This window comes from Lissotriton vulgaris, chromosome 6, assembly GCF_964263255.1.
Source record: "Lissotriton vulgaris chromosome 6, aLisVul1.2, whole genome shotgun sequence".
In the NCBI taxonomy this organism is placed as follows: domain Eukaryota; kingdom Metazoa; phylum Chordata; class Amphibia; order Caudata; family Salamandridae; genus Lissotriton; species Lissotriton vulgaris.
The window spans coordinates 112,256,136-112,832,851 of record NC_141694.1 but is presented as its reverse complement, the minus strand read 5'-3'; the positions used below and the strand labels follow the sequence as shown (position 1 = coordinate 112,832,851).

At 44.9% G+C, this 576,716-nt stretch overlaps 1 pseudogene; it reads right to left on the bottom strand.

The window, feature by feature from the left end:
- Nucleotides 1-247,085: 247,085 nt before the first annotated feature.
- Nucleotides 247,086-247,227, bottom strand: LOC147706873 (5.8S ribosomal RNA; annotated as a pseudogene).
- Nucleotides 247,228-576,716: the final 329,489 nt, after the last annotated feature.

Genomic DNA, 576,716 nt, shown 5'->3' with positions numbered 1-576,716 from the left:
GTCGCTGTTTGCTTTTTTCAGCAGTGGTACTACCATCGCGTGCTTCCAATCAGCTGGCATTACAGCTTCTCCTAATGAGGCATTTAACAGTAATCTAATGACATTTAATATGTCGGGGTCTAGTTGTTTAAGAATGCCTGCTGGTATGGGATCGTTAGGGGAGCCTGACTTAATGCTATTAAGAGTTTCTACAAATGTATGCTGGTCTAAGGGTTGCCAGACTGTCAGTAGATTCACCGAAATATCTACCCGCTCACTAGATTCACTAGATCTCGGGGTTATAGTAGGGGTAGGGTTAGGATCCTCATCTTTATTGAGGGTGGAATAGATGTTGGCTATTTTGTCATTAAAATAATTAGCGAGGCCATTGCATTGCGATGTGGACAGCGTTGGGGGTTCTTGTTGATGTGCAGCACCCGCTAAGTCCTTTAGCACCTTGAATAAGGTTCCGGAGTTGTTTTGTGCCTCTAAGATGGTACTTTTGGTAAAATCTCCTTTTGCTATTTTGCATAACAGATGGTAGGCCTTTAAAGCTTGTTTGTAAATTTCCTTGCTTGTCACATCATAGTTTTTCCTCCATAGTCTCTCAAGTTTTTTACATTTGCTTTTTTCTGTTTTTAGCCTTTCCGAGGACCACAGGACTGGGGGTCTACCGGTTTTCCGTTTATTCCTTGTGAGTGGAATAACAGTCTCTACAGCTTTGGCGAGCCAGTGTGTAATCATATCCTGATCCCTTACTTTAATATCATTTAGGTTTAAATTTGGCCTGGAGTTTGTTAGCTGGGAATTCAGGTCCTCAATATTCGGTTTTTCCCAGTTTCTGAAGCAAGAGTTCTCATGCCTAATCATAGCTTTATTGTCTGGTAGCCTGATCTTAAATATGATCAAATAATGATCGGACCAAGGTATAGGAAGTGCAGGTTCACATGTAAGCCCATCAAAATTGGTGAAGATCGAGTCTAATTGATGGCCTGCTTTATGCGTGGGGCCTGCATTACATAGATGTACGTTAAGGGCTTCTAGGTCAGCTAGGAAATTAAGGACCATGGGGCATGTACGGTCCTCGAAGTGCAGATTAAGATCTCCTATAATCGTGAAGATGGATGCTTCTAGTAGCAAAGGGGTGATATATTCAGGAGAAGCTGCCACTCATTCTCCGGCTGCCCTAGGGGGGCGATATATCAAGATTCCCGTGAATGTGGTTTGTGGAGAAAGAGCAAGTTTAAAAAGACCGGCTTCACAATTGGCCAGCGTTAGGACTTCACATTTACAAAAGTATTCTCTTTTAAAAATTATTCCTATGCCTCCCCAATTTTGGTTCACCCTATCTCTTCTAACTAGGGTATAATTTGACGGTAGGGCTATAGCAATATCATGGCCCGAGCTGGCATTAAGCCATGTTTCCGTCAAAAATAGAGCATCCAGTTGGAGATCCATTATTAAGTTAAAAATATCCTCCTTATGTTTTAGAAGAGATCTGCAATTTATGTTAATGAATGTGAAGTGTCTAATAGTATCTCCATTTGTCTTAGTAGTTCCTTTTTTTAACCAACCGTTCTCTCCTGTTATTCCTAGCGCTGAGTGGGAGAAGGAAAATTCACAATCGTTGCAATGGGACGTCAAGTCATCAGGGTTCAGAAAATTGCAATGTAGATTCCCCATAGGTCTTAAGGAAAACAGCTCTCTTCGTGAGTAAGTGACTGATTTTAGAGTTGGGGCAAGGAGGGTGACCCTGGTCCCGGGCGGTCGCGGACGGGCGCAAACGGGCTTGCCTTTGGCGCGCCATCGGCGCGGCGCTGGCGCGTCCGCTGCGCGTTGAACACAGTGCCTGGTTATATGTAAATCAGACAGTGTTCCCGCTCTCCGACCTCTACCCCGGAAGAATGGCACTGTCCCACCTTCACTCCCTCCGCATCAAGCTGGAAAACCCGTGGTGGACCGGGGAGCCGGCGGACAGGACTGCCGGTGTCTGGAGTATCGGGGCAAGGCAGCAAGTGCTTTTTAAGAACAGTGGTGTTAAAAATAATGCGGCTAAAATCATAGGTACATTAAAAGAAGTGCGGCTAAAATCTTCGGTACAAAAAGAGAAGGCAATTCAATCCAATGTGCAAACTAGCAATGTCACTCACACGTCTATTCTGGCACCTGGTAAATGAATAATCCAGCGAGTGCTTACTCCATGCTCACTTTTATCCTGATTCTGGCAGTGTTCCCGCCCCCGACCTCTACCCCGGAAGAATGTCACTGTCCCGCCTTCACTCCCTCCACATCAAGCGGGAAAACCCGTGGTGGACCGGGGTGCCGGCGGACAGGACTGCGGGTGTCTGCAGGATCTGGGCAAGGCAGTAAGTGCTTTTTAAGAACAATGGTTTTAAAAATAATGCGACTAAAATCTTCGGTACATTAAAAGAAGTGCGGCTAAAATCTTCGGTACAAAAAGAGAAGGCAATTCAATCCAATGTGCAAATTAGCAATGTCACTCACACGTCTATTCTGGCACCTGGTAAATGAATAATCCAGCGAGTGCATGCTCTGTGCTCACTTTTATCCTGATTCTGGCAGTGTTCCCGCCCCCGACCTCTACCCCGGAAGAATGTCACTGTCCCGCCTTCACTCCCTCCACATCAAGCGGGAAAACCAGTGGTGGACCGGGGAGCCGGCGGACATGACTGAGGGTGTCTGGAGGATCTGGGCAAGGCAGTAAGTGCTTTTTAAGAACAATGGTTTTAAAAATAATGCGGCTAAAATCATAGGTACATTAAAAGAAGTGCGGCTAAAGTCTTCGGTACAAAAAGAGAAGGTGATTCAATCCAATGTGCAAACTAGCAATGTCACTCATAAGTCTATTCTGGCACCTGGTAAATGAATAATCCAGCGAGTGCTTACTCCGTGCTCACTTTTATCCTGATTCTGGCAGTGTTCCCGCCCCCCCGACCTCTACCCCGGAAGAATGTCACTGTCCCGCCTTCACTCCCTCCACATCAAGCGGGAAAACACGTGGTGGACTGGGGAGCCGGCGGACAGGACTGCGTGTGTCTGGAGGATCTGGGCAAGGCCATAAGTGCTTTTTAAGAACAATGGTATTAAAAATAATACGGCTAAAATCATAGGTACATTAAAAGAAGTGCGGCTAAAATCTTTGGTACAAAAAGAGAAGGCAATTCAATCCAATGTGCAAACTAGCATTGTCACTCACACGTCTATACTGGAACCTGGTAAATAAATAATTTGATGAAAAAAAACTGATGAAGCGTGGAATGTGACCTGTGCTCATATGCAGTAGAAAAGTTCTGCTTTCACCACAGTTTCCATTAACAAAGGCAAAACTAATGCAAATGTAAAGTAAAAACAAAAACACCAGCACTGAAGGTGTTAAAAACTGAGGAGCTTATTTACAGGCCACGTGTGGCACCTATACACCACTTTTTCCCATATTAAAACTGACAAACCGGTGGTTCAAGGGGCTCCTAAATAGGCCTCTGAATCTCTAGTTAGCAGAGGTATGCACTCTGTCAAAGTAGGGACCACAATCGTAGTTAGGGTAAGTCACAACTCAACCTAAATTATCCTGTGCTCATCCTCTGGTAGCTTGGCACAGAGTAGGTAAGCTCAATTTAGAAGGCAATGTGTAAAGTATGTGTGCAATAACTTATAAAGTAATACATTGAAAACACCACACAATGACTCCACAACAGTTTAGAAAAATAAAGTATGACTTTATAAATAAAACAAGACCAAAATGAAAAGAAATCCAATGTGTAGAAGTTGAGATATTGAATTTTAAAGAAATAAATTCAGTAAAGTGCTTAGAAAAAAGTAGCACTAAAGAGGTTACTTTAGGTTGTGCTGAACTGTGGCAAAGTTAAAGTTCGGGCCAACTGCAATGATGATTCGCCAGCCGCATACAGGACCCACTCAGGCCCCTGTGAACAAAGTACCTATTGTGGTCGCAAGCAGAGAGATGCGTTAATGTTCTCCACACCGTGGGGGTGACGCATCAGTTCTAAAGACCGGTGCTGGAGTCACCAGTCATAGAACGATGCCCCAGTTTCTGCAATGCAGTCGAGGGGAGTCGTTGATCTCACCTAGCTGTAGCAGCGACGATGCTGTCCGATGCATCAATCTTTGGAGGCAAAGAGCTGCTTCCAAAGCGATGCACTGATTTTGCTCCCGCAACTAGGTTGATGTGATGGTTCTGCTATAGGCAGACAGGAGATGCATCGAAATCCATGTTGCAAATATCTGAGCCACTTCCAGTGAGCCAGGCACAGGAGCAGGGGTAGAGCCTTTCATATCCCTGAGCCTCAAGCAACAGGAGGCAAGCAAACAAGCCATTGGAGATCACTTGGAAGAAGGCAGTGTCCAGCTCTCCTTCAGCAAAGTCAGAGAGCAGCAAGCAGCAGGACAACAAACAGAAAAGTAGGTATTCCAGATCAGCATTTCAGTTGAATCCATTGAGCAGCAGCATTGCAGTTCTTCTGACAGAAGTTCATGTGTAAGTCAACAAATGTCTGATTTTCTGGGGTCAGAGAGTCAGTACTCATTCCCAAATATGCTTTTGAAGTGGGGGAGACTTCAAAGAATAGATTTGAAGTGCACCAGTATCCCTTACAACCCAGTCCTGTCTACTAGGCTATCTGATGGGGCATAATCAGTCCTTTGTATGGGGTCATGCCACTGCCCTTTGAAGTGTAAGTGTGAGCTCATTCCTCCCTCCCTATCCAGGAAAGGGCATCAGAATGCAGAAGTATGTAGATAGGTACTTGACCACACCTAGCCTTCCTGTGTTTGTGGCTGTCTTCAGGGAAAGCACAAAGACTAACTGTCACACAGCCCAGACGTGTATTGGAGACAGGCTGCAAGAGACACAGAGCAGTAAGAACAGAGAAATGTCCACTTTATTAAAGTGGCATTTCTAAAATAGTATTGTTCAATTTGAATTTACCAGTAAAGAGGATTCATCATTACCCTTTCAAAGATATGAAACATGACGCAGCTGCTCCGTTCTAATCAGGAATTACAATGTAAAGATATTTTAAGAAATTCCTAATATTAGCCTGTGAGAGGACTAGGCCTCACAGCAGCGAAAAATGAATTTAGTTGTTTGTCACTACCAGGACATGTAAAACATAAAAGTACACGTTCTGCCTTTAAGTTACACAGCACCTTGTCCTTAGGGCTTCCTACAGCCTATCTTAGGGGTGACATATGTGTAATAAAAGGGACGTTTTTAGCTTGGCAAGGGATTTTAAATGCCGAGTCAACGTAGCAGTGAACTGCAGTCACAGGCCCGACAGTGGCAGTCCTGAGACATGGTTACAAGGTCATTTAGGTGGGTGCCTTGAGACCCTCACGAGTGAGTAGTTGTGCTTTACCAATCCCGGTTGATAGATTGATTGAGTGCTGTGAGCCCACTAGTAGCATTTAATTTACAGGCCCTGAGTACAATAGTACACTTTACTAGGGACTTTTAAGTAAATTAAAAATGCCCATTGGGTATGAGCCAAAGTTACCATGTTTACAGGCAAGAGCACAATGCACTTTAGCACTGCATATCAGTGGTAAAGTGTGCAGAGATCTAAAACCAACAAAAACGAGTACAGAAAAATGGAGGGAGTCAGACATAACGTTGGGGAAGACCACCCTAATGTTTTCAGGTCTAGCAGAAGGGAACTCTGTTGTGTTCAGATATGTTCATTGAGAAAGAGCCAAAGGGAATGCCTCAAAGTTAACCATTGGCTACATAGGCTGACCCATTGTCCCATGCTGTATACTCAAGTGGGAAGAAGAAAAATGTGAATGATGCAACAACAGACCTATGAATGAAGGGAGGTGGCTGAAAGCCCCTTTAATTAAGTATATTATCAATATAAGTTTAGTAAAATCAAAATAAATAACTTATAAGGCTACACAGATGTGTTCTGAATACGTCATGATATGACGCTGATTCCAAGCCTGCTAAATTGAGCATATCCCACCATATGTTACAGTATTTTCGTCTTCTGCTCCAGCAAACGCTTGCAACCACAGTCTGCAGCAGGAATGCATAATTTCTACTACTGTGCCTGAAGGGATGAATACCAATAGTACATCCCATGAGAAAGGCATTTTGTTCCTAAACCTTTCTCATTCCTTTAATTACATTATCTAATGTTCCCACTGCTGTTTTCGTAGTGTAATTAAACACTGCCTATTCACTTGTCACAAGTTCAACACGATATGGCAAAAAGCTTAGTTTGTATAACAAATGCACGTTCACTGGTAAATGTACATTAATGATGTACTACTTGAGCTCTGCACAATACCAGAATTCAGAATGTTTATGAGTATGTCTTTATTATTTGGAAGAGAACATTCCTCGAATAATTAATTAATATTAATGTGTAGATGAGTGGTTAAGTGTGAAAATGCATTAATTTAATCATTTCGTTTATCACTCGTGTTCCCATAGATATTAATCTGTCTAGTATAATTGAATAGCAAAGCACTTAATAAAGATTAGGATCAAAATAGACTGAACCCAAGGAGACAGAAAGTTAATACTAAGCTACAAGGAAGAAGCCAGCAAAATGAGACATCATTGTGTGAAACAATTTTGTAGATGCCCTGAGGAAGGAACTAACTTAGGAAGCCGCAAAAGAGAAACGTTTGTTTATGAGCTTCCTGATGGGAATGAGGGTGGGCTTAGTTCTGCAGCTGAGAGGTAAGGAGTTCCATACAGTGTCACTCGTGAAGTACTGTTTGTTATGGAGGATGTTGCCTACGTCTGTAGGGAGTTATTTCTTCTGAGGCCACTGGAAATGGGCAGCAGCTCTAAAAATAAGACACATTTTTTTAATATCATTGTGTACAAGAATAATCTGAATTTGATCCTTGTGTACATAAGTAGCCAATGGAGCTCTTGGACTGTGTAGATGATGTTATCTGATGTTCATGAAGGAGTGATCAGTGTGGCTGCTGAGTGAGAGTGAAATATTATTCTGAGTGTCGAGAGGGATAAATATGTCCTATCTGCTGAAGATTGCATTCCTGAGGTGCAGTCTGGACACTACAAGATCATGGACTGCTACTTTAATTTGCTCAGGAGTTAGGAGATATTACACTTGCTTGAGAGAATGCAGGTAAGAATTTGCAGATTGTGTACCCCTGTTGGTGTGTGGTATGAGAGAGCGGGATGTAAGACAAGGTAAAAGATATCACTCTGGGAGAGAGAGAGAAGGTACAAGCCAAAAAAACATAATTCAGCCAGTCCAGTATTATAAAGTGTAGCTTATATCTGTGGGAAGCGTAAAAACCTCAAGCTTTGTTCAAGTTTAGAAGAGCAACATTCTGCATCACTCAGTTTTGGAGGCTTGTCATTCATTCATTTAAATAAACTTTATTTAGTTAGTTTTAACCATCAAAGCACAAAAAAATACATTTTCACTTTTCAGAAATTCATTGATAATTATGAATGCTAAAATACATTGTGTAAAATCAGAAGGGAGAAGACAATATGTTAAGACTATAAAAATTTACATAGTTTTAAAAGTTAAAAAAATTAAGATAGCGATTGTTGATTAAATTAATTCTCAAGTCTCTGCAAATAAATACATGAGTGTCCTCCTTAGGTAAGTAATTTCCTTTGGGTAAACCACATAGAGAACAAAAACTTAGTTATGGCGGACACTATCACTGGATTTGTGTCAGACTTCAAAATCCTAAAAAAAGCTAGATACTCCCTGATGCCCAGGTTATTGCTTAGCTGTATTATCCACTTTCTTCATATGAGTGAGTAGGCTGGACAGAAAAGAGTAACATGCAGAATAGTTTCATTTTCGGTTCTACAGTCAGGGCATAGATGTAGAGGACCCCCCCTCCACCTATCAGTCATGGAGTAAAGGGGCAGTGTTCCAAATCTAAACTGTAAGTACAGCTTCTTCGCTAAAGTGGGTTGGATTATGTCTATTTCTTGTTCAAAGCTGTAAATAGACTTATGATTCAGGAAGGCACCAGTCAGGCTCGTTGATGAAACTGAACGAAGTGTCTTCCCGAGGTTAAAGTCCTTCACCGTATTGTACAATGTTTTCTTAAAAATCGTTGAGGATGTTGCCGCAGGGTTTGTCCATAAGTTTTCATTTCCAATTTGAACAAGGGACTGTCTAACAAAACGTAGCCATGGAATTCTACCTGCTCCTGGGGAGGCTAGCACAACCTTTAATTCCTTTTTGTAACTTTCTAGTTCGGGGGTGCTCCACAGCCTCCTCCAATAGAAAAGGGGACGTGAGGCGATAGCATCAGCAATGGGCCTAATATTCAAATCTAGCCTAAGTTGGACTAATGGAGTATTTCTAGGCAGGGTTAGGATTTGCCTAATAAAGTTATTTTCTGTAGTGGTTAAATCAGTAGAAGGAACATGTCCCCAAAGTTCCGCCCCGTAAAGGGAAGATGATCTTGCTTGAACTTTAAAGATTTCCAGTGGGGCACTAACAATTTTGTAGGCGGTTTTTTTGGACTTTTAAAATTCCCCCAGTTGTCTGTATAAGTTTTAAGTTGACCTTAGCTATTTGTGCACCCCACCCCATTCTGTCAGTTAGGGTCAAACCTAAGTAGTCAAATGTTGGGACTCTTTCTAGTGGTCTACCTTCCATCTTGGAATGGGGACAATTAGTGGTGTTGGCATTAAATACCATATACTTGGTCTTATCAATGTTGACTACCAGATGTCTATAGATACAAAATTTGATGAACTGGTTTAAGACCCTCTGCATGCCCATGGGGGATTTTGAGATGAGCAGATTATCGTCTGCAAACATTAGTGCAGGAAATCTCTGTGAGGCTAGTTTTGGGGAGTCAATATCTTTGATGGATAGTAGATCTTCTATGAGCCCATTGAGAAAAAGGGAGAAGAGGGTTGGGGCAAGAACACAGCCCTGCCTGACCCCTTCTCAACCGGGAAGGGCCCAGTTAGTTGACCGTACTTTCCAAAGCATACTCTGGCAAAGGTGCCATCGTGGAGATGTTTAAATTGGTGGCATAGGTATGGTGGTACCCCCATTGATAGTAAAACAGCCCAAAGTTGATTTGGATCCACCATATCGAACGCTGACTTTAAGTTCACAAACGTTAGATATAAACTTCCCTGGTCCAGGACAACATGCTTACAGTAGAGGACCTGGAGCCGAAACAGTTGATCGATTGTGGACGTTTTGGCCCTAAGTCCTGCCTGGAGGGGGGTCAGAATGTTGTTATCATTTACCCAATCCAGTAAGCGTTGTAAGAGTAGTCTCGCATAGATTTTCTGGCTTACATCGATAAGGCTGATTGGCCTATAGTTTGATGGTTCAAGCGGAGAACCCTTCTTGTAAATGGGTATTATCTCCGCCCCCAACCATGTGCCTGGGAGAGGTAGACCCTAAAAAATTGCATTATAAAGTAGTAAAAGATAAGGGGCCCAAACTACCGGTTCCTCTTTAAAGAGGTCGTCTGGAATCCTATCTAGTCCAGGCGCTTTGTTTGATTGCAGGCTATGCACTGCAATAAGAACCTCATCCAAGGTAACGAGCGGTGTGGGCCAATTAGAGTCCAAGACCGTCAAAGCAGTGCGGGCTGAAATTTTTGAGGTTGGGGGAATAGAGTAAAGCTCATTAAAATGTAGAGACCAAGATTCTTCAGGAATATTTGGATCAATCGAGGTCCTGCCTTCGGGTTTCCCCGTATGGACTAGATTCCAGAAGGTCTGTGGATCTTTGGCCTCGAGTGCAGATCTGATGGCGTGCCATCGTTCTTCTTCCCACTCTTTTTTTGCATTAAAAGTCGTTAGTTTGTAAGCACGCCTAGCGTCAGTCACGGCGGCCGGGGTGCCTTGTTACAATGCCTTGAGTAACCCATGCTTCAGTTCTCTACAACCCTTATTGAACCAAGGGTGTTTGGCAACATGGGTCTTTGGTTTAGTAGGGGCTATTTTATAAAAGGAGTTCACTAATAGGGTGATAAGTTCCTCATGTAAACCTGACAGGATCCTTTGTGCACTATTACCAGATGGGAGAGCCAAGATGGAGTTTGCCCTTTCTAGGAGGAGAATTAAGCTCAAGTACAATTTGCCCATATCTTCAGTGGATTTCTTCATGTTTGCCCTTTGGATTCTCCTCTCACCTTGAACTATTCTGAGGTCACTGCTTTCATAAGTTTCATTACCCTCAGTTATCAAATCAAAATTAATCTCAGTTGACAGGGGGTTATGGTCGCTTTCCGTGCAACTAGAAATGTGGAAGTTGAGAATCTTAGACCATAGGGGCGTGCTAACCATAAAGAATCAATTAGGGAAGTGCGTCCCATTCCACTATAGGTTGGATACCCTGGGCTATCCCCCTTGAATCGCCCATTACATGCTCTGATGGAATAGGAATAGGTTATAGAAGTTAACTGGAGTACCACGGCTGACCATTGTTTGGCTGGGTACGTGTTTGGGTAAGGGATTGACCATATTTCGTCCTCTTCTGTTGAGATTTGGGGGACTCCCATAAGTGGTTCATAATGACAATTGAAGTCACCACCAATCATCAACGCGACATCTCCCGGGAGGGAGTGCAAAAGAGAGGACAGGGAGTCTTAGGTCTGGGAGGTCCCTCCCGGTCCTGCTGGCCTCGAATAAATATTAATAAGTGCCAGTTTAGGTGTTTTAATGTGTGACAGTATAATACAGGTCAGGTCTGGGCTATTGGTGTCTATTCTTTTCACGTAAAACCCAAGATGGGCACCCATCCAGATTCACAATCCACCCGATTGTCTGCCTCTGGGACCTTTCAGGGCTGGCTCCATGTAGGTGCAATAGCCCAGTCTATGTATGGGGTTAAGAGCCCATGTTTCCTGGAATATACATATCCCATGGAGGTCTACAAAGACACACCAGTCAGGAATATCCTGGTTGTCGGCAAGACCTGCTACATTCCAGGATAACATTTTTTAAGTTGTATTTTGATTATAATTTCTGGGTGGCGGGTTGCCACAGTTAACCAAGCTATTCGAGCTACCAGATACGTTCATAGGCCTATATTGTACTAGGGCAGGTGGTGCAGTAATAGGTACAGTGATATGAGCTGTTAGTGGGATTACCACTGATCCTCTCAACGGTGAGTCCCTGTCAAGGGAGGGTTCATCACTGGAAAATGACAGATCAATAAGGCCTCCTGCTCCCTTCTGCTCTGGTCTCCCGTTATCATCGGGTAATGGCTGGCCAGTGACTTGGCCAGACCCCTTTTCGACAACTCCCCCATTACCTAGACATATACTATTCTGTACTGGGCTTTGGGGCACAGACCGTGAGTCGCAGTCCCCCAGTCCTGAGAGGGCATCAAATCTATTAAAGAGCATGATGTTCCCCAGAGGGCATAGGTTCAGCGCTTCTCCCTGTTTGAATGATTCTCCTGGGATTGAGTGCCGGGGTTCATAAAAATGGGACAGTGGCAATGTGAGAATACCAGGCAGCAAAACATTTTGGGGCCAGGTACAAATGAATTCAACACCTCCAGTCTCTAAAGTTAATTATAACACAGTCCCCCACCAAGGTTTTAGTGCTCCTGCCAATCCAATTCACTCTCCTGGCGAACAGAATTTCTGCTGTTATATTTGTTGGGAGTGGTTGTTTCTCATTGAGCCAGAAGGTGCACTTATTTTTAAATTCTGTGTATGTCTCCCTTTACCTCTGGGCCAGAGCGGGAACCCCCGCCAAAACCACCTCGTAGGGTGCTGATTGAGGTGGGAGATTATTAGTGGGCAGGGAATCAACACTATGAACCAAAGGCACCACAGGCAGTTTTTGTAATGTGGGTGCAGGTCTGCTAGCAGCTACTTGTTGAGATTTATCCCTTGTGACTATGTTTGCATCTGCTGGCAGATTGGGAACCTGTTCAGTAACAGAAGATGAGGTGGGGTTTTTTGTGTGGGGGCAGTACAACAATTTGATGCTACATCATCATTAGGGTCAGTTGGTATTTGGCCTGTAGTTTTTGCCTGCCTGCGAGTTGGATCATTAGCCCTCGTTCCCGCCTGCTTCTGGAATGATGCGAGTGAGAGTTCAAGGCAGACCAGTCTGTTCTCGATTGAGTCCCGTCGTGCGGTAATTGGGTTACAAAGTTTTTTAAAGGTGCTTTCCAGTCTCTTTCAAAACAAAGGGCCTAGTTGTACTTCTCCCCCCATAGTAGAATTAGGCCTGCTAAGCCCCTCTGTAGGAATTACTATTGAATGGGCAGGACTAGGTGGAAGTCTGGCAGCTGAATCTTCATTGGGCACATCCATTTTGCCAGTTTTTGATTTTTTGCCTCCAACAATTGTTTGTGCCCCAGTGCACTTCCTTTTAGCGGGCACTCCTGGATCTCGCTGGAGAAGACCTGTTCTTGCATGAGAGGCTGAGCGGGTTTTAATATTGGGAGAGGGGATTATCTTTGGAACATTATGGGCGTTCGTCCCAATAGGGGAGTTTGAGCTTGTTTCAAGGATAACAACAGGATGTGACGAGAGGCTTCGCTCCATAACTCCCGAAGGGGCAATGTGTCCTGGGAGTCGAATGGGTGGTGTATTGGTGATCTAACCCTCGCCAGGCTTCCCAATGAAGATCTCTTATCAAATGGCGTTTCCAAGGATAGTCTCTGCTCGGTAAGTTCAATATCTTTGGCCAGTGCTGACGTTACCCTGACCAAAAAGTTGGCCATGGTACCCATTAGTGATCCTCCGGTGGACTTCCTGGTATTCGGTACTTCGGGTGGTACCGTTGACATGATTACTGTTAGGAGCCTGTCTCTTATACTCCTCTATGACAGGGATCAAGTACAGTCGCACAATTAAGAATTAAACTGACCTTATTTCCCTGGAGTGGATGAAAGGGGGGAGGCCCGTCCCGTCCTTGGCCGGTCTTGAACGGGCTTAAACGGGCCCGCCCTTGGCCCGGGCTTCGCCCGGCTCGTCCTGCGCGCGTCCCGCGACGTGGGGGGCTGCTCCTGTTAAATGCGCCTCCTGGCGCGATGTTGCGGCGTCAGTTACGCCGCGCTGCTGGGGCTGCTGGGAAGTGTAGTCCCAACGCGGCTAAAGCGGCTTCTGTGGCGCTTTGCTCCTGCTGCCGTAAATCAAGAGGTGTCCCCGCTCCTTCCTTGCTGCCCAAATTGACTCTTGGCAGTGGCGGCAAACTCCAAAAACTTCCCCGCATCTCCGAGGGCTGCTCCCGTTAAATGCGCCTCCTGGCACTATGTTACGGCGTCAGTTACACCGCACCGCTAGGGCTGCTGGGAAGTGTAGTTCCAACGCGGCTGCGGCGGCTTCTGTGGCACTTAGCTCCTGCGGCCGTAAAACTGGGTGTCCCCCGCTCCTTCCTTGCTGCCCAAATTGACTCTTGGCAGTGGCGGCAAACTCCAAGAACTCCCCATCTCCTCCGAGGGCTGCTCCCCTTAAATGCGCCTCCTGGGGCGATGTTGCGGCGTCAGTTACGGCGCGATGCTGGGGCTGCTGGGAAGTGTAGTCCCAACGCGGATGCGGCGGCTTCTGTGGCGCTTTGCTCCTGCAGCCGTAAAACAAGAGGTGTCCCCGCTCCTTCCTTGCTGCCCAAATTGACTCTTGGCAGTGGCGGCAAACTCCAAGAACTCCCCTTTTCAGGCCGGTGGGGATGATAGCGAAGTCATCAATTGTTGAATCTGAGAGTATATTTCAGTCTTATCACTACAGGGAAACAGACTTTACAATGAGCTTTTTACCATGTTGTGCCTTTACCACACAATTTTTTAGCAAGCATGTTTTTACCATGTGTAATTCTTTTTAAACTCATGCCTTTACCATGCTTTTAAGGTAAGCTGGTGGTATGGGGGGGTCCTCTTCCACCACAAATACTATATATAAATATATATATACAAATACTTATCTTTGATAAGCCTTCCTCTTGTCAAATTACACCCCTGTTTAGCTCTAGCTATTTTCTGAGGTTGTTTTCAAATATAATACCAAACAGTGGAATAATCTACCTCAGCCACTACTACCACTTCTACCTGCTTAAGCAGTGAAAAGTGCACCTTTCATATGCAGGTTGTGTCAGTCATCCTGGAGAATTGCTAACAGAAACAGGATTCTGAAATAGCCACTCCACATTTTGCCATTAAGACAAGGTAAGCAGAAGCATGGGCCTGGATCAAGGTCTGTGGTGTCCTAAAGATCATTGTCCAAAACCTTCCAAATCACCATGTAGTTTCTGTGTAATATGTCAATGTCCTAAATGTGATCCTATCAAAGACACTTTGTCAAGCAAACTGAAATGTGCTCATTGGTGCTTATTTTAAGTCTGTGGCATAAGCTGTGGCATAAAGCGACTCTCTTTTTAGGTGAAAAGGAAAACATTTTAATTGGGCTTTGGCCCAGAGAGAAAGGTGACAACCCAAGGAAGGTAGGAAATAGTGAAAAAGGGATAAAGCAGAAAGGAAATGGAAGCTGCAAGAGCGAGATAAGAACTATGAAGTGTATGTTGGTAGATGACAGATATGACTTACAGTCGGCAAAATCACTATAGGATGAAGAAAAGCTTTGGTTTTCTAATTGCTGAGCAAGTACACTTACATAAACATACATAAATGATAAGACATGGGCACTCAGTCAGCGTAATTAAGTATGACTACCAAACACAGTTGGCATTTACTTCAGCTGCATGATGATGATACACGGTGATGCACAGAAAAGCCTAAGGAGAGCACCAGTAGCAGCGCATAATTCGTAAAATACTGAGTGCTGATATCCGCAACTTTTATGAGAAGCCTGTGTGCTGTGCAATTAAAAGTTGGTGAGTGAAATACTAAAGCTGGTTGTCTCCAAACTCATGATGCACCTTAACTCCACTGACACACATATACCTGTCCATGTAATTTACTCTTGCCTAGCCTGCTTTCTCCCTATGTGATGTTGTTCTCATTTTTCTCTTGCTCTATCTTTACCACTTTTTCCCCTCTTTTACAATCTTGAAACAACAGATGCAGAAAAATAAGTGCTGGTCCCCAAAAATAAATTCTACAGCCCCACACTGGCAACCACTGGCTCAATGTAAACACTGACTGGTAGAAGGGTATTAACCCCTTCGATGCTTGTGACGGAACGGTTCCGTCACGAGCGCCGGTTGGGCTGTGCTTATGAGGGAACCGTTCCGTCACGGCCACGCCCCTTATTTAGATCCTTCAGCACAGTGCCAAAATTCGCGCCGCACTGAAGGTGTTAAACAACTATCATGGGGCAATGAACGATTGAGCAAAAGCAGCTCTCAAAAAGAAAGTGTTCTGTAGTATACTGCCCATACATAGAACTTTATGGTATCTTATAGTGTTATGACACACAACAGCAGATAGGCACGTTTAATATCTTATGAATGATGACACACTTTGTAGTTCATGGGCATGGATTTGTTAATCATTCATATTCATAATAAATTGAGCGAATAACACACAATATAGGAGTGATTGCACAAATTGGTATTTTGTACCACTTGGATTATACCTCCTATTTGACGTATTAAATCTAACTTGGCCAATTATTTATACCATGAGTTTGAATTCTTGTCAACATATTTATGATTGTTTACATGGTACATTCATGTTGGAGCTTGCAATAGTAAAGCAGCACATAAAGATTCACACAAATCCTGCCTTGCTTGGAACTACAATTTCTAATGGAATATAAATCAGTTTCACAGCTTGTTGTTTTCTTTGGTTAAAGTTAAAATACTAACAGTGCAAAAGAGGCCTCGAGCTTGAGCCGAAATCCAGAGGGGACTGGGGTGTTAATAAACACAGTTTTAGAGAGTGGTTTGCACCCTGTCCAAGTAGAGACCCCTAGTCTAGTCAAGGTAGGGTGATTATACACCTCAGATAACCCCTGCTCTTGCCCTTGGTAGTTTGGTTTGAGCAGTCAAAGCATTTGTAAAGCATTTGTACATACAAACACAGTAACAGTGAAAACACTACGAAAGGACACCACACCAGTTTAGAAAAATAACCAATATTTATCAGAATAAAACACCAAAAATCCGGCATATGCAAGTAAAGATATCACTTTTAAAAGGTACAAAATAGTTCAGTCCATAGGAAATTATAGCTGAGTCACTTTTAGCACATAGTACATGGGATGGGCTAAAATCAAAGCCGAAATCAGGCGCAGGGGAGGTGAAGTGCCGTAAAAGCAAAGTATTGCATTGCTTCATTACTACCAGGGGAGGTGATGTGTCAGTTCCTCACTGCCAGGGGAGGTGAAGCAGTTTCTAAATGCAGCACAGGGGAGGTGATGCATCAATTCCCTACTGTCAGAGGAGGTGATCCGTTTGTTCCTTACTGTCAGGGAAGGTGATGTGTCGAACTCCGGGTATTCAGACTTGGTTTTTTACTGCTGGGCCACATCGATGAAGAACTTGTCTCATAGGTACGATGCATTGAAAATCTAGACACATTGTGTTGATGTAGAGGAGCAGGCAGTGCATTGATATAACAGCCCGAAGCAGGTGATGCACTGATTTCTTCTGCCACACAGCAGGGCCCTACTCGGTGTCAAAGCGCGCACCATTGAAATTGATTACATGGTGCTCAGGACTCGGGTCGCAGCAATCCTTTAGCTGCAAGTAGACACTGCATCAATTCTTTGGCCGCACATCGATAATGCACTGGATTTCAAACCTCTCGGTGGTGCTGTGCTGGAAAAACAGCTGTTGAGAGTCAATACATGGATTTTCTGGGTTCTTAGCAGCCAAGCCAACACCCAAAAAAAGTCCAGTTTTTTCACTCCCAGGACAGAAGCAGCCAACAGAATGTCAGTTCTTCATATGGCGTCCAGCTCCTCTTCCTGGAAGAATGTCCTCTTAGAAGTGTTCTGGAGTTATGGTGTAACAGCTCCAGTACTTATACCAGTTTCTACCTTTGAAGTAGCAAACTTTAAAGGAAAGTCTTTGTATTTCACAGGACCTACCTTACTCTGACCTGGCTCCAGACACACTACAGGGGGCAGCGACTTCTTTGTGTGAGGACAGGCACAGCCCTATTCACTTGTCAGTGACAACTCCTTCCACCACTCCAGCTCAGGAAGACCTATCAGCCTGGTGATAGGCCATCAGCATATGCAGGGCACATCTCAACTCCCTTTGTGTGACTGTCTCTAGTGAATGCGCAAACAGCCCAACTTTCACCATTCCTCAGACCTGGAATCCACAGACAGGAAGAGCCACAGAATGGTGAGCAAGAAAATGCCCCCTTTTGAAAAGTTGCATTTTCAAACACACAATTTAAAAACCAATTTCACTAAAAGATGTATTTTAACTTGTTAGTTCAGTGACCCCAAACTACAAATCTTGATCTATTCCCAATGGGAAGTTACACTTGTAAGAGTTTAGAAGGCAGCTCCAATGATAACCTATGTGGGACATAGTCCTATGAATAGGGAAAAAATAAACTAGCGGTATTTCACTATCAGGACATGTAAAACACTCTAGTCCATGTCCTACCTTTCATCTACACTGCACCCTTCTCATTGGGCTACCTCAGGCCTACCTTAGGGGTGTCTTACATGCAGTAAAAGGGAAGGTTTGAGTTCTGTAAGTGGGTACACTTGCCAGGTCGACATTGTAGTTCTAAATGGCACACACAGACACTGCAGTGGCAGGTCTGAGACAAGGTTGCAAGCCTACTCATGTTGGTGGTACAATCAGTGCAGTACATTGACCACAGTGGACTGTAGTAGTGACTAACCAGTAATCAAACATGCCAATCACGAATAATCAATTACAGATACAATTTTACACAGGTCGCACTTGCACTTTATCACCGGTCAGCATTCTTAAACCCAGCAAAAATGAAGCTAGAAAAGCACTGGAGGAAGGCAAAAAGTTGGGAGATAACCCTGAAAATGGGGCAGGTCCCACACACAGTGACTACGGATATTGAATTAATTTACAAACATGCATTTATTTATGATAACGAAACATGAACAAATCCTCAAAAGGTATGAATCATTTCTTGATATATGTGGATTCAAGACTAGACAGTGTTAAAAATGTGGTAACTGGTTGACCACAACGGAGCTTGGGCCGGTTAAAGGGACCCCATTAGCCCCACTGAACATCATACTTTAAATCCTTTTGTGCATTCTGCATGGCTTTGTTTTGCGAGGCTTCACATTTTCGAAAGTCGCTTCCGATGAAGCCAGGCAGCGATGCTTTTCGGGGCTTTTTGACACTCTGCACTGATTCCAATGAAGTTGACAGGTGTATGATGAGGATTTGTGGTGCTTCATCATGCTTTGTTCTGATGGGGACCACAGCTGGGTGGTAATATTACCTTCAGGTCCTCTCCTAAGGAACCAGTACAGGGGTGCCACCACATGGTGGGCAGAACTCACAGCAAGCGGAGTCTAGGTCCAGTTTCAAGGTGATTTCTGTGCCTGAGACTATGAATAGGAGGTCAGACAACTACCTCTTGGAGTCACAATAGTGGTCCGGCATTCAAGATGCTGATCCAGACATTCTCTCAAGCAGCCAGGCAACAAGCACTAAGGCAGCCATTCAAGAGAGTAGCAGTCCTTCTTGCAGAGCAGCACCACAGTCTTTTTGAGCTTTCCACAGGTCTAGAGGTTTACTGAAGAGTTGGGTCTGAGGGTTTAATATTTATATCTGGTACCCACTTTGAAGTAAGTATGGGCTGAAAATTCGTTCCGCTCGCAGAATTTGTGAATTTATGGCAATATCGCAATCTGCAAATCGCGCGAAATTGCCAAACAATTCGCAATTCGCGATTTTTTTTTGCTTGTTCGCGTTTCAAAAATACAATCTTGTGCGCGCGCCATTGACTTACCGTGATTCTGAGTTTGCCGCGAGTAAGTCATGGAGTCCCGCCATCTTGCACTGCGAGACTTTGAGAACGCAAATACATCATAAGGGCCTGCGATCACATATCGCGAGAGTAAACAATAGCGAATGCATAGATGCGACGTGCAGCTGACATCCGGCGGGAGATTTGAACAGCTCGTTTACCCGAAGTCGCAAAAATTGCAATTCTGCAGAAGAAATCTATCGCTGGCAGCATAAACCTTCGAAAATGATGATTTGGATCAGAATAACTCCTCAGATTGACATTTGGCTGCACTTTTTTGTGCAAGGAGTCTATTTTTGGGGTGTTGGGAGGAAGGAAGTGCCCCAGAGTCCCCAACTTCCTGTTCATGTCCAGCAGGCTCCTCCCTGTGCTTTGTCCATGTCCTGGTCACTTTTCATTTGGATCTGGAGCTGGAAGGATTAATCTTTGTGGCTGCTGCTGGATATTTGTATTTGAGGACTTTTTGTTTGGATCACTTTTGGATTTGAAATTTTACAAGTAAGTAGGTGTTTTGTTTATTTGGGGCATTGCAGTTGCTGCAACTACAATAATAAACTTTTTCACAACTTTAAAAAATATATATTGTGGGTAGCCACAGTATCCAGTAGGCCCAGGGTTAGTCATGGGTGCACGAAACAACTGTTTCTGTGAGTTTTGTTGAACTTAAATATCATTTACGGGCCGGCATGGATGGCATGGAATTAAATAGCTCACGGTTATATGTGGAAGTTTTTTTTAATTTTGGGGAGCGTGTTAAAGCCACACTAGCCAGTAGGCCCAGGGGTAGTCAGTGGTGCATGGACAAAGTCTTTCTGTGGGGTCTCTTGAATGTAAAGATCATTTAGGGCATGACTGGCATTGGATTGAGGTGATTTTTGTGTGTATTTCGATTTTTTGGGTGTTGTTGGGGCCTGGTCCAGGAGCTGACCATGTGGGTGGGAGCCATTTTGAGGCCTGGTCCAGGGCCCGGCCATGTGGGTGGAGGTCTAGGGGCCATTTTGAAGCCAGGCAGTGTGCTTTGTGCCATAGGCCTGCACCCAGTCAGCCTTGCTTTCATCCATTATGCCATGGGGTACTCGGTGGTGCATGGACCAAGTCTTTCTGTGGGGTCTCTTGAATTTAAACATCATTTAGGGCATGGATGGCATTGGATTGAGGTTGTTGAGGCCTGGTCCAGGGCCTGACCTTGAAGGTGGGGGAGAGGCTTATTGCGGCCAGGCAGTTTTTGACATAGGCCGGCAAGCTTGCGGGCCAGTAGGCCTAGGGTCATGAATGGGTGCATGAAACAACTCTCTCTGTGTGGCCTCTCTTCTATTAATTTAAACATCCATTTTTGATTAGAATTGCAATTTTTATTTTGGGTCTTTCCATTTTTGTGTGTGTTGTGTTAATAATAATAAATGCCTAGTTGCAATAGTATTAATTGAAGTACGACATATGCAGCATTTATTTAACTGATGTTCCTCTGGCTTCTTTGCTTTTAGGTGCACAAAGACTGAGAACCAGGAATCATCCTCATCATCATCATCACTTGCTGTAGTGCTAGGAAGAAGTCCTGTTCGGTGTGTGCACAACTTCACGTGACTTTACGTGTGGCCACAGACAACTCTGCATCTCGTGCAACTGCGTCCTGCTGTTCTGACATCTGAAGAAGATTGGCCCAAAGAAAGGTAGCCGTAGCTCCTCTACCAAGAAAGTTGCCAGTGCCACTGCCAGTAAGAAGGAGCAGAAGAAGCAAGTGGCGCCACTTATCAAGGAGACTGGTGTGCCGACCCCCACTTTTTTTGGGAAAAAAAACTACGCCTGCAGCAGCGGTGTCCGCCGGAACTAAGCTGGGAGCAGCACCTCCGCTTCATTGGTCTCAGTGCCACCACACCAAGATAGGCCCAAGCCCATGAGTGCCGCAGAGGCAGCCACTTTAATTGCTCTTTCACCATCGACCAGTGATGTTGGCGTTGACTCATCGCAAACTAGCATCCAATCAACGCAGGGTGTAACTCATCTCATCGGACGAGTGTTCAACCACAGCCGCAACGACAACCACAGGTGCAACAAGGAGAGCCGCAAGTAGAGGTGCAAGGAGAGGCACAATGAGAGGCACAAGGAGAGGCGCAAGGAGAGGCGCAAGGTGAGGCGCAAGGTGAGGCGCAAGGTGAGGCGCAAGGAGACGCGCAAGGAGAGGCACAAGGAGAGGCACAACTGCCCACAATACTTGTTCCTCCAGAAGTAGCGGCACATCAGAAAATCTAGATTCATGCGGAGGTATCAGCCGTTCGAGCAACTCTTGATGATCCATTGTCTTCCAGATCCCCAGCAAGGAAAAGGAGGGCTAGTACAACTTCTTCTTCAAGCCCCCTTTTTTCTGATGAACTAGATCTTGATTGGCACCCACCAATTCAGTCTGAGAGGGAGTCACCAGAAATCTCAACTCCCCAGTTTGGGGCAATAGATGTGGCGACGGATAAGAAGCTCCCATTGACGCTAGTTGCCATTGACGCAGCGAAGGCTTTTGACCAGGTAAACTGGTCATACTTATGGGAATCCCTGTCCAGTTTTGGATTCCCTTGTAATTTTTTCTCAGCGGTCAGATCTCTTTATTCTGGCCCTCAGGCAAAAATCTTAGTCAATCGAGTTTTGACGGACTGGGTTACCATTTCCCGAGGCACTAGGCAGTGGTGCCCTCTGCCACCTCTATTGTTTAATCTTTATATTGAACCCTTTGTCTGTCGGCTCAGGACTGACTCTCAGATCAAACCTTTTAAAATTGCGGATCCGTAGCTAAAATTCGCTTTGTAAGCCGATGATCTGCTTTTGTACACAATCAATCCCGCAGCAGCTATTCCTAGACTAGTAGAGCAAGCCAAACGTTTCGGGGGAATTTCGGGTTATAGAATAAACAAAGACAAGACCGAGATTATGGAATGGAACCAAGATGCTGAAACACAGGGGATTAAGCCCTGAATTAGGTATCTTGGGATCCACTTAGCCCAGAAAATTGAAGATATATCTAAGATCAACTGGACTAGGGTTTCTAAAGATGTCTGTAGCTTGCTTCTGCGGTGGTCAAGCCTTCCTTTAAACATCTTCGGAAGAGTAAACCTGATAAAAATGATCATCCTGCCAAAAATAACCATTCTATTTAATTCAATTCCGCTATCCTTTATGGTATCGGATATTGCGAAATTGCAGGGAAAAATTGGTTCTTTTTTTTGGAACACTAACAGCCTGATTCATGATCGGGCCGTTTTGCGAGGCTCAAATAGCGAATCATAAGGAATCGCTATTTGAGACTCGCAAAACGGTAATCATGTAGGAATCGCAATATTAATTGCGATTCCCACTGATTCCTTATTTGCGAGTAGCAAATTGCTAATCGCAAATAAGGAATAACTCCCCATGCATTCCTATGGGCCAAGAGGCCCATAGGAATGCATGGGGAGTATTCCTTATTTGCGATTAGCAATTTGCTACTCGCAAATAAGATAGCGATTTAAAGGGTGCCAGGGGTGTCCAAAGGACACCCTGTAGCACCCCTTAAATGCAAATTGAAACAGGTGTTGCGCACACACATGTCCAAAGGACATGTGTGTGTGCAACATGCAACTTAGAAAAATGCTTTTAAAAGCATTTTTCTAAGTTGTTGCTATTTACCGAGAGGTCTGACCTCTCGGTAAATAGCGGCCCAAAATTGCATTATCGCAATTTTCAAATGCTTCATGAATTGCATTTAAGGAATCTCAAATAGAGATTCCTTAAATGTAATTCCTCGCAATTTAGCGATTTAGCAATTACCGATTTTTGCATTTGGGATGCTGAATCCCAAATGCAAAAATCGCACTCGCAAAGGGCCGGATTCTCAGAATCCGGCCCTTTGCGAGCCGATTTAGCCTTCATGAATAAGGCTGTAACAGCATTTTTCTAAGTTGTTGCTATTTACCGAGAGGTCTGACCTCTCGGTAAATAGCGGCCCAAAATTGCATTATCGCAATTTTCAAATGCTTCATGAATTGCATTTAAGGAATCTCAAATAGAGATTCCTTAAATGTAATTCCTCGCAATTTAGCGATTTAGCAATTACCGATTTTTGCATTTGGGATGCTGAATCCCAAATGCAAAAATCGCACTCGCAAAGGGCCGGATTCTCAGAATCCGGCCCTTTGCGAGCCGATTTAGCCTTCATGAATAAGGCTGTAACAGCTCGGAAAGGGCCGGATTCTGAGAATCCGGCCCTTTGCGAGTGCGATTTTTGCATTTGGGATTCAGCATCCCAAATGCAAAAATCGGTAATTGCTAAATCGCTAAATTGCGAGGAATTACATTTAAGGAATCTCTATTTGAGATTCCTTAAATGCAATTCATGAAGCATTTGAAAATTGCGATAATGCAATTTTGGGCCGCTATTTACCGAGACGTCAGACCTCTCGGTAAATAGCAACAACTTAGAAAAATGCTTTTAAAAGCATTTTTCTAAGTTGCATGTTGCACACACACATGTCCTTTGGACATGTGTGTGCGCAACACCTGTTTCAATTTGCATTTAAGGGGTGCTACAGGGTGTCCTTTGGACACCCCTGGCACCCTTTAAATCGCTATCTTATTTGCGAGTAGCAAATTGCTAATCGCAAATAAGGAATACTCCCCATGCATTCCTATGGGCCTTTTGGCCCATAGGAATGCATGGGGAGTTATTCCTTATTTGCGATTAGCAATTTGCTACTCGCAAATAAGGAATCAGTGGGAATCGCAATTAATATTGCGATTCCTACATGATTACCGTTTTGCGAGTCTCAAATAGCGATTCCTTATGATTCGCTATTTGAGCCTCGCAAAACGGCCCGATCATGAATCAGGCTGTAAGTCCCCTAGAATCGCTTGGAAAAAGCTTAGGAGAAGTCTAAATACGGGCGGTCTGGCTTTACCAGATCTACTCACATAATGTCACGCTTTTCATTTCAAAAACTTTGGAATTCTGGCTAACAAGACGGATTTATCCTCATTAGGTCTATTGTTTCCGGCTTTATTACACAACATCCCCCAGGAGCAAGAGTTTTTCCTTTCCAAATTTGGGAAACCTAAGTTTTATAAGAACGTCAGGCTCAAGATTCTGGATGCTGCTTTAAAAAATTGGCTTTACATCAGGAAAAGTCTTAAAATTCCCTATTATGTATGCCAGGCCCCAATCTGGGACTCCCCGGGCACCCCTGACTGTCTTAGAGATCAACTTTCTCGGCCACTGAAATTGGCAGGTATTCTACTCTGGGGCGATCTCCAGAAGGACTCGCAGCTGTTGAGCTGGGAGTGACTTTCTGGTATAACAGGTGGCACGCTCACTAGATTTAAGTATTACCAGTTGTCGGGATGTGGGCAACAAACTCGTGGGATCATGAAGAAGTAAACTCCAAATTTGATTTGGTTTCAAGGAGGGGAGGTTGGAAACGGGAGATTTTCTTTTGGTATTGGGCTCTTTTGGAAGTTGGTGGAGTTACGGGACCCGAACTTCAAAAACTATGGGGTAGTGTCTGCAGTGTCAATGCATATGATATCGGGGACATCTGGGGCGATTCCTTAACTATGTTGCAGACACTGGTTAAACCTGCTGCTCTTAAAATAAATCATCTCTATACCGCATATAGGGTATATTGGACACCTGAAACACTAGCTAAGGTGACGGGATCAGAATATCACTGCCCTAGGTGCAAGTACCCGGCCGCAGATGATCTCCATATGTTCTTGGATTGTCCGGGGATTTCCAACTATTGGACTGAGGTGCAAGAATTCTTGGAGGATGTGCTCCATCAACAAGTGGAGGTTAATCCTCAGACAATCCTTTTTGGCTTTACGACAGACTACCGTCTGAACGATCCTGCTTTTAAATTTATCTTCTATGTCATAATCCTGGCAAGGAGAGAGATATGCAGGGCCTGGAAAGCTGTAAATGCTCCAACATTTGCGGAGTGCCTGAAACATATAATTCTTACAAGTGAATCCGATTTGGCCTGTGACAGTACGAGCTTAGATAAGATCTGGGCGGCCCTAGTGTCCTGGCGAAACAAGTAACGGTGGTCCTATGATTTTGCCTGGGCTCTGTTGGCTCTTTTTCTCCTAAGTAACACATGGTCTTGTAGGGGGTGTGAACCGAAGTGGATTAAAGGAAACAGTACCGGTTTGAGGGAATTCCATCTCCCTGTTTTCACAGGCCTAAATGCCAGGGTCGGAACAGGTCGGCCAGATGGGAAGGGATGTAGGTTTCGCATCAAGAATGCCCATCACGGTGTATTAGGACCATAAAAAAAGAAAAAGCCCCCTTCCTTCTGATGATCTAGATCTTGATTGGCTCCCACCAATTCAGTCTGAGAGGGAGGCACGCCATGAGCCAACAAAGCTAGGAAAAAAGAAGGTTCCCGCAAGGCTTTCAGTTATGGGTGAAGATGAAGGAGAAGTAGAAGTGGTGTATTCTGCTGCTGATGAAGAGTCTGACGATGACGACCCAGTCATCACAGTCGTCACTCCAGCCCCAGTGGGCAAGCAGCAGACAGACATTTTTGCCCTATCCCGAAATGCTGCGCGGGATGTGGGCGGCATGGCACTGGTACCACCACCAACACAGGTAACTACTACACCAACTCGACCCACAGCTTCCATATTTTCTCTTCAGAAGGGCCGGCCGGAACCTCCATCCAGCTTGACCTCCATTACCTCAAGTAGTGGTGCTGTAAGTCAAATTGCACCACGCCCATCCTCCACTTCATCTGGCATTGAAAGTGGCACAATATCAGCTTATCTGTAAGGGGCAACGATGAAGGTAAGAAGTTATTAGATCTTAAAAAGAAACTCATTCGTGTGGAAGCTCATGGTGAGTTTATGTTGGCTTACCTCAAAACAGGAATCATCCCCAATGGGCTACGTGTACGGAATGTACCTGGCCTTTTTGTACACCATAGACCATTCTTAGAAAAATGGAGTTTTATAGCGAACAGATGTTCCCGTGATTTGATGATACTGATCGTTGCAACATCAAAAGAACTAGCCTTAGATATAAAAAAAGAGATAGATGAACTAGAAGAGAAGTTAAAACAACTCACTGGAGTAGATGAAGCAATAAAAAAGATAGAAGAATACAATAGAGAATTAGAATCATTCAGCAACTATTTGAACAAACGAAAAACTGACAAACTTAATAAAGATAAAAGATTTTACACAGAGGAAGTGGCATACCCGTACTTAAATAAAGATTTTTTACCAACATAATCAGTACACTGACGAGTCTAGAAACGTTCAACAGAGAGTAAATAACTTCACTGACTCATCAGATTCAGAAGATGAAGGCTCCAATGGCACCTACTATGAATCAGATGGAGGTTTCAACTCATATACCAATTCTAGACCCCAACGACGCCCTTTTTTATCGAACAGAGGGCTCGACGAGGTCGTCCCAGAGTGAGGTTTCAGAGCCAGGGACAGTCCAGAGGGAACTTCCAAATGAACCAACACTTACATCAAGCCCAACACCAACAACATCAGCAGCAACAACATCAACAACAGGAACCCCAATTTATAAGGGAAACCCGAAACAGGCAGTACTGGGGGCAAGGAATGTAATTCCCATCTTCAACGTGTCCTCAGTAGAACTTGATGGCTCTAGTGAAGCTCTGCTATCCAAAGGACTTTCTTTCGTACCTCATACACATGTCAACACCTTTGAACTCTACAAAGATGTGGTAGCTTTCTTCAGAAAAATTCGACTGAGAAAGTTCTTCCAGGACAAAGAAGATAATGTGTATGATCTAACTAAACAAAAGCAGAATGAAATAGCACTACCCTCTTCTTTTACTCCCAGTTTAGATCAATTATTATTAAAGGGGTTTGTAGAGCGCCTGGTGACGCCTCCCGGCGTGTCCCCGCGCTGTGGATAGAGAGAGTTAAGAGAGGAGGGAGGGGAAGGGAAGCTAGAGGGCGAACAGATGTGTTTTCAGCAGTTTTCTGAAAGAGGACTCATTCTTAGCTAGTCTGATGTTGATGGGAAGGGTGTTCCATTTGTTGGCCGCTAGAGAGCGGAAAGACCGACCTCCCATTCTAGCCTTTTTTGTGCGTGGAGTCTTGAGCAAACCCGTTCCCTTGGAACGAAGGGATCTGTTGGGCTCGTAGGGCATGGCTAGATCGGACAGATAGGATGGAGCTTTCTCAGAGATGATCCTATAGCACCAGAGGAGTGCCTTGAATAGGATTCTCTTCCTGATTGGCAACCAGTGGAGGGTAGCCAGGGAGGGTTTAGAGGGTGCTCTTCGGGGAAGTCTTAACACTAACCGTGCAGCTGAGTTTTGTAAGACATGTAGTCTTCTGATGCTCTTTTCAGAGGTACCCAGCAGAAGCACATTGCCGTAGTCTATTAGGGAGGTTATAAGTGCCTGGGTCATGGTACGCCTGGAGTCTAGAGGAAGAAGATCCAGGGTACGATTGAGAGTTCTCATGACTCCAAAGCACTTTCCTACAGTTCTCTTGACATGGCTATCGTAAGAGACTTTGTTGTCGATCCAGACGCCTAAGTTCTTCGCTTCCTGACTGGGGGAGGGTAAAGGCCCCAGACAAGGAGGCCACCAGTCTTTGGTCCAGTTAGTGTCCGTACCTCCTATTATGAGTACCTCAGTTTTTGTACCATTTAGTTTGAGGCAGTGCTTAGTCATCCAATCGGCGAGATTGCTCATGCAAGATTTGAAGTTGTCAGCATCAGCGGTGGGGGCTTGGGACAAGGAGATCAGCAATTGAGTGTCGTCGGCGTAAGAGACAAGCTCTACGCCGAACGATTGGACCACCATATAGAGGTTGAACAGGGTGGGACTCAGGGCAGAGCCCTGAGGAACCCCCTGTTCTAATGCCATGCTGTCCGAGAGGAATTAGGGCCAGAAGTAGCGGCCTTCGAACTGGTAGTCATTAAAAAATTAGAAAGGACTTTAAAATTCATTCCAAAACCAGTGTATAATTTGAAGAGAAACGAATCATTAGCCCTAAAAGAACCTTCTGAAAAAAAAATTGACTATTAAGGGAGCTGATAAGGCTGGAGTAATTGTTGTTCTCAATTCCACCGATTATGAGCACAACATGAATATGATGCTAAATGATAGTTCAACATATCTGAAAATTAATTGCAATCCTATCAACAATATCATCAAAAAAATCAGCACCCTGACTAATGAAGCTTTATTGAATGGCGACATCAATATAAAAGATCACGAATTCCTGAATAACAATAAAAACAAAACTGCCTGTATTTACGGTCTTGCGAAAATACATAAAAATCTGGAAAACCCCCCATATAGACCCATTGTGTCTACCATTGGTACTCCCACTGAACCCCTATCGAAATTTGTAGACCACTTTTTAAGACCACACATTCCAATGATTAAATCATATGTGAAAGATACTTGCCATATGATTAACATAGTGGAAAACCTTGATATCATACCGGAAAGAGATATACTAGTCACCCTGGACATTGAATCTCTTTACACTAACATCCCTTTAGATGAAGCAATTAGAGCAACTGATTGGTTTATAGATAAACACAAGATTATGTGCCCCAAAAAATTCCTCATTGACTGTCTGTTCATTGTTCTAACAGAGAACGTCTTCGAATTTGGAGAGGACCTATACCGTCAACTGAGGGGAGTGAGTATGGGGGCATCGGTAGCCCCATCGATAGCCAACATCTACATGTCCCGTTTTGAGGAACGATTCATAGACAATGAAGTGGCACCCTTTTTCGAATCAATTTCCCATTGGTCCAGATACATAGACGACATCTTTTTTATCTGGACCAACGGGAAAGACTCCCTCCTTGAGTTCCTGTAATGGATTAACTTGACTGATAGTAATTTGAAATTCACCGCCCAATACAACGAGAATCAAGTTGAGTTTCTAGATCTGTTGATTCGAGTAAACAACAAAAAATTGGAGGTGGATCTATTTGTGAAATCAACAGCCCGCAATACACTATTGCATTTTAGTAGTTTCCACCCTAAGTGCCAGCAGGAGAGTATCCCTTTCTCCCAATTCCTAAGAGTACGCAGAAATTGCTCCAATTTGTCCGATTATGGCAAACAAGCGGGAATTATGCGCAAGAAGTTCCTAGATCGTGGGTATCCACACAGGCTTATAAGAAACTCCTACAAACGGGCTCGCTTCTTTGATCGCGATGCCCTATTAGCCCCTAAAGATCAACCAGCCAATGACCAACTAGTATGTGTGACTACTCATTCAACAATGAACGAACGTATAAGACAGATTATTAATGCCAACTGGCACATCCTCAATTGTAATCCAACTTCAAATTCTGTACTACCAAAACCTCTATTTGCTCACAGGAGGAACAGAAATCTTAAAGATAAGATAGTTCACTCCAAGTTCAATGTTAAACTTCCGAACACCAACCATATGCAAAGATCCTTAGTGACGAATCTACCGGTTCGAGGAACAGTTCCTTGTTCTTCCTGCAAATCGTGTAAAAATATTCTAGGCAGTGAGGCATTCACCCATAATGGCTTTACAGCCAAAGCAATTGATTTATGGAACTGCAAAACCACAAATGTGGTTTATTTCATCAGCTGCCCCTGTGGCATAGGCTACGTTGGCGAAACTTGCAGGTCGATTCAAACGCACCTCACTGAACACAGATCAGCAATAAAAACGAAGAAACTAAATGCACCTCTAGTAATGCATTTCCTCGATACAAAACACAAACCCGATGATTTTCACTGGCGCATTTTAGAGAAAATCAAAACATCAGATAGCAAAGGAGGGTGCGCCATCCGGAAAAAAAGAGAGCTCTACTGGATTTTTGTCTTGGATACATACAAAAGGGGACTTAACAGTGAAATTCCCTGGGAGAACGCTATACAATAACCTTTTTCACAGTGTGTCGTTACCATCATACATTGTCCAGATAAGATTCACAAGTCAGATTTAGATTGTAGGTACCAATCTGAATCCTCTTTAGCATACATTGATCTCCCATTCACGATGAGACTTTCCATTTAGACTCATTATGAATATTTAAATATGGTCTATTTTTTCTGCCATTGCTCAATGGTATGCACCCTATATGTGCCTCAGGCCTATTCTCGAGATTACCTTATCTGCAAGAACAACCATGATCATTGGGATTATGGGATACATATACGACCTTTTGGTTTGAATTTGAAAGATCGTCTGCCTTTATGAATTTTTTACCTTTTGGTATTTGTCCTCCAACGAAAGAATGTAATTAAAAGATCCGAAAATAATATTTTCTGGTCGCCTTTATTAAGATTTTGACCATCTCGGCCCCTGTTATCACTTATCTGAAGTGCCTCCTTCTAAACACTAATTGGGCGGTACTTCTATATAAGATATTTTCAATATTATGATTGCCGGTTTATAAAAATTCACTTTGTGCGACACGTTGTTTACATCAAGTCAAGTCAAGTCAAGTCAAAGAATTTATATAGCGCGTTACATACCCAGAGGGTCTCAAGGCGCTTGAGGAGGGGTGGGGAATTACTTGTCAAATATCCACGTTTTAAGTTGCTTTCTGAATGCTAGGTGGTTCTGGGTAAGGCGAAGGTAAGTGGGAAGTGAATTCCAGGTTTTAGCTGCCAGGTAGGAGAAGGATCTACCTCCCATGGTGGTTTTGTTGATTCGGGGTACAGTGGCAAGGGCCTGGTTGGCTGATCGTAGCTGGCGGGAGGGGGTGTAGAAGGACAGTCGTGTGTTGAGGCATTCTGGTCCGATTTCGTAGAGTGCTTTGTGTGCGTGGGTTAGGAGCCGGAAAGTGATCCTTTTATTGACGGGAAGCCAGTGAAGGTTTTTCAGGTGATCAGAGATATGTTCTTTACGCGGGATGTCTAATATGAGCCTGGCTGAGGCGTTTTGGATTCGTTGGAGTTTTTTCTGAAGTTTAGCTGTAGTACCGGGGTAGAGGGTGTTTCCATAGTCCAGTCGGCTCGTGACCAGAGCGTGGGTGACCGTTTTCCTAGTTTCGGTGGGGATCCAACGAAATGTTTTTTTGAGCATGCGAAGAATGTTGAAGCAAGATGAAGAGACGGCGTTGACTTGTCTGTTCATTGAAAGTGAGGAATCCAGGATGACGCCCAGGTTCCGTGCGTGGTCTGTCGGGATGGGTGCTTTTCCAAGGGCTTGTGGCCACCAAGAGTCGTCCCATGCAGAGGGGGAGGTGCCTAAGATAAGGACTTCTGTTTTATCTGAGTTCAGTTTTAGACGGCTGTGTTTCATCCATTCGGCTACTTCTTTCATTCCTTCGTGTAGGTTAGTTTTGGCGGTGCTAGGGTCATTGGTGAGTGATAGGATCAGTTGAGTGTCATCCGCGTAGGAGATGATGTTGAGGTTGTGTTGGCGTGCGATGGCCGCGAGGGGGCTCATGTATACGTTGAAGAGGGTGGTGATGATCCTTGTGGTACGCCGCAGATGACTTCAGTGGCCTCTGACTTGAATGGTGGAAGGCGGACTCTCTGGGTTCTTCCGGTGAGGAACGAGGTGATCCATTCCAGTGCTTTTCCTTGTATTCCGATGTTTCTGAGGCGTTGTAGCAGGGTGCTATGGCAGACTGTGTCGAAGGCTGCGGAGAGGTCGAGGAGGATGAGGGCGACTGTGTCTCCATTGTCCAGTAGAGTTTGAATGTCGTCTGTTGCTGCGATGAGGGCGGTCTCAGTGCTGTGTTTTGCTCGGAAGCCGGACTGTGAGGAGTCCGCTCCTTTCAACGCAGCTTGAGCCTCCCCCCTTTGATAATAGGCCTGTTTTTAACACTCACACGTTACCTACTAGGCACTCTTGCCTGTGACTGGGCTTGCGAAGTTTCAAGTTAAAAGGATTCTCCTTTAATAGGTGGTACCCTTGCATTTACGCGTCATACAAGGTAATACTAGCTGTCCATACATAAGGACGCGTATGCCGGCACGTTGGGTTACACCCTTTTCCCAATGGCTGTGGGACGCCAGTAGCTATCTTCATTGCGGCTCCTGCGGGTTGAAACATTCGGACCTAGCATCTTCGTTCAGGTGAGATCCTTGTTTCCCCTTAGGCTCACGCCTCTTCGCCTGACAATATTAGACATCCACAAGCTAATTTGAACTGAGATGGTTTTGTTTTCTTACTTCTAATTTTAGAAGTTGTAACTCGGCGTGGCGATATATTCTCCGACGGTTCACACATGACGGCAGGCACGAGCCGTTTTTCCTAAAAACACCCCCACGAACACGGCAGCAGCACGCTATCTGTGCCTCCGGTAAGGCAATGCGATATAATTTAACATTTCTGATGGCTTTGAGCAGAGTCGAACTATCGCTCTGGGGTTTGAATTCCTTTGCCCTGAATTGTTCATACTGTATTTTTCATTTTCCAGTACTGCTTTGAACATTCCTCATTAATCTTCGGAAGTGGATACATATAAGATTCCGTTGTTCTGATGTCTTCCACTGTGGGTGTTAGAAGGTAGAGCATTAATCACTGATTTGTCTTACTGGTAAGGCCCCTTCCAGCACGATAAATTTCTAGATTTGGTTAGATTTATAACACTTGGCTTTTTTTGAATAATTACCTAAACACCATGTCACGGTACCATTAAAGATTAACCACTCGTGTACTGGCAATTATCCAGTTTGTTTGGCCAATAAAAGCTTTCTATCAAAAATAGGTTTACCCAGCGCATCCCTAGCTAAGTTTTCACTACATTCTCTTATTTTCTGAACGATACCATTATAATTTAACCTTGTGTGTACTGATAATTATCCAGTTTGTTGTGCTAATAAATACTTGATATTAAAAGTAGGTATACCTAGCACATCCCGGGTTAAGATTTCACTACATTCTCCTATTTTTTTAATCCCAGCGTTGACGCATGAAGGACAGTCGCTCAGATATAAAGACATAGTTACGTTCGAATCTGAAGGTGTCCCTTCAATGTGAACAATTAGCGAAGATTTGCCATGGTAAGCATGAGCTAATACATATGCTACACTTTGCAATTAGTTGATTCTCACTTTGCAATTAGTTGACTTCCCTATTTAGGACTGCTGTGGATGCATGCATGCCCATTTAGTCTTTCCCCTTATTAGCAGGATCACTTCTGTTCTATTTTAGCTAATATGGAAAATGTGTCTGACAAATAGTGAACCACCATCTACCTTTCGTCCTTTTTCAAATTAGGGTTTTACCTCTATAGTTACCTGTTTGAAACAGTGTACCGATATTTTGATAAACCACCACTGATAGCTCTTTCACTTTTCTTTGTCTACTGCAATATCCTACTTCAGATTATAATTTATGGACATTGATACAAAGAGAAAGACAAGCATTGTTTGTTCAACTTTCGCCCCCACTATTGATACCTTGGTAAGTGATTTCCTACATTTTTAGTTATGGTCCTTTTGACCATTTAACCCCTATATTCATTTTGATCGATTGACTAGAATAATCTCCCCCTCAGGTGGTCTCCTTTGATTTAAGATATTATCAGCTGTAATAGCAATTGGAAGTGCTTTGTATCACCACTACAGGTGTTAGCTAGATGGGCTTTTTTGACAGATGAATTTTTACATATAGATCCATCCTCTTATGTCAAATGTGTGAGTAGCATCAAGTCACTCATACATGAATTTTATCTCTTTACATTTAGAGCTTATCCACTTGATTGGCTCCCTAAGAAGAGATTATTCCCGATGTCTCACTATTGGTTGCTCTACTGGTACCATCTTTACCCACAATTACCACTGCTCAAATATAGGAACGCTTGTGTAGCTATATTTAATCAGCTATACAAGTAGGGAGTTATTGTCATTTAGGCACTGTATAGTTTATTTCTTTGTTGTTATTTGCAGTTGTTATATTGTAATGTAATTCAGAATGTAATTTCTGAACAAAATAGTCATATATGTTTTTTGATTTATTTATAAATTAACTATGTTTTTCAGATATTATTGTGGCTCCTGAGGAAGGCGTTCCCAACAACGCCGAAACGCGTGTCGTATAATATTGTTTGCCACTGTTACAGAATTTTTTATATGTACTTTTTATGTATTATATGATTACTGTTTATTTTGCTGTGTGTATACTTGATTTATATTCATGCTCTTTTATTAACTGTTTTTAATATGAACATTTATATACGTATTAAATGAAATATAATTTTTTATAATCACTTGGTTGTGTCTCCTTTATGCAATTCCTCCCTCCCTATATGTTAATATTATGCCATATTGTTTACACTATTGAAAGTGGCACCTCCACCACCACCAGAAATCTCAACTCCCCAGTTCGGGACTTCTTTAGTATTAGCAAATAGGCGGAAAACCAAGTTATTTGTTCGATTTGTAAACATGTAGTTAGCTGGGTAAGCTTGGTACCAACTATGGTACCGGCGGCCAGAGAGGTCATCTCCAAAAACACCACAGCATCCAGTGGGAGGCGCACCTAAGTAACATCCGGAAAGCCAAAAGTACAAATCCAAATGTAGCCATTGATATTGGAAAGGGGCGACCATTCGGTCCCCCCGAACGTATGTTGGAGTACCAGGATCCCCCCGGGAAGCCATCTTGGGCGGGAGGCAAGTCTCGGCTGGTATGCCCGAAGCGGCGTAGCCGGGGCGCGCCTTTTCCCGCCCTGGAGTGGGTTGTCCTAGACACTGACGTGGCCGGCCACGCCCTCGGAGGCAGGCGGGGGCGGGTTTACGCCCGCCCGAAGACGGATAAAAGGAGCAACAAGCCAAGAAAGCATCCTCTTGTTCCTGTGCTCTGAAGCTGCACCTCCCCGCTGCACGTGAGCCCGAGACGGAACGAAGAGCCAATTTTGAGCGTTGTAATCTTTCTTTTTGTTTTGCAGATATCTTCGTTGAGAATGCCAGGCAAGAAGGTCGGAAAGCGGGTCGGTACCGATCAGATGCTCCGCATGCTCATAAAGGAGGTAGCCGATTTGAAGAAGCAGATGGCGGCTAAGAACGTGGAGGGAGGACCGAAGCGAGTCATCGGACCAGCTTTGCCAGGAGTAGTCCCTGGTGGGAGAGGCAAAAGGTCCAAAAGGGGGGCACTTGGGGGGGAAACCCCGGTTCCCGATACTCCACTTGAGGAGCCAACCCCGGTTCCGAAGGAGGGGCATCCGATCCCCGTGGTGGTCACCCCCGTGACCGGGGAAGATATGCCCCCCGAGTTAGCGGCGCAATTAGCAGCGTGGTTGGGAAAAGATAGTGAGGGCACCACGGCTGACGACGCCCGGGCAGTAATGAGACAACTGCGGGAATCTAGAGAGGCTGCGAAGGCATCTTCTGTTACCCCGCCAGTGCCGGCGGCGAAAAATGCAACAGGCCCAAGTTCGGCGGCAAATGCAGCATCTGGTCCAGGTAAGCGGCCATTGCCGATCGCGGGGGAGGGGTCTGTACCTTCGAGAAGGGAGAAGGTGGCTCAGCATGTTCCACTGGAAATTAAGGAAAAGATTTGGGCGAATAAGTATGTGAACATTTTTTCTTTGCTTACCGACCATTACGAGAAGGAGCATGTTAAGAGCCAAAAGGAGCTCATGCATCCAAGTGTTTGGCGCGCAAAAATGGCCGCCTTTAAGGTTGATGAAAACATAGGTACTTGGGGCAGAGCGTGGGGCATTTTTACCTCCATCATGGGCGAGCGCAGGCCCGAGTTGCTGACCGAGTTGCCTATTTATCAGTCACGTATCATGGAGTATTCCGTATTGTACGGGGGCAATCAGTGGTTCTGTTATGACAATATATTTAGGAAAGCTAAGGAGCACGACCCAGATCTGACGTGGGATTGTTTCGACTCCGTTTCATGGCAAAAAATGGAGAGTTCAGGAATGTTAAAAGTGCCATTGTCAGGGAGTAACGGGGGTGAGTTTACCCGCCAATCCTCTGGGACGCCCTTTCGGACGGGTGCAGGTAACGAACACCACTCGAAGTCAAGTGGCAACGCAGGTAAAAGGGGGATTTGTTGGAATTTTAACAGGGGAAAATGTACGAGGCCCCAGGGGTCATGCAAGTTCAGGCATGAATGTGGGGGGTGTGGGCAGCCATCCCATCCTGAGTCCATGTGCAGAGCCAAAACGGGTGATAACGGTGGTAGGGGAAGCGCCAAACAGGTCTGAAATAGTCCGAGGGGCGCCTTTACCTACTCCGATTGATACCATGGCAATGATTCCTTGGCTCAACGAATACCCGGATCATGCTTCCGCTGGGGTGTTGCGAAACGGGTTTTCATATGGTTTCCGCATCCCAGTGGGGGATTTTCAGGGTGTAGCAAACTGTAAGAATCAACTGTCGGTCTTGCAGCATACGGCGGTGGTACAGGGAAAGATTGGGAAGGAGGTGACTCGAGGTCGTGTCGCCGGTCCATTTGATTTGCCACCGGTTGCTAACTTTGTTTGTTCCCCTCTAGGGGTGGTCCCCAAGAAGGACCCGGGTGAGTTTCGGCTGATACATAACTTGTCAGCCCCACGTGGTCTTTCCGTGAATGAAGCGATAGACCCGGAAGTGTGTTCGGTGCGGTACGCATCTTTCGATGAGGCCGTTGCCATGTTGAATCGCCTGGGGCCCGGGGCGCTGATGGCAAAATCAGACATCGAGTCAGCGTTCCGGTTGCTCCCGGTGCACCCAGACGATCAGCGTCTCCTTGGTTTCATGTTTCAGGGTCGCTATTACATGGATAGATGTATGCCAATGGGCTGCTCGATATCCTGTGCCTATTTTGAAAAGTTCAGTTGTTTTCTGCAATGGGTATTCACAAGGAAGACGGGTTTTCAGCATGTTATGCATTATCTCGATGACTTTCTGTTTTTGGGGGCAGCCGGGGATCCTGAGTGTGGACAGGCTTTACATGAATTTTGTGTCTTAATGAATCAATTCGGTGTGCCATTGGCGCCAGGTAAGACTGTGGGTCCCTCGACTTTGCTCGAGTTTCTGGGGATCGAGCTCGACTCGGAAGAAGGTTGTTTTAGATTACCCAGGGAAAAAGTGTTAAAATTCAGGATATCCCTTGAAACATGTATTTGTGCAACGAAAGTAAACCTGCATCAATTGCAACAGGTGGTGGGTCAGTTGAATTTTGCCCTGAGAGTGATGCCAATGGCACGCCCCTTTTCCCGCTCGATTGCACAAGCCATGGTCGGCCTGAAGGAAGGACATCACCGCACGAGGCTCTCGGCAGAGGTTCGCCAGGACATGCGCATTTGGTTGGCATTTTTGGCGGATTTCAATGGTCGAATTGTCTGGAACAAACCGGCGGTGTCCTCCGAGGAGCTGGGGCTTTGGACAGATTCGGCGGGGAGTATAGGTTTTGGTGCCATATTTGGTACACAATGGTCGGCTCAGAAATGGCCGTTATGGTGGCACGAGTGCGGCCTGACGAGTAACATTGCTTTCCTTGAACTCTTCCCTATTTTGGTGGCCTTGAAGACATGGCCGGAGGGGTTTAGGGATCAGTCTGTGGTGTTCTGGTCTGATAACATGACTGTGGTTGAGTGTATCAATAGTCAGGCAGCACGTTGCAAATGGATTCTGAGACTGCTCAAAGAAATTGTGTTATTGTGTATGCAGTTGAATGTGCTCTTTAGGGCAAGACATGTCCCGGGGGTACTGAACCAAGCGGCTGATGCGCTTTCTCGTTTCCGTATGCAGGCCTTCTGGGGTTTTCTGCCCACAGCGGACCTGGTGGCAGCACCCTTTCCCGAAGCTCTCTGGTCTCTCGGTGCCCCGAACTACAAAACCTCGTGGGAGAGAGTTTAGCACCCAGGACAAGGAAGGCATATGAAGGGGCGTTCCGTTCCTATTTGTCCTTTTTGGGTTCTGCTGGGGGGAAGCTTTGGGGACAGGAAGAGCTTGTCGTAAAATTTCTGCTGTCTTTACATCAGGCAGGCAAATCAGTAGCTACGGCCCAGAGGCATCGGGCCGCCATTTCCTTTATGGCAAGGGCTCATGGGATCCAGGACCCGACAGCGTCTTTTGTGGTGCAGAAAGCGCTACGTGGGTGGCAACGCCTTGAGGGTCGCAGAGTAGATGAGAGGCACCCGATAGGTCTGGATAGGTTGACCCTGTTATTGTCCGTACTCCCGGCAACGTGTTCATCCCAGTACGAAGCAGGGTTATTCCGAGCTGCATTTGCGCTAGCATTCCATGGGGCTATGCGGGTAAGCGAATTAGTGGCGAAGAACAAGCAGGATACGATGGGGGGACTGTGCCGGGAGCACATTCAGGTCAGGGAGGAGACGATGACGGTCTCGTTTGTTAGGTCCAAAACCGATCAGGGTGCAATTGGGGACTGCATAATCATTCAGAGGATCCCCGGGTCTTCCATGTGCCCTGTGGTTTGCGTGGAGGAATATTTAGCGCAGAGGGTGGCATCATGGGGGGGGACCTTGTTGAGACACGCTGACGCCACCCCACTGACGAGGTTTCAGTTCCAGCGGGTGCTTGCGATGTCGATTTCGGCCGCGGGCTTGAACCCCGGCGAGTTCGGGACCCATTCCTTTCGGATAGGGGCTGCTACTGAGGCTACAGCCAGGGGTCTGAGTGTAGAAGAAGTAAAACGTTTGGGGCGTTGGTCCTCGAACTGTTATAAAAGGTATGTGCGGTTGCACATGTTGTGAAGCTGTAATAATGTACTCACGCTTCTTGTTTTTGTTTGGTTTTCAGTTGCGCAAGCTTACGAGGCGGGGCAGACTGTGCAGTTGACCCGACACCTGGGGAACAGCGGTCAGACGTCACCGGCTGCGAGAAAGGAGGTGTGGGTCGTGGGCCACCCATACGTGAGGCGTGCCGCGGACGTATTCAAAGCAGGTGACATGATTCACGTGGCTGGGGAATACGGGTACAGGGTGTCCTTCTATGGAAGGGGCGGGCTCTGTATTGACCAATTTCAATCCTTTTTCGAGGGTTTGTTAGGGCGGACAAGGTCACCGCCGTCTATAATCATAGTCCATCTTGGGGGCAACGATTTGGTGGCCACTGGTAGACGACTTCTTCTTGAGGCAATGCTTTCCACAGTAAGTTGGTTGGCAGGAAGAGTTCCAGGGTGCACAATTGCATGGTCCCATATGATCCCACGGAAAGTGTGGCGGGGGGCTATTTCGGTTTCTGCTCTGAATCATTCAGTAAAGAAAATAAATAACAAGTTGAGTAGATTGTTTCGTTCAAATACACTGCATTCTGTTTCGCATGGTTGTATCAAAGGGGACAGTATGTATTTGGGGGATGGGGTTCATTTGTCCCGGGTGGGGAATGAGTTACTCATAGGAGACCTCATAGCTTGGCTAAAGAGTTTAAAACATGACCTTTAGGCAGGAGTTGTTGTGGGGGGTCCGGATAGCCGGTCAACTATCCGGCCTGTGGCGGTAAGGTCATGATCGGTGAGCAGTAATTGGAAGATCCCTATGGGGGGGCGTCACCCATTACGGATGGGAGCGCTCGGGGGAGGTGGCCATTGGCCCCTCAACGGGGAGGCGGTCCCTTCTAAGGATAGGCCACCGGAAGGAAAGGAAAGGTGGTCAAGGCCCCTTCCTGGATAGGAGGGGCTACGGGCCCTCCTGGGGAATTTCCCGGGGCCAGGACATCTGCGACGGCAGATGGGGTAAGTTGTGTGGGGTTCGGGAGGGGGTTTACGCTACCTTTTAGACACCTCACACGAGTCCTCGGACGACCGTTAAATGGCGTCGAGTTCATTGGGGCCCCCGTCAAGTCCAAGGGAAATTGGTAGATGCACTTGAGGTACGCCTCTGTGCGGTCGCTCCCCTCACAAGTGAGGGGTGGATTTATGGTTTAGGGATCTGACACCGGTTACGACCTTGCCGTTGGCCCTTAACGTTAGCATGTACAATTTCAAGTCAAATGTTTTGTAGGATGTTAGTTCGGCTAGGAGAACCTTTGTATTAGAGATCTGTTAAGGTTAGCCAAACATCGTAATGTGGAAATGAAATTGTACATGATATGAAACTGTTATTTTAATGTTTTGATTTTGTTTCATATTTTAATAAATACGGCCGGGAGGGTCACTCCCTCCCGCCTTCCAAAAGTTCAGAACCGTTTCCGGTTTCCCATCCTTGGGGATTGTGTTGAGAGGGGGTGGCGGGTATCTCAGCCATATGGAAAGGGGCGACCATTCGGTCCCCCCGAACGTATGGTGGAGTACCACGATCCCCCCGGGAAGCCATCTTGGGCGGGAGGCAAGTCTCGGCTGGTATGCCCGAAGCGGCGTAGCCGGGGCGCGCCTTTTCCCGCCCTGGAGTGGGTTGTCCTAGACACTGACGCGGCCGGCCACGCCCTCGGAGGCAGGCGGGGGCGGGTTTACGCCCGCCCGAAGACGGATAAAAGGTGCAACAAGCCAAGAAAGCATCCTCTTGTTCCTGTGCTCTGAAGCTGCACCTCCCCGCTGCACGTGAGCCCGAGACGGAACGAAGAGCCAATTTTGACCCACCCACCAGCCCCTGAGGACAGCTAGTTGTTTTGAATAAAGTTTTGATGTGGTAACTCTATTTCTTGCAGGTTGTGATGATTGTCGTGATATTTTGAGTATGCAATAAAGAATGGTTATTTTCAGTATGTTTTTTCAAATAAAGTAATTCTGCACTAGTGTTGATCAGTAATCATGCTTGTAATAGTTATGGTTGTTTTGTAAATTAGTAAGTTAGGTAAATTGTCGTATTTATTTTGGTCGGGCGGTAAGGTCATGATCGGTGAGCAGTAATTGGAAGATCCCTATGGGGGGGCGTCACCCATTACGGATGGGAGCGCTCGGGGGAGGTGGCCATTGGCCCCTCAACGGGGAGGCGGTCCCTTCTAAGGATAGGCCGCCGGAAGGAAAGGAAAGGTGGTCAAGGCCCCTTCCTGGATAGGAGGGGCTACGGGCCCTCCTGGGGAATTTCCCGGGGCCAGGACATCTGCGACAGCAGATGGGGTAAGATGTGTGGGGTTCGGGAGGGGGTTTACGCTACCTTTTAGACACCTCACACGAGTCCTCGGACAACCGTTAAATGGCGTCGAGTTCATTGGGGCCCCCGTCAAGTCCAAGGGAAATTGGTAGATGCACTTGAGGTACGCCTCTGTGCGGTCGCTCCCCTCACAAGTGAGGGGTGGATTTACGGTTTAGGGATCTGACACCGGTTACGACCTTGCCGTTGGCCCTTAACGTTAGCATGTACAATTTCAAGTCAAATGTTTTGTAGGATGTTAGTTCGGCTAGGAGAACCTTTGTATTAGAGATCTGTTAAGGTTAGCCAAACATCGTAATGTGGAAATGAAATTGTACATAATATGAAACTGTTATTTTAATGTTTTGATTTTGTTTCATATTTTAATAAATACGGCCGGGAGGGTCACTCCCTCCCGCCTTCCAAAAGTTCAGAACCGTTTCCGGTTTCCCATCCTTGGGGATTGTGTTGAGAGGGGGTGGCGGGTATCTCAGCCATATGCATCTGATGACGAGGGGCTGATCGTGCAGGGGGGAGGTGGAGAAGCGAGAGACATTTTTTCTGGTACACACAGTAGCCCTGGCAGCAGCACTGCAGTGGTAGCGCCCACACCCTCTACCCCAGCAACATCTAGGTGGCACAGTAAGAGTCTGGGAGAGACACCAATGCAAAAAAGTACATCAATGAGCCTAACTGGGTTGAAGAAGTCTGGATCATCATAACATATGAAAACGGTCATACCACAATTAAAAGCATGTTTTGGTCAGAGGCGTCATTGGAACTAATTAGGAGCGAATTTTGCAAATTTTCGGTATGAGAATTCGCGCGAAAGCGTACTCGCGGTCCGTAAAATGCGCAAACATTTGTTCAATTGCGAATTTTTTTATTTTTGCGAGTTCGCGGGATTTTTTTCACCGCAGCTACGCCGAACGTACCCATGCAGTCTTCTATGGGCGTGGCCATCTTGTTTGCATTGCATATTTCCGTTTCCGGTCGCTAGTTGCATGCTCGCGTTGTGCATTTCTATTTCGGGGGCGCAATTGCGTGTTCACGTCCGTTTTTGCGTGCTCGCGAAGGAAATATCGCACGAACTTACCCACGTGGTTGCAATGGGCGGGGCCATCTTGTTTTTCATTCATTGCAATGGTTCTGGGCATGCCTTTTCTATCCTGTTTCAATCTTTGTAATCCTTTGTTTCTTTGAACTTTTTTTTTCTTTTTTACTCATTATCTATCTCTCTATTTTTCTACATCTATATTTTTTGTGTTTTTTTCAACTTTTTGTTACTGTAATAACTACTTTTTTTTTAGCTCTCTCTTTTCCTTTATTTACTTTTTTTCCCTATTCTTTCCTATTTTTCCTTTCTTCTTTGACCCAGGACCATGGCAAAGGGAGCCGGCAAGTCGAAGGGGAAGAGTCCCACACCCCGTAGCCGGCTCCGTTGCGGGCGATTAAGGGGGAGTCAGTAAGTCCCAGGGAGATCTTCAGCGCGGTGGAGGTGGCCGCACTGGTCTTCATTGTGCAGCGCCACCTCCCCAAGACAGTCGCGGCAGGTGGCAGGCCCGGGACTGGGTATGGCCTCCGGGAGCGTCGCAAGCTATGGGGAAAGGTGTGCTGGGCCATGTATCGGGAGTCTGGGGTCCGGCGCACCTACAACCAGGTGACGTACCGATGGTCCGACATCCTGGACCGGGAACAAGACCTGCTCAATCTGCTTGGCGTTGAGATCCCTGGGCTTGGTGAGTACTAGTAGCTATTTAACAACTGCTCTGTTTTCTTCTGCTCTGTGTTATCTTGCAAATATATGTTTTTTCCGAAGAACAAGAATGCTGCTGATTACATTGCAGGTAAATTATGTTTCAAAAGCTTCTGTGATTGCAGGTGCTCGCCTGCTCATTCAGTGGCGGTGCTACTATGCTTACTGTGTGGCTCAATGGTTAGAGCGGCAGACCCTGATGCAGAGGTCTGGCCGGGACCAGGGTTCCATTCCCGACGCGGCAGGGTCTTGGGCTCAATGTCCATGGACTCGATAATTCTAGCCTCGGTGCCTACTCTAATCATGGGTTCCCACTCTGCAACTCTGGGCAATAGCTTGCTTAATCTCCACAACGGCCCTAAAAGCGCTGGGAAGCCTGGTTTCACCTTGGGGGTGCCCAGTAGGGAGCATCTCACAGGGAAAGCCAGGACGGGCTCCACAGCGTTATACAGCGCCAAGATGCCTGTCAGGTGATAGTGCGCTTTACAAGTATACATACATTTACATTGAAATTTTTTCAATTTTGTGCTTATTTGGTGATGATGTATGAGTGTACTTTACAGAATTGCGTAATGCTAGAGAGACTAGAGACTCAAGTCCAGTCATTCCTTTGTACACCTGCCACTAAGAAGAGATAGTGGTGGTGGATTGATAGGTTGAGTATATTATGACTTGTATATTATGCCTTGTTATGTAGTAGGAAATTATGTTGAATTATTTTGTGTTAATATTAAAGAGTACTGGTTACAGTATTTTTTTCTTTCTTCAAATAGATACTCCTTCTAAACTATCAAGGAAGGAGTTGGCTATCCAGGCCAGGCGACGGAAGCTGGAGGCAATAGTCGCCGAATATCGGCGGCTGGTGGCTCAGGAGGAGGAGGATGATTAGCAGTCAACATCCACAACAACAGCTGCATCCTCCTCTGCTGCCCCTGGGTCACACAGCCAGCACAATACTCCAGCGGTCCGGCGCTGTGGTCCGGCAGCCACCTGCCGCCGAGCAGCGAAAACAACAGCTGCCCCCCACAGTGCCTACAAGGCTTGCATGCACCGATTGACCCTGCGAGTGGCCTACCTTGAGCAGGAGGTGGAGAGGCAGAAAGCCCTGCTCAAGGCCCTCCGGAGAGAGCTGCGTGACCACCTGGCCACCGGACACCTACGGCCAAAGTAGAGACTGGAGAGAGACTGTCCCTTACCACTTTTTTAAAGACTTTTGGGGGGGGTGGGAATTGGGCGTTGGGGTTTTTGAACTTTTGGGGAAATTACATGGACATTGGTTGGGGTTAGGGAGGGTAGTGAGTCAGGGATAGTTTATTTTTGTTATGCTCAAAATAATTGTTTATTTTACCCTTGAACATAGCATACGCGTTTTTACTGTTTTGTGGGGGAGGCAGGGGCGGGGGGGTAACTACTTTAAGTTTGTTTTTCTGACACTTAACTGGCTGCTTGATTCAAATTGTCTAAATAATCGCTCAAATTTGTACAAAAGTGTCACTGACAGAGTTAGTGAATTCAATTGTCCTACTACTTTACTAGTACTACTGTCAGTCTCTCCTCTCCTCCTACTCCATTATTCTTCCTCCCTAAAAATACTTATCTTACCTGTGATTCATGCTTGAGGATAGGGCTCGGCACAGGGCTGGCTGCATAGCAAATGGCGATTAAGGTTGGCTATGGAATCCTGGACGGATGAAATGGCATTGTTGTGGTAGTAGTAGTAGTGGTACACACTGGCAGTAGCAGCATATGAAAAAAAAGGAAACAAGACATTGAGTGGCCTGAGAGGAGCATTAGAACAGTACGATAGTACACAAGAACAGTGCCATAAATTGTAGCCTAAGCAATGCTAAAGTATTCAATCAAAGGTTAACTACTAGTTGCGTGGATTATGGATAGTATAAGAACTAGTACTGAAGGACACAGCAGCGTAAGCTTTTGTCACGTGTAGGAGGATGTTGTTGTTGATGAATCCACTCGATGGTGGACATGAAATTCTGAATAGATTTGCAAATACTCATGGGTGTGTGTCAAGCAGAATAGGAATATATCCTTGGATTCCTTGTCCTGCCTTGAAATTGATTTTCTGTTGCATTGACCTTATCCTCCCCAGCAAGCCTGTGGAATTATTTGTGTCATTTACTCACACCTCAATAAAAACCACACAGCCTGGGGAAAGAGAGTTAGGGTTTGAAAAATGGATGGGAATGGGGTTTTTTGGGAAAGTTTTTTGGAGAGAGAAAAAAAAACACAGCATGGACAAACAAAAATGAAGAAAAACAAATGTTTGGATACGATCATATCCATAAATCTTTTAAGGGACATAAAGGAAGTGCATGCATGAAGTTGTTTGCTAAATGGAAAATGTACTGAAAAGTTGTACTTATACTACAACTTACTAACTAGTACTAAACAATTAGACAGTAGAGTACAGGGCTGCAGTAATTACACAATTTCACTTGCCTATCTATCCTCAGAGAGAATAAACATTTAGTTGTACATTACATTAGTTTTAAAAATAGCAAAGAAACATATCAAATAGCTGTAGGGATAAATTTGAAGCAGAGAGCAAACACACAGAGTCGCACTCATAGAAGTTCACAACAATAACATTATTTAAAAGAGAAGGACAAGTCAAGTGGATACTGTAACTGTATGTTGTAGTTGTCCTGGTCAAATTGGTAAGTTGCATGCATCCAGCTATTCCTCTTATTCGCGGTACTCCTCCATTCCATCGGGCGCTCCGTTGATCAATCTTGGTTACCACCACACTGTCCACTGCGTGCCTGGCGGATGCGAAATTGCGGATTGCTATGGTAAGCTTGAGTTAATATGTTTCTCATCGCACAGGGTAAGTGCCGGCCTGTAATTGTCGATGGAAAAACAGAAAGGGATATTAAAACACCCTGGAGGAAACATATAAGGTATGGTGTGTAGTGCAAAAATAGCACTATCTCTTTCAGAGGTGACAGAATTACATACATGCACCATTTCTAAAGTGCCTACTCCAAGTTTATGTTTCCAGGGTAATAATTAGCACACAGCAGGCCAGGGCCATGCAGACGGGTAAGGCAGGCACCACTGAGTGAACCAACCTCCATGTAGCATACCACTTTGACACAGACAGACAAAGTATATCTAATTTTATACAGCAAGCCACATAGCCGCAATTTTACATGAACCGCTGTCTGAACTCTGGCATAACACTACAATGGCTCGACCACTCCATACCACAACTAGACAGACATGTAGTTCTGCTGTGGTTGTTGTTGACTTGTTTACCTCTTTGCCACTCACGAAATAGCCATAGTTCTTCCGTACATCGACAATGATGATCCACCCATCCCAGTGAGTGACTGTAAAGATATTATGTAACTTTGGTCATCATGACTCATCATCATTATCATGGTGTTGGCAAACTCAATGTTGTTCATGTAGTCACAGTCTACACACAGTGAGTCCATGGACATTATCCATATTGAAAAATGAAACGTAGTGGCCCCTGCAGTAGAAGTACAATTTGTACTAAACAACGTAAACAGAGTAGACTTGAGTTACATTTAGTGTGTAAAAGATTAAAGAATAACAGAATACATAGGATTCCTTTCATGCACAACACGCACACACCAATTACTTTGATCAGAGCCAGACAGCCAGTGTTGTCCACTGAATGCCATTTCATCATTCATTACCTGTTCCACTTACTGTCAGCATCTTATTGTTAAGTGAAGGGCCACAGGGCAGCCTCTCATGTCAATTTCAGAAGTAACAGTCAGCATAGTCACTCAGTCATTCCAGTCCTACTTCTTTTGAGGGGACTCGTCTACGAAGCGACAGTTTCTTGATTCTGCGTAATAATTCGGCCATCTGCCTTGAGGGAAATGGATAGGGGGAGTCTGGAGGAAGAGGATAGAGGAGCATGACTGAGTTGTGAACTTGTGAACTTCAGAATTGCAGACAGCGGCACCTTCAATATGGAAATAAAACGAAGAAAGTGCTGCTGATGGATTTGTTGTGATTAAAGTTTTGTTGTTCTAAAAGTTACAAATCAAAGAAAGACACACAGAAATAAAAGTGAATAAGGATAAAAAAAATAAGTATTTCAAGCCTAGGTGTCAGGGAAGTAGAGCTCGTCCTCAAACTCTGTGAATTGAACCGGGAGTAGGTCAGCTAACAAAGAAGAACTTTGTCACCTAGGTCGGTGTCCTCTTCTTCCTCCTTGGATTCACATATTTTGTAATCTGGTCGTATGAAGTGTTAATTCATCTTGATCATTGTTAACCTCTCCACATTTTTGGGCGAAAGGCGGGTCCTCTTTGAGGTTACAATGGCACCAGCAGCACTGAAAACACGTTTAGAAGACACACTTGCGAGTGGGCAAGCCAAATCATTTATAGCCAGCTTGGTGATCAGTGGCCATTGAGGCCTTTTCCCATACCAATACACCAATGGGTTCTGATCAAAGAAGACCTGAATCCATGCAGGAAGAAGAGGACACCGACTTAGGTGACAGAAGTTCTTCTCTGTTAGCTGACCTACTCCCGGTTCAATTCACAGAGTTTGAGGACAAGCTTTACATCCCTGACACCTAGGCTTGAAATACTTACTTTTTTTTTTTTTGGGCCTTATTCACTTTTATTTCTGTGTGTCTTTCTTTGTTTTGCAACTTTTAGCACAACAAAACTTAAATCACAACAAATCCATCAGCAGCACTGTCTTCGTCTTATTTCCATATTAAAGGTGCCGCTGTCTGCATTCCTAAAGTTAACAAGTTCACAACTCAGTCATGCTCTTCTATCCTCCTCCTCCAGACTTCCCTATCCATATCCCTCAAGGCAGATGTCCGGATTACGAAGAAGAAACTGTTGTTGCTTTGTAGATGAGTCCCCTCAAAAGAAGTAGGACTGGAATGACTGACTGGTGGAGAAGTGTGGCTCAATGGTTAGAGCGGCAGACCCTGATGCTGAGGTCTAGCCCAGGACCAGAGTTCAATTCCCCGCCTCGGCGGGTCTTGGGCTCAAAATTACACGGACCTGATAATTCTCGCCTCGGTGCCTATTCCAATCATGGAGTCCCACTCTGCAACTCTGGGCAATAGCTTGCTTAATCTCCACAACGGCCCCCAAAAGCTAAGGATGCCTGGCCTCCACCTTGGGGGTGCCCAGGATTGGACGCCTCACAGGGAAAGCCAGGATGGGTTTCACAGCGGTATTCGTACAGGCGCCTTGAGACCCTTGCGGGTGAGTAGTGCGGTATACAAGTATCAAAAAAAAAGAAAAACTATGCTGACTGTTTCTTCGGAAATTGACACGAGAGGGGCCCTGTGGACCTTCACTTAAAAATAAGATGCTGACAAAAAGTAGAACAGGTAATGAATGATGAGATGGCATGCAGTGGACAAAACTGGCTGTCTGGCTCTGATGAAAGCAATTGCTGTTTGTTTTTTGTGCATAAAATGAATCCTATGTGATCTGTTATTCTTTAATCTTTACACACTAAATGTAACTCAAGTCTACTCTGTTTACCTTGTTTAATACAAATTGAACTTCTACTGCAGGGGCCACTACGTTGCATTTTTTAATATGGAAAATGTCCTCGGACTCACTTTCTGTAGACTGTGACTGCATGAACAACATTGAGTTTGCCAACACCATCATGATGATGAGTCATGATGACCAAAGTTTCTAATATCTTCACAGTCACTCACTGGGATGGATGGATCATCATCATCATCGATTTACAGAAGAACTATGGCCATTTCATGAGTGGCAAACAGGTAAACAAGTCAACAACAACCACAGCAGAACTACATGTCTGTCTAGTCGTGGTTTGGAGTGGTAGATCCAGTGTAGTGTTATGCCAGAGTCCAGACAGCGGTTCATGTAAAATTGCGGCTATGTGGCTTGCTGTAAAAAATTAGACCTTCTTTGTCTGTCTGTGTCAAAGAGGTATGCTACATGGAGGTTGGTTCACTCAGTGGTGCCTGCCTTGACCGTCTGCATGGCCCTGGTCTGCTGTGTGCTATTTATTATCCTGGAAACAGAGACTCAGAGTAGGCACTTTAGAAATGATGCATGTATGTAATACTGTTGCCTCTGAAAGTGAAAGTGTTATTTTTGCACTACACACCGTACCTTATATTTTTCCTCTGGGGTGTTTTAATATCCCTTTCTGTTTTTCCATCGACAATTACAGGCCGGCACTTACCCTGTGTGATGGGAAAAATATTAACTCAGGCTTACCATAGCAATCCGCAATTCCGCACCTTCCAGGCAGGCAGTGGACAGTGTGGCCACCAAGATTGATCGATGGAGCGCCCAATGGAATGGAGGAGTAGCGCGAATAAGAGGAATGGCTGGATGCATGCAACTTCCCAATTTGACCAGGACAACTACAACATACAGTTACAGTATCCACTTCACTTGTCCTTATCTTTTAAATAATGTTATTGTTGTGAACTTCTATGAGTGCGACTCTGTGCGTTTACTCTCTGCTTCAAATTCATCCCCACAGCTATTTTATAAGTTTCTTTGCTATTTGTAAAACTAATGTAATGTACTACTAAGTGTTTATTCTCTCTGAGGGCAGATAGGCAAGTGAAATTACGTAATCACTGAAGCCCTGTACTTTATAATTGTTTTGTACTAGTTAATACGTTATAGTAAGTACTATTTTTCAGTAAACTAACCATCCAATTAGCAACTAACTTCATGCATGCACTTCCTTTATGTCAATTAAAAGATTTATGCATATCTTTGTATCCTAAGATTTGTTTTTCTTCAGTTGTTGTTTGTCCATGCGTTCTGTGTTTTTTTTTTCTCTCTCCAAAAAACTTTCCCAAAAACCCCCATTCCCATCCATTTTTCAAACCCTAACCTTCATCCCCCGGGCTGTGCGGTTTTCATTGAGGTGTGACTAAATGACACCAATAATTCCACACGTTTGCTGGGGAGGATAACGTCAAAAGAAACAGAAAATCAATTTCAAGACAGGTCAAGGAATCCGAGGATATATTCTTATTCTGCTTTAATCAATCAATCAATTAATCAATCAATCAGTGCATTCATAGAGCGCGCTACTCACCCGTGAGGGTCTCAAGGCGCTGAAGGGAGGGTGGTGCTGCTACTGCTTGAATAGCCAGGTCTTGAGGTGTTTCCTGAAGGCAAGGTGGTCCTGAGTCATACGTAGGTTGGCGGGAAGGGAGTGCCATGTCTTGGCGGCAAGGTAGGAGAACGATCTTCCACCGGTGGTGATTCTATGGATCCGTGGGACGGTGGCGAGGGTGAAGTTGGCGGAGCCGAACTTGCGGGCCGGAGTGTAGTAGGTGTGGCAGTTGTTTAGGTATTCGGGGCCCATGTCCTGGGGCGCTTTGTGTGCGTGGGTGAGGAGCCTGAACGTGATCCTTTTGCTGACTGGGAGCCAGTGCAGGTTTCTCAGGTGGGTAGATATGTGGCTGTGGCGAGGGATGTCGAGGATGAGTCGTGCGGAGGCTTTCTGTATGCGCTGAAGTCATTTCTGAAATTTGGCTGTGGTTCCTGCGTAGAGGGCGTTCCCGTAGTCCAGTCGCCTGGTGACGATGGCCTGGGTTTGGTGGGGATCCACCAGAAGATTTTTCAGAGCATGCGCAGGGTGTTGAAGCATGAGGATGAGATGGCGTTAACTTGTTTGGTCATCGAGAGTGAGGAGACTAGGATGAATCCTAGGTTGCGTGCATGGTCCGTGGGTGTCGTGCGGTGCCCAACGCTGTGGGCCACCAGGAGTCGTCCCAAGCGGATGGGATTGTCGGAGGATGAGGACCTCGGTCTTGTCTGAGTTGAGTTTCAGACAACTGAGCTTCATCCATTCTGCGGCATCTTTCATTCCTTCCTGGAGGTTGGTTTAGGCGGTGGCTGGGTCCTTGGTGAGGCAGAGTGTCAGCTGGGTGTCGTCGGTGTAGGAGATGATGTTGAGGTTGTGTTTCCGTGCAATAGCAATGTAGGGGGTCATGTAGATATTGAAGAGGGTTGGGCTGAGCGAGGGACCTTGGGGCACGCCGCAGATGATCTCCGTGGCCGCGGAGCAAAGGGAGGGAGGCGGACTCTCTGGGTAATGTTGGAGAGAAACGAGGTGATCCAGTCCAGGGCTTTTCCTTGGGTCCCAGTGTCGTGGAGCCGGGTTATTAGGGTGCCGTGGCAGATGGTTTCAAAGGCAGCTGAGAGGTCTAGGAGGATGAGAGCGGTTGTTTCCCCGTTGTCAAGCAGTGTCCTGATGTCGTCGGTGGTTGCGATGAGTGCAGTCTCGGTGCTGTAGTCGGCTCGAAATCCGGAGTGGGATGGGTCGAGGGAGTTGTTCGTCTCGAGGAATGCAGTCAGCTGATTATTGACGGTCTTCTCGGTGACTTTTGCCGGGAAGGGAAGGTGAGATATTGGGCGGAAGTTCTTGAGGACTTTAGGGTCCGCTGTGGGTTTCTTCAAAAGGGCGTTGATCTCTGCGTGCTTCCAGCTCTCTGGGAAGGTGGCGGACGTGAAGGAGTTGTTTATGATGTTCAGGAGGTGGGGTGCGATGATGGTGTCGGCTTTGTCGAAGATGTGGTGAGGGCATGGGTCAGAGGGAGAGCTGGAGTGGATGGTGTTCATGACATGGGTGGTGTCTTCGGTGCTGACGTGGGTCCAGGCGCTCAGGGTGGTGGTGGGGGGTGTTGGTTTGGTGAGTGGAGGCGAAGTCTGACCACCGAAGCTGTCGTGTATATCGGTGATTTTGCGGTAGAAGAACGTGTCGAGGGAGTTGCAGAGGTCTTGCGACGGTGTGATATCATTGTTGCTGGCGCTGGGGTTGGAGAGCTCTTTTACGATGCTGAAGAGTGCCTTGCTGTTGTGTGTGTTGTTGTCCAGCTGCTCTTTGAATGATCTATTGGTGGTGCGGATCAGCTGGTGGTGTTTGCGAGTAGCATTCTTAAGAGCTGTCATGCTTTCTGTTGTTCGTTCGTGGCGCCAGGTTTTCTCGAGAGTTCGGCAGGATTTCTTTGATTGTTTGACAGCATCAGTAAACCATGTGGTTTTCCTGTTGCCGGTCTTGCCTGGGGGGTTCTTCAGTAGAGCAACGGCGTCGGCACAGTTGGTGATCCACTGTGTGAGGTTGCGGGCTGCGTCGTTGGTGTCAGAGGTGACAGTTGGTGGGTTCTGGCTCAGTGATGTGGTAGGTGGTCTGTGGTGACTTTGCTCCAGCTTCTGCGGGGGATCTGTTGCGGGCGGTGGTGGGATGTAGTCTTCTTAAAGGTGAAATGGACGCAGCTGTGGTCGGTCCAGTGTATTCCTGTGGAGTGGCTGAAGGAGACGTGGTTGCTTGCGGAGAAGATGGGTTCAAGCGTGTGGCCGGCGTAGTGGGTGGGGGTGTTCACCAGTTGCTTCGGTCCGAGGTTGTCGAGCAGGGTGGTGGTGTTGTTGTCATTATTGTTCTCCAGGTGGAAGTTCAGGTCCCCGAGGAGGATGTATTCTGATGTGGCGAGAAAATGCGGGCTGATAAAGTTGGCGATGGCTTCATTGAATTGTGTGCGTGGGCCCGGGGCACTGTAGATGAGGGTTCCTCTGAGGGTGGTCTTGGGGTCGGTGTGGATCTGGAAGTGTAGGTGTTCGGCGGTGGTGAGGGTGTCTTCGGTGTTGGTCGTGATGCTGATGGTGTTCCTGTAGATGATGGCGATTCCTCCTTCAGTTTGGTTGACGCAGTCCTTACGGGTGATCTTGTAGCCGTCCGGGGTGGCTATGGCGATGTTGGGGGCGGAGGAAGTGTTTATCCAGGGTTCTGTGAGGAAGGCGACGTCCGGTGCTGTTGCATCGAGGAGGTCCCAGAGTTCACCGGCGTGCTTGAGGACGGAGCGGGTGTTGAGTAGGATGCACTTGAGGTGGTTGTTGTTGTTGCTTGGTCCGGGGGGTGGGGTGCAGGTTCGGAGGCAGGTGAATTTGCAGGCTTGGCAAGTGAAGGGTCCTTGGGTGTGCTTCGGGGTGGCTTGGTAGCAGGCGGGTGGTCGTCCGGTGTTGAGTGCATTGAGGGCGGTGGTGTTGTATCTCAATCGGGATTCCTGGCTTCGGCGGGGGCCAGGGGTTCTGGTGCTGGGTGCGGTCCAGGCACGGACGGGCGTAGGCGGGCTTGCCTTTGGCACGCCTATGGCGCGCCGGTTGCGCGCCCGCTGCGCTGCCGCTATGTGGCCTCCATATGAGGGGTTGTGGGAGGGAGGAGCAGCTGGGAGGTGGGCGTGGGGAGGTGAATTGGAAACCAGGGGGTGGGCCGCAGGCGGGAAAACGCGAGGGATGTGGAGTGGGAGACAGAAGGAAAATGGGGGGAGGGGGGCACAAAGGGCAAAGTAATGGCAAATAGAAATAAAAATGTATATAGAACTCAGGACAAGAGAGGCAACAGTTGAGAAGAGCGACAGAGTGATACAAGTCGCAAGCTAACACCAAATAACTCAAAATAAATCAAAACAAACCCAAACAGCGCAGTTGCAGTGGGGCAGCGGCACAAGGAGGAACGTGTGGTGGCTGAGGGAGGTGACCCACCTGGTGGCAGGTTCAAGGGTCGCTCCCTTCACTGCTGTGCGGCCTCCCTATGAGGTGCTGTGGGAGGGAGGAGCAGCTGGGACTCTGGCGTGGGGCGGCGAATGGGAAACCAGGGGGCGGGGCCGCAGGGACGCAGCGGCTGGAAAGCGCGAGGGAGGGGAGCGGGAGACAGAAGGAAAACGGGGGAGGGGGGGCACAAAGGGCACAAGTAATGACAAATAGAAATAAAAATTATATATAAGATTCGGGACAAGAGAGGCTACAGTTGAGAAAAGCAACGGAGTAATACAGGATGCAGGTTAACACAAAATAACTCAAAACAAATCCAAACAGCGCAGTGGCAGCGGGGCAGCGGCACAAGGAGGACCATCGCCAACCTTAATTGCCATTTGCCATGCAGCCATCCCCGTGCCTAGCCCAATTCTCAAACACAAATCACAGGTAAGATAAGCAATTTGGGGGAGGAAGTATAATGTAGTAGGAGGAGAGGAGAGACTGACGGTAGTACTAGTAAAGTAGTAGGACAATTGAATTCACAAACTCTGTCAGTGGCACTTTTGTACAAATTTAGATGATTACTTAGACAATTTGAATCAACCAGCCAGTTAAGTATCAGGAAAACAAACGTACAGTTAACCCCCCCACCCCCGCATCCCCCACAAAACAGTAAAAACACATATGCTATGTTTAAGTGGAAAATAAATAATTATTTAGACCCTACCAAAAATAAACTATCTCACAAGACTCGACCCACCCCGCTCCCTAACCCCAACCAATGTCCATGAAAAAAATTTCCCCAAAAGTTCAAAAACCCTAACGCCCAATTCCCACTCCCCAAAAATTCTTTAAAAAAGGGGCAAGGGACAGTCTCTACTTTGGCCGGCGGTGTCCTGTGGCCAGGTGGTCCCACAGCTCTCTCCGGAAGGCCTTGAGCAGGACTTTCTGCCTCTCCACCTCCTGCTCAAGGTAGGCCACTCACAGGGTTAGGCGGTGCACACGCGCTTTGCAGGTACTGTGGGGGGCAGCTGTTGGTTGGGCTGCTCGGCGGTGGTGGGTGGCTGCCGGACCACAGCGCCATACCGCTGGAGGATTGCGCTGGCTGGATGACCCAGGGGTAGTGGAGGAGGATGCAGCTGTTGTACTTGACTCCTCCTCCTCCTGAGCCATCAGCCGCTGATATTCGGCGACAATTGCCTCAAGCTTCCGGCGCTTGGCCCGGATAGCCAACTCCTACCTCGATGGTTTAGAAGGAGTATTTATATGAAGAAATAAAATAATACTGTAACCAATACTCTTTAAGATTAACACAAAATATTTCAACAGAAAGCTGTCCCACAGTAGCACTAGCAACTTGCAATCACAGTACATAACATTTGTGGCATGTATCTATCTAACCTCCCACTTCGTCGGCCTCTGCTCTAACATTAGTGGGAGTTTCAGGAATTCTACTAGCACTATGGACTCACAACATCAGACTCAGACAGTACACCAGTCTTCTTCTTCTCTCTTGTTTAGCAAAAATAATACGTAAACATGTGGAAGCCGGCATAATACCAGCGCAGTCAGCTTGCCCCTAAGAAAAACAGACACAAGCCATGATGATGCAGATTTGCGTTACTGTTACCAGTACATGCAGGTGGGGAAGCTCTTACTTTTCTATTATGGGTGGCACTGGCCATACTCTGTTACAACAAGGGCTACTGCTCAATTAATTTAACTTTCACCCTGCCCTGCCACTGACTACTACAAAAGGAAAATGAAGAAGATAATATGATCATCTATCTATTCACATGATATTTGCTTTTATAAGGGATGAATTTAGGTGCTTTATTTTTATTGATTGAGTGAACACCGATAGGCCACACATGAATGAAAGAGTTGAATAAAAATTATTAACATAGGTAGTGAGTGGTCCCCGTAATCGCTGAAGTAAGGCACTTGTGACTTGACTTGATAATGTCAACTATACAATATAGATAGACAATATATGCTGTGCTTGCAAACTATTGTTAGTCAAGGGACTATTCTGAAAAATTGCAACTTCTAATTTCCTCGGCTTTGCTACTCTGGCACGGTGTTACATGCTCTTCAAACTAACACTCTTCATCCAGTGACTTTCTACTCTGTCTACTCTACATACACCTATGCTATCTATGAGGAAGATACCATCCAGGCATCCATCAATTCATTGTAGATGTCAATAATTCTTCTTAATGTCTCAACTGGACAAACCTTACTTTTCTCACCGACAAACACCCTTTTTATTTTATTTTGTAAACCACCACCCATGAATCCGTGCTTGACTTGCATTTGAATTTGAGCCAAAAGATATATTGCGCACACATACAGTTTCTGTTTCACCCACCCAGGCAGTCCTCTTTTCTTTCTCCTTCCATGCATCAGATACCTACCAGCCACCTCCGCCTGCATTCAAAAACATGTATCATTCTTTGCCAGTCATTAATTTAACGCGCTCGTCCTTCCTCTTTCCGTACACCCTTCTTTCCCTTTTTGTTCATCCCATCCATCAAGTTCATCTCTGATCTGACTTGGCTTCTCGATAAAACTTTAACAGCTGAGTTGAAGTCAAATTTAGAGGAGGCCATTGGTTACTCGTCAACTCCCGCCGCTAATGCTATTGCTAATGCGAAGTCAAGGTTGACTGTCTTCTGCCTGGTTGACAAAAACCTAGGGGCATATTATCAAGGGGGGTTTATCTTTAAAAGCCAAGAAAGCGGAAATAAAATTATCTCCCTATTACCTAGCTGTCGCTAACACCAGTTAGCGACAGCTAGTAGGAGATAGCGGCCATCTTGGGCCCCACTTTGCATGTCAGTGATATTTATCACTAATAACATGCAAAGTGGGCGTGCCAAGATGTTAGCGACTGAAAACAGTCGCTAACATCGCTATTTCCTATTACCAACTTTTGGAGATATTTGCGCTAAGCGCAAATATCTCCAAAAGCTAAGACCTGCCCTGAGCAGTTCTTAGCCATGTTATCCAATGGGAGGTGGATAACATGGCTAAGAGCATTAGCTCGCTAATGCATGAATATCGCTGATTTTTCAGCGGTATTCATGCATTGCGGCCGATTTTTATCGCATTTGCGATAAACCTTGGTAATACCAAGGTTTATCTGCGATAAAAATCGCCGCAGCTCAGCGTTAATTTTTTCACGCTAACCAAGCAATAGCGATAATTATCGCTATTGCTTGGTAATATGCCCCTTAGTACTAAATTTGTAAGGCTTCTTAACAGTAAAGTGTACTTGTACTGTACAACATACACCCCTGCAGCGAGCCTACTCTACAATCTTAATAAGTAAGGAATATAATAGCTTACCACTGCCCGCCACTACCGAGGCATCCCCCACAGCAGTTCCTGCTGGCACCGCATCCGCCCCTGGAGTGACCACCTCCGCGATGGCCTCGGCACTGGTGGTTGTCTTCTGTGCCGATGGTGTTCCGCCTAGAAAAAATATTTCAGATTTTTAGATGCCATATACACCACTCCCTATTTTGTCTAGGAATGAAAATAAATGTTACTACATGAACATATTTAATTATTTGTGACTCTCTAGTCTAAACTAAAAATTCCCCTTTCAGAAGGGGAGGGTGTTTTTATTTATGCTTAGCCATAACATGCTATACTTTTTGGCACAACTGATGAATGCTTGCTTTCTAACACACAGCATTTTCTCATAACAGACAGAAGATTCCCTTCTACGAAGAAGAGCAATATGTTACTCATCATCATCACCACCAGTACTTAAAGTTCCAACCAGGTGAGGGGTCTCCCACAATTAATGTGTAAATCAGCCACTGTTCAGTTTTCATGAGTTCACAGTTTCTCTTCTATGAAGTTGATTTTAATAAATGTTTTTATATAATGCACAATTGAAAATTAATATACAGAGTACACACAGAGCTAGTTTGTTTGAATATCTTTATTCGGCAATTTATCACCATAAAAGAATACATATACATGACATTTCAAATACCAATAAAAGATTATAAAATACAGTAGAAGCATGGACACCTCATTCATCAATTTCCTGGCAGTAAAATCGTCCTCAGCTAATGGAACCTCCAAATTGTAGTTTCAGTAAGCGGGAACGTGTCATCCACGCACTTCCCAAAAATTTAGCCACCCCACAGATCATGCTGGCAGATGAAGAATCTGTAGAGAGGACACGTAGTGCCTGGCTATGGCACCTCAGCCCTAATTCCCTACAGACGGGTTTCAACCAGAATTTCCGCGCCCCTTTATAAGCTGGGCAGGCGAAAAACAAGTGAGCCACCGATTCCTTAGGGGCCGCACATCCCGGGCATGCACGCGAGCGGGCATCTGTATTCAACCATCTCACCGTAAAGTCATGAACCGGGAGCGTCCCATATCGCAATTTTAGGTACAGCGCTCGATCCAATGGTTTGGTTATTAGGTCGAGAAAGGGTTCCAATTTACGCACACACTTAATTGACAAAAATTGGTCAGTAAGAGTGCCCAAATTCGTAGACCTCGTAGCGTTACTCTGTACCCAGTCCCAGTATAGTTTTTTTATAACATCTTTGGGTGGTGGTGATTGCAACTCCCATGCCTCTTTTAGACCCAAGCTGAAAGCCAATTCCTTCAGTTTATTTAGCCATCCTATTTTGTTACAAGTGTCCAGTAGTAGTAGTTCATCCAGCCCTTCTGCGTACTTTGCGAGCTCCTCGGTTCTTCTTAGTCGGGACCAGAATAACAACGGGCGTAGCCTCACCAAGTCCTTTACTGTTTTTCTGCCCAGATCTAATCTTAGAGGGATCATTGGGGTGGAAGTGGGAAGAGCTACCACTTTCCTAAAAAAGTTGTTTTCCGCTCTCATCAAGTCAGAAACCCCTTCAAACCCCCACAGTTCGGAGCCATAAAGTGCTGCAGGAAGAATCTGACCCTCATAGATGGTCATAGCTGGGGAGACCGGTTTACTAGTTGATTCACGGATCTCCTTCAGCGTCACCCCGGATACTCTTCGATGGTTTAATAACATTTTGGAAAGATGATCCTTCCAGGACATGCGGCTGTTAATCCGGACACCAAGATAGTCAAAAGACTCGACCAGCTCGAGGGGGGCGTTGTTAAGCACAAAATTATTTTTAAATCTTTTTGAGGGTGCAAAAGCCATCAATTTGGTTTTCGATGTATTGATAGTTAAGCCTCGGGTAGTGCAGAAGGAGCTAAACCGATTCAAGAGTTTTTGTAAGCCCACCGGGGATTTGGAAATTAATAGGGTGTCGTCAGCGAAGAGAAGTGTGGGGATTCTCTCCCCCGCCAGGGATGGGGCATCCGCCTCCTCCCCCTTTAGATGGTCAACCACTCCGTTTACGAATAGGGAGAAGAGGGTCGGAGCCATGACACAGCCCTGACGTACTCCTCTCCGCACTGGGATCCTGTCTGTAAGTTGCCCCTGGGAACCCCATCTAACCCTCGCATAGTTCCCCTCGTGCAGCTTTACGATTAGGCTCAGAAGACCACTGGGGATACCCATCTCTCCTAGAATTTCCCAAAGTTTTGTACGAGGGACCAGGTCGAATGCAGTTTTAAGATCGATGAAGGCCATATACAAACTGCCCTTCATGATAGTAACCGCCTTCCAATAGATGGCAAAGAGACGAAAGACCTGGTCCATTGTACCAACTTTCCTTCTGAACCCCGCCTGTAAGTGGGAGAGGATACTAGCCTCCTCTATCCAGTCGCCTACTCTTGAAATGATGACCCTGCCGACCACTTTCTGGATTATGTCTATCAAACTGATGGGTCTGTAGTTCGCAGGGTCATCTCTAGCCCCCTTCTTGTACACAGTAACTACCTCAGCCCCTTTCCAGGAGTCTGGAACCTGGTGTCCCCTCGTGATCAGATTCATTATAATCGCAATTAGTTTAGCCCAGGCCTCTGGCTCCGCCGTCAACAGATCCCCAGGGATCCCATCCTGCCCAGCGGCTTTCCTAGGGGTTAGGTGTCTAATTGCCAACACTACTTCTCCTGTTGAAAATAAAAGGACATTATCATCTACGGGATCCCCTTCACCCAGGCTATTCTCCCCAGGACTAGTTGTTTCTTCCGAGTCTCCATATAGGGATGAGAAATGTGTAGACCATTGCTGGCAAGTTATATGATCAGCCAATGGTTGCGATTTTCTCTGCCTAGATCTATTGACCAGTTCCCAAAAAAGGTTTGGGTTCCTACTACTCACAGCATTGGAAAGATCCTGCCAATGCTGTTCCTCCCACTCCCGTTTGCCCAATGATAATGCTTTCAGATAATCCTTCCTGGCCGCTCTAACCAGTGAAGGGTCCCCCGAAAGCAGAGCATTTGTCAATTTTTTCCTTTTGCTCTTACAATGATCATTATACCATGATTTGCTAAGAGTAGAGGGTATAGCAGGAGCCCTATTACTTTTTCCCTTCGAGATAAAAAATTGGCCAACTTGATCTATTGTGGTTTTATAGGCAGAGTCAAGGGAGGGGTGTTGGCGATTGGCGGTCCGATTTTCACCAACCCAGATTTCTAAGTTGGAAGACAAACCCTCAACCATCGCTTTGATGCTTCCCATATCGTCCTTATTAAGCTTAGCCTTATCCCATTTCAGTTTACGGTTATTATTAAATGGGATAACTTCTTTAGTTGTTTTTAAGGTGGCAATCGCTCGCCTGTCGTTCAGAACACCCCAATTGAACTTGCAACACAGGGGATTGTGGTCACTATCCTGACTTGGGACGACCTCCATATCAATCAGGTCCGGCCAAAATCCAACATCCATTAGGATGTAATCGATTCGGGACGGCCCTGAGAGTCTATTAAAGGTCAATGCCCCTGACTGATCAGATATAGTCCTACCATTAAGGGCTCTTAATTTATGGTCCCTTGTCAGTGCATTAATTTGTATGGCCCTAGGTGACCACTTCCTAACAGGGGGCAGGGAAAGAGTTGGAATGGACCATTTTGAATCCTCCTCTTCGATTCCTAAGGGGTCGTCTCCGAGAAGGGGTTCAAATGTACAATTGAAATCACCCCCCACAAGAATTTTAGCTGAGCAGGGGCAATTGGCTAAGGCCGAATCCAGGGCTGTTAAGGTCAAAGAGGGAGAGTCACCCTGTGTCCCTCTTGCATAAACATTAAAAAGGTCAAGCCTAACGACATCCTCCCCTCCTTTTGCCGAAAGGTGTAGTATATCGTTACACTCCACAATATGGCTTGTGACCACCCAGTTCAGATCTATTTTTATCCAAACTATGAGACCGCCCGATGGTCTGCCCTTTCCCTTACTTACTGCGGGCACAAAGTGGGTAGTATACCCCGATTTATGTAGCGGAACAAGACTCCATGACTCCTGAAACAGGCAGACATCAAACTGCTCAATGAGTGTGTGCCACTCCGGGATTTCTAACTTCCTCTTTAGCCCGGCAATATTCCAAGAAAGGAGGTTTATTATCCGCCTTCCTCTAGGCATAGAAGTGTAACCCACCTTGGGCAACCTCTCATTAACCACCCTAGTCAAAGGGCTCCCCCCCTCCTGGGCCAATGAAATGGGGGTTGCGAAGCAACCAACCATGCTCGTCACGGGCCCAGCTGACCTAGAATCCTCAGTTATGTCATTGATGGTCACCATATGGTCTCTAGATAGACTAACTTCTTCAGTACCAATGCTACCCCAAGGTGGACGAGGAACCTCATCCCCAGGAAGTTCATTATCATTTCCCCCCCCCCCCCCTTGCCCCCAACTTCAATCGCAGTCTTCCAGCCCTGACAGCTGGGAAAACCGATTGTAGGTATCCAACGGGGTAAAGGGTCTCAGGTGGTTCATACTGGAACCCTGGTTCAGCAAATGTCTATGGGGGACCATGGACCAGGCAGAGTGTAAATCAGGCACCCTAGTGAACTGATGCCCATACTGGGGATGATTATTAATGTAGGGTGGTATAAAGGGCGGCCTATAAAATTGTGGCCTGTTTGAATATTTGGAGTTGGTAACTTCTGACCTGGGGTAAAAGTATGTTAAAGCCCGTGGGATAACACAGGTTTCCCCATTCCCAGGTGGCCAATTTAGGATGTAATCAGCTGCCCGAGGGTCTCTAAAATTGACCACCACTAGGTCCCCCTCGATATCTTTAGTTCTACTTCCTAGCCAGTTGATCCGTCTAACATGAACTATGTCCCCATCTATGTTAGGTGCTATCGGCCTGTGCAACCGCAACCAATGGATAATTTTGTTTTTGAGGTCGGCAAATCCCTCCTTCTTATTTTCAGTTAACTGCGGGACCCCCGTTAGAATCACCACGTAGGGCACAGCTTCTGGGGGAATCTCTACTTGTGGGACCCTTTTATGAGGTATTCTACTTTTTCCACCATCCCCGTGTGCACTCTGATTGTTGCTCGTCGAGGCCTTTAAAGATGGTTTGGAGGGGCCCGCTCCCAACTCAGTGGCTGGTGCTTTAGGTTGTTTAGGTTGTTTAGGCGGCGGAGTGTTATGAGTTGGGGGCACGGCTCCACCCGGAGGCTGGCGAGTTTGCTTAGTCAGAGCAGGGGTAGGAGGAATTCTAGATTCCCTTTGTGGTGTGATAGGAGGGGGTGTGGAATGCACCGCCACACTTCCTTTATTTTTAATATGGATAGACATACTAGTTATGGCGGCTTCCAATATGGTTAATCTAATTTCCACCTTTTTAATAGACTCATTAATGGGTAGGAGGAGAGATCTTAACAAAAATTCCAGGTTCCCTGACACTGTGGGGGGAAGTAGTGGTGAAGTAATAGGTGGGGTGACTCTAGTGTTGTTATCAGGAGCCTCATCTAGTGTGGTTGCTAAAGATGGACAATGAACCGGTGGAACGGCTACCTGTGGTGTGTGATCCTGCTCTGCTATTGGAGGAGTCTCAGATGTAATCGGAGTTTTTATCCCTTTACCGAAATCAGCGTACGATGTTTTGGCTTTACCTGATACCGCCCTTTGTTTCCTCCTTTTTTTACTAGGGGGAGGGCGGTGGGTCTGGGCTACAGGAAAAAGATTAACTTTCTGCTTCCTAGATTTAGATGTGTCAGCCACCCGACTAACACTAGGGGTTGGAGAAACAATTATAATATTATCCGAGGGCAGACAAGGAGTGGCTACAAAGTCACGAAACAGTAGGGGGACTCCATCTTGACTTACGTTATCCTCACTTAGGCCATTCGAATCACCCTCCCGGGTCAATTCAAATAGACTATCAGTGAGGGGTCTGTGTTTCATATTCTCAACAGAGCGACGCCGCTCTGCCCTGCGCTCTGCTAGAATGGAATCCTTTTCTCCCTCGCTCTTCTTTGGAAAGTAATTCTCCAGGGATCCATTACGTAATCTGGATTTTTTACCCGGGGTTTCTTCTTCTGTTGCCATATCCATTCTGTAATGAACAATGTCCTCTGGACTACAAAGAAGGAGGTCAGGCCCAGCCCGGCCTCCTCCGGCCCCGGACGGCCACAGACGGTCCCGCCCTTGTCCCGGGCTTCTCCCGGCGCCCTCCCGCGCGCTCCCGCGCAGCTGGGCAGTTGGCTCAGTAAGTACTGACTGTAGGTAAGGGGGAGGAGCCGTTGCAGGTGGGGCTGGGCGGGGCGGTCAGGGAGAGCAGGCCAGCTGGAAACGGCCAAGGCAACCCGGGACTCCTGGGATACTGAGTCCGGGTTGCTGCTCGCAGCCCTGTCACACACTCACCGCCCAGCAGCAGAGGAGAAAGCACAGCCTCGGGATGCCCCTTCCAGCGACGTGGGACCCGCGAAGCGGGTTCCACTAGGTGTAATTGAAGGTCCGTGGGCAGGCAGCAAAGTGGCGTCAGCAGCGAGGAAAACGGCGTCCTTGTGAGTCCCAAGGCAGAGGGAAATCACTGCCGCTTTTGAAGCAGGTGGGGCTGGGCGGGGCGGTCAGGGAGAGCAGGCCAGCTGGAAACGGGCAAGGCAACCCGGGACTCCTGGGATACTGAGTCCGGGTTGCTGCTCGCAGCCCTGTCACACACTCACCGCCCAGCAGCAGAGGAGAAAGCACAGCCTCGGGATGCCCCTTCCAGCGACGTGGGACCCGCGAAGCGGGTTCCACTAGGTGAAATTGAAGGTCCGTGGGCAGGCAGCAAAGTGGCGTCAGCAGCGAGGAAAACGGCGTCCTTGTGAGTCCCAAGGCAGAGGGAAATCACTGCCGCTTTTGAAGCAGGTGGGGCTGGGCGGGGCGGTCAGGGAGAGCAGGCCAGCTGGAAACGGCCAAGGCAACCCGGGACTCCTGGGATACTGAGTCCGGGTTGCTGCTCGCAGCCCTGTCACACACTCACCGCCCAGCAGCAGAGGAGAAAGCACAGCCTCGGGATGCCCCTTCCAGCGACGTGGGACCCGCGAAGCGGGTTCCACTAGGTGTAATTGAAGGTCCGTGGGCAGGCAGCAAAGTGGCGTCAGCAGCGAGGAAAACGGCGTCCTTGTGAGTCCCAAGGCAGAGGGAAATCACTGCCGCTTTTGAAGCAGGTGGGGCTGGGCGGGGCGGTCAGGGAGAGCAGGCCAGCTGGAAACGGCCAAGGCAACCCGGGACTCCTGGGATACTGAGTCCGGGTTGCTGCTCGCAGCCCTGTCACACACTCACCGCCCAGCAGCAGAGGAGAAAGCACAGCCTCGGGATGCCCCTTCCAGCGACGTGGGACCCGCGAAGCGGGTTCCACTAGGTGTAATTGAAGGTCCGTGGGCAGGCAGCAAAGTGGCGTCAGCAGCGAGGAAAACGGCGTCCTTGTGAGTCCCAAGGCAGAGGGAAATCACTGCCGCTTTTGAAGCAGGTGGGGCTGGGCGGGGCGGTCAGGGAGAGCAGGCCAGCTGGAAACGGCCAAGGCAACCCGGGACTCCTGGGATACTGAGTCCGGGTTGCTGCTCGCAGCCCTGTCACACACTCACCGCCCAGCAGCAGAGGAGAAAGCACAGCCTCGGGATGCCCCTTCCAGCGACGTGGGACCCGCGAAGCGGGTTCCACTAGGTGTAATTGAAGGTCCGTGGGCAGGCAGCAAAGTGGCGTCAGCAGCGAGGAAAACGGCGTCCTTGTGAGTCCCTTTGTGTGGTTGGAAGACGCCTCTGGGAGCTACCCTTTCTTCTGTCTTTATTGCTGCGTTATCTCACTGGTTTAATGAGGAGTTACTTTATGTTTTTCTTCACTCTCTTATTTATCCAATTCTTTGGATTCTGCAGTATTTCAGTTGGAGCTTTTTTTTTAAATTTAGCTGACAACTTTGATGATGGTAGCTGAACTGCCTGGCGTCTTCCTCTCAAAACCAAGAGGAGAGGAAGACGCCAGGCAGTTCAGCTACCATCATGATAGTTGTCAGCTAAATTAAAAAAAAAAGCTCCAACTGAAATACTGCAGAATCCAAAGAATTGGATAAATAAGAGAGTGAAGAAAAACATAAAGTAACTCCTCATTAAACCAGTGAGATAACGCAGCAATAAAGACAGAAGAAAGGGTAGCTCCCAGAGGCGTCTTCCAACCACACAAAGGGATAAGGAAAGAGGACCGGATTGAAGTGGGTCCATTTCCATACAACCGGAGTGAAAACCCGTAGAAATCAATATATAAGCGTTAACAAAGGTACAGCGAAAGGAGCGGATAAACAGGCTCACAGAAACATATCCAGGATATTACTCTACCTGGATGTGACAATACAGGGAACGAGTCCTGAAGAAGGTGCAAGAACACAAAAAAGGGCACCGAAACGCCGCGTCGACAGTTTGATCCTTTATCATTGTATAACCAATAAATGTGATGTTTTAACATGTGTATGTAGATAATGCTATAATGGCATTTTTTAACCCTTGAATTCTTTTTAACATTTGAGTGTAAAAAATTCTTTTTTGCAAAAATTGAAAGTATATTTCTTGTTGTTTCATATAACAGGTCTGTGTTATTATGAATTTTTAACCTTTATAAAATAAATGAAAGACATTTTATAAAAAAATCTTGTTGTCCGTGTACATGAGGTTTCCATAGTACTTGCATTTGTGGGTCTGTCTGACTCTTTAGTTGTAAATTTGGTAACCCATACAATACTGCAAATCCCTTGTTTCCAGATGAGAATGTCCCTTAAGGGACATATATCACCCATGAATTATTAAAATCAGGAGAAGGAGTTCTGTATTTTTTAAGATGTTAAAATGCGTTGTGCCACCCTGTACTTCCTAAAACCCAGATTTTTACAAATGGGTTTAAGCCAAGTTCTTCTTGCCGCCCTATAGGCTGTGTATGAGAAAAGAAAGTAGGCAACTGACTAAATAGGGGCTAGACAGCCCGGGCAAGAAGCAGATGCAGAATTGCACTGCTTCCAGTCTGCTGTCAGTTCGTTCAGCGGGAGGGTTCCCAATCTCAGCTTCAGATAGAGAACCCTGTCTCTCGGAGATTGCATGAAGTTGAGGAAAGGTTCGGGCTTGTGTTCCAGAAACTGCTCAGTAAGGACCCCCCACTTAGCACTGAGTAACTCCTCCACCTGAACCCAATCCCAATATGCTTTCTTGATTATTTGTTTGGCTGGCGGACTCTGGCTGGCCCACGTTTCCCCCAGCCCTATATTCGAGACAAGCTGCCTGAGCTTACATATCCACTTCATCTTATTACATGTATCCAGCTTAATTAAATCATTTAGCGCAGCAGCATAGTTGGCCAATTTGGGGGTCATCCTTAAACGTACCCAGAATAGCAAGAGGTTGAGCCGTACCATATCTTTAATGGAGCGTTTGCCCAGATCCTGCCGAAGGGGCTTTAATGGAGTGGAAGATGGAAGAGAGACCAGACCTCTGAAAAACTTATTCTCAGATCTTTCCAGGTCAATGGTGTTCTCGAACCCCCATAATTCGGATCCATATACTGCCGAAGGTAGTGCTTTTCCCTCTTACACCACGAGGGCTGGGGCTACTGGTTTGCAAACAGACAGTTGTTGGTCTCTTAAAATAGCCCCTGACACCCGCTTGTGGTTGAGAAGCATTTTGGCCATGTGGGAGTTCAAATTTATCAAATTGTTGAACCTAACTCCCAGATAGTCAAATGACTCAACCACGTCTAGAGGAGTACCATTGAGGGTAATGCTATTCTTCAATCGTCTCAATGGAGACAGGGTCATTAATTTGGTCTTGGTGGTATTCATGGATAACCCTCTTATGTCACAAAACAGGCTAAACCTGTCTAGCAGTTTTTGCAGGGCTGCTGGGCTTTTAGATATCAGGACGGTATCGTCGGCGAAAAGCAGGGTAGGTGTTTTTTCTCACGCCAGAGTTGGGGCGTCGGTTGGGTCCTCTCTCAAATGGTCTACCACCCCATTAACAAAGAGAGAGAACACAGTCGGGGCCTTCTTGCAACCCTGGCGTACCCCCGATTCACCGGCACCCTCTCGGTCAACTGGCCCTGGCGCCCCCACCTGACCCTGGCATAGTTTCTCTCGTGAAGGCGTTTGATGAAATCCAGGATCATGGTGTGGATGCCCAGGTCATGCAGCACCTGCCAGAGCTTGGCACGTGGAACCAGGTCGAAGGCAGTCTTCAGATCTATAAAGGCCAAATAAAGACTGTCTTTCCCGATGATCACATTTTTCCAATAAGTCATAAAAAACCTAAAGACCTGGGCCATCGTGCCCACCTTCTGTCTAAAACCTGCCTGGAAATGTGAGAGGATGGTACCCTCCTCCATCCAGGACCCCATCTTCATTAGGAGGACTCTGCCAAACACCTTCTGTATCACATCGATTAAACTAATCGGTCGGTAGTTGGCAGGAACCTCTCTGAGACCCTTTTTATATATTGTCACTACCTCCGCTCCCTTCCAGGAGTCGGGCACGGCATGGCCTCTCGCTATAAGGTTCATCAGGAGACAGATAAATTGAGCCCACGGCTTCGGGTCATGCAAGAACAAGTCTCTGGGGAGGCCGTCTGGGCCCGCAGCCTTTCCTGGGGCTATGCTCGCTATGGCAAGGGATACCTCATAGATGACAAAGAGGTCAGCTGGTGTACCACTCTCAGATCTAGGTGGAAATGACTCCCTCTGTGGGGATGGGATACCAAGTTCACCACAGTACAGGGCAAGAAAGTGATCATGCCACTGTTGTCCTGTAATGTGGTTTGGGATCGGGTCAGCTCCCCTTTTGATTGTTTTATTGATTAGTTCCCAGAATAAAGTTGAATCCTTTAGTTGGGATGCAGATTTAAGCTCCTGCCAGTGTGATTCTTCCCAATCACGCTTTGCTTGCTCTATAGCCCTTACATACGCTTTCCTAGCCACTCTTACTAATAAGGGGTCCTTTTTTCGGAGAGCCAATGATGAAAGCTTCCTCTTTTCTTTGCATGTGATTGTATACCAGGGAATAGTGGATCTTGGGGTGCTTCCTTTCAACGCACTAGACTTTTTGATAGTGAAAAACGATCCCAACCTCTCTACTGTGCTAATATAGAACTTAATGAAGGGGAAGTCATGTATACTTTCATAGGCTTCATTGATTAATTCAAGCTCTACGATCCTTTGATCTATGTGCTCCCTTATGCTTAGCAATTTATCTTCCTGTTGTGCAACTTTGGGCCATTTCAAACGTTGGTTACAATTCGAAGGCACAACCTCTTTTGTTGACATTAACCGGGCCTGAGTTGCCTTTGCGGAAGAGAATGCCCACTTGATTTGCATGCATAGGGGATTATGATCACTATCCAGGGTGTGCTTTACTTCCATGTCCAAGAGGTCACCCCACAAACGGGTATCCAACAGGATATAATCTATCCGTGAAGGACAGCCAATCCTGTTGTAAGTGTTAGCCCTGCTTTGATCGGAACGTGTCCTGCCATTTAATGCTCTCAGGTTGTGTTCTAAAGTTAAAGCATTAATTTGGATTGCCCTTTGTGACCATTCCTTAATTGGTGCAATGGTCAGAGTGGGTATAGCCCATTTCATATCCTACTCACTGGTATACAAGAAATCCTCCCCGCTCAGAGGTTCGTATGTATAATTAAAGTCCCCTGCCATGATGATGTTACCGAGGGGGGGAGTAAGAGATAATGCTGTTAAAGTAGCTGAAGATTGAGCCCCCATTGACCCTCTTGCATACAAATTGAACAACTCCATGTTGGTACCATTGGGTGGCCCTCCAATTTTCAGGTGTAGGATATCCTTTGAGGGTGGAATATGCATGATGATGGACCAATTTAATAGGAAGTTAACCCAAATGTGGAGACCCCCAGATGGACGACCTTTTCCTGAGCTTACAGCAGGGATAAAATAAGTGGTGTACCCAGATTTATATAGGGGGACCATGCTCAAAGTCTCCTGAAACAGGTATACGTCATACTTCCCGATAAATTCATTCCACTCTGGGATGGACAATTTCCTTTGCAAGCCCGCTAAGTTCCAGGAGAGGAAATAGATCACCTTTGGATTTGTGCCTGCTGGCCCTACAGTGCTATCCTCATCCCACCCAGCCACTTCAACATTAGATCTTTCTATGGCTGGGTTGTTTCGGCCAGGGACAGACCCACCACTCTCCTTGCTTAGTGAAACAGTCGAGGAATTCAGGTGCTGGGCCTCATCTAGTCAATCTACTCTATTGAGACCGAATCCTTCCTCCACCCTGGCTGGTGACCAGAGCGGGAAGCATCTGATCTGGATAGCAGAATGCTTGGGGGGCTGTGCGATACTCAAGGGCCAATAAGTTCTCAGCGATTACTTCGTTGACTAACTACAACTCGATGCAGTCAGTCTGGGAGTTAGCCGCAGAGATCCTCTTTACCCTTACCATATCTTCCCTAATGATTGACCTGCAGCCCCTTACCTGTCGTAACCAGTGAATCGCTTTATTGTGAAGGGACTCAAGGCTTTCAAAGACTTGACTATTAGTATGTTTTGGGACCTTGGTCATATAAACTATTGGCATGCGACTCCTGGAGGGGGTACTAGCCCCTTGTATACTATGCCAGCCCTGCCCTCCTTGGCCTTCCTGTTGTGGGCAGGAGCTTCAATAACCTGACTTGCTAGAATGTAGGCCCGCAGTTTTGGCTTTGCCTCCCCAATTTTTGGCAGTCTCGGTATACAATCTACTAGTGCCCGATGGAATGGACTTGCCGGACGAACCCTGGGGTAAATTGCCTGGCGCTATAGGTGACCTAGCACCATCCCTCGGATGGTTGGTAGACGATAACCTAGTTACTAAACTAGTTAGGATAGATGGTGGGAGCGAAGCATGTGTAACAGTGGAATGGTCAACTCTGCGTGTAAGCTCCTCCACCACCAATCTCAGCGAGGCCAATTCACTTTCAAGAGATTCTACTTTCTGCAATAGGCCCTTATTTGTACGGCCACAGTTAGAGCAAGCTGTTACATCCATTGAGGGATCTAAGCCCATATGATCGCTCAGTGGGTCTGCTGAAGTACCCTCAGTAGTTTGTTCTAGTACTGCAAACCTATTTGAGCAAGGGAGATATGTCTCATATTGGCAGGCTTGTAGGGCCCATTGAATTTTGGAATCTACGACCATATTTGGGGTTCCAACTATCGTACTTCCCTCTGGGGCTCCTGCTAATGAGCTATGGACTTTGTAAACGGGGAGCTTTTGGATTGGCTTTTTGCTAGAAATTGACGGAATTACCCTTTTCTGGGTCATCGTAAGAGCCGCTTCAAGGGGATCTACGGTTTCCACTGCATTGCTGTTTTTATTCACTTCCAGAACTTCTTTACACTCATTGACAATTGCTTCTATTCTAGTGAGAACACAATTGCTCGCTGCGTGGGATACTTTTTTTGCCTTTTTCCCCTTCTTAGTTAGCAAAGTTGAACCCCCGCACTCCATTGTTTTCCTTTTCCACATGTCGGGATTCAACTTGCCGAAATGCAAAACAGTTCCCAATCAGTAGTTGTTTGGCAATAGTCTCGCAATGGGGGGTTAAGCAGGAAAACTCTTAAACAGTCCGCGGTGCCCCGCCTAGTAAAAATACAGTACCTTGGGTCCTTGAGCCTCGTGGACCAGATGTAAGGGGGGGGCCCTGCTCTGCTTCTTCCTGTCGATGACGGGTGAAGACAGGCCCACCCTGGGCCTGGGCTTTGCCCGGCGCACGCCCTCGTGGGGGGAGAGGCAGCGCTAAATAGCACGATGGTGGCGCCTCCCCCTCTCAACAGCAGCAGCTAGGGAACTGGTGCAGGAGCTTTTGGGGCTTGAAGTCCCCCTGGAAGCAGCGTCGACCCGGTGAGGCTCGGATGGTGAAATCGCTTGCTGGGATGGCAGCGGGTGGGTGATGGCCTCGGGACTCCTGTCCCACCGAGGTAAGTTATCAGCCAAAAGGAAATCTGGCAAAAGGAAATTCCCACGCTGCTGGCTGCAGGCTCGGTACTCACAGAATGCTTCAGGTCTCAGGTCGCTGGATCAGATCTGAAACAAAACGCCAAAGGGAGTGGCCCTGCCCCGCCTCTTCCGGCCGCTTACGGGTGCAGGACGGGCCCGCCCTTGGCCAGCACGCACTGCAACAGTAGTAGTATGTCCTCCTATCCAATCAAAAAGTAAACTAGTATCTTATTCTTGGTGGCCATTGACATTTTATTGTTGGGAATTGTCAAAGCATAAACATTAAGAAGACTTCAATAGACATTATGGACACCCAGAGGACTGCACTCAGTGCCTAGACCTATTGCTGAATAGGAGTTTTGTTTAACACCTTTTTCCAACTGTGCAAGCTTAACTAGCTACACAGACAGACTAATAATAATAAATAGTAGTAGCACAGAGAGTCATAGTATAGGCAGGATAAGAATTTAGAAACAGTCTACAAGAAGATCAAAGACGATTTAGGAAAAAATAGAATTATGATGAACGTTTGGAATAAATAGGTGCTGTAAAAGTTAGCGAAGTATAATTATTAATATTAACAGGAAAACTTACTGGGGCCAGCAGAAGAGCCCTCGGTGGACCGATCCTGGCCTTCCTGCTCCGCCGGTGCCGGTACCTCTGTCCTCTTGTCCCTGGGAGGTGCTGAATGTACATGAAAGAAAGAAACAAACATGGATGATTGTTGTAAATGAAATCAAACATTTAAAAAAAACAATAACAAATTATTTCGGGGAAATAAACAACAATTGCACCAAATTTATTGACCTATTAGATGTGGTCTACTAGGATATTAGTATTGCTGGATTCCCGGACCGTCTACTTGGAAAGTTATGTAACTCACTAAAACAACTACAATAAGGTTCTACTAGGACTGGCAGCACTCAGTAGCATGCAAAGTGACAGACACAGTCTGTCATGTTTGCAGACCACTAAAAATGTCCTACTAAATAACAATTCATAATATACTCAACCTATCAATCCACCACCACTATCTCTTCTTAGTGGCAGGAGTGCAAAGGAAGGACTGGACTTGAGTCTCTAGCATTACGCAGTTCTGTAAAGTACACTCATATATAATCACTCAGGCCAAATGAGCACAAAATTGAAAACAAGTAAGCATAGTAGCACCGCCACTGAGCAGGCGAGCGCCTGCAATCACAAAAGCTTTTGAAACATAATTTACCTGCAATATAATCTGCAGCAGTCTTACTCTTCGGAAAATACATATAAGCCCAGGGATCTCGATGCCAAGCAGGTCGAACAGGTCTTGTTCCCGGTCCAGTATGTCGGACCACCAGTGCGTCACCTGGTTGTAGGTATGCTGGACCCCTGGCTCCCGATACATGGCCCGGCACACCTTACCCCATAGCTGGCGACGCTCCCGGAGGCCGTACCCGGTACCGGGCCTGCCGCCTGCTGCGATGGTCTTGGGGAGGTGGCACTGCACAAAAAGACAAGTGCAGCCACCTCCACCGCGCTGAAGATCTCCCTGGGACTTAGAGACGCCCCCCTTAAACGCCAGCAAGGGAGCCAGCTGGGGGTGCTGGACTCTTCTCCTTCGAGATCTTGCCGGCTCCTTTGCCATGGTCCTGAGTTAAAGGAAAAATAAATAGGAAAGAATAGGGAAAATGTGAATAAAAGAAAAGAGAGAGTTAAAAAAAGGAGTTATTAAAGTAACGGAAAGTAGAAAAAAACACAAAATATAGATGTACAAAAATAGAGATATGGATAATGAGTAAAAAAGATTAAAAAAAAGTTCAAACAAACAAAGGATTACAAAGATTGAAGCAGGATAGAAAAGGCATGCCCAGAACCATAGCAATGAAGGAAAAACAAGATGGCCGTGCCCATTGCAACTGCGTGGGTAAGTTTGCGCAATATTTTCCTTGCGAGCACGCAAAAACGGACGCAAACACCCAACTGAGACCTGAAACAGGAAATGCGCAATGCGAGCATGCTACTCGGGGGTAGAAATGGAAATACACATGGAGAACAGTGAAAAGCAAGATGGCCTTGCCCATATACGACCGCATGGGTAACTTCGCGGTAGCCTCGGTGAAAAAAATCCTGCGAACACGCAAAAATAAAAAAAGTCCGCAATTTCACGAAAGTTTGCGTATTTTGCAAACCGCGAGTATGCTTTCGCGTGAATTCGAGAGAACTCCCTTTTAAAATCCCTGAATTCTCTGCCTCTCCTGACCTGGCTCCAATCTGGCTGCATGAACAATACAGTGATAACAAGTAATTTGTGTGAAGACCAGGCACAGTCTGTTCATTTGCAAGTGAGTCTGTGCCCTGGTCCGTCCCCATCCTGCCAATTTGTGGCCCATCCAGGCACACCTAATCCCTCTATTGGGTTGCTAGCTGGAAGGAATAAACAAAGTCCAGCTGCCAACTAAACCCAATCACGCAGCCTTGGAGCAGGCTGCAGGTATCAAATACTGCAAAAAACATGCCATGTTTTTAAAAGTGGCATTTTCAAAATTGTAACTTAAAATCTGAATTTACCATTAAAGAGGATTTTTAATTATATAACTCTTTTGGAAATGAGGTCTCTGATTGGCAGAGGTATGCACCCTTGTCCAATCAGGGACCACCACTCTATTCAGGTTAAGTTACCAATCCATCTAGGGAATCATGTACCCACCCTCTGGTAGCTTAGCGCAGAGCAGACAGGCTTAACTTCAAGAGGCTATTGGTAAAGTATTTGTATTCACCCACAGAGCAAGTCACAGAGTACACCACAACAAATATACTCCACAAAGTGGTAGAAAAAGATGGGCGATGTATATGCACGTAAAATAAGACAGTACAAAACATCTCTTCTTAATAAGAATCAGGATATGAGTTCATTTACGAGGTTATAGGCAGACAGTGCCGAACGGATTGGGCTCCCTTCAGGAGCATTACAGTGATTTTAGAATCCTCTGCATTTTCCGCAAGTGAGACTGGGTCTGCTGGGGCAATATTTAAGCTGTAATTTGGTGGGGGCACCCTTAGGCAGTGAGACGCAAAGCACCACAACACTGGAGACTGGTCATGTCCAAGATGGCAACGAATCACACCACTGCTGCTGAGGGTCCATGGAAGTCAGCCTGGCGGTTAGGGGATCTGGAGAACTTCTGAGATAGACAGTCATGGGACTGGTGTTACCATGGCCGTCCTCACACAAAGGCAGTGGGGGAGAGGCAATCAGCTGGCAAATTGGTGCTGGTTGGAGCACAAGTCCTCTGGGCCCTGCCGGTGCTGCGTGGAAAGTCCATGGCCCAAGTACTCCGTTGCAGTGTAATCCTGACAACGGCGTGAAGGGAGGCAGCCCGTTCCCGGTTGGCAATTGATGCAGTCACACGGCAAGGGCATGGTCTTGAGGCGATTCACAGCGCACTAGGCCCCTGGCACCTGGACAGCATGAAAGCTGATGTCACAATCAGGACCAGCAAGGCTGGTGGGGTTTTGAAGCCCAGTAGGGTCAACAGGGCAGTTGACAAGCCCCCAAGCATCACTCTGGAGGCAGTTCTTGGTGCCTTGGTTGCAGAGTAGAGGTCAGCAGTGGTGGCTTAACAAAGCAGGACAGCAGTTCCTGGGACCAGCCAGACACAGCATAGAGGCAGTCCTTCCCATGCAGCACTCTTTACTCCAGCTTCGTGCAGGTCCACTAGTGTCACACAGATGTGGGGACAGGGCTCTATTTTATACCCTGATGCTTGGTTACTAGAAGGGGGCTGAAACTTCTAGAGAGTGTTTTGAAATTTATGGGGTTTCCTGTCTCACCTGACCTGGTTCATTGCTGTCTGCACTGACAAAGCAGAGCCGCTAAGCCTATTGTGGGGTGGTAGGATCAGCCTGCTCATATGTACGTGTGAATCACTACTCGATCCTCTCAGCCCCAGAAGGCCATCAGTATGTAGATGTGGCAGCCCTTCCTGTGTTTGGGGGAGTCTAGGGAGTATGAAAGTGCAGGGCTGCTATCCTGAACCATATGTGGATTGGAAAACAAATAAGATGATGGAGGGAATGTTGCACAATTGCAAAACATTCACCCCCAGTCAAAGATCTGGGTTTAATCCATCATTATTTTGCTTACCAAGCCACCCCAGTTCAGACATGGCCATATGCAAATCAGTCTTGACCCTGTTCCTCCTGGGAACTGTCCAGCTCGAACTGCCAAGCCATGTCTTCTCTGGCCCGGAATGAAGCATCCTAGGACCGGTTTCTGGCTATCAGCCGTCTTCAGCAAGGATAGCTTGACTCCAGTGGCTTAGTGAGCATGGGACCCACGTCTGGGCATTCCCTTCCCACATAGGGTGAACTGCAAAACAAATATGATGAACGGAATGTTGCACAATGGCAAAACATTAACCCCCAGTCAAAGATCTGGGTTTAATCCATCGTTATTTTGCTCACCAAGCCATCCCAGTTCAGACATGGCCATAAGCAAATCAGTCTTGACCCTGTGCCTCCTGGGAACAGTCCAGCCCGAACTGCCAAGCCATGTCTTCTCTGGACCGAAATGCAGCATCCTAGGACCGGTTTCTGGCTATTAGCCGTCTTCAGCCAAGATAGCTTGACTCCCGTGGCGTAGTGAGCATGGGACCCACGTCTGGGCATAGCCTTCCCACATAGAGTGAACAGCAAAACAAATAAGATGATGGACGGAATGTTGCACAATGGAAAAACATTCACACCCAAGCAAGCCTGGCTGAAGACGGCTATAATGCCAAAAGCCGGTCCTAGGAAGCTTGAATCCGGTTCAGTGAAGGCATGGCAGTTCGGGCTGGACTGCTCCTATGAGGCACAGGGTCAGACTGATTTGCATATGGCCGTGTCTGAACTGGGGTGGTAGAGTGGGCTAAAGAACAGTGATGGCTTAAATCCAGATCTGTTGACTGGGTGTGAGTGTTTCATTGGTTCAGATGCTCCGTCCATCACCACCCCCTTTTGTACCGCATATGTGGATTGGGGCCGGCAGCAGGTGCACAGAGTTTTGGTGTTATGTAGTTCATAGGACCCCAGGATCTGCACATTTTAAATGACCTAAACTGAGGGCTTGGTGTGAAAACAGACTCTGGACACCCCCACAGAATGAGTCAGCCGTTAGACCTGCTAGCTCTACAGTGCCGCTACCACCCCCTGTACTATACAGTGTAGTAGTTAGTTTCTGCCAACCACTGAACATGACCACCCTGATTCCTTAGATATCTTGGAAACAATACAGTATATTTCGCTCAGTCACTCGTGCTTGCTTTTCTCAAAATACATAGAATGATGTTTGGTAAAGTTTCAATAATTATTTATTGGCCAAGCGTAAATCTAGTGTGAAACATGTTAGCTGCGACAATCAATAGACAGGAGCAGACAAATGTAATGGCCAGTGCCAATATTGTAAAAAGTAGATACATTTCTACAATAGAGCTAATAAGATGAATAAAAGCGTATTACATAAAACAATTGCATTGACGCAATCCTACGATGTGTAGCCTACCTAACTGCGCCTAGACTAGAGGTGTAGGTGAAGCATGTATTTGTAAGTGCTAGGATATGCTCTAATGGAACCTGATGTAACCTAATAGAGCCAAGAATTCCCCGGAGAAGAGCTAACCCCTGACCAGATGGTTCTGAATGAAGGACCCCGTCTCTGCGTCAAGGATGGCACAATGCTCAGGATGTGGAATTTCTGCTTTTTGAAGGCTCCGTCTGCAGAGTCTTGGTCCAGCCTGGAAGGAATTTCTCCTCTGTCTTGGTAAGGGGAGTGAGGGTCTTTTATACTAAAGTGGTCACTCTGGGGATTTTCTAGAATAGATATGTTTTCAAAACGTTTTCTAATCCCCTGCTCATCCTTTTCTAAACAAACATGAGCATATGCAGCTGGATTTTGGCCATGAATGAAAGAAAAGTGGTGACCCTTGTACAGAATATCCCACCATGTCTGGGACATGTTTTGTGTATGTCAGGTACAGGGATTAAGATATGGTACCAAGAGCCTGTTGTTGGAGAGACAGAAGGAAGCTACTGGGTAAAAGGTCAACAATGTAAGACTGTGATGTCGAGTGGATGGGACACAATGTATGGAATCGTTATATACATGATGGAACAAACCTATGTGACATGACATAGGGAACGACAGAGATATGTCCACTTTCCAAAGGTGGCATTTCTGCAACAGTAAGGGAAAACCCCAATACATCAACAAGAGGGATTTCTCATGACCATTCCACCCATATCCAACATGATATATCTACTCCTTTCTATGCAGGAGTTATCACTTAAAGGGATATAAGGGAATTCCAAATGCTGGCCTACGGAGGGGTAGGCCTCACTGCAATGACAGAGGCATGTCTGGGGTATTGTCGAACTACAGACCTATTTCTTTATTTCCGGCACCAGCCAAGATGCTGGAAAAGGTTGTCCAGTGTCAATTTGCTAAATTTTCTGAGAGCAATAACATTTTACATGATACTCAATCTGGCTTTTGTGCTGGTTTTAGTACAGAGACGACCCTCGAATCAGTGAGGTTGGCGGTAGACTCTGGGGCATCAGCCATGCTGGTGCTCCTGGATCTATCCGCGGCATTTGACATGGTAGACCATGAGTTTTTGGTTTGACGCCTCCATGACTTCAGCATTAGGGGACCCGCCTTTGAGCGGGTGAGGTCATTCCTCCACAAGCAAACTCAAAGGGTGGCTTTACAACCTTATCAGTCCGAGCAGAAGTGCTTGTGGTGTTGCTTCGTGTCAGAGGAGACCCGGAGGGTGCTGTGGTGAATGTGCACCCGGAGTAACGTAATCTCAGAGGAGTGGGGTACGTGTGTTCCCCTTTGGCCGCCTGAGACCTTCCTAACAGTTGCAGCCAGGACCGGCAGCCCCGGAGGAGCTGAGCTGCCAGGCCGAGCCGATGAGGCCCATTGAGAAAGTTCTGCAAAGAAAGCACAGTTCAATGAAGGAGGAGAGGAGAGTGGGTCATGCCCCCAGGTAAAGTGGATCACTGCCTGGTCGGGGTGCAGGCTAAGAGGGACACCCTCTCGGCCTCTCAGTCCTTCTGGCGACATGCGCCTTTGCTTTGGCTCAGATTGGGGCCCATACTGACCAAAGGAGTTGCAGTACTGGGGCCAGAGTGAGAAGCTGTACTTTATGTCATCGTTGATACGTGTGGGGGGCAACTGCTATCGAAGAGAATGACTGTCGTAATATATATTGCCAATGTTGCTGCTAACAAACTGCCGGACTGTCTTATGACGCCTGACATTATTTTTGCATAAAGAAGTACACAATTGTAGCGCTACACATTGCATTATTTCTCCATTGCAAAGTACAGGGTTGTAGCGGCCCTACATTGCATTATTTCTTCATTGCAAAGTACATGATTGTAGCTACGCATTGCATTATTCCTTAGGTTGAAAGTACATTATTGTAGCGGTGCGCATTGCATTATTTCTACATTGCAAAGTACGTGATTGGGGTTGGACGCATTGCATTATTCCTTCATTGCGCAGTACATGAATATAGCGGTACGCAGTGCATTATTTCTCACATTGCAAGGTATCGGGGTGTATCGTTACGCATTGTAATATTTCTCCTTTTACCAGCACAGGATTGTATTGATACACAGTGCACTATTGTTTGTCCATTGCAACGTGTGTGATTCTAGCATTGTGACCAGCACATCATTTTGAAAGCGGAGGTTGGGATTCGAACCTACCAGCCAGCAGGAACAAATATTACCCGTTATTATATGTTGGCCTTTGTATCGTGTGGTCAGATCGTATATCTTTTTATATAAATATTATACTTGTTTTATCAAACTCATGTGGAGTTCTTTTGTGGTATCACCAGTGGGTTGCTGTGAGTGTGATTGCACATACTGTACACGCGTGCCTTAGAGAGAGGCCCGGTTGCTCATGCCACTCTACTAAAGGGGTGAGCAGGGCTATCTCAAATGGTGTCCTTACTTGGCCTAACGTTGAGTGAGGAGTCCCGGGTCTTGCATTTGGGGACAGTGGTGCGGGACTGGGACTCTGGCTTCCAAAACCAGCCACACAGCAGCTTTATCCAAGTCAGGAATGGCTGGGGAAAGAACATTCTACCCAATATTATGAACATGTAATCCCATTCCAGGGAATCAAAGGCTTTAATGGCATCTAAGCAGATACCGGCTGCGCTGATCTTCGGGTCAATGTTGTGCAGTATTGCGAATGTTGTGCGGAGATTAAGGGATGTGGCCCTGCCAGGTATGAAACTTGCCTGGTCTAGGAGTACCAGACCTACCATCAGCAATGCAAACCTATTTGCAACAACTTTAGCTAGGCTCTTGATTTTACAGATGATGAGGGACAGGGGTCTCAAAGCTGCTGGCCCTTCTGCCTAGTTTGAGCAGGGATATGATCATGGCTTGCCGCAATGTCATAGTAAGAGTCCCAATCCCTCTGGCCTCCTTGAAGACCCGCTTAAGGAAGGGGGCGAGCTTGTTCATGTAACATTTATAAAAGTACACCGTGGGCCCATCGGGTCCAGGGCTGTGCGGAATGCAGGCCCATTATTGCGGCCTGGATTTTGTCCTCCGCTATATCGGCAGACAGAAACTCTCTGCGAGAGGTGTTGGTCTACCCAAGATCAGTGTCCTCTAAGTAGGACGCTATGTCAGGATGTAATTTTCTATGCATGCAAGTTTTCCATAGTAGGCAGTCAAAATATTAAGGATCTCCTGTGATTCGATATTCCTAGTGCCTTATTAGCTCAGCGCGAATATCTCCAAAAGTTGGTAATAGGAGATAGCGATGTTAGTGACTGTTTCCAGTCGCTAACATCTTGGCACGCCCACTTTGCATGTCATTAGTGATAAATATCACTGACATGCAAAGCGGGGCCCAAGATGGTCCCTATCTCCTACTAGCTGTCGCTAACTGGTGTTAGCGACAGCTAGGTAATAGGGAGATCATTTTATTTCTGCTTTCTTGGCTTTTAAAGCCAAAAAAGCGGAGATAAACCCCCTTGATAATATGCCCCTTGGTTTTTATAATATTTCCCTTAATTTTTCTATTTTACCGAAATCAAAGATGTCCCCCCAGCAGTGTCGAGGGAGATTTGTGGCCTTTTAGGTTTTGCTGTGGCATTTGGAAGGGGGGCAAGGTTTGCTATGAAAGAAATCCCTTAATTTGTGAAATGCGACTTTGGGGCTGGTTGTTTAAGAAAAGAAAATACATGGGGCAAGTGCCAGAGTGAAAGAAAGGAAGGGCTATTTGTTTATGAAAAGCAAGTTTGGATTTGTGGCATGTAAAAGCATAAACAGCATGAAAATAGACGGAGGACCAGCACAATGTTTTTACGATAAAAAGACATTGGGTAAAAAAAGTTCAGCAAAACAGATGGTACAGTGGTAACTCACAAGGGTCATGAGTGCTCTTTGTCAGTGGGTTCAAGCCCCTTCCAAAACAAATTGATTTTAATATTCTTTTCAATTTCTGTTCTATATTGCACAAATAAAAGCTGTAACTTTGTGAGGTGTGGCCAGGCTGCCGACCAGGATGGCCATGCAGCGCTAAGGCTTCGCCAGCAATCCCAACATCTGAGCCCAACCCTCCTTCCATCCTGGCCGCTTTCTGTGCAGGAAAACTGGCCTAATGCACGAAAGTGCACACATGAGTTGGAGCAGTTCAGGGCGACTGAGGGTCTGAAATATCGAATGCGGGGGCCTCTGGGAGCGCGAGGACAGCACTGGAGCAGGGAGCAGGGCACGGTCGGAGGTTAGGCCGTGCAAAATACAGTGATGGTTTGCCGGCACTCCGGCAGCCCTACTCGACGGAGAATCAATCAGATATGCCTCGCTGGTCATTAGGTGAGCATGCTCTGCTTGCGGCCCTCCCCCCTGCTTTCAGCCCCTCCTGCACCTACAACTGCTTTCCAGCCCGTCTGGCTCCCGAAGGCCCCGCAGTGAGAGGGACGGCGGGTGAGCCCGGGGCCAGCCATCCAGCTGTTCAGGCCAGCCAGGTGGGCCACAGGGGTCGTGCCTGCTGGGCTGTGCATGTGCATCTCAAGTGATGTTTACTTTAACGGCGATAAACAATTAAGTGCACAACTCTGGCCTAGCATCCTGGGGGTGAAAGTTCCTGCCCACCGATGCTCCTTGATCCACTGTTAAGCTGCTGCACATAATTATGGGCTCAAATTGCGGTGAGACTGTACTTGTAAGGTGCTGTGTGGGTTGTTTCAGAGCTTTGAGGCCTCGTGACCCATAAGTGGTCGCCTGACAACCTGCCATGCCGGGCTGCCTGTTGTGGGGCCGAGACGGAAATTGGGTCACAGTTGGCAAGGCTTACACACCATTTTGGTGGCTGAAGACTCCGGGTCCTGAGGGCTGGCTGGCAACCGACGAAGCCTTGCGGGGACTTAATGGGGCATAAAGACCCCAAACATTGGCTACTCCAATTTGGTAAGCCTGCTGAGCAGTCTATGGAGTCTAGTTGTAACATGGTCGAGGGGCGTTCCGACGAAGCCACCCTTAGCGATGCCCCGGCAGAGTCGGAAGCACGGCTCCTTGAGATGAGATCAGACTTCAACGCTCTCAATGGCCGCTTCGACACCCTCAAAAAACGCTTGGACACTTAGGGCCTCATTTATGAGAAATGACGCATCGCTGCGTGGAAGCAGCGATGTGTCACTTCTCAGTGCGCTCTCCTTGCGACATTCCTGATGCGTCATATGTAATGTATGACGCATCATGTAGCAAGGAGTTACAGATACGTCAGTATTTCTGACGTAACTGTAAGCGCAAAAGTGAGGCATTGCTGGAGTGTGTCACAAAAGTGACGCAACTCCAGCAATGCGTCCTTTCACATGGGGCAAGCCCCATGTGAAAGGGCCTGCGTCACATGGGGCTTTTACACACACTGGGGCATTTACACACTGTCTCACAAGGTGAGAGTCAATATTAAGGATGGGGTGTCCAAGATTCTGAATTTGGGGTGAATGAGCCCTAGTGTAGTTTCTACTCAGTCTAGCGGTACAGGTACCTAAGGTTGCGCCACCGGGCACAACTCCAGAACTGCGATTCTCTGTTGACGAGAGTGGCCTCAGTTCAGTCTTCAATACTGATGTTCATCCCAACACTTAGTGCTGATGTGTTCATTAGTTAGTTGGGAGCTGCCACGTCCTGAGTACCTTTCATCTGGCATCAAGTTATTGATTGTCTTAACCTAGAGTGCCAAAGAGAAATCATTATACCCCACCCCAGAGGATGACTTTTAATTGAAATGTCATTAGGCTTAAAGAAATCCCTGCCACGTTCCAGGTGTTGGTCATACGAGTCCTGGGTGGGTTAGAGGACTTCGGTGCTGGCTACCTAGATGACATTGCTGCCTTCAGCTCTAGCATATAAGACAAGCTGCGGAAGGACTGCTGAACAGGATTTGCTGTTGCGGAGAAGAATGTAGTGGGAGCCACTGTGAAATCAGGTCAACCAGCAATGCATCTTGGGGGGATAGACGAGCAGGTTGTTCTGGTCTCCCCTTGGTTTTCTAGACTGTTTCGTAATTCCAAGCTTCGATTTTTGCTGTCTGGGCCTCTTTACAACTAAGGACCAAGGACTGGAGGGGCACTACTTGGGGGTTCAGAATTCACTCGGTCCATGTGCATGTTCAAAGGGGTTGGACCCTTTTTGTACTCTGACACTCCGATAAAGAGGCAAGTGAACTTGGAGGCACTACAACTGTCCTGGTCTCAATTGATAACACTGGGCTCAAGCAGCAAGGCAGGCACCTTCAGCGTTCAAGGCAAGTTCAAAGCAGAAAAGCAGTCCTTTCAGATCCAGCAAAGCAGTCTTCTGGAGTACACTGCAGGCCACAGCATCAGCAGTCCTTTGAGAGTCCTTCTGCAGGTCAAGAAAGTGAACTAAAGTATGGGTCCGGGGGTCATCTTTTTATACCTGGTACCTTCTGTGAAGTAGATAAAGTTTCTTACAAATTCCCTTTGAGGTGATTGAAGTTTCCTGCTTCCTCTGCCCTGAATGTCTGCATGAACAATGCAGGGGTGACATGTTCTTTGTGTGAAAGAAGGGCACATGCTTTTTGGTTGCAAGTGGGTCTGGGACTTGCTCTTCCCCCCATCCAGCCAGTTGATGGCTCATCCAGGCACACATTACTCCCCCTATTTTGTGGATGACTGAAATGAATCAACAAAGCCCAACTGCATCAAAACCAGCCATGTGACCGAGCCACAGGCGCCACACAGCTATGGCAGTAAATGTCAACTTTCTAAATGTGTTTAGCTTAAAAGTTAACTTTTCTCAGACACCAACCACAAAATTCTTACCTGTTCCCAAACAAAGGTTAGCACTTATTAAATGTAAAAAGGCAACTCAATGTTATCCTTTGGGAGACCTACATACAACATAAGGGGAGTTTCAGGCTTGGCAACGGGGTTACATTGCCAAGTCTAGTTGGCAGTTTAAAACTACATTCAAACTGCAATGCCAGGCATGGGACATGTTTTAAAGGGATACTTAAGTGGGTTGCATAATAAGTCCTGCAGGTCCACTCGTAGAATGTAATTTGCAGGACCCGGCTAAATGGAATACCACTTTACTAGGGAGGTAAGTATAAGTAAATAAATATGCCAATCAGGTGTAAGCCAATTTGCCATGTTTAAGGGAGAGAGCCTAATCACTTTAGCATTGGTTTGTATTGGTAAAGTACACAGAGTCCTAAGGTCAACCAAAAATTAATTTCAGAAAAATAGGGAGGGGAAAGGCAAAAGGTTTGGAGGAAGATAACCATAAGGATGACAGCCTATGGCTCACATGTCTAACAGTGGGTTTTGTAAATGTTTACAACATGTTCCTAGGTAACATTCCTAGCACAGTATTTGGCACCCAGTTACATTGCAACGTGTAATGCTTTCTCATTTAAAATAGGAATACCAGAGGTGAGGTAAGGTACAAAATTACTTTACCAACAATAAGCAACACAAAGCATGCCCTAATGTATCTACATTCCAAATTAGATCAAATTGTGTATGAATGTTATACATTAACAAGATATATGTACTCTCCACAATCTCAGGAGTCTTAAACAGCTATCAGTTTACCAATGTCTGTTATAAAAACATATTGTCTACATGTATATAAGCAAGGTCATTTACATTATCCTTGCTGATGTTGTAACAGTATTTGGTTACAAAAAACTGTGTGTACACACAACCTGTAACACAGATAATGGGGGTTTTGGTGGGGTAGGCATAATGCCCTATCCCCACAATATCTAAGGGCAGGTGATAGGGTCCAGGGACGACATTTTGCCCTGATTGGTTTGGGGGCACGGGGGTAGGTCAAAGTTTTAAAGGGCATGTAGAGGAGGTGTGGCTGCCATTTTAGTTTAGGGTACACCCTGCCTGGAAGCGATAGTAGCAAGGATTTTCTCAGCGATCACATAGCAAGGTTGTTGGAGTAGCAAGATTGTTGTGTCAGTGTGGCAATTGCTTTGAAATATAGCATTTGCCAGGCCCTTTTGACACTGCTGGAGGTGGGCAGGACCAATTTACTGACAGAGGAGTCCCTGCAATGCACAGGTGTCACCCGTATGGAGCAGCCAAAGTAGAGGTCTGCAGAGGTGTGGGGGCAGGTGTTATGGCTTGCATGCCCCTAACCAGCAAACACAACGAAGAATGTGTAAGTGTCAGGAGTAGTAGAGCTGGTGGGGCGATGAGCCAGCTGTCTCGGGCTAAGGTGCCACATTGAATTAAGCAGGAGGGGATCGAAAACTGTGCCTGGAGACTCCTGTGTGTTCACTGCCCAGGAAGACATGGTGAGGTTAAGGGCTCCTGGTCTAGGAAAAAGAAGTGGGACACCAGTTAGAGTGGGTATGGGTCTTGGTGTGACCGGCCTCCGCAGAGGGCACGTGGCATGGGGGTGTATGAACTGGGCTGTAGGACTGCGCCTGTTGCCCCGAATGGGGATGGACTTGCGGTGGCTGAGACCGTGGAATGGCAGACGCTGCTCCATGTTGTGAGGCAGAAGGCCCGAATGTGGCCCAAGAGTACAACAATGTCTCATCTGCACAGGGGAGGAGAGACATTATGTTGCGGGGGAGGGCTTATAAACACCAGAGCCTGCCACTGGGCCTATCGAGTCTGTGCAGGCCTGCCCTACTGTATGATGGAGGGAAAGCACCATGATGGGATGAGCCATTTGCCCGAGAGTCTGCCTGACAGCAGTGAGAGCTGAGGGGGAGGAATAGGAATAGGAACAGGGAATGGTATAACAGGAGTGAGAGGGCAGAATTTCTGTTGGGGGAGGGTCACGTCGAAGCAGAATGGGGGGGTTAGGCAGTGCTTTGAGTGGTACAGAGGGTCCCAAAATTGTTGAGGAGAGAGGGGCAGAGGAGGGCTTTACTGGTCTTGGGGGAGTGCGGGCTTCACAGGTTAGTAGCAGGATGGTTTGGTCTCCCGCACCTATGGCGTATTCTGTGGTTTGGATGCGGGGAGGTGTTTCAGGATTGGGGGCTAGGAGGTGGGTGTGGTGCCATGACTGTCCTGTTAGCATTACTGGGCAGGCAGGTCAGGGTCAATTTATTTCCAGACATGGGTTGGAAGCAGTTGCAGAGACAGTATCCAGTCAGCCGTGAGAGTCTGGTGAGGCCTGGCAACTCCAGTTAAAAGACAGTGGTCATGTCTTTGCGGGTGGCTCTGGGACAGCATTTGCGGGCTCTGTGGAGAGGCAAGGATTGGGATCTGCCTCCACCTTGCAGGAATTCAACTCTTCTTAAGACCTTTATGAGGAGTAATTTAGTGATAGTGGAGTGGGTTATAGTGAGGTGCTGGGCACAACTCTGGACTGTGGTGAAGCTTTTGGTGATGCTGAGTGTGAGCTGGATTAGAGTGGGGGTGAGTTAGAGGAAGGAGAGATTGTGGAGGACAAAGTTCTTAAGTGTGCTTGGAGTGAAGTGCCCCAAGATGTGCATCAGAGACAAGGTGAGAATGCCCGAAGGGGGAGTATTGGTGTTTTTCAGCAGCCTGTCACAGTTTTGGCCTCCACACCAGCAATGTCCGTCCAAACAGAGGCAAGACCGGTGTCAGAATAGACAGCTTTTGTGTGGGCTACGACTTTGTGTCCAGGTGAGGAGCCTTGCGTGGTGGGCATTGGTGCAGGAGGAGTGGACGTGGGGGTGGCACCTATGGGGACTGACACCCAAGTGCAAAGGAAAGTTGGCCTTTTTTTGTTGAAGGGTAATTATGTGCAGGCTGAGGAACAGGCACAGAGGGAGTGGGAAGGAGTGGGACAGAGAAGGAGGGCTTGAATGAAAAATCACAGGAGGTGGCAGAATCTGAGACCACCAAGAAGAACAAGAGCACCAGGGAGAAGAAGGAAAGCAAGTAGGTGAAGCATAAAAGCTGCCATATATGTGGATAAGGAAACCATTGGGGGTACACTTAATGTTGGCCACTAAGGAGCGTATTTGGAAATGGGAGTATGTGTAAATGGTTAAACATTGTCATCAAAAGTTGCGGGTGAAGGAGGGCTCCAAGGAGGAAGTGTAAGAGCTTTACCGCGGACCCAAGGTGCCAGTTAATATTGAGAACTGGAGAGCGGCTTTTACTAATTACGTGAGCATATACTGTGAGAAATATCTAGAGAGGTGCATGACATTGTTCAAGTACCTCGATGTAGTGCGAAAAGCACGTGCTACATTCAGGGTTTGGCCTTGGATGTGGTACGATGAGGAATTCCATGCCTGCCTTGCGGACAACTCGGATGGTGTTTGCCGGCAGCTGGACAATGAGCTGTTCCTTAAGACAATGATGCAAGAACGGCCTGCCCCATCAACTTATACGGCGAGTGGCTGGCTGGTTATCTATAAGCGCTTTTGAGGGCATCCCGCCCAGGTGGGGTGGGTGGGGCAAGCAGGGGATAGGAGGGAAGCAGGCGAGCATTTTGGTCATCTAACATGGGACAATGTCTGCAGGAGTACTGTAAGTATAGACATGAATGCTCAAGTGCGGCGGTAAGCACATAGTCACTCCGTGTCAATCTCTGGGTGGCGGGTTTGGGCAGCCGGGGGGCATTGAGGGTCGGGGGACAGGATCCTGGGAACACCATAGGGGCAGAGGGGGACAGAACTCCATGAGAAAAAGTGTGTACATAAGATAAAAAAGAGAGAGGTTGTGGGATTGGTTTGTTGGGGACGGAAGAGGAAAAAGGAGTTGTTTTTGCCAGGTTTTCAGTTTGGTTTTCATTTGTACTATGAATGTTCCAGGGTGCAGAAATGGGCAGACAATTTACGATCAGTCAAAGAGCAGAAGAAATTAGTTTGGTGCAAATTGTTGAAGGAGGTGAGAGAAGGGAGGATGAAAGGCCCATTCCAAGATTGGCCTCTTGAGAACTCGAGGATGTTGCTGATTGGGGTGGTCCCTAAGAAGGAGCCAGGGGAGTTCTGTTTGATTCATCATCTGTTTTGGCCGGCGGGCCTGTCGGTCAATGATTTCCTTCTGGAGGTGTATAGCAGGGTATGCTATAAGTCCATGGCCACCGCTGTTCAGTTGGTAAATACATTTGGACAGGGTGCTTTGATGGCAAAATGTGATGTGAAGTTGGCGTTTTGGTTGCTGCCAGTTCACTCTGAGGACAATGAGCTGTTGCAAGAGTAACAAAGAGAGAGCGAGAAAGGACAATGGGTTACGTCCCTTTTCCCTGGTTAACAGTAATCTAGAACAACGTGGACAGACTCACTAGTAAATCCTCATACCAAGACAACTCAGTACCATACACTGGAATACAAGAAACCAAATAGGTTTGTAAGAAGAACCCTCACCCACCAACCTGGTTGATGGCATGCTTTATCATTGGGTTCCCAGCTGGGCTGCAGAATGCAACCCAGCTGTGCTTTGACGCCTGAGTTACAGCAGGCTTTAGTTTTGCAATGGGATGTGTGCTCAAAGTGGTGATGTTAAAAATGCCTCTTGGATCCCCTGTTGATAAAGTGTTATTCCTTGGGTCCTAGGACACAGTTAAAAACAAAATACTGAAGATGAAATATTGGTCTTTGTTATCCCCTAAACACTGGATTATGAGCTGTTGGACATGCAGTTTAAAGGAATGTTTTTTGTACATAAGGCGATACCTATGGGGTGTTCAATGTCATGTTCTTGTTTGAGTCACTCAGCTACTTTTTTGGGAAGATTTTCACACATGTGGCTAGAAAAGAAGTCATGACACATTATTTGGATGATTTTTTCTTTGTGGTGCCCGCAGTCCCAGGAATGTCAGGAACGTTTGCTGTTGTTTAAGGATTTGATGCTCCATGTGGGTGTTCCGTTGGCACCGGAAAAGACTGTGGGGCCAGTGCAAGTGTTTACCTTTTTGGGCATTGAATTGGAATCCAACATGATGGAGATCAGTTTTCCAGAGAAGAAGAAGCTTAGTCTAGAGCTCTTTGACAGGATGTTGGACAAGGCCAAGGTGCAGGTGAAGGACATACAGGTCCTGCTAGGCCATTTGATCTTTGCATGCAGGGCAGTAAGGACAGGCAAGATGTTCTGTGAGAGGCTTTGTTGGGCTCTGGCAGGGATGTCACCCCCACATCATAGGGTGTTCCTCAAGGTGGGAAGATTTGCTGATATGGTGATTTTCCCTGAGCGAATGCAATGGTATTGCCATGGCGAGAGTGAAGTAGCAGGTGGAGTGGTCTGTCAAGATATTTTCCAATGCACCAGGCAGCCACAGTTTCAGAATCTTTTCCCAGGGTTGGTGGTGTGCAAAAGAGTGGCTGGAGGAATGGAACCAGGGGAGGGGCCGGTCATTTCTTGCCTCAAGTTTTTTTCATTGGTGGTGGCAGTTTTACTGTGGGGGTGCCAATTTGCTACCAGAACCCTCATGTTCAATGTGGACAACATGTCAGTGGTGACCATTGTCAATTGGCAGCCGGTGGGAGACCTGACGTTTTGGCAATATTTGTGGGTTTTTGTGTCTGGGTGTTTGGGCGTGAATGTCACTTATAAAGCATTACATATTGCAGGAGCAAACAATGAAATTGACAATGCTCTGCTCATTTCCAGTGGACATGGTTCCGTGGGCTTGCACCAATGGCTGACAAGACAAAGACTTCAATTCCGGAACATTTGTGGTCCGTGGGCAAGAGCACGTGATGCAGCATCATCCTCGGCTCATTGCCGGAGTCTACCGTAAGGCATATGAGCTTGCGTGGGAGGAGTTTGTGAAGGCAGGGGCAGTGCGACGTAGCAGCACAGATGGATGTGGAATGATGTGGTACCTTTCATTATGTCTCTGATTGACAAGGGTTTGTTGTCCGTCACTATAGCTAGTGAGTTGGCAGGTATGGCATTCTACGGGACGCTGTTGCGGGGGTATGAGCTGTTGACGGGGGAAATGGGGAAGCGTATTCTGGAAGGCTGTCAACAGAGTTCGGTATTGTAGTGAGAGTGCAGCGGCCTATCATGCTAGACATTTTGAAACAGGTTATCTGCATGCTGCCAAATGTTTGTAGGGATAGCTGGGAGGTGCTGCGCTTTTCTGTGATCATGGTCTGGTTATTTTTTGGTGTGTTCCAGGCTTCGAAGGTGGCTGGCTCTAAGGTCCAGGCGGGGATTTGTTGGCTGGATATCTAGAAGTTTTCTGGGGCAGCTCAATTGTGGCTCCCAGAATTGAAAATGGACCAGTTGAGCATTGGCAACTGTGTGACAATGAGAGCTTATCAGGATGCATGAGCTTGCCCCCAAGACTATTGGGTGGCACGGTGCCAGCTAGGAGGGGATTTTGGGATATATTTTGGCACACGGATGAGATGCGCTTTTAGATGTTGGAAGTTTTGGGGTTTTGCAGAAAGTGCTGGGCACTTTGGGGTATGGAGCACAGGATTTTGGCACACGTTTCAGATCAGGATAGTGACAGAGGTGAAATGCAGGGGTTGGATGGCAGGGGAGTTTTGGCATGTGGGGTGTTGATGGCCGGATTGTTATCAGCATTATTTGCTATTGGGTTTTTCACAATTCATATTAACACAACCTTTTTTCCTCCTTGGTTGCATTGCCGGCCGGGAGAGATGGCACATTGAGGTTTGGATATGTGGGCACTCATTCATGAATAGGTGGTGAGGAATGGTGAAAGGAGAAGAGGACTACAATTGAGACTGTCTGATATGGTGGTGCAGCTAAAATGGTTTGGGAAACGGGGCATGCGGTGGCAGGAGTTATTGCCCAAGTTAAATTCATTAGCAATAGGCAGCCCCTGCCCATAACTCTTAATTCTGCACCCAGGACAAAAATATTTAGTGCAGTTAAAGGGACTAGTTCTGGTCAAGAGTGTAAAGAAAGATTTGAAGGAAATCAAAGCTTCATGGTCTGGTGCCACTACTGTGCTGACTGAATTCATGCCTAGAAGAGTCTGGCAGGGGCAACAACACCTCGGGCCAATGACAGGGCAAGGAGAAAGAGGGAAGAGAGAACTCTAGAAGCTCTGTAAGGTAGAGGGTTTGATTTTTCTTGAACACTGTGACATAAAGTATGAGATGGTGGATTTCTTTCGCGATGATGGGGTGCATCTGTTGATCTATGGGGTGGAAATGAATTTAATGCAGGTGAGGAACGTGTTGGTGGCATCAAACACCAAATTTATTAGCTGCAGCTAGTAACAGAGATCCTAGAAATACAGCATAGCGTATATTCTCAGGAGACTGCTCAATTTTGTAAGGCGAAACATCTCTTTTCATACCCAATATTCACATTATAAATGCACACCCACTGTACAAAGTTCCGACCAATAAGATACATTTTCCCACGTAGCATCACATAACAAAAACCTCAATTTACATTGTCCCAAACCACAAGTTAATTATTAGAAATGTCCCAAATTCAATCTCCACAAGCCGGACAAACCCATAATTGAAAGCACAACGCATGTAATGAAGAAACATAGAAAGGAAACAATGACAGATAACGAGCAAGATAAGGCGTGTGTAAAGAACCTAAAAGTTAACGATGTCCTGAACTTTGATTGGCAATCTCAGACAACGATCAACTAAGGAAATTGGCTTAGCGAGGTCAGTTTCAGGTGAAGGAGTCAGTTCCTTACAGTTCACCTTAGAGTCAAGAAGAACCTAGTTAATGTATACCGGTACTAAAAGGCCAGGTTGCTTTATTCGTTCGACCACATTCATCGGCCTACGTGATGGCAACACAAAATGGAGGCACGGACAAAATGGAACTCGCTAGTTAACGTGACGAATTCACTCGATATTAGCCGTACTTACTAGATGTGGTACAACATCACCAAAATCGTGACGGAACCATAACCTCACAGGACAAGACAGAATTTACAGAACCTCAGACCCTCCATTTGCCATTACATAGGCAATAACCCAAACTCATGTTAATCTGAATCTAGGTCTATGTCAATATTCATCCGATCATCAAGGTGTTGCTGGAGCATCATCCTACTACTCTCCACTTCTCTCGAGACAGGTCTCTGCACACACAAGGTAGCACAAAGACTACAAATGGCGGGGCCACACCACACTGGATGCAAAGACAGCAAGAGAAAAGGATAGCTTAAACTATACCAAAGAACATCAGAATCTTCCATCCCCATTTGGACAGTAGTCCCCAAAACCATCCAGTCAACGACCAGTCTCCTTCGTCCACATGAATAGACTCAGAGATCTTATGCAGTCTACAGATAGCTTGGTATACTGTAGGGGCATTATCTGGTATGAAAGCACAGCAACTAGATTGGATTAATTTGCATACCCCTCTTCGATCTGCAAGTATGATATCTAAAACCATACGATTCTGCAACGTCATAAAGCGATCCGCTTGAAGCTCAGTGGTAACATTACTAAGGGCACCTGCAGTTTCATTTATAGTGGCCTCAACCACTCTCGTAAGTTGTCGGATGTTCCTGCTATTAGCCATAGGACCCCAAAATGGAAGGAAACCCTTGAAAAAGTCTCCTACTTCTTGTGCTGCAGTATCTTCCTGATCGAAGACACCTCTACCATATCTTGTTCTATGATAGTCCGAAGTAGTAGTGTATGTAGGGGGAAGCAAAAATGCCACATAACAAGTTCCTGAAAAATCAGGCGGCAACCATGTATAGGCTCTGTCGTGACAAACAAAATATGTGCCTTTAGCTGGCACGAACAAGGGAGAAGTCTGAGATGAATAGACATAGGTTTTAGCACACACACTCTTACCTAGCTGAGCTCTCGAATTTCGACCACTACCTTGCAAACAAAAGTGGCCTCGATAGGGTACAATCCAAATTCGTCTCTCCTTCTCTGTCAAGCTAGTACTGTATCCAGTCACGTTCCAACCAACATAAGCCTGCACCTCATCCTTCGGGATAGTAAAATATGCATCAATATCTCGAATCATATCTACTATTCCCTTTATCAAGGCACTATTACTCTGATTGTCTTTCACGGAACGTAAGGATATATACCTCATTTGCATAAATGAACATAGTCTGAAAAGCCCATACAGACCCATTAAAAGAAAAAGGCAATACCAGATAGGGCATAGCTCTATCTGTTGTATGAGGCATAGGACAACAGACCCAGCAATTAGTAGTATTTACTACCAACTAATACTGATGCAACAGTTGTATAAACAAATTGTTGACAAATTCTGACCTCCTTATCTGTTCATGTTCAGGCAACATATAAAATTGGTGCAAAGAAACCGTAGTAAAGGAAGCGGTCGCTCCCCACGCTCCCTGTCCTGCCTGGGTATCGTTGGAACTTACTTTCATTGCCTGCTTACAGTTCGAATTGCTACCTGCCTAGACCGCTGCCTGCTCAATCATAACAGCGTGTGCAATTTAATTTAAACAGCGCTTTACTGTTATTTTATCTTTGCTGCATTATCGTTGCCTGCTCGATTTCTCATTGTGTGCATTGGACTTTGCTAGCGCTTTCACTCCCCATTGCTCCATAGCGCTTTGTGCCCCAACCTGATTCGGTGTTGTTATTGTTGCCTTCCATTTTGTTGGTTGTTGTCCTGCCTCAGAGCCCGTCCTCTCCACCCCGCACCCGCCTCCCATCTGCTCCTCCCACGCTCTGCCCCCTCCTCATTTCACTTATGTCAGAACAGTCCACGCGCAGAGTTCACGCACTGCGGACGCGCCCCATGCGCGCCGAAGGTGCGCCAAAGGTAAGCCCGTCTACGCCCGTCCGCGCCTGGACGGCACCCAGCGCCAGACCCCCTGGCCCCCGCCGTACCCAGCCCACTAGACTCACATATGATACCGCAACTCTCCTCGCCCTCAACCCCGGACGCACACCACAATGCTACAAAGCCACCCCAGGACGTACCCACGGCCCATTCGCCTGTCACACCTGCAAGTTCACCTGCTTTCGGACCCTCACCAAATCCACTTCCTCCAAACATTGCTCCGACTCTAACCACCTGAAGTGCATCCTGCTGAACACCCGCTCGGTCCACAGACAAGCAACTGAACTCTGGGACCTACTCGACACTGTGTCACCGGACATCGCCTTCCTTACAGAAACATGGATGAACACATCATCAGCACCCGACATCGCTATAGCCATACCGGACGCTTACAAGATCATCCGAAAAGACCGCACCAACCAACAGGAGGAGGCATCACCATCATCCACAGGAACACCATCAAAATCACGACCAGCATCAACGATAATCTTGCAACCGCCGAACATCTCCACTTCCAGATCCACACCGACCCTAGACCACACTTAGAGGCACCCTCATCTACAGGCCTCCAGGAACCCGCACTCAATTCAGCAATGACATCACTGACTTCGTCAGCCCACATGCCCTCGCTAAGCATGGGTGAATTTTGCGAATCTGGCGTTCGCGAATTTTGCAAATTTGCGAACTCGCAATCCGCAAAATCCACGAATTCTCGCAAATTTGTGGATTTTTTTTTGTGTTCGCAAGGGTTTCTGCCAGTTCGCGAGGATTTGGTACTAGTTCGCAATTGCGAACTTACTTGTCGGCTCGCAACAGTCGCAACTATGTTGTTTCTACGTCTGGTTCATCATCACAGCCTCCCAGCACCCTCTGTTTCACCACTGCCCGCCCTCTCTTTCACCCATGCCACCCTCTGTTACATCAATGCCACCCTCTGGTTCATCATCACTGTAGATGATGGGGGGGAAAAGCAAGCACACCTGCCCTGCTTCAACTGACATGAATTAATTTGGGGTTAGTTTATTAATGTGTCACTGTTTTAGAATTCCAGGTCTGGCACCTGCTTCCTTATCAGTAATTTGCTTTCTGTTGCAGTGCAATTTTTTTTTCCAGGACCTTTGTGGCCTACTTCTAGCTATTCTATGAGCCTGCTGTGAGGGTCGAAGCAGGGTCATACAATTGTTGCAACTAGCAACTGAACTCTGGAGGGGCCCCAGTCAGGAAACACTACAGTGAATTGTTACTAATGATGAGTTTGAACTCTTGCACCTGCCGATTGCTTTCAGTTTTGCAAAACTCGTTTTCTGCAATTTTGCCGGATTCGCGGGGCGCGAACACGCGCGAGATAGGATTCGGAATCCGCGAATTTGTGCGAATATCCGATTTCTTTTTTTGCGGTGTGTTAGTTTGCAAGGTTTTGTGCGTTTTCGGAGCCGCTTGTAGCGCAAGGGGCGAAGTTACCCTCGCAGTCGTTCAAGGGCGCGGCCATCTTGTTTGCATGACGTATTTCCGTTCCCGGGCGCGAAGTGTAATCTCGCAAAGTATGCGGCTCGCAAGTACAATTTCGCGAGTGTTCGCGAGGATCATCTCGCGCGAACTTACCCGCGCGGTCGTGAACGGGCGCGGCCATCTTGTTTCTCATTCATTGCTATGGTTCTGGGCATGCTTCTTGTATCCTCTCTAAATCTGTGCCATCCTTTGCTTGTTTGAAGTTTTTTTTGATCTATTTTACTTATTATCTACCCCTCTATTTTTCTAGCCCTATATTTTTGTGTTTACTGCTACTTTTTGTTAATTTTAAACTACTCTTTTAAACTCTTTTCTTTTCTTCTCTTCCCTATTCTATTTTCTTTATTCCTTTCCGCCCAGACCATGGTGAAGGGAGCCGGGAAGCATCCCGAGAAGGGTCCCGCACCCCGTGCCCGGCTCCCGTGCGGGCGTTTGAGGGGGGAGACAGTCGCACCCTGGGAGATTTTCAGCCCGGAGGAGGTGGGCGCACTACTGTTCTATGTACAGCGCCACCTCCCCAGGACCATAATGGCAGGCGGCAAGATCGGAGGTGGGTACGGGATGCGGGATCGCCGGAAGCGGTGGGATAAGGTGTGCCGGGCCATGTACCACCACTCTCGGGTCCGGCGCACCTACAACCAGGCCACCCACCGCTGGACGGATGTCCTGACCCGTGAACCAGATCTGCTCGACCTGCTTGGCCTCGAGATCCCCGGGCTTGGAGAGTAGTAGTAGTAGCTATTTCTTTACTACTCTGTTTTCTCCTGCTGTGTTATTATATTGTAATTTTTGTTTTTACCAAGAGCAATAATGCTGCTCATTACATTGTAGGTATATTATATTTCAAAATCTTCTGTGCATTTCAGGTGCACTGCTCTCCTTCTCAGTAGTGTTGCTACTATGCTTATTTGTTTCCGATTTTGTGTTCATTTCATTGGCCAGTGAAATTATGTATGAGTGTAGTTTAAAGAACTGCGTAATGCTACACACTAAGGTTCAGATGTTTAATTACCGGCGCATCCCTGCAAAGTAGCAGGGATGCGCCAGTAATTGTGCGCCACGCCACTATCACCCATGGTGCGCCGTATTTACAATGCGGCGCACCATGGGCCCAAAACGTCACCAAAGCGTTACGCATCTGTGCCGTAAGGGCGGCGCATTGCTGGAGTTGCGTCGCAACGATGGCGCAGCTCCATCAATGCTCTGGGGTGCCCTATCTCCCCAAAGCTGCGTCAAGCCGTACGTCTGCTTCAAGCAGGCGCAGGGTTTGAGTCACGCATCATTGTCGTTAAAGTGAGTGATTGGAATCTTGTAGATTTCCCTTAGCCACTTTTAGGATGCGTTCCTGCGCAGGAACGCACTCCCTTGCGCTGGAACGTCCCCTGATGGCGCAGGGCTTTACAACGTGATGCATCTCCCATATGCGTCACGTTGTTAATATACGCCGCACCATTGCGCCTCTTTTGTGCTGCCGCTGCGTCACAAAAGTCACGCAACAATGGAGCAAAAGAGCCGCAAGGGGCTTCTAAATCAGCCCCTACAGACTCAAGTCCAGTCCTTCCTTTGTACACATGGCGATAAGAAGAAATAGTGGTGGTGGATTGATAGTTTGAGTATTTTAATGACTGGTTATTGTAGTAGGAAACTTTAGTGTTGTCGCTGATCTGCAATCACGGTGGACTTTGGCTGTCACTTCGCGTGCTGCGGACTGCTGCCTGCCAATCCTAGGCAAACCTTTTTAGTACTTTGTGTAGTGAGTTACATAAGAAGTTTACAATTCGACGGTCCGCAAATCAAGCAATACTAATAACGTAGTAGACTACATGAGATTGGTCAATAATATATCCTGTTGAATAGTTGTCTATTTGCTATTTTGCCAAAATATTTTGTTAGTTCTTTTGAAATGTTTGATTTGGTTGACAAATATCATCCATGTTTTCTGTTTTTCTTTCTTTCATGTTGTACATCAGCTTCCCCCAGGGGCAAGAGGAGGACACAGGAGGAGGAGGAGGAGGGTGCTGTTGAGGATGCAGGCCAGGATCGGGCAGGCGAGGGCTCCTTTGCTGGCCCCAGTAAGTTTTAATTTTAATATAGAGTACTTATTTTTTCCCAGCGTTCCTCATTCGATTTTTTCTAAATCGTTTTTGATATTCTTGTAGACTGGATCTAAATTCTTATCCTGCCTCGACTATGAATCCGTGTGGTATTTCTAGATTATTCTTATTAGTCTGTCTATGTAGCTAACTAAGATTGCACATTTGGCAATTCCATTGGACTCCCATTCTAGTCAGCAATAGCTCTATGCACAGAGTGCAGTCCTCTGGGATTGTCCATAATGTCTTTTCAAAGTCTTCTAAATGTTTATGCTTGGACAATTGCCAACAATAAAAAGGTGAATGACCACCAAGAAAGAATAAGATACTACTTTACTTTTGGTTTGGATAGGAGGACAATCCATTCTACTAGTAATGCAGGGACAAATCTGCACAAACAGAACTATGGACACTAAATAATCCATTGCTTAGCTTATAAATTATAATAGGTGCTGTTAGACTTTCCACATACCTCAGTGATAACAGACTTTGTAGTTGAACCCCCAATCTCCTTACAGACTAGATAGTGTGGCAGAGTCATTTAGCTCCCAAAGTCACCGATGATTATGATTATTCCCCAATGATGTCAGAGGCACGGACTAATGCTTGAAAAAATTGCAAAACCTTTAGCTCATCCACTCTAGTCTGGAGGACCAAAAACCACAGAGTCTATTTAAGTTTAAAAGCTTTATTAAAAGTAAACACATTTATTAAAATCAAGTTTGTCATAAAAGTAAACGTTTAACTGAAAATGGAAAAGTGCTTAGTGCTGACGATTAATTGGACACATTTCTTGTGGTCAAGCCGAGCTCTCACCTGGTTTGAACTTGATCCTGCTCGTGTTCTTAGAAGTCAAGCTTCTGTCTGTTAGGAGAAAAAGTGGTGCGTGTTAAAAATAAAAAGCAAGCATTCATCAGTTGTGCCCAAAAGTGCAGCAAGACAACAGCCTTCCCTGGAAAAAGGGACATTTTTACTTTGGAGTAGACAGTAACAAATTATTAAATTATATACAGTTTTTTTCACATTTCTTTCTTCCTCCTAGACCAAATATTATATAGTAGTGAGTGGTGTATTCTAACATTATTAAATGTACTTTGTAGGTGGAACATCTGGAGGCGGGTCCAGCGCGGAGGTGGTGGTGGCATTGGACGAGGAGGACAACTCTGGGGAGGAGGCGGTGGAAGTGCCGGACTATTCTGTGGGGGATGACACGGTGGTGGCAGGCAGAGGTAAGCTATATATTCCTTACTCATTGAGATTGAAGACTGCAGAGTGTGCTTTCTGCACGGGTGTATTATAAATAAACCAGGTAGTAGCCTCCTCTAAATGTACTTCGACTTAGCTGTGAAGTTTTTGGCGAGAAGAATCCCAATCAGATCTGAGATGAACTTGATGGATGGGATGAACGAAAAGCGAAAGAAGGGTGTAAGTAAGTGTGGAAGGATGAGAAATGTAATGATGACTGGCAAAGAAGAATGATATGTGTTTGCTTGGTCCCCGAGGTTACTTTGAAGAGCATGTAACACCGCACCCGCATGTCCGTTCCAGTGTAGGAAAGGCAAGGAAAAGAAGTTGTAATTTTGTCCAAATACTACCATGAATAGTAGCAGTAGTTTGTATTGCAACTGCAAGCACAGCATATATCCGGTTATTACGGTGGACACTCCCTACCTCTCTTAATAACTTTAGTTTAGTAGTAGTACGTCATTCATGTGTGGGTGTATCACTGTTCACTCAATAATAAGCAAAGCACCTAAAGTCCTCCCATATGTCATCAAATACATCCCATGTGAAGTGATAGATAATCAGATTATTTAGCTTCTTCATTTTCCTTTTCTAATACTCATTTGCACTGTAGGGTGAAAGCTAAATTAATTAAGCAGTAGCCCTTTTAACAGAGTATTCTCAGTGCCACCCGTAATAGAAAAGTAAGAGCTTCACCACCTGCATGTACTGGACCGGTACAGTAACGCAAGTCTGTCTCACTCACCATGGTGTGCATCTGTTTTTCTCGGGTGCAAGTTCACTGCGCTGGCATTATGCCGGCTTGCATAAGATAACGTACCAATTTTCCTAAACAAGAGAGTAGAAGAAGAAGAATAAGACTGGTGTACTGTCATAGTCGACTGTAATGGAAGTCCATAGTAGTCGTAGAATTTGTTCCTTAAACTCCCACCAATGTTAGAGCAAGGATGAAGAAGTCGGAGGTTACATAGATACTGTCCTCAATAGTTATGTACTGTGCTTTCAATTTGCTACTTGTACTGTGACAACTTTCTGCTCAATCATTTTGTGTTAATCTTAAGGAGCATTGGTTACAGACTATGTCTTTCTTTCTTCATGTAGTTGCTCCTTCCAAATCCAAGAGACCATCAAGGAGGAAGGAGCTGGCTCGAATGGCCCGGCAACGGAGGCTGGATGCCACTGTCGCTGAATATCGGCGGCTGGTGGCCCTGGAGGAGGATGAGACGCAGTCTGGTAATACAACAACGTCCACTGGGACAGCTGCATCCTCCTCCATGCGGGCTGCCAGCCAGCGCAGTGCTCCCCGGTACGGAGCCGGGCTACCAAAGCCAAACGCCACCGCCGAGCAGCAAAGCAGCAGCTGCTCCCCACAGGATTTGCAAGGCACGCCGGCGCCGCTTATCCCTTAGACTGTCCTACCTGGAGCAGAAGGTCCTGAACTATAAGAACTTGGTGGAGGGCCTCTGCTTCGAACATGCCACCCTCCGCAAGGAGCATGATGCCCTGGCTGCTAAAGTCAACAGCACCCTGCCATAGTGTCCCTTGCCCCTTTTTTAGAGACTTTTGGGGGGTGGGAATTGGGAGTTGGGTTTTTGGGGACTTTTGAAGGACAATCGTTGGGGTTAGGGAGGGTCTTGCGGGAGAATTTTTTGTTAGGGCTATAAAGATATACTTTTTGAAACTTTATATGACCATACCTGTTTTTTACTGCTTTTGAGTCTGGTGGGTGGGGGTTTAACAGTAAGTTTGTTTTCCTGAATAGTCCTAGGACTTTAGTAGTACTACCGTCAATCTCTCGTCTCTCCTAATACTCCATTATACTACCTCCAACCAAACGCTTATCTTACCTGTAATTTCTGTTTGAAAGTAGGGCTAGGCCCAGGGCTGGCTCCACGGGAAATGGCGATTCAGGTTGCAATCCAGGGCGGCTGAAATTTCCTCCTCCTTGTGGTGGTACTAGTGGTATGACACAGTGGCAGTTGCATGGCTATGGAAAAAAAGAAAATGAAACCTGGTTTGTCCTTACTGTAGCATTACAACGGTACGATAGAGAATATAGCAGGTGACAGTACACTAGACTACAACAGTGCCACAATGTAGACTAACAAATGGTAAAGTATTTATAGTATAACTTGTACTTGCGTAGGATTTCTTTGACATTGGCCTATACTACAAGAAATAGTACTGAAGCTGAGTAAGTCTAGAATATATCCTCGGATTCCTTCACGAGCCTGTTGCTATGACCTTATCCTCCCCAGCAAGTGTGTGGAATTATTGATGTCAGCTAGTCACACATCAAGCAAAACCACACAACCCGGGGGAAGAGGATTAGGGTTTGTAAAATAGATAGGAATGGGGGTTCCTTTTTGGGTAGGTTTTGTTGAGAGAAACAAAAAAAACACAGCATGGACAAACAATAATTGAACATAAAGAAATTTTTAGTTACAAAGCTAACCATAAATCTTTTATGTGACATAAAGGAAGTGCATGCACTACTGAATGCATTGTTACAGAAAAGTAAGTAGTACTTTCGACAACTGTGAATGCCAGAATGCGACAGTACAGGGCTACATTAAATTAGGTTACAAAAATAGCCGAAGTAAAACATATAGAATGGCTGTAGGGATCAATTTAGAAGCAGAGAGAGATCCAAGAAATGCAGTAACACACACTCATTGAATAAAATAATGGATACTGTATCGCTATTATTGTAGTTGTACTGTTGAATTTGGTAAGTAAGTTGCATGCAGCAAACAATTCCTCCTATTAGCGGCACTCCTCCATTCCAGCTGACGCTTCATCCATCAATGTTGGTGACCAGAAGACACCCTGTACACTGCCTGCCTGGCGGATGCTGAATTGCGGCTCTCTAATGTGAAGCCTGACTCCATCCTTTTTTCCCCATTGCAGACTGAAACCCGGCCTGTAATTATTGAATGAAAAACAGCACTGATAAATAAATATAAGGGATGTGTAGTGCAAAAAGTAACCCTGGGCGAAGAACTACGCTCCGTTCGCGGAGTTTGCGGAGTTTCTGAAACTCCGCGCTCCGTGGAGAACGCGAAGTTGTCGAATACTCCGCAAACTGCTGCGTAGCGTAGTTCTCGCGCGCTCAATAGCATTTTCGCGTGCGCGAGGATGCTTGTCGGTAAGATCGAGTTGCCGAACACGCAGAAACTGCAATCTGGCACAGAATAACTTGCGAACACGTTAGTAGTGACCGGAAATAAGGGGACGCGAGCGGGCGGGACAAACCTCATGGATAACTTTGCGCGCTACACATCCCGAGCATGCAGGCAATCAATCAATCAATCAATCAGGATATTTGTATAGCGCGCTACTCACCCAGAGGGTCTCAAGGCGCTTGGGGGAGGGGGTCCGCTACTGCTCGAACAGCCATGTCTTGAGTTGCTTCCTGAAGCAGAGGTGGTCTTGGGTCAGGCGGAGGTGGATGGGGAGGGAGTTCCAAGTCTTGGCTGCCAGGTAGGAGAAGGATCTTCCTCCCATGGTGGATCTTCGGATGCATGGCATGGCGGCGAGGGCGTGGCTGGTCGATCGTAGCTGGCGGGTGGGAGTGTAGAAGGTCAGGTGGTTGTTGAGGTACCTGGGGCCCAGGTCGTGGAGGGCCTTGTGTGCGTGGGTGAGGAGTTGGAACGTGATTCTCTTGCTGACGGGGAGCCAGTGAAGGTCTCTCAGGTGTCTGGAGATGTGGCTGTGTCGGGGGATGTCCAAGATGAGTCGTGCGGAGGCGTTCTGGATGTGTTAGAGTCTTTTCTGGAGTTTGGCTGTGGTTCCGGTATAGAGGGTGTTTCCGTAGTCCAGTCGGCTGGTGACGAGTGCCTGTGTGACCGTCTTCCTGGTTTCGGTGGCGAGCCATCGGAAGATCTTTCGGAGCATGCGTAGGATGTTGAAGCATGATGATGAGACGGCGTTGACTTGTCTGGTCATCGAGAGGGAGGAGTCCAGGATGAAGCCCAGGTTGCGTGCGTGGTCCGTTGGTTTGGGTGCGCTGCCCAGGGCAGGGGGCCACCAGGAGTCGTCCCAGGCAGAAGGTGATGATCCAAGGATGAGGACTTCCGTCTTGTCTGAGTTCAGTTTCAGGCGGCTGTTCCTCATCCACTCGACTACGTCTTTCATCCCTTCGTGTAGGTTGGTTCTGGCGGTTCCTGGGTCGTTGGTGAGGGAGAGGATCAGCTGGGTGTCGTCGGCGTAGGAGATGATGTTGAGGTTGTGTTGGCGTACGATGGCTGCGAGGGGGCTCATGTAGACATTGAAGAGGGTGGGGCTGAGTGATGATCCTTGTGATACGCCGCATATGACTTTGGTGGCCTTGGATCTGTACGGGGGAGGCGGACTCTCTGGGTTCTTCCGGCGAGGAACGAGATGATCCACTCCAGTGCCTTCTCTTGGATTCCGATGTTGCTGAGACGCTGCACAAGGGTGCGTGGCAGACCGTATCGAATGCTGCGGAGAGGTCCAGGAGGATGAGGGCCGCTGTTTCCCAGTTGTCGAGCAGGGCTGCGATGAGGGCGGTCTCGGTGCTGTGGTTGGCGCGGAAGCCGGACTGCGAGGGGTCGAGGCTGGTTGGGCGAGCGCAATTGGTGATCCACTGTCTGAGGTTGTTGGCTGCTTGGTTGGGGTCCGTTGAGCTGGCGGGAGGGTTCTGGCTCAGTGAAGTGGTGAGCTGGTCGGTGGTGATCTTGTTCCAGTTCCTGCGGGGAACCTGTTGCGGGTGGTGGTGAGTCATGGTCTTTCTGAAGCTGAAGTGGACGCAGCTGTGGTCTGTCCAGTGGAGTCCGGTGGAGTGGCTGAAGGAGATGTACTTGCTGGAGGAGAAGACTGGGTCAAGCGTGTGTCCGGCGTATTGGGTAGGGGTGTTCACCAGTTGCATGAGTCCGAGGTTGGCGAGGTTGTCCAGCAGGGTGGTGGTGGTGTTGTCGTTGTTGTTCTCCAGGTGGAAGTTGAGGTCCCCTAGGAGGATGTAGTCAGCAGAGGCCAGGGCGTGTGGGCTGATGAAGTCTGCGATGTCTTCGCTGAATTGTGTGCGAGGTCCTGGGGGTCTGTAGATGAGGGTGCCTCTGAGTGTGGTCTTGGGGTCGGTGTGTATCTGGAAGTGAAGATGTTAAGCGGCTGAGAGGGTGTCGTCTGAGATGGTCGTGATGCGGATGGTGTTCTTGTGGACGATGGCGATGCCTCCTCCTGTCTCGTTGACGCGGTCTCTCCGGGTGATCTTGTATCCGTCCGGAATGGCGACGGCGATGTCCGGCGCTGAGGAGGCGTTCATCCATGTTTCCGTGAGGAAGGCGATGTCTGGAGATGTGGTGTCGAGCAGGTTCCAGAGTTCCACGGTGCTCCCGAAGACGAAAAATGGCTCGCGAACGGGTCAAGCAAGCTACTACGCATGCTCGCGGAGCTATGCGTAGTTCGCGGAGTGCAAGTGCATCTTCGCGTAGCTCCGCGGAGTGCGGCTACGCGAACTACGCCCAGGGTTAGCAAAAAGTCACACTTTGATTTTCCTAATAGACAGTACAACATTTTTAAAAGTGCGTACTCTGTCTGAGTCACCTTTTCAAGGATAAATAAGTATGGGCGAATTAATTTAGCGGATCTTTCCCCTCAAGCTAGGTGTACTGTAAACTGTGTTTTAGAGCAGAATTAGACCTTCCCAGCAGTGCTTCCACCCAGACCCTTACTAAAGCCAGTTGCAAAAATGTAGAAGACCCCCAATCAGATCTCAAAAAACGAGGCCTAGCAGAAAACTGGTGACAAAACGTACTTCGAAAGTAAAAGTAGGCCCAAATACCCCCTTACCCACCGTGGATTGTATTCAAACCACTTGCAAGCAAGCAAAAGTATCCATAGCCAGCATCGCTCCAAGACTCGAAAACCCCCCCACCCAAACACATGCAATAGAAATACTGCTAACCCTAACGAGCCCTAAGTTAAGAATAGTGGCAGAGGCTTTCTTTAACTATGCCAAATCCCCCCTTTCCTACCATGGATTTTCTTCAAATGACTTGCAACCAAAATTACACATTCTCACGAGTGATCTAAGACCCCAGAACTCAGTTGCAAAAATCTAGAACACCCCAAAACACATGCAATCCTGCTGCTAGGGCTAACCCTAACGAACCCTAAGTTACAAAAAGTGCCAAAAGGCTTTTCCTTATGGATTTTGTCCCAACCACTTCTATCCGGTATTAGACCTTCCCAGGAATGCCCCAAGACCCGCCAACCCACCCGCCAAAAAGCACAACACCCCCAAACAGCCCAAAAGCAAAACCTCATACTTAGAATATTTCTCGGCCTTCGGTCCAAACACGCTGTGTAGCTAGGCCATAACTCCAGTTTACCACCACGGATTTCCTGAAAAGCAAATGCAATCAAGATTAGAGTGTCCCAGCAGTGCTCCCAGACCCCGAAACTCACCCACAAACAGCCGTACCCCGCCAACGAGCACCTCAAAGGCAAGCAAGTCAGCAAAAACACCAACAAATTTCCGCCTCGGATTTGGTCCAAACCACTTTTATCCGGTATTAGAGCTTCCCAGCAATGGCCCCAGAGCCGTCAACCCAGGAGAAAACGAGTAGAAGACCCCCAAACAGCCAAAGAGCAAAAGTACAAAAATGGGGACTTAGTCATTTTTTTGCCAATTTCCCAAATCACTCCGCGCGCGCATTGCAGCTAGGCCCTAACTCCCCTCTGCCACCATGGATTTACTTCAAACCTCTTGCAAAGTAAAGTATCCATAGCCAGCAGTGCTCCCAGACCCCGAAACCCACCCACAAACAGCCAAAACCCCCCCCAAAGAGCACCTCAAAGGCAAGCAAGTCAGCAAAAACACCAAAAAATGTCCGCCTCGGATTTGGTCCAAACCACTTTTATCCGGTATTAGAGCTTCCCAGCAATGGCCCCAGAGCCATCAACCCAGGAGAAAATGAGTAGAAGACCCCCAAACAGCCAAAGAGCAAAAGTACAAAAATGGGGACTGTTAGACCTGACATCATTGGCTTGAGTCTCTCCTCCATTTTTTCTGTTTGCCTCTACTGTGTTACGATGTTTTGCTGGTATATGCTTTGGGCGCTGTGTCACTGCTGATCAGTGCCATAGCGCAAGTGCTCCCTATGTTAAAATGATGTATCTATTGTATCCATGTTTGGCTTATTTGGTTTACTGTCAGTCCCTAGTCTAGTGCACCAGGAGTGTCGGGGCTTGTAAATACGAATGCCGCTCGTGGGCTTGCAGCACGTGTTGTGCCACCCACAGGAGCGGCCTTGTAAAAGAATGTCTACGGGTCGGTCATTGCGAGACCCACGTGCAGTCCTGCACTGTCACGTCGGCTGCGCAGGTATACCTACCTGCCAGCCCCTCCAACCTTCCCTTAGCTTCATGTTAGTCACCCCTATGGTAGGCCCATGGGCAGGGTGCATTGTAAGTGTAAGGTAGGACAAGCCTGACCAAGTTGGCATGTCCTGATAGTGAAGTGCCGCCACCTTAGGGCTTCACTATTGCGAGGTAGCCTGCTCTCCGTTGGATAGAATGGGCCGCCGGGATTATTAACGCTATAATCCTAGCCGGCTCGGGGAGCATGGTGCAATGTTGAGTTTGGTATCCCTGAACTCGGGGTTTAATTACGCATCCGTTGGTGTGGATGGTTTTTGGACTCTGGGTTCGAAAATAGCACTTTTAGAAAGTGTCTATTTTCTTGTCTAACGATATCTGGACTCTGCTGGTCTGCGTGTATGTGACAGGAGTTGGGCGGCTCCGAGAGGTCTGGATGAGTCAGTGTGGGATGAGTGGGACATTACGTTGAGAGTAGGGGGAGAGTAGTTGTTGATAGCCTGCCTGGCCGGATACAATGCTGGCTCCACCTCCTGCCGAGCGACGGATGGCTCTGTACCTGCCATGGACGATCCTGGCCCCACCTCCTGCCAGGAGGGCGATAGCTCTGCTCCTGCCAGTGTCAATGCTGGCTCCACCTCCTGCGGGGCGTCTGAGGACCCGGCCCGGCTCAATGAATAGGCCAGGTGCGACTGCCTAGCTCCACCCACCACAGACCCAGGGTGTTGGGAAATCCCCGGCATAGACAAAGGGATCAAAGACGAAAAGGGGTATAAGAGAAAGACCCCTGAACTAGGAAATCAGATCACTTCTGACAAGGAACCCTGTAACCAAGGACAAGAAGCCTGCTGATCTAAAGGACTGCTTACCCCTTCTGCCAGTGTGCTGTTGTTGGGGGAATCCTGCAGTGCTTCTTTATTTTTGCCAAGGAACCAGGAGAGAGGAACTTTGTGTGTACTCTCACGCTTGCTAAGAAAATCTCCAAGGACTGGAAGAGTGCCAGTCTCCTGCCGAAGTCACAGGGCTAAAAGACTTCACCTGCTACAAAGTGCTATCTGCTGGAAGTGTGAATCCAGCATCTCTGAAAGAACCAGCAACCACGACGATCGGACGCTGGGCCCAACCGACGCCAGCAGCAACGCCAGTGAGTAGGAGTACGGCTCTAACTCCAGAGGACCTCGTGTCTGCCCCGCTGCTGATCGCATCAACCGTGTGCCCTTCGACGCCGTGAGCGCTGCTCACTCTGTGCAACTGCATCATCGACAACGCCTGCTGTGGCCTGATCGACACCGAAGACGTGACGCCGGAGTGCTCGACGTCGCTGATCCTCGTGTGCTTCATTTTCCTAAGGTACTGTGTTGTTGGGGGTCCGTGTGGCTCCAGGCCCGACGCAGCGCTCCTCGCGGTCGACGCCGAACCTGTGGATTACCTTTGCCCCAGCGTTGTGTAGCTCCTGTGTGAGTTACCCTGTTGCTAAGAACTGTGTTCCCAAGAAGAAGAATTGCTTGATACTAAAGACTTTTGTGCTAAAGAAGAAACTACCTTTGAACTATCCTTTTTCCTTCCCGAACGTATTTATTCCGATTGTGTACAGTTTTGCCGTTATTTTGGTCTTGTGCTAAGCCTTATATAAAAATACTTATTTTTATAATACTACGGTGTCGTGTCCATTTGTAGTGTCTTCACTGTATTACTGTATGTGGTCATAATTGCTTAACACACAGCCTCTGAGATAAGCCTGTTCTGCTCTGCCAAGCTACCAAGGGGGTGAGCAGGGGTTATCGAAGGGTGTGATCCCCTTGCCCTAACTAGAAAAGGAGTGTCCCTATTTGTCAGAAGTGTATACCTCTGCCAACTAGAGACAGCCGGTTCTAACATTGGATGCAGCGGTGAGGATTTGGACCTTGCATTTATGACCCATGTACAGTGATTAGTGTGCGCTACGTAGTGAAAGCAGACCATAACGCAGTCACAATCTGATTCGGAAGGATCCTATTTTTGTTCTCCGCTTTCCTGAAACTTGATTTTCCGAACACTGCCAGTTTAACCATGAGTGACAACGGAGTCACTGCCCCTGCTATCGTTGTTGTGGAGGAGTTCGAGAGGAGTAAGCTAAAGAAATACAAGAAAGATGAGCTGAAACACTTTTGCGACCAGTTTGGAGTTCCTACAACCGGCCTCTCGAGAAAAGATGATTTTTATAAAGCATTGCAGGCCTGGTGGGAGTCCAGAAATCCCTCTGATGTGGTGGTGGTACCCACAGAGGAAGGGGATGAGGAGGTGCCAGTGAATGGACCTGTGCCCTCTCCCGGAAGCAGTGTTTCCTCCAAAGGTCTTTCCCCTGAAGAAAGAGAAGAAAGGGCGAAAGAGCGAGCTTACAACATGGAGATGGCAAGGCTAAAGATAAATGGGCAGTTGGAGTTAGAAAATGCAAGAGGTAGAAGGGAAGCTGATTTAGAGATCAAAAAGTTGGAGTTTGAGCGAGAGAAGTTAGCTTTGGAGCGTGAAGCCAGGTTGAGGGAACTGGATATCCAAGCTAAAAAGTTAGAGTTGAATCCCTCTGGTGGCAGCATTCCATCCGAGCCTGCAGAAAGTAAGTTTTACTTCCCGAAAGATGTGATCAAAGATTACAATAAGAATGAAGATATTGGTCAATGGTTTAAAGCATATGAGTTAGCATTGTTGGCCCACCAGGTCCCTGAGAAGAATTGGGGAGCAGGGTTGTGGGGTCGCTTTGTGAATGAGGGAAGAGATACCCTGTTAGACATGCCTGTTGCGGATAGGATGTTGTATGCTCATATGAAGGATGCTTTAATGTTGCGATATGGTTTAACCCCCGAGCAGTACAGACAAGCTTTTAGAGAATGTAAGAAGTTGCCTGGTACGACGTGGGTTGAATATGTGTCTTATTTTTGCAGAGCCATGGATGGTTGGGTAAAGGGCAGCAAAGTGGAAAGTTATGAAGCTCTCTATGATTTGTTTGTGTGGGAGCACTTGTCTAATAACTGTTTTCCAGAGCTGCGCCAGCACCTGATTGATAGCAAGATATCTAACCCTAGAAAACTTGCTGAGGAGGCGGACCGCTGGGTCAGTACCAGGGTCCACAAGGGTCCAGTGGGAGACTCAGCCAAAGGTGGGCAGGGTCCCCAGCAGAAGAGTGGGGGGGACAAGGGAAAACAGAAGGAGTCTCAGAAAGGGCCCCAAAGTAATCCCCAAGGGAACCAAGGGAAGGGTTCCCAGCCTCCCCCTGAGAAAAAGTCAGGGGCCCCGACAGGTAAACCTGTTCATAGGGGCCCCCTAACCTGCTACGGTTGTGGGCAGGTGGGACACCGGTTTTATGACCCCCAGTGTCCCAAGAAGGATTCGAATGCACCGCCGCGTGCACCCCCTCGTCAGTTGGCAAGTGTAGCCTTGGGAGGGGAGGAGATGGTTGTCCATGGTGGGAGGGGTCCCGCAGAAATGTCCCTGGTCTCGCTAGGAGACATGCAAATGGTCCCTCCACCCCCTCTGCCTAGTAACACTAGTAAATATAGGCAGTGGGTGACCATTAATGGCCATAGAGTGGAAGCTCTCAGAGACACCGGAGCGAGTGTGACAGCTGTCAAGTGTCACTTGGTGTCCAGAGAGCAGGTGGTTCCCCACGCATTCTACCCCGTGATAGCTGCCGATAACTCCCAGAAAGAGTGTGAGGTGGCTCAGGTTTCCTTTGAATGGGGGGGAGTTTCAGGTACTCTTCAGGTTGCTGTGAGGCCCGCCATGCCTGTCGACTGTCTCCTGGGCAATGATTTGGAAGACTCCCCTTGGGCTAAGGTGGAGCAAGCGGCGCATTTGAAAATGTTGGGTGTGCCAGAGTGGGTGTGTGCAACCACTCGATCCATGACGGCGAGTAAGGGTGTCGATGGGGTCCCGGAGCCTGAAAGTACGGCCCAGGACCCAGCTGTGAAGAGAAGAGGCGGGAGGCGCGGGAAACCGGCCCCCGTTGTTCCCGTGGTCCAGAAGGAGGTAGACCCTGAGGGGGATGCCCTGGAGCCCACAGGGGAACAAATTGCCGAACTGGGAGATCTGCCCGAGCTGACCCACTGGCAGCAGGATGGTGGTCCCTCCAGGGAGGAATTCTGTGCGGAACAGAAAGAGTGCCCTTCTCTTGTGGGCATGAGGCAGCAGGCCTCAGCCCAATCCTCAGGTGATCAGTCAGGGTCACATTTTGTGTACTGGGAGAACGACCTCCTGTATAGCGAGCCTAAGGCTGCTGAGCCTGGGTCAGCCCGTGTGCTGGTGGTACCCCAGTGCTTCAGAGCCTTCCTACTGGGTTTGGCTCATGACGTACCGTTAGCTGGACATCTGGGGCAGGACAAGACCTATGACAGGCTTGTCACCCATTTTTATTGGCCTCAGATGCGTAGGGATGTAGACATCCATTGTAAGACTTGTCGCACTTGCCAGGCAAGTGGGAAAAGCGGAAGGAAGCAGAAGGCTCCCCTCCAACCTTTTCCGGTAGTCAGCACCCCCTTTGACCGGGTGGGTATTGACATTGTTGGGCCCCTGGACCCCAAGACAGCCCTGGGCAACAGGTTCATCCTGGTCTTGGTGGACCATGCCACAAGGTACCCGGAAGCCATCCCTCTCAGGACAGTGACGGCCCCCGTGGTGGGACGGGCACTGATGGGTGTTTTCTCCCGGATGGGGTTCCCCAGAGAGGTGGTGTCCGACCGAGGCACCAACTTCATTTCGAACTATATGAAGTCTCTGTGGAAGGAGTGTGGGGTAACCTACAAGTTCACCACTCCTTACCACCCTCAAGGAAATGGGCTGGTTGAGAGATTCAACCGGACCCTGAAAGGCATGATTATGGGTCTTGAAGAACCAATGAGGCGGAAATGGGACGTCCTCTTGCCATGCCTGTTGTTTGCTTACCGTGAGGTGCCGCAGAAGGCTCTAGGGTTCAGTCCCTTTGAGCTCTTATACGGTCACCCGGTAAGAGGACCTCTGAGTCTGGTCAAGGAAGGCTGGGAGCAATCTCCCAGGAAACCTCCCCAGGATGTATACAGCTACATGCTGGCCTTTCAGGACCAGACTCGGCGCTTCAGAGAACTTGCTCAGGCAAATCTGGAGGCCAGCCAGGAGGAGATGAAGCGATGGTACGACCGGAATGCCACTCTGGTAGAGCTTCAGCCTGGTCAGGAAGTGTGGGTCATGTCCCCTGTGGAACCTTGTGCGCTCAAGGACAGGTGGACTGGACCGTTTAAGGTTGTGGAGAAGAAGAGCGATGTCACCTACTTGGTGGACTTGAAATCTCCCAGGAACCCCTTGCGGGTCCTGCATGTCAACCGTTTGAAGCCCCACTTAGAAAGGTCCGAAGTGGGCATGCTCTTAGCTACAGATGATGGAACGGAGGAGGAGAGTGAGCCTCTTCCCGACCTCCTATATGCTAAGGAGCAAGACGGGTCAGTGGATGGTGTGGTCCTCTCTGACACACTGACCCTTGAGCAGAAACAGGATTGTTGCCACCTGTTGGGACAATTCCCGGATCTGTTTTCCTTGGTTTCGGGTGTCACGCATTGGTGTGTCCATGACGTTGACACCGGAGACAGTCCTCCTGTGAAGCACAAGGCTTACAGGGTGACTGACAAGGTCAGAGCGTACATTAAGGAGGAGGTCTCCAAAATGTTCGCGTTAGGGGTGATTGAGTCCTCTAGCAGTCCTTGGGCCAGCCCAGTGGTCTTGGTCCCGAAGGCTGCAGCGCCTGGTGCTTCACCAGAACTCTGATTCTGCGTGGACTACCGAGGGCTCAATTCAGTCACGAAGACTGACGCGCACCCCATCCCCAGAGCTGATGAGCTCATCGATCGGTTGGGGGCTGCCCGGTACCTTAGTACGTTTGACTTAACGTCTGGGTACTGGCAGATCGCCTTGACTGATGGGGCAAAAGAGAGGTCAGCATTCGCCACACCAGATGGGCTATACCAGTTCCGGGTGATGCCCTTTGGGATGAAGAATGCCCCCGCCACCTTCCAGAGGTTGGTCAACCAGGTCTTGGCTGGACTGGAGGAATTCAGCGCCGCCTACCTGGACGACATCGCAGTGTTCAGCGCCAGCTGGGAGGAACACGTGCGTCACCTCCAGGAAGTGTTGTTGGCTCTGCGCGGAGCAGGCCTCACAATCAAGGCCAGTAAGTGCCAGATTGGGCAGGGTTCTGTGGTGTACTTGGGGCACCATGTAGGGAGCGGTAAGGTGGCCCCCCTGCAACCCAAGATTGATACCATCCTGGCTTGGGCACCGCCCAAAACCCAAACACAGGTGAGAGCCTTCTTAGGACTCACGGGTTACTACAGGAGGTTTGTCAAGGATTACGGTAACATTGTGCACCCCTTGACTTCGCTGACTTCCAGGAAGCAGCCACGAAACGTGATCTGGACTGATGCCTGTCAAACGGCCTTTGACACCCTGAAAACTGCAATGTGCACAGCACCTATACTCCAAGCACCCGACTTTTCGAAAGAATTCATTGTTCAGACGGACGCTTCAGAGCATGGCGTGGGGGCTGTTCTAGCTCAGGTGAATGAAGAGGGCCGAGACTTGCCTGTAGCCTTCATCAGTAGGAGGTTACTTCCCAGGGAAACGAGGTGGAGTGCAATAGAAAGAGAAGCATTTGCTGTGGTCTGGGCGCTGAAGAAGTTAAGACCCTACCTGTTTGGGACTCACTTCCGGGTTCAGACAGACCACAGGCCCCTCAGATGGTTGATGCAAATGAGGGGTGAGAATCCAAAACTGTTGAGGTGGTCCATTGCTCTACAGGGGATGGACTTTACGGTGGAACACCGCCCTGGTACAGATCACGCCAATGCTGATGGTCTGTCCAGATTTTTCCGCCTTAGTGATGAGGACTCCCTAGGTTAAGGGTAGTTCTCCCCACATTTCAGCTGGAGGGGACACGTGTTAGACCTGACATCATTGGCTTGAGTCTCTCCTCCATTTTTTCTGTTTGCCTCTACTGTGTTACGATGTTTTGCTGGTATATGCTTTGGGCGCCGTGTCACTGCTGATCAGTGCCATAGCGCAAGTGCTCCCTATGTTAAAATGATGTATCTATTGTATCCATGTTTGGATTATTTGGTTTACTGTCAGTCCCTAGTCTAGTGCACCAGGAGTGTCGGGGCTTGTAAATACGAATGCCGCTCGTGGGCTTGCAGCACGTGTTGTGCCACCCACAGGAGCGGCCTTGTAAAAGAATGTCTACGGGTCGGTCATTGCGAGACCCACGTGCAGTCCTGCACTGTCACGTCGGCTGCGCAGGTATACCTACCTGCCAGCCCCTCCAACCTTCCCTTAGCTTCATGTTAGTCACCCCTATGGTAGGCCCATGGGCAGGGTGCATTGTAAGTGTAAGGTAGGACAAGCCTGACCAAGTTGGCATGTCCTGATAGTGAAGTGCCGCCACCTTAGGGCTTCACTATTGCGAGGTAGCCTGCTCTCCGTTGGATAGAATGGGCCGCCGGGATTATTAACGCTATAATCCTAGCCGGCTCGGGGAGCATGGTGCAATGTCGAGTTTGGTATCCCTGAACTCGGGGTTTAATTACGCATCCGTTGGTGTGGATGGTTTTTGGACTCTGGGTTCGAAAATAGCACTTTTAGAAAGTGTCTATTTTCTTGTCTAACCATATCTGGACTCTGCTGGTCTGCGTGTATGTGACAGGAGTTGGGCGGCTCCGAGAGGTCTGGATGAGTCAGTGTGGGATGAGTGGGACATTACGTTGAGAGTAGGGGGAGAGTAGTTGTTGATAGCCTGCCTGGCCGGATACAATGCTGGCTCCACCTCCTGCCGAGCGACGGATGGCTCTGTACCTGCCATGGACGATCCTGGCCCCACCTCCTGCCAGGAGGGCGATAGCTCTGCTCCTGCCAGTGTCAATGCTGGCTCCACCTCCTGCGGGGCGTCTGAGGACCCGGCCCGGCTCAATGAATAGGCCAGGTGCGACTGCCTAGCTCCACCCACCACAGACCCAGGGTGTTGGGAAATCCCCGGCATAGACAAAGGGATCAAAGACGAAAAGGGGTATAAGAGAAAGACCCCTGAACTAGGAAATCAGATCACTTCTGACAAGGAACCCTGTAACCAAGGACAAGAAGCCTGCTGATCTAAAGGACTGCTTACCCCTTCTGCCAGTGTGCTGTTGTTGGGGGAATCCTGCAGTGCTTCTTTATTTTTGCCAAGGAACCAGGAGAGAGGAACTTTGTGTGTACTCTCACGCTTGCTAAGAAAATCTCCAAGGACTGGAAGAGTGCCAGTCTCCTGCCGAAGTCACAGGGCTAAAAGACTTCACCTGCTACAAAGTGCTATCTGCTGGAAGTGTGAATCCAGCATCTCTGAAAGAACCAGCAACCACGACGATCGGACGCTGGGCCCAACCGACGCCAGCAGCAACGCCAGTGAGTAGGAGTACGGCTCTAACTCCAGAGGACCTCGTGTCTGCCCCGCTGCTGATCGCATCAACCGTGTGCCCTTCGACGCCGTGAGCGCTGCTCACTCTGTGCAACTGCATCATCGACAACGCCTGCTGTGGCCTGATCGACACCGAAGACGCGACGCCGGAGTGCTCGACGCCGCTGATCCTCGTGTGCTTCATTTTCCTAAGGTACTGTGTTGTCGGGGGTCCGTGTGGCTCCAGGCCCGACGCAGCGCTCCTCGCGGTCGACGCCGAACCTGTGGATTACCTTTGCCCCAGCGTTGTGTAGCTCCCGTGTGAGTTACCCTGTTGCTAAGAACTCTGTTCCCAAGAAGAAGAATTGCTTGATACTAAAGACTTTTGTGCTAAAGAAGAAACTACCTTTGAACTATCCTTTTTCCTTCCCGAACGTATTTATTCCGATTGTGTACAGTTTTGCCGTTATTTTGGTCTTGTGCTAAGCCTTATATAAAAATACTTATTTTTATAATACTACGGTGTCGTGTCCATTTGTAGTGTCTTCACTGTATTACTGTATGTGGTCATAATTGCTTAACACACAGCCTCTGAGATAAGCCTGTTCTGCTCTGCCAAGCTACCAAGGGGGTGAGCAGGGGTTATCGAAGGGTGTGATCCCCTTGCCCTAACTAGAAAAGGAGTGTCCCTATTTGTCAGAAGTGTATACCTCTGCCAACTAGAGACAGCCGGTTCTAACAGGGACTTAGTCATTTTTTTGCCAATTTCCCAAATCACTCAGCGCGCGCTCTGCAGCTAGGCCCTAACTCCCCTCTGCCACCATGGATTTGCTTCAAACCTCTTGCAAAGTAAAGTATCCATAGCCAGCAGTGCTCCCAGACCCCGAAACCCACCCACAAACACCAGGAAGCCCCCCAAACAGGCCCCCGAAAACGCTACATTGAGCAAAATGTCAGAAATAGCAACAAAAAAAATCAGCGTGGATTTTGTCCCAACCACTTCTATCCGGTATTAGACCTTCCCAGTAATGCCCCAAGACCTGCCAACCCACCCGCCAAAAAGCACAACACCCCCAAACAGCCCAAAAGCAAAATCTCATACTTACAATATTTCTCGGCCTTCGGTCCAAACTCGCTGTGTAGCTAGATCATAACTCCAGTTTACCATCACAGATTTCCTGAAAAGCAAATGCAATCAAAATTAGAGTGTCCCAGCAGTGCTCCCAGACCCCGAAACTCACCCACAAACAGCCGGAACCCCCCCAAAGAGCACCTCAAAGGCAAGCAAGTCAGCAAAAACACCAAAAAATTTCCACCTCGGATTTGGTCCAAACCACTTTTATCCAGTATTAGAGCTTCCCAGCAATGGCCCCAGAGCCGTCAACCCAGGAGAAAACGAGTAGAAGACCCCCAAACAGCCAAAGAACAAAAATGGGGACTTAGTAATTTTTTTGCCAATTTCCCAAATCACTCCGTGCGCGCTCTGCAGGTAGGCCCTAACTCCCCTCTGCCACCATGGATTTGCTTCAAACCTCTTGCAAAGTAAAGTATCCATAGCCAGCAGTGCTCCCAGACCCCGAAACCCACCCACAAACACCAGGAAGCCCCCCAGACAGGCCCCCAAAAACGCTACATTGAGCAAAATGTCAGAAATAGCAACCAAAAAAATCAGCGTGGATTTTGTCCCAACCCCTTCTATCCGGTATTAGACCTTCCCAGGAATGCCCCAAGACCCGCCAACCCACCCGCCAAAAAGCACAACACCCCCAAACAACCCAAAAGCAAAATCCTATACTTACAATTTTTCTCGGCCTTCGGTCCAAACGCGCTGTGTAGCTAGGCCATAACTCCAGTTTACCACCACGGATTTCCTGAAAAGCAAATGCAATCAAGATTAGAGTGTCCCAGCAGTGCTCCCAGACCCCGAAACTCACCCACAAACAGCCGGAACCCCCGCAAAGAGAACCTCAAAGGCAAGCAAGTCAGCAAAAACACCAAAAAATTTCCGCCTCGGATTTGGTCCATACCACTTTTATCCGGTATTAGAGCTTCCTAACAATGGCCCCAGAGCCGTAAACCCAGGAGAAAACGAGTAGAAGACCCCCAAACAGCCAAAGAGCAAAAGTACAAAAATGGGGACTTAGTAATTTTTTTGCCAATTTCCCAAATCACTCCCCGCGCGCTCTGCAGCTAGGCCCTAACTCCCCTCTGCCACCATGGATTTGCTTCAAACCTCTTGCAAAGTAAAGTATCCATAGCCAGCAGTGCTCCCAGACCCAGAAACCCACCCACAAACACCAGGAAGCCCCCCAAACAGGCCCCCGAAAATGCTACATTGAGCAAAATGTCAGAAGTAGCAACAAAAAAAATCAGCGTGGTTTTTGTCCCAACCACTTCTATCCGGTATTAGACCTTCCCAGGAATGCCCCAAGACCCGCCAACCCACCCGCCAAAAAGCACAACACCCCCAAACAGCCCAAAAGCAAAACCTCATACTTAGAATATTTCTCGGCCTTCGGTCCAAACGCGCTGTGTAGCTAGGCCATAACTCCAGTTTACCACCACAGATTTCCTGAAAAGCAAATGCAATCAAGATTAGAGTGTCCCAGCAGTGCTCCCAGACCCCGAAACTCACCCACAAACAGCCGTACCCCCCCAAAGAGCACCTCAAAGGCAAGCAAGTCAGCAAAAACACCAACAAATTTCCGCCTCGGATTCGGTCCAAACCACTTTTATCCGGTATTAGAGCTTCCCAGCAATGGCCCCAGAGCCGTCAACCCAGGAGAAAACGAGTAGAAGACCCCCAAACAGCCAAAGAGCAAAAGTACAAAAATGGGGACTTAGTCATTTTTTTGCCAATTTCCCAAATCACTCCGCGCGCGCATTGCAGCTAGGCCCTAACTCCCCTCTGCCACCATGGATTTACTTCAAACCTCTTGCAAAGTAAAGTATCCATAGCCAGCAGTGCTCCCAGACCCCGAAACCCACCCACAAACAGCCGGAACCCCCCCCAAAGAGCACCTCAAAGGCAAGCAAGTCAGAAAAAGCACCAAAAAATTTCCGCCTCGGATTTGGTCCAAACCACTTTTATCCGGTATTAGAGCTTCCCAGCAATTGCCCCAGAGCCGTCAACCCAGGAGAAAATGAGTAGAAGACCCCCAAACAGCCAAAGAGCAAAAGTACAAAAATGGGGAGTTAGTCATTTTTTTGCCAATTTCCCAAATCACTCCGCGCGCGCTCTGCAGCTAGGCCCTAACTCCCCTCTGCCACCATGGATTTGCTTCAAACCTCTTGCAAAGTAAAGTATTCGTAGCCAGCAGTGCTCCCAGACCCCGAAACCCACCCACAAACATCAGGAAGCCCCCCAAACAGGGCCCCGAAAAAGCTACATTGAGCAAAATGTCAGAAATAGCAACAACAAAAAATCAGCGTGGATTTTGTCCCAACCACTTCTATCCGGTATTAGAACTTCCCAGGAATGCCCCAAGACCCGCCAACCCACCCGCCAAAAAACACAACACCCCCAAACAGCCCAAAAGCAAAATCTCATACTTACAATATTTCTCGGCCTTCGGTCCAAACGCGCTGTGTAGCTAGGCCATAACTCTGGTTTACCACCACGGATTTCCTGAAAAGCAAATGCAATCAAGATTAGAGTCTCCCAGCAGTGCTCCAAGACCCCGAAACTCACCCACAAACAGCCGGAACCCCCCCAAAGAGCACCTCAAAGGCAAGCAAGTCAGCAAAAACACCAAAAAATTTCCGCCTCGGATTTGGTCCAAACCCCTTTTATCCGGTATTAGAGCTTCCCAGCAATGGCCCCAGAGCCGTCAACCCAGGAGAAAACGAGTAGAAGACCCCCAAGCAGCCAAAGAGCAAAAGTACAAAAATAGGGACTTAGTCATTTTTTTGCCAATTTCCCAAATCACTCCACGCGCGCTCTGCAGCTAGGCCCTAACTCCCCTCTGCCACCATGGATTTGCTTCAAACCTCTTGCAAAGTAAAGTATCCATAGCCAGCAGTGCTCCCAGACCCCGAAACCCACCCACAAACACCAGGAAGCCCCCCAAACAGGCCCCCAAAAACGCTACATTGAGCAAAATGTCAGAAATAGCAACAAAAAAAATCAGCGTGGATTTTGTCCCAACCACTTCTATCCGGTATTAGACCTTCCCAGTGATGCCCCAAGACCTGCCAACCCACCCGCCAAAAAGCACAACACCCCCAAACAGCCCAAAAGCAAAATCTCATACTTACAATATTTCTCGGCCTTCGGTCCAAACTCGCTGTGTAGCTAGATCATAACTCCAGTTTACCATCACAGATTTCCTGAAAAGCAAATGCAATCAAAATTAGAGTGTCCCAGCAGTGCTCCCAGACCCCGAAACTCACCCACAAACAGCCGGAACCCCCCCAAAGAGCACCTCAAAGGCAAGCAAGTCAGCAAAAACACCAAAAAATTTCCACCTCGGATTTGGTCCAAACCACTTTTATCCAGTATTAGAGCTTCCCAGCAATGGCCCCAGAGCCGTCAACCCAGGAGAAAATGAGTAGAAGACCCCCAAACAGCCAAAGAGCAAAAGTACAAAAATGGGGACTTAGTAATTTTTTTGCCAATTTCCCAAATCACTCCGTGCGCGCTCTGCAGGTAGGCCCTAACTCCCCTCTGCCACCATGGATTTGCTTCAAACCTCTTGCAAAGTAAAGAATCCATAGCCAGCAGTGCTCCCAGACCCCGAAACCCACCCACAAACACCAGGAAGCCCCCCAGACAGGCCCCCAAAAACGCTACATTGAGCAAAATGTCAGAAATAGCAACCAAAAAAATCAGCGTGGATTTTGTCCCAACCCCTTCTATCCGGTATTAGACCTTCCCAGGAATGCCCCAAGACCCGCCAACCCACCCGCCAAAAATCACAACACCCCCAAACAACCCAAAAGCAAAATCCTATACTTACAATATTTCTCGGCCTTCGGTCCAAACGCGCTGTGTAGCTAGGCCATAACTCCAGTTTACCACCACGGATTTCCTGAAAAGCAAATGCAATCAAGATTAGAGTGTCCCAGCAGTGCTCCCAGACCCCGAAACTCACCCACAAACAGCCGGAACCCCCGCAAAGAGAACCTCAAAGGCAAGCAAGTCAGCAAAAACACCAAAAAATTTCCGCCTCGGATTTGGTCCATACCACTTTTATCCGGTATTAGAGCTTCCTAGCAATGGCCCCAGAGCCGTCAACCCAGGAGAAAACGAGTAGAAGACCCCCAAACAGCCAAAGAGCAAAAGTACAAAAATGGGGACTTAGTAATTTTTTTGCCAATTTCCCAAATCACTTCCCGCGCGCTATGCAGCTAGGCCCTAACTCCCCTCTGCCACCATGGATTTGCTTCAAACCTCTTGCAAAGTAAAGTATCCATAGCCAGCAGTGCTCCCAGACCCAGAAACCCACCCACAAACACCAGGAAGCCCCCCAAACAGGCCCCCGAAAATGCTACATTGAGCAAAATGTCAGAAGTAGCAACAAAAAAAATCAGCGTGGTTTTTGTCCCAACCACTTCTATCCGGTATTAGACCTTCCCAGGAATGCCCCAAGACCCGCCAACCCACCCGCCAAAAAGCACAACACCCCCAAACAGCCCAAAAGCAAAATCTCATACTTACAATATTTCTCGGCCTTCGGTCCAAACGCGCTGTGTAGCTAGGCCATAACTCCAGTTTACCACCACGGATTTCCCGAAAAGCAAATGCAATCAAGATTAGAGTGTCCCAGCAGTGCTCCCAGACCCCGAAACTCACCCACAAACAGCCGGAACTCCCCCAAAGAGCACCTCAAAGGCAAGCAAGTCAGCAAAAACACCAAAAAAATTCCGCCTCGGATTTGGTCCAAACCACTTTTATTAGAGCTTCCCAGCAATGGCCCCAGAGCCGTCAACTCACCCGCAAAGAAGTAGAACACCCCCACAAGTGCTGAGTCTTTCTTAATTGGGCGTAAACCAGCCCTCTGCTTTGATGGAAATAGGAGTCTGGAGGAGGAGTATAGAGGAGCATGTTCTTCTGAACTTGTGAACCTGAGGAATGCAGACTGCGGCACCTTCAAATCAATAAGAAAACAAGTGAAGACAGTTCTGCTGATGGGCTTGTTTTTGTGATTAGGTGATTAAAGTTTGAATTATATTAACTGTGCACAACAAAGAAAGACAGACACACAGGAATAAAAGTGAATAAGGACGAAAAAGAAAGTTATTGATTCATTGTCTCATTTTCAGGGCTCGGTGTCACGGTCCACGAATAAGAATAAGGCTTCGTCATCATACTCTGCGAATTCAGGCAGGGTGAGCTCAGTGTCACCTGACAGAGAAGAAATTCCCTCATCTATGTTGCTGTCCACCTCGCCTTCATTCGGCGTGCTTTCTCGTACTCTGTAATCTGGTGGTATGAGGTGTCGATTCATCTTGATCATTGTTAACCTCTCCACATTTTTGGGCGAGAGGGGCTCCGTTTGGAAGTTACAATGCCACCAGCAGCACTAAAAACACGTTCAGAAGACACGCTTGCGAGTGGGCAAGACAAGTAGTTTAAAACCAGGTTGGAGAGCTGTGGCCACAGTTCTTTTTTCCCATGCCAATACGCCAATGGGTCAGCATTAACATATACCTCTGTTGAGTCATTCAGATAGTCCTTCACCATCGACTCAAGGTGCTCCTCCAAGGTTCCTCCACTTTGCTTAGCTGTTGCTGTGACCTTTTGAGAACCAAACCCAAGCCGAGCTAGCCAATCCTCTTCAGCCTCCAATGTTACTGTTGTGTCTGGTGGTGCAGATGATCCGGTTGTCGGTGTCTTTAATGGCTGAGAGGTCACTTGTGCCACAGCCACAGGTGCAGAAGTGGATTGTTGTGACTGGGGATGGCCTGCTGATGCTGATGTACTGCCTTTTCCTTCAATTTTCTGCCGTTCTCTTTCAAACCTCTTGGCTGAGGAGGCTAGCCACTGTTTGTACTATGTAACATCTTCATCAGCAAAAGGAAAGAATGCTTGGCCTGCCAGCGCCTTTTTATAGCGTGGATCCAGAATAGTAGCACAGTTTGAGTGGATCATTTTAAGACGTTCATCACCTTGTAGGCGCTCTAATAATTTCTCCGCCAGACCAAAAGGGTTTTGTTTTTTTTCATCTTTTTGAAACACAGAACACACCTCCTTCAGTTGGTGCTCCAGCATGTACAACAATGGGATAGCTTTTCCCAAATTACAGTCCTCCTTGCTGACTGCACGCGTGAAGAACTCAAAAGGACGAAGCATGCGTGTCAGGCTTTTAACTATGTCCCATTGCGCCGCACCCATCCTCAGGTCCTCCTTCTGAGCTGTACCCTGTGTTAAGAAATAGTGATCGAGTACCGTATACTGCTCATACAGACGCTCAAGCATGTAGAACGTTGAGTTCCAACGTGTTGTCACCTCCTGGATGAGTGCTTTCACTGGCATTCGACGTTCATATAGCAGGCTTCTCAGATGCTTCCGGGCCTTAAAAGAATGGCTGAAATGGTTGCACATTTTTCGGCAGGTGTCCACTACCCTGTACGCTGCACTGTCTTTATCACTCAAGAATTTTTTGACAACCAGGTTTATACAGTGCGCCAAACACGGCACTCATTCACCCAGCTCCATGGCCTTAACTACATTGGCGCCGTTATCCGTGGAAACATAACCAATCAGGCATTTTTTTGGGGACAGCCAGTCAAGGACATTTGTGTTAAACACATCCAAATTGTTTTCTGCTGTGTGACGTTTCTCCAAACCGAACATGGCTAGTGTTGTATGTTTCCGAGCAGCTTTAAAAAGTTGGTCCGGGTAACACCTGCGTTTAGCTTTGCTTTAACCCCTGAAAAAGAGACCCAGTGTGCAGTGATGCACATGTAATCAGCGCCTGCGCCACTGGTCCACATGTCTGTTGTCAGATGTATAGTGTGAACAGCACTCTTCTGCAAAGCTGCCCCAATCACCTCCAGAACATCTTCATGTAGTGCTGGAACCGCAACTCGGGCAAAATAGAACCGGCTAGGAACCTTCCATTTAGGGCAGAGCGCTGCCACTAATTCTAGAAAACCAACCCCTTCTACAAAAGAAAAAGGGAGAAGGTTCAGAGCTAGCATTTTAGCCAGCTTAGTGTTGCACAGATGCGTCAGTGGGTGGTTGCGTTCATATTGCGCTTCTGTAAACAACATCTTTTTAATGTTGCCCTGGACCAAGGATTTACGGGATGATGATGATGATATCTTCGACCCAGTTACGTTCGCTGATGAACTTTTTCGCATTGGTGTATCACTCTCTCCCACACACTTAGTGTGGCTCACATGGGGTGTGCTGCTGACAGGGGTACTGGGTGTAAGTGAAGTGTTTGACACGTCTTCTTCCTCCTCGTCATCATCAGATGAAACATCAACGTTTTCATTACGTGCAATTCGGGTTCCCTTGATCGCCTGTAGGTGCGCAAACCATTGGACAGCGTGCTGTCTCTTAAGATGACCTCTCTGGCCTCCGGTACCATAGTTGGTACCAAACTTACCACGACTAACTCGAAGCTTACAAATGCTACAAATGGCTACGATTTCCTTTTTTGGGCAAACACTAACGTAGTCCCAAACTGCAGACTTGAAATGTCTTTGGGGGCTGGAGGAGGCGGCGATACTGGTGGTGGTGGTCCTGCTGCTAATGCCAGATGAAGTGGAGGATGCGGATTGCCGAACTTCAGTACGTTTTGCACTTTCACCACCACTAATTGAGGTCGAGGTGGATGGAGGTCCCTTCTTGCGAGGAAGAAATATGGAAGCGGTAGGTGTTGGTGTACTAGTTAACTCCAATGATTGTTGTGTTTCCATTGCCTCCTCGTCGACATCATCACCACGCTCAGCAGCTTCTCGGGCTAGGGTCAAAATGTCTCTTTGCTGCATGCCCGCTGGGGCTCGTCGTTGTGAGAGGCTTCATCAGCAGCAGTATCCGTCACTTCTTGTTGAGCCTCATCACACTCCATAGCTATGAGTTTTTCGACGACCTTCCTTTTACGCTTAGGTACCTTTGTCAGATCATGGTGTGCCTCACTCTCAGACGGCCGTGTTTGGTTCCCAATCTTCATCCAGATCATCAGAAGGAGGTGGGCTTGAAGAAGATGTAGACACCCCCCTTGATCTTCTCCTTGCTAGGGATGTGGAAGACAATGAATGATCATCAGGAGGAGTGGCTTCCTCAAATGATACCTCGGTTTGATTGTCGATTTCCTGATGTGCCCCTACTTCGGGAGGAACAACTATTGTGGGCACTTGTGACCCTCCATGCACCTCTGCTTGCGCATCTTCTTGCGCTGCCTCTCCTTCCACATGTACTTGGGCTTGTACTTGCACATGTGGTTGTTGTTGCGGCGGTGATTGTTCAACACTTGTCAGATGAGTTACAACAACCTGTGTTGATTCAGGGACATTGCTGCTACTTTCTTGCGATGAGCCAACATCACTGGTCAATGGTGATTGAAGAAGTACACTGACTGCCTCTGCAGCACTCAAGGGCTTTGACTTAAGTTGGCGTGGTGGTGGTGGTGGAGGCACTGAGCCCAATGGAGCGGGGGTGCTGCTCCCAGCTTGGTCCCCAGCAGATCCCGCTGCTGCTGCAGGCGTACTTTTTTTTTACTCCCAAAAAACGAGGCGGCCGGCACACCAGCCTCCTTGGTAACTTGCTTCTTCTGCTCCTTACTGGCAACTTTCTTGCTAGAGGAGCTACAGAGACATTTTTTTGGGGCCATCTTCTTCAGAGCAGGTCAGAACAGCAGGCTGCAGTTGCACGAGTTGCAGAGTTGTCTGTGGCCAGACGTGACGTTGCGTGACGTTATGCTGCACACACACACTGCTGCAGGACTTCTTCCTGGCACTGGTGGTTCTCTTGAGTCTTGTGCACCTAAAAGCAATGGAAGACAGAGGAACATCAGTTCAGTTATACACCCCCAAAAAATCGAAAAAAAACAGAAAAATCAGCACAATCCCATACCCTCCATGATGTTTAAATTCAAGACACCCCACAGAAAGACTAGGCCCATGCAACACTCACTAGTCACTACCCCTGGTGAAAAGGCCACAACAACAGGCCAAAAAAACGAAAATCACAGAAAAATCAGCACACTCCCAAGCCATCCAGCCCCTCCATGATGTTTAAATTCAAGACAACCCACAGAAAGACTAGGCCCATGCACCACTCACTACCCCTAGTGAAAAGGCCACAACAGGCCAAAAAACGAAAATCACAGAAAAATCAGCATAATCCCAAGCCATCCAGCCCCTCCATGATGTTTAAATTCAAGACAACCCACAGAAAGACTAGGCCCATGCACCACTCACTACCCCTGGGCATAATGGATGAAAGCTAGGCAAAATGGGTGCAGGCCTAAGAACACTGCCTGCATTCAAAATGGCCCCCTCCCTCCCAGCATATGGCCAGGGCCTGTATCAGCACTCAAAATGGCCCCCAACCACATGGCCTGTCCACAACAGGCCAAAAAAACGAAAATAACAGAAAAATCAGCACAATCCCAAGCCATCCAGCCCCTCCATGATGTTTAAATTCAAGACAACCCACAGAAAGACTAGGCCCATGAACCACTCACTACCCCTGGTGAAAAGGCCACAACAGGCCAAAAAAAAACGAAAATCACAGAAAAATCAGCACAATCCCAAGCCATCCAGCCCCTCCATGATGTTTAAATTCAAGACAACCCACAGAAAGACTAGGCCCATGCACCACTCACTACCCCTGTGCATAATGGATGAAAGCTAGGCAAAATAGGTGCAGGCCTAAGAACACTGCCTGCATTCAAAATGGCCCCCTCCCTCCCAGCACATGGCCAGGGCCTGTAGCAGCACTCAAAATGGCCCCCAACCACATGGCCTATCCACAACAGGCCAAAAAATGAAAATCACAGAAAAATCAGCACAATCCCAAGCCATCCAGCCCCTCCATGATGTTTAAATTCAAGACAACCCACAGAAAGACTAGGCCCATGCACCACTCACTACCCCTGGTGAAAAGGCCACAACAGGCCAAAAAAACGAAAATCACAGAAAAATCAGCACAATCCCAAGCCATCCAGCCCCTCCATGATGTTTAAATTCAAGACAACCCACAGAAAGACTAGGCCCATGCACCACTCACTACCCCTGGGCATAATTAATGAAAGCTAGGCAAAATGGGTGCAGGCCTGAGAACACTGCCTGCATTTAAAATGCCCCCCTCCCTCACAGCACATGGCCAGGGCCTGTAGCAGCATTCAAAATGGCCCCCAACCACATGGCCTGTCCACAACAGGCCAAAAAAATGAAAATCACAGAAAAATCAGCACAATCCCAAGCCATCCAGCCCCTCCATGATGTTTAAATTCAAGACAACCCACAGAAAGACTAGGCCCATGCACCACTCACTACCCCTGGTGAAAAGGCCACAACAGGCCAAAAAAACAAAAATCTCAGAAAAATCAGCACAATCCCAAGCCATCCAGCCCCTCCATGATGTTTAAATTCAAGACAACCCACAGAAAGACTAGGCCCATGCACCACTCACTACCCCTGGGCATAATGGATGAAAGCTAGGCTAAATGGGTGCAGGCCTAAGAACACTGCCTGCATTCAAAATGGCCCCCTCCCTCCCAGCACATGGCCAGGGCCTGTAGCAGCACTCAAAATGGCCCCCAACCACATGGCCTATCCACAACAGGCCAAAAAATGAAAATCACAGAAAAATCAGCACAATCCCAAGCCATCCAGCCCCTCCATGATGTTTAAATTCAAGACAACCCACAGAAAGACTAGGCCCATGCACCACTCACTACCCCTGGTGAAAAGGCCACAACAGGCCAAAAAAACGAAAATCACAGAAAAATCAGCACAATCCCAAGCCATCCAGCCCCTCCATGATGTTTAAATTCAAGACAACCCACAGAAAGACTAGGCCCATGCACCACTCACTACCCCTGGGCATAATTAATGAAAGCTAGGCAAAATGGGTGCAGGCCTGAGAACACTGCCTGCATTTAAAATGCCCCCCTCCCTCACAGCACATGGCCAGGGCCTGTAGCAGCATTCAAAATGGCCCCCAACCACATGGCCTGTCCACAACAGGCCAAAAAAATGAAAATCACAGAAAAATCAGCACAATCCCAAGCCATCCAGCCCCTCCATGATGTTTAAATTCAAGACAACCCACAGAAAGACTAGGCCCATGCACCACTCACTACCCCTGGTGAAAAGGCCACAACAGGCCAAAAAAACGAAAATCTCAGAAAAATCAGCACAATCCCAAGCCATCCAGCCCCTCCATGATGTTTAAATTCAAGACAACCCACAGAAAGACTAGGCCCATGCACCACTCACTACCCCTGGGCATAATGGATGAAAGCTAGGCTAAATGGGTGCAGGCCTAAGAACACTGCCTGCATTCAAAATGGCCCCCTCCCTCCCAGCACATGGCCAGGGCCTGTAGCAGCACTCAAAATGGCCCCCAACCACATGGCCTGTCCACAACAGGCCAAACAAACGAAAATCACAGAAAAATCAGCACAATCCCAAGCCATCCAGCCCCTCCATGATGTTTAAATTCAAGACAACCCACAGAAAGACTAGGCCCATGCACCACTCACTACCCCTTGGCATAATGGATGAAAGCTAGGCAAAATGAGTGCAGGCCTGAGAACACTGCCTGCATTCAAAATGGCCCCCTCCCTCACAGCACATGGGCAGGGCCTGTAGCAGCACTCAAAATGGCCCCCAACCACATGGCCTGTCCACAACACGCCAAAAAAACGAAAATCACAGAAAAATCAGCACAATCCCAAGCCATCCAGCCCCTCCATGATGCTTAAATTCAAGACAACCCACAGAAAGACTAGGCCCATGCACCACTCACTACCCCTGGTGAAAAGGCCACAACAGGCCAAAAAAACGAAAATCACAGAAAAATCAGCACAATCCCAAGCCATCCAGCCCATCCATGATGTTTAAATTCAAGACAACCCACAGAAAGACTAGGCCCACGCACCACTCACTACCCCTGGTGAAAAGGCCACAACAGGCCAAAAAAACGAGAATCACAGAAAAATCAGCACAATCCCAAGCCATCCAGCCCCTCCAAGATGTTTAAATTCACGACAACCCACAGAAAGACTGGGTCCATGCACCACTCACTACCCCTGGGCATAATGGATGAAAGCTAGGCAAAATGGGTGCAGGCCTGAGAACACTGCCTGCATTCAAAATGGCTCCCTCCCTCGCAGCACATGGCCAGGGCCAGTAGCAGCACTCAAAATTGCCCCCAACCACATGGCCTGTCCACAACAGACCAAAAAAACGAAAATCACAGAAAAATCAGCACAATCCCAAGCCATCCAGCCCCTCCATGATGTTTAAATTCAAAACACCCCACAGAAAGACTCAGTGCACCCACCACGTAGTACCCCTGGGCAAAAGGCCCCAAAACAGCCCAAAAATCGAAAATTCAAAAATTGTAGTTGCAGCAACTGTAATGCCCCAAACAAACTTACTTGTGAAATTTCTAATCCAAAAGTGATCCAAAGAAAGTCAAAAAGGCCTCAAATCCAAATATCCAGCAGCATCCACAAAAAGTAATCCTTCCAGCTCCAGATCCAAAGGAAAAGTGACCAGGAGATTGACAAAGCACTGGGAGGAGCCTGCTGGACAGGAACAGGAAGTTGAACACTGTGGGGCACTTCTTTCCTCCCACCCCCCCTCCCCAAAATGGACTCCTCGCAAAAAAAGTGCAGGCAAATGTCAACCTGAGGAGTTATTCAGATAAAAATCATCATTTCCAGAAGGTTTATGCTGCTTGCTGGTGGATTTCTTGTGCAGAATTGCAAATTTTGTATTTTCGCGAATGCGAGATTGTTGCTGCTCGCCGCATCTCCAAGCTCGCAATTGCGAAGTACCGCGATACGTGATCACGGCGTACTCGCGTTGACAAACTCTCGCTGTGCAAGTTGGCAAGCCGCGATTACGTAATCGTGCTCGCCAAATTCCCGCGGGATCCCGCAGTAAGATCCAAAATGGCGCAGCACTCGCAAAATATCAAGAAAAACAACTCGGCAAACGCTGAATGATGGTAGGTAAACGCCGCGCGCCGCAAAATTGTATCACCAAGAAAAAAAAATCCGCTGCGTGCAAATTTGCGGATTTTCGGTAAATTTGCGAGCGTTCGCGGACTGCGAATTTACCGAAAATCCGCAAAATCCGCGAGCGTAACGGATTTCCCGCCCATGCTTAGCCCTCGCCTCCGAGAACTACATTCTATTAGGAGACCTCAACTTCCACCTTGAAAACAAACACGACAGCAACACCAACTCCCTTCTGGACAACCTGGCCAATCTCGGACTTAAACAACTTGTGGACACCCCCAACCATGTAGCCGGGCACACGCTCGCCCCTATCTTCACCTCCAGCAAGCACATTTCCTTCGACCGCACCACAGCTCTCTATTGGACGGACCACAGCTGTGTTCACTTCAGCTACAAAAGCACCTTGACCCACAACCGCCCACAACCTATTCCTTGGAGAAACTGGAACAAAATCACTTCCGACCAACTCCTCACATCACTCAACCAAAACCCTCCCACCCTCTCATTGGACCCAAACCAAGCGGCCACCAAACTCAAGCAATGGATCACCCACAGCGCTGACAAATTAGCACCCCTGATAAAGCACCAGATCAATTCAGACAGCAAAAAGGCTCCCTGGTTTAATGATGACCTTAAAAAATTCAAGAAGCTATGCCGCACCCTAGAGAAAAAATGGAGAAAAAACCCAACCACCGACAACATGGCCACCCTCAAGGCGGCCACCCACAAACACCACCAACTGATTCGATCCACCAAGAAATCAGCTTTCAAGGATCGTCTCGACAACAACGCCCCCAACAGCAAGGAACTTTTCAACATCGTCAAAGAATTCACCAACCCCGCTGCAGCATCTAACGACATCACTCCCTCCCAAGACCTCTGCGATGCGTTATCCTCCTTCTTCTACAAAAAAATTACCGACATTCACAACAGCTTCGAGAACACTCCCTGCGAACAACCCTCCCCACCCTCCTCAGATCCCACACCGCCAACTAACAACCTCAGCGCCTGGAACCCAGTCACCACCGAAGACACCATCCGCCTAATGAACTCAATCCACTCTGGCTCACCAACCGACCCCTGCCGCCACCACATCTTCAACAAAGCTGACTCCATCATCGCACCCCATCTCCGTGATGTCATCAGCTGCTCGTTCAACTCTGCCACCTTCCCAGAAAGCTGGAAACACGCCAAACTCAGCGCCCTCTTGAAGAAACCCACAGCAGACCCCTCTGAACTTAAAAACTACGACCCATATCCCTCCTCCCCTTCCCCGCCAAAGTCATTGAGAAAGCCGTCAACAGCCAACTCGCCGCCTTCCTTGAATCCAACAACTCCCTTGATCCCTCTCAGTCCGGATTTTGAGCCAAACACAGCACCGAAACCGCCCTCATTGCAGCAACAGACGACATCAGAACACTACTGGATAACGGAGAAACAGCGGCCCTCATTCTACTCGACCTCTCGGCCGCTTTCGACACAGTCTGCCACAGCACCCTTATACAACGCCTCATCAACATCGGCATACAAGGAAAAGCCTTGAACTGGATCATCTCATTCCTCGCCGGGAGAACTCAAAGAGTCCGACTTCCCCCATTCAACTCAGAGGCCGCTGAATTCATCTGTGGAGTACCACAAGGATCATCACTCAGTCCCACCCTCTTCAACGTTAACATGAGTCCACTCGCCTCCATCGCGCGTCAACACAACCTTAACATCATCTCTTACGCCGACGACACCCAGTTAATCCTTTCCCTCACCAAAGACCCTAACACCGCCAAAACCAATCTTCACGAAGGCATGAAAGAAGTAGCCGAATGGATGAAACATAGCCGCCTAAAACTCAACTCAGACAAAACGGAGATGCTCATCCTTGGATCCTCCCCCTCTGCCTGGGACGACTCTTGGTGGCCTTCCGCTCTGGGCACAGCACCCACACCCACAGACCATGCACGCAACCTGGGCTTCATCCTAGACTCCTCCCTCTCGATGTCCAGACAAGTCAACGCAGTCTCATCCTCCTGCTTCAACGTACTTCGTATTCTCAAAAAGATCTTCTGCTGGATCCCCCTCGAAACAAGAAAGACTGTCACCCACGCACTGGTCACGAGTCAACTGGATTATGGTAACACACTATACTCCGGAATCACAGCAAAATTACAGAAAAAATTCCAACGCATCCAAAACGCATCAGCGAGACTCATATTGGACATCCCTCACCAAGATCACATCACCGGACACCTAAAAGACCTCCACTGGCTTCCCGTCAACAAGAGAATTACATTCCGTCTTCTCACCCACGCACACAAGGCCCTCTACAAACTAGGACCCGAAATCCTCAACACTCGACTGTCCTTCTACACACCCACACGCCAACTTAGATCGTCCAATCAAGCCCTCGCCGCAGTCCCGCGCATCCGAAAATCAACTATGGGTGGCAGATCCTTCTCCTTCCTGGCGGCCAAGACCTGGAAATCACTCCCCACTCCCCTCCGCCTTACTCAAGACCACATCTCCTTCAGAAAAGAACTTAAAACCTGGCTATTCGACAAAAATTGAACCCCCCTTCCCCAAGCGCCTTGAGACCCTCTGAGTGAGTAGTGCGCTATATAAATCCCGGAACTTGAACTTGAACTAGGTTGGGAAGTGGGTGCAGATTTCTGTTGTGTAGCATAAACAATTCAACCCACACAAGCTAATGTGATACTTAAAAACATGAAAATAACACAATATGATAAAACATTTGCTACGTATTAATGTATAGAATCTTATCTTAAAATCCATTTTCTCAACAACTCTTTCAGTTACAAAAAACTCCATCCTCTAATGTGCTGCTCACGGCAATTTTCCTTCTTCACTTAAGTGTGAGTCCAGGCGTCCTAGACGTTCCTAGAACCGCAGACCTTTCGTCAATACACGGGTCACCCCTTAAGAACTTATACCGTGACCCTGCAGCTGAGCTCGGATGGTAGCTCAAAAAAGAAAAATAGAACAAAAAAGTTTCTTGTCTGAAAGAGTATAAATCTCAAAAAGATTCAAATTTATTTGTCCATTTTAGTCCACAGATTATAGCGTTCTTTACCAGGAACCGTCTGATCCTAAAAAAGTGTCTCTGGTTGCGTAGTGTTAAGTCTCAAATGCGACGGCACAGCTTCTTGCAGAACTTCGTCATCCTCACGATCCGACTGAGTCCATTTCAAATGTGCGTCACTCAAAGGTACAAATCTCGGAACCCTTTCAGTCTCAGAATCGGCAATACCATTCTTGACCCACTGGTCGTATTGCAAGGGTAAGGGTACCCTTTTGCAATGGGTGCTGTGCACCCAGTTTTTCTTGCCGAAAACCTTGACAGCAGTCCGAGTCGCCAATAATACTTTATACGGGCCTGTCCACCTCGGTTCCAGATTCTTTGTCCTTTGAAAGTTTCTCACCAAGGTCCACTCGCCAGGTTGAATCAAGTGACCTGCATCCACAGAGGCTGAAGAAAAAAGTATCATGCACCTGTTGGTGAAGAACACGCAATTTAGCAGTCAAGTCATGTAAGTAATCAACCAACATAGGGTACTCGATGTCACTATATTTATTTGGCCTCGGCACACCCCAAACATTTGCCGGGCGTCCAAAAACAATCTCATATGGGCTAAGTCCCACACGAGAATGTACTGTCGTTCTTGTGGATAAAAATGGCAACGGTAAAGCGTCTGGCCATGTAAGGCCAGTGCTTGCTTGCTTGTATCTTGGCCAATTTAAGTTTAAGAGTGCCATTGTAGCGCTCGACCAAGCCAGCTGACTGAGGGTGATTCGCAGCATGAAATTTCTGATTGATGCCCAGACCCGCACACACTTTCTTCATAATCTGACCTACAAATTCACTTCCGTTGTCACTCCATACCATCCTTGGCAATCCGTACCTAGGGAAAAACTCTTTGAGCAAAACCTTAACTGTAGATAAAGCAGTATTATCCTTGAGGGGGTAGGCCTCTATCCATCTGGAAAAGGCACAAACAACCACAAGGACATACTTCAGGTTATTGCATCTTTCCATGTGAATAAAGTCTAGCTGTAACACCTCAAACGGATACGTTGGAGGAGCAAAATGACCCGCTCGAGTTGTGGTTCCCTTGCCAGGATTATTCATCAAGCAAATCATGCTGTTTTTAACCAGATTCTCAGTACATTTAGGAATTCCAGCATTCTGCCATACCAGAGCCAATAACTTACATATCCCTTTTGAACTAATATGAGCCAATCCATGAGCCATCGTAACCACTGGGAGCACATACGCATCAGGCAACAACCATCGCTGGTGCTCCGACAACTCAACCCAACAGCCAGTCGAATCCAACATTCCCGTAGTCTCTCTCCACACACTCAATTCTTTCTCAGTAGCTTCTGCCTGAATCGATTTCACACTTTCTATTGTGTCTTCACACATACCTCCTGCCATAACCCATCTAGCAGGACCTGCAACATACATTCGACTCATCACATCTTTCTCCATTTCTCTCGCTACTTCATCCGTAAACGCATTGCCACAACCAACATCATCCTATGTGCGCTGCACTTCACTATCGCAACTTGTGTCGGCAAAGTAAGTGACTCAAGAAGTTCATTCAATAATTGTCCATGCTGAATTTTCGTACCATGGGAAGTAAGAAATCCTCTCTCTCTCCACAAACGTCCAGAGCTATGATCCACGCCAAATGCATATTGGCTATCAGTATACACATTCACTCTCTTTCCTTTCTACGACACACACGCTCTCGTCAATGCAATCAACTCTGCTGCTTGAGCTGAATTCTGTGCAATACGTGCAGTTTCAACAATCGTGTGCAAAGTCGTAACTGCATACGCTGCAGTCGTATCGCCATTCGGAAGCTTAAAGCATGAACCCATAAGGTACCATCTGGATTCGAAAGAGGAGTATCTCTCAGATCAACTCTACCCTTCGTTTCCTCCTCTGTCCGGAGAAAACAATCATGCCGTTCCTGAGCATCTGTCTCTACAGAAATCGGCAACAATGTAGCTGTATTCAATGTGTTGCACCGCTTTATGTGCACATGACTAGCCAAAAGCGTCAACTCATAACCTGACAAACGCGCACTAGTAAGATGTTGAGTCTTCATTCTATTCAATAAAGTATCCACTGCATGTGGGACCATCACAATCAATGTATTATCCAATACCAAACCAGCAGACTGTCGGATAGAAACAGCCGCTGCCGCTGTAGCTCTTAGACAACTAGACAAAGCCCTAGCTACTGGATCTAAAGTAGCTGAAAAATACGCACATGGGCGCTGCTTGTCTCCAAATTGTTGCGTCAACACTGACAATGCACAACCTTCTTTCTCGTGTACGTAGAGTGTAAAAGGCTTACTGTAGTCGGGAGTACCCACACCGGAGCAGAACACAATGCATCACGCAATTCAGAAAAACTCTTCTGACATTCGTCAGACCAAGGAAGAGGGTTTGGTGTGTCCTTAAGAGTAAGTGCCAACAAAGGTTTTGCTAACAAAGAAACATTTGGAATCCACTGTCTACAATACGAGGTGATACCCAAAAAGGCACGCACCTCTCTCTATTTGGATGGCACAGTCATTTGAGCAATCGCTTGAATACACTCTGGGGTCAATCATCTTCCCTCCTTCGACGAGATATGACCTAAGTAGGTCACTTCACGGTGGCAATACTGTAACTTCGAAGGTGATACTTTATGGTGAAGGTCAGACAAATGTCGCAACAAAGAAAGCGTAACTTCTTTACAAATCTCTTCATCATCAGCAGCGACCAACAGATCATCCACGTACTGGACAAGAGTCGCACCAGAAGGCAAGACAAAAGTATCAAGCTGAGTTTTCAAAGCCTGACTATAGATAGAGGGACTCTCACAATAACCTTGAGGAGTGCGCTTAAACCTCAAACTTCGGCCTCCTAAAGAGAAGTCAAAAATATCCCTACTGTCATCAGCAATCGGAATACTAAAGAAAGCGTTCTTCAGATCAATAACAGAAAACCAAGTAGCTGAAGCAGGGATCATAGTCAATAACGCAGTAATGTCCGGAACAACAGGAAGCTGTGGTACAACAATCTTATTGACCTCTCGAAGGTCGATCACAAACCGATACACAGGTGGCTGGGAAGAGTCAGTACGCTTAAGGACAGGTAGAACAGGACTATTACACATATTACCTCTCGTTTCTTCAATCACACCTTTCTCAACCAAATCATAGATAATCGCTAAAAGAGCTCTTCCACCATCACTAGAGATCTTGTATTGGGGAATGCGAGGTAGCTTAGCATTCCACTTGAGGGTAACAACATAGGGTGGAATCTGCAAGAGGCCAACATCATTGGGACCTGTAGCCCAAAGAGTATCAGGGAGCGAACGCAATTCCAGTGGAAGCTGATCTTTAGACAAGTACATCGGAGAGATCACTCTCTTACCCAACGTAAGATGTACTCCCGAAGGAGAACAATGTAATGTCGCATGCAATCTTTTCAACAAATCCAAACCCAACAGATTCTCACCACAACGTGTCGTTAGAATAAGGGGTGCTTCCAATTCACAAGGCCCAATAGAAAGAGGCAAAGGACAAGAGACCGGATTACGAACTGGGGCGCCAGAAAATCCTACTGAGACATTCGTCAAGCCAGACAAAGGTGCGCCAGGAAGTTTAGAGTGCATAATAGAACTCTTAGCTGCACCAGTATCCAAAAGAAAAGGCTCTGCCACACCTGATGTAATTACTTCAACATAAGGTCCACTCTGGTCTACTGGAACTGACACTACTCCCTCCCTTTGCCCATGGCTGTCCTAGCTATCATTAAAACCAGCACTCTCCCTGTCAACATAATAATCATCAGTGTAGTACTGAGCAGACTGAACAATCGCAACATTCTGTTGATCAAAATAATTCATAGAATTCTGAGGGGGAAAGGAAAGTTCATTCTGAGGAAACGTACCATGTACCCTGTCCCTAGGTGCTTGTTGAAAACCACCACGACCTCTCGGACCAGACATACCATTTGTACGTTGTAGCAAAACCGGACAACTATTCTTGAAGTGACCTTCTTCCCTACAATAAGCACACTGATTAGGGCCTAGTGGAAGTCGCGGAGGAAAAGACTCAGGCTTCTGCAACAATCTCTGAAACTGTGGGGGCTGCTGAAACTGGGAAGGTTGCTGAGGCTGATTAGGGCGAGGCGGATACGCCTGTTGTAAAAGAACCTTTGTCTTCAATTCTTTAGTCTTCTTCTCTAATTTGTCCTTCTCATCTTTATATCTATTCTCGTAGTATTGTACAGTAGCCAATATCTGGGCCGAGGAAGAAACAGCCCATGAACTCTCAGAGTCTTTTAACTTATTAGAAAGCTCAGGGAGCAAATTAAAAACAAACCTATCTACGAACAACCTTTGACCACCTTCTGAACTCATGTCCTGACCACTGTGATCAATGAATGTTTCCTCAAACCTGGTGAAGAAATCACACACACTCTCGTCTTTCTTTTGTTTTCATGCTTCTAACTTGTCCCAATTCACTCACATAGGAGGCATCAAGGTTTTCATTAAATTATTAATCCTACTGGGTAGATCTGCAACTAAGGCTCAGGTTTGGCACCTCCTACCTGTCGACCATCTGCAGCAACAAGATTAACCCACATATCTCCTAACTCTGCCGCATGATCCTCGTGACGGATCTTCGCCCACAAAGGTTGAGGAACTACATTACCCAACAACATATCCACGTCAGCTAAATTAATAACACACACATCACCTGTCTGAGACAACTCCTTGTAGTAACCAGCAGGATTTTTACGGGGGTCAGGCAAAGTCTGCTTAAGAGCCAGAACCTAAGCTCTCTTCCAACGAACATGTACCCATACTCACGGAAAATGAGCCGGTACTGCCGCAATACCCTGATTAACATTACCCACAACTTCCTCTCTCCATACAGGGGGACCCTCTCTTATAGGATACTGCATCACTTTGTGGTGAAGTGTGGCTCAGTGATTAGAACGGCAGGCCCTGATGCAGAGGTCTGGCCCAGGACCGTGGTTCAATTCCCGACGCGGCAGGGTCCTGAGCCCGAAATGTCCAGGGACTCGATAATTCTCGCCTCGGTGCCGATTCTAATCATGGGGTCCCACGCTGCAACTCTGGGCCATAGCTTGCTTAATCTCCACTACGGCGGCCCACCCGCTGAGGGATGCCTGGCTTTCACCTTGGGGATGCCCAGTAGGGGTTTTCTCACAGGAAAAAGCCAGGACGGGTTCCCAAGGCAAGCGCCTTAATGCCTTCGGGTGATACGTGCGCTATATAAATCGCAATACATTTACATTTACATTTACTTTCCTCCTAACAGGAGGATCAGGTTCAAACAACGACTGAGAAGGAAGTCTACACCTAAACACAAGAAGCGTCTCTACCGCTTCCTCATCATCGGGACCCACTATCGTCCCTTTAGCAAATTCAGACTGAACATCAAGCACTTCCTGCGGAATCGGACCCAACTCATTATTTTCCCATTCCTTACGAAGGAAAGTACACATTACATCAAAAACATACCTTTGCTTAGGCGGATCCCACTGTAAGAAAACATCCATAACCGCTTGTAAATTATACCTAGAAACATTTAAAACCCATCTACGAGCCAAAAGATCCAACACTGCCCGCTCTTCGGGACCAGGAAGCTGACTACAGCTCTGCTTACGTTCCGAAACCGGGGTCATATTCGGTAACCCAATGAGTGGAGACAAAAGGCTAGTGACAGTCTCAGTCATTCGTTGTCGAGCAGAAGGAGAAGAAGTTGACATAAGGACAGGAGACAAAGTGTTTTGAGGTGACAGAGACGTAGTGTCAGTAGCAAAGGAAGTTGAAGGTAAAGGAGAGGAAGGCAAAGGAGTTTGAGGCAGAACTGTTAGCAAAGCTGGCGGCCCTAGAGGAGGCTGCGCCAATGGAGGAAGAACCAACTGGGTAAGAGCTGGTGGCTGGACAGCAACAGGGGGTTGAACAACTGGGGGTTGAGGAGGTGCCGTAGCACTCTGCACATAAGGGGGTGGTAATCTCAACAAATGCGACATCAAAGGATCTTTTTCAGGGTCTTCAGTGAATTTTAAAAGGGAAGATGGCGTGGCCGGATAACATTTATCGATGGCCATGCAATGTTGTCTGTCTGACACTTCACTCGCACGATCTTCCTCATCTTCCTTAAACTGCCTAGCAGCTTGTAGTATCAATATATTCTTTTCTTTCCTATCTCTCTTAGCTTGCTTAATTTCTCGCTGTTTGGCTTCCTTACGCCAGAGGCGGAAAGAGTCAAACATCGCCGGCTGGGCTTCTTCTTAAATAGCGCAACTTCTAGGTTATCTAAAACCTCTGATTCGAAACTATCATGTTGGGGCCATCGTAAGGCACCATCTTTCTTTGTATAGCGGATTCATACTTCATTAAACGTAATTGGACCCATGCCATGCTTCGAATAGAGCTCATAAGTTGGAATTCCAACCGGAGGTATCGGACATGAGTCCTCCAATCGGGAATCCCTGTTACAACTACAACAAAGCCATTTCCTAAATTTGCTAAGACCAGGCATCTTATAGCTCACTAATCTAGCTTCAAACTTCTAGGGGTTATCAAAAAAAGATACACTCGCAAATATACAAGCCCCTCTGCTTTGGTAATTGCAATAACCAAATCAAAACCAAGAAACCAAACAAAGTCGTGGGAGTGACCCACTTGTACTTAACCAAAATGTCTGTCACGCCACCAGAAGACCGTCTAACGTCTCGCCTTACAAATCGTCACAAGAGGGTCCAAGACAGGCCGACAGTCAGGGCAGCAGTCCTTCGTAGCCATCGGAAAGGGGGAAGCCTTGCAGTAAAAACCTTCGGTCCACAGTCGAAATGCAGGGGTCGATGAAGTGGGGGCCCTCCTCCAGAATTTCCTCACAAAGCTCCTCACAATCTTCAGGCTTGGACCGGTACCGCTGAACTCGCCCAAGTTGGGCGCCAGTTGAAGAACCGGGTTTTAATACCAGCGGCGCCAGGGGCACGCCCAAAGTCTTCGGATTCACCTGTCTTGGTATACAGAGACACAGAATACTTCTGGGTGGCATCAAAGACCAAATTTATTAGCTGCAGCTAGTAACAGAGATCCTAGAAATACTGCATAGCGTATATTTTCAGGAGACTGCTCAATTTTGTAAGGCGAAACATCCCTTTTAATACCCAATATTCACATTATAAATGCACACCCACTGTACAAAGTTCCGACCAATAAGATACATTTTTCCACGCAGCATCACCTAGCAAAAACCTCAATTTACATTGTCCCAACCCACAAGTTAATTATTAGGAATGTCCCAAATTCAATCTCCACAAGCCGGACAAACCCATAATTGAAAGCACAATGCATTTAATGAAGAAACATAGAAAGAAAACAATGACAGATAACGAGCAAGATAAGTCATGTGTAAAGAACCTAATAGTTAACGATGCCCTGAACTTTGATTGGCAATCTCAGACAATGATCAACGAAGGAAATTGGCTTAGCAGGTCAGTTTCAGGTGAAGGAGTCAGTTCCTTACAGTTCACCTTAAAGTCAAGAAGAACCTAGTTAATGTATACCGGTACGAAAAGGCCAGGTCGCTTTATTCGTTCGACCACATTCATCGGCATACGTGATGGCAACACAAAATGGAGGCACAGACAAAATGGAAGCCATATTCAAGATGAAGTCTCTGAATACGTAATGAACTCGCTAGTTAACGTGACGAATACACTCGATATTAGCCGTACTTACTAGATGCGGTACACCATCACCAAAATCGTGACAGAACCATAACCTCACAGGACAAGACAGAATTTACAGAACCTCAGGGGAGGGAGATTTTAGATAGTTATTCAAAATGTCGCCTTTTGAACACTTTCATTTTGTCAGTCATTCTTGGATTCGCCATCCTGCCCGATGTAGGCTAAAGTCATGTTAAACATATAGGGAGTCGGATTTCAAAACGATTATATTGTGATATGAAAATTTGGCACACGTCATATATACCATTTTGACATTTCCAAATAAGATAGGAAGTATAGCTTAGGTGCTTAAATTATGTTGGAGCAGTCTAGGTTTTCCAGTGTCCAGTGTAACTATGGTATTTCATGCTATTTTACATGAACTTTAAGGTCAGCTCAGAAGGCTATGTGCAGGTTATGTCAATTGTAATTTGTTGAGCAGGTTCATTTCTGATTATTTTCTCAGATATTTACACAATTTTTTTGGAGAAGACTAATCAACCCATGGACTTGTTATTAATTTGAAGTTAGATTAAAAAATCCTGTTAGGTTAGTGAAATCCATTTGCCAATTTTGCGAGGTCCTGACGGAAAATGTTGAATGGCCATTTTTGGGCAGAGTCTAAGGCAACGCCTCTTAGCATATTTTCACCGGATACATACATGATTGTAGGATTCCGGAAGTTGAAGGGTGGTGTGTTCTTTGACACAAGAGGTACTTCTCGCTCGTGTTACTCTGATTCCACTGATATTTTTGATTGTTGCATTTTATATTCATGTGTAATGTGACTCTCATGCTTAATTGATATAATTTGTTACCATAGCCAGGTAGGTGCAAAATTATAGAGGAATAAAACATCTACATTTGCATTTGTATATTTTGTAATAAATCTTATATTTTAGATGGATGCTTGCTGAGGCAAGGCATTTAATACATTTAATTGTGTTTCTAATATTTACCTAATACCTTTTTGGCAATGATAGTATCCACTTAACCCTTCCTAATTGCCAAAATTCTTTATGCATTGCTAAATAAAACATGCTGATTTTCAGTGATTGCATTTGTTGATTGTAGTCAAGGAGATGATGTTGAGTGGTTAAGGAACTATTTTTAGTTTTGAAGCATTGATTTCAATTTCATATTATTACTGCTTTCCTTATTCTTAGTTTCTATGGGGAATTCAATACCTACTTCACAGAGCTTAAGTGCATAAAATGTTATTTTGATATTTAATTGCTGAATCAATCGTATTTTTTAAATAATATAAATGGAGAAACACAGCGATACACATGGAAAGGAAATTGCACTTTATATAATCTGAAACAGCAAGGGTATATTTAGGAATAGAGGGATATGTCCTAAATTGCCATGTGCATCATAGAAAAACATGCAATTGGAAAGCCAATAGACTAGGCTTTTGGTGTTGCCAGTGCTTTTTAATGTTTTTTGTAAACCTTTGTTGCAAAACTATTTGAAGAATACGAAGGAGATACATCGAAAAAAATACACATTGGATCACCAGCCCTTGCTGGTAAATGCATGTATATTACTTGTAAATTGAGACGATCTTGTCTAACCCGAGACCTAAAAAATGTTGACTTATTATGTCCATGCGGCTCACTGAAACAAACATGGCAAGTTGAAAATGACACCTATATATACAAACCCCAAATCTCTCTTAGAAAAGGAAGATGTTGACATGTAAATGGTGCATTGGGCATCATTCATTTGATGGAGAGACAAGTCTAGAAACAGCACCACAATCTTATTACAAAGAAAGTATTTTAGGCAATTTTTAGAAATTGTGACAAGTGAAATTGTACATGGAAAGTAAAAAATCTGGAAATTAGGAACTAGAGCACGGTATAGGTAAGTAAGGTATCTGGAGAAAATTTAGCTCACACCAACATAGTAAAAAATCTTGCAATCGTGCAATCACAGTGCATAAGCAACAAACAGCATGTACCCTCCTCAAACATGCTAACCCCACCTAATCTATTTAAGCAAAGATTGCAGGGCATATTTCATATATCTACAAGAAGGGTCACATTCAGAATGTAGTGAGTGCCCTTGGATCTTCCATATATCAGCTAACAATAGTCTTTATGCTGAAGTGGAGGTCCCATGAAGAGCGGGCCCTTCTACAGAGAGGTAACAAAACTTGAGGGGGCTCTCCTGCAAAGTATCTGGAGCAGCCTCCCACACTCTTGACCCACTCAGAAGCTCTAAGGTCAGAGGCCCACTGCCCATACAAAGTGCTGGAGGGGACCCCTTGTAGCTCCAAGACCCACACACAATCAATCAATCAATCAAAGACATTTGTAGAGCGCACTACTTACCCGTAGGGTCTCAAGGCGCTGGGAGGAGGGGGGTGCCGTTACTGCTCGAACAGCCAGGTCTTCAGATTCTTCCTGAAGGAGAGGTGGTCTTGGGTCAGGCGCAGGTCGGTCGGGAGGGAGTTCCAGGTCTTGGCGGCCAGGTAGGAGAAGGACCTTCCTCCTGTTGTCGCTCTTCGAATGCGGGGGACGGCGGCGAGGGCGTGGTTGGCTGATCGGAGGTGGCGTTTGGGAGCGTAGAAGTTGATTCGGTTGTTGAGGTAGCTCGGGCCTTGGTCGTGTAGGGCTTTGTGTGCGTGGGTGAGGAGGCGGAAGGTGATTCTTTTGTTGACGGGGAGCCAATGCAGGTCTCTCAGATGTCCGGAGATGTGGCTGGTTCGTGGGATGTCGAGGATGAGTCTGGCTGAGGCGTTCTGGATCCGCTGGAGTCTCTTCTGGAGCTTGGCGGTGGTACCGGCGTAGAGGGCGTTGCCGTAGTCCAGTCGGCTGGTGACGAGGGCCTGGGTGACGGTCTTCCTGGTCTCGGTGGGGATCCACCAGAAGATCTTTCGTAGCATGCGTAGGATGTTGAAGCATGCCGAGGAGACGTTGTTGACTTGCCTGGTCATGGAGAGGGAGGAGTCCAGGATGAATCCCAGGTTGCGTGCGTGGTCTGTCGGTTTGGGTGCGGTGCCCAGGGCTGGAGGCCACCAGGAGTCGTCCCAGGCGGAGGGGGAAGAGCCCAGGATGAGGACCTCCGTCTTGTCTGAGTTCAATTTCAGGCGGCTGGTCGTCATCCACTCGGCTACCTCTTTCATCCCTTCGTGCAGGTTGGCTCTGGCGGCGGCGGGGTCGTTGGTCAGGGAGAGGATCAGCTGGGTGTCGTTGGCGTAGGAGATTATGTTCAGGTTGTGTTGGCGTGCGATGGCCGCGAGGGGGCTCATGTAGACGTTGAAGAGGGTGGGGCTCAGCAAGGATCCTTGAGGGACGCCGCAGATGACTTTGGTGGCCTCTGACTTGTACGGTGGTAGGCGGACTCTCTGTGTTCTTCCGTCGAGGAAGGAGATGATCCATTCCAGAGCCTTCTCCTGGATTCCGACGTTGCTGAGGCGCTGAACTAGGGTGCGGTGGCAGACAGTGTCGAATGCCGCGGAGAGGTCCAGGAGGATGAGGGCCGCTGTTTCTCCGTTGTCCATCAGGGCTCGGATGTCATCGGTGGCGGCGATGAGGGCGGTCTCGGTGCTGTGGTTGGCTCGGAAGCCAGACTGTGAGGGGTCGAGGGATCCATTCGTCTCAAGGAAGGCGGCCAGCTGCTTGTTGACGGTCTTCTCGATGACTTTGGCTGGATACGGGAGGAGCGAGATGGGGCGGTAATTCTTGAGTTCGGTGGGGTCCGCTGTGGGTTTCTTGAGTAGAGCGCTGAGTTCGGCGTGCTTCCAGCTCTCAGGGAAGGTGGCGGTGTCGAAGGAGGTGTTGATGATGTCTCGCAGGTGGGGTGCGATGACGGCGTTGGCTTTGTTGAAGACGTGGTGATGGCAGGGGTCGGTCGGAGAACCGGAGTGGACGGAGTTCATCGTGCGGATGGTGTCTTCGGTGCTGATCGGAGTCCAGGCGCGGAGGGTGGTGGTGGGGGGTGGTGGTACGGTCGTGGTGTGCGTTGATTGGTTGTTGAAGCTGTTGTGTATGTCCGCGATCTTGTTGTGGAAGTATGAGGCGAGGGAGTTGCAGAGGTCTTGCGATGGGGTGATGTTGTTGTTTCCTGCGCTGGGGTTGGATAGCTCTTTCACGATGTTGAAGAGTTCCTTGCAGTTGTGTGCGTTGTTGGCCAGCCGGTTCTTGAATGCAGTTTTCTTGGCGGAGTGGATCAGCTGGTGGTGCTTCCGGGTGGCAAGCTTGAAGGTGGTCATGTTGTCCGATGTTGGTTCCCTTCTCCAGATTTTCTCGAGGGCTCGGCAGTTCTTCTTGGAGCTCTTGAGTTCGTCAGTGAACCATGGGGCCTTCTTGCTGCCGGGTCTGCTGGGCGGGGTCCTCAGCGGGGCGAGCTCATCCGCGCAGTTGCTGATCCACTTCGTGAGGTTGTCGGCGGCCTGGCTGGGGTTCGCTGAGCTGGCAGGAGGGTGCTGGCTCAGGGAGGTGGCGAGCTGGTCGGCTGTGATCTTGTTCCAGCTTCTGCGGGCAGCCTGTTGCTGGTGGTGGTGGGCCGTCGTTCTTTTGAAGGTGAAGTGGACGCAGCTGCGGTCCGTCCATTGAAGCTCTGTGGCGTGGCTGAAGGCGATGTCTGTGCTGGATGAGAAGACTGCGTCGAGTGTGTGTCCGGCGAGGTGGGTGGGGATGGACACCAGCTGCTTGAGTCCAAGATTGGCGAGGTTGTCGAGCAGGGTGCTGGTGTTGCGGTCGTTGTTGTTCTCCAGGTGGAAGTTGAGGTCCCCCAGGAGGATGTAGTCAGCGGAGGGGAGGGCATGCGGGCTGACAAAGTCGGCGATGTCCTCGCTGAATTGGGTGCGTGGTCCCGGAGGTCGGTAGATCAGAGTGCCTCTGAGGGTGGTCTTAGGGTCGGTGTGGATCTGGAAGTGCAGGTGTTCGGCGGTGTTAAGGGTGTTGTCGGTGCTGGTCGTGATACGGATGGTGTTCCTGTGGATGATGGCGATGCCTCCTTCCATCTGGTTGGCTGTGCGGTCCCTCCGGGTGATCTTGTAGCCCTCTGGGATGGCGATGGCGATGTCGGGAGCTGAAGAGGCGTTCATCCAGGTCTCCGTGAGGAAGGCAACGTCAGGGGCTGTGGTGTCGAGGAGGTTCCAGAGTTCGATGGCGTGTCTGTGGACGGAGCGGGTGTTGAGCAGGATGCACTTGAGGTGGGTGCTGCTGGAGTTCGACTTGGCGGGTGCGAGGCAGGTCCGGATGCAGGTGAACTTGCAGGCGTGGCAGCTGAAGGGTCCGTGGGTGCGTCGTGGTGTGGCGTGGTAGCACCCTGGGAGTCGACCGGTGTTGAGTGCGCTGAGGGTGGCGGCAGTGTACGTCAGGCGGGTGGGCCGGGTTCTTCTAGGGCCAGGGGTCCTGGCACTGGGCGCGGTCCAGGCGCGGACGGGCGTAGACGGGCTTACCTTTGGCGCGCCTTCGGCGCACAATCGGCGCGCCCGCTGCGCGTGACCGCTGCGCGTTCGCACGGTCGCCATATATGGCCAAGTGCGCGGGGGGGCGGAGCAGCTGGGAGGCGGGAGCGGGGAGGGTACAGAAGGCAAAAGGGGCGGGGTTAGCGGCGGTGGCGGGAAGCGGGGAGCAGGGAGGGATACAGAGGGACGAAAAACAATTATACCAATCTAAACAAAATGACAATTATACAAAATAATACAATACTTCAATGCTAAGCTAACACTACTGACAGCGGGGCACAGGGAGAGAAGCGGCGCCCAGGAGCGACCACGGACCACGCCGCTCGAAGGAGGGGGCGTGGTCACGCGGCGGCAGCCGGACAGCGAGGCAGTAAGGCGGAGGGGGCACACGCAGCAGCTGGTGGCCGTGCGGCGCGGGGGTGTCCTACAAGTAGGTCACACTCACCTGCGTCGCACGGTCGCCATATATGGCCAAGTGCGCGGGGGGGCGGAGCAGCTGGGAGGCGGGGAGGGTACAGAAGGCAAAAGGGGCGGGGTTAGCGGCAGTGGCGGGAAGCGCGGAGCGGGGAGGGATACAGAGGGACGAAAAACAATTATACCAATCTAAACAAAATGACAATTATACAAAATAATACAATAGTACAATGCTAAGCTAACACTACTGACAGCGGGGCACAGGGAGAGAAGCGGCGCCCAGGAGCGACCACGGACCACGCCGCTCGAAGGAGGGGGCGTGGTCACGCGGCAGCAGCCGGACAGCGAGGCAGTAAGGCGGAGGGGGCACACGCAGCAGCTGGTGGCCGTGCGGCGCGGGGGTGTCCTACAAGTAGGTCACACTCACCTGCGTCGCACGGTCGCCATATATGGCCAAGTGCGCGGGGGCGGAGCAGCTGGGAGGCGGGAGCGGGGAGGGTACAGAAGGCAAAAGGGGCGGGGTTAGCGGCGGTGGCGGGAAGCGGGGAGCGGGGAGGGATACAGAGGGACGAAAAACAATTATACCAATCTAAACAAAATGACAATTATACAAAATAATACAATAGTACAATGCTAAGCTAACACTACTGACAGCGGGGCACAGGGAGAGAAGCGGCGCTCAGGAGCGACCACGGACCACGCCGCTCGAAGGAGGGGGCGTGGTCACGCGGCGGCAGCCGGACAGCGAGGCAGTAAGGCGGAGGGGGCACACGCAGCAGCTGGTGGCCGTGCGGCGTGGGGTTGTCCTACAAGTACTGCCAGGGCCGCGGGGCTATTGTTATGGCACTGCCTTACTGGGCCACAGGGCTGCAGGGTCCTCATTACGCTGTCTACAGAAATCAATACTCCTGTAAAGGAAGCAGGACTGAAATCCCATGTGCATGATAAGAGCTGTTAGACATGCAAACTGAACTCTACCTGAAATACATCCACAATACCAGGAGGTGGCAATCTTGGGAGGAGGGAAATAGTGGAATTTTGAATATTAAAAAACACATTGCAAGATTTCTCTGAGTGGGAATTCATCCAGAGGTATCACCTAATTAAAAAACATAATCACAACCATATTGCACATTTAAAAAAACAAAAAAATCAAAAAGGGCACATGATTTCAAGTCTGCAGAAGTAAAACCGCAGTCATATCATATGCAATAAGGGGGACATCTTCCTGCATAAAATCAATCCTGAGAGGCTTTTGTCTGGAAAAACGAGAAGAAATAAAGATATTTATCCTTGTTGCACCTCTCCTGGGGAGAAAACCAAAGAAACCAAACAAAGTCGTGGGAGTGACCCACGTGTACTTAACCAAAATGTCTGTCACGCCACCAGAAGACCGTCTAACGTCTCGCCTTACAAATCGTCACAAGAGGGTCCAAGACAGGGCGACAGTCAGGGCAGCAGTTTTTTCGTAGCCGTCGGAAAGGGGGAAGCCTTGCAGTAAAAACCTTCGGTCCACAGTCGAAATGCAGGGGTCGATGAAGTGGGGGCCCTCCTCCAGAATTTCCTCACAAAGCTCCTCACAATCTTCAGGCTTGGACCGGTACCGCTGAACTCGCCCAAGTTGGGCGCCAGTTGAAGAACCGGGTTTTAAACCCAGCGGTGCCAGGGGCACGCCCAAAGTCTTCGGATTCACCTGTCTTGGTATACAGAGACACAGAATACTTCTGGGTGGCATCAAAGACCAAATTTATTAGCTGCAGCTAGTAACAGAGATCCTAGAAATACAGCATAGCGTATATTTTCGGGAGACTGCTCAATTTTGTAAGGCGAAACATCCCTTTTAATACCCAATATGCACATTATAAATGCACACCCACTGTACAAAGTTCCGACCAATAAGATACATTTTTCCACGCAGCATCACCTAGCAAAAACCTCAATTTACATTGTCCCAACCCACAAGTTAATTATTAGGAATGTCCCAAATTCAATCTCCACAAGCCGGACAAACCCATAATTGAAAGCACAATGCATTTAATGAAGAAACATAGAAAGGAAACAATGACAGATAACGAGCAAGATAAGTCATGTGTAAAGAACCTAATAGTTAACGATGTCCTGAACTTTGATTGGCAATCTCAGACAATGATCAACGAAGGAAATTGGCTTAGCGAGGTCAGTTTCAGGTGAAGGAGTCAGTTCCTTACAGTTCACCTTAGAGTGAAGAAGAACCTAGTTAATGTATACCGGTACAAAAAGGCCAGGTCGCTTTATTCGTTCGACCACATTCATCGGCATACGTGATGGCAACACAAAATGGAGGCACGGACAAAATGGAAGCCATATTCAAGATGAAGTCTCTGAATACGTAATGAACTCGCTAGTTAACGTGACGAATACACTCGATATTAGCCGTACTTACTAGATGCGGTACACCATCACCAAAATTGTGACAGAACCATAATCTCACAGGACAAGACAGAATTTACAGAACCTCAGGGGAGGGAGATTTTAGATAGTTATTCAAGATGTCGCCTTTTGAACACTTTCATTTTGTCAGTCATTCTTGGATTCGCCATCCTGCCCGATGTAGGCTAAAGTCATGTTAAACATATAGGGAGTCGGATTTCAAAACGATTATATTGTGATATGTAAATTTGGCCCACGTCATATATACCATTTTGACATTTCCAAATAAGATAGGAAGTATAGCTTAGGTGCTAAAATTATGTTGGAGCAGTCTAGGTTTTCCAGTGTCCAGTGTAACTATGGTATGTCATGCTATTTTACATGAACTTTAAGGTCAGCTCAGAAGGCTATGTGCAGGTTATGTCAATTGTAATTTGTTGAGCAGGTTCATTTCTGATTATTTTCTCAGATATTTACACAATTTTTGGGGAGAAGACTAATCAGCCAATGGACTTGTTATTAATTTGAAGTTAGATTAAAAAATCCTGTTAGGTTAGTGAAATCCATTTGCCAATTTTGCGAGGTCCTGACGGAAAATGTTGAATGGCCATTTTTGGGCAGAGTCTAAGGCAACGCCTCTTAGCATATTTTCACCGGATACATACATGATTGTAGGATTCCGGAAGTTGAAGGGTGGTGTGTTCTTTGACACAAGAGGTACTTCTCGCTCGTGTTACTCTGATTCCACTGATATTTTTGATTGTTGCATTTTATATTCATGTGTAATGTGACTCTCATGCTTAATTGATATAATTTGTTACCATAGCCAAGTAGGTGCAAAATTATAGAGGAATAAAACATCTACATTTGCATTTGTATATTTTGTAATAAATCTTATATTTTAGATGGATGCTTGCTGAGGCAAGGCATTTAATACATTTAATTGTGTTTCTAATATTTACCTAATACCTTTTTGGCAATGATAGTATCCACTTAACCCTTCCTAATTGCCAAAATTCTTTATGCATTGCTAAATAAAATATGCTGATTTTCAGTGATTGCATTTGTTGATTGTAGTCAAGGAGATGATGTTGAGTGGTTAAGGAACTATTTTTAGTTTTGAAGCATTGATTTCAATTTCATATTATTACTGCTTTCCTTATTCTTAGTTTCTATGGGGAATTCAATACCTACTTCACAGAGCTTAAGTGCATAAAATGTTATTTTGATATTTAATTGCTGAATCAATCGTATTTTTTAAATAATATAAATGGAGAAACACAGCGATACACATGGAAAGGAAATTGCACTTTATATAATCTGAAACAGCAAGGGTATATTTAGAAATAAAGGGATATGTCCTAAATTGCCATGTGCATCATAGAAAAACATGCAATTGGAAAGCCAATAGACTAGGCTTTTGGTGTTGCCAGTGCTTTTTAATGTTTTTTGTAAACCTTTGTTGCAAAACTATTTGAAGAATACGAAGGAGATACATCTAAAAAAATACACATTGTATCAAAAGCCCCTGCTGGTAAATGCATGTATATTACTTGTAAATTGAGACGATCTTGTCTAACCCGAGACCTAAAAATGTTGTCTTATCATGTCCATGCGGCTCACTGAAACAAACATGGCAAGTTGAAAATGACACCTATATATACAAACCCCAAATCTCTCTTAGAAAAGGAAGATGTTGACATGTAAATGGTGCATTGTGCATCATTCATTTGATGGAGAGACACGTCTAGAAACAGCACCACAATCTTATTACAAAGAAAGTATTTTAGGCAATTTTTAGAAATTGTGACAAGTGAAATTGTACATGGAAAGTAAAAAATCTGGAAATTAGGAACTAGAGCACGGTATAGGTAAGTAAGGTACCTGGAGAAAATTTAGCTCACACCAACATGGTAAAAAATCTTGCAATTGTGCAATCACAGTGCATAAGCAACAAACAGCATGTACCCTCCTCAAACATGCTAACCCCACCTAATCTATTTAAGCAAAGATTGCAGGGCATATTTCATATATCTACAAGAAGGGTCACATTCAGAATGTAGTGAGTGCCCTTGGATCTTCCATATATCAGCTAACAATAGTCTTTATGCTGAATTGGAGGTCCCATGAAGAGCGGGCCCTTCTACAGAGAGGTAACAAAACTTGAGGGGGCTCTCCTGCAAAGTATCTGGAGCAGCCTCCCACACTCTTGACCCACTCAGAAGCTCTAAGGTCAGAAGCCCACTGCCCATACAAAGTGCTGGAGGGGATCCCTTGTAGCTCCAAGACCCACACACTGCCAGGGCCGCGGGGCTATTGTTATGGCACTGCCTTACTGGGCCACAGGGCTGCAGGGTCCTCATTACGCTGTCTACAGAAATCAATACTCCTGTAAAGGAAGCAGGACTGAAATCCCATGTGCATGATAAGAGCTGTTAGACATGCAAACTGAACTCTACCTGAAATACATCCACAATACCAGGAGGTGGCAATCTTGGGAGGAGGGGAATAGTGGAATTTTGAATATTAAAAAACACATTGCAAGATTTCTCTGAGTGGGAATTCATCCAGAGGTATCACCTAATTAAAAAACATCATCACAACCATATTGCACATGTTAAAAAAAAAAATCAAAAAGGGCACATGATTTCAAGTCTGCAGAAGTAAAACCGCAGTCATATCATATGCAATAAGGGGGACATCTTCCTGCATAAAAACAATCCTGAGAGGCTTTTGTCTGGAAAAACGAGAAGAAACAAAGATATTTATCCTTGTTGCACCTCTCCTGGGGAGAAAACCAAAGAAACCAAACAAAGTCGTGGGAGTGACCCACTTGTACTTAACCAAAATGTCTGTCACGCCACCAGAAGACCGTCTAACGTCTCGCCTTACAAATCATCACAAGAGGGTCCAAGACAGGGCGACCGTCAGGGCAGCAGTCCTTTGTAGCCGTCGGAAAGGGGGAAGCCTTGCAGTAAAAACCTTCGGTCCACAGTCGAAATGCAGGGGTCGATGAAGTGGGGGCCCTCCTCCAGAATTTCCTCACAAAGCTCCTCACAATCTTCAGGCTTGGACCGGTACCGCTGAACTCGCCCAAGTTGGGCGCCAGTTGAAGAACCGGGTTTTAAACCCAGCGGCGCCAGGGGCACGCCCAAAGTCTTCGGATTCACCTGTCTTGGTATACAGAGACACAGAATACTTCTGGGTGGCATCAAAGACCAAATTTATTAGCTGCAGCTAGTAACAGAGATCCTAGAAATACAGCATAGCGTATATTTTTAGGAGACTGCTCAATTTTGTAAGGCAAAACATCCCTTTTAATACCCAATATTCACATTATAAATGCACACCCACTGTACAAAGTTCCGACCAATAAGATACATTTTTCCACGCAGCATCACCTAGCAAAAACCTCAATTTACATTGTCCCAACCCACAAGTTAATTATTAGGAATGTCCCAAATTCAATCTCCACAAGCCGGACAAACCCATAATTGAAAGCACAATGCATTTAATGAAGAAACATAGAAAGGAAACAATGACAGATAACGAGCAAGATAAGTCATGTGTAAAGTACCTAATAGTTAACGATGTCCTGAACTTTGATTGGCAATCTCAGACAATGATCAACGAAGGAAATTGGCTTAGCGAGGTCAGTTTCAGGTGAAGGAGTCAGTTCCTTACAGTTCACCTTAGAGTCAAGAAGAACCTAGTTAATGTATACCGGTACGAAAAGGCCAGGCCGCTTTATTCGTTCGACCACATTCATCGGCATACGTGATGGCAACACAAAATGGAGGCACGGACAAAATGGAAGCCATATTCAAGATGAAGTCTCTGAATACGTAATGAACTCGCTAGTTAACGTGACGAATACACTCGATATTAGCCGTACTTACTAGATGCGGTACACCATCACCAAAATCGTGACAGAACCATAACCTCACAGGACAAGACAGAATTTACAGAACCTCAGGGGAGGGAGATTTTAGATAGTTATTCAAGATGTCGCCTTTTGAACACTTTCATTTTGTCAGTCATTCTTGGATTCGCCATCCTGCCCGATGTAGGCTAAAGTCATGTTAAACATATAGGAAGTCGGATTTCAAAACGATTTTATTGTGATATGTAAATTTGGCACACGTCATATATACCATTTTGACATTTCCAAATAAGATAGGAAGTATAGCTTAGGTGCTTAAATTATGTTGGAGCAGTCTAGGTTTTCCAGTGTCCAGTGTAACTATGGTATGTCATGCTATTTTACATGAACTTTAAGGTCAGCTCAGAAGGCTATGTGCAGGTTATGTCAATTGTAATTTGTTGAGCAGGTTCATTTCTGATTATTTTCTCAGATATTTACACAATTTTTTTGGAGAAGACTAATCAACCCATGGACTTGTTATTAATGTGAAGTTAGATTAAAAAATCCTGTTAGGTTAGTGAAATCCATTTGCCAATTTTGCGAGGTCCTGACGGAAAATGTTGAATGGCCATTTTTGGGCAGAGTCTAAGGCAACGCCTCTTAGCATATTTTCACCGGATACATACATGATTGTAGGATTCCGGAAGTTGAAGGGTGGTGTGTTCTTTGACACAAGAGGTACTTCTCGCTCGTGTTACTCTGATTCCACTGATATTTTTGATTGTTGCATTTTATATTCATGTGTAATGTGACTCTCATGCTTAATTGATATAATTTGTTACCATAGCCAGGTAGGTGCAAAATTATAGAGGAATAAAACATCTACATTTGCATTTGTATATTTTGTAATAAATCTTATATTTTAGATGGATGCTTGCTGAGGCAAGGCATTTAATACATTTAATTGTGTTTCTAATATTTACCTAATACCTTTTTGGCAATGATAGTATCCACTTAACCCTTCCTAATTGCCAAAATTCTTTATGCATTGCTAAATAAAACATGCTGATTTTCAGTGATTGCATTTGTTGATTGTAATCAAGGAGATGATGTTGAGTGGTTAAGGAACTATTTTTAGTTTTGAAGCATTGATTTCAATTTCATATTATTACTGCTTTCCTTATTCTTAGTTTCTATGGGGAATTCAATACCTACTTCACAGAGCTTAAGTGCATAAAATGTTATTTTAATATTTAATTGCTGAATCAATCGTATTTTTTAAATAATATAAATGGAGAAACACAGCGATACACATGGAAAGGAAATTGCACTTTATATAATCTGAAACAGCAAGGGTATATTTAGGAATAAAGGGATATGTCCTAAATTGCCATGTGCATCATAGAAAAACATGCAATTGGAAAGCCAATAGACTAGGCTTTTGGTGTTGCCAGTGCTTTTTAATGTTTTTTGTAAACCTTTGTTGCAAAACTATTTGAAGAATACGAAGGAGATACATCGAAAAAAATACACATTGGATCACCAGCCCCTGCTGGTAAATGCATGTATATTACTTGTAAATTGAGACGATCTTGTCTAACCCGAGACCTAAAAAATGTTGACTTATCATGTCCATGCGGCTCACTGAAACAAACATGGCAAGTTGAAAATGACACCTATATATACAAACCCCAAATCTCTCTTAGAAAAGGAAGATGTTGACATGTAAATGGTGCATTGTGCATCATTCATTTGATAAAGAGACACGTCTAGAAACAGCACCACAATCTTATTACAAAGAAATATTTTAGGCAATTTTTAGAAATTGTGACAAGTGAAATTGTACATGGAAAGTAAAAAATCTGGAAATTAGGAACTAGAGCACGGTATAGGTAAGTAAGGTACCTGGAGAAAATTTAGCTCACACCAACATAGTAAAAAATCTTGCAATTGTGCAATCACAGTGCATAAGCAACAAACAGCATGTACCCTCCTCATACATGCTAACCCCACCTAATCTATTTAAGCAAAGATTGCAGGGCATATTTCATATATCTACAAGAAGGGTCACATTCAGAATGTAGTGAGTGCCCTTGGATCTTCCATATATCAGCTAACAATAGTCTTTATGCTGAATTGGAGGTCCCATGAAGAGCGGGCCCTTCTACAGAGAGGTAACAAAACTTGAGGGGGCTCTCCTGCAAAGTATCTGGAGCAGCCTCCCACACTCTTGACCCGCTCAGAAGCTCTAAGGTCAGAGGCCCACCGCCCATACAAAGTGCTGGAGGGGACCCCTTGTAGCTCCAAGACCCACACACTGCCAGGGCCGCGGGGCTATTGTTATGGCACTGCCTTACTGGGCCACAGGGCTGCAGGGTCCTCATTACGCTGCCTACAGAAATCAATACTCCTGTAAAGGAAGCAGGACTGAAATCCCATGTGCATGATAAGAGCTGTTAGACATGCAAACTGAACTCTACCTGAAATACATCCACAATACCAGGAGGTGGCAATCTTGGGAGGAGGGAAATAGTGGAATTTTGAATATTAAAAAACACATTGCAAGATTTCTTTGAGTGGGAATTCATCCAGAGGTATCACCTAATTAAAAAACATCATCACAATCATATTGCACATGTTAAAAAAAAAATCAAAAAGGGCACATGATTTCAAGTCTGCAGAAGTAAAACCGCAGTCATATCATATGCAATAAGGGGGACATCTTCCTGCATAAAAACAATCCTGAGAGGCTTTTGTCTGGAAAAACGAGAAGAAATAAAGATATTTATCCTTGTTGCACCTCTCCTGGGGGGAAAACCAAAGAAACCAAACAAAGTCGTGGGAGTGACCCACTTGTACTTAACCAAAATGTCTGTCACGCCACCAGAAGACCGTCTAACGTCTCGCCTTACAAATCGTCACAAGAGGGTCCAAGACAGGGCGACCGTCAGGGCAGCAGTCCTTCGTAGCCGTCGGAAAGGGGGAAAAGCCTTGCAGTAAAAACCTTCGGTCCACAGTCGAAATGCAGGGGTCGATGAAGTGGTGGCTCTCCTCCAGAATTTCCTCACAAAGCTCCTCACAATCTTCAGGCTTGGACCGGTACCGCTGAACTCGCCCAAGTTGGGCGCCAGTTGAAGAACCGGGTTTTAAACCCAGCGGCGCCAGGGGCACGCCCAAAGTCTTCGGATTCACCTGTCTTGGTATACAGAGACACAGAATACTTCTGGGTGGCATCAAAGACCAAATTTATTAGCTGCTGCTAGTAACAGAGATCCTAGAAATACAGCATAGCGTATATTTTTAGGAGACTGCTCAATTTTGTAAGGCAAAACATCCCTTTTAATACCCAATATTCACATTATAAATGCACACCCACTGTACAAAGTTCCGACCAATAAGATACATTTTTCCACGCAGCATCACCTAGCAAAAACCTCAATTTACATTGTCCCAACCCACAAGTTAATTATTAGGAATGTCCCAAATTCAATCTCCACAAGCCGGACAAACCCATAATTGAAAGCACAATGCATTTAATGAAGAAACATAGAAAGGAAACAATGACAGATAACGAGCAAGATAAGTCATGTGTAAAGTACCTAATAGTTAACGATGTCCTGAACTTTGATTGGCAATCTCAGACAATGATCAACGAAGGAAATTGGCTTAGCGAGGTCAGTTTCAGGTGAAGGAGTCAGTTCCTTACAGTTCACCTTAGAGTCAAGAAGAACCTAGTTAATGTATACCGGTACGAAAAGGCCAGGCCGCTTTATTCGTTCGACCACATTCATCGGCATACGTGATGGCAACACAAAATGGAGGCACGGACAAAATGGAAGCCATATTCAAGATGAAGTCTCTGAATACGTAATGAACTCGCTAGTTAACGTGACGAATACACTCGATATTAGCCGTACTTACTAGATGCGGTACACCATCACCAAAATCGTGACAGAACCATAACCTCACAGGACAAGACAGAATTTACAGAACCTCAGGGGAGGGAGATTTTAGATAGTTATTCAAGATGTCGCCTTTTGAACACTTTCATTTTGTCAGTCATTCTTGGATTCGCCATCCTGCCCGATGTAGGCTAAAGTCATGTTAAACATATAGGAAGTCGGATTTCAAAACGATTATATTGTGATATGTAAATTTGGCACACGTCATATATACCATTTTGACATTTCCAAATAAGATAGGAAGTATAGCTTAGGTGCTTAAATTATGTTGGAGCAGTCTAGGTTTTCCAGTGTCCAGTGTAACTATGGTATGTCATGCTATTTTACATGAACTTTAAGGTCAGCTCAGAAGGCTATGTGCAGGTTATGTCAATTGTAATTTGTTGAGCAGGTTCATTTCTGATTATTTTCTCAGATATTAACACAATTTTTTTGGAGAAGACTAATCAACCCATGGACTTGTTATTAATTTGAAGTTAGATTAAAAAATCCTGTTAGGTTAGTGAAATCCATTTGCCAATTTTGCGAGGTCCTGACGGAAAATGTTGAATGGCCATTTTTGGGCAGAGTCTAAGGCAACGCCTCTTAGCATATTTTCACCGGATACATACATGATTGTAGGATTCCGGAAGTTGAAGGGTGGTGTGTTCTTTGACACAAGAGGTACTTCTCGCTCGTGTTACTCTGATTCCACTGATATTTTTGATTGTTGCATTTTATATTCATGTGTAATGTGACTCTCATGCTTAATTGATATAATTTGTTACCATAGCCAGGTAGGTGCAAAATTATAGAGGAATAAAACATCTACATTTGCATTTGTATATTTTGTAATAAATCTTATATTTTAGATGGATGCTTGCTGAGGCAAGGCATTTAATACATTTAATTGTGTTTCTAATATTTACCTAATACCTTTTTGGCAATGATAGTATCCACTTAACCCTTCCTAATTGCCAAAATTCTTTATGCATTGCTAAATAAAACATGCTGATTTTCAGTGATTGCATTTGTATTGTAGTCAAGGAGATGATGTTGAGTGGTTAAGGAACTATATTTAGTTTTGAAGCATTGATTTCAATTTCATATTATTACTGCTTTCCTTATTCTTAGTTTCTATGGGGAATTCAATACCTACTTCACAGAGCTTAAGTGCATAAAATGTTATTTTGATATTTAATTGCTGAATCAATCGTATTTTTTAAATAATATAAATGGAGAAACACAGCGATACACATGGAAAGGAAATTGCACTTTATATAATCTGAAACAGCAAGGGTAGATTTAGGAATAAAGGGATATGTCCTAAATTGCCATGTGCATCATAGAAAAACATGCAATTGGAAAGCCAATAGACTAGGCTTTTGGTGTTGCCAGTGCTTTTTAATGTTTTTTGTAAACCTTTGTTGCAAAACTATTTGAAGAATACGAAGGAGATACATCGAAAAAAATACACATTGGATCACCAGCCCCTGCTGGTAAATGCATGTATATTACTTGTAAATTGAGACGATCTTGTCTAACCCGAGACCTAAAAAATGTTGACTTATCATGTCCATGCGGCTCACTGAAACAAACATGGCAAGTTGAAAATGACACTTATATATACAAACCCCAAATCTCTCTTAGAAAAGGAAGATGTTGACATGTAAATGGTGCATTGTGCATCATTCATTTGATGGAGAGACACGTCTAGAAACAGCACCACAATCTTATTACAAAGAAATATTTTAGGCAATTTTTAGAAATTGTGACAAGTGAAATTGTACATGGAAAGTAAAAAATCTGGAAATTAGGAACTAGAGCACGGTATAGGTAAGTAAGGTACCTGGAGAAAATTTAGCTCACACCAACATAGTAAAAAATCTTGCAATTGTGCAATCACAGTGCATAAGCAACAAACAGCATGTACCCTCCTCATACATGCTAACCCCACCTAATCTATTTAAGCAAAGATTGCAGGGCATATTTCATATATCTACAAGAAGGGTCACATTCAGAATGTAGTGAGTGCCCTTGGATCTTCCATATATCAGCTAACAATAGTCTTTATGCTGAATTGGAGGTCCCATGAAGAGCGGGCCCTTCTACAGAGAGGTAACAAAACTTGAGGGGGCTCTCCTGCAAAGTATCTGGAGCAGCCTCCCACACTCTTGACCCACTCAGAAGCTCTAAGGTCAGAAGCCCACTGCCCATACAAAGTGCTGGAGGGGATCCCTTGTAGCTCCAAGACCCACACACTGCCAGGGCCGCGGGGCTATTGTTATGGCACTGCCTTACTGGGCCACAGGGCTGCAGGGTCCTCATTACGCTGTCTACAGAAATCAATACTCCTGTAAAGGAAGCAGGACTGAAATCCCATGTGCATGATAAGAGCTGTTAGACATGCAAACTGAACTCTACCTGAAATACATCCACAATACCAGGAGGTGGCAATCTTGGGAGGAGGGAAATAGTGGAATTTTGAATATTAAAAAACACATTGCAAGATTTCTCTGAGTGGGAATTCATCCAGAGGTATCACCTAATTAAAAAACATCATCACAACCATATTGCACATGTTAAAAAAAAAAATCAAAAAGGGCACATGATTTCAAGTCTGCAGAAGTAAAACCGCAGTCATATCATATGCAATAAGGGGGACATCTTCCTGCATAAAAACAATCCTGAGAGGCTTTTGTCTGGAAAAACGAGAAGAAATAAAGATATTTATCCTTGTTGCACCTCTCCTGGGGAGGCATACCTTTTTGGCACACTCCCAGGTTTACCTATTCTGGTAAATCTGGGAATGCATCAAAATACATGGGGCCCCATTAGGATGTCGGGCGGATCGCCACCGCCATGTGGGCGGTGGCGATAATGGGTGGGGGTTGCACATGGGGGGTACCTGCACTTCACTGTACAATGTGGTAGGCACCGCACTGTGCCTGTCACGTTGTGCATTGAAGTGCGCAATGTGCATTTTTTGCACTGTGGCGGGCGGTGCTTTCAGCACTGCCCGCCGCAATGGTAAAATGCGGGATGCGTCCGCCAATGTGGCGGACGCATCCTAATGGCCCCCACAGGACCGCTGCCCATATGACGGGCAGTCCCGTTTTACGTCCGCCATCCTAATGGGGCCCATAGATTTGCATCTGAACACCCACGCTACACCCATGGAAACGAATCCTTGGTGCAAAGTAATGCAATCCAGTGATTTGCGCTGCGTTACATCACTGGACATTTATGAATCCATGCATGGCCACGCAAGGTGGCCCTGCATTGCTTTATAAATCAAATTTTACATTTGCATTGCTCTTGCACCACGTTGTGTGGTGCATGAGCGACGGTGCATGAGGGCTGCAAGGGGACTCGTAAATATGCGCCTGAGTGTGGCACACTTGGGGTTAATTATTAACATTTTGCATGGCTGGTAACATGGCACAAATCAATGTGAAGTGTCATAAAACAATATCCAACCTTTCATTGTTTTATGTCTCAGGCCCAAAAGTGGTGGGCAAAGTGGTGCTTCACAAATTAGCACAGTGTTGTCTGAGCTCCAGTGCAACCCGTATAAAAACGAGATCTGTGTCTCTTTCACTCAGAACCATCACTAAATCTCTCATCCCAAAAGAGGCAACACTGATTCCACATAACCTGCCATCAAAACGTTTATTAAAATCAAAAGAACACTCAAGCTTCAACATGTATATAGAGTAAGTGATGATGTTCCTACTCTCTATTAGCGAATCCAGAGCTCCTCTTGATTATCTCATGATACCACTAACCCAGGATGTAGTCACGTTGGTAGACACATTGCAATGCACAAATATAGTAATTGTGCCTTACTAGGCAAATAAACAAAATATATCTAAGCTAACTCTATAACTGTGCAAGCAAACATACATGAATACAGTCATGGACATGCCCATGCCCCCATGGATGAAAAGTTAAAGTTCACTGAAAAACATAATTGATGATGCCTTGCTCCTACCCTTCGACCACCTAAAAAGCCAATATCACTATGCAGTGCATGATTGAGAGAGACATTTGGGCATTCAAGCAATGCCTAATGTGTCTCTGTGAGAAATTGGGTTATTAAATGAGGGAAGTGAAACCCTTTTGAAACAACAACCACAATTCTTCTCAAAGTGATCCACAAAGTTACCAAATTAACATATGATTGACCCTCTAGTAGCTTGGCACAAAATAAGTCAGACATAACTTCGAGGCAATGTGCAAATTATCTATGCAGCACACAAACAGAAATAAAGTGAAAATACAACACAAGAAAAATCTCACCACAATGTAGAAAAATTGTTTATGTCTTTATAAATGATTTGAGATCAAAACGGCAAACATTAAATCAGTAGAACTGGAGATATTGAATTTTATAGGTTCAGATAAACGAATCATGAAAAGATGCATGGCGCCAACTAAGGGCATCTTGTGGCCAACTGCAATAGAATGCAGGCCAGGCACAGGGCTATGTTTGGGCCCCTGAGCGTTGTAATTTATGTCTGTCGTGCAAGGTCTGTGCAGCATTGCTTCACAATGCATTACAACGTCCAGTATTGATTCTGAAGAATCTGTTCTGCGAGGCTTTGGGAGGCTTGCTGTCACTTGCCATCACCCAGCATTGGTTCTGATGAAGCTTGCAGCTGTGAGTCACTTTGCACCGAATTTGGTGGAACCTTCAGTTAGGCCAGAATGAGTTCTCTCTGATGCTAGCCAAGAGTACAGGGCTTAGAGTGTGGCATCTTATGAGGATCAGGGATTCACTCCAGCAGTGCCAGCAGGGCCCAGGCAGGTCCAGTTGCAGGGCTAGGCAGGTCCAGTGCAGCAGGTCAGCTGAGCAGTTGCAGTGAGGCCTCTGGAGATTGTAATGTCTCTGCAGCTCTGAACAGGAGGTCAGTCATCTGATTCTTGGAGTCAGTCAGGTAGCCAGGAATGAAGGTAGCAGGTTCAGTCTTCCTTCTCTCAGAGAACAGGGTAGGCTTAAAGCAGCAGGACAGTCATCTAGCAGCAGGGTTGTAGTGTTCTTTGTTCTTGGAGTGTACTGAAAAGTTGGTATGAGGTTCCAATATTTATACTCGGTGCCAGCTTTGAAGTGGAAATGCCTAGATATTACCCCACATCTGGGTCTGAAACTTCCTTCCTTTCCCTGACCAGATTCCAAGAGATCTGGAGTGACAATAGGCTGGTTTCAAGTTCTTTGTCAGTGTGCTGGAGGCAGCACCTTTTAAATGTAATTAGGGCCGGAAACAGGTCTGCTCCTCCCATACTGACACCATGGCCATTCTGCCAACACCTAGTTCGCTTTTGTCTCACTGTCTGGGAGAAATACATACACAAAGTCAACTGTCAACTAAAGCTAGTCATGTGCCCGAGGATACAGGCTGCAGCCACCTAATGGTTAGGATAAGAACATGCCCACTTGCTTTTAAAAATGGAACTTTTAGAATTGTGTTAACATCTGACTTTAACATTATGGAGGGTTTTGAATTCCAATTAATTTGAGTGTAAACATAACTTCCTGCCTGCTCCCAATCAAATGTTATCACTTGTGAAATGAAATAAGGTAAACCAGTATTTTGAAATGGAAGAGATTGGTGGTATAGTAATGAAAACATATTTTGGAGTGTTTTACTACTAGGACATATAAAGCCTAAAAAACGCATGTCCTACTTTTTAAAAATATAATGCACCTTACACTTTTAGACTTTCTCTGGCCTACCTTAGGAGAAACTTATATGTAATGAAAAGAAAGGATTAGGCCTGACAAAAGATTTATTTCCCTGAGCACCTCAAGACTTCTTCTGCCGTTTAGGAAAGGACTCAAGACCTGGCTTTTCGATTGAACAGATCACCATAAAGCAATTAGCATATCCAGAGACTTGAGACCCTTACAGGTGACTTGCCATGTTTTATAATTCCTGGGTTGATTGATTGATTGATTTTGCCTGGTTGACAATGGCAGTTTAAAACTGAATAAAGGCTGCAGTGACAGACCTGAGTTATGTTTGTTTTTAAAAGCAACTTAAGTGGGTGGCACAATAAGTGCAGCAGGCCCACTAGTAGCATTTAATGTACAGGCCCTAGGTACTTGTAGTAACACTTTAGTAGGGACTTATTCGTAAATTAAATGTGCCAATGGGGTGTAAGCCAATTTGACCATATTCAAAGAGAGAACACAAGTATGTTAGCATTGGGTAGCAGTGGTAAAATTCACAGAGCCTTAAAAACCAACAAAAAAGCAAACTCTCCGGCAGGGTCCATTTGACCAATCACATATTGTCTCTCGCCTTACACTTTGGTACTCATCCAGTCATGATGCGTCAAAAATATATAAAACTATAGCTCCCTGTGTCTCAAAAACCTGGCTGTGTATACTACTAAAGGATACACACAGACCCCCTCAGTGAAATGTTGGAACACAAGCTGTGACAAAGCACTTCGAAATAAAATGATCCTCTAACTAACACAGTCTAAATTAGTTTTTTATGATGCATCTGCTGCACTGGACACCAGTCCAAACATAAATTAATTGACAATGTCAGCTGGAAATGAATCCCTGCTCCCTGAACAGCAGAGCCTATGTTCTTCAGTTGCACCCAACTCATACTGGAAGGAGATCATTTGCCAACTAACAGGAATATTCAAGATGACGATCACCCTAGATTTCCGGATTGTCATTTTAGCCACATGGTACACAGCTTTAATGCAGATCCTTAGTACAACTAAGCTGGCATTGATTGATCTTCTCTTTGTCATTGCTACAAAAATTATTCTCACTGAAATGAAATCCTTTGTACACAGCTCACATCACATCTGGTGGGCCGAGACCACCTATATAAAAATCGCACATAACTCCCAAGAGGGCGTACCTGGAAATCCCAGAATTTTACAAAGGATATGGCAAACTCCAGATGACGTTATGAATCATAACCCACTGATCAAAAGCCCTACTCTCTCCAAAAGAATAATAGCCAAGTAAATAAACATATCAACCAGGTATACAATACCCCCCCCCCTGCACAGATATCCCCAGGATCTCCCAATTTATGGGAGATTATTTTTTGGTTAGGTTTTGTTTTCTGTTAATGTCTCCTAAGACACAAGACTCCTATGCATATCATATGTATGACTTGTGCAGTTAAATACTTATATTGAAATGTTACTCACATTTCTTCTGACACCAATTCAAATTGTTTCATTACTACTGCCTCATTAACCATTGTACCATGCAGGTTATCTCCCATATAGATTGTATCAAATAGCTCACAAGAATGTTAACCTATGTTTAGAACTCACCTTTTTAAAACATGGATCTTGCATGTACCAACCTTTTGTTTGGCACATATTACTTGTTATCTTATGTTTGAAAAGCTCAATAAATAATTTATGGGATCAAAATGAACTTCAGAAAGAAGGAGGGGTGAAAGCAAAATGTTTGAGGGTGACCCTGCAGAGAAGGTCAAGTGCAACAGCCTCTGTAAAGGGACAGGAAACTGTGGTAGTTGTTGAAGGACAGTAACCTAATGCAGATCTAAATCTAAAATGTAATTAAAGTAAATAGAATGTATAAAACATAGCAGAAAGGAGATGAGGGAGGGGCATGGCATACCAGTCCAACATTGTGGACGCGCTTTTGGCAAGCACTGCAGCCATCGTCAAACATCCAGCTTAATCCTACCAGAATACCAGCTGCCTTCATTCACCTGGCCTCTCAACATCGGGTGCGCTGCAGGTGGCAGCATGGGAAGAAAGGAGAGCAGCCAGGTGGTGCCTGAACAGGAACCCAGAGTTTCAGTGCCTGATGAGCTTTGGTGGCCATGTAAGGCCGCAGTAGTGGCCTCAGATAGGCCAGGCCGAGGGCTGGGCTGCCTGGCTGTGATTCAATTATTGGGTTGTACCGATGAGGCATGCGCATAGGTTGGCTAACATTGAGATACTGCCCAGGGGGCTTTCTGATGACTGTCTGGTAGCATTATAGATATTGGTGGGCTCCCCACTGTCGCATGTTTCGCTGGCGATTTTACCCCGATACTTGAGGGACCCACTGTATAGAACGCACTTACACTGTGCAGTGAGAGTATTCATACCATAACAAAGCAACTGCCTCCTCCAGAAACATTCAATAGGAGGCAATAAAGCCCACTAGACAAAAGGTCGATATCAGTTTCTGTGCGGTTGCGTGCAAACAGAGCCAGCACAAATTATCACAGACTGAAGCCCAAATCCTAGATCTGTAGTGATGGGGCAAGGAAGATGAGGGGGGGCAGGTGCTACACAGTTGAGCCTTGCCCATCAACAATGTCAGCGGCTGCTGTTGGAGGAAGCTAAGTGCATGTGGGTGGTTTCCTAGAGCAGGATTTACCAACAGGGATATAAGTCTGGGAGAATATTGCATCTGCTGTGTCAGAACGGCTATTTGCGATGAGCAGGGAGTGGTGCTCACCAAATCAGAAGCCATGGCTAACAGTTTTGCCGATTTATACAGGGTCTTATACACTGATAGGGACGTCTTTACTAAGGGCGGGCAGAGAACTCCACTCCGCCATGGAGTGTGCAAAATTTTGCCTACTCCGTGCTCCGCTGAGAACGTGGAAGTTAGGCAAAACTCCGACTCCACAGTGGAGCAGAGTTAGCCAGCCCTCCTGCTAAAAATAGGCTCCTTGCCTCCACCCCCCCAATAAAAAGATTTAAAAAAGATTTAAAAAAGAAAAAATACACTTACCTCTACTGTGGTGTCTCCTGGCTGCTGCAGAATTTGCAAGACCTACATCCGACGTAGGAGCTTGCAGGAGAGAGATGGCGAGGAGGAGGAGGAGGGCAGCCTGGAGATGCTGTGGAACTCCACATAGAGCCACCTCCGCCCGAGGTTAGTTTTGACCACTGCACAGGTCAAAGCGTTCCTGGATAGTTTGCCCCGAAGACATTGTTGGTGGAGGCAGGGAAGTTGTTAGAGGTGCCCCTCACAGTTGAAGAACTGGCCACAGCCCTGTCGGTACTACACCCGGGGAAGGCCCAAGACCCAAATGGATTTCCCAGTGAATTCTTCAGGGTGCAATCGATATTTAGAAGCAATATGGGTCATGCTGAAGGAAACTTGTCTGCCTCTGGACTGCCGACACACCGAGATTGTGGTATTTACCAAGCCTGCTCGCCCTCTGGAGCTCTACTCCTCATATTACTCAATTTCATTGTTAAATATTAAGGCTATTTCATTGGCTAGGGCCCTAGCTAATAGATTGAAGCCCCACATGGCAGACCTGGTGCACCCAAACCAGGCTGGCTACATGCCCCACCACTCCACACGTCACAATATTGCCGGGCTCAAAACGCTATTGCAGCTGTGGATCGCCTGGGGTGCCCTGTGTTCTTACGCGTTGCAGACATAGACAAAGCATATGATTCCGTTAGTTGGACCTATTTGGTCGCACTCCTTCAATGTCTAAATATGGGCCCCGGTTTTCTAACTTACAACCATCTGATTTACATGGAGTTGACAACTTCCGTGGATGGAGAGGTGCTCGGTCTCATCCCTCTTCCTTATAAGACGTGGTACCAGGCAGGGATGCCCCGTACCCTATTTTATTCACCTTGGCCATGGAGCCATTGGCCTGCATGTGTCAGAATAGATGTCTTGATCCAGGGCTTCAAATGGCTGCAGGAGATCTCAGATCGTATCGCACTATATGCAGATGATGAGTTATTCTTCCTTACAGATCCCTATAGCTCAGTCCCCAGGATCCTGTCTATAATGCAAGTGTTTGGGAAAATGTCAGGTCTTTTTATGAATATCGGTAAGTCAGTTTGGTGAGCACTGCGGGGGTCAACAGAAGCTGCCACATGGGCCACAGACCTATCCGTTGCAGTGGATTGCCTGCAGCATCTTAGCGTCTTCCTGTCTTCTAGTCAGCCAATGTTGTGGAAGCACAATCTGAGCCCCCTGACAGAGTGAGTAAAGTTGAGGTTGAGTCGTGGTCTCCATTGCCCCAGTCCATATATGGTCACTCTGCCATCTTCAAAATGGTTTCCCTTCCCCACCTCCTCTCCCCACGACAAAACCACCATTACCTCATTCCTCCTGTGAGGTACCGACAGATGAAAGCGCTTTTCGATTAGTTTCTGTGAGAAGGTGGTGCCTCTCGAGTGGCCTAGCGTACATGCTTCCAGTCCATATATTGCGCAGGCATTGCTTCAGCTGACGTTCAGACCTAACACGCGATCTCGCACTTGCCGGTCCTCAATGAATTATAGTACAGTCCCAAGCTGACCCAGCATACACAGTCGAATGATGGGTAATGGGAGATCTTTCTCTTCACTGATATTAATATAGTAGATCAGATGTGGTGTCTCTTACCCTGGCGACACGGGTCATGATATTTGCATGGAGACAATCTTGTCGCAGGATGGGGTGGTGGGGCCGCCTTACGCAGGCGACCCTGCTGTGGCAGAATAGACTCCTCCCTCAAATGGCAGACCTGTTCAGCTTTCAAGAATGGGATCATATCTGCATCTACTTAGATTGAGGTTCTGTAATCCTTGAGACTGACTCCATTTTATATTGTGCCACCTTTTTGTGTTGCCCTCACGTAGGCCTGTGAAGATAGCCTGGTGAACAAAGTGACTTGGCCTTCTTAGTCCATGTATACATTAACTAAGGTTTCTTTTTGACTCTGAAATGAACTGTGGGAAACTGACCTCTTCACCGGAAACTGACCTCGCAAAGCCAATTTCCCTGATCGATCTTTGTCTGAGATTGCCAATCAATGTTCAGGACATTGTTAACTTTTAGTTTCCTTGCAAATGCCTTATCTTGTTCATCATCTGCTACTGTTTCTTTTTATGTTTCTTCATTACATGGGTTATGCTTTCAATTATAGGTTTGTCCGGCTTTTGGAGGTTGAATTTGGGATATTATTAATGATTGACTTTTGGGTTGGGATACTGTACATGTAATCATGCCATGACCTGCAGTGCCATCTAAATCAGATTAAACTTTGTGAACTATGTAATTATAATGTTTTGCCAATATCCTGCTAAAACCCCAAAGGCTACTCACCTGCTGTCCCTCAAGATTTTCGATTTGTTTGGGAATGTAATTGGTACAACTCCCTTACATGCCTGGGGCAGGATAAAGAGTATATAACACATGAAGTAAGACCATTCTAACAGACTGCCTCATTCAGTTGCTAAGGCTTCTGCGTGACGTAGTCTCACTCATTTGAGGTTAATAAAAATGTTATTTTATATTCCAGCTTCTGTGCCAAATTCTTTATTATTGGTTTGAATGGACTAAGTATCAGTGGAACCCCGGAGCAGTGGATTTTTGATTTCTACAAATGGCGCGGCCAACGCGGGCCTCATCAGAGAAGTGGCTATCTGAGGCAGTGATCTTATCAGAAGACAGAAATCTACTGAGGAGGACAGGACAGGACTCTACTAAGGAGGTACCCTGTGCACTGAGGTTCTGGGGATTCTTTGTCTCCGCAGCCCAGTATATTTCTGATCTTCCTGATTTTGATCCTCCACATGATGTCACTCCTGACTGAGAACCTTTTTGGCGTGAGTATTTTTAAAAAAAGACCGTTAAGTAATTTAGAACTTGGCAGTTAGAATTTGGACAACCATTTCTTTGGTATAACTTTGGAATTTTGGAATTTGTGTTGGCCAACTTTGGATTTGTATAGGTTTGTATATGCGAATTGCAATTTGTGTAGGCAGGAAATTAGATTTTTCTCTATCTGATTTTGTTGAACGGTGCACGTACGAAGAGTCCTTTAAGCACTACTTTGGGTATAATATTGTATATTCTGCAATATTTTTGGCATGCCTGTTTTCAAGCTCACATCAAAGAATGTGTTGCTTTTTGGAAGGTACCATAGTGAGATGTGAATTAAAATTAGCTAGCTCCCCTATAGGGAATACATGAATAGGTTTGGGTATAAGAACATATTTCTTCCTTGGTGTTTTTGTATCCCCGGGGAATGAAAATATGGACATAATACATATAAGGATCCTTTGTGCTGTGCAATTTTGTGAATGGAGATATGCAGAGCAATTTTTTTGGTGCTCTGCCAGCCAAAACTAGTGAATTGCGTGTATTTTGGCTTCTTGGACATACAGCAGTCTGATGGACTGGTTTTTTTTGCAGTCTTTTGGAACACTATTGAGAAGCGTTTCTTGTAAATATGACTTACAACTAGTATTTACAAATGGTTTGGTTTATGTACAGTCTGTGGGCTGTCCTTTGTTTCAGTCCTATATGTTGATCTGTGGGTGACATGTGTGTTTAAATGTCTATGTGGTTTTTCCCATTACTGTCACTTCTGTAAGTGAATAGTGATGGCGCAATTTATGAAACAAATGGCTAAAGCGCTGTATTGTGTGACCTGAGTGTTTGAACCCTTTCTGTTTATGTCTGAAATGAGCTCAATGTGTGTTTGTGGATTTTTGATGTTCTCAGTCTGTTAACCATTTCAGCAAGGCGCGAATTTTCGCGCTGTGCTGAAGGTTCTAATGAGCCTACCGGCTCATGACGGAACGGTTCCGTCATGAGCACAGCTCAACCGACGCTCATGACGGAACCGTTCCGTCATGATCATGGAAGGGGTTAAGTAAAATGTCAGATTAATTAATATTAAGTAGAAATTAAATAAAAATCCAGCAATTTACCATGTGATATGCTAAAATAGCTATATGTTGCTATTTAATTTATAGACTAAGTAAAAACGCATATGTACAAACTGTTAAATGCTTAAAAAAAGATAAAATCAAAATTCACATTCACTAGGAATATGAAAGGCCTCAAAAATAAATTGTGTGTTTTGTAGGAAAACGAATTTAGAGCATTTTTTTACTTACATACATTGTATTACATGTAAACAGGCAAACACTTCAGCTAAAGTGAATTTTTGCTAAAATTTAAATGCATCTTATTGCACACGCATTTTAAAACTTGAAATGTCTGTTTTAAGTAAGACTGCCACAGTACTCTGGTTTCAACACTGGGAAGGGCTCTTACTGCCGTTAAGGAATGTTTATTTAGCCAGGACTTAGCCGTTAGTTAATCACGGTTTGAACTTTGCATTTCAGAATAGTGTTTTACAGGGTTACAAAAATAAGGTTCATTATTTTGTATCACAGGAAGACATTTCAATTGCGGTTTTCCTCTCTTTAAGCATTTTTTGTAAGCATATTCTTGGTTCTGCTGCTAAATAATGTCATGTTTTAAGTTAGGCTTCTGTGCTTAGGCTCATAAATGAATGCGTCTAAAGATGATAGGCAAGGGATGCAGTTTGCTTTTATATGTGGAATTATCAAAAATGATTGGGTTTAGTAAAAATAATTATTAATTATGAAAAATAATTATTAAAAATAAGTGCTTCTAAATTCGTTTTTTAATATTTATAAAGCTTAATACTCGTACTATGAACTCCTAGCATTAAAATTTAATTTAAGTTGTGTTTTACTGCATATTCAGGACATTTGCATGTTGATTTTCACTTGGCTCAGGCGTAAAAACTCATTTTTCTAAGGAATTACATGAGATATGTCTAATGTCCAATCTTTGTAATCTGTAAAGAACATTCGGAGGATGATTAATAAGTAATGCAATTGTAGGATCTTTATTTTTAAGTGCCCCAGAGATCAAAGTCGAAATTGAGTTAAATAGACTTTTAAACAGCATTCCTGCCATTTACAATAGCTTTAAAGTGTCTCAGGCTTCAGTAAATGTATACATTTGTGTATAATACAAACTTGCAGGTTGTTACCATTTGAGGTTTCTTTTCATAGCTCAGTGAGCCAATGTGCCTGGTGCAGAGGTTTGTGTTTAATATCAGGGTTGAAAGTTCTAACTTTAGCTGGATCTACTGAGACGTTCATCCATTTAAGGTTGATGAAATGAGTGCCATTGCATAGGGTGGTAACAGGCATTTGTTCTAAAGCTGGTATGTTGTGTTGTTGTGTTCTGCAAATTATTCACAGTAAATGTTTTAATAATCTAAAAGAAGTCATTTATATAACATGTGTTTTTCAATAGGGTTGATTATTGCAGGTTAGAAAGAGTTAGGAAGGCTTTTTGTCTTTGTCAGCGTCGGAGTAAGCGAAAAGAGAGGGGGGCTGAGGAGCGTGGAGCGCGCCAGTCAGATTTTGACCTTAAGGTCAGTGAGATGGGGGTTTAGAAGTGAGTGAAAACAGATGGAGAAATCACTGCTTGGAAAAGCTTCTCTGACAAAGAGAAATTAAAGCTTGCACATTGCGAGGATTTCACGTCGACATCTTCAGCCTATTACATTAGGGCTTTGTCTCTGAGAAGTGCATTTCTGACCAGCCTTGCAAAAATAGCAGGGCCTTAAAGGGGGTTGGCGCATGGGACACGCAGAGTTTTTTTTTGGGACAGTCAAAATTAAGGTGGTTTAGCATTTTTACAAAAAGATGGTTGGTTACAGTTGATAGCTTGTGTGTCATGTGCAGTATCAGCAGTATGTTGAAAATAAGATGTGTTTTTTATTACGACTTCTTTGAAAAGAAATGTTCGTGTATTTTTTTCATGATTTTCCGTTTTATCCTTTTATGAATTGTTCCTGCTGGTCCTGTGTGTCAGAAGCGACACAGTAAGTTGTATTTGACAGCTGATCTCCACTGACTGGTGATCTGCTGTCAAACGGGGGGCGAGGAAAGTAAAAGAAAGTAATTTTGGTATAATTTTGATTTTAAGCCTGACAAATTAAGCAGGCCAGAATATTGGGTTTTGGGCTGCAGGTTCACAGTGCATAAAGTGCATGCAATGGTGTAGTGTGTCACCGCTTATTTACATATGCTATTGTACTTTGTCTATGCTTTTTGTGCTTGATATACAGCGCGTATATCTGATGGCTTGGCATGTGTGTGTTTTTTTATGTTATTGCATGTTTTTTTTTTATGTTGTTGATTAGATTTATGTTTCCTTGATTGGACCTAAGGATGAAATTATAGATTTGTGGCTCTTGCTAAAGGTGACCTAAACTTTTTATTTTTTTTCCCCTTGAAGAAGGAACTGGACCATTAGCTGAGATTACCGTATATGGTGTAGGGGCCAGCGGTAGAGTTAAAATTTGTGTACTACTGTGACTTTTGTGAATCACCCATACTCTTGGTATTGTGTCACAAACTTGACTATCACCCGAGTCATTTTTTTGTTCTTCCTATAGATTTTTCTTTCGCCGCTTCTTCCCTGACTGATGTTGCATTGTGCCTAGTTATTGGGGATTTTAGCTGTGTCCTACTCCTATTTTCCCTTTTCCGTATTCCTTTCACCAGTCAGCTCATTTATTATAATTGGGGTATTGTTCAGGTTCACACTTCCAGACTGCGGTGATGTACCAGGGACCCCCATATTTTGTATAATTCCCTTTTGGTATGACCAGACGGGTGTTCAAGAGTTTTCTTTAGGCCTACTTCGATGTTTTCCAGTCTGACTGTCAGAGTAGTGATAGACTGGTTAACTGACCTCATATTATAGTAAGACAAGTTTTCCATCTCAATAGGAGATACCTTATGTTTATATATTTTTTTGAATACGACAAATTCAATACCTATTCTAATTTGGTTTTCAGTTTCTCTTTTTTTCTGCTGCTTTAATTTTTGATAGACCAGATGTGTTTTAATAATGGAAGTACCAGGACTCTCTAGTTCTTGTCTTTTTGTTTCCACATTTTGATCATTAGCCTTTGTATTGCATAGTACACGTGATGCACAATTATTAAAAGGGAGGTATCTATATGTCCCTGATAATCTGTATTATGTGATTTCACTTTTGAGGTGTTCTAGACAGGGAATTAAGGAACACTTAGACTTAATCATGGAGAAAAATGGTTACCCCATTAGACGATGTCACTATGTGTGAGGACATCCATTCATATAGAATTCTCATGTAGTTATCTACCCTTTGATGGTAGAGGATATGCTCTCATATGGAAACCCAATTGAAGAGGCTAGAGTCACTGTTTTACCTACTGCCTTTGTCTTTGTATTCTATGAGAATGACAGAGTATTTTAGATCACAATAGTCCCATGGCGTATGGCCACTCCTTGAAGATTGCAGGCCACCTGTTTGCAGTCCCCTTGTTAAATATTGAACTGTTTTTTGTACTAAATTGAAGGAAACTAACCACTGTGTAACATTTCCTACATCACTAGGTTCTGCGGGATCTTCCAGAGTCAAAGGGAGAATGATACCCTGCAGAACGGTGATAAAGATGAGTCCTAATTCTCATCAGTGTCAGCTACAGATGAGGGCTACATACCTTGGCCCTACAGTCCCAAAACCAAGAAAGTGCTTCATCAACTGCATCTTCTTTTTGATTTATACAAGATGAGATGTGATGCGAAGCTTCATCCTCAAATCGTTTCAGGAACTCCAATCTAAATTCCGGAAGACCCGTAGCCAATTTTTCAAATATCTGCAATTCTGTCATGCACTGACACCATATGTCAACAATCTTTTGGCCCTTCTGGATTTTAACCCACTGGAGAAACTTCTAATGGGGGACCTTAATGTCCTGGGCTTGGATATTTCCATGTCCCCGAAACTAGTCTTACTACACAACACAGAGGGTATAGGCTGCTGTTTATTGGCCTCGCTATTGCCCACAAGAGACATCTTACTACTGTAGAGGACTGAGTCTCTGCCCTTGTTAGGAGTCTGGAAGAAGGAAAAGGATGTCTGCTTGAGTTTGGAGGCACCCATATTTCAGGCGAGGGGATGCCAACAAAAACACTCTAAAATCTGGCAGTGGTGGGCAGACTACCGGGGCCTGATTCTCGAGCCAATTACCCCAGGAGACACACACCTAGAGACAGGAATTCGACAATATGGCCTGGACACACACTGTTTCATAATTCACGCATATGGCAGGCTGCGGGCTGCAGGCTGGGCAGGTATGGGGTCACTGGAGAGTTATAGCGTATTTTGTTCAAATGTTGGTTTGTATTTTTTTCTGCATTAGCATTATTGCTTGGCGGAAGTATAACAAAACTGCCATATTACTGATCGAAAGACGATTTGTATATGAATACGGACCCTCTGGGCCATATGGTGGCCAAAATTCTAATATAATGAATAGTGGAAAATAAAAAGGAGATGGAGAAAGAAAAATGAGATAAAGAGATAGATTACTCTGTCACAAATGTGACGGGTATCCCATCCACTGTATTACCAGTGCATGGAATCCAATAGCACTTGTAATACGGGGACTGGATATAGGTAGCATTGGTGATGGAGTAACCCATCTGCTGGACTCTCTTTTTTGGATGGTGTTTGCATTAGCACATCCATCAATAAACTCCTCCTTAGCCCTCCCTAAACCCCTACTATTTTGTGGTAAGTGTTCCTCATTTTCCAGACAATCTTCCACATTTACTACTAAGGGGTCGATTTTGATCTCGGTCGGAAGGGCTCCGAATAGGATGCAGCATTGTCTGAACTAATCCTGAGCCCTTGTTTTGGACCGAATCGTTCCCAATTCCCAGGGGTCAAGTACGATGCCTGGAAACCCTAAGCGCTGATCGAATCGTTTCCAAAAGGCATCCGGAGAGACTGAGCCTTTCTGGAGCCGAATCGTACAGCTCTATGGTCTAGGTTTCCAAGCGAGGTAATTGTTAGTTAGCAATTTGCACAGCCTTTCCGATTCGGTTTGCCCGGAATGAAAAGGCTGTCAGAAACGGTCTTTGGGGGCCTGTAGCAAGTCCCCCTCAGAATTTGGCCTATGGGGGTATCCATGGGTCCTCTCTTCCAAACCATACACAGTGTGGCAGGTACCAAGGAGTGCCCGCCACAAGGTGCACGATACTCCCCAACCACCCCTTTTGTCAACGGGAGCCTGTGTTCTCTTTCGAAACACAGGCTCCCATTGAAGCCAATGGGATCCCGACCAAATCATATCCGGATACATACAAATACATCGTACTTGTTCAGTCAGACTTTCCCAAATCGAGGCGTAGGGAAAGCATCCCGGAACTGAGTCGTTCAGGATGCTTTCCGAACGAGATTGGAATCGACCCCTCAGTAGTAAACTCATATATGTGAAGATGTACTCATAGAAAAGAGATAACAGGCGGATGTGAAAATTTTATTTTCTAGTAAGTAAGTAGTACATGCTGCAAGATGCAGAGGGCTACTCGGGGTCCTCAGGTGATATTCTACACTTCAAAATGCTTAACAACAAAAAAAATGTAGATTTATACGTAGGTGCTTTAGTAATCACATGTGAGTGACTGTACATGCATGTTGGACTTGGCCTTATTGGCTCAAGGTCACTTAAACTTTTTGCTTTTCCCCTAGACCGTTATCCTGACAGAGAGTTGTGAAGTAGATGCTGTAGGTACTTGCCGCTGCTAATCAGTATGCAAGTACTGTTGTTCCCTGTATAAATTGTAGTGGTGATTGGTTGTCTCTGATTGGTATGTTTCCCTTACTAGCCAGATCCCTAAATGATGTGCACTGTGTGTGCCAGGGCTAGTACTAAAGAAAGTGCAGAGAGGGAACACAGGTCTTCAGTGCAGGGCCTGCGCGCATTATGATATATTAGCATGTTGTCCTCACAAGTGCTACCACTTGTCAGGCCTTACTTTCGCTTTTACATACACCTGGGGCACCCCTGTAGGTCGTCCTGTGTAATCCCTAGGCAGGGTGCAGTGTAGGTAAAAGGCAGGACCTGTGCCAGTGTGGGTGCTAGGCCCTGACAGTGGAAAATACTCAATTTCGTTTTCACTTGTGAAAAGCCATCCTGCTATAGGACAGAATGAGGGAGGCTGGGTATAGCATTGTTAGCCTAGTTTCCCAAGAATTAGAAATGGAACAGTGAAGTTTGGTATGTCTGAACTCACAACGTCATAACGCACCTTTTTATGTAGATGATTTCGTCGATATGTGTCCAGAAAGCTCTTTTCGAGAAAATGGCAGAGTTTGTGCTTTAGACCTTTTTGTGTGTCTCAGCAGAATGTGACTTGCCTGCATGGGTCTGGGAGAGATGAGAAAGGCTGAGGGAGGTCGTGCCCCAGTGGAGGGGTGAAGACGGTGCCAGGCTGTCCTGCACCTGGAGCAGGGAGAAAGAGAGGCTTTGTGAGGTGAAGAGGCCTGGTTCAGAGCCATAAAACAATAGATCCATCGCCCTCTGAGTGATTAAAGATCCAGGCCCCCAGTATCAAAGAGAGGACAGGAACACTGGTGGGGGGGATATGCAAGACTGATTTATGGAGGGGTCGGGAAACCCTGACGACAAGGAAACTTCAAGACAATGAGGGGTATAACTTGAAGAGCTCTAACCCCAAGACTTTGGTTATGATCATGTGAATGATGTTGTTGAGAACAGTCTCGGTATCGTTCGGAGAAGTGCTGGGAGCGTTTTGACGACGCCGTGGACTGGTTGAGTCTCTGGCGGCTTTGACCTGTCCACCATTGGGAAGAAAACCTCTGCCTCAGGAAGAGTTGCTGAATCGGCTGCAGTAGACACTTGACCCTTACTTCATGATCTGGGGCTTGTGGGCAGTTTGCAACTGTTGACCGAGGAGAGACTAAAGGGGTGCTGCAGTGGGTCGTGCCCCCCCCTTCTTCCTGAGCAGGACTTTGCTGTATGCTGCACCCTGTACGCCAAGGGCCTGAGGTGAGCTGGCTCCCTGTTCCGAAACAGAGGAACATAAAAGTTTCCAGGAAGTCACAAGTGGCGTGGTGGTGGGACCGTGGTGTGGCAGTCTGAGACTTCCAAAGTGGGGGTCCAAGGTGATCGTGGACACCCATTTCGAATCAAGACTCCGACGCACAGGGTGCGTGTCTTGGTGCAGCTACAGGTGTTGGAGCGCCTGTGGATTGTGGGAATAGTTGAAGAGAGCCGAGATTCAGGACGCGCAGAGGGTGCGTGTCGCAGTGTAGTCCAGGCACTAGTGAAGAGTGCCAGGACATCATGGGCACTAAGGAGGAGTGAGTCTCCAACACGTAGGTTGGTGTGTGGTGGTTCAGTCAGAGAGCACCTGGCACCTACTGTGCACCAGAGGAGAGGTGAGACTCAGACGCACAGTGTGTGTGTGGTGGTGCGACCCGGGCGTAAGTGGAGAGTGCCTGAAGACCGGGTGCACCAGGAGACGGAGTGAGTCTTAAATGTGCCGAGGGTGCGTGTCGAAGATGCCACCGGAGGTGCTGGTGAGGAGTACCGGGGAGCAGTGAGCACCGTGGAGTGAAGAAGTCCTAACAGCGCTGTAAAGGTGGGCCTAGTGATTGGGCCCTGGAAGGCAAGGTGAGGTAGCTCCAGCGTCGGGTGGAAGGCTTCGGGGCCAACTGGGTACAGGTGATACAAATCTCTGGAATATCTACTTCAAATAACCCAAAGTGGGAACTCCTACTAATGAACGTTTACATACACCCTGAGAGAAAGACCCAGCAAGAAAGATACTCCATTTTAATGGCCCTGATCAAAACTTTGCAACGATCTCATGCACACTGCCCTATGTTCATCTCTGGAGACTTTAACAACAATCTCATAAGTAAAGACCAAATAAAAGGAAAGAGGTTAGGGAACCAGGGAGGCTGAACATTAAGGAAAAAGATAAAAGATCTGGGACTGTCCATTCTGAATGGAAAAGCAACGAGGGATACACCAGCGGCAATAACGTATTTGAGTGGTAACGTTCGATCAAAAATAGACTTTACCATCGTCAGTAACGAGTTACTCACTTGCATTGACTCCTTTTGCATCACCCAGCGCACAGAAAGCGATCATTTTCCTCAAATAACAATAATGTCTAATTCCATCACATGGGCCAAAAAAATTAACTCCCTTATACAACCCTCCGAAAGGTTTAATTTGCGGAAATTGAAATGGCGAGGGGGAAACCTGAAAATTATACAAGAGACGGTAAGGGAGCTTGTGAGCGAATTGGGGTTACAATTAGATGAAGAACGTGTAAAAAACTGGGAACATTTGGTCCACGCAATTACCAGAAAATTTCCAGCACCATCTGGCAGTCAAGGAAGATCTAATTCCAGGAGGGATCCCTGGTTCAGTAACGACCTGAGAGATCAAAAGAGTAGGATCTCAAGAGAGGTACGAATTCAAACCCAAGTGACAAGACTAGGCAACAAACCAATTAAAAGTAAATTGAAAGAACTAAGGAGTCATTATAAGAAAACATTGAGGCACGCTAAAATGGCTTACAAGGAATCGATTTGGACAAACCTACTGTATGCAAGTAAATTGCCAAATAGCAGGGACTTTTGGGGTATCATAAATAACCTGAATAAGGGAGCAAGACTCCGACAAGAACCCGGAATCGGAGCCGAAGCGTGGATTGAGCATGTGGGGGTTATGTATACCAGTAAGGCAATAGGGCCCATCGAAGGGTAGCAAGGATCAACATTGGTAATGGAAGAAAGGAAAGTAAAATCTAAGCGGGAAAACCTGGTTCTGCAAAACCCATTACAGGCAGGAGATGGCAGTGATCAAAACACCCTGACGACCACAAAACAGTTACGCGATATTATACTAAGGCTCAAAACCGAAGGAGCGGCAGGTCCAAATGGTCTCCCCAATGCATTCTTTAAGGACGACCCAGATTATTGGTCGACGAACCTAACTCCACTCTTCAACCGCATCTTTATACACAGCGAAGTCCCCGACTCATGGAAAGGGACCATAATACATCCTATATTTAAACAAGGTGACCGTCGAAATCCAGGTAATTACAGGCTCATATCCCTAATCGATGTTGAAGCCAAGCTCTATGCCTCCTGCCTCCTCGCCCAGCTGCAGGAGTGGACGGACGACAACAATATAATTCCACACTTTCAAACAGGTTTTAGACAAGGGATGGGCACTATAACAAACCTGGCAATCCTTGCAATTCTAACTGAAAAGGCGCAAAAAAGGAGAACGCGATTGTACGCATGTTTTATCGACATAAAATCTGCCTTCGATAGAGTAAACAGAGGGAGACTCTGGAAAAAGCTAAAGACATGGGGTCTACTGAATCAGTTATTAAATACGATTACTGCCCTACACACCGACACCTGGGCGAGAGTAAAATTGGGCGAAGGACACAGTACGACAGCGAGCATTGACACGCAGTAAGGATTAAACAAGGCTGCGTGTTAGCCCCAATCCTATTTAATTTGTTCCTCTCAGACCTTGGTAAAAACATGGAAGTAGCTGACTGCCACCCACCGATAATGGCCAATAAGCAGATTTCCGTTTTGCAGTATGCGGATGATATTGTTTTACTAAGTAAAACTCCCATCGGCCTTCAAAGAGCTATCAACAACTTAGTATCCTACCTGGACCAAGAAAATCTGGAACTTAACAAAGAAAAAACAAAGGTTGTCCGTTTGGTGGATTCACACAAAATTAAGTTCAAATGGACAGTAAAAGGGACAAAGGTTGAAGAGCAAGGTTCATATAAATACCTTGGTATCACAATAGGGCAGGGTACAACCTATAAGGAGCATAAACTTGTTAGTAAAGCAAAAGCACATTCACTAATCTTTGCTTACCAGCAACTAAAAACTAAATTGGACTGCCCAAATATTAATCACCTTCTAAAAGTAATGTCAGCACAAAGTATGCCTACCTTGTCATATGGCTTAGTCACTTGGTGTGGTAAAGAGGTGGAGCTACTCAATGACCTCCAGACAAGGATCTATAAAGCCGTTTTTAATTTGCCAAAGTCAGCCTCTCCATCTCAAATCCGGCTAGAATTCGGCCTTCTAAATCAAAAATTTCGGAGCATGAGCGGGTTCCTAAAGCTCTGCCACAAATTCCGATCAGCAGAACCAGATTCAATGGACAGACTATGTTGGGAGGAAATTAAGCCCCAGACGGGTCAAGAACCATCAAACCTATGGGGAAGTTACCTGAGAACCTGCCTGGCAGTCCTTTAAATACAAGCAGACTGGGAAAAAAGGCAAGAAAAAACAACTTTTACTAAGATGATAAACAACGCAGCAAAAAAGAAATCCTTTCTGGAGGATAAAATTATAACATCTAAACGTAGGCACGGGTGGACAATTATTTCTTCCTACAAAGTATTGAAACCTCAAGCTTACCTAACATCTCACTTTAGCTGGCACCTAAAGAAGTCTTACATAAACTACAGGATGGGTCTGCACGTTTCGAAAGATCTACGGCCGTCTTGGAAACAACCCAAACAAATACCTCAGTGTCGCCTGTGCGGCTACCAAAATGAATCCCTAACTCACCTTTTTTGCGTTTGTCCAGCAGTTACGGCTTGGAGGAGATATTACCTAAGACCTATCTTTATTGAACTTCAAATCCGCACTTGCAGGCAAGCCGTTATACGCTGGATGGACGGCTCTTCCATTATCCTGGCCTGCCGAGGAGTGAAATACCTGGCAGAAATTATAAAACTATTACTCAAAGCAGATCAGGAGGGGGTCAGAGAGGTCTGAGCAACTGGACATAGTCTTATTTGGAATAAGTTGTGCAACAAAAGGACTAAAAATTAGACCTCCTTAGGACTAAACTTTAACTGTACATTGGACCTATTCAGAAATGCTGGACTAAATTTCATCTATTGTATTTTTATTTTTTTATTTTTATGTGTTGGTAGAATCCTCTCATTGTAATTGATAGGACATAGCATTAATGTAGCATGGTTTTAACTGTGGACGTAATGATATTCAACTGTTTTAGATATTTGTAACGATTTTAATTAATCATACAATAAACTTGAAAGTCCTAACGGCGCTGGAAAGGAGGGCCTAGTGATTGGGCCCTGGAAGGCAACGTGAGGTAGCTCCAGCATCGGGTGGAAGGCTTCGTGGAAGGAGTTTGTGCTGAACATTGAGGGCCTGGACCGGCAGCCCCAGAGAAGCTGAACTACCGGCCCGAGCATGCCTTGCCCATGGTGACAAGATTTTGGAGGAAAGCCAAGCCGCTGCTGCAGGAGAGGAGAGTGGGGACGCGCCCCACCCGGTAAAGTAGATCATCGCCTGGGTAGGGGTGCAGGCCCAGAGGGACACTCTCTCTCGGCCTCTCACTGCTGGTAGCTGTGTGCATCTGTTGCTTTGGTCCGTGCTGGTCTCGGACGGGGCAGTACAGGGGCCAGAGCCTGGAGTAGAACTTGGGTGTCATCGTTGATCCGTGTTGGGGCACCTGGTCGCACAATTTCTAAAAGCAGTCAGTTAACACTTTGCATAATTGCTGCTAACAAACTATCAAACTAAGTAGTGCAGTATTCCTGGTATTTTGGAACGTGTGTGAATCTAATGATACAACGTACCTAACCTTTTGAGAATGGTTAAAAGTCAGCGTAACTGTTGGTTAGAAGCGGTGGTTGGTGATTAGACCCACCTAACCCACCTGAAACAATATTACCCATTGTATATGTGTGGAAGTTGAATCGTTTGGTCATTTCGTACATCTTTTTATATAAAGTATACTCGTTTTACACAAACTTGTGTGGAGTCTATTTGTAGTGACATCATTGGGATTGCTGTGGGCATGGTTGCACATACTGAACACTCGTGCCTTGGTGAAGTGGAGAAGTGTGGCTCAATGATTAGAGCGAAAATTACAAAAAACAATTTGATGGACAGAATGTAGATCAATGTCTTACATTCACCCCAGTTCAAGGATCTGGGCCTAAATCCATCGTTTTTTGCACTCCACACCACCCTGGGTCAGATAATGGCTTTATGCAAATCAGCTCTGACCCTGTGCCCCATGGGAACAGTCCAGTCCGAACTACAACAGCCATATCTTTCCCAGACCGGAATCAAGCATCCGAGGACCGGACCGGTTTCGAGGTAACACCTCTCATCAGCCCGGCTAGCTTGACTCCAGTGGTGTGGAGGCTCTGGGACCCACGACTGTTCCCATGGGGCAACAGGGTCAGAGCTGATTTGCATATCGCCATTGTCTAACCCAGGGTGGTGTGGAGTGCAAAAAAACGATGGATTTGGGCCCAGATCTTTTGACTGGGGGAGTGTGTGACATTGATCCACATTCAGTCCATCACTTGTTGTTTTTGCAATTGCCGCCCTAAGTGCGCTGGGGATGCCCAGACGTGGGTCCCAGGCACTCCACACCACTTGGAGTCAAGCTAGCCGGGCTGATGAGAGGTGTTACCTCGAAACCGGTCCGGTCCTCGGATGCTTGATTCCGTTCTGGGAAGGACATGGCTTTTGTAGTTCGGACTGGACTGTTCCCATGGGGCAACAGGGTCAGAGCTGATTTGCATATCGCCATTGTCTAACCCAGGGTGGTGTGGAGTGCAAAAAAACGATGGATTTGGGCCCAGATCTTTTGACTGGGGGAGTGTGTGACATTGATCCACATTCAGTCCATCACTTGTTGTTTTTGCAATTGCTGCCCTAAGTGCGCTGGGGATGCCCAGACGTGGGTCCCAGGCACTCCACACCACTTGGAGTCAAGCTAGCCGGGCTGATGAGAGGTGTTACCTCGAAACCGGTCCGGTCCTCGGATGCTTGATTCCGTTCTGGGAAGGACATGGCTTTTGTAGTTCGGACTGGACTGTTCCCATGGGGCAACAGGGTCAGAGCTGATTTGCATATCGCCATTGTCTAACCCAGGGTGGTGTGGAGTGCAAAAAAACGATGGATTTGGGCCCAGATCTTTTGACTGGGGGAGTGTGTGACATTGATCCACATTCAGTCCATCACTTGTTGTTTTTGCAATTCAATGATTAGAGCGGCAGACCCTGATGCAGAGGTCTAGCCCGGGACCAGGGTTCAATTCCCCGCCTCGGTGGGTCTTGGGCACAAAATTCCACGGACCTGATAACTCTCGCCTCGGTGCCTATTCCAATCATGGAGTCCCACTCTGCAACTCTGGGCAATAGCTTGCTTAATCTCAACAACGGCCCCCACAACGCTAAGGATGCCTCATGTCAATCTACTAAGGGGGTGAGTAGGTCTATGTCAGACTGTATCATTTCTTGGCCTAACATGAGAGTGGGGCGGGTCCGGGTCCAGGAATGCCAGATTCAAACAATGCACATGTGTAAAAATACCTTCTTGAATCAGATCCGGCATATTTGTCAATGACTATGAATAGGATGTATAAAAGTAAAGAAAAGTGGACCATGAAAAGATATGATTGTCCTCTGGAAGCACTATCTATTCCTCTGGCTCCCGGGCTGAGACACTGGCCTGTTTTGTGCTAGTTTATTTTTCACCACTTCAATGTACACCACAGTTAGATTGAGACTTTGTAGGTTGCATCTGGTTCTGTGTTTTCGTCATCAATGGAGTAATGCAGGCAGTGCAAGTGAATGTACATTTTATGAAATGTACTCGGCAGCTCAGTCCTTTGGCGGGTTTTTAGCATGCTATTCCAAACATACCGCATTTTCATTCTGCCCACACTGTTTTTTATAGGGTGAAACAAAAGCCGTCGCTGGTGGAGGGGCTGGATAATCAAATTAGAAGCTAATAAAGCAGAAGTAAATGAAGCCTAACAAAAGTCAATAAATGTAATGTCAAGCTATGACAAATGTCAAGGGAGACAAGAGGAACAAAAGATTAATGTCGTATATAAAAGCTTGCTCTAAATATTGGCATGGGCTTGACATATGTTCAAGCCAACACTCCCAAGTGACAGATTAAGTTATAAACTGCAACTCTGCTGAATTCCTTCCTCATATATATATATGGCTGGACGAAATCAAAACTCCTTGCAACCCCTGTGAGAGAAGAGTAATTAATCTTTGCCCGAACTTACAGTTAATAAGTGTGTCATCAAGCTAATAACTTGCAAACTGCCCCAGAATTGCTGATAAAAACAGATTGTTGAAATATGTTGACATATAAAAGGCAAGGGAGAGTTAAAGGGCATTCTGGGGATAGGCAGTATGCCTGCGGTCTGATGATGAAGCTGCATAAGAGCAAATCCTCTCTGCAAATAAAATGTAGTTCACAGTCACAGTAATATAATGAATCTATCTTCTACAAAGAGATTTGAACGTGTGTTTTTTCGGGATCCTTTTTACAAAAATGTGTTTTTTTTTTGCCTTCCCATGGACTAAGCCTTATTTCGTATTGCAACATCATTGTCATCTCAATGTGAGATGATCTTCACTCTGTTCAGATCTCCAGCCTTGAAAATGTATGTTTTTTTGGAGCGTTTCTATGCCTAATAGCAAAGCCAATTGCACAATGTGCATAACCTATTTCGTAGTAGTGTGGATAAGTACAACATGCATTATTGCAAAATCATAGTTTTCACTAGGCCTTTGCCAAATTTTCCGTTCTGCATTTGTCATGCAAATTGCGAGAAATGTGAATTGAATCAAGGCGTAAATTTGCAAATTTGGTTGGAGAAGAAAAAGTGTTGGAAGACAGCAATTTTCCATGCGAACCAGTCACCTTTCTGGAAACTCTGGTACCTTTTGAATTAAATGTTTGCCATTGCATTGAATTTTCACATGAGATACCGCAAAGACATGTTCTCGACATTTCTTGTAATTTCAAGGTAAAAAAAATAGGCGATTTCGCCACCCCTGCGAAGTCTTGAATAGAACTCTGTGAAGGTTTAAAAACATAGCTTCACGCACCCTAACATACTGGGCAGAGAAACGAGGGGGCATATATTCAAGGACAGCGTTAAAATTATCGCCAGTTTAGTAGCAGAAAAATGCAGCTAAAGTGGCGATAATGGGCTTGATAATATGCCCTAGAGAATTCCAATAGAAGCCCAGGTTTATACCAGAACATGGACTTCTATTGGGATTCTCGAGGGCATAATATCAAGCCCATTATCGTCCCTTTAGCAGCAGTTTTCTGCCGCTAAACCGGCGATATTTTTATTAGCGCTGTTCTTGATAATATGCCCTAAACATATTAAACTTATAGTTAAATATCATGTAACGCTTATCGAGTGCTCACTAGAAGCTGGTTTTCTTCTTCATGCTCTCAAACATGAACACCAGAAAACCCTCAAAGAAAGCTGGCACATGAGAAAACAGGGGTCTATTCTCAAACTGCATTTGAAGTAAGTGAAGTAGTACTAGTAATGTAGTACTACTCACATACAGCAACAGGCTATTCACTAATCTTCCTGTGTGGAACTCCGCCATTCCTTTCTTTTCTGTGTAGAGGTCTTTACCATTGTTGCAGAGATCTGAACATATGTAGGTCTACATTTTAGCAGTAAATGCTGGAGGGATAGGCAAGAGAGTTATCGCATTGCTATTCACAAATTACGCTTCTGAAGATATTACAGCCAAAATTGCCCCAAAAGAGTAGTTTACGGCCTTGGAGGAAGTCCAACAATGCACATGGACACTCACAAGTTCTGCTTCATCTTTAGATTCATATAATCTTATTATCTTGGCTGGTGGCTCCCAACTTGCCACCCCCGAATGGCTGAAAGGCATACACAAGTTTGATTGGACTTTGTTTTTGAGTAGTGACTTTGAGACCCCCCTCATGGCATTTAAGTAGCATTGCTACAAGTAAGGGTGGGCGTAGTTCGTGAAGTTGCGCTACGCGAAGTGCACTTCGCACTACGCCAACTTCACGTAGCACTACGCGAGCTGCGTAGTAGCATGTTCACACTGTGCAAGATGTGTTTTCAATGATTGCACAGTGCGGACAAGCATCCGGCACTGTGCAATCATTGAAAACAGCATCTTGCACAGTGCGAGCTGTAGTTTTCTGCTGCTCGAGTAGATTATTGCTCGAGCTGCAGCTTTCTCAAAGCAAACTGGTAGTTTCTCATTGAGAGCCGTCGCGAGCATGCGCAACCACTCACAATGAGAAACCTTACCTCCCTGCGTTGAGAATCTCGCCGGGATGTCATTTTGCTTGCTCGCGGTCGAGAACATGACGTTCAGGACCGCGAACAAGCAAAAAATTAGCGCTGCACTACGCTACGCTGCACTACGCGTGTTCGCACTGTGATACGTGCAGCTCGCGTAATGCGAAGTTGCGCAAACTTCGCAAACTCCATGAGCGTAGCATAGTGCTTCGCCCAGGGTTAGCTACAAGCAGACCTCTGTGTGAGCATCAGCAGAGTGAGAGAACGGCTGCTACGCAATTGATTATGACCGAACTATTGGGTTCACCAAGTGCTATCTTGTCTTGTTACAGTGTGGAATAGCTGCCCAGGGCACCAACGATCGGTTCCTCTGAACTGATGAAGGTCGCTTCTGGGTTTATTGCAGTACAGTGGTAACAATGTGCCTCTAGCACATCCAGTGGTGGCCGCTTTTGAAAAGTAGTGGTAGCGGCAGGGGAGGCTTGTTTTAAAAAAAAGTTCACTTACCTGAAGGACCGTTGCCTCTCTTCCATCAGACGCAGGACACAGGAAGCACATAGGCTCCCAGACTCCCCTAAGCCAATCATGAAGCTGCTGTCACCAGCATGACAGAAGGGGCATGATTGGTCCGAGCACCGTGGTTCGGCACTCAGACAGGGACTGGGAGCCTGTGCATGTTCTCCACCCATGCTGTGCAATACAGCCGAGTGGAGAATATGCTAAGTGTACATGATGATTTGGCCGGCTCAAGATGGCCAGACAAACCATCGTGCACACTTAAGTGCATATTATACCTCTACCCCTCCTTCTTCCTGTGACAAAACCCAGTGCCACCCTGCCCTAACTTGGCTCGGCTCCATAGAGACAGATACAATTATAACAATTTTATGTTATTAATATTCCGTTGTTATCATTTTATTATTCCTTTTACAGCGGGGCGACGCTCCTCCGACTTAGCAGGGGAGCCGCCCCTGAGCGCATCAAGGATGTGGATTTGTGATGAACATCGTGTGTCAACATCAGAGGGCCGGTATCAAGGAGCACCAACCACTTTGATGGTGAGCCAAGATGGGACAGCCGACGCCTGATGGCTTTACAGTGGTTGGAGTAAGCCGCTGTGTTATTCACTACATGGGCAATATATGTGCTTCATCAGCATGAGAACCCATCAGCATATGTTTTTCTCTGTGACTTTTTAGACAACATGTTACGTTGCTCGAAATGAGCAGCAGATTTTTCAAAGAGGCAAGGAGAACCTTTCTCATTCATGATAGGGGGAGTAGTTCAATTTATATGATTAAGGAATTTTGTCACAACCAACAAGAATGAGGACTTAACTCTGGAAACATGACAGAGGAGAGCAATGCATGCAGAATGAGAGAGGCTAAAGCACTGTTCACTCCCAAGGCATTGAGAGAGCCCTTTGCAAACAAGAAAGTTTCCAGAGCTCAAAGACTGAGTGAATAACTGCAGAGACAAGAAAACTTTCAAGAATATAGGTCAGAAATGGTGGGAGGCTACGTCCCTCCAAAACTATATATAGACTGTCAAAGTGCCTTGAGGCTTACGGATTTACATCATCCCATCATTTGCAAGCCCTGGCCCAATAATGCTGGAGGAGTGGACAGTATGGTCAAGAATGCATTGTCTAATAGGAAGAAGGCCCTCAAGGAAATTGAGACATTCTTTAAATGGTTAAAAGATAGGATAGAGAAATAAATTATAGAAAGATTTCAGAAAGAGATGGAAATCAGACTAACCAGACCGGAGGAGGAAATAAAAATACATAAGCAGAGGAAATTCATGAAGTTTTGTGAAGATTATGAGACAAAAGAAAAACAATGGTTCTGTCGGAAAACACTATTACATTAAAATATACTGTAAATACAACTGAGATACATGATTCCAAGAAGAAATCGTGAAAAGCAAAAACAAACACCTGACCACACAGGAAGATGTAGGAAAGTTATATTTTAACCTTCTTCAGTGTTTGCATCAATTGAAGCTGTCCAGAACATACGATAAGTAAACAAACTGTACACTTAAGAAGTGAGTCATGACTGGTGACTGGGTGCTCAATGGAAGATTAGACGGAAAACAGAATCATGGACATTCATATATATATATATACAATATTTAAATCGCGTGTGTCCACTATTAATCACATTAATCAATTATTTCTTTCGTTCGTTGAAACTTTGTGTGGACCGATACATAGACAGAACGTCGACGTTTCGACCCTACGTGTTACGCTGATTTGTCTGCATATAAGAGCGGGTCTTCCTCAGGACTGCAAAAGGTTGGACAGTCTATAAATGTAAAATGAGTGTGGTCAGGGTCTGATGTGTGTCAACATATTAAAAATGCAATCATTTGCAATGCCACACCAGCTTACCTTAGAAAGGGTATAGTATTTAAGAGGTGACTTCAACTGTAGTGAGGAGGATGTCAGCCGACAAACTCCGACTTTTGGTGGATCAAGATCCTATGAAAAGGATTAAGCACGAGAAGCTGTTAGGGCTTCTCAGCTACGCAGTATGTCATAACGTGTGGCTAATGTGGTACCTTCTTTGGATTTAATTTGTCTTTAACACCAGCCGGTGCGAAGATACTTCTACTACTACTACGGTATTTCTGTGCCGCTGTGGCGATCATCTGAAAGGATAGAGTAATAATTCTCAAGACTTGGTACTACCAAATTACTGAGCATTTAAGTGTGACTGAAATGAACTTAACAAATGAACTTGAAAAAGGCCCATGCTGACTAAGAGTGTCTCAATCTGTCCTAACAGTCATCTACAAGGAGAGTGGGACCCATGCTTGTTGATGAAAACGGGTGCAAAATGGTGCTTATGGACGTGCGATTTTATTTCATGAAGTGCAACTAAAGCACGCTCCTTCAAGAGGATGAACGGGTTCAGGAATGCATCCAAGACTATAAGCACGGCAGTGTATCGGTCGATTAAAAGGGGTATCACGGAACATGTGGTGTAAATATTAAGACTGCTAATTAGTGTGTATGTGACTGACTGCAACTTAAAAGTACATGGTTATTAAGAGGCATGCATTTTCCAAGAAGGACATTCGGCCGTGTGTAATCATTCAGTATTATAGTACGTGTATGCGAATAGTGCTAAAGCTTCCATCTGTTTTTCAAAAAATTAGTTAAACCGCCCCGCCACTGGTCGGGCAATTAATACAGAATGCAAGGCTGCTAAATATGTGCCTCATCGAGAACTGCTAATGTTCCAAGGCGTCCGACTGCGGTAGTATGAGCCCCAGTTAATGTTTACATTACGTGCACAATAAATGGAACCCCGGCTAAAAGATGGGCCGCCCGTCTTTGATAGGGTGTGTCCAGGTGGTTATTTACACTTCGTGAGGAATTCTAATAATAGAGCCCCGGCTGAAAAAAGGGGGGGGGGCAACCCGACCAATTTAACTGTGCATGGCTTATAGTGAGCTGTCTTCTGGCTTCTACAATGGATTTAGCAAAAGGAACAGGCTGAATCGCTGGAAAACTTACTTGGCGTTCAAGCGCAGGACGTCTTACTAGTGCTCCAATGCTCATCTTAATGACAACTCAGGCCCGGGAGAGGGGAGGGGCTCCTATTTGTCATGCGCGCCTTGGTGCGGACGTGCACGCTGTCCTGACTTGCTGACTCACTCCTGCTGACGCGAAGGGTATACAACGTTTACAACAAAGTTTTTACCACGCACTACCACTACAACGCAGGCATTACCACGCATACCATTACAACGCATTGCACTGGGGGGCGCTCTAGGATAGGGAATAAGTATAATTTTATATGCAACACCTTCCCTAGTGTCCACGGGGACTGGAGTTGGAATATAAAATTATACTTACCACTATACAGCACCTCTAAGCGCTATGCGTTGTAACGGTATGCGTTGTAAATACCGCATTGTAATGGTATGCGTGGTAAAAGTATGCGTTGTAACGTCATACATCCGACGCGAAGACCTGGCGTCTGCGTGATCAAATGTTTTGGAGTGCTGCAGTGACTGTGATATCTTACACGTTGTAGCACGGCAGAATAGAACGGAAGGGATTCTTAATGTGTGTCATATTAATACATGTTGCCATATTCTATGGATTGCATTGTTTCTTAAGCGTGCCACTCTATTGTAATTACATACAGTGGCTTACATTCTATGCCGGTTCAAAAAATTAGAACGCAGCTGGCGACTCTCTTATGACTCAGAGGCAAAATGTATTTACAAATCTGCTTTAAAGAAGTTTATCAAACTAAAAAAGTCCACAATGAGAGAATTCTTTGCCCTACAAATTAAAAACGCTGAGAATTCTGCAAAAACTCTTTTTAATATTGTAAAAGACTTTGTCAAACCTCCCGCTATGACACCACAGAACCTCTCTAGCCGGACCTTATGTAATGGTTTATCAGATTTTTCCAAGACAAAATTGAGAAAATCACTTCCTCCTTTCCGTCTGCCCTAACACCTGCATTATTCCCTCCCACTGTCAAGAACAAGGATTATACCTTACCATCATTGGTAGCCTTTAAAGACCTTACCACTGAGTCTGCACTTAAACTGCTCACTCAGTGTAAATCTGGTTCCCTCTTAGACCCGGTCCCCCCCAAGGTCATGAGTAGCCTAGCGCCCCTTCTGATCGAGCCACTCATTTCTATCTGGAACTCCTCATTACATTCGGGCCAATTTCCAACTGCCTGGAAGGAGGCCATGCTGGTCCCCATCTTGAAGAAGATGGATGCGGACCCGGCACAATTTCGTAACTACCTCCCCATTTCCCTCCTCCCTAAACCAGCAAAGGTCTTGGAGAAGGCCGTACAACTACAACTCGCGGACTATTTGGAGACCAATTTTCTACTACACGATTCCCAGTCGGGTTTCCGAACTGGTTTCAGTACTGAGACGGCGCTCCAGGAGGTCTCTGAGACCATTCGAGAGTGTGTGGACAGGGGCGAGGAGGCCATGTTGGTCCTCCTCAACCTGTCCGCCGCTTTCGATACGGTGTCCCATAAAATACTTTTGGATCGCTTGGAGCAGATCGGATTGGGTGGTCCCACCTTGTCGTGGATCAGCTCCTTTCTTAAAGGACGAACACAGAGGGTTCTCCTTAGACCGTTCAATCCGAGAGTAAGCCCCTTGTTTGTGGAGTTCCGCAGGGCTCTGCGTTGAGCCCATTGTTTTTCAATGTTTATTTGGCCCCTTTGGCTAGGGTGGTTGAGTCGTGTGGGGTCAGAGTGATCTCTTATGCTGATGACACACAGCTAATGTTTTCTTTTAGAGATCACTCTGACTCCAGCTTCGCCAGCTTCCGCCACTGCCTCGGCGAAATATGCTCCTGGATGACTGCTAACCATCTTAGACTCAACACCGATAAAACGGAGGTCTTGTTTTTTAATCAAAAAAACACAATACCTCCTACCTTGTGGTGGCCGACTGTGCTCAATCCCCCCCCTATTCCTGTATTGTATTGTATTGTATTGTATATTGGATTTATATAGCCTATTCCTGCTCAAACTGTTCGCAATTTGGGCTTCCAGTTTGATGATGCTCTCTCGTGTAAAGCCCAAATAAACAAGGTTACTGCAGCCTGTTTTGGGAAATTACGCATGATGAGAAAGATTTTCCCGTACTTGCCCGTGGATGCCCGCAGAACGGTTACTCATGCCCTAATAACATCACACTTGGATTATGCCAACAGTCTCTACGCTGGGGCCCCCCTGTATCAAATCGAACGCCTACAGATCGTTCAGAACACGGCGGCGAGGCTGATTGGCAACATCCCTTACCGTCAGTCGTTTGCATCCTACCGCAAAGAGCTACACTGGCTCCCTATCTCCAGTCGCATCCAGTTCAAGATGCTGACTCTTGCCTTTCGGGCCCTTAATGGGTCAGGACCAGGTTATCTACGTAAGAGACTGGTACTCTCCCAATCGGTCAAATCCCTGCGGTCTAACAATTTATGTCTCATTATAGTCCCCCGGTTCCGTCGCTCCAGAATGGGCGGCAGAGCTTTCTCAGTTATGACGGTCAAACTCTGGAACAGCCTCCCTTTAGACCTTAGGTTCTTTCCATCTGAATCCCTTTTTCGTAGCCGACTGAAGACCTGGGTATTTTCCTCTGCATAAGTACGCCCCTTCTTTCCAGCCTACATTCTACAGCGCCGGGACACCCCCGTTGGGGCGTAGTCATGCGCTTTACAAGCTTCATAAATAATAATAATAATAATAATAATAATCATGTTATCTGCATAGTATCACATTTAATGACGGCCAATTTACTGTGTTTACATTCAGTGGTGTACATTTAGTGACTTATGCATGGCTCCCAAATGATGCTATTTACAAATTAAAATATTTATACATATGGCCCAGCTTAGTCTGCATTGTTCTGAAAGTCTATTTTCCAGCGGTTTGATCACCTGCCACTGGCACTTAAAGTTCTGGAGTAGACACATTTATATCAAACATTTTTACATCTTTGCAGTTTGTAAGAATTATGGGGCATATTACCAAACAATAGCGATAATTATCGCTATTGCTTGGTTAGAGACAAAAATTTACCGCTGAGCTGCAGCGATTTTTATTACCAAGGTTTATCGCAAATGCGATAAAAATCGGCTGCAATGCATGAATATCGCTGAAAAGTCAGCGATATTCATGCATTACCGAGCTAATACTCTTAGCCATGTTAAGTAACAAGAGAAAAAACAGGCATTGATCATGCACCCTCACAGGATATGTAATGATCCAAATACTATTAACAATTTTATAAAATACAATTCATTGATAGGAAAAGGATTTCCAAAATACGGATCCAGAGCCAAACGTTAGACTTCAAATCTTTTATTTTGTATTCATAAAAATTATTTCCAGCTTGTCCTGCCGACACGTGTTTCGTCTCTATGGAGACTTTTTCAAGGCCAAAAAGACAGAAATGGTGCACTGGTGTTTAAGCATCACGGTCTTGTTATACGGAGAAGTGGAAAAATCCAAGTTCCACAATCACATCAGAACGATCAATCTTAAGAACAACGTATAGTGAGTCCACACTTTTCACGATCCAAGTCGCCGGTGTATAATCATAAAGGGTAAGTACTGGCATCCAGAGCAGTGATCAATGCTTTATTTTAAGAAGAACAGACTTAGTTAATTACACGTCATCACGTCAGTTCCTGGCTTCGGTGAAAGTGCTGCGGTGACGCTTCGTCGTAAGAGTGACTTATCATGGTCAACCTATAAAGATTAAGAATTTCGAATCAGCTGTCAAGAGTGATGACGTGTAATTAACTAAGTCTGTTCTTCTTAAAATAAAGCATTGATCACTGCTCTGGATGCCAGTACTTACCCTTTATGATTATACACCGGCGACTTGGATCGTGAAAAGTGTGGACTCACTATACGTTGTTCTTAAGATTGATCGTTCTGATGTGATTGTGGAACTTGGATTTTTCCACTTCTCCGTATAACAAGACAGTGATGCTTAAACACCAGTGCACCATTTCTGTCTTTTTGGCCTTGAAAAAGTCTCCATAGAGACGAAACACGTGTCGGCAGGACAAGCTGGAAATAATTTTTATGAATACAAAATAAAAGATTTGAAGTCTAACGTTTGGCTCTGGATCCGTATTTTGGAAATCCTTTTCCTATCAATGAATTGTATTTTATAAAATTGTTAATAGTATTTGGATCATTACATATCCTGTGAGGGTGCATGATCAATGCCTGTTTTTTCTCTTGTTACTTAACATTAGCAAAAATTCATTTTTTTGCTAATTCAACACTCCTGGTGGTGTGTGTTTGACAGGATAGCAGTGCACCTCACACTAGAAACTGTTTGAAAGTAATATTACACGTATACGTGTTTGGAGTATTGTATCATTCACATGTGCGGACGTTTTCTCAATTTTTGAGAAACACTACCACCACACACCTGTTTTGCTCTTAGCCATGTTATCCACCTCCCATTGGATAACATGGCTAAGAACTGCTCAGGGCAGGTGTTAGCTTTTGGAGATATTCGCGCTTAGCGCGAATATCTCCAAAAGTTGGCAATAGGAGATATCGATGTTAGCGACTGTTTCCAGTCGCTAACATCTTGGCACGCCCACTTTGCATGTCATTAGTGATAAATATCACTGACATGCAAAGTGGGGCCCAAGATGGTCGCTATCTCCTTCTAGCTGTCACTAACTGGTGTTAGCGACAGTTAGGTAATAGGGAGATAATTTTATCTCCGCTTTCTTGGCTTTTAAAGCCAAAAAAACTGAGATAAACCCCCTTGATAATATGCCCCTTTGTTTTGAAAATTGGTAACCAGGCACAAGGTGCATTCTCTAACCCCATGGTGTGCCAGTAAATTGTGTTTTGGGGCAGTTAGATGTATTGACAGGTGATTACATATTGTTCATCTGTGGTAGAGCTAGTAATGTGTGTGTCTTCTCCCAGTAGGCGGACTAGGAGTCGATTACAGTTTGCTCATCTGTACACATGTTTCGTCCTGTTCATTTAGACCATGTGAGGCGACCACCATGGTATGTAGCCAGCGGCATTCTTTGAAATTGAGCTGGTTTATGATGTTTCCTCCCCTCTGGTTTATGGTCACCTTTTCAAGCACCGTCCACTCTATTTCTTCATGGGTGTGTCCCGACGTCGAGTAGTGGTCCACTAATGGAGCCCCCTATGTTCTGCATCGTATCCTGCTTTGATGTTGTAGAATTCTGTTTTTTACTCTTTGGGTGGTCTGGCCGACGTAGATCATGAGGCACAGACATCTTATGGCATATATAACATTTTGGCTGTTGCAGTTGGTGAAATGACTCAGTGTGTATGGTTTCCTACGGTGAGTAACAGTTTTCCCAGTTAATGCATATTTGCAGGCCTTGCAACTTCCACATTTGTGATTTCCAGTGACGGGCAGAAAGATTTAATAGGGATCTTGTGTCTGGTTTGGGTACTGGTTCCAGAAATGATGACACCACATAGTCTTTCACGCTTTTAGCCCATTTGAAAGAGAACATAGGGACTCAAGGTATTTCAATTCCGGGTCCCACCAGATTTCAATACTTTTTGATTATTTTGTTGATCTCGTGGCTACTTGTGTTAAAGGTGGTAACAAAGATTAACCGTCCACTTCCTGATTTCTCGGTGTTACTTCTAGTAAGATCTCTCTGGGTCTATACCAGGCTCTTTTTTCTGGATCGGTTAACCGCATCCCTGCTGCTTGAATTTTGCCCCTGTGCTGGACAATGCAGAACAGTGTGTGGTTGTGACTGAACCATTCCGTCATCAGCAAAGCTCAACCGTGACTGATGACGGAATGGTTCCGTCACCAGCATCGAAGGGGTTAAGTAGACCTTTGGGTATCCTCTTTCTTTTAGCTTGGAAATGAGGATTTCACTTCCCTTAAAGTAATCTTTTCTTCTGGTGCAATTCCTGCGGACTCTCAAGAATTGGCCGTACGGCAGGTTGTCTTTCAGGTTCCTAGGATGGTGTGAGTTATATTGCAGAAGCGTGTTTCTAGCCGTCGGTTTTTTAAATAGATTCATCACGATTTTTCCTTCCTCTGTTTCCAAGGTGAGGTTTAAGAATAGGAGCAACTCATTGTTGTATGCCATTGTAAACTGGAGATCTGAAGACTGTGCATTCAACCATGTCAAGAATAACTGGAGTCTTTTTTCTGTTCCAGTCCAGATCATGACGATATCATCAATATAACGATTCCAGGAGGTTATGTTGCCCGTGTATGGGTTTTGGTCTGGATATGTGTTTATTTTCAAACTCATCCATGGGCAGGTTCGCTAGACAGGGGGCAAATCCAGTCCCCATGGCGACTCCTTTACACTGGTAATAGAATTTGCTCTGAAAGGTTAAGTCATTTTTCGTCATGACCCAATGGGGCGATGTGATGTAATGTAATGTAATGTAAAGAAGTATTTCTATAGCGCATTCTATCACTCCAAGGAGCATCTTGGCGCTTAATACCAACCCAGAATGGAAAGGATGGTTAGCTGAAGCAATTCCCAAGAACTTACATCCTTTACACCAGGGGTCTCCAAACCTGTCCTGGAGGGCCGGATCCATGCCAGATTTTTAAAATAACTACATGTATCTCAAAGGGGATATCCCAAAAATCTGGCATGGATCCGGCCCTCCAGGACTGGTTTGGAGACCCCTGCTTTACACTAAGGCTCGACAGGCAGCATCGGTAAGCGTGAAAACCCAGGTCTTCAGGGCTTTCCTAAAAAGGGATTCTGATTAAATTTGCCGGAGCGGAGGTGGCAGTTTATTCCATGCTCTAGATCCCAGAACAGCAAGGGATTTTCCACCTTTGGTGGCAAGTCTGAATTTTGGGACAACTAAAAGATTCTGGTTGGAGGATCTCAGACTCCCAATGGGGAGGTGGCGTTTGAAATTTTTAGAGAGATACATGGGTCCTTGTGAGTAATAAGCTCTAAAAGTGATAACCAACATTTTAAATAAGATGTGTTTATGGATTGGAAGCCAGTGAGGGGCGTTAAGTGCAGCTGAAGTGGATGATTTCCTGGGCCAACCAAGAACCAGGCGAGCGGTGGCATGCTGGACCATCTGCAGCCTGTGGAGCATGGACTTATTTGCTCCCGCATACAGGCTGTTGCAGTAGTCCAGTCTTGATGTTATAAGTGCCACTGCTACCGTTTTCCTTGTTGACAGTCGGAGGAGGTCAAAGAATTTCCTGAGCATTCTGATGATATAAAAGCATGTGCTGGCCACACCAGTTGCTTGTTGCTTAAATGACAATGAATCATCAAACTTAACACCTAAGTTACGGGCAGAAGAGATGGTATTTGGGGGAGCTTCAGCATCTTCAGGCCACCACTGCTTAGGGGAAAACAGATTTTGGGGGCCAAACGGTAAGATTTCCGTTTTCCCAGAGTTGCATTTGAGATGGTTGGTCTTCATCCACTCAAATGTGGCAGTCAGGCATTTTTTAAGGTTTTCTTCAGCTCCGGGCAGCTCCCTGTCGAATACCAGGATAAGCTACATGTCGTCAGCGTAGGATATTGTACTGATCTGATAAGAAGAGATGAGCTCGATCAGGGGTACCATGTAAAGATTGAAAAGTACAGGGCTCAGGCTGGAGCCCTGAGGTACGCCTGTGCTGATGGATTTTTCTTCAGAGTTGAATTCCCCCAATACCGTGACTTGCCGTCTTTGGCTAAGGAAGTTTTTAAACCAGTCCAACACTACTCCTCCTATCCCTGAACTGAGTAGACGGTCGATCAAGATTGTGTGTGAGACCGTATCCAAGGCCGCCGATAGATCGAGTAAAATCAGGACGTCCTTCTTCCCCTTGCCCCTTGTCCATAGCGGTTCGCAGGGTCTCAGCAGAGAACAGGAAGGCAGATTCGGTCGAGTGCTTGGACCTAAAGCCTGATTGGTTGGTGTGCAAGATGTTATTATCTTCCAGGAATGTCGTAAGTTGTCTATTGACAAAAGATTCGGTCAATTTAAACAACACTGGCAGCAGTGAGATAGGATGCAGGTTAGAGAGAATCGTGGGGTCAGATAAAGGTTTTTTCCGGAGAGGTTTGACAGCGGCTAATTTCGAGTCGCGTGGAATCTCCGCAGTGGCAAGTGACGAGTTAATAATACTTTTAACAGTAGGATTTACCTCATTGGCCAAAGCTCTTAAAAACATGGGAGGACAAGGGTCAAAAGGTGATCCTGATTTGCTAGACAGAATGGACTGATGTGACTCCTCTAAAGAAATAGGTAAAAAGACTTTGAAATGGGGAGTATTGGGGTCATTCTCTCTATTTGATTCCGTCCTTTCCTTGTCAAAGGAGGTCAAGATTGGTGGAGGGAAGTCCTTGACAATATCTTGAATTTTGTTTTCAAAATAATCAGCAATAGATTTGCAGAGGGATAAAGAGGGGGGATTTCCTGTGCCAGTGCTCTAGGATTTGTAAAGCTGTTGACAAACCTGAATATTTCTTTTTGTCCATTTCCGGAGGAGGCAATTGCCTCTAGGAAGTGAGCTTTTTTTGGTGATTTAATTGAGGCGTGGTACTGCCTCTGTGCTACTTTATAGATCCTGCAGGCGTCTGCCTCATAATTCATACGCCATATAATGATCTTACTATACTTAACTCTGATTTCAGAGCGGAGGAGAACCAATGGGCGCTCCTTTTCTTTTTGATACACCTGGATTTTTCACATTCATTGGGTCTGACTGCTTACTTAACGCTGTGATCTATTCACAAAAATGCTGGTTGTCTATCGAGGTATGGCCAGATAATATGGGTTTACTCTCTGTTGCATTCTTCAGAAGATCTGGTTGGGCAAGTATTTTTTTCCAGTCGGGTTTGTTACTTCCCACTGTTCTTTTACTGTTTTTTTCTGGTACATTATAATTTAATGCCAGGTCAAAAGGAATTAATTTGTGGTCTGACCAGGTTTGGGCCGAGGGGGATTTAATAGTCAGAATATTGGAATTAGAACAAATACAATCCAATATGTGGCCTGCTCTATGTGTGGGTTCTTGAGTCAGCAGGGTTAAACCAAGGACATAGATTATATCCATGAAGCACATTACTCCTGGATCTTTAGGGGAGTCTAGGTGGAGATTGAGATCCCCTAGTAGTGTAAAATGGGCAAATCTGAATGTGAGATCGCTCAATACGTCCCTAATGCTCTCCAGGAAGTCTTGAGGTTGTCCCGGAGGGCGGTATACTAGGGCGCCAGAAAACGTCTAGGAGTCATGAATGTTTAAGCAAAAGGCCATAGCCTCTGCCCCCTTGATGTCTGGCAATTCATAGTTAGTGCATGTTATAGTGTCACGACGGATAATAGCCAAACCCCCTCCCCGTTGCTACTGTCTTTCTAAACGTTGGATTTGGAACCCTTGTGGGAGGGCCACTGCTATATCTGGATTGCAGCAGGCCTTTAGCCAAGTTTCTGTGACGAAAAGCCAGACTAAGTCCCCTTCAGAGATCAGATCGTGGATATATTGTGCATTCTTGCACATTGATCTAGCATTAATAAGCCCCCCTCGTAGAGTGATGGGTCGTGGCTTCCCATTGGATGCTAGCTCTGGCCAGAAGGTTATCTTACAGTGTTGGCAGTGGATTGGGCCGTACCATGTGTCAGGTTTAAGGATGTCATGACAGTGCATGGAAGAATTATTCAGAGACAGGAGATAGGCACTAGACGGACCGGGGCCTCTATTATGTAGAACATTACTCGTGGCCCTTGGCGCTTCTTTAGCGCTGACGGGCGCAGACGGGCAGGACTTTGGCATGACTCCGGCGTGAGTCTGGTGCGTCCGCAAAACGTGTCCGCTACGCGGAGAGAGGCCGTCTGTCTAGAACCCTCCTGATGACCTTGGTGGCTTCTTCCTGGGGAATGCTTGTGCATAACGAGCAGACGTCATAACGGGAATGCTTGTGCATAACGAGCAGAATTGTGTCTGTTTGTTGAATGTGAATGGTGCGCATAGTATCACGTAAATATGATCTTGTTTCCCATACAAAGGGCTGGAGAAAACTGTCCAGGTACTGATTGACAGGTTTTAATACTGAACCACACCCCGAGACAATTGGTCTTCCCAAGTCTTGTCTGGTGAGGTCTTTAATCAATTGTGAAATTTCTTTTGTTGGGTCTCGTGGTGTGGGAGTATAGCTATTATGACATTCCAGTTGTGGTGTGATCTCAATAATGTAATCCTCCGTGTTCTGGATAACTACTGCTCCGCCTTTGTCTGCACTTTTCATTACAATAGATTTGTTTTCTTTCAGTGTTTGTAGGGCCAGTCTCACCTCTTTTGTAATATTGTGTTTGATGTACTTAGTGTCCTGTAGGAGGTTCATGACCTATGTCATGACCACTTTCTCATAAGCCAGTATTTTTTCGTTGATTAGATGTGAAGCTGGGACAAAAGTGGATAGAGGCCGGAAGCTTGTGGCAGCTTGTTTTCTATTGTAGTCACTCCTTTTTATGAAGAATTATTTCAGGCGGATTTTCCAAAAAAATTGTTGGAGTTCCAGTTTCAAATTAAAGGAATTCGGCGGGGCTGTTGGTACGAATGATAAACCTTTTGCCAAGATGTCGTGCTCCGCTATGCTCAAGTTGTAATTGGAGATGTTTAGAATGGGATCTCTCATGTTCATTGAGTCTTGTTGTCTGTCATTGGTTGCTGCTGGAGTATCCTGTTCCATAGATCTCACTGTTCTGTTGGAATTTACCAGCGGTAGGTTTGTCGTCTTTTGCTGAATTCTCCATGGTTTTGTTGGGGTTGGTGCTGGAACCGAACTCTGGTGTTGCCTCTTCGGTTGCCCCTCCCCTGGTTCCATCTCGGTGGACGTCCCCAGTTGGGATCCCTGTTGTTCCATAGAGGGTCCCCTAAAAAAGGAGAAGGATTTTGATGGTTGAAATAATCCTGGTATTGTGGACCCACTCGTTGAAGTGGTTCTGGAAGGAAATCAGACGCTTGTGCATGGTATGTCGGTCCTTGTTGATATGTCCTTTGATCAGTGCTGGTGCTAGCTCTTTCTGATTCGTTCTCTGAGACACTTTCAAAGGACGAGTTGGGGAAGATGGCAAATCTCCTATTGCGATTTGTATAGTAGACTTGCACGTCTTGGTTGTAATACTCGTCACAGACGTAGGGATAAGTGATTTTCTTGTCGTATGCTTTAATATCTTTAGCCAGTTTATCGAATATTTTATTCAATGTGATACTATTGAATTCAGCTGTGGCTTTCTCTGCTCGTTCAAATGCCTCTCTTGCGTTCTTAAGGGATTTATCTTCCAAGATTTCTTTTTTGAGCTCTACAATTTCCTGAATTAATTTCTTGACGTATTCCAGTGCCGTCACCACCCCCAACAACATCCAGTGTCGGGAGCAATTATAAGCTACAAAACTAAATCCTTCACGGAATTTTGGAAGCTCAATGAAGATTCCTGGTTCATTGTGGACTTGTAGGCCTTTCGAAATAATATTTTCTTGCAGATATTTTGTCAACAAATGGTGATGCAAGCGTGTGCGGAGTAGTTTTTTTCCCCAATCTTTCAAGACGTGTCAGCTTGTTGTTGGGAGTGGTGTCAACGGACATCAATCCTGTGCCTAAATAATCAAACTCTGCCTGTTCTTCAATTAATTTTTTGATGTATTCCTTTGTGTAGAACAATGTATCTCTTTCTGACATGTTATATTTTGCATTTTGCATGTTATATTAGCCGGAAGGACCCAGAGAGTCCGCCTCCCTCCGTTCAGATCTGAGGCCACCGAAGTCATCTGCGGCGTACCACAAGGATCTTCACTCAGTCCAACCCTCTTCAAGGTCTACATGAGCCCCCTCGCAGCCATCGCACGCCAACACAACCTCAACACATCTCCTACGCCGACGACACCCAGCTGATCCTCTCCCTCACCAACGACCCCACCACCGCCAGAGCCAACCTACACGAAGGGATGAAAGATGTCGCCGACTGGATGAAGAACAGCCGCCCTAAACTGAACTCAGACAAGACAGAGGTCCTCATCCTGGGATCATCACCCTCCACCTGGGATGACTCCTGGTGGCCCCCGGCCCTGGGCACCGCTCCCAAACCAACGGACCACGCACGCAACCTAGGCTTCATCCTGGACTCCTCCCTATCGATGACCAGACAAGTCAACGCCGTCTCATCTTCATGCTTCAACACCCTGCGCATGCTCCGCAAGATCTTCAGATGGATCCCCACTGAAACCAGGAAGACCGTCACCCATGCACTCGTCACCAGCCGAGAACACCCTCTATGCCGGAACCACAGCCAAACTTCAAAAAAGACTCCAACGCATCCAGAACGCCTCTGCGCGACTCATCCTGGACATCCCCCGACACAGCCACATCACTGGACACCTGAGAGACCTGCACTGGCTCCCCGTCAGCAAGAGAATCACGTTCAGACTCTTCACCCACGCACACAAGGCTCTCCACGACCTGGGCCCCAAGTACCTCAACGACCTCCTGACCTTCTACACGCCCACCCGCCAACTACGATCGACCAGCCACGCCCTCGCCACCGTACCATGCATCCGCAGAACCACCGCCGGAGGAAGATCCTTCTACTACCTGGCAGCCAAAACTTGGAACCCCCTCCCCACCCATCTACGGCGAACCCACGACCATCTCTCCTTCAGGAGGCAGCTCAAGACCTGGCTGCTCGAGCAGTAACGTACCCCTCTCCCCCAGCTAATTGAGACCCTCGCGGGTGAGTAGCGCGCTTTACAAATGCCGTGATTGATTGATTGATTGATTGATTCGAGTCAGGCACTCTAAATGTGTAAATGAACCCTCGCAGGTGTGCACCTGCACTAGATTTCCATTAAACGTAATGGGGTAACCCAGTAACCCTAAGAACCTGGGTAGTTATGCTAAAGAAAAACAATGGTTCTGTCGGAAAATACAAATACATTGAAAATATACTGTATATACAACTGTTAAACCGCCCGCCAATGGTCGGGAATAATACAAAATGCAAGGCGGCTAAATGTGTGCCTCATCGGGAACTGCTAATGTTCCAAGGCATTCTGTATTAATTCCCGACCAGTGGCGTGCGGTTTAACTAATTTTTTAAACAGATGGAAGCTTTAGCACTATTTACATACAAATTCTATGATACTGTATGATTACACACCAGTCCTGGATGCATTCCTGAACCCGTTCATCCTCTTGAAGGCACGCGCTTTAGTTGCACTTTATGTAATAAAATTGCACGTCCATAAGCACCATATTGCACCCGTTTTCATCAACAAGCATGGGTCCCAGTATCCTTGTAGATGACTGTTAGGACAGATTGAGACGCTCTTAGTCAGCATGGGCCTTTTTCAAGTTCATTTGTTAAGTTCATTTCAGTCACACTTAAATGCTCAGTAATTCGGTAGTACCAAGGCTTGAGAATTATTACTCTATCCTTTCAGATGATCGCCACAGCGGCACAGATATACTAGTATCCTCGCACCGGCTGGTGTTAAAGACCAATTAAATCCAAAGAAGGTATGCATAGCCCTTACCACATTAGCCACACGTTACGACTTACTGCGTAGCTAAGAAGCCCTAACAGCTTCTTGTGCTTAATCCTTTTCATAGGATCTTGATCCACCAAAAGTCGGAGTTTGTCGGCTGACATCCTCCTCACTACAGTTCAAGCCACCTTTTAAATACTATCCCCTTTCTAAGGTAAGCTGGTGTGGCATTGCAAATTATCGTATTTTTAATATTTTGACACACATCAGACCCTGACCACACTCATTTTAAATTTAAAGGCTGTCCAACCTTTTGCAGTCCTGAGGAAGACACGCTCTTAGATGCAGACAAATCAGCGCATCACATTTGGGGTCGAAACGTCGACGTTCTGTCTATGTATCGGCCCACACAAAGTTTCAATGAACGAAAGAAATAATTGATCTGTTTTGAAACAACCGTTATTAATAATGGACACACGTGATTTAAATATTGTATATATGTATGTCCATGATTATGTTTTCCGTCTAATCTTCCGTTGAGCACCCAGTCACCCGTCATGACTCACTTCTTAAGTGTACAGTTTGTTTACTTATTGTATGTTCTGGACAGCTTCAATTGATTCAAACCGTGAAGAAGTTTAAAATATAATTTGCCTACATCTTCCTGTGTGGTCAGGTGTTAGTTTTAGTTTTTCACGATTTTTTCTCGAAATCATGTTTCTCAGTTGTACATACAGTATATTTTGAGTATAATTGTGTTTTCGGACAGAACCATTGTTTTTATTTAGCTTAACTACCCAGGTTCTGAGGGTTACGGGGTTACCCCATTACGTTTAATGGCAAGATTATGAGACAGGCAGAATCTGAACGTTCAATAAAATATTCAATGAAGAACAAGAGGTACTTTATCAGGTACATCTTGAAACAACAATATCAGAAGTAGGTTCTAATCTGGCAGATGGTAGCTTTGCTTCAGCACCTGAAGAACCTGGTGCCCTTAAAGGGAAAGATAAGATAAACAAGTTAACTTTTTTAGATGAATGTTGCCTCTTGAAAAGAGGGGCTAATATGTACAAAACAAGAGAAAGGGTAACAAGAGAATGTGGAGGGGAAGGGACGGAAAGAAGAAGGAAGTAGACAGAAGAAGAAAGAGAGGCAACAACAGCCCCCGGTGGAAAGAAGCAAGAGGGGTCAATCAAAGTATCAATAAAAAGTACAGAAACTTGTTATCAATTATCTGATGGAATTATACCAACGGATACGTTAAAATGTTTTTTCTGGGCTGTCCTCCTGTCCTACTGCCAGGGTTGATTACATGCAGAGACAGATAGATCGAGGGAGAAAAACCAAACTAAAGAAAATGTATGAACAGAAACAAATGGACACTGGGGGGATCCTTTCAACTCAACCGTAGAGGTTGGTGTATCTAATTTGACTATAAGGGATGTAGACTTATTAACCACCCAATTCTCAATTGGAAAATGATCTAAGAGATATGATAAGTGAGATGGCTAGAGATGGATATCAAATTCTTGCTGGATAATTTAGGCTTCATCCACGATAAATGTTTTCCTAGTAATTTGAAACCCAAATCTTGCTTCATGCCCTAAATGCCTTATGATGCCATCAACATCTCCCATGAGAACACTGTAAGGTAGCCTAAAATAGTGAAGAACAAGTAGTGGAGGGGTATGAGAACCTTTCCTGAGATTGTAAGAAGAATATGGGAACAGGACTATTTGCTAATGACTCTTGATGTATGCCCTTTTTACACCAATATTGATCATGATGTGGACACCTATGCATTATATTTGCCATATCAAAATATTTGAAAGGATGAGATTCTGCTTGAAGAATATTTTCTTCATGTTTAATAGGACCCTGTATAGCGAAATGTGAGGGACTGCCATGGACACCTGTTTTTCCCCAAGCTTATCAAACCTCTTCATGGGTTGGTGGGATGAACAGGTGCCCGTGGTACCAAACATGGTGAGCATGATGGAACACAATGTGATTTGGTTGTACTTAATTGATGACCTGTTTGTGATCTGGCAAGGGTCCGAAATATAAGTAGAAATGTTTGTCAAGTAACTGAATGACAACAGTTTGAATCTGTATCTTACCTCTATAATCAGTGACAACAACCCTAAGAGTTTGGAATTCTTGCCCTTCTTCTGCATTAAGCATCTGAGGGTCCAGGGGCTTGTCTGAATCCAGAAAAGAACACCAAACATGTATGGTCTCATCTTCTTCAGTGCCCAGACCACTGCAAAGTCTTCCCTTTCCATGACACTCCACCTCTCTTCCCTGGGTAGTTATCTCTTGCTAATGAAGGTTACCGGTTAATCTAGGCCCTCTTCATTCAGCTGTGAGAGCATGGCTCCTATGCCAGGTTCTGAGGTGTCTGTCTGCACAATGAATTTTCTAGAAACGTCAGGGGCCTTGAGCACAGGTCCTATGCACATGGTCTTCTCCAGGGTGTAAAAGCATCTGACACGCCTCCGAACAGAACACCTGTCCGGGCTGCTTCTTAGAAGTCTGTCAAGAGAGCAACAATGGTACCTAGCATCATGACAAATCTCCTTTAGTATCTGGTGAGGCCTAGAAAGCTCTCACTTCTGTCTGGGTCTTGGGTGTTCCCAAGCCAGAATGATTTGGATTTGGCCTAGAGGGGCTACACCTTGCCTCCTCCCACTTGGTGTCCCAAGTAAACTACTGAACCATGGCCTATCAGGCACTTAATGGCCTTGATAGTCAAGCCTGCTATCTGCAGAGTATGAAGCACTTCCATGAGGTGGTTCAAATGGTCCTCCCAGCTGGAGCTGAAGACAGCAATGTTTGCAATGTAGGCAGCACTGAAGCCCTCCAACCCAGTCAGGACTTGGTTGACCAACCTCTAGAAGGTGGCAAGGGCATTCTTCACCCCAAACAGAATTACCTGTAACTGAGAATGCCCTTCTGGGGTAGAGAGCACAGAACTCTTTTCAGCCCCCTCTGTCAAGGCAATCTGCTAGTAACCAGACGTTAGGTCAAGCATGCTGAGGAACGTAGCAGCTACCAACTAATCTATGCACTCATCAGTTTGGTGAATGAGGTTTGGTCAGTCTTGGTAATGGCACTAAGACCCCAGTAAACCATACAGAGCCTAAATTCTGGGGTAGTAACTGAAGGAGCAGCCTTGGGGACACACCACTGGCTGGACCAAGGATTGTTTGAGGGCTCCATGGCCCCTACATCTAGCATTTTAGAGACTTTGGCACTTTATGCTGGATCTTACCTTTTCAGATAGCCTGTAGATTTTACTCTTCACAGGCACACTGTCCCCAACATCAATATAATGGGTGCACCATATAGTGAGTCATGGGGTAAGAAAGTAAAGATTGGTTACTCTGTTGCTTTATGGTAAGGGTGTGGGAAAGACTGATACCCTCCAATGTCCTAACCTGCTCCTTGGAAGAAAGGAGGTTGGGAAGAGGTTCACTTTTCTCCACTCCATCATCATGACCAGGGGCATGGTTTTCTCAGACCTTTCAAAGTGGGGCTTGAGGCAAATGACATGCAGATCCCTTAAACGGTTCCTGGGAGTCTTGAGGTCCACTGGGTAGGTGACCTCACTATTGCGTTCTTTTACCTCATAAGGCTCAGTCTAGCAGCTTTGTAGGGCCCTGGGCTCCACAGGCTCAATTGCCCACCCTTATTGACTCTGCTGAAACTAGACCATAACGGCCTTCTGGCCATAACACTGTTTCATGACCTCCTGGGTGACTTCTAGAATCTCCTTGGCCTTCCTCCTGAACCTTTTCATCTGGGTACCGAAGGCCCGCTTGTAGCTGGCCACATACTGGGGGGCTTTCCTGGGAGATTGCTCCTAACCCTCCTTCACCAGACTGAAATGTCCTCACACAGGGTGCCTGCACAGGAGCTCAAAGGGGCTGAATCCAGTCCCCTTCTGTGGTACAAAAACAACAGGTATGGCTAGAGGACGTCCCAATTCCACCTCAGGGTCTCTGATAGGCCCCTGATCAATCTGTTCTGTTCTTGTTGAACCGCTCAGTAAGCCTACTAGTCTTGGGATGATAGGGTGTGGAGAATTTATAGGTTGCCCAAAACTAGTTCCACATGGGCTTCATGTATGCAGACATGAAGTTGGTACCAGGGTCAGATGCTACCTCCTTAAAAAAACCCACATGGGTAAATATCCCCATCAGTGCCCTGGCCACCTCACATGCAGTTATTGTTCTCAAAGGTATAGCCTCTAGATACCGGGTGGCATGGTCCACCAATACCAGAATAAATCTGTTGTCTAGGGCTGTCTGGGGATCCACATGCCCACCAATGGCAATGCCCACACTTCTGAGGGTGGTGCCAGTGCCAGGGAACTATTTGTATTGTATTGTTTTGTATATTGGATTTATATAGCGCTTATCACCCAGGGGTCTCTAAGCGCTTGCCTTGGGAACCCGTCCTGGCTTTTCCCTGTGATATAGCCCCTACAGGGCATCCCCAAGGTGAAAGCCAGGCATCCCGCCGCGGGGGGCCGTTGTGGAGATTAAGCAAGCTTAATGCCCAGAGTTGCAGAGTGTGAACCCATGATTAGGTCAGGCACCGAAGCGAGAATTATCGAGTCCGTGGACATTTGAGCTCAAGACCCTGCTGCGTCGGGAATTGAACCCTGGTCCCGGGTCTGACCTCTGCTTCAGGGTCTGCCTGCTCTAACCAGTGAGCCACACGTCTCCACTGTTTCAGGGGAGCCTTTGCCTCCCTCCTGCCTTGCTGCTTGCCTGACAGATAGGGCATGACCTGTGAAATGCATCTCAGGCCATCCTCATCCGGGGACAATAAAAGAGGGTGAAAAGCCTTTCAACTGACTTTTCCTGCTATGGATGGCCTGTCATGGCAACATCATGATCCAGCTCCAGTAGGAAGGTCCTGTAGCTCAGGGACCACCAGCACAAAGGTTGCACCAGGCTCAGGAACCTTAGGCTCGCTATACAGGAGACTATACTTCCAGCAGATCAAGTGATCACCAGAGGTGTCACCAGCTACCTGGGCTTCGGCCTGCTAATGTAAGCTCTCCAGAGTATGGCACCCCATCTGCACCTCCATGGTGGGACATCCTTTTTTCTGCCACTTGGTCAGCTAAGATAAGTTGCTCAGGGCAGTAATGTACTACCCTGTATGTTCTGGGGCAAAGCCCTCAGGCTCAGCCTCCTCCCTGAGTGTGGTTGTTCCAGGAGCAGGTGTTCTGCGCTCCGTGCCCTTCCTCATTTTGGCAGACACCTGGGACATTCTTCCAGGCTCCTGGTCCTCCTGACTACCCTTTTGGGTGGCCACGGACTGTGTGGTCAAGCACACCTACTCAGGCTACCCTAACATCTCCAGGTGTGAGCTGAGCTGCACCATCTTCCAGATGTTGTGCTTTAGGTCATTGCCAAGCAGACAATCCATTGGCATGGATGGAATCACAGCTACCCTCAAGGAACCTGAAACCGCCCCCACACAAAGGGAACCAAAGCCACTGCATAATGACTTTCATGGTTGTTAGTTACAATAGCCTGGTGGAATGCATTAGGGTCGACCTCTCGTGAGGTCACCGGATGACACTTGACAATAGTTATGCTGGCTTCAGTGATTCTTTGAGCATCCACTCTCTGCCTCTGTGAGGGTGGCCAACTGCCTGTATTTATTAGTGTTACAAAGCACCATCACACAATCACCACTGGACACCAGGGTAACCTCTAGACTAGCCCGATATTATCTGGGGCAATCTCCTCCCCAAGCACTACAGTAGCTAGCTTTAGTGTCGGCTCACCAGTGGGGGGCTGTGCCCAGTTGGGACACCTGGCATCCTCCTTGTAATGCCCAACCTGCTGGTACTCATAGCACATAGGGGGTACCATCCCATTTAATTTGCTGTTCAGGGAGGGATTGGGAGTCCTGACCCTTAGAACTGTTTGAGGACTTTTAGAGAAGTCCTAGTTTTAATGTTTGTCTCCCCCCTCCTTCCTCTGGAGAGGACACTACCCACCCTTATGGTGATCCACCCAGATGCCTTCTTGTGTACCCTGGTGCCGGCCCAGTGGCTCACCGCCTCAGCAAGCTCTCTGGGGTCAGTGTGCTTACTATTAATCGAGTGTTGGTGCAGCTCTGGAAAACAATTACTGAGCATGTGCTCTCTTGCAATCAGATCATGCAGACCTTTGTAATCATTCACCTCACTTCTCTTCACCCAGCCACCATTACCTTACAAAAAGCATCCATGCAGGACTAAAGGGCCAGCTTCTGGCTGTCCTTAAAGATCTACCTTCACTTTTATGGGTGAGAACATATTTTCTGACAAGGGTTTCCTTCATGGAGGGATACCTCATCCTATCTCTTTTCTCTTGGGCCAGTAGGGTGTCCCTCCCCTCACTAGGGATATGCTTCCAGAGGCTAGCCCCCCAGTTCTCTTCAGGGATACTATGCATCTGTGAAGCTACCTCATAAGCTTTGTACCACTTGTCAATCTCATTCCTATCAGGCACCAGAATCTTAGGGATGTGGAATCTCTTTTCTCCATGGGGCATTGCAGATGTGCTCTCACCATCACTATGGGATCCTGCCTGTCTGACCTTTATGTCCAGCTCCTATAGACTCAGTTCATCAGCTACCAACATTTTTTTCTCCTCCAAGTCTCTCTATGCCTCAGCCATCTTTTGTTCTGACACCCTTTCCCTTTGCTAAGGTCAGCCACAGCCTTTGTTTTGCCTCCATGGCCATTTCCTGTGCCTCCATTTTCAACTGGGCCATCTGCCTAAACTCCCTTTCTGCCTTCCTGTCCACAAGCTTCTCTCAGGACAGACCTTGAGAAGACACACTGCTCTGTTGGTGATCTCCAACTAAGGGGGGTGACCCACCTCCAACTCGGGAGATGGGTCATCCCCATCATCTTACTGCTGCTTCTCATGACCCTCCATATTATCCTTTCCATCCTGGTCATCTGTTGTGACTGGCAACTGGTGGGCCTCTGCCCTCAGCTCCTTCTAGAGTGCCACCTTCCTGGTACTCTTTTGGGCCGGTAACCTTCTCTTCTTGCAACATCCCTTGAGCTCAGCCACAGTATAGCTCTCCAGACTGAGGAGCTTAAATTCCAATCTTACAGGGGAAGCAACAGGCGCAAACAGTCAGGTATAATAAGGGTGAATTTGAAAAAAAGCAAAAAGGCCAATGAAGGAGAATTTAAAATTCGAATTGGTCTCACATTATTTATTTTGGATTGTAAGTATGACACAAAAGTACTGTATGTCACTGCACAAACATAGGTCCTACTCACACTGCTGCCACCAATGTGAGAAATTGGGTTACTGGTTGAGGGAGGTGAGGCCTTACTCAAGCAGCAAGCAGCAAGAACAAGCCTTGTCAGGGTGGTGTCACCAGCAAACCTTAAATAAACCTGTGCTGAACCATCTGGTAGCTTGGCATAAAGCAGTCGGGCATACCTTAGAGGCAATGTGTAAAGTATTTCTGCAACACTTCAAACAGTCATAAAGTGAAAGCACAACACATGAAAAATCCCAAAGCAATTTAGAAAAACACACAGATTTTAGGGTAGGCAAATATCCTGGCAGTCTACTGGGCTCAACAGCGTCATAAACTGAAAACCTTAAATGTAGTCTGTGTGGAGTTCAAAAGGAAATGACAGGTTAGTGCGGTCTAAAATACCTTTCATGGTGTTGGGGAAGATTTGGTTTGTCAGCCTGGATCCTTTGGTCTGTGTCGAGTTCAATAGAAAATGTATCATTTTCATTTCCACTACAGCTCGCATGTACAACTTTCTTCCACGCTGTAATATTGGGGTGTGTGGTATTCACACCTCAGGCCAGGGTGTGTGTGTTTAAATAGGAGATAAGCATGCGCTTCATGGTGGGGGTGACCCGGGCCCCCTCTTCCACTTCTGACTGATTGTGTACTTAAGTATGGGCTTGTAGGGGGTGAGACATGACCGCATTCCGGTCGGAACCAGACTACCGGACACTGCTCCCCTGCAACATAGCGCCCCCACCTAATGGATTAGATTCACACACTGACAGGTTGGTTGTTTGTTGTAGGATTACATCCTGTCACCCCTGTGTGAGCCATGCACGAGATGGCACCCAACCATTCCCTGTCTAGTGGGGTATTATTTATAATCAATCATCTCCGCTCTTTCTTGAGCTCAGAGTACAAAACCACTTATGATTGGCATGTGCCCGGTCTGGGGGTGGGGGAGCGAGGGGGGGGGGGGTAACGCGCGGGGAGGGGGAGGCATTTAATTTAATGATTACCAGATTACATAAAAACAAATAAATTTACCACAGGCATGTCCCGCTACGGTCCGGTGTCGGATCACGTCTCTTCTCACTTCTCCCCGCTCTTTTGCTTTAAGTTGACTGGCAAATCAGAGGACTGACTGGATGTGACTGGGGGCAGCTACCTGGCATGTGACTGGGAATAGGGTGACTGTACGTCACCGCCGGAGCAGGATCCTATATTGAGACTCCTGCACTACACTAGGCATGCGCAGCATACCCAATGTAGTGGGGAGCTGAAAGTCAAGTCAAGTCAAATAATTTGTCTAGCACGCTACATACCCAGAGGGTCTCAAGGCGATTGAGGAAGGGTGTGGACTTACTTGTCGAATATCCAGGTTTTAAGTTGCTTTCTGAAGGCTAAGTGGTTTTGAGTGAGGCGGAGGTGTGTGGGGATGGAGTTCCAGGTTTTAGCTGCCAGGTATGAGAAGGATCTTCCTCCCATGGTGGTTTTGTTGATGCGTGGAACCGCAGCAAGGGCTTGGTTGGAAGAGCATAGCTGGCGGGAGGGGGTGTAGAAGGAAAGTCGCGTGTTGAGACAATCGGGTCCAAGATCGTAAAGTGCTTTGTGTGCGTGAGTGAGGAGGTGGAATGTTATCCTCTTATTGACAGGGAGCCAGTGGAGGTCTTTAAGGTGACCAGAAATGTGGTCTTTGCGCGGGATGTCTAGTATGAGTCTGGCTGAGGCGTTCTGGATGCGTTGGAGATTTTTCTGAAGTTTTACGGTGGTACCGGCGTAGAGGGTGTTTCCGTAGTCCAGGCGACTCGTAACTAGTGCGTGGGTGACTGTTTTTCTAGTTTCGGTGGGATCCAGTGAAATGTTTTTTTGAGCATGCGAAGAATATTGAAGCACGATGATGAGACGGCGTTGACTTGCTTGGTCATCGAGAGTGAGGAGTCCAGGATGACGTCCAGGTTCCGTGCGTGGTCCGTTGGGATGGGTGCTTTTCCTAGGGCCGCTGGCCACCAAGAGTCGTCCCAGGCGGAAGGGGAAGTACCTAAGAGGAGGACCTCTGTTTTGTCTGAATTCAGTTTAAGACGGCTGTGCTTCATCCACTCAGCTACTTCTTTCATTCCTTCATGTAGGTTGGTTTTGGCGGTGTTGGTGTCTTTGGTGAGTGAGAGGATCAGTTGAGTGTCATCAGCGTAGGAGATGATGTTGAGGTTGTGTTGGCGTGCGATGGTCGCGAGGGGGCTCATGTATACGTTGAAGAGGGTGGGGCTAAGAGAGGATCCTTGTGGCACGCCGCAAATGACCTCGGTGGCTTCAGACTTGAACGGTGGGAGTTGGACTCTCTGAGTTCTTCCGGCAAGAAACGAGGTGATCCAGTCCAGTGCTTTTCCTTGGATTCCGATGTTGTTGAGGCGTTGTACAAGGGTGCGGTGGCAGACTGTGTCGAAGGCTGCGGAGAGGTCGAGAAGGATGATTTTAGCTCGTTGTCTGTAAGAAGCACTGTTCTTTGGATTTTCAAACTTAAATGTGACGTCGAGGGGCTAAATGACGACATACCGTGGTTGCAGCTGTAGGCACTGATCCTTCTTCACTGTGATTAGCCATTCAAGTAAATCATTTGGCGTTTCCAGTGCTTCTTACAGACAACGAGCTAAAATCATTCTCACCCTTCAGGTCTCCATACTGAGAAACTGCCCCTAAGGGTCTTGGTCGCAACGTATACATAAACTTGGTTATTTTCTCTAACGCGCCTGCAATAGGCTGCGTGTGTGCGATAAAATTTTCAAATAAATATACAAATATACATACAACCGAAAATGTAATATATTTGTTTAAAGGCACCACGATCGATCCAACTTATTACTAGTGTATCAGTGTGTTAGAGGTTGTGTTGATGTTTGCACAACATTACCGAGAAGGGGCGCAATAGTCCTGCTTTCCACGTGCCTCGAGGTCTGTGCACCTACATGTGACAATCAGCGGTCTTCAGAAATGGCCCATAACGGGCACCCGTTTACAGGTAGACACAGTACCGAGGAACGTCAGACTCCCCGATTGGCCCTCGACGCTGTGTCTAAACTTAGGATTCTTCCTGGCATTCAAAGTTAGTTTAGGCATAACGAGCCGGGCAACACTAAAAGCAGGGTCGTGCTCATGTGTTTACTTCTGGTGCACTCAGGTTCCGGTTGGGTTCCCATTCCGGTCCTGAGTTCGACCAATTAACATCCTTGAATAAGGAACGATGAGGTCTCCCACCGAGGTACGCAAGGAGTCCTCTGTGAAGTGCACATAAAAAAGAGAAGTCAAACTGTTTATTTTTCGGGTAAATCAACCAACCCGAGTACGCTTTACAGCATGGGCGGCGTTAAACTTCTACACCGGCTCTAATAGGGTTGTTCACTGCTTTGGCTTGTCCAATTACAACAGCCGTTCCGTCTGGCATGACGGTATTTTTTGTTTAGTAAATATAACGCGAGTACAGAGCCACTCTTCGTATTAACAACTACGGAGACAGCTCTCTCCCTGGTCCGCCTTCGAGTTTCATAAACCCCAGTTCCAAACAGCCTCGCCACCTTCCCCTCGGCTCAGATTCCAGACCGAGGTAACGACGGAAAGGTGAGTGCGGGCTGTGTTTCGTCGAACTGAGGGTTTATTGGTGGGCCAGAGTGTTTAGCCTTGTTTAGCTCTTCAGATGTGGTACTGTTGGACCATTTCTCAGATATTTTTCCATTTAAGAGGTGTGCCACGTCCAATCTATACATTCTTAGATCTCAATCTGGATGTTGGAAGCATCTCGTTTTTTTAATCATTGCTTATAGGCAATCTTTCTTCGAGAGATTTGCAATGCAGTAGACATTCATCTCTCTTCATGAAATGTAATTAAAATATTTGAGCATACCAAATATTTGTCACTCTAACTGAGCTCGACTGTCAATGAGGTCCTGGACCTGCATCTCTGCCTCAGTTTTCTTGTCACATAGCCATTGTATGTCACATCAGGAGATGAACAAATCCATGTTACATAAAACAATTTATATTCTTATTGTTCCAGTGCGTGGCCTCTTTGTCCAGAGCGATTGCCAGGCGAGGTGAGGCTGTTCCCCCCTACAATTTTGGGTGAGTGAAAATATGATGGAGACATTTAGCATAACACATCAGATGCGTTTTTTCATGTTTGACATCTGCACCGTTTTGTGTATGTTTTCTTTTGTTTCCTGTTTCATAGGAGAGGTTTGAAAATTAAGATATGAGACTACTTCACAACTTGTAGGTCTACATAATCTATATTGTTTATCACGCTATGTGGTAAGTGTTGCAGTAGTGTACATCATAGGTCCTGATGAAAGCCCGTGGGGGCTGAAACATGTTGACCGACTACCATCCATGGTGAATAATAATTTTTTACATACTATTTTCACTCTGTTTTTAAATATGTCGTTTTGATGGTCATACCCAATAAAGTTTTCAGAGACATCAAAACAGGTATTTTTATATCACCACTATATTCGTTTACACTTTTCACACTTTTGAGCACTGCAACTTGCCCCTACAGCCTAAAAACTCTCATCCTTTGGTTGATGGTCTAACTTGTGGATCCGATACTAGCTATCCTCAGGAATATCCCTAAGGAAGTGCTTAGCGGATACCATCTTTCCACAACAACCCAGATGATGAAGTTCCGCCATTGTGTGGGCTGATGGGTATATTTTTCCTTCAGCTTTGAATTTTCATTTATCTCTCCTCTGTAACCTCCTAGATAACCTCTTGGTATGTGTGATTTTTGATACCACTAATGGGTACCGACCACTGTTAAAATTACAAAAGACCCTTGATATCTTTCGTGTGTTAATATATTGTTTACTTGGGGGACAAGATACAAGCAGGTCTATAAATACAGATTCCCCTTGGGCCCTCCTTCATATTTAGTTTTTTGAAATGCTGAATTTAGCCTTGGGCATATAGCAAGAAGCTTTGAACTGTATGCGCTTGTCTATGTTCAGCCAATGAAGTGCACAGAGCTGATGAGACAACAGTCCATACTTTGGGAGGAGAAAGAGCAGCCTAGCCTCAGCATTTTGCACTACTTGTAAGCACCGGATGTCTGCCTTCTTAACCTCTAAGCACAGGATATTCCTATTGTCATTTCTGGACAGGATCAAGGCTTGGATCACTGTTTTCTGGCCAGAGAGTGGTAAAATACCTATGATCTTCTTTTTTACCAACCTCAGAACAGCAAAGAAGGTGTTGGAAACCGTGGCTACCTGCATCTTCAAAGTAAACTTCTTATCAAGCTAAAAGCTGAGGCTTTTTGCCCTAACTGATTGGTCTGGGAGAGTGCCAATAGCCTCTGGCAAGTGCTGAGGGCCCAATAGCTGGAGATTCTTCCCCAGGAACATAACCTCAGTCAACTCACTGTTGAGCTTGGGTGAATTTGCATCCAACCAAGTGGAGATCCTGCTCAGACCTGGAACTGGTGCTGTCACCCTGTGCAGACAACAAAGTAAAGATGATCTAAATGCCGTCTGCATACAAGAACAAAGTCAAACCACAGCTCTCCACTACCTCCGCAAGGGGGCGTACATTGAAGTTAAAGAACATCAGGCTCAGCGCCGAACCCAGGGAAGCGGAATGCACAAGCGCATGAGGCTCTGATCTAGTACTGTCAGAGAAAACCTAGAAAGGAAGACGGGTATGCTAGTCCAGTACCCTTTAGCATCAAAGACGCCAGCCTGTTCAGGAAAATGGAGTGGGACACAGTGTTGAATGCCGCACTGGGATCTAATACCATCAGTGGGGCTGTTACACCCTCATCCAGGAGCCATCCAAGATGTTCCATGACCCCTAGGAGAGTGGGTTTTGTACTGTGTCCAGCCTTGAATCATGGCTGTGAAGGATGCAGATCATTATGATCTTCCACAAAGGAAGTTAGCTGTGAGTTGACATGTTTCTCCAGAATCTTCACAGAGATGGCTAGCATAGAGATCGGTCTGAAACTCGACCAATCTTTGGGGTCAAGGCTGGGCTTTTTTTAAAGTGGTAAAACCATAGCATGTTTCTAGGCTTCTGGGATGCATCCCTCTCTCAGTGTCTAGGAGGCTCGGTGTAGATGGATGGAGCAGGTCGAGACGATTGTTGCTCGGATATGAATTTACCTTAAAAAAATTTAAAGACAAGAAGCATTTGTTAAAACAGGAACGAGTTGGTTAAAATAAATGCAGCTGTTGGGCGAGCTACGACAGAGTTGCGTCTGAAGACTGTCTCAATGTACAGAAGTTTGGGTCAATCATATATACAGTTTGTGAGGTACAATTAACTGATTTACCATTCTTAGAGAGCGTGTGGGTCTTGGCCTAGTCATAAATAATGAATACAACCATCTGATAAAGGAAACACAGGTGGCTCTCTACCTCGGGGAGAGCTAGTGTGGGCCATTGTGTATCCGTCCAGATGTCCGACATGGAGAACGTGTGATCACTATGTGTGGTGTGCATGCGGTGTCCTGATTGGCTGTGTTCCTGATTGCATTTGGTAAATACCTTTTGTAAAATTTTGGGAACGTGTGCCTTTGGCCAAACGTGATTTATTGGGCCCAATTTCCTCTGAACCGTTTGTGGTGTAACTACCTATCTGTGGTATCAATCAGGATTTTCAGTGGTTGTGTGTTTGTCTTTGGGCAGAGTGTAACCCTACCTGTGACCTGTCAATCGGTAGGCCTATTTTTAGGTCACAGGGCTTGTCTGACAACATATCTCTGACTCTAAGTTGATAGGGAGGTCATCATGGGTGAATTTGACAGTTCGTTATTGCATGTACATAAAACATGCCTGTCATTGATATCATATTTACCAACACTCTCATTATTATGTGTACAGTTGTCATAGCATATATCGACTTTACTTTTACTGGCATTGAAATTGTTATGTGTGCATAGTTTATGGCATACTTTGACACTGTATTTATTGGTATCGCTGCTGTTGTGCATGCATATATCATTGTGTAAATTGACATAGCATTCACCGATATTAACGAGATCCTGATTTATTTGACCTCAAATAAGTCAAAAATTGGAAAGTGTCCAACAATGACCACTGTTCCATTTTCTGAGGAAACCACAAGCATGTGTCAGGTTTTTAGTCCTTCCTTTATACCAATGCTGGAAATAGGGCCGAATGCCAACTCATCTGCCAATGGAACCTTTGCAAGAAGAGACTGTGTTAGAAATGGGATTTCTGGTTGGCTGAGGCTTGCGCCAAAGCCAGGCAAAAACCACCACTCTAGTCAGGGCAAGGGTGTTACACGCCAAGATAACCCCTGCTCACCCCCATGGTAGCGTGGCACAAGCAGTAAGGCTTATCCCGGAGGCTATGTGTAAAGCGCTTGCGCAACACACACACACCAGCAACACACTAGGCACACCACAAAAGCGAACTCCACACAAGGTTATATATACAAAATAGCCTTTGTATTACCATAAACACATTAGATCATAATCACACAATTACACTGTGCCAACTGGCACTGGGCAGTAGTTACAGGGGATTATTTACACCAGACAGGGCCACGTGGCCCACTGTCAGAATCAGCACTTAGTAGAAATAGCACTTTTAGAACATATAATAATTGTAGCACAAAATAACACCTGTATAACACAACCAGTAACCACGGGTAAAAGGTAGGAACACACTACGCAAGACTAATCACCATCGGCATAGGTCACGCAGTGAAACATAAACTGACTAGCATAAACTATACTAGGCCAAACAACCTCCCAAGCATAAAAACACAGTTAGAAGTATCACAGGCATAAAGGCATTGCACATTACGCATAAATCACATTACACAATTATCATCACAAACTTAAATCACCAATCACCTTGCACAGAATCACAGTAGGTACTGACCCCAGGCCAACTGGCCTTAAATGGGGCTCAAACGCCCTTTGTCCCAAAAGTCAGGGCTGGCTGCGCACGCAGCCAAAGAAGAGTGTGCAAGAGTTTAGGGCCTAAACGTGGCAGCTGCCCACTACTTGCTGGGCAGCTGTGAGGTAGGGAAAAATGTGGCTAGGGCTCTCAGTAGCCCTTTAAACAAATGACGCCAAACGTTGGAGTCACGGGGTTTATGGAAACAATCAGCCACACGTTGTAGCCCTCTAGGCTCTGAAAACCCATAGGCCTGGGAGCAGCTGGCTCCTGAAATAACTGTGCTCCCAAAATCCTGAAGGGTAATCTTGCCCCCAAAATTGTGGACCACACTGTGGAGGGAGCTGGTGCCTTAAATAAATATGGCCTGGGGGAGCCACTTAGGCTCTGAAAATAATGTGCCTCAACGTTGGAGCCACATGAGCTCTGTCACCAATTACGCCCGCATACACAATGAAGGGATGTGCCCCTCGGGGCCCGGGTCAGAGGGCGCTAACCAACATTGGAGCGGCCCTCCGTCAAGTGGGGACTCTGGAAGAACCAACAGGGACAACCCCAAGCCCCCTCCTTACCGGGCTTCAGGCGGGTGTTCTCTGTGACGCGGAAGGGGCTGGCACCCAAAACGCCTCGGGCCCCTGGCACCGCAACCTCCACACTGCGGGGCTCTCCATTGGACTGCTGGCGCCTGCGGGGCTCTCCCTCCTTACGGGAGCCCCGCCTTACTGCTGCGCTATATTTTACCCAGTCCCCCATCTCGGGACCAGGACGTACGTGTGGAGCCGGTGAGGTTCCAAGCTGCTGCCTCCTCTTCGGGACGGATTTCAGGGCCCGTCCACGTCATGGGCAGGAGTGCCTGACTTCCAGTCCGGGCTACAACGGCAATACGAGGGGTAGGCTCCCTCGAGTTTAACAATAAATTTAGCCAGCGGGGTGGGCACCAACGTATATTTAAGATAATAATCATGGCACCGGTAATAAGCGGGGTAGGCACCCTCCAGGCAGGCATCACAGGGTAATCCCTCACCAGGGGATTCACTCTCAAAGGGGCAACACGGAGAATGATCACACCGCTACTAGGGCGCTGAAAGATGCAGCCAGGTCCTAGAAAATCCACAGGCAAAGCACAAGGTTTCCAGGGCAACGAAACATCTTCAGAAAGTCCTATTGAAGGTAGGGGGGGCAGGGGCCAGCTCACAGGGCCCTCCGGCAGGGAGGCAGTCCCCAGTGGTGGTTCCTCCTGCTGCCCAGCAGCAGCAGGCCCCCCTCAAGTCAGGATCCAGAGAGAGAACCTTTTACCTGGGGTCACAGCCCCTTTTTATACATATTCTCCATTGTCTCCTAGCACAGGGTTAACAGGGTTAAGGGAAAACCAGATGCAACTGGTTTAGGAGCACTTTGTTGTGCTAAGCCCCTCTCCCAATTCACAGGGTAGGTAAGGGACATCAGATGCACCACAGGGGGCGGAGCCAGCATTGTGGAGGGGAGGCACAGCCCTATTCAGGTCCCAGGTGCAGCTCCTCCCTGCCATGAACATGCAGATCTCCCCATTCACCACCAGGCAGATCCATCCTGACTCCTGGAGCCAGACACACCAGCCAGCTCCATCGAATCACAAGCCAGACAGTCAATTCACATTCACTGCACAGACATGCCAACTTCTAGAAGTGGCACTTCTACACTAGACACATTAAATCTGCGCACACAGTTGCGCAGCATTTAATCTCACGAGTTCGCACATACCAAACTCGCCCCTGCACTCCCCACACATCAGGAACTACCATGGACACACATATTCCCCATGCATTCGTATGGGAGGGCAGGCCAATCTCACCACACACACTCACATTGCGCACACACTTTACACTGGGACACAGTGTTAAAGTGCCCAGTAGCCAAAAACAACTAACACCAGGTCACATTTAAAAGCAAAAAGTTTAGGGGTGAACCTGCCAAAAGGGCCAAGTCCAACAGACAGTATGTTGGCCACCCTTTTGACAAAAAAATTATCCAGTTCTTCACAAAGATCTTTAGACAGCAATGGTGCAGGAGATGTTTTGTTTTGGTCTGAGATCTTAACCACATTGGCAACGTTTTGGGACAATTTTGGACATTGGTAATTTTGTCAGAGTAGTAAGCTGCTCTATCAGCCATGCAAAGCCCATGGTACTTTTTTAAGCAGAATTTATATGCAGCCTTTTAATCCTCCCTGTAGGACTTCCTCCACTCTCTGTCTGAGCCCTTCCAGTGTTATTTTGTCTAGCCGCAAGGCCAACCAATCCACCAAAGGTTGATCTAGATCCACTATCTGCTTAAAATGGTTTGATTGGCCTATCCCCAATTGGCATATTTAATTTATGTATTAGTCCCTACTAAAGTGCATTACACATGCCTAATGCCTGTAAATTAAATGCTTCTAGTGGGCCTGCAGCATTGAATTTGCCACCCACTTAAGTAGACTAATAAACATGTCTCATGCCTTGCAGGGCAGGCCCTGGATGTGCAGTTTATATTGCCATGTTGTCTTGGCATTTAAAAACCCCTGGCCAAGCCTTAGGAAAACTCCCAAATTTGTTTTTCACTACAACTCGTCCTTGGCAACCCTCAACACAAACACATCACCCAACACCTGTGGGACCTCCACTGGCTCCCCATTGAAAAGAGAATAACTTTCAATATATTCATTCACGCCTACAAATGCCTCCACAACACCGGACCCCAATACCTCAACAAGAGAATCTCCTTCCACGTACCCAAGAGAAACCTCCGATCTGCTGATTTCACACTGGCAGAAACCTCATGCATCCGCAGAGCCAAAACAGGTGGAAGAGCCTTCTCCTAAATCACAGCCAAGACTTGAAACAAGCTCCCGATCAACATCAGATGCACCCCTCTCTGAACATCTTCAGCAAGACACTCAAGACCTGGCTCTTCCGCTGAATGGAGCTGCCCCCCGTGCCTTGAGACCAGTAGCATGCCTTACAACCCCCTGATTGATTGATTGAATGATAAATCCTCTTTAATGGTAAAGTTGAATTTATTATCACAATTTTGAAAATACCACTTTTAGAAATTTGCCCTTTTCCTTCTCCTAGCCCTATGTGCCTGCAGCCTGTCTCCAATACACATCTGGGGAGGGTGACAGCTGATATTTGTGCATTCCCTCTGGACAGCCACACGCACTAGAGTTTCGATGTGACTTAATGGGCCATCCTGGGAGGACAGGAGGGAGGAACTGGGAACAGCCTCACACTTACCCATGAATAGGCTGTATCTTGTACCCACACAAAGGACTGCTCACCCCCTGTTGAAAGTCTGGAGCCAGGGCAGGAAGGGAGGACCTCTTTGCACTTCAAAGTCCTCCTTTGAGCTCTCCCTAACTTCAAATACACCACTGGGTATAAGAGCATGACTTCTGACCCTACCACTTTAGTACACTTCTGGAACTGTGCAGCTGTGGCCAGTAGTGGGAGTACCGGCCGGGCGGTGACGTGGGGAGGGAAGGGGCAGGGTGGGGGGTAGTAATGTATGGATTATGGACTTTAACATGTAAGTAAACATAAAAATAAATACAACGAATTTCGTTGCGTGCACTGCATCACATTTGGTGATTCAGTGCAAGCAACGAAATTCGTTTTATTAATTTTATATTTACTTACCTGTTAAAGTCAGTAATCCATACATTACTACCCCCCACCCTACCCCTCGCCCTCCCCACGTCACCGCCCGGCCGGTACTCCCACTACCGGCCGTGGCTGGAACTGTGGCTACTCTGCAAGGAAGAAGAACCGCTGTCCTGCTGAAGGACTGTCACTCTGCTGGACTGCTGCTGTGGAAGAACTGATTTCTTGCTTTTCTGACCTGCTGCCCTCCTTGCCTGTGTGAGAAGGAGTAGACTTACATCACTTGATCCCAAAACCAGAGTGATTCTTAGGACAGGCAGGTCTCCTGATTGAAGCCTCAGAGACATAAAAAACTTCTAATTCATCTGCCTCAGCACCTAGACTCTGCCATCTGTGATCTGTGAGTCTGCTCTGCCAAGTAGTGCCTACCCAGTCCTGGACCCTTGGAAGTGGGTTTAAAGTGCTTCCCCAGCAGAACCCACGCATCGCCATTGACGCAAGGACTGGTAACCACCGCATCTCCCCACTGCTGACGCATCGCTGGCATTGCGAGGATTGACTTTGACACATCGCTGACTGTGCAGCACTTCGACTCCATTCCAGACGCATCATCGCCGTTGCGTGGCTCAGAACCGACACATCGCATTCCTCTGTCAACTGTCAACAACGCATTGCCTCTTCTTCTCCCCACATTTCATATTCAACGATAACAAAACCATGGTACTTTTCTAGCGGGCCAAGGCTCGTCCTTGTATCTGACCCACACTCCTTCAATGTCGGCCTCAACGTTTGGATTTGACTCAGTCTAGTGTGAATTAATCGGCCCAGTTGGTGCTTTATGATTTTAAGCAGAGTACTTCAGTTTTTTTTTTTAAATGTACAACTCCGGTACTAGTTTTGGTCATGTTTTGCTCATTAAATTAGGCTCTATTATTCTAACCAGATGTGGTATCTTTTATGAGGTGTTTTCACATTTTTACTGATCGAAGTGTTGCACACATACTTTACACATTGCCTCTTAAGTTAAGCCTGACTGATCTGTACAAAGCTACCAGGGGGTGAGCACAAGTTAATTTACAGAGAGTTTGTAACTTACCCTGACTAGGATTGTGATTTCTGCTTGGACAGGGTGCATATCTCTGCCAAACATAACCCAATTTCATACAACATCATCGCTAAGAGTTGCCAAGCTGGATACATTTATTGGGCCTATGATGATGTCGGTGGAACCTACACTGACATGCTGTCGGTGTCTGTCCCACTGACATCTCTAACTGCTGTCAGACCACCTCACTCGGATGCAGTCGGTCGAACCGCATTGTCCCAGGGACTGACTGACCGCTTCTGACAGGCTTATCAATCAGTCTGATCGCATTACCCAAAATAAGGCACCGCCTTGGGGATTACGATCCACCTCTCTGTCAGCCATCTCAAATTGGTTCTTCTGATGTGAAAAGACTGTCAGAAAAGCTTTTTTGTGTCCCTAGCATGGCACTTGCCGCCCGTGGCCCTCTGCTATGGGCCCTGGGGGGCATTTTTGGTGCCCCCCTAAACATCCCTGCATCCTGTGGCAGGCACCACATTGTACCTGCCACAGGGGTCAAGGATGTTGGAAAACATGCCTCTTTGCATTGGGGCTTGTGCTGGGGCCCTTTTCCGGGCCGTACCACAAGCCTCAATACAAAGAGGCATGTTTCTGACCACCTCCACGGCGAACGGGACCACCGACTGCTTGTTGGTCAGTCCCGTTCCCGCAACAATGGCAGTAAGACAAATCGTAATCTGCCCCTAAGTTCTCTTATCTGGCAAGATTCAGGAAGACAGTAAAATGAATCATTGGGCCCATAGCAAGACCCTAGAGGCGCTGGATGGTCTGCACCTCTGGGAAGCAAATCTACCTCAAAATGCCTTTAAGCCCGCCATGAATCAACAAATCAAATTCGAAGACAAGCAACCCTTTGAAAAATGCAAGCACTATTGGACATGCATAAACACATGCAAATCACCGAACCCGCAAGAATATTTTTTTAAATAATCAAAGGTTTCTATAAACTCAGCTTTCAAGTCCTGTAGTTTGGCCTATCCCCTAAAAGCAATGCTCTACCCATATGGTCTTCCACACCTACCTCAACGTCATGTAGACTGTGCCATGGGCAAGAAGAAACTCTCTTCACATACTGTGCATTTGCCTACATTTGCAATCTGAACATAGAAAGCTTTTAGGCGCCATCTTTAATACCTACGGAATCGGGACATGCCATCCCGCCCTCCTTTTTTGTTCATACACATGAAGTACCCCAGTAATAATCCGCTTGGTAGAGTTCATTGCCACCTCTGAGAAACTGCTCAAATTAGAACCTAATATACATTGCACATATAAGTGCTCAAAAAAACCTTATACATCTCGACTACATCTGAGTGCAGTAAGTCTTACAGCCAGGTTTTTTGAGGATCACTTCGTTGAAATGTTCAAGCACTTGGCACTTCACTGGCGAGGCACTGCTCCATTATCGGATAACCGCTGCAACATCTTAATGGTAGCGGTGCCCGCTGGTCATGAATAACCAGTCGGCAGAGCACTCATTATACATTCCGAGTTTACGTGAGTGCACGTTTAAATACTCTGACTATATATAAGTGCACTTTATGACCGAACTAAGCGGCATAAAACCGACAAGTAGCGATATTTATCGCTAAATGGGCTTAGCAACAATTTTTTTATTACTGAGCATCGCCGGAATTTATCGCTGAGATAACGTGCTATTAGCAACGTTTATCTCCAAAGCAATTCATTTTCCGGCGATAGCGGCGAAATGGGTGAATATCGCTGAGAATACAGCGATATTCACGCATTAGCGATGAAATGCTCTTAGCCATGTTATCCACCTCCCATTGGATAACATGGCTAAGAACTGGTCTGGGAAGGTGGTAGTATTTGGAGATATTTGCGCCTAGCGCAAATATTTCCAACGTTACGCCTGCCTTGCTAATAGGCGATAGCGATGTTAGCGACTGTTTTCAGTCGCTAACAGTTTGGGTAAGTCCAATTTGCATGTCATTAGCAATAAATATCGCTAACATGCAAAGCGGGCCCCAAATCTCTCGCTATCACCTAAAAGCTGTGCGCTAACTGCTGTAAGCTACAGCTTGCAAATAGGGCGATAGAATTATCGCCGCTTAACGGCCACTAAAGCAGTGAAAATTCCCCATCGCCACCCTTGATAATATGCCCCTAAGATCCACAGCCGGGGATGTTTGATGCACGCCCTGTTGCACTTTTCAAGCACCTGTCACTTTAACTGCCAGGTTTCATACTATCATTGAATCACTGCTGCACCTGTTCAGTGGCAGCGGTGTTCAATTCGCTAATGTTCAGTCGTGAGAGCATCTACAACACATCCTGTTTTCACTTGAGTGCCCTTCAGACTTGCATTAGAGACCCCACTGGGCATCTTGCACGTGTCTCGGTGATGTCTTTAAGCATTGATTCTAATTGTGTGGCGTTGCACCATCACAGGAGAGTCACCGCAAAGGTATATTAAAGGTAAATTTGCTGCAACATGTAATCAGCTTTCAGAATAGACTCTTTCTTTTTTTCTGTCATTTTGCACACTTTGAAGAAGCTTCATCCAACATGATTTTAAAAGTTCTTCTTTGACTAGGCACATGGCGTACTGCCCATTGTTTTTATTTTCTTATTTCTTCTTATTTTCTTGTTCTCATGCATAATGTTTTTAATAATGTAATATTTTAATTAACTATGCCATGACCATTACATGTATTCATTCATTCATTCCATACTGGGATTGCAGGCAGAAGGGACACATTTCTAATAGCATGGGCGATGATGACATTAGCATATAACCACAGTAAGTAGGGCTAAGGAGGGCTGAAGCACCCCCAAAATAACCAGGCTGATATCCAGAAGGTGGATGAGCAATAAAGAGAGCTTTACATTTATAAGGTCAACGTTTGCTGTGTGTTCAAAGACTGAGGTCAAATGTCAGATCAGGTATTCTGATGAATGCTGCCTATTCTTTTAACATAGAGATTAGTATTTTATTTTCTTTCTCTGACTGAAAGAGGAATTTGTAAAGTGAGCTATATGACATTCTAGCTGGCGTACAGGGAGTGTTAAAGGAAGGGATGTCCGTTTTTTCAACGTAATGTAAATACCTGTAAATGATGTAAACAAACATTTTCAAGTGTATCTGCAGTTACGAAAGCACAAATAAAGCACATTTTCTTTGTAATTCTGAAGTGTGATGGAAAGAAAGATTTATATAGGATCAACCAAATCATGACACTTTACTTGGTGATGTGCACATTATAAATATTTTCTGAAACCTGAATTCCACACAATATCCTTTGAGTACTAGATAGTTGTATAATAAAACTACATCAGTGAACATTTTGTGGCCATTTCAGTGGAAAATGTGCTGTCTGTAGATAACAGTGTGCTACCACACCATGCTTTAGTAATAGAAGTGTGACTGTGTGCTCCAAAATGCACCACTGGCTTCATACCACACCCACTCTCCTACTGAATGGAACTGGCTCATTTGCTGTAATTGTTTTTTGTAAAATGCTTTGATTTTCCAGGATCCTTTTAATCAAATAACCATCACTCTCAGAATTGTCCCAGCGTCACTGCATTACTAGTTCACTTACATACCTTGTTTGCTAGAATAAATATTGTACCAGGCACTTTTTATACAGTATATGGCTCAACCGGCAATGCTTCTGTTTGTAAGACTTGAAGTATCTGATTTTGATGGATTATATCTAGCAGCACAATTCACATTTATTGCCAAAAGAGAAATTTCACAAATCCTGAGAAATTAAATTTTCATAGCATGAATTTATATTTTTAATGGCAATCTCTTGAACATACCACTTTCAGGCCTTCAGAATCACATGCTCATTGTTTTAAACTGTGAAGGTTCTGACAAGTTATTTCATACTGGCTAACTCCCAGGTACCCCCCAACTATGATCACTGTTCACCATTCCCAACTCTCAACACAGCTAGACCACAGTCCAAGCCAATCTCTGTGCCTCACATTTAGTATCTACAATTTAAAACCATTTTCATGCAGGTTTATATAGGGAAAACTGGACTTGAAGGTATTTAAGTGATGTAAATGTGTTTCGATTTATGTAGCGCACTTTAACCCAGGGGCCTCAAGGCGCTTGCTTAGGGAACCCGTCCTGGTATTCCCCTGTGAGATACCCCAGCCGGGTATCCACAAGGTGAAAGCCAGGCATCCCGCCGCGAGGGGCCGTAGTGGAGATTAAGCAAGCTATTGCCCAGAGTCGCAGAGTGTGACCCCGTGAGTCGAGTAGGCACCAGAGCGAGAATTGTCGACTCCGTGGAATTTTTGAGCCCGAGACCCACCGAGGCGGGGAATCGAACCTTGGTCCACGGCCGATCTCAGCTTCTGGGTCTGCCGCCTCTAACCACTGAGCCACGCTTCTCCACTTGCACACTTTACATGCACACCAGTTACATCACACAGGGTCAGATTAATCTTTTAGGTGGGGTGATTACGTAATTTTCCCAGAATCACAAGATGTTGAGCTGACACCAGGACTTGAACCTGGTCCCTCAGTTTCGAAGACGGAAGCTCTGGTTGTAGCCCCACACCCTCCACCTTTTCATTTTATCGCTCCCCGATTCCCACTTTGATTTCCTTGCTAAGCATCCCATCTTGCTTATGAGCTCCTCAACTTCCTACTGGTCATTCTGTGTGCCATACACTGAAGCAATGCTGCTTCACCTCAAGTACAGCACTTATCTGGTCCCTCACACAAAGATCACACATATTTTCCCAAGTAGGTAACACCAAACTAACCACTTTCCTTCCATGCAATTGTGCCACAGCATGTCTTCCAAGGATTAGGCAAATTTGTTGTGATCAATGTGAGCTGCAGTGTGGTTAACCGCATCGCTGCTGCGGTTATTTTTGCGCTGTGTGGCTGTTTTCTAATAACCACGTTAGATGACGAGCTCAGCTCGTCATCCGCACACGTCACCCGTGGCTGATGACGAGCTGAGCTCACCTACCATTGTTTGATCAGTACCTTTACAAGCTAAACAGATTTATGTCCCATCAAACATTGTTTTTATTGTCAAAAACATGGGCACAATAATCCCTTTTTCCAGTTAAGTGGCACTTTTCAGAATTACATTGATGGATCCTACCACAGGGATGGGTCACGAAGGGCCAGTACTGGTTTTAGGTTGGGACAACCGGTGCTGCTGCACCTGAAACCAAGTTCATGGCCCACTAAGTTTAGAAATAACTTATAAATGTAAAAGTACCTGCTGCAGAGTTCCTTGTGTGTACAGCCCTTTTCAAGGACCAATAACATTGTCAATATAACCCTGGTGATTAATGTTTTTGTCTAGTGGCCGTTTTGACTCATCATAAAGTAGTGCGGAGGGTAAATAAGCCTGTTGTAAAAGAACATGTAGCATGCAAATCAATGAACACTTTTTTATGTGGATAGCTCAGTGGGTTACTGCTTTTGTTACAGAAATCCCTTTATTAGTTGTAGTTCATATGTTAAAATACTAAATGACACTGTGACCTATGAACTCTCTTCAAAGAGCTGCATGCAAACTGCAAGGCAACATGATGATTTTTCCCCAGTCTGTCATTACCCTAATTTAGCTAAAAAGGGTTTGTTTCACTATTAGAAAAGCCAACCACCAACACTGTTGTACAATGTAAATCCTGAGTTTGTGCTACTACAGACCCAGCACTCTTGTAACATACAGCCTACCATTATGGATGACATGTGATTCCCACACCTTGAAATCCTCATTGTCTTATGTAACAATTCCTATAGACTGATTTACACATGAATGATTCATTGTCTTTGTATAATGTATGTGTGATGTAAAGTGCTCTGACACCCTACACTGGTATGAGTAGCGCTATAAAACAAATGAATTGCACGTGGGAGGCAGGCTATAGAGGGATGAGGGGCACTGTTGGAGGGTGGTAGTGATGGAATCAATCTACGGAAAAGAAGGTCACTAGGGGTGTGCCAACAATGTTTCTCTACCGGGGTGAGAGAAACAGCAAAAAAAGCCGACCGTGATTAAGACCATTGTATTAAAGGCTTTTTTCCACAAAAACCTGACATTTGGAATTTGGGGGCAGCTGGCTGGGGGAGGTATGCCCAACAGAAAGGTTGGGTGGGTGGTACAGTCCAGAGGACTGCAGGAGGCTTTGTGCAGCTTTAGTAGGCAGGGGCACATCAGTGATAAAAATGGGGTTTCTGGTTAGCCTGGGTATGCACATAAGCCATGCAGAACCCACCACTATAGCCAAGGGAAGTAAGCTACACACCAAAGATAACCTGGGCACGTGCCAGCTAGCTTGGAACAGAGCAGTCAGACTTATCCCCGCAGGTAATGTGTAAAGCATTTGTGCCACACACTCATGCCAGTCATACACCACAAAAGAGAGTACACATAGGAATATATTAAAAATTACAATATATTGTTCATATTACATAGACAAAAAAATGACACGAATCACTGATACTGTACATATGATGTAAACCCTAAAACAGTACTCAGTATCCCGTCATGGATAGAAATTATATACAGTATACATCAGGGCCTGACATGTAGCAGATTATTTAGAAGGAACACATATACATTATTAGGTATTATCATAAGTACATTAATCACCACATATTGTCATAAAATCATAGGGCATGGTGTACTTGTGCCCCAGTTCAGCTTTATATGGTAATTTGGCATGAAAACGTGGGGTACAGAAATGTTGGTCCACCCACCACCAGCAATACGGTAATTGAAGCATAAGTGTAGGCCGGCAAGGCACCTGTGTGCCTATAGCACGTCATGGTAATTTGTAAGTTTTCTGTTGAATGCAGGATCACAATATTAACTACAACTACACAGGTACAGCCCCAACCAACGCAGGCATAGCAGTCATATCGCCTACATGATTAGAGGCATTGTAGGAGCATTACGAGATCAACTCTATCCATCTTTTTTCAAAGATTGATGCCAGAGCCACAGTCAGCGGTCTCTGTGTACTTTCTACAGTGTGGTAAAAGTCAGACTGACTGTGACTGCAGCATCATTGTTTGAAATAACAATATTGAACCAATTTGTTATTGTTGTTACGGAACGCCAGCTTCACTTGGCGTAAATATTCAGCAACTTATCTGCGAGATTACTTTTGAATAATTTGAATTTAAGACCTAGTGGGTCATGGATCTTCACATGAAACACCTTGCCCTGATGATGGCCTAATAGATTTATCTCAGAAGAGACCAATTCACTTATAGTCTCTGTTTGAGATTTTATCTGGGAGCTTTTCTTCCTATGCCTAAAACAGTCTCCACATTATATGTGATTATTAATGGGTTATTGTGCATTGATAACTAGAAAAATCTAACTGTCAAGAATTTCCTGTATGTTCTATTATCAATGTTGTTCAAGTATGTTTTTATTTTGAACCCCTAAAGAAAGCATCTTCTTCTTATTGAAATATAAGGATTTAAGATACACCCATTTGCATTAATTTATTTCTGCTTTTGAAATAATATAGACCATTTTGCTTCAAATTCGTCTTCTGATGTCATGATTAGAAGTTCAGTGAGTAATGAAATGTATATCTAAATACCTTTCAAATAAATCCCTTGCAGGCACTTTTACCTGATATACATTCTAAAAGTGGCATTTAAAAAATAATATTAAAAATACACCTACACCAGAAAGCATGATTTTTTACTACCAATCTAAACAAACCAACCATGGCAACGCTACTCCCTTCAGATCAGAAATTATCACTGAAAAACATATCCAGGAATTCCCAACGCAAACCTATAAGAGAAGCAGGCCTCACTGTGGTGAGAACCCAAATAGGCTGTTTGTGACTACCAGTGCATGCTCCAGAATTAAGGTACATGTCTTGTCTTTTACCTACACCTCATCCTACCCAAAGGGCTACCTAGGACCTACCTTAGGGGTGACCTATATGTAGCAAAAATGGGGGTGACAGGCTTGGCAAGTAACTTCAAATGCCAAGTCAATGTGGCAGTAAATTGTACAAGCAGGCCCTACAGTGGCAGAGGCTTGAGGCAGGTTTGAAAGGCTACTTCGTTGAATGGCAGAAGCAGTGCTGAAGGCCCACTAGTAGCATTTAATTAATAGACCCTGGGTATAAGGGATACCACTGTACAAAGGACCTACCAGTAAATTAAATATTCTAAACAGGTGTAAGTCAATCATATCAAGTTTAAAGGAAAGAGCAGATGCACTTCAGCACTGAATACCAGTGGTAAAATGCCAAGAATATTAAAGCAAATAAAAACAGGTCATAAAAAAATACAGGAGGAAGGCAAAGCGTTTAGAGATAACCCTGCAAAAAGGGCCATGTCCAACAGGCAGGTTAAAAGGTTGGGTGTGGTTGGGCTACCAGTAACCTTTTTGTAAGCTGTGGAACACAGTGGCTGGTAGCACAGGTGGTGTAGAGTAGATAGGGGGAAAAGCATTTATTGTGGCATCCAGTTCGACGGGCAATGAGCGAAAAAATAGAGCTAGAGCTCTACCTCTTGGAAAAGGCGGGATGGAAAGATGTTTTGGCCAACAAGGCATAGGCCAGTCAGGAGTACAGCCAAGCAGGGTCCACATTGTGTGCGGCCGAAGGCATGGCTGTTCTTATCTGCACACCACCACGAACCAAGTAGGTGAAAGCAGGTGAGGCCAGGGAGAGTTGGGGCCCCAGCAGGGCTCGTCAGCAGCAGGTGGTGGGCAGTTATGCAGCAGAACGGTCAGTCTTGATCTCTGTACATATTTGAGGGAAGGGAAAAGGGCTTGACAATGGCTAGTGGGGGCTCTGAAGTGGGACACGGCTTGGCAGCTAGTGGGAGCGCAAGGGGACTGAGCCTTCCGGCAAATGACAAAATGATAATGGAGGCACAGGGGATGAGCGGAGTACAGATGGGGCCGGTAAGGAGCCTGGGTTGAGTGTGGTTGCCATACAGCAGCTGAGTCGTTAAGGGGGGACTCTATCAGAGGACTGGTAGCAAATGGTAAAAATGGGATTAGACTGATGACCTGAGGGGCAGCCACATCCCACTTTCATGGGGTGGGCAGCTTGGAAGGACAGTGCGAGCATTGGCAGAGACTGGGCCCAGACTTGGTGGCTGCATCTTTGAAAGAGAGTGGTGGGGAAGATGAAGGGGCATCTGCGATTGGAGAGCCCCAAGGGCACACAAATTTTGTTAGGCTGATGATTTCGGGTCCAACCCAGCACCTAGCGTGAGTAGTCACAGGTTATTAAGAGGAGATGGTGAATAATTAATGCTAGACTATGAGGAAGATGAGCTGGAAGATGGGGAGTTGATGGAGAGTGCGCCAGAAGGTTACAGGCAGTGCAGTAGTGGCGGTCCGTGAAGCACTGGTCTGATGAGAGGCGTGACTAACCCACATTCTGCTAGTATGTTGCAGGGCAGTGCTTTAACAGTGGTGATGGCTCCTGTTGGTACGACAGAGGCAGCAAGATTGTCATAGTGCCAGGCTTTGGCGCAGATGTCGACCTTATGCATAAGGTGAGCAGTCCGGGCAGGCTGAGAAACCTGTGATTGTAATGACTCGGGAGGTTGACAGGAATATGCGATTGAGAAAGGGCATGCATGTGATGGACAAGGGAATGGGACCGGACATTGGGAAGAGGACTGTGTGACAGAGGAAAGAAAGGAAGGGGAGAAAAGTGCATCAGGTAGGGGGGACACCCTGGAGGACAATGACAGGGTGACAGGAAATGACAAAGGGGGGCGGGATTTGGTGGAGGGGGACAAAAAGGAGAGCAAAGAACTAAAGATTAAGATACTCCCCAATATGGGGATAGTGAAACCTCTGGGAGCGCCCTTCAAGTCATCAAAAAAAGAATACATTTGAATGGGGAATACATGAAGGGAAGGTCTTTAAATTCTCACACGGAAATGAGGGCAAAGGAAGGCTCGAAGGGGTAGGAATATGAGTTGGCTATGAGACCAATTGTGCTGATCACTATTGAGAACAGGACAGCTGCATTTTTAATTTATGCCAGAATAAACTGTGAAAAATTCCTAAAAAGGTGTATTGCATTATTTAAGTGCATGGATGTGATCAGGAAAGCACACATTGCATTTGGTGGGGTTGCCGAGGTATGGTATGATGAGGAGTTCCGAGCGTTTTTGGGGCGGATTAGGAAGGCGAATGAGGGGAGCTGGAAAATGACCTGTGGCTTCATACCAGGGGTCCGGTCAGGCCAACTTCGACAGTGCTTATGGCCAGTGGTTTGCCCATTGTGTATTCAGCCTTTCAGGGGCGGCCCACCCACGGAGGGGAGGGATACAGGGCGAGGGGTAAGGCTGGTCAGATAGGGTCCTGCTGGGCATAGAAAAGGGGGTTGTGCTCGAGGAAAAATTTCAGCATGAGTCCTCCAAGTTTGCAGCACGATTCTTGCTAATCCATTGAAGAGGAGCATGGGAGCCAGAAAGTGACTTTGGGGGTGCATGGCAGCAACAATACGTGAGGTGGGTGGGGGCACATGGACCTGCTGGAATTGGCTCTTAAGACCAGTTAAACTTCAGAGATTACAACATTGGCTGACTATATGACAATAGAGAATATGCAGAGTTGTTGATGGATGATTTTGAGATAGGTTTCCTATTGGTGTATACTGGACTGCAAATGAAATTAAAGAATGCAAAAAGCTTAAAATCTGTAAAAGACCACAGCAGAAGGTGAAGAACATGCTTCGGAAGGAGATCAAGGAGGGTAGATTGAAAGGCCCACATGAGAATTAGTCATTACAGAATTTGATTGTGTCAGTAATCGGACTGGTCCCAGAGAAAGAGCCAGGACAGTTCCATCTGATACTGCATTTATGATGGCCAGAGGGTCATTTGATGAATAAATATATAGCAGGCGAGTTGTTTATTCCTTAGTGCATGTGTGTGATTGATCTAGTGACATTAGTGTAACAGAAGAGTAATATTAGGTTGGAGTTTTGCCTGCTACCTGTACACCTTCATGACTTTGAGCTTCTTGTCATACAGTTTGAAAGACAATGGTACATGGACAAGGCCTTGCCCATGGGCTGCTCTATCTTGTGCAGTGTAAACAAATTGGCATATTATCAACATATATCAAGGGAGAAATCGTAAGGAAGACACCAAACTAAGTAATTAAAAAAGATAGGTTTCATTTAATATATTAACAAATCTTCATGGTTAAAAACAATTAATAAAAATACACAATGTAAACCTGTTATATAAACAACAAAATTACTCAAACAAAATATAATCCATAAAAAATGCATATAACATAGCATATACTAGTGGCAAACAATTTATATTATTCGACGCGCGTTTCGGCGTTTTTCGGAACGCCTTCTTCAGGAGCCACAGTAATATCTGAAAAACATATTAAGTGTATAAGTAAAAAAAGCAAATTATTATTTTTTTATACAAAAGAGTAATTACATTCCTAATTTATATATAACAAATTACAAAATTAATACGGTGTCAAAATCACAATAACTCCCTACTTATACCGCAAAAAGGAATGTTGCTGTATAAGGAACAAACTAACATAATTATATTTTGAGCAGTGGTAAATCTTAGAGAAGGAGACTATGAATGTCTCAGGACATTTAATAGCAATACATGTATGTGGGGCACAGATATCCACAAGTGTCTACTGGTTTCAACATAAGTATTATTCCCAGATAGTCTTATTGAAGACTACATTGGGGACTCTGATGTTTGTATTATGGAACAATAAATTAGGATAGACGATATTGTTGCTGGTAGTTCTTATCTAAGACTCAATGATGGGGAACAGTTTCGTGGGTATACAGGTACAGGGGCCCCAAGTCATGGTATTGAAGCTCACTTACCAATACCACAAGATGTTGAATTTGAAAAGCATATCTAAATCTTCATTTATAAGTCAAAGTCCGTGGAGTAAAAATATGGATTTCTAATGAAAAGAGATGGTAGGAAAAGCTGTCAGTGATGAATATAATGAAGTGATTGTGCAAACATTATTGAAAAACGGTATGAAAATATGGCAAAAATGATTGTTATAAGGTAACTCTTCAGACAGGGATACATAAAAGATGATGTCATGTTTTCAGTGGACAATATCCTAATTTCAGTGAAATCACTATCTGTATATCTGGCGCAACTGATCTCTTGGAATCTTAGATGACTATGATCCCTGATACCCTGAAGCATAATACCCATAAATGTGAGTTTTAATATGATTAATTGTTAAAAGCTTACCAAAATAAGTCGTTACTGGCTTTTCATATTGGGAAAACTTCTTTGCTTGTGGTCAAGATAGTGGATATATCTATCTGGCCTGTAGTTCATCAAGTATTTATATCTGTGAATTAAGAGACAATTCAGCTTAAAAAATAATAATAAAAACTATGATACTTGTATCGGAATGAGCTTGAAATGCCACACCTAACTGAATGTGGTGGGTTATTGTAAAGCCCTACCACTAAGTAAGTGTATATAGAAAAAATGGATGAACATCATGGAATAAGTCCTGGCTATTTCATGACTCTCGTTTCATAATTATCTTTATGCGGCTAGACAACACGGCTAGATTTCGACGGTTTCTACATGAGTATAGTCTTTAATAGAACCCAAACAAATAGATAGATCTAGATTTCATAATCTACAAGAGAGCAGAATTCGCAGTGGGGGAAGCAATTCTTACCGGAAAAGCCCAGTAAAGATGGATGATTTACATTCTTGCTATAACAAACGAGGGACGTAGAGGTAGTCCAATCCTGTTTGTGTCAGCTAACCGGTAATAGGGAATGAGTCAAATCCCTTACGTTGCTGAAAAGTTACAAATACAAAGACAAAAAATAACCTATTTGGAATCGATATATTTTATGACAAGAAAAACGTTCATTAACGTGTGTTAGCGATAGTTAGGGTAAGGGAGTTACAAAATGCATCTTCTTACCAGAAAATAAAATACGTAAGGATGCCGTCTGCAAAATAGTGAACTAGATAAAAGCAATTCTTTTAATCTGCCGTCTTTGGTCGGCCAATAGAGAATATGTAGCCGTGATAATATCCGGTATCTGGATAAAGAAAGAAAAACGAATGGAAAAAATGGGTCAGATTGAAGCCCCATCAATTGCCGAAAAAACGGGGGACGTGCAATTAAGTCTACCGCGATTGAGTGGGTCTCAAAGCATCACGAATCTTACCTGAACGGTACCGATGTGTCCGTTTATGACAACCTGGGAGAGCCGCGCTGGAGCAGACTGCTGGCGTCCCACAGCCGTTGCGGAGAAAGAATGACTCGAAGGACACATCCACGAGTCTTTTTGAATCGGCGGATCGAGTTAATTAGTATGACGTGTGTATACGGAGTTACCATCCCTTTAAAGGGGAACCCCTTCTAAATGGAGTCAGATTACCGCTACATGTACGGAGGTTTCTTAATAGGGGGTGAAAGGGCCCATGTATTAAGGTGTGTCTTTGAGGAATTTTTACCCTAGTAGAGGATGAATAGAAAGGTCCGGTAATAATATGCCCCTTTGTCAAAAATTAATAACAAAAAAGTGACTTTGGGGGTGCATGGCAGCAACAATGCGTGAGGTGGGTGGGGGCACATGGACCTGCTGGAATTGGCTCTTAAGACCAGTTAAACTTCAGAGATAACAACATTGGCTGACTATATGACAATAGAGAATATGCAGAGTTGTTGATGGATGATTTTGAGATAGGTTTCCTATTGGTGTGTACTGAACTGCAAATGAAATTAAAGAATGCAGAAAGCTTAAAATCTGTAAAAGACCACAGCAGAAGGTGAAGAATATGCTTCGGAAGGAGATCAAGGAGGGGAGATTGAAAGGCCCACATGAAAATTAGTCATTACAGAATTTGATTGTGTCAGTGATCGGACTGGTCCCAGAGAAAGAGCCAGGACAGTTCCATCTGATACTGCATTTATGATGGCCAGAGGGTCATTTGATGAATAAATATATAGCAGGCGAGTTGTTTATTCCTTAGTGCATGTGTGTGATTGATCTAGTGACATTAGTGTAACAGAAGAGTAATATTAGGTTGGAGTTTTGCCTGCTACCTGTACACCTTCATGACTTTGAGCTTCTTGTCATACAGTTTGAAAGACAATGGTACATGGACAAGGCCTTGCCCATGGGCTGCTCTATCTTGTGTGCATTATTTGAGCATTTCAGTACTTTTTTTACAGTGTCTCTTCAAGTTTGTAACAGGACACAAGACCATGATGCATTACCTGGATGACTTCTTTTTGGCGTGTTTGCTCTGCTCTACGGACGGCCAGCAGGGTCTGGGCGGTTTTAAGGACCTGGTGAATGATGTGGGTGTACCCTTAGTGGATGACAAAATGGTAGGCCCTGACAGGATACTGACGTTCCTGGACATTGAGCTTTACATGTTGAGGATGGAGGTGTAGCTAGCGAAGGACAAGAGAGTAACAAGTTTGGGCATGCTGGATGGCATGGTGGCCAAGAAAATAGTTCTGGTGAAGGAAAGGCAGGTCTTGTTGGGGCATTTGGATTTTGCATGCACAGTGGTTCGAGCAGAGAGAAAGTTGTGCAGGCGACTAGGCTAGGAAGGGGGAGTTATGTCATATCACACGGTGTGATTATCAACAGGCTAAATGTAGATTCAAGGATGTGGAGAGCATTTTTGGAGCTGTTTAATGGCATACCTTTGGAGAAGGAGGGGAACTAGACAGAATGGGACATGCTAGTATTTTCTTTTGTGGCCAGGAGAGTTGGTTTCAGTATCAATTGGAATGGACATTGGTGCACCAAACAGTGGCCACAGGCTTGGAAGAATGGAGGAAGAACATTCCTTTTCTGGAATTTTTACCACTAGTCATGACCCTCTTTGTGTGGGGGACCACTTTGCAGATAAGACAGTGCTTTTAACATGGGTACTATATAAGTGGTGCAAGTGGTAAATTGGCAGCCAGCTAGTCATTGAAAATAATATTGCAGATGCTCTGTCTCGTTCGCAGTGGCAGAGGTTTTGTGGGCTAGTTATGGGAGCAGATGGAGACAAAATACCAATGACCAAGGAGCTAAGGTGGATAGGCATCAAAGGATGCTGCAATTGGTGTTATTTTCTTTGGCACAGTCCATGAAAGGAATATATGTACAGGCTTGGAAAGGGTTTTTAGCACATGGGACATGGAAGAGAGCAATAGATGAAGAGTGGCAAAGAGGTGAAGATGTGGTACAGCTTCTCAAGGATTTGGTAGACAATGGTCGTTCCAAGGTTACCATTGTGGGTATGTTGTCGGACGTTTATGGGAAATTATTGTGGTGATGTGCTCCGTCTTTAGGTGAGTTGAGTAAGAGGGTTCAGTAAGGGTGAGGCAGAGAGTGAGGTAATCGTGAGAGGAAAACATGACCAACAGGGAAGTCGGTTTTGCTGAAGGTAATTGGAGAGTTGCCCTAGATATGTAAGGATCTTGGGAAGTGGAGCTTTTGCATTGTTGATGAGCTGTATGTTTTTGAGGCCATTTGGGTGGAAAGGGTGGTGAGTGTATACGTTGGGGTGACATAAGGCTGAGTAATTCCAAAACAGACCAACGGGCAAAAGGTAAGGTTGTAACAGTGGAAAAATACCAGTTCCAATGTATTTGGGCATGACGTTCAAGAGAGACACAGGACAGGTAGAGGGTGAGGCTTTCCAGCATCAGGTTGGATCGCCTGTTACTTAGTTTTTAGCAGTGCTCAGGAAGATAATGGAGGGGTTGGGATTGTCACTAGCAGTTTTTGGTACACATTCAGCCACGAAGGTAGTCAGGAGGGACTGGTTGGTGGACAGGATAAAAAAGCTAGGCAGATGGCTGGCTTGTTGCTATAAGCGTTATGTGAGAGAGGCGGGGGTGAAGGTAACAGGGGTGCCATGTCTTTCTGAAGGTGTTATGTTGTTGTATGCTCTGTACCAGGCCCGAGAGAGAAGAAATGGCAGTATGTATTGTGAAGCATTCATTCATTTATTGAGTTGAATGGCACACATACAATCAGCGCTATGGGATTCAATTGGGGTTTGCTTTTGAAACAACTGAGGTCCTGTGATACAGGAAAGGGGGTATGTTGTGGAGAGAGCTTTTCCTGGCACTGAATAAATTCCTGGATGTAAGTGGCTGTCCCAATGTTCTGGTAGTGCATTATGGGGTGAATGCAATGGGGTGGGTAAAGAAGTTTGTGTTACTAAAGGCAATAAAACATGATTTGAGGGATGTGAAGGTGAACTGTTCAGGGTCATTTATCTTATGGTCAGAATTAACACTCAGGAGGGAATGGCAGGAAGTGGCCAGGCCGGCAGCTATTGATAAGGCCCGGATGAAAATAAACAGAGAAATGCTTAAGTCTTGCAGGGAAGAGGGAATTCGTTGAGTAGTGCACCCAGATTTGCAATACGACAAAGTAAGTTTTTTCAGCCAAGCTCGGGTACATTTGTCTGAGATGGGCATGGAGTTTTATTTAATTCAGATGAGATTGGCATTGGTGGATGCCCTGGGGTGGAGTTATTGGCATCAAGTTACAGAGGAGGTAAGTATGGGGATGTGTCTGTCAGGGGAGTCAGAAGAGGCAGTTCGGGGAAGCAAACCCCGGATGAAAAGGGAGGGGGGGTTCTGGGTGGCGGTCTGCCCAGAGGTTAACATGGTTCATTCAGCTTATTGCTGTTGGGGTGGAGGAAGAGGTTTGAAGCGGGGAGGGGGATATGTGTACTGTTGGTGAAGGGAGGAAATTAAAAGGTTATGGTTCTGGTCCGTTCAGAAAAAAAAGGTAGATACAGGGCAGGTTCCTAGGTTGGGGTAGGTGGGGGGGACTTCTAGGGGTTTTGCGTTGGAGAAGTAGAAGATGAAACTCGTTGTATGAGTGAGCACAGTAGTTTTATAAAGCAAATTGCCTAGGGTCGATCATTGTTTCTGATGTGCACTTGTTTCAATATTGTGGCCTTTTCCTCACTAAGACGTGTATGTGCTGTGCCCTTTCGCCCAATGTGCAAAGTGGCAGACTTGTAGGAATTCAAAACACGTTTTTTTGGCCACCACAAAACATAGAAAGGTTACTAGCGGCCCTTGCCAGCCGGGAACCAACTGCAGAGTGTAGTTGATCATGAGAGACAGCCGTATACAGAATTAAGTATCGGATAGAGAACACAGCCTTCTTGTGACCTCTGCAAGAACCCTTCATGTCCGTTTCACCAAGTGCCACACGATTTTGGTAGGCCACTACTGTCCTTACAGGGCTGTAATGGTGCAAACACACCTTGAGATGTCAAAGGCAGAGATGGCTGCCTCTTTTGTTCCTTTGAGGCCACCATCTCTACCTGCGCGTCTCGAAGCCAGAACTCCCGGAAGCAATCATGCCTCATGAATATTGATAAGGCGGGATGTTTGGGATTCCGTCTGACCAGCTCAGTGCCAAATGTATGCATCCGGTAAGACGAAAAGAATTGGTTCCAGCAAAAATGGCCAGTCCGTCTGAATTGTTACTCTTCGCTGTTTATCATCACAATAAAAAAAAGTATCTTTTGGGAAACCCTAAATATGCAGGAGTTTTGCAAAGATCTTTCCTGCAGTGCAATCAGCCAGTTCTTTAAATAACCCAAATATTTTTAAACATGCTACTAAAGATGTCCTGGAGGCTGACAGTTCCGTAACATCGTTTTTCTTGCAAGGAAACGTGATGGTTAACTGGTGTCTGCTGTTGTATCTATCGACAGAAGCCCAATTAACTTTTGCTACTGCCATGCTAGACTCCTAGGTAACGTGCCAGCGTTTGAGAATGTAAATGTATTCATTAAAACAATTCCAAAGATGGATTTCACTTCAGACGACTTCAAAATCAAAGCCCGGATCTGATATTTTTTTTGTTTAAAAATGTAACAGCGTCGCTCTTCTCAGACGCGATGAGCAGATGGGATTTTTGAATTAAAAATATGAACTATTTTTGATAAATAGATAATGTATTTCTCTGGCAGCGCAGGTTCCAGCAGGCAGTACATTGGCACTTCACGTGCTTTGTGTGTAACAGGTCGGTCAGGAAAAAATAACACTCACCTATTGCAGCTTGCTCTGCCTAATACACTTGGGGCCTCATTTATTTGAAATGACGCATCGCTGCGTGAAAGCAGCGATGCGTCACATCTCAGTGCGCACTCCTTGCGACGTATCTGATGGTCATATTTAATGTATGACGCATCTTGTTGCAAGGAGTTACAGATACGTCAGCATTTCTGACGTATCTGTAAGCGCAAAAGTAGCGCATTGCTGGAGTGTGTCACAAAAGTGACGCAACTCCAGCAATGCGTCCTTTCACATGGGGACAGGCCCCATGTGAAAGGGCCTGCATCAGTCTTACGCGTGCTGTGAGGCAGGCGCAAGATTTTGACGCTATGGCGTCCTAGAAGTGATGCAGTGAAATCTCATAGATTTCATTGCATCACTTCTACGAGGCTTTTTGTGGGGGGACGCACCCCATGCATACATTATACCTGACGCAGGTATAATGTAGCGTAGGGGTTTAAAAAGTGACGCATCTGCTTAGATGCGTCACTTTGTAAATAGTGCGCAACAGGAGGCATGTTTTACACCGCTGATGCGTCACAAAAAGTGACGCATTGGAAGCGCAAAACTGACGCAGGGCCTCATAAATGTGGCCCTTGGTCTCTGGTGGTGCACAAATGTTTTGTAAACATCAATCAACACTTATTTAAACTACCCTATCGTCTTGATTAGCATCTCCAATCAAACAATCAAACAATAACAGAATGCATTTCTACATACGTAGTAACACTTTTTAAGGCTTAGATTAACAGGTTCAAATATGATTTATCTTATAAGTGGGGCACATGCATTCACTCTTGGTCAATAAAACTAAAACTGTGTTAATCAGTTACAAATATTGAGGTTACTATGAAAGTGGATTGGTAATAGATGGAAGACCATGATCAAGTATACAGAGGGTTGAGCACAGGAACATTTGGAAAGGGGCGACCGTTCGGTCCCCCCGAACGTATGGTGGAGTACCACGATCCCCCCGGGAAGCCATCTTGGGCGGGAGGCGAGTCTCGGCTGGTATGCCCGAAGCGGCGTAGCCGGGGCGCGCCTTTTCCCGCCCTGGAGTGGGTTGTCCTAGACACTGACGCGGCCGGCCACGCCCTCGGAGGCAGGCGGGGGCGGGTTTACGCCCGCCCGAAGACGGATAAAAGGAGCAACAAGCCAAGAAAGCATTCTCTTGTTCCTGTGCTCTGAAGCTGCACCTCCCCGCTGCACGTGAGCCCGAGACGGAACGAAGAGCCAATTTTGAGCGTTGTAATCTTTCTTTTTGTTTTGCAGATATCTTCGTTGAGTATGCCAGGCAAGAAGGTCGGAAAGCGGGTCGGTACCGATCAGATGCTCCGCATGCTCATAAAGGAGGTAGCCGATTTGAAGAAGCAGATGGCGGCTAAGAACGGGGAGGGAGGACCGAAGCGAGTCATCGGACCAGCTTTGCCAGGAGTAGTCCCTGGTGGGAGAGGCAAGAGGTCCAAAAGGGGGGCACTTGGGGGGGAAACCCCGGTTCCCGATACCCCACTTGAGGAGCCAACCCCGGTTCCGAAGGAGGGGCATCCGATCCCCGTGGTGGTCACCCCCGTGACCGGGGAAGATATGCCTCCCGAGTTAGCGGCACAATTAGCAGCGTGGTTGGGAAAAGATAGTGAGGGCACCACGGCTGACGACGCCCGGGCAGTAATGAGACAACTGCGGCAATCTAGAGAGGCTGCGAAGGCACCATCTTCTGTTACCCCGCCAGTTCCGGCGGCGGAAAATGCAACAGGGCCAAGTTCGGCGGCAAATGCAGCATCTGGTTCAGGTAAGCGGCCATTGCCGATCGCGGGGGAGGGGTCTGTACCTTCACGAAGGGAGAAGGTGGCTCAGCATGTTCCACTGGAAATTAAGGAAAAGATTTGGGCGAATAAGTATGTGAACATTTTTTCTTTGCTTACCGACCATTACGAGATGGAGCATGTTAAGAGCCAAAAGGAGCTCATGCATCCGAGTGTTTGGCGCGCAAAAATGGCAGCCTTTAAGGTTGATGAAAACATAGGTACTTGGGGCAGAGCGTGGGGCATCTTTACCTCCATCATGGGCGAGCGCAGGCCCGAGTTGCTGACCGAGTTGCCTATTTATCAGTCACGTATCATGGAGTATTCCGTATCGTACGGGGGCAATCAGTGGTTCTGTTATGACAATATTTTTAGAAAAGCTAAGGAGCACGACCCAGATCTGACTTGGGATTGTTTCGACTCTGTTTCATGGCAAAAAATGGAGAGTTCAGGAATGTTAAAAGTGCCATTGTCAGGGAGTAACGGGGGTGAATTTACCCGCCAATCCTCTGGGACACCCTTTCAGACGGGTGCAGGTAACGAGCACCACTCGAAGTCGAGTGGCAACGCAGGTAAAAGGGGGATTTGTTGGAATTTTAACAGGGGAAAATGTACGAGGCCCCAGGGGTCATGCAAGTTCAGACATGAATGTGGGGGGTGTGGGCAGCCATCCCATCCTGAGTCCATGTGCAGAGCCAAAACGGGTGATAACGGTGGTAAGGGAAGCGCCAAACAGGTCTGAAATAGTCCGAGGGGCGCCTTTACCTACTCCGATTGATACCATGGCAATGATTCCTTGGCTCAACGAATACCCGGATCATGCTTCCGCTGGGGTGTTGCGAAACGGGTTTTCATATGGTTTCCGCATCCCAGTGGGGGATTTTCAGGGTGTAGCAAACTGTAAGAATCAACTGTCGGTCTTGCAGCATACGGCGGTGGTACAGGTAAAGATTGGGAAGGAGGTGACTCGAGGTCGTGTCGCCGGTCCATTTGATTTGCCACCGGTTGCTAACTTTGTTTGTTCCCCTCTAGGGGTGGTCCCCAAGAAGGACCCGGGTGAGTTTCGGCTGATACATAACTTGTCAGCCCCACGTGGTCTTTCCGTGAATGAAGCGATAGACCCGGAAGTGTGTTCGGTGCGGTACTCATCTTTCGATGAGGCCGTTGCCATGTTGAATCGCCTGGGGCCCGGGGCGCTGATGGCAAAATCAGACATCGAGTCAGCGTTCCGGTTGCTCCCGGTGCACCCAGACGATCAGCGTCTCCTTGGTTTTATGTTTCAGGGTCGCTATTACATGGATAGATGTATGCCAATGGGGTGCTCGATATCCTGTGCCTATTTTGAAAAGTTCAGTTGTTTTCTGCAATGGGTATTCACAAGGAAGACGGGTTTTCAGCATGTTATGCATTATCTCGATGACTTTCTGTTTTTGGGGGCAGCCGGGGATCCTGAGTGTGGACAGGCTTTACATGAATTTTGTGTCTTAATGAATCAATTCGGTGTGCCATTGGCGCCAGGTAAGACTGTGGGTCCCTCAACTTTGCTCGAGTTTCTGGGGATCGAGCTCGACTCGGAAGAAGGTTGTTTTAGATTACCCAGGGAAAAAGTGTTAAAATTCAGGACATCCCTTGAAACATGTATTCGTGCAACGAAAGTAAACCTGCATCAATTGCAACAGGTGGTGGGTCAGTTGAATTTTGCCCTAAGAGTGATGCCAATGGCACGCCCCTTTTCCCGCTCGATTGCACAAGCCATGTTCGGCCTGAAGGAAGGACATCACCGCACGAGGCTCTCGGCAGAGGTTCGCCAGGACATGCGCATTTGGTTGGCATTTTTGGCGGATTTCAATGGTCGAATTGTCTGGAACAAACCGGCGGTGTCCTCCGAGGAGCTGGGGCTTTGGACAGATTCGGCGGGGAGTGTAGGTTTTGGTGCCATATTTGGTACACAATGGTCGGCTCAAAAATGGCCGTCATGGTGGCATGAGTGCGGGCTGACGAGTAACATTGCTTTCCTTGAACTCTTCCCTATTTTGGTGGCCTTGAAAACATGGCCGGAGGGGTTTCGGGATCATTCTGTGGTGTTCTGGTCTGATAACATGACTGTGGTTGAGTGTATCAATAGTCAGGCAGCACGTTGCAAATGGATTCTGAGACTGCTCAAAGAAATTGTGTTATTGTGTATGCAGTTGAATGTGCTCTTTAGGGCAAGACATGTCCCGGGGGTACTGAACCAAGCGGCTGATGCGCTTTCTCGTTTCCGTATGCAGGCCTTCTGGGGTTTTCTGCCCACAGCGGACCTGGTGGCAGCACCCTTTCCCGAAGCTCTCTGGTCTCTCGGTGCCCCGAACTACAAAACCTCGTGGGAGAGAGTTTAGCACCCAGGACAAGGAAGGCATATGAAGGGGCGTTCCGTTCCTATTTGTCCTTTTTGGGTTCTGCTGGGGGGAAGCTTTGGGGACAGGAAGAGCTTGTCGTAAAATTTCTGCTGTCTTTACATCAGGCAGGCAAATCAGTAGCTACGGCCCAGAGGCATCGGGCCGCCATTTCCTTTATGGCAAGGGCTCATGGGATCCAGGACCGACAGCGTCTTTTGTGGTGCAGAAAGCGCTACGTGGGTGGCAACGCCTTGAGGGTCGCGGAGTAGATGAGAGGCACCCGATAGGTCTGGATAGGTTGACCCTGTTATTGTCCGTACTCCCGGCAACGTGTTCATCCCAGTACGAAGCAGTGTTATTCCGAGCTGCATTTGCGCTAGCATTCCATGGGGCTATGCGGGTAAGCGAATTAGTGGCGAAGAACAAGCAGGATACGATGGGGGGACTGTGCCGGGAGCACATTCAGGTCAGGGGGGAGACGATGACGGTCTCGTTTGTTAGGTCCAAAACCGATCAGGGTGCAATTGGGGACTGCATAATCATTCAGAGGATCCCCGGGTCTTCCATGTGCCCTGTGGTGTGCGTAGAGGAATATTTAGCGCAGAGGGTGGCATCATGGGGGGGGGACCTTGTTGAGACACGCTGACGCCACCCCACTGACGAGGTTTCAGTTCCAGCGGGTGCTTGCGATGTCGATTTCGGCCGCGGGCTTGAACCCCGGCGAGTTCGGGACCCATTCCTTTCGGATAGGGGCTGCTACTGAGGCTACAGCCAGGGGTCTGAGTGTAGAAGAAGTAAAACGTTTGGGGCGTTGGTCCTCGAACTGTTATAAAAGGTATGTGCGGTTGCACATGTTGTGAAGCTGTAATAATGTACTCACGCTTCTTGTTTTTGTTTGGTTTTCAGTTGCGCAAGCTTACGAGGCGGAGCGGACTGTGCAGTCGACCCGACACCTGGGGACCAGCGGTCAGACATCGCCGGCTGCGAGAAAAGAGGTGTGGGTCGTGGGCCACTCATACGTGAGGCGTGCCGCGGACGTATTCAAAGCAGGTGACATGATTCACGTGGCTGGGGAATACGGGTACAGGGTGTCCTTCTACGGAAGGGGCGGGCTCTGTATTGACCAGTTTCAATCCTTTTTCGAGGGTTTGTTAGGGCGGACAAGGTCACCGCCGTCTATAATCATAGTCCATCTTGGGGGCAACGATTTGGTGGCCACAGGTAGACGACTTCTTCTTGAGGCAATGCTTTCCACAGTAAGTTGGTTGGCAAGAAGAGTTCCAGGGTGCACAATTGCATGGTCCCATATGATCCCACGGAAAGTGTGGCGGGGGGCTATTTCGGTTTCTGCTCTGAATCATTCAGTAAAGAAAATAAATAACAAGTTGAGTAGATTGTTTCGTTCAAGTACACTGCATTCTGTTTCGCATGGTTGTATCAAAGGGGACAGTATGTATTTGGGGGATGGGGTTCATTTGTCCCGGGTGGGGAATGAGTTACTCATAGGAGACCTCATAGCTTGGCTAAAGAGTTTAAAACATGACCTTTAGGCAGGAGTTGTTGTGGGGGGTCCGGATAGCCGGTCAACTATCCGGCCTGTGGCGGTAAGGTCATGATCGGTGAGCAGTAATTGGAAGATCCCTATGGGGGGGCGTCACCCATTACGGATGGGAGCGCTCGGGGGAGGTGGCCATTGGCCCCTCAACGGGGAGGCGGTCCCTTCTAAGGATAGGCCGCCGGAAGGAAAGGAAAGGTGGTCAAGGCCCCTTCCTGGATAGGAGGGGCTACGGGCCCTCCTGGGGAATTTCCCGGGGCCAGGACATCTGCGACGGCAGATGGGGTAAGTTGTGTGGGGTTCGGGAGGGGGTTTACGCTACCTTTTAGACACCTCACACGAGTCCTCGGACGACCGTTAAATGGCGTCGAGCGAGTTCATTGGGGCCCCCATCAAGTCCAAGGGAAATTGGTAGATGCACTTGAGGTACGCCTCTGTGCGGTCGCTCCCCTCACAAGTGAGGGGGGTATTTCTGGTTTAGGGATCTGACACCGGTTACGACCTTGCCGTTGGCCCTTAACGTTAGGATGTACAATTTCAAGTCAAATGTTTTGTAGGATGTTAGTTCGGCTAGGAGAACCTTTGTATTAGAGATCTGTTAAGGTTAGCCAAACATCATAATGTGGAAATGAAATTGTACATAATATGAAACTGTTATTTTAATGTTTTTGATTTTGTTTCATATTTTAATAAATACGGCCAGGAGGGTCACTCCCTCCCGCCTTCCAAAAGTTCAGAACCGTTTCCGGTTTCCCATCCTTGGGGATTGTGTTGAGAGGGGGTGGCGGGTATCTCAGCCATATGGAAAGGGGCGACCGTTCGGTCCCCCCGAACGTATGGTGGAGTACCACGATCCCCCCGGGAAGCCATCTTGGGCAGGAGGCGAGTCTCGGCTGGTATGCCCGAAGCGGCGTAGCCGGGGCGCGCCTTTTCCCGCCCTGGAGTGGGTTGTCCTAGACACTGACGCGGCCGGCCACGCCCTCGGAGGCAGGCGGGGGCGGGTTTACGCCCGCCCGAAGACGGATAAAAGGAGCAACAAGCCAAGAAAGCATCCTCTTGTTCCTGTGCTCTGAAGCTGCACCTCCCCGCTGCACGTGAGCCCGAGACGGAACGAAGAGCCAATTTTGACCCACCCACCAGCCCCTGAGGACAGCTAGTTGTTTTGAATAAAGTTTTGATGTGATAACTCTATTTCTTGCAGGTTGTGATGATTGTCGTGATATTTTGAGTATGCAATAAAGAATGGTCATTTTCAGTATGTTTTTTCAAATAAAGTAATTCTGCACTAGTGTTGATCAGTAATCATGCTTGTAATAGTTATGGTTGTTTTGTAAATTAGTAATTTAGGTAAATTGTCGTATTTATTTTGGTCGGGCGGTAAGGTCATGATCGGTGAGCAGTAATTGGAAGATCCCTATGGGGGGGCGTCACCCATTACGGATGGGAGTGCTCGGGGGAGGTGGCCATTGGCCCCTCAACGGGGAGGCGGTCCCTTCTAAGGATAGGCCGCCGGAAGGAAAGGAAAGGTGGTCAAGGCCCCTTCCTGGATAGGAGGGGCTACGGGCCCTCCTGTGGAATTTCCCGGGGCCAGGACATCTGCGACGGCAGATGGGGTAAGTTGTGTGGGGTTCGGGAGGGGGTTTACGCTACCTTTTAGACACCTCACACGAGTCCTCGGACGACCGTTAAATGGCGTCGAGCGAGTTCATTGGGGCCCCCGTCAAGTCCAAGGGAAATTGGTAGATGCACTTGAGGTACGCCTCTGTGCGGTCGCTCCCCTCACAAGTGAGGGGGGTATTTCTGGTTTAGGGATCTGACACCGGTTACGACCTTGCCGTTGGCCCTTAACGTTAGGATGTACAATTTCAAGTCAAATGTTTTGTAGGATGTTAGTTCGGCTAGGAGAACCTTTGTATTAGAGATCTGTTAAGGTTAGCCAAACATTGTAATGTGGAAATGAAATTGTACATAATATGAAACTGTTATTTTAATGTTTTTGATTTTGTTTCATATTTTAATAAATACGGCCAGGAGGGTCACTCCCTCCCGCCTTCCAAAAGTTCAGAACCGTTTCCGGTTTCCCATCCTTGGGGATTGTGTTGAGAGGGGGTGGCGGGTATCTCAGCCATATGGGGTTTGCTTGTGACTTTACCCTGACAAGGATTGTGGTTTCTTCTTGAGTAGCGTTTCACCTCCCATTTACTAACCTAATATCTTGCAATCCTCTACAGCCGTTTAAAACTTCTGGTGTGTCTACAACCCAAACAAGAAATTTCCTTTAATGCTAACAAAAATGACATACAACTTTTTCATTACTGACATGCAATACTTGAGATAATACCTCAAAATCATCGAAGCATGGATGTCTTTAATACATCTCAAGCTTTGACCTGCCAAAACTGAGTTCATTCTCATCAATAGTACAGTGGTGGAATGCTTTAGCATCAGCCTCAAGACTGGCTAAGCAATGTGCATCTACAAGTATTCTCCACATCTACCGTGCTCTGACATTCCAATGGTGGGGACTCTTTGTATCAAATGATGGAGTGCCAGCTGTATGTCAGTGCATCTGTCGTTTTGATTTCAATGTGTGTGTAATACAAAAGACCAGTGATTTGTACATATAGTGTGGAATATTTCTGTAGCGTGCATAGTGTATTGCACGAGTGTGGGGGTTGTGTCAATACTTTACGATTTGAGCCTCACTGCTCTATAGCTCTAATTTACCCACGAGTGATCACAGGTTAGTGTACAAGTGCATCATACTCTTCCTATCTAGGATGGTGGATTCTGCCTTGCTTTGCTGTGTCCCAGCCACCCAGAACCCGTTGGATCTAACAGCAACCATTACACAACCCACTGAGCAACATCTAAACTAGATGAGTTTTAAGTAACCATCTATCATGTGAGATGTTGCAGGAACGGTCTTCTGTATGCCACATTTCCCATGACGCTCACTGCTACTGAGGGAATCCTGGTTCGTTTATTATCCTCTGCTTAGTAATATGTTTAAATATAATGTGTCGTCATGTCTGATCGGAGGTTGTAGTCTATGGAAAAGCCAGGGAACATCGGCCTCAGGGCTGCAGGACCCGTGGTCACAACAGGGCACCTTTTTTCTGGATCAAAGACCAAGGCCAGCAGGGGGGAAGGTGAGCACCCATGGGCCTGGCAGGGGGGTGTTCCTCCGTGGAACCCAGCTGCTGATGGGGGCACCCGAGGCAATGGGAAGGCTGGGTGCACCAGCTGCATACCTTTGTGACTGGACCGGATGGGAGGGATACTATGACAGGCATTCAGGGGTTTGACCTTGTCGTGGGATGAAGGGAGGGGAGATATCCTCCAATGGCCACAGCCGCAATGGTGCGATTAACGATTGAGCGATCCTCATACAGGCGTATCCCCGGGAGGAATCCTGGGCTGCAAGGGGTGTTCAAAGTGTCTATGATCATGGAGCAATTCCCTCAAATCTTCGCAGCTAGCTGCATTCTTCATTGAGCCAAATGATCTACCACCATAAGTCACAGGAAACGTTTCTCAACGTTTGCCCATCTGTGGGCTCAGGAGAGTTGGGACAAAGGCTGCGCCTCCATGATTCAAAGAGCATTTCTAGGCACTGAGACCGGGATCCCGATTCCCCTACGGGCAAGCAGAGGCTCCCACAGAAGCAGAAGCAGGCAGCCAAGGGTTTTAGCCTGGCGCTGTCATTAGCTCGAGCTGCTCGGCCGTTTATGATCCTTCCACAGGTTCACCTACTGAAACCTTGTTGTGACTTTCACTTTCTCTAGATAGTCAAGTTTGATCATCGTCTCAGCGCTCCACCAGGGCTCTTGCCGACCTCGGTGGGGCTGTTCCGAGAACCTCAGTAAACCATCCAATCGGTGGTAGGAACAGGCAGTGTGTAGGAAGGGCAGGGACTAAATCAAAACAAGCGTATGACCCGCACTTACTGGGAATTCCTTGTTCAGGGGATATAATCACAAACCCCAACCCCTATCACGAACAGGATTCAGCTGATTACTCGCACCTGTTGGCGAAGGGTAGACAGACGCTGATTTGTTCAGTGTAGTGTGAGTGCAGTATAGTGCAAGGAGGCAGGTTTGTAGAGTGGTGGAGAAAGGGGGAGGGCCTCCCATGACCTTTCAGCAATCTCACTGTGTGGGACTAACTGGAGGTAACTGGAGGGGTAGTTGGCCCCCAAGGACACTCAGGTGTCAAGGGGACTTTATCACCCAAGTAGAAGTGCAACAGGAGACGCATTTGCAGAATGTTGGCAAAAGGGGTTGGGGCCTCAGGTGACCTGCTGGACTGGCTTTTTTAATTAAGTTTTTTGTTTTGGAAGGGACCCCATCCCCCCGTGCCAGGCCTTTCTGGAATGGGATGATTTTGGAGTCGGGGACCAAGCCTATATATATAATAAAGTAGGAGTGTAGAGCAGTTCCCCCTACCCCCCTTGGCCCGGCATCTATTCTGGGTGCCCTGGTCCCACGTGGACCCACTTAATTTTGTTGGGGACCGCGGGGTCGTTGCTGGCTGCCCGTTTCCTGTGGGAGCTGGCATTGCCTTTACACACACTGTGAAAGCAACTCTGCTCCGCTTACAGGCAAACAAGAGCTTTCTTACTGTTCTCGTTAGCGGAAAGCGTAACATTTGCTGTGGCTTGGCAGGAGGGGCAAATGCCAAGCCACAGCAAACAGGGTCTGAAAGGCCCCCATTTTTAAAAAGACATGTCACAGGGAGGGGCTGGTCCCCAGGGAATTAATAAGCCCCAGGGAGGGGGCCCGTGCGCCACCCTTCCCCTATTATAAGAATGTCCAGAGGACCTGGCACACCTGGGAGCTGATTAGTAACAAAGCGTGGGAAGACGCGCTTCCTTTTAAAAAAATAAGACTGCCAGTAGGTAGTTATAGTTATAGTTATGCCCGTGTTTCCTTATGAAAAGCGATTTCTTTTTTTAATTTTCTTTTTATTAAACAATGGTGATGGTACAGTAACAAGACACAGGCCCGCACAGTATCAACGAAGCATGAACAGGGCAGTTGTACATATTTACCCATTACATCACAGCACATTATTATATTAGGCAGGAAGAACATCAATGTCCTTCATATTTCTGCGTCATTCTACTGAGGGAGAGATACAGATTTCACCTCTGGAAACATTCCACTTTTCCTATTTATTATCACACTTCCTCAGGCACCCTCGATGCTTGAACACATCTTTTTCTGCGAGCATGGCCCTGTCCATATCCTTTTTTTTAAACATTTTATTATATGTTCAATCAAAGTCATACATTGTAAAGACTTACAAGGGAAGAAAAATACAACAAAATTAAACATACCTGCTAGTATGCACACTCACCCCAACTGGCTAGCTGTGGGTGTGACACATTAATACAGTACAATACTCCTTACATTACTGATGCAGGTACAATCCAGATTACAACACAATATGCATTGAGGGGGAATTAATCAATCGGATGGGACTGTAGGTAGAACGTTAATGGTTGCCAATAGTCTCTTTGTTTGGATCTTGATGGAAGCTCTCCTTCATATGTTTTCAGTGTGTCCTTACAATACACCATATCCTGTATCCATTGTTTACATGTGGGGTATTTCTTGCCATTCAAGTACATAGACAGCCTTCATTTTTCCAATAATAACGGAATCAGACAGAGTTTAAGATTATTGGACCTCAGATTGGACACCAGACCTAGTAGACATAGACGGATCGTGCAGTCCATTTTGATTCTCAACACAGCACTTACAGCCCGATTCATGAAACTAAATTGCGCTCACAAAGGGCCAGATTCTGAGAATCTGGCCCTTTGCAAGTGCGATTTTTGCATTTGGGATTCATCATCCCAAATGCAAAAATCGCTATTTGCGAAATCGCATATTTGCGAGGAATTATTTTAAGGAATCTCAATTAGAGATTCCTTAAATGCAATTCATGAACCAATTCTGAATTGCGAATTCACAATATTTGGTCGCTATTTACCACGAAGTCTGACTTCGTGGTAAATAGCAAAAAATGATTAAAAAGCACTTCAGTGCATTTTTTACTGTTGCATGTTACACACACACATGTCCTTTGGACATGTGTGTGCGCAACACCTGTTTAAATTTGCATTTCAGGGGTGCTACAGGGTGTCCTTTGGACACCCCTGGCACCCTTGAAATCGCTATCTTATTTGCGATTAGCAATTAGCTAATCGCAAATAAGGAATGGGTAGGAATCGCAATTTATTTTGCGATTCCTACATGAATCCCATTTTGCGAGTCTGTAATAGCGATTCCTTATGAATCGCTATTAAAGACTCACAAAACGGGTCTTTGATGAATCTGGCTGTTAATGTTGTTGTTACAGATTCGCAATATTCACTAACATGTGGACAATGCTATGCTAGGTGTATAAAATCTGCCTCGTTGGCACTGCAACGTTTGCATCAAGCATCCGCACATAGACCCCATTTTTTTAATTTAGCCGGTGTATGGTATGTTGGGTGTAAATATTTATAATGAATAATTCGTTAATTACCATTTGGTTTAAGTAGGTCAGTCAGGGCACAACACTTGGACCACTCCTCTTCAAAGAAAGGCATGTCTAAAACCATCTATTACGTGCTTTGCATGTGTTTTCTGCTATGTTAGTTTGTAATAGGATATATAGCTTGGTCACTAAGTGAATATTGTGTGGATTAGTGATGATCATTTGTAATACTTGAAGAACCGGTGGTTCTGCTGGAAATGTGGGATAGAAATCTTTGATACCACCACGCAACCTGTAATAGGTGAATTTAAAAAGGAGCGTTTGGTTGCTAATATATTGAAGGTCGTCAATTTCTATAAATATTCCGTTGTTATATAAATCTCCCATCTTGTCTATTCCAACCTGCTGCAGTAGTGTCATGTCCACCGTTTCCTGAGTAACTGAAATGGCTTCATTTTGCATTAAAGGTAACGCTGGCCCATATAACGGGAGTTTGTGTGCCAATTTCCCCATCCTCTTCCATGCCAGATTTGTCGTAGGGATGGTATTTATTTCTTGATTCAATACATATGCTCGAGGGTGCGGCAAAATATATTAAAGCGGTATTGGGTGGACATCCCTATCCTCCACCGCCATATGTAAGAAGTATCTGATTGGATGGTACCAAAAATGTGCATATTGTGCCTGAGCACAAAGATAATAGAGCAGAAAGTCAGGAACCTTAAAACTGCCTGCAGAGTATGGGAGTGTCAGAGCACGCCGTTCAATGGGGCCTGTTTACCAGCCCAGATAAGGCGAGTTACACTGGATGTCAGTCTTTGGAATACTGCTGGTGGGGTTATTGGAATATTATTAAATAAATATAGAAATTGTGGTAGTATGACCATTTTTACTACAGCTATTCTGTCTTCCAGGGACAGAGGGAGGTGTATCCACCTGTCTACTTTGTTTCCCAGCTTACTTATTGCTGTGCCATTGTTAGTTCCTGTGACCACTGCTGGATCTCTGTGATACCAGATGCCTAAGTATCGGACAGGGTCTGATTGCCACTCTAGTGGAAAGTCTGCTTGATGCGGCACTGTGATTTCCGTCAGGGGGATGATGGTGGATTTACTCCAGTTTATTTGGAGTGCCGACTGCCTACCAAATTTAACATATTCCCGTAGTAAGGGAGATAAGTTATCTTGTGGTTCCTTGACATGAAGCAACATGTCATCAGCATAAAGGGAGATATTTATAGGTCGTTGCGAAAAGCGCAATGCTGTATGTTGGTGATGCTGCCTAATTTTGCATGCCAGCGGTTCAAGAGCAATGGTAAAGATGCTGGGTGACAGGGGGCACCCCTGCCTAGTTCCCTGTGTAATTTGTATCACATCGGAAACACATTGATTTATTTTAATGCTTGTGATAGGTTTCGTGTACAGGATATTAATCCATTGCAACAGGATTGGGGGTAAACCCATTTTTTGAAGTACTGTAAATAAGTCGGTCCATTCTACAGAGTCAAATACATTGGCGGCATCTAACAGGACCGCCGCCGCCTTGAGCTCTGGGTTAAGTTGATGGGAAAGTGCGAAGAGGGTGCGTATATTGTGTGCCGTAGAGCGATTTGGTATAAATCCTGAATGATCTGGGAGTATAATGTTGGTCATGAGTGCCTGCAAACTTGTAGCTATAAGTTTGGCCAGTATTTCTGTATCTTTATTTATTAAAGAAAGTGGGCGGTAAGACTCACAGTTCTCGGGGTCCTTATAAGGCTTCAAGAGGGCTACAATCATAGACTTTCTAAGTGTGGGTAGGAGGGTTTGTTTTTCGTGTGCATCAAGGGGAGGTGCCAAAAGATCAACATATGCATTATAAAATTCACTCTTGAACCCATCTGGGCTGGGTGCTTTTCCATTGGGCAGAGTTTTATTATTTCTGTGACCTCTTCAACTGCAATTGGTTGTGCTAGATATTGTCGTTGATTATCTGATAACCAAGCCATGGCAATTTCCTCATGGTATGCTAATATTTCAGGCTGCTGAGCTGTGTTGCGTGTGGCATATAGTTCCCAATATGTGGACATGAAGGCTTGCAATATACCTTGAATATCATATTTTAGGTTACCTTGTAAATGTTTAACTTTTGTGATCAGGTTATAAATGTCCTTTAGAATTCCCGCTGTGGTGTTTATACATGCTCCTCGTATAGTGGCTTTGAACGCTTCCCACACTAAGCTAGTATCGTCTACAGGGTTTTGATTAAATTAGAAATATTCCTCTATGGCGCATTGAATGGCCACTCTATAGGATTCATCTAATAACGCTTTGGCATGAAACCGCCATAAATATGGTGGCGATATATAGTTGGGCAGGTTAATGGAAAGCAATACTGGGTTATGATCCGCTAGTGTCTTTGGCATATGGCGTATTTTGCCCATCTAAGTACTTGCTGCTGTGGTTGTGAGCCAATAAACTATTCGCGACCAGCTGTTATGTATTGTGGTACTGTGTGTGGCTTGCATAGCAAAAGGATTTCTTAGTCTCCACACATCTACTAAATTTAATTCCACCATTCCTTCATGTAGCATTCTTATGGCCCGAGTGAGCAGTTCTTAAGTGGTACCAGATCTATCAACATCATCATTTAATGCCAGGTTAAAGTCCCCTCCCCATAATGTTTCCATCTCAGGTAACTCTCTCAACCGTTTCCAGATATGAGTGAAAAAATCAGGATCATCTATGTTGGGACCATAGGCATTCACTAAGCGCAAATGGTGACCTCTAAGTTGACCAGATACAATGTATACCACCCCACATCATGTTGTGTGTGAGTTACAGTAAAGTTTAATCCTTTTTTCACTAGGATCATAACACCCCTAGAGTAGGAGGAATATGACTATGTGAAAATGGCTTCAGCTCATCTGCATCCTAAGTGATGTTTGGTGGCATTTGTTAGTTGAGTTTCTTGCAGAAGGGCAATATCTATGCTGTGTCTGTCAAGATATGCAAATATATGGCATTTTTTTGGGGGTTGCTCAACCCTCGGACATTTCAGGTAACCAACGTGAGTTGTGTCGGCAACACCTTACTGCTCATTATGATGGGTAGGAAATATTATATTGTATGGGTGTGCCCCCTGATTGTGTACATGCGCCAGAGCACCTAATAAAGTGCGGTGTATTAGTATCTTACATTTAGCAGCCCAGTTTGCTGCCTTATATTGCGTTGTGCGAATGGCTGATAAACTAACTAACAATACCCAAAACCCCCCACCCACTTCAGCATCCCAATTATGCCAAAGACATACCCAGAAGAACAAAATGAACATCATTTCAACTGTCACGGAGAGCACCCAATGGGGGGGGCGCTAGGTGCTCACAGTACCATCCGCATAGGTGGTTGAGGTTGGGAGGGACTAATATAACATGGCCTTTATAGTATCAGAAATTACATACAATCATTACAGCAGAATAAGTCACATTTAGAGATTTGCTACTACAAATGTGGAGGCAGTGCCCTACAGAATGTAAACTTATAACTTTACGCTCCAAAGAATGGTGCATCAGACAATCTGCAAATGAAAAGGGGAAAAGTAACTTGCTAGATGAAATTTGTCCTGAACATTACCAACCGATGACTGCAGAACCATATTCATGTATAACTAAAGCAACAAAAGACTCACTTAGTCAATCACTATGCTGCAGGTAACGCAATGCAAGACTGAAACCCAGTAGTTACATTACCAGAGATTCATGCCACATCAATCCAAGTCTGACGCTGCAGTTGACCTGTCTATCGTTTTATATTTTTTAGCAATCATTTTAATGAAGTCTTGTGCTGCTTTAGGCGTGGTCAGTATTTTAGTTTGTCCTCCGTGAGACACACGTAGTCTCGATGGATAGAGCATGGCATATTCCACTCCCATGTCACTCAGCTTCTTCTTCATGGGCGCAAATTCCTAGCGAGCTGATTTTACGGACATTGTAAAATCAGGGTAGAATGCCACTGCATTACCCTTATAGTTGATTTGTTGCTTTTCTTGAGGCAAATGCAAGATCATGTCCCTATGCCTGTAATTAAGAATCCGGGCAAGAATAGGTCTCGGTGGGGCACCTGGAACTGGTTTGGGAATGAGAGTTCTATGCGCCGTTCAACAGTAAAAACAGAGGAGAATATCTCTGCTCCAAAGACCTCGCGCACCATGTCTTCCACAAATGTCTCCATGAAGCATGTGTTTGTACTTTCTGGAATTCCTGCAATGCAAACTTTGCTGCGTTGCAATCTTGCCTCCAAATCTTGGTTTTTGTTCTTGATAACGTCTCGTATTTTGTCCATCTCTAAGCATTTTGTAGTACTGGAGGTGGATTCTTCTTCAACTGCTGAGATACGCAACTCTGCATCATCTAGGCGTTCGCCATGCTTATCAATTTTGGTTGCCATATTATCCACACGTACTGTCAGGGTGTCAATCTTGTTAGCTATAACCTGCAAACTCTGTTGGATAGCCTGTAAAGTGTCTTGCAGTTTGGATGTTTTGGCATAGTCTGCATGAAGTTCCGTGCCAGAGTGGGTTGACGTCTCCCTGGGCGTGCGGCGGGTGGCAAAAGACAACTTAGGCTGTTGTTTATCGGGTTTGCCCATAGTAAGCAGATAGGGGGGTCATATTGGTAACAAGAAGGATCAGCCAGGAAAGAGATCCAATTAGTGGTGTAGATAAGAGATTTCTGAATATGAACACTGTCTAGGCTGAAATGCAAGAGGTCTGGCAAGGGCGGATTCCTTAGTTTTGTCACCGGGAATCTAAAGGCAGCTCAGTTACAGTCTCAGCTCAGGAGCACCTGCAGTTTTAGTGCCAATCAGTACATTCTGCGCCCAAAGCAATAAGAGAAAATGGCGGCCAGCAGTACAGTTGCACAGCATACAGCAGATAGCTCATGTGGGGGAGTCTCAACAAGACAAAAGGGCTAATCATATTACACAGGCGTTGCATAAATGCCAGGCAAAGACATGCAAGATATATTCGGTGGGCAAATCTCACGATTTGTTTTGCCACGCTGTACTCACAGATATCCAAGCATGGGTAGGCAGTCACTCACAGCCCAGAGCACAGAGGCTATGTCACCCCGCTGTGTCTACTGCCTGCATGCCCCGAGGGAGTGTTATGGCTGGATTTTCTGGTTAGATGGGATCAGCCCCTAGGGGCCCCTCCAACCCAGCCAGAACGTAATCACATCCCTCCTCAGGACCAACTATCCAGGCACCTGGGTACCTACCTGAGGATGGGGAACTCGCAATATACAAGCTCATATTATTAAAAACACCACTAAATCTATAGGGATGCTAGCAATACTCACTGATTACTAAGGATATCCATACCCTACACCACACTTATATTCACATCAGTTGGTCTCGCGGCCACTCAGACCCAGACCGGTCTACCCTAGGGCAGATATGACACACAATCCGGTGCGTCTACACATGGGCCTGCAGAACCCAATGCTCCCTTTTCCAAACTGTTCGCAATCCTGCAAAACTACACGCCAGTCTCCTTCCTGGCGCTCTCACTTATTCAAGCCACAATCCTGTGGGTATCCGCGCTGGTAATCCCCCCCAGCGTTCTCACTAACGCCGTATATCAACGACGACCACATTCCTATGAACACCTATATATATATATATATTGGGAAGTCTCTTCACTAAGGGTCTGCTACTACAATATTAGGAGTTAGCCAATTAATATCATGCATCTCCTATTCTTGGCATCATAGGTCCACTCACTCCCTATTTATGTGATCACCACTTACCTGATTGGGATTACTCATCCATTCATGTACCTAGTAAATACCTAGGAGCTTTATTTACCTAGATTGAACAAAAGTAGGAGACACAGGCCAGTTTTCTACAAACTGGGGGTTATTTTATTAGTACAATATAAACCTTTACACAGAACTGACAAAGACTATAGGTAGAACACACCGCTGAAAGAGAAAAGATTAAACATAACAGGACAATAGCTTAGGGAATAAGGGCAAATTACGGTTAGAATTCACCTGATTAGTGTGTAGTCTTGTTCTAGCTGTCATCTGGGTTCCTCTCTCGTCTGTGCCTTGGCTCATCTCAGACTCTCTCTCTCTCCTGCACTCTTGGGTACACCTCTGCGCTGATCACTTTGCACCGGACTCCTCTCCCCCACGAACTGTCTCCACCTTCCAGCTTCAATCTTAATGGTTCCTGCCGCTCTGATCACCGTTCATTCCACTAGCTTATTCACTCTGTCTCTGCGCCAATGTCCAATTAACTCCATCTGCTCCCATAGGTTAGTCCACGATCTCTCCTCCGTCTCTTCTAAAAGGCATTACTTCAGACTCCAGCTATTCACACCTCCTCCTGATAAGTAACTGCTTCTGACTGCTTCCTTCAGTTCCAGCTCACTATTCAACTCAGCTCTCTCTCCAGCTTGAACCCTCTCTCTCTCTGCCAACTCCACTCCACTGCTTTCCACTCCTCCACCTTAACACGACTCTCTGGCACCGCCACCTTCACCCGACTGCAACTCTACTCGACTCCCTGACTCCGCCTCTGCACTTCACTGATATAGAATGCTGTTTCCTCATGGAAAGTTCCAGCCAGCAGCTTCCTCCCACCAATCCCATGCACCAGGCTCCTTGCGCTAGATGCTCCCACAGTGACCAGTCTGCTTGTTTCGTCTAGAGACCTGAGCCCGGGAACAATTCCTGATTAGATTCAGCTCTGGCCGGTTCTCTACGGTCCGCTTAGGGCGAACAACAGTTATAACTATAAACTTTGCCTTTGCCCTGAAAAGCCTCTCAGCTTCATCAAGATGGAGTCCCTCTAGCTCTAGGCCTGTAGGCCTGAAAGGGATGAAATGCCCCTTAGCTCTGTCAGAATACCTACATAAACCATACCAATGTGTCTAATATGTCAAAGCCAATAGGCAATAGACAGGTTAAAGTCAAGAATAAAGGATCTATTATCATATTAAGCAGCTATCCTCTTCTAGGTCTGGAAAAAAGGGCTTAAAAAGGGCCAACACAGGCTAAGAATACCTATACTAGATGTGAGCAAGATTAAGGTCTATATCACTGCTAAATAAAGCCAAAAACTCTGCCATTACACTCCACCCTTAGATCCTTATCTTGCGAACATCAATAAACAACAACATCCATCTAAACAAAAATCAACATAATCTATCCAACACAGGCTAAGAATACCTATCCTAGATGTGAGCAAGACTAAGATCTATATCACTGCTAAATAGAGCCCAAAAACTCTGCCATCCACCCTTAGATCCTTATCTTGCGAACATCTTATAAACAATAACATCCAGTTAAAACAAACATCAACACAATCTATCAACAAATCAAAAACTAAAAAACTCCCTAAAAAGAATGACAACTTAAGGAAATTCCACCTGAAACTCAATTGTAGGGAATACAAACCTAACAACCAACTGAAAACAAATCAAAGCACCCTTGACTTGAATGCTGAAACATATCTGAGATTGGATCTGATAACAACTAACCAAAGCATCCTCAAACTAAATGTGCCTCAACTTCTAATGATAACTGGTGAAATCTAGTGATGTAGGGACTTATGTGTTGAATGAAAACAGCAAGGGGCCTACCTACTTCGGACAACTTAAGCCTAAATGAGGCCTACCTACTATAGTCAACTTAAGCTAATGATGACTCATGAAATCTATTGGTGTAGGGGCTTGTTTGTGGGATGAAAATAACAATGGGCCTAAATGAGGCCTACCGACATTTGTCAATTTAAAGTGAAATCTGAGAAGTAGACATGACAAACTGTTTCAAGGTTTGGGCAAACATTGATACATAATCATACTAAAAGACACACCTCCCAGGACAATCTAAAGTCTAGGGTAACCACCCTTTGATCAATCAAGGTGAAATTGTAATAACAGTAAAAAACAACCCCATTTCTACAAGATAGCTGGTGTAACACCAAGCCTAAAACAGCCATTTTACATCACACTGTGGAACACATGTGTGCACCACCATTCAAAAAAAAGTCCTTCATTGGCAAAAACTGTTTTGAAGAAAACAGAAAAACTATAATAGGTGACATGTTTGTGTTTTTTTTTAAAAGTGGGGCCTGCTCGTAGTGATGTCAACAAAAAAAAAAAAAAACATGGGAACAATGCAGGCCAAGGAATTATGGAAGAAAATCCATGTTTGAGAAATTCATGATGATGGGGTCTGTCACAAATTAATTGTGTTCTTTAAAAAAAAGTTCAAAGTCAATTTTGTTGATCAGTGTAGGCCACCACCCTGCATCTTCGGTATCCGGACACTTCCTCCGATGCGGCCATCCATCACCCTTCCGGTCTGGTCTGGTCTGGTTCCATCATCCAAAAATAATAAACTAACATAAAAACATGAAAGTAAAAAACTAAAACAATAAAGGAAGTGGGAGGGGGAGGGGCCCACGCACAACCACAACCCAGCAATCCTAGGGACAAGAAAACAAGTATCATTATTCTTGCAAAATAAAATTTTAATTTAAAAAGCACCCCGGGTGCCTTTCATTATTGAAAAGAAAATATCCTAATTAATTAAAAACATTCAAAATTTAACTTTTAATGAAATATAGCAGGGCCTAACATACCCTAATCCTTTCTAAGCCAGCCTTCTCCCTTCAGAGTAGGAGCCAGGCTACAGTATGAAGTAATTTGAATCACTGCCAAATGATGATCTCACAGCAGGAGCAGGGCACTGCAAGCCTCCCATTTCCCTGATCAGAGAAGCCCGCACAGGCCCACTGCAACTAACTAACTCCAAGGGCAAGAGTCTGCAAGAGTCCCTTATCAGCAGGCAATGAAGCCGCCTGCGTCAACAGCCAGGAAGAGCCAGTTCCCCCGCCCTTACATAAACAAGCCGTCCGCGGAAGAAAATTGGATTATAGCCAATCATAACGAGACAGGGCCCTGTTTGGAGCCTGCAGAGGAAGAAAAATAAACTCGTCTGCACAAACCAGCTGGTCTGCCAAGGTCGACAAACAAATTCCTTGTAAGCTCGTTCCCAGGCCTGTTTGCGCCAACTAACGAAAGCTAGCATTTTAAAAAAAAACAATTCTATTACAATGTACTGCTACTTAAAAGCTCCAGTTTCTAAAAAGACTTTTGTCTAACTAATTCAGCTAAAGGCAAGACAGTTAAAATATGGGCACTTATTTAGAAAGGGGCAACTAAGTTTTGCACACAAGATTATACAGTCTGTATTTAAAAAACGAATTAACATGGACCATTGTCAGCTGTTGAAAGAGAAATAATTTTAAAACAACATAAAATGCAGATACATTTCAACATTGTGTTTAATTCAACCAGGGGCAACATGTCATTATGCGTTACAGTGTATTTATAGCGCAAACTTTTCATATAGACACATTTATAAAAAAGTATCATTTTGCATTTGGGAAAATAATAATGTTACATTTTATATTTTTTCAAAGGCACACGGTTGCCTTTCACTAATTAAAAGCACATGTTACCATGCACTGTCGGGCAAGATTGATTATTCTCAACCTGTGATCATTGCAACCAGCACATTCCTTTCTAGATGGAAAACCCTCAAAGAAATAATTAATGAAAACAGCCCGTAGCAGGCATTCTAACGGGCCACCTCCTTAACATTTCACTCATTTTAAATCATGCATTCAAAAATAATACTCCACACGTCTATGGATGCATATTAAGAAGCGTATTTAAAAGAAAACAACTCTCTCCGTGCAAACCCTTATCAATCCGACTGGGTGATTTATAACTTACAGTTCCAAGGCAAACCCAGACAAATTCGTAGACGCATTCCAAAAAGAATGTGAAATGAACAGAACCCTTCGCAAAGCACAAGATGGTACCTTTCCGTCAAGAAGCTGACAAAGCACGTAGGCAGACCAAGGAACCAAAAAAAAAAAAAAAAGTCAAAATCAAACCATCAATCCTTAAAATAATCCACTGACTTTTATAGTCAGGTCAAATAACCATGCATGTTGACAGCATGTTAAAATAAAGACTGCCATCTCAACTCAAGATATTAACCCTTTGGCAGCTCAAGCACAATCAATTCCCAATGACTGCAGATACATGGGAAAATCATGAACACATCTCTTCACGTTTACAGATAACACGTACACATATTCTCAAAACGTTATCCCCAAGCACCCGAGAGAGATCCAGCTCTCTCCTGCCTAACGTAATGATAACATGCCCTGTCCAAGCCATGACCACATGGCGCTATTCACAAGCCATATTTACAAGACAAGCTGTTCACAAACAATATATCCAAGGCGCAATTCACAAGGAACACAGCAGATCAACATGAGAACATGCACCTCACAAGCCACATTAACATGGCGCTATTCACAAGCCATATTTACAAGGAGCTATATTCAAAGAACTCCACAAATCATATTACAATGAACACATTTCACATTGCACAGCATAAGCAGATGCAGCAAGCAATTTAATGGGCAATTTAAAAGCATTTTTTACACACATTTATACAATTGGACCATCACAAAGATGTAACTGGCTCCCTCATGTAATGCCATCTTTCAACCCTGACAGTTTAAACACCAAGATGAAAACCATTCCTTCCACCCTGAATAAACCAAATGCCATGATGTAATGCAATCTCCTCACGCTGCAACTGTTCAAGCCCATAGGTCACACATGCTACATAAACTGCAACATTACGCCAGATGGAACCGGCGTTCAGGGCACTTCCTCAGAACACATGGGAAACTCTCTAAGCACATGGCCAGGACACACAGGTTTCGTAAGATGACGACTACGCCAAATGTTATGGCTGGATTTTCTGGTTAGATGGGATCAGCCCCTAGGGGCCCCTCCAACCCAGCCAGAACGTAATCACATCCCTCCTCAGGACCAACTATCCAGGCACCTGGGTACCTACCTGAGGATGGGGAACTCGCAATATACAAGCTCATATTATTAAAAACACCACTAAATCTATAGGGATACTAGGAATACTCACTGATTACTAAGGATATCCATACCCTACACCACACTTATATTCACATCAGTTGGTCTCGCGGCCACTCAGACCCAGACCGGTCTACCCTAGGGCAGATATGACACACAATCCGGTGCGTCTACACATGGGCCTGCAGAACCCAATGCTCCCTTTTCCAAACTGTTCGCAATCCTGCAAAACTACACGCCAGTCTCCTTCCTGGCGCTCTCACTTATTCAAGCCACAATCCTGTGGGTATCCGCGCTGGTAATCCCCCCCAGCGTTCTCACTAACGCCGTATATCAACGACGACCACATTCCTATGAACACCTATATATATATATATATATATTGGGAAGTCTCTTCACTAAGGGTCTGCTACTACAATATTAGGAGTTAGCCAATTAATATCATGCATCTCCTATTCTTGGCATCATAGGTCCACTCACTCCCTATTTATGTGATCACCACTTACCTGATTGGGATTACTCATCCATTCATGTACCTAGTAAATACCTAGGAGCTTTATTTACCTAGATTGAACAAAAGTAGGAGACACAGGCCAGTTTTCTACAAACTGGGGGTTATTTTATTAGTACAATATAAACCTTTACACAGAACTGACAAAGACTATAGGTAGAACACACCGCTGAAAGAGAAAAGATTAAACATAACAGGACAATAGCTTAGGGAATAAGGGCAAATTATGGTTAGAATTCACCTGATTAGTGTGTAGTCTTGTTCTAGCTGTCATCTGGGTTCCTCTCTCGTCTGTGCCTTGGCTCATCTCAGACTCTCTCTCTCTCCTGCACTCTTGGGTACACCTCTGCGCTGATCACTTTGCACCGGACTCCTCTCCCCCACGAACTGTCTCCACCTTCCAGCTTCAATCTTAATGGTTCCTGCCGCTCTGATCACCGTTCATTCCACTAGCTTATTCACTCTGTCTCTGCGCCAATGTCCAATTAACTCCATCTGCTCCCATAGGTTAGTCCACGATCTCTCCTCCGTCTCTTCTAAAAGGCATTACTTCAGACTCCAGCTATTCACACCTCCTCCTGATAAGTAACTGCTTCTGACTGCTTCCTTCAGTTCCAGCTCACTATTCAACTCAGCTCTCTCTCCAGCTTGAACCCTCTCTCTCTCTGCCAACTCCACTCCACTGCTTTCCACTCCTCCACCTTAACACGACTCTCTGGCACCGCCACCTTCACTCGACTGCAACTCTACTCGACTCCCTGACTCCGCCTCTGCACTTCACTGATATAGAATGCTGTTTCCTCATGGAAAGTTCCAGCCAGCAGCTTCCTCCCACCAATCCCATGCACCAGGCTCCTTGCGCTAGATGCTCCCACAGTGACCAGTCTGCTTGTTTCGTCTAGAGACCTGAGCCCGGGAACAATTCCTGATTAGATTCAGCTCTGGCCGGTTCTCTCCGGTCCGCTTAGGGCGAACAACAGTTATAACTATAAACTTTGCCTTTGCCCTGAAAAGCCTCTCAGCTTCATCAAGATGGAGTCCCTCTAGCTCTAGGCCTGTAGGCCTGAAAGGGATAAAATGCCCCTTAGCTCTGTCAGAATACCTACATAAACCATACCAATGTGTCTAATATGTCAAAGCCAATAGGCAATAGACAGGTTAAAGTCAAGAATAAAGGATCTATTATCATATTAAGCAGCTATCCTCTTCTAGGTCTGGAAAAAAGGGCTTAAAAAGGGCCAACACAGGCTAAGAATACCTATACTAGATGTGAGCAAGATTAAGGTCTATATCACTGCTAAATAAAGCCAAAAACTCTGCCATTACAGGGAGTCAATCCAGGCAGTGTGCAGCGTGCACGCAGACGGTGCATATTACTTAAAAGATATGCGGGTGAGCTCGCCATGCCACTTCCGCCAAGTCACAGACAGTCAGCACAGGTGCATGGGCAAGCTATAGGCAGCACCAGACAGCAGCTCTCACAGTATGTTGGCAAACAGGGTGTGATATTACAGCGCCGCTGGGTTACAGGTTAGGGGGTACTCAGTCGCCAGTGTCAGTCACAGCGTGCTCCAGCCAGGCCGGGCATTAATCCAGGGCGCCGCCCTTTTCTGCCGCCTGGATCTCTGCTGCGTTCTTGCTTTCACCTCAGAGTGCAGCAGGAATTGCAGAAGTGTATGCCTACAGGGTATCATGCCCTGATGGATCCCCTTTAGTCGACATGCATGGAATGCTCGGGTCGGGGCATATCACTTAAAGGTCTTGCGGGAGATTCCACTGCGCCGCATGAAGTTACTACCCCTCGCCAATTGACGGTCAGTCTGCTCAGAGGTATGGGTGAGCTGAAGGGGATGGCAGATAACAGCTCTCGCAGTATGCTAGCAATCCAGCTGTGTTGTTTCAGCGGTGCTGTATGGCAAAATGAGCAGATACTCACACACCAGTGATATTCACAACGTACTCCAGTCAGTCGGCAACATCACAGGAAGCCGCTATTAGATGCTGCTCCAGATCTCCGGCAGGCTTCTGCTTTCACCTCGAATTTCAGCAGGAGGTACGGGAGCTTGTGTCTTCAGGATAACAACATCGGGTAGCTGCCGTGTTCCACTGCATTATGTGATGAACTACGGTCATCAGGCGTCGGCCAAACCACTTGTTTTATGAAGGATAGTGGTCTTGACTAGCAGTGCGACACTACTGTGCAGTCATTACGTTGTGCGCCCCCGTCCTGTCAATATCTTTGGCCTTCTTCTACTGTTTCGGTAGGTTACCAGTCCTCACCCCTGAGCAAAATATATATTACCTACTGGTGGTCGCCAGTAGGTAGTTATAGTTAGGACCTAGTTTCCATAGGAAATCTGCAACATTTTATTTAGAATAACTTTGGCTTCAGTCAACAAATCTTTGCGAAATTCTCCAAGAAAATGGCCTGCTCCGCTCCGCTCCTTCCCTGAAATTTTGGTGGTGATTTGTAAAGCGGGGGCCGAGAAAAAATTGGGGTCCCAAAACGTGTTTTCCCCATGCAATTTTCTATAGGGACCTTTAGCCAGGGCTACAACTCGAACAGCTGAACGGTATTACACCAAATTTGGCAGATAAGTAGAGTTTGGTTCGCAGATTGGGCTTTTTGTTAAATGGTGTAAATCCGTTCAGTAGTTTCTGAGAAAATTACAAGTAAAATTATAGTGATATCTAGAGAGAGAGTTCTACACGCAGACTGAGATCCGTACAATTACGAGCGCAATCTGCATGCTGATTGGCTGTCAAGTGTCTGTCAACACTCAAAACCAGGAAGTGTTGGCGGCCATCTTGTGCCTCGGTAAAACTGAGTCACAAGAAAACAGTAAAACAAAGTTGAGAAATAAGGGAAGGGGGCAGGCTAGAAACATTCTGACCCTCTAGGCTTGCTCAGGGGGTCGTACATTGATGTTTAGGCTCTATTTTTTATTTTTTTTTAAAAAGAAAAATCACAGCGTACGGAAATCCGTTCAATTAACAGGTTAACACCATAACCTGGGCTTCTATGGGAATTCACAAGGGCATAATATCAAGCCCATTATCGCCCCTTCATCAGCAGTTTCCTGCCGATAAATGCGGCTATAATGTATCGCCATTGCTTGATAATATGGCTCATGGATCTTTTTGGGAACTAGGGGGCATATTATCAAGGACCGGTGATAAAATCATTGCTGTTTTATCGGCATGAAACTGCTGATAAAACGGCGATAATGCGCTTGATAATATGTCCTTGTTAATTACCATAGAAACTCATGTTTTCGTGTTAACATGGGCTTCTATGGAAATAACAAGGCCGTATTATCAAGCTCATTATCGCCATTTTAGCAGCAGTTTACTGCCAATAAAAACGGCAATATTTTAACATCGGTCCTTGATAATATGCACCTGAGTTTACTGGTCAAAAAAAGAGGTATATTTCTATGATAGTATGTAAAACTTTCCGTTTGTTTTTTTGTGCAGCAGTTGTACTCTCTATGCATGCGCAGCCTCGTTTCGAAGCCCACATTTTTTTCTTTTTCTTCAAGTTCAACAAGCAAACCTTTCTTTATTTCAGGTATTACATTTGCCGCTTACTTTTCCCGGGTCGTGTCTGTCATCCGCTGCTGTACTTTTGTAATATATTAATAATCATACAATATCTATATTTATTTGAAACGTAGTGCAGAGGTACCAAACGTTGATTACGTACTCCGTCCACCGCCATTTTAGTAGTTTTTCACCGTTATTTTTATTATATCTGTTACTTTCATTTTACCGTCCTTATATTTTCTCTCTGATCGATGAGATTTCCTGCCACAGACACCACGGTGTTTGTCCTTGGCCTCGGATGTTATCAGACTTGGTCACACGTCTACGTAAAAACTAATTTGAAGGACGTAAGCCACAGCCATGACAATGCATGTCCGCCAACAGAAAGAGATTATTAAGATTATGTGTTTATCATGCGTGGTAAATGGATAGTAGTTTTAAAAGCATGCATGGTAAAGGCATGCGTGGTAAAGCTATATGCGTGCTAATGGCTTCGTGGTGACGATCACACGTGCTTATGACCGCATTGTAATGGCTGTTTCCCCCCAGGACACTGCAGCAACTGTGTCTGGGCGTTGTGGACTCCAGGGCAGTAGGCGGAGGGCAACGCAGCTCCTCATACAATATAGAAATCTTTGTGGGGTGATTGTTTCCGTGGTTTGAGGGGCGTGATTGAGGTCCACACATTTATTTTGTAGTGGGGTAAGTTTTGCATGGAAAAATGTGGCATGAGGTTTGTAAATGTGGTACACATTGCTTTGTATTATTTTGATTTCTTTTGTAAGTTATAGTCTATACAGAGGAAATATAACTCAGTAGTTTTCAAACCTAGTCTTGAACATCTTACTATAGTATTTCAACATTATTTTTATTGTGGACGGTCATACCCTCCCACCCCTCCCACAAAATAAAAGAAGTATGTTGTTTTTTAATTAACTTTTATTAAAACAAGAACTGTAAATGAAACTTAATTACAACTATTGAAAGCAACTAGAAAAATAACTTTAATAAAAAATATTATAAACAAATTGTGATATGGACTCCAAAAGATGTCCGATTGGTAATCAGCAAAACAAAAAAGAAAATTAGAGTTTAGAATTATGTAGATGTAAGTAAATGAGCTGAAGCATTACAAGTCAAGGTAACTCCACGGTTTTACATGTGCAGTGTGCCTGGTAATATTCACTTCTGTTATAATGCCGCCTTTATGTGGTGTCTATATGGAAGTGCCTACTGCATTACTGACAGAAAAGTGGCACAACGGGATTGTAAAGATGAGGATTTATTTCTAATGCATTGCATTGAAAGCTTTGTAGATCTAGGTCTCTGTGCCTACCGTTGTATAAACACTGCGGCCAAACTCTTCAGACAGTGGAATTCACAACTTCTTATGAACAATTCTTCTACTCGTCCAAGCAGACAGCAGTGCCTATAAGTTTAAGTGAGAAAGAGAAATGATGTCACAGAGAGTGAGAGAGAGAAAGAGAGAAAACAACATTAAAACTGTCTCGCAGAGTCTGGAGTTGACATTTTTTCTTGAAAAGTCAGACGCAGATTTACAAGCTCCTTGCGTCACTTTCCCCATGTTAAAAGTGACAGAAAAGTGCTGTAATAAGCTTGTAGATCTGTTTGTCAGACTGTTGTAACCTATCTGTTGTCACTTGTCGTAGGTAATTATAAATTTCTACACTGTGAAGCTGCTGCAGACTACCTAGTCTTTCCTTTCACAAATAATTTGTTGTTGTTTCGGAAAGAAAGGGCCATATTATCAAGCAAGGGCGATACATTATCGCCTCTTTTATCGGGAGGAAACTGCCGATAAAGCGGCGATAATGGGCTTGGTGATATGTCCTTTTGAATTCCCATAGCAGCCCAGGTTATTACAAGAACCTGGGCTGCTATGTGAATTCACAAGGGCATAATATCAAGCCCATTATCGCCGCTTTATCAGCAGTTTCATGACGATAAAAGCGGCGATAATGTATCACCATTGCTTGATAATATGGTCCTCAATTCTTTGTCACCTAGTGCCATCGAGGTGATTGAAAGATGGTGCTGTACGTGTGGAAGAAGTTTTCACTGTAATCAAGATAGTTAACTTGAATTCATATAAGGTTGTATACAGCAGAGTGGAGATAGTATTGTCGAAAACTTTAAAAAAGGAAGAGAAACAATGTGAGAGAGTAAGAAAGAGAAAGAGAAAAAAGGACTTTAAAACGTGGGAGACACACACACACACACAACAGTGGGGGAGCTTAAGTTCAAACAAAAAGAAGAGTGGAGCTGCAGGGGCTGTAAGCGGGGGGATCATCAGAGCCTCATTAACAAGCAAAATGTCTTTAAAAGACCTGTGACGTACTCGGGTGCGACTGTGTGTGGGGGCAGGAAGGTATGTCATTCTAGCTGAAGCCTCGTTAGCCCAATGTGTGCTTTGCTAGCCTGCTGCATACTATAGATTGTCTCCTTTTACAGATAAGTTGTTGTTTCAGAAACAAGCTTCTTTGATCACCTTGTGCTATTGCAGTCGTCATTGTTACATGATCCATCGTGAAGTTGTGCATCTAAAAGGAATTAAAAGAAAGATGTTATGATTGATAATTGTTGCTATATTAATTTGGAGTTAGATAATATCACGGTTTTATAGACGTTCATTGTCATATTTGTACGTACCAGGGGGTATATTATCAAGGACCAGTGATAAAATTATCGCCGTTTTATCGGCAGGAAACTGCTGATAAAACGACGATAAAGGGCTTGATAATCTTGATGATTTGCCCTTGTTAATTCCCATAAACCCCATGTTCCGGTGTTAACATGGGCTTCTATGGGAATCAACAAGGGCGAATTATCAAGCCGATTATCGCCGTTTTATCGGCAGTTTCCTGCCGATAAAATGGCGATAATTTTAACACCGGTTCTTGATAATATGTCCCTGTTTGTATTGTGAATATATTCCGGACATTTCAGCGTTTTTAAAAACGTTAGTGCTATTGCGAAAAAAAATTATACATGTAAATTAATACATTATATAGGAGTGCATTCGTCTAAAGTATTAAGTCGCATTTTTGTATGTAGTCAGCTACAACCCTTTTACTTCTTCCGATGCGTACTCAAGGGTCACTGCTCACCTTTTGGGGAAACAACAGTTTCTTCATGATGTAGTCCTGATCTCCAAGAAAGAAGTCTCATATATGGTGCCGAGTCTTGATATCTCTATGGCTAACGACATACTTGTGCTCCCATCATCATCATCATCGCAGGATCTTGACCCGCTCAGTGCTTCGGGAACTACTAACTCAGTGACCAAAGAGGCCACGCATGCAGTAGTGGGCCCCTTGTTCGGTGCTTTGGGAACAACTCTAAAATGGTGTGAAACATATGCGCTCCTTTTTTTTTTATAGATAGGGTCACATGTGTAGTGACGAATGCGCTGGATGGGTGTGGTGTGGGTGTATACCAGCCATGAGGGAGTGTGTGTGTGGGTCTGACAACTAGATGTGCAACTAAGAAATCACTACAATGGAAGTTCGGGATTTGTACCTTTGTTGTGTTTTCCTAGTAGCGTAAGAGTGGCCTTCTTTTTTCTATGTGACGTTATAGAGTCAGCATGTATGTAGCCTATTTTGTGACGCATTTTATTGTACAATGCGTTTCAAAAACTAGTTGTGGTAGGGTGCTTTTACATTAAACTGTGTACTCTGCTTACGATTTCATTGGTTTTATTCCATCTGCTAGTGTTGAAGCATCTTTGGGCCTTTGGGCCCTGCCTTTGGTTAATATTGTGTTTAATCCGACCACTCTCTCTCTACGCCTTCCACCCCCAATGGGACCTGGGTAGTTTTCGGGTGCGTTTTTACCCCCTGTTTTGAACATTCCCCTTGAGTAATTTATTATTGATCTTTGCTTTTCAGATCATTATTTTCTGCACAGTACAGATAGATTGAGCCGCTATGACAGGAATGAATATGCAACCTCTCTACTTTTGATCACTCATACATTGTGATCTACATTAGGTAAGGGAATTTTTCGTTTGTACTATCTATAGGAATGACCATTCATCCCCCTCTTTTTTGATCTATATTGCCCATTTCTGACTTTCATGTTCTGTATTTAGGATCCATACATGGTTCCTGTGTACAATAGGTATGTTTCATTTATATGTACCTATTGTTGTTACCTATATTATTTTTCTTCCTACTATAGACTTAGTTTGTCGTCAACCTATGTGGACGGCTAGTGTTTGGGATTAGCATGTCCTGGGCGCACCCTTAAATACTCGCTGTTTTTTGGTGAGTGTTGTCGCGATTTAATTTACTTGTGTGATACTCCTCTTTGGAGTCATGTCATTTCGTGACCCCATATCCACAGATGGCTTCTCCTTGTTTGAATTTTGATGTTATTTTTTTTTCTGATTCAGACTCTCCTGCCTTCTCTTTCCTTACAAATCATTTTTGCCTAGCTATGTCTCATTCTTTCTTGCTCCTTTTTTTATTTTCTTTTTTACTTTCTTACTTTTTCTTTGCTATTTTTTCTGACATTTTTGCTGACACAATCGTGCGGTACAATTCTCTTCTAATGTTATTTAGATTACATACTCTTTTGCTACTGCTACATTGATCATGGTGTATTGCAAATTTTGTGATTATTTTTTGTCCAGTTTGTATTACTTTCTCTTTTTGCTGTCGTTGTGTTGTCGTCTCCCTTGTCAATACAACACCAATATGGTTTAGTGATTCATACTGTTAGTGGTTTTCTTGTTCTTCCCGAGATGTACGGTTGTGTTGTGTTTATGTACCCACTCATCAGTGTATTTTATTGTCGTTATTTTTTCTGTTAAATATTTGGTCATATTTGTTGTATATATTTTGTATATTCATGTATTTGTTTGCCTAAGTAGTTTTTATCTTTGTCCTTCCAGCCCTGACGAAGTCCCCTTGATTTCTAATAATAAAGGAACTTTTTTCAAATCACCTCATTGCTACGAACTTTCTTTGGTGCACCATCCTTCACCTATGCAACTTGGTATCTGCCCAGACAGTGGAGCTTCTGTGCGGTTAGCCCTGGATGTGATTTGCACAACCATTTGAACTTTTCCTACTACGAAATTTGAGTGTGAACCGTGGTCAGCCGCATTTTTCTTTTCTTTTCATTGTACTCTGCTTACGAGTTTGTTGAGTGTAGAAGTATATATATTTTTTTCTATTTTGTATTCTATCATAATTGTGCAGACTTTTCTGCTTTAGCGTGCAGTACTATATTATTTTATAAATAAGAAACTGTTGAAATCATGTTTGAAATTAGAATGTAAGCATGTAAGCTGCTCTCTGTGAGGAATAGCAATGCCGGCTCCCGCAGGAAGTTATGTTATGTTAAAATAAGTTTATATAGCGCACGGCTACTCTAAAAGAGTGTCCCGGCGCTTTCCACGGACGGCTCAGTGTGTAATAATATAACAAGAAAAACAGATACAAGAAAGAGAGAAAGACCCACCAAAAGAAACTAGAAATTAAAAAGCCAAGTCTTCAGGCTCTTCCTAAACTGAAACAGATTAGGGGTGCTGTGTAGCGCCAGTGGTAGAGAATTCCACAACTGGGGTGCCTTGAAGCTGAAAGAACGGCCCCCAGTGTGGGCCTTCCTCACACGCGGAACCACGGCAGTAAAAAGAGATTCGGACCGCAGTGAGCGGGCTGGGCGGTAGAAGGCCAACCTGCGCTGTAAGTACCCGGCCCCTGAGCCAAACAAGGCTTTGTGCATCAACGTAAGGGATTTAAACATGATCCGCTTACGGATAGGCAGCCAATGGAGCTTCTGCAGCAACCCAGAAGCTCGTGCTCGCCTATGCAGGCCAAAGATGGCATGGGCAGCAGAGTTTTGTGCCACCTGTAGGCACTGGACCAGGTAGTCAGGGAGGCCAAGAAAGGGCATTGGCGTAATCAAGCCTGAAACCAATAAGCGCCTGCGCGGTAATCCGCCTGTGCTCCGCAGAAAGCAGTGGAAGAAACTTGCGGAGCATCTTCAAAATGCCAAAGCAAGTTCCAGCCAGACCAAGGACATGAGCTCTCAGTGACAGCTTATTGTCCAGTTTGACACCGAGATTTTTGGCGACCAATGATGACTGTGCGGGAGGACACATTTCAGACGGCCAGCATTGCCGCCACTCAGGGTCGATGACACAGCCGAAGAATAGGACCTCCGACTTACTAGAGTTGGCCTTCAGGCTGTTGCGCTGGAACCAGTCGAAGACCATGCCCAGACAGCCCCGAATACTCTCTCCGTCAAATGCCTGATCTTTATCGCATGTGAAGAGGAGTTGCGTGTCATTGGCGTAGGACACGATCTGGGCCCCGTAAGCCTCCACCGCCGCCGCCAGAGGAGACATAAAGATGTTAAACAACAACGGGCTCAACACAGAACCCTGTGGAACCCCGACTCCCAATGGCGGCATCTCGGCGGAGCTCTGGGAGACCCAGATCGTCTGGCGGCGGCCTTCAAGAAAAGATGTGAACCATTTGAACACCGTCCCCCTAATGCTGATGTCATGGAGCCTAGCGAGGAGCGCCGCATGGGGGACGGTGTCAAAGGCCGCCGACAGGTCCAACATGACTAACATGGCCTTGCCACCAACATCCAAGGTCTCCCTGATGATCTCCGAGACCTCCAGCAATGCCGTTTCCGAGCTAAAGTTGGGACGGAATCCAGATTGGGAAGGATGGAGCAGATGGTTGGTTTCAAGAAAGCTCGACAAGACGCCATGGACATGTTTCTCGGTGATCTTGGCCAGAGCCGGGAGAAGTGAAATTGGCCTGTAGTTGGCCAGAACCTTGGCATCAAGACCCAGCTTTTTCAGGAGGGGATAACCATCGCCCTCTTCCAGGTACGAGGCACCCTCCCCTCCCTCAGGGAGGCATTGAGGATGGGATTAACCAGAGGATTCACCACCGCCGCCACCCCAGCCAAAAATTTGGCAGGGCAGGGGTCAAGTGGCGAACCTGATTTGAGGCTGGCAAGCAGCACCCGCGAAGCCTCGCTAGTGACAGCAGGAAAATCTGCCAACACTGCGACAGGCGTGGGCGATAGCCCATGTCCCGCCCCGGGGCCGCAGCCACCCTCCTCGACGCTCTCCGAGAAGGAGACCTGAATCGCCTTGATCTTGTTGGTGAAGAAACTGGCGCGATCACATGCCCACGCATCCGATGATACTGGCGGGGGTGAGTGGGAACTGGGGGTCGTGAACTCCTTCACCACAGTGAAGATCTCCTTACAGGAGTTTGCTGCCTCCTCAATCCTCCTAGCAAGTAAGTGGGGAGCAGGCTAGGATCGTGGACGCCTTAGGCTGTTTCCACGGTCCGCAACGTTAGATTTGAGCCCCGGGAGATGGGGTCCTCGGGATTTATAGAAAATTAGTGATAAAGGCAATTTTTTTATATGGTAGATTTTTCGTATGCGTACCAAGAACACATGGACGACGTGCAGCTAGAATATTGGAAGTCGTCCAGTAAGCGTACGTAAGCAATAAAAATAAAAATAATTTTAGATATTTATGAAGTGTATTTCTTTATGTGTTGTGTGGCTCTAAAAAGAGCCCTTGTGTTTTTTGGGAGATTTTAGTACCTACAAGTAAGTACTGATGCAGAGTCTTAAGTTCATGAGGAAGACTCTGTTCTCCTCATCTGTAAAATGTACACCATCTCTCCTATAGATGTCATGCATATTGAAACGCAGATTGTTGTGGTAGATGGACCCCATTCGATAGTCTCGGAGAAAGGCAGAAACAGTTTTATTCACATGTTTCCTAGCTTTTTCAATCTGTTGATAATAGTGGTGGGACCAGTTCCATTTCTGCCTTTGGCATATATTAGAATAGACAAAGACAGTTTGGGGGAAAAGTGCCATCAATTCTCTAAAGGTGTCCTTCATAAGCATTTCCAGACCTACCCCAGTCAAAGTGCCTAGGTCATTGCCACCACAGTGCAGAATTATGAGGTCAGGGTGTTGGCGATGTAAAAAGGATTTCACCAATGGCATCAATTGATGCCACTTTAATCCTCTCTGTCCAATCCATTTAATGTCTACATTTGTAGACGTTAATGTAGGTCTTTGTGAATTCTTTTCTGTTGTGCGTACCTTTGACTCCAGAAAATATAGCTGTGTCCCACAATCCACACTGTAAGCATTTTGAAGAGAGGTCTGGATGCACTTTGATGGTCTCTGTAAATGAAATGGCAGTTTGATAAGTAACATTTTTCTAAAATGGTGGACAACATGCAGTTTTGAAAAAAGAAAAGAAATGATTGTTTGTTTGACAAAATTTTACAGAAAACTAGGGTGCATTTTTCTGTTTTTTAAAAGCCTTATTTTAATTGGTTAAGAAAAACTGATAGAACAGAATGTTACATAAGATAAGCTGGTATATTCTCAAGTCAACCATACTTGCTGTTTTAATTTGCAACAACGTATGATGAACTTTTCACCTGTGTGCTGAGTTAGGTGTTCCCTGAAGTGTTTCTAGGGTAACTGGCAGATTGTAGAATGGGGGAAGGGTTGAAAGTTTTGTCAGTTGGAAAGGGTGCAAAAGTTCAAGCAATATAAAAGCGTGTTTCTTTTTTAATTTAATGTGGGAATAAATGTGATTTTTTATTTCTTTGTATATGTGTGTAGATTGAGTGTGTAGATTTATCGGAGAAGTTTGCTCTTTGCTATAGGACTTCCTGATCCCATAGGACTGGTTAGGGGGATTTACAGTGATCCCCAAGGTCAAAATCTTTGATGGCCTTTGTTGAGCCATTGATGCAGGGCACGGAACGAAATTTGTTTTATTATTTAATTGTTTACTTACCTGCAATCATCCAGATTCCATTGTTTATCACCCACCACCCTGCCCCTCCCCCGCCCCGCCTGCCTGCCCCACCGCAACTCCCTCCAAGGGCCACGGCTGAAAGACGTGGTAGTGATCTAGTCATTTACCACAGACTTGTGGGAAATTCTTGGTGAGGCGCGCGCTCTTTAACGAGTGCGCACTTCACCGAACACGTTACGGAGTTCAGACCCGTTTTCAATTGCTCCTTAGACATTCCTGAAGAGAAAGTGTAAATATTTCTAAGAGAGTTAAAGATCGTTGTATGACAAGTTAGTGAGTAAGTAAACTTACCTGACATTATAGACAATATTGAATGTATTCAGTCAATGTATTTTCTATAACTTAAAACAAGAAACGATAACATTCGTGTTAAGCATGGTCTTAAGGGAAAAGAACTCATTGAGTAAGGAATACTAGACAGACTTTTGAATTAAGAAGGAACATTAGTGAAAAACACAAGATATTCAAAGATTGATAGAATAGATAGCAAGCAACTGCATAAAGAAAGGTTAGTAGAAGAACACAAGGAAATTAATGGTATAACAATTAGACAATAAACTGAGAGGGCTAGGCTAATGAATGCTAGGTAATTATAAGTTATAAGCAGTGAGAAAAATAAAGAACCACAAGCTACAAGGTTGCAGATAAATACTAGAGGGGAGGCTGGTTCAAAAGTCGAAGAGGTAGGTAATTAGTAGGGTTAGACTAAGTTATAGATGAGGAATAGCGATAGAGTAAACACATGAAGTAGTCACAAAGTAGTGTGATAATGATGTCTAAATATACACAGATACACAGTGTCATTCTGGACAATGAATAGTATATTTTGCATTTTAGTAAAACATATTTAGTATTTTGGAATGGGTAAGGCGAATAGACATATTCTACATTTTTTAGTCGTGTATTTTACTATAACAACCTGAGTCTTTTCTTATAGTCGTAAGCAGTGACTTGTTTCAAAATTTAAGAAAAGCTAAGAACAGGATATCCTTATAAGTAAATATATTTATATAACTTTGCAAAGAACTACAACTGTACTAATGGAATGTTATTAGATAATAGTATTTATATAGTATTTTTTGAATGCCAAAACAGGTGAAAATGGTACTTTTGTAATATATATAATGAAAAGTGATAAAATTAACTGTTTATATTTTTATACAAGGAGCAAGAACATAAAGGAAAAAGTATGGAAAGAGAACAGCCTCATACTCAGGTGATTTTGGATATTATCTTCAGTATAATTGAAGAAGTAATCGTATCTGTCACAGGCAATGACAGTGAAAAAGGGGAAATTAGTGCTACAGATGTGAGGTGTGATTTTCAAGATGAAAGCTTTGATAGAGATTTTCTGGAAGTATTAAATTATGTTGAAAGTTTAGAACAATTAATTCAGAAACTGCAAACGAGGGAATTGATCTGAATGACATATCTGATGAACCTCTATTGGAATGTGTGTTGAATTATGAGATGTTAATAGAATAAATTTATTGTTTAAAAATAATAAAAGTTTGAGCATTATATACTAATGTATTTATTGTACTAAACGTGAAGCACTTATAGATTCAGTTATATATTCTTTAAATGTTTGTATTGATTTAAAATATGCAAAGTGGGTCTGAGAGAATGGATCGCTTAAAATCCGTATGGAGTATACATGCATTCTTGTATGCACCCTCAAACTTTTTTTATGCCTTCAATTCCCCAGTCTGTATCCTTAGACTTCCTCCAAACACTCTGACACTGCTGTTTTAGTATTGTAGTGAGCCAGTCAGCAGTATGTTCTTTGCCATTGTACCGTGGTAAAACTGAAGCTGTAATAAATTTAGTGAGGAACTTTCTTTGCAGAAGTGTAATGATCCAGTAAGTATCTAGATACTCATGGATTAAAAGAGGCTTTAGTCCATAGGTTGTTTCAAACCTCTATAGACTGTGCATGCACTGTTCTATGCACCAGGAAACGTATGCTTCATATGTTCAATTCCTCAATGAGTATCCTTATACATGCAGCAAACATTCTCACACTATTGTTTGAATATTGTAGTGAGCCATTCAGCAGTATGTGTATATCCGTATACTGTGGTAAAACTGAGGCTGTTGTCAATTCAATCAAGTTCTTTCCTTGCAGAACTGTAATCATCCACTCACTAAGTACTCATGCATTAAAATAGGCCTTAGGCCATAGACGGCTTCAAACCCTTACAGACGATGTATGCAGTCTTCTATGTACTTGCAAATTTGTCTTTTATGCGTTCAATTTACCAGTTTGTATCCCTACACTTCCACCAAACACTATGTCACTGTTGTTTTAGTTTTGTAGTGACTCATTCATTGGTATGTAGTAATCTATTCACTATATTAAAACACTAATGGGCACATATACAATAACTGGCATATCCCCAGGAATATGTCAGTTATTGTGCTCCCTAACACCACCACCATGGATGTGCTGTATTTACAATGCGGTGTACCATGGGACAAAAATGGCACATATATGTGATGTATCTGTGCTGTAAAGGTGCTGCATTGTTTGAGTTATGTTGCAAGTGAAACGCATCTGCAGCAATGCTCTGGGGGCCCTATGCTCAGACTGGTGTGTCAATCCTTATAGCTGCTTCAAGGTAGTGCAGGGTTTTGATACAGCATGAGCCCAAAAGTGACAAAGTGAAATCTTGTAGATTTCAGTCAGCCACTTTTAGGAGGTGTTCCGGTGCCGTAACGCCCGCCCCCCCCCCCCCATGTAGGAATGTCTTCTTCTGGTACAGGGATTTACAATGTGACGCACCTCCCAGATACGTCACATTCTAAATACCACATACCATGGCGCATCTTTTGCACCATCGCTTTATTAGAAAAGTGATGCAACGACGGTGTAAAAGAGGCACAAGGGTGTTGTAAATCTGCCACTAGGAAACAATTAGAAATTCACCCATGCAGTTTCACTAGCAGTGCATTCTTTTTGAATTTACTTGTGTTAATATTTTACATTAAAAATATGAAATGTAACTTTAAAAATAAAATAAATATAAGTATTAATAATAAAAATGTAGGATATTACTATAAAAAGAAAGAAAAATAATAATTAGTACATTATAAAATTATCATTTACAAAACCTTAGAAATTCACTAAAAAACCATAGGTTTCAGCCATGTTATATTTAGGAATTAGCATTTAAAAAACCTTAGAAATTCACTGTAAAAACCATAGGTTTCACACACGTTATAGTTAGGAATGAGCATTTAAAAAACCTTAGAAATTCACTAAAAAACCATAGGTTTCACACTTGTTAGAGTTAGCTGGACATTTCACTCATACCAAATCATTGAAATTCCCCCGTTATAGTTAGTTCAGCTAACTATAACTCGCGCGCCCATAATGCACTGCTGCTGACGTCATATATTACATCAGCCATGACATGGTCAGTGACATCACTCATGACATCACTCATGACATCTCAAATGACATCACTGATGACATCATCCAGTGAATGTGTGTCTTTCTGAAAAATAAATATCTTTTATATATGGATATCTAAAGGTTGATGGAAGAATAAATGGGTATATAAGTGTCTAAATGGATGTTTTTTTTGTAAAATTGATTGTATAAGTTACTTACATCTTTCGTGCTTTATTTTCATGTTTTACTTTTTTTCTATATTGCACATATTTTTCTAAATTGAAGGTAGTTTTGTGTTCCCTCCCAAGACACTGCTAGCTGTTTTCAATTATTGTGTAAGGGGTAGGTATGGGTATTGTTAATGCTAATCTAGGTATTTTATGCAGTGTTGTGTTGGGAGGGAGAAGTATGGCATAGAGCCTAGTACAATTAATCAATTTCTCCCGGATTGTTCTGAGGTCAGAGTAGATTGTTATGTGATAGAACTCTGGTGGGGAGGTAACAGTTGGTGTGCCATCGAGCTTTGGGTTAAACATCACAATGTGCATCGCCACTTGCTGCTTTGGAACTCGATATTTCACAGTTTAAACGCAAGGTTACTCCTCCTCAGAAAATCCTAATCATTCGGCCACCGCCAACAAATGCGTATTGCAAAATATGCGGCTTAACCTTCTGCAAGCCTAATTGAGGCAATCTCTAACTATTCAGGCTTGTACCCTTACTGTCCTTACGATGATCCTACTATTTTACAAATAGGATTGAAACGTTGTCGACTAATGGAAAAAGTTTACACATTAACCGCTTAACCGTGGCGGCAATTTCCGCCGCAGCTGTTTCATTAGGTGGGCAGGGCTAAGTTAGCCAACAGACGTGCGCAGCACTTCGAAGGTAGTGCTCACGACGGCCGTTGGCTGATGGGCGCATGGAAGGGGTTTATTGGAAGGGGTTTATTGAATCTGATAAAAAAGTGTAATTACTGTTTCCTCAAGCTTGTTGGAAATTGTGTTCAATATTCCACAAGATACCCCTTCTTGCCTGATATGTTCCTGTCCTAAAGTGTACTTGTCATGTGTTTATGTGGGATGCAGGATTGTGTCCCACTCTAATGATGTGTTTATACTTTTGGTTTTGAAATTTTTGAATGAATAAAATTGATTGTCTGGCTGGAAACTCTTAATATAGCACTGATTGGGGTCTATATTTCTCTTGCTGACCATACTGTTGTTTTTAAGGACCATTGTTCTAATACTAAATGGTTGGTGAAGGTGCATAAATTAACATTATCTCACTTACCACTTTATGTCTCCTGGTCATTGTTATTGAAGACACCACAGAGATCTCAGTATTATCAGATTTGTTTTGTATAATTTCTTACACACATATAATTAGCTAGTCTGTCATTGGTCTTAAAGTGGGTTTCGTAATGGTTGGATCAGTCACTGGATCCACGCGCCTACTACTGTACTACAGTGAAAGCTATTCACTAGCAGAGATTCTGCACTTCCACTGATCTAATCAAGATGACAGGGTAACTATTGTGGTAAGGGCAGGCATCTTCTTCTAAACAGGAACTTGAAGGGGAAGAGGCAGTTATCCATGATGTGATCTATGTGGATTTGGGAGTGATCGATTTCGGCCAAACTGGGAATAAGGCGCTGTGTGGCCTCGAAAAGCTACACTGACATGCTTTCTACCCTGTTAGACCTGGCATCTTTGGCGTGGTTTCCCCTAACTTTTTGCCTCTGCCTCCTGTATTTTTTTACTCTGTGCTGGATTTAGTTTTTGCTGGTTTAGATGCTTTGGGCACTTTGCCACTGTTGATCAGTGTCAAAGTTCAAGTGCTCTCTAGGTAAATTGTTATTATGATTGGTTATCCATGATTGGCAGATTTGTTTCATCAGTAGGTCCCTAGTAAAGTGCACTGAGTGTGCCGGGGCTGGTGTCTCAAATGCTACTAGTGGACCTGCAGCACTGATAGTGCTACCCACATGAGTAGCTCTAAAATGGTGTCTCAGGTCTGCCACTGCAGTGCCTGTGTGCAGTTGCTAACTGCCCTGATGACCTGACCAGTGTCCCCACTGGTCAAGCCTAACTCTTCCATTTCTGTACACATTGGACACCCCTCTGGAAGGCCCAAGATACCCCCCTGGGCAGGGTGCAGTGTATGTGCAAGGTAGAGCATGTACTAGCATGGGTGACAAGCTCTGATAGTGAAATACTGTCAATTTAGTTTTTCACTATTAAAATGCTATCTTGCCCATAGGCTAGAATGGGGACTACTGTGTACAATGTTTACCTGTATATCTCCCATAGGAGCAAGATAGAAAATTGAAGTCTGGTATCCCTGAATTCAGAATTTAATAACCCATCTTTTAGGAGGGATGGTTTTTAAATCCTGTGTTTGAAAACAGCACTTTTAGAAAGTGGCTGTTTTCTTGTCTGCCCTTTCTATGTGCCTCTGCCTGTTTGTGAATTGACTGTCTGGTTTGTGAGTGACAGGGGCTGTGGTGACTTCCGGAGGCTAGGTGACTCAGCACTAGGCTGAAAAGCTCATCTACATCTTGAGTGGTGGGCACTTGGGCCTGAATAGGGTAGTGCCTGCCTTCCACAATGCTGGCTCCACCTCCTGGTGGCAGGCGACGACCCTGCCCCTCTCTCTCAAAGGAAGATGGTGTCCACTGGCCGGAAGCACCCAGAACGGGTTTGGACCGGGCTCAGAGCCCTCCTGCACAAAGTGGTCAAAGACATTTTGGGGTATAACTACAAGACCCCAAACCCCTGAATTTTAGGTCATCCTTGAATCAAGAAGAAACCTCTGCCAAGGAGAAAAGCTGGAAGACTGAAGAGGAAGGACCGACCTTCTCTGTGTTTGTAGGCTGACTGGCAGTTGCTATTCTGCCAAGGAGAGGGGAAGGACTCTGCTGTTGCTGTGTCCCCTGCTTGAAGAGATCTCAAAGGGCCTAAGGAGAGCTGGCGTCCTGTTATGTAGTCTCAGGAACAAAAGGATCTCAATTCCAGCTTCCCCCCTGAACTCTACTGTGTGAGTTCTGACCTGCCTAGAGTGCTTGATCCAGTTGTGGGGCCTCTGGAGGCTGTTTCCTGTTGTCTTGGGAGCTGGAAAAGAAGAAAAGAAGATCTGCAATTTTGCACGCATCACTCGCTTGCGGAGCACATTGTCGACAGTGCGAGAAAATTCCCTTTGCCGCGAAGAACGTCGCAGCACCTGTTGCCGCTACAAGACCTGACACATCGCTTGCTTGCGGAGTGCATCGCCCCCGGTGCAGGAAGATTCCTGTTGCTGCAAATATCGTCGCAGAGCTTGTCATCGCTGCGAGACCCAACACACCGCTTGCCTGCGAAAACAAATCCCGTTGCTGCGAACATCGTCGCAGAGTCCAGCACCTACGCTTCGAGGGAGCACGACAGAAGAGGATCAATGCTTTGTCGCGCATCACCGCTGCCATGAAGATCATCGCCTCTCAGAGATCTTCGCATCGTACCTGTGCGAAACACTTCCACCGGAGAACCTGCAAACCAGAATCCACACAAGGTATCGCATCGCCCCCATACAGACTGGATTCGACACAACCCACCCGCTGCATGCAGCAGGGTTGTCACATCGCCTACTCAGGGTCTCAGGAGTGACGCATTGCTTGTTTTATGATGCTACAGCAGCCACTTGGAACTTTTGTCACATCTACAAGTACTTTGGGCTAAAAGTGACGCAACTGTGGATTATTTTGGTGCAGACCCTTGAACTCTTTTTAAAGTCTTATTTTGGAACAGTGTATGCTGGATTTTTGTTGTTTTTGGTCTTGTGTAGTCCCGATAAAAATACTTCATTTTTCTAAACTAGTGTGGAGTCCATTTGCGGTGTTTTCACTGTGTTACTGTGAGTGTTGGTTCAAATACTTTACACATTGCCTTTGAGAAGCCTATCTGCTCGTGTGCAGGGGTGAGCAGGGATTATCCAAAGAGTGTATCCCCCGTACCCTGACTAAAAGCAAGGGTCCCTATTAGGACATTGGTACCTACCTCTGTCAAATAGAGACCCCCAGATCTAACACACCCACTTTGTCCATCTTCACCTATTTCTGAGATATGGAAAATGTATATTTTTAAATGTTTGAGTCCTGAGAGATTAGTTAGCTGATTTCAGTTTGTGAATGTCAAGGTGAAGATTTTAAAAATAAAATGTGCTTGTTAGCTCAACTTACATTCTTTATGGTATTATTTCTGCGAAAATGGTTGCTGGTGGTTTCAGTACATTTTATGCTCTTGTTCAGTTTGTTAAGCTTATTGTCTTTGGTTTGGGAGTGCAAGAGATCCTTCAAACAAGTTATTTGCCAGGAAACGGTAGTGTGGGAAAGTGGATTAATATTTAGGATTGACAGACACCCACCTCAAGGAATAAAAACATTATTCTACTGGGAGAATCCCAAAGGTCACTGGATTGATGTGAGGTCAACCCCCTGGTATTTATGGCACCGAGCAGACAGGGTTAATTTAGGGCAATTTGTTAAAGTATTTATGCAGTACCAAAGCAGTAATAAAGTCAAAACATCAAGAAATTTAAATCTCAAATATAAAAATCTAGAGTAAACTTTAATAAACAAAATGACACCACCAACTACAATCCAATGATGGTAACCAGAGATATGAATTCTTGAAGTTGTTAGTACAAACAGTAACAAAAAGCTCTATTTGCCAATCATAGTCTATGGTCGCAGTAGAACAGAAGATAGGGTCAATTTTAGGCTGACCGCAATGGAGCATTGATTAGATACCCCAACCAGGTTTTTCCCAATCAAAGATTTTACATCCTGAATTAGTCTTTTAAGGCCCAGTACATCAGGTTTCTGGAGCAGTTTCTCTAGGTCACTTCCAAAGCTCCCAGAATTCCAGAGGCAGCACTTTGGGGCCAGGACTCACTCCGACAGGGGCCAGTCCAGCAAGGTCCATTGCAGCTTCAGTGGCTCCTGGTCAGATGGGCATTCCAGCGAAAAGGCTTCTTGAAACGTGTTATCTCCTTTTAGCCACACAGGAGGTCAGCCAACTAACCTTTGGAGGTCACTTCATTGCCCTGGAAACAATGGGGAGAAGGTCAAGTCTTTCCGGCTTCTCCTCCGCTCAGAGAGAGCAGATTCTGTCATTTTCTGTTCCACTGGTCCAGAACATGTGCTCACCAGTTGCCTATGCAACACATCCGACAGAATGGCACATTTATGCTCCATAGAAGCTAGTGGGGTGGTGACTCCTCCCCTCTCCCTAACATTGGATATAAGCTCCCAGGAGCAACCCTTCTTATCTTTTCAGTAGTTCTGGTTTGCCTTAATGCAAACATGCCCAAAGGGCCATGTATAATGGCATTTTCAAGATGGCAAAGTTGTTCGCCATGCTAAACATTTGCTCTGAGAGTTGTGGTGTGGTGTGTAGGGGAGTGCACTAGGGCAATCACATTTGTGCTCCCACATCCAACACTAAAATCCAGTTCAGAGCAGGCACTGCATCCACAACAAATCCAGAGACAGGTGGCTGTTTGAAAAAAGCATGGTCTTTCAGCTACCAGTCAGGTAATACAGAAGTTTGTCTTGGCATCCTGTTTTCCCCCTTTCAAGTGTGCCAAAGTGTTACATGCGGCTCAACAGACCTTTCAAGGTGGATTTCACACAGTGATGTAAACAGAATGTCCATAGTCCCCACCCTGCATATTCTTTTGAGCTCAGAGCAGTCATCTCTTCCCATTTATGTTAGCCTTCTGTGTGCTTCTGGGAGGAATTATACAACTCCTTCATACCTCTTGCGAGTATCAGCTGACTACAAGGCCTATGTAGGGGTTACTTAATACTATTAAAAAGGGAAGTTTTTACCTGTCAAATATGTTAGTTTGACACGTTGCACTGCATTGTTTGCATTGTAGCAATCCTGCTACACATGGTAGGCCTAGAGTCATACACTGCCAATGTAGTAGATGGCACAATTGATGCTGCATTCCACAAGTGGCATTTACCTTTCAGGCACTGGGTGCATTTTCTGCACCATATATTATGAACCTACAGGCAGGTAACTTTCCAATTAGGAGCAAGCCAATTTACCCATGTTTGAAAGGGTAGCACAGGCCCTCTATTCCTTCTTAGCAGGGATAAAGTGCTCAGAGACCTACAACCATCAGAAATATGGTCCAGCAAAAGGTGAGAAATCTGTGGTGACCTCACTGAAAAGTGGATTGCCTACGGGGAATTACACTATTACTTTTAAATCACGACAGCAGTATACTTTGATAGTTCTCCTCCTGTCTATTCAATGAACACTAGTTTGCCCACAGTCCCTAAGGGTTTCATGCTGTCCAACTTCAGCTTTAACTTCTATATTGAACACTTTCTTCTGCACACTAATAAAAACATCAAAGTTCACCAATATCTAAATGATATACAAGGCTTCTGAAAGTCGCCTCCACATAATGCATCCAATGACTCTAATACTACTTGTCCCTCATCTAGACCTGGAGGTTTAGCACCTACTTCAAGCTCAGCCTCACCAAGAGAAAAGGTCTATTATTTGCCAAGAATATAAAAAAAATATATAACACAGACTTGGTGTTATAACATGAACCTTGATGGCTCCAAACCCCAGATTTCACCTAAAGCAAAGTCACTTGATTATTGCTGGTCAACAACTCGTACTCGAAGCACGCGTTGCCAAGAACAGAAAGGCAGCCTGGTATAAGCTGTTTCTACTGAGAAAAATGACACAGTTCCTGCTAGGAAATAACTTTAGAACTGTGGCTAAAGCCATCATGCTCTGGATCTGGATGAACAAATGAAATGCCCAGCTCCATGGCTGCACACTGCCTGCCCTTAAAGGCATACTACATGCTGCAGCACACATCATTCAATGCCTGAAGAAATATAAACATAACATCATCCATCCTGATGGAACTCCACTGGCTACCCTTGCTGGCCTTCACCATCTTGACAATTAACTGCATCATTACAAAGTCATAACAGACTGCACCACTGCATATCTGCCTGACAAGCTCGCCATTTCTGGTGGCTCTTGGCACACCCACAGCCAGGACAGCATGAGAAAGAAGACAAAGAGGTAAGGAAATGAATCAAATAAGACTGTGGCTTTTTCCACCTACATACACAGAATGTGGAACTACATATCTATATCCATCAGGGCCACTCCATCCCATCACAAACTCAGGAAAGAGTTTAAAAGATGCCTCTTTTAAGAACACTGCATCACAACGCAGTAACAGTCCACAAGCCAGCTACTGCTCGATAGACTGGTTTACTGCATCCTTGCCTTTGGCCTTGTGCAGTGCTTCAATGCCTTTGGCTAGGTTTGTCCTGTGAAGAAACTTCACACAAACATATATATCACAGCAGGGTGGCTCAATCAACATATCCACCTTCAAAGCACCTTTTTTCTGTCTACAGATCCCAGGCTTGGCACGCTGAATAATTTGAAACTTATGAAACGTTTTTGTATATAAGTACAAAAGCAGTAATTGGGGCCAAAATCCATCGTTTACCTGTCCAACTTCATTTGCGGGTTGGCCAGAAAGTGTGTTTACGAATTAATCAACTGCATGTAAATTGGAAATCAATGAAGGATATAACAGTAAGATTTATTTTATGTAAATGTCTCAGAAAAAACAGAACAGTATTATGTGCAACATAAAAGCAAGACTCTCAAAAGATGTCCTATTTTAAATTGTTCTATTTTTTCTAGTTTCAAATGTACAAATCAATAAAAACTGAAAATAAAGCCATAAACCGATATGCTTTTGAAATTCGAATTCAAATTGTATTTGCGTAGTTAATAAAACCATTGCAATACTACTTGTCCTTTACTACCGAAACAGAACTTTGCATTATTAAAAAAGTAAAAAAGTCCTATATTTCTCCTAAAACAACACAAAAAGTCTGTTTAAAAAAATATTATCATAATATATGAACGTGGTTTGTGCAAATTTTGTCATAGTAAACAGTAAGATTCAGATTAAAATAGCGTCTTTCAAAAATGTTTTCGCAGTGCTTATTTCCTAATGTCTAGAGCCTTGCAGCCAGATTCATCAACCAAAATAGCGATTGCAATAGCTGCAAATTAGCTATTGCGATCGCAATTTAAAGAACCGCAATTCGTGAACATCAATCTGACAATTTTGTGAATTCGCAAAATTGATTTTGCGGATTAGCAATAAAAATCGCAGAATCTAGGTGAAACCCCCTTAGCAAATCGCAATGTCCGAGAAACCAATGATTCTGCGAATAAAGTTGCAATATCGCTAAATAATCGCAAACCAAATTCATCAAAAATCGCTAATAGCAAAAAAGCCCAAAATCGCTATTTGCGAGGTGCAATTTAAAGAGAACCCAAAGCAGGTGGTAACCATTAAGTCAATAAAAAAACATTCCTCCAAAGTATCCACAGGTGCGGCCCTGACCAAACACATTTAAGGAGACACAGTAGGAGCATGAGGACATTCACAATGCCAGGGCTCTACATGGTGGTTAGGCGGCGAAGGCTCCAGGCTGCAGCGAGGAACAGCCGCAGGATCCAGTTGCGAATCTTCCGCCAGCGGATCACACTACTGGGCCAAACTGAGGAGCAAATCTACTCAAAGTACCGGCTGAATGGGGCAATGATTACTAAGCTCATCCGGGACCTTGACCCCCTGATGCAGCACCCAACAAGGAGGACCAATGCCGTGCCCACCCATGTCCATCCCCCTCACCTGCCAGGCCATGGCCAGTCGGCTGCAGACTCTGCACTGCAGTGGTGACTTGCTCCAGTGCCCTAGCGACATCCTGGCAGCATTGCACCATTTGTATTTCATCGCTAGTGAGCGACGCAATAGCTGGGAGGTGGCATTCCTGAATATGTGGTTCAAGCGTGTGTACGCTGACAGGCGGGTCAGCAGCTGGCGGCGGCAGTTGACATCCTGCTGGGACAACAGGACCAGGGTGTTTTGTTCAACAGCAGCGGTCATTCTATCCATGCTATCAGTGAGCTGTCCCACATTTTGTGCAGTCTTGTGCAGCTGCAGGTGGATGGCTGCAAGTTGACGTGCCTGATTTTGATGCACACGGAGCATCCGATGCTCAGTAGACAGGCCAGGTACCCGGACATTCACCCTCCTGCCAGCGCGTGGTGTTGTGTCCCGCGGCTTCCTCACCAGTCCGCTGGACTGTGAACGGACAGTGGCTGTGCTCCTTGTCTGCGTCCGTGCTGCAGCTGTAGTTGCCGGTGCCACTGGCATGGATGTAACCCCGGGTGGTTGTGGCGCGCCTGTTGTCGCAGGGGTGGCCCTGTCCACAGGGGCAGATGGTGGTACTACTGCTGCTGGTGCTGGCAGTGATGGTCCGGGTTGAAGGGTATGATGGCCCACTCCCTCGGTGTCCTCGGGGTTGTCGTCAATGTGAAGGGCCTCACTATCGCTGCTGGGTTGTTCTGCGCCACCTGTGATGTAAATGGGACTGTGATTAATGACATGTTTCTTGCACATGGGAGGTTGCTACATGCATGCAGGCTAGCATTCCCTGACTGGCTTTAGGAATGACTCTCACTGGACAGGTCTGGCTGTATGGGGCTATCTGCTAAATGTGGTCACACTACAAGCAAGTCCCACAATGCATTTGGGCTTTTCTGGTGTGCATGGCCTGCATGACTGGGGTTTCTAATGGGTAGCTCTGGAGTCATGGCCATTGTTAGGGGACAGGGTCGCAGTCTCATGGCACTTACCTTGGGATTATTGGGTGGGTCGGGAGGAGTCCAGCCGGGATACCCCCACGCATGCTTCAGGATTCAGGGTGTCCTCCACAAGGTCCTCCAGTGGGGTGTTGGGTGATACAGTGGGCTCTACTCCTCCGGTTGCGAGTTGCTCCCCCAGCCTCTCAGCAATTCTTTCCTTTGCACGCCCTCTGAGGTTATACCACCTCCTTTTCTGGTCATCTATGGAGCACTGGGTCACTCCCACTGTGTTTACTTTCGCGCGGATCCACAGCCAAATGCGCCTTTTGTCCGCCTCAGGCACCCTCGGTGAATCCTTCCCGAAAAGCCGGTCATGATCTTTGGTCACTCCCTCAATCAAATATACAGTTCCTGCTCGGAAAATTTGATTTTTCTTTTCCTTTCTGTGGCACTGCTACCTGCAGCTTCCTGGGACATTTTCAGGGGTGGTTTGTCTCCCGATTTGCAGCTGAAGGTGGTCCGTAGTTGAGCTCTGGCCAGTGCTGCTTCCACTTTCAGGCTCGGTGTGCTGAATGAGGGAGGGAACTGCCTGCTTCCTCGTTGTGATGTCATCACTGTACTCGAAATGCAACTTCCCCTTTTTGCGATCTCTCAATTAGCGAGATCGCAATTTGCGATTTCGGTAACTGCGAGATCGCAATTTCAAAGCAGAAAAAGGCCGATTCTGTGTTTTTTTTGCAATTTCAGCAAAATCACAAACGGCAATTGCGGCCGTTTGCGATTCGCTTTTTTAAATTGCATTTCTTCATGAATCCCATTCTGCGAATTCTAAATTGCGATTCGGCAATTCTTGCAATTTAGAATTCGCAGAATGTGACTTTGATTATTCTGGGGGTTGATCTTTTTCTCCACTCTCCCAAGGAACTTTACTAGGGCCCAGTTTATTTTCAGGTCCATGGATCAAAGCATGCAATCACTGCCTCCCTGCTCGCTCCTATCTGTCTTCTGATGAACTCTTTACGATGTACTGTCTGTTGATCAAGTAAGGACATTTGGCAGAGGCATATTACATGGACGATGTCTTCAGGCGCTTTTCCGCAGAGTCAGCATTGATCTCCATGTTGTCTTCTTTGCCATGGCGGTATTCCTCCAATACTGGCCATCACTCCGGGCCAAATTTTGAGGAATTTGTTCCTTTGTCTGAATATTGAAGGTTTTTTTTAAGTAGCCTTGAGGGGATAGCTTATTATAATTGCTTAGTGTTATCCAGCCAGTCCTTCTTTTTGCCAGAGCCTTCTTGTCCTCTAATTGAGATAGAGCTTTAGTGCTGATTTGTATAATCATTTCCGCGCATCTTTACTCAGGTTATGGTGCCATATAGTTGTAAGGTCCAGGATCTTAAGGCTTACCATTTTCTTCCCAGTATTTCCAACCAGAGTTAATGATCCAGGTAACCCTCTTTTGCATATCCGAAAATGTTATAGCCTTTCACGAAAGCTGCATGTCTGTCCAGGGTTAGTTTAACCAAGCCAAACACTACTGCTAGATTGAAAATTACGTTGTACATTTTTTAGACTATGTTATCTAGTAATATGCTGTCCAGGCATCTCAGAGCCTCACTTGCAAAAGTTAATGAAGGTAGAATTTTGGGTTGGCCCACCTGCAGTATAAGGTTGAAAGACAATCCTATTATTTTCTTATGGGGTGCTCCTAGGCCAGCTCCAAGCGCCTGCCCATTCCTCTCCCTTTCCTCCTCATCTCTTCAATTTAAACTACAAAATTCCCATTTGGAGAAAATAGTACATCCAGATACTTGTATACGTCAGTTTTGTTCACTTTTCCACTGCCAATCACCAGCTATGTGTCCCCAGTATTTTCTTCTGGAACATGAGGGGTTTACTTTTGGTCAGATTGATAGTTAACCTGTTTTTATTGGAGTATTCCACAGTTATGTACAGGAGTCGTTGAAATCCCACTGTTGTCTTGCTTATCAGAACTAAATCATCTGAATAAAGAAGATTTGATATCATAAGGCTGCCTAATTTCGGTGCATGATGGTTCACTGTATTTAGCTGAGGTGGAAGGTCCACGGCTGTGGTGGAAGGTCTGATATGCTTTTGTGTATCAGATGTAAAATCATCATGTATTGTGTAAATGTCTTTACCTGTGGGTTTTAGGTTAGGTATATTGATAAATATGATATTTGTGTTAATTTTTTAAACTTACAATAGGATAACATCGAACTCCTTTTTACATGCTTTCCTATTGGCAATTGTCTTTACATCTTTTGAAGCCCATGTCAGATGTTTTTAAATGACAGTGCCATTTTCTAGTATTTTAACTATTTAGTGTACAACCATTTAATTTCTAAACTGTTTTGTTGTTTGGGTTTGTTGTTGCACAGGTACTACATATTTTGTTTAAGAGGGAGGTTTTAAAGCTTGTACCAACCTACCAAAGGAGAGCCATGTGCACCATGTTTCTTGGGCCAAGTCGTAGCTCAGGTAAATACTGTGTCTATTATCTCATATTCTCAAATGGGAATGGGAATGCAAATGGCTGCAGCCTCTCTCTTCCATATCGTTTTATTCTGATTCTCTATAGACACCCACTGTGCATGCATGACAGCCCCTGCCTGGAGCTCTGCCTATATACAATGGGAATCTACTTCTAGTGCAGATAGACTTTACGGGATGAAAGGTTTAGGAATCCTACTCAGGTCACAAATAAGCAAGAGACTTCTCATAAAAACGGTATGTAAAGGGAAGCGGGTGCCTGGTGCCGCTGTGGACCCTTCTGACCAAGAAAACACTGGAATGAGTTATATGGACTGAGAGGTATTATTTGTCCTTAGTTCCATGGATTAGTACAGACAAACATCAGATTAAATCTTCAACAACATATCCACTTAACCAGGTGCCAGAATATAGAAAGAATAATATGATATCACCAACCCTCCTTAATAGCTACTTAGCACACAAGAAATCAGACAACACATGATTTTGTGGAAATACAGTTTGCTGTAGGCGTATTTCATTTAATTCATAAGTGAAATATGCCAACGTGGTGGATTAACTTACATGAAAACCAAGGGTAGGGATGGGCTAGTATAACTACCTGGGCCCAGAGCCTCAGCTGCTGGAAATGCTTGGGAGAGCGGCACAAGAAGAAGGGGCTTCCACCAGGGCCCAAAAGGTGGATTCATGGGTTCTAGTGCTGAATGCGGCACTAAGGGGCTGCCCTTTTAGGAGGTGCCCTGCGTGGGCCGCGGGCAGCCGCATTTAAGGAACCATACAATGTTGGAAATAAATAGAGAAAACAACAGAATGGCAAAACAAATTCGCCCATTATGCACATGCATTCGCCTCTTACAGTTCAATGAACCATCAACATTATCATCAACTTGCAGTAATTTTGATAAAAGAATCAGTTTGATAACTCATATTTAAGTACCTCGTAAGTGCACAATAATTAATGATTAGTGCTTATTCACATTTGAAAAACAAAGATGATTAAGAAAACGTCTGCTTTCAAGCATCTCAGTACATTTAAAATGATCTGTCATCATTTTCAGATTTCAGGCTGACTAGTTTTCTCTGAAAATCTCTGATTACTGATGAGATTGTAAAAGACTGGAGCTATCTATGTTAATATGAAACAAAATGAAAGTCAATATTCTGTCTTTCTCTCCTTGGAAAAAGCAGCTTTATTTATTTATTTATTTCTGGCGATTTTTAGAGCGCGCAAATACCCTAGGGTGTCTCGGCGCTGTAGTTGCAGAACTCTCCGGAAGGGGGGTGGAATTAGGCAGGGAACAACCATGTCTTTAGTTGTTTTCTAAAGTTAAGAAGGGTCGGAGCGCACTTGATGTTTAGAGGAAGTGCATTCCACAGTATGGCCGTGGCCACAGCAAAGCGTTTGTCGCCCCAGTTGGCCCTTCTTGTACGGGGGACCATGAGTAGGTGCGCTGAGGATGACCGCAAAGTTCTAGTATGTTCAAGCGGACGGAAGGCTCTTCTTAAGAATAGGGGTCCTTGGCCGTGAATGGCCTTATATGCAATGCATAAAGCCTTAAACTTAATGCGGCTCCTCACCGGTAGCCAATGTAATTGTCGAATGTAGGGGGAGACAGATGCAAATCTAGGGATGGATAGAAGTGTTCTGGCGGCAGCGTTCTGGACAGTTTGCAGTTTATTAAGAACCTTTTGTTGAGTGTTGAGTAGCAGTGCATTGCAGTAATCAGTTTTGGAGAATACTAATGTACTGACCAAGGTTTTACCTGCATGTGACGGAAGGTATGGGATTAGTTTTTTTATCCTTTTTAGTACGTGGAAGGAAGAGGAAACCACAGCATTGACATGTTGCTGGAATGTCAATTTGTTATCGAAGATAACGCCCAAGTTGCGTACCTTCGTCACCGGTTCTGGCGGTTGTCCCATTTGGTGAGGCCACCATTGAGGGGACCAGGTGGGTTGAAGCCTCCCGAATGTCATCACTTCTGTCTTATCAGAGTTGAGTTTAAGACAGTTGGATGACATCCAGGAGCTTATTGCCTTCATTCCCCTTTGGAAATTGGCTGCTACTGAGATTCCGTCATTGTATATCGACAGCACCAATTGGGTGTCGTCAGCGTAGGTAGTGAGGGAGATTCCACAGGATTTTATGACCCTCGCCAGGTCCGACACATAGATATTAAACAGTGTCGGACTTAGCGAGGATCCCTGTGGTACTCCACATGGCAAGGAGAAGGTCTGGGATGTGAAATTGCCCAGTTTCACAGTTTGTGGACGGTTTGACAGGAATGAGGCCAGGAGGTTTTTTGCTTTGCCTGTGATTCCTATGGCTTCGACACGGTCGATCAAGGTGGCGTGGTCGACCGTGTCGAAAGCCGCAGATAGGTCCAGGAGTACTAGAACTGCGGCTCCTCCATTATCCATCGTAGACCTAATCTCATCTGCTGCTTTCAGCAGTGCCGTCTCTGTTCCGTGGCCCTGTCGAAACCCAAATTGGGTGTCGTCCAGTAGATTATTGTGATGGATGTAGTTTGACAACTGGATATTCATGATCTTTTCAAAGATCTTTGCCGGGAATGGGAGACAGGCAATAGGCCTGTAACTAGCAGGAAGGAGAGGGTCTAAACTAGGTTTTTTCAGCAGCGGTTTGATTATAGCTTTTTTCCATTGCGGGGGGTATACACCGGATTCAAACATTGCATTGCAGATGGTGGTTAGGGGAGGGGCAATAACCTCCGAGATGAGGTTGAGGATATTTGGAGGGCAAGGATCCAAAGGTGAGCCAGATTTGGTTCGAGCGATCAGTGGTTGAATAAGTTCACGGGAGGTAGGTTCAAAACCTGCGAATGAGGGGTCGGTGTGAGCTGTGGAGTGAGAGGGAATGGTCGCTACCTCAGGTGTAAATGTGTTAAAAATGGCTCTAACCTTGTCCTCGAAAAAATTGGCTAATGCATCAGAAAGGGCTTGAGACCCTTCTGACTGAGGAGCAGAAGGATTGGACAGGTAGGCTACTACTTGAAATAGTTTCCCTGAGGAGTTTTTCGCCTCATTAATTTGGCTAGTGTAGTAAGTGGTTTTTTCTATTTTTATGAGTTTTTTATAGTTAGTGAGAGCGCTTTTGTAGCTAATCTTGTCAGCTATGTTAAAGTTACGGCGCCACTGCCGTTCAAGGTTTCTGCAGTACTGGCGCTGAAGTCTGAGCGGCTCAGAGAACCAGGGGGCTGATGGGTGTTTTCTAGTCCGGTGGGAGGTTTTGGGAGGTGCTAATTTGTTGCAGGCTTTGATCAAAGTCTCCGTATAAGTATCTGACGCTGCTATGGGGTCGTGCTCATTAAGTAATGGGCTGTCCTGAATCAACTGAGTGAGACGTTCAAGATTTAGGTTCTTCCAGTCTCTGAATGTATTGGAGTGGGGAGGAGACAGACGAGGGGGCGTGGATTCAGTAGGGATAGAGAAGCATATGGCAGAATGATCAGTCCAGATTAGAGGAATGACCTCTGTGATGGAGATTTCGGGATTGTTGGTGAATAATCCATCCAACGTATGGCCTGCTTTGTGCGTGGGTTTTTTAACAATTTGTGTGAGACCAACAGTCTCTAAGTCTCCAAGTAACATTTTAGTGTCAGGGTCTTCTGAAACTTCGAGGTGAAAATTAAAATCACCTAGGATGGTGAACTGTGGTGATCCAATAGATGTCTCGATTATGTGATCCAGACGTGCTAGAAATTTAGCTCTGGATCCTGGAGGGCGGTAGATCAACATCCCTTTAAATATTGCTTTACTGGATAGGCCTATTGAGAAGAGGATAGCCTCGCATTCAGGATAGGTTGTATCTGTAATGGATATTTTGAAGTGATTTTTGTACATGATCGCGACTCCTCCACCCTTCCTTATAGGTCTGTCTAATTTACACACACAGTAGTCGTTTGGTGTGGCGTCTCTGAAGTCGGGGCCAGAGGCCTCATCTCCCCAAGTCTCGGTGATGAATAGAATATCTATCTGTTGTGAGTCTATGAACTCGGCGATTTCGAATTTATGTTTTGGTAAGGATCTTGCATTGATAAGAGCTGCTGTTACTAAAGGGGGAGGTGTAGGGGAAGAGATAGGTGGCATCTCAGTGCAAGTGGGACACTCCATATATGGGTTTTGATCAATATCTTCAGTAACGGATTCTCAGCTTCTATCCGTGCGATTATAGTATTTTATTTGAACAAGTTTTACTCATTTGTGATCATTAGGAGGACCTGTTTAACTGGAACTGGGGAATATTTACATGAAAATTGTGCAGCACGGTGCCGCAAGCAATTTTGCTGCACCGAGCTGCATCATTTTCAAAATGCAACTATGATGCAAGGGTGCCTGCACAAAAAAAAATCATTAATGGTGTTTTGCTCCACAGAGGCAGAGAATGCAGCACAGAGGAAAAGAGCAAAAAACAAGGAGAAATAAAAGTTTTTCTCCTTGTTGTACCACTTTAAAGCCTCCTTTTGAAAGGCGCTAGTTTTTGGCATTGCCTCATTGTCCAGGTCTTTATAAATCTGGACCTGTGTCAAAAAACCATGGGGCATATTATCAAGCCTGTGCGCTGAAATTATCGCCGCTTTATCGGCCGAAAACGGCCGATAAAGCGGCGATAATGGGCTTGATAATATGCTCTATGGAATTCCAATCGAAGCACATGTTAGATGTGAAGACATCTAACATGGGCTTCGATTGGAATTCCACAGAGCATATTATCAAGCCCATTATCGCCGCTTTATCGGCCGTTTTCGGCCGATAAAGCGGCGATAATTTTAGCGCACAGGCTTGATAATATGCCCCCATGGGTGTTGCTGGGAACGCCCACAGCAACACCCATTGCAGGTCTCTTTGCCGCCGAAAATGATGTTGCAGAGGGCCATATTTACAAGGCTTTGTTAAGCCACACAAAGTGGCTTAGCATGGCTTCGTTAATATGGGCTTGCATTGAGTGCCACGGGAGCGTAAGAAAAAAACACACTAGTGGCCATATGTACAAGGAAGTGGCTGACTTAGGCGTTAGCCGTCATGGCTTAATGCCTCACTCCGCCACTTGAGAAACACAAGGATGCACAATTTTTACAAGGATATGGTACAGCCTTGCGTTTCCCCCCTCCGTTGGCGCTACACTTAACAATGTAGCACCAACGCAGGCACTCTTGCACCATAGTGCTATTTTGTCACTTTTATGTGTGCTGCTTCATGCAGCACACATAAAAGTCACAAAATTGATTTTTTTTAAAGATTGTTTATGTACAGGAAGGGGGACCATCATGTACATTAACAACCAAAGGCAGTTTGCTTTTTCCATGTGTGCTGCACAAGGCAGCACACATGGAAAAAGCAAAAATGAAGAGAAATAATGCATTTCTCCTTGTTTCGCCAAGTTAAGACCAGTTTTCCCTGGTCTTAATTTTGGCGCTGCCTCCTATGTAGGCTGGCCTTGTACATAGGGAGCAGCGTCAAAATCAAAGGGTATTGCAATGGAAAGCACACCGCAACACCCACTGCCCACCCCTTTCACGTTAACCATAGTCTGATAGGGGGCCTTGTTTACAAGGCAGCGTTCAGCCACGTTAAGTGGCTTAACGCGGCCTCGTAAATAAGGCTAAGCCCCTATCGCCATCACAACGTTGGGAAAAGTGAAGTAGTGGTGGTGATAGGGGCTTGTACATATGCCCCTCTGTGAGGCTAGGGGCTTGAACATTTGCCCTTCAGTGTGGCAAACTTCTTTCAACTCAGACCAAGACTATGAATCATGTTGAAGTTCATTAGGGTTATAGTTCATTAAACTATCAAAGAATAGTAAATCAAGTGGGCATTACTAAATAAAACACTCTGACCCAAATTTGTTAAGTTTTAACTCAACCCAGGGTGGCATCCATACATGCTGTTGCACAAGGAGAAAACAGAACACAGAGACAAACCTACTTGGCTGGTTGGTATCATCCCCATGCACCTGTACCCTAACAGGCACAGACATGTACAAGGGCACAAGGGCAACTGTGAACTGTCCAGCAGCACTTTCCGTACAATTTCCCATCCGTAGACAACAATAAAAAGATCAGGCAGATTGGATGTGTGTTGTGTTCTGTATTCTTGTGTTGGATTCTCCCTTGTTTGTGCCTGCGTCCACTCTGTCTTATGGTCTGATTACAAGTTTGGTGGACAGAGTTACTCCGTTACAAACATGTCGGATATCCTGTCCACTGTATTACGATTCAATGATATCCTATGGAACTTGTAATACAGTGGATCCGTCATGCTGTGGGGGGGTATTCCCTCCGGCAAACTGGTAATATGACCCTTAGTTTTTGATGCAAAGTTCGGTCAGGCTACTTTAAAATTAGGCTTTGCCTCGAAACCTATGTGTTTGGCGTGATCCTCCCCACAAATGTCCTTCTGATAAAAAAGCAGTGCAAAGTGGATTTGGTGATATCAAAAGGGCACCCTTCCAGTATAGAACACCTAGTGGGCTTTTGTGGCTTTGTTAGTGCAGAGCAGCACGTTGATAAATCTCACCCGCTATGAATTGGTAACAAAACAACCCTTTACAACCCACTTTAATGGTCCTCAATTTAACAGTGAAAGCAGAAACCAAGGCTGTGTTGGCACTTCCGGGCTCAAATCGCTGGCCCACAGCTCCCTGCATGCTTTAACAGTAAGCCAACCAGCCGTGTACAGTCAGTCATGACTGCCAGGTCAATATTTGTGCAAATTGATAGCATGGAGAGTTTTTAAAAAGAGATACAAAATTATAACTGCAGATGTATCATTGATGTTCACTGCATGATAATATTTTCTGAAGAGTGCATTGTTTGATTGAGTATGTCGGCTTGGAGATCTAAAACAATACTGACATCCTAGGGTGAATGGAAATGTATGAGTCAAATAAAAGGCAAAATATATTACATGCCAATTATATTTCCAGTAAACAAATGATAAACATGACTTCAAAAGACAGCATGAAAAAAAGTGTTAGTCATAAAGACAATCAAATTAGAAAATACCTGTATACAATAGCTCAGCAGCCCCCAGCACATTCAGTTTATGATGCAGTTTTAGAAACTATACATCGTGTTTTTGCTTTAGAGAGGGTAATATGTAATAGTGGCCTTAATAAGGTGGATATGCACCTTTTTCTACTGAAGGTTTCCTGTACATTACTATTTCCCCTAGGTATTGCTTCTAAAATCTGGGTTAATATTTGCAGCTTTGCTTAAATTGAAATCACACTAGTGAAATACTATTGTCCTTCATGAGCAGCTCTGTGCTCCTTTTGCTTTGTATACCAACCTATTACTCCCTGCCTGTTAGCACCGTCATAAAGCCTCCTAGCCAATGCTGGGCTTGGAATGTGTAGTGTTTTGCCCTTGTTCTGGTCTATGTTCTCTCTCTAGTCTTCCTAGAACCCTTGCTCTCCCTGTTCCTTCCTTTGTATCACCATGTTCTATTTGGAATGCTGAATTAACTGTCTTAGTTGCCTGCCTGCTTCGCTTTGAGCTGCTGCGCAGCACCTGTATCTACAATAAAGCTACTCAAGACTTTCACCGTCTCCGTCCAACTTACTACAAATTGTTTGGCGACGATCGTCTACAGGTGTCTGCTTCCACGCGTGCATCCAGACTTCATCATCCTGGTGTTGCGGCTTTCAGATGAACTCTCCATTGAGGGTGGACTTCTTATGCGTGGGGATAGACTTATTCCCCCTAGTGATCTCAGAATCAGAATTGTTAAGGGAGCGCATGAGGGGCACCTAGGCAAGACCTTGACCAAAAGGAGAGTTAGAGAGCATTACTGGTGGCCCAAGATGGATCAAGAGATTGGCACTGTTGTTGAGGAATGTGTTGTCTGTTCTAGTGCTGAGAAATGTTTGAAAATACGTTCTCCTCCCCTTCAACCTATTTCTTTTCCAGACAGGCCTTGGGAGAAAATAGGGATTGATATAGTGGGTCCTTTTTATTCACTTCCCTCCTCTTCCAGGTTTGCCATAGTGGCTGTTGATTATTACTCGAAATGGCCTGAGGTCCGTTTTGTCAGTGAGGCCAACTCCAGAAGTGTGATTGACTTTCTCAAGGATTTGTTTTTGCGGGAAGGTTTTCCCTCTTCCATTGTCAGTGACAACGGCTCTCAATTCATCAGTCAGGAGTTTGATTCTTTTGTTTTCCGTACAATTTCCCATCCGTAGACAACAATAAAAAGATCAGGCAGATTGGATGTGTGTTGTGTTCTGTATTCTTGTGTTGGATTCTCCCTTGTTTGTGCCTGCGTCCACTCTGTCTTATGGTCTGATTACAAGTTTGGTGGACAGAGTTACTCCGTTACAAACATGTCGGATATCCTGTCCACTGTATTACGATTCAATGATATCCTATGGAACTTGTAATACAGTGGATCCGTCATGCTGTGGGGGGGTATTCCCTCCGGCAAACTGGTAATATGACCCTTAGTTTTTGATGCAAAGTTCGGTCAGGCTACTTTAAAATTAGGCTTTGCCTCGAAACCTATGTGTTTGGCGTGATCCTCCCCACAAATGTCCTTCTGATAAAAAAGCAGTGCAAAGTGGATTTGGTGATATCAAAAGGGCACCCTTCCAGTATAGAACACCTAGTGGGCTTTTGTGGCTTTGTTAGTGCAATGCAGCACGTTGATAAATCTCACCCGCTATGAATTGGTAACAAAACAACCCTTTACAACCCACTTTAATGGTCCTCAATTTAACAGTGGAAGCAGAAACCAAGGCTGTGTTGGCACTTCCGGGCTCAAATCGCTGGCCCACAGCTCCCTGCATGCTTTAACAGTAAGCCAACCAGCCGTGTACAGTCAGTCATGACTGCCAGGTCAATATTTGTGCAAATTGATAGCATGGAGAGTTTTTAAAAAGAGATACAAAATTATAACTGCAGATGTATCATTGATGTTCACTGCATGATAATATTTTCTGAAGAGTGCATTGTTTGATTGAGTATGTCGGCTTGGAGATCTAAAACAATACTGACATCCTAGGGTGAATGGAAATGTATGAGTCAAATAAAAGGCAAAATATATTACATGCCAATTATATTTCCAGTAAACAAATGATAAACATGACTTCAAAAGACAGCATGAAAAAAAGTGTTAGTCATAAAGACAATCAAATTAGAAAATACCTGTATACAATAGCTCAGCAGCCCCCAGCACATTCAGTTTATGATGCAGTTTTAGAAACTATACATCGTGTTTTTGCTTTAGAGAGGGTAATATGTAATAGTGGCCTTAATAAGGTGGATATGCACCTTTTTCTACTGAAGGTTTCCTGTACATTACTATTTCCCCTAGGTATTGCTTCTAAAATCTGGGTTAATATTTGCAGCTTTGCTTAAATTGAAATCACACTAGTGAAATACTATTGTCCTTCATGAGCAGCTCTGTGCTCCTTTTGCTTTGTATACCAACCTATTACTCCCTGCCTGTTAGCACCGTCATAAAGCCTCCTAGCCAATGCTGGGCTTGGAATGTGTAGTGTTTTGCCCTTGTTCTGGTCTATGTTCTCTCTCTAGTCTTCCTAGAACCCTTGCTCTCCCTGTTCCTTCCTTTGTATCACCATGTTCTATTTGGAATGCTGAATTAACTGTCTTAGTTGCCTGCCTGCTTCGCTTTGAGCTGCTGCGCAGCACCTGTATCTACAATAAAGCTACTCAAGACTTTCACCGTCTCCGTCCAACTTACTACAAATTGTTTGGCGACGATCGTCTACAGGTGTCTGCTTCCACGCGTGCATCCAGACTTCATCATCCTGGTGTTGCGGCTTTCAGATGAACTCTCCATTGAGGGTGGACTTCTTATGCGTGGGGATAGACTTATTCCCCCTAGTGATCTCAGAATCAGAATTGTTAAGGGAGCGCATGAGGGGCACCTAGGCAAGACCTTGACCAAAAGGAGAGTTAGAGAGCATTACTGGTGGCCCAAGATGGATCAAGAGATTGGCACTGTTGTTGAGGAATGTGTTGTCTGTTCTAGTGCTGAGAAATGTTTGAAAATACGTTCTCCTCCCCTTCAACCTATTTCTTTTCCAGACAGGCCTTGGGAGAAAATAGGGATTGATATAGTGGGTCCTTTTTATTCACTTCCCTCCTCTTCCAGGTTTGCCATAGTGGCTGTTGATTATTACTCGAAATGGCCTGAGGTCCGTTTTGTCAGTGAGGCCAACTCCAGAAGTGTGATTGACTTTCTCAAGGATTTGTTTTTGCGGGAAGGTTTTCCCTCTTCCATTGTCAGTGACAACGGCTCTCAATTCATCAGTCAGGAGTTTGATTCTTTTGTTTGTCAGAGTGGCATTGTTCACTTGAGAAGTGCCCTCTATCACCCCCAAACAAACGGCCTTGTTGAACGAATAAACAGGGTTCTCAATAATTGCATTCAGTGGGCTATTGCTCAACACTGTCATGTTCCAAACGCTGTTAGGTCCATGTTGTGGTTCTATCGTACCACTCCTCACTCCTCCACCAAAGTATCCCCCTTTGAGTTGTTGCGTGGGAGGAAACCCTGTTCCAAAGTTTGTCCTGGATGGATGTCACGTTGGGTTAAACTGAACTCCCTTGACAATGTTGATGATGTTGCTAGGAGCAATGTGATGTATGCACAGTCTAAGCAGAAAAATGATTTTGACTCCAGGAAGAGAGTTTATTCGCAACCTTTCAAGGTGGGTGAGAGAATTCGAGTAAAACTGCCCTCTCACTCAACTAAAGGTAGTCCAAAGTTTTCTGAACCTTTCGTTATTGACAAAGTTTGTGGTAATTCAGTTAGAGTTAATATGAAGAACTGGTGGAATGCTGCCAGGATTGTTAAAGTGGGTGAGCCAGCTGTCAGTCACCCTTCATCTGTTTTACCTCCTTCTTCGTTTGTTCCTCTTCAATCTCGTGAACCCATTGTCCATCATGCTTCTTCTCAAGACGCTCCTGTTTTGCCTTCATCTTCTTCTTCTTCTTCTGCTACTTCTGCTGTTCCTTTCCAGCCCCGTAGGAGTGTTCGTTCTCGTTTTGTTCCTGTTAGATTCCGTTGATTCTTCCTTTCCCTCCTTTGCTTTCCTCTTTTCTCTTTCCTTCCTTTCCGTTTTAAGAGGAGAGGATAATGTAGTGTTTTGCCCTTGTTCTGGTCTATGTTCTCTCTCTAGTCTTCCTAGAACCCTTGCTCTCCCTGTTCCTTCCTTTGTATCACCATGTTCTATTTGGAATGCTGTTTGAATTAACTGTCTTAGTTGCCTGCCTGCTTCGCTTTGAGCTGCTGCGCAGCACCTGTATCTACAATAAAGCTACTCAAGACTTCCACCGTCTCCGTCCAACTTACTACAGAATGGAAGTACAGACTCATCAATACCCACGGCTGACAGCAAAAGAAAAGATAGAGTGGACCACAAACCTACACTCTGAGGTAGATGTAAGATATTGTACATAAAGGGCTGCACAATTCAGAAAAATATAAAACAAATAATGCAAGGTGCATGGCCAATCAATGTCATCAAGATCTTTAGAAGGGCACATCCGAGTTCTATCCTAAGCTGAGCCAAAGCATGTAAATACACCCAAAACGTATATCACACTGGGCAATCATCCCAGAAAGAATTGGCCAATGTCCACATCTACCTATCAAAATAGTTGATAAATTGTAAGACTCTATACACTGCAATAATCTGGGAACCCAAGACAGTAATGACAGGCTGCAATCAGTGGGGAAGGGATAGAATGAATGAAAATGATTTATAGAGCGCAACAAATGCCAAAAGGATTCAAGGTGCTATTAGCAGGCAGTCTGCATAAGAAGAGCATTAGGAAAGGCTGATGATTTATAGCTGTTAAGAAGTGAACAGCCAGGTCTTTAATGCCTGCAAAATGAGGTGTGAGATTGAAGGCTAGAAACTGATGGAGGAGAGTGTTCAACAACCTGGATGCCACCAATGAGAAAGCTCTACCTTCCCATATTGATCTCTTAAACCTAGATGTCTTTAAAAGATCTTTTCCTGAGGACCAAAACTGTCTGGGGGGGGGCGGGGAGGAAGCGGGAGGGTGTATCGGTGAAATAGATCCCAGAGTTGTTGAGGGCCCTTGGTTTTGAGGGTGTCATGGACCAAGCAATTCACTTGGTAACAGGAATCCTGTGGAGCTTGCAAATCCCTCAGAGACAGACTGAGATTAAAGGATATCAAGGATCAGTCTGGCCGCTGCATTCTGGATTATCTGCAGTTACGCAAGGACTGTCTTGGTAATGTCAAGATAAGGAGCATCAGGGCGTAGAAGAAATCATTGTACATAGGCCTTCAGGATGAACTTTGAAAGGGAAACTTTGTATCTATTTTTCAAAGTGGAAAAAGGAAATGCAGCCTTGCAGGTTAGGGCTCTTTGGGAATTCCATCAGTCAGAGCATGGCAGCAGAGAGCCTATTACCTGCTCTTCTCCTTCCTGCCTTTCATGATGCCCAGCCTGGCAAGAGTGCTACTGATACTGATCCTATTTCAACCGGAGGTCCTCATCTTGCAGGAGGTGACTGCTGTGTAAGCAATGCAGCAGGTCTTCAGTGAGAAGCTGAGAATCAGATGGAGGCAGCGACATAACTTGTCGAGGGCTACAGGGGCAGTTACCCCAGGTGAAATATTCTTAGGCGGCTCAAAATTTTAAAGAAAAATAATTCATACTACAAATTTTTCGCCAGGAAGTGCCAATGGTCTGTGGGTTAGAGGGCGCAATAGGGGGCTGGCAACCCACGCTCCCCCACTCGATGGAGGCCATGTATCTCTTTGAGGGTCATGTGATTCTGTCGTGTTTTGATGGGAGGGGCTGCTACATTAAGAAAACTCTTAGGGAAAATTCATGTATCATGAAATCTGGTCAGCAGCGTCTTGTCTCCAAAAAGAGTATCAGAGTTGCTGCCCTAACAACAGTTCTGAGATTTTCTTCCAGTAAAATGGGATTCACTCTCCGGAGCAGGGACAGCTAATGATTAATTAGATCTCCTTCACTTTAATCATGTTTATTTACGTTTCAGATGGCTGACCAAATGTGATTCAAGTTTCCCCTCTACAACAGACTTTTTTACTTTAACATTGTGTGATAGTGTGGTAGGCAGTGGGGCAATTAACAAAAACACTTGCAAGCCACCAAAAGACACAAATCTAAACACAGTTCAGAATCAAGCATGGGTAGTACTCCCGACTGCATACAATATTCAAGACCCTCATAGGTGGGTTTCACAACTTATGAATCTGGGCCCAGATTTACTAGCTTTCCGGGTCACAAGTGCGCCACTTTTTTGGCACAGCCCCAATGCAAAATGTATTTCATGATTTACAAAGCCATGCAAATTCTTAATTTGCATGGCTTCAACAAAATAAAAGAACACAGGGCAAAGCGCTGGCATGCATGGCTTTGCATTCGGGAGGCAACATGGGCTGGGCATAAGCATTCTGATGCATCCACCCATGTATTTTGATGCAAACTCAGATTTACTAAAGTCAGTAAACATGGCTTATTGCCTAAAGTGTGTACCTACTCCAGGCTCAGTTATGGAGTAGAAATATCTTTATTTTACATCATGACTTCCTCTTTGCATATGTGCTGCTGTCTGTAGCAAACGCACAATGTGGAATAAGCCTCAAAATATAGTTTTTGTGCAGTAAGGTATCCCTTCAAATGTTTCTGATTATTGGCTTTCAACCCTTAGCAATGAGGAAATATATCTTCTGCCAGGTAGGGAGGTGAATTGTATGAGCATATGAATTGAGGCACATGTTAGCACGACCTCCCACATACTGCATCAGGCGTCCTCTACCCAAATCACTTAAAAACGTTTGTGCAATCCCTCGTATTATCCAAATTGGACAGTTATTTTACTATTGTGGCAACGGTTTTTCATTAATCATGTAATACATCAATTATTATTATTGAAAACAAGACTGTGGATGATTTTATTTTTCCATTTCGTTTGTTTTTTACCTCAATTCATGTGGAAATGTTACTTCCTTTATCTTGCTGTTTGATTAATTGCTACTCATATGGCACATGCATTTTCTGTCTACGAGGAAGACCTTTCTTCTCATAGAAACCATCCTCAGGGTACTTAGTCACACATCACATCAAGACAGTGGGGTTTCTCACTTTGTGAGAAACAATCCACTGACAACTGGTGCAGAGCAACGGCATAATAAACAATGTTATTAAACATGTTTAGAAAATAGAAAGATTGTGATGTTGAATAGGTTTAAGCACTCAATATGAGGAAGATTTGCATGAAATAAATTACTCCTGGTAGTAAAAATGCTTTACTCAACCTCCTGGTAATCTTCTCAACCTAACCACAATTTAATTTCTTCGCAATTCACTTAAACAAGTATGGTGAGTAATGCAATACAATAATACGCCTCTTTTATGTGGGTGTATTGTGTACAGTAATTAATGGGTTTGGCTGCATTTTTCCTTAGCTGAAATGAATAATTATTTTTGGGGTGTTAAAGAGCCTACTCAATGGATGCTATGTGGAAGGTGATAACAGAACAGCAGTTTGTCTTGGTGGCTTCATGCCGCCTGGTATTTATAATCCAGAAACTGAAATGCATAATTGGATGAGGTAGAGAATGCACGTAATGAATTGCCTAAATTTCCACGAACATTTCGGATCTTCATTCAGCATTCGGAGCTGTGATCAAAGTTAAGAATAATTTTGTATCTTGCATGAAAGAGCCAACAATATCTCTGTAGAATTGTTGCATTACCAGTATTATATAGCATGAGGAGTTTGTGGCATGCAAGAGAAGTGGTCGAAATCCAGCTGTCGGGAGTTTAAGTTCTAAAAAAGTCATAGCTCTGTACAAGCAACAAAGCAACTACTCTTTTAGCGCACAACCCATGCATTCACAGAAGATATACAATTGTCTTTTTCCATATTTTATGTTTATTGAACAGTAAGGTTTTTAGCAATGAACAGAAAGATACGTGACCAAATTTTAAAGAGAACTGAATTGTGTTTAATAGAGTTGAGCGTTAAATTCTCAATACTAGAATAGTTGCACCAACATTTAAATGAAAAGGCGCTATTAATAAGCAGTCAAATGGGATAATACATTTTTCTACAATTTACAATTCTTTATCAATTGACAAAGCCATCAACATCTACCAAGTACAATAGAAGACAAAACGCAAACAATCTATGACTCCAATCGTTGTACAGGAAATCAAATCAATGGTATCAGCATTCAAATATTTTTTTTTGCACATATGCAGGTTGATGGATAAAGTTTTCATGGATAACCTAGTTATGTTTTTTCAACGTCAATCGATATTTAGTCCACATTTAGGTGTCAGAAAGCCAGGCTGGAAGTACCACATAATGCCCAGTGGGATTTATGCATGAAAGGCATAGTAACACACCTGCCTTCACTAGGTGTTTGACAGTCAAGGAGAGCTCAATTAATTGACGTCAATTTACTATAATGCTGGGTAGAAGAAGTGACATCACACACCCTTTGACCTTGCAATGTCATCACAGCAGGTGATGTCAAATTACCTTTTGCCCTGATGCCATCAAAGGAAGTTACAACACTAATGGTGTTTTCAAAATATAAAAAAAGTGCAATATCAACAAAATATCAAGAAAGTTACTAATGCAGGTAACACGCATTGGCCAATCCAATTAGTTTTGTTTTACTGCACCCTGTACTCATATCAGATAAGCACTGAAACAGTACAAGAGAAAAGGTTGCAGCGGTACACAATTCAATAAACAAAATGTAACATCACCCTATAAACAAATCTTACAATGTACCAAATTTCATGATATGCTGATTTATTCAATGATTTATGCTCATTAGCCAAACACATTTCTTTTCTACCTCTTATTTCTTTATACCATTTTCATTATTCTTATTTTTGTTTTTTCATTGAACTATTCTTAGTGAAAAGGAAAAAAATAGTGCAATTCTTTATTCAGGTAAAGGGCACTGCCATGGTATGTCCTTATGCTCCGGAAATGGCAGTGCTCTATATGGCACAATATGAAGAAAGATTTGTGGAAAGCAACAACCCCTTTAAGGATAACATCAAACAATGGGTCTGTTACATCGACAACATCTGGCTCCTGTGGCAGGGGAGCCAGATGGAGTTATCAGCGTTCCATGAGTGGCCTAACAATCGACGCGAGGATATTAAGTTATCTATTCAATGGAGTAAAACTAAAATGACCTTCCTTGATGTTGAGGTTACAAGTGTAGGAAATCAGCTAAAAAAACTCTCTATAAAAAAGAGATGGATAAAAATACAATTCTACACCACAAGAGTGCCCACCCTAGGAGTTTGAAAGAAAATCTCCCATATGGCCAACTCCTTTGGATAAAGAAAAATTGCACAGAGACAAATTATTTTGAAAAGCATGCCATATAATTTTGTAATGAAACGAGTCAAAGGGGTTACCCAAAAAAACTGTTGAAACACGCCTATAAAAGAGCTAAATTGACACCAAAAGAAACTTTGCTACAAGTCAAAGAGAAAAAGGCACTAGATACATTGGTGTGTGTAACACCTTTTGGGCCTGACACCAATAAATTCAAACAAAATGTACTAAAAAACTGACATCTCCTTGAGAACCTTGAGTGTCCTTTCCCTAAACCAATATTTGCGATGAGAAAAAGTCAGGGCATAGGCCAGCAAATAGTAAGAGCTGATATTTCTGTGGCTACCTCTAAAAGCAATTTGATATCTTAATGGAATCTGAAGCCAGTAGAAGGCCATCATAGATGCAGCAATTGTGTGGTTGTAGTAATACGATTGAAGGCACAGAATTCAATCATAAAAGAGTGGTGTGGAAGTATTCCAGTTTTACAAATTGTAAAACTAAGAATGTAGTATATGCCATAACTTGTCCCTGCCCGAAGCTGTATATAGGGAAAATCAATCAACAGGTTAACATAAGCATTACACAACACAGGTCTAGGCTAAAAAAGAAAGTCCCCAACGCCCCAATGGTAGAACACTTTTGTGAAAAAAACATGCAGAGAATGATTTTAAATGGACAGTCCTGGCCACTATAAGTACAGCAAAGCATTCAATAGACATTGAAAGAGCACTGCTCCAAAAAGAGGCATATTTAATTGTTAAATTTAATAGCGCTTTAACTGGATTAAATAATATGTCAGAAATTACAAGATTGTGAAGAGACTGTGTAATACACGATCATATAAATCCCTCTTTGCTCTAAAACTGCTGTAAATAGTAGAAACAGTGTCACTAAAGCATCCTGAATGTTTGAGAACAAAGAGGAGATACGTAAAAAAGAGATCGGCATGAACTAAACAACGAATGTTGCCTGAGCGTAGTTAAATGCCCCAAAAACACATTGCAAATTAGTGCCCAATCATATTGATTGAATAAGAGGGTGAGAATGATTAAAATAGGAGTTAAGTAGACCACTTACTATATATCCCAGTAGGCATTGCAAACTAATGACCAATGACAGAGGTCTAGGAGACCATAAAAAAAGTAAAACTCCTTGCAAAATGTCTGCCACGACATTGAGGAGATCTCGAGTAACAGGGAATGCGACTAGGAGGTGAGGCTACAAGCTTTTAGACCAAAACCTGTTGTGTATAACTCGAATATGGCAAATATGCGAGTGGAATAACTGAAAATGCCTCACATTTGTTGCAGGAAACGCTAATGATTAATAAGCAAGTGAGCGAAGGCTTCGCGACCCGACTCCGGCAAAGATCGAGGTAAGCGCTGCAATGCGGCGAATGATTAAATGATTTGAAACAAAGTACCAAGGGTTCTTTCACTAAATGCCGGCTGTCTGTTCAGTTATAGAAAGACGAACGCCGTCTTGGGACGCCCGTTCGAGAGCAGAATACAGTCTGCTTTTCAATACTCTGAAACACGAACAGAATACAGGTAATAGCCTTCAAATGCAGTTTTAACCTAGACAATTTGATAAAAACGGTGATCTTGTGTTCAACAATAGAAATTAAATCAAGTTTTTCCACTTGCTAATAGAAATGCTTGAATACCAGTATTGAAGGAAGAGGATATTTGATGACTTTGCCACAGTAATAATTGAGATAACAAGGAGCAAGGGAATGCATAGGGTATGACATATTAATTTATCTGAATATAGAAAAGCGTCTTCTGTCAATATCACTGAGACTGAATCACTGTGTCTTTTTGACAGAAAATCCCCACTCTAGAAAGAAACTCACAAACAGAAAATACAGAGATATATGAGATATAACAGATGAAGAGTACTATCATCTCATACGGTATTAAGAGTGCAGATTTGAGAGCTAGTTTAAAAGCTTGTAGAATGAAAGAACCCCCCCTTTTTCATTTCACTTAAAATGTCTTCTTTTTTACATCTCATATAGAGAATCAGAGAGCCCTGATGAGAATCTAGGCAATCACAATCTAAGATTCGAAACGTGTCGGCACATCAGAAAGAGCATAGAGGAAAAAAGGGAGTTTGTCCTATATTGATGAAATATGTTTAATAATTATATGCTCTTATGGTTACATGGAGATTTTTTCAAAAATCTATGAGATTGATTTTTTCAATCTATGAGTTACACTTATGGTCACAATTGGTTTAATGTGTTTTGTATATAATTGTGTGTATTGTGATGTAATATGTACAGTTTGTATTAGAATGTAAATAGATTTGTTCTAAGTGTCTTTTGGAATATATGTACATCTTTTTCCTTTTCACAAAGAATAGTTCAATGAAAAAACAAAAATAAGAATAATGAAAATGGTATACATAAATAAGAGGAACAGACATAAAGAAGTGTGTTTGGCGAATGAGCATAAATCATAAACGCTTTTTCCAAAATAGTAGAGATCCAGGCAAAATTTGTTTTTTGTATTTTTAGGGCCCTGCCTGTTTCTTGTCCCTTTGGGCCAAACTCCTCTTTGGATACAGATTTATTCAATGAAACAGCAAGGAAAGTATGTACATTGATATATAAAATGCAGGTGCCCCAGAGAAGGTGAGGAGAAAGTGCTGAAAAGGAAGTGTGCACTCGTGGGACCGGTGGACTGATAGAGACCTATCCAACTAAATAAAGGCAATTATTACATATGGACATAGTCACGTTTGAAATAGATAATCAATTTCCATTGTCTGTACTCGTCCACTCTGACAAAGACTGTCGACGTTTCGACCCCCTGGTTCGTGTAGGTAGCTTTATCCTTACCATGGGGTCTTCATCAGGATCAAAAGAGGGGAGGCGGCACCTGCAATAAATGTAAGGATGCAATCTTATTATCGGGTGATGAACATGTTAGATTAATGATTATTAAGTAAAAGGACAATGAATGTATAACCCCTCACAATCAGCTTGATGAATCAGACTGTCACTTTCAGAAGAAGGCCCGTAGGCTCCCACGTCAAAGAGGCAAAAAGGACAGGGGACTCGCTGTAAATAAATATAAGCACCAGTAAAGTGAACAGAAATGTTGTGTCTAACATGAAAAAAACTTCAAATACTACTCACTGAACCAATGTTTCTGGTAGCAATCACTGGTTAAAATGTCCCATGGTCCAGCATGAATTGTTCTGGTCATCATGGGCAAGGATAGTAATGGTGCAAAATGTAAAAATCCACGTGAAGGTCTATACCATCCCATATGCACAGGTTTGGTGGTCGGCAAAGTCCAGCACGACCTCTTAATTTAATTTACAATGAATAATTCCTGTAATTACATAACATAAGAGAAACCAGTAGGCCGATACACTGTTGTGGGTAGACAACTCCTTAACACACTGACAAAGTGACATACCTTAAAGCCTTGTCACAGTAGAAGAATACATTTAACCTGGCAAGCAGAAATGGAAACCACTATTGGGGCCAAAGGTTCTGTATTTAAACCCGAATAAACAACTGAACCCTTAAATATGTTTTGAAAAATGCCACTCACCTCGCTGTTCCATACAAGAACCTCAGGATACTGACATGAGGGCCCGGCAGACGCAGGTTTGTATGGTGTGTGAGCAGTGACATGCACGTTGTAGACGCACTGCGGGCAGGCGCTGGATGCTGGCATGTTTTCAACAGTCTGTCTGCGGAAAACCGATTACTGAACCCGTACAGGTCGGTCATCCAGGACGTGGTATTTGACTTTCTGTACTAACTGATTCTGGTGATGTTAATTATCGGCAAGTCTGAGGATTGGAGAAATACTGATTTAAAAGGACGGATAACCATTACACATGAAATTTAGTGATGAAACCCTGTTAGGTATGACCATCCTATCTTAATAATGGGATACATCATGAAATAAACTAGAAATATTTATGTATGTGGGGCAATAATTGCAAAAGTCACAATTTCGAGGATCAAACTATTTCCCATAGTCCTACATAATGTACCTAGGGTTCCATATATCACATACCAGAAAACATTTGCAAGGAGACATATAAGGTTACAATACAACTGTCAGAAAACATGTTAAATGAATGGCCTAACAGAATGCGTATTGTGACCTTGAGTAACTACACTATGGAAATACAGCATGGAATGGTTAACAGATCATTAAACCAGTGGGACTGTGACATGTCCCACTTTACAATGGTCATGGCGTTCAGATTGTTAAAAAATGAGTGGCAAGACACAGTGGTATAAGATGCATTCATGATTATATGGAAATTCATTCAAGTACACAAGGTAATTCTCCCAATGGTACTGTTTTACCCTAACCCATGTGACAGAAACAGCACTGAAACAAGCACATATTTTGCCCTGCACCCGGAGACACACTCCTCAACCTGCAATCCAATCACAAATTGCACAACCCTTTCCATGAACTCAAGTGGGCCCAGACATTCCCTGCTTTCATATGGGAGCAATCCCCCCGTAGTCATGTGTGCTTGACCTTGCCCTACCCTCACACAGAAACATCATCTTCCACCCTCCCTTTACATGGTCCCACTTCTAACCCTAAACTTACATATGCACAACTGTTGCCCTGCTTCCACATACACACCTCTCAAATTATACTCACACCTTTCCTGCACTTTACACCAGGCACATCACTTGCCCTGTCTTCACCTGGCACATCCATTGTCTAGCAGGCACCCTGCTCCCTCTGTAATCCAATTGCCCACACAGCACTGACACAAGCACGCCTCTCACCCATGCCACTCACATGGACCCCTCTGCACCCCTTCCTGTGAATTTACACATACACACCTTCAACCCACACTCACACAGAGGAACCCTTTACCCTGCACTGACACACATATACCACTCCCCTGACAACCTTACCTTGCACTCACACAGCCACACTCATCACCCTGCACTGAAACATTCACTTTTTTCTCTCCTTCACTTACCAGGCATATGCCTTGCAATGCAAAGTCTGGTTCCAAGGATGCGTTGTGTAATTGAGGCGATGAGTCCGTTCGGAAAACCAGTGAGTCTGCGATGCAGGGTCTGGCATTGTCTCCGAGGCTGTAGTCAACGAAGTATGCAAGGTCCGAGCCGAGTATGCGTCAGCCAGCAGCAGTTCCGATTGACTGCAGTGCGATATGGACTTTGCGACGAGTCCAATCCAGGCAGCAACGATGCACCAATTCTGCTTGGGTTTTGCGCCATGCAGCAAAGGAGATGTGTCAGTTCTGCTGGATCACAGAGGCTGGCAGAGTACCTTAAGCCTATTTCCAACGTTCCAGGACTTAGGTGGCACAATTTGCCAGCACGGTCTTACAGAATGCAGAGCCCAGGTGCAGGTGCAAGGTAGGTGGAAGCCTATTGTGTCTCCGATGCTTTACATTAGGAGGATAGCCAACTAGCCCTTGGATTCACTCTGGAGTTCTGGGTTCAAGAAATGCAGGTTCAGTCCTTCGCTCCAAGGCAAGAGGGCAGCAGGTCAGCACAGCAGGGTAGAAGTCCTTCAGAGCAGCAGTTCAGCAGAGTGGCAGTCCTAGTTCATGGAAGAATATCCACAGGCCCAGAAGTGTACTGAAGGGTTTGTGTCAGTGGTGCAGTTTTTATACCCAGTTGTGCCTTGAAGTGGGGAAAAGCTTCTAGAAGCAGGGCCTGGAATTGTACAGGTGCCCTGACGTCAAAGTCTTGGCTCCAAACTAACTACAGGGGGTGTGCAACCCTTTGTCGGGAGGCAGCCTATTCAAGTGTACATGGGGCTGAGCTGAGCTCTTCCCTCCTACCCTGCCAGTGATGACCATCCAGGCACACCTAAGCTCCCTATTAAGTGTGGCTGTCTAGAAGGAATATACAAAGCCCATCTGTCAACTACTTCCAGTCATGTGACCCAGAGACAGGATGCCGACCCCAAATGGGTAAGGAAAGGTCAACTTTCTAAAAAAGGCACTTTCAAAATTGTAACTTAAAATCCAACTTCACCATAAGTTAACCTTTTTCACTACAATTTCAAATACACCAAACATGAACTGTTTACCTGTTCCCATTTGTAAATTACAGCTCATTAAATGTAATAAGCTAACTCCAATGTTATTGTATGGGAGAGGTAGGCCTTGCAGTAATGAAAAACAAATGTACAATGTTTCCACTACCAGCCTAGAAGTCTGCCATGAGGAGTTAGGGTCTGCAGGACTGATGAGAAGGAACTTTCTCAGCAGTAGTAGAAACGTGGGTCTTAGTCAATTTTTCTAGCCCCAGAGGACCAGAATAAGGTTATGAGGCATGCTCAGGGATGCCACTGTCAGGGAAGGCATGGAAACCAAGTTTGGTCAGCTTGGAGGTTTTTACCAGGCTTACAACAGGTTCAGCAGGATCTCACTGTAAATGTATCCAGCCTCATGGCCCTGCCCAGCTATAGGTTCCAGCTTTGCCTAGCTAGAGGATGTTAGCTTTGAAAAAATAAGGTGGATTGGGGTGAGAAGCAAATCTCTTCTACTGCTAAAACACTGTTTGCTATGAAATCCCGGGTTGTCTTCCTCTGAGCTTGTGGTGCTACTCCAATGGCTCAATGATGATGTACCTGACTTTGAGGAACTCTCTCCAGCCACAGCCTTGAATCTTGCACTGCTGGAAGATTTTGTCCTTCATTTCAGAGATTAAGAGCCTGATTCACAGTTTGACGGACGGCATGCCATCTCTCAGGGAGACTGTGTACATTAAGTCTGCTACCCTGGAATGCCTCCCTGAAGGAGAGTAACGCAGTGCAGCGATTTGCCCTGCGTTGTGTTACTCTGGATTTATCAAGCCCTAGGTGTGGTAGCGGTCTTGTGCCCTTATTGGGTGGCACATGGGTGATGCAACTCCATCATAAAATATGCCCCAATATGTTCCACAGACTTCACTGACCAGCCTAGTGACAAAGCAGAAATGTAGATTCTTTTGTCTCAGTTTTCTCTTTCCATGCTTCTACCTTTAACCCTCATATGTCCTCAGCGGTAGTAGCAGTGAGAGGTAGAGCCAAGCATTGCTCCAGTTACATCCTGTGCATATGGTTGATGCTGATCTGCCATTACGCACCTGCAAATAGAAACATATGTTAAACATCCTATGATCTCTATTTCTCATGGTTGTTAATAAGTAAGAGAAGGAGGTTAAGTATATGAAGAGGAGGTCCTGCCATGGTTGTCATATGCGAGGTGTGAAATATGAAAAAGAGGGAGGATATTGGAAGGGGACTGTATTTGTGTCAATGACCACTAATTGATATATCGTAATTAATCATCTCAATCCTGTGAGGGGTAGATATCTGAGTTTTTTTCATTTCCAAATTCTAAAATTATTAGATTGTTCTAATCTGTATTTAGTCAGTATGCTGTTCCTTATTCACTACAAAGATTCTGAGAATGACAGTGTATATATAGAAGTATTGGGAATTGATGATGGGTAGAGACACAAGGATTCAATAACTTATAAAAATGGTGAAATGCCTGTTGCAAACTGAGATCAATAAAAAGGTTTCATGAAAACCAATCAACTTAGTGAGTGAGAACAAAAGAAGGTTATTGTTAACAACCTTGGAATATGACGTATCCCAAGTCACAAACTATGGGAGATTGGTAGCATGTGCAATCAAAAATAGTAGACCCTACCTCACCTCCGGCAAACCTGCATAAACAATGATAATGTTTATGATTCTTATGACATTTTATAAAGTTTTCACCAGTGTATGGAGGTAACTAAAGGTCTGCTGATTCTTTTGTTGGAGTTTCTCTGCGCTGCTCTCTATTCCTGGAGTTGCTTGTGTCGAATGGATTCCTGTCAGGTGATAGTTTTTTAGCCACAGGAGATTTTATTGTTGAAGACGATGGGTTCGGACTACTTTCCACTTTCTTAAAGGTGCTTGCTATTTCTCACTTTTCAGTCACATTTCTACTGTCTTTTTTGCCAGATATATTACAAAGGAGGAGAAGATTCTTTATTACTAATTTTATAAAAAACAGTTATATTCTCTTTTGTATCAGTTCTTAGACTCTCACACTAGTGAATTGGTTATTATACCTGGTGTTGTTCATTTCTTTTTGTAATAGCGATTTATTTTGTTACCTTCATTACTATCATCTTTTAAAATATCTAGTTTATTTATGACATGAAGCTGTTACACTTCATAAGAAGTCCAAATGTAGCCATGAAGTTAAGTTAAGAGGTTAGTTGCAGGATGGTAAGAGGGATAATAAGTTCAGTCCCACCAGGAGCCGCATCCGTGCTTCTCAGCCCTCACACTACAGCTGTCTCTCTCTCCACTCCACCAGGCACTCCAGCATTTCACTACCCCATCAAGCATTCTACACACATCACATTCATACTGGCTGAACAGCAGGGAATGGGTAACCAGCGGAAAGGATTCATTATAGGGACTCAAGTTACAACACAAGCCCTCGCAATCCTCCAATAAAAGAAAGCATCCTGTGGCACCACCTTCAGTCAAGTCCAAAGCTATTGGATTTTAGCTACTGATAGGTCTTGTGAGTCAATAGCTTTGGACTTGAAGAAATACAGATTATTTACACTGATACTAAAACAATATTCTCTCATATTACGCATATTCAATTACATCTTTCGAGTCTTATTATGAAAGTATCAGACAATGAAATTAAAATTAGAGATAATAAAGCATCAATTAAGCAACTTACTCCTCAGGTGTCTCAAATAACATCTATGAAGAAAACATTTTTCTCATCTGTAATCTTACAGAAAACAGAAGTTCAAAACTGTTGAGCTGTTCTGGAGAATGTGTTACCTTCACTACTAAAATTAAAATACTCAGAACAATCTGAAATTGATAAGGGTCAAAGGCCAAAACCTAAGCACATATTAGTCACAGTATTACACAATCATTATAAAACAGTCAGAAAATTGCCAGCATCAGTGGATGAAGGCCATAAGATATTTAGTCATCAAGAGTTTGCCAAGTAAACTTAAAGCATAAGTAAAACAATGCTCTGCCTTGAATCCTAGACTTAGAAAAGCTGGCTATAAGTATGGGCTTCATGAACCCTCGCTTATGAGAATATGGAAAAATGACTGCTCCAAATTATTCAGTTCTTCTACAGATTTAATTGTGTATTTAGATCAGCATGACACTGCAAGTTGCCTTAACATAGTATCTCATTTGTTGGATTGTTCCTCTGTTATGTCACAACTCTGCTTAATGCACTTCCGTTGTAGAGTTTTTCTATGTTTTGTGTTTAAAGAGCTTCTTTGAAGTAATTAGAAGCATGGGTACAATATATATATATATATATCAAAGCATATAAAACAAGAAGCTTAAACAAGCAAACTGAAAATACAATTTGGCAGAATAACTAAAACAATAAATCAATCATAAACGAAAGATAAGCCAAAGGGGAAACGTATTAAAGAAAACATGTACCTAAAGAGCAAGTGGCATTTTACATTTTTTTAATTTTCAGAGGAAGGAAGGAAAAGCCTAAATAAGGAAGAAAGGAAAACGAAAACAGTAAAAGTAGGAAAGATAAAGAAGACAGAGCAAAAGGAAAAGAGAAGAAAGAAAAAGAAAGAAAAAGGAAACCTTTAGATATAGTAATATCTTCATCTAACATTATATTAAAAAAATAATCTTAAATTAAACACTTTGGTTTCCAAAATTAGAATAATGACAAATAATATACTGAAAGAAAATAAACTAGAAGAAAGGAGTAAAATAGTCATGGTGGCTGATAAACAAAGGAAGTATGTTGATTACGTAATGAGAATGCTGATAAGTAAATAGTAAGTGGAGACCAGAGGGTTTCTTTACGAATAAGTTGTTGAGAAGTTTTGGGAGAAGCTCTGTCCAGTCTGTGGTGGTAACATAGAAGGTTCCACCAGGCAGAGAAGGAGACCTTGGAGGCATCTTTCCAGTTAGAGGTAATTACCTGAAAAGCAATAGCAATTAACAAATCCACAAATATACCCACCTTGTGAGAGCCAAACCAGTCTGCACAGTTACTTCCCAAAAATATGGAATATATGTCAAAAGTGAAGTTAATAGTACAAATAGAGGAAATTGACTCACTACCTTAGTCCAAATCTAGCAATATTAGGGCAAAGAAAAAAAGAGTGCATAAAGGAACCAGGAGTAGGAGGGCATACCCAACAATTTGAGATAAATTGGAACTATGTTTGGAGATTGACAAAAGAGTTAAAAATAGTCTATGGTAAAAGTAATAAAGGGTCTGAGTGGTACTGGAGTTACAAGATGTGTGAGGTATTCGTGTCCAGATGGAATTCCAAGTATGAACAAAAAGAGTATGTTGTAAATCATATTCCTATATTAGCTCAACTTTACTTTTAGGACGGCTAGAGGAAGAAAAATTTAGATACTTCTAAACTTGGGAAGCTTTAATGAAAAGAGAAGTGTTTAAAGGTTCTAACAGGGGATCTTGAGAGGGAGAAGACTATCCAAAAATAGGGAGAGCTGTTCTGTTAAGAGCAAACGTAGAGACTCATTTCTTAATAAAGAGGACGCAGATAAGTCAAAAGTGGATTGAACTTCTTGTAAGGAGAGACATCAAGAGTCCTGTATTATATGTTTAACTTGAAAATCCCTTTGGCAGCCCATGTCTTCCATAAAATAGTGCAATTGGACAGTTTAATGCTTTTGTAATGTCAAAGAGGTGAATCCAAAAATATCTGTAAAGGACTTTGAGATTTACATTTAATAGGATGAAAGGTTGAAATACATTTTGAAATCATTGGTCAATTAAAAGATCGAGTAGGATGAGTAAAATTTGCTAAAAGAGAAAAATGGAAAGGAGAAATAAAGAATTTCTCTGATCTGTGCCATATTGGGGTGATAGGTCCTTCCACAGCAGATAGATATGGTATAATTTGGCGTAGGAGAAAGGAGGAATAATATTATCAAAAATTAGGAAACTGGACACCGCCCCGATTTTTAGAAGCAGAGAGAAGGGCAGAAGAAATATGAGCTTCCGACCATTCCAAAGAAAGTTACTCAAAATGCTATTAAGGGTTTTAAAAAATGCCAAAGGTATTTTAACGGGTAACCTAGATAAATAAAAATAAATAACTCGGAGCAACATCATTTTAATAGTGTTTAATCTACCCCACCATGACAAAAAGAGGGGAGACCATCTGTCAGCTACACTTTTAACTTTAGATAAAACCTCTTCCAAATTGACTCGAATTGTTTTTGCAAAAGTAGAAGAATATTGAATCCCTAAGCAGGTAATATTGTTAGTATTCCATTTAAAATTGATACCCTCAAACATACTTCTTAAACAATATTTATTTGAAGGGAGCACTTCAGATTTGGAAAAATTCAATTTATAGCCTGACAAGGCCGCATAAGAGGAGAGAAGATCAGTAAAAACAGGCATAGAAGTAAAGGGATCGGACACCTATAACATTTCATCTGCATAAGCAGTACATTTAATTTCAACAGATTTCTGTGTAAATCCTCAAAGTGGGGGAGTGTCGTAAAGAGTGAAGAAAGGGCTCAAGGGAAAGGATAAAGAGTAATGGGGACAGAGGGCAACCCTGACGAGTACCTCTTTGCAAAGTGAAATTGGAAGATTGAGAGCCATTAACGAAAACTGAAGTAGTTGGAGAGAAATATAACAATTCAATAAGGGATAAAATGGAAGGACCAAAACCGTGCCATTTGACAGCGCGCATAATAAATAGCCAGTGAGCACAGTCAAAAGCTTTTTCCGAGTCCAATGTTATGGCGGTTATAGGAGAAAAACTCTTGGAGGCAAGATGAATTATATTAAGGAAACTTCTGGAATTATCTGAAATAATCCTTTCTTTAACAAACCCTGTTTGTTCAAAACCAATTTAATCAGGAAGGACTTGATTAATACGAAAGGCTAATATCTTGGCAAATAGCTTACAATCAAGGTTAATCAAAGATATGAGAAGACGGTAATTAGCACAATGGGAAGGATCTTTATCTTTTTTGGGTATGAGACAGATCATAGCTTCAAGAAGAAGAACCTCTAGCTTCTCCATTAAGAGCAAAAAAATTGAAAAAGAGATAAAATATGGGACAGAAGAACAGATGAAAAGCACGAATAAAACTCAGCAGCAAGACTACCAGGACCAGGGGCCTAATCCTTAGGTAGCATAGACAAAGCAGATTTATTCTCAGATAAAGAAATATCCCCTTCTAAAATATAGGAATCAGAAAGAGGGAAAGAGCGAGGAGGTAATGAATCAAAAAAGGAATCCACATTTGTGTCAGAAGGGGAATATTCAGGAGTGTAAAGGGTCTTAAAGAAATCTGTAATACAAATTTATACTTCTTCATCTTTGATACGGGGAATATCATGGTCATCAATAATCTTAACAACTCTAGATCTTTGAGATTTCACCTTCAAATATTTCGCCAGCTCGGTTACGACCATCATAAAATTTAGAGTTATTTTTAGCAATGTCCCCAAAGCCTCTCCTGTGGATTTCCTATTAAAGTCGAGTTTTGCTTGAATCAAAGACTTAAGGGAGTCAGCATTTTTAGATAAATAATACGCATGTTCTAATTTTTTAATCGAAGAAAGTAGATACGCTGATTCTTTGTGAAACTGTTTCCTTTTTCTAGCTACATAATCTATAATGAATCCTCTAGCTGTGGCTATAAAGGAATCCCAGACAGTATGGAAGGATATATCAGGAGTAGAATTAAGAAGAAAGAATTCAGAGACAAAGGGCCAGATGTAGGTATCCAAATACTGGTCGGAAACGGCCGAAAAAAACGATTTTCCGCTGTTTCGGACCGGTATTTGGATATTGAGATGTAGGGGCATGTTTAATTACAGAATCAGTAATTTTACCGAATTTTTAATTTTTCCGATTCGGTAAAATACCGAATTGATAAAATTACTGATTCTGTAATTCAACAAGCAGGTAGCACTGTAATCAGTGCTACATGGGTTTAAGAATTTGTTATTTACCACCAACTAGAAGTTGGTGGTAAATAATGAAAACCCTTCAAAAAGCATTTTTTTTACTTTAATAAACCTGCCATGTTGCAGACATACATGCCCTAAGGGCATGTATGTTAGCAACATGTGCACCCATGCACAATTGAGGGGTGCAATAGGGTGTCAAAGTGATACCCTGTCCCCCTTGCAAATTCCTTGAGGCCCATAGGAATCAATGCCAATTACCAAATCGGTAAATACTGTTTCGGTAATTGGCATTGATTCCTATGGGCCTCAAGGCCCATAGGAATCAATGGCAATTACCGAATCGGTAAATACCGATTCGGTAATTACCGAATCATTCCGATTCGGTAATTTCAAAAGTAAAATTACCTACATTCCATTTACCTACTCTTAAATACCGAATCGATATGATTCGGTATTTAAGAGTAGGTAAATCGCGATTACCTACATCTGGCCCTAAAATCTTTAAAGCGGCTGAGAAAGGTTGGATCTTTAAGAAGATAATTGTTAAAACGCCAACAACGAGATTTGGGGGACAAAGAAGTAAGATCTAAACTTATTAGGACAGGAGTGTGATCAGATATAAGAATTGGGCCAATCTCTGCATGCATGAGGTTTAGAAGAAGGTGTGGGCTTACAAATATGTAATCAATTCTATTCCAGAAGTAGTGTTATGAGTAGGGAAATGAGATGTATATTCTAAACTATCAGGATTGAATTTTCTCCATGCATCAACCAGAAATGGTCCTAGCACCGTATTTTTGCATTTTATTGGGAATGTACTAAGAGGAGGATTTCCTACCTGTGAAGGGATCCATGACTTGGTTACAATCACCACCCAATATGAGGTTAGTGCTTGAGCATGTATGTAAAGTGTGGGACATGGAATGACAGCATTGTGAGTCAATGCATGTGGGGCCATGAATGGTAAGTAAACCTGGGAACCATAAATAATAGTTTGAAGATGGAGCCAACAACCATCCTCATCCTTTTCTTCTTTTTCTATTGTGAAGGATAAGGATTTGTGAAGGAGTATTACATCACCATTTTTCCTGTCTTTGGAGGGAGAACAGTAAACATGACCCACCGATTTCTTTTTAAGGGAATTCACTCGCATTAAGATGGGTTTCTTGTAACATAGCAATTTTGCACTGGAGTCTAGTTAGATGTGTAAGTACCCGTTGCTTTTTAACACGATTACGCAGAACTTTTACATTCCATGAGATGATGCGAACATTATCAGTCATTACAAGTGTTAATAGTATTAATAATAATAAACAATTCAACCGGATTATATAATCAGTGTAAAGGTAACCAAGAACAAAACCATGAATGCATTGAGAAATGTACAATTGAACATAAAATATAGATACAAGCAATATAGTGAAGATAAATGAACAAGATAAATGAACAAGAAGAAGAAGGTGATAAGGGAGAAAAGTCAAGAGAATAATGAGGAAAAGAGAGAAAGGGGATGCGAGAAAAACATGCACAAATAAAGAAATAAATGACTAAATCCAGAAAGTAAAAGAGAGAGAATGAAAAGGAAGAAAGGAGAAGAGGAAAAAAAAGAAAGTACAAGAAGCAAGTGCTATAGAAAGAAAAGTTGACTAGAACCCAAGAGATTTCAGTCAAGAGCAACGGAATAGATATTCATGTTAATGAAATTAACATGTGGAGGCAGGGAGCTGCAAGAGAAGACAGATGAAAGAACCCATACGGGCACCAAGATCCATCAAGACTATTGAATACGATAATTAAATGAAAAGTCTAACATATAATAAAATATCAAGGGAGACCAACAACATAAAATGGAATAAAATTAGCAGACAATAACGGCCAAGATAACAATAAGATACTCAAGACTTACCAAACATAAGAGAAATCCATGAACCTTAGGGCCAGAATGAAAGGGCAGAGAGGAAGGAGATATCTGAGAGAAGAATCGATACAAGAGGAGGAGCAGCTACAAGGGAAATCAATGGAAAAACCCAATGTGAAATATCAGCTGAAAAAAGGCCACCAGACCATAAAAAACAAGGGAAGACCAACAACATCAGATCATAAGCTACAAACACATAAAATCTCAGAAAAACAAACACATAACAGAATAACAATACACCTCAAGCCCCTCCAAATTCCATATCGTCCCCTTTATGGTGAGATATGAATTGTGGCAGATCTTCAGGACAATCAAAGAATAGGATCTCTCTTTATAAGTAACTTTGAAAAAGCAAGGGAGAACTAGTCCATATCTGGCTTTCATGGATAGAAGAGCCGGGCAAAAAGAAAGGAAGTCTTTCCAACGAGCTGCAGTGGCGTGGGCCACTTCTTGAGAGAAGAACATTTTTCTACCAGACCACAACACCTGCTTCCTCAACTTTGCTTCTGCTTCTGAAAGGACCATTAACAACTCAGTGTATTCCAAAAACAAACAATTATCCCTCGAGGATGATGTACAGAAGATAACGAAGATGAATCTGCAGATTTACGGCTGATACAATGGGCATGCTGTAAATTGAGATTTGTGCCGTCCTTGAGACCAACACTCTTGGGAATGCATGTTTTTAAGAAGGCCAACATGTCGAACCCCTCTTCACCCTCAGGAATACCATGTATTTGAAGGTTATTTTGCCTTTTGCGATTTTCTAAGTCTTCTGTTTGCGTCTTGAAGAAGGCAATCTCTTTGGACATGGCCGCTACTTGAGGTATCAAATCCTGAGCATCACTGATCCTCTGTTCCATCGCAGACACTCTTGAGTACAAGTTAGACCACTTCTCATCTAACCTCTGAAGGGTAGCATGAGTCTCAATGACAAAAGGTTTCAACAACTTTATCTCCTCCATAAGGTCTTCCATTGCAATGGGCAGTGGGGACTTGGTAGGTGAGTTAGGTTCTTTCTTCTGTCTGTTAGGATGAGCGGCCAAGTTAGAGTCCCTACGAGATGAAGACATATTTGTTGAAGTTGATTTCTGACCAGGCGAGGGAGAAGGGTACATATATAGAAAAATATTGAAAAACTGAGACCTTCAAAAATGTGCAGCGCAAAAGAAACAAATTATGAATCTTAAAGCAGCTGTCGAATTTCCATACCTTGCATCAACACAGCTATGGCGAGCAGTATAACCTGACCGGAAATTCTGGCATCTAGCAGACTTTTTGGAAAGGTCAGTCACAAACTAGTAATATATCATTCAGAAAAATGAGTGCAGAAGTTCATATGACCTTGAGTTTTTCAAATGTTTTGAAGATTCGGTCAAACAGGCACTCCCTACTTTTCCATATCAACTTTGGGAATGGAAATTGCTGTCCTTGGCAGCTGCGGGACCGACCTCCAGGTAGCTTGTCACAGTTATGTATGATATGCTGCAGACTACTATGAAGTCACAAGATAATAGAGAAAGAGTGTGATTGGTACAACATTTAGGAAAACAGATACTGCACGACCATTGGGAATATTGCTGTTGAGAATGGTCAGCATATAATACTCCTTTCTAAGAAGTTACATTGAATGTATCATACACCAGTAATTATGGTAAGATATGAAGGGAGAGACAGTAATGATTTTACCGGAAACTATGCCCAACAGGTGGACTTCCTACACTTGGCATGGTGCTGCCCAAAAATAGCTGCTTTTTGGCAACAGATATATTTAACACTAAGGGCCCAATTATGATATCAGGTGGGCAGACTGATGACAGCCATTACGGCGGTCAGGAGACTGCCCGTGAGCATACATTGTTCTGGCCGTCGTATTATGATCGGACTGCTAGGTTGGTGGTCCAAAGTCAGAGGGAGAGAATACCTGTGCCCCCATGACATCTTACAGGGGGGCAAGAATGGCCATAGCCCCTCTTTAGAGCCCCAGATCCTGTTCCAACAATCTTTTCATAGCAAGGTTTTCACCATAAAAAGGCTGTCAGAAAGGGATTTCACAATCCCGACGACAGTGCCTGCCATTCCTGACGCTTTTCCAACCACCACACTGTCTGAATCTATTATCCTCCCAGAGGCGGTGGTGTTGCATCAGACAACTGACCTTTGCCGCCACCGCCGAGAGTCAGACGTGGGCTGACACAGCATCAGGGAACATCGCCGCCACCGCCAAGAGTCCAAAGGCACCGGACTCCGCGGCGCCGCTCCGGGAGACCACAAATCCCGGCAGGCCTCGCAGCGGCGCATGCTGAGTGATGCGGCTCGCGCCCAGAGAGCGCCAACGGAGCGATATAGCTCGGGAACCCCCGCGTCGCGGGACGCGAGCGGGACGCCCGGGGCTAAGCCCGGGCAAAGGGCGGGCCGTCTGTGGCCGTCAGTGGACTGCAGTGGACGGGCGGGCCTCCCCACTAACATCCTTGTCAAAGGTGAGCTCCTAACTAGGATTATAAAATGGGAGATAGTAATAATATTGATGTTGAAACCAAGGGTGTTGATACTTCTGTCTCCCTCATCACATCCTTTGAGACACTGATAGAAACTGCTTTTAACAAAATTGTGGAGACCGAGAGAAGGTTCTCGATGGGTTCCCTTACTATTAACAACAAATCGAGCATAACAAGCAGTACAAGTTGTGCTAACAGAGATACACATATAACCCCTGAAGTAATTGTGGTAAAACCGTCACATCCTCCTGTTGATGTGCCCACTATTCTAGACGATGAAAATACCGTTATTTACATAGCACCTGACCCCGCCTCTTCAATACCAGCGGTTGTAATCCCCGAGCCGGCACTGACACCAACATCCCCAGTATCCCTGCTGGCAGAAAGTGTATCCACTACTACTACAGCTCCCCAGGACGATGTTATTACCCTGGATAGCATTGATTCTAGTAGCAATAAACCGGGAGGGGAAAAGCGTAAAAGAGGCATAACTAAGCAAAGTGCTAATAAAAGGAAACAGCCTTTAATCCACAAGAATCAGCCCACACCTCAAGTCTGTGGAACAAAAATAAATCTTCAGGGGCACAAATTGTCCTTACAGAAGACAAAGACTCCGCTGATATGGAAAGTATTTCTGCTGCAACTACCACTCACTCTAGTGGGAATTCTAAAAACAATATGGACCCAAACAGCATTAATGGGAGATAATTATAATCTCTCAAGACAGAATGGGAACCTTATCGAAACCATAGTGGATACTATTTTTAACCGACTAGAAAAGCAAATGATCAATCAGTTTAATAACGTTTTTAAAAGACTGGACAGATTAGATAACCTGGTCAAGAATGGAGAAATAAAAAGGAAGGGGTCAGTCATCTTGGACCAAATCAGAGTTGATCGCCTCTTAAAGGAATTGGAAACTGCAAACAATACATTGTCATCAAAGAAACAGAAAATTACCAGCTCTTCGGGTGGGGTTTTGAGCAATTCTGGATCATTACCTGCGTCCATTGCACCACCTATAATTCAACCCCGATCTACCAATAGAGGGCCAACTCTGAATACAGCCAATTTACCCACAAAACCGACTCCCATACCCGCTCCTAGAAAAACTACTATTCCATCAATTTCTAACATTTCTGTTTCTAACCGTAATAATGGTCCAACCAAATCCACAACAGCATTAAGACCAACTGCTACCAATAACAATGAGGGTATTGGCCCACAAGGGACAAGTAAACCTTTTAAACATCAAGGGCCAGCCTTACATTTGCCACCGGATGCTTGTCCTTTCGTCTTGGTCCTAGCAGGAGTACCGCCGTTGAGGGAGGACCAGGGGAAATCATGGGTGCAATTGCGGAATAAGTGCATAGACTGGCTGACTAAGCACAAAGGCGTTGGATTTGACATTTCAAGAGAGATTATATCGGCCCGCAGGGTATCGTGGGTCGGGCCTTTACTCAAGGACAAGGAAGGTGACTGTATAGTTCTTAATTTTAAAAACCCAGGGACTGTAAGAAACCTCCTTAACAGAAATAGCAACTATTCTACCATTTCTACTGTTTCAACTATGTTACCCTTGAGTTATTTCTATAGACAAATGGCAATACAACCTCGTCCTCCTTTTATGCAATTCCAACCGTCATTAATGCATTTCCAAACACCACCTATGCATTTCCGGCCACCGCCTATGCAATTTCAACCCCCCCCTCATTCCCATTTCAAATGTATAATAGATTTGCACCTCTTTCGGATCTGGATATGCAAGACTGACCACCTTTGACTATCTCTGTCGAATTATCTTTGACACCAACATCCGAACCCCAGATTGTTTCACAATCCTTGTCTCGAACTGCTCTGAGTCAAATACCCCCGACTCATAACCAACTGCCTTTGGACTCAGAATTATCTCTTGTTAGCTGGAACATTGCAGGTTTAAAATCCAAATTGAAAATCACAGAATGGCTTAATTGGGTTAATAATAACTGCGATATACTGATGCTACAAGAAACGTGGAGTACAACGTCACCAACAATGGAGGGTTTCTGTTGTTATAATCTTAAGGCTTCCCCATCTCACATGGGACGACCCAGTGGGGGTCTATCTATTTGTTCCAAAATAAAATCTGGGGTGCAAACTAAATTGATCCCTACACCGGGTAATTGTTGTTTTATGGCTATGAAGTACATCAACAGATTGAAATTATGTATTTTTAATTTTTATAATAACGACTTTGCTAGCCGTCCTAATGGTAATTTTATGCTATTGTTTAATTTTATAGATGAAATTATGGGAGGGCAAAAGTATGGGCCCTTTGATGGCATCTGCATTGGAGGGGACTTTAACGCTCATATGTATCGCAACAGCCCACTATGCAAAAACGGTGAGGAACTGAAAAACCACATAGCTTCCCGTGACCTAGTAAATGTAATGGAAATTGCAGGTACTAGTGCAAATAATATAACAACCCCCACTTTTATAGGTCAGGGCTGTGCCTCTACGATAGATTACATATTTACATGCCCAACATTAAGTGATATAATTTTAAAAGCAGAAGTCATCTGTTCCGCTTATAGCGACCACTACCCGCTTAGAATATATTTACACAATCCACAGACCTCAAAGGTTGCAGCAAAGTTAGAGGCTGGGCCTCAAAATCTGGCTTTATCAACAGATAGATTGAGACTAGTATGGAAAGGAGTTAATAATAAAGAGATTCTATCCAGAGTAATTAAAAAGCATCCTGAGACAGTAGAGATTTGCCTGTCATACACAAGTCCTAGTAATGAGGTGGTTGGCGCCTTTGGTGATTTATGTGGGGCCATTAAAACAGAAGCTTCCAAACCCGCTAGGCAGAATATATCCCATGGTCCCCGCTGGTTTGATTCCTCTTGCTCTAAGGCCAATAGGGACTTGAGGGCAGCCTTAAATACCAACCCAAGGGATGCTTCACTCGTGAGAGAATTAAGATCAAAATATAAAATTGCCTTACGAACTAGATCCGAGGCTCTAGTGATTAATCGCTGGGAATCTCTCACGCGTACTGCCACACTAAAGGACACAACAGGTTTCTGGAGAGAAGTCAAGTCTTTAAGATCTTTTGGTTCTAACATCAATCCAATTAATAGTAATATAACAGGTGAGGCATGGGTAGAGCATTTCTCCCAAATTTACGCCACACCAGCCACTCCTCTAGATACTGTATCTCTATCTAACAGCGCTGAACCTCTGACCTTTTTACTATCAGAGGTCGAGGACGCTATTATTGATAGCGCCAGCAATAAAGCCCCCGGCCCGGACGGCCTTTCAATTGATCAGATCAAATCAGAAATTAATTTTTGGGCCCCTCTATTATGCAACTTATTTAATAACCTGAATGATAGCTCAATTCCCGAATCCTGGTCAAACAGTGTCATCGTACCAATTTTTAAAAAAGGTGATAGGTCGGATCCCGCCTGTTACCGCCCGATCTCACTGATCGATAACACGTTAAAAGTCCTTGGAAGGGTAATTTTTAAACGGATAAGGGACTGGGCTGAGGACAACAATGTTCTTCATTGTAGTCAACTGGGATTCAGAAGCCAAGTAGGCACTATTGAACAATGTTTAAATTTAAATCTGATCATGGCCAAATATATCATTGTTAAAAAATCCCCTCTTTATTTAGGTTTCATGGACCTGAGTTCTGCGTTTGATTTTGTTAATCGTTCTAGGTTGTGGTCACTTTTGCTTGATTATGGTTTGGATGACTCACTGGTGTATTTTCTTTCTTATTTACATAGGGACCTAAAAGCGAGAGTACGAATTAATAATGATGGTGATTTATCCAATGACGTCCCTATTAGCAGAGGAGACAGACAGGGCTGCGTACTCGCCCCACTGCTTTTTATTTTATATATCAATGGGTTGAGTAGCACTCTGAGTAAGATCATCAAGGACGTTCCAATTATAAATGGTTCCCCCATTACTACCCTACTTTATGCGGATGACGCAGTATTAATGGGGCGTACACCGAATGCTTTACGCATTTTAATCTCTGGGTTTGTTGCTTTTATGTCCGATCTTGGTCTAAACACTATTTAAAAAAAATCCTTTATAATGAATTGCGGACCAAAAAAATATAATATTACATCAATTAAATCTGGTAACAACACCTTAAAATGCACCAGCACTTTCCCTTACCTAGGGTTGTTATTCTCTAACTCAGGCTCGGCAAGTCAATTAACTCAATTTTATCCCTTCGTCAACCAAAACTGGCTGATGTTGTTACCCCCCTCCTCAATACCTATCGCACCCAATGCCGGCCAACTGGGACTTATGGAGCTGAAGTGTGGGGTTATTGTAAAAGCATGGCCCTCCAGTTGGAGGAAAATAGATTCTGCAGGAGGGTGCTGGGGGGAGTTCCTTGTGCCTCTATATTTATTTGTCACAATGAACTAAGGCTGCCATATATTGTCGATTTTATTAAGTCAAGGCCTGCGCTTTTTTGGATTAAAATATGGCTAAATCCAGCAGCATCTTTAACGCGCAGTATAATATCAGACTGTTTGTTAAGTGATAGATCCCATCACATACCCTGGTTAAACGCAGTCAAAAACAGTCTGTAGTGCGTGGGTCAAGGATCTTTATTTTGCTCCCCTGATTCTATTGTACCCGCTCATAAGAATAGTATCAAACGGGCATTGCTGAACTTATATAATGAGGATCGGATGAGATCAGAATCCATTAAACCAGTTGCCACTAGATATTTGCGCATTACTGACCCAGGTATTGATAATCTGAACAATCCTTTAAGATATTTGTCAATCCCTATAGGAAGATGGAATCGGAGCCTTTTATTCAGGTTTCGCGATGGAAGCATAGTTAATTTGCTTAGCTTCCCCATTGGCTATAACAAAAAATTAGAAGAGTTGAATTGCACTTGTTCTCAAGGTGGAAAACAAAGTTTATTGCACTATCTCTTCTTTTGTGGCCATTACAAATTGTATACCTGTCAATATTTATGGCCAATTCTTCGTAAATGTAATCTTCGAGATTCCATTATTGCATTACAATTCTTGCAAATGTTGCACATAGATGAAGTCATATATACTGTAAGTTGCTTCATAAAAGCTTGTGTGAGATCGAGGGCAAGTATGGAACATGGCTAATGGACAATAGTACTATGCCATCTTGTGTATTTTGTGCACTTTATTATTCTTCTATAAACTGACTACAGATTTAATTGTATATGTGCTTTGATTTAAACAATCCCTGTGGGAGAATATGAATTGGATTTTGAGATTACGTACACTAACAGATTAATGCTCCTTACCTTTTATGTATTTTGCACTTTATATATCATGTACATTGCACTTTACGTTACATATGCTGCTCAAACCCAACTGGATAATCTGTTTTTAACTTTTTATATATGTGTTTTTAATTTGTTTTTAAAATGTATTTTCATTCTGTATGTACTTTTATGGATGTACTAAATCCGAATAAAGATCATTTGAAAAATTGAAAAAATGTTTTGAAGATTCGGTCAAACAGGCACTCCCTACTTTTCCATATCAACTTTGGGAATGGAAATTGCTGTCCTTGGCAGCTGCGGGACCGACCTCCAGGTAGCTTGTCACAGTTATGTATGATATGCTGCAGACTACTATGAAGTCACAAGATAATAGAGGAAGAGTGTGATTGGTACAACATTTAGGAAAACAGATACTGCACGACCATTGGGAATATTGCTGTTGAGAATGGTCAGCATATAATACTCCTTTCTAAGAAGTTACATTGAATGTATCATACACCAGTAATTATGGTAAGATATGAAGGGAGGGACAGTAATGATTTTACCGGAAACTATGCCCAACAGGTGGACTTCCTACACTTGGCATGGTGCTGCCCAAAAATAGCTGCTTTTTGGCAACAGATATATTTAACACTAAGGGCCCAATTATGATATCAGGTGGGCAGACTGATGACAGCCATTACGGCGGTCGGGAGACTGCCCGATGAGCATACATTGTTCTGGCCATCGTATTATGATCGGACTGCTAGGTTGGTGGTCCAAAGTCAGAGGGAGAGAATACCTGAGCCCCCATGACATCTTGCAGGGGGCAAGAATGGCCATAGCCCCTCTTTAGAGCCCCAGATCCTGTTCCAACAATCTTTTCATAGCAAGGTTTTCACCATAAAAAGGCTGTCAGAAAGGGATTTCACAATCCCGACGACAGTGCCTGCCTCGGTAGTGCCGCCATTCCTGACGCTTTTCCAACCACCACACTGTCTGAATCTATTATCCTCCCAGAGATGGTGGTGTTGCATCAGACAGCTGTGGGACCGACCGCCAGTATCTTAATGCTGCCATCGGACTGAAGGGCTGTCGGCAGTCAGACAGCCACTGACGGGCTGTTCGGGATCCGACTGACAACATAAGGCTCATAGTAAGAAGCTAGAGCCGATACTGGTAGCTAAATCCCTATGGCCACTTTTGGACATTAGAAATAAGTTCCCAAAAGCAGTAGGACATTTGTATAGCATTGCTGTTGGGGGAGACCTATGGCAATAACCTGGAATGGTATAACTGTGCATACTGTAGAGGACTGTATTAACTATTTGGCCCATTATAATGTGCACTATGAGATCTATAATATGCTTCTCCCTGTGACGTCTTACCCAAGGTATAGTTGTAGTCTTCTGAGATGATATCTGGTGGCGATGCTATTGCGGAGGTTCCAGATAAGAGAATTAACAGTGTAACTGAGATGTGCAAGTCTTTCACTCATATCTGAAGATATTTTGTTGCTAACCTGAGTGTACAGAAACTACATCATCTAGTGAGTGGAGAGATTTTCAATGGTTGGACTGCTTGTTTGGGTAATACTACTATATACTATGGCTACATGTTGTTATTGGAAAATGGTAAACAAGCAGATAGGAAAATGTTTCCTCCATTTAATCAACATGTATCCTCCTAACAGGATGACACCAATTTTTAGCATACAATGAAATCAGATGTTCTAAATATTTTTAATATTCCTATGATTATTGGTGAAATAATAATGTAATCTCAGTTCAGATTTTAGATAGAATTTCGAAAGTTACATTTCATCCTTCAAAATTATGGGGCAGATTTATGAGGCCCTTGCGCCACGTTTATGCCGCTGTTGCGTCACGCAAGGCGGCGTAAACGTGGCGCATCCCTATGAACGATTTACAACGTGACGCATCTAGGCAGATGCGTCACGTTGTAAAGCCCTGCGCCGCTTGTGGGCGTTCCGGCGCAGGGTGGGCGTTCCGGGGCAGGTGCGCCTCGCAAAAGTGGCTGAGTGAAATCTATGAGATTTCACTCAGTCACTTTTCAGCCAATGCTGCGTCAAAAGCCTGCACCTGCTTGAAGCAGGCGTAGGTCTTGACGCAGCATTGTTAAAATGGGGCACCCCCGAGCCTTGCTGGAGCTGCGTCGCGCTTGCGACGCAACTCCAGCAATGCGCCACATTTCCGGCACAGATGCGTCACGCATCTGTCCCATTTTTGCACCATGGTGCGGCGCATTATAAATGCGGCGCACCATGGCTGGCGGAGCTGTGGCGCACTGTGGCGCATGTTAACTGGCGCATCCCTGGGGATGCGCCAGTTAACATAAATCTGCCCCTATGTGTTTACTTGGGACATTCTTTACTAATAACATAGTGATTGGTGATAGTAAACTTACACACCCCTACTGAAGACTTAACTTTCTTCTCAAATGCTCACTCCCCATGCTCTCTATTTGACTATTTACAATCTATTGGAAATATATGACATTTAATTTCCCAGACAGCTATAGAACTAATTACTATACCAGACCATCCCCTCATTTCATTCAATCTCACACTAGATTATAAATTCCAAAATGAACCCATAGATGGAAAATGAACACTGAGACTGTATTATAACCTGAAAATTGAAATAGAGTACCCTCTGCCATAACTTATTATTTTAAAAGCAATAAACCTGTGGATTCTGCCAAAATGAATCATTGGGATGCTTTTAAGCATTTATTAGAGGTGTCATTATCAACATCATGGCACATGAACATAACATATTTTATTCTAAATTGAGTTCTTTAGAGGAGCAAACTGCTAAAATTGAGAAATTATTCACCTCTTCTTCAGATAATTTCAAAACACAACTTCAATTCCTTTGTTAGGAATATGTCACTCTCCATAGTAAATGAGCTAGTCTCATTATTAACAAACAAAAAATGCACTTTCAAGCCAATGCTAATAAATCTGGTTGTATCCTTGCAAATTATCTCCATATTAAAAGAGATCAAAAACAGAACAGATACATGCCTTAAGGTATTCAAATGGCCTTATTTGGTCTAGTTCTGAAGTAACTAAGGGATTCAGGAATTTTATCTTAAGTCTCTATAGAAAACGTCAAGATATAAAAGATGTTCACCCGTAATACTTGAGTTGAAGTCTCTTGTCAAGAGGCTACAATCATTGTTATTCCTGTACCTGAGAAAGACCACACAGTACTAGCTAATGTTCACCCAATTTTGTTAATTAACCAGAATTGAACAATTTATGCTAAGATTTATTTTGATGGTTAAAGCATACTATTCTTCACCATCTGCATCGATATGTTAATGGTGTTACCTAATCTCTTTTAACTTTATATAGCAGTACAAGTCAAGGATACCCCCTTGTTTTTTATTGGTTAATTAGCTACTGAACCATTGTTATGTCTTATCTGTCATTCTGAAGATTACAAAGGTAATAATATACAGAATATGCAGGTACATGCATCAAACTCGGCATTTGCGATTCCTTAATTGCGATTTTTAAGGAATCGCAATTAAGGAATTGCAAATGCCTATGCATCAAGAAATCGCTAAATAAATTGCGATTTCTTAGAATTCCTTAATTGCGATTAGCATTTTGCGAATCGCAATTAAGGAATCCCTTCCCATTCATTCCTATGGGCCTAGAGGCCCATAGGAATGAATGGGAAGACAATCTTAATTTGCGAATCGCAATTAGCTAATCGCAAATTGAGATTGCGATTTCAAGGGTGCAGGGGTGTCCAAAGGACACCCTGTTGCACCCCTGAAATCAAACAATGCACATATGTTGTGTACACACATGCCCTAAGGGCATGTGTGTGCACAACATGAAAGTTAAAATAATGCAAAAAATAGCATTTTTCTAACATTTCGCAAAATTACCATGAGGTCCAACCTCATGGTAATTTTTTTCTCTCTAATTGCGAATTCGCAATTTTTTTTAGGTTCATGCATTGCTTTTAAGGAATCGCAAATTTGCGATTCCTTAAAAGTAATCGCACTTGAAAAAAATCGCTAAAATAGCGATTTATTCACTTTTAAGTTGATGCATCCCAAATGGTGATTTGGGAATTGCAAACGGCCGAATTTTGCGATTCGCACCGTTTGCGATTCCCAAATCGCTTGATGCATGTGCCTGATGGTTCTTAAATTGCCAGCTAACCCAGATTATATTTTCTTATATATTAATACGTTATGTATACCATTCTAGTTATATTAATTATTATTAAGAAATATACATCTGTATCAGGATATACATAAAATGTTAGCAAAACTAAATATTTTTCCTTTTAATATTTATTGTACAGCTGATATGCTTAAAAATGCTGATGTACTATAGTGTCCATCGGGTATTAAATACTCATATTTTAAAGACAATTAATGATGAACTCCATCTCAACTATAGAACAACAGCTTAAAAAAATTAATGAGGAATTTGCAAATGGGCTTCATTAAATGATCCACCGTGGGGTGGATAGGGAGCTGTTGAAATGTTTATTTCTCCCCAAGAATTATATTTGTTATCATTGATGGTGTTTCTTTTCCTTCTATATTAATCTGAACAAAATATTTACCAAATGTATTTAGACTAATAAAATTCCTTGAATCAGCTAAAAACTGTTACAAGATTCAAAAAAGAAAGGATGATTTGGAATTCCTAACTTTAATACAGGTATTTTTTGTTGTTGCTCAAAGTATTTTTTGACTCTGTGACTCAGACTCCAATATGTTACCAAAATGGGTCTTAATTGAGAAAGATACCCACAACATTAGCTGTGGACACTAAAACAAATTAGACCATATCCTCCAATATCTAATATAACAAAACTCTCTTTATCAGAAATTAGATTTTAAATTTCTTACTAGAATTGCATCATCTAATAAAACGTCTTTATGGTATAATCTTCCAATTAAACAGCTTACACTAGTCTCATAATTGAAAATGGAATACAGCTGGTATGTTTTAGATTGCAAATATATGTCAAAGTAATGTATTTTTTATTTTTTGAATATTCAGATCAAATGTAATATTTCGTCTTCTGAATTTCATCAATGTAATATTGTGTAATGTTATATTAAGTGCTTATGGGTATTGTATTTCACTTGCTAAATAATCAGACCAGGACATTTTTATTAGCACTAATAGAATGTGTTGCCATAGTGTATTTAAAGCATATTAAAACTGATATATAATGGCATTCCATATTTATCAAAATTAAGGGAATTTTAGATTCATATTCTGCAAGGAAATTTTCCATTACAGGAATGATCATGCAATTGTTATAGCAGGTATCCCTCACCTCTATGCAGGACTAATGCCTTTGTTGTGTTTAATGGTATTGGTCTCCTATGACAATATTTAAAGAAAATTGAATTGACAAGCCAGATTGTTTGCATTGCGATAAGACACCTGGTATGGTAAAATGCATATTGTTTGATTGTCCTTTTATTTTTATGTTTTGGTCTGAAGTTTGTTTGAGAATCTCATAAACGTTAATTGTTTTATTTTTGCATATTTTCCAAACCTTTGATAAACATACATTATATTCTCTATCAGTTAGTATTTAATATACAGATATGAAACTGATTGATTTGTATATTTCTTCAGTGACCACATCTATTACTATGAGTTGGAAAAATGCTTCTGCATTATCTATTAGTGCTTGGTGGGGGGAATGGCTATTATATATACATAATAAATTGGTAGTACCTTGAAGATAAATGGTTCATCTCCTCCATTTTGTTTTTAATGTGGAATATATTTGATGACTTTATAGCACCAAGTTTGTTTATATCTAACATAAGTAGTTCTATTTTTTTTCTTGTTCATGTTTACTCAAAGATATTTACTAAGAACATGACTGGTATTATTTTATTGTGCTATTACTATTGTTCATTTATTTCTTCTTGTTCATCCTATTTAAAACTCAATAAAATATTTGAAAACAAAGTCACAATATATAATTCTATCTCAGGACCAGGGACGAGGATTATGCTTTATCATTCTGTACTTTTAATGGTAGCAGCCATTTTAACTAGAGAAAAAAACTACATTTCCCATGAAACACTGGGAATGGTAGAAACAGAAAACGTCCAATAGTCCCACAATGCTGCAGGTCCAATCAGAGGCCAGCTCTCTCCAGTGTAGTCCTTCTCCACTATCACCAACTCCGCTTTTTTCACTGCTCAGAGCCCAGATAAGTTCCTTTCACCTTCTCTTGTCATTTTATTGTCTGATTGCTCTAAAGTAATTGTGCTTTACCGTGTTGTGCTATTCTTTACTGTTGCGGGAACACTCTGCGCTCCTACGCAACCTAGAGTGAGTGCACGGCAGGAGCGGTGGGGTCCTCCCACCCCTATGGGGCAATATTGGAGCACAGCTTTTCAATGGTTTTCAGCACGATTTTGAAATTCCTCTTACTGGAATCACAAAATTGTGCTGTTTGCCTCAGCCTTTGTTCGCCCCTGGAGAATGACGCCCTGGCATCTGTATAGGCTTCTCAGCCTGGTGCAAAGTCTACCTGATGCCTGAAAGGCCCATATTGTAGTGCTGACAGACACCCCACTGAAGTCTGTATCACTGTTTGTGGGCACTGTTGGCTGGTGAGGGCCATTTTCCCAGGGGCATTAACACCCTGTGATTAACATTCATTTTAATTGAAGCCAGGTGGGTTGTGCCCCGGGGCTGTGAGCCCGCTGAATAGGAGTCTCGGATCTTTATTGAATTGCTGAATTCCAGCCCCATATTGGCAAAGCCTTGTTCTTAGCCTCCTATTTTCTAGCACCTACCATGCTGTACAGCGTTTTCATAGGGCAGCAGGTGGGCTTGCTCGGCACTGTGGAGGGGTCAAATGATCTATAACCACATAGCTAGCACCTGTAATTGTAGTGGAGAACCCACCTCCACTCCCTCTCGTAGGTGTGAGCACATCTTGTCATGGAGGGAGAGGGTGATTTATTTGTTGGGGAAGATCCTCTAGATGCCCTCCCATGGGATGATGTGTTCTACACTGCGGTGGATGCCTACATATGCAACGCTGTTAAAGAGACAATGGTTCTCATGGAGCAGAGCTCAGCCAAGCCGATTGCACAGGAGTGTGCTAAATGGGGCCAGACTCAGGCCTCCAGTGCACAGATCCCACTCACTCCCCCCAGACAAATGTTGGGGAGCCAACTCCAGTTAAACGCCCCCGGGAGAAGGCGTGGATCACGATGCTTTTGAATGCCTCACAGAGGCATTTTTTAATAAGGTTCCACCTGCCTCCGGACCTGGGGAGGTTATTGAGGGATCCGCCGATACACCACCACCCCAGATGACGATGCCCACTGGGATACCGACGAAGAGGCTGTCCCTTCATTAATATGGTGCCCTTCCCCTTCCAACCTCAGAGCTTGCGCCACAGGATGATGAGTTCAATTTGCTGGACTCTGAGGAGTTCATATACCCACGGCCGGCGGAGTGGTCTCCTTCCCCTAAAGGAGTTGCATATATGTCAAGGAGGGTCAGAAACCCGCTGGGTGAGAATGCCCAAAATTGCCTACATCCAGTTCCAGAGGATACCAGAATAGGTGAACAGGTGTGCGAGCACCGAGACAAAGGTACTTAATAGGAGCTCACCCCTCCCTGGAACCGAACGGTCATGAAAAAAATTTGATTTACGTATTTTAACATTGATGGACCCAGACACATGGTTAGTCCATCTAGCATGATATGCACACCTTAGCGAGTGTGTAAAAATGCATCATCACGTGGGTGTGATTTTTACCACTCACTCTTCTCACTTTTCACCATAGTTAGTATAGAGAGGTCCTTTATTTTTGCAGAGAGCTGAAACATGCTGACCAAGGGATAATCCAGACACAAATAGTAGTTCTGACACATTATCCATCTCATTCGAGTTTTTAATATACCCTGGGCCACTGGGAATAAAGTATTGGTTAGTGAGTTTCTAGGAGGTATTTTTAATCTCACTTCACTCCAGCACCATCACATAAAAACAAGAAAAAACCTGCTCCACTGTAATCAGGCGTTGTAGTACTGCCGGGTAGCATTCGGCTACACCCCTAGGAACCCAATGATAAAGCATGACACCAACCAAGTTGGTGTATGAGAGGCCTGTTTGGATAGCCTTTAATCAAGGAATTGAGTAGTTTGTTAGTACCTTCACCTCCCTTGATAAGGCCCAGTTGATGGAGCAAGGTCTCGAAAAAAAGAGACTTGCTCTGAGCAATCCGCTTGTTTAACTTACTAACAATTAATTAATAAAGGTTTGTGGAAACTAATAGGCATTCACACAATCATTTTTTTGGTTAGCTAAGCTTGCGTATGGATGTATTAACGCGGACAACATTGAAGAAGGACTAATACTGCTTCAAACAGGTAATCTGTTTTACGCATACGTCAACTACATCTGTGTAGTTTGATGAGGTAACGCTTGGAGGGAAATTCTGGCGCATGAGCAGAAGCTATTAACATGGCGGCTTGAAGAGTCCCATGCATAGCACCTGCTTACTTGATAATAGAGCAAGCCATTTTACTAATGCTAACGCAGGGATAAGTCTGGTAAGTAAAATGGAATAGAGTCGAGGTGAGTGGTATACAGTGCAATCACTTATTTGGAGAAATCAAAATCTGTCTTTTGACTTTTATCATTAGTGCGTATTTGGGCCTTTCTCGTATAACTGAATGAGCTGAATGACACGAAGTCCGCACATGCCCACAGAGTGAAGCCATGAAGGTCAATGAAACAGCAGTTGAAAGGGAGCCAAGATCGAATGCTACAGCCTGGGAACGGATGGTACAGAGTTCATCAGTGAAATGTTCTATTAGTTTTAGTGTTATTAATGTTGCAATATTGAAACATGTAGTGTATGAGAACAACATTTATGAATAAAAAAATAAGGGGTTGGTTTTACGAACAATGGTTTAACTGAATTTAGTGACATGTAAGCATGGTTTGATGAAGACCCCCTTTCCCGCACTGATCAGATTTCGTATTTTACGATATTGAAACATTAATGGGTGAAAGATGCAGAATGAAAGGTAAAATAAGATAGTTTTAGTTAGTTAGACAGATCAGAGGATGCAGAGCTGAGGAGAGATGCTGCTTGAGACTTGCTGAATGCTGGGAGAGAAGCTGATGCTGTAAGATGCTGATGAAGAACTGATCGCAAAACCAGTGTGTCAGAGAGTGGTGCGGCACAACCGTCAGTATTTCAGAGAGGGTAACTATTCTGCCCTGATTTCTGTCCTGAAGTCTTTGTCTCCTGAATCTATCTCAGGGGACCCCCACCAGCCCTTTGGCGAGGGGGTTGGTCTTCCATACCATCCTTATTAAATATAATTTTCTGTTATTTGAAAATGTTCTGATCTTTTCTCTCCGTCCTCTCCCTTTCCGACATCAGTTATTGCGTAAGTCAGCGATAAATGCATTGTGTTTATTATTGAATTTTCTCTCCTATGGATGATGGTGACTGCACTGTATTGAGACTGATCACATGCATCTGAAAATTTAGATAAAGATTTCAAAACTTCTTGAGTCTGTGGTGATTCACTTAAAGTATAGAAAAGTTAACTTATGTTAATTATCACCATCAACTAGTTCAACTAATAGTCCATCGACCAGAGGAAAGAACTTGTTGATCTGTGAAGGGTGTAGTTAAAAGAAATGAGGAGAGGTAATAAATAAACTAATCCTAAACAGTTTTGTGAAAGTTTGATAAAACTTAAACCAGCAGCAGCGGTTTTAACTACTTGTGAGTTTTTATGGGCCCTGGTGAGTATATGGTAGTGGAGTATCTGTTTTTGGGGGACCGCTGGATCAAAGTCCTCTAGTAAGAAAGTGTTTCCGCATGGGTTTTCCACGGGGCCGGCTGAGACAGAGGATGCTTGGTCCATCGGGCGTACTCCCAGAATGCCAAAAGACGCGGGCAATACCAGGATCAGCTTCACTTTGAAAATGTATACCAGACCCGCAGACAGAGGTGCAGAAGCAGAGGATACAAGGGGTACAACTCTGCCTCTAATGCCACTGAGTGTTCAACCAACTTCAATGTCAAAGGTAAGGAGTTGCCTACCTAAATTGTTAATTTCACACAATTAACGCTGTATTACAAACAATGCGTGGGTATTGCAAAAAGTTTGGGGCTTCCACATTAAACTTTGCAAGTGTCTCTCTCAGGGTACAAGGCATAGGCCCGTGCAGTTGTCACTTGACGAGGCAGCCCTGGTGGATGCAGAGGTGCCATCGCTGATCAAAAAAGGAGCTATCTGCCCCACTACTCTTCATCCCCGGGGCTTTGTAAGCAACCTTTTTCTGGTAGAGAAATTGGATGGGGGACAAAGGTTGGTTATCAATTTACGCGAATTCAACACGTGGCTGATCTACTGTCACTTCAAGATGGAAGGGATCTATCTCTTTTGGGATGTCTTGCTCTGAGGGGACTGGCTGGTACACCTGGCCTTGAAGGATGCTTACCTATCTATTCCTATTGCTCTGCCCCACAGGTGTTTCCTCCAGTTCATATGGCGAGAAAAGGTGTTTCAATTCACAACCCTTCCTTTCTGGTTCTCTTCGACCCCATGATGCTTCACGAAGGTTCTCCGACCGGTCATAAAAACATCTCTTCTAGACGATAAGCTCTTGTTGAGGCAGGATCCCCGTCAGTTGTCGGCACACTTGCAGTTTGCAGTTTCCTTGCTGGAAAGCCTCTGCTTGGTTATCAACTAGAAGAAATCCCTCCTGACCCCATTCCAGAAAGTGTTGTTCTTGTGTTTGTCACAGACTCCTCAGAGGCTCCCTTGAGTCTTTCTTCAAGGAAGGTGCCCAAAATCAAGCACAAGCTGAGGCATATGTTGGTCAAGCAGAAAATGTCTCTGAGACAGATTGCCTTCTTGGTGGGCCGGCTGTCCTCATCCATCCAGGCAATGTTTTTGGGCCCTTTGCACTAATGTGCTCTTCAGCGCCTCAAGGCGACACACCTAAGGAAAGGAGTGTTGTACTCTCAAATGGTAAACCTTTCAGAGGATGTCCTTGATGAGATACATTGGTGGCTCTCCCATATGGAAGCCTGGAATTGCAGAGCAATTTTTGGCTGCTCCCTGGACCTCGTAATAGAGTCCGATACCTGCAGATCAGGCTGGGGCACTCTATGCTGAGAATTTTCCACTGGCGGCTCGTGGACCCCTCAGGAGCAAAGTTTGCATGTCAACTGTCTAGAGCTACTGGCGGACTCATTTACAGTGTGCTGCTGGATACGAGACAGAGTGCAGTTATGTGCCCTCTTGAAAATGGGCAATGTTTTGGCCGTCTGTTACATAAATCAGCTGAGAGGTGCTAGGTTCCAAGGTTCTGTCAGACCTAGTAATCAGGTTTTGTCAGTTCTGCCTGGAACAACGGATATCGGTCACAGCCAAATTCCTTCCAGGGCAGGAGAACACAGTGGCCAATTGGCAGTCTCGCCTCTTCAGATATTCCAGTCTTTGGAAGCTCCTTCCTTGGATATTCTTCAAGAGAAATGGGGCCCTTTCTTGGTGGCCTCTTTGCTTCCAGGTTAGACCACAAGATTTCCCAGATTTTTAAGCATTAGGCCGGATCATCTGGCAACAGCCACGGATGCCTTCCTGCCAGACTGGCACATATAGAGGGGCTATGTGTTTCCCCCATTTGCGATGCTCACCAGACCTTCGGCCCAGATCAGACGCCAACAGGCAGAAGTGGTGTTGATCACCCCAATTTGGAGGGCTCAAGTTTGCTTTCCGGTTCTTTTGGAACTGTCTTTGGATTCTCCAATCCCACTCACCCTGTTTCCGACTCTCATGCTCAATCCACATCAGATGGTCCGTGCAGGGTCACTTCAGCACATAGTATGGAAGATTACAGGGGACATTGGTCAATCCCAGGCCTTTTGGCGCAAGCTGAGAACTAGAGCCTAAGGCATGGTCTGAAGGCACAATCAGACACTATAGATAAACTTGGAACAGGTGGTAACATTGGAGTATGCGAAGGAACATCAATCCTGTGGGCACCGATGTTCTACAAGTCTTACATTTTTTTGGCTGACATGGCTCAGAAGGATCAGGTGTATTGCTCTATAAATACTTTTTGCTCAGCCATCTCGGCGCGACAGGTCCTGGTAGAAGGGGTCCTAATTGGGATACATCCTTTTATGTGCATACTTTTATGGGGTGTCAGGCTATCCTTACCTCCGGAACCACGGTACTCACCCTTTGGGATGTTAATAAGGTTTTAAACCTCTTTCTCTCATGGCAAACTAATCGGTTCCTTTCAAGGAAGGAGTTATCTGTGAAGCTCCCAATGTTACTTTACTTGGTGTCTTGCCGGAGGGTGTCAGATGTTCGTGCCCTTGACATCATGGGAAGATCCTTCTCTCCCTCAGGGGTTGCCTTTATGGTAACTAGACATACAAAGTCTAATACCAGGGTCATTGAATACCCAGCTTTGCCAGAATCACCAAAGTTGTGTGTAGTGGAGTGTCTCAAAGCCTATGAGTCAATGTCAGAAGAGTTTTGGCCCCTGGGGGAACACCAGCTTCTAATCGTCCTCAGTGGACAGCGCAAGGCAGTGTCCTCTCTAACCATAGCCCACGGGGTGTGTTGGGTGATGCAGGTAGTGGGAATAGACCTTAATATTTTTGGGGCACATTCTGCCAGTTGAGCAATGGCTTCTTAAGCTTTTTTTCTGGGTGCTCGTCTGGTCTTTGATCCCGACTTTTAAGTGGTTTTATTTTAAAGCAGTACTAATAATGTCTCGGCGAGTGGTAAGTAAGCTTTGAACCAGCATAATCCTCGCCTATGGTCCTGACATAGAATGAGAAATTTCCCAGCAAATGTAACGGAAAGTTTCAAATCTATTAAGGACTCCGAGGCGAGGATTATCCCATCTATGAATTATGCATCCTGAAAACCCTCTGCATAACTAATAAGTAATGGTTTCAACTTACTGTATATGAGACAGTGCTTTGGGTTTAAACCTTAAATGTATGGCTACTGTGTTGGCTAGGATATAGCAATTTTGCAATCATGTGAAAGCTACATGGTAACTGCTTTTGCAGGTATGTTATGTCTGACAGCTTAATGGCCTTACGAACCTGGTAGAGTTCAAATTATTAATATTACCTTGTTGTTCTCAGTAATGGACAATGGCAAATCGGAGTCTTACGAACTGGGCTGTAGGGTGACTTGCCCAACAAAATAGGGGTTGGTGACAGAGGAGAAGGACTAAGTTGGAGAGTGCTGTCCTTTGATTGGACCTGTAGCATTGTGGGACTGTTGGACGTTTTGTGTTTCTACCATTCCCAGTGTTTCGTGGGAAATGTAGCTGCGATCATTGAAAGTTGAGAAAGATAAAGCATAATCCTCGCCTCCGAGTCCTTAATAGAATTGAAACTTTCTGTTATGACAGTGAGGAACTTTTTCATTCTGCACAGTTTAAAAATGGTTACAAAGTTTTACTACTTGTGAAGAGCTACAGTCTTATTTTTATTTCCATTGTTTTACTAAAGGAAAGACAAAAATGTTTGACTGCAATGCTTGAAATAATCTCTGCCTCTGATTACTCACTCAAGCCATATGCCAGTCTTTCATTTTGTGCCCAATGACATTGCAGACAAAAAACAACTATATGCACATTGGCCTTAGTCCTGCTCCCATAGGAACAGTCCAGTCTTACCTACCAGGCTAGGACCCCTCTACCTGGTAACAAAAAACATAAATGGAACCCAAGACCAGTTTTGGCCTATATAGGCTCATCAGTGAGGTGCAACCTGAGGCCTCTGGCTTACGGAACACCGGGCCCATGCTAGAGCATACTAGTCAAAAGTGGGGTATATGACAGAAGAAAAAAAACAAGTAGTAAGAGGAATGCATAAATTAATACCAGCCTCTGGTAATTTCCCTGGCCTCATCCCAGATCATCAAGTAATTTTAATGTTCTGTCATGGTAGTTCTCTTTATAGACTTTAACAATGGAAAGTATGTTATTCGATTTTCAGTGCAGACTATTAATACCACTAGAAAAGCTAAACACTGTGGTGCAGCTTTGGGGCTCTACTTTATAGCTTCCTGCCTAGAACTGTGTCAACAACCTTGTCCTAAAAACACTTCCCAAGGTAATGTGATCTGGACTATAATTATGAAAGGTGCACATCATCTATGATTGTCAACAATGTAAATCCTAACTATTGTAATTGTATGATCAATTTCTTGAGCTCAGTGCATTTTGAAATGTGTTTTCCATGAATAATTCTTTTACTGTTAACAAGTGACGACTCTTTGTAAGAGCACATAGTCAGACTTGCAGTATAGCTTGGACACTGTTTGTTCGCACATTCTGTGTCTGCCTTGTTCTCATTTCAAATAGATTGACTGTGTACATTGATTTTGGAAACGCTGGTGTGTAGGATGAAAGCAGTGTTTAATGATGGAAACGACACAAAACGTTTTACATACTTAAAAAGAAATAGCTTTGTTGGCGATGGACGTGGAGAGAATTGGAAATGGCCCTTGAGTGCAGCTGCCCTTGCATTAAGAGAATTGGATGGACAGTTGGCTGTGATTTGACACTGAACAACACTAAAACAGGCATGTGGATTTCCACTTAAACCATTTAACCCGCTACTGCAAGTCAGGAGTGTAGCTACCATTTTCAATGTTCTGTCAGTCAGCTTGCAATGTGTTAAGAGACACCCTACGTACGCAGAAATTCTAGCATTTCTGTAATACGGCCTACACCTCATTTCACTATGTTATGATATATCCAAACCTTGAAAGATTTTGTTTGGCATAGCCAATATCGCACACTTTAATTCCTCCCAGTTTCAAAAGAGCTGCAGTTTTAATTCTTGTGAAGAGCTGCAGAAGATGCAGTGACACTAGGGCCCAGAGGCCTGAGGAGCCACTGAACCCTGATTATATTTATATTTCACATTTCAAACAGCAGCCTCACGGCACATTTCCTTCTTGGCACTAGGTACCATAGCGCACTGGTGCCAAAAACTGTAAAATCATCAAAAATGCCTACCTGCATCGCCAATATCTTTTTACCTAACCCAAAGCCTTCACTTTCATCTCTGCCGCCTCATTTATAAGTCTGCTTCCTTACTGAACACACATCACTGGTTCTTAACATGTGATCCAATGACTCCTTGTTTATTCAAGGGGTTCACGACAGTTTCATAAAATAAATATTGATTTAATAAATTAAAATGAATAAAGTATATACTTATAAAAAAGCAAACTTCAAAATCTGAAAACTGTATCTGTATTTGACTGTGAAGTTTAAAAAAAAATCAGTGTTCGAGAATTTCTAAGGCGTATATTTGTTTCTATATTTTTGTGCAATATTTTACGGTTCAAAACAGAAATTGCTTATTTTGGGCATCCGCCCTTCCAATAATGACTCAGTGAGGGTCCCGGATTCCAGTAAGGACTAGGTGGGGTCTTCAGAAGTCAAAAGGTTAAGAACCGCTGCACTACACTGCTGATGTTAACAAATGCTATTCCCACTGATTGTTTTGTCTAGTGTGTATCCCCCCTTCATTTGTCAGCTCTAGATTGGTGGCTGGAAAAAAGCATCTCTTTTTATGTTTCGTGTACTGTATAGCGCATTAATACTCCTTTAGGGGACTACAGTGCCATATACAATGTTAAATAAAAGAATAAATAACGAGAGCACTGAGCAATAATTCATTGCTCTGAAATGTGTTTTTGCTATACTCTTCTATAAAATGAGCCTGTGAAAACTATGTTATTACTCCACCAATTGCCACTTTTAAAGGTGATTGTGTACGTTTTTTGATTTTGTAACATGCATGCGTTAGGTGCTAATTGCAGTCACTCAGGAACAAGGCTCGTGTCCATCGCCATTTTACTCCTTATTAAAGAGGGTAAAGGTGCAGAAATGCAATATTAGAGTATGTAACACTGGTCCAAAAAAGTTTCATAAGTAACTCACTACACATAGTGCAGATCACAAAATTGTTTGCAAAACACAGAGAACAGCCATCATGTATGATTGTGATTTGCAGAAGGGAGTTTTTCTGTTCCTATTTAGAGTCAAGAGAATGGGAGTCTTTGTCATAAATGTGATAGAACCAGGCCAGCTTGTCCACCACAGAGCTGAGAACCACACAACGCAACTGCTAGCAACTTAAGAAAAAATGGCACACCAGCAAGGAGCCAGAGACTGAGTCACATTCAAGACAGCCGTAAATCAATACAACCAATTACTGAAAGAGATGAAAAAGTGTACCCTTGCTGACCTCATCAAAGGCAGCTCTAACCACAGGAGAGCACTTTTCAGCATCATCAGAGAATTATCCAACCCCTTAGCCCCCAAAAACATCACAAACCCCTCCCAGGAACCCTGCAACATCCTGGTGGACTTCCACAATACGTTCTCCACAATATGCAAAAACTTCAAATCCCAACCCACCACCGCTGAGATCCACAGACTTCTCCCCCCCCAGTGATGCCATCCCGACCACCTACTCACCACCTTTCACCCGCTCAACACTCAAGACATCACAGACATCATGAACTCCATCCACACAGGAGCACCCATCGAACCTGTCCCCACCACATTTTCAACGTCAGGAGAAAGGTGATCTGCAGTGAGCTCACTGCCATCTTCATGTGCATCCATAACCACAGCCACCTTCCGTGAAGAATGGAAACAGGCAGAAGCCAAGTCCCTCCTCAAAAAACCGTTCACAGACCCCAGCAACCTCAAGAACTACAGTTCCATCTCTCTCCTCCCCTTACCCGCCAAAGTCCTCAAAAAGTAAATCAACCACCAACTCATAGTACACCTGGAGGAGAACAATTGTCTGGCCACCTTCCAATCCAGATTCCGCACCAACCAAAACACTGTAACCACCCTGATCTCTCCCACCAATGACATCAGAACCCTCCTTGACCCAGGGAAACCAGCTGCCCTGATCCTCCTTTACCCCTTACTCCTTTGGTCCAACACTCATGACAAGAAGACACCATGTAGTGCCATGTTAACAAATAACTGCCTGTCATTGTCTTTATTAAGTCTTTTGTCAACACCATATCCCACCACCCCTGCTATCTGAGGAGACACCCTCAAATGGGTTGCATCCTTACACATCGGAAAAACCCAGAGAATGCGTCTATCACCTTTCATCTCGGAACCTAAGAACATAATAATAATGATAATAATAATATTAATAATCCACATTTTTAAAGCGCGAACAATCACCTGTAAGGGTCTCTAGGCGCTGGGGGCAGTCAGGAAGATTAAGCAAGCTATTGCCCAGAGTCACATGGTGCTCGGCTAATCTACCGCTGGCACCGGGGATCGAACCGTGATCCCTAGATTCCGGAATGAGTCGCCCTTGCCGCCACACCTCTTGAATCAATGTTTTTCATTTTCCCATTCATGTGTGAAAATCATTAATTTTTTGCACCCATATGAATGAATGAATGAATGATTACATGCTTATATAGCGCATGGCTACCCGGAGGCATCCCAGCGATTTTTGATCCAGAAAAGGTAGCCACCACTCAGCGAAACAGAAAGGTCTTCAATCGTTTCCTAAAGGCAAGATGGTTGGGTTTGAGCCGAATGTTCACGGGAAGTTGGTTCCAGAATTTAGCTGCATGAAGTGCGAAACGTCGGCCGCCCATGCATGTCCGTTTGACCCTAGGAACTGTCAGCATATTGTGGATGTTAGATCTTAAAACTCTAGGAGCTTGGTAGTGGCAAAACAATGGACGAAGGATGGCTGGCCCATTGTCAGTTATTGACTTGTGGACCATACACATGGTTTTAAACCAGACCCTTTCCTGCACCGGCAGCCAGTGAAGGGATCGCAGTGCAGCCTTTGCAGAACTATGTCTAGGCACATCCAGGAGCAGACAAGCTGCACAGTTCTGAACGGACTGTAATATTTTGATGGTGCCTAAGGGTGCGCCCAGATAGACCGCATTAACATAGTCCAGGCGGGATAGAATGAGAGACTGGACAAGGAGGCGTCTAGCTTCAAATGGTAGGATGGCCAGAACCATCCTTAAGAGCCTAAGCATGCCATAGCATGTCGAGGCAACCCTGCGCGCCTGCACGTATAAACCTAGGGACGGATCAAGCCAGATCCCCAGACTCTTAATTTAATTCTTCGGAGTGGGGGTGGGGCCAAGACACTTAGGCCACCAAGGATCAAGATTCATAGGGGCCTTGTAGCCTAATAACATGATTTCGGTTTTTGAACCGTTAAGCTTTAGGAAAGAGGAGTCCATCCAATCCAGAACCTTGGGAAAACAGGGGGACAGATTATTAATCCCAGTGTCAGCAGCATCCACCCTAGCAAGATTGACGACCAACTGCGTTTCATCGGCGTAGGTGACCAACTGAATTCCCCAGGGAAGAACCACGTCAGCCAGAGGCCTCATGTAGATATTAAACATGGTTGGGCTCAAAGAGGATCCCTGGGGAACGCCGTATTGCAGAGGCAGTTGTTTCGATACTGCTTCATCATCAAATACTGAAAAGGTTCTCTCAGAGAGAAAGGAATGAAACCATTTAAGGGCCGTCCCAGAGACTCCTACCTCCCTGAAACGATAAATCATGAGTTGGTGATTTACCGTGTTGAAGGCTGCGCTGAGGTCCAGCAGGACCACGGCAACGCAGCCTCTTGCATCAACAATTTTCCTGGTTTCCTCCACTACGGCAACCAGGGCGGTCTCTGTGCCTTGCTTAGTTCAAAATCCCGTTTGATTGGGGTGCAGAGCTCCGTTGTTCTCAATGAACGAGGATAGTGTTAAATTAACATGTTTCTCTGCACATTTACCAAGCCCAGGCAACAGAGATATAGGTCGGTAATTAGACCAGTCTTCCGGGTCAAGGCTGTTTTTTTTTAGAAGTGCCTTGACTTTGGCCTGCTTCCACAAAGGCGGAACCACACTTGCAGCCAGGGAAGAGTTGATAATTTCCCTAATGACTGGGGAGACAGTCGCTGATACCTGTTTGAGGACAGATGGAGGGGCGGGGTCTGAAGGGGAACCGGATTTAAGATTCCCCAGCAGTCTTTCTACTGTAGCTAGATCAAGAAGAGGGAAGGGTTTAAGTACTGCAGGTAGGTATAGACCTAATTGAATTTAACACTAACAAAATGTTTCTACATAGGACATGCTTTGCCAAAAGTGGTGTTCTTTTTCTATACAATGCCGTTATGCCTGTAGTTACTCTGCAGAAGGCAAAGTTAAGAATATGGAAATTGTTTCCAAGAAGCAAACTTAAAGATAAATATTTTGAAACCGCTTTTCTTCATAAATGGTTTGGATAAGAATAAAAACCATCTCTCAGTGACTTCAAAATGACCTTCCATTATGAAAAATTACTTTGCAAGTGTGAAGGAGAATGTGATCTGGGTAAGTTAAAAAACTTGCTGTTGAAAAATTACTTTGCACCTAGCTCTCATAGTCATGCGAGCTAGAAATAGGCTGGACAAGTGTAAATTACAACAACAGCAAAACCCCTTGAAGGCCAAATATACATTTGTACATGTTTACATGGGTTTTCAAAGAGCACATACACAACCGTTGAGTGAACCATTGGCTTGGATAATGATATAGTATACCATATGCATATATACGTACGTTGTTTACTTTTCCCTGACCACTTTCTTGTTGTTCCATGAAAACTCCAAGTCCAATCAGCACCTTAATTGTAATTGCACATCCAATCAAAATACCATTGTCACACATACACAAATGTGAGATTTCAGATTGCAAAAATGTCAAATGTTTTGGTCAAGACTACAGCATGGACATCTCTGCTTTAACCTTTTTACCTGACCTCACGGGCTGTGAGTGTGGGGGTGGCACTGCTCGGACACAATTACCTAATTTTGTGCACCATGGTGCAAAGGTGTCTGTGTTGAGTGGATGATTGTTTTGTGCAGGAAGGGAAATTTTATGTGTGCTGCAAAATGCAGCACACATAGAAAAAGGAAAAACAAGGAGAAATAAAGATATTCCTCGTCGTTGTGCCTCCCTTACGCCTCCCCTGTGGAGGTGTGAGTTTTTGCAGCTGCTTCAGATTTACGATTTCTCGTAAATCTGGGGTAGGGTCAAAATGTGATGGATGTTGCTGGGAACGTCCCAAGCAACACCCATTGCACGCCCCTTTAATGCAGAAAACTGTGTTAAAGGGGACAATATTTATGAGGCAGCATTAAGCCAAGAAAAGTTGCTTAGTGCTGCCTCGTAAACATGGAGTAGTTTCCTGCGCCACGGTACGTCACAAAAAGTGATGGTCCGACGGTGCAAGGGGCTTCTTAAATGAGGCCCGGGGCTCTTTTGTTTCTTACTGCCAGTCTTTCAGGTTTGCTTTTCCTGAGCTGGACAGAGCCTTCTGACATTTGCATTTGGGGTCATGTTGGGTGAGGAACAGCTTTCCTCCCAGTACACCATACTAACTCAAAATATGCTAATCCTGCTCCCATTAATTAGTCATGACAGCAGTGTTGATATGCCAGCAGCATACCAAAGGCAAGCCTGTTTGTGCTCGTTCACTGCCTGCCGCGGCCTGCCTCTCAGGCTGGCCTTTCACATGCCAGAGCTGAAATCTATCCTCATTTTTGTCACATAATCTGACCCCATGTCATACCCCACACCAACAATATCCTACACTCTGCCCACCCTGGCCTTAAAGTAGTGGTTACATCAGTCCTTGATAATTTACACAAGCTGGTAAACCAGGGTGATGAAAGCACCCTTGGCCTTTTGGTCTTGTTGATGGTATTTAACATGATCAACCTTGATTTACTATTAGATAGTCTGATAAAAAATTGTGTTGACAACCTAGATTCAAAATGGATGGTTCCCAACATATCACTCTCAAATTATCTTCCTTTTTTTCCTTTCTAATAATCTCCTCTCAGTGTTTCCTGTGGGGTTGCTCACAGACCTGCTCTCTTCTTCTCTTTAACAAGTATATGCTGCCACTGGCTCTCCAGCTTAACTTTATTTCCACTATGTTCTTCATGTATTCAGATGATATGCAGACTCTCTTTTACATCACTAATTCAAAGCCTTTGTCGGACCATTTGCTCATGCCCATGTGATATGCTTCATACAAATTTAGTAGGACTGTGTATCTGGACAACATAGACTTAAATATAAGGGTGCTCAGTTCACACATATTTATGTAGACCATATACATAGGTAGCTCTAAGTGGCCCATCTTGACCCCTATCCCTTCCATGTTGACAGATTGTATCAGCAACCTTGAACATGACCACTTTATTGGTCCACAAAGAGTCGTAGAAACAGATCTACCCTTTTGTTGGTTTACTTTTGCATACCCATAGTAACACTATTAAGATACGAATTAGCTTTTAAAACATTTACTAAAACAATTGCCTTTTTGCATAGAAAGAGTGTGCTGCACTTATTAGGCAGAAGAAACAAAGCATTGTAACCTGCATCACATGAATTGTGAAAACGATAAACATATCAATCATTATGATATTATTATGATTATACTCCTTTGTACTCCTACCTAACACTGCTTACACCAGATCCCCTGGGATAGCCCCTGTCCCCAATACCTGAGTGTGATAGATCTAGAAATCGGCCTGTGCAGAACAGACTATTGTTCGTAGCAGGACTGCATCTTAGTCGCAGCGCATTCCATCCAGTACAATCCTAGCCGAAGTGCTAATCTGTCGAATATGGCACAGAGCCTCTTTATATGATAAAAGCACTGTTCAAATCACACAGTGTCAAAGGTGATATGATGGTGCTATGGTTAGTGTAAAGCTGAAGAGATGTCTCCACCTGGATAAGGGCATTGTGTTTCCTGTACTCTAGCCTTGGACAGGGTGTACGAAGAACATGATAATAATGCTGGCTAAGAAATTAACAGTGTGTATAAAGATTTCTCAATACATTATTGTGTAAGTGCAAATCATGTCAAAATTCACGAGTAGAAAAACGATGTCAAACCAAAATATGGAACTAAAATGGAGGCTGGGCATGGACCCTGCCATGCCTCACAATGATCCCCTAGGTAACACTAATTTAATCGGCCGTCAATGGATGTCTTTAAACTTCTTAAAATGTAATCTATCCAAGACTGAGCTCATAATCACTAGGTCCTCTGCCATCTACAGCAACTCTGTGTCCTGGCATGAACTCATGAGCACCTTTCCTACCCCTGCCTCAGTTTTTCCAGACAGGCCAGTGCCTGTTTCTGGCACATCAAACATCTGAGGAAACACATTCTGTATATTGCACTTGAATTTCACATCATGATAGATATGGCACTAATGCAGGCCTGACTTGACTTAGGAAATTCTGTCTCCCTGGGTCACACTGATAATCCATCAGATGAGTACAGCTGTTCCAAAATGCTGCAGCCCTCCTCACAACTGGTAGCAGGCAGAATGGCTCCCCATTCTCAGAAACCTCCGTCATCAATAAATACCTCTTGGTCAAATCCCTAGAACTTATGCATAAGGTTATTCACCATTCTTCCTTTCAGTCAGTCAGTCAAAATATCTTTATTCGATTTAGATAAAAATCATACAAAGAAATAAAAACATTTCATACAGTTTAAAATATATACAATACAGCTATGTACAAATCATTTACAGTAACAAGCAAATCAGAGCGTACGTGGGATTAATAAAAGAAAAAGACAAAAAAATTTAAGTTCATTTAGTAATACACCAGGATATCACAACTTAATTAACACAGTTTTACATTTTTACGGAGGGCCATTGATCTGATAAATATGTTTTTTGGTTCTAGCTGCAGCCACCAAGAAGTTAGCCATACAAAAAGTAGTATGTAAGTTGCTCAATGATTGTAAGTAGAGCAGGGCTGGTCTCACTTGTGTGAAGCCAGCCTCCTTTAAAACCGGTACCAGGTATTTTTTTCTTGGCTCTAAATAAAACCCACAAAACATAACAAAGTGCATGGTGTCTTGGGTGGAAAAATGATCACAACTACAGGGGGGGGGGGGCTAGTTCAGGTTTTTCCCATGTTTTGAAATTGCCCAAATAAAAATGTAACAAATTAAACCTGAACTTAATTAGAAGGAACCTGTGAAATGGGGTCGTGACGAAACCAAGATAAGGTGCTAATGTAAAGAGTTTACAAGTAGGTAGTGTCTCCTCACTGCTGGTTTCGCTAATTCCTTTTCCTCACGACATGCTCTTGCCCTCCCCATGAATTGCTTTTTAACAATGTCAATATCTTGGATCTTGATATCCTGGGGTGAGGTAAAGAGCTCTGGTCGTCCCAGATCAGAGAATGCCTTCATCAGATAGGCCAACCATGGAATCCTTTTAAAGTGGTCTAAAGACAAAACATCAGCCATGATCTTATGGTTGAGTGGCAGATCTTCATTAAGCCAGGTCTTCAGCCAAAAGATCAAGGGTGCCATGTTCAGCCCATCAGTGAGGAAGTCTAAGCCCACCTCCATATGTATGGAATAAGTCGGTGTAGACTGAGGAACAGACAGAAGGGTCCGTATAAATCTGTTCTCCGCTTTCTGAATTGGTTCCAGGTTTACTTAGCCCCAAAGGGGTGAACCATATGAGGCCAGGGCGACTAGTTTACTTTTATATATTTTCAAAAGCGCTTCCATGGGCCTAGCGCCTAACCTGCCTGCAAAATCCATAAGGGGAGCCGATGACCTAATTACCGCCAACCTCTTTGCCCTCACCTGAGGTCCCAAGGATCTTTTCTGATCGAAGAAAACCCCCAGGTAGGGGAAAGTGGAGACTCTGGCAACAACCTCGCCCTTACACTCAAAGATTTTTGTTTTCCTCTTGCTACTTTGCCGACCCACACCCATAGCATGCAACTTATTTGTATTAATTTTTAGGTCTAACTGGTCCATGAATGTACCAAAAGCGTTTAGTAGGCGTTGAAGGCAGACGCCAGTGCGTGCGATCAGCACGGCGTCGTCCGCGTACAGGAGCGCGGGGATCTTAACTGCTCCTGCACGCGGAACATCACCCTCAACCTCCTCCAGATAGGCGCCCAGTCCGTTGATATAGATGGTAAAAAGCAGGGGGGCTAGTATACAGCCCTGCCTAACCCCCCGCATGGACTTGAAGAGGGACGTACACCTTCCTTCGTTGGTGACCCGCACCACAGCAAAGAGCTCCTGGTGTAGAGACGACATGAATTTAACCAATGCCTCATCAATCCCCATCTTCAGCAGGGTCATCCATAACTTAGATCTGTTCACCAGGTCGAAGGCCGAGGAGAGGTCCATAAATGCTAAAAACAAGGACCCCTCCTTGGCCACCGTGTATTTTGAAATCAACAGATGTAAGTTAGAGCACTGCTCGATCGTACCTTTCTTCTCTCTAAACCCATACTGGATCTCAGCCAACCCTCCACAGCTCTCTACTTTATCCCTCAGTTTGGACAAAAGGACTCTGCCTAGGATCTTTACTGCAGAGTCCAAGAGGGGTATGGGCCTATAACACCCGGGATCATCCCGCTGTCCCTTCTTAAAAATAGGGACGATAGTAGAGATGGCCCAAGAGGAGGGTGTGGGGTTGCCATTAACGGCAGAGAAGACATTGGCCAAAACCCCCGCCCATAGCTTGGGGGAATGTATGAAAAAATGAGCCGGCACCCCGTCAGGGCCCAGAGCCTTGTGCTTAGTGGTAGCCAAAATAGCTTTCTCCACCTCTGAGCTATGAAAATAAATAGGAGTGGCGTCCAAAGTCCCCAAGGGCCCAACTTGACCTACCAGATCGTTATCCCCATACATCTTTCTGAAATGGTCCAGCCATTTATCGTCAGGGATGACGCAGTCCATAGCCTCAATATTTTGGTCATAGAAGAATGGCTGTTTGATTATTTCCCAGAATTTCCGGCTATCCTTCAGGACAGCCATGGAGAGGAGGCTCTCCCAAGCTTCCTGTTTAATGTTCTTTTTTCTGGTTTTTATAGCTAATTTTTAATTTTTCCTCAATCTAACAATGTCATCCCTTATCCTAGGTGTTTTTTTCAGGGCTGACATCAGAGACCTATGTGCATGTGAGCAGGAGGCGTCAAACCAACGCTGCTTGATTGGCACTCCCTTCTTTGGTTTAGCTAAAAGATCCTGCAACACCTGCCCACAGATCATCTCAAAGGCCCCTATGATTTCACAGTCCTGGGCGTGTAGGTTTTTGGCACACTGCCACCTAAGCCTCAATTTTCGGGAGAACTTCCGCATAAAAGTTCTCCGGAACCACCTTAGCCCATTTGACTCTTCTGCCCTGGTCAGAGGTGCGCAAGGTGCGCTCCGACCTAGCTGGCCCTGGGATTGGCCCCATATGATCTCCCCAGGCTACCTCGAGTAAAACAAGATTGTGGTCGCTATAATGAGAGGGCACTGTACAGTAAGAAATAACCCTGTTTAGGATACCTGGTGTAACAAAAATATAGTCAATTATAGATCCAGGGTTGGTGCCCATAAAGGTAACTGTTCTTGGACCCCCCTCCGGTTCATATAGGTTAAAATTTGCCAAAAAGTCTTCTAGCTCCTCCCCTTGTGTGGTGTGTTCAAAATAGGGACCTTCGGCACCTTCCCCCCCCTTCCTTGTTACTTGTACCGCACACTAGCGCGCAGGGGTGAATATTAAAATCACCCAACAATATATACTCTGCATCGAAATGTGTATTCTGACTGACTAACGTTAAAACAGCATCTAAGCTAGCAACATTGCTATCGCTATTGTCCCTGTTCCCTGAATTATAACAATTGATATATAAGGTCCTCCTAGTGGGACTGATTTCCCTTTCTACAATAAGGATGTTAGACGAGGCAGTACTAATCTGTCTTAGGGAACCCTTCAATTCTAGGGAAAATAAAGTTAAAAGACCCCCCTTGGCTCTGTCAGCACAGCTAGGGGTAGCCGCTTTGGCAAAGCTGGTGAACCCGTCCATCCAGAAATTAGCAGATGTTTCCCATGTTTAATGAAGGGCGATAACCTTATGCCCCGAAATGAAACTCATCCACCCCTTATCGTTACGTTTAGAGTTGAGTCCCGCCACATTCCAGCTTAATAGCGTACATGTGTCAATCATTCTGCTCCCTACCTCTTCAATTGCGCAAGTGGGGTCACCAGGTAGTCAGTCTGTGTCCTCCAAACCTGACAGGGTAGCGAAGCGGTTGGCGATAGCCAAAGCAGGACCCTCCTGGGCGTTCTGGTGGACATGGAGTTGGCTGGCCAATGGGGTATTAGGGCACGTCTGGGGTTGTGGGGGTGCATGGGAGTTAAGCCTGCCCTCGCCTAGGGGTACGCGCCCTCTTCCCCTACTAGTCCCAGGGCCTCTGAGATGCAACATTCGCCATGGTGGAGGGTAGAAAAAGCCCAGCGGGACAGGTCTTAGATGGTCCGTTAAGGATATGTCAGAGCCATCCCAAAAAAGTCTATCCGCTAGATCAGCCCTACTAAAGTTAACAACCACGCAGTCTCCTTGTGTGGATTTCTGATGTTTGCCAATCCAACCCACCCTCCTTGTAAATATGATCTCATCAGCGATATTCTTACCACAACATTTGTCCGCGCACCACTTTTTCAATTTAGCCATGTGGTCCATAGAGGATTCAACCTCCCCTTCCCTTAGAGGAGGCACCCCACTAAAAACAGCTACCAAGGGGGACGCTTCAGGTGGTAAGTTGAGTTTATATTTACTGTAAAAGGGTCTCACGGGGTCGAGGATGCGTAATGGAGGTTGCATGCATGGCAGCCCCTCCATATTTGGAGGCAATGATTCCAAGGCTTGGGGTAGTATGTTAATAGCCCCTCCGCTATTCTGGGATTGTGGAACCACGCATGGTACCTCTACCGACTCCACCCTCCCAACCTCCATCCTCTGAACCTCACCCTCGGGGCACTTCGCGTTTACATGGGAGACCATGTTGGGTGGGGGATTATTAATAAGTCTGTCAATTAGTGCGCATTTCCTAAGCAAACCTTCTAAGCAAGTGTTCAAAGTGTCCACAATGTCTTTTGCTATCCCAACAAGTAGTGGTTCAATCCTGGAAACAAAAAGGTCCTCCAGTTTATTACCCAATAAGTCATTAGTTGTGTTTAGTGGGCATGCGCTGGCAACGTTGTTATCCAGTAGTCCCTTAGTTAAGGGTGTGGTGGTCTGCTGTCTCCCATCAAGCTGACTGGTTGGGAGTATTGGACTAGAATCCTCAACTGTAGGGCATGTGGGCGGGACGGTGGCAATAGTCACATTGCGATAAAGTGGTGAGGGGGAGTACATATCGCAGGTGAATTGCCCAGCACTGTAGGGTAAGGTGCGACGGTGGTTAATGAGGGAGTAGCTGTCAAGCCCAGTTCAAGTTCAGCATTGGCAATTTCCTTTGTTAGTTCTCCCACCACTGATGTTAGGTACGTCATTATAGAGTTAGAGTGTTTTGGAACCTTAGCTTTCTTCCCACCCTCCTCCATAGTTATTGCCTTCTTTCGCTTACCCATTATTAGTGACAGATGTTAATGGGGTGGCCCAGCCCGGCCTCCTTCGGCCCCGGACAGCCACTGACGGCCCGCCCTCTGCCCGGGCTCTGCCCGGGGTCACCCGCGCGCGTCCCACGACGCGGGAGGTGCAGCTGATGTTTAAGCACCTCCGGCCGGAAACTGCAGGCGTCAGGAGGCGGCGTCCCAGTCACCCAGGGAACGCTGGGAGGTGTAGTCCTCAGGGCAAGGGTCGTCCCCTCTCGGCGGCCGGTACTAGCTCCGGCGGCAGGGGAAAGCGATGGTTTGCGTGAGCCCCTTAAGCAGCATTAATGGAGGTAAGCAGGTCCCTCAGCCCGCCAAACAAGCACAGGTCAGCAGCGGCTCCCCATTCTTCCTTTCGTTTCTTGGTACCTAAATTTCAGCTTGACACCCATCTTGGTCTTTGCATAAAGTCTCTCTAGAAAGTCTCTCGCTGGCCTGCCAACTGATTTTCAAAGAAAATAAAAAATCTAGGGCCTCATTTATGAGGCCATGCGTCAATCTTACACCGCCGGTGCGTCACTTTTTGTGACTCACCAGCAGCGTAAAAAATGTACCTTGTTGCACCATATTTACAAAGTGATGCATCTAGGTAGATGCGTCAGTTTGTAAACCCCTGGGCTACATCATACCTGCACCAGGTATAATGTATGCAGCGGGGCGTTCTGATGCAAGAAAGGGTCAAAAAGTGACGCAGTGAAATCTTATAGATTTCACTGCGCCACTTCTAGGATGCAAATGAGTCTTATGCCTGCCTCACAGCAGGCGTAAGATTGATGCAGGCCCTTTCACATGGGGCTTGCCCCATGTGAAAAGACACATTGCTGGAGTTGCGTCACATTTGTGACACACTCCAAAAATGGGTCACTTTTGCACCATACAGATACGTCAGGAATACTGACGTATCTGTAACTCCTTGCGCAATGATGCATCATACTGCAAAAATTACTCATCATTGGTGTCGCAAGCAGGGCGAATGAAAAGTGACGCATCGCTGTTTTCACGCAGCGATGCGTCACTTTTCATAAATGAGGACACTACTTTTTAAGCCTTATTTGCCGGGATTCACATCTTTTCTGCTTCAATCATATTTGTCTCCTTAAGGTCTTGTTGATGTTGTCATCTTTCAAGGTAAATCCAAAGGTGATGATGGACGGAGAGTTGAACATTGCAAGCACTCACCCCCAGTCAACTGATCTGAGTTTAATCCATCATTATTCTTTAGCTCACTCCACCACCCCAGATCAGACATGGCCATATGCAAATCAGTCTGACCCTGTGCCTCATGGGAACAGTCCAGCCCGAACGGCCAAGCCATGTCTTCCCTGGACCGGAAACAAGCATCCTGGGACCAGTTCCGGGTTCATCTTTCAAGGTGCCATGATCTTTCTGTTAACCTTTATTCTGCAAATTCTTCTATGCAACAGAGTTGTGTCATTTCCATCTTTCACCTAGCCATAGAGGACTTTTCCTCTCAGTGAATTTTGAAAACATATGTCTTTCACAGATTGCCCCTGTCCAGCTTTTCTTCATCAGGCCCTGAATGTCTGCATGAAACATTACCTCAAAACTCCCAAAAATTAAATAGAATATTGACTTCATCTTGACGCAAAGATCTATGGCACCGCCCAGCTCATTGCTGCTTCTAGATTCTGTTGCTAATGTAAAAAGGCAAACGGCTGCAGGCTGAGTAGTCTAAGATATGCAAATCCCCTCGAGGAGTAATTTACTCTGGAACCGTGAGTCCTCGAGGTGGCGCTATCGATCCAACGGCGCAGTCATAACACCTCAGAGCAGGTGATCGGCCTACTTGGAGCAATCACAGGCAGCGGCACCGTTTCTCCATTCCCAGATAAGCCGTTTATTCTGCTTGTTTTAAATGTGTTTTCATTCCTGGCTAAAGGCAATCAATTTTCCCTCCCAGGGCTTCGGAAAGTAGATGCTGTATTTTCAATAAGTCTGAATTACTGTTTTATCATTTGGCTCTTCCGACATTGAATGGCTGTCTGCTGCCTGTTTTTGGGACATGGAACTACATGTCAGAGTCACGAATATGGCCCAGAGGTGCTGGATCACCTTCGAAAATGTAGGGGTTTACCATTTAATCATCTCTTTTCATACCTTCAGCAGCTTGCACTGAGTGAAACTGCTCCTGCCAACAGTCCCCCAATTTTCCCTTGATTTTTTGGCAAGAAGGAGTCGTCTGTTGGCCATCAAACACCCCCTCCCCCAGAACAAGTCAGCCGTCACCATCCCCCCCTCTTTCCTGCACTGGGTAGCAAACATCGGAGCATATTATTAACGGCCAACAATAATTATCGCGGGTCACTCTTAGCGTTAAAATGTGTAACGCCGGCTATCGCACATAATTATCGCCATGCTAGCACTGTATTAACAATGCTTGGCGCTATGGCGATAATTATCCTAGCAATGGCGATGTTTTCCATGGAAAATGGCATTATCCGTGGTGATAGGGCATATGGTCTTAGCCACAAAATCCACCCCCATGTTAGGCATGCCTTAGTCAAGAATTTAACAGACGTTACATTCCTGCGTTAAGGCATACTTAATGCGATTTCAAATATCACTAACCCTCGTTAATTTCACAAAGCCGGGTTAGCGATATATACCCATGGTGTTTTGTCAGGCACGCCTCCTTTGCATCTCATTAGCGATGCGATGGGAGGCGTGCTGACAAGGGGCGCTAATGCAAGGAAACACTTGCTAGAGTGTCCTTGTTGATAATGCGATAGTATTATCGCCGCTTTTTGCCCCAAAACGGGCTCTAAAGCGGCGAGAATATTATTGCTGCCGCTTGTTGATATGCACCTTAGGGTCTGCCCCGAGTGGCAGTAGGTCTAGCTATACCACAGGTCCTAAGCCATACACTTTGATAGACAGAGAATTTGGTGTAGAAATCACCAAATTATACATTTAATCCAACATTTTATGGCAGAAAATGTATTATGAGTGGTGTAATAACACAGCTGCCGAATACTGGATTTATCATTTATTAACAGGTGTGATAAATAAATCAAGCTTTCCCTGTCCATTCGTAATCAGAACCCTAGAGGGTATGCCACAATATAAGTGTAATGTTCTAGCATTAGAGCAAAGGTGTGTCAAATGCCACAACACTCGCATTCCATCAACTTGTAAAAAGGATAATTATAATCAAAATATAGAATGAGCCAAAAATCACAGCACCATTTGCTTTCATCACTTTTATTGCACAATGGTATATCTGTATAGACAAGCTAAAATACAATGGGAATGATGGAAAGGTTTCTCTCATCACGTTTGTCCCATACATGAGAGCTTCACTATAGACGATGGATATTCATTGACATGGGTGCGAAGACTGCCCTGCTATACAGACTCAAGCTGCACCTCACTTATGAGGAACAACAAGGGTGAAAAGCACTGAGGGACACATTTACTAAACTTTTATGCAGCATAGGGTAGCAAGCAAAGTTGCAGCACTGCTTTGCGTGAAGGAGAGAGGGTAGAAATGCTTCATATTTACAAGGATATGGAGCATTTCTGCTCTCTCCTTGCTCTGGCACACTTCAAGCAGCCTAGTGCCAATGCAGGCACCCTTGCATCATGGTGGAAGGGTGCCTGGGCTGCAAGAAGATGTTTTTTTGTGCAGAAAGGGATACCTAGAAAGAGGAAATAACGAGATGGGAAAAATATTTTTCTCTACATTACACCATCATCTGAGAAGCTTAGTGATTTCATACTGTGAGAAACCAGGGATTTATGCAGTGTCCCCCACTTTTGCCCTCATTTTGACTACTAGATGCTGGTTTTCTGACTCTGATTGTGCCTTGGGCCCTGCTAAACAGACCCAGGGTCTGCCCTCTGATTAAAAGTACATTGTAATTTGGTATAATTACAATTGATACTCACAACCCACCTGTAAGTCCCTAGTACATGGTAGGGCATGTAGGTTTAATGCACAGCAGATTTAATGCACTGAAGTATGCACGGCTGTGTTGCCTGCTGTGTGATTGTTTGCTTTATGACACACATGACCTGCAACAAAAGTATTTAGCGGATAGTCTTAGTTTTGACAGCTGGTTTACAATTGGCCCTCGAGAAACAGCTGCACATTCGCTAGTGGCAGACATAAGAAATTAATCAGCAGGTGAATTCCTTACAGCTTATACTGTACCTGAAAAAGAAGCACTCAGGCTAGGATCTGCTCTTTTTGAGCACTGGAAACACATGAAGAAAATATTTTGAGCAGTGTTTGGAGCAGGTAAAATATGAGAATGTGAAAGGTTAGCTGTGTGACATTCTGGGAACCCAACTCCAGAGTAGAAGCTGCAAGGGCACTGTTGGACTTGGCCCTGTTTGGCTAAAGTTCCCTAAACGTTTTGCTTTCCCCCTAGACCTTTTTTCTGACATGGTGTTGCAACTTATACGCTTAGATGCTTAGATGCTTAGACTGCTGATCAGTGTCCAAGTGCAAGTGCTCCCTGTATAAAGTGTAAGGGTAATTGATTGCCCAAGATTGATATATTTGCCTTACTAGTAAAGTTCCTAGTAAAGTTCATTATGTGTGCCAGGGCTGGTAATACAAATGCTACAAGTGCACCTGCAGCACTAATTGTGCCAACCACAGAAGAGAAAACTCATGCCTGCCACTGCAGTGCCTGCGCGCAGCTTGTTAAGCTGCCATGTTGTCCTGACAAGTGCACCCACTTGCCAGGCCTTATCCTTCCCTTTCTATGCACAACAGACACCTCTATGGTAGGTCCAAGGTACCCCCTGGGTAGGGTGCAGTGCATGTGAAAGGTAGGATATGAACTAAGGTGTGCCCCATGTCCTGACAGTGAAATACACTCCATTTTGTTTTTCACTGTTGAAAGGCCATCTTGCCCATTGGAAAGAATAGGGAGGCTGTGTAATATGTTTAGTAGCCTATCTTCCCAAAGGCTTAAGATGGAGAGGTGACGTTTAGTATGCCTAAACTTACAATGTGATAACACATCTTTTTATGAAGGTGGTTTTTGCAGTGTGTGTTTTGAAACCCCTCTTACATTTCTGTGTGTCTCTGCCTGGTTGTGGATTGAATGTCTGGATTTGATAGTGATAGGATCTGGGGAATGTCTTGACCCAGGGGAGGAGGAGAGACAGCAACAGGCTGACCTGCATCTGGAGTGTAGGGGAGGAGTAGCCCCTGGAGGTGAAGAGGCCTGGGTTGCTGCCATAGAACAATGGTCCGATCTCCTGTTGAGTGTTGGGAATCTAGAACCCCACTATTCAAAGGAAGAAGGTGTCACTGGCTGGGAAGCACCCAGAACTGGTTTGAACAAGGGGTCAGTGCCCCCCGGAACTCAAAGACTTCAAAGACATTTAGGGGTATAACTATGAGATCCAAAGCCTCTGAACGTTGGAATGGAACTGATCAAGACTTATGAACACACAATTGTCAGAATACATCCACACAAATATACTGCTGGATGACTCCCAATTCGGCTTCAGACAGGGGCACGGCACAGAGACCGCCCTTATAAAAGCAGCAGATGAGATCAGAAGGACTATGGATGATGGAGGAGCAGCAATCTTGATACTCCTAGATTTATCTGCGGCTTTCAACACGGTTGACCATACCACCCTGATCAACTGTGTCGAAACAATAGGTATCAAAGATAGGGCCAGGGACCTCCTCACATCCTTCCTCTTCAACTGCAACCAGGAGGTAAAACTAGGCTCATTTGTTTCCCCCACATTCTCCCTCCCATGTGGAGTACCGCAAGGATCCTCGCTAAGTCTGACCCTATTTAATATATATGTCTCGGACTTAGCGAGGGTAATCAAGGCTTACAACATCAATCTCACGGCCTACGCCGACGACGCACAGTTGGTCCTGTCCATCCACTAGGATGGTACCAAAACAGCAGCTAACTTTAAAGAAGGAATGAGAGCAATCAGCAATTTGATGGCCGTCAATTGCCTAAAGCTGAACTCATCAAAAACCGAGGTGATGATGCTCGGCAAGGTTCAACCAATGTGGTCTCCCCAATGGTGGCCAGAAGAAATGGGTGAACCACCTGAACCAGTTAGCAAAGTGAGAAACTTAGGGGTCATCTTCGATGACAAGTTACACTTCGACCACCACGTCAACTCGGTGGTCTCCTCATCATTCCATACACTGAGGAAAATTAAAAAGCTACTCCCCTATCTCCCTAAATCAGCAGGAAAAACCCTTATCTCCACCCTGATCCTCTCATGCACAGACTACTGTAACGCACTTCTCCTCAATGCCCAGGAGAAAGTGATCACTAAGCTCCAAATGGTCCAAAACGCCTCGGCCAGGGTCCTACTGGGAATTCCCAAATACAGTTCCATCTCACAACATCTTTGCCAATTACATTGGCTTCCCATCAGGAGTCGAACCAAGTTCAAGTCACTCTGCTTTGCCTATAAGGCAATCCACAAAGTTGGACCCCAATTTCTTAAACAAGCTTTCAGACCATATGCTTCTAACAGAGCACTACGTTCCGACTCAGCCCACCTTCTCAATGTCCCCCGGACAAGAAGAGTCAACAGGGGTGACAGGTGCTTCACCACTGCCACTGCAAAACTGTGGAACTCCCTTCCCCTTAGCATTAAAACCAGCCCATCTCTCCTCACGTACAGGAAACAAGTGAAAACATGGTTGTTCTCACAGTAAACACCCTCTGCTCGTCTATTGAAACTCACTAGCGCGGAGACACCCCTGGGTAATTGCTGCGCTGTTAAAATTGCAAAATCTTAAACATAAACATAAACTGGAAAGGTTTGAAGCTACTTTGTGGTCAAGAGGAACCTCTGCCAAGGAAGAAACAGCTGAAGTGACTGAAGGAAATGACTGACCCTTGCTGTGTGTTCTGGGGCTGGCCTGCAGTTTGCTTCTTTAACCAAGGAGAGGCTAAAGGGACTTTAATGTGTGCTGTGTCCCCCTGCTTGAAAGAACTTTGCTGTGTGCTGTGTCCTGAAGTAACTTATTGCCAAGAGCCCGAGGAGAGGTGGCTCCCTGTTGCAGAAACTCAGGAACACAAAAGTTTCCAGGAGAGTGTCAGTGTGCATGTGCTTTTTGCAGCCTGAGACCCTCTTAAGAATTGGCCTGTGATCGTGGGCACCTGGTGTCCAAGCGAGTCTCCGCATCGCTCTGTGTGTGTGCTATGTGCAGCCTGAGACTTTTGTGAGGATTGCCCTGTTGTTGTGCACCTGGAGTCCAAGTGAGTCTCAGCGACAATGTGTGTGTGTGCTTTGTGCAGTCTGAGACCTATGTGAGGATTGCCCTGTTTTCGTGCACCTGGAGTCCAAGTGAGTCTCAGCGACGCTGTGTGTGTGTGTGGCTCTTGCAGCCTGAGACCTTCGTGCGGATTGCCCTGTTATTGTGCACCCAGAACTCAAGTGAGTCTCATCGACGCTGTGTATGTGTGCTTCGTGCAGCCTGAGACCTTCGGGAGGGGTGCTCGGTGATCGTGCACACCCAAAGTCCAAGTGAATCTCAGCGATGCTGTGTGCGTATGCGTGTGCCCTGTTGCAGCCTGATATCGTCGTATCGACTGTGGCCCGGACCGGCAGCCCGGGAGGAGCTGAGCCGCTGGCCCGAGCCTGCCATTGCCAGAGCGGGACCTTAAACCTGAGTCCCACTACCCTCAATCCACAAAGTTGCATTGGAGGTCCCAGTCGCGGGACGAGGAGAGGAGAGGGGGGTCGCACCCCCCAGGTAATGCGTGTTGCTTCCGGGGGCGGGGTGCGGGCTCAGGTAGAGAAGCTCTCGGCCTCTCCTATTCCTGCAGCGTGAGCCTCCGCTTCGCTTGTATCGTGGCCCGTACTCGCCAAGTAGTGGCAGTACCGGGGCAGCTGCACTTTGGTTGACATCATACCCGTGTTGGGGGCATCTGTTGGCGGAAGCTGACCGCAAGTCAGTACAAGTGGCAGAGAGACCGCCTGAGGCACGGTGATCGGTGCTGGAGTGTATTGCGCATTGCACTAGTTCTGCATTACAAACTACCTGATTTGTGTATTACGCATTGCATTATTTCTGCATTACGAACTACCTGATTGTTGCATTACCCATTGCACTATTTCTGCATTACGAAATTCCTGATTGTTGCATTATGCATTGCACTATTTGTGCATAACCAACTACCTGATTGTTGCATTACGCATTGCATTAGTTTGGCATTTCGAATTGATTGATTGTTGCATGATGAACTGCATTTTTCTGTACATTGTAAAGTGCTTGATTCTTGCATTACAAATTGCATATCATTGCATCAGGACTGCAGTGGATCATTTAGAATTGTTCATTAATATCGTCAGAACTTACAAGGGCTGGCTGGCCAAAGAACTGTCCAGGAGGAATATTACAAATATGCATATGTTGGATTTATAATTTATGTTGTGTGGTCTCATCGTATATCTTTTTATATAAATGTGTACTTGTTTTTTATGAAACTCGTGTAGAGTCCATTTGTGGTGTCATCATTGGGTAACTGAGAGGGTGGCTGCAAATACTTTACACACTTGCCTTGAAGTTAAGCCTGGCTGCTTGTGCCAAGCTACCAAGGAAGTGCATGGGGGCTATCTGAGAAGGTGTCCTTCCTTTCCCTGACGTGGAAGCAAGGGTCCCTATTTGGCCTAAGGTACCTACCTCAGCCAACTAGCGACCCCCAGGTCTAACAGGCACTTTTACCTTGAGTTGCCACAAGAAGTGTGGCTCAATGATTAGAGCGGCAGATCCTGATGCAGAGGTCTAGCCCGGGACCAGGGTTCAATTCCCTGCCTCGGCGGGTCTTGGGCTCAAAATTCCTCTGACCTGATAATTCTCGCCTCGGTGCCTATTCCAATCATGGAGTCCCACTCTACAACTCTGGGCAGTAGCTTGCTTAATCTCCACAACAGTCCCCACAACGCTAAGGATGCCTGGCCTCCACCTTGGGGGTGCCCAGGAGTGGACGCCTCACAGGGAAAGCCAGGATGGGTTCCACAGCGGTATTCGTACAAGCGCCTTGAGACCCTTGCGGGTGAGTAGTGCGCTATACAAGTATCAATTTACATTTTTACATGGGCATTAACATGTTTCAAGACTTGTACCCAGGACTGAGCCCTGACACAATTGCTAGTGATGGGTCACGCTACCTTTCAATTATTCTGACTAGACTTTTACCAAACATAAGGAGCTGGGTATTGTATAGTGACTTACAACCTCTGGATAACAGCAGGTAACCCGACAAGCCAATCCACACAAGCTGAAACCTCACAGGACCCAAAAACAGAAATGTGTCGAGTAATAGCTGTGTAAATTTCGTGCTGCGTATAGTGCATGTTATAAAAAGACAGTGGAACTTAGCTTATTTATCATATACACAATATATAGTATAGAAACTCAATGGAAACTATACAAATCAGGTTGTCCTGACCCAGCCGGGGCAGGAGTTTTATTACCAAAAGAAACAATGTCAAATACAAAATACAATTTTCAAGACACAAGCCTGTGCCTGTACTGACAAAACAGGAGAAAAATAGATATAGGGTGAAGAAAAAGGTGATTTTCAGGCAAGAAAAGAGAGCAAAGGCAGGGCACTGCATAAAATGCAAAGGTTGATAGCAGTGTCGCCTGGAGTGGAATGTACACAAGATTTAACAATATTTCAAGTGTCAACCCACTCTTGGGTGTCGACGTTTCGATCCCTAAATGCTCTAGTAGATGCACGGGATCATCATCAGGACTTATTTAAATAGCAAAACATGCCTGAATTAGCAAAGCCATAAGGTTGCGCTCACACATGGGATTCAGTGGAGTTAAATGGTTGTATCAATATGGTTGAAACCTTCAAACGTCATTCAGTGGGAGGCTACACTTTTAAGTTATGTGCTCGGGTACCCGGCATCGTCCGAGCACCCCTGGGAGAGGCGCTGGCTTATTCTGACCAACGTCCTGTATCCACATAGTTGAAGCCCAGGGCGAAGCAAGCCTGGAAACGTTAACTTCAAAGGAGCCCAAATACTGTAACAAAATACGGAACCATTGATGTTTGTTTACAAATCAAATCCAACGCGAGCACATAACTTAAAAGTGCAGCCTCCCACTGAATGACGTTTGAAGGTTTCAACCATATTGATACAACGTCGACACCCAAGAGTGGGTTGACACTTGAAATATTGTTAAATCTTGTGTACATTCCACTCCAGGCGACACTGCTATCAACCTTTGCATTTTATGCAGTGCCCTGCCTTTGCTCTCTTTTCTTGCCTGAAAATCACCTTTTTCTTCACCCTATATCTATTTTTCTCCTGTTTTGTCAGTACAGGCACAGGCTTGTGTCTTGAAAATTGTATTTTGTATTTGACATTGTTTCTTTTGGTAATAAAACTCCTGCCCCGGCTGGGTCAGGACAACCTGATTTGTATAGTTTCCATTGAGTTTCTATACTATATATTGTGTATATGATAAATAAGCTAAGTTCCACTGTCTTTTTATAACAAAGTTATACCCATGGCCCTTAGCTATCCACTGGGTTCCCCTTGTCTCAAAGAAAGGCGTATAGTGCATGTGGCCCGTGCTATTGCTTATGGCATGTATGGCCTGGTGGGGCTGCTCCTGGCATGATAGCCAAGCTCGTAGCCTACCCACCCTGTCCGATGTGGCGTGCGTACACGCTGAGTGTGCCAGATAATTATGGCATTGCATTCTGTCCAGAAATGCAACATGTTCGCTATGTAATTCCTCTGGGCGTCTGGTGGTCCAGTGTTGTGTGGCAAAGTTGGTTTTGTGCTGGGGAAGCTCATGTTCTATGGTACTGAGCAAGTTGTTTAGTTGTTTGTGAATGTTCCATGTGAGACCGAGACAGTGCCCTCTTTTCATTACATTGAAAGCTTCCCATTCTAGTATCGGAGAGTCAGTAGAGTCATTATTCAGGGCAAAGTATTCTGTAATCATGGTCCACAGAAATCCCCGGAAAGCCTGATCTTCCAACACCACCCGTTGGAGATGCCAGGTGGGGACCGGTGGAGGCCCCACATCCTAGTTAAGTTGGAAAAGTTATGGGAGATGGTTGGAATATGTGCTACCCAGGTATTCAATATCTTTAATCGGAGGATGCAGTGAGATAGACCCTTCTATGCGATCTAATCACACATGGAGTCCATGTACTTAAGAGTAGAAGGTGTATGTGAGTGTGTTGGAGTTGCGATTGCACCATATGTCTATTGGTGAACAGTGGGTAAGCCATGTGGCTATTGCTAGTGTGTTAGATGCAGCAGGGGTGAGCAACAGGGGCGGGAAGGAGCGGTCTAGTGATACATCAAGGATGAAGTTGAAATCGCCGCCTATTAGCCAGGGGGTGCGGCTCCAGAGTGAGAGCACCCTCGTCAATTTACAGAGAAAAGACCTCTGCTCTACATTAGGGACATAGACAGAGCTGATAAGGAGGGTTTGGCCATTTGGTTTACCCCTGATGAATCTGTATCTGCCCTCTGTTTTGGTCCCTACTTTTTCCACTTCACAGGGAACTCCTGCGTTCACCCATATTAAGGTACCCCTAGCTTAGGAGGAGGAGGAGTTAGTGTTGTACACATGCCCCCTCCAGCGGTGGCTTAGATAGATTGCCTCTAGACTGGTTAGATGAGTTTCCTAGAGTAGGGCAATGCTTTTTCAACTGTGCTGTAGGTACGAATAAATGGAATATCTGCGCTCCTGGGAGTGTATTCCTCTCACGTTCCAGGTGATGACATTCACACGTGCCATAGTAAATAGTAATGGTGTCTGTGACTAGCTAGCGATGCAAATGTGTAGTAGGAGAGCAGGTGGCTGAGTGGTAGTACATGGGGGACAGAAAGAAAAAATGGGGGGGTCAAGATTATATAATAAGTAACGTCATAAGAGTGATTTCGCAACGGGGGTATACCAAAACTGGAACGCCTAACCATGGCCACAATTGTCCAGATCACTGATTGATCATTGGGGATGGTGTGCTGTGAGGTGAACACCCTAAATATCGATTCCACAATATCTAATGGACAGAATATCGAATCCAAAAATATAGAATTGACAGAATATCGAACTAACAAAATATAGATAGGACAGCATATCCAAATTGGGGTAGAAAATATCGAATTTTACAATATCGAATTTTATAATATAGATTCCCATAATATCGATTTTTTTTAGTGTTATGTATGGTAGTATTAGTGTTAAAATCATTTATCTAATGTATGTTTAATTTTTTTAAAGTAATGATTGTTATGTCATTTAATTTTTGTGTAATTTAATTCCATAGCGGGTTGTGGGTTTATAGGGGAATGGGGTGGGAAGTAATTTAATTATATTAAATTAAATATGAATTTTTATTTATGTGCATTGATAATGTATTGGTTGATAATTAATAATTAATTGGTAATTAAATTGTATTATTTGGTAATTAATTTTTATTCATTGATTAATTGATAATTCTGTTAATTGTATTTGTTATTATTAGAAGTGCATTGTAGGTTTATAGGGCAATATGGTGGGAAGTAATTTAATTATAGTAAATTAAATATAACATTTTATTTATATGTGTTGATAATTAATTAACTGATAATTAATTATTAATTGGTAATTAATTTTTATAAATTGATAATTAGTTTCCATTAATTGATTAATTGATAATTATGTTAATTGTATTTTTTATTATTAGGAGCGGGGTGTGGGTTTATAGGGAAATTGGGTGGGAAGTAATTTAATTGTAATAAAGTTAACATTTATTTTATTTATATGTATTGACTCTCTGGAGTGGGAATAGTCATTTGTACCCCCCCCCCCGCCCGCTATCCAACACTTTTCCTTTGTCTATGCCACTCCCTATATGGAGCAGGAGAGACCTTGTGGTGGTCTTATGGCTGTTGCGCCCGCCTTGGGGGAAATCTGTGCAAAGGAGATTGCAAGTGGCTACATCCTGAATGGAGGGCTGGTGCCATAGGGGCTGCGCGGCTTCATGCGTCAGCGGGGGAGAGAACCCACCAGTAGTCACAACTGCTGGGTGGGCAGGGGCCTAGGCCCAATTGACCTCCAGACCCCGCCCAGCACCCACAGGCCCCTGGCTGGGACAAGGCAGGGCAGGACTCACTTCGTGTGGAGCGTAGGGCTTTTGGGACAAGATGTCTGGTGAGTGGTGGCTTCAATTTCACTGCTACTGCAATTAGGAGCCAGTGCAGGAGCTGGATGGGTGGGACGTAGTCTGAGACAAGGATGAGGGCCCAGAGCGCACCCAATTGCACTCCCGGTCCATTGGATACTGAAGATCAGAACCCCGCAGCACCACCAGTTATCACATGAGGCCCGGGTGCGGCCAAATGCAGCCTTGCTGTCCCGATCCTCGAATCGGGCACAAATCCACAAGTCCCAGGCCGCATCCAGGTTGTTAATGCATGGAGGGGGAGATGCGGCTGCCCTTCACTCTCTGCATAGTTGATACTCATGCTACAACCCGGAGTCGCCCCGGCCTTGGGGAAATCTGTTCACAGGAGATCGCAAGTGGCTACAGCCTGAGGGGAGGGCTGGTGCCATAGGGGCTGTGCGGCTTCATGCTTCAGCGGGGGAGGGAATCCACCAGAGGTCGCAACTGCTGCGTGGGCAGGGGCATAGACCCGATTGACCTCCAGACCCCACCCAGCACCCATGGGCCTCTTGCTGGGGACAGGCAGGGCAGGACTCACCTTGTGTGGAGCATAGGGCATCTGGGCCAAGATGTCTGGTGAGTGGCGGCTTAAACTTCGTTGCTACTACAATTAGGAGCACGCTGATGTCGCTAAGCCGGTTCAGGAGCTCGATGGGTGGGCCATAGTCTGAGACCAGGATGTGGGCCCAGGGCGCACCCAATCAGACACCTGATCTGCTGGACACTGAAGATCAGAACCCCGCAGCACCACCAGTCATCACGCCTGGCCAGGGTGCGGCCACAGGCAGCCTTTCTGTCCCGATCCTCAAATTGGGCACGGCTCCACAAGTCCCAGGCCGCATCCAGGTTATTAATGCATGGAAGGGGAGATGCGGCTACACTTCACTCTCTGCATGGTTGATACTCACGCTACCACCCCCCCCAGGTCAGGTCGGTGCGGTAGGATGCCGATGGCAGTGCAGCAGTACCAGGGCCTAGACATCAATGCATCATGGAGCTCTGCCACCACTTCTTCGGAGGGGTATGGAAATTTAATCGCCGAGGCCGGCTTTACTAGGTCAGCATCCACAGACGCCGATGGTCCGACCAGTTACAGATCAGGGAGATTTTGCAGGATAAACAGGGGAAGGACACAGAGCAGATTTAGAACGCATCCACCATCTTAGATAGCTGGCCAGACCCCCTGAGGTAAAAGCCTTTCTAATGTAGATTTTTACAGGTAATTGGAGATTTCAAATTTGGCACAGCAAAGGTTGCCACAAACAGTAAACAACATCTAGGGTGTCAACTCTCTCTCCAGCAGAAGTGGAACGCCAGGGTCCGGGTGTCACAGATTTGGCTTTGATCAGCTGAACACTTCTAGAGAATGAATCTTCTATATTGTTGTGGACCGGTGCCTTACACAAGAGGTCACCCAAGAGAGACTTGAAATGTGAAACGCAGTCCTGGATACAGGTGTGAGCAGAACCTCCACCTCATCACAGGTCACAAGCAGCATTTGAATTGAAGGTGTAGGCTGCTCAGCATACTTTAAACAACTTTAGCGCTAACGCGGCGTCCAGGAAGTCGAGCCGCCTGAAGAGTAGCGCTCTAGTTGTGGCTGCAGCAAAGGAGCTAACGAGGTCCTCCCCCCGACATCACTTCCTATATTAAGGCCAGTGTCAGCGCCCTGACTGGTGTTAGAGAGACAATTCTTTGCATGGGCACGGTGGGCTTTTAAATGTCCTGCTAATTTGTACCTGAAAATCGTTTTTAATAATCTGCACTTTAAAATCATTTTTATAAATTGAATTGAATTGGAAAGTGTTTGTAATAATTTGCACTGTAAAGTCGTTTTCACCAATTGAATTGAAGGTATAGGCTGCTCAGCATACTTTAAACAACTTTAGCGCTAACGCGGCGTCCAGGAAGTGGAGCAGCCTGAAGAGTAGCGCTCTAGTTGTAGCTGCAGCAAAGGAGCTAACGAGGTCCCTCCCCCACATCACTTCCTATATTAAGGCAGATGCACCTTCCGCGCAGCGGTCGGGCGCGCGCGCCGAAGGCGCCCGTCCGCGCCCAGACCGTGCCGAGGGCCATAAGTTCTGCCCAATTTCCCAGGCTTATGTATTCCAAGGAACAATTACTCCGCTTAGAGTTGAAAACATGCACCCCTCACAACATTACAGGAAACTCACATGGTACTATCAAATGTGACCACTGTAAATGGAGGGTAGATCAAGAAAGTAGCACTGGCGATGATGATGTGACAAATGGAAAGGCACTTTTAAGATGCATTCTGCTAATTACTAGATCGATCGGGAAACATAAATTTCAATTAGAATGCCTGATTCAAGTAGAAAGACCTGGTCGGGTCTTTCTCACAGAAACATGGTCAAATGGAAACAGCGACCCTGATTGGCAGATCACAGTCCCAACGGGATATTTTGTTACTACTCATGATTGAGTAGGATCTAAAGGTGGAGGAATAGCCATAATATATCGGGATGCTTTTGAGTTCAAAACCAGGGCTGAGACCATAACTGATGCAGAGGCTATATCCTTCTCTGTAAAACTGAACAAGGAAGATATATTTCCTGGCCTCCTAACCTAAAGGCCCCCGGGATCTAAAGTGGGATTTCTAAAGGCAATATATACCTTCATGGAATCATGTCTGGATACCCCGCACTTTACAATCTTGGGAGATCTTAACTTCCATTTGGAAGATACAAACAACCCTGACACCAGTTGCATATTGGATAAATTAGCCAGTCTGGATTTTAATCAGATCATTGACGAGCCCACACACAAAGCAGGGCATACGTTAGACGGGATATGCACTAATAATTCTGGCATATCCATCAGGAAAATCAGCATTTTACCATGGACCGATCACTCTGCGATTTATTTTGATGTATCTTATCTATCAGCCAAAAGAAGATATATCCCGCAGACTCCAGACAATAAGTATAGAATCTGGAAGTCAGTGAGTGAAGCACAGATTGTATCAGCCCTTGCAAATAGGCCGGTAATATTGCACGATCTAAATCAAACCATCGATAGCTTTCACAGATGGATAATCACAGCGGCAGACAAAGTAGCACCAGAAGTGTCTAAAAAATCTATAATCAAAAAAGCTTCCTCACCATGGTATTCACCCGAATTAAAACTAATCAAGATTAAGTGCAGGCAGAAAGAAAGAATCTGGAGATCCCAATACAGTCCTACTCATAAGAAAGTCTACTGTGTAGCCCTGGAGGAATACAAAGCTGCCATCATATCAGCAAAGGCCGCATACTATACAAATAAAATCCAGAATGCTGCAAATTCCTCTAAGGAAATGTTCCAGACAGTCAATGCCCTGATGAGATGCCCTCGAGATAGCATGTTCATACCGGAACAATCATTTGTAGACAAAATTGCCACTTTCTTTCAGAATTAGGTACAGTTAGGCGTCGATTCCGATCCGGTAAAATTCCCGTCCGTAGGAATCGTATCCGGAGCCGTTTCCGTACGACTCGTAAACACACAGTACGACCCGGCGAGTACGATCCGGACCGGGTGATCAGGACACTATTCGTACGGTCCGCGTCAGGTGAGGGCGATTCGTACGGAAAAGCGCTCAATCACATACACACCATGCGCCGCGTACCCCCCATGATCGCCGGGGTACGCGCCGTACCCCTGCGATCATGTGGGGTACGCGCCGTACACCCAGCGTACATTGGGTGCGCACCGTACACCCACCATACATGGGGTACGGTGCGTACCCCATGTACGCTGGGTGTACGGCGCGTACCCCACATGATCGCAGGGGTACGGCGCGTACCCCGGCGATCATGGGGGGTACACGGCGTCCCCGGGGGGGGGGCGTTCTGTACTTGTTTCTGCGCGAACTATGCGTTTACGGCTGTTTCCAGCTCCCGTAAAAAAAAGGGTCGTACGTTGCGTACCCGACACGAATCGTACTTGCTGGGTCGTAAAAACCAGCCGCGAACCGTAGCGATGTCACGTACAGCGGGTTCCGAGTGAGACTCGTACGGATATTTTAGTCGTATGGAGTCCTGTACGACTCGTACGGTCTTTGGCTCCTGGTACGGATCGTACTTTGTCGTACGTACGGGGATGTGTACGGGTACGATTCGTACGGGGAAAATTGCTCCGTACGACGATTCGGAGCGCATTTTACCAGATCGGAATCGACGCCTTAGTGTACGATAGCTTAGAAGAAGCAACACACAATACAGAGAAGCAAACTGTAGTTCACTCTGAAGTTAGAGTGGAATATGAAGCTCTGTCATCCTTCACATTACTAACAGAAAAGAAGGTAGAGGAACTGATATTAAGTATAAAATCGGGTTCCCCGCTAGACCCATGCCCACCACACATAATACACCTCGCATCAGAAGTCATAAGTTATGCGCTATCTCCTCTAATCAACAAAATTCTGATGGATGGAGTGTTCCCTGTAACATGGAAGAAAGCGTGTATACGCCCACTTCTAAAAAAGCACAAACCGGACCCACAGGTTGAGTCGAATTACAGACCCATCTCCTGTCTGCCTTTTACAGCAAAGGTGTTGGAAAAGGCTTTAAATACTGAACTCATGTCCTTTTTTGAGAAAAACAACTTATTGGACACCACTCAACATGGATTTCGACCCAAACATTCCACGGAAACTGCCTTAGTTTTAGCAATAGATGAAATCCGAGGAGGGAGTGCTGTAATGGTCCTGCTTGACTTACCAGCAGCATTCGATACGGTAAGCCACACTGTGTTGAAACAAAGGCTGCAAGATGCAGGTGTCAAGGGGACGGCACTCTCTCTCCTGTCATCCTTCCTGGCAGACAGGAAACAACTGATCTACTGGAATGGTCTTAGGTTGGAAGAATTCATCCTGCCGGGAGGAGTTCCCCAGGGATCGGCCTTATCACCAACTTTGTTTAACTTTTATGTAGCCCCCTTAGCTAGCCTGATAAAGAGCTTCGGATTTAAGCTGGTATCATATGCTGATGATACACAGCTTAGAGTATCGTTAGACAAGGGTGCAGACTCCAGAGCCTTGGACTTCTGTAGCTGCATGTCATCCGTGATGAACTGGATGAATGCTAACTTTTCAAGGTTAAACGCAACCAAGACAGAGGTAATTGAATTTGGCTCAAAAGATTTATCTGGAATCAGTTATGGTGGGCGAGTAAAGCCGGAACACCTCCGACACCAGTTGCAAAGGGAAGGAATCTGGGAGTAATGGTGGAAAAAATCTTACCTGGGCAGCACAGATCAATCAGGTAACATCACCCTGTTTCTTTACCCTTTAAGGGTTGAGAAAGATCCTCCCATATATACCATTTGCCTTAAGGAAAACTGTTGTCGTGTCAACCATACTCTCCAGAATTGACTACTGTAATGCTTTCTATCTTGGACTGGGTGTAGCCCAATTAAACAAACTCCAGGCCATTCAAAATCCTGCGGCCAGAGTACTGCTTGGGCTGCCAAGACATCATCCTACCTCGGCAGCCATAAAAAATCTTCACTGGCTTCCAGTGTGCAGAAGGATAGAATTCAAATCACTATGTCTAGTCCACAAGGCTTTGTTTGGAGAGGGTGCGGAAGAGGTGCGGAATCTCTTCTCGAAGTATGTTCCAGCGCGGACCCTTAGATCCTCGTCTTTGGGTCTGCTGCAAGTTCCAAAGATACAGAAAGTACGCTGTGGGGGAAAGTGCTTCTCATTTCTGTCGTCAAAATTCTGGAACAAACTTCCACTGCACATAAGAAGCCTGCCCAGTAGACATGCATTCCGCAAGGAAATTAAAACCTGGCGGTTTCCCTAAAGTCATCCGAACGTCTGCACAGTTAATGTCTCGTTCCTAACACAGCGCCAAGACGCCTCGGCAATAGAGCGCTTTAAAAGTAAAATCAGTCAGTCAGTAAGTCATGTGGTATTGTTCCTCAGTGCTTGTACAGTTGGAGAGTGTTTAGCAGAATATTTCCTGAGGTCCACATTTTATGAGTTGTCCAAGCTTGTGTGTGTGTGTCTTGCCTCTTACCGAACCAATATCATAGAAGTGGTATGATGTATCAGCCGCAGCCAGTGCCGGTAAGAGCAGTGGGGCCAGGTGGGTGGTGATTTCGACTGATGACGATGAGGGGAAGTTTATTATTTATCGATTACCCCCCAACCCAGCCCCACCACTCTTACCTGCACTGGCCACTCATGTGATGTTTGTGCTTCTTATTAAAACTATCACAGGGACAGAATAAAAATGTACTTCATTTTGTCTCAGATTGATCATGCACAGGACAATTCTTAATTACTAAACGTGTTAAACGTTTGATAGGTCTTTATTAATCCGGTTTATATGCTTCAGCAAAAGGCAGTGTATTAGTTGTAATGAAATGTAAATTTGAACAGGGAAAATATGTTCTAGCTTGAGGATGATCTTAATGTGAGGCATGCATGTGAAATTCTGGACATAAAAAATGCACAATACTAACAAGTTTAAGCGCAAAAATTAAAAGATATGTTCATTTAGAGAAGTTTATGACAGTGAATATTTTTTACCTACTTTGTATTAAAACTGTAATGCAAGCCAAGGTTCCTAGATAATACTGATAAATATTTTACAATATATAGCCTTGGAAATGCTTTTTGCAGAAGCGTACACAAAAAGCACTTTTATGTTGATGGGCAGAATGCAAATAGGTTGCCTGCTGAGAAGTAATGTTTCTTCATAGAATTACCGTTTACTGTCAGTAAGCACATAGAAATGCTTTGTAAGGGTGGTTGTGTTTAGAGTTTATTAAAAATCAGACTTTTTTGCAGGCAATTGTGAGAATAAACAAAAGAAGCAAAGAGGTATAAGCCCACTTTCACAGACTGGAAGCCTAGGCCCATGGCTTTCGACAAATGCACATCATTTACGACAGAGGAGTAAGGCACGCTGGAGCAACACTGACAAAAGTTACAACAGAATCCCCAGCTCCACCAGCAAGAACAGTAGCACACACTGCAATACCTGCAGCACAGCAGCCAAGAAGGAAGTTGTTTTAGAGCCAAAAAAAGTAAAAATGTACAAAATGATAATGAAGAACTCTGAAAGCATGAACAGGCAATTCTGACAATTAAAGTTTAAAATGCACGGATGCCAAGCGGCATTGTATAGTAGTGCACACCAAATGTAATATTTAAGAGAAAAGGCCTGTTTTCGATCTAGGCAGCCTCACCACCAGGCTGCCGTGGTGGTGTTCGCAAGTACGACGTCGACAGAGTGTTTCATTAATGTAGGGCCGCGGGTCCCAGACAAGCAGAATTAGATTTCACTGTCGTGCTGGTGGTCAACTAGCTGTGGTTCCCTGACAGAGGGAGTCCGTTGCTGTACACATTTAACAAATCACCATCACTGTGCCCAATGGATGGATTCTAGTATAACCATTGGCCAAATGGAAACACCTGCATACCACATTATTAACCAAACTCCATTTGAGACCATGATCCTTTGCCATTTCACTGCACCATGACATTCTCTAGCAGAACATTTGCCAGTAAAGTGAAGTCATTTTGCTGTTTTGCCAGTTTCCTGCCCCATTACGTCTTTCATTTATTTCCTTGTGGTTAATTAATTTGATTTCATTATGATTCTTTGCATAATGCCAGGGCCCACTAATCTCTGTTTAACTGTGGGCGAACGAATTGTCAGGCATGGTGCATGAAGCCACAATTGTTTGGAGCCCAGATCCAAAATACATCCCATCTCAGGAAAGGCAATTGTGGGGCAGAATATTCAACAGTGTGAATGGTGTAGCAAACAACCCTTGCACACAGGAGGGAATTAGGAAGAGGTGGCATGACCTGCAGGGGAGGGTAAGTTCCCTGGCCTCCAAGCAGCCCCTGGATGCCAACAGTACTAGTGGTGTTTCTCCGAGGCCCCAAACACAATGTCATCCCTGAGAAGAGAAGTTCTTGCACATTCTACACCCAGGAATACCAGGTGTGGTGGAGTCTAGCAAGGTACACTTTACGAATTCTCACTAAACCTCAATGTCCTGTTTGTTCTCAACTCAGCTGTTGCCAATGTTTTCTGCACATATTTTTCTAACATAGAGATCTCACGGTATTACTATCTGATAATTTGGATTGTTTGAGTAAATGCATTGTGTTGCATCTAAGAACAGGTGTCAATCTTCATTATATGTCACACGATGTTATGGGGCCTGTAAGTGTTAGAACACCAAATAACCAATTTTCCATATGTGTGTCATAGTGTAAGTGTCTGTCCCTTTTCAACTGCATATTGTCCATCCATAGGCATGTTCCACGAAACATTTTGCAATTGTTGGGCAGTTGCCTTTGCAATTATTACAACTACCATGATGCCCTGTTTCTGTTTTGTCTAAAGAATATTGCTATATAATTTTGCTCATTTTCTTGCGTCTAACATATTTCCACATATGGTAAAGTATCACGTATTGATCAATCACTGCTCAATATTCTCTTCTGAAAATGGTTTGTGTTGTTTGTGGATTGTTGTCCCATAATTCTCAACCAATTGACTTAATGTTATGAGTTTAACAAATAAAATTGTGTTGTTCGAAAAATTGTAGGGTATGAAATTTACTATCCTGAATATAAGTGGGAATTGCAAAAATTGACTCTGCACTGTTCACATGATACCTAAAGCTACGCATCCATCCAAGTTGTGTAAATGTGTGCTTTGGAGTCAGCTAGGCCTTGGAATTGTCAACTACACATTTCACCTATCCACTGTGTTGGGTTGAATGGTTTTTGAGATGTTTGGTATACTTCCTTATCACTTCATAAACATTTCAGGACATATTATCACCTGCTAATTTGGGGATGTACTGTTTGAAATTGCAAAACGTTAGGGTGTTATGTTCAATACCAATAAAAGCAATACATAATAATGTCTACCTTTTTTATTTCTAGGTATCTAAATGGTTTGTCTCAATAGATTTGGATGCATAATCCACACATTTACTAATATAAATCTTCTGAATAGGTCCAACTGGCAGAGCACATTCCCAGGAATCTGCTACTAAAGCAACCTTCAGTCCAGCTCAGGGTCAAGTCTTCAGTGAGGACAACACTCCTGGTAATCTGTATGACGATGAGGATCATGGCCCATTTGCTCAGCCTGGGCAGATGGCTCCAGTGAGTTTTACTGTGTCCACACTGACACATCTCACCCCAGGTATAACACCTCAGCTAACTGAAGCCTCAACTTTCTGTGTTCCTACCATCGTAACACCAATTGAATGCCCCCAGTCCTAGTTAATGTTGAGACCACAGCACTGTTCCAGCTCACCCAGGACCCAGTAGGATGGGATACATTAGGCCAAGGGCACATGGTAGTGGAGATAGGGGCTGTGAGAGGAATTCTGTGTGCATGCATAATCAGGCCAGTAAGGTCACTCGCACCCAGACCATCATTGACTACATCTTGGGAGCCTATCATCAGTCCCAAGACATGGTGGGCCAGATACTCACTGAGTTCCGGGAAATTAAGCAGTTTGCTGAGGGAGCTCAATTATCAGAAGTCCAATATGGGCTCCCTGACTAGGATGCTGCAGGACATTAACACCCATATGTGAAGGGATTTATCAGCACTGTGTACCCCTTGCTGTGGTCTACCACATCTGGCCCAGATACATCTGCACAGGAAGGCAGGCCCTGCCACAGGAAGAACCCCCTGCATCCCCCCGGCCCAGCAGCTATAGATATCCATACCCCCACAGGATGGGACGTCCACCCAGATTATCAGAAGGAGAGGACGGCAAGACCTTTGCCACCACTAGCAAGAAACCCCAACCCTAATTTCCTCCAGTAAGTGACTACCACTCACTCTGTTGACTATTTATTGACCTTTCTGATGCCAGTCGTATTTTGGACATTGGATTTCAAACAATTTTGGCTCTACATCTATGGTTTCATTCACCATGACTGACGTCTCTGCTTTTTGGCTTGCTCAGTGGCGTAGGAAGGGGGGTGCGATGGGTGCGTGCCACCTTGGGTGTCATCACTGAGAGGGGTGATAAAATGGCAAAAATATGTTTTTTAAACACATATTTTTGCCATTTTGTCAAGCCTGGGGGTACCACCAAACCTTTCTACGTCACTGGGTTTGCTTTTTGATTTTCCCCCTGTTTAATTTCTTCACATTTATATCTCAATTCAGTGCCAGTTTTCACATTTTAAATTCCAGACCCGGCCAACATGAAAGAAGGAGATATATCCAAAAAAATAAGATGGATAGCCAAATTATCATTGATTCATGTCATTGGCTTGAGCCAGATCTTGTGGCTCACATAAGGAATCTCACATCAATAACCCCAATAGACAAAAACATTGCAGTACTCCAAATTCCAAACCACTGTTCCAGTGTCTGGAAGAATGTCACAACCAATGTTTCAGTGGTGTGCCACAAGACATCCTAAAATGATGAGATACATTGAGGATTTTGCCTGTGTGAAGGGAGATTAGCATGATTTTGTTTTGATATAATAATGGCACACTTATTGCCTCAGAGCCAACATACGACATAGAACAAGTGGAATGTGAATCTTCCATTTAATCACACTGCAAGTTGCCTTGGTATAGGATTTGTACATCCAAAGTCTGTGTCTATCTTTCTAAGGGTGAGCGCAAAATCGGTTCTGCTCGCGGATTTCGCGGATTTTCGGTAAATCCGCGATCCGCGAACTCCCACAAATTTACTGAAAATCCGCGAAATCCGCGAGCGGCGGATTTGGGGGCAAAAGTTCAAGCCTGTTGAACTTGTAACTATTTTAGGATGGCGCTGGCAAGCTGCCAGCGCCATCCTAAAATAGTTACTAAGTTAGCTTCAACAGGAAGCACTAATAGATAAAATAAAGCAGGTGTTCGAGCACCTGCTTTATTTTATCTATTAGTGCTTCCTGATGAAGCTAATTTAGTAACTATTTTAGGATGGCGCTGGCAGCTTGCCGGCGCCATCCTAAAATAGTTACAGCCCAAAAATGTGAGTTTTGTCGAGGTTGGGCAGGTGTGCGTTCTCCCCATATCTATTGTCGGAAATTAGCTATGATGCTTGATGGAGGCCTTTGCATTATTGACTTTCACAAGCTCAATCCCTGTGCAGTTCCTGTGACCATGAGCTTCTCTGATCCGTGCCTGTCCTTTTATGCACACAAGAGGCATGTGAACTCGCATATAAGGCTCGCCCGTTTGGCCCCTCCCCACACACTAGTGTTGCGCACCGTCTTTGCGCCCTTTACCCACTTGATGGACAGCTCACTTGAGGGACCCCGGCGCTCTTTGGTGTGATGGCAAAGTTAATCAGCCCCCCCCCAAAAATGTGAGTTTTGTCGAGGCTGGGCAGGTGTGCGTTCTCCCCATATCTATCGTCAAAAAATATCTATGATGCTTGATGGAGGCCTTTGCATTATTGACTTTCACGAGCTCAATCCCTGTGCAGTTCCTGTGACCACGAGCTTCTCTGATCCGTGCCTGTTCTTTTATGCACACAAGAGGCATGTGAACTCGCATTTAAGCCTCGCCCGTTTGGCCCTGCCCCTCACACTAGCGATGTGCACCGTTTTCCCGCCCGGCCTTTACCCACACAATCCGCAAAATCCGCGAATCCGCAAATTCGCGGATTTTGCGGATCGCAAAATCGCGAATTCGTGAATTGCGAATTCGCAAAATTCGCCCATGATTATATCTTTCCCAAGATCAACCAATGTTCCTTTGTACTTTGAAACAGCACCATAAACCTGAAAATGTCACAACTCTGAAATGTCCAAATTAAGTTGACACAGTGAAGGAACCTAAAACAGATCAGCACAAAAAGATTACCAAGCAAACATTACATAATAGGCACATTCCAAAGACAACTTTTGGAGGACACAGTTTCACAAAACAATCAGATATAAACAATGTAACTGAAAAGAGTAATCAATGTGCCTAAACTTTGTTCATCAAACACCTATTGCCTGAATTTCCCTGTTGTTGCCCTTCCTGACAAAGTACTACCATACACTTCTCATCATTACATCAATAGTTAGTGAAAGTGATATGTAAAGGTATATTTACCCTCTTGAGAAGATATTGTCAATGACATGCTGAGGTAAGTAATCTCCTTCTGCTAAACCACTATCATCTTCATTTGGCATTTCTCGATCCTAACCTGATGGCTCTTCATGGTATCCATCCTCTGTGATGTTAGGGATGTTCCGTCGCTGGGTAATGTTGTGGAGCGTGCAGCATCCCACTGAGATTTGGCACACCTTGTTGGGTAATTAGAGGAGGGCTCCAACAGTTTTTATCACACAATTAAATCAGCCATTTAGGAGCCTGAAAGTCCGCTCCACTGGCCGCCGTGTTCTTCCATGGACCTCATTGAAGTGAACTTCCGATGGCGTTGTTGGTTTCCTCAACAGTGCCTACAACCATGGTTGGTTGGAATAAGCTGAGTTTCATAGAAGGAAGACAAAAAGAGTGTCAAAAATGTAACACAATTTCAGATTATTCTAATGGAAATTTCTCAAACAATATTGTGAAAGATTGTACTGACCAACAAGCCATGCCCTCTCAGATCGAGTTGAGACATTTCCATGGGTAGGGAGCTGTTCAATAGTACAAAGGAATCATGGGCAGAAATGCACAGATGCTTTTGATGTATAAATCCAGTTAGCAGAAAACTTGCACGTTGATTGAATAGAAGTGTTACCTAATCCAGTAGACCTGTTCTCTGGTGTGACGTGGCACTAAAGCAATGCGTGTGCCATCCACTGCTCCAACCACAAGTGGTAAGTGACTCAAATCATAAAAGTCCCCCTTCACATTGACAAAATCCTGCTGCTGAGGAAACTGGTTGAAGCTGTTGATGCACCTCATCCATGAAGATATAACTTCTTGTATCACACCACTGACATTCCAACAGATACTGCCACAGTGTTTCGGAAGGATCGGGTTGCCACAATAATGAAGTACTGCCATGAGTTTGTCAATTGATGTAATATGTTTTGTTATTTTATTTATTTATTTTAATGTTTTATGGAACGCAAACTTGACTCGTGAGGGTAACAGAGCTCTTTACACGCGGTAAACAAGGCAACAAATCAAGATAAGAAGGCAACAAAAACTCAAGTGCAGGCATATACAGGGTTTGGGGAGGGATAGGAAAGATGAGGAGCATAGGATACAGTGATAGTTGTCCAAGTAAAATCAGAAAACAAAAGCCACACAAGATTACGTATCAGGGCGAGTTGGTAGGCAGCGGAGGAGGCAATAGTTAAGTATTCGATAGGCACACTGTGGTAGATGCAAGCATGTCATTAGCCTAGAAATTTTCCCATCAGAAAGGTTTTGGTCTCCTTCTTGAAACGTGATAGAGAGCGGATTTTTCGGATGTCAGGCGGGAGGGAGTTCCAGATTCTTGGTGCTGATCCAGAGCATGCCCTATTGTAGGTTCTTTTTTTCTGAAAGCGGGCAGGTTGGATCAGGAGGGTTCGAGCGGACCAGGAGTTCCTAGTCCTTCCTGACATCACCAGTTTCTGCGCCAGATAGGCAGGGGAGTTTGTGTAGAGGGCCTTGTGAGTGATGCAAGCAATTTTCAGTTGTATTCTGGCCTCCACAGGGAGCCAGTTTAGTGCTTTCAGATGTGGAGAAATGTGGTCAAATTTCCTGGTGCCTATGAGTAATCTTGCGGCCGCGTTGAGGCAGGCTTTTAGAGGGGCCAGGGAGATGAGATACAATTAGTATAGTTTGCCTATTCAATCTGAACTTCTTGATTATATCACTTTCTTCCATAGTGGCAAGGAAATGGGTGGTACACCTGAGGCTATCATCTTACTCTCCTAGGGTTCGAATGTCTGAATTGGAAAAACATTTGAATTTTTTTTTTCACAATTTCACAATTAACACTAAAGTCATGTAGTTTGGGAAAATATATATGTTTTTACTGCATATTATCAAACATTAACCTAAAGGTTAGATCGTTACAACTTATACAGTTATGGGAAATGGTGAAAGTGCTATATATTTTGATCATATGGACTCACAGATGATAATTTCCGGGGATTTTAATACTCATCTTGTATTGTATAAGAAGCGGGAAATTCTATCAGATCTTTTGGCCCAATGGTCAAATTGTGAGTTTATTAAATATAACCTAACGATTTTGCATGATAGAGAGCATATTCCAACATTTAATAAAACTGACAGTCTTTCTATAATTGACTACACTGTATTGTCAGATAAACTCTCTGATACAGTCCAAAGTTATGAAGTTGTTCCAAGGATTGAGAGTGACCACAATCCCCAAGTTATTGCCTTTAGTTTCCCCTTTGAGTATTTATCAGAAGCCAAAATATTAAGAACTGCCCCAGTTGCTTTTAATCTCAAAAGGCTAATATGGAGCGACAAAACTAAGAAGGATATTATTGAATTTCTTTCTCATTTAATTCTTGAAGCCCAGGCTTCCAACTCTGAAGGGAATTTGATGGTTGTTCTTTGGCCCTCCTTATGTTATTCCCTTTTGGATACATTTTCTAACAAGGAACCCTCTGGGGGTGTTATTTTGAACCCGAAAACCCTGGTTGGTTTTCTCATCGCTTATTGTACTTGAAAAGAACCCTTAATAAAACAATAAGATCATTGTATAGAAAAGCAAAAGGGACTTCCTACTTTTTAATGTCACTTAAAATCAGAGTCTTAAAGAGGGGTTATAAGAATGAGGTTTGGAGGGCTAAACAATTGTATTATGAAGAAACTTGGGCCAAACTACATTTCGCATGCGAATCTAAGGACTTGCGACTGTTTTGGGGCATTATTAATAATTTAGAAAATGGTAATTTGAGAAGTAATAGTGCCAATATAGATTAATACATTTTTAATAAAGAGAAATCAGCTCCTCAAAGCCAACCGATCGACGATGCTGAACATTTTGACCATCACTGCGTATTGGAGCCACTAGAAGGGTTGTTCGCCTTAGTATCAGTGACTCCCTATGCTCACATGATATTGAGCCATGGTCGGTTGATAAAGTTAAAAAAGTTTTACTCAAGATCAGATCTAATGGAGCACTTGGCCCTAATGGAATCCCCAATGCTATTTTTAAAGCTAAAATTATGAATTGGCCAGAGTTATTAACGCTCCTTTTTACTGACGTTCTCAAATTTGGTTGCATCCCGGAATCATGGCAGGGAATCATTATACAGCTGATTTATAAAAGTGGCCCCCAGGACAACCCTGCAAATTATCGCTTAATATCCCTCACAGACGTAGAGGCAAAACTATTTGCAAGTTGTCTGTTAGAGGAGTTGGAGTCAGAGAAGAACTGATTATAATTTTTCAAACGGGTTTTAGGAAGGGTGAATCAACTCTCACTAATTTGATTTTATTGACATTACTAGGCAAAAGAGCAAAATGTAGGAAACAAAAATTGCACATCTGTTTTATTGACTTAAAAGCCGCTTTTGATTCTGTCCCCAGAAATATTCTTTGGATTAAGTTAATTAATTGGGGTATATCAGAAACACTTTTAAAAATGATTAAATTATTGTACTCCAATACTTGGGTTCATATCAAAATTGGCAACGGTAGACACACCACCCGTCGCCTTGAAACATATGTCGGCTTAAAACAAGGTTGTGTGCTCGCTCCTTGCCTTTTTAATTTATTTATGTCTGATCTCCCAGCCCATTTTAATGATGTAATTTCGCACTCCCCTGCTGTGATGGGTAAAGAAATTAAATACTTACAGTACGCAGATGATACCATTTTACTTAGTCAAACTATCATAGGATTAAAAAGACTAATAAATTCATTTAACATATATGTTACTCAAAATGTTTTAACAACCAATACAAAAAAAAAATAAAAATAATGTCACTAGGGAAAGGCAAATTAGGGGTAAAGGATTTGAATATTAATGGTTTGACTATAGACTGCGTAAAATCTTATAAATATTTGGGAACTACATTTGATGACGGATTGACATTTAGACAGCATTTTAGTAACTAAGAGGCTAAAGGTACCTCACTTGCCTTTGCTTTTCGAAAACTGAGAGATAAATTATTATGTTCCAATTACGATCACTTGCTCAAGGCCATGAGAGCAAAGCTTATTCCCTCCCTAGACTATGGGTCAATAATTTTCAGGGGTAGGGATGAGAAATTGCTTGAGGGCATAGTGGTAAGGACACATAAATCAGTTTTTAGGATTCCTCGTGCTAATTTAAGACTGGAATATGGTTTAAGGAATCAGCTTTTGGTCCACCAAGCTATTTTTTAAAAACATTATTGACACTATCTCGAGCCGATGAGGGCACGTTAGCATATGTGTGCTTGCATGAGATCTCGAAAGGCCAATATTCGAGAAGCTGGCAGGATTATCTATTTGAGTGTCTTTTAAATTTCGAATGCCCTAACCTGGTAGATGAAGTGAGGAGCAAAACATTTTATAAAAAATCTATTAATTCAACCGTTGCTCTGTTGTCAGAAATAATGGATAAAGATGAGCTGAGTAAAAAAAAAACACTTCAGGTCTGTAGCAAACTCTTTTGAGAAAATGTTTGTCCAACCTTATTTACTTTTTCATTTAAAACCCCTGATTAAAAAGAAATGTACGCTATTAAGGTTTGGCATATATCCAACCAAAGATGGAACCCCTAAGTGGGAGTATAAATGGTCATCAAATATTTGTAGGCTTTGCGGGCAGTATGAGGAAACTTTGCTGCAGATTGTAACACTATGTCCAAAAATGTTGCAGGAACGGAAGAAAATTTTAAAACCTATCTTTAAAGAAATGGGAGTCAGAACTTGTAGATCAGCATTATTATTTTGCTTAAGTGGTGTCAATGTTTATAGTATACATCAATTTGTTCAATTCATTTTTAAAGCGGAAAATAAACTATGGGGCCTATTAGGATGGCAGACGGACCTGCGTCCGTCCGCCACCCCCGAGGTGGAGGGACCGTCCGCAGTGGCAGCAGCGGTCCCTCCGGTGCAATTAGGATGTGACCACCACACTGGCGGTCACATCCTGTATCTTTACCCTTGCTGCGGTGCCTGCCGCTTTGTGCATGTAAATGCTGGAGGGTACCATAGCTACCCTCCATGTGCACCCCCCACCCCGACACCCTGGGGGCCTGCAACGGGCCCCCAAACACCAAAGACCACATGCTTTTCTACGGCGGAAAAGCCACCGTAGAAAAGCATGTTGCAATGCACATCGTAATTTGGCTGACAGTGTCTTGCAGACACCTCCACCAATTAGCCCTCCACACCCCACGGATCAGCGGCGGACAGACCTGCCATCCGCCGCTGGTCCCACCGCAATCCCACCACCATCCTAATCTGGCGGTGGGTGTTTTCTGTGCCGCAGCGGTGAATCTGCATCCTCCAGGCCGGCGGTGGCTTCCGCCGGCCCGGAGGATGCGGATTCACCGCCATCCTAATCGGCCCCTAAGTAAGGTTGACATCCATAGTAAATGATAAATCCGTTACGGCTGCGAAACAATGATTTTACTCTTTTTAGGGAGTAGGTGGGCTATTTTATGGCACTTTTAATTCATTTTGAAATGTGTAATATTTGTGTATTGTTTGCCAACTTTTATATCTATGCTTGGCTCATCATGTCCACTTGTTTTATGATTTTTAAAGACCTGAGAATGTGCACTTTATCCCCGAAAGGTGCTATGTATTATAGATTATTTTTAAAATTAAATAATAACTCTGCATAAGGCACTTTAGCTTTGTTGGTAAAAAATTCAATGGACTTTTCATGTTGCTGCTGATAGCATTAGCCACTTTAGTATTGATGTTGAAATACTATTGTATTTTTGCTGCTAATAGTTATAAATATTCTGCAAATTTGTTCTGTTACTCTGCTGCTAACTGTTATTGTATATTTGTTGCTAGCACATTGCACCTTAGTTTTTGCTATGTGAGCACATTGCACTGTATTTTAGACATGGTAGATTGCTATCAAAAATTGGATAATATTTGCTGTTAGGAACATGCACTTTAATCCCTAACTGGAAAATGGTTAAACAATTGTCGACCAATTTATATTTTGGCATTGTATTCATATATGTTCAATCAGACTTTGTGCTTGATATGTACCTTTTCTTTTTGTAATGATTTTATTTAATTAACAAATAAACAATTTATTACACTAAAGTCATGTAGTTTGTGAATATATATATGGTTTTACTGCATATTATCAAACATTAACATATTGTCCTTTATTCTTCTCAAATGACATTTATGGCCATAAATAAATGTGAAATTAAAAAAGGGTAAGTATTACATTTCAAAAGTATTATTTACCCATTTTTTTCTACCTCCAAAATACCATCAAAAGAAGTATAAACAACACCCCACAAATATCGCATTTCAGCACAGTAACGTACTACATATAAAAATGTATTTAAAAAAAATGAGTTGTCATCCACGTTTAAAAATGTAAACAAACTAGAACCCCTTTTGAATGGTGGTGATGCAATTAACAGTCACCAACACACTATTTTTAACTTCTAAAATGGTGGGTGCCTTAACTTGCCGATAGGACATCTGGAATCAGAAGGGCGCGGTGTAAGTTGACCACATAGTAGGCAGTAAACTCCAAGGCAGACACAGCAATGTGCAAGTGTCGATGAAAGTAACATACAAAGGACAATGGCTGTGTCCAGGTACGCTGACAATCGTATATGGCACATATATGTCCTCTGCCATTGAAAAAAGAGCTCACTTGTCTCCTAACACTGCTGCCTTGAAGACCTCCTCCACTGCTGCTGTTTATCACCTCTGAGAGCAACAGTGCCAGTTGGAGTAGGTCAGAGGGCCCCTGCCTTCTAGCCAGTGGAGCTAGAAATGCTGTTGCAGGAGGTCCGCTCCCTGCTTGGCCAGCGCTACGGCTCACCAGAGCACATGTCTGTAATGTATATTGGAATCTGTTGAACTGTTTTTTTCCATTAATACAGGATACAATGTCCCTTTGAGTTCCTAAGTGAAGTGTAATTCCTGATGTGAAGGGTCATATATTTTGTTCCTTACAGAGAACAATGATAGTGGGGATTTCTAAGCACTTTACAATGTTTAAAAAACAACAACATTAGTATGTGCTTTGTGTTAAAAACTCTAGATTCTAATCGGTGTATATGTAGAGAGATATCTATGTATATGTTTAAATGACACATGATAAGTTGAAAACTCAAATCATGGAAATTAGATAACATATTCGAAAAAATTCAAAAATACTTTATTCGGACATAGATATGTACAACCATAAAAGCACATACATTTATCATTCATTAGAAATTTACCATAAAATTTTTTTTAAAAAGGAGAAACATTATAAAAGTTGTGCTATAATTGATTTTCGCAGTCTAAAAACACTTTTAAAAAAGAAAGACACTGAAAATACAACCACAATTGTCTCTAATTGCTGGAATACCAAAGAGCAGGGCGACAAAGCCTCATTCCTGATTCTTTTAGAATAGGCACGATCCATTTTTTCCTTGGTAGGGAATAACATTTACAGAAAAATAATACATGCATCAATGACTGTTCAGATGAAACATCACAGGGGCATTTACAAAGCACTCTTGACCAATCGTTGACTGTGGGAAAACTAATTAATCTGTGTATGAAACCCATGCCAAATCTTGTTAACAAAAAACAGTCAGAATCTTTCATTGGAAGGCGGAGGTATGGCTGAAGACAGAGGGTGGTCAAAGTAAGATTGTGTGCCTGAATCGAGATTTTATTTAATTTGGTACGCTCTTTTTGTCCGGAAAGAAAGTTTAGACAGATAGTCTTAAGATTTTTTCTGCTCATGTCAGCCATAGTAGAAGGGTTGTCAAAAAATGTATATAAACCTAAAATATTTAAAAACATTTTTACATAAGACAGCCATCCAATCCTTGTTGCCCCATCCAGGCCCATACTATCCATAAAAATGTCCCTATTAAAATATGTCTCCTCTGTGGTCCATATTCTGTGCCATAGGAGGACAGGTTGAATCTTTATAATATCTTCGATATATATCAATCCTAAATCCATATGGCATACAAAGGAGGAGGTGCTATTTGGGACAATCAATAGGAATTTTAAAAACATATTTTCAGCCACCTAGATTGATCCCACATCTGCGTACCCCCATATGTCTGCACCGTATATAGCAACGCTAACACATTTCGCCTTATAAATTTCCATTAGCTCCACAGCAGGCCAAGAAATTGGAGAAAGCTGCCAATGTCTTAATAAAAAGCAATCTCCTTGTTCTCATGGCCTGCACCCAAGACCCTGTACAGTCAAACAGTATCCCCAGGTAGCAGAAAGTCTTTGTAATATCAATCCGCTTATGATCGATAAAAATCGACCTCCTCTTAAAACATCCTGGCCCACAATTCATTACATACGATTTTGAGGTATTTATGATAAGACCCCTTTCTAACATGTGATTTTCAAAACTGGAGACTACCTTTTGCAATCCCAATTGGGTACGTGCCATTAATACTGAATCGTCCGCGTATAATAACGCGGGAATGGGTCATTTACCAGCCTGGGGCAAATCATTACACTCTTCTACTAAAACCTTTTCAATACTATTTATGAGCAGGGTAAAAGAGAACACACCCTTGCCTGACACCTCGTTTGACAGTAAAGTGACTTGTGCATTCACCCCTTATCCCGAACCAAACCCGTGCCCTAGTCCCTAAATAGAATTCTCTAATATAGGAAATTAAAAAAGGGTCGATACCCATTTCTTCTAAAGTAACCCACAATTTTTTGTGGTTTACACAATCAAAGGCCGTTGATAAATCAACGAAGGCCAAATACAAGGGCCCCTTTTTAGCCTTAATATATTCATTCAACAGAATATTCAAATTTAAGCCCTGCTCTAAGGTAACACATTTTTTCCGAAAGCCAAACTGTAGGTTACTAATCACTGAATTTTCCTCCGCCCAATCTTGTAGCCTGTTTAATATAACTCGTCCTGTAATTTTTACAGTTGAATCTAATAAAGATATAGGACAATAACAGGGCGGATCATTTCTGTCCCCTTTTTTATATATTGGTACAAGAATGGACTCATACCATGTTGTAATAAAACCAGTTGAGATTGAAGCATTAAATACTTGAGTAAGTAGGGGGCCCCATAAAGCGATGGTATTTTTAAAAACATCAGCTGGGACGCCATCAGGCCACGCCGCCTTCCCTCCTGTGATTGACTCGATCGCTCGCTTAAGTTCTCTAAGCCTTCCCTATGTCACTAAGCCTTGGATCTCGGTCCTCTCTAGCGACCAGATGTAATGTATCCGGGATGCCCTTGGTACTCACAATCTCAGGTAATTCAGGGGTTGTTACGTCATATAAAAGTGAAAAATGCTCAATCCACCTATACTCTTTTTTCAATAGTCTGTGATTACGATAAAATTATCAATAACATCCTTAGATGGAGCATTTTCCTACAAGAATATCATTATTGCATCATTACAATTGGTTACCACCCTCGCCATAAAATCTGTGGGCATCACCTTCTCCCATCTCAGACTATATCCGTTCTGTCTCGATAGGGAGACGTGTTCTAAGATAGCATTTAGGATATTAGCTTTACCCACAGTTTGTTCAAATAATGTTATTCCCACCCTCTGTCGCAAATGATCGCTCAGCGCAATTTGATGTTGGGTAAAATCTTTCACCATAGACTCATAGCGATTAGAAACCAAAATGAAGTCTATTATGGATCCCGAACCATGCCCATTAAATGTAGGGGCCAGGTGCACTGGGGGGCAACTAAAACTATTGGCAAGGCCCAGGTCGAGATCAAATACTAATTCATTTCAACATTCTCCATATGACGTATGTGGGAAGTGCGGATAGAAAGTCTCATTATCAAACGTTAAACCACAGTTCCCATTATCAGAATTTTGGCAGAGAGCCGTATTAAAATCTCCGCTAAGCATGGGCAAATTTTGCGAATTTGCGGATTTTTTCATTTTTGCGTGTTCGCAGGTGTTCGTGGGGTGCTTTGCGTGTTCGCGGGTGTTCGCGGGGCGCTTTGCGTGTTTGTGGGGTTTTTTTTTTGCCAGGTTAATCACTGCCACCTTCTCGTTTTTTATGCCCATCTGCCCTCTGTACCACTCGTTTCTGTGCCCTTCTGCCCTCTGCCCCACTCATTTTTTTGTCCCCTTCTGCCCTCTGTCCCACTTTTGTGCCCTTCTGCCCTCAGCCCCACTTAGAATGGCGCCGGCAAGCTGCCAGCGCCATTCTAAAATAGCTACAAATAGCTTCAACAGGAAGCACTAATAGATAAAGTAAAGCAGGTGCTCGAGTTGAAGGTCAAATTAAGTTACACAATCATTAATCACCCCAAGTTTGGGGTGATTAATGATTGTGTAACTGAATTTGAGCAGCACCTGCTTTACTTTATTTATTAGAGCTTCCTGTTGAAGCTGACTTTTGTAACTATTTTAGAATGGCTCTGGCAGCTTGCCGGCGCCATTCTAAAAGAGTTACAAAAGTCACCTTGAACTTTTGACCCAATCCGTTCCGCTCCCGGATTTTGCAGGAAATTCGCGAATCTCGCGGATTGCGAATTTACCGAAAATCGCAAAAATCCACGAGCGGAACGGTTTTTCCGCCCATGCTTAATCTCCGCCCCAAACCATAATCACATCTTTGTTCCCTAGGTCCTGGAGCTTATATAAATGTCCCCGTATAGCTTTCAGTATGCCATCTCGTAAATCATGTGGAATGTTATTGTAATAATTCACAAGTAATACTAAACAGATGGTATCAACCTTCAAGCTAACAATTTGATAAAAACTGTCCTCCCGTACCAAGTCTACTTTTACAAATGTAGCTGGATTGGAAATATATGTACTCAGTCCCCCTTTCGCGCTACCATGGACAGAGGCGGTTGCATTAGTGTGTAAAGTTCTATATCCATTAATATGACATGGTTCTGTCACCCATGTTTCTTGTAGACTAAAAACATCAAATTGCTGAATAAATTGATACCATATTACATTATTCATTTTGGATTTCATGCCAGCAATATTCCAAAACATAAAATTACATTTAATCTTCTCTGTAGGAGCTTTCGCAGTTACCAAATATTCTACATTACCTAGCCCAGGAGTAGTATCCCTGCATGGCAAATGCAGAACATCAATTACAACAGGTTTCTCTGGTTCAGCCCTAAATATTTGGTCAACCTCTTGCAAAGAAGCTTGCTCTTTATTATCATGTCTTACCATAACTCCACTAACTTCTTTATCATCCTTAACCCCAGATTTCATGGTATATGGTCTATACAAAGAGCAGTTACGTTTTTAAGGCTTTCACAAATGATTTTGGACCATCCCACAGCCTCACAGATCCATACCTAATTTGTCAATCTACTTCCTACAAATTCTGCAACATATGAAAGCGGTTAAAAGTGGGTATACCATAACCTGGACTAGGTAATGTGCACTGAGGAACATTTCTCTGTGTCCCAAAACCAAGATAGTTAGGTTTGTAAAAGTATCCTAGTGGGACAATATTAATATGATCTCCTCCTAATGGATTATTGTTTGACCTTTTTAAAATTTCCTTAGTCAAGTGTGGGGTTTTAAAATTCAAAATTACGCAATCTCCTACATTATCTTTAGGACCCCTTCCTATCCAGCCCACCTTTCTAGCCATTTTGAATTCCTCAAACATATAATCTGTTAAGCCAGTTCTGGTTCCTAACAAAGATAACAACTTATTTCTTAAGCTTTCCAACGACTCATCAGATCCTTTATGAAGCCTTGGAACATTGGTTAGGACCACAACATATGGGGTTGCAGCAAGGGGAAGGTCTATATACGGCACTACTTTCTCAAACTCCATACATCTTGGAGCATCATCCATATCATCCATTCTAGGCCCGCTACGCTTCTCATATTGCTTATTATCATGTCCTTTAGAGGCAGGTAGTCTAATACTTGTCGCTATATCCCCACTCATTTCCAGTTTTACTAGACAAGATTTTACTATTGAGTTGTAAATGTTTGCCTAATCCAGAATGATGTTATCTGTTATAGAATGAATAACCTGGGATTGTAGGTTGGTTTCACTTTGACTATGGGATTTAATCAAGGATTCTTCTATTACACCCAATCTTACACTTAATTTCCCAAGAATATCCCTAAGATAAATATCTAACAATTCCAGTTTGTTTTTTACATATAAGACTTTATTTTGCAACCCCACCTCTGGCCTAGCCAACACTTTCGCCTTCCCACTTGGTTTATTTTGTGCCAATATCCTGCCCTTTTGTATAGTTTTTAATTGTGAAGGGGTTACCACAGCTGCTTCCTTTATAAAATGTTCCTTGCCCTGCTTTTGAAATCTATCTGGATTTCGGGAACGCTATGGGGGGGCTGAGGGTCACTCTCTGAGTCCGTGCAATCAATATGATCAGAGATATTAACCACACACCCATTTATAGTATCAGATCCCGGTGTATTGCCCGGGTTTTCCAGTTGAGGTTCTAATATTATTTGTAAAACATTACTAACACATGCTGCTACAATGGGGCCTTCTATACTATTCGATTTATCTGAGGTCATAGCCTCTTCCACATTTAATGTTTGTTTTTCGATTGCACCCATTGCACCTGTAAGATAATTCATTAATGATAGGCATGGCCCTTCCCCTACTTTTCCCGGCTTCTTTTTAGGGACCGCACTTGCAGTTTTTCGTTTTCCCATACTGACATTGCACAGTACAATCAAGATATTTAACAAAGCTCGCTTGTGTCCAGAGTTCCTTGCATATAACAATGTTTTCCAATTAAATCCCCCTTCAGTCTGAGGACACAATACCTTCAGATGACAGTCAAGTGAGAATCTGATGAAAACAACTAAGAGCCGTGGCCCAGCCTAGCCTCTGTCAGTCGCTGACGGTCGCGGATGGGCCCACCCGCGCGCGTCCCGCGCTGCGGGAGGGCTGCAGGAATTTTGAAAAGTGATGCGGTTGGAGCGCGCCTCCGGGGATTCTGGGGAATGGAGTCCAGCGTCCGGCACGCAGTCCAAGCGTGGTCCCGGCATTGAAATCCCCTACGGGACATATTATATACTCTTTACAACTGCACTTAAGAATGTTTTCTGTACAAGCCAAATGAAAATGATATTGACTATGTGTTTCGCTGACAAATCACAATAGATCAGGGCTCTCTAAACAGTTGTATGGGAGCGAAGGTTGCTTCCAGACCCCTTCAGTGTAGCACACAGCCTTGAGGTCATTTATTAGATGGGCATCAGGTAATTTTTTCACGTAAAAGTTACGGGAAAACTGTGTTTATGTGACCTCATTATCATCAGGCGCAGGTAACAAGGCTTGACAATGAGCAGTGCTCACTCAAGAATAATGGGCCAGGCTGGCACTGAGTCACAGGGAGAAACAACTGAAGCACTGAGGAAAATCTCTCATAAACATATATCCTTGCAGTTCAAATTTTGAGGTATGCTAAAAGTTATGCCCAGAATGCTTTTAAATGGATGATAGTTGAAAGGGAGAGTTACCTATCTTCTTCAGCTAACATCCCCTTTAGTATCGCTTTGTTCACCCTAAGTTGGCAGGGTATGCCCAGACATGTGTCCCTTGCTCACTTTGCCACTGGATTCAAGATAGCCTGGCTGATGAAGGTTATGAACCTGAAACCGGTCCCAGGATGCTTGTTTCCCGTCCGGGGAAGACATGACTTGGCAGTTCAGGCTGGACTGTTCCCATGAGGCACAGGGTCAGACTGATTTGCAGATTGCCATGCCTGAACTGGGGTGGTAGAGTGAGCAAAAGAATGATGAGGGATTAAACCCAGATCAGTTGACTGGGGGTGAGTGTTTGATTTGCTCAAAAGCTCCGTCCATCATCCCCTTTGGTATCGCTATGTTCGCCCTAAGTTGGCAGGGTATGCCCAGACCTGGGTCCCTTGCTCACTTTGCCACTGGATTCAAGATAGCCTGGCTGATGAGGGTTATAAACCCGAAACCAGTCCCAGGATGCTTGTTTCCGGTTCGGAGAAGATATTGGCTTGGCAGTTCGGGCTGGACTGTTCCCATGAGGCACAGGGTCTGACTGATTTGCAGATTGCCATGTCTGAACTGGGGTGGTAGAGTGAGCTAAAGAATGATGATGGATAAAACCCAGATCAGTTGACTGGGGGTGAGTGTTTGATTTGCTCAAAAGCTCTGTCCATCATCCCCTTTGGTATCGCTATGTTCGCCCTAAGTTGGCAGGGTATGCCCAGACCTGGGTCCCTTGCTCACTTTGCCACTGGATTCAAGATAGCCTGGCTGATGAGGGTTATAAACCCGAAACCAGTCACAGGATGCTTGTTTCCGGTCCGGGGAGGACATGGCTTGGCAGTTCAGGCTGGACTGTTCCTATGAGGCACTGGGTCAGACTGATTTGCAGATTGCCATGTCTGAACTGGGGTGGTAGAGGGAGCTAAAGAATGATGATTGAATAAACCCAGATCAGTTGACTGGGGGTGAGTGTTTGATTTGCTCAAACGCTCCGTCCACCATCCCCTTTGGTATCCTTACTCACAGAGGCCAGTATTCACTATGTTGTAAGTATTTATGTATAGCTTGCAAAAGTTCACAATATTTTGCACTGAAAAGAAGTAAGACTCATCACAGAATATGTAGAAGCCCCCTGGGCTAGATGATGTCACAGGCCTGGATTAGTGAGCTTAGGCAATGACATGGGATGAGGGTAGTGAACAGGTTACTACAAAACTGTGTATTCAGATATTTGTTTTGGTCAGCATGTGACAATATGCATGTTGCGTGCTAACATATGATTTATGCTAGTGATAGTTGTAGAAACAGTTTGTTACATCCATTTTTTTTGTTTATTTCTTGTATCTATACAGGCCAACACACATCAGAACCTGGGGAATTTGGAAGGCCATCACCAGGAAGGTGTGGACCCTGGAGGTATACAAGTGGCGGAGCATCCACTGCCACAAGAGGTTGGAGGACCTTTGATGCTAGGCCAGAATGTAAGCCAAAGTCGAGCTTGGCCCATCCTCCCTAAGTGAGAAGCTTGTGCGCTGCACCCTGACCCCCCCTAATGGCCTGCATTCTTGCAGTGGCCTAGCCAGAGTTGATGGGCAGGTGAGGGCCCAACAGCAGCAATAGGGGGTAAGTTCCTATCAGAGTTTCACATTATACATGACTTATTTCTGAATATAGCCAGTATTCTTCCCATCAACAATAAGGGTAAACCATGTCCAATGCCAAAGAAGAGTTCTTAAAGGTGTAAGTTTTGCACAATGTGTATGATAATGTGCTTTGTCTATTAATTTGTTGCAAAAGATCCCACCTGATTACTGTTAACATCCAAATGACTGTTCTAAGGAGACACATATCTGCCTATACTCCACATATACACCAGAGCGATAATTATCGCTATTGCTTGGTTAGCGGGAAAATGATATCGCCGCACACCGACGATTTTTACCGCTGAGATACCTTGATATTATCAAGGTTTATCTCAAAAGCGGTAAAAATCCTGCGAAATGCATGAATATCGCTGGAAAATCAGCGATATTCATGCATTATCGTGACAATGCTCTTAGCCATGTTATCCACCTACCATTGGATAACATGGCTAAGAACTGCTTTTGGCAGGCGTTAGCTTTTGGAGATATTCGCGCTTAGCGCGAATATTTCCAAAAGTAGATAATAGGAGATAGCTATGTTAGCGACTGTTTCCAGTCGCTAACATCTTGGCACACCCACTTTGCATGTCATTAGCGATAATTATCGCTGACATGCAAAGTGGGCACCTAAATGCCCGCTATCTCCTACTAGCTGTCGCTAACTGGTGTTAGCGACAGCTAGGTAATAGGGCGATAAAATTATCGCCGCTTTATCTGGAAAAATTCCCGCTAAAGCGGCGATAAGGCCCTTGGTAATATGCCCCCAGGTTCTTTGATGTCATGATGGAGAGTTGTACCAAACAGGCCAATAGTCTTTATTGTGGTAGGTGTGATGCTCCTTCACTGTTGTGGATGATGTAATGGTAGTACTATCACATGTGACATATAGCATAATAGGCACTTATGATATACGTTATGGATGTACCAAATGACAAATTGGTAATTTTGGATTCTACAGAAACAGGAGTGAGCATGTATCCAAAATGACTAGTGACATCAGAATTAATGATTACATTTTGGAATAAAAATATATCCAAATTGGGTTTATCATCAGATATACTGCTTCATATATTTTAAAAGTGACAGATTTACATGATGTTTTATTCCTTCACATATGTGTGTGTAAGCCAGTCTGTTTTAGGACAATTAATTGTGATAGGCCTACAACGTTTGTTGAACCACAGACAGGAATGTGTACATATTGGTGACAGAGTAACAAATACCCCAAACCATTTCTCAATGTACTTTGTCATGTCCTGATGATCAATCAATGATGGAGAAAATTGGGTACCTTAAAGGGATTTTGGAATATAGAATGTTTTATCAGATATATGTAGGAGTATCCTATCAGCAAAACTCAGAATCAGGCACAACTTATTTCTCATTAAGCAAATGTAGAAATGCATCAAGGTGTAATATGTTGCATATTGTAATTTACATTTGAATCTTTGAAGTAAATATGTATATATGAATCAGTGTATGTGATATTTACAGTGATACTGTACCAATTATTTCCTGAAGTGAAGCCAGCATATTTTGTGAGCCAAAATTCACAATGGAGTACAAACTTCAAATTACTAGAGATATTTAGGAACCAAATATGAAAATGTTCTTGGTCTGTATTGAAGTGTATTTGATATGCATCAAGGCCCATGTGTACACTTATGCTGCAGAAGTCATTTGTTAATCCTCACAAATATATTTTTCTTAATGTCTTCACCAGCATGGATATCTACATAGTGTGGCTACTTCTGTACAGAATTTATTTACTATTTTAATCATTTGACATATACTTTTGTTACTTGAAGTAAGTATTACAATTGTGAAATGCCCACTCAAAGGGGAGAGGCTTTCAGTTTATACAAATATTGGTACAAATGGTTTCTGAAAATGTTGTATACATGCATGAGCTTATGGTAATGTAGAATCAAAGTTTGCGAGCATTGAAGCAGGTGAAATATGAAAACCTGGAAACTGCCTTGTGATCAAAGTTCATGATCAGTTCTGTTTACAAAGATTCAGTAAAACTATAGTATATATAATTTCAGCCTCCTCAGAAGCAGGTGAAGGCAGAGAAGCAGCTGTCCCTGTTGTTCCTGTGTTGACACCACCGACACCCAGGTACCCAGAGGCATGAAGGGTGAGGGATGTGCAAAAGCAGACGCCTGCTCCATGACATCCTGTTCGTAGTCCTCCTCCAGTGAGCAATCCTAGAGTTGGCAGACCCAACAGGAAGTCTACCAAATGCATTATTGTCTGCCATCCCTCCCTCTTGTACCCCAGTTAACTTTGCTCCAGGCACCTCACCCCCTGTCCCCATGGCTGGGCAGGTGAGGAGGCTATTGACCTCATCTGGAACATCTCTGTAGGCCAGACTGCAACCCTGAATGCCATCGAAGGGCTTGGGTGCCAATTGCAACAAATGGTAGTCTACCTGTTAGGCATTCACAGTGCTATGTATGGCCTACAGAGGTCTTTTCAAGGTCTAGCCTCCTAACTGACTGCAGCTCCACAACCATCCCAACCATGTGTCCCACCTCCTGCTCCTTCCCCATCCGAATTCCCTTTTTACAGACCTGTACCAAGCATACTCACAAATTTTTCACACACCCACTCAAACAGACACAAACAGCACACTCACATAGAAACGCAAACACCACCAAAAAACCCAGACACACATCCAAACATGCAGACACCACACCCACATGCACCAAAACCAGCACACACAGAGAGACTGCACCCACCACCTTACAAACATGCACCACAACCACCACCAGCACAACTACAGAGACCATGCCCACCATCACACACAGATGCACCACCACCAGCATACCCACAGAGACTGCACTCATCACTACACATACATGCGCCACCACCAGTACACCCATATAGACCGCACCCACCACACACAAATGCACCACCACATCCTCATGCACCACAACCACACACAGCACCTCCACAGCATACCCATCCACACAAACACACCTTAGAATACACATCCTAAAATCTCAAACGTCCATACTCAAGCAAATTACAGACATCTATTATGCAAGACACACCCAAACCTGCACAACATACACCAGACCCACACGCACCTGCACCCTCAACAGACACATTCACATCAGACACTGCTACAACCTCTACTCGTTACCCTGCTCCCTGCCAAAAAGCCTACTCATTTTCCTAAGAAAATGTCATTTTTACCTTTGACTTCATCCTTTCCAATCCCTAACCCACCCCTACCAAATGCAAATCTACCTTTCCACATTCCCCAACCTACCTCTTCCACATCCCAACCCACCCCTTCCATATCCCAATCCACACCTACCAAATGCAAACCTACCCCTTCCACATCACTACCCATCCCTTTCACATCCCAACCCATCCAAACATTTATATGAAGTCATTACCAGCAACCATCAATGAATTTCAGCTCACATGCTATAACTATGCATATGACACACAAATACTCTTTAAACTGGATAGCCCCAAAGACATTGGAAACTCATATATTTCCAGGTGCCTCAGAGCCATTGATCAGCGGACATGGAGCCTTCTCAAATTGAATACTTCCAAAATGGAAATACTCACATGTAAAAATTGACCCATTTTGCACCTGGCCTAATGATCTGAGACCTCCTCCTAAAATATCTAAGCAAGTAAGAAACCTTGGAATTACCATGGACTCTAAGTTATCACTGAATGCCCAATTGGGTAAGCTCAAGCTTCATTGCTATGAAAACTCAGCGACGCCTCTTCCATCGCCTGGAATTTCCACACAAGGTCCATAATCTCTCTTGTACTATTTAAACTTGTAGGAATGTGATGATTAGTAGTTGTATTTGTATTGTCATTGGCAGGGGCTATTGGTGGTGAAGCTGAAGTGGTCTCCTAACGAGGGCCCTGGCACTTATTTGTTTTACAAATTAAGCACTGGAGCAGCTGCATCTTTACCCCTCTCTCCTGCAGCTGCTGTCAGGTTATCAGGCTTTGTAGGATGTAATGTGATATGAATCCTAATTGTATCAGCGCCAAGAACCATGTTGGTATTTGTGCACTTTATAAATATTAATATCATTATCATTATCATTTTCACCCTTTTTTAGGTCGAGCATTTGAGACCTCTTGTATATACTTTAATATATACTTATATTTGTTTGTACTTTGTGGGCTCTGGAGATCAGTCCTAGGAGTTGTCTGCTTCCGATTAGGGACTTAGGGATTTTATATTAAAAACAGAGCATTGGTCTATAACATTTACAGCTGAAAGGCAATATTTCCCTCCATGTTAAAGAACAGTAGATGTTTCAGCACTCTGAATAATCTGCATAGGCAAGACCGATTGCATTGCAAATGCTTTTTTAAATTGTGGTTACATCCCAGGCAATGGCTGAGTTAGCTGGAAAATTGGGTTTTTCAAAGGTTTGATGGAGCTGATCGCTTCTTCAATAACCGTGACTCTATATTAGTGAGTTTCTTCCCCTGCACATCTCATGTGCTTTTTTGCCGTCCATGCCCCAAACACAATAGGGGAAGCAAAGGCCAACTGAATAGTCACAGCAGATGGGGATTCAAAAATATTGGCATCATTAGTTATGTATGTTGAACCTCTGCCTTTTTGCAGGGTCCCCCCCATATTTTTGTCTTCTGTTGCTGAACCCGTTTTTGTTTTCATTTGGACTTGTTCTCTCTCCCGATGACATTGTAAATTTGGCTTACACCTATTTTGCACATTTAATTTACTTGTAAGTCCTTAGTAAAGGTGCTACATGTATCCAGTGCCTGTAAAATAAATGCTGCTAACAATGGGCTAAACCCAGATCTTTGTGACTGGAGGTGAATGTGTGCATTGTTCAGTATTCCATCTATCAGCTGTTCCTTTTGCTTTTGGGTCAGCAGCACTTACTGTGCCACTCACTAACATAGCCTTTTAAAATATGCATCAGGCCTGCTACGTCAGTCTGTTGTGCAGTTTTGATCTGTCATTTCTATATGGAAAAATAATCTTTTTCCAGGCCCAAACCTTCCTTTTTTTTACATATATATCACCGCTCCTCAAAGCTCAGGGGGCAGGGTACCCTGAAATTTAAAAACCTGGATATGTGGGTTTAGGGTTTACTTGTCCTGGTAGTGAAAAACATCTAAAGTCCGTAGTCCTATGTCTACAATTGACTAATGTTGCTCAGATATAAATTTACCTTGAAAAAACAGAAAAGACAAGAGGCGTTTGGCAAAACAGGAATATGTTGATTTAATTAAATGCAGAAGAGTCATGTCTTAATACAGTCTCAATGTACAGAAGTTTTAGCTTGTACAATACAGTTTTTGAGGTGCAATAAAATGATTACTCATTCTTGTAAAGCATAAAGATTTGGGCCTTGTTATGAACCATAAATACAACCATCTGTTAAGGAGGAGACAGGTGGGTCTCGACCTTGTGGAGAGCTAGAGTGGACCCGTGTGTATGTGTCCAGATATCTGGCATGGGGAGCGCATGATCACTGTGTGTGGTATGCATGCTGTGTTCTGATTTGGCTATGTGTTCCTAACTACATTTGGCATCTGACTTTGTGGTATTTTGGGAATGCATGTCCTTGGCCAAACATCTTTTATTGGGGCCAATCTCCTCAATCCTTTTTGTGGTGTAACTACTTATCTGTGGGATTCACCAGGGTTTTCCCTGGTTGTACGTTTGTCTTCGGGCTAAGTGTAACCCCACCTGTGACCTATCAATCGGTAGGCTTGGGTTCGGGTCGCAGGGCTAGTCTGACCACATATCTCTGGCTCAGAGATGATGGGGAGGTGATCTTGGGTGAATTCAACCGCAATGATATGAGTCTGTTATTAAGTGTACATAAAACACAGTGGTCATTGATATCAGATTTATCAACATTCCAATTATTATGCGTGCATTTGTCATACAGAGAGTGAAATTCAAGAACCTCTGTATAGCCCATAAAGCTATACACGGCCTAGCACCTGTCTATATAAAAAAACACCTTGAGGTTTATACTCCTGGACGCGCATTAAGGTGCTCTGAGGCACAACTGTTGTCATGTCCTCGGTACAAACTGTCCTTTAAAGGCAGTAGATCTTTCTCAGTGCTGGTTCCGCAGCTCTGGAACAAACTACCAGAGCATCTCCGCAAAGAATCCAACTTGCTCCACTTCCGGAAATCGCTCAAAACTCTCTTGTTTGAAGAAGCATTAAGCCCAGTTTAACCTCTGATGACTCGTGTCCCTTTAACTCACTCAGCTGCCTCTTTCTCTTCCCTGGGCCCAAGCGCTAAGAGACCTGTTGGTGATTTGGTGCTATATAAATTGAAATTCACATAACATAACATAACATACATAGCGTACATCAGCATCATTTTTACTGGTATTGACGTTATGCGTGCATATATCATGATGTGCATTGACATCGCATTCACTGAAATTAACACGAACATGGGGTAACATTATTGCATTTAATTAGTCATAGCATTTAATTGGGAGCAGATAGAGATATGCCATTTAGACTCAAATTAATTGTAATTTACAATGCGTTTTAATGGTAAGGTCGGATTTTAAGTCACAATTCTGAAAATGCCACTCTTAGAAATTTGGGATTTTCTTGTCCTAACCATTTGTGCCTTCTGCCACTATTCTGGGTCACATGACTGTGATTGACCCTGCTGTTGGGTTTTATCTATCCCTTCCAGACAGTGACAGAAAAGGGATTTGATGTGGACAGGATTGGCTGTCCTGTCAAGAGGGTCAGCGGAGCTTGTAGCCAGCCCCACTTACAATTCAAAGGGCTTTGCTTCCAGTACACACAAAGGAACCTGATATTAGTCTTTTTCCCACCCCAGACATATTGGAGCCTTGAAATAACTTTCCAGAACCAGATGTGGGGTGGAATCCCCCCACCTCAAAGTCTGGCACCAGGTATAACTATTGGACTGCCAGAGCCACTGTTCAGTTCACTCCTGGACTTGCGACCATTACAAGTGGAAGGACTGCTTTGTTTCCCAGAGGACTGCCCTGTTGCTTGAGGTCTGCTTTTTCCCCACAGGACTGCCCTGCTGTTTGAGGGCTACTTTGTTCCCCAGAGGAGAACCCTGACGATTGATGTCTGTCTTTTTCCAAAGCGGATTGCCCTGCTGTTTGAGGCCTGCCTTGTTCTCCAGAGGATTGCCCTGCTGTGAGGCCTGCCTTGTCTCTCGGAGGATTGTCCTGTTGTTTGAGGCCTGCCGTGAACTCTGAGAAGGATGACTGGATCTGCTCCCCAATTCCCAGGTTACCTGAGTGACTCAAAGCGTCAGTTGGCTGACCTCCTTTCTGAACAATGAATGAATGAACGAAATGGCATTTATATAGCATGCATACTCCAAAGAGTGTCCCTGCACCGAATTGTGAGGAATGCCTGCCATCTGCCCAAAAAGATGGTTGTATTTGAGAAGTAACAACCTAGGCAATTTGACGCATTGAATCACCTATAAATCAAAAGTATATAGCAATGGACTACAGCTAGCTTAAAAACAAGTTTTTATTAATCAATTAACACAAGTAAAAAAGGTTCATTTATATGACATTAAAAAAGCAGTAAAAAATTCCATAGGGTATAATTGACATTCACACATTAACAATTTACAAACAATAAAAAAATTGGGAGTAGGTGGCATGAAAATTCAATCTCTACGCGCGTTTCGGCGGCCAGCGCCTTCTTCCTGGAGCAGCCACACAATATTAATTGGTAATTTTAGCAAGAAGTAGTTGTTTAAAATAAATATTCAATTTCTTTTTTGGAATCCTTTCAGTGTCAGATATGGTAAAACTGATTGTTTAGATGTTTAAGTATATAAGCCCGCCAACCGGAACCCTTTAGCGTGGATGAGTACTTGATAAGATTCGGTCCTGGATATTCTAGATTTCAGATCTATTTCAATATATTTGGTTCTTTTAAGATGTTGGAATGGACTTGCTGTATGTTGATATATTCTTTTGATACAGTTCTGAGCCCTAAAAAGGTGGGTACTTTTCTTTTATAGTTCTCAGGGATGTAAGAAGTTTCTTGATCCTCAGTAGTGTTGAGTTCAAGAAGTTCAAGAAGTTAAAAGATCTCCCTGCCTAACGATGGTCGGCAGGGCTCCCTATGTCCGGTGGCGGGCGGTACGTCTCTTCGAATGATGAGAACTATAAAAGAAAAGTACCCACCTTTTTAGGGCTCAGAACTGTATCAAAAGAATATATCAACATACAGCAAGTCCATTCCAACATCTTAAAAGAACCAAATATATTGAAATAGATCTGAAATCTAGAATATCCAGGACCGAATCTTATCAAGTACTCATCCACGCTAAAGGGTTCCGGTTGGCGGGCTTATATACTTAAACATCTAAACAATCAGTTTTACCATATCTGACACTGAAAGGATTCCAAAAAAGAAATTGAATATATATTTTAAACAACTACTTCTTGTTAAAATTACCAATTAATATTGTGTGGCTGCTCCAGGAAGAAGGCGCTGGCCGCCGAAACGCGCGTAGAGATTGAATTTTCATGCCACCTACTCCCAATTTTTTTATTGTTTGTAAATTGTTAATGTGTGAATGTCAATTATACCCTATGGAATTTTTTACTGCTTTTTTAATGTCATATAAATGAACCTTTTTTACTTGTGTTAATTGATTAATAAAAACTTGTTTTTAAGCTAGCTGTAGTCCATTGCTATATACTTTTGATTTATAGGTGATTCAATGCGTCAAATTGCCTAGGTTGTTACTTCTCAAATATGTTTTTTCCCTGACCTAGGAATTACGAAATTCGTCTATTCAGGGGGTCCTTGTTACATACACAATTTTTTTCAAAAGGATGGTTGTGTCACTAATTTTGCTGGAACTGCCAGGTATTTCATTTTTTTCTCAGAAACTTGCAGCTCTGGGATGGCCCAAAGTTCTCTAGGAAGTTTGTTCCATGTTTTTACACCCAGGAAAGAAAGCGATCTTCTGACCTTTCTTTCCAGATGGATTTTTGGAATCCTGGCTAGATAGGTATGGGAGGAATTCAGTTCTCTGATTATCAGTTCCTTTCCCATAGAGAGCTTAGTGCTCCAGGGTCAACCTCTTAAAAAGAATCTTCTTTTTGAGGGGCAGCCAATGAAGAGTCCTCAAATGAGGGATCATATGTATTCTTGGAGTGAGTTTAAGAATGAATCTGGCTGCTGCACTCTGAACTACCTGTAACCGGCTAAGAAGGTAGTATGGGAGACCTTGGTAGAGAGCGTTTCCGTAATCAAACCTCAACGTGATCAAGCCCGCGACCACCATTTTTCTAGTTTCTACTGATAGAAAAGGGTAGCATTTCTTCAGAGAGAGTAGGATCCCAGAACCTGAGCCCACCACTGTCGGAATCTCAGGTTGAAATTCCCACATTTTGTACAAGAATTTGGTGTGAACTTGAGGGTATATTGTGGCAACCATATCAGGGTTGTATTTTAGTTGGTGCACTGAGTCAATTGAGTACATTGGAAAGACAGGATTTAATGGCTCTTCCATCTAATTCATTCACCTTTTCGCATGTAAAAAGCAGCTGAGTGTCTGCATATGATAGGACTTTCGCCCCCAAAGCCTCATGTTTAAATAATGTTGAATAATGTGGAACTCAGAGCTGATCCTGGGGGATCCCTGAGGGACACCAGCTGCCAATTCAAGAATCGGGCTGCATATGGAGGTTTCCATACTTCTTGGATCCTGTTGTTTAAAAATTTGGTTAGCCACTTCAGGGTTAAGCCTTTAATTCAAATATCCTGAAGGCAAGCAACTAGTCTTTCATGAGGGATCGTATCGAAAGACGCCAATAGGTCTAATAATATCAAGACAACCTTACCCCCTTTGTCTAACGTACCTTTAATATGATCTGTTATTTTTAAGTGGGCCGTTTCAGTGTTACAGTTGGCTTTATAACCTGATTGAGTCAGGTGCAGGAGGTTATCATTCCCCAAGGTAACTTGAAACCTGTGTATTAACATGCTTTTCTAGATTTTTCGAGAATGCTGGAAGAAGTGAGATTGGCCTGAAGTTGGCTAGCACAATTTGAAAGAAGTTAAAAAGCAGTCAAGACATGAACAGAGATTTGGGCCAGGGACGGCAGGGAGACACTATTGGGTACGTGCAGCGCCTGTCCTTAGGTACATGAGGCCAGGAACTAGAGCGCACACTTCTAAAAATGGTGCCTCCTAATGTCCTGAAGGAGAAAAAACGGCCAATACATCTCGCTAAATTGCCCAAAGATTTTAGCTGATCCAACCTTCCTGGAGCACTTCAAATTCAATTATGCAAATAACAGGCATAAAGTGCTCAACATTAAAATCACATTTTGAAACAATTTAAAAAGCAGTCAAGACACAAACAGATTGTGGCCACAGAAGGCCTTAATGGAACACAACAAGCTCTAGAGGCCTCCATGCAACTGCCCTGATGACCTGCTGCACTGGACCGGACTGGACCCTCAACTGGACCTACCTGAGCCTTGCTTACTTCTGCTAAAGTGAGTCCTTGATGCCCAAGAGGTGCCTCTCCTGGTCCTGGATACTTTGCTGGTATCAGAGTGCACTCCGCTACAACAAAAATAGAAATTCTGATGTTTCAGGCTCCTTGTCCCTGCTAAAGGGCCAGTGGACGCTGGATCTCTGCTGCCTGCGACAGCCAGCAACATGAGACCTGTGCCTTGCAGCACAATAACGACAGTCAACAGTGAATGCCAGTGCGAAGGCCCAGCAACAACTGTCTGTGATGGACAACCGGATCTTTGTGTTACAGGGGTGAATATCTGCGACCCCAGACCTGCTATTTCTGCTACAGTGACGACCATCTGCGGTGCTCTCCCTCCTCCACTCTTGCCAGATTTTGAGAAGGTATCTTTTTCAGTGGGACTAATCTGAACCCTTTATCCAGCCCTTGCTCCATCACAGTTGGCCTAAACCTGTGACTTTCGCTCGATACAGCATGACTAGAGGACTGCAAGAGGTGCTTTGTGCTGTAAGACGCTATATCTACCTAAACCTGCTCTGTGGCATGCTAACAGAGAGTTAATTTAGTGACTTTTGTGATTACCCCTCTATTTGTGAATTAGAAAGCTAAATAGTCCCTCATGTTTGTAAATCTGGTCTGAAAAGACGCCCTGCATATGTGTTTCTAAAGGTATGGACAATTGCTTGGATTAACCTTGTTGATCTTGCCCGTAGCATATGCTTGTCTCAAAGATTAAGCCATGCATGTGTAAGTACACACCCCTGTTACAGTGAAACTATGAATGAATCATTAAATCAGTTATGGTTCCTATGATTGCTTCATCTGTTACTTGAATAACTATGGTAATTCTAGAGCTAATACATGCAGACAAGCGCTGACCTACCGGGATGCGTGCGTTTATCAGATCAAGATAAATCCACTTTGGTAACTCTAGATACCCTTGGGGCTATGGCATGTCCCCATGACAGTGGCGATATATTTGTTTGTCTGCTCTATCAACTTTCATTGGTACTTTCTGTGCCTACCATGGTGACCATGGGTAATGGGGAATCAAGGTTCGATTCCGGAGAGGGAGCCTGAAAAATGGTTACCACATATGAGGAAGGCAGCAGGCGCGCAATGTATCTACGCCTGGCTTGGGGAGATAGTGACAAAGAATAACAATACAGGACTTTTTCGAGGCCCTGCAATTTGAATGAGTACACTTTAAATAACGATTATGCAATGGGGTGAAAGTCAGGTGCTAGCAGCCTCAGTAATTTCCGCTCTAATAGGGTATATTAAATTTGCTGCAGTTAAAAAGCTTGCCATTGCTTGGATTTGAGCATGGTGCAGACAATGCTTGTTTTAATGTCAGGGCAATCAGAAAACTGGCCAAGCAGATTGTAAAACAGGCCCATGCAACTTTCCTTATGTATAAGCTGGTCTTCAATATTGACTCCTCGGACCAGTCCATTGTCAACTTTCAGTCAACCCTATGCCACATCAGTGACTGGATGGGGGCTAACCACCTCAAACTTAACCCCGGCAAGACTGAGCTGGTTCTTATCGGGGGATCCACCTTTTGGCCAGCGAGGTTGGGTTTTCCCCCCCAGTCCAGTTGACTCAGCAAAAAGTCTGGGGGTGATCATTAGTAATGATCTCACACTAAAGCCCCAGATTAATGCCGTAGTCTCTTCCAGCTTTTTCCAGTTGCGGAAAAACCGCAAGATTGCCCGCTTTCTGACCATTGAGGCCCTTACTTTAGTCCTGTTAGCCTTAGTCATCTCAAGGTTAGATTACACCAATTCTCTCTATGTTGGCATCCCGACGTATCTAATGAAGAGGTTACAGCTTGTTCAGAACCAGGCTGCGCGTCTCATTTATCATCAACCCAAGCACCAACACGTCCGTCCTTTGTTAAAGTCCCTCCATTGGCTTCCTGTGTCCGAGCGTTGTAAATTTAAACTAGGCTGCACTATTTTTTTTTATTTTTTTTTATTTTTGTAAACCTTTATTGTGCATTAATAGAAGAACAGCTACGGGCCCACAACCATCAGGCCGGCCACGACACTGTAAAAGCACAAGTGCGAGCAATACAGTTTCTCAGTAGCACATCAACACGAAAGGACATTCCATTAACGTTACTCAGGAGATCAACGTGTTACCGAGAAATAGGAGCATTGAAGGTTAATTTTTAAGGGTTTTCTGTTCCAATATAAAATAATGAAAGAATAGTAAGTCAAGGAGAGCTGAGTCCGTGCAATCGCTACACAACAAAAGCAGGCAACATCATTACGTGAAGACCAACAGTGGAAGCTACCGCCCCCCAGGCAGTATGGCGGTTCAAGAAGATAAACAACAGGATTGTCACCCAACCAGTGTGCTCAATGTACACCGCCACCCACCCCCTACTAATCCCATTCACGGACCCAAGACAGAAATAAGAGAAGAAAAGCGCATAAGAATAAAGAGAAAAATAAGGCCCATAGAAACTAAAAATGGAAAAACTAAGTCCCCAACCCCCCACCCCCCACCCTACACGCATGCGGAGGCTACGGCCTACCCCCCCCCCCCCCCCCCCCAGCAGTGTGCCTGTCGCCCAATAAAGAACCCGAAATATAGAGACAAAGGAAAGGAAGAAAAGAAATAGAAAACATTTTAATACCAGAGGAGGGCCAAATCCCGAGTCTCCCGGACTCCCCAGCTATAAAATACACCCAACCCCATGTGTAAGCAAAAATAGAGATCATCAAGCACAGGAGAAAATGGGGAGAGTCATCTCACAGCACATCAGCACGCATTGAGGAAGCGCCCCATCCCGAGTCACCACCCGCCAATCAAGTACAATTTGTAGAGAGGAATCCCCTAGCCCTGGCCAGTTCGCAAGCGTATCCCAGAACATGGCTCTCGAAGAGGGCCCGCCCCAGACAGAACAAAGAGGCAAAATGGCCGCACTCGGCAGAGAAGAGATGCCCAAAAACAAGATGGACATCGCCAGTCCCAAACAGTTCCATCGATCCAAAGGAGTGGCGTTTCCAGATTAACACTACGTTGCAAAGTACAATGTAACGGTGTCGTTGCTTGAAAGGCGTAGGCAGCCAAGAGAACCAGTTGCTGCGCCAGCGGCGCCATGAACACCGTGGGCGAGGTTGCAAACTTCAGCAGGGATGAAAACACTGTATCAGCGCTGGGGTAGTCAGACAGCAGTACACATACAGTATCACCGCCAGAAAGTCGCTCCGTTGTGCACTCTCGCGGCAACAATGTATCATGGTCAGGGCACATTGGGGGCTGAACGACGCAGCGAGGAAAGTAGGCTGGCGATATATATCTTGATCCGAGTGCAGCTCCGTCAAGCTTCTCTCCTAACACTCGAGAGCCCTCACGCCATTCTTCTCTCAGTTCATCAAGAGCGGCGAGAACAGAGGCGCAGGTTAATGCAGACTGGTCTTCCATTGCATCCGCATTTCGAGGCGCGGCACACTGTCCCACACTCCACTCGAGTCCGTGCAGGGCGTCCCAGACAGGAGCTGAGGTGCAACCCACCAGCACCCCAGAGGAGCCAGCCGCCATGGCCATTTCGTCAGGGGGGTGCACAGAGGCGCTCAGGCGAAGTTAGCGCTGAGTTGCGGGGGTCCAATCTACCGGGACAGTCTGGGCCCGCAATAGTGGGCGGCACACAGCGAAAGATCCCCCCGTTTGGCTCAAGGCAGAGGTTAACTTAAAGGTGAGCCACGGCAGCCGGATCAACGCCAATACGGGGGAAGCACAGCGCGGCTCACCTTCAGCGTCCCACAAGTAGAGAGCAGCAGAATAGACTCCCAACCGGTCGATATTCACACTCCGCTCAATGGGCCGGTTCAAATTCCTTTGCAGCAAGTAGCTTGGTGCAGGATGCCCACTCCGCCCCAGATCGATCGACCCACGTAGCTCCAGCAGTATCTGGCGGTGCACAACAACACGGGTCCCGGTTCCAGGGCTAGGTAAAATGCCGGCAGACCAGCTCGACGATATCTCAGGCTAGCAGACAGGCAGGGACACCGGAGGAACACCAACAGCAACAGCGCACTTTCTCCAATATCCCGCTGTTGCGCTATCGCAGGATAGAAGACAGGATAACTGTGCGGGAAACAAAGGCTCGGGGAGCCGGGAGACTACACGTCCGTCTCTGCCGCCATCTTGGCTCCTCCTCCGGCTGCACTATTTTTAAGTCCCTTACCAGAACGGGTCCGTCCTTTATCTCCTCACTAATACACCCTTATGTTCCCTCCCGCAACCTCCGTTCCTCCCATCTTGCCTTGCTTAAAGTTCCAATCTTTAAACGCAAGAAACAGAGCGGTTTGAGATTTTCCTTTCTTGCCCGTTCCCTTTGGAACTCGCTCCCTCTAGGTATGAGATCTGATTTCTCCTATATTCGTTTCAGGTCCCTTCTCAAAACTCATTTGTTCTGTAATGTTTATCACTAACACCTTTTGTTCTGTGGACTGTTTTCCCCCTTGTGCTCGAGCGCCAAGAAACCGTCTGGTGTTAGTTGCGCTTTAGAAATATTTTTTACATTACATTACATTTATGGAAAGTGCTCTGATGCTCATTTGGCATGGTGGTAAGGGTTACATAACACTGCAAACAAATATATTATTTATTAACCCCTTCGATGCTCATGACGGAACGGTTCCGTCATGAGCATCGGTCGAGCTGTGCTTATGACGGAACCGTTAGGGCTCAGCACCGGGGGGCGGGGTAGGAATCGGCGCCGCACGGAAGCGGTTAATTAAAAGATTTGTAGCCACCACCATAGGGAGGTTAAAGACCAAGGGGTGAGCAATGGCATTCCCCATGGATTTTCCCTGAGACAGGATGTGGAGCCACTCTCGCTAATGATATATGGCGTGTCAACACTAATATTAGACTTTGATTCATACATTTGAATTTATAAAAAAAAGTGCAATAACTCTTCTTCCATCTGCTTGTACCCAGTGTACCTTCCCTGGCTAAACTAAACACCGTCATTACAAACTTTGAGAATTTTGAGAGTGTGCTTTGCATTACACACATCCAGTCGCATTTACAATATAGTTTTTACTAGATTAGTTCATGGTGTCTACATTGCTGCATACAGTGCCTAATTTGAAATGGAAGTTTCGGGTAGGGCCACCAACAGTCTAACAGAATGCATGCCCTTTCACACAAAATGGATATGAGATATCTGCTCAATGTATTGCCTATGCAGTTTTAAAGTCACATTGAGCAGTGACACACATCCAGTTTCATATCTACTGCAAGGTCTTTTTTGCTCCCACCAAACTCCTGCGAGCAACTTCCACAGACAAGCAAAAGAAAAACAGATAATATGCCAAATACAGTTAAATCTACAATCAGTGTTTACAAAAGATTACGCTTGCATATAAAAACAGTGGCCTCTAGATCACAAATACATCACTTCCAGTTGCATGCATTATATAGTATACATTGATGAGAAATATGAAACTATTTACATCACACTCTACTACTCCGCCTCTTTGCATTCAGCAACAACATACCTTTGAGGAACTTTCTGTAGTATTTTAATACATTTGTATTTATCTGCAGTAGTAGTTTAATATATTCTCATTTTACCTTCCACTAGCATTTTAATATATGCTCCTTAAAGGATTAATTATTATTTTTAGGAAGCATTTGACTTTAATACAGTGTATGTTCTGCGTTCAATATTTGAAACTGATGATTTTAAGGATACATATTGATGCAGATTGCAATCTATGTAGCGCAGGCACCACGTGTTATTTTCATCTAGGTTTCTAATGCGAAGCTGGTCACAAACCAAATAGAATAATCAATCTTCGAGAACATAATGCAAATTACTATTCGTAAGTCAAGACAACAGTGGAATTGCTTAGTTGTTTTTGGCGACACATATCTGAGTGCAATGCGCTTAAGCCCATATGGCCACAGACTAATTGACATTAAAGATCTGGCTAATGAGATTCAAATTGAATATCCAAATTAGTCTTTGTACAATACTTACAATCTGTGCACTTGTGACTCCTACAAAGTTTTATTTTTGCTCATTGACAAAGAAGGCTGATACCTCAGCTTATCTGCTTTATTTTATAAGTATTTAAAAATATTTTGGTTTCAGTAAAATTCTTTGACTTTTTGGACAGACTCAAGTTCATCAGTATAGCCAGCAGGATGGCTCAGTGAGTTAAACTCTAACAGCCTCATTTATAGCTTGTAGAATTTCAGTATACATGTGATAAACTACAGGACACAAATATTCTAATCATGTCCACAATGGGAGAAGAAGGATGATGATATGTGCAAAAAATATGTGGTGATTTTGAAGATATTCTGAAGAAAATGTGAGACGAAAGCGCAATTCTTTAATTCCCTCTTTCTACATTAATTCCCCACAACCTCCTATTTATAGTTGTTGGAATGTGCTGTAACCATTCATGGGTCCTCATTTTTAATGCTGCTTGGTGGTGGTAGTGAAAAAGTTTACTATTCTTCTTAGTACAGTGCACATCTTGACCTCAAATATTTCAAAGCTCTGTCACATGGGCAAACGCAGCCATTAGCCAATATGAGAGCGCTTTCAATCAATCAATCAATGAGTTTTAAGTAACCCTGGGTGTAGTTCATGTAGTAGCGCTACGCGTAGCTACACGAAGTGCACTTCCCACTACGCGAAATACGCTGTTCATGATGATTGTACAGTGCCGAATGCTTGTCCGCAATGTGCTATCATTAAAAACTGCACCTCGCTCAGTGCGAGCTGTCGTTTTCTGCCGCTCGAGTAGATGTTTACTCGAGCGGCAGCTTTCTCAACGCAGACTGGTAGTTTCTCATCGCGAGGCGTCGCGAGCATACGCGCCAACTCGGAATGAGGAACCTGACCTCCCTGCGTTGAAAATCTCACCGGGAGGTTTATTTTCCACGCTCGCGATCGGCAACTTGAATTTGCTGATCGCGAACGAGGAAAAAGTCTCGGCGAGATGTAATTTTGCTCGTTTGTCAACTTGTCGTTGAGGACCGCGAGCGAGCAAAAAATGGCAACTATGCTACGCGATTTTGCACTGTGCTACGTGCAATTCCCATAGTGCGAAGTAGCACAAACTATGCAAACTTCGCGAGCGTAGCGTAGTTGACCACCAAGGGTTATTTTTAAGCACACTATTCACCCATGAGGGTCTCAAGGATCTGGGGGTGGAGGGGGCAGCTTCGGTCAGCCAAAGAGCCAGGTCTTGAAGCTCTTCCTGAAGATGTGCAGGGTGGGGGCACGTCTGATGTTGATCGGCAGCTCGTTCCAGGTCTTTGCAGCGATGTAGGAGAAGGTTCTTCCACCCGTTCTTGCTCTGTGGATGCGTGGGGGTTCGCCAAGAGAGAGGTCAGCGGATCGGAGGTTCCTCTTGGGTACGTGGAAGGAGATTCTGTTGTTGAGGTATTGGGGTCCGGAGTTGTAGAGGCATTTGTAGGCATAGGTGAGTATCTTGAAGATGACTCTTTTCTCTATGGGGAGCTAGTTGAGGTTATGCAGGTGCTAAGTGAAAACTTCATGTTGAGGGATGGCGAGGACAAGTCTGGGTGCTGTGTTCTGTATTGTCTGGAGTTTGCGGAGCAGAGACTTGTTGATTCCGGCATAGAGTTTCCATAGTCCAGTCTGCTGGTTATGGAACTTGGTAGCCGGTCTTCCTTGATTCGGTGAATCATTTGAAGGTCTTTCCGAGGATGCAGAGGGTGTTGAAGCAGCTGGAGGCGACGGAGTTGACCTGTCGGGTCATGGAGAGGAAGGAGTTGAGTATGATGTTGTGGTTTTGAGCGTGGTCCGTGGGGGTGGGGAGGCTGCCAAGGGCAGTGGGCCACCAGGAGTTGTCCCATGTAGAGCGGGAGGGTCCGAGGACGACGACCTCTTTCTTTTCTGAGTTGAGCTTCAGGCAGCTGCTGCTCATCCAGGATGCTACATTTTTAATTCCTTCCTGGAAGTTGAGTCTCAGGTGAGTGGAATTTGTGTAGTCGTGCTACGCAAAGCTCTGCAAAACGGTAAAAAATCTCTGCGAGCAACCAAAAGTTCTGCGAACACGCAAAATTGCTTGTTCCGCCCATTTGCGATGCTTCTTTCCTGTTAGCAAACGCATTTTGAAAGCATGAACAAGCAAAACATTCTGCAAAGCCGCTGAACGTGGAGTTTCTGGCAATTCCGCGCTCTCAGCGAAACAGGAAATTACCCAAATTACAGGAGCGGTACGGAATTTACCGCCCAAGCCTAGTCTGGTGGTGATGGGGACCTTGATGATGGAGAGGCGGAGCTGGGTTTCCTTGGCGTAGGATACTATTCTGAGTCGGTGCTGGCTGACGATGGTGGCGAGGGGGCCATGTAGAGGATGAAGAGCGTGGGACTGAATGACGATCCTTGGGGTACTCTGCAGTTGATTTCCATGGGTTCGGAGAGGAAGTCTGATTGCTTTGAATGTTAAAAGTGATAATTCTAAACATAAACTTAGAAATATTAATGCTGTCAACTCATCCTGATGACAACGGAATTCATGAACTAAAATGCATGTTTGCTGTTACATGTACCTAATATGTGGCCTAGATTCTTATTATAGAAGGGTCAACATCACGGTCTATTAAATTAAGAACAAGAAGCTTTTGTACAGCGCATACTAAGCTTACATAATTCAAGGCTCTCTTGTATGTGCTAATGACTTCATTTGTTCATACGATAAAGTCTTGAAATACTTACTGGACCCATGCTCAGGATGTGTACTGTACAAAAAAGGATTATTTTTCTACAGTGACATCCTGAGGTCACTGTCAACCATCTGATTTGAGCTAAAGAATATACCCATATGAGAGGGCTTTATATACTAAAAGTGATAGCTTTTAATCAGAAACATGTTTAGAAACTCTTATTTCTAAAAAAATTCACCTAGCAAAGTGCAAGGTTTCTGCATGTTAAAAAGAAAAAGAAGAGTTAGTTAGTCGCCACTGTGTTTCCCATAGGAGTTCTCGGTCCAATGAGACTCATATTGGTTCTGCGGGACCAAGCAAACTGATTGGCACTTAAAAAGAGATGGTGTGGCCACCATTACAGGACATATAGTCCCAGTGTCCTGACTGTAACATAAAATGGATTTATATGGAGGCGGGTAGTGCTACTCTGAACCTCTTACATCTTTGGCGGGGGTGTGGAGTCCTCGAAATACCCTGCAGACTTGGAAAAAAAACAGCAAACCTTTGCCTCTCGGCTCCCATGATACTCCCTTGGTACCCAGCGTGGGCCTTTGTGTGATTCTGCAGGGCTCCAGTGAGTTCACACAGCAGTGTGCACTGGGTGTACCACAAGATAACTTAAAACCCAAAACTAAAAACCAAAACTAAATAGTGCCAACCCTCCTTTGGGCAAAACTGTTAACAGACCAACCCTCTGTAGACATTCAAGTCCTCTTAAGTGGCTGAACCTGGGCCATGCAAGGTCTTCACCCAGTTCCAAACTCTTCGTAGACAGCCAACTCCCTGTGGGCAACTAACCAAATATTGGTGGGCAAGTCTGTGGAGTGCATGGTGTTTGCCCTGTGCACAACCCCTCATGCTGTGCCCACTCCCTCCAGACACTCAAATCCCCTAAGGTGTCCAAACCCCTTCTAGGCACCGCTTTTGCCCTGTTCCGAACCCTTTAGAGGTAGACAATCATCTGTTGGCAACTAACCGCAGACCAGTGTACAATCCGCTGCTGCACAAAGTATTCTCCCTGTGCACTACCCCTTATGGACAACCAACTTACTCTAGGCACTCAAGCCCCCTTAGTTGGCCAAACCCCTAGTACTCATGCCTTTTGCCCTGTTCCAAACCCTTTGCGGACAGCTAGCCCTCTGTAGGCAACCATCCACTAATGGGTGGGCAAGTGTCTGCTGTGTACAGTCTTCGCCCTGTGCAAAGACCTCAAGGATGGCCCTCTCCCTCCAGACACTCAATCCCTCTTATGTGGCTAAGTCCCTACTATGTATGGCTTTCACCTTATTCTGAACCATTTGTAGATAGCCACCTACTATGGGCAACAAACCACTCATGGGTGGGATAGCCCCTTCAATGCACTGTCTTTATCCTCTGCAAATCCCCTGAGAGACAGCCCAATAACCCTCCAGATACCCAAGTTCTCTAAATTGGCTAAATCCCTAATAGGAACAGCTTTTACCATGGTCTGAACTCATTGCAGACAAGCAATCCCTTGTAGGATACTAATTGCACACCGGTGGACCGGGCCCTACAGCACATGGTCTTCTTTCAAACTGTGCATAAACCTTTACAGACTCAAGATACTCAAGTTCCTTTATGTTGCCCAACATATATTATGCAAGTTTTTGCCCTGCTCTGAACTCTTTGAGAATAGCCAACCCCCAGTTGGCTACCAACCGCACAAAGGTAGACATGTTGTTGGCACACACAGTTTGCACTGTGCACAACTTCTCATAAAGAGCCCATTCCCTCCAAACCCCCAAACACCCTTAGAAGTCCAAAGCCCCAGTGCACCTGGGCTTTGCTCTGTCCCAAACTCTTTGTGGACCATAAACTCCCGGTGGGAAACTAACCTCACATGTGTGAGCAGGCCCCTGTAGTGCACAGTCTTTGTCCTGTGTACAATCAGTATTTAAATTGTAAAATATTAAGTGCAGGTGCTCAAATATGTTCAGGAGGCCACACCCAATTCCCCTGTCTCCACCCACATCCTCCACTAGCTCCATTCACTTACTCCATTGTCTCCATCCATATCCTCAACTGGCACTGTTGAAAGCTAGATGTAGTGAAAGTGCATGTAAAACTGTTAGTGCCTCAAAACACATACAACAGCCAAGGCACGTCCCAGGCCTCACTGCCATGGATATTCTACAAGAGGTTAAAATTAAGTATTGGTCCTAAGGTAAAGCTCGCATTCGGGGAAATGTACAAGCATGGCAGGAAGATGGTTCAAACTATATATTAGATGAAGGTTGGAAAATATTTTTCCATAGAAGTAAATGATAAAAACAACGTTTTCTTTAGAAATTAGATTGGGAGACTTCCATTGAGAGCCTGAGCATGAGTGTGGGAGAGGTTTAAAGGTTTAGATATCCAAAAATGTTATTGGGGCTTTCAAGTGCCTGAAGTGCAAGCAAGGCAGAAGGGTCTGAAATGAAAATGAAACCTCTACCTCGTGCCACCCAATCACTGCAATATTTTATTTCATAGGCTTAGATTAAAAACCTCTTTAATTCTATTCGGTCTTTGGGACGGTTCTGTCTTTAAAACGATAGCAGTGTACATGTTGAAAATAAATAAGCATGAGATGTGACGAAAGGGCTCATATTACCTTCACTCCCTGGCACGACCATCAGAGCAATGATACAAATGTTATAATGCATTCTTCCGTCAGAGTAATGATGCTATGCTGACCCCAGTGTGGTGAATTATACACATGGAGGTGTCACCAAACATGTACAAGCATAATGGCACAGTGGCAGTCATTTGTTTCTAAAAAGACAGATGCTGTTCACAGAGGAGTACATTTAAAAAAAAACATACAGTGTGTGTAAGTGCTGTTTTTTTAGGTCGAGCGACCTATCTCAATGCGCATGCGCATTGAGCGGGAGCTCGATATAAAGGGGCTTAAACAGAGGTTTAACTAGCTGGCGATTTGGTGCTGTGCCCGTGAAATGCTTGTGCACAGCATCAAATCACCAGCCATCTGTTCCCCAGCAGCTCCGCCCCACAAGCTTCCCCCAGCGTGCGCTCTGGCTCAGCCGAGCCGCACTCCTCCCACACCTCTCACACACATGTTTCTTGCCCACAGATTTCTCTTGTTTTCACCAAACCGGTTCTCATTATCAATGGAAGCAGCAATTGCTCTCACCATAAGAGCGTTTGAGACATAGTGTTTTAACTTACTGAAACTATTATGATTTGTACACGACTTCCGTTAATGTGGAATTTACATCGTTTGATTACGCCTTTTGCTCAACACAGTGGAAGGTAGATACTCACTTTGATTTTTGATGATTACATGCACATTTACGGATCTTAAATAACCGTGTTCTTCACGCAGTTGAGAGCTTCTTACACAAACCAGTTACAGGGATGTTCCCATCACGTGGGTTTGCGTGGACACGGAGACTTTTGTTGTACTTTTGTCATTTACCATAGAGGGCTTAGTGCGCCTTTGGTTAGCATACTTAACTCTCCTCCCCTCGCGACACTCTTCCTGCAAACCATCTGTTCCCCAGCCACCTGCCTGCCTGCCTTGCATTACCACATCAAAGGCAGCCCAGCCTCCCTCCCACAAGATTCTCAGCGTGCGCTCTGACTCAGGCCGGCACATCTCCTCCCCTAATTATTCACTGCATGGCCTGCTACAGAGCGCACGCTGGGAGAAGCTTGTGGTAGGAAGGCTGCAGCCGTGTATATCCTTTTCCTCTCCTTGCCCCTTTCTCATTATGTCTGACTTGTTAAATGATTGTCCTATATTCATAGCATTATTCCCAAAACTCGGGATTTTGTCACTGTAAACAAGATTTGGACATTATAGTTAATACAACTCAAATACCTTTAAAACAAACCTGAACTGTGCTCTGCTTAGCTTGTTAGTCTCTTGAGGCCGGTTTAAAATGAGTTTGTCAGTGCAAAGAAAACACGCTGCTGGCAAACGTTCCCTTCACAAACGGACTTTTGTGTAGAATGTTCAAAATAAATGTTGCGCCTTTACACCTCCATCCCACTCGTCTTATTCCTCCTAAAAGCACTTAATTAAAAAAAAGTGCAAACGTGTCTAGCTTCACCTTTCTTAATAACTCGACTGACAACATAACTCCAGTATGCAAACAACCTATAACCCCACCACATCCACCACCACATCCACCAACACTTTAACCATACCCACCACCACCACATCCACCACAACCACCACCACTACATCCACCACCCCATCCACCACCACCACCACCCCATCCACCACCACTGCATCCACCATCACCACTGCATCCACCACCACCACATCCACCACACCCACCACCACATCCACCACCACATCCACCATCACCTGCACATCCACCATGACATCCACCGCCACATCCACCACCACATCCACCACATCCACCGCATCCACCACTACCGCATCCACCACCACCACATCCACCACCACCACATCCACTGCATCCATCACCACATCCACCATCACCACCACCTCCACATCCACCATGACATCCACCTCCACATCCATATACACCGCATCCACCACCACCACAACCACCACATCCACATCTACTGCATCCACCACATCCACATCCACCACCACATCCACCACCACATCCACCACCACATCCACCACCACACCACCGCATCCACCACTACCGCATCCACCACCACCACATCCACCACCACCACATCCACTGCATCCATCACCACATCCACCATAACCACCACCTCCACATCCACCATGACATCCACCTCCACATACACCGCATCCACCACCACCATATCCACCACATCCACATCCACCGCATCCACCACATCCACATCCACCACCACATCCACCACCACATCCACCACCACATCCACCACCACACCACCACATCCACCACCACATCCAAAACTTCCACCACCACCGCATCCACCACCGCATCCACCACATCCACATCCACACCCACCACCACATCCACCACATCCACCACCACATCCACCACCACATCCAACACATCCACCACCACTTCCACCACCACCGCATCCTTCACCACCACCGCATCCACCACCGCATACACCACCACATCCACCTCCACCACCGCATCCACCAACACCACATCCACCACCACATCCACCACCGCATCCACCACCACCACATATACCACCACCACATACACCACCACCACATACACCCAAACATCCACCACCACATCCACCACCACTTTCACCACACCCGCCACCACCACATCCACCACCCCATCCACCACTACATCCACCACCCCATCCACCATCACCACTGCATCCACCACCACCAACACCCCATCCACCACCACCACTGCATCAACCACCACCACCGCATCCACCACCACCACCACCACATCCACTGCATCCACCACCACCACATCCACCACCACATCCTCCATCCCCTCCACATCTAACATGACATCCACCACCACATTCACCACCACATCCACCACATCCACCACCACCACATCCACCACCACCACCACCACCACCACCACCACCACCACATCCACCACCACTTTCACCACATCCACCACATCCACCACCACATCTAACACGTCCACCACCACTTCCACCACCACTACATCTACCACCGCATCCAACACCACATCCACCACCACCGCATCCACCATCACCACATCCACCACCACATCCACCAACACTTTAACCACACCCACCACACCCTCCACCACTACATCCACCACCCCATCCACCACCACTGCATCCACCACCACCACTGCATCCACCACCACCACATCCACCGCATCCACCACCACATCCACCATCCCCACCACATCCACCACCACATCCACCATCACCACCACATCCTCCACCACATCCACCACCACATCCACATCCACCATGACATCCACCGCCACATTCACCGCATCCACCACCACCACATCCACCACCACCACCACATCCAACACATCCACCACTGCATCCACCACCACCGCATCCACCACCACCACATCCACCACCACATCCACCACCACATCCACCAACACCACATCCACCACATCCACCACCACCACATCCAACACATCCACCACCACTTCCACCACCACCACTTCCACCACCACCACTTCCACCACCACCACATCCACCACCGCATCCACCACCACCACCGCATCCACCACCACTCGGAGGGATCGTCCAACACCTTAGGCCCCTGTCTGGAGGCTGTCGCCAGATGGATGCAATCCTCCTGTTTAAAACTTAACGGGGAGAAGACAGATGTCATCTTATTGGGTAACCCTTCTCCCTCTGCCTTTGCATCCATCTGGCCACCATGATCTGGTTCGATACAGCCTTGAACTTCTCGGCCCCAGCCACAAAGACCGCAGCTACCTGTTTTGGATTGATGAGGATGTTGCGCAAGGTGCTCCCTCTGCATCCATCTCAGGCAAGGAGGATCCTGGTCCAGGCCCTTATATTATCTCGCCTGGACTACGGGAACATCCTCTATATGGGAGCTCCCTCCTTTGTCACCCAAAAACTCCAAGTCACCCAAAACAGTGCGGCTCGCCTACTCCACAATCTTCCTCGCTGGCAGTCAGCAAGGAATGCCCTAAGGGAGCTTCACTGGCTCCCCATAGCGGCTAGAGTACAATTCAAGGCCATGTGTATTTTACACAAAGCCTTTCATCGCTGTGGCCCTGTAATTTTACAGCCCTTGGTCACTCCCTATGTCCCGTCCCGCTCCCTCCGATCCTGTACCCTCCAGCTGGCTACCTCCATCAGAGTCAGGAAAGCCCGCTGGGGAGGCCGCTCTTTCTCACACATTGCGGCTAAGCTCTGGAACACCCTTCCTCTATCCCTTCGAGGAACCACCAACCATCTTTCCTTCAGGAAAGCCCTGAAAACTCACTTGTATGCTAAATCCTGCTGATCTGCCCTGAGCCCGCGCTAAGTAAGTTTTCAGTCATAAGCGCTACGAGGCCTCCGGGTAGATAGCGCTATACAAGTGCAGTTTCAATTCAATTCAATTCAATCCACCAACACCACATCCACCACCACCACCACATCCACCACCGCATCCACCACCACCATATCCCCCAGATCCACCACCACCACCACATCTATATGTGTGTGTGTGTGTATGTGTGGCTGTGTGTGTGTAGGTGCAAATGCAATGTTCTTGGATTTTCGTCACAATAAAATACACTGAACATAATCTTCACAAAAGTTATTTACAAACGTTTAAGGTATTGCCATTATAAATTACAAGAACTTTTATTTAAGTATTAATTATTTACAAAATTAAAAGCCATTGTTATTTGTAATATCAATACATCTAAGTCACATAAATACAACACACATTGCATTACAAATGCTATAGGTGTCACATTTGCGAAAGTTAAAACTATTGACATTGTAACTGACAAAGCTATTAATTTTGCTATTTTCAAAACCAACACATAAATAAAAAAAGTGTCATTTACAATACCAATCGCTCAAACTTTCCTAATGCGAGACCTATTGCATTTCAAATGCTTGTTTTTACGTCCTGAGGAAGACCCGCAGGTCGAGGTCCTTACTCACCCTAGTACCACCAGACGGGTCGAAACGTCGACGCAAAACTACCCACAAATAGGACCACTACCGTCTTCAAACATTATACATGCCAGTAAAAGAATGTATAAATGTTAAAAGAGAAAAAAGCAATCAGTGGCCTGTGTATATATATATTTTTGCTGCCCTTTGTACAGCACTGTTTTTTCAATTGTAATAAATTCTATGTCACTATTCTGTTGAGGCTAACACCCTTTCTATCCAAATCACGTTTTCTTTCTTTTTTCCGGCACTCTTACAGAAGCACGTTGCTCTCTTTGTTACCGTTCGTTGTTTAAAAAATATTTTATTAATGTATATATGAAATTTATATCGCTGTGTTGGAGTAATTCATTAAAACTCCTGAATTTTTTGAATAAATTAATTTCCAATGGTGGATGCATTTTACATTTGTTTGATAAAATCTACAAGAGGTGATTATTTTTGAAACACCTATTCAGTCATATAAATAATCAACTGTGAGTACTGATTGATTGAGCTCATAATCGATTTCGGGTTGGGCCATTGTTTTCTATGCCAATGTTTTTAATGGGGAGCGTGGCAGCAAATTGCAGCTGCTGGTCCCTTCGGGCAAAAATACAACTGAATATATGCTTCACGGCACAGGCTGCCATAGTGGAGCGGGCTTTGAGCCAGTAAATGCTACCTAATATGAGGCGCAACAAGGTCAAGAAGGGGCTAGGGAGTAATGGAAGAGCATGCGGGGGGGATTTAATAAATCGAAAAAAGATTACTGAGGAAGGAAGGGGTGAATAAAAGAATGGATGAGCTTTAAGTGGGAGCAACATAGCGAGCATAGATGGGTGGGATGTGAGTGGGCGGTCGCACTCGAAGGAAGAGAACAAGAAAAAAGGTCCCATTCGCTCTTTAATACATACTTTACACTTACTGTAAGATCTAACTAGGATTAGGCCGGGGCAACTACAGTGGGTGGAAAGCCGTCAGAATAAAACAAATGTAAATATTACTTGCACTGCAGCTAATGGTCAGACACAAACTTGTCTTGAATGGAGGCATTTTTCTCTCCAATGAAAACACGTTAGAGCATTTGCTGTTGTAACTTTCCATGCTGACATACAGAGGAATAAGATTCTATGTCAGGACCGGAGGCTTCGGATTATGCTTTTCTCTCTTCACTGTTTATTCACATAAAACCACACAGCAGCCAGAAAAGCATCAGGACTTGAAAAATTTCCACTTATATTCCCAACACAGGGATCATCAGAAAAAACATAATACCAACATCATCTTGGAACTACAACTCCCATCAGTCCAACACTCGGTAGTCCTTCTATAGTGTCCATAGAGCCAAGGTAGGGCGTCCATCCCGTGAACTCCTCCTCTTTCTTCGCTGCTTCGCAGCCAGTTAAGTGCTATTTTTCCTCTCTCTCACAGATTTGTGTGTGGGGATTTTCTTTGTGATGTGTGATTCCTATACTGCATAGGATTTGCTATTTGTGCTTTTTGGTGGGTTCTGTTTGGGGTTTTTCCTTCTACGGAGCCCCTTCATCGCGGGACGCCTTCGCCCCTTACGCGATGTCCCCGTGTGTGCAGCGGTGTCTGTTATACCGCAAGAGGGCGCTGTGGCGTCTTGTTTGCCCTAGCACCGGTTCCGTCTCGCTGACTGGAGCCGCGCTGGGGAGAAGGAGTCGCGCCGGAGCCCTGTTGCCGCCTAACCCTGACGCCCTTCTTGGGTTGTATTGTCCCCTTTTTGAACGCCCCGCTGGGGTCTGTATTGGTGGTTTTTCAACCGCGCTGACGCCTACGGGCAGGTTTGAGCACCGTTATACGGCTTTGCCGCAGCTGGGGTATTTTCCCGCTTGAGCGCGCTGGGAGGCGGTGTGACCCGGTCTCTGTGAGAGGGTCAGCGCGCTGTGGAGGCTGGTACTGCCTTCTTGACTGCCAGGTTCCGCCGGCATACAAGCGCTGCTAGCCTCCGGTTAGCCCATATTTGGCGAGTTGTACGCCACCAAACCCTCAGTTCTTCTCACGCTTGTATCTGCGCATTAAGTGCGTCATGGCTGAGGAGTATTACGTTGAGGAGGAGGAATCTCATCAATACCTCCAGGATGATGAGTTTTATGAGGCTGTAGATCAGTCGATTTATCGTTGTGTGCAAGAGATTGTGGGGCCTATGGAGGACAGGCTCTCCGCCCGCATAGTGGAGGAGTGCGCTAAGTTGGCGCCAGGCCCTGTAGGGACACCCGTCTCTGACCTTGGACAGCCACCGGTGCCTAAGAGGGTTTGTAGGGACGGAGGCTCCGGAGGTGCGCAGGGTGTAGATAAGGACGCCTTTGAGCGCCTACGGGACGCTTTTCTGGCCAAGGCGACCGTGCCTGCCCCTGTGTCGCTCCCGCCTCAGGTCCCCTCAACCTCGGCTGGAACTGCCCCTCCCTCCCCGGGAGGACTCTCCCCCGCAAATACTGATGAGGATGACGAGGATTCCGTGCGTTCTTGGCGACCGTCCACATCCACGGCGGAGTTACCCAAGGACACTTCGGGCATGCTCGACCAGGATGAGATAATTCATCCGCGGTCGGCCGCTTGGGCGCCTGGGGACAAGGTCGCGCAGTTTGTGGCGGGCCGCCTTCACAAACCCCTAGAGAAGGAGGCACGAAGTTGCCTGAGAGGAGAGTGTCCTCGTCCTACGCTGGAGGGGAAAGTAGCTATGACCCCAGAGTTGGACCGGAAGATGGCCACCTTCATGGCCAAGTTTGTTAAGGATCCCCGTAAGGGGATTGACAGTTCTTGGCGTTCATGCCAAGACAAGCTACTGGATGCCATAGGCCCGCTCACGAAGATCCTAGTTATGGCCGAGGAGGCCAAAGTGTCGGGCACCCCCATCTCTCCTGAAGTGTTGTCGAACTGGACGCAGAGAGCGGTCATATTTTTAGGGAACGCAAATTGCGCCCTTTCGACGGAACGGCGACGTTCGCTGTTAATCAAACTGGACCCCGAACTGGGGGATTTGGCCTCTTCGGAGGCAGGCGCTGTAGCGCAAGGTGGTCTCTTTGGGGAGCCATTTATCAAAGAACATTTGTTTCCACGTTCACCTCCTTAGACAAGGCCCAGTCCACGATTAAACGAGTTTTTCACCAACGTTTTTCCCGAGGGGCTGGTCGTGGTAGGGGCCTCACGACCGGCCGTGGCGGTCAAAATCAACCCAATAAAGGGCAGGGCTCCGGCAGAGGACAGTACAATACCTCTGCGAATTACACCAATTTCTACCTGACCAGAGGTCAGCGCTTCCGAGGACATGGAGGCTTCAGGTGACACCGGTGGCAACAATTCCCACGGTAAGTGTGATCCCACGGATCAGGTTGTAATTAGGGGGAGGGTGGCATGTTTCCCACAAGCTTGGGCGGCTATTACGGCGGACGCGTGGGTTCTCCAAACCGTGAGCGGTTTCCATATAGAGTTCTACGATCAACCGCGCCAGCTAAAGCCACCTCGCCCCATAGACTTCTCTCAGCCAGATGCGCAGTTGATCGACGAGGAAGTCTCAGCGCTGTTGCGCAAAGGGGCTATTTGTCGAACAACGCAACACCCCTGCGGATTCCTAAGCAATATTTTCCTCGTGGAGAAAGTGGACGGGGGCAAACGGCCAGTCATCAATCTCAAAGACTTCAACGGCTGGTTGGTGTACAATCACTTCAAGATGGAGGGCATCCATCTGTTGAGGGACGTTCTGCTTCCGAACGATTGGCTGGTCCGCTTAGATCTCAAGGATGCGTACTTGGTGGTTCCCATCCATCCGCCTCACCGCCATTTCCTCCAGTTTTTCTGGAAGGGCACGGTCTTCGAGTTCAAGGCCCTTCCATTCGGGCTTTCCTTGGCCCCTTGGTGCTTCACCAAGCTGTTACATCCAGTGGTGGAGGTCCTGCGGAGTCAGGGGATTCGGTTGATCGTGTATCTAGACGAGATCCTGCTGATGGCCCAGGACCCGTCAAAGTTGACCGTTCATCTCTCCCAGACAGTCTCCCTGTTGTAGGGTTTGGGGTTCATTATCAACAAGGACAAGTCTGTCTTCACGCCCACCCAGACCATAGTGTTCTTGGGGTTCGTTGTGGATTCTTTGCAGACGACACTCAGCCTTCCGTCCAGAAAGATGGCCAAGATCAAGCACGAACTACGACATACAATCTCCAAGTCGCACACCTCTCTTCGGTGAATTGCCAGAGTGGTGGGTCTTCTCTTGTCATCCATTCAGGCGATTTTTCCCGGCCCTCTTCATTACCGGCCCTTTAACGTCTCAAGGCGCATCATTTGCGCAAGGTGCTATCCTACGACCACCTGGTACCTCTGTCAGTGGAAGTCAAGGAGGAGATGGCTTGGTGGCTCACCCACATGAAGGCATGGAACGTCCGGGCGATCTTCGGGTCCGTTCCGGACTTGTTAATAGAGTCCGACGCCAGCAGGTCCGGCTGGGGCGCCCGCTGCGGGGATTTCTCCACAGGCGGCGCCTGGTCATCGGACGAACAGCGACTTCACATCAACTGCCTGGAACTTCTGGCAGGATCCTTTGCCGTCCGTTGCTGGACCAGGGATTCTGTGAAGTCTTGTGTCCTTCTAGGAATGGACAAGGTCTCAGCGGTTCGGTATGTGAACCATTTGGGGGGTCCGCGATCACGAGCGCTAGCGGATCTGGCGAAGGATTTTTGGGACTATTGTCTCGCCCATCAGATCTCGGTAACTGCAGAATACCTTCCGGGACAGGCCAACCAAGTAGCGGATTGGCACTCGCGATATCTGCGGGACTCCAGCCTGTGGAAGCTGGATGTTCAGGTGTTCCACTGGCTGGCAATGTGTTGGGGTCCGTTCTCCATAGACCTGTTTGCGTCCCGACTGGACTTCCAGCTGCCGAGATTTTTCAGCTGGAGACCAGATCCTCTGGCGGAGGCGACGGATGCATTCCTCCAGGATTGGAGTCAGGAACGACCGTATGCCTTCCCGCCTTTCTCCATGATAGTGCGGGCTGCGGCCCAGCTTCGCCATCAGATGGCGGAAGTGGTAATGGTGACGCCCGTGTGGAGATCGCAAGTATGGTTTCCAGTTCTTCTGGAACTTTCCTGGGATTCTCCAATCCTACTCCCCCGGCTCCCTCGTCTTCTCCTCAATCCGGACGGGAACCCTCATCACCTCCTCATGCAGGGTTCTCTCCGCCTCATGGCATGGAGGCTTTCCGGAGACGCTGGTCGCTCCCAGGCCTTTCGGAATCGGCTGAGCACCTTTTGGCCAAAGCCTGGGCATGTAGCACTGCAAAAAGGTATAGATCGGCTTGGACCAGGTGGGTTCGTTGGTGTCTTCGACGGGATTTGGATCCCATGGTCGCAGGCGTCGTTCCCATCCTGAATTTCCTGGCAGAGTTGTCAACGGCCGGCTTAGCATACCGGACTATTAACACGATACGGTATGCCATATCAGCAGCTCATGAGAAGTTGGATGGAGTTGCGGTCGGGGAACATCCCCTTGTCTGTAGGCTCCTCAGAGGAGTGCGGCTTTCCTTACCCCCGGAACCACGATATTCTGTCCTCTGGGACGTCAATGTGGTATTGAATCTTTTTCTTTCAAGGCAGCATAATAAGTACCTTTCGTTAAAGGAATTGTCCGCCAAACTGGCTATGCTCCTCTGTTTGGTGTCGTGTCGTAGGGTATCTGATGTGCGTGCCTTAGATATCACGGCGAGAGCGCTTTCCCCAGATGGGGTTACCTTTACCGTGGGCCGCCGCACGAAGTCCGCTACAAGGTCTATTTCTTATCCTGCTTTTGCAGACGTCCCTAAGTTGTGTGTTGTACAGTGTCTAAAAACATATGAGGATGTTACAATGGAACTTCGCCCTCCGGGCGAGCGGCAGCTCCTGATTGCGTTACGAAAACCTCACAAGGCGGTTTCTTCCCCCACTATAGCCCGCTGGGTGCGGTGGGTATTACAAGAAGCTGGTATTGATACCAAAAAATTTGGAGCCCATTCAGCCAGAGGGGCCATGGCCTCCAAAGCATTCGCCCTTGAGGCGCGTTTGGAAGACCTAATGAGGGCTGCGGACTGGTCTTCAGATTCCACCTTCAAAAGGTTTTATTTCAAGACAGTGGTGGATATTGCTAGTTTGGTGGTGAACAAGCTTTGAACAAGCATAATCCGAAGCCTCCGGTCCTGACATAGAATCGAAATTTGCCTAGCTTAGTGACAGTAAGTTTCAATTCTATTAAGGACACGGAGGCGAGGATTATCCCACCCATACCTCCTGCGGAGATCCCGCCCGTACTGGTGTAAGTAAACACTTTTCTGGATTGGTTTCAGTGTATACTGTTCTCTTTGGTTGCATTTCAATGGTTTGTTTTGATGCTATTGATACTTTCGCCTTCAGGCTTTGACGGGTGTGGCAAAGCTCACGCTGTTCTCTTTTCTGCCAGGTAATGATGGTGCGAAACAGGATCGTTGAGACTTTGGCGTGACTTTTGCGTGTCAGCGCAGCGGGCATACGAGGCCCCGCCCTTTCCTGGATCACGTCCTTTTTAACAGGACGTTCACAAGCTGTCCACCTCCCCGGCTTCTCTGCTCTTTCCCTCCCGGTGCCCTGTGGGGTTCCCCAAGGTTCCTCCCTCTCTCCTCTTCTTTTCAATCTTTACATTCATCCTCTTATTTCTTCTCTTCTTGAGCTGGGGGTCTCTGTGTATAACTACGCAGATGACCTCCACCTCGTCTTTGATCTTTCTTCTTCTTCTCACTCCCTATCTTTTTTTCACTCCACCATGGTCTTTATCTCTGCGTGGATGAGCGCCAATCACCTCAAGCTCAATCCAGATAAGACTGAGCTTGTCCTGACTGGCGGCTCATCCAGCCCCTGGTCTTCTGTCTTTTGGCCCCCTACTCTTGGCTCCCCTCCCACCCCAGTTCCCTCCGTTAAGACATTGGGCATTAAGGTCAGTCAGGACCTGTCCATGCACGGCCAGGTCAGTGCCGTAGTGTCCTCCTGCTTCCTCTCCCTTCGGCTGATCCGGAAAATTTCTCGCTTCATTTCTCTTGACTCCCTTAAAATCATTATTTCTGCCCTTATCACTTCCCGCCTTGATTATGGTAATAGCTTGTTCGCAGGTATCCCTGCCTACGAAACCCGCCGCCTTCAAGCAATCCAAAATCAGGCTGCCCGTCTCATCTTTCACTTGCCCAAAACCCATCACATCACTCCTGTCCTCAAATCCCTCCACTGGTTACCCATCCTGCAGAGATCCTTGTTCAAACTAGGTTGCCTTGTTTATCGGGCCCTTGATCACTCTGCACCGGCTTTCATCAATTCTCTGATTTCCCTCCACACCCCTGCCCGCACTCTCCGTTCATCTTCCTCTGCCCTCCTCACTGTTCCCCGTTTCCACAAAACTCGCACTGGTGGAACTAGATTCTCTGTTCTTGCACCCCAGTTTTGGAATTCCCTTCCTCTCTCTATGCGCTCTATCCCTATCTTTTCACACTTCCGTAAAGCGCTAAAAACTTTTCTGTTTGCCCTGGCCTACCCCCGCTAATCCTCCTGGCCCTGTCTGTTCTGTCCCTAGAGCTCTCAGCGCCAGGAAGCCGTTTTGGCCATCGTGCGCTCTACAAATAATTTCATTCATTCATTCAGAAAGAGGAGGAGTTCACGGGATGGACGCCCTACCTTGGCTCTATGGACACTATAGAAGGACTACCGAGTGTTGGACTGATGGGAGTTGTAGTTCCAAGATGATGTTGTTATTATGTTTTTTCTGATGATCCCTGTGTTGGGAATATAAGTGGAAACTTTTCAAGTCCTGATGCTTTTCCGTCTGCTGTGTGGTTTTATGTGAATAAACAGCGAAGAGAGAAAAGCATAATCCTCGCCTCCGTGTCCTTAATAGAATTGAAACTTACCGTCACTAAGCTAGGCAAATTTCGATTCCTCTATGTTAGCAGGACCTGAGATGGCACATTGTCTCCTCATTTTACAGAAGTCCCAAATGTAGATGTAGATTCCTCAACCTCATCACTCTTTGCTCTACATGAGCTAGTTGTCTACTGTGCCAAACTTTGAGGTGATGTTTAATGCCAGATGTTCCAAAGGAGTACTTCTTGATAGAAATGTAAAGGATTGTACAGAACTGCCAACGATGGACTTTGAAGTGATCCTAGTTGGCATTTCCTCAGGTTACTCCTCATCAGAAAAAGTAGAACTCTCTTACAAAAGGGCCAGGGCACAGCAATATATATGAACACAACCATGTGCTGATCCCATATGAGGCTAAAAGGGTGGGAACTACCCGCAAATGTACCAAGGCGCATACTCCAGCGGGACCTGCAACAGGAAGTAAACCCCAGACAGGACACATGCAGGACATTTTCATTGGTTCCTTGGGTACCGCTGGAGTACTGCAGCACCTATGGGAGGTCCAAAAAAAAGTAATTCTATGTCAGGACCGGATGCTTCGGATTATGCTTTTCTCTCTTCGCTGTTTATTCACATAAAACCACACAGCAGCCAGAGAAGCATCAGGACTTGAAAAATTTCCACTTATATTCCCAACACAGGGATCATCAGAAAAAATATAATAACAACATCATCTTGGAACTACAACTCCCATCAGTCCAACACTCGGTAGTCCTTCTATAGTGTCCATAGAGCCAAGGTAGGGCGTCCATCCCGTGAACTCCTCCTCTTTCTTCGCTGCTTCACAGCCAGTTAAGTGCTATTTTTCCTCTCTCTCACAGATTTGTGTGTGGGGATTTTCTTTGTGATGTGTGACTCCTATACTGCATAGGATTTTCTATTTGTACTTTTTGGTGGGTTCCGTTTGGGGTTTTTCCTTCTACAGAGCCCCTTCATCGCGGGGACGCCTTCGCCCCTTACGCTATGTCCCCGTGTGTGCAGCGGTGTCTGTTATACCGCTAGAGGGCGCCGTGGCGTATCGTTTGCCCTAGCGCGGTTCCGTCTCGCTGACTGGAGCCGCGCTGGGGAGAAGGAGTCGCGCCGGAGCCCTGTTGCCGCCTAACCCTGACGCCCTTCTTGGGTTGTATTGTCCCGTTTTTGAACGCCCCGCTGGGGTCTGTATTGGTGGTTTTTCAACCGCGCTGACGCCTACGGGCAGGTTTGAGCACCGTTATACGGCTTTGCCGCTGCTGGGGTATTTTCCCGCTTGAGCGTGCTCGGAGGCGGTGTGACCCGGTCTCTGTGAGAGGGTCGGCGTGCTGTGGAGGCTGGTGCTGCCTTCTTGACTGCCAGGTTCCGCCGGCATACAAACGCTGCTAGCCTCCGGTTAGCCCATATTTGGCGAGTTGTACACCACCAAACCCTCAGTTCTTCTCACGCTTGTATCTGCGCATTAAGTGCGTCATGGCTGGGGGTATTACGTTGAGGATGAGGAATCGAATCAATACCTCCAGGATGATGAGTTTTATGCGGCTGTAGATCAGTCGATTTATCATTGTGTGCAAGAGATTGTGGGGCCTATGGAGGACAGGCTCTCCGCCCGCATAGTGGAGGAGTGTGCTAAGTTGGCGCCAGGCCCTGTAGGGACGCCCATCTCTGACCCTGGACAGCCACCGGCGCCTAAGAGGGTTTGTAGGGACGGAGGCTCCGGAGGTGCGCAGGGTGTAGATAAGGACGCCAATGAGCGCCTACGGGACACTTTTCTGGCCAAGGCGACCGTGCCTGCCCCTGTGTCGCTCCTGCCTCAGGTCCCCTCAACCTCGGCTGGAACTGCCGCTCCCTCCCCGGGAGGACTCTCCCCCGTGGATACTGATGAGGATGACGAGGATTCCGTGCATTCTTGGTGACCGTCCACATCCGCGGCGCAGTTACCCAAGGACACTTCGGGCATGCTCGACGCGGATGAGATAATTCATCCGCGGTCGGCCGCTTGGGCGCCTGGGGACAAGGTCGCGCAGTTTGTGGCGGGCCGCCTCCGCAAACCCCTGGAGAAGGAGGCGTGAAGTTGCCTGAGAGGAGAGTGTCCTCGTCCTACGCTGGAGGGGAAAGTAGCTATGACCCCAGAGTTGGACGGGAAGATGGCCACCTTCATGGCCAAGTTTGTTAAGGATCCCCGTAAGGGGATTGACTGTTCTTGGCGTTCATGCCAAGACAAGCTACTGGATGCCATAGGCCCGCTAACGAAGATCCTAGATATGGCCGAGGAGGCCAAAGTGTCGGGCACCCCCATCTCTCACGAAGTGTTGTCGAACTGGGCGCAGAGAGCGGTCATATTTTCAGGGAACGCAAATTGCGCCCTTTCGACGGAACGGCGACGTTCCCTGTTAATCAAACTGGACCACAAACTGGGGGATTTGGCCTCTTCGGAGGCAGGTGCTGTAGCGCAAGGTGGTCTCTTTGGGGAGCCATTTATCAAAGAACTGGGAAAATTTGTTTCCACGTTCACCTCCTTAGACAAGGCCCAGTACATGATTAAACGAGTTTTTCACCAACATTTTTCCCGAGGGGCTGGTCTTGGTAGGGGCCTCACAACCGGCCGTGGCGGTCAAAATCAACCCAATAAAGGGCAGGGCTCCGGCAGAGGACAGTACAATACCTCCGCGAATTACACCAATTTCTACCCGACAAGAGGTCAGCGCTTCCCAGGACGTGGAGGCTTCAGGAATGACACCGGTGGCAACAATTCCCACGGTAAGTGTGATCCCCACGGATCAGGTTGTAATTGGGGGGAGGTTGGCATGTTTCCCACAAGCTTGGGCGGCTATTACGGCGGACGCGTGGGGTCTCCAAACCGTGCGCTGTTTTCATATAGAGTTCTACGATCAACCGCGCCAGCTAGAGCCACCTCGCCCCATAGACTTCTTTCAGCCAGACGCGCAGTTGATCGACGAGGAAGTCTCAGCGCTGTTGCGCAAAGGGGTTATTTGTCGAAAAACGCGAAACCCCTGCGGATTCCTAAGCAATATTTTCCTTGTGGAGAAAGTGGACGGGGGCAAACGGCCAGTCATCAATCTCAAAGACTTCAACGGCTGGTTGGTGTACAATCATTTCAAGATGGAGGGCATCCATCTGTTGAGGGACGTTCTGCTTCCGAACGATTGGATGGTCCGCTTAGATCTCAAGGATGCGTACTTGGTGGTTCCCATCCATCCGCCTCACCACCGTTTCCTCCAGTTTTTCTGGAAGTGCACGGTCTTCGAGTTCAAGGCCCTTCCATTTGGGCTTTCCTCGGCCCCTTGGTGCTTCACCAAGCTGTTACATCCAGCGGTGGATGTCCTGCGGAGTCAGGGGATTCGGTTGATCGTGTATCTAGACGACATCCTGCTGATGGCCCAGGACCCGTCCAAGTTGACCGTTCATCTCTCCCAGACAGTCTCCCTGTTGCAGGGTCTGGGGTTCATTATCAAAAAGGACAAGTCTGTCTTCACGCCCACCCAGACCATAGTGTTCTTGGGGTTCGTTGTGGATTCTTTGCAGACCACACTCAGCCTACCGTCCAGGAAGATGGCCAAGATAAAGCACGAACTACGACATACAATCTCCAAGTCGCACACCTCTCTTCGGCAAATTGGTGGGTCTTCGCTTGTCGTCCATTCAGGCGATTTTTCCCGGCCCTCCTCATTACCGGCCCTTTAACGTCTCAAGGCGCATCATTTGCGCAAGGGGCTATCCTACGACCACCTGTACCTCTGTCAGTGGAAGTCAAGGAGGAGATGGCTTGGTGGCTCACCCACATGGAGGCACGGAACGGCCGGGCGATCTTCGGGTCCGTTCCGGACTTGGTAATAGAGTCCGACGCCAGCAGGTCTGGCTGGGGCGCCCGCTGCGGGGATTTCTCCACAGGCGACGCCTGGTCATCCGACGAACAGCGACTTCACATCAACTGCCTGGAACTTCTGGCAGGATCCTTTGCCGTCCGTTGCTGGACCAGGGATTCCGTGAAGTCTTGTGTCCTTCTACGAATGGACAACGTCTCAGCGGTTCGGTATGTGAACCATTTGGGGGGTCCGCGATCACGAGCGCTAGCAGATCTAGCGAAGGATTTTTGGGACTATTGTCTCGCCCATCAGATCGTGGTAACGGCAGAATACCTTCCGGGACAGGCCAACCAAGTAGCGGATTGGCACTCGCGATATCTGCGGGACTCCAGCCTGTGGAAGCTGGATGTTCAGGTGTTCCACTGGCTGGCAACGTGTTGGGGTCCGTTCTCCATAGACCTGTTCGCGTCCCGACTGGACTTCCAGCTGCCGAGATTTTTCAGCTGGAGACCGGATCCTCTGGCGGAGGCGACGGATGCATTCCTCCAGGATTGGAGTCAGGAACGACCGTATGCCTTCCCGCCTTTCTCCATGATAGTGCGGGCTGCGGCCCAGCTTCGCCGTCAGATGTCGGAAGTGGTAATGGTGACGCCCGTGTGGAAATCGCAAGTATGGTTTCCAGTTCTTCTGGAACTTTCCTGGGATTCTCCAATCCTGGGCAGGTAGCACTGCATAAAGGTATAGATCGACTTGGACCAGGTGGGTTCGTTGGTGTCTTCGAGGGAAATTGGATCCCATGGTCGCAGGCGTCGTTCCCATCCTGAATTTCCTGGCAGAGTTGTCAACGGCCAGGTTAGCATACCGGACTATTAACACGATACGGTCTGCCATATCAGCAGCTCATGAGAAGTTGGATGGAGTTGCAGTCGGGGAACATCCCCTTGTCTGTAGGCTCCTCAGAGGAGTACGGCTTTCCTTACCCCCGGAACTGCGATATTCTGTCCTCTGGGATGTCAATGTGGTATTGAACCTTTTTCTTTCATGGCAGCATAATAAGTACCTTTCGTTAAAGGAATTGTCCGCCAAACTGGCTATGCTCCTCTGTTTGGCTTTTGCGGCTTTCCCTAAGTTGTGTGTTGTACAGTGTCTAAAAACATATGAGGATGTTACAATGGAACTTCGCCCTCCGTGCGAGCGGCAGCTCCTGATTGCGTTACGAAAACCTCACAAGGCGGTTTCTTCCCCCACTATAGCCCGCTGGGTGCGGTGGGTATTACAAGAAGCTGGTATTGATACCAAAAAATTTGGAGCCCATTGGGGCGCGTTTGGAAGACCTAATGAGGGCTGCGGACTGGTCTTCAGATTCCACCTTCAAAAGGTTTTATTTCAAGCCAGTGGTGGATATTGCTAGTTTGGTGGTGAACAAGCTTTGAACAAGCATAATCCAAAGCCTCCGGTCCTGACATAGAATCGAAATTTGCCTAGCTTAGTGACGGTAAGTTTCAATTCTATTAAGGACACGGAGGCGAGGATTATCCCACCCATACCTCCTGCGGAGATCCCACCTGTACTGGTGTAAGTAAACACTTTTCTGGATTGGTTTCGGTGTATACTGTTCTCTTTGGTTGCATTTCAATGGTTTGTTATGATGCTATTGATACTTTCGCCTTCAGGCTTTGACGGTGTGGCAAAGCTCACGCTGTTCTCTTTTCCACCAGGTAATGATGGTGCGAAACAGGATCGTTGAGACTTTGGCGTGACTCGCAACGAAGAAAGAGGAGGAGTTCACAGGATGGACGCCCTACCTTGGCTCTATGGACACTATAGAAGGACTAACAAGTGTTGGACTGATGGGAGTTGTAGTTCCAAGATGATGTTGTTATTATGTTTTTTTCTGATGATCCCTGTGTTGGGAATATAAGTGGAAATTTTTCAAGTCCTGATGCTTTTCTGGCTGCTGTGTGGTTTTATGTGAATAAACAGCGAAGAGAGAAAAGCATAATCCTCGCCTCCGTGTCCTTAATAGAATTGAAACTTACCGTCACTAAGCTAGGCAAATTTCGATTCATTTCAGCCATTTGAATGAGAATTTACAAGAAACTACTGAAAGTTTACTGAAAAAAAACTAAATGCAAAGTGACGTTATACGTATTGGAGCAAAATCTTACTTTACATTTAAAAAACTATAGAAATGAAAAAAATTAAAGTGATGTTATTGTTGGGTAAGGTAATAGGATGTTACTTTAAATGAGGAAAAATCCTCGAAATTCCTTAAAAAAACGAAGATTAAAGTTATGCTATAATTGGGTATGATAAACACATCACTACTGAAATTCACCAGTTATAATTTACTGAGCTTTTTATAATTTACACCCTTACATTGCATTTCTTATGAATCCACATAATACATCATTCATGATATGTTCAATGAGATCCTTAATAGATGGGTGATGACAACTGACATTACATCCTTGATAACATATCTGATGACATAATTGCAGCACTGGAGCATTACACATGCACAGGTGTCCTTGCTAACAGGCAGAATTATTGTCACATAGCTGAGGTGTTTATATTTTTCTCCATGCTTTCCGCAAACAGAATGTGTGCATCATTGGTGCGTGGCTTTTTTCCTCACAGTTTCTGAGGGAATATGACTGCTCATGTCATGTGATTGCATTCAGATCAATTGAGATCACCACCATTTTATATTTTATCGTTTACAGATGGGTGGAAGGGGTAGGTCCAGGACACAAAGCCACGCAGGACCAAATACTGCAGACAGTACCCGGTCCGCCGCCTTGATCTAAGGGGGCATAACACAATACTTGATGGGTTGGATTTAAAGATTGTTACTCATTATACACATAGATACAGTGTATTCAAACAATTTTAGTGTAGGGTAATAGTTTTTACAATCTGGCCCTGAAGAATCGCCACGGATCTCGCAGGGGCAATAAAGGAGTAAAACATGTCAACCTATATTTAAAGGAACTCCAGTATCAAACATGGTGGGACTATCATAGGTCATAATTCCAATGATAGATAGTACCCACATTACAGTTTTTCTCTCTCCCAAGGATGCCACCAGAATAAAAGTACAGAGCACTCCTTAGGTAGTTTTAACACACTACCCTACTGTCACATTCATGCGCTCATAAAAACGGAAAAAAGTGTAGATCTCTGAATAAGAGCCCTCCAGCGAGGCATGTGGGACATTGCAGCGCCACATCCATGAGGAGCAAAATCCCAATGATGAAGCATGTAACCCATTTGGGTTTGTGAAGGATTTATCTTCCAAATATGGAGACTCCCAGGAATCATTTGAATCTCCAATACTTTTTTTACCATGACTCTCCCCATCTCAGGAACAGCCTCCCTACATTTGATTTAATACCTCTTTGCATATGCATGAGTAACCAAACAAAAAGTTTCTAGATCTGTTATCACAATTCCTTGGGGAGTCTGATTTGTTCCTATTTAATGGATTGTCCAAGTAATTTTCTTTTGTGTACCCAAAGTTACCTACTAACTGGAGATGTCCACGGTGTTAGGGAAATATCTCCTCGCTGAGTAGGTAAATCCTATGAATTGGCTGTAGGGTGTTCAAACTTGAACCTTTCAGTGGATCGCCCCTAGTGGTACCCTCTCTTAAGTCCACATATACATTTGACTGAAGATGCAGCAATTAATGTACCAGTAAACTGCAGCCATGCAGTTACTCAGATGCTGCTGCTGCAACGTGGACTGCTTCTTGCGCCTTGTGACGTTACCTTTGTGGTTGAGGCATACTAAGCATTTAGGACAGAGGTATTCTATTCATGAGTTACAGTCCCAGAAGCAAATAATCCATCAAGAGATTCTCATACTTCAACTACAGCTGCAGTTCCTAACAACTACACATCTTATGAAGCACTAGAAATACCATTGACATACCAAGAAAACCAAAATTGGCTTGAAGGTGCCCTAACACATACCACAACTGAAGTTAGACTAGGCCCCCTTATCAATGAGGGAGCAATATGGCCAGTCATAGCCGGATAAAAACCATATTCATACATAACAAAACTAACAGCACTACAACTATGTACATTGTACACAGGACTAGTCAGAATAGACAGACGTTTAACACAGTTATTCATGAGAATAATGAAAATACATCCTGCAAGGGCTGCACAAGCTGTACAACCAAAATTGGCTACACCTGGCATTATTAGTGCAGTGCAATGCTACCAATGCAGTTATGGGTAACATTCCCACCAGACGGGAGGAGATTCAATTCTTGATTGCACAAAAAACAAATCAGCTTGAGGCAGTATTTCCCAACAAGGGACCCCAGGAAAAACATAGGATTCTTACAATATGCTTGTCACTGTGTATTACTCCCCCAGTGGAAGACTGCACCACTTGGGATACAGTATTTGCTGTAGTATATAGCGGAGAATAGGGGCAGAGGGAAATTAATATACACTAGGATTCAGTTCTATAGTTGTGCTGCCAACTGGAAAGAATCAATTTACAATTTCAAATATTCACAAAAAATTAAAGTGGGGACACAATCCTGCTATTGTTCATGTCCGGGACCATTGTGTTCAAAACTCATTGATATCCAAGGTCCCTGACAATTGCAATTGGGTCCCCTTGCTTCTTATAACATTAGTTGTATTGCCAGAAGTGCTTAAACAGATCAAAAATGAGTACGGGGCAGCCCTGGCCCGGGATTTGGGGATGAAAAAAATGGTCAACTGTGTACGCAGTGTACGCCATTATGTTAAGTAACATTAAAGGGGAAGCAGCAGCCCTGGCTATACGCCAGTGGCGCACAATTTTGGATCCATGAGAACGGGAGCAAAAATACCTAAAATTATATTTAGAAACCTATGCAACAGTAGGTAGAGATAATTTGGAAGCCAGTCCTAAAAAACACAAACTAAGGGTATTTCAGAAAAGGATTACTGAAAGCAATCACCTAAGTCTTCTACTTAGAAAAAGTGGGATATTAGGAAAAACAAACTTAAGACTAAACAACCAAGGGTGAATCTCCTCAACAGGAGGCCAATGAAAAATGCTACAATTTGTGTAACCAAGATAATAATAAAATGCTTGACAGGTATCATGATACTGATACACGTTCTTCTTGTTCCTTTCAGGATTCCTCTGAAAAATCCTCGGAGAGAGATAGATTGTCAGACCCCAAATCGAAGGAGTATGTGAAACCGAAGAATAGTTCACAACACTCTTCTGACTTTAATATAAAAAAGGAAGCCAAACCTAAACAATCAAAGTCTCAATTCAAAAAGAAGATATCTGGGCTTAAAGTCAAGTATGCCATGGATATTTAGGACACTACTTTTGATCATGCTAGACAGCACAACAGAAATCATAATAGCTCGGGGTAGCCTGACGGATTGTCTGGCGGCAGTAGCATTGGGTGACTATATCCAGGTGGAAACACAGGATATGAGAGTGAGTGTCCTGCATTGATTGTATGAAATGCAACTCCAAATGGAGAGGGATATACAACATCCAATAAATATTCTCTTCTGGGACAATTTGTCATTTGGCTATGACAACCTCTTGGCCGAAAAGGATTGGCCACCAGAGTTTGTCATGGCCTGCCAGGAGAGAAAAACAATAATTTTACCTGCTTTCTCTGACCTCGATCTAGAATCAGTTAAACATTCATTCGGCAAAGCGTGGGCTTTAGCACAAGCTCCAGTATATACAGCAATCATGTGGGGTGAGATGATGGTTCTTCTATCACATGCTACCTGTGAGGTCTGCCCCACAATCTCTGAGACAACATCCCATAAAAGATTTGACTAAAGAAAACAAGTTAGAGAGATTATCACACAAACTTGAATACCATGGCGTAAAGAAAGTTGCATCTCCTTTGTTTTTAGTAAGTAAACCACACCCTTTATATCGTTTAGTGGTAAATTACACACACTTAAACACAGCCACATGTACAGTTGCTTGTAAAAAACATGCACAGTGTGGCACTAGTGAACAATATAGTGTGTAAAAATACAAAACCACAATAGATAATGGGAATGAATTTTACTGCCAAAATCTAGCACCTGAAAACAGGTTTACATTCATACACAAATGCAGACATGCATTTGGCACTGACAGAAAAGATCCTGTTGGAAGTACAGACTGCTGTGGCAAGAGAGATCATTGGCACTGGGGATATAAATAATTGTCATGACTCCAGTGCCAGCCTAAGAGACTGTGACAAAAGCCAGCATTCCAAACGCATAAGGTCTACATCCGTGATAAATACAAGAGGCCAACTCAATCACCGCAACAGATGTAGACTACATGTTTGACTCTACACTTCAAACACATAAATATCTGCAATATGAACCTGAATATTCTGTGCCTAATTTAGTCATGCCTCCTGATCATTCTGATTACCTTATCTATAATGATGGTTTTACCTAGCTTTCCATGAGGACAAAGCACCAATAGTCTGCGGTGTGTGCCACAGTCATAGGTAAAATGGAGAGCTCCACCCTGAAAAAACATACACCTAGTCACTTGGTGACAGCACAGCTCAGCTGGCTGAACTAAAAGCTCTAATTCTGCGCTCTTGAGAATATGGATCCTAGATTCCCCACACTCATAGTGAAGGATTTGTATGATTGTGTCCAGTCTTACAATGAGTATCCACACTACTGGAGCAAGAATGATTCAGATATTCAAAAGGTTACACAAGAAAGCACAAGTTGCTTTGTGAAAGGTAGCTAAGCTAAAATCATGCTTGCCACAGACTCATGTGATTCACACTTTGAGGCATCAGCGGGTAGGGATACAAGTTGTATGCTATGATATAATATGATATGATATGATATACAATTAGTGTCCCGGTACAGACATAGAGTAGTCAGCAGGGAAAGAATTAGACTTGCACTAAGAACCATGTTTTCAGTTTCTTCCTAAACAGCACTGAATTACTTGTGGAGCATAGCTCCAACTGGAGCTGATTCCATGTTGATCAGCACTGGAATGTTAATGATCTACCCCCTGATCTTTGACGCTGAAAACCAGGGGATCGCTGCCAATAATTTATTGGTAGATCATAAATGTCTAACAGGGTTGTAGAAGCTAAATCTAGTTCTAAGTTGATGTCACGTCTCAGTGCACATAGCAAAGGAGACACTGACTACACTCGCCAGGCATGGAATGGGGTGAAGAAAGTGTGCATGCCTAGGGCCCACAACTCCGGTAATGCCACAGAAGATGTGTAGTCCTACATCTATCCCGCTATTTAAGCACCTCCTGCAGACAGACGGGTCCATGTCAATCTAGCTCAGTTACGACCCGACAAATCTACTTCCGTTATTTTCATTCCTGCTGTGCTCAAGTCTTACCCGTTCTTAGGACATTGAACTGTGTTTACTAGAGCGCAAGTGAAGAAGTCTGTCGCCGGAGTTCGCGTCAGAGCGCTCTGCCGTTACGTAGACGAGCAACCACTTCCTGGTTCACTGCTCTGAAGCACGGAAGGTGGTACCATCATGCTCCGGGCGTTCTTCTCCGGTGTCACTACCGGAACACTTTGTCAGCTGTGCGCGTGCACGACTCCTTCCTGGCACACCATAGCTTTACCGGGTATTCAGCGCTGGAGCGCCTGGGTATTCCGTACTGTAAGTAGAAGCTCGCTTTTGCCACTTGTGCCGCCAGTAGGTTGGATTTCCGTGTCATAGAGCTGGTGAGAGGCTCAGAGAGGAATTTTCCATTGGGCAGCCAGGAGGTCCTATTTCATCACTTCACAGAGCCGGGGGTAGGCTCAAGGAGTCAGCTGGACTTAGAAGACCCCAGTTGATCCCTGCAAGCAGAAAGGGATTATTTGCTGTGGCTTGGGACAAACTACACAAAGCTAAGTACTACTAATTTCACGAATATTATTGTTTGGCATTGCCTTTCTTAAACACAGGATGAATGTGGCATGAACAGCTATGAGTACCTTCACGCAGTTTTATGTTTCTTGGTGGTGACTTCGTATGATATTCTTATATGCATGCTATGCTTGTGTCTCACTCAGGTACAAGGGGCTAGTCAGCAGGAGTGATGTCTTCAACTCGGGGGCCAGGTGCCGTTGAGGGCTCAGCAGCTGCATCTTTTTTGTTTCCTTTGTCCCTTTTTTCCCTTTCCCCTAATGTGGTTTTTCCTGTTGGAACGGTTGTTACCTCCCCACAGGTGATACCATTCGGGGGATAGGGTTAAATGGCATCTTCCATCTCTCCCGCTGTATCCGGCTTTTAAGGTCAGTGGTTACCTAACCTGTACATGACAGTTAATCGAGGCTTGTCTGATGCATGGCATAATGTACCAGTGTCAGAGCCTTAAATTTGACCCCCTCCCTGATGGTGCAATGAGTGGGGTCCCCGCAAATGTGAACTAAGGGGCTACCTTCTCTGCAAGTTTAGCAGAAGGTGAGCTGCCGCGTTCTGGATCATTTGCAATTTATACATTATGTACTCCGGTGTGCCCAGATATGGTGCTTTGCCATTGTCTATTCTAGATGTTAATAATGCTTGGATGACTGTTTTCCTTGCTGAGAAGGAAAGTAAGGGCAGAAATGTCTCTAGGAACCTCATAATTCCAAAACATATGCCTACAAAACCTTTGACTTGAGGACAGAAAGACAGTCTATTGTCAAAGGTTATTCCCAGGATTTTTACAGAGTCTTTCTGGAGACCTGGAGGGGGAGCATTGTCTGGCCAAATAGCCAGAAGTTTGGTGGGAATGTCCAAAAGAAGAGGATTTCTGTTTTTACCTCATTGCATTTGAGTTGAGCTTTGTCTAGCCAGTGGAAGACTGTGATTAGGCAGGTTTTAATCTGTGTGCCCATCCACTCAGATCCCTTGCAGGGAATTCCATGGCTGATGAAGCTGCAAAAGCAACAGTGCAAACTGCTGCAGTCACTGCAATTACTCGTTCAAGTATGAGAATATATAGAGACATTATGAAGGTTGTCAATGCTGCATGCAATGACATCAACTTGCAGAAAAGCTTTCACAATAAATACTGGTAACAGTAAAGGGTCTGATTCACAAAGGTAAACTTACACTTTTGTGCAAGTTAACTACTATTCGTTATTTACAAGTCAATCAATCAATCAGGTTACTTGTAAAGGGCGACTACTCACCCGTAAGGATCTCAAAGCACTGGAGGGGAAACAGTGGTCCACTGGAGGCGCCGTGGATCAGTCAAAGAGCCAGGTCTTAAGGTCCTTCCTGAATTGAGGCAGTGACGTTGATAGCCTGAGGTGGAGAGGCTGGGTTTTCCAGTCTTTGCTGTGAGGTAGGAGAAGAATCTCCCTCTGGCCATGCTCTTCTGGATACATAGGATGGTAGCCAGGCCCAGTTGGATGTAACTTACCTTTATGAATACCCAAAAGTAACAAAGTTTGACTTTTGGTCTAAGTTTAGCTGTGTGAATACCAAAAAGTAGAAAACGTACACGAAAGTGAATTGGGCACTAAGTGCAAAGAACGTCTCATTTGCTCATATTCCCGGAGTGGGAGATAGAGTAATACCAAATTCATATCACAGGTCCCGTTTAATCTTAGCAGCGCATGAGGGTTTAGCATCTGCTTACGCAGGGGTGGCAGCTACAATTTCACTATTGCAATAATGCTACTGATGGGCAGATCTACACAAACAGACTAAGGACTGTGCTAGCAGATGAAGGTTCACCCATAGCGTGTCAACCATAGACACCTCTATTGATCTCAGACAAGCCTCTTGCTTATTTTTACCTGGACCACTGCAGCCCCTCACAGTTGGATGTCACTTACAAATACATCTTGGTTGCAGTGGATTCCTGCTCTCAATTCCTATCGGTTTGGTCACAGAGATCGGCTGATGCTTTAACTGTTATAAAAGACTTTCAAGTCTTCATCAGGTTATATGCAGTAGTCACATTCCATTCAGCTCGGTGTCCGGCCTTCGCCTGTAATGCTTACAGGGACACCATGGGAAATTTTGGGTTAGACTGTGCGATACTCCTACACCTATCATCCCAAGGTATATTTGGTAGTGGATAGGAGGAACCAGGCCTTAGAGCAATCTTTAACAGCTAGAGTATTAGGTTCAGGTCGCAGTTGGGCCCATCACCTGAATGGGGTCCACAGAGCCCTAAACAATCTGTCTGTGACATGACGGGCTTACCTAAGATGAAAGGCACAGACAACAAGAACTGATGGATCACAAAACCTCCCTCAGTAGCTTTCGTTTCTCCCGACAGGACCCATGGACTACCGAGACCAGAAGCCCGTCTTGCCTAGATGACTCGCTGGAGGTAAACATTTATGAATTGGGAAGCCCGGAAGATGTGACTCCGCCCCTTGACGTCACCTCCTACGCGTCCCTAACTCAGAGGGAATCCCGGAAGGAGGTGTGGCCCAACCCCGAACAGGGAGTTGTGACAGAAGGGGAGACAGTGGTGCTGTTTGGAGACGCCAGACCCGAGAAGAAAAAAAGAGGATGTGGAGACCAGGAACTGAGGATGTCTGGAGGAGCCAGGAGGCCAACGACCGCACGAGCCGCCCAGCCACGCTCCTGGAGGAGCGTGGCTTGTGCAGGTATGCAAACGCTTCACGGGCTGGTTGGGGAGGCGGGACAGAGCGCCCCCGTAGCTCTGGAAGCTGCATCCTCGCCGTGGTTTCTTTTTGTTTCTTTTCTGTTTGCTTGCTTTATTTTGGGCACATACACTTTGTGCACATCGCCTAACGGAACCTGATATAAGCGTACCACTTGTGTTCAGGTGACCCCTTACTACCCCCCTTGCACTATAAACCGAGGGACAAGGAAATTTACATTCCTCTCCCTTTCTTTATATTTCCTGATGCATGGACCCGGAGTCTGTAGGAAGCCGCCACCAGTCCAGAAGGGAACAAGTGAGAAGAGAAACCGGGAGAGCTTGGAGTCCTTACTATAACGCAGACTTTGCAAGACATTTCCCAGAAAGTCTGACTCTAAGACGGAAAACTTTATTGAAAGCAATAAAACCATCTTTGCCCCGACTTGGTGTCTGTGCTAGTCCCTTACCCACACAACACTGTCTAGAAAATCTCTGGGTGGTCGGACTCTCTATGAGATCTTGTTTGGGCTTAGATGTGGGGTCAGACCTCGACAGTCCCCACCTTTCGAGTTTCAACATCAATAGCCGTATAGATGTTTTACTGGAACTGAGTGACTTCTGAGTCCCACAAAGCAATGTCCAGCTAAAATGTACCACCACTAGAGAAGTGAAGGAAGGAGCAGCAACTGCTGTTTCGTATTTTAAAGATCAGTGATCTCATCCAGGACACGTTTGTAGACAAAAGGGAATTCAGGCCATCTTACAGAGCACCTTTACCTCTCCTGCCAGCTGAAGGTAGCAGAACTGTACTTTTACTGCCCCAAGTTGGCTGCAAAAACAAGGGATTTGTGTCAATAGATCTAATTAAACTACATCATGTCGCTGGTTCTACACAGTAAATCCAAAGGGCTCCTGGATAGTTACATGCCTCCTCTCACTACTCTGTAGAAGGTGTTAATCGAAGCTTTGATTAGACATGAAGCTTCTTCTCACCTAGTTGGGAACCACTAATACTGAACTATCATTGCTTCCTGTTACACCAACAAATTCCATACAATTAACATGGACGGAAACACAAATTTCGATATTGAAACTAGACACTGATGGTGTCTGCATCAACGTACTAATGTTTGATTCAACACTCAGTTCTACACAGCCTCCAGAGCTGCCTAAAATCCATTGAACTGCCTCTTGCTACTTTGGTGAGATGTCAAAGAAGTATGGCTTCGGGATAGTGAGCGGCATAATCCATCATAATTAAGACAACCCTGTATCTACTTTGGGACAGAATTAAAGCACAATAATATCCATGCCTACTCGGGAAAAGGGTTCTTCTATAATAGAAAGAGGATGTAAAGGGAATTTTGGGATTGGTACCTGCTATGTTATTGACACACCAGGCACTCACAGCAGTGTTGTTGGACGGGTGTATGGATACCCAACAAAAACTTTTTTCTCAAGGATAACCTTTTTGGTTTTTTCTTACCAAAGAGCCCACCCAAGAGATGGTTATGAGCTAGATACAAAACCTTGCTTCTAAAAGGTTCAGGGACCAGCAGCTGGATGGGAAGGTTCTTCCCATCCTTCCTAAACAATAACTCAGTGTTTTTGTAGAACTGGGGACCTATAGCATGAGGGTCTTCCTCATCCCTGGCCTGGACCCATGCATGATGGAGTATGGGGTATTCTCTCTGTGCTGGCCATTGGGGAAGATGGCGGCCGGCTAAGAGGTCCGGTCGGGAGCTCCATGCTCGCCGCGGAATAATCATGGAAAATATACACCTACACTACCGAAACCGCTATAAACGAGTTTAAATTGAAACCAGGAGATAATATTGATACCACATTAAGACAAACACATTAAAACAAAGACGGAATGCAAAAATCAGTACCTTGGATTCCATTGGGAGAAAGCACGAGCGGAGCCACGGTGAGAGACGCTCTGCGTGGCGCCCTGAGAACGTACTCTGGATTGTGGGCGGCTGCTTCTGAGGCATGAAGAGGCTGCAGGAGGGCCGCCGGTAGTATCCCTTTCCTGTTCCGGGGGATAGGAGGCTGCGCGACCCCTGCAACCAGCGCAAGCACTGTTGTAACTGCCGAACCTAGAGGCGGTGCGACAGGGAGACACAAGAGCACGCTCACGGCTGTAACAGAGGCTACCACCCCGATGGTCTGGAGGACGACACAGTCACCTATGTACAAGGTATCTGGAGAGGGAGAAGGAGAGGGGGTGGAACCACTCGAGGGGTACAGAGGTTGTCATTATAGAGCAGAAGGGAAGACAATTGAGGTTGTAGCCCCGTGTACATTTAGGGAGTCAAGGGTGAGAGGGGAAAAACGTACCTCCTAAAACTCACCTGAACTAACAAAAAAAGCAGCAGAAGCTGAGCAGAGATAATCATACGATCAAGCTACTGTCTTAGGAACAGACAGTTCCTTAACCATAGTCAACTTCCTTCTCTAAAACAGAGGATGGCCCCTAGCAGTACAAAAAGGAAACCCATAGGGAAACCTAATTCAGAGGCCCAATCTCCCAAAATAAAAAGTAAATCGGCAAAGGGGAAGGTGAGGGAGAAAGGACAGACAGAGACAAAAATTAGAGTGACCCCCTCTTTAAGGTCCTTTTTCAAGGTACAGCTGCAGGTTCAGGGGGTTCAAGGGACGCAGAAAAATCATATTACACTACAACAAAACAGCAAACTTTTACCCCCCAAAGTAGTTAACACTATCTCTACCCCAAATCCCTGCCCTAAAGAAGATCATAACACTGATCAAAGAAGAAACAACAAACCAGGTATGAACAGGAAGACAGATTCGGCTACAAGAGCTGCAGATTGATTTAGCTGGAGGCTCCACAATGGTACCACCTGGATCAATAGAAAAAACCCTAATAAACTTTGGGAAGGTGTCAGGGTACCAGACCAACCATGCAAGAGCTGGAATACACAATTTAACAACCCCTATATCAAAGACAAAAAAAAATACCTGGGAACCAACCTGGTTAAGGATCTAGATAAAGTGACTCAGATAAATCTGAATAGAATCGCCGGCGAACATAGAAAACTACTCAAACTATGGGGAAGATTGCCACTAAGCTTCTTAGGAAGATCTAACATAATAAAAATGTCCATCCTGCCTAAATTCACCTATCTCTTCAGCACTATACCTTTAGAATTCAAGAGAGAATCTTTAAAGAAACTCCAGGGGAACTAACGAGTTTCATGTGGTCATCCAAAGGAACAAGAATAGCTTGGAATACATTAAGGAGGAAAAAAGAACAAGGAGGGATAGCTAGTCCTGACCTATTTGAGTATTACAGAGCATTCCAATTCAAAAACATGAGACCACTATTGAAACGCTTTGAACAGTACCCTGAATATCTACAAACAATGACAGGAAGAATAGACCACTTCCTATATAAATTCGGCCATCCGCAATTTTTTCAAAAGGTAAAACTAAAGACTCTAAACGCTGCAGCAAAACTATGGTATCAAATAAGAACTACACTGAACATACCATATTACAGTACTTTAGCCCCCATATGGGAATCCCCGGGCACTCCAGACTGCCTCAAGGGCCGCATGTCCACCCCACTGAAAGTAGCAGGTATTAAAGAATGGGGCCAACTGATGACAGAGAATATCATAAACACATGGGATCAACTGACCACAATCACAAACGCTTCCCTATCTAAATTCAAATATTATCAGCTTACTAGCTGGGCAAAATCACTTACAGAAAAAAAAAGGGAAATGAAGAACTAGAGGCAGAGATGACAAATGATTCGCCCATAAACAAAGAGATTTCCCGATGGTACTGGGCCCTAATAACAACGGGGGAAGAAGACTTCCGGATTCCAGAAGCGATCTGGGGGAAAGACCTGCAGGCACTGGATATTCAGAACATATGGCAAGTATCTATGGATAAATGCTGGGCCATTGTAAAACCGACTGCCTTAAAAAGAAACCATCTATTCACTATCCACAGGGCTTACTGGACTCCCAAAAGGTTATCCAAGTTCAGTGGGGCCACAATAAAGAACTGCCCTAAATGTGGAATGGAGAAAGCAAATGATATACACATATTCCGGCAGCGCCCCCATCTCGACATCTTCTGGCAGGAAGTTGGGTAAGACTCTAAGTACGGTATTGAGAAAACAACTGGATGTAAGTACAAATCTTGTCATCTTTGGGGTTGATAGTTCAAATAATATGGGTAAACTAACCAGAACACAGGAGAATTTGCTGTTTGTATTGATTCTACTGGCAAGGAAGGAAATATGTGTAAAATGGGTGGGTCCGACACCACCTACCCATGGGGAATGGCTGAATTCGATCCTTAGGATGAATAAACTTGATAGGAAAGGGAAGCCTAGCAAAAAATACAACTTTTGGAAAATATGGGAAGTCCACCACCGAACTAATACTTAATTATCAGTCAACTTAAAATTACATAAAGTCCAATGATTATGCGATGGCAATAATAAAACAGGTAAATACCTGTTAAGTGGCCAGGATGGCTAGCTCCCCCCACGAAACTCCCCCACACAGGACCATTTTAAGGGGCAGTGAAGGTCCAGAAGTTACAGAGACGGGTACCTGACAACTCCTTACACATACTATAGCAGAATGAGGACTAAAAAGAAAATTCTCTCTCTGCTTGTCTACATTTTACTAGATTACTTATGAAGGTACAAAACCTTAAATCATCTATGTTTAACGTCACTCCTTTGTTTCTTGCTTTTCGGTGGTTTAGAAGGGGGCCATTCCTCATCTGTTGTATCTTGGTAAGGAACATCTTTTCACCATTAGTCTTAGTCTCTCTGGGGTTCTTGAATCCAGCTGGTCAGTACCAACAATATATGTTCTAGGTAAGGTCAGAATTGTCTATATTTGAAGAGGCATAGCTTTTCCACCCTGTTTTTAAAGGGTCACTTTCCCTACATAGCAGGTCTTCTGGTCCCCATGTACACATTGAATTCCATAGAGTTTTTATGCAACTCCACAGAATTCCATGAGTGCAACTCTGCAAGCTCTACCCACTCCTAACCTTATGTTCACCAGTGTGGCACCTGGATGCCCATTTACTCATACCACACGAGGATTGGGAGAAGGGAAACCCAGGATCACATTGAGGATGTTTTGGCTAGCCATATTTACATCTGCTCCACCTTCTGAGTGCAATACCAGGCAGTGTGTCCTAATCTTCCACAACTGAAACATTGTCGTACATTGGCTCCGACACCGGTTCCCATAAGAAAGGTTAGGTTATCCAGCTTCTTAGGGGGGTCATGTCTAGTGGATTTCTCAGGGCCACTGGTTCTGCCCCTTGAGTAGTTCACTTCATGGCCTCCCAATGTCTCTTGGGCTTGCTTATATGCACTCGCCTTTTCCACTGCCTTATCTAGATTCAACCGGCTGTGTTGCTGGACCCACTTTTGCGCCGGGGGATGTAGAAAGAAAAGAAACTGTTTCAATATATCTTATCCAAATCTCTTCTTACCATGCTCTGATTCAGCCACCTGTCAGCCATGTCCTATACAAGGCCCGAGGGGGTTTGTGAGGCCCTTCTAATATCTGCCTTAACTTTATCCTATAAGATTCCAACTCTCTGCCCAGACGCTCTAGGATACTCTTCTTTATGTCCATGTACGGGGGTAGTACCACATGGGTTGATAGCTTGGTAGAGTATTTGTAGATCTCCAGTCAGAAGTGGCCCCAGATATTGCCCTCACCATTCCGCTGGTGTCATGCACGCACCTTGTTGTCTCAGGAGCATCATGGAATCCTGATGCTGAATACCCTTTTTCACCCCTATCACCCACGGGTGCTAGGTTATAACGCCAACACCCAAGAGGTGACCAGGGGGAAAAAAGGGGAACAAAACAAGGATAGAGGGGTAAGACACTGTGCTCCACAATCTCTCTAATGGACTTATCTGTGTATTGTATACCTTCAGATTGTAGGAGAAGTGCAGATATCTGGGATCTGGGAACTAGGTGCTGGCGTGTGGAATAAATCACAATATATCTAATTCCTGTAACCAAGAAGAGACCGCAAGCAATAATGCTACAGCAATGAGACCAAACTAATGAGGGTTTTATAAGAGCTCACCTGTGATTATTAGGCATGTAGACCTACACAAATACCGAGCACCTTGCCACAACCGTGGCCATACCTTGTTTCACTCACAAGGTCGGACACACGAAAACGGGCATGGACAACTAAGTGGAAACTCCACAAATCAATCAAAGATAACGTGGTGTGCACACAAAGCAGGCAAATGAATCCTCGCTTTGCTAAACAACTATTAATGAAAAGGAACAAAGTAATAAGATAACACACAAGAAGCAAACAGCTTCAAGAACTCACGAGACGTCCGCCTAGAAAATGCAAAAGATGCCAAAAACACGGGCTCTCACCACTAGCTCCTCGGACGATCCCCACCGTGACCCGGAACGAAAGTCAGAACGCTAGCTAATTGCGAAGCGTTTCCGGTATCGTAAGGCGGGCCTAAAAGTCCTGGTGAGAACTACTGCGCATGTGCATCTTTTGCTCATGCGCTCAAGGATAACAGTTTAAGTTTTGCCAACCATTGCCAACCCCGTACTTCGGATCAGTGGTGGCTGCGTGCTACATATCGGAACTGCGGTGAGGGCGAAACATAGGCAGGCATGACATCTTGCCACCCAGCTGCTTTTGCGAAACATTCATAATTACAGAAAAAAATCGTTTCCAACCGCATATTTTTGAAAGACCACAGAGGACAAGGAGGTGTGACCTCTTTGCTGTCTTAAGGCATCAGCTAATTTGTTTAGGGCTGTGCCTTCAATCTGGAATACTTTGTCGAGATGTTCTGACTGTGAATGAATGGCTTTCTGAAAGATATCCCTAGCCTCAATAGCGGGCCCATGCATTTTTCCATGGCCTGTGCCAATTTCTGTCCACCTTGGTGGCTAAAGCCTCCATTTCCTCAGATTCCACTAAAAGGCACTATAACCACATTCATATATATATATGTATATATATATATATATATATATATATATATATATATATATATATATATATATATATATATATATATATATTCCAACAACCGCTCCCGGCTATTCCTCGTCTTGTGGCACGGCGAGCCTGTGTGGGTGCCGGACACCCTTATTTACAGAAACAAAGTTCCCCCTCTCAGAAGAACGGCATAGGCTGCCTTTGGATGCTTCAAAATATATTTATTTAAGGCACAGAATCGGCAGCTCCCTACCGACGCGTTTCGCCACTAAGGCTTGGTCACGGTTACTGTGTGCATTTCATGGTGCTATTTACATAGTGAAAACAAAGTGCATAGAGGTAGGACTACAGTAGATCTACTCGGCCGATTTTGACCGCCATACTTGAATGGTGTTTTCAATTAAACATAGATTGTCATAATGTATTTATACTGATAATTCTAGTGCTAAACAAGGTATACTGCAAATTAAATCAAGCCATATTTCGCTCATTATCAATAAAATGTAAGTGAAATCAAATTTAAGGGTTTACTCATATTAGCGAGTTACTCGACCCTTTTTGGCCGCCATCTTGGAATGATGTTGACGCGCCACGCTGATTGCTCTGTACATAAACAATAATACTCTCAATCAAAATTAAGTCTCGCCCCAGTGGGCTACTGTGATGTCCCAGATTTCACTTTGGTTGTGCGGGTGATGCCCCAGTGGGCTAAACAGTTGTGACAATTCCATTATAGTTATAAAGCCTGTTGTTGCTTGTAGTCAAGTTCCCCTATGTAAAAAGAAAATTAGTGATTTTAAAATCAATTGAATCAAATTATTTGCACATTAAAAAGGAAGTGAAAGGGAATGTCAGATCAAATATGTTCCATGATTCTAGAGGTGAACTGCCAGTTCCTCACTGCAATTCATCCCCACAGGGTGTAGTGTCTCGAAGTCAATAATGAATTTTGATTCCAAGATCCTTAATTGTTGCAGCCTGTCACCCCCTCTTACATTCTCCTTGACTGCATCCAACACCACATACTTCAACAAGTTGTCATTTTGATTGTGGTGTGTGTTGAAGTGGCGAGCAACTGGGTACTGATCATTGATGTTCCTAATTGCTCGCTTATGTTCTAATATCCTAATCTTAGCTTTGTGTTTTGTACTTACAATGTAGAATTTTCCACATGGACAGATTAGGCAGTACACACAGTATTCGGTGTTGCAGTCAAAAGGACCTTTGATGTTAAAGAATCTGGAGCTATTAGGCACTTTGATTTTGTTACAATTGTTACTACCCTTGCATGCTTTGCACTTCATACAGCATTCAAAGCCTGTGAGATTCTTGTTATGTACAGTTTTTTTGTGTATGACCATGTTTTTGCTCAAATCATCTTTCAGGGATTTGCCTTTTCTATAAGTAATCTGTGGATGTTCTTTCACATAATTGCTCAGAAACTTGTCAGTTGTCAAAATTGGCCAATTTTTTTATCAGTATGTTTCTCACTTTGTATGCTTGTCCTGAGTATGTAGTAATGAACCTGACTTTTTCTTCATCCTCATTCGGAGGTCTTTGTTTGGGGACTAGTAGATCCGTTCTAGCTACTTTGTCTACCCTTTCAACCGCTTGGCGGATAGTTTTTTCTGAATAACCTCTTTCCCTGAAACGGTCTATCATTACATTTTTCTCCGTTTCAAAGTCACTGTTGTTACTGTTGTTCCTCTTGGCTCTTAACAACTCTTCAAAGGGGATGCTCTGAATAAGAGTATAAGGATGTGCACTGGTGGCAAATAATAGGCTGTTCCCTGCAGTCTCTTTTCTGTGGAGGCTTGTGACTAGTTTGTTATTCCTAACCTCCACTTGTGTGTCAAGGAAGATGACTCTCTCTTTGCTAATCTGTGAGGTTAGTTTGATATTTACCTCGTTGTTATTAAGGTTAGCAATGTATTCTCTAGCACTTGCCTCATCTCCTTTCCAAATGCAGAAAATATCATCTATGAAACGGGTCCATAGTATCACCCTTTCACCCTGGTCACCTTGGCTGCTGGACACTTGCTCCTCCCACCAGCCCATGAATAAATTTGCGTAGCTGGGGGCGAAGCAAGTGCCCATTGCCGTCCCTTGTCTCTGCCTGTACAACTGGTCATCAAAGTAAAAAAAGTTATTGGTTAGGCAGTAATGTGTCATTTCCGCTAACATCTCTGTGTGTGTCACATTATTGATGGATCTTGCTCTTAGGAAGTGCCTAATTGCCTGAATACCTGTTTCATGCTTGATGGAAGTATACAAGCTTGTCACATCCATTGTAATTAGCAGGTAGTCTGGTTCCCAGGATAAATCATGAATTAGATTCAAGAAGTGCATTGTATCTCTAAGGTAGGCTGGTAAGGACATTACAAAAGGTCTCAGGTAGGAATAGAACAACACGTTCCTTTTGTGGGCCTTGTTTAACGTTGGAGGGAGAAGTGTTAAAATATTTTACATCAAACTGGCCCCTGCCCCTGCTCCTAGTATGATGACTACAAATTCTGCTTCTTGACCAGATATTGCTATGAATAATTGAAGGAAAGTACTTCTAAAGCACATAGCTACTACAAGAGTGTCCAACCCTACAGCAAAAAAGTACGGAGTACACCAACTTATAGATAGAACTTGTAGGTTTTTAGCTGTTTACTGAAGATGGTTTCATCTGAGATACATCTGAGCTGGAGGCAATGGGCAACAGTTTCGTCAGGTACGCGTCCAACTGGGAAGTAGATTAGGGCCAAAAAGCAAGATCTCCGTTTTGCCTGGATTACATTGCATGCAATCACCTCTGAGTCACTTCATCACCGCCTTAATGCAGGCTGAACAATTGTCCTTAACTAAGGTTAAACTACACTCATAGGTCAGCGTCAGACAAAGTTGGATGTCATGCATATATATGAGATCATTTTAATTCCACAGGATTCAATCAAGAAATATACATATTAAACAGCATGGGACTCAGTGCTGACCTTGTGGTACACTGCAGTTTAATGTCTTCATTTCTGAGTGAAAAAAGCTACATTCACACAGCTTGTTCTCTATGGTGCAAGAAGAAACTGAGCCAATGTAAAGCCACTCCTTTCCCTCCGTCACGGATGCCATACGCCTGTCCTTGGACAGAGGGCTGTCAGTGGTGTTGGTGCTGTTGGACTTATCCGCAGCATTCGACACCATATCCCACGCCATTCTCCTCACCAGATTAAAGGAGATAGGCATTGACAGTTCTGCCTTGGCGTGGTTCACCAGCTTTCTCTCAGAGCGTACTCAGAAGGTGAATATGGGCTCTTTTAGCTCCACTTCTGCCAGTATCATCAGAGGAGTCCCGCAGGGCTCCTGTCTTAGCCCTACGTTGTTTAACGTATATGTCTCCTCTTTGGCCAACATGACGAGGTCCTTCGGGTTTATACCTATCTCCTACGCTGACGATACGCAGCTGCTGTTCACTTTTAAGACCTTTACCCCGGAGATAAGACAATCATTCTCCAACGGCATGACTGCAATCGCCAGCTGGATGGCCAAGAACTTTCTCCAGTGCAATGTGGGAAAGTCTGAGGTCATGCTATTCGGAGAGGCAAGAATCCTGTGGACCCCCGACTGGTGGCCCTCCAGCCTGGGTCAGGCCCCGCTCCCGAAACAGGTAGTAAAAAACCTGGGGGTTCGTATGGATCATGACCTTACCCTTTTCCATCATGCCAGCACTACGGCAGGGTCCTGCTTCCATCAGCCTCCTTCGGAAAGTGTTCCCCCTTCTACCAGATAATACACGGAAGACCCTGGTCCAGGCCCTCGTTCTGAGTCGCCTGGACTATTGCAATGGCCTATTTTTAGCAGCCAATGAAGGAGTGCTCAATAAACTGCAGGTGGTGCAGAACACCGCGGCACGGCTGGTAACTAACACCCCCCCTAGAACGCCGTCCCTCCCCCTCATTAAGGCCCTTCACTGGCTTCCCATCCAGAAACGGGTGGAATTTAAGATCTGCTGTATGATACACAAGAGTCTACACAACCTGGGACCCCACTACTTGGCAGATAAATTTGTGTACCATCGTCCTTCCCGCAATCTTAGGTCCAGTAACCAACTGTTACTTCAGGTTCCCAGACATTACAAGACCAGACAGGGAGGCCGTGCCCTCTCCGTCATGGGCCCTCGTCTTTGGAACAGCCTCCCCCTCTCCCTTAGAGAATGCTCTAGTCATTCAGCTTTCAGGAAACACCTAAAGACAGTACTATTCTAGGAGGTGCTTTGCTCGACCTGTTTACCTCACAGCTCCGCGCGGAGATACACCTTCGGGTGTGTTGCCGGCGCGCTACAAGCCCATAAATAAATAAAAATAAATAAATATGCTTAAGCAGCATATTGTGTGAGACCCCGTCGAACGCTGCTGAGGAATCTAGTAAAATCAAAGCTCCATTATGACCCGAGTTAAGATTTCGCTTGATGGAATCAGTTGTTTCCAAAAGTGCTGTTTCTGTACAGTGTGGTGCCCAGAAACCAGATTGTGAAGTATGGAAAAGATTGAAATTGTCCAACAATTCTGATAATTGTGTATTAACAATCTGCTCAAGCAACTTAAAAGCAGCTGGTGGCAGGGAAATGAGTCCAAAGATAAAAAGATTTTCCGGATCAGCATTTGGCTTTTTTCGTAGAGGAATCACATTTGCTCTCTTCCAAGAGTTTGGTACGATCTGTGATTGCAGAAATATTGTTCCAGCTACAGTGGACTTATACAGTCTGCTTTCTGCCTCAGGATATGGAAGGGAAATGACTCTACCGGAGAGACAGATTTGTACTTCCACTGGCAGATCTTCAGTTTCTCTTTAGTGGGGGGGAATAAAATATGTCAATTTGCTCATGACTGAGGGCATTATAAGACCAGCACTAGATCCCCAAGCTCACTAGCGTTTAACCTCAAGAAATTAGGCTGAATCCTCATAATTTTATCATTGAAAAAAATCACTCAAGTTTGAGTTGATTTCACAAAGTAGAGCTGCTACTTTAGGGTCTGTGAAGTCCGAGATGATTTAAAAAATGTCTTTGAGACTATTGTTTGCTTCAATAATTATTTAGAGTAAAAAGTTCAACATGCGAACTTAAAATTTTTATGATAAATATTCAAGGCTTGCTTAAATTGAATTTTATCTTTCTCTTGGTGGTGTTGTCTTTCTTTTGGTGGTGTTGTCTCCATCGTTGTTCCAATTTTTAACAAAGTTTCCTTTCAGAGGCCAGTTTATCAGAAAACCAACGGGCATCCTGGGACCAATTTTGGGCAAACAGCCCTCATCAGCCAGGATAGCTTGAATCCAACTGCAAAGTGAGCAAGGGACCCACGTCTGGGCATAGCCTACCGACTTAGGGCGAGCAAAGAAGACACAAGTTGGCAGGTTCAGCAGTAAGTTAGCAGTTACCCCCAATGTAACACCTACGTACTTGTTATGTGTCAAAGGTATACCTCACGCACTGCATATGCATCTGCTCAAGCAAAAGCTAGGATTTCCTTTCGTTCTGAAGAAAGCAAGTTCAGCAAGAGGAGGAGTAAACGGGCAAGATATGACCACAAAACAAATCACACAAGATCATAAAATAATTAGACAAAATGAGAATAACAGGGGAGCAGAAACAATGTCAAGAAAATAAAAAAGAGTAAAAGATGAAATAAGAAAAATGTAGATCAACCGGACATCTTTTAAAGAGAATGAATACAACAAGGAATACAACTGCAGACAATAAAAAATAAGACAAAGGATTTTTAAGAGGTGAAGGATGCGGTTAGAGCAGTTGACCTCAAATCTGTGGAACCAGGTTCAAGTCTCTGTAATGATGTCCAACATCCTGTGATTCTGGGCAAATCCCTTAATCTCCCCATGTTTAACAAAAATGAATGTGTCCTTGTGTAACACAACTGGACTAATGTAAAGCGCTCTGATACCCAATACCTTCCGGTCAAGTTTGCGCTACATAAATCTATAGAATTCTTTTTTTACAAAAATCAACAACACCAACCAACAGTACATAAAAATGCTTTTTTAGTATTTGCATTGTAACCATAAAATAACCGTGGTGCAAAGGTGCAAGGGTGCTTGCGTTGGTGCAAGGCTGCACTCAGTGCGCCAACGCACGGAAAGAGTAGGAATGCATCATATCTTAGCAGATATACAACATTTCTGCTCTCTCTCTGTTACGCAACCCAGTGCAGCAAGTTGTCTTTCTGCTTTGCATTGTGTGATTTCTGTTTAAATCTTACCTAAAGTGTTTAGGAGGTGGCAAACTTTCACATTCTGTAAGACTGAGGCTTTGTGAACATTTACATACCTTTTTAAATGTACCTAACTCATTTACGTTTTCTTGAAAGGTTTCCTGAATTGTTAAATAGGTTTCAGAAACATTAAGCAATGGCTATTTAAAAGGGGGGTATTAGTAACATTCCTTTTAAATGATGTTTGCTTATGTTTGTATTACATTTTTGTGACCAAAATCTGGCTGCATACCTAACAATAATATTTCACCACCAGCTAAAAGGAGGTGGCAACCCCTTTGAGCGTGGTGAATAAACAGTTTTTAAGAGTAGGAATCAATCAATCAATCAATCATGACATTTGTATAGTGCGCTACTCACTCGGAAGGGTCTCAAGGCGGTGGGGGGGGGGGTACACTACTGCTCGAAGAGCCAGGTCTTGAGATGCTTCCTGAAGGAGAGGTGGTGTTGAGATATAAAATCATATATATAATCATGATTGGCCCACTGTGTACCATATAACCGCATATACGCATTAATAACCGCATAGAAATAAACAATGTATGTCAGCCTAATGATAGGTTTATGAAGGTCCGTTCAGACCTATTGGTATAGTCGGGGCCACTGTGTTTCGTTTTCTCTCGTTCATGTACTGTTTCCCAGAAGTCACATGGTTTACCTCAGGATAGGAAACCAGGCTAAATTGCTCAGTCTGCTTCTCTGATCTTCTCTGTGTAGCTCAGGGAACCTCAAGGTCACACCTGCCTTCTTGTGGGAAGCGCACATTCTAGCAGGGCCCGTTCCTGTACTCCCCGGGTTTTAGATAGACGACAGGGCGCCTCACTGACCTACCCCCGGAATAACTTTAGCTTAGCTACCAACAATTAGTGGGGCCTTATATGGGTCTTCCTGCTGGCTTACTGACAACTTGTGTTCTTCCTTGTAGGGTGTTAACCTAAATGTGTGAAAACGTATATATGCTTTGTATCACTTGTATTTAATCAGTCTCCTCTGCGCACCTCCATGGGTCGGGTAGACTGAGGCTCTTCTGTCAGGGCTTGTATTTGATTGAATAAACAATTCGACCTTCTCCATTGCCGACTGCCTTATTATTCCTTGATACTTATATATATATATATATTTCTGGATTCTCCTTGCCCCCCACTCGTCGGCAGAAGTCACAGCACAGCAGCAGTAAGTAGGTTTTTTCAAATATTTCTTTATTCACACACCATGTGCAGGATGCAGCGCATCAAAAACGGACGACCTACGTGTTTCGGCTACTCTAGCCTTCCACTGGACCATAGAGTCCCAGGGATCTAGACCTTATCTTATAGTGTAAAGTAAAAGTATCCTTTTCCATGTCTATTAAAATCTAGACCAGCAACCTTGCTCATTGCATATGGCTTAATTTGAGCACCAGTTTTGCTCTACATTTATGTGAAGTAAACATTAACAAAAAATTGTGTTCATTAAACAACAAAGTCTGGGCTAATGTAAAATCTCCCAAAATTTCTGTGAAGTACACATAGTGAGAACAACAATTCTGGGCTTGTATACACCTATTTACATGTATCTACATATTTACACACTTGGCATGAGATATCTAAAACATGCCTAATGTTCCTCATATGTTCCTAGTGGAATTCAACATTGTTCTTAATCATGATGAATATGTTACCCAAATGTTGAAAAAAAATTTGAACCAGATATTTCATATCAATTACATTTGTATAATCATCATGTGTTGTATATAAGATTATGAGGATAAAACATAGATCATATCCAGATGTGTAAGTACATCTATTCAGTGTTCTCTCCCTCAGGCATGATCAAATTCTATTGCTATTAGTGAGCAATAATGGTGCAATGTGTATGTACATTTTTTTCACAATTCTCAAAGTCAATTCATGACCTCCAAATTATATGTACATCTAGGAATCTAAGCAATATTTTTAAGCTATAGATATGTACAAAAAGGGGATAAACATGGTAATTTACAGGATCTGAATCCTTACGTCATAGTAAAGTACATTCCATATTCTATGATGCCTGATATATATATATATATATATGGGCTATTGGTAAGTATAGTCCGGATTTGTAAAATTTGGTTCCTTCAGTTGGCGACTCCGCCGGGACTCCGCGTTAGAGTCGTCCCCTCCTGTAAACAGGAGCAGAAGGGACAGGGAGGAGTTCTGGCCGAGTGGGTGGACAAGAAGAATTTTTGATCCGAAACACCCGTTAGTGGTTAGACAATTGGAGAGTCCGCCCTTGAGCCCAGTATCCCTTTCGGCTGCTGAAGACCCTATGCCGGAGTCCTATGGGCTTAACCCGAGAGAAACACAGACTGTGTCGGTCTGTCTAGAAATCGGCAGTGGAGAAGTCGGGATCGGCCTGAGTGCACCAGGTGAGTGAACCTTTTGATTAAAATTGGAAACGGACGCTTGGAGGAACTGTCCACTTGGAAATAGCAGTCTGCTTTTTGTCGGTGGCAGGGTAAGCCGGTCCTGGAGGGAATCAGAAAAAGGTTCTGGCGTTGCGGTGCAGGGGCTGCACGGGCAGAAACCTTTTGGATTTGTTTGATTTTGCAAATCATACTTGGTGTCTTGCGGAGCACGGGGTGCTCGCTCGGCCAAACTTACTCAGGGGAAGCCCTGGGAGCAGCTGGGTAAGCTAGGGTTCTGGAGCTTTGTGCCCCGAAACACCGGCCCAACCAGAATGCGACCAGGGGATACCTAGGAAGTGGGTTTGTGGTTTTCCTACCGAGTGGTTTATTTGTGGTCGGATTTCGGATTGGTCTGGAATTTTTTTGAATTTGATTCCCCGAACGGGAGTCGATGGGCTCCGTTCGTATTAAAAGACTTGTCATTTGCATTTGAAATTATATAGAGCTCATTTGAAACCCTGACGCATTTTGCGGCACTTTGTATGGATGAAAATAGGAAGAGTATGAGAGAGTGAGTGGTGAGGAGGGCGCGCCCGCATGAAAGGAATGATTGAAAACTTATAAGAATTGTGATATCGTTGTTATCATGCCTTGTTTCAGCAAAATATGTTTTGGGTGCTGCTGTCGGAGAGGTGCTCGGCTGGAAGAAAGACAGCCTGCCCCTCCAGAGGGAAGCCCCAGTTTTGATATGTATGTTAAACATGGTCTTACACCAATTTTTGTTTAATACATTATGGCACAAATATACAAAGGATAATACTGAATTGCAATGGCTGTTAACAGAGTCGTTTGATGAAAAAAAGATTACGTACTTACAGAATAAAATGTTTATGAAGAAAAGTCGCCAGTCAATGCTTGACTCCTTGAACCTATGGTTAAAGGAGGCCAAACGATGGCGAATAAGGGAAGAGAAACTGGGAAAGATTAAATCTGGGCAGACTGTAACCCAAAAGGCCATAGCTTATGATAAAGGAAAAGTGGAGGAAAATATTGCCCAAATGGACAGACAGTTCCGTTTAGAGACAGACAAGAGCTATGTGGCCCGACCCAATATTGGAGATGAGATAGAGGATTTGTTAGAAACTCGTCCACCTCCTCCTTATGTTCCACAGGGTTTATACCCAGCAGTGCCCTTAGTTCGAATAGATCGCCCAGGGACTGTGTCGGTCATTCAGGATCTTACGGGAGCAGTGGCTACAGCCTTCCTGACGGGTCTGTACGGAGTGTGCTGCTTTTCCCTCCCTCACTCCGACCATTTACTTCACCCTTGGTTTCGTTGCAACCAGATTCGGTTGTCCCTTCTATGTTACGCCCAGTATTTCTCTCCCCTCCGGCTCAAAGCACTATAGATCCTTGAGCTTTGGCTACCTTAGACAGTACACCTAAACGTTTGGGGTCTGATTCGAATGACCCACGGATTTATACCAGATCCTCGTTAGGTATGGAAGAACGGAAGGCTATAGTAAATCAGGCATCCCAATGGATGCAGAATGCCATTTATATAATGGAAGATATTTGGAGTACTATGAAAGATTACGAGCCAGTTGCGCAACAACTAACTTTAGAAAATATGGCGATCCGGTTGATTTCGCTATGGGAACAGTGTTTTGAAGAGGGGCTCGCTCCACAAATATTCAAAGACATAAGGGAGTGAGCCCACAAATTCTTACTGCAGGCCGATGAAGTATATCAGAATGTAGCAACTCTCTTGCATTATCGAGAGCGAATGCTTCGGAAATGTGCCGATTGGGGAACACAGAATCCTATGAGAGAGGTACATCCTCTTTTCTTTCCTGAATTACCCGAACTTATGAATAACGGGGGCAATGTAATTAGAGCGAGGGAGGACGCAAGGCTTCAGGAACAATGGGTTTATACCCCTTGGAAACGAAGCGAGGTCCTTACATTGAAGCCCAGCTCCCTGACCCTCGTAAGAATCCCACTGCTTATTACAAAGAATTGGGCGAGGCTGCCAATTCCGCGATCATGACCATACCCGATATTGAGTTATTTTTCGGCCTTTTGATCCCGGTCGATATTTGGAGACAGATACATGACACGGATCACGTTCCCGAGATAGGGGGAACGTGGGATCAACTGAAAACTTGGGATAAGGAACGAAAGCCTGGAGAGAAAACGCGAGATGACATTTTAGCAGTACCAGATAAAATAATTACATACATGCAAACCCTCCTGCCTCCTAAGAAAATAGATTGGGATAAGTTAGCTGCCTGTAAACAGAAGGAGGATGAGAGTGTTTCGGATTTCTTCACCAAGTTTGAGAAAACATTTGTAGATTTTAGTGGGCAGGATTTATCCATAGATGGGGGAATACTATTGTTTGTAAATAGATTTGTGACAAATCTGTTACCAGAGATTATGTCACGCCTCCAGGCAGCCGAAAGTACATGGACTACGGCCACCCCGTCCGTGATCCTCAGTATGGCTCTGTATTATGAGCATCCAGAGAATGATAGCAAGGAAAGGACTGAAAAGAAAACGAAAGACTTAAAGACTAGAGTCTTGTTGCAGCAAGTTAGTAGAGGACAGAATGCAGGATGAGGTGGGAGTGGTTCTTTCCAAAGGAGAGCAGGCAGAGGAAGAGGAGGTCCCCCGAATGTTGGTTTGAATCAATGTTCGTATTGTAAGCAGGAGGGGCATCTGTCCTTTGTTGATGGCAAAAAATGGCCCCAGTAGGGGACGAGGACGGGGCCGGGGAAATATTGATCGAAATAGCATGAGGAGGGAAGACGAGGATTCCCGGAAGAATTATTTTGATAGTCCACGGAATAGGCAGTACTATAATGAGAATTACAGGGACGATGGGTACGATGGACAAGATTATGCATGAGACAGCCAAGGACAGAGAGGGGCCACATTACAGTACCAGTTGACCAAGAGGGACCTTATGTACAAGGGGAACTGTTGGGCGCATCGGGAAAATTCCTAGTGGATACTAGAGCAATGAATAGTTCAGTTGCTCATACAATTGTCCCAGGGGCTGCTTTGTCTGGCCAAAATAATGTATCAGTGGGATTCTCTGGAATACCTGTGGTAAGCCCTGTTTCCAAGCCTTTGCCTTTTACTGTAGGTCCTATTTTTATACAGTCACCTTTTCTGTTGACATCTAATTGTGGTGAGAACCTTTTGGGTTTAGATATCTTAAAGAAATTACATGCTCGGATTTACTGTTCACCGGATGGCGTACATTTGACAATGAAGAAACCTTCTTTGAAGGACGCTCAATATTTTGCGAAAAATGAGGGTCTCCCCCCTGAATTCTCTACAATTCCTCAGACTTTGTGGGCAACAGGAGACACTGATGTTGGTCTGTTAAAGATAGCCCCTGTGTCCATTACCCGGAAACCAAATGCGCAGCTGCCTCGCATTCCACAGTATTAAATTTCACCTGAAGATGAACGGGCTCTGTTAAATATTATTTGCGACCTTATTAAGAAGGGGGTAGTGGAAGAAACAGCAGCAAATACTTGTAATAACCCGATTTTACAGATTTTGAAGAAAACACCAGTTGATGGTGCTCCAGATTATAAGAACACATATCATTTTGTGATTGACCTTCGAGCAGTTAATAAATTGTGGTTCCACAGTATCCAGTGGTACCTGATATAACTGCTATTTTAACTATGATTCCTCCCACATCTTAGTATTTTTCGGTGGTAGATCTGAAGAATGCCTTCTTTAGCATCCTGATTCATCCACATAGCAGGCATATCTTCGGATACTCATTGACTGGCCGAAGTTTCAGATTTACACGCCCTCCTCAAGGCTATACTGAAAGTCCCAGTATTTATAGCCAGGCATTAAAAGCAGTCCTTGATGAATTAATTCTGCCAGCTGGAAATTCCATTATCCAGTATGTAGAAGATATATTAGTGGCCTCTGATACTAAAGAGAGATGCAAAGAGGCTACGGTGAAATTGCTACACCATTTGGCTAAGAAAGGAAATAAAGTGTCCCTTTCTAAAGTTCAATATTGTCGACAGGAAGTGACCTACTTAGGCCATTTTCTGTCGAAAGCGGTGAGGCGATTAACTCCTGAACGAATATCTGTTATAACTAGCATGTCTGTACCTCGTTCTCAACGTGATGTTCGTGATTTTCTTGGAATAACCTCTTACTGTCTGCAATGGATTCCTAACTATTCACTTCTCTCTAAACCCTTGTTGCAATTGACAACCAAAGATGTGCATGAACCCCTAACCTGGACAGATGAATGCCAAGAAGCCCTTGAATCTTTAAAGTCTGCTCTTTGTTCTGCACCTGTGTTGGGAACTCCAGATTACCGGAAACCTTTTTCACTTTATGTGCATGAGGTAGACGGTTGTTCATTGTCAGTGTTTACACAGACTTTTGGTGGGAAACAGAGACCTTGTGCATTTTTCTCTTCAGTTTTTGATATTGTTGCACGCGCCCTTCCTAGCTGTCTGAGGGCCACTGCTGCAGTAGCACTTACCATTCGACAGTCGGAAGGGATAGTCCTTAACACTGATCTCACAGTCATGGTACCGCATGCTGTGTATATCCTTCTGAATAGGACTAAGACGAAACACCTTACGAGTGCTAGATTGACAGGATATGAATTAACATTGTTTGCCCTTCACATTATTATTAAACGATGCACTACTTTAAATCCTGCCACGTTATTGCCTCTCCCTGAGAAAGATGAAAGAGTTGAAGTCCATGATTGTGTGTTTAGAACAGAAGAAGAAACAAAAGGACGGGTGGATTTAACTGACACCCCTTTACTTGAACCAGACGGGGAATTATATGTGGATGGCTCTTGTTTTAAGTTACCAGATGGCACTGAAACAGCTGAATATGCCATTACCACTTTGAAGACCGTAGTGGAATCCGCAAGGATTTCACACCACTCATCCCAAGCAGCTGAACTAATAGCCTTGTTAAGAGCCTGTGAAATGAGTGAAGGTCTAAGGGTGAATATTTTTACAGACAGCCAGTACGCCTTCGGCGTTGCCAATAATTTTGGGAGGCTGTGGAGGGAGCGTTGTTTCTTTACTACTCATGGCCAGAAAATTCAGCATGGTCCCTTGATTGATTGACTGTTATTTGCCCTAACCTTACCAAAGCAGTTAGCCATTATTAAATGCAGTGCACATAAGAAGGTTGTAGATTCTACTGGAAAGGGGAATGCCTTTGCCGATTCAGTAGCAAAAGAAACGGCTCAGGCTAAAGGAAGTCCCATGTTTCTTAGTACATCTGCCCGATGGCCCACCGAAACATCTCTTTTTGATAATACCCTTGAAAGTGTGAAAGAATTACAGAAAGAAGCAACTGCCGAAGAAATGCAGAGGTGGGAAGGGGAGATTGGGAAATTAGATGAGAATTGGTGTTGGATAGACCGATCTGAGAAAGAGCGATGGTTACTCCCTAATGCACTGGTATATGCAGTAGTCACCATGGCGCATAGCCCGGCCCATATCAGTGCTAAAGGAATTAGCTCAGTATTAGACCCGGTATGGAATAACCCCAACATTTCCAAAATAGCAGCCCATATTGTCAAATATTGTCCGGTGTGTTTACGACATAACCCTGGAGGTAGAGAATCTGTTTTGAGAGGCAATTTTGCCCCGCTATCCTTACCCTTTGAAGTTCTACAGATAGATTTCCTACAAATGGAACGTGTGAATAATTTGAAGTATGTATTGGTGGTGGTATGTGCTTTCAGTAAATGGGTTGAGGCCTACCCCATCAAAGATGCTACTGCAATTACCACTGCCAAGGTTCTGATTAAGCATGGTCGGAAAATCCGTTACGCTCGCGGATTTTGCGGATTTTCGGTAAATTCGCAATCCGCAAACGCTCGCGAATTTACCGAAAATCCGCAAATTTGCACGCAGCGGATTTTTTTTTTCTTGGTGATACAATTTTGCGGCGCGCGGTGTTTACTTACCGTCATTCAGCGTTTGCCGAGCTATTTTCCTTGATATTTTGCGAGTGCTGCGCCATTTTGGATCTTGCTGCGGGATCCCGCGGGAATTTGACAATCGCGATTACGTAATTGCGGCCTGCCAACTTGCACAGCGAGAGTTTGTCAACGCGAGTACGCCGTGATCACGTATCGCGGTACTTCGTAATTGCGAGCTTGGAGATGCGGCGAGCAGCAACAATCTCGCACTCGCGAAAATACGAAATTTGCAATTCTGCACAAGAAATCCACCAGCAAGCAGCATAAACCTTCTGGAAATGATGATTTTTATCTGAATAACTCTTCAGGTTGACATTTGCCTGCACTTTTTTTGCGAGGAGTCCATTTTGGGGAGGGGTGGGGGTTGGAGGAAGGAAGTGCCCCACAGTCTTCAACTTCCTGTTCGTGTCCAGCAGGCTCCTCCCAGTGCTTTGTCCATCTCTTGGTCACTTTTCATTTGGATCTGGAGCTGGAAGGATTACTTTTTGTGGATGCTGCTGGATATTTGGATATGAGGCCTTTTTGACTTTCTTTGGATCACTTTTGGATTAGAAATTTCACAAGTAAGTTTGTTTGGGGCATTACAGTTGCTGCAACTACAATTTTGGAATTTTCGATTTTTGGGCTGTTTTGGGGCTTTTTGCCCAAGGGTACTCAGTGGTGGGTGCACTGAGTCTTTCTGTGGGGTGTTTTGAATTTAAACATCATGGAGGGGCTGGATGGCTTGGGATTGTGCTGATTTTTCTGTGATTTTCGTTTTTTTGGCCTGTTGTGGCCTTTTCACCAGGGGTAGTGAGTGTTGCATGGGCCTAGTCTTTCTGTGGGTTTTCTTGAATTTAAACATCATGGAGGGGCTGGATGGCTTGGTATTGTGCTGATTTTTCTGTGATTTTCGTTTTTTTGGCCTGTTGTGGACAGGCCATGTGGTTGGGGGCCATTTTGAGTGCTGCTACAGGCCCTGGCCATGTGCTGTGAGGGAGGGGCCATTTTGAATGCAGGCAGTGTTCTCAGGCCTGCACCCATTTTGCCTAGCTTTCATCCATTATGCCCAGGGTAGTGAGTGGTGCATGGGCCTAGTCTTTCTGTGTGTTGTCTTGAATTTAAACATCATGGAGGGGCTGGATGGCTTGGGATTGTGCTGATTTTTCTGTGATTTTCGTTTTTTTGGCCTGTTGTGGACAGACCATGTAGTTGTGGGCCAGTTTGAGTGCTGCTACAGGCCCTGGCCATGTGCTAGGAGGGAGGGGGCCATTTTGAATGCAGGCAGTGTTCTCAGGCCTGCACCCATTTTGCCTAGCTTTCATCCATTATGCCCAGGGGTAGTGAGTGGTGCATGGGCCTAGTCTTTCTGTGGGTTGTCTTGAATTTAAACATCTTGGAGGGGCTGGATGGCTTGGGATTGTGCTGATTTTTCTGTGATTTTCGTTTTTTTGGCCTGTTGTGGACAGGCCATGTGGTTGGGGGCCATTTTGAGTGCTGCTACAGGCCCTGGCCATGTGATGGGAGGGAGGGGGCCATTTTAAATGCAGGCAGTGTTCTCAGGCTGCATCCATTTTGCTTAGCTTTCGTCCATTATGCCCAGGGGTAGTGAGTGGTGCATGGGCCTAGTCTTTCTGTGGGTTTTCTCGAATTTAAACATCATGGGGGGGCTGGATGGCTTGGGATTGTGCTGATTTTTCTGTGATTTTCGTTTTTTTGGCCTGTTGTGGACAGGCCATGTGGTTGGGGGCCATTTTGAGTGCTGCTACAGGCCCTGGCCATGTGCTGTGAGGGAGGGGGCCATTTTGAATGCAGGCAGTGTTCTCAGGCCTGCACCCATTTTGCCTAGCTTTCATCCATTATGCCCAGGGGTAGTGAGTGGTGCATGGGCCTAGTCTTTCTGTGGGTTGTCTTGAATTTAAACATCATGGAGGGCATGGGATTTTGCTGATTTTTCTGTTCTTTTTCGATTTCTTTGGGGTGTATAACTGAACTGATGTTCCTCTGTCTTCCATTGCGTTTAGGTGCACAAGACTCAAGAGAACCACCAGTGCCGGGAAGAAGTCCTGCAGCGGTGTGTGTGTGCAGCATAACGTCACGCGACGTCACGTCTGGCCACAGACAACTCTGCAACTCGTGCAACTGCGGCCTGCTGTTCTGTCCTGCTCTGAAGAAGATGGCCGCAAAAAAAGTTCTTCGTAGCTCCTCTAGCAAGAAAGTTGCCAGTAAGGAGCAGAAGAAGCAAGTTACCAAGGAGGCTGGTGTGCCGGCCGCCGCGTTTTTTGGGAGTAAAAAAAAAAGTACGCCTGCAGCAGCAGCGGGATCTGCTGGGGACCAAGCTGGGAGCAGCACCCCCGCTCCACTGGGCTCAGTGCCTCCACCACCACCACCACGCCAACTTAAGTCAAAGCCCTTGAGTGCTGCAGAGGCAGTCAGTGTACTTCTTCAATCACCATCGACCAGTGATGTTGGCTCATCGCAAGAAAGTAGCAACAATGTCCCTGAATCAACACAGGTTGTTGTAACTCATCTGACAAGTGTTGAACAACCACAGCCGCAACAACAACCACATGTGCAAGTACAAGCCCAAGTACATGTGGAAGGAGAGGCAGCGCAAGGAGATGCGCAAGCAGAGGTGCATGGAGGGTCACAAGTGCCCACAATAGTTGTTCCTCCTGAAGTAGGGGCACATCAGGAAATCGACAATCAAACCGAGGTATCATTTGAGGAAGCCACTCCTCCTGATGATCATTCATTGTCTTCCACATCCCTAGCAAGGAATAGATCAAGGGGGGTGTCTACATCTTCTTCAAGCCCACCTCCTTTTGATGATCTGGATGAAGATTGGGAACCATCACGTCCGTCTGAGAGTGAGGCACACCATGATCTGACAAAGGTACCTGAGCGTAAAAGGAAGGTCGTCGAAAAACTCATAGCTATGGAGTGTGATGAGGCTCAACAAGAAGGGACGGATACTGCTGCTGATGAAGCCTCTCACGACGATGAGCCAGTCATCATAAAGGTCACTGCAGGCCCAGCGGGCATGCAGCAAACAGACATTTTGACCCTAGCCCGAGAAGCTGCTGAGCGTGATGATGATGTCGACGAGGAGGCAATGGAAACACAACAATCATTGGAGTTAACTAGTACACCAACACCTACCGCTTCCATATTTCTTCCTCGCAAGAAGGGACCTCCATCCACCTCGACCTCAATTAGTGGTGGTGAAAGTGCAAAACGTACTGAAGTTCGGCAATCCACATCCTCCACTTCATCTGGCATTAGCAGCAGGACCACCACCACCAGTATCGCCGCCTCCTCCGGCCCCCAAAGACATTTCAAGTCCGCAGTTTGGGACTTCTTTAGTGTTTGCCCAAAAAAGGAAAACGTAGCCATTTGTAGCATTTGTAAGCTATGAGTTAGTCGTGGTAAGTTTGGTACCAACTATGGTACCGGAGGCCAGAGAGGTCATCTTAGGAGATAGCACGCTGTCCAATGGTTTGCGCAACTACAGGCGATCAAGGAAGCCCGAATTGCACGTAATGAAAACGTTGATGTTTCATCTGATGATGACGAGGAGGAAGAAGACGTGTCAAACACTTCACTTACACCCAGTACCCCTGTCAGCAGCACACCCCATGTGAGCCACACTAAGAGTGTGGGAGAGAGTGATACACCAATGCGAAAAACTTCATCAGCGAGCGTAACTGGGTCGAAGATATCATCATCATCATCCCGTAAATTCTTGGTCCAGGGCAACATTAAAAAGATGTTGTTTACTGAAGCGCAATATGAACGCAACCACCCACTGACGCGTCTGTACAAGACTAAGCTGGCTAAAATGCTAGCTCTGGACCTTCTCCCTTGTTCTTTTGTAGAAGGGGTTGGTTTTCTAGAATTAGTGGCAGCGCTCTGCCCTAAATGGAAGGTTCCTAGCCGGTTCCATTTCGCCCGAGGTGCGGTTCCAGCACTACATGAAGATGTTCTGGAGGTGATTGGGGCAGCTTTGCAGAAGAGTGCTGTTCACACTATGCATCTGACAACAGACATGTGGACTGATTACATGTGCATCACTGCACACTGGGTCTCTTTTTCAGGGGTTAAAGCAAAGCTAAACGCAGGTGTTGACCCGGACCAAGTTTTTAAAGCTGCTCGGAAACATGCAACACTAGCCATGTTTGGTTTGGAGAAATGTCACACAGCAGAAAACATTTTGGATGTGTTTAACACAAAGGTCCTTGACTGGCTGTCCCCAAAAAAACGCCAGATTGGTTATGTTTCCACGGATAAAGGCGCCAATGTAGTTAAGGCCATGGAGCTGGGTGAATATTTCAGAGTGCCATGTTTGGCGCACTGTATAAACCTGGTTGTCAAAAAATTCTTGAGTGATAAAGACAGTGCAGCGTACAGGGTAGTGGACACCTGCCGAAAAATGTGCAACCATTTCAGCCATTCTTTTAAGGCCCGGAAGCATCTGAGGAGCCTGCTATATGAACGTCGAATGCCAGTGAAAACACTCATCCAGGAGGTGGCAACACGTTGGAGCTCAACCTTCTACATGCTTGAGCGTCTGTATGAGCAGTATACGGTACTTGATCACTATTTCTTAACACAGGGTACAGCTCAGAAGGAGGACCTGAGGATGGGTGCGGCGCAATGAGACATAGTTAAAAGCCTGACACGCATGCTTCGTCCTTTTGAGTTCTTCACGCGTGCAGTCAGCAAGGAGGACTGTAATTTGGGAAAAGCTATCCCATTGTTGTACATGCTGGAGCACCAACTGAAGGAGGTGTGTTCTGTGTTTCAAAAAGATGAAAAAAACCAAGACCCTTTTGTTCTGGCGGAGAAATTATTAGAGCGCCTACAAGGTGATGAACGTCTTAAAATGATCCACTCAAACCAGCATTACATTTGTGCTACTATTCTGGATCCACGCTACAAAAAGGCACTTGCAGGCCAAGCATTCTTTCCTTTTGCTGATGAAGATGTTACAAAGTACAAACAGTGGCTAGCCTCCTCAGCCAAGAGGTTTGAAAGAGAACGGCAGAAAATTGAAGGAAAAGGCAGTACATCAGCATCAGCAGGCCATCCCCAGTCACAACAATCCACTTCTGCACCTGTGGCTGCGGCACAAGTGACCTCTCAACCGTTAAAGACACCGGCAACCGGATCATCTGCACCACCAGACACAACAGTAACATTGTAGGCTGAAGAGGATTGGCTAGCTCGGCTTGGGTTTGGTTCTCAAAAGGTCACAGCAACAGCTAAGCAAAGTGGTGGAACCTTGGAGGAGCACCTTGAGTTGATGGTGAAGGACTATCTGAATGACTCAACAGAGGTCTATGTTAATGCTGACCCATTGGCGTATTGGCATGGGAAAAAAGAATTGTGGCCACAGCTCTCCAACCTGGCTTTAAACTACTTGTCTTGCCCACTCGCAAGTGTGTCTTCTGAACGTGTTTTCAGTGCTGCTGGTGGCATAGTAACTTCCAAACGGAGCCGCCTCTCGCCCAAAAATGTGGAGAGGTTAACAATGATCAAGATGAATCAGCACCTCATACCACCATAGTAGAAGATATATTAGTGGCCTCTGATACTAAAGAGAGATGCAAAGAGGCTACGGTGAAATTGCTACACCATTTGGCTAAGAAAGGAAATAAAGTGTCCCTTTCTAAAGTTCAATATTGTCGACAGGAAGTGACCTACTTAGGCCATTTTCTGTCGAAAGCGGTGAGGCGATTAACTCCTGAACGAATATCTGTTATAACTAGCATGTCTGTACCTCGTTCTCAACGTGATGTTCGTGATTTTCTTGGAATAACCTCTTACTGTCTGCAATGGATTCCTAACTATTCACTTCTCTCTAAACCCTTTTTGCAATTGACAACCAAAGATGTGCATGAACCCCTACCCTGGACAGATGAATGCCAAGAAGCCCTTGAATCTTTAAAGTCTGCTCTTTGTTCTGCACCTGTGTTGGGAACTCCAGATTACCGGAAACCTTTTTCACTTTATGTGCATGAGGTAGACGGTTGTTCATTGTCAGTGTTTACACAGACTTTTGGTGGGAAACAGAGACCTTGTGCATTTTTCTCTTCAGTTTTTGATATTGTTGCACGCGCCCTTCCTAGCTGTCTGAGGGCCACTGCTGCAGTAGCACTTACCATTCGACAGTCGGAAGGGATAGTCCTTAACACTGATCTCACAGTCATGGTACCGCATGCTGTGTATATCCTTCTGAATAGGACTAAGACGAAACACCTTACGAGTGCTAGATTGACAGGATATGAATTAACATTGTTTGCCCTTCACATTATTATTAAACGATGCACTACTTTAAATCCCGCCACGTTATTGCCTCTCCCTGAGAAAGATGAAAGAGTTGAAGTCCATGATTGTGTGTTTAGAACAGAAGAAGAAACAAAAGGACGGGTGGATTTAACTGACACCCCTTTACTTGAACCAGACGGGGAATTATATGTGGATGGCTCTTGTTTTAAGTTACCAGATGGCACTGAAACAGCTGAATATGCCATTACCACTTTGAAAACCGTAGTGGAATCCGCAAGGATTTCACACCACTCATCCCAAGCAGCTGAACTAATAGCCTTGTTAAGAGCCTGTGAAATGAGTGAAGGTCTAAGGGTGAATATTTTTACAGACAGCCAGTACGCCTTCGGCGTTGCCAATAATTTTGGGAGGCTGTGGAGGGAGCGTTGTTTCTTTACTACTCATGGCCAGAAAATTCAGCATGGTCCCTTGATTGATTGACTGTTATTTGCCCTAACCTTACCAAAGCAGTTAGCCATTATTAAATGCAGTGCACATAAGAAGGTTGTAGATTCTACTGGAAAGGGGAATGCCTTTGCCGATTCAGTAGCAAAAGAAACGGCTCAGGCTAAAGGAAGTCCCATGTTTCTTAGTACATCTGCCCGATGGCCCACCGAAACATCTCTTTTTGATAATACCCTTGAAAGTGTGAAAGAATTACAGAAAGAAGCAACTGCCGAAGAAATGCAGAGGTGGGAAGGGGAGATTGGGAAATTAGATGAGAATTGGTGTTGGATAGACCGATCTGAGAAAGAGCGATGGTTACTCCCTAATGCACTGGTATATGCAGTAGTCACCATGGCGCATAGCCCGGCCCATATCAGTGCTAAAGGAATTAGCTCAGTATTAGACCCGGTATGGAATAACCCCAACATCTCCAAAATAGCAGCCCATATTGTCAAATATTGTCCGGTGTGTTTACGACATAACCCTGGAGGTAGAGAATCTGTTTTGAGAGGCAATTTTGCCCCGCTATCCTTACCCTTTGAAGTTCTACAGATAGATTTCCTACAAATGGAACGTGTGAATAATTTGAAGTATGTATTGGTGGTGGTATGTGCTTTCAGTAAATGGGTTGAGGCCTACCCCATCAAAGATGCTACTGCAATTACCACTGCCAAGGTTCTGATTAAGCATGGTCGGAAAATCCGTTACGCTCGCGGATTTTGCGGATTTTCGGTAAATTCGCAATCCGCAAACGCTCGCGAATTTACCGAAAATCCGCAAATTTGCACGCAGCGGATTTTTTTTTTCTTGGTGATACAATTTTGCGGCGCGCGGTGTTTACTTACCGTCATTCAGCGTTTGCCGAGCTATTTTCCTTGATATTTTGCGAGTGCTGCGCCATTTTGGATCTTGCTGCGGGATCCCGCGGGAATTTGACAATCGCGATTACGTAATTGCGGCCTGCCAACTTGCACAGCGAGAGTTTGTCAACGCGAGTACGCCGTGATCACGTATCGCGGTACTTCGTAATTGCGAGCTTGGAGATGCGGCGAGCAGCAACAATCTCGCACTCGCGAAAATACGAAATTTGCAATTCTGCACAAGAAATCCACCAGCAAGCAGCATAAACCTTCTGGAAATGATGATTTTTATCTGAATAACTCTTCAGGTTGACATTTGCCTGCACTTTTTTTGCGAGGAGTCCATTTTGGGGAGGGGTGGGGGTTGGAGGAAGGAAGTGCCCCACAGTCTTCAACTTCCTGTTCGTGTCCAGCAGGCTCCTCCCAGTGCTTTGTCCATCTCTTGGTCACTTTTCATTTGGATCTGGAGCTGGAAGGATTACTTTTTGTGGATGCTGCTGGATATTTGGATATGAGGCCTTTTTGACTTTCTTTGGATCACTTTTGGATTAGAAATTTCACAAGTAAGTTTGTTTGGGGCATTACAGTTGCTGCAACTACAATTTTGGAATTTTCGATTTTTGGGCTGTTTTGGGGCTTTTTGCCCAAGGGTACTCAGTGGTGGGTGCACTGAGTCTTTCTGTGGGGTGTTTTGAATTTAAACATCATGGAGGGGCTGGATGGCTTGGGATTGTGCTGATTTTTCTGTGATTTTCGTTTTTTTGGCCTGTTGTGGCCTTTTCACCAGGGGTAGTGAGTGTTGCATGGGCCTAGTCTTTCTGTGGGTTTTCTTGAATTTAAACATCATGGAGGGGCTGGATGGCTTGGTATTGTGCTGATTTTTCTGTGATTTTCGTTTTTTTGGCCTGTTGTGGACAGGCCATGTGGTTGGGGGCCATTTTGAGTGCTGCTACAGGCCCTGGCCATGTGCTGTGAGGGAGGGGCCATTTTGAATGCAGGCAGTGTTCTCAGGCCTGCACCCATTTTGCCTAGCTTTCATCCATTATGCCCAGGGTAGTGAGTGGTGCATGGGCCTAGTCTTTCTGTGTGTTGTCTTGAATTTAAACATCATGGAGGGGCTGGATGGCTTGGGATTGTGCTGATTTTTCTGTGATTTTCGTTTTTTTGGCCTGTTGTGGACAGACCATGTAGTTGTGGGCCAGTTTGAGTGCTGCTACAGGCCCTGGCCATGTGCTAGGAGGGAGGGGGCCATTTTGAATGCAGGCAGTGTTCTCAGGCCTGCACCCATTTTGCCTAGCTTTCATCCATTATGCCCAGGGGTAGTGAGTGGTGCATGGGCCTAGTCTTTCTGTGGGTTGTCTTGAATTTAAACATCTTGGAGGGGCTGGATGGCTTGGGATTGTGCTGATTTTTCTGTGATTTTCGTTTTTTTGGCCTGTTGTGGACAGGCCATGTGGTTGGGGGCCATTTTGAGTGCTGCTACAGGCCCTGGCCATGTGATGGGAGGGAGGGGGCCATTTTAAATGCAGGCAGTGTTCTCAGGCTGCATCCATTTTGCTTAGCTTTCGTCCATTATGCCCAGGGGTAGTGAGTGGTGCATGGGCCTAGTCTTTCTGTGGGTTTTCTCGAATTTAAACATCATGGGGGGGGCTGGATGGCTTGGGATTGTGCTGATTTTTCTGTGATTTTCGTTTTTTTGGCCTGTTGTGGACAGGCCATGTGGTTGGGGGCCATTTTGAGTGCTGCTACAGGCCCTGGCCATGTGCTGTGAGGGAGGGGGCCATTTTGAATGCAGGCAGTGTTCTCAGGCCTGCACCCATTTTGCCTAGCTTTCATCCATTATGCCCAGGGGTAGTGAGTGGTGCATGGGCCTAGTCTTTCTGTGGGTTGTCTTGAATTTAAACATCATGGAGGGCATGGGATTTTGCTGATTTTTCTGTTCTTTTTCGATTTCTTTGGGGTGTATAACTGAACTGATGTTCCTCTGTCTTCCATTGCGTTTAGGTGCACAAGACTCAAGAGAACCACCAGTGCCGGGAAGAAGTCCTGCAGCGGTGTGTGTGTGCAGCATAACGTCACGCGACGTCACGTCTGGCCACAGACAACTCTGCAACTCGTGCAACTGCGGCCTGCTGTTCTGTCCTGCTCTGAAGAAGATGGCCGCAAAAAAGTTCTTCGTAGCTCCTCTAGCAAGAAAGTTGCCAGTAAGGAGCAGAAGAAGCAAGTTACCAAGGAGGCTGGTGTGCCGGCCGCCGCGTTTTTTGGGAGTAAAAAAAAAAGTACGCCTGCAGCAGCAGCGGGATCTGCTGGGGACCAAGCTGGGAGCAGCACCACCGCTCCACTGGGCTCAGTGCCTCCACCACCACCACCACGCCAACTTAAGTCAAAGCCCTTGAGTGCTGCAGAGGCAGTCAGTGTACTTCTTCAATCACCATCGACCAGTGATGTTGGCTCATCGCAAGAAAGTAGCAACAATGTCCCTGAATCAACACAGGTTGTTGTAACTCATCTGACAAGTGTTGAACAACCACAGCCGCAACAACAACCACATGTGCAAGTACAAGCCCAAGTACATGTGGAAGGAGAGGCAGCGCAAGGAGATGCGCAAGCAGAGGTGCATGGAGGGTCACAAGTGCCCACAATAGTTGTTCCTCCTGAAGTAGGGGCACATCAGGAAATCGACAATCAAACCGAGGTATCATTTGAGGAAGCCACTCCTCCTGATGATCATTCATTGTCTTCCACATCCCTAGCAAGGAATAGATCAAGGGGGGTGTCTACATCTTCTTCAAGCCCACCTCCTTTTGATGATCTGGATGAAGATTGGGAACCATCACGTCCGTCTGAGAGTGAGGCACACCATGATCTGACAAAGGTACCTGAGCGTAAAAGGAAGGTCGTCGAAAAACTCATAGCTATGGAGTGTGATGAGGCTCAACAAGAAGGGACGGATACTGCTGCTGATGAAGCCTCTCACGACGATGAGCCAGTCATCATAAAGGTCACTGCAGGCCCAGCGGGCATGCAGCAAACAGACATTTTGACCCTAGCCCGAGAAGCTGCTGAGCGTGATGATGATGTCGACGAGGAGGCAATGGAAACACAACAATCATTGGAGTTAACTAGTACACCAACACCTACCGCTTCCATATTTCTTCCTCGCAAGAAGGGACCGCCATCCACCTCGACCTCAATTAGTGGTGGTGAAAGTGCAAAACGTACTGAAGTTCGGCAATCCACATCCTCCACTTCATCTGGCATTAGCAGCAGGACCACCACCACCAGTATCGCCGCCTCCTCCGGCCCCCAAAGACATTTCAAGTCCGCAGTTTGGGACTTCTTTAGTGTTTGCCCAAAAAAGGAAAACGTAGCCATTTGTAGCATTTGTAAGCTATGAGTTAGTCGTGGTAAGTTTGGTACCAACTATGGTACCGGAGGCCAGAGAGGTCATCTTAGGAGATAGCACGCTGTCCAATGGTTTGCGCAACTACAGGCGATCAAGGAAGCCCGAATTGCACGTAATGAAAACGTTGATGTTTCATCTGATGATGACGAGGAGGAAGAAGACGTGTCAAACACTTCACTTAAACCCAGTACCCCTGTCAGCAGCACACCCCATGTGAGCCACACTAAGAGTGTGGGAGAGAGTGATACACCAATGCGAAAAACTTCATCAGCGAGCGTAACTGGGTCGAAGATATCATCATCATCATCCCGTAAATTCTTGGTCCAGGGCAACATTAAAAAGATGTTGTTTACTGAAGCGCAATATGAACGCAACCACCCACTGAAGCGTCTGTACAAGACTAAGCTGGCTAAAATGCTAGCTCTGGACCTTCTCCCTTGTTCTTTTGTAGAAGGGGTTGGTTTTCTAGAATTAGTGGCAGCGCTCTGCCCTAAATGGAAGGTTCCTAGCCGGTTCCATTTCGCCCGAGGTGCGGTTCCAGCACTACATGAAGATGTTCTGGAGGTGATTGGGGCAGCTTTGCAGAAGAGTGCTGTTCACACTATACATCTGACAACAGACATGTGGACTGATTACATGTGCATCACTGCACACTGGGTCTCTTTTTCAGGGGTTAAAGCAAAGCTAAACGCAGGTGTTGACCCGGACCAAGTTTTTAAAGCTGCTCGGAAACATGCAACACTAGCCATGTTTGGTTTGGAGAAATGTCACACAGCAGAAAACATTTTGGATGTGTTTAACACAAAGGTCCTTGACTGGCTGTCCCCAAAAAAACGCCAGATTGGTTATGTTTCCACGGATAAAGGCGCCAATGTAGTTAAGGCCATGGAGCTGGGTGAATATTTCAGAGTGCCATGTTTGGCGCACTGTATAAACCTGGTTGTCAAAAAATTCTTGAGTGATAAAGACAGTGCAGCGTACAGGGTAGTGGACACCTGCCGAAAAATGTGCAACCATTTCAGCCATTCTTTTAAGGCCCGGAAGCATCTGAGGAGCCTGCTATATGAACGTCGAATGCCAGTGAAAACACTCATCCAGGAGGTGGCAACACGTTGGAGCTCAACCTTCTACATGCTTGAGCGTCTGTATGAGCAGTATACGGTACTTGATCACTATTTCTTAACACAGGGTACAGCTCAGAAGGAGGACCTGAGGATGGGTGCGGCGCAATGAGACATAGTTAAAAGCCTGACACGCATGCTTCGTCCTTTTGAGTTCTTCACGCGTGCAGTCAGCAAGGAGGACTGTAATTTGGGAAAAGCTATCCCATTGTTGTACATGCTGGAGCACCAACTGAAGGAGGTGTGTTCTGTGTTTCAAAAAGATGAAAAAAACCAAGACCCTTTTGTTCTGGCGGAGAAATTATTAGAGCGCCTACAAGGTGATGAACGTCTTAAAATGATCCACTCAAACCAGCATTACATTTGTGCTACTATTCTGGATCCACGCTACAAAAAGGCACTTGCAGGCCAAGCATTCTTTCCTTTTGCTGATGAAGATGTTACAAAGTACAAACAGTGGCTAGCCTCCTCAGCCAAGAGGTTTGAAAGAGAACGGCAGAAAATTGAAGGAAAAGGCAGTACATCAGCATCAGCAGGCCATCCCCAGTCACAACAATCCACTTCTGCACCTGTGGCTGCGGCACAAGTGACCTCTCAACCGTTAAAGACACCGGCAACCGGATCATCTGCACCACCAGACACAACAGTAACATTGTAGGCTGAAGAGGATTGGCTAGCTCGGCTTGGGTTTGGTTCTCAAAAGGTCACAGCAACAGCTAAGCAAAGTGGTGGAACCTTGGAGGAGCACCTTGAGTTGATGGTGAAGGACTATCTGAATGACTCAACAGAGGTCTATGTTAATGCTGACCCATTGGCGTATTGGCATGGGAAAAAAGAATTGTGGCCACAGCTCTCCAACCTGGCTTTAAACTACTTGTCTTGCCCACTCGCAAGTGTGTCTTCTGAACGTGTTTTCAGTGCTGCTGGTGGCATAGTAACTTCCAAACGGAGCCGCCTCTCGCCCAAAAATGTGGAGAGGTTAACAATGATCAAGATGAATCAGCACCTCATACCACCATATTACAGAGTACGAGAAAGCACGCCGGATGAAGATGAGGTGAACAGCAACATAGATGAGGGAATTTCTTCTCTGTCAGGTGACACTGAGCTCACCCTGCCTGAATTCGCAGAGTATGATGACGAAGCCTTATTCTTATTCGTGGACCGTGACACCGAGCCCTGAAAATTAGACAATGAATCAATAACTTTCTTTTTCGTCCTTATTCACTTTTATTCCTGTGTGTCTGTCTTTCTTTGTTGTGCACAGTTAATATAATTCAAACTTTAATCACCTAATCACAAAAACAAGCCCATCAGCAGAACTGTCTTCACTTGTTTGCTTATTGATTTGAAGGTGCCACAGTCTGCATTCCTCAGGTTCACAAGTTCAGAAGAACATGCTCCTCTATCCTCCTCCTCCAGACTCCTATTTCCATCAAAGCAGAGGGCTGGTTTACGCCCAATGAAGAAAGACTCAGCACTTGTGGGGGTGTTCTACTTCTTTGCGGGTGAGTTGACGGCTCTGGGGCCATTGCTGGGAAGCTCTAATACGGGATAAAAGTGGTTTGGACCAAATCCGAGGCGGAATTTTTTTTGTGTTTTTGCTGACTTGCTTGCCTTTGAGGTGCTCTTTGGGGGGGTTCCGGCTGTTTGTTGGTGAGTTTCGGGGCCTGGGAGCACTGCTGGGACACTCTAATCTTGATTGCATTTGCTTTTCAGGAAATCCGTGGTGGTAAACCGGAGTTATGGCCTAGCTACGCAGCGCGTTTGGACCGAAGGCCGAGAAATATCGCGTTTGGACCGAAGGCCGAGAAATATTGTAAGTATGAGATTTTGCTTTTGGGCTGTTTGGGGGTGTTGTTCTTTTTGGCGGGTGGGTTGGCGGGTCTTGGGGCATTCCTGGGAAGGTCTAATACCGGATAGAAGTGGTTGGGACAAAATCCACGCTGATTTTTTTTGTTGCTATTTCTGACATTTTGCTCAATGTAGCGTTTTCGGGGGCCTGTTTGGGGGGATTCCTGGTGTTTGTGGGTGGGTTTCGGGGTCTGGGAGCACTGCTGGCTATGGATACTTTACTTTGCAAGAGGTTTGAAGCAAATCCATGGTGGCAGAGGAGAGTTAGGGCCTAGCTGCAGAGCGCGCGCGGAGTGATTTGGAAAATTGGCCCAAAAATTACTAAGTCCCCATTTTTGTACTTTTGCTCTTTGGCTGTTTGGGGGTCTTCTACTTGTTTTCTCCAGGGTTGACGGCTCTGGGGCCATTGCTGGGAAGCTCTAATACTGGAAAAAAGTGGTTTGGACCAAATCCAAGGCGGAATTTTTTGTGTGTTTTTGCTGACTTGCTTGCCTTTGAGGTGCTCTTTGGGGGGGTTCCGGCTGTTTGTTGGTGAGTTTCGGGGTCTGGGAGCACTGCTTGGACACTCTAATCTTGATTGCATTTGCTTTTCAAGAAATCCGTGGTGGTAAACCGGAGTTATGGCCTAGCTACACAGCGCGTTTGGACCGAAGGCCGAGAAATATTGTAAGTAGGAGATTTTGCTTTTTGGCTGTTTGGGGGTGTTGTGCTTTTTAGCGGGTGGGTTGGCGGGTCTTGGGGCATTCCTGGGAAGGTTTAATACCGGATAGAAGTGGTTGGGACAAAATCCACGCTGATTTTTTTGTTGCTATTTCTGACATTTTGCTCAATGTAGCGTTTTCGGGGGCCTGTTTGGGGGGCTTCCTGGTGTTTGTGGGTGGGTTTCGGGGTCTGGGAGCACTGCTGGCTATGGATACTTTACTTTGCAAGAGGTTTGAAGCAAATCCATGGTGGCAGAGGGGAGTTAGGGCCTAGCTGAAGAGCGCACGCGGAGTGATTTGGGAAATTGGCCAAACAATTACTAATTCCCCATTTTTGTACTTTTGCTCTTTGGCTGTAGGGGGTCTTCTACTCGTTTACTCCTGGGTTGACGGCTCTGGGGCCATTGCTGGGAAGCTCTAATACCGGATAAAAGTGGTTTGGACCAATTCGGAGGCGGAATTTTGTTTGTGTTTTTGCTGACTTGCTTGACTTTGAGTAGCTCTTTGGGGGGTTCCGGCTGTTTGTGGGTGAGTTTCGGGGTCTGGGAGCACTGCTGGGACACTGTAATCTTGATTGCATTTGCTTTTCAGGAAATCCGTGGTGGTAAACTGGAGTTATGGCCTAGCTACACAGCGCGTTTGGACCGAAGGCCGAGAAATATTGTAAGTATGAGATTTTGCTTTTGGGTTGTTTGGGGGTGTTGTGCTTTTTGGCGGGTGGGTTGGCGGGTCTTGGGGCATTCCTGGGAAGGTCTAATACCGGATAGAAGTGGTTGGGACAAAATCCATAAGGATTTTCTTTTTGCTATTTCTGACATTTTGCTCAATGTAGCGTTTTTGGGGCCTGTTTGGGGGGCTTCCTGGTGTTTGTGGGTGGGTTTTGGGGTCTGGGAGCACTGCTGGCTATGGATACTTTACTTTGCAAGAGGTTTGAAGCAAATCCATGGTGGCAGAGGGGAGGTAGGGCCTATCTGCAGAGCGCACGCGGAGTGATTTGGGAAATTGGCCAAAAAATGACTAAGTCCCATTTTTGTACTTTTGCTCTTTGGCTGTTTGGGGGTCTTCTACTCGTTTTCTCCTGGGTTGATGGCTCTGGGGCCATTGCTGGGAAGCTCTAATACCGGATAAAAGTGGTTTGGACCAAATCGGAGGCAGAATTTTTTTTGTGTTTTTGCTGACTTGCTTGCCTTTGAGGAGCTCTTTGGGGGGGTTCCGGCTGTTTGTGGGTGAGTTTCGGGGTCTGGGAGCACTGCTGGGACACTCTAATCTTGATTGCATTTGCTTTTCAGGGAATCCGTGGTGGTAAACTGGAGTTATGGCCTAGCTACACAGCGCGTTTGGACCGAAGGACGAGAAATATTGTAAGTAGGAGATTTTGCTTTTGGGCTGTTTGGGGGTATTGTGCTTTTTGGCGGGTGGGTTGGCGGGTCTTGGGGCATTCATGGGAAGGTCTAATACCGGATAGAAGTGGTTGGGACAAAATCCATAAGGAAAAGCCTTTTGGCACTTATTGTAACTTAGGGTTCGTTAGGGTTAGCCCTAGCAGCAGGATATGTGTTTTGGGGTGTTCTAGATTTTTGCAACTGAGTTCTGGGGTCTTAGAGCACTCGTGAGAATGTGTAATTTTGGTTGCAAGTCATTTGAAGAAAATCCATGGTAGGAAAGGGGGGATTTGGCATAGTTAAAGAAAGCCTCTGTCACTATTCTTAACTTAGGGCTCGTTAGGGTTAGCAGTATTTCTATTGCATGTGTTTGGGTGGGGGTGTTTTCGAGTCTTGGAGCGATGCTGGCTATGGATACTTTTGCTTGCTTGCAAGTGGTTTGAATACAATCCACAGTAGGTAAGGGGGTATTTGGGCCTACTTTTACTTTCGAAGTACGTTTTGTCACCAGTTTTCTGCTAGGCCTCGTTTTTTGAGATCTGATTGGGGGTCTTCTACATTTTTGCAACTGGCTTTAGTAAGGGTCTGGGTGGAAGCACTGCTGGTAAGGTCTAATGTTGCTCTAAAACACAGTTTACAGTACACCTAGCTTGAGGGGAAAGATCCGCTAAATTATTTCGCCCATACTTATTTATCCTTGAAAAAGTGACTCAGACAGAGTACGCACTTTCAAAAATGTTGTACTGTCTATTAGGAAAATCAAAGTGTGACTTTTTGCACTACACAGCGTACATACCTTATATTTATTTATCTGTGCTGTTTTTCGTTCAATAATTACAGGCCGGGTTTCAGTCTGCAATGGGGAAAAAAGGATGGAGTCAGGCTTCACATTAGCAAGCCGCAATTCAGCATCCGCCAGGCAGGCAGTGTACAGGGTGTCTTCTGGTCACCAACATTGATGGACGAAGCGTCAGCTGGAATGGAGGAGTGCCGCTAATAAGAGGAATTGTTTGCTGCATGCAACTTACTTACCAAATTCAACAGGACAACTACAACAATACAGATACAGTATCCATTATTTTATTCAATGAGTGTTGGTGACTGCATTTCTTGGATCTCTCTCTGCTTCTAAATTGATCCCTACAGCCATTCTATATGTTTTACTTCGGCTATTTTTTTAACCTAATTTAATGTAGCCCTGTACTGTCGCATTCTGGCATTCACGGTTGTCGAAAGTACTACTTACTTTTCTGTAACAATGCATTCAGTAGTGCATGCACTTCCTTTATGTCACGTAAAAGATTTATGGTTAGCTTTGTAACTAAAAATTTCTTTATGTTCAATTATTGTTTGTCCATGCTGTGCTTTTTTTTTTCTCTCAACAAAACCTACCAAAAAGAAACCCCCATTCCTATCCATTTTACAAACCCTAATCCTCTTCCCCCGGGTTGTGTGGTTTTGCTTGATGTGTGACTAACTGACATCAATAATTCCACACACTTGCTGGGGAGGATAAGGTCATAGCAACTGGCTGGTGAAGGAATCCGAGGATATATTCTAGACTTACTCAGCTTCAGTACTATTTCTTGTAGTATTAGCCAATGTCAAAGAAATCCTATGCAAGTACAAGTTATACTATAAATACTTTACCATTTGTTAGGCTACATTGTGGCACTGTTGTAGTCTAGTGTACTGTCACCTGCTATATTCTCTATCGTACCGTTGTAATGCTACAGTAAGGACAAACCAGGTTTCATTTTCTTTTTTTCCATAGCCATGCAACTGCCACTGTGTCACACCACTAGTACCACCACAAGGAGGAGGAAATTTCAGCCGCCCTGGATTGCAACCTTAATCGCCATTTCTCGTGGAGCCAGCCCTGGGCCTAGCCCTACTTTCAAACAGAAATTACAGGTAAGATAAGCGTTTGGTTGGAGGTAGTATAATGGAGTATTAGGAGAGACGAGAGATTGACGGTAGTACTACTAAAGTCCTAGGACTATTCAGGAAAACAAACTTACTGTTAAACCCCCACCCACCAGTCTCAAAAGCAGTAAAAAACAGGTATGCTCTGATAAAGTTTGAAAAAGTATATTTATATCCCTAACAAAATAATCTCCCGCAAGACCCTCCCTAACCCCAACGGTTGTCCTTTAAAAGTCCCAAACCCAACTCCCGATTCCCACCCCCCAAAAGTCTCTAAAAAAGGGGTAAGGGACACTATAGGTGGATGCTGTTGACTTTTTGGGCCAGGGCAACTAACTCCTCGCGGAGCAAGGCGTGCTCTAAGCGGAGCCCCTCCAATACGTTGGTAAAGTGGTGGAGCTCCTGCTGAAGGCGGGACACCCTCAGGGTACTGCGGCGCAGGCATGCCTTGCAGTTGCAATGGCTGTGAGAGGCAGCTGTTGTCCTTGCTGCTCGGCGTCGGCGTTTGGCTTTGGCAGCCCGGCTCGGTCTGGCTGGAGCACTGTGCTGGGTGGCAGCCCGTGGGGGTACGGAGGCCGATGCAGCCGACGTTGTTGTCGTGGTCGACTGCGCACTTTCGTCGTCCTCCAGGGCCACCAGCCGCCGATATTCAGCAACAGTGGCATCGATCCTCCGTTGCCGGCCCGCTCTAGCCAGCTCCTTCCTCCTTGTTGGTTTGGAAGGAGCATCTATATGAAGAAAGAAAGACATAGTCTGTAACCAATGCTCTTTAAGATTAACTCAATCATTCAACAGAAATTTGTGTTACAGTACAACTAGCAACTTGCAAGCGCATTACATAACTATTGAGGCCAGTATCTATCTAACCTCCCACTTCTTCATCCTTGCTCTAACATTAGTGGGAGTTTAAGGAACAAATTCTACGAGCACTATGGACTTCCATTGGAGTCGACTATGAAAGTACACCAGTCTTATTCTTCTTCTTGTCTCTTGTTTAGGAAAATTGGTACGTTATCTTCTGCAAACCGGCATAATGCCAGCGCAGTGAACTTGCACCCGAGAAAAAGAGATGCACGCCATGATGAGTGACCTAGACTTGCGTTACTGTACCGGTCCAGTACATGCAGGTGGTGAAGCTCTTACTTTTCTATTACGGGTGGCACTGAGAATACTCTATTACAAGGGCTACTGCTTAATTAATTTAACTTTCACCCTACAGTGCAAATGAGTACTAGAAATGGAAAATGAAGAAGATAAATAATCTGATTATCTATCACTTCACATGGGATGTTTTTGCTTACATATGGGATGACTTTAGGTGCTTTGCTTTTTATTGAGTGACCAGTGATACATCCACACATGAATGACTGAGTACTACTAAACCTATTAAGAGAGGTACGGAGTGGCCACCGTAATAACCGGATCTATGCTGTGCTTGCAATACAAACTACTGCTACTATTGATGGTAGTATTTGGACAAAATTACAACTTCTTTTCCTTGCCTTTCCTACACTGGAACGGACGTGCAGGTGCAGTGTTACATGCTCTTCAAAGTTACACTTAGTTCATCCACTGACAGTCTACTCTCTCTAGATCATGGGTACTCACAAACTTTCTCTCGGGGGCTAAATTTACAGTGTAGTTTGTGGCCGAGGGCTGCACTGGTGGGGGTGGAGTCAGAGGGGGCGGGGCTAAAGCAAAACGAAAACGTGTGACCATGAGGTTGCACACAGGTCCCTGCAGCAGATGCCTTCATCCACTGAGCCACCAGACCCAGCATTTACATACATCTCTCTCCCTCCTGCTCTCCCTCCTGCCCTCCCTCTCCATCTCTCTCTCCCTCCTGCCCTCCCTCTCCCTCCCCCTCTGTCATCTCACTGTGTGTGTGTCTGTCTGTGTCAGCCTTCAGCCCGGGCTGAGACAGCTTCCTCAACGTGCACACACAGACAGCCACACCAAAGTACTTAACAGGTCTTTAAAAGACCATTAACATATTATTGAGGCATTGTTTGTTGTAGCGCCCCTGCATCTCCACCCTGACAATCACTGCTCGCCCAGCCCCACAGAGCAGAGGCTTTGTTCTATTTCACCTCTTTGTGGCCCTGCATCTCCACTCTGCTCTGTGGGGGCCGGGGGAGCAGTGATTGTCAGAGTGGAGATGCAGGGGCGCTAACAGGTGAAATACAACAAAGCCTCTGCTCTGTGGGGGCCGGGGGAGCAGTGATTGTCTGCAAGGTCTGCGCACCGCCAAGGAAGGCTTGCCGGGCCGCCACCGGCCGCGGGCCGTACTATGAGTACCCCTGCTCTAGATACACATATGCTATCTAAGAGTCAGATAGTAGCATGATCCAGGCATCCATCTATTCAAAGTATATGGACACATACAGTTTCTGTGTCACCCACCCAGGCTGTTGTCCTTCCACCCATCATTGCTTCATCATTCACCCAGCCATGCATCTCATATTCTTTCCTTCCCAGCCACGTCTTCAATCTCAATAAGTAAGGAATATATAAGAGCGTACCTCTGCCCGCCACCACCACCGTCTCAACTCTCACAGCCGACACTACAGCCGCCGCCTCCTCCCCTGAAGAAGTGCCCTCCGCCTCCGTGTCGAGCACCACCACCTCCGCGCTGGCCCCGCCACCAGATGTTCCACCTACAAAGTACATTTCAGAATGTTAGAATAAACCACTCACTAATATTTGGTCTAGGAATGAAGACATGTGAAAACAATGTAATTTGTGACTGTCTACTCTAAAGTAAAAAAAAATGTCCCTTTTTCCAGGGAAGGGTGTTGTCTTGCTGCACTTTTTGGCACAACTGATGAAGGCTGGCTTTTTAACACGCACCATTTTTCTCCACACAGACAGAAGATGGACTTCTAACAACAAGATCAAGTTGAAACCAGGTGAGAGCTCGGCTCAACCACAAGAAATGTCTTCAATTAATCGTCAGCACTAACCACTTTTCCATTATCAGTTAAACATTTAGTTTTATTATGACTTCATTTTAATAAATGTGTTTACTTTTAATAAAGCTTTTAAACTTAAATAGACTCTGTGTTTTTTGGTCCAGACTAGAGTGACTGAGCGAAAGGTTTTGAAATTTTTGCAAGCATGAGTCCATGCCTCTGACACTTCTTGACTCTGACTCCGTACTCTTGAGCTGCGTTGGATAATCATCATTGGGGATCAATCATCGATGAATTCGGGAGGTAAATGACTGTGCCACACTATGTAGTCAGTCAGTAAGGACATTGTGGGTTCAAAGTCTGTTATCACAGAGGTATGTGGAAACTCTAACAGCGCCTATTATAATTGATAAGCAATGCACTATTTATTGTCCATAGTTCTGTTTCTGCAGAAGAATTGTCCCCGCAACAGTAGTGGTATGGATTGTCCTCCTATCCAAACCAAAAGGTAGTATCTTATTCTTTCTTGGTGGTCATTCACATTTTATAGTTGGGAATTTTCAAAGCAGATAGAACACTTCAAAAGACATTATGGACAATCCCAGAGGACTGCATTAAGTTGATAGAGCTATTGCTGACTTGAACGGGAGTTTCGCCAACCGTGCAATCTTAGTTAGCTACACAGACAGACTAATAAGAATAATCTAGTAATACCACAGTGAGTCATAGTAGAGGCAGGATAAGAATTTAGATACAGTCTAAAAGAAGATCAAAGACGATTTTGAAAAAATCAAATGAGGAACGCTAGGAAAAATAGGTACTAGTCTAAAATGAAAACTTACTGGGGCCAGCAAAGGAGCCCTCGCCTGCCCGATCCTGGCCCTGTTCAACAGCATCCGCCGCCACCTGCTGCTCCTGTGTCCCCTCGTCCCTGGGGGGAGCTGACGTACAACATGAAACAAAGAACAGAAAACATGGATGATTGTTGCTTGTCAATGTCAACCAAATCAAACATTTCAAAAAAACAATAACAAAATATTTCCGCAAAATTATATTGATTAGGGTTAGTTTTCATTGATTTGCGGACCTGCGACTTCGAAAGCCACGTAACTCACTAAACAAAGTACTGAAAGGTTCACCTAGGACTGGCAGGCAGCAGTCCGCAGGCAAGACGCAAAGTGACAGACAAACTCCATTGTGATTTCAGTCAGATCAGTGACAACTCTAACAGTTTCCTGCTACATAAGCAGTCATTTAAATAGTCAAACTATCAATCCACCGCCACTATTTTTCTTATTGTCAGGGGTACAAAGGAAGGGGCAGATTTAAGCCCCTAGCGGCTCTTTTGCTCCGTTCTTGCGTGACTTTTGTGACGCAGCAGCTGAATAAAAGAGGCGCCATGGTGCGGCGTATAATATTATAACAACGTGACGCATTTGGGAGATGCATCCCGTTATAAAGCTCTGCGCCATCAGGGGGCGTTCCGGCGCAAGGGAGGGCATTCCTGCACTGGAACACATCCTAAAAGTGGCTGAGGAAATCTACAAAATTTCAATCAGTCACCTTTAGGACAATGATGCGTCACACAAACCCTGCACCTGCTTGAAGCAGACGTACGGCTTGACCCAGCATTGGGGAGATAGGGTACCCCAGAGCATTGCTGGAGCTGCGCCATCATTGCGACGCAACTCCAGCTGTAAAGCTTCGGTGACGTTTTGGGCCCATGGTGCGCCGCATTGCAAATACGGCGCACCATGTTTGGTGGTGGTAGCGGGCCGCACAATTACTGGCGCATCCCTGCTACTTTGCAGGGATGCAACGGTAATTGCAATTCTGCCCCTTAGGGGCATACTTACTTACGCGTTCTGGCGCATCTCCAGAGATGCGCCAGATCAAATGCGTCACGCAAAACTACCCTTGCGACACGGCAGATGCGCCTCATTTACAATGCGGCGCGGCCTGGCGCAAGGGTAGGCACTTGCGTGACGCATCTCGTCACGTAAGAGCGGCGCATCGCTGGAGTCACGTCGCCAATGCAATGCAACTCCAGTAATGCTCAGGGCCACCCAATACTTAACATGCTGTGTCAGCCTTACGCCTGCATAAGGAACTGAATTGACGTAGCAGCGTCGCAGAAGTGCCTGCGTTAAATCTTGTAGATTTCACGCAGGCACTTTTGCGAGGCGCACAGCCGCCGGACCGCCCACCCTGCGTACTAGGAACGCACCCATTGTGGCGCAGGCCCATGGCTTTATAACGTGACGCATCTCCCTAGATGCGTCACGCTGTAAATGACTCGCAGGGATGCGCCATGTTTACGCCGCTGTTGCGTCAACGTGGCGCAAGGGGCTTGTAAATGTAATCTGCCCCATAGTGTCTAGCATTACGCAGTTCTGTAAAGTACACTCATACATAATAGTTACTCAGGCCAATGAGACCAGAAAATAGAAAACAAATAAGCATAGTAGCAACGCCACTGAGAAGGAGAGCAGTGCACCTGAAATGCACAGAAGATTTTGAAATATAATTTAACTCAAATGTAATCGCCAGCAGCATTATTGGCTTGCTCCATGTAAAACACAAATATTTGCAATACAACAACACAGAGCAGGAGAAAACATAGTAGTGAGTGATGAAATAGCTACTACTACTCACCAAGCCCGGGGATCTCCAAGCCGAGCTGGTCCAGCAGGTCGCGCTCCCGGTCCAGGAGGTCCGTCCAGCGGTGGGTGGCCTGGCTGTAGGTGCGCTGGACCCAGGAGAGTTGGGACATGGCCCAGCACACCTTCTGCCACCTTCTGCCACCGCTTCCGGCGCTCCCGCATATTGTAGCCGGCCGCAATCCTGCCGCCTCCCGCGATGGTCCTGGGCAGGCGGCGCTGGACAAAGAAGACCAGCGCGCCCACTTCCTCCGGGCTGAAGATCTCCCGTTGCGTCACCTGCTCCCCCCTCAATCGCCCGCATGCTGTCCTGGCATGGGGTCCAGGACTCGTCCTCCCCGCCGCCGCTGCGGCCCTCAAGTGCCTGGGCAGCTTCACGGCGGTAAGGTAGGAAGTAGAAAATTAAGAATTAGAATTAAGAAGGAATAGGATAGGGAAGAAGAAAAGAAAAGAGTTTAAAAAAGTAGTTTAAAAGTAAACAAAAATAGCAGAAAAGACAAAAATGTACAGCTAGGTAAAGAGAGGGATGGATAAGAAGCAAAATCGTTCGAAAAAAACTGAAAACAAGCAAAGGATGGCAAAGATAGCAAGAGGATAAACACCATGCCCAGACACAGGAAATGAATGAAAAACAAGATGGCGCCCGTTCACGAGCGCGAAAGTAAGTTCGCACGCGATTTTCCTCGCGATCTTGCGCAAACTTGTACTCGCAATGCGCTTACTTCGCAAGATTATACATAGCGGGCGGAAACGGAAATACGTCACGCAAACAAAATGGCAGCGCCCGTACTCGACCTTGGGGTAAATTCGCGTGTTGCGCTGCAAGCGGCTCGCGAATACTGCAAAAAACATCGCGAAATAACACGCCGCAAAAAAAATATAAAGCTCATTCGCACGAATTGGCGGCTTCCGCGGTCGGTTTCGCACGACGCCGAGCCTCGCGAATAGCGCGAAATTACCGAAAAATGATTTTTGCAAAAGCAAAACCAATGAGCAGGTGCAAAAGGTCAATCTCATGATTTTTAACCATTCCCTGTAGTGCTTCCTGAGGGGGCCCTCCAGAATTCGGTTGCCTACTTGCAACTATTGTGTGACCCTGCTCTGACCCTTACTGTATGCCACAAAGGTCTTGATTTACAGCTAAGGGAGCGACATGCAGGTGCCAGGCTGGAACTTCAAATTCAGTGACACATTAATTAGCCCCTAATTCATTATTGTCAGTTGGGGCAGGGCAGGTGTTGTTTACTAATTTTGCAAAGCTTAAAGCACTAAGCAGGTGCAAAAGTTCAAGCACATCAATAATCAGGAAGCACTAAGGAAGCAGGTGCAGGCTAAAATTATGTGACCCATTAATCAGCCCCAAATTCATTCAGGTCACTTGAGGCAGGGAAGGTGTGCTATGGTTTGCCACAATAATGTACACTGGTCAACCAGAGGGTGCTGTGATGAAACAGAGGGTGCCATGGGTGAGCCAGAGGGTAGCATGGGTGAACCAGAGAGTGTCAGTGGTGACAGAGGGTGGCAGTGATGAAGAAACAGGCTGGACACGTACAAACAACAAATTCGCGAAACGTGTGACCCGATAAGTAAGTTCGCGTTTGCAAAATTGCACAAAAATCCTCACGAAGTGGTGCAAACAGGTTCTAAAAAAAAATCTGCAAATCCGCGGCAATCCGCGGATTTTGCGGATTGCGAGTTCGCAAATTCGCAAAATTCGCGAACGCCAGATTCGCAAAATTTGCCCATGCTTAGTTCTGATCAAAGAGTTTTTCCCTAGATTCTGTTTGCCCCGAATTATCTGGTCGGACAACAGCCCCCATTTCAATGCCACACTTGTACAAAGTGTTTGTGATGGACTAAAAATTAGACAAAAATTCCATGCCGCTAGACATCCACAATCAGCAGGACTGGTCGAAAAATATAATGGCATACTGAAGCTTAAGATGGCCAAAATCTGTGCAGATACTAGATTAAAGTGGCCCGATGCCCTCCCATTAGCATTGCTATCCCTTAGAACGACTCCTCATTTTAGGACTGGGCTGTCCCCCTATGAAGTCATATTTGGCCATCCTGCAAATGTGTGGGGAGTCCCTAGACCCAGATCTTTTAGAGATATTGATTATCCATTGATGACAGATTACCTTTATGCTTCGACTAAAGATCTGCGTTCTATTCATCAACAGGTATCGGACACATTGCAGCCACTACCGGAGGGTCCTGGACATCGATTGGAGCCTGGCCAGTGGGTACTGGTGAAGAATTATCAACGAACATCGAGTTTGGGGCCCAGATGGTCTGATCCCTGTCAAATTCTATTGGTGACTAGGACGGCGGTGAAGGTGCACGGCCGCAGACACTGGATCCACGCGAGCCACGTCAAGCACCTCCTCCTGCCCCTGCCCTCTCACCGGCAGAACAAAGACGGAGTGCCGAGTCAGGAAGGAGAACTGATTTGGAGCTGGGTGCCCTTTTCGGATGCTCGAGAAAAAGGGCAATCGAGTGCAGTGTTGCCTGAAGGGGAAGGTGAAATAGCTCAATTAGAAGCAACTGCCAGTCCCGAGGCAGCACGAGAGGTGACCGAGTCTGTTACCCATGCCACTGAATTGTTTTCTGACCAGCAGCAACCTAATTGTTGTCGATACGATCTGCGGCCCCAAAAACAGCGCGGCACCCCACTCTCTCATGGAAGAAATTAGATCGAGACTTTGTGATAAAAAACGTCGAGTAGAGTGATTGGGGTGCTGAGCGAGACACTGGACTGAACTCGCAGAGAGCTTGGAACATTGTGTAATAGGCTCTGTTCAGAAAGAAAGACTGAGTTAAGGACCGCAATCGTACCTTTGGAATCTGAAAGTTTGCTTTTTTCTTGGATGAGAGATAAGGGTCTGCCTGTGAGGCTCTAAAAACGGAAACAGGGAGAAAATCCCTTGGTGGGAAGAAAAAACCCTCTGGTGGTTGGCGTGCTTTGTGGATACAAAGATTAGTTGTGGACTTTTAGCAAGGGACCGAGATAGATTTGGACTTTTAGAGAGTATGTTTCCCTTTGATCGATTTATGATGGAGGATGAACGACCACTTGTCCCTCGGCGCCATGTTCATGATATGCAATTGTTTTCCGGATGGCCCACCAGAGTGAAGGTGACATGCGTTGCTTTAATTGCCCTAATTACTGTAATAATGATGTGTGTGTTTGTATACTTAGAATTCCAACATCCAGTGCAGAAATTGTTGAAAACTACTCCTGCTCCAGAGGAACATCTTTTTTTTTTTTTTTTTTTTTTTGTTCTCTGCCCCCGCATAAGGCTAGGCATAGGGAGACTTATTCAAAGAATGTTTTTATTGAGATGTTACACCAGACCCACAGTACCACAAACAAAACGAACTGCTGGGTTTGCGGCTTGTTACCATCAGTTATGCACCAACATGAGTTATTCATCTCTCTCCCTTTATCGTATTTAGCCAGTTGCGAAGCATGGTGGCAACTATTATCGTTGATGTACTCCCACTATGTTGTAGATCTCAAAATATATTCTGAAAGGGATTATGAAGCTATTTTAAAATATATAGAGCGACACCAAGGATTTTACGCTGAAGGAGATGAAGGTCAGGGTTCTTTAGTTCCAAATGTCTGCATGAATGAATATACTGACTCCAAAAATGATACCTGGTTGCAAGAAGAGATGCAGGATTTTGATCTTTTTAATTCCACTTTGTATTTTCAGCATTTTAAAGAACGCAATGTTACCAATGACAGGGCCCTGCCAATCCCCATCATAAATTCCACTTCTTTGTTTTGTATTAGGGGCGAGGTCACATTAAGGTAGGGAGTAGTACCTGTAATTATACTTATACATTGCAGACCGACAGTACTCCCCCGATGATCACTCCCCCTAATGTATATTTTGTCTGCGGGGAAATGCATACACTTGGCTTCCACGAGGATGGGCAGGACGGTGTTATCTGTCTTTTCTTTACCCTCCTGTTTATGTTGCCCCTTCTGATTACCATAGAACTCATCAGCTAATGAAGAGAGACACATAAACTAATATGGCTATCAGAAGCTATGATACTGATAGTACTGATCAGGCAGAAACCTCACTGCAACAGTTTGAAGATATTTCTAAGGGCCTGGTCCCATTCTGGGGTCCGATTTTCAGTAGTCGGAATATAAGGCGTCTAGAATTGTGGAAAACGTGGTCCAGACCACGACTGAATTTTTTACCAACCTCACTGTAGAGCTTCAGGCTACGAGGCTTGTCTCTCTTCAAAATCGGATGGTGTTAGACGTCATCCTGGCAGATAAGGGCGGAGCTTGCCGCGTGATCGGCAGCTCTTGCTGTGTTTTCATTCCTGATTTGGCCCCTACCATACATCTTGCCATTAAAAAATAACATTGATTAGCTAGCGAACTACATGTAGAGAATGGTACTTGGTCCCTCAGTGGGTGGTTTTGGGGCCTCCTAGCTACATGGGGTTGGAAGATATTTATGATCCTGGCAGGAGCATTTGGAATAATTCTCACATGCTGTTTATGCCTCCAGTGTGGCCCGGCATGCTGTACCTTTTGTGCTCTAAGATAACGTCTGCTCTGACCTATTCTCGACAGGAAAAGGTTGAGAAACAAATGCTTCAAAAAGAAGTAACAGATCTCATGCAGATTGATGAAGGGGTGTTGGTAGAGTAAAATAGTTATATTGGCCATAGTAGGCCAAAAGGGCCGTCTGTTGAGATATAAAATCATATATATAATCATGATTGACCCACTATGTACCATATAACCGCATATACGCATTAATAACCGCATAGAAGTAAACAATGTATGTCAGCTTAATGATAGGTTTATGAAGGTCAGTTCAGACCTATTGGTATAGTCGGGCCACTGTGTTTCGTTTTCTCTCGTTCATGTACTGTTTCCCAGAAGTCACATGGTTTAGCTCAGGATATGAAACCAGGCTAAATTGCTCAGTCTGCTTCTCTGATCTTCTGTGTGTAGTTCAGGGAAACTCAAGGTCACACCTGCCTTCTTGTGGGATGCGCACATTCTAGCAGGGCCCGTTCCTGTACTCCCTGGGTTTTAGATTGACGACAGGGGGCCTCACTGACCTACCCCCGGAATAACTTTAGCTTAGCTACCAACAATTAGTGGTGCCTTATATGCATCTTCCTGCTGGCTTACTGACAACTTGTGTTCTTCCTTGTAGGGTGTTAACCTGAATGTGTGAAAACGTATATATGCTTTGTATCACTTGTATTTAGTCAGTCTCCTCTGCGCACCTCCATGGGTTGTGTAGACCGAGGCTCCCTTGTTAGGGCTTGTATTTGATTGAATAAACGATTCAACCTTCTCCATTGCCGACAGCCTTATTATTCCTTGATGATTTATATATATATATATATATGGGCTATTGGTAAGTATTGTCCGGCTTTGTAAAATGTGGTTCCTTCATTGGTCCTGGGTTAGCCAAAGGTGGATGGGAAGGGAGTTCCATGTCTTGGCTGCCAGGTAGGAGAAGGATCTTCCTCCGGTGGTGGCTCTGTGGATGCGTGGAATGCTCCGGTGGTGGCTCTGTGGATGCGTGGAATGGCGGCGAGGGCGTGGCTGGTCGACCGTAGCTGGCGGGCGGGCATGTAGAAGGTCAAGCGGTTGTTGAGGTTCTTGGGGCCCAGGTCGTGGAGAGCCTTTTGTGCGTGGGTGAGGAGTCTGAATGTGATCCTCTTGCTGACGGGGAGCCAGTGTAGGTCTCTCAGGTGGCCAGAGATGTGGCTGTGTTGGGGGATGTCTAGGATGAGTCGTGCGGAGGCGTTCTGGATGCGTTGGAGTCTTTTCTGAAGTTTGGCTGTGGTTCCGGCGTAGAGGGTGTTTCCGTAGTCCAGTCGGCTGGTGACGAGTGCCTGAGTGACTGTCTTCCTGGTTTCAGTGGGGATCCATCCGAAGATCTTTCGGAGCATGCAGAGGGTGTTGAAGCACGATGATGAGACGGCGTTGACTTGTCTGGTCATCGAGAGGGAAGAGTCCAGGATGAAGCCCAGGTTACGAGCGTGGTCCGTTGGCTTGGGAGTGGTGCCCTGGGCAGGGGGCCACCAGGAGTCGTCCCAGGCGGAGGGCGATGACCCCAGGATGAGGACTTCCGTCTTGTCTGAGTTCAGTTTCAGGTGGCTGTTCTTCATCCACTCTGCAACGTCTTTCATCCCTTCGTGTAGGCTGGTTCTGGCGGTGGCTGGGTCGTTGGTGAGGGAAAGGATCAGCTGGGTGTCGTCGGCGTAGGAGATGATGTTGAGGTTGTGTTGGCGTGCGATGGCTGCGAGGGGGCTCATGCAGACTTTGAAGAGGATGGGGCTGAGCGATGATCCCTGTGGTATGCCGCAGATGACTTTGGTGGCCTCAGATCTGAACGGGGGGAGGTGGACTCTCTGGGTTCTTCCGGCAAGGAACGAGATGATACACTCCAGTGCCTTCTCTTGGATTCCGATGTTGCTGAGGCGCGGCATTAGGGTGCGGTGGCAGACAGTGTCGAACGCTGCGGAGAGGTCCAGGAGGATGAGGGCCGCTGTTTCCCCGTTGTCGAGCAGGGATCTGATGTCGTCCGTGGCTGCGAGGAGGGCGGTCTCGGTGCTGTGTTTAGCTCGGAAGCCGGACTGCGAGTGGTCGAGGGATCCGTTCGTCTCCAGGATAGCGGCAAGCTGTCTGTTGACGGTCTTCTTGATGACTTTGGCAGGAAAAGGGAGGAGCGATATGGGGCGGAAGTTCTTGAGGTCGGTGGGGTCCGCTGTTGGTTTCTTCAGAAGGGCACTGAGTTTGTGGTGCTTCCAGCTTTCCAGGAAGGTGGCGGTGTTGAAGGAGGTGTTGATGATGTCCCGGAGTTGGGGTGCGATGATGGAGTCGGCCTTGTTGAAGATGTGGTGGGGGCAGGGGTCGGTTGGGGGTCCGGAGTGGATGGTGTTCATCGAGCGGGTGGTGTCTTCAGTGCTGACTGGGATCCAGGCGCAGAGGGTGGTGGTGGGGGGCATTGGTTCGGTGGTTGGGTGCGAGGTTGGTGCGCTGAAGCTGTTGTGTATTTTGGCAATCTTGCGGTGGAAGAATGAGGCGAGTGAGTCGCAGAGGTCTTGTGAGGGAGTGATGTGGTTGTTTCCGACTCTGGGGTTGGAGAGCTCTTTGACGATGCTGAAGAGTTCTTTGCTGTTGTGGGCGCTGTTGTCCAGTCGTTCTTTGAATGCTGTCTTCTTGGTGGTGCGGATCAGCTGGTGGTGTTTGCGGGTGGCGTGCTTGAGGGCAGTCATGTAGTCTGTGGTCTGGTCGATGCGCCAGGTTTTCTCGAGGGCGCGGCAGTTCTTCTTGGAGTTCTTAAGTTCGTCGGTGAACCAAGAGGCTTTCTTGCTGCTGTGTCAACTGGGAGGGGTCTTCAGTGGTGTGAAGTCGTCTGCTCAGTTGGTGATCCACTGTGTGAGGTTGTTGGCTGCTTCGTTGAGGTACGTTGTACTGGCGGGAGGGTTCTGGTTGAGGGAGGTGGTGAGCTGGTCGGCAGTGATCTTGTTCCAGTTCCTGCGAGGAACCTGTTGCGGGGGTGGTGTGTCGTGGTTCTCCTGAAGCTGAAGTGGACACAGCTGTGGTCAGTCCAGTGAAGTCCGGTGGAGTGGCTGAAGGAGATGTGCTTGCTGGAGGAGAAGACTGGGTCAAGCATGTGGCCGGCGTAGTGGTTGGGGGTGTTCACCAGTTGCGTGAGACCGAGGTTGTCGAGGTTGTCTAGCAGGGTGGTGGTGTTGCAGTCTTTGTTGTTCTCCAGGTGGAAGTTGAGGTCCCCTAGGGGATGTAGTCAGCGGAGGGGAGGGCGTGCGGGCTGATGAAGTCTGTGATGTTTTCGCTGAATTGTGTGCGTGGTCCCGGGGGTATGTAGATGAGGGTGCCTCTGAGTGTGGTCTTGGGGTCGGTGTGTATCTGGAAGTGGAGGTGTTTGGCGGCAGTGAAGATGTCATCGGAGCTGGTCGTGATGCAGCTGGTGTTCTTGTGTACAATGGCGATGTCTCCTCCAGTCTGGTTGACGCGGTCCCTCCGGGTGATCTTGAAGCCGTCCGGGATGGCGATGGCGATGTCGGGTGCTGAGGAGGCGTTCATCCAGGTTTCCGTGAGGAAGGCGACATCTGGTGATGTTGTGTCGAGGAGGTTCCAGAGTTCCACGGCCTGCCTGTGGACGTGGTATTCCTAAATAAAGTTTGTAAACATTTAACTTTTCTTTTCAGTAAACCTATCCTGTTTTATTAAAAATATATATAAGATTTCTTTATTTGAAAGCAGTCACAAAGAGGATGGTCTGATGACCCCAGCAGGCCACCATTACTCTGATTTTAACCAGTCGTAGAGGGCATGCAATTCACAACTTAGCTCATTAATATTTATGTGGTTGAACGAATTGCGACCCACTACAAGGCTGCATTTTGTGAACAGACCTATCAATTCATAGGTCAGTTGACACAATTATAGTGCATTCTGTAAAAGTTAGTATGCACCCTGCTACCCATTTTACCTAGTGTAGTCTTTGTACATGATGCCCATAGTTCTTTTAGACATGGAGAAAAAGCCTGATGTATAAAGGGCAACTTCAGCTAATCCTGGAGTTATAGATGTCTCAGTAGATGATGCGACTCTCTTTGGGTTGTGAATTTGGATATGACACCCCTGTGCACTCTAGGTAGCACCCATCTTGCAAATGTTCCTTGTTCCACTTCTAGTGGCTGACGGGGAAACCCCTTGCAGAAGCATCGAATAGAGGCTAGAGGCCTTTGCTCGCAACCTCTGCACCCTACGCCAATGTACATGGACATTTTTAATGCCAATACTAAAGATGCTTTTTTGCTGTCTGCTACTTCTAAAACACGTTTTTCAGAGATTAAGTTTAGGCAGAAAGGAACTAAGGGGCAGATTTATGTTAACTGGCGCATCCCCAGGGAAGCGCCAGTTAACGTGCGCCACAGTGCGCCACATCTCCGCCACCCATGGTGCAAAAACGGCACAGATGCGTGACGCACTGTGCCGGAAAGGTGGCGCATTGCTGGAGTTGCGTCGCAAGCGCGACGCAGCTCAAGCAAGGCTCGGGGGTGCCCCATCTTCACAATGCTGCGTCAAGACCTACGCAGGGTTTTGACGCAGCATTGGCCTGAAAGTGACTGAGTGAAATCTCATAGATTTCACTCAGCCACTTTCAGGAGGCGTTCCTGCGCAGGAACGCCCCCCCCGCTGCGCAGGAACACCTCCTTATGGCGCAGGGCTTTACAACGTGACGCATCTCCTAGATACGTCACATTGTAAATAGGGCGCATTGTTTGCGCCGCCGTTGTGTCAAATAAAGTGACGCAATTGTGGCGCAAAGAGGCGCAAGGGCATCATAAATCTGCCCCTAAAGGTTTATGTCTGGATCTAATACTATCACAAGTAGACAAAAAGGTCCTCAAACAGCAGTAGACGCACTTAACGCACCTAACCAACACTTAAGGACTTCGTGAGACAAGTTCTGAGAAAAATATCCTATTTTCTCCAAAGAGTAAGAGCGATTTTCAATTTCACAGAGAAAATGAGTCTTATTCTCCACTCTAACTTGAAAACAACAAGTCTTCAAAAAATAAAAACTTTGCAATAAATAAATGTCAAGTTTTAATATTTATTAAATATGGTATTTACGCTTCATGAAATATGTGTTAATGCAAACTAAAGGGCTTATGCAAACTAAATTTCATGCAATGGTGCATTTCTTCTGTACCCGGCTATTACCATGCTACAGTAACAATCCTTTCTCAGCCTTAGTAACAAACTCATAACCAAAGCGTAACGTGTAAGTAGCTTTAATGCATCAGCAGTTTCTGTGTTCTACTACATTAGCAAACTTCATGTTTGGTGAATATGTAAAAAAACAATTTGCATAATGATGTTTCTCTTTCGGTGTGCTGAAGAAGAAATATATTTTTAATTCACCACACATAAGCATGAAACAGCCCAAAATGCGTATTCTTACAGTGTTCGCTGGATTAGACAGTTCATAGGCCAACAGATTGTAAAATCGCTTCTTGTAAAGATGGCAACCGTAAACAGCCTTCGTTTTGCACCTCGAATAAAGAAGAGGACCACACTACATTAACGAGAGGTGCTATCACTGAGACAGACATTTAGCAAAATATTGGGGCGCTTTTGAAAGTCAGTATTTAGTAGACAGTAGGTCTGTTATGTTTCAGTGGCGAGTAATTAATTTGAATATTCATTAATATAATCCCCGCTAATCTCTAATATTTTAATGAGGCAAACAGTAAATTGTACTTTCGGAAGCTCCAAATTCATAAAAGTGTGTCACTTGTTATTAGAATACATTGTGAACAACAAAAGTTGGTGAATAACTTGAGGCTTCAGTTCTGCCTAGTGAGGTGGCAGCCATTTTGCCAACACCTGTGCGATGGTTGCCTGGTCTCTCTTCCATCGAAATACCAGGCTATTTCTGAATTGACCTCACTGCAGAGGATAGATAGATAGAGAATCAAATTTATTCAATCAAAGCAATAGATCATAAAAGCACAACAAAATATACTTACAGTATAAAACACTCATTTCATTTCATTAATCGAAACCCCGGACAGTGGTATTAAGTATAGGTAAAACTGCGCCACTTAAGAAGAATGACAAAAAGTATTTATAATAAACCACGTTCATGTAACGGTGCTAAAAGGTGAGAAGAACCACCAACCTCCCCAAGATAGGCCTAGGCCTACAAGAACAAACAATACTCCTTAGCACACATTGAAATTGATTGTAATTAGACAATGTACACAGTCAGTTCAGATAAGTAAAGCATGATTCTTTTCTCTTTCTTCTTGGTTGTTTTTTTTATTTTTCGTTGATCTTCAAAACAGCTTCCGACAGCCGACACGTGTTTTGTCGCAAAACCTGGAGGTAATCCCACAACCTTCTCAAGGCTGTGTGAGTACAAACATATAAAACCATTGCATTTACTTGGGAAAACAATCCCAATTTTTCAAATAACCCAAAACCACAAAGTTCAAGGAGAAAAACAACATGCACAAGGTGAGATAATGCAAATTTCACAATGCAAAAACCTTGAAGTCACAGACAATACCAACTCCAAAAATATTCGCAATTGGTCTCTGACCCAGGGCAGATGGAGAGACAACGCCAAAAACACAGTGACGACAAATGTGCTACATATTATTTAAAATGATGAGTCCAAAGCCTGTGATTCTTAAGGAGTGAGTTTGTGTTAACAAAGTAGAGACTACCAATCTATAACCATAAGAGAAAGTTTCATCCAAACTAAACAAAAGTGTGGTTGACGTGAGGTGAGAAATGAAAATGTGTCAACCCTAAAGCCAGAGTGTAGTATGGCGTCATAAATACCTATGTCTCCTGTGTAGAGTTCTCTGTAAATCAGGAGAAACACACAGCACAATGAAGGTGAGTTAAATGTACTACTAAAGCATCCTTACTCCATTTCAGTGTGTATACATATTGTACTTACTCGGTTTGTGGTGATATTTCCAACTCACAAAGGGTTTCTGTTCAGGCGGCGTCACTATTCAGAAACTCTATCGATATCCCAAGTTCCCAGTATAGTCAGTCTTCAGACCGCTGTAAAATGTCATATGTTCAACATTCTAAATCACTATTGAACAGGCCTCACCATTTTCTAGCAAGCAGCGTAAACATCAAGGCCCACATGCATCATTGTAGGAATTTGCAATTCCCAAATTGCGAAAATTAAGGAATCGCAATGTAGGAATCGCAAATTACTATGCATTAAAAAATCGCAATTTATTTTGCGATTTCCTAATTTTCCTTATTTGCGATTTCTTAATTGCGAATCGCAAATAAGGAAACGCTTTACATTGATTCCTATGGGCCTAGAGGCCCATAGGAATCAATGGGAAGGCATTCTCATTTTGCGAATTCGCAATTAAGGGAATCGCAAAATGAGAATGCAATGTCAAGGGTGCAGGGGGGGGGTCCAAAGGACCCCCCCCCTACACCCCTGGAATGTCATGTAAGTACATTTTACTAACACACATGTCCCAAGGGCATGTGTGTGTGTAACATGTAAATTTCAAAAATGCATTTTTTTGCATTTTTTATACTTTTCGCAAATTACCATGAAGGTTCACTTCATGGTAATTTTTCCCTTAAAAATTGCGAATTCGCAAATTAAAAATAATCATGCATAGCATTTAAGAAATCGCAAAATTTGCGATTTCTTAAATGCTATCACAATTTGAGAAATCGCAAAAAATTGTGATTTCTTAAATTGCGATAATAGAAAAATAATGATGCATCCCAAAAAGTGATTTTGGAATCGCAAACTGCCGAATTTTGCGATTCGCACCGTTTGCGATTCCAAAATTGCTTGTTGCATGTGCTCCCAAATCACTGGTTAGCGATCTTAATAATACCCATTCATTGCTAAGTCTGGTGTGCCCTTATTCAGAACCCTCAGCCGCCATATTAAGCAGTGGTAAAAAGCATTTTCCTCTCCACAAATACGAGAGAGATCAGGAGTTCTGCTCTCGTCTGTTTGAATGAAGGCACACTCATTACGTGCTCATTACTTGCACACTCATCTTAATGTCCATACACTATCGTAGCAACTAACCACCGGGCGGTGCCGTGAATATATCCTTGACTTTAAACAAAATGAAAGCACCGACGCCATTCATACTGAACGCACATAAAGCATTCCTAATATATGAAAACATAATTTATGTAGGCTCTCGTTATTATTGCTACCACTTCAATAAATAATGAAATTAAATCTCAAGTCCCCTTTTTCAGAACCCTCTGCCGCCGTATTAAGCAGGGGTGAAAAGCATTGAAGAACAATTTTTTGTTCAAGTGAAAGGTACCGCTATGGGTTGTCCTTATGCCCCAGAAATGGCTATAATCTTTGTGGCCCAATATGAAAAGAGGTTCATTGAAAATAAAAACCCCTTCAGAGGGAAAATACTGCAGTGGCTACGATATATCAAAATGGTATCAAATGGAAACACTCAGAGTTTACTAACCGTAAAACAAAGAATATAGTCTGTGCGATAATTTGTCCTTGTATAAAATATACATAGGAAAGACTAACCAGCAAGTTAATACCCGAATCAGACAACACCGATCTAGAATAAAAAAGAAAGTAGTGATCATTTTATTGAAAAGTCCCATGGAGAGAACCAATTTAAATGAACAATCCTAGCTGTGATTATCCTTCAAAATGAGCTATGCTCCAAAAAGAGGCATATTTAATTTTAAAATACAACAGGCCTAAATAGCATGACAGAGTTGGCTAAAGTCTGAGAACTATATTGCCCATAATGCGACACAACAGCTCTTTGTAAGAAACACCGCTGATTTGCTAAAATCATGCAACTACATTTCCCAGTTCACCTGAACAGAAGTCAAACCAGTATAGGGTCTCCATTGAGAGGTCAACTGTTTGTTGCCACAACTAAGAGGAGAACAACCATAAACGGCAGGAAAAGCGTACGCGTTAAAGAGGTGAGCATAGGCGGGTAGAATAACATGAACGATCGTCAAACACCTTTGAGGCTTCAAAGTTAACCACGCTATCTAACATATTGCAGAAGAACTTGAGAGCAAGTTTGTGAACGCTGAATAAAGAATAGTAGACGCTCATGTGATATCTTCAAACAGTGGTATGTCTTGCAAAAGATAAAACTGCTAACAAGTATAAACACATTGTTTTTGAAAACATTTAGTGATTCCATCTGTTAGCCCTGCACAGAAAAACGGACCAAATAGTCCAACCTTACGAACGATGATAGAAATATCTCCTAAAACAGGTACATATTGAACGTTTTAGTTAAGCATAAACATGCCATGTATGCTCCGTGTAAGAACATGAAATTGAGATGTTCGTATCTCTTGTAGGATGCCATATGTATAACCTACTGTGACAGCAAGTGAGAGACAATCAAGTCTTTGCTGAAGAGGGACAACGCCTGCTGTGGCTGCTCATAAATCAGACAAATGCAAATATACCGAGAACAATAACTGAGAGGAGAGGCATTATAAATAAGCGACATTGTTTTATGTTGTTCACCCACTACAGAAATCACCAATGCTGATTTAATTTACAAGCTCTTATGATAACCCTGGTACTCAATGCCTAGGATTTGGAACGAGTCGGCATACGTCAAAACACTGAGGAATGATTATTTAAACTCTAACCTGTGAATTGAGGAAACAAATTCCCTTTCTTGTAAAATTTAAACTTTCCCTGTGTATTAACAGATACCTGATTTAGAAGCAGCAAAAAACTCCAGGATCATAGTCTCAGTCCATCCACCAATTTCGGTGGTGTACATTCATATATTGGATATGTTTGTTTTCTTTGTAATTTTTGCTTTTTACTTAAATGTGGATTGTCATATATTGTGCAAAAATGTATGTATTTTGTGTATTTAATATTTTGAAGGAATTGTGCGTAAAATTGAAATGTTTAGATATTTGTCTTTTTCATGTCGGAATAATCAATGGTGAATACAAATTAATGACAAAAAAGGAAAAGGTATAACTAAAATACAGATACAAACAATAAGTAATGTGTTTGTGTATAAAGCTAAAGTTTCAATGATTTGAATGAATTTGAGGTACATGCCTACCCCTTTTCCTTGACTATAATATACGGCCCAGCCCGCTCTTCGTCCCTTGATCCTAACTCCCTTTGTTGCCATTGTTCTGCCAAAACCAAACTTGCCTTTCTGCCAGTGTCCAGGGTCTGTTTACTGAGAATGCCTCTGCAGTGGTGTTTTGTCTATTCCTTCCAGACATGGAACACAAGGGTATGGTATAGGGTGCTCCTTTCCTCAGCAGGGTGTCCTAGAGTTTGTACTCAGTCTTCCTGTGCTTCAAACGGTATCTCCAAAGGTATGGTTACTGCCTTTCTGATTTCCAAGGACTGCTTGCCCTGCCCCTGACAAATGCAGCTCACACCTAGGAATGTCTGCATTTTGTTACCCTAGACAGTTTGGAGCAGAACTCATGAAAGGGGGAATGTTAGGCAAAGGGGTATCCCCCGTCCACAGGCTGCCACTAGGGATTAAAGGGGCACCCTCAGGACATCTCATCTGAGCACTCCTAGACCTAATAATAATAATAATAGGGAGATTTTTAGAGCAACTGGTTATGCGCACCGGCGTGTCCCCGCGCTGTGACAAGTGGAAGCGACAGAATCAGGCGGCCAGTAGCAGTGCAAGACTAGCGGATGAAGAGATAGGTTTTAAGTTTCCCCCTGAATCTGGATTCGGATGGCTCCTGGCGCAGCTCAGACTGCAGTCCATTCCAGTTTCTGGCTGTCAGATACCGGAAGGACCTGCCCCCCATCCAAGCCTTTCTTACTTTGGGGACTTTCAGTAGCCCCGCACCGGTGGCTCGCAAGGCACGAGATGGCTCATAGCGAGAAATCAGGTCCCGCAATGGTTTCGGCGCCTTACCGTGCAAAATGGGGTGGCATGTACACAATGCCTTATACTCAATCCTGCTTCTCACTGGGAGCCAGTGAAGTGCCTGGAGCGCTCTCCCTGAGGCTGACCTTCGGGGTAATCTCAAGTCCAACCGGGCCGCGGCATTCTGCAATACCTGGAGACGACTGATGTTGTTTTCTGTCGCCCCCAGATAGAGCAGATTGCCGTATTCCAGTCGCGCCGTTACCAGGGCATGCACCAGCGTCCTACGGGCCTCCGTAGGAAGCTAATCAAGGATCTTTCGTAGGCTTTTTAGGACACCGAAGCATACCCCCACCACTCGGCTAATCTGGGGTCCGAAAGTGAGGGCAGCATCAAGCCATACCCCAAGATTTTTGGCTTTTTGACACGGTGTAGGTGTCATCCCCACACAGAATGGCCACCATGCCGACGACCACACCGACGGGCCTCCCCCCACCACGAGCACCTCCGTCTTGCTGCCATTTAACTTTAGGCAGTTGGCAGACATCCAGGCTGCCAACTCCTGCATGCAAACTCTAAATTTCTCTGCAGCAAGACCAGGCGCGAGCGATAGGGAGATGGCCAGCTGCGTGTCGTCGGCATATGACACTATGCGAAGTCCATGGCTCTCCACTATAGTACCCACAGGGGAGACATACAGGTTACAAAGAGCAGGGCTCAGGGACGACCCTTGGGGCACGCCCTGACCCAAATTAACCACTCTCGAATAGTAGTCTCCCGGCCTGACCTGGAAGCCTCTATCTGTCAGGAAGGACTGGATCCACTTCAATGCAGCACCAGAGATCCCACCTTCATTCAGACACTGTAGCAAGATGGCATGAGCTACAGTGTCGAATGCTGCACTAAGATCCAACAGGATCAAGGCCATAGTGGGGCCCTCATCCGCCCCCTGCCTCATGGTCTCAACTGCCCTAAGTAGGGCCGACTCCGTGGAGTGCCGGGGCCGGAATCCGAACTGAGTATCGTGAAGGAGGCTTGCCTCCTCCACAAACTCCATTAGTTGCATATTCATGGCCTTCTCTGCCACTTTGGCCATGTAGGGTAAAAGGGAAATTGGGTGAAGATTTTCCAATTTTTCGAAGCTAATGTTTGGCTCCTTTTGCAGGGGGAGCACTACCGCCTGTTTCCAGTCTTTGGGTACAGTATGGGTCCTAAAGGAGACATCTAGTAGACATCTAGTAGATGCCTAATGTAGGGCTCCAAAAGTGGAAGGCTATCGGCCTAACGTTCAGGGGATGTCGGGTCCCTGGGGGAACCCAATTTTACCAATATACAGATCTGTATCAGCACATCTGGAGGAGGAGTAATACAATTTGCCAGCACATGTAGGCCCTCGGTTGCCCTAGGAGCTTCAACAAACTCCGATCCTGCCATGGTCTGGGTGGGGAAGGAGGAGTATATTTTGGAGACTTTTTCGGCGAAGAAATCCGCGATACGGTTGCACGAGTCCACCGAGCAGTCCCTAGGTGCAACGGCGGACTTTCCTACCGAAAGAGTCTTATAAATTAGGAACAATTCTTTTGCGGAATTCTCTGCTTCCCTGATTTTATCAGCATAGTAGGCTGCTTTAGCCTTCCTAATCTTCCCATGGTAAATGCGCCTCTTTACTAAATATTATTGTTTGACCTGGCTGCTAAAGGCCACCCGCCACTGCCTCTCTGAGCACTTGCACTCCGCCTTAGCTGCCCGCAGCTCATCGTTGTACCACGGGGCCATTCTATGAGTGCGGCAGCCCACCTTCTTCTGGCAAAGAGGGGCCGTGCAGTCCAATGCCTCCATAATGCGTTTGGTCAGATTGTTACTGGCTGTTTCCACATCCTCCCCCCGGCCCTCCTCCCGATGTAAGTGCCACATTGAACTTAGTTTGTGAAAATTTAGTCCACTTGCGGCTGAGATAGTTAAGGGGTGCCTGTTCCGGTGCTTTACTGCCCGGGATCCGCACCACAAAGGGCACCAGAGAATGGTCCAACCAGGGGACTGGGATGGCAGCTTTGACCTCTACCTCCCCCCAGTTGGCGAATATCGGGTCCAATAAGTGGCCCATCTTTTGATCTAGCTGCAGGGCCTGTAGTTCCTGACAGAGATCCATTGCCCCTCTGTCCAAGGGATATTCAAGATGGATGTTAAGATCCCCCAACAAGAGGAACTTATCTCTACGTAGCGCGGCCTCAGTACTACCCTCTACCAGACTGTCCGTGAACCTGGTGTACGGGCCAGGTGGCCGGTAGATCAGGAAGCCCTTCACTGTATTGCCACAGTTCACTTTAATAGTGAAAGCACCTGCCTCACTATCAGAGATTGCAGCTCGCTTCATTTGGCAGCATAGTGGCTGTTTAAATACGATGGCTATGCCCCCACCTCTGCCCAATGGTCTATCTTGCCTAGTAATCTGATAGCCCTCTGGTAGGGCCTCGACTACGTCTGTGGCGGAGTTCCCATCCAGCCATGTCTCTGTGAGGAACAGGAGGTCAAAATGATTCTCTGTTAGCAAGTCGTAAACATCTAATCTATGTTTGCGCAAAGATCTCACATTCAGCAACTCACAGATTAGGCTAGTGTACTCCTGTTTCCCCTTTCTTCTTGTATTGCAGCAAAACCTGCAATGCCTGCAGTCCACATCCACCTCCACTCTCACGCTATGCAGGCACACACTAGGGATGTTACCACGGAGAGCCAGGAGTTGGTCTCTGCTCCATCGGACCCTTCTCCCCATTTGACCAGGAGTTTGGGCCCTTAGCCACGCCCGGTCGCAGACGGGCGCAGACGGGCTCGCCTTCAGCGCACCCCTGGCGCCCCCCCTGCGCTGCCGAACAGGCATCCGCCTTTTCACCTCCCCCAGCGTCTGAACTACTAGAGCGCTGCCCGGCACCGGAAGTGGCTGGCTTGGACCTTCCACGCCCTCTGCATGAACGGTGCTGGTCACCGGCGTCAGAACGGGGCTGGAAGGAAGAAAACAAGCCCAGCCCTCCTGCGTGATGTTGCAGCCGCTGCCGTCAGGTAGGAGACTTTAGCCGTGAACACTGCCCCCAGTTAACCTTCACAAAACAGGCTAGCTTCCAAGACCTCAGCAGTCCTGCCGTGCCCCAGTATATTTACACAGCACACGAGGGAGTCTTATCACTCTCCTCCCACTGTCCTTCACCAATGAGTGAGCATTAGATCGCTATTAAAATCAGTTTTAAAAAGCTATTAACTCAGCTTTAAAATCGCACCACAGATCGCGCTAGTGCTTGCGCCGTCCAAGCAGCAGGGACATTGCCACTGTCCACTCACCACCTGTAGAGGATTTAGAACACGGACTGTCCTGCTGTCTGAAGAAGGAAGACTGGACCTGTTTACCTTGAACCCAGGCTCTCCAGAAGTGGCTCCAAGAGTCAGTTGGTTGATCTATTTGAGCTACAAGGACACAACAATGCTTATAGAGGCCTCCTTGCACCTGCCCAGCTGACCAGCACCAGGTGGACCGACCTGAGCACTACAAATGACCTCTGCTGGAGGGAGTCCTGATCACCAAGAGGTGACCCCAAGCCATGGATCCTCTTAAATTCAAGGTGAAGATGCAAAGGTTTTGGCCTCCTCACGACAATGAAACAGCCTCATCACACTGAGAAACGATCGCTCAAGGTGACCCCCAAAGTGAAGCTCCAGCCAGACCTGCACTCCATGCCCACAGTAACCATATATGACGGCCACCAACACAAAGGTCCAGTGAAACCCCTTTGCATTGACAGTGACAGCCCGCATCGGCTGCCAGGGCAAAGCTCCAGTGACGACTAGTTCTTTGCACCAAAACAGAGATGGTTTTCTATACTAGACCTGCTCATCGTGCTGACAAAGACCTCCACAAAGCATCTGCCAATGCAAACTGCTGCTCCCCACGCGAACTTGAGAAGGTAACTCTTCAGCAGGGCAAACTTAGTCCCTGTATCCGACCCATGCTCCATCACTGTTGGACTGAGCTTGTGACTTTATCCTGGTCCAGTCCGACCAGACAACCGCGAGTCACGCTTTATGCTTTTTAGTGCTATTTTAACATAAAACTTTAAAAACTCAATTCTCCAGTTCTATTAATTGGACTCTTGTCACGTTGGCGTAATAACATGTAGTAAAATGAACTCTATGCTTCTAAATTGCATTGTGATTTTTCTTGTTGTGTTTTTACTTTATTACTGTTTGAGAGCAGCCTAAACACTTTACACATTGCCTCTAAGTTAAGCCTGACTACTTTGTTCCAGGCTACCAGAGGGTTAGGCTCAGGTTCATTTAGTGACTTTTGTGGTTTAGCCTGACATGGATTGTGTTTATTGTTTGAGTGGGGCTTCGGCTCCTCTCATCTAATAACCCAATTTCTTTTTTTTTAGTCCTCATTGTGCATCACTTATAGTAAGGGTTTATCTGGGTTGCCCCTTGCTTCCGTTCGAAACGTAATCTGTACCTATCACCGTATGTGGACCATAAGGGAAAAAATTTGGGGGCCCCTTACTTCCCATTACTATTTTAGAAGGTTTTAATTCTGGGTGGATTGAGCTAGCCATCATGGCTTCTCTAATAGGCCTTCAATCCTATTATGTGTTGCTTGCACTTAATCATAGGACGTACTTATAAGGAAGACAAGACCAGGAGAAAGAACAGAATAAAACCATCAGACATTCTAACTTATATACCCCGAAAGTGATTTTCCCACAGTTCCCTGAAAGAAATATTTTTTGAAAATGGTTTCTTTTTTTCAATCTAATTTATAAGTTCTTAGCACTGAAGATAACCACTCCTAATGAAGCGGAGCTATTGGCATGATCCATTTTACATATATCTCCCTTCTGGCTAATAAGATTAAAAGAAACACCAGACTCTCTTCCCGTTTTGTTAATCTGTTTGCTGATGTAGACCCGGAAACCCCAAAAAAGACCACCTCCATACTCACTGTTAGCTGTTTTCCCAAAACCTCTTCTATGGTCTTACCCACCGCCTTCCAGAAATCCTCGAGATGGGGGCACTACCAAAACACTATGCAGGTCATTGGCCTTCGGTAAGCCGCATTTTGGACAGGACTTTACCGTAGATCCGCTGAATTTTGAGTTTTTCCGGCGTCCAATAAGCCCTGTGGGTTGTATATAAGTGGTTTCTTTTTAAAGCCGCAGAAGTTACTATTGACCAGCATTTGCTCATAGATACTTGCCATAAGAGGTTTGTATCCAGCGTTGGCAGATCTTTCCCCAAATTCTCTCCGGAATCCGAAATTCTTGCTCCCCTGATGTTATGAGGGCCCAATACCAAAATTATATCTCTTTCTTGAAGGGCTTCTCCAACATTTTGCTTTCTAGGGTTGTATTGCCTGTTCTGGTTTCCTTGACTGATTTTGCCCAACTTGAGAGTTGATAATATTTAAACTTAGCTAGAGAAAAGTTTGTGATTTCATTTAATGTTTCCCAGTCTAAGATTTTATTCTGGTATAGAATTTGCCCCCATACTACTACTCCTGCTGATTTTAGGGGGAGCGACAAGGAATCTTTAAGACATTCCGAAGTACTAGGTGAGTCCCAAATAGGGGCTTTATCGCTATGAAGAGGGATATTCACAGTTGACCTGATGCAGTACCATAATTTTGCAGCTACTCTTAGAGTCTTCAGCTTAACTTTTTTGAATAATTTCGGGTGACCGAATTTAAAGAGGAAGTGACTGGTGTTATTTGTCATTATTTGCATATATAATGGATAATTTTCATATGGACCTAACAAGATTCTGTTATTTTTAAATTGAAAAGCTCTACAATATTCAAAAATGTCTGGGGTTGCTAATCCTCCCTGGTTTTTTCTTCTCCTTATTTTAGTCCAAGCTATTCTGGGTTTTTTCGATGACAAAATGAAACTTGATAACTCTCCTTGGATTTTCTTAATAGATTCTCTGTTGAACTCAAGCGGGATAGCTCCGAAGATGAACGTAAACTTCAGTAAGACTGACATTTTAAGGATGTTTGATTTACCCAATATAGACAATGGCAGACTACTCCATACTTTGAGTAATCTTTTAACTTAAACCTGGACTCTATGGAAATTAATCTGTGGAACCTTATCTATATCTTTAACTATGTCTATACCCAGGTATCTAATTTTTTCTTTGTTATATGGGCTCAAGAAGACCTCGTTCCAAGTCATAGTCTCTGTTTTAGATTTGTTGATTTGATAACCCAAGATTTTCCCAAAGTTAATTAGAGTCTCTTCTGTTGCTTCAAGAGCTTCTTGAAGATGAGATGTAAATATCATTAGGTCATCTGCATATAGTGCTACTTTTTTATGCCAACCTTTATGTGAAAAGGGGGCAATGGCTAGATGGTTTCTAAGACACTTTGCTGCTGGTTCCATATATAAGTTGAATAACAGTGGGGATAGGGGGCATCCCTGGCGAGTACCTCTTTGTATTAAAAATTGATCAGTTAGCTCCCCATTAATTAATATTCTGGCCTTCGGAGTATTGTAGATGTTTTTACCCATATTCAAAATGTTAGTTCCTAGGTCAAATTTTTTTAATACTTCACTCAGGTAGAGACAATTGACTCTATCAAATGCTTTTGCTGCATCGATAGTAATTATAGAGAGGGGCAGCTTCTCGCAGATAGCAATGTCTATAGCTCCAATGAGCTCGTGGGTTAAATCGTGCACATTTCTACCTGTCACAAAGCCTTTTTGATTAGAGTCAATTAGGGAACCGATCACACAACCAAGTCTTTTTGCCATTATTTGGGTAAAAATTTTGTAGTCGCAATTTTAGATAGATATAGGACGATAGGATTCGCATTTCTTGGAGTCTTTACCCAGTTTCAGGAGGATATAAATCGCTGCGTCATTCCAAGAGTCAGGAGGATTTTGGTTTTCAAGAAAAACTTTGTTAAAGAGAGTAGTAAGGGGGATGACAAGAGTATCTTTTAAATTAATATAAAGCTCATTTGGGAGGGCGTCCGGACCAGCAGCCTTACCTCTTTTTAAGTTTCTAATAACTTGCTCAACTTCTAGATTTGTAATTTCGGAATTTATTTTATCTTTCTCTTCTTGAGTTAGTTTTGGAATATTTTGAGCCTCGAGGAATATGTCAATCTCTTCCTTAGAAGGGTTGCAGTCATCAGAATAAAGATCACCAAAAAGGCTAAGAATTCTTGCTTTATGATATCTTCTTCTGCTCCATTGTGTGTTGGGTTACTTGGGTCTATAAATAGAATTTTGTTTCTAGACCTATCTGTTCTTAGTTTTCAAGCCAGTAATTTTCCGCAGCCCTCCCCTTATTTGTAGTGTGCCAGCTTGCTATATTCCCATCTTTCTTTCAATTTATCTTCTAAAATTTCTGAGAGCCTATTTTTTAGATTAAGTCTCTCTGCTACCAAGAGTGGTTCTTTTGGATCTGTAAATATTTGGTGGTCTAATGATAAGATGTTTTCTTCTATATTTTGTATTTTTTTAAGCTCTCTTGATTTATGGGAGGCTAGGTTTAACAGGCTGCCCCTAATCACCGCTTTATATGTATCCCAAACTATGTGTGTTGGTGTCCCTTCATTATTGATCTCAAAAAAATGTTTTGTCTCTTCCCTGAATTAGTTGACAATCTCAGAATTTAAAAGAATTGAGTGATCCATCGTCCACCTTAAAGGTTTCACTATGTCTTCTAATGTGACTATCATTTGTACTGCTGAGTGATCTGAAAGGTGAGCAGGGAGATGGGCTACTTTTACGTTTTTTTCCAGTAAGCCCTGATCTATTAAGAAGAAGTCGATCCTAGACTGTATCCCTAACTTCTTGTTCTTAAATGAGAACTTCTCTTGACCCTCACCCTTCTTTTTCCAAATATCTATTAAGTTTAAATCCCTTTTATACATTTTCAGCCATTCTCTCATTTTCGGGAGGTTAGTTTGTTTCCCCTTTGGGTATCTGTCAACTTTGGGGTCTGGTATAATATTAAAATCTCCACCTATAATGATGGGGCCTGATATTGTGATCAGATTGGAATATAGTGATTGAAGGGGAGAAGGGTCGTCCAAATTTGGGCCGTAATAGCCAACCACAGAGAGGGTTTGGTTAAGGAATCTAATATTAGCTATTACCCACCTTCCTTTATGATCTATTTCTGAAGAATCTATCCTGCGCCTCAAAGATTTCTTAAATAATATAGCTACCCCCTTGTTAACACATTCTTGTTCCGTACATATATATGAATTCAACCAAATCATATTTTTCACTGCTTTCTCCCATTCTTTTTTTAACAAGTGAGTTTCTTGTAGGATAATGATCTCACTATCACATGATTTTAGGTATTCAAAGATCTTCCTCCGCCTACTCTTGGTGCGTAGCCCATTCACATTCCAGGTAGTTATCTTTATTTGTCTCATATTCTGTTTCATTTTTTTTCTTGTTCTGCCTGCCCCAGTATTTCTCCTTCCTTCTATGTCTATTGAATTGTAGAGGACATTTTTTTCCCCCTATCTTGCTCCCTTCCCCTGTGCATTTTCACCGCTTTTTTTTCTTTCTTACCTTTTTTTTTAGTTTATAGGTTAAAACTAAAGTGAAAATAGTGAAAAAAAACAAAACCAAAGTGAGAAGATACGCCCACCCTCCATGGGGGAACCTCCCTGATTCTCTTTTGGGCTCTATTCTTGGCCCACTTTAAGCTCCTTGCCTCTGTTTAATTCTACTTTAAGATCGCTGCCACCATCTTCCTTTTCAAACAGTTAAGTTTGTATGTTTATACTTGGGTCAGTGATTGAATTTTTATCTGATCTCATATTTGTTCAATTAAGGATTCAACTTCTTTTGGATCTCTAATATTGTGCATTTTGTTTTTCCACATTATTCTGAGGGAGGCTGGGAATTTCATTTGGACAGTGGCGCCTAATGTTTTTAATTCCGGCATCAACTGACCCAGTTCCCATTGCCTATCCTGAGTCACTTTTGCGATGTCAGATCTAATTCTAAAGGTCCAATTATCCTTGCTGAGATCCCCTACTTTCAGTGTCTCACTCAGTATTTTCTCTTTGAGTGTGTAGGTCTTAAAAAAGACCGTAGGTTTTACTCCAAGTGAAACACTCCTCCAGTAAGGATACCACGATTTTTTTTATGTCTGAACCCTCTTTTCCTTCAGGAACATTGAGCAGTCTGAGGTTGCACCTTTGAGATTGATTTTACAGCGCTTCCAGTTTTTCTTCAATACTTTTATCTTTGACTTTCAGAGCTCTTATCTCCTTCTGGGTTACTTCAGCATTTTTATTTAACTATTGCACCACCTCTTCCACTACTTTGACTCTCTCACCCAGTGCATTCATCTTAACGTCCAGCAGCTCGAATCTTTCTTGTATCTTATTTTGGTTGTTTTCCGAGATCTCAAACCTTGATCTAATTTCTCCTATCATCTTTTCCAGCAGGGTATCTGTACTCCTTTGGAGTCTATCCGGAGCGAGTCTCAAGTCAGAAACTTGATTTTTAGACACAGTTATTGATAAGTCGGTGAACATGTTTCCACGGGGGCTTTGTGCTGAACTATGAGGCGGAGTTTTGTCTGAACTGGGTGGTAAGCTTCGGGATGGACTAGAACTTGGGCTGGAACTTTGATTTTGAGAGAAAGTGGGCATCTGCGTAAGTGCGGCCTCCACTTAATCTATCCCACCCTCCGCCGCTCCACTAACTTTAACAATTGTGCGGGGAGCCAGGTTATCATCCATTTCCCTTCTAGACAAAGCTGTTTGTTCCTTATTTTTCTCCTTATCACCTTGACTTTGTATTTTAAAATACGATCTTAATGATGGGGTAACTTTTTTTTTGGATGTCTTGATTTCCTCCCTAGCCTCTGGACTGTCTACTGTTTTTTTCTTGTTACTGCCTTTAGTCGTTTGGAGTTTTAAGGTTTTGCGGGTAACTCTTCTGGTAATCCTAGGGACAACTGGTTGTTTCGTGATGGATGGAAAATTCGCTTTCAGAAACTGTCTATTCCTAAGACAGTAGGAGGACCTACTTTTGTTATCCGGACTTACCAAGGGAGCCCCTTCACCCAATATTCTCTCACCTTGTGGAAATTGTGGTAATTCTCTAGCTGTGGCTTGTTGAGACTCTTTATTAGAACCTTGAGGTTCTCCGATAATTTACCAGGGGGGTTTTGCCCTGTATGTAACTCCCTCCTTTGGTTTTCACTCCCCCCCTTTAAGACCTGCGTCGTCTATATAGGCTGAAGGTTGGTGTAGTTCCTTCACAAGAATCTGACTTGGCCCCTCCACCTTTGCTGAAAGTAACCTCTCTATAGAATCCTTACCTTGTTTAAAACAAGATAGAGGTGTCTGGACTATCAACCGATCTGGTTGTGTAATAAGTATTGGGGCAGGCTCTTTATCCAGTGAGGGTTCAAAAAATAAATCTGCACCATAAACTACCGTGAGGCTCTCTCCACCTTCACCTGTCAATTCACCTGTCAATTTCTGTTTATTTGGAGCAGAAATGCTTTGTACGCTCCGTGTAGTTTCCCTGACTTCTCTAACCTCCTTAGCTTTCTTAGCTTCCCCCTAAAAAAGGTTGAAATCGGTCTTACTGCCTTCCTGCAGCAGCGTTGGGCCACACAGGCCGCCTCCCACCGAAAGACCTGCAAGCTGCGCCCAGAGCTATCACTGCCGCTATGGAGATTCTGTGAGGCAATGCTCTCCTGCCCCGCGTTCGCCGCTGTGCTCTGTTCACGTCCCTCTGCACCGGGAGGCATCCCTTATCAACGGTGAGTTTTTAAAAGTCACGGGGTATAATTTTCTTTAAAAACAATTGACAATTGGCTTTGTTATACTCCGTGCTTTCAGTACTTTCCGTTTTACCCGTGTTTGTGTCTCCTCACCAAGCCAATGCCGATGCTGCACGCAGCGCGCTGTAGGCTCCGCTGGCTTTGCTTGTTCCACGGGTCCCGTAGAGGTGAATCAGTGACTCCGGTTTCACTGATTCATTACGCGGTTCTCTCTCACCGGAAAGAAAGGGAGCATAGCAGCCCAAACTTGGCTCCGATCACGACGAGGCAAGGAGCTCCCGACCGGGTTAGCGTCCGGCCGCCATCTTTCCCCCCCAGCGAATCCAATAACCCAATTTCTTACAGACTACACACAAAATAAAGGGGGTAATTTAAGGAAAAACATATCTAGTCAGAGTTGTTATGTGCAACTATAGCTTTAATGAATTTAAACAATTTCTGTAAGCAACTGTGTTTTGACTTCTGGATTCCACCATACCAGTTTTAGTGAAAGCTAAGACTTCAGTAGAAACCATGATATAAATCAAGGGCACCCAGTGGTCTTCATCTCAGGAAACTTGACTCCAGCTAAGTGAAATTACCAAATGGCTATTACTATCTTTTTCCATATTATAACAATTGTGACAGACACAAAGAATGTGCAGTTATTTAAATCAGCAAGATCACAACTCTTTAGAAAGTATGATTTTATCATTAAATACTAATCCAAATCAAAGAACAGTAAAGCAGGTACCAGCCTAGCACCACTGCAAATCATTCCACATGTAAAATGTAAATATGTAACTATGACTGAGTTCATGACCTCTTTGACTGAAGAACACGCCGGAGCACAGCCTGGTCTTTGCCCGAATGCTGCAGTAGAACAGGGGAGCAGACATGCTGTCTTTCAGACATGATGAAGCCATTCATTCAAATCCACTTTATTCAGTTATTAAAAACCATAAAAGTACGCAACATATACTATTTACAATATCATCTAAAAAAGTCATGATAAAATAATCTTAGGCACCGTACAATTAAAATAATTAGTTTAAATCTGAGTAAAACATCTTTGTAAATTCTTTAAAACAAAGGAGCAATCACAGATAAGCGGTAATTCTTCTTTACTCAAATCAGTAAAGATACATCTCAGTTAGAAAGGGCTAACATTTAAACATCTTTCAACTGAATTCTGAAAGAATTGCTGCAATACTTGGCCAGCTATTCCTTCTGTTCCTTTCCTTGACTGGGGCGACTTAAAAACTAGCAATATTAAAAAATCTCCCAAGTGTTATTCAACATCTGGAGGTACACTAATGCCGGCCGTACCTGGATAAAACCTTTTCCCTTTAAACTTGGCAGTAAAAACTTCCTACGGATTTCATGGGCATTATCACAGAACAAGATAAAGTACATAGCATCATGGGTGGAAAAGTTGTCACAAGTGCAAGAACCTAGGGGCATATTATCAAGAACGGCGCTAAAATTATCGCCGCTTTAGCGGCAGAAAATTGCCGCTAAAGCGGCCATAATGGGCTTGATAATATGCCCTTGTGAATTCCAATAGAAGCCCATGTTCTGGTGTGAACATGGGCTTCTATTGGAATTCTCCACAGCATATTATCAAGCCCATTATCGCGCTTTAGCTGCAGTTTTTTGCCGCTAAAGTGGCAATAATTTTAACGCCGTTCTTGATAATATGTCCCCTAGATCTTTCATCTTGCTCCAACCCTGTGGCTCAGCCAGTAAACAGTGAAGAAGATTAAAATGGAATCTAATTAAAAGAAAGCGATGGTGTGGCTTTGTTACTACTTTCAAGTATGGTTCTGTTGATGTTGATGTTTTTAACAAAAGGTAGACTCGTACCATGGGGTTAATTATCTTACGTACATCATATTTAAAAAATGTTTTGTGACCCACTGTAGATCCTCTTTCCTGACCTTGTCTGGAGAGTCAAAGAGGTCAGGACAACCTAGTTTTCTTGTTATCATCTTTACATACTGCAACCACGGGATGCAACTTTTTCTGTCCAAGGATAAACAATCCCTAGCAATCTCTCTATTCATCAACAATTCAACAATTCAGGATTTATCCAGATTGTTAGCCAACATAAAAGGGGGGGGCAGCCCTATCAGATTGGATACAAAACCCTGACCTAATTCCTGATGAAGGATATATGAGGGAGTGGATTTCGGGACTGAAAGCAAGTTCTTTATTTTCCACTAGTTGTAAATCCATTACTGGCTTATAGCCCCAGATAGCCTACCTATAGTTGGAATGGTGAAACATTCAGCATAGCTTTAATCGGCTTGGCCCCAAGTCTTTGCTCAAAACCAAGAAGGGATGCTGTAGATCTTCCAACATATAGAAAGGGGAGTTAGAGGATAGTCAGCTAGGTTCGTCCTCCAAACAGTAAGTCAAACAAAAAAGGTTTCTGTTTCCAGATACCCAAGAGCCTAGCTCAAAGAAGTAGTACAGTCAGCACACACTGGGGTTGACCGTGAGACATATGTTAATGTGTGTAAAAAGGGAGAATTACTCCTTTTTTAGGTGTCCCCTCACTCACCGGGGTTGCCCCACGGTGACATGCTTCATCATTGGGGCCATCCCAGTCCTCTACGGGCTGGGGCGTGCTACGACTTGCGGAGTTACGTAGGAGCACTTTTAAGGACTATGTGTGGTGCATGTGTTATTGTGGGGAGTGGACTATGTGTTGTAAGATAAAAATACCTGCCCAGTAGGTTTTCAATAAACTTTATTCTGGCCTCTAGGTGGTAATATTAAAAACGGGGTGGGGAGATAGGCTACCCTAAACTCAATGTGTTCAGATGTTCCTATCAACTCCTATAGTCGACATGTTTCGTGCATGCCCCAAGCACTTCTTCGGGACTACACAGGGACCAGCCCTGTGTTCGCCACTCCTTAACTCTCCAATTAGAATTTATCAGAATTACTTTTTAAATGCAGCAAACTATATTAAGTTCATGCAAACAATACCTACGTATTTTGTTTCCAGAAAACACGTGGTTCCTGAAAGATAAAAAACATCTTAAAAAATCATGGGGTGAATACCCCCAAAACTCATCACACATAGTTGGCAGGCAGAAAATATGGTGATTTTCTGTGATCTAGAAAACGGACATATTGACCGTGGTTGTATTCATGCACAAAAACGTGACTTATTTTGTGCATAATAACGTGATTTTAAAACACACCACTCTCAGTGACACACCCAAGCATTCATCAGTCACACTCACTCATACATACTTTTCAAGAGACCTAACTGGGCCCCATGGAGTCGGAGGGGTATCGATATCCTAGCAACTCTGATGGAAGAAGAAAACGAGGTTTTGTAAATAACCACAGGTCCGCGCCGGATGGCGATAATAGCCACATCCTTTCTTGGGCCCCAATCGCCCCGTCCAAACTTACTTGTGCACCGGATACCGCCCGCATTCAGGCACCTACTTGTGTCCCTCCGGTCCGGATGTTATCGGACTGGGGGATGCGGTGTTCTATATGAAGGAGTGCCGTTCGCTGTTCACGCTCCACGTGTGGCCGCCCTTACGTGAACTAGAGCGTAACGCGCCTACCGCCTCTAGACTTTGCGACGTCCCCACCACAAATTTGGATAAATTTAAACTGTACTGTGAATTGAAGGAATTCATTTGCAGTATAAAATTACAGGTTTATTTCAAAGATAAACCTCAACCAGTGGGAACTGTGAGTGACACAGGACTAAAGAAAAAGTCCTCGTTCACCCCCCCCTACTAACAGTTTACCAGTGGAACTACTGTCATTTGAAAAGGCCATCCTAAAGGATGTGACGGATTTGGATACAGGGTCTTTTAAGACATTTCACAACACTAGCAGAGTTGAGAAAGAGGCCATCCACGAACTAGCTAACGACACCAGCATTACAATTAAACCAGCCGATAAGGGCGGGGCTATTGTGATACAGAACTCCACAGACTATGAGGATGAATGTCTGAGACTACTAGCTGACCAAAGAAATTACGAGGTTCTTAGGGCAGACCCCACAGAACGCCTAAGAATTGAGATTGCCGGAATGGTGGAAGAATGCCTGGTAAATGACTGGCTCACCAAAAAGGAATCGGATTTTCTGGAAAATAAACATCCCAGGACTCCGTATTTCTACACGATCCCGAAGATCCACAAAAGACTGGAGAAACCACCTGGGAGACCAATCGTTTCAGGGATCGGGTCTATACTAGAGCCACTTTCCAAGTTTGCAGACGCATTCTTGAGACCAATAGTACAGAGAACAGAGACCTACTTACAGGATACGAAATCAGTATTATGCCTCATAAACGACCTAGTTTTTGACCCCTCCATGCAAATTCTAATCGGTCTCGACGTGGAGAGCCTATATACAAGCCTCCCCCATAGAGAGACACTACAAATTCTGGAGGACATCCTGTTTGAGAACGAATGGGACTACAAAACACCGAGACATGTGGTTTTGGAATGTTGCCGTCTGGCGCTAACCGAGAATTTCTTTCTTTTCCAACAAACAATATACAAACAAACCCATGGAACTAGCATGGGAAGCACATTCGCGCCGAGTGTGGCGGGATTGTATGTGCACTGGCTAGAGAAAAAGAAAATCCTGAGTACAGACAACCCTTACTCCAACAACATCCAGTTGTGGAGACGTTATATTGATGACGTTTTCCTCATTTGGAATGGGAGTGAGCAAGAGGCAAATGCGTTTCTGGACTGGCTGAACCTACAGGATCCTTTCCTAAGGTTCACCTCTACTATGAGTCGTGAACAGTTGGTCTTTCTGGATCTAAACATTAAGGCTGAAAGAGGAAAACTGACTACCACAACGCATTTTAAGCCTACATCAAGGAACTGCTTGCTTAGCTTTGAGAGCTTTCATCCACGCCAGCTCCGGGAAAATCTGCCTTTTGGACAGTTCCTACGGCTCAGGAGGAACTGTTCTGAGAAAAGTGATTATGAAGTACAAGCAAAAGAGCTTTGTGAAAAACTACAACAAAGACAGTATCCCAAAAGGATAGTTCAAAGAGCAAAGAAAAGAGCATCCAATAATAACAGGGAGGCACTGCTGGAAGCAAAACAAAAGGAACCGCCAACAGACACTTCTGAAAGAAGACCCATCTGCATCACTACCTACACGGTAGCTTCACAACAGGTAACGAAAATTGTAAAAAAACACTGGAAAACATTGAACAGTGGAGGTCTGAATATCACCCAACCTATGTTCAGTCATCGAAAAGGAAAAAACCTAAAAGATCTGGTGGTACATACACGTCCAAGGAATGTGGAAGGTCCGATCAGAAGACTACATCCACTACCAGTAGGTCATCACCCATGTTCTAACTGTAGTGTATGCCACCTTACCGAAACTACAAAACAGGTGACATGTAACACAGGCCTTGTGTGGGACCTGAAGAATTTCTCGAACTGTAACACGTCAGGGGTCGTATACATGATCACATGTATATGCAATCTGCATTACATAGGAATGACCACCAGAAAGGTCAACACGAGAATGGTGGAACATCGAAGCAATTTCAGGTGTAAACACTCGAACACAAAGATGACCACACACTTTTTGGAAATGGCACACACACCCAACGATTTACGGTGGGTAGTTTTAGAAACCCAACAGCCCCATGCTGACATGGAAAAGAAACTACTTGAAAAAGAACAACGTTGGGTGTTCAGACTCCGTTCACACATTGTGGGACTCAATGACGATATCCCCTGGGGTCAGTTCACATGAAGAATTCTGTTGATATGAGTGTCAACTCATTGAGCATCATGTGTGTCGATATGATCACCGAACTGACCTATCTCAGAACACTGATGATGTTATTTCGACTCTTCTCGCCAAATCCCGTTAATTTGAATGAATTACCATTAGTCAATTTAAGAAATAAGATTACAAACTAATGGAGCAACTTAACCACTTTTGTTCCAAAACCGTCTGTGAACGAGGATAAGGGAAACTTAATCCACTCTGCGAATCTTAGCAAAATTATATCATCTAGCGAAAAGCGAGGAATAACCAATAGTGCTTAAACACTATATACTAAAAAAGCATATATAAAGAATGATATTGATTGGACACCCCTTTCACCAGCGCTTTGCACACTTAAGATGTGATGTATGCACTTAAAAAATGACCATGCCAAATTATTGCCTGATAATATGTAACATATTTCGCATATCATCCTAAATTATTTTTAGGCACTTCCATGCGCGTAGAGCACCGTTTAATACGTTTTCGTTATATGAAAACGCAATCGGTACCCTCAAGATGGCCGCCGCAAAGTCTAGAGGCGGTAGGCGCGTTACGCTCTAGTTCACGTAAGGGCGGCCACACGTGGAGCGTGAACAGCGAACGGCACTCCTTCATATAGAACACCGCATCCCCCAGTCCGATAACATTCGGACCGGAGGGACACAAGTAGGTGCCTGAATGCGGGCGATATCCGGTGCACAAGTAAGTTTGGACGGGGCGATTGGGGCCCAAGAAAGGATGTGGCTATTATCGCCATCCGGCGCGGACCTGTGGTTATTTACAAAACCTCGTTTTCTTCTTCCATCAGAGTTGCTAGGATATCGATACCCCTCCGACTCCATGGGGCCCAGTTAGGTCTCTTGAAAAGTATGTATGAGTGAGTGTGACTGATGAATGCTTGGGTGTGTCACTGAGAGTGGTGTGTTTTAAAATCACGTTATTATGCACAAAATAAGTCACGTTTTTGTGCATGAATACAACCACGGTCAATATGTCCGTTTTCTAGATCACAGAAAATCACCATATTTTCTGCCTGCCAACTATGTGTGATGAGTTTTGGGGGTATTCACCCCATGATTTTTTAAGATGTTTTTTATCTTTCAGGAACCACGTGTTTTCTGGAAACAAAATACGTAGGTATTGTTTGCATGAACTTAATATAGTTTGCTGCATTTAAAAAGTAATTCTGATAAATTCTAATTGGAGAGTTAAGGAGTGGCGAACACAGGGCTGGTCCCTGTGTAGTCCCGAAGAAGTGCTTGGGGTATGCACGAAACATGTCGACTATAGGAGTTGATAGGAACATCTGAACACATTGAGTTTAGGGTAGCCTATCTCCCCACCCCGTTTTTAATATTACCACCTAGAGGCCAGAATAAAGTTTATTGAAAACCTACTGGGCAGGTATTTTTATCTTACAACACATAGTCCACTCCCCACAATAACACATGCACCACACATAGGGGTCGATTAGGATCGCGGACGGACTTGAGTCCGTCCGCGACCCCAGAGTATGAGGGAACGTCCGCATGGGCTGCGGCGTTCCCTCATGTGCGATTAGGATGTGACCGCCACCCTGGCGGTCACATCCTGGATATTTAACATTGCGGCGGGTGCTGCTTCAAGCAGCACCCGCCGCAATGTTAAAAGTGCATGTGTAACATTTACATGCACAAAGCGGCAGGCACCGCGCGGTGCCTGCCGCATTGTGCATGTAAATGCTGGGGGGTACCATAGGTACCCCCCATGTGCACCCCCCACCCACCAACACCCTGGGGGCCAGCAACGGGCCCCCCAAATCAAAAGTACACATGCTTTTCCACGGCGGAAAAACCGCCGCGGAAAAGCATGTTTTCAAATGCTTCCTAATTTGGCCGGCGGTGTCTGATAGACACTGCCAGCCAAATGAGAGCTTTTCCGCCGCGGTTGTAATCCGACCGCGGCGGAAAAGCAGCGGACAGAAAGCAAGACCCACCAGCCATCGTAATGCGGCGGTGGGTCTTTGGTGAGTCCGCAGAGGATTTTCCGCCTCCGCCGGGCCGGAGGTGGCTTCCGCCGGCCCGGAGGAGGCGGAAAATCCTCCATCCTAATCGGCCCCTTAGTCCTTAAAAGTGCTCCAACGTAACTCCGCAAGTCGTAGCACGCCCCAGCCCGTAGAGGACTGGGATGGCCCCAATGATGAAGCATGTCACCGTGGGGCAACCCCGGTGAGTGAGGGGACACCTAAAAAAGGAGCAATTCTCCCTTTTTACACACATTAACATATGTCTCACGGTCAACCCCAGTGTGTGCTGACTGTACTACTTCTTTGAGCTAGGCTCTTGGGTATCTGGAAACAGAAACCTTTTTTGTTTGACATGCTTTCTGTTGCGACACCCACAAACCCTTCTCATCAAACTGAACCCCTAAATAGGTAAAATAAGTCACCCTAATTAATTCACACCCTTGGAAGTGGAATGTTTTACGCATGTTTTGTCTCTGGCCCAGGACCATGGTGTGCGATTTAGATATATTAATGTAAGATTCATGAAGATCGCGAAAGAATCCAGGAGTCTCTGGAGCCCCAGTGCAGTACGAGCTAGTAGGACTGCATCATCTGCATATAAAAGAGCCAAGATCAAGCCAACCTAATCCCTACTGCCAATCTTCTCCCTTCTATCCCCATGTGTCTCCTGGCTGATGCATTTGCCTACCATGAGCAGGTGGAAAATGTCAGCATTTTGCTCTTCCCCGAATGGTAATATAAAACACATAGAAGGACCCAGAGTCACTGGATTTATATACTTCTTACCTGTTGCAAAAAGGAAACTTGCAGCTGCTAGAAATTGGTGTGGTAAGTATGGGCGAAATGTGCGAATTTGCGGTCCACAAATTTGTGCGAAATGGCAAAACAAATCAGTGAGTTCGCGAATTTTCCCGCGAACTCATGGATTTTTGTGCCATTTGCACAAATATGTGACCATGTGTGCCTGTAACTTTGCCAGCGTGCCAAAAGGTGCCGAGGTCCATTGAGTGAGCTGGCCATTATAGTGGGGACGGGCGGGAAGACGTTTCATACTGCTAGTGTGTGGTGGACGGGGCGAAATGGGTGGGTCTTCTATGAGAGTTCACATGCATCTTGTTTATAAAGGGTCAGAGACCGAGCAGAGCAGCAAATGAGGAGAAAGCAGCCTCCTGGTCACAGGAGCTACAAGGGGATGGCGCTCGGAAAACTCATGGATGCAAAAATACATTTGGCACAGGACCCCAGAATCCTTCAGATGTCCAAGATAGCTCTGCTGCTGGACAATGTCACATCTCATACTAAACTGCCCCGCACAGGCATATGCTGGTGCTGGGCAGTAGGGTGCGGTGGCATGCGGGTGCTCCACGTCTGGTACATGCACATACCGGTGCCAGGGGAAAACGTGTTTATTGGTGCTGTGTAGCAAGATATGACTTTACATTTTGACTGCACCAGACGGTGGTACCACCTACACGAATCAGGAGCATCCCGGCACCAGACTTCATGGTGCACAAGCATAATGGTGCTGTGCTGTACGGGTATATATGTACTTGGGGCAGGAGGGCACTTAGCACAATGTGTGCTCACACCCAAAGGGCTCCCAGGCAATTGAGCACAAATGATTTTCACGCTGAGAGGACTCCAGGGCAGTTCAGCAGCACGGGGGCTCACACCCACTGGGCCCCGGGGCAGTTCAGTAGCGTGTGGGCTCACAACCCCTGGGCAGCTCAGCAGCGTGGGGGCTCACACCCACAGGGCTCCCGGGCAGTTTAGCAGCACCACCCTCTTGTTCATCACTGCCATGCTCTGGTTCATCACTGCCACCTTCTGGTTCCCCACTGCCACCCTCTGGTTTATCACTGCCACCCTCTGGTTCACCACTGCCACCCTCTGGTTCACCACTGTCACCCTCTGGTTCATCACTGTCACCCTCTGGTTCATCACTGCCACCATCTGGTTCATCACAGCACCCTCTGGTTCACCACTGCCACCCTCTGGTTCATCACTGTCACCCTCTGGCTCAATACTGCCACCCTCTGGTTCATCATAGCACCCTCTGGTTCACCACTGCCACCCTCTGGTTTATCACTGCCACCCTCTGGTTCATCACTGTCACCCACTGGTTCATAACTGCCACCCTCTGGTTCACCACTGCCACCCTCTGGTTCATCACTGCCACCCACTGGTTCACCACTGCCACCCTCTGGTTCATCACTGTCACCCTCTGGTTCATCACTGCCACCCTCTGGTTCACCACTGCCACACTCTGGTTCATCACTGTCACCCTCTGGTTCATCACTGCCACCCTCTGGTTCATCACAGCACCCTCTGGTTCACCACTGGCACCCTCTTGTTCACCACTGCCACCCTCTGGTTCATCACTGCCACCCACTGGTTCATCACTGCCACCCTCTGGTTCATCACTGTCACCCTCTGGTTAATCACTGCCACCATCTGGTTCATCACAGCACCCTCTGGTTCACCACTGCCACCCTCTGGTTCATCACTGTCACCCTCTGGCTCAATACTGCCACCCTCTGGTTCATCACTGCCACCATCTGGTTCATCACAGCACCCTCTGGTTCACCACTGCCACCCTCTGGTTCATCACTGTCACCCTCTGGCTCAATACTGCCACCCTCTGGTTCATCACTGTCACCCACTGGTTCATAACTGCCACCCTCTGGTTCACCACTGCCACTCTCTGGTTCACCACTGCCACCCTCTGGTTCATCACTGTCACCCACTGGTTCATAACTGCCACCCTCTGGTTCACCACTGCCACCCTCTGGTTCATCACTGCCACCCACTGGTTCACCACTGCCACCCTCTGGTTCATCACTGTCACCCTCTGGTTCATCACTGCCACCCTCTGGTTCACCACTGCCACACTCTGGTTCATCACTGTCACCCTCTGGTTCATCACTGCCACCCTCTGGTTCATCACAGCACCCTCTGGTTCACCACTGGCACCCTCTTGTTCACCACTGCCACCCTCTGGTTCATCACTGCCACCCACTGGTTCATCACTGCCACCCTCTGGTTCATCACTGTCACCCTCTGGTTCATCACTGCCACCATCTGGTTCATCACAGCACCCTCTGGTTCACCACTGCCACCCTCTGGTTCATCACTGCCACCCTCTGGTTCATCACTGCCACCCTCTGGTTCATCACAGCACCCTCTGGTTCACCACTGGCACCCTCTTGTTCACCACTGCCACCCTCTGGTTCATCACTGCCACCCACTGGTTCATCACTGCCACCCTCTGGTTCATCACTGTCACCCTCTGGTTCATCACTGCCACCATCTGGTTCATCACAGCACCCTCTGGTTCACCACTGCCACCCTCTGGTTCATCACTGTCACCCTCTGGCTCAATACTGCCACCCTCTGGTTCATCATAGCACCCTCTGGTTCACCACTGCCACCCTCTGGCTTATCACTGCCACCCTCTGGTTCATCACTGTCACCCACTGGTTCATAACTGCCACCCTCTGGTTCACCACTGCCACCCTCTGGTTCATCACTGCCACCCACTGGTTCACCACTGTCACCCTCTGGTTCATCACTGTCACCCTCTGGTTCATCACTGCCACCCTCTGGTTCACCACTGCCACACTCTGGTTCATCACTGTCACCCTCTGGTTCATCACTGCCACCCTCTGGTTCATCACAGCACCCTCTGGTTCACCACTGGCACCCTCTTGTTCACCACTGCCACCCTCTGGTTCATCACTGCCACCCACTGGTTCATCACTGCCACCCTCTGGTTCGCCACTGCCACCCTTCTGGATCATCACTGCCACCCCCTGGTTCACCACTGCCACCTCTGGTTCACCAGTGCCACCCTCTGCTTCATCACTGCCCCCCTCTGGTTTACCACTGCCACCCTCTGGATCATCACTGCCAGCCTCTGGTTCATCACAACACCCTCTGGTTCACAACTGCACCTTCTGGTTCATCACAGCACTCTCTGGTTCACCACTGTAGATTATGGGGAGAAAGCACACCTGCCCAGCCTCAACCGGGGGCTGGTTATTGTGTTACTGAATTTGAGCTTCAAGTCCGGCACCTGCTTCCTTATCTGTAAGTGCTTCTTGTTGTGGTTCAATTTTTGTGACAGCCTGGAGCATTGTGCCATACTTGTAACTATTCTCTGACCCTGCTTCGAGGGTCAGAGCAGGGTCAGAGAATAGTTGCAAGTAGGCAACAACTCTGGAGGCGCCGCTCAGGAAGCACTTACAGGGTTACAGCAGGTGCCCAAGTGGAAGTTAATTTCTTTGTAACCATTTTGTTACAAAGAAATTAGCTTCAACTTGGGCACCTGCTGTAACCCTTTAAGTGCTTCATGTACTACAGTTTTTGAAAATCCGTCCTGCACTTGATTTCACAGATTTTTCCACAAATTCCGCGAACGGAACGGATTTTACGCCCATGCTTAGTGGTGATACAGACTGGAATTGAATATTTCAGTCTACAATATTTCCTAAACCAAATTCTGGTGCTCACGTGATGAGGGTTATTTAGGAGAATAAATGATGTGCAGATCTACTAACTCACACAGTGCCACAGTGTGACACACAATATCAGCTCCCATCCCACGGTAACTCTGTGAGGAGAAGATACAACAGGGTGGCTGGGAAAATTAGGTGACAACCACTATAAGGACTGGATTTAAGTTTGTTCCCCGAGGCTCTGAGCTGCTGATGTCCATTTGGCACCAACCTTAGCAAGCATTGTTTTATATTTTTTGAAGGAGGGGGCTTGGGAGCAGGTAGGGGCAAAAGTACTTCTCACATGAGGCCTTGCCCCATCCCAGGCCTTGCCCGCTCCTTCACACGGTGAGATTTCTGGTCAAGTTGGCAGGTCTGACAATGGCATAGTATTAATAAAAAATATACAATATATTTACCATAGGATAGCGAGAGGGTTACATTTACTATTACCACTTCATTGAGAGCAACAGTAGAAAAAACATTGGATAGAGTAGCAGTAAAAATTACTATTCCCACTCCAGTGAGTGCAACAGTAGGGAAAGCATTGGATAGCGGGAGGGTAAAAATGACTATTCCCACTCCAGAGAGTGCAAATGTAGGGAAAGCTTTTAATAGAGTAGGGGTAAACATTACTATTCCCCCTCCAGTGAGTGCAACAGTAAGGAAAGCGTTGGATAGCATAGGGGTAAAAATTACTATTCTCACTCCAGAGAGTGCAACAGTAGGAAAAGCGTTGGATAGCGTAGGGGTAAAAATTATTATTCCCACTCCAGTGAGTGCAACAGTAGGGAAAACGTTTGATAGCATAGGCAAAAAATGTACTATTCCCACTCCAGTGAGTGCAACAGTAGGGAAAGCGTAGGATAGTGTAAGGGTAAAAATTACTATTCCCACTCCAGTGAGGGCAACAGTAGGTAAAGCGTTGGATAGGGGAGGGTAAAAATTACTATTCCCACTCCAGAAAGTGTGACAGTAGGGAAAGCGTTGGATAGCGGGAGGGTAAAAATTACTATTCACACTTCAGTGAGTGCAAAAGTAGAAAAAGCGTTGGATAGCGTAGGGGTAAAAATTACTATTCCCACTCCGGTGAGTGTAACAGTAGGGAAAGCGTTGGATAGCATAGGGGTGAAAATTACTATTCCCAATCCAGTGAGTGCAACAGTAGGGAAAGCGTTGGATAGCGTAGGCATAACATTTATTATTCCCACTCCAGTGAGTGCAACAGTAGGGAAAGCATTGGATAACGGGAAGGTAAAAATTACTATTCCCACTCCAGAGAGTGCAACAGTAGGGAAAGCGTTGGATAGCTTAGAGATACAAAATACTATTCCCGCTCCAGAGAGTGCAACAGTAGGGAAAGCGTAGGATAGCATAGGGGTCAAAATTACTATTTCCACTCCAAAGAGTGCAACAGTAGGGAAAGTGTTGGATAGCGTAGGGGTACAAATTACTATTCCCACTCCAGTGAGAGCAACCGTAGGGAAACCGTTGGATAGCAGGAGGGTAAAAACTACTATTCCCACTGCAGTGAGTGCAACAGTAGGGAAAGTAAATACTTCATATAAATAAAAATAAAATAAAATATTTATACCAATTATAAATTAATTAAAATAATTAACACTTTTATATAATATATTAATTCATTAATTAAAAATACAAATAAAAATTAATTATTCAAAATAATTATCTACTAATACAAATTATCTACCAATTAACAATAAATTAATTAACAATTAAAAAATATTTAAATATTAGATAAAAAAAGATTTAAAAAATTTAATCACTTACAATTAAATTACTTCCCAACTTATTCCCCTATAAACCCACAACCCACTACAGAAAATAAATTAAAAAAATTAACATAATTATCAATTAATAAATAATTAAAATTAATTACCCATGATATTTTAATTAATTACAAATTAATTAATTCAAAATAAATACCAATAAATAAATTAACATATTTAATTAATTATAATGAAATTACTTCCCAACCTATTCCCCCATAAACCCACAACCCCGCACAGAAAATAAATTACAAAAATTAACATATGTATCAATTAATCAATTAATTAAAATAATTACCAATTATATTTTAAATAATTACCAATTAATAATTAATTAACAATTCAAAATAAATACCAATAAATAAAATAACATATTTAATAATATAATTAAATTACTTCCGACCCTATTCTCCTATAAACCCACAACCCGCTACAGAAAATAAATTACTAAAATTAACATATTTATCAATTCATCAATTAATTAAAATTAATTACCAATTATATTTTAATTAATTAACAATTAATAATAATTAACAATTATTTCAAAATAAATAACAATAAATAAGTTCACATATTTAATTAATTATAATCAAATTACTTCCCACCCTATTCCCCTATAAACCCACAACCCGCTACATAATTGTATTAGGCAAAAATTAAATACCATAAAAAATAATAATTAATATAAATAATAAAATAAATATACACTTTTCAAACATATACTAACATAAAAAACACTTTAAAAATTGATATTAACTTACTTACCTCAAATTCGATATTTTTGTAGTCTATATTCTGTCCATTCTATATTTTTGTAGTCTATATACTGTCCATTCTATATTTTTGTTGTCTATATTCTGTCCATTCAATATTATGTCCATTCCATATTTTTGATTCGATATTAATGCTATCCTATTCGATATTTTTGTAGTCTGTATTCTGTCCAGTCGATATTGTGTCCCTTCTATATTTTTAAATCGATATTAATGCAAATCGATATTAAAAACTCGATATTTTGAGTGTATACCGATACAAACTCTACCTAGGGCCTCAAAGTTAAATATCAATAGTGAACCGCAGCACATTTTTGTGCCACCACTAAAGTGTTGCTGCAAAACATGACTTTCAGGCCTGTCACCAGTAGTGAAACAGTGCATGACTAAACTGCAAATTTGACCTGTCAAAATAGTCCATTTCTGACCAGAAAAATCCTCCTTTTAAAAATAAATAGGTTGCACTAAATTAGCCGTCAGTGCTCATAAAGCAATGAGAATGGTATTTAAAAATAGTACATGTAGTGTTTTTCAGTAAAATATATCCTTACAGTGAAAAGGCCTATAAAAGCTATTTTCAGTGTTGCAGAGTGAGCCGTTTCATAGGAAAGTGTAGTAAAGGAAGATACACAGTCCAGCTGTGTAAGTAGATAATCCTTTATTGTAGCTTGCTTCTAGAATCGGTGAGGAGGAGAAGATAGGAAGTACAGATGTAGCCCCACCTGGAGCAGGCTCCTAGCGTCTCAGCCTGAGTTGACCAACTGACACTGTGAGCACAGAGAGACACCCAGGCATTCCATGATGTCATGGTACATTCTAATCAGTGGAGAACAGTAGAGAAGTAATTTACTACACATCCTCCTTCCTTAGAGAACAACAGCAGAAATAGAGAGAAAGATAAGTAAGATACCTCAAATATAAAATTTACATGAAAGTACAACAATGAGATACACAAATTTAATAGTGTACTACATGAGGTATCAGAAATGCCATTAGCATGAGCAGAAATACAATAGGATGCTAACATTACTACTACACGCCCCATCCCCCTCCCTTAGGAAAAAACAAAGCATGGCTTAGATAAAAAAAACAATGCAACCAAGAAGGGTGGTCACCCCCACAACCTCCCCATACATGGGTACACCACAGGGTAGGCACCCTGGTAAACAAAGGTGGGGGTAGACACAGACCCTTGGGAGAAATACAACATCCCAATAAAAGGTACAACACGGGTAAGATTCACTCTAGATAACCGGAAGAGTGTAACCCCCACAACAGAAATACACCAGAGAAAAACGCTCTGGAAAGAAACCAAAAGTCCCCCTGATCACGATAGAAGGCATGCTGACACTGCATAAAAAACAGGAAAAGACAGCAGGATGAGTAAACCTGTTGCACCTCTGGGAAGCTTGTTGTTGGAGAGACTAGTTCACTTTAGAAGTCTTCCAGATGACAGCAGACACCAAAGTAATGAAAATGCCCAGGATGCAGGCTGTCCAGATGGGATCACTGACAAAATATCGACCTACAAAATATCGACCTACAGGAATATCGATGCAAAAATATCGAAGGCAAGAATATCGACATCCTATCTACAACATGGTAAGTACAAAAATATCGAAAATAAAATATAGATGTTAAAAATATCGATGTTCAAAATATCGTTTTTTTCTGTAAAAATATCAATGTAAAATAAAGTAAATAACAGTAATAAATAAAGTCAACATAGTTAAAAATATCTAATAATGTTTAAAATTAATAAATAATCCATATATAATAAATACATTAAATTAAACAAATACAGAAAATATATAATATATTTTCCCTAACAATAAGTTGTAATAATTATTTTAACAATTTATAAATTAATAAAAAATATTATAAATTACAAATACATTTACAAACATAAAATAAAAACATAAATAAAAAGTAAAGAATTATGTTTAATAAATTAAAAAAATTAAATATACTTTTAATATTTTTAAAATTAATTATATAAAACGTTGGATAGTGTAGGGGTAAAAATTACTATTCCAACTCCAAAAAGTGCAACAGTAGGGAAAGCGTTGGATAGCGTAGGGGTAAAAATTACTATTCCAACTCCAGAGAGTGCAACAGTAGGAAAAGCGTTGGATAGCATAGGGGTAATAATTACTATTCCAACTCCAGAGAGTGCAACAGTAGGGAAAACGTTGGATAGTGTAGAGATAAAAATTACTATTCCCACTCCAGAGAGTGCAACAGTAGGGAAAGCGTAATGGTAAAAATTATTATTTCAACTCCAGAGAGTGCAACAGTAGGGAAACGTTGGATAGCGTAGGGGTAAAAATTACTATTCCAACTCCAAACAGTGCTACAGTAGGGAAAGCGTTGGATAGCGTAGGGGTAAAAATTACTATTCCAACTCCAGAGAGTGCAACAGTAGGGAAAGCTATGGATAGCATAGGGATAAAAATTACTATTCCCACTCCAGAGAATGCGACAGTAAGGAAAGCATTGGATAGCCTAGGGGTAAAAATTACTATTCCCACTCCAGAGAGTGGAACAGTAGGGAAAGCGTTGGAATCGTGTAGGGGTAAAAATGACTATTCCCACTCCAGAGAATGCAACAGTAGGGAAAGCGTTGGATAGCTTAGGGGTAAAAATTACTATTCCCACTCCAGAGAGTGCAACAGTAGGGAAAGCGTTGGATAGCGTAGGGGTAAAAATTACTATTCGCACTCCAGAGAATGCAACAGTAGGGAAAGCGTTGGATAGCGTAGGGGTAAAAATTACTATACCCACTCCAGAGAGTGCAACAGTAGGGAAAGTGTTGGATAGCGTAGGGGTAAAAATTAATATTCCCACTCCAGAGAGTGCAACAGTAGGGAAAACGTTGGACAGCGTAGGGGTAAAAATTACTATTCCCACTCCAGAGAGTGCAACAGTAGGGAAAGAGTTGGATAGCGTAGGGGTAAAAATTACTATTCCCACTCCAGAGAATGCAATAGTAGAGAAAGCGTTGGATAGCGTAGGGGTTAAAAATTACTATTCCCACTCCAGAGATTGCAACAGTAGGGAAAGCGTTGGATAGCATAGGGGTAAAAATTACTATTCCCACTCGAGAGAATGCAATAGTAGAGAAAGCGTTGGATAGCGTAGGGGTAAAAATTACTATTCCCACTCCAGAGATTGCAACAGTAGGGAAAGCATTGGATAGTGTAGAAGTTAAATATAACGTACATATAAATAATTGTTGTAAATAAAATAATTAAATTGTTAATTTTTAAATAACTACATCATTTGCAAATCCCCATTAATAATTGCTAAAAACATAATTACAATTAAATAATAATTAACAATAAATTAACAATAAATACCAATAAATAATTATTAATAAATATAAATAACCAAATAATATTGAACACTAAAATATTTTTCAAAACAAAAAACATATTTATAATAAAAAATTGATTAACAATTAAAAAATGGTAAACAGTAAATTTATATTTTGAATAAAAATTATTTTTTATAAAAAATATTTACCAATTAATAAAATACATTTCCAATTAATAAAAAGTAATTTACAATAAAAAATATTATTTAATATTATTTACCAATTTCAAAAAATTAATTACCAAATAAAAAAATTCATTGCCAATTACAAATTGTAATTACCAATTACAAATCTTAATTACCAATTAAAAAAAATAATTGCCAAATAAAAAATATAATTACCAATTACCAACTCTAATTACCAATTAATAAAATTAATTACCAATTAACATAATTAATTACCAATTAATAATTAATTAGAAAATAATTATCAATACCAATCAAAAATAAATAATTACTCAATTACAATTAAATTACTTCCCACCCAATTCCCCTATAAACCCACAACCCGCTACAAAACTTAAATGCAACAATTATTTAAAATTAATTTACAATTACTAAAAATGTATAATTAATTTAATATAATTGAATTACTTCCCACCCTATTCTCCTATAAACCCACAACCCGCTCCAGGTCTAAAACATGCAATTAAATTAAAAATAATATTTTTAATATATAATAAATAGTACACATATAATTTAAAACAAATAAAATACTTAACAAAAACATATAACACATACATATAAAATACATAATAAAATACATAACAACAAACAAATATCGATATTAGTAACATCAAAATTAGTGACATCGATATAATTGATATCGATATTACTAACTTCGATATTACTTACATCGATATAAAAAAAATCGATATTACTTACTTTAGAGTTGATATTCTGTCCAACGATATATTCTTGACCTCAATATTCTTCACCTTCGATATTTACAACTCAATATTACTGTAGGTCGATATTAGGGAATCGATATATTGACTGTGCACCGTCCAGATCGTACAGGACACTGGTGGAGCCAACCAGGGCGTTTTTCTGAGTTTCAATTGACATTTTGAAAGTTCTTATGGTCCTTGGATCCTTGTCTTTTAGTTCCTTGGTTCCTTAGTTGTCCTTACTTTTTCCTCCACGCGTAGATTCAAGATCGTCACTAAGTTGTAGTAAAGGAAGATACACAGTCCAGCTGTATAAGTAGATAATCCTTTATTGTAGCTTGCTTCTAGGATAGGTAAGTAGGAGAAGATAGAAGGTACAGATGCAGCCACACCAGGAGCAGTCTCCTAGCCCCTCAGCCTGAGTTGACCAACTGACACTGTGAGCACAGAGAGACACCCAGGCATTCCATGATGTCATGGTACATTCTAATCAGTGGAGAACAGTAGAGAAGTAATTTACTACAGAAAACATTGTGAGTTATTGTTAAAAATAAATGAAATTAACTCGGCCTAGGAACCAGATAAAAACTTTTGGGAATTTTTAAAATATTTAGTACATATCCTATTCATTGGAAAGGTCAGTTTGAAACAAATATTTGTACAAAAGGCCATTTTAAAAAGTTACCTTTATCCTGCCTAAAGCTGCTTGGAGCCTATTTGCCTGAGCTTCCAACTGTCACTAGGAGCTGACTAGCTCTTTGATTAGCTGTGAATTGGCCTCAGAGCAGAGAGGAAGGGTGAGGGTTTGGGAAGAAGTTAATCTTCACCTAACAATATTGCCAGGAGCTGTGCCCGGCCCCCTGTAGATCTTTTAAGGATGCTTGCCTTGTCACTGCAGATGCAATTCACACTGGGACCTGCCTTCCTCTTATCTATTAGCCAGGCACCAATCCCAGTGGGAGAGAGGCTTCCCCAGAACACAATTTGAGCGACCATACGGGAGAGTCTGCTCATTTCCCAAGCCACACCTACATGGTGGGCATAGGAGCCCTACACAGGGGAAGAAATGTTGTGCCTTCTTGGTTTGAGGTAGAAAGGGGCAGTGTGGAATTGATTGCGGTAAGACACACAGGAACTGCTGCAAACGTTGGCGGGTTACCCCTGAGAAGTTTTTCCCTATTGGTTACAAGGGGCCAGGAGTCACACTCTCCAACTGGCTAATACCAGGTATAAATGTGGCTTGCTTGCCAACCTCTTCAGAATGCTATTGGCCTGTAGAATATAGTAGGAGGACTGCACCAGTTCTTGTGACCTCTGAGAAAAACCCTAAGGGCTGGATCTGTTCCTACTTGCACCCAGGAAAAAAAAGTGCACTCCAAATGATCACTTGGCTGACCTCATGTTAAGTTACAGGGATACAAAAACTGCAAGAATCCCACTTTCCTGAAAGAGCCCACCTAACTAGTTTCAACTGGATCTCATCTGGACCCTCCTGGTGGGTTCTGTTGGATTGAGTCATGCTCCCAAAGCTCTGTTCCTAAGGTCCTGGAACCCTTAGCTGGTGGTAGAGTCTAGTCCCCATGCCAAACCTACAAAAGCTGAGACTTAACACGTTCTACCAATTATCAGCCTGGAGAACCGATGGAGGCTGGGATCACTGTGAAAGCCACAGCCATTGACGTTGAATCATGGGTCAAATTCAACTTGCTGGTTTGTCCTGCAGAAAGAAATTCAACCTCCAGAAAAGATTACAAGTACAAATATAGGACTTCAACAGAATCAACACTGAGCAGCATTCAATCAACATAGAGGCTTTCCTTTGAATAGACTTTACCTGCTCAGAGTTTTCCACCCTTTGTTGACAAATGCTTTGGCACCACATGCATCAGCAACATGTGGTCATTTAAACATTTAAAAATTCATATTGCTGGTTCCTCTTCTTGAATATTTTTCATTTTGATCATTCTGTTTATTAAAATGTTATTTTTATTAATTGGAGTGATATTTTAGTTTTGTAGTGTTGTGGGTTTTTAACTTTTTGGTACTTCTAAATGCTTCAAAAATTTTCTAAAGTAATGCTTGTCCACTTTGTGCTATAGCTACAAAGGGTTGGGCATATGCTTACATTACTGAAAACTTTACTGAAACCAATAAGAATACCAACATTATTTCTTTTGGAGGACAATCCCCCACCCCATTTATTAATCCACTTTCTTACAAAACATCTCTTGGAATGTTATACGAACTTGTAAAAGAAGTGCAAAAGATTCAAGATTCAGCCTAAAATAACGTGAAAGAAGTAAACGATCATTGCATTTGTATGCTGATGCCCATGGATGACCAGAACCATCATTGCGACCTGGGGAGGAAGTATGGCTATTGACCAGAAATGTACATCTAAAAGGGAGAAATAAATCCCCTCCAAGATTCACAGGGCATTATCCCCGAAGACATCTTATGGCTGTTCAATTGAAATTACCAAGATCTGTCTTGTGTACACATAACTTTAGTACTCCACCTCCTTCCATTCAGCACACTTTTTTATATACAGATTTTAGGGTTCAAGAAGTATTTTTTCTGTTGGAGCACTTTCACCTTTCTCAATTGTTTTCGTGTTGGCTGTGTCTTATCAGACATTTTTAAGCCTTGAAAAAGATCTTTATAGAAGAAGCACCTGTTGGCTGCAAAATGTGTTAATCAACGGGTTTGGCAACAGCAAAAGTTACAAAAATCAAAGGCTATTAAAGCCGCACTCAAAAAGAACCCATAATTTGCACTCCTGAAAGTGGAAGGGCTGGTTCAATAAAGAATATTCAAGCGCACACCAGGCACTTATGCTTGACCTTCAAATAGCTCTCAAGAAACCATAAGAAGTGGACCAGTGTTGTAAGGATTATCGGAAAGCAGTCAAGGCTCACCTAAAATGAGAGTCTGAGAGAATCTTGGGGAAGCGAGCTATAAATAAGATCTCAGGACTTTTTCCGGCACAGTGAACAAACCCTTTTTAAGTGAGGACCATGAGCACCCCTTAAAAACTGCTATATCTGTAAAGGAGTGGGTATGTTTCTTTGAAGGGTCTACTCTGCAGGACCTGGGGAGGTAGAGACAAGTGATGTTACGCATATTCACAGTGTAGATCTAAGGGATAATTTCCAGCCCAAATATCTCCTGACTTATGGCCAAGTGTTGGATGTTATTAGAACAAGCCCCAGTAATAAAGCCCTAGGCCCTGATTTAGTCCCTTTGGACTTCTTCAAGATGAAGATGGAACTTTGAGCACCTCTGGTTACAATGTTCTCTGGGTGGCCAGCGCTCCAGCAAATCACCAACTCAATCATTGTCCCAATCTTTAAAAGGAGTACCAAGGGATGTGAGCTGCTACCGCCCGATCTCTCTTCTGGACTTGAGTCGTGTTCTTTAATCACATCTTGAGACTTGGGCTGAGGACTCTAGAACGCTCTGTGACATTCAGTATGGGTTTAGGAGGGGGCTCAGGATGGAGGACCAATGCCTTGACCTCTCTCTTTTGCTGGACAAGTATTCCATTGCTAAGCAGGGTCCTTTATTTAACGGGTTTATTGACCTATTCAGTCCATTTGATTATGTTCCGCATCGCAAGCTATGGAGCATGATGTAAGTCCTTGGCATGGACAGGTCCATAATCAACCCCATCAGGGAGATACATCGGGACACCAGCACATCAGTGAGGTTCAGTTTGGGAGGGCCTCCAGTGTGCACAGGGGGTAAGGGAAGGTTGCGTTCTCGCACCCTTCTCTTTCATGCTAAACATTAACCATCTGGCGAGGGAATTGGTTCAAACATGTGAGGGCTTGCCCCAGATTAGACCGTGTCTTATTCCAGTGCTGCTATATGCAGATGACGCTCTCCCTAAGGGGCACACCCTCTACTAGCTTTTCAGTACCTCCTAGACAGCTTCTCAGCTTTAATGGATGGACTGGATCTTAAAGTGAACCTCAGCATACCTTTTGTCATGTCCTGCAATACTAAATGTGGGGTCAAAGTGAGCAAGTGAGCAAGGACTCACATCTGAGCATACCCTGCGAACTTATGGCGAACAAAGCGGTACAAAAGGGGGTGGTGATGGACGGAGCATCTGAACCAATCAAACACTCACACCCCGTCAGCAGATCTGGCTTTATTCCATTACTATTCTTTAGCCCACTCTGCCACCCCAGTTCAGACATGGCCATATGCAAATCAGTCTGACCCTGTGCCTCATGGGAACAGTCCAGTCCAAACTGCCAAGCCATGCCTTCCCTGGACTGGAAACAAGCTTCCTCGGACCGGTTTCTGGCATTTGCAAAAGGTCAGAGTGATTTGCATATGGCCATATCTGAACTGAGGTGGCAGAGTAGGCTAAAGAACGGTGATGGATTAAACCCAGATCTGTTGACTGGGTGTGAGTGTTTGATTGATTCAGATGCTCCGTCCATCACCACCCCCTTTTGTACCGCTTTTGGCCGCCATAAGTGTGGCAGGGTATGCTCAGACTTGAGTCCCTTGCTCACTTTGCCACTGGATTCAAGCAAGCCGGGCTGAAGACGGATGGAATGCCAGAAACCGGTCCTTGGAAGCTTGTTTCCGGTCCAGGGAAGACATGGCTTGGCAGTTCGGGCTGGACTGTTCCCATGAGGCACAGGGTCAGACTGATTTGCATATAGCCATGTCTGAAATGGGGTGGCAGAGTGGGCTAAAGAACGGTGATGGATTAAACCCAGATCTTTTGACTTGGTGTGAGTGTTTGATTGATTCAGATGCTCCGTTATCACCACCCCCTTTTGTACTGCTTTTGGCCGCCATAAGTGTGGCAGGGTTTGCTGAGACGTGAGTCCCTTGCTCCCTTTGCCACTGGATTCAAGCAAGCTGGGCTGAAGACGGCTGGAATGCCAGAAACCGGTCCTCGGAAGCTTGTTTCCGGTCCAGTGAAGACATGGATTGGCAGTTCGGGCTGGACTGTTCCCATGAGGCACAGGGTCAGACTGATTTGCATATAGCCATGTCTGAACTGGGGTGGCAGAGTGGGCTAAAGAACGGTGATGGATTAAACCCAGATCTTTTGGCTTGGTGTGAGTGTTTGATTGATTCAGATGCTCCGTTATCACCACCCCCTTTTGTACTGCTTTTGGCCGCCATAAGTGTGGCAGGGTTTGCTGAGACGTGAGTCCCTTGCTCCCTTTGCCACTGGATTCAAGCAAGCTGGGCTGAAGACGGCTGGAATGCCAGAAACTGGTCCTCGGAAGCTTGCTTCCGGTCCAGTGAAGACTTGGATTGGCAGTTCGGGCTGGACTGTTCCCATGAGGCACAGGGTCAGACTGATTTGCATATAGCCATGTCTGAACTGGGGTGGCAGAGTGGGCTAAGGAACGGTTATGGATTAAACCCAGATCTTTTGACTGGATGTGAGTGTTTGATTGATTCAGATGCTCCGTCCATCATCACCCCTTTTGGTACCGCTTTGTTCACCATAAGTTGTCAGGGTATGCTCAGACATGAGTCCCTTGCTCACTTTGCCACTGGATTCAAGTGAAAATGACTGTAATGCAAGAAACCTGTCCTAGGAAGCTTGTTTCCGGTCCAGGGAAGGCATGGCTTGGCAGTTCGGGCTGGACTGTTCCCATGGGGTGGCAGAGTGGGCTAAAGAAAGGTGATGGATTAAACCCAGATCTGTTGACTGGGTGTGAGTGTTTGATTGGTTTAGATGCTCCGTCCATCACCACCCCCTTTTGTACTGCTTATTTACCAAGATCAGCAGGATTTTGGGGAATAGCAGGGAAGCTACCCTTGGATCCCTTAGCGATCAATGATTCTTGATCAGAGGATGTTGCTGTTCTGTGGCAGCCCACCAAGTGGGTTTTTCCCTCTTTCTGTTTCCCCGACATGATCATGCCTGCGGCAGGGTCTCTGTATTGGGGGCCTGATTTTGAGCTCACATTTTATAAAAACATTAAACTCTTAGCCTGTTTAAAGTTTTCTTTAAAACCTCAATTGTACTATCAGCACTTTAGTTACCTGACTCCTGGTTGCCCCTTAAGCATTTCTCACATTTTGGGGCTGTGGTCCAATGCCTTGTAGCTTTGGACTCTGGCATGATGATCCCCATATTAAGTCTGATAATGCAACCTTGATGAAGCCTGTTCCCCTTCTAGCTGAGGTTAACATCAGAGATGCGCTAGAATTTAGACATTTCCTTTTAGTAAATCTTAGACATTCAGAAGTGACAACTATTGCTGCTCAGTGCCGGATGGCCATCCCACGGTTCTGAAGGATGCGCTTAGGCAGACAATCGATCTCTGTGAAAGCTGCGGTGGCTTGGAATGCCCTCCCCGTGGAGCTTCGGGTCATTCAGGACTCCAAGCTTTTCAAAAAATCACTCAAAACACAACTTTTTTAAATGATTGATTAACTGTCTTCTTCCTCTGCCCACTTTTTCATTGTATGTGCACGCGCCAGGACAATCTTGAGTATTTGAGCGCGCTACAAAATACTCTATAACATAACATAACTAGAGATCAGACCTCAAGTCTGTCTCCAGTCTACTTACTGTAGTGCGGTTAGCACTCTAGCAGACGCACGTACGCATCCAAGCATCCGCAGGCCAGGCGTGGCCTGCGGGGTCCAATAAAAGAAGGACGCGCGCTCGGGCACGTCACTTCCGAATGAGACGAGTGTGTGGTTTACTGACTGATGCTCCGCGCGTCCACCCCTGCGCACGTGGCCATGCTGTTCGCTTAGGCCTACCCACACACCCACACCACATTGGCGACGAGTGGAGGGATACCAACCCTCGCTCCCTTCATCGGGTGGTACTATCGACACCATCCCGCGGTGCCTACCGCGAATAGACCAACGTGCCCTCATTCTGGCGGGTCCGCCCCAGTGACCCGAGATTGCCTGACACACGACGAGGTAACACCACGGTTCGTCGACCCACTAACATCCGGGCACAGCCGCCATGGTGGACGAGGCAGCAGCGGCACCGGTCATCAACATCCCGTTCCAGCATGCTGCTGCTGGAGTGCTGCCGCCTTTCAGTGAAGCGAGTGACCCACCCACAGCATCACCTCGGTGGAAGGTGTGGCTAGAGAGACTTGAAAATTACTTCGTGGTCACCAGAGAAACGGACGACGCGGTGAAACGATCGCTGCTCCTTCACTACGCGGGGGACGAGGTATTCCGACTCTTCAAACACCTACCCAATTCAGCGGGAGTAACCACGTATGCTGCTGCGGTCACCGCACTGAACAACCATTTTGACCCGCAACTGAATGTGGATTTCGAGGTCTTTAAGCTGGGACAAGCCCGCCAACGAGAAGGTGAATCGATGGATCAATTCCACACTCGGGTCCGGGAACTGGCCAGTTCCACGGATGAAGACCAACCCAAGGCCATCAGGCACCAGCTGATACAAGGGTGTCGGGACAAAACGCTGAGGGGCCACATCCTAAGAAAGCCCGGGATCTCGCTCGAGGACATCCTTGTCCTGGCCAGAGCTCATGAACTGTCAGATGCCAGGGCCACGGCCATGGAGCAAGCACTGCATAAGATTCCCGCCAAACCGGAAACGACCAGGAATGAGCGGGATGACGCAGTACGGGCACGACCACGTGGCCCAGGAAGAAGAGGAGCCCGGCGAGACGCACCACAGGGCCGGTGCGGATATTGTGGACATGAACCCCATGCGGCCAGAGACTGTCCTGCCCAAGGCCAAGTCTGCGGGAACTGCGGAATCCCAAATCATTTCGCAGCGGTTTGCCGCCGGAGGAACAAACCCCCAAGCTCGCAGAAATCATGGACAACCGCCAAAGCGGTCCGCCAACTATCCATTGCAGAATCACCACCGGGGAGGACAGACAAATTCCTACCGACGTCGCAGGGTGAATCAGACTCCGAGGACGAGGAGGAGGCGTATGTGGTCTCCTTCGCCAGGGAACTAAAAATCAGACGACGGCCGCAGCCAACATGTGTGATCCACGTAGGTGAGAGCGAAGTGAAGGCCGTCATTGATACAGGAGCCATCGTCAATGTCATGGGCCTACAAGAATTCAACAAGCTGCGCCCTCGCCCGGAAATCCTAAACTCCAAGACCAAGATATTTGCGTATGGCGCCGACACCCCGCTTCCCCTGAAAGGGAAAATAGTCACACCCATACGGGCTGACGACGTGGAAGTAACCGCAACGATCCACATCATTGATCGAGAGGCCGACACCCTAATAAGCAGCCACACGGCGGAGGACCTGAAGCTCATCGCCTTTGCCAACCACATACGGAACCACCAGGTAGAAGAACTTCTGGAACGCTTCCCCGAGCTGTTCAAAGGCCTGGGGTGCATCAAATGTGCACCGATCAAACTGCACATTGACAAAACCGTCACTCCCACCGCTCTCCGCCATCGGAGAATCCCATTCCACCTGCGGCCGCTGGTGGAGAAGGAACTGGTGAAACTCGAAAAATTGGGGGTCATCGAGAAGGTAACCGGGCCCACCCCGTGGGTGTCGCCCATGGTCATCGTCGAAAAACCCAAGCAGCCGGGCGAGGTCCGGCTATGCATAGACATGAGACTGCCGAACGCGGCAATCAAGCGGGAAAGACATCTGACCCCGACGATGGATGACATCATAGCCGATGTGAATGGCTCGAAGTGGTTTTCCAAAATCGACCTTAATGCGGGGTACCATCAACTGCCGCTCGCTGAAGAGTGCCGCTTCATAACCACCTTCAGCACTCACTTGGGCCTCCGGAGGTACAAGCGACTCAACTTCGGAATATCCTCGGCCGCCGAGGTGTTTCAGAACACCATCAGGGAGCTGCTTTCAGGACTGCCAGGAGTCATCAATGTGAGCGACGATATCCTCATACACTCAGCCACGGCCTCCGAACATTACAAACACTTGCGGGATGTATTGAAGAGACTCAGTGCACATGGAGCAACACTCCACAAGGAGAAATGCCAATTCTTCCAGCCATCAATTGAGTTCTTTGGCTACGTGTTCAACCAGGAGGGAGTCCAGATCAACCCGCGAAAGTCGAAGTCCATCAAGGACGCCCCAGCACCCCAATCACCCACGGAAGTGAGGAGCTTCCTCGGAATGGCCACATATTGCGACCGTTTCATCCCAGGACTGGCCACACGCAGCGAGCCTCTCCGAGCGTTGACGAAGGCAGATGCCGCCTGGACCTGGGGCCCCAAAGAACAGGACGCCTTCCGGAGCATAAAAGAAGCGCTTCTGGAGAACGCCACCCTATCATACTTCGATCCGACCAAGCGGACTGAGGTAATCGTGGATGCCAGCCCTGTGGGACTCGGGGCAGTCCTGACACAAGAACATGAACCAGGGAAATGGACCGCCCTAGCATTCGCGAGCAAAGCCCTAACTCCCACCGAGGCTAGATATGCCCAGATTGAGCGCGAAGCGCTAGCCATCAAGTGGGCCTGCGGACACTTCCACCTTTACTTACACGGACAAGCCTTCGTCATGGTCACAGATCATCAACCCTTGGTGCCACTCTTCAAGGGCACTGCCCCCCATCCACCGCCACGAATCGAGAGATGGGTGATCCAGCTCCAAACTTATGACATGGAGGTCATCTACAGACCCGGAGCCAAAAACCCAGCCGACTACTTGTCACGGCACCCACTGCCGCGAGAACTGGCAGCCACTGATGAGGAGTGTGATGACTACGTTCAGTGGGTGGCTCTCACATCTTGCCCCCAGTGTATGACTCTAGATGAAATCAAGGAGGCAGCCACAGAAGACCTCCCCTACATGCGGTCACTCCAGGTGGTGCAAGAAGGGTCCTGGACGGAGTATCTCCGGCCCCCCCCGAGTTGGTCGGCGGCGGACAAGGAAACCCTCACCAAGTATTGGCAGATCCGCCATGAACTTAGTGCCACGGAGGAGGGCACACTCCTCAGAGGGACGCGCCTCGTGATACCAAGGCGACTCAGACATCGGGCCACCCAACTGGCACACGGAGGTCACCAAAGGGTCACCAAGATGAAGGCGCGCATGCGCGAGAAGGTATGGTTCCCCGCACTAGAAAGCACCGTGGACGAGTATGTCAAGAACTGCATGTCCTGCCTGTTAACCAGCGACCCGGAACGTCCAGTCCCCATCATCACGGAGGAAGCCTGCACAGCTCCATGGGAAAAAGTCAGTGTGGATTTTGGGAGTTTCCCCGGTGAGGGGCACACTCTGGTGGTCATAGACTCTTATTCCAAATACCCCCTCGTAGAGAAAATACAATCCACGGCTTTTACCCACGTGGGGCCAGCACTTGAAAAGATGTTCTCCCTATTCGGCCTGCCTGGTGAACTCAAAAGCGACAACGGCCCTCCCTTCCAGGGAGCGGAGTTTGCCACCTTCATGACGACGCGAGGCATCACCCACCGGCGCATCACTCCCCAGTGGCCACAAGCCAACGGGGAGGTGGAGCGATTCATGCGAACACTCAACAAAATGTTCAGGATCGCAGTGGTCGAAGAGGCCGACCCCGAACAGAGACTGCACGAATTCCTGAGAGAGTACCGGGGAACGCCCCATTGCACCACGCTGAGAAGCCCGTGGTCGTTGATGTTTCAAGGCCAACGAAGGGACTTCCTCCCCATGCCGCCGGGGCCAAGGCGGGGAGATGAGGAACCGGATGAGATGCAGGAACTCGCACAAAGACGCCGGCGCAGGAATAACATGCGGGCGAACGACCGCCGCAGGGCCACCCCAAGGCAACTACATCGAGGGGACCGAGTCATCATCAAGAATCGACGACCCGGGGGAAAATTTCGGACTTTCTATGAACCAGGGCCGTGGACGGTCACCAACACGAAAGGCACCATGGTGACCGCCAACAAGGAGGGAGAAGAAGTGTCAAGGAACTCGTCGTGGTTCAAAGTAATCACCCCAGCCGGCAATGCAAGTGCTGAAGCCCAGGAGGATATCCCTGAAACACCCGGAGCGACAGCGCCAGAAGCGGCGAGCAGCCCTGCAGCAGACGGCGGGGGCCTCACATCAGAGCCTGAAGCACCAACACACTCCACCCCCGTCCGAAGCCAGGCCCACCCCGGGGATCGAGGCTCGGGCCGCACGCCTCGTTACAGTCTGAGGCCCAACCCCCGCCCCAACCAGAAATTCAATGACTATGTCTGCCACCTGAGCTCCTAAACTCTGCAACCGGGGAGCACGCAAGTACCTTTTCATCATTGTATAGTTGCTTCATGAACAGTTTACTGAACATTGTGAAATTGTTGAAAGTTGGATAGAGATGTAGTGCGGTTAGCACTCTAGCAGACGCACGTACGCATCCACGCATCCGCAGGCCAGGCGTGGCCTGCGGGGTCCAATAAAAGAAGGACGCGCGCTCGGGCACGTCACTTCCGAATGAGACGAGTGTGTGGTTTACTGACTGATGCTCCGCGCGTCCACCCCTGCGCACGTGGCCATGCTGTTCGCTTAGGCCTACCCACACACCCACACCACACTTACCTACACACATTGCTTCCACTTTATTGCCCCCTTCCAGACACCTGCCCACCTAGAACCTAGTTTTGCCCAGCAGTGACTTCAATCCTGGGAAAAGAAAGAAAGAAAAGAATGTCAGTCATAACCCTTAAAGCCCCTCACACCCCCATGTAACCACTTGATTACAGCTCCCACATTAATTGCGTGAATCAGGAGGGTGGGTCTGGTGGTATTTTACTCCATGGTGTCTATGTTCTGTATCCAAGGACCAATAAAAAAAGAACACAGATTTCCAATCTAGTAAGTGCCCATTGAGCGAATTTGACAAGTTGCACTTAAATCCAACGATGGTACAACAAGGTACACAAGAATGCTGGTGAGAAACAGCAGGCTACGAATACTAATATCAAGCTTTTCTGGGCTCTGACAAGCTGTGAATACTAACATATATAAAAGAACAAAAGAAAATGATGACTTTACTTGTGAAATAGTGACCAAGAAGTTAGAAGATATAATATTGAAACCTAACCAGTCGTTTATTGTAAAGCCAGCACTCATACTCCAGGTATTTTAAATGATAAGAAGCCTTGTAAGGTATGTTAAAAAGGGCAAAAGGCAAACCTCAGATATCAGTGAACCACAGGGCCCACCTATAAATTACCTGACCAGAGCACCAAGAGTGTAACACAGTTTAGAGTGTAATTGGACTAGTGATTTCCTAATTACCTTTTCCTTGTTTGGGTGGGGTTGGCACTGGATGGATGAAACACTGGGTGACATTGAGACAGGAGGCAAGCACTTCCCTTTGGGATCCGAGTATTTAGTGTCAGGATCTCTTCCCAACCCCCCAGGCACCCACGTCTTAATGTGGACTACTGGTTCACCAGTGGGGGTTCCCAGCAGAAAATGGGGGCAGGGTAGGATTGGCCCTGCTCCTGCGTGAATGATTCAGCATAAAAGGTTAGTGCATGCGCAAGATCACACTTGACATCGAGGGGAGAGATTGCCTGTGGGTGAAACTAAACTGGGAAGAGGCGGGGAATGAAATAAGGGAAAAATAATGACACACTGTCACAGTGAGAGAGTGTGACCAATAGGCAGAGTCACCAGTCAGGTACCGTGTAGGGGTGTTCATGGGCAGCCCCCCCCCCCCCATCTCAGTTGAGTGATAACTTAACATAACGTACATTTGTGTAAAGCGCACGTTCACCCACAGGTCTCTTGGCGCTGAATAACAGATGTCCATTGTTACCCAACTCAATGGTACTCATTTTATCGACCTCAGATGGATGAAAGACTGAGTGCCCCCACCAGGACACAGGCCCCTCCAATGGACGTATTAGTGCACTGAGCCACCATGTCTCGGGAATCAAAGCAAGTATTTTCAAAACAGTTTCATAATGCACCGGGTGATTACATCTGACCTGGAGCTTCAAACAAGTCACTTTTGAGGTGCCTATATTAAAATAGATTGTACTTTCACAACTATATAATGTGTGCATCAATATTATTCAAATGCAGTAAACGATTGTTTGTAAATGTGATATAAGAGGATAGAAGAATTAAAGTAGAAAGAACACCCAATCCGAAGTCCCCTGTAATGATGCTACACAGCGACCATTCGTCATATCAACGTAAAGTTGGCCTATATCAATTGCGTATGTATAGGTGGGGACACAAATCGATGCTGGCTGTTCATGGTCACTGTATTGTTTGTTGTAGCGATCCCACCGCAGTTTACTGGTACTGGTAGACAGCAGCAGGAGAATGAGACATCTTTTGGTATGAATCACCTACATTTCTCATTGGCTGTACTAGTTTAGGCGTCCATCCTGTGACGCTACAGCCTGTGACGTGCAAGATAACAAATTACGGGCAGAGAACACGCTCTCTTGGTGACCTGCACCATTATTGGCTGCCTGCAGTGCAGGTTGTGTGGCGGGCAGCCTATTTCAGAGTCCGACAAATATTTTAAACCCAATTTTTAGCTGGCTTACTACAAGGTGAAGCGGGTGCTCTGAGACCGGTGGTGCCTTCATTGAGGCCTGAAAGTATGAAAACACTGGTGCTGTGAGGGCTCGTTCACTTTTTGTACTATGGTTTATTTTTATTAGAGGAATGAACTTTACCCAAAACAAGGCTTTCCGTTCTTAAATTACGTTGGGGTATTTTGCCAGACTTTTTCAGACAAAGAATTGGAGAACAGTCTGTAGGTCTACCTGCTGGAAACATCAAGTGACTGATTTCCTAAGGACTTGCGTTGTCCTTGCCTGACACAAGTCATTGTAAGACACTGCAAGATCTTAACTGGGGATTTACCAAGCCACAAAAACACACTTTGTGATATTGCTTTATTTAGTATATACAAAGTAAGACAACAGAGTGCATTACTTTGCTTCACAGAGGCGTTCCAAGGGTGGAGCTTGGGCGTCACCATCCATCCTCCCATGGATTATGACGTATTTACTAAGGACAGTAAACCTAGGATTGAGTCAAAATGGTGCGCCTCTCAGACCCAGGAGTAACAAGGAGATATATATTTATTTTTCCTCGTTACTTCCTTTTATTATGTGTGATGTACTTCACATCACACAAAGAAAAAAGTAAATTCCATTGAGGAATGTTTTTGTACAGGAAGGTAAGCCTTCCTGAACAAAAGCAATCCTGCTTGTAATGCAGGCACCATTGTTGCATGGCGCAAGGGCGCCTATGTTGACACTAGACAGCACGGAGTGTCCCAACACAAGGAGGTATTAGTAGATATGACTCAGTTGTGCTCTGTCCATTTCATGCAACGCAGTGCAACAGCTTTGCTTGCTGCCCTCCATTGTGTGAAACCTTAGTAAATCTGCCCCCAAGTCTCCATCTTGCACCCACTGGGGCAGATTTACTAAGCACTTGTGTTGCCTTGTGTGATGGAAGTCATCACGACCATTGCAAGACCTTATCTGGGATTTCCTAAGCCACACATAGCCCCTCTGCAGGGCTTTTCGTGGTTTCATATCTACAAAGTTGCTCAGAAGTTTGGCACACTTGTACATAGTGAAGATTTATAGTGCAGAGCAATTATTACAAATTATAATTACACTGCATTCGCACACGTGGTGTCAAGTGCAAATGGGGAGTGAAAAGGGCCTGACCAACATAATTCCAACAGCAAATGGTCTCAAGCAGGGGTGTCTCTTAGCCCCTTTGTTATTCTCGCTATATCTTAGTGATTTGCCTCAGCACTTGCAACAAGCATCAAGTCTGCCTCCAAAGATCGCAGCCCACAACGTTCACGCCCTCTTATATGCAGACGATATCGTAATGTTAGATCTTACGCCCTTTGGCCTGCAAAGACTTCTAGAAACTCTGAACAAATACAGTCAGGAAAATGTCTTAATCCCGATTTTCACCAAGACAAAAATAGTCTCCTTCTCAGGAAGAAAAAGAAGCTCCAAATTCTGTTGGAGACTCGGCGCTGGAACAATAGAAGAGACAGAGGAATACACATACCTGGGCAGGATCTTCACTAAGACATTAAAAAACTATTTACAGGTTAATAACCTGATTAGGAAATCGGAGGTGCATACCAGAGCCCTTCAAAGACTATACGCGGCCTCAGGCAACAGACATTTTTCATCCCTTCTCAAAGTATATAGTACAAAGATACCTCCAGTTTTATCATTTGCTTTGGAATATATTCCAATAAAACAGTGGTCATTCCTGGACCAAAAAGAAGGGAAGATACTGAGGAAAATGCGGAAGGTATCACAATCCACCCCGGTGCAAGCTCTTCGCCTCGAATTCTCTATCACGAGCTCCTACTCAAGAGCTATCGCAGACGTCATCAGGTGGGCATATAAACTGCTGCTCGCTCGCAAAGGTTGGAACTCTCCGTTCACTACTTAAAACCGAGACCTTTGACTGTGACGCTTCAAAACAAGTATTCTTCAGCAACATGTACACTGCACTTAAACTAGCTGAGATCAATGTTAACCTGTTGCTCACGTGGTCTCCGTCACAACTGAAACTCTTTTTAAAATATTTCGACTGCCCAGATAGCTGACGCAGTGCCCCTCCATCTCTCCCTTAAGTCCCCCCTCTTGGCGTCTTGCGGCTCATCCCTCTCCTAGTCTCCTCTTTTCGTCTACTCCTACTGTCCTCTCTACTCTTCTGTCCCCTTTCCTGTCACTCTCTTGAAGTTTTGAACATCTTGGTCTTACAGTTCCAACCCCCTGTTGACTGAGTATGACGCGACCGGCCCTGATGGGTTGTAGGTAAATCGCTGTGTACAAACTATTGATTGAGCGCTGTCAACGGTATTTCATTTTCTCATGTCACAACGCGGCCGGCCCTGTTGGGTTGTAGGCTTAACGCTGTGTACTAGTCATCCCATTGCTACTCCCTGTTATAGGGGTGAAATAAAAAGATTTGACAAAAAAAATATATATATTTCACCCCCAGACTCAGTTATGATCTGGATTTTTCACACTGTGCCAAATTGACTCTGTATAAAAGTTTCACGGAAACTATCGCACCTAAGCAAGTGCAACAATACATACACTTTAATCTCTCGCACGGAGCTAGGAGAACAATCATCCTGTTACGGCTCGGCATTTTACCAGTGCTAACCACAACATAAAGATGGCACCCAAACGGATCTCCGTTATGTAACCTCTGCCACGGAGGGGAGCAGGATGTAGAACATCTTTTATTTATATGCCCTAACCCAAAAGTAGTGGCAGCTAGGACAAAAAATCTGTATCCTATATACATTAACTGCCGTATCACCACCGTAAAGGACTTGATCACAGTATCCAAATTTCCTCCTAATGAACTAGCTTGTTAAAACTTTTATACATTTTTTAAACCTTTTTTTGCTTTGTATTAATATGACATTCTAAAAGTATATGTAACTGAATTTTATCGTATAAAATTTGTGGTCCTCAGTAGAGTACCAAAACAAATAAAATAAAACTTGAAACTTGAAACTTGAAACTTGAAACTTGAAACTAGTGCAGGAGGGAAGGGAATTGTTTCCCACTTACATCAAGAAATGGAAAATGTTTGTTTAGGAGTTCACATGTTCTGCATTTGATAATGTTAAATAGAAATGTTTCGAAAACCAATTTTATCAGGATTTAAGTAATCCTATAGAAAAGGGTCCCTAGTGTAGTTAAATGTTCATTTCTTGCAGTGCTGATGCCAGTTTAGGAGGGTAAATATACACTTCCTAAGCTCACTACAGTGACCAACAAAAGGCCTTTCCATTACTGATCACTGCAAACTTTTTTCGCACATCAGGAAAGACTCGCCAGTAGCTGCTTCTTTGAAGGAAAGCCCCACAGCAGTCAGGATGGAGAGGGACAAATAACTTGCAGGCCTTCCAGTCCACATATACCCAGGAATATCCATTGAGGTATCTTTCTCTTTCAATTTGGAGGACTGGAACAAACCATCAGGACAAACACGGAGGGAGCGCCAAAGCAGACAGCTTCTTGGATGTGGAGTATTCCTTTGAATCAGACAGAGTAAGTGTGTGCCCAAGGATGGAGCTGTGAGACCAGGAACATATTCCACAACTGTAGAAGTGGTTGATCGTAATGATGACTGTGGTGAAACACACTGTAGCGTAGTATGAAAGCACAGCATAGTGAAGTTCTTAAAACAGAAGCTGTGTCATACTACTGCACCACGTGGGAGGGAGTATCTCAAGAATGACATTCATAATTCATAAATGGTAATGACCGATAGCTGACTAGTTTCACCTTTAAAAGGGTCCTTCTTGGCCCACACAAAGGAGGGATCCATCTTCAACTGATGAAGAAAACACTTCCCTGCTCACTGTGCATGTCAGACAGAGGCATGTGGAGAGAATTGTCCTACACCGATGACACCCTGCTCATCCTCTCCCTCACCAAGGACCCCAACATCACCATGTGCAATTTCCAAGAAGGGATAAAAGCCATTGCGACCTGGATGAGGAACAACTGCCTGAAGTTCAATTAGGAGAAAACAGAAGTCCTAATCTTCGGCTCCATCCCCTCTGCATGGGACCACATCTGGTGGCCCCCCGCCCTCGGACAACCACCTACTCCAATGGACCATGCACACAACTTTAGCATTATACGTGACTCTTCACTCACCATGAATCACCAGATCAACACTGCATCCACCGCATGCTTCAGAACCCTGGGCATACTTCGCAAGATGTTCAAGTGGATTCACCCCCCGACTCCAGGAAACCATCATTCATGCACTCATCACCAGCAGACTGGCCCAAGACAACGCCGTCTATGCCGGAATCAACAAAAAACTCAAAAACGCCATAGCTAGACTTATCCTCGATATACCACAACACGACCAACTCACCCAGCACCTCCGCTACCTCCACTGACTCCCAGTCGAAAGAAGAATAACCTTCAAGCTGCTCACACATGCATACAAAGCCCTTCACAACACCGGACCACAATACCTCAACGTCCAAATCTCCTTCCACGCCCCCAAGAGAAACCTCCACTCAGCCGACCTCACCCTAGCGACCGACCCTCCTTTCTACAGGACAAAAGGACCTTCCCCTACCTCGCAGCCAAGATCTGGAATGAACTCCCCCTTCAACTCCAACAAAGCCCAACACTGCACCAAGTCAGAAAGGACCTCAAGACCTGGCTCTTCAAATGACTCCCCCCCCCCCCTTAGTGCCTTGAGACACTCACAGGGCGCTTTATATACTCCTGAATGGTTGATTGATAGTTCACCCTTGAAACTGTGCACCCAAGTTTCAAGCCTGCCTGCTCCTGTTGGACCTCTCTCCTTTACCCAGATGGTGTAGAAGATCATGTTGTAGAAAAAAGAAACATAACAAAAAATATATTTGCGTTTTATCTAAGCCTGGGCAAAACCTGTGCAGCACGAAGGATAGCAATCATATACTTCACCCTCATACACTTCAAAGATCCCCTCACTACCACCTAAACTCTATAACCCCAGAACATAAGCACCCCCGCTTTTGCAAGCACACATCCTCCATTTGCAGCCACATTACTACACATGGCGTACACATTTTCAGAATCTTTACTACACACTCAGCTTTCTAAAACATGTCTGACCTTTGTGACCTCCAATCACACAACAAATCAGATACCATGTTTATCACTGGTGTCGGGTCCACACCAAATGAGTGCAGCATCCATCCCTGTCATATATGCAAAGAACTCGCGTTGGTTTTGGTATAAAAGCCACTCTTCATGTTACCACCTTGCCTCTCACACACCGATACCTTCAAACCCCACTCATCTATCACCCACTGACTTCTTTGATTAACAACATAACCACGTGGCATTTTCTCGTGAGCCTTTCCTTCTCCCTCAGTCTCACTCTCTGTCACTCGAACCACCTTCTCAGCAACATCCTGGACCTCATTCCTCTCCCCGTCACTTGTTTAGATGGAAGCTGCACACTACTCTTCCAGATCAGGCCCTCAAAACAAACACAGAGCCCCAGCCTTCAATCGTCACATCAGTTCATTCACTGCTCCACAATGGAGACACTGTGCATCCTACAACGCAGCCCATCAGAAAACACACTCTCGACTGAACTCTGAGAACACTTGCACATGCCCCATTCAAAAGCAAAACCTAAGGGTAATGCACTCCTGACATGTGCGGTTCCCAATGGCAGCAAGTCACCACCAGGAACCTAGAAACAACTGGGGAGCTGCCAACTTTCCTTAGGACCTCCAAAGCTTCAAAGCTGCACCCACAATGCCTATCAGCTAAGGCACATTGAAATACTGCAGCACAACAATCACAGACGTTGACAATAAAACCAAAGCAAGATTCAAGCCAGTCAAACACTGTGTCAATCTCGTCTCTTCACCTCTTAAACTCGTCTATATTGAACCTAGCTATATCTCTGATCCTTTTGATCTGCCCCTATAAACGGTGTGCACATTGTTGCTATGAATCTTCTGATAATTTTCAAAGTAAGTGCTGTACATGCACTCTTTTGTAAGTGGCCACCAAGCAACTGTAGTCATGGCACAATTCAGTATTCTGTACTGGTCATCCCTCCCCTGCCTTCCCGCTCAAGGTCTGTATACTGTAGATGCATACTTCATAGGCTCACGTTTTATGGCAAGACAATTATGGGACAATTCATTGTATAGATATGATGAGGGGTGCAAAATAGATCAAAGTCATTGGGAAGATGTTATGTGTCACAGGGAGAAAATATCCAACCCACCAAGCATCTTTTAGTTAGAGAAAGGTTGGATTTTACAACGAAAGGTGGTAGCACCGCAAGGGTGTGAGAATAGAATGCATTGCAGTCATCCACTTTAATGTCTTATTACTAAAGCAAACAAGCAATAACAAGTCTGATGTTGTGTAGTATTTGAAAGACTAAACAGATCTTATTTTGCCTCGGTATCGCTAGAGTAAACAATAAAAAGAAGAACACAGAGACCTGTTGGTTTTGAAATTGTTTTTTTTCGCCATTTGCTTCTCGGTCTCTGCTTGAGAGTAGGATCGGGCTCAGCATGGCCTCCTTGACAAATTATACACACATTGTGGCTACCATGAGAAAAAAAACCTAGACATCCAATTTGAAAACATTCCCTCACTTGCAGCTGGAGCTCGCACTGGCACTGCACAGCATGAAAAAGGTCTGGTGATCAAAGATTTGATCTCGGATAATTGTGTCCCTTGTGGGTAGCCCATGCGATGAGATGCTGTGGAAGCAGAACAGAGGCCCACCGAGAGGCGCAAGGCTGTGATTTTGTTCCACCTGGTATTTGTGGAAATACAGGTCTGCCAGGAGGCTGGATTATACAAGGCATCCTCTCAGCTCCAGTGATTTAAAGGACTAGACGCATACATTATAGCCTTCGACACAATAATCATGTTCCCAGGGATCTGTCCCTCCTAACATATTTGAATATTGTTAATTTTAGTTATCCAGACTGGCTTCTCTATGTTTAACAACATTATGAGAGAGATCTACAAGCTAAATATCGGCTGCCTATACATTGTATTGTGGTCAATGTTTGTATTAACATGTAATTCCAGAGCGTGTGAAGTAGAATGTACCTGCAGACATTCTGGTTTCACAACTCCTATTGAAAGTGCAGCACACATGCAAAGCCGGGAAAAGTTTGGAGACTTTTTAAACTTGCTGCATGTTACACCTGCCTTGAGTAAGCGTTATGTTTTTGGGCAAAAATCCCTGTCTAAGATGTTGGTAGACAAGGATTTGAATTAAAATCCATAGGTGGTTGCATGCAAATGGGTTGTATGATGGTACAGGTAACTGCACAACGCATGCCTGTACCACGTGGTCTCTTCCAGAACTGTGTCTTTTACCACGTATGCCTTTACTACACATGCCTATACCACTCACTTTCGTGTTAAAGACATGATGGGTAAAGGGATATGTGTGCTAAAGATCATACCTCTGTCCCCTGCCCTGTAAACTCTCCATTTTCCCCCAGCCCTGAGCCCTGAAACTTAAAACCATGCACCAGAAACTACCCCTACCCTAGGCCCCCCACTAACCCTGGGCGGAACACTACACTAAGCTCGCGGAGTGGGCGTAGTTTGCGCAACTACACGTTTCATGAATTGCACGTAGCACAGTGCAAAACCGCACAGCGAGCGAGCAAAATCAACATCCCGGCGAGACTTTTTTCTCGTTCACAATCTGCAACATCAAGTTGCCGATCGCAAGCATGGAAAATAAACCTCCCGGCAAGATTCTCAACGCGGGGAGGTCTAGTTTCTCATTGCGAGTGGTCGCGTATGCTCGTGACCGCTTGCGACGAGAAACTAACAGTCTGCATTGAGAAAGCTGCCGCTCGAGTACAAATCTACTCGAGTGGCAGAAAACGCACTGTGGATGACCGTTTGCAATGATTGCACAGTGCGGACAAAAATCCGGCACTGTGCAATCATTACGAACTGCATTTTCCCTACCGCAGTTCACGTAGCTACGCGTAGCATGCGTAGTGGAACGTGCACGCCACGTAGTTACGTGCAGCACTACTACGCGAACTACGCCCAGGGTTACCCCCCACCCTGAGCCCTAAAAACTGTCCCCTACATCCCTAAACTACCCTGGCCCAGCCCCCTGAGGTCTAAAACTGCCACATGCCCTGTAAACTGTCCCTTTCTACCGGTCCGGCCCTAGCCCTAAAAACGTTCCCCCCACCGTTAAAACTATCATGACCCCAGCCCCTCCACCCTGAGCCCTAAAAACTGCCTCTACACCTAACTACCCCGACCCCAGCTTGCTCTGCCCTGAGCCCTAAAACTGCTCCCTGCCCTATAAACAACCACAACGCCCTCCTGAATCCTTAAACCTACCCTCACCCCCAAAAACTACTCTCTCATCCCCCAACACCCATTTGTTAGGGATTTGTAGTGCGCACAGCTACTGAATAGAGTGTCCCGGCATGACCTCAAGAGTCACAGGGAACCTAAGCATAGGGGTACTAGAAATGGGCTAATCGAACTGGAAAGTTTTTTCCAAAACTGAGAAGGATTCTTATGACTGCGCAGAACCAAAGGAAGGGAATTCCAGTATGTTGCGACAAGGTAGGCCAGTGAGCTACCCCCCTTACGTTTCATATGAAACCTGGGAACAGATGCTAGAAGCATGTTCGAGGAATGAAGAAACCTGCCGGGGGTGTAAAACTGAAAACACTTCCTGAGATAGGCAGGGTCATACTAGTATAGTGCAGCATGAGCAAAGCTCACAGCCTTAAACATTATCCTAGCTTTAATTGGTAACCAGTTTAAGTTGCCCAAGTGTTGCCTAACACTGTAGCACTTAGGAAGATGCAGTAGAAGACTGGCGTTAGCATTCTGAACAACTTGCATTTTGTCCAAAAGGTAGCAAGGAAGACCGACATACAGCGCATTTGCAAAGTCAAGGCGAGAGGTGATCCAAGCAGGGATGACCATTTCTTTAGCAGAGAGAGGCAACAGTGGCAAAAATCTGCAGAGGAGTTTTAAAATACCAGAGCAAGTACCAGTGAGTTTGCCAATTTGAGTTTCTTATCAAACCAGATGCCAAGATTTTTCACAGGATGGCCAGAAGGAGAAGGGCAGGGGGATCCAGTCGGCCAGAAATGATGACAATAGGGGAAACTCCCCAAAGAAAAGAACCTCTCTTTTGTCTGTGTTACATTTTAACTGATCCGACACAAGCCAGCTAAATACCACAGACAGTTAAGCCTTGACATGAGAAGTGGCGGCCTCGTGCTTCTTCCAGGTAAACAAAAGTTGCATAACATCTTCGTAGGAAACCACTTTGGCACCCAGGTCCTCAGCCAGCTGAATAAGAGGGTTCATATAGAGATTGAATAAAAAGGGACTCAAAATAGACCCCTGAGGACCACTGTCAGTAGAGCTTGAGATGTTGACACAAAAGGGGGGATCCAAACCTGTTGAGTTCTATTTTCCAAAAAGGATTTTAACCACTCACAAGCAGTACCGATGATGCCCAACTTCTGTAGATGGGCAAGGAGAAGAGAATTGAGGACAGTATCAAAAGCGTCCGAGAGGTCCAGCAGGACCAAGACGGCCCTGCCCCCAGCATCCAGAGTCTCCCAAATGGCCTCTGCGACTTCCACTAGGGCAGACTCAGTACTGTATGTGGCCTTGAATCCCGATTGGGCAGGATGGAGAAGGCCCTGCTGTTCAATGAAAGATATGAGCTGGTTGTTGACCATTTTTTCGCAAACTTTGGTGATGGCAGGAAGCAAAGAGATGCGGTGATAACTGAAAGGAAGATGGGGATCTAGAGTAGGTTTTTTAATGAGAGGGACAAGCAACGCCTGTTTCCAGTCAGTAGGAACGAAAGCAAGTGAAAGTGAGGTATTATACAACTGATTAAAAAATGATTGATAACAGTACCTTCTGTAGCCATAAGTTTAGCAGGGCAAGGATCATGCAGGGAACCCAATTTAAGGCAAGATAAAGCAGCCAGGAAGTCCGGCAGAGATACAGGTTTGAATGCAGAAAAGATAACACGGGTATTGGAACTAGATACGTAATCAGGGGACAGCTGAAAAGGCTGGATATCAGAGTTATGAAAATGCTATTGCAATGCCCTGACCTTACTGGTAAAAAACATTAGAATGTTTTTCACGCCATTTGAGAGAAGGGGTGTGGGCCCCGTTCATTGCATTGGGAGAAGTGAAGCTTTTTACAATGCTAAACAACTGTTTAACATTACTACTCGACTGGGCAATACGATCAGCGTAATAGGTCTGCTTGGCCAATATAATGGCCGCATAGTAGGCGTTTTGGGCCATTTTCAATTTGGTCTTGGCCTCAGAACCATAATCTTGTCTCCATTTCCTTTCCAGCCTTTTACAATGCTGCTTTTTGAGCTGGGGCGAGAACCATGGTTTAGACAGTGGGGCATTATGGTGCCTAGGTTTGGCTTGTGGTGTGAGATCGATCACCACCTTTTCAATCCAGCTATTAAAATGGGCAAGAACAAAATCAGCAGGGAGCGCCACTTCCCTTACTGCGTCCTTTCCCTATCATCCTTCCTCTTCTTGCCCTCCTCTCCCATCCATCTGCTCAGCAACAAGACCGTACATTTTTTCAACCACACATATGTTTGCTTAAGGCATCTGTGCGGTGAAAACAAGTATGGTACGGCTTGCGGGAAAATGGTCACATGGCGGAGCTTGTGTTGTTAAGTCCATTTCCCATGCAAGCGCAGCAGAGGCTGGTGCAGGTAAGTGGGGTAGTGGGGTGGGGCGGGCAGGGGGATGTCGACAGATAGCGGAATATTATGTATTTATTTTATTTTCTCTATTTCATCGTCTGTCGCTTTCACGCCCGCACCACTGCTTCATCATACTTACCTGCACCGGCTGCTGCTGTGCAAATGCCAATATACCACACATAGAATGTCTCTTAAAACCAAAGTAGCTAAAAGTGGAACAAGTGGAACAAAATAGCACACATTGTGTTACTTTAGGCAGCGTTCCAATGCAAATAAAGGCCTGATTTAGAGTATGGCAGACAGACCACAGACAGTGACCTTTGATTGGAGCAGCTTTTTGGCTGGATTTTTATTATTTTGGTGTCATTTTCCTCATTACATTTTTCTCTGTTTTATAAATTTGATCTGGAATCACATTGTGTTCAGTGTTGACTATTTAACTGTTTTGTTACTGCTAAATACATTACACATTTCTTTAGCTAAGCCTGCCTTGTCTGTGCGAAGCTATCAGGGTGTTGAGCCCAGATTTAAATATTGACCCTGTGGTTCACCTTAAACCTCCATCCGAGGGAAATAATATAACTGTTAAATTAGACAAATTGCCTGTTTTTGATGGTGCAAATCCCATAGTGGAGGGCTTTCTTAACATCGAAATTCATGTCATGATGGGACATGAAGCACAAAATATTGAGATGGCTTGCTGGAATGTGGCAGGTTTAATTAATAAATACACAAATCCTAATTGACTGCCATAGCAAGGAGATTTATAATAATCTGTCTCCAGGAAACCTAGACCCCACACTGCATCTAGATGGCTATATTTTGTGTGTTACACCTGAAATTAGGCACAAGGCAGGACGATATAAAGGTGGTCTGTTGACTGTTAAGTACTTCTATTGACGCAAAGGTGATAACATTTTATTGTGATTCACTTGACTTCAAAATTTTACCTTTTGAGGGTACTGGGTAACTTTTGCTGCTTAATTTCTACCCTGACAATTTTAATCGTAGTAATGCCGATGTCATAAAATCCTTAGAAGTCGCACTAGACAATGCTGTGATGGATACTAGAGCATATTATCAAATTCTGATTCACAGTTCTCCCATGACCCCTCCTGGTACAGCCTTATACATATTATGATGAAGTTTAACAACATTTCTGTACTTGAGTGGTCAAATGGGTTATACTTTTCCAAGCAAAACTGTGCATTTGTTGGACAACAATACCATCAGGACTGTGCAAGACTGACTCTAGGCACATCATCTGGATAAGTTGGCCTAAGTCCCGCTAACTCTCAGCGTACTTTCTGTACCCATGACCACCTGATGAGGTAACAAATGTATTTGCAACCTCAGCACATGACAACCCTGACTTCCCAAGGCAATCATGGTAATAGACCTTTCTCTTTGTTGCTTATGCATACTTTAAGGCTGTGGTAATCATAGTACAGCACGCGGGCCTCCAGCGGCCCGTCAAGCCTCCTTTGGCGGCCCGTGGACCTTGCAGGTAATGGGCCCATGGCCACCCAGAGAGAGATAGTGGAGAGAGAGAGAATTGAGAGAGAGAGCAGAGAACAGAGAGAGAGTGGAGAGAGAGAGAGGAGAGAGAAGAGGGAGAGTGGAGAGAGAGTTGAGAGAGAGAGAGAGAGAGAGAGAGAGAGAGAGAGCGAGAGAGTGGAGAGCGAGAGAGTGGAGAGAGAGAGAGTAGAGAGAGAGAGGGTGGAGACAGAGTGGAGAGAGAGAGAAGCAGAGTGAGGGAGGGAAAGTGGAGAGAGAGAGAGAGAGAGAGACAGAGAGAAAAGAGAGGGAGAGTGGAGAGAGAGAGAGAGTGAAGAGAAAGAGTGAAAGAGTAGTGAGAGAGTGGAGAGAGAGTGAGAGAGTGTGGAGACATAGACAGTGTGTAGAGACAGGGGGGAGTGTGGAGAGAGAGGGAGAGTGCGGAGAGAGAGGGAGAGTATAGGGAGAGGAGGGAGAGCTTAGGGAGAGGAGGGAGAGATTCGAAAAAAAGAGACAAAGAGAGAAAGTGGAGAGAGAGAGAGTAGAAAGTGAGAGAGTGGAGAGTGAGAGAGTGGAGAGAGAGAGACTACCTGACTGAGGGACTGAGACTGACTGACTGAGATAGAGACTGACTGACTGAAAGAGAGGTTGGCTAAGAACGAGAGAGAGAGACTGACTTACTGAGAGAGAGAGAAAGCCTGACTGACTGAGAGAGAGAGAGAGAGAGAGAGAGAGAGAGAGAGAGAGAGAGAGACTGACTGACTGAGAGAGAAAGAGAGACTGACTGACTGAGAGAGAGAGACTGACTGACTGAGAGAGAGAGAGTTTAACTGCCTGAGAGAGACTGATTGACTCAGACCGACTGACTGAGTGAGACTGACTGAGAGAGAGAGAGACTGACTGACAGAGAGAGAGACTCACTGACTGACTGAGAGAGACTGACTGACTGGGAGAGAGACTGCCTGAGACTGACAGAGAGAGACTGACTGAGCAAGAGACTGACAGAGAGAGAGAGAGACTGACTGAGATAAAGAGAGACTCACTGACAGAGAAATAGACTGACTGACAGAGAGATAGACTGACTGAGAGAGACTGACTAAGAGAGAGAGAGAGAGACTGGCTGACTGACTAGAATCAACCTGAAGTAATATCCACAAGTACACAAGTGATAGGTTAGATGTATTTTAATGACCATTAGTCTCAACAGCTCCCAGGAAACTGCCAACACAAAGGAGCAGGTGAATATTCAAACATAAACATTCTATCACCTGGGAATGGGAATGACATAGTGGGAGCATGTAATACAATAGACATAGAAGGTAGATTACTGCAACATATCCCTTCTTTTCTAAAACTATACAATATACAAATATAAGGAAATGTCCAAATACAAATAAATGAAAATACATAATAACAACAAAAACGATAAAAATAAAGAATTACAAATAAAACTTACAAAATATAAAAATTGCATTAATAAAGAAAATATTACTTCACCAAGAAATACCATGTAACCCTACATAGTAAAGTTCCAAATAAAAGTATAGATCAAAGATCTATAAGTTTAGGTATAACACGGATCCTACTACTCTTCCTTGGAGGAACATATTTCAATTTTGGATCAGAATTTACACTTCCTTTAGAATTAGATGTTATATCAATTTCAATATTAGATTGACTAAGACCCATTTGAAACACAACTTTCTCAGGGAGTTTGTAAATATGTGAGAGGTTCCACCAGTGTTTCCAATTGACTCTTACAGCACACCAAGCAAGAGCATCAACTCTCACCGGAGAACCAAACTTAGATAATCCTTTAGGTACATTATGAGGTGATTTAATTTTGATCCAATCACCTATTTTGATTTTAGAATTAAAAACTTTGAGATTATTCAACTTTGGCTGATTTATGGAGTCATCTTTTCCAAATGAACCTCCTCTCCTAACAACAAACTCAGATTTACTAGTTGGACCACCTTCTTGTGTACCCTTCTTCTGAATAAAAGAACCCCATTTTTTCATCAATGCAGGACACAAATGAAATGAGACTTCTCTACCTCTTAATAGCCTAAATGGACTTGAACCAGTGCTAACACTCGGTGTAGTACAAAGAGCCCACAACATACTTTGGACTGCCTCCTTGATGTCAATCTTTGCAGAAACCGCCCACTGAATACATTCTACTAAAATGCGGTTTGTACTCTCAATAAAACCATTTTCCTGTGGGTGATATAAGGCCACTCTCTTGTGAATATTTCCTGATTGAGACAAAAAATTAGACATTTCTTTCGAAGTGAACTGCACTCCATTGTCCGAAACAATCTCTTTGGGGAATCCTTCTCTTGCAAATAAACGTTGAAAAAATGTAATAACTTCCATAGAGTTTGGATCAGACATGAAATGAACCTCCCACCATTTACTGAAATAATCAGCAACAACAAGGGCAAATTTATATTTGCTAGGCAAAATATTAAATGGTCCTACAAAATCCACTGCTAATTTTAACCAAGGACCATCAGGCAGCACAACATCTTGTGTGGTAGGTGACACAATGTTTTCCACCTTATCACTAGCATTACAGGTCAAACAATACTCAACTACAGAATTTATTTGACAATCCATAGAAGGCCTCCAATAACATTTTTGAATTCTCTTTTTGGTATTAGTTTGTCCATTGTGTCCCTCATGTCCAAAACAGATAATACAATTCCTCAATGCCTCAGGTGGGACAAACTTATCACCTCTCATGATTATTCCACCCTCCTCCACAGTGAGTTCATCAGCAATTTTTGCAAATGGATGAAAAATATTTTCAAGGTGTTTCTCTTTATACCATTCTGAGACAATATAATTCTTGACATCTTTAAGAATTGAATCAGCATCCATGGCTGAAAACCATTCATGTTCAGTAAAACACCCCACTGAACAAGCATCAACTGCAGCAATAAGACAATCTTTGTCAATGTTTTCTTTCAAATCATGAGCAGAAGGAGGAAAAGGAAATCTAGATAAAAAATCAGCACATGTATTTTTACCACCTGATATATGTGCAACCTGAAAACTATATTGTAATAGCTTTGAGCTAAGCCTAGCAATCTGTGGAGTATGATCTTTCACCACTTTTCCTTGAAGAATTGGAACCAAAGGTTTATGATCTGTGAGTATATTAAAACTTCTTCTCCACAAAACACATTTAAATCTTTCAATAGCCCAGCAGCCTGCAAGTAACTCCCGCTCTATTACAGAGTAATTTTTCTCACTTGGATGCAAATCCCACAGTATGTTCCTTTTCTTTGTCTAAACTGAGAAATCATACACCCCAAGCCATATAAACTAGCATTAACTGACAAGGTACATTTTAAATTAGGATAAAATGGTTTAAGCATTTTGCAAGATCCCAATTCCTTTTTCAAACTAGCAAATTCATTTTGGAAGATTTCGTCCCATTTGAAAATAGCTCTCTTCATGAGTAAGTCTCGCATATGTAAAGTTTTCATTGAAAAGTTTGAAATAAACTTCAAATAAAATTCACACATTCCTAAGAATGATGATACCATTTCCTTTGATGCTGGACTAGGAGCCTCAACAGTTGCCTGAATAAGACCTTCCCTAGGTACTATTCCTTCATCTGAAATCTGATGTCCCAGATATTCAATGGATTGCACACCAAAATACATTTAAGTTTATTTGCCACAATTCTATTTGTTTCTAAATTTTTCAACACATTTGACAAATTCTGATCATGTAATTCTTTTGTGTCACCTGCCACAAGAATATCATCCTAATATACAACTGTATCAGCAACATCCTCCAAGACCCTTTCCATTATACGCTGAAAAACAGACGCCGCCAAAGCTAGCCCGAACGGCATCCTTCTAAACTGAAATGTACCTATGGGTGAAACAAATGCTGTAACATGTTTACATGAGGGGTCTAATTGGACTTGGTGATAGGCTGATGCCAAGTCAATTTTTGAAAAAAACTTGGCACCAGCAAACTTAGACAAGATGTCAGCAATACTAGGAAGGGGATGAGAATCTACCCAAATTTCACTGTTGACACTGCGAAGGTCAATGCAGACCCTAAGACTTCCATTTTGTTTAACCGTAACTACCAAGGGAGACAACCAAAGAGACAATTCAATAGGTTCAATTACTCCTGATTCACACATTTTTTTAAGTTCCGCTGACAGATCATCTCTAACACTAAACAGTACATTACGTAACTTGTGCTTAATAGGAACAGCACTCTCTTTTACTTTAATAAAATGTTTGAATTCAGTATTACATCCTATCTCATTTCCAAAAACTTTTGGAAACTTAGAAAACCATGATACTGATGTTCCCTCAACACTGTAGTCTTCCACCGCCGAAACCTGTTCTTTAGTACCTGGACTAAGTGTCATGCCAAATAATCCTTGATGGTACCATCCTAAAATATGAAGTCCTTTTTTTGCTACTTATACTTTACACTGAATGTGTTTGTTCTTAAATACTAGGGCGGTTTAAAAAAAAACCAGATAATTAAAAATAATTCCCTCGTAGGAAACTGGTCTCTCGTCAGCTGGATTAAGTAATTTATCATCCCAAGTTTTCTCAAATAGTTCATCAGTAATCATTGTCATCAGTGCCCCCAAATCAGCTAACAAATTTAGGGGTTTATTATCCACTAAGATCTTAACTATTGGATCAACACAATCTTCAGATTCATCCTTTACAACAACCACCAGATCAGATAATGAACTTACAACCTCTGACTCACTTTCAACTGTCCTTTCCTGCCCATCATAAACCACACTCACACTTCCTTTGTAATAAAACACTTTTGCAAAATGATCTTGCTTTCCACACTTGTGACATGACGCATTCTTCGCTGGACATATCTTCGAATCTGGAAAATGAGCTGCAAACCCACATTTTGTACATATATTTTTAGAAATAACATTCTTTTTCTCAAACTTGTTAGGCATGTACTTTGAACCTTTAACTTCAGTGCGTGACTTAACTGACGAGCTTGAACTTTCACATTTTTCTCTTCACTCTCTTTGACAACACTAACCATGTTCTTATCTGGTTTTAACTCCTTCTTAGACTTTTGAGAGAGTTCAATACTTTTCATAATAGATATTGTTTCATCTACGGAAGGATTTTTGATAGTGAGCAACTTCTCTTGTACTTTCCCATCATTGGTATGGACAACTATCTGATCACGAATAAGTTGTGATGTGAAATGTTCAAACTCACACTCAGATGCAAGTATGCGTAGTGCTGCAACATAAGCAACTATACTCTCATCTTTTTCTTGTTCCCGAGTAAAACATTTATGTCTAGCCACCACTAAGCTACTTTCAACATCAAATTGTTTTTGTAAACTTTTGACAACCTGTTGAAATTCATCTAATTCATCCTCCCCCTCCCCCACTTCAACAGGAGGAAGATGTTCAAGAATTGCTTGTCCCTCAATTCCTAAATTATGCTCGAGTATAAACCGTTTCCTTTGAGCACTAAATCTACTACCTCCAATTGCACCTAAATATTTTTCAAATTCTCGAAACCACACTTTCCACTTTACCGGTGGTTTACCTGGGAGCTGCAAAAACGGAGGAGGTGCTTGTACGTTCTGCATCTTATCTGGATATCAATTATATTATCTAATATCTTTGAATACAAGTTATTTCAATGTCCCCTTTTTCAAAACAAAACAACAAAAAAAATAAAAAAAAAAAAATATATATATATATATATATATATATATATATATATATATATATATATATGTATATGTATATATATATATATATATCATGTTACATAAATAACCTTTTCTCTAGATTACCGTCATACAGATATGATAATGAGTAAAAAAAAACTTCACTTGTGACCAGGAACATTGTTGTTTCACTGCTGTCTTACCATAGTTTGTTTGTGATAAACTGTCACAATATGTTTAAAACATTGCAGACAAAACGTTATTATATACTGTATTTCTCGCATGAAAATACAATAATGACTCTGAAGCAAAACGTCATGGAAAACTTGTAACCTTCAACACATAAAAGAAATCCAGTGAAATATGATGTATCAGGAACCTTTAAATAATTTGAAGCTCAGCCGTTACCATTAAAAGTTGATCTGACGCCGTTCCTCTCATTCCATGACACGAATGGAGAAATTCACAGCCGGAACACAAAGCTAGAATTAATCATAAATAACAGCTGAGACAGCTGACAGTGCATCGTAAACACTGATGTGTTAAAGAGAAACACTGAATGCTATGGTGTTTCACAGACACCGACGTGATGAAAATGACACGGTCTTTGCTGCGGTCTATGCTGCGGTCTTTCCTGGGCATAGAAATGGAAAACAAACTCCACGCTAACGTGACTCCGACGACGTGACGTTGAAGACGTGAGTTCAGAGCCGAAACCACATTCTTCACGAATGCTTGGCCAGATTCTATTGTGACGACACGCAAAATCACTAAAACTGTACACCATTCGATTGCGTCATCATTCACGCTGGAGCCTGAGAGGAGTGAACTTCTTCAAATGATAACCAAGCGCTCATGTCTACAGTCCGGTGAGTTACACAGACAGTCAGATTAGATGAAAACACATTCATCGCACAAATAACTCAAGGACTGTGACTCTAGTCGAAGCTCAGTTGATCACTCCTCCAAAAGGGATTCACTGCTTAAACGCTGATTGAACGCTCTTGCTGATATCTTGTATCTTACTTTGATTTTCTTTCATCCAGTAGAAATAAATCAATAACGTATATTCAAACCATAACCGAGTTTCCAACTGCTTCATATACGTTGAACTCCACAATGTTTCACTATGCTTTCAGTAAACGCTGAGATCCACGATCCCATCAGCGTTATGTGGCAACAATATTTCGATCTAACTACTCCAAAATATGTTCATGGCACCAAAGAAGCATAAGCACACGTGGGGAAGTAGACTAATGATCAGTCCTCGTCGCCAATTTGAAGTAATATCCACAAGTACACAAGTGATAGGTTAGATGTATTTTAATGACCATTAGTCTCAACAGCTCCCAGGAAACTGCCAACACAGAGGAGCAGGTGAATATTCAAACATAAACATTCTGTCACTATGGGAATGGGAATGATATAGTGGGAGCATGTAATACAATAGACATAGAAGGTAGATTACTGCACAACCCCCAGTTATAAAAACGTGGGCTTCTTTCTCGACACTAGAGGTACTTTTACCAAGCATAAAGAAGCATTGAAAACCAAAGCCTTGTGATTAGAAGCGGCCGCTGCAAAACTACCAAAAGAGCTACTAGGTCCAAGCCTAAATCCCATGCTGAAAGTGATGAAGGCTAAGGTAATTAACTTCTTGACGTATGGGCACGAGATCACTAAGGGCACAACCAGTATATCCTTCTGTTCGTGCTTTCAGTTTCTGACAGTGCTCTGTACAATGTGTGTCCAGACCACCAAGCCTCCACCCTCTAACATTCACAACACCAATATGATGATGATGCTCCAACAAGAAACCAATGGCCTTATGAACACTGACATTTCCTAAAGTATTTGCCACTCAATGGTAAAAGGAGGGTCTGAGGAAAAGTCTTCTTCTGATCGGCATCATTTGTACAGTGACTCCATTGCTTTTTCATTGCCATCTCGTGTCAAACACTTCCACAAGACCCACCTCGTCCTTTCTGCTGATGCCTGAGGAAATTCTAACAAAACAAAAAAACCCATCTTGCAGGCCGCATTTCTGCCCAGGAACTGTCGCACACCCAACCCCCCTGTTCTTTGCAGTTCACCAGAAAGCCACGAGACACTTACACCCTGTGTAAATGATTTGTTTTCCATCTCCTGCTGGTAAAAATCCTTGACACCGTGAGCAGGTTATCTGGACAATGGCCAGACTGCTGGGCCTTGATCAGGATGATTAAACAATGACTTGAAAGACCGGGCTTTGATCAAGGTGATTAAACAATGACTTGAAAGATTGAGCCTTGATCAAGCCGAGTGGACAATGATTTGTGTACCAAGCCTTGACCACGTCACCATCTACAAACGTCGTCTGGATCTGGTTATCAACTGCAAACACTGCCCTGATTGAACAATGAACTAACAGCCAAAAGACTGGAATGAAAAAGTATAAAAGGCTTGTAAGCTGCGGAGTAAAGCAGCAGCCTCCTTTGTCTTGTTTCTGACGAGCTTGGGACTCTGTTCCATAGCCTGGGCTATTTGAATAAATCTGGGTTCCTCCTGCAGACGAAGGCTCCTGTGGCTCCTTTTACTACGTATGAAGGGTATGGCAGGCTTGGGCAGTTCCCCAGTCGACGAGACTCAGTAAGTGGGTTATTCCAGTTCTTCACAACTAAGAGCCTTTTGGTTGTCAAGATCTGCCCCACAGCCAAAGTGAGACTAGAACTGGGACTACAAGATCATCATGGAGTGGAGGCAGGCGCATTTATTAAAGTATGTCATAGACTGCGCCGTGCCCGGGAGGGTTCCTTGGAGGCTCGACTATGACAGGAAATACAGAAAAATCAGACCAGCCATAAGCATTGGCAACTCCTGGATCACGAATAACAGTTACTAGGAGTAAAAGACCTCTGGGAAACAACCCCCTCCCACCTGGTGTTAAAGACCGCCATTAAAAAAACTGTCAGATTGTGGTCCTTTCACTCAGACAGGGCAATACTGTCAAAGAGGAAACACGCTTGGGCTGTAATCGCCAAGCTTAAAGTGGGTGTTCAGCCGCTCTTCCTATCAAGCACATACGCACTTTATTGGAAACATATGTTTTTAGCCCCCCTGAGGATGGGTGACTGGCCCTTTCTGAAGAACCTCCCTGAATGGCACCGGTCAGGTAGCAGCACTGAATGCAGGTTGTGTGGCTATCATTCTGAAACAATGGAACACATCCTCAGTGCATGTCTTGCATCGCTTATGGCCAGGCAGTCATTGCTGCGATGCCAATGTATCATGTTGGGAGTTCGATCTTGTTGGCAGGCAATAATGGCCCCTCTTAACCGTGACAACACAAAGCTAAACATTGGGCTTACAAAATTCGTCCACAAAGCGTCAAAACCACTGGAAGCCATAACCATATCCAAACCCTCCTCATCTTAGCATGGCAGCCGAGTTAATAGACTCAACAATCAAATTAGAGACTACAACGTCAGAAAGCAAGAGCGATGTCTCCCAGCAGAACATTATTAGCCCCTAATGGTCCCCCAAATTCTTAGTAATTTAAATCCACTGTTTTTAACATTTATTATTGCCATGTTTTAAATTGTAAATGTTTTTTTTAAACCAATCAATAAAGAGTGGAAAACACTAGACTGACTGGCTGAGACTGACAGAGAGACTGGCTGACTGACAAAGACAGGCTTACTGAAAGACAGAGACTGACTGACTGACTGACTGAGAGAGACTGACTGACTGAGATAGACTAATTGACATATAGAGAGAGAGAGACTGACCGACTGGCAGAGAAAGAGAGACAGAGTGACTGAGAGAGAGACTGACCGACTGAGAGAGAGAGAGAGAGGGAGACTGACTGGGAGAGAGAGACTGACTGACTGAGAGAGAGGCTGATTGCGAGAGAGAGACTGACTCAGAGAGAGACTGACTGACTGAGAGAAAGACTGACTGAGAGAGAGACTGACTGACTGACTGAGAGAGGGACTGACTGACTGACTGGGAGAAAAACTGACTGAGAGAGACTGACTGACTGAAAAAGAGAGAGAGTGAGAGATAGAGAGAGTGAGACTGTGATGGAATCTGGGTCAAAGTGTATATGAAGCTATGCAATGCCTCTTAAGATTGCTACTTTCCGCTAATAAAAATGTATTATCAAAATGTACTTTTTGTAGTTACTAAGGAGTGGAAAACCCTAGACTGACTGACTGAGACTGACAGAGAGACTGGCTGACTGACAGAGACAGGCTTACGGAAAGACAGAGACTGACTGACTGACTGACTGAGAGAGACTGACTGTCTGAGATAGACTAATTGACATATAGAGAGAGAGAGATTGACCGACTGACAGAGAGAGAGAGAAAGAGTGACTGAGAGAGAGACTGAGGGAGAGACTGACCGACAGAGAGAGAGAGAGAGACTGACTGAGAGAGACTGACTGGCTGAGAGAGAGGCTGATTGAGAGAGAGACTGACTGAGAGAGAGACTGACTGACTGACTGTGAGAGAGACTGACTGACTGACTGGGAGAGGGACTGACTGACTGACTGAGAGAAAGACTGACTGACTGACTGAGAGAGACTGACTAACTGGAAAAGAGAGAGAGAGAGTGAGACTGTGATGGAATCAGGGTCAAAGTGTATATGAAGCTATACGATGCCTCTTAGGATTGCTATTGTCCACTAATAAAAATGTATTATCAAAATGTGCTTTTTGTAGTTACTAAAGAGTGGAAAACACTAGACTGACTGACTGAGACTGACAGAGAGACTGGCTGACTGACAGAGACAGGCTTACTGAAAGACAGAGACTGACTGACTGACTGACTGAGAGAGACTGACTGACTGAGATAGACTAATTGACATATAGAGAGAGAGAGATTGACCGACTGACAGAGAGAGAGAGACAGAGTGACTATGAGAGAGACTGAGGGAGAGACGGACCGACTGAGAGAGAGAGACTGACTGAGAGAGACTGACTGACTGAGAGAGAGGCTGATTGAGAGAGAGACTGACTGAGAGAGAGACTGACTGACAGACTGTGAGAGAGACTGACTGACTGACTGGGAGAAGGGCTGACTGACTGACTGAGAGAGACTGACTAACTGGAAAAGAGAGAGAGTGAGAGAGAGAGAGAGAGTGAGACTGTGATGGAATCGGGGTCAAAGTGTATATGAAGCTATGCAATGCCTCTTAGGATTGCTATTGTCCGCTAATGAAAATGTATTATCAAAATGTGCTTTTTGTAGTTACATTTGATTTTGAAATACAGCATTGTCGCATTGTGTAATGTTTTGAAACTGGTTTGAGTTATTGTACTCTAGCCCCGCCACCCACTGACCCCGCCCCCGCCCCCGCTGACCCCATCCCTACTGGTGTAATTTTAGTCCCCTAGAGAAAGTTTGTTAGTATCCATGCCCCAAGGGATACACAAGAAATACACAGTAAAGCTTTTCAATATTTATTGAAGCATTGTGATTCTTGAGTTAAATGATTGCACTGAAAAAAATCAATAGAAGGAAACAGAAATATGTGATTAGCATTACTAGAATGGTGAAGAAGATAAACAGTTCAACCTTTTTGCAGATTGCAGAAAATATATGGTTGCATACAAGTACTCTCATATATATGATACTACTACCTGGTGATACCTAACCTTGTGTGTCTAAAGTGAGTGAATCTGCCAATCCCTGTCCATGTTATAACTCCCCGTGACCTGTGGGTAAGTGTCATCAGGGTGTAACTCATATGAGGTTAACACAATTCAACTGGGCTGGAATTCAGGCATGTGTGTGACCTTTCAGTCCCAGCAAAATGCTCCTCTGTCTAAACAAGGAAGGGATCCAGTTGATATAATAAACAGCACCCATGTTGCCCTGCCAAAGTCTCAGTCAGGCTGCTATTGTTTATTCTGGTGTGAAAGCTCAGCCGCCCAACAGACAATAATGACCAACATTCTGAGCAGTGAATTTAGCCCTTGTACAGAATGTTCAAGATAGTCTGATAATATGCATACGAAGAGGAAATGTAAGCAAAGCTGTTTCAGAGGATATTATCCAGCACAGGGATGCAATAAAATGTGTGTCAGATGTCACCGTGTTTAAGAAAGAGGGCAATTTAATTTAAGAACATCAGCATGTAAAATGGTGGTGTTCCCCCTCGGGCCTAATGTAACCACGTGACAGAGTTAGCCCCCACAGCTCTGGTTGTGGAAACTACTCTCATAGGTAGGGGAAGTAAAGTAGATTTTTTTGTAGTCACAGAAGATGCTGGGATGTTGTTTAGATATTTTAGGATTATGCCAAGCTGTCTAAGTGATCATACCTAACTTGCACTAACCATTAAACAAATAATACACTGGTCAGGAATATCCCCTTGCTTTCGCTCTATAAGAATACCAAGGATAAAGGCATGTTACTTAAGTGGGTCACTAAAAATCAGCCCCATTTCTTGACCAAATTAGTAACAACTAAATTCAATGATTTGTTTTTTATCTGCTTAGAGGATAGTGGGAATCCAGAAGCTCTGCTGAGATCATGTTTAGCCATGTGCCAAACTACTACTAAATTAATAACTATCCTAGTTAAGTCTGGGAAACCAAATGAAGAATAATGGACATGTTCACCATCACAGCATCATCATTGAGCAGCCCTTAAAAAAGACTGTGCTCCATCTGAAGTGAAGCTTTGTACGTTAAAATATTAGGAGGTTATACAAAGAGGGAAAGATGAAATCAGGCAGGAGACCTGGGAACAACTTTACTCTGCATGCTGTAGGAATGCACATTCGCTACGTTGGAAGGTTTTAAATGCCTTTTATTTTAAACCAACTCATTATGATATCTTAGATGCCTCAATTTGAGCTGAGGCCTGTGTAACACACTTTTCTAATGCATATGAGTGTATAGCGCCATGAAACCCCTGGGTGACCGTGCGCTTAACAAGTTCTGAATAACATAACATAACATAACATAAGTGAGTCAGGAAGCACTATCATACAGAGTGCTGAGCACCAGGGGCAGGAGAACATACCCTTGCAGTTTGACTTAAATATGGTCACTACAGCTATAATAAGACACCTCAGCTGGACAGGCCCAATGGACATGTTTAGAGGCAATTTGGATTCATGGGCTCCGTTATTAGTTAAAGTCTTGTGAAGTGCATTCATGGTTGGCCTGTCTAAAGAATCGTCAAGCTGAATAATTACTCCTACTTTTAAAAAAGATGATAGGTCGAACCCTAGGTGTTATTGCCTATATCCCTGATCAACTCCACAGTGAATGTTTTGGGCAGGGTACTGCTAGATAGGTTGGAAACTTGGGCCAAAGATAATGCCATCCTGTCTGATAATTCCATCCTGTCTGAGGTACAGTATATATTTTAGGCATGCCTTGGTACCCACGAGCAGTGCTTGAACCTCGATTGTATACGCGGTTCAAGAGGGTAGTCTCCATCTAGCTTTCATGGACCTCAGGTCATCCTTTGACTGTGTGAGTCAGGCAGGACTTAGGAATCTGATTTTAACAATAGGTGTGGAGCGCCCATTTTATGAACTCCAGTTAAACACAGATGTGACTGCACAAACTAGTCTAGGTCCGGAGGGAATGTACCTGTCCCATTAGTGTTGAAAGGGAGGTCAGGCAAGGTTTTGTCTTCACCCCCCTATTATCCTAGCTCAATTAATGACCTTGACCAATATACCAATGTTGGGAAACAGACCCATCATGGTACTGGTGCATGCCAGAGACAATCTTTTAATGGTGTGGAGTGCTCTGAGGTTGCAAAAATGTGTTGATTCTTTTTCGAAGTTCATGGATTATCTTGAACTTTATACAACCATTTCTTCAACACATACCATGAAAGGGGTCCAACTGGCTAGTATACCAAATTTCACATATGTTGGGGTACCATTCGTCACGAAATGCAATTGGATACATCTTCGGAATATAAGACAATTATAGTTTGAACAATCAAAGCCTTTCACCACTATGACTAATATCTATAGGGCAAAAGAACTTTCATTAGTTTCATATGGTGTGGGCATTAGGGGAATTACAGGCATCTCTGCAATTCAGGAATCACAGAACACTCTCGTGAGAGGGTTGCTTAGTGTACCCATGAGGTACTTCATACTTGTGTGTCATTTGGAATTGGACGTCTCTTATGTGGAGGACATTATTAAATTGTGCCCTTTATTGCTATGGATATCAATATAGGATAATACATGAAACTGGTTTTAAAATCTGTAATTTTAAATTGTTTGAAGCTGGGTAGAGCTCCCTAAAATCCTTTCTTGTAGTATAATAAAGAACAATTTAACAGATTGGAACAGCCTGAAATTTCTAGTACAAGGGACCGTATAAATGCCCACATGAAGGAATCTGTTAGAAATCTGATTTTTTTGTTTTAATAACGTCCAACAGAGAGTTTGTGGAGAGTGGGAGGAAAATGGTATTTATCTCTGTCAACCATCGATGCCATGGAGCCATATTTGAATTTCCAATGCTAGCCTTATATTTGATTTTGTTTTAATGTTGTTCATTTTTTCTTGTTATATAAAAGAGGTGTCAGTAGAGATGTGGAATTAGACTTGTGCTCTTGTGACACACAGACAACTCAGTCTACATGCCACATTTTTTCTTTTGTATTTTGTAGTACACCCGAGAAAGAAGTACCTTGTATCCTTATTAAGGTCTCCTAACATAAGGTAAATGTAGAGATGCATTGTACTTTCAGCTTCTATAGAAAGCATGTTTTGTGATTAGCAAATTTATTTAGGTTGTAAGTTAAGCTGGAAACGTGGTGGGTAAATTAACTGTTTGATTTTATAACTTTGTAAAAGTAAAATATTGTTTTTATGATGTTTTAATGTTTGACGCTATTCATGCCAAATAAATATGTTTTTGGATTGAAGTTAAAGACAAATGATGTAGAAAAGAAGGGGAGGTGAATTGCATAGGGATACAGGAATGTGAAATTGAAATAGAGTAGCAGTGCAAAGAGAGAGAGGTAAAGTATAGCAAATGTTATCATGAGTAGAGGG